General features: G+C 53.9%; 1 protein-coding gene and 1 long non-coding RNA gene across 14 annotated transcripts; both read left to right on the forward strand.

Moving 5' to 3' along the window:
• The first annotated feature begins 168631 nt into the window (after positions 1-168631).
• On the forward strand, positions 168632-456825 carry HDAC4 (histone deacetylase 4). Of its 12 annotated transcripts, none has more exons than XM_055401686.2 (28): positions 168632-168869; positions 220737-220974; positions 315042-315113; positions 348035-348279; positions 360528-360678; positions 371793-371913; positions 378100-378221; positions 385690-385821; positions 389521-389633; positions 392926-393042; positions 393137-393335; positions 399325-399563; positions 400015-400113; positions 405044-405301; positions 407059-407245; positions 409421-409554; positions 414409-414529; positions 419863-419909; positions 424228-424335; positions 426182-426237; positions 427686-427773; positions 429271-429390; positions 430050-430147; positions 438755-438873; positions 440275-440408; positions 450617-450701; positions 451638-451779; positions 452124-456825. In XM_055401686.2, exons 2-28 carry the CDS (start codon positions 220953-220955, stop codon positions 452161-452163), a joined length of 3369 nt encoding a protein of 1122 aa, XP_055257661.1. In that variant the 5' UTR covers positions 168632-168869; positions 220737-220952; the 3' UTR covers positions 452164-456825. The 12 variants fall into 12 exon arrangements, with proteins under 12 accessions (XP_055257661.1, XP_088691180.1, XP_055257662.1 ...); XM_088835054.1 differs by lacking the exon at positions 168632-168869 and adding an exon at positions 211441-211714; XM_055401687.2 differs by lacking the exons at positions 168632-168869; positions 220737-220974 and adding an exon at positions 262250-262676.
• A 50573-nt stretch (positions 456826-507398) lies between these two features.
• Positions 507399-519859, forward strand: LOC129540907 (uncharacterized). 2 transcript variants are annotated; one of them, XR_008682729.2, is made up of 5 exons: positions 507399-507500; positions 508514-508647; positions 514979-515074; positions 517493-518749; positions 519743-519859. It is a non-coding gene; the product is annotated as an uncharacterized LOC129540907 (long non-coding RNA). The 2 variants fall into 2 exon arrangements; XR_008682728.2 differs by lacking the exon at positions 519743-519859 and having other exon boundaries at positions 517493-519275.
• Positions 519860-568075: the final 48216 nt, after the last annotated feature.

The following is a 568075-nucleotide window of genomic DNA, read 5'->3' on the forward strand; positions in this document are numbered from 1 at the left end:
CCCCATCCACCCCGTCCAGCTGACCTTTCCAGGTCTTTCTTTACTGGCTCCTTCTCCCTGCTGGACTGTAAATTTGCTGTGCCCAGAAGCCCCATCCTTACCGTCCCCTCCCACCCTGCCTGGAGTTTAAACAGCATCACCTCCTATGATTCAGAAAGTGCTACCAGCACAAGCTTCTCCCCTGAGCCCTAGACCCGTGTATCAATCACCAGGATGGATGTCCAGGGGCCTGACTTGAGCTGACCCTTCCCTCCAGGGTGTGGATGTGGAGACACTGGTTTCCAGGGCAACCATGTTAAGGAGTTTGGGTATCCTTCCCCTGAACCATCAGATGGTCTACTGGACCCCCAGCTCACCCCTCCATCACACACCCTCCATCTCCTTTGAAGTCCCCTTTGCACCCACCACCTCGGTGAGGATGCCGCCATCCCCCAACCCCAGTCCTGACTCCGGGACTCTCTTTCCTGGTCTGTCCCACATCCTGCTGCTCTGACACTCTGAAAGAAAGAATTGAAGTCGCTCAGTCACGTCCGACTCTTTGCAACCCCATGGACTGTAGCCTACCCAACTCCTCCATCCATGGAATTTTCCAGGCAGAAGTACTGGAGTGGGTTGCCATTTCCTTCTTCAGGGGATCTTCCTGACCCAGGGATTGAACCCGGGTCTCCCACATTGCAGGAAGAGGCTCTACCACCTGAGCCACCAGCATATGTCTAAGCTGGGTTCCCGCAGAGGGAAAGGCAGATGGGGGTGCTGCCTGGCTGACGGCCCCAGCACCCTCTCCCGCAGCTCTCCGCACCTCTCCCCTTCTCCCCGCAGCCACCGCCCCAAGCTGGAGGCCCCTCACCCTCTCGTCTCTCGCTGAGCTGCCACCCACGCACAGGCCCAGCATCTCCTGGGCAGTGCTATTTCCTCAGGCTGTCCAGCCCTGCCTGAGGACAGATGTGAGAGCCGGGCCCTGGGGGGGCCGGGATGGGGGAGCTGGCAGGTACAGAGCCCACAGAGGCATGGTGACCCCACGGAGGCCCATGGAGTACTTGGTGCAGCCATGGGTCAGCAAGATGGCAGGACTCACCAGGCAGCAAAGAAAGTCACGACAGGACATCAGTTGCCACTTGGCCGGTTAGACCATCGACTCAAATCACTCAGAAGGACATCTGGGGCCTGACTTGCCCTGACCCTTCCCTCCAACACGCATACATGGAGCCTCTGGTTTCCAGGGCAACTGTATCTGCATGTCCATCTGTTGTACCAGTGCATCCCCCGGATGCCCCCAGCGCCCGGGAGAGGACACGACTGCCCCTGAGGGCATCGCTCAGCCCCGGGGGGCTGCGTCAGAAGGGGGTATGGTCAGGAAGGTGGCCAAACCCACCAACTCAGCTTCCTGCCACAAGCACTCCTGAGGGCAGGACCATCGGGCACCCTTGACATTTAGAGGGACTGAAACACTCCAGAGAAATAGCATTTTGATCTTCGTGAGATGTAAGATCATTTCTTAATTCTTCAGTTTGCAATAACTCAGAAAATCCTCCTTGTCAGGTTTCTGTACTTATTCTATTGGGTGTTTGAAGTTCTTAGAGAGAAAGTCAAATTATTTAGTTTGTGCATGCATGTTAAGTTACTTCAATTGTGTCTGACTCTGTGCAACCCCATGAACAGTAGCCCACCAGGCTCGTCTGTCCACAGGTTCTCTAGGCAAGAATACTGGAGTGGGTGGCCACGACCTCCTCCAAGTTATTTAGTTTAGAAATGCAATTTTAGTTATATGTGGAATTTAACTAAGTTTGTAAGTAAAGCTAAGAATTTGATTTAACTTAAATTAATAACAATAGTTAACTTCTTAAGCACAATTGCATTTAATGTAACATTTACTAGATTTCTAAGGAGTATAATACGATTTTGGAAAGAGATTTCTAGGTATGTAGCTTCAAGGATTCAGAGTTGGAGCAATTGTGAAAAGACTCTTCTCTGGAGCCTGGAGCATCCTGTTGGGACCACAGCGTGGGCACTGTGGGCACAGCAGGACAACCCCCCCCTGGTCACTGGGAGGCCAACCCCTCTGATGCCCACAGTGAGGCCCGTTGCCCTGGATCTTCAGGCAAAGCTGAGTGTGTCTTCCCGTGCTCACATGAGGGCCACCACTTGGGGACGGGCCCTCCCCTGGACGGGTCACGCTTGGCGCGTGTGGCACCATCGTCATTAAGACAGCCTGCTTCCGGGGAGGAGAGGCCAGGGCCAAAGGGGCCTTCGAGGCGCCGGACGTCCCTGCCCTTGGCCATGGGGCCCAAGACGAGGAGCAAGCCTTTCTTGTCTTTCCAGCTCCAGAGGACCTCCCAGCCGCACAGGGACGCCAGGGGTCACTGTGGACGCTGGCTGGCACTATCCGGGCGGGACGCAGAGCGGTGTCCTGGGGGTCAGCAGAGACGTGCTCTCACCGTTTGCCTCTGAGCTGGTGATGGCATCGCCGGTTGGGTTCCCTGGTCCTCAGCGAGGAGTGAGCAAGGCTGAGCCAGGAAACGTATCCCAGACCCCAAGCAGGACAAGCGGCAGTCCAGGGCCCTCCGCAGAGGGGTCTGCGTGGACCGCCATCTAGTCCTTCTGGAGGACGGAGCACACCCTCTGTCCCCTGCAGCTGGGGGAGCTCTGTCCAGTGATGAGGTGTGGACCACCCGCGGAATGCTCCAGAAGCCAAGGGGCTGTGGAGGAGGCCCTGGAGGGAGCTTTGCTTCACATCCCAGACCACCCAGACCCCAGACTCGGAGCCGGACCGCTTCTCCCAGCTCTGGTCCTGGAGCGGAGACACAGGGAAGCGGGCTGGTGAGCGGCCAGTGTCCTGTGAGTAAGGCCCCCTGCCGGCCAGCACCTTCTCAGGGTCCGTGCTGATCACAGCACGCCCCCCCGGCTGGGTCACACCCAGTGACACCGACAATGTGCCCACACTGCCAGCCGACCACGTGGCCCCTTGGGGACCTTAGCTCACCCTCACGCACCCAGGGCATCGCCAGCCTGTGTCATCCAGGCCGTCGCCTGCCTGCCACCCTCCGGGCACTTGCTGTCAGCCCTGGACCCTGTTCAGCAGGGCCCGTCCTTCCTGGACCCTTCTCTCCCAACACGGTCACCTCCCTGAAGGGCAGGCCCCGTCCTCAGTGACAGCCACAGAGACCCCTGAGCCTGTAGGTAGAGGGGTGCTCCTGCCCAACGTGAGCATCGGGTCTCCAGGGAGAGACCAGGGGTCAGGAGGAGCCAGGAACAGACCCCGGAGCTTCCTGGGTGTCCACTGCTCCCCATCAGAGCTTGATCAAGACCACCCATTGGAGGGCCATGTCAGGCTCTCTGGGGTCCTGGGACGTGACACCTGCGGATTCCAGGGCCCCCCCTCCACCCTAGACACCGCTGTCCGCCGGGCAGGCCCAGCCCCCTCCCCGCACAGCACACTCACTTTGCACTGATTACATATCTTCATGGAAAGATCCGCTTTCTCACCACCCTGCCTGCATGTGTTCAGTCACTCCGTCGTGTCTGTGACCTCATGGACCAGAGCCCTCCAGGCTCCTGTCTGTGGGATTTCCCAGGCAAGAATACTGGAATGGGTAGCTACTCCCTTCTCCAGGGGATCTTCCCGACGCAGGGATGGAACTGGATGTCTGATGCATTGGTAGGTGGATTCTTTACCTCTGCAGAGGAAGAAGCGGACAACCCTTGCGTGACTGAGGAAGGCACTCTTCTGCACAGGTGAGGACAGGGCTGAGAGAAAGCTTCTTCTTTCCACTCTGCTTCCTTTTACATCCTTTGAATTCTGTTCCAGGTGAATTGTTATGTATTAAAAGCCAATTTGAAGGACCACCCCAGCAGTCTAGCGCTTAGGACTTCAACTTCTAACACAGGGAGTACAGATTCGATCCCTGGTCAAGGAGGTAATATCCCACATGCCTTGAGGCCAAAAAATCCAAACATAAAACGGAAGCAGTACTGTGACAAATCCAATAAAGACTTTAAAAGTGGTTCACATCAAAATACCTTTTAAAAAATTAGTCTGATTTTTAAATTGTAAGCCTTGTAAAGTGAAGGTCGTGTTTCTATCTTCATTTATTCTCAGATCTGCTTCATTTTTCCTGGCCTCCTTTTCCCTAAAATGAAGACTTCAGAATGATTCCTACAAATTTCCTTTGTAATATCAAATGGCAAACATCATAACCTTGAAGCATCAGGGCTTGCTCTTCAACAGCTGAAAGAAAAAGATGTCATTGTTCCTGAATTAAAAATATGCAGGAAGGCACTTGCTCTAAGCACAATCTGATCAACATTCCCCAAATGACACACAATCAGAGCTTCTTTTTTCCATTAAAAGAAGAGACATACTTAAGCTGTGAAAAACAGTATGACAATTTCTTTAAAAAATAAACATAAAACTTCCATATGACCCAGTTCTGGGTACGCATCCAAAAGAATTGAAAGTAGAGCTTCAATCATATATTTGCACATCAATGTTCAGAGCAGCTTATTCACAGCCAAAATGTGGAAAGTCAAGTGTCCATTGACAGCTGTGTGGATAACAAGACGTGGTTCATCCATACAAGCGAAGATTATTCAGCCTTGAAAAGGAAGGACACTCTGACACACATTACAATCAGGACAGACTTTACAGACATCACGCTAAGTGAATAGCTCAGTTCAGTCACTCAGTCGACTCTGACTCTTTGCGAGCTCATGGACCGCAGCACGCCAGGCCTCCCTGTCCATCCCCAACTCCCACAGTTTACTCAAACTCATGTCCATTGAGTCAGTGATGCCATCCAGCCATCTCATCCTCTGTCGTCGACTTCCCCTCCCATCTTCAATCTTTCCCAGCATCAGGGTCTTTTCAAATGAGTCAGCTCTTCGCATGAGGTGGCCAAAGTAGTGCAGTTTCAGCTTCATCTTCAGGCCTTCCAGTGAATACTCAGGACTGATCTTCTTTAGAATGGACTGGTTGGATCTCCTTGCAGTCCAAGGGACTCTCAAGAGTCTTCTCCAGCACCACACTTCAAAAGCATCAATTCTTTGGCACTCAGCTTTCTTTATAGTCCAACTCTCACATCCATACACGACCACTGGAAAAACCATAGCCTTGACTAGATGGACCTTTGTTGACAAAGTAATATCTCTGCTTTTTAATGTGCTATCTAGGTTGGTCATAACTTTCTTTCCAAGGAGCAAGCGTCTTTTAATTTCATGGCTGCAATCAGCATCTGTAGTGATTTTGGAGACCAAAAAAATAATGTCAACCACTGTTTCCACTGCTTCCCCATCTATTTGCCATGAAGTGATGGGACCAGATGCCATGATCTTTGTTTTCTGAATGTTGAGCTTTAAGCCAACTTTTTCCACTCTCCTCTTTCACTTTCATCAAGAGGCTTTTGAGTTCCTCTTCACTTTCTGCCATAAGGGTGGTGTCATCTGCATATCTGAGGTTATTGATATTTCTCCCAGCAATCTTGATTCCAGCTTGTGTTTCTTCCAGCCCAGCATTCCTCATGATGTACTCTGCATAGAAGTTAAATAAGCAGGGTGACAATATACAACCTTGACGGACTCCTTTTCCTATTTGGAACAAGTCTGTTGTTCCATGTCCAGTTCTAACTGTTGCTTCCTGACCTGCATACAGGTTTCTCAAGAGGCAGGTCAGGTGGTCTGGTATTCCCATCTCTTTCAGAATGTTCCACAGTTTGTTGTGATCCACACAGTCAAAGGCTTTGGCATAGGCAATGAAGCAGAAATAGGTATTTTTCTAGAACTCTCTTGCTTTCTCCATGATCCAGCGGATGTTGGCAATTTGATCTCTGGTGCCTCTGCCTTTTCTAAAACCTGCTTGAACATCTGGAAGTTCACGGTTCTCATATTGCTGAAGCCTGGCTTGGAGAATTTTGAGCATGACTTTACTAGCGTGTGAGATGAGTGCAATTGTGCGGTAGTTTGAGCATTCTTTGGCATTCCCTTTCTTTGGGATTGGAATGAAGACTGACCTTTTCCAGTCCTGTGGCCACTGCTGAGTTTTCCAAATTTGCTGACATATTGAGTGTCGCACTTTCACAGCATCATCTTTCAGGATTTGAAATAGCTCAACTGGAATTCCATCACCTCCACTAGCTTGGTTCATAGTGATGCTTCCTAAGGCCCACTTGACTTCCCATTCCAAGATGTCTGGCTCTAGGTCAGTGATCACATTATCGTGATTATCTTCATCGTGAAGATCTTTTTTGTATAGTTCTTCTGTGTATTCCTGCCACCTCTTCTTAGTATCTTCTGCTCCTGTTACATCCATACCATTTCTGTTCTTTATTGTGCCCATCTTTGCATGAAATATTCCCTTGATATCTCTAATTTTCTTAAAGAGATCTCTAGTCTTTCCCATTCTATTGTTTTCCTCTATTTCTTTGCATTGATCACTGAGGAAGGCTTTCTAATCTCTCCTTGCTACTCTCTGGAACTCTGCATTCAAGTGGGACTATCTTTCCTTTTCTCCTTTGCTTTTCACCTCTCTTCTTTTCACAGCTATTTGTAAGACCTCCTCAGACAGCCATTTCGCTCTTTTGCATTTCTTTTCCGTGGGGATGGTCTTGGTCCCTGTCTCCTGTACAATGTCACGAACCTCCGTCCAGAGTTCATCAGGCACTCTATCAATCAGATCTAGTCCCTTAAATCTATTTCTCACTTCCACTGTATAACCATAAGGGATTTGATTTAGGTCATATCTGAATGGTCTAGTGATTTTCCCTACTTTCTTCAATTTAAGTCTGAATTTGGCAATAAGGAGTTCATGATCTGAGCCACAGTCAGCTCCTGGTCTATTTTTGCTAACTGTATAGAGCTTCTCCATCTTTGGCTGCAAAGAATATAATCAATCTGATTTCAGTGTTGACCATCTGGTGATGCCTGTGTGTAGAGTCTTCTCTTGTGTTGTTGGAAGAGGGTGTTTGCTATGACCAGTGCGTTCTCTCAGCAGAACTCTATTAGCCTTTGCCCTGCTTCACTCTGTACTTCAAGGCCAAATTTGCCTTTTACTCCAGGTGTTTCTTGACTTCCTACTTTTGCATTCCAGTCCCCTATAAAGGACATTTTATGGGGGGGGTGTTAGTTCTAAAAGGTCTTGTAGGTCTTCATAGAACCATTCAACTTCAGCTTCTTCAGCATTACTGGTTGGGGCATAGACTTGGATTACTGTGATATCTAATGGCTTGCCTTGGAAACGAACAGAGATCATTCTTTTATATTTGAGATTGCATCCAAGTACTGCATTTTGGACCCTTTCGTTGACCATGATGGCTACTCCATTTCTTCTAAGGGATTCCTGCCCACAGTAGTAGATATAATGGTCATCTGAGTTAAAGTCACCCATTCCAGTCCATTTTAGTTCACTGATTCCTAGAAAGTCGACATTCACTCTTGCCATCTCTGTTTGACCACTTCCAATTTGCCTTGATTCATGGACCTAACATTCCAAATTCTTGTGCAATATTGCTCTTTACAGCACCGGACCTTGCTTCTATCACCAGTCACATCCACAACTGGGTGTTGTTTTGCTTTGGCTCCATCTCTCTATTCTTTCTGGAGTTATTTCTCCACTGATCTCCAGTGGCATGTTGGGCACCTACCAACCTGGGGAGTTCATCTTTCAGTGTCCTATCTTTTTGCTTTTTCATACTGTTCATGGGGTTCCCCAGGCAAGAATACTGAAGTGGTTTGCCATTCCCTTCTCCAGTGGACCACATCTTGTCAGACCTCTCCACCATGACCCGCCCGTCTTGGGTGGCCCCACATGGCATGGCTTAGTTTCATTGAGTCAGACAGGGCTGTGATCTATGTGATTAGTGTGGCTGGTTTTCTGTGATTGTGGTTTCAGTCCGTCTGCCCTCTGAAGCCCTCTCTCAGCGCCTACCATTTTACTGGGGTTTCCCTTACCTTGGACGTGGGGTATCTCTTCACGGAGATACTAAGTGAATAAGCCAGACATAAAATGACACGTGCTGTGTGATGTCACTTGCATAATGTGCCTAAAGTAGTCAAAGTCACAGAGACAGTGGAGGGGTGGCCGCCAGGGCTGGGGGAGGGGGTTGGGAGCGAGTGTTTAGTAGGAACAGAGCTTCAGTTCTGGAGACAGACGGTGAGATGGTGGCACAGCAACGTGAGCACACTGCCTACCCTGAACTGGATGCTGGGAAACAGTTAAAATGGTAAATTTTAAGTTAAGTAGTAAATTTATAAACATTTTGCCATGAGATTTTTAAATATAAAAGATATTTTTGAAAAGATAAAAATGAGCTTATTTATAAAACAGAAATGTTCGTCACAGACATAGGAAACAGATTTATGGTTACCAAAGGGGAAGGGGGTAAATTAGGAGTTTGGGATTAATGTATGCACACTACCATACGCAGAGTAGATCACCAGCAAGGACCTGTCGTCCAGCACACAGAAGGCTACTCAGGATATAGTGATAACCCGTAAGGAGAAAGGATGTGAAGAAGAATGTGTGTGTGTGTGTAGCTGAAAGACTGCCATACACCTGAAATTAGCACACTATTGTAAATCAATATACTGAGTACAATGTTTTGTAAAAACTAGATCATGTTTTAAAAAGCACATTTGATGAAAAGCACCCTCTTTAAACAGCGTAACCGTTTGTAAAGACTCGGGAGCTGACGTGAGCTGCAGCAGAGTCCACTCTGCATGTAGCGGCGTGACAGGTCAGTTTCTCCCCAGCCTGTGAAAAGACGGGTGTGACGTGTCTGTAGACCTGGCCGTGGCTGCGGGCAGACCTGTCTGAGGACCCAGCGCTGGGCCCTGGCGGTCCAGTCTGCAGGATGAGATCATGGGCTCCTCCCTCCTCCCCGTCACCGTGCCTCCAGCCCACCCGAGGAGCTTCCCGGCCCCGGCCCCTTCAGCTCAGCCAGCCTCCAGCCACAGAGTAAGTCAAATGTTTCAAAAGCCAGTTCCCCTGTCTCATTCTCCTGGGAGCTCTGACGTCTAGGGTGCGTGTGGGAGGATGGGAGCACTTCTGTCCCCGCCTCGGCCTCCCTCTACCCCGCACAGGGGGCCCCCGCCAAGGCAAGCAGGTGCAACTCCTCACCCGGGCACTGAAGCTCAGTTTGCTGGGAAAGAGGGCGCAGGAAGTCAGGACAAGCTGGGCCGGGGGAAAGAGCACTCGCAGCCCCACCCGAGCCCTCCTTACTCAGGGGGCCTCCGGGAGCTCGGGGCTGGGACAGCGCGCCCACCGTGCAGCCACAGCCTGGCCAGTGGCTCGGGGGGCTCTGACGGCTCCCCCCAGGGCTGTGTGCAGGGCCGTAGCCCCAGCCCGACTCCTTCTACGCCTGGCATGGGAGACCATCAGGGAACAGGACAGACCTATGCGGGGGCTCCCGGAGCCCCCAGCAGTGGACCCGGAGGCCTCAGACAGTCCGAGGTCAGCCAGGGCCTCACCCCGGCCGGTTCTCATGGTAGAGGCCGAGGTCTAGAGCGGGGACCTCGGGCATGCTCACTCCCCACGCATGCTCTGGGCCAGGCAGGTCACGGGCTCAGCCAGACTCAGGGCCTGAGGCTGACCTCCACGCTGGAGGGCAGGAGTCCCAAGCTCATCCCCGAGAGAAGTGGAGAATCACATTAACTCCCCGTGGACCTCATCATAGAGCAAAGCAGCGACGGACTCTGCAGAGACTTCGAGGTTTTTTATCGAAAGTGTCGACCTTGGATTCGTCTGGGAGGAGAGAACCAGCCAGCTGACCAGCACCGGCTGTGATTCGGGGGACAAGCCCTGGTCTGGGCCAGTGACCTGTCATCAGTGGGGGTTTTTTCTCGAAGCCACGATTCATCCAGGTGTCCACCTGGACCACAGATGCAGGGACTCTCAGGTGAAAGCCCTTACTCTGCAGATGGGTCGTGGCTTCTAGGGAGGGAGGTGACCTCCCGAAGACCAGCCATCCGCAGGTGAGCCACCCCACCCTGCTCTTTCAACTAACATGGTATCTTCCAAGTTTCCAGCAAGCTCCTTTATGCATCTGAAAGGATAAGCAGTACAACTAGAAAGGCAGTTGAAGAGCAGTTTAGGTACTCACATCCTGGTTTTAACATATACTAAGCCAGTGCAGGGCTCTTGGACATAAACATGAAAAGGAACAAAAATTCAAAAGAAAGAAAACCTCGGCTAGAAACGTCTCTAATCAGGCACTCACGGCTTGGTACACAGACTCTGTTCACTTTTGCAGGACCTCTGCCAAGTCTTCCCAGGCCATCGGTGCATGAAAACAATGCAATATAGCGATTCAATTTTCTAAAGAATCAGTTAGCAATTAAACCGAGAATGTTTGGGAACAGATATTAAATTCTAAAGAGAATTGCCATTTAAACTTTAACTTTTCTGAGCAACAAAGGAGTAATAGGGAATAGCTAGAAAGTTTCTCTTGAATTTCAGTGAGGAAATTATAAAAATTGAGGTCAAAGGCCCTTTGGGATTCTTTAAATGAATCAGTAACCTTGATATGATGCTAGAAAGCAACAAGGGCGTTTCGGATTGTCTTGTGGGGTGCTCATTTGCTCTTGTCCCAGTTACCAGATCTGGGGATATCCAAGAAGTTCTTGGCACACTGCTTATGGATCGTTTTGTTGTTCAGTTGCTAAGTCGTGTGCCAGCCTTTGTGACCCCATGAGCTGCAACAAGACAGGCTTCCCTGTCCTTCAGTATCTCCCAGAGTTTGTTCAGACTCATGTCCATTGAGTCGGTGATGCCATCCAACTATCTCGTCCTCTGTTATCCCCTTCTCCTCTTGCCCTCAATCTTGCCCAGCATCAGGGTCTTTTCTAGTTGGAAGTCCCAGGTGTTCTAAGCAGATGGTTCCAGAAACACAGTCCAGTTCTGCAGGAAAAGTAAGCTTGAGCAAGAATCATTCACCTAATTCTTCATTCATCCAAAGATCTCAAGGACTTAGAACCTGCCACACCTGCGTTCATACATGGCCACTGGGATACTGCAGTGTGGATCCCGCTTCCTGGGGTTCCCCTTTCAGGGCCAGAAGCCTCGAGACTGTGTTCTCCACTTTTGCTGAAGAGGCCCAGCCTCCACTTCAGCCTCCAGCCCAGCATCCAGCTCAGGCGTGGGCAGTTAACCCGAGTCAGTGCTTCCTCTCATGTGTTAAATGTGTGTTAGCCCAGATTGCCTCCAATCCCACCAGGACCCCAAGGTGTGTCCGTGGCGGCCAGGACTCCATGGCACTAGCTGGAGCTTTAATAAGTCCCTGGCTCCCTCTTGTTCAGCCAAATGGGTCTGATGCATTCACCCAGCTCTTCCAGGTTTTGCTTTGTATCCACACATAAACACAACATGAATTTATCAGAAAGGGGCTTTGGAGATGTAATTAACTGCTACAGAAATTTGCTATTTGTACTGACAGTTGACTACTCAGGCTGAAGTATGTCAAAGGTCAGCAATCTATTCAGAACCAGGATAACGGGACCAATAAATCAAGCATGGTGTGTGTGCAGACCCCACAAGAGAGCTGAGCCCATTGCTGGAAATTCTGCTTGAAGGAGGAACATGGAAAACATAAATAAAGCTCCAACAGGGAAAAATGTCCCCAAAGTTGAAAATGCTAAAATGAAATGAACAAAAAACACCAACACCGTACAGAGAATGGTTGGAGGAACTTGTGTGGAAATCCTAAGGAAGGGGCTGCGTTTCCTCAGTGGGATTCTTCTGAGGGGAACCAGGCCCGGTGGGTGGAGGTGACCGAAGGTGGTTTATTCGCTCGGCAGGAAGGTGGTCTTGGCATGAAAGAATGGATGTATCGGAGTGTAGATGGGTCACCTCTGGGGTGGTGGACCCCACGAGCCTATCCTTCTAAATTATCCCTCCCGCCTCGCAAATCCAACAGCTTCCTGCAAGGGGCTCTGCCCCCAGTGTGCAAAGGAAAGCTTCCCGTGGCCCCCACTGCCCGCCAGGCACCCCGAGCCCTCTCCTCCTTCACGGGCAGACTTCTGCGAGGACGGGGCCCTGTTTGCTCCGCACACCCTCTCGCAGTTCCTCCTCCTCCTCACCCACCCCTCGGGCTCGGGCTCCTCAGAGGAGGCTCCTCCTCCTCAGCCGAGTCCACAGGCACCTTCCATCCTCATCTCAGCCCGGACCCACGCCATCCTGCCGCTCCTGCAGGGCTGCGCCCAAACCACGTTCCCTCCGCTCCACCGCGGCGGCCCTGAGTAACCCCGCCAGGACCCTGCGGGACCCTGCGCCCTCTCCTCCCCTCCCTCTGACCTCCAAAAGCAAGTGCCTCCGTCCCAGGGTGGTGCGGGGTCTCCATCACCAACTGACGGCTGTGATTCACAGACTCACGGTTAGTGCAAACTCCTGCCCCGAGCCCCAGACCCAACTACCCGACAGCTGGCTGGACACCTGCCCGTGACGCTGCAAAGCCGCCGCCTGAGCGCCGGACAGCCCCGCCGCGGCCACGCGCCTCCTGGATGCGGCCCTCCCCTGGGGTCCTCAGGAGCTCACAAAGCAGGGTCTCAGAAGTCATCCCCTCTGTCTCCACATGTCCACCGCGAAGTCCTGCTCACTTTGGCATCTGCGTTTTGCTCATATTTACCTGTTTATCTTCATCCCCACTGCCCACCCGTAATGCCATTAACCCCAGCTTCTCTCGCCTTGACGCCTGCGATCGCCTCTGACTGATCCACTCCCTGCCTCCTGCCCTTTGCCCTGCTGCCCAGACGATCTCCAAAAGTCAAGTCCATGACGTCAGCTTCTTCTGCTGCAAGCCCTTCCCAAGCCCCTCACCCCACTGTGGCCCCCACCTGCCTTCCACTCACTCCCCTCACCTTTGCACCAGCCCCTCATCCCCCTTCACCTAACTGCCTCTATTTGCCTGTTTTCCCGGCAAAGCTCTCCAACCCCCTTAACCAGGTCAAGCTTCCTTTCATCACAAGCTCTCAGCACCACCACCACGTCTCTGCCTCCATCAATTGCTTCTCTGTCCGCAGCCTCTGAAGAAAGAAAACCAGATCAGATTTCTCTCCTGCAACTTTGGCCAGTAGATTCTCACCTACGTGCAGAACACTTACCTTCCTAACCATGGCCTTTGAGGCTCCCATTATGCGACTGCTAACTTGATCTTCCATAGAGTCCCGAGTCTGCAGACCCCTCACACGCTCCTGAACACACAGCTCCGGCGGCCTGAAAACTTCCACAAACCACCCCCTCATCCCGGAAGGAAGAGGCTGGTCCTGTTCATCCTTTAGGGAGGCTTTGGGGTCTGTGTGGTAGGACCCCTTCACGTGTGATCTACCCTCTTATCAGAACTGAAGTGTGTAATTCAGCATGGATAGTGGATTCTACAGGCAGTGCCGTGGAGTGGAGTCTAGACCTGATTCCTCTCGGGTGACTGAACCTTCACACCATTGAACCATGTCTCCCAGCCCCTGGCAAGCACCACTCTGTTCACGGCTTCTATGAGCTTGACTGTTTTATAAACCTCCTATAAGTGGAATCTTACAGTATTTGTCTTGTTACTGGCTTATTTCACTTAGCCTACTGTCCACCAGGAAGGGCTTCCCTGGTAGCTTAGACAGTAAAGCCTCTGCCTGAAATGTGGGAGACCCAGGTTCGATCCCTGGGTCAGGAAGATCCCCTGGAGAAGGAAATGGCAACTCAGTCCAGTATTCTTGCCTGAAAAGTCCCATGGACAGAGGAGCCTGAGAGCCCATGGGGTCACAAAGAGCCGGACACGACTGAACGACTTCGCTTTCACTTTCATCCTCAAGTTTCAGCCATGTAGTCACATATGGCTGGGTTTCCTTCTTTCTCATAGCTGAATTTGTTGTTCAATCACTCAGTCTTGTCTGACTCTTTGCGACCCCGTGGACTGCAGGACGCCAGGCTTCCCTGTCCATCACCATCTCCTGGAGCCTGCTCAAACTCATGTCCACAGAGTCTCTGATGCAACCATCTCATCCACTGTGGCCCCGTTCTCCCTCTGCCTTCAGTCTTTCTCAGAATCAGGATATTTTTCAGTGAGTTGGCTCTTCATATCAGGTGGCCAAAGTATTGGAGCTTCAGCTTCAGCATCAGTCCTTCCAGTGAACACCCAGGACTGATCTTCTTTAGGATGGACTGGTTGGATCTCCTTGCAGTCCAAGGGACTCTCAAGAGTCTTCTCCAACACCACAGTTCAAAAGCATCAATTCTTCAGTGCTCAGCCTTTTTTATGGTCCAAATCACACATCCATACATTGAATACTGGAAAAACCATAGCTTTGACTAGACGGACCTTTGTTGGCAAAGTGATGTCTCTGTTTTTTAATACGCTGTCTAGGTGGGTCATAGGTTTGCTGAATACCATTCCCTTGTATGTATAAACCACCTCTTCTCCATCTCTTAATGTATGTTTGTTTTCCCACACCTTGACTCTTGTGAATAACCCTGCAACGAACTTGGGAGATCAGAGACCTTTCCAGGATTCTGATTTTATTTTTTTTGGTAAACTCATCAGAAGTGGGACTGCTGGATGATACGGTAGTTCTACTTTTAATCTTTGGAGGCATCTCCTTACTTCTTTCCATATTGGCTGCAGCAATTTACATTTTTAATTCCCACTAACAGGGCACGAGGATTCCAATTTCTACACACACTCACCAATATCTATCCTGTCTCTCTTTCTTTTGTGATAGCCATTTGAACAGGTAAAACTCAGGTTGGTTTTGATATGTATTTCCTCGATAATCAGCAGTGTTGAGCGTATTTTCATATACCTGTTGGCCATGTGTACATCTTTGGGCAAATGTCTATAAAAGTCCTTTGCCCATATTAAAATATAGTTGCTTGTTTCTTTTACTTCTGAGTGCTCCTCACATATTTTGGATATTAAACCCCTATCAGATATATGGTTCGCAAATATTTTCCCCATTCATTAGGCTGCCTTTCTGCTCCATTGCTTGCTTCCTTTGTGCAGAGACAACTTTTGTTTCAATGTTGTCCCACTTGTCTATTTTTGCTTTTGTTGCATGTGCTTTTGGTGTAATATCCAAGACATCATTGTCAAGACCTATGTCATGAAGTTTTCCTCTATGTCTTCTAGGATTTTTACAATTTCAGGTCTTTTGTTTACATTTTTAATTCATTTGAGTTGATTTTGTGTATCGAGTAAGATAAAGATCCCATCTCAATCCTTGGCATATGGAAATCCAGTTTCTCCTGATACTGTTTGTTGAAGAGGGAATGCTTTCCCTGTTGTGTGTTCCTGGTATCATGTATATATGCATGGGTTTGTGTCTACACTCTATTCTGCTTCACTGGTCTAAGAATCTATTTTTATGCCAGTATTACAGTTTGGATTACTGTAGTTTTGTAATATACTTATCAATCAGGAAGTGTGATCCTCTAGCTTTCTTTATCTTTCTCAATATTGTTCTGGCTACTTGTGGCCCCATATGAATTTTAGGAAAGGTTTTCTTATTTTTGTAAAAGTGCCATTGGTATTTTCATGAAAATGAAATTCACAGTCACACAGAGTTGGACACGACTAAAGTGACTTAGCAGCAGCAGCAGCAGTGAGTCTGGAGATCGCTTTGGGCAGTGGGGACATTTTAACAATATTAAGTCATCCAGTCCATGAACATAAAATGTGTCTTCATTTATTTGTGTCTTAATTTAATTCATCAATATTTTGTAATTTTCAGGGTCCAAGTCTTTCATCTCTTTAAGTTTATTCCCGAGTATTTGATTCTTCATGTTGCTACCGTCAATGGCATTGTTTTCTAAATTTCTTTTTCACGTGGTTCATTATTAGTATGTAGAAACAAAACATTTTTGTCTGTTGATTCTGTATCCTGCAATGTTACTGAATTCATCTATCGATTCTAACTGCTGCTTTGATGAATCTTTACAGTTTTCTCCATATAATATTCTGTCATCTGCAAACAAAAATATTTTTACTTCTTCCTTTCCGATCGGGATGCCGCTTATTTCTTCTTCCTGACTTATTGTCTCCTCTGTGTCTTAAGTGTCACAGTGCCCCTTCCTCAGGCGGGCCTTCCCTGTCCATCCTGACTGTGTTTTCCATCATGCCACTGTCTTCACTGTTTTCACAGCACCTGTCTATCACAACTAATTATATTACACTCACCGGTGTTTTCACACGTGTGCTCAGAAGCAGGGGACTTTCCACGGCAGTGGGACGAGGGTCTCTGCCAATTCCCCGGGGTCAGGCCCAGTGATGATGATCCATGATGATTCCATGATGGCTCAGCACCCCACGCTGAGGAGTCCCATCAGGGCTTCAGCAGTCCCCCAGAAAAGGCCCCACCACTTCAGGGTGGTGAGGAGTGACCCTGGAGAGACTGTCTGTGGGTGCTCAGCTCTCTCCGGAGGGGACAAAGGGAAGCAGAAACAGGAGGGGGGCTTGGAGAGGGGGCAGATGGTCACGATCTGGCCTCGTCCACCCTCGGGTCTGGACCAGCCTAGGGGCTGAGCGGGATGGGGGACGTGCTCGCTCACGGATGAGGAGGAGTCTGAGGCCCTCTGCTCAGCCCCCGCCCTCTGACCCGCTGGCCCCCACCCTCTGGGTCCCCTGATCTCCTTCAGTGCTGCACAGTCGGCGTGACACTTGCACCCTCACCTGCGGCTCACTGCCCTGTGTGTCTCTGCACCGGGTCAGTACATCCACTGAGGACCCTTCACCAGAAGACACAGGTCAGAAACTGTGGCCAAGACAGGAAAATCATGACGGAGGATCCACTGCCGTGGGAGGAATCCGTCCACCGCTCACATCACAGAGTTCACTCAGCTCAGGGCACAGGCTTCAAGTTCCCAGGCTGAGTTTCCCTCACCGTGTGAGAACAGACAGGGGCTTGCAGGGAGGGGCCAACGCCCCATCCCTGGGCTGGACGCGCAGGGAGTACATGTCCTGGTGTGCAGGCCAGAGTGATGAGATGCTTCACGGGGATCCTTCCAGAGATGAGCAGAGCTGTAATTTCAGAGACAAATCCACACTCCTTGGCCGGCCTTAAACACAGTGTGCATGTAGAGCCTGTCAGACTGTGATTTACCAGTAAACAGTGAGCATGTCAAAGATTCATTCAAGTCATTACTGACAGACCCAGGGGAGGCCAAGCTGGAAAAGAGCTCTGTGGGACCTGCATGTTTACAAGCAAGGGACCAAGGACGCTGAGTGAGACGGCTAGGTTAGAGGGAAAACAGGCTTGCGTCCTACAGGGGTTTGGAGCTTTCTCTTTGGCCACCTGATGTGAAGAGCCGACTCATTGGAAAAAGCCTGATGCTGCGAAAGATTGAAGGCAGGAGAAGAAGGGGACAACAGAGGATGAGATGGTTGGATGGCATCGCCGACTCGATGGACATGAGTTTGAGCAAGCTCCGGGAGCTGGTGAAGGACAGGGAGGCCTGGCGCACTGAGCCCATGCCGTCGTGAAGACTTGGATACAACTTAGGGTCTGAACAACAGTAAGGTGTCAGGAATCACCTGCATCCCTACTGAGCAGAAATCTACAAGTTCAAGCACAGTTTCCCCAAGTCCCGGCACCGCTCAGTAAATAATGTATCAATAAGGGGCTTTATTTCCCTGAAGAACGACACTACCTTCCCGAGGCCCGGGATGACGCCCTCCAAAAGGACAGCGCCATCTTTTCCTTAGCAGGATAATGTATCAATAAGGAGGTTTATTTCCCTGAAGAACGACACTACCTTCCCGAGGCCCGGGATGACGCCCTCCAAAAGGACAGCGCCATCTTTTCCTTAGCAGGATAATGTATCAATAAGGAGGTTTATTTCCCTAAAGAATGACACTACCTTCCCGAGGCCCGGGATGACGCCCTCCAAAAGGACAGCGCCATCTTTTCCTTAGCAGGATATAAGAACAGAGAATGGCCATTATTTGCAGATGGTATTAGTTGTTTTCGTTGCTTAATCACCAAATCGTCTCTGACTCTTTGCGACCCCATGGACAGCAGCACACCAGGCTTCCCTGTCCCTCACTATCTGCTGGAGTTTCCTCAAGTTCATGTCCACTGAATCAGTGATGCCATCCAACTATCTCATCCTTTGTCACTGTATTCTTCTGCCTCCAATCTTTCCCATCATCAGGGTCTTTTCCAATGAGTTTACTGTTTGCCTTGGGTGGCCAAAGTATTGGAGCTTCAGCTTCAGCATCAGTCCTTCCAATGAATATTCAGGGTTGAGTTCCTTTAGTATGGACTGGTTGGATCTCCTTGAGTCCAAGGGACTCTCAAGAGTCTTCTCCAACACGACAGTTCAAAAGCATCAACTCTTCAGTGCTCAGCCTTCGTTACGGTCCAACTCACATCCACACATGACCAGCGGGAAGACCCCAGCCTTGACTATTCAGATCTGTGTCGGCAAACTGATGTCTTTGCTTTTCAACGCTCCGTCCAGGGTTCTCATGGTTTCCTTTCCAAGAGGCAATCGTCTTCCGATTTCACGGCTGCGGTTACACAGAGGCAATTCAAAGGAGTCACTAAGGAGCCTTTCGGTTTAAGGGCTGTTTTGTTCTCCCAAGTTTGTGTTAGAGCACTGTGACCTGGTACTTCAGACTGCGTTTGGGTGGGACCTGCGGAGAGGCGAGCCCTAATCCCACACAACAGGGGTCCTTGTAAGAAGAGGAGGTCAGGACAGAGGGACAGGCAGAGGGATGAGCGCATGAGGACACAGGGAGAACAGCAGTCCACGAGCCGAGGAGAGGCCCCAGGGGACCAGCCCTGCTCACACCTTGATCTTGGACTTCCACTCTCCAGGCCAGGCTCCAGGACTGTGAGACAACAAGTGTCTTTGGTTTAAACCACCCACTGCGTGCTCTCTGTTACACAGCAGCCCTGGCAGACTAATACAGAGCAGATCACCAGGTGTGAGCAGTCAGGGCCAGCGTGTCTGGGGCTGCAGAGAGATCCAGGGGTGGGGGCAAGCGGAGGTGCATCCACACCCCACTGCCCTCCCCGCCTCCCCACGGCCCTCCCCGCCTCCCCACGGCCCTCCCCGCCTCCCCACTGTGGGCCTGCGTGCCCCAGGCCACTGCCTTCGTCTGACTCCCCTGAAAGCAGCTGCACCCCTGACCTGGGGTCCACGAGGTACAAATGGCTGAGGCTCCCCACTGACAAATATAAAATGTTACAGAAGAGAAATCGTGTTCCTATTTGAACAAAAAGTTGTGAAATATCTGGCAACACATTTAATAGAAAACACGCACAAATGTAATCGTCTTACAAAGATTATAAAACTTCCCTGGAGGACACACTAGGAGGCCTTTTCAAATGAAGACCTATCTTGTTTCTGGATGCGAAATGTTCTAAATAAAGATATGAAGTGTCCCAGACTAAAAGTTACGGTCACCCCAACTTGAGTTAATATCACAAGGAAAACTTCTGTTTGAAAGGTTGACTCTAAAAATTCTACTGAAAGCATAAAAATATAAATATTGCCAAGAAGTTTATGAAAATTAAGACTATCATGAGAGAATTTCCCAGTGCCAACAAAACAAAGTACAGAATGGTACTAATCAAAACAATTAGACTCTGGCACAGAAATGCACAGACCAGTAGTTCAATATATCAGTACACAATGGGTAGACAGTTCAAAAGCTACTCCAGAATGGCCATTTATTTTATTATAGTATATATATAATATAGGTGTCAATTCAATTCAGTACAGAAACTGTTCTTTAAAATCAAATTGGACACAACATTGTAAATCAGCTATATTTCAATTAAAAAAAAAAAGATTGATGGGCTTTCCTGGTGGTACAGTGAATAAGAATATGCCTACCAATGCAGGGGAAATGGGTCTGATCCCTGGGCTGGGAAGGTTCCATCTGCCTTGAAGCAATGAAGCCTGCACTCTAGAACCCATGAGCTGCAACTGCTGAATCCTGTGCACCCAGAACCCGTGCTCCACAATCAGAGAAGCTGCTGCAGTGAGAAGCCCCCACACCACAACAGAGGGTAGCCCCCACTCACCGCAACTAGAGAAAACTCACGTGTGGCAATGAAGATCCAGCACAACCAAAAAAAGAAAAAAGACTGAACCGATCAAAACTTTTAAAAAACTAGAAGCAGAAAAATAGGCTCCTCATTTGAAAACCAGATTATTCCTACCATATTCAAAAATTATAAAGTAATTCTTGACAAATAAAACATCTGAATACGTCTAGCTATTAGCAGAATAAAACGTGGGAAGGTAAGTGTTTATAACCCTGGGGTGAGGAAGGCCTTCATAATCGGGACGAGTGTGTGCTCTGTCACTCTAGTCGTGTCCGACTCATTGGGACCCCGTGGACTGTAGCCCACCAGGCTCCTGTGCCCGTGGGATTCCCCAGGCAAGAGTACTGGAGTGGGCTGCCATTTCCTTCTCCAGGGGGTCTTCCCGACCCAGGGACTGAACCCGCATCTCCTGCATTGCAGGCGGACTCTTTACCACTGAGCCAGCGAGGAAGCCCAGTGAAAGCACAAATATCTAAAAAGTGACAAGAAAATTGTACGTGTCTCAGTAAGACAATATTGTCAGTAAGGCAAATTTAGAAATGTGTTGGGAAAGCAGTCTGGGTCACTGCAGCCTTGACCTGGTGGTGGGCGCGGAATGCGACACGGGGCCTTGAGGTGGGGAGACTGACGCTGTGCGCTGAAACAAGGGGAAGCTCCCTCCTGGAGCGGCGGAGTTAGGCCGCGGGGCCCGGACAAACCTCCAACCCAGAAGCTCTCCCGGCCCGCACACCTGGCACTAGTTTTATCAAGAGAAGTGGGGTTCCTAGTAAGAAAGGTATCTTTCCCTATGACCTCCCTCCTAGTTGATGGAGGAGAAGAGAGACAGGCTTTCCCAGGGGCCCCCGGCTCCTCTATTTCAGGGCAAGGGGGTCACCTGGTCACCTGGTTACCATTCTCCGGAGCCCTCGCGGCCAGTGGTGTCTGGAACACTAAATACCAGAATTAAATGAACGTGGAAAATCCCCCTTTGCATTCTCTGCACAGATTCTCCACAAACCTGTCTGTGTATCATCCCCCAAGTGCTCCAAAGGCAGATACTATCATAGAAATTTTCTGTCTAGAAGCCTGGGGGTTCTGAGGTTTAAGATGCTTGCCTGAGACCACATGGCAAGGAGAAGAACCAGAACAACTGAGGGCTCTCAAGCCTGTGGGTGCTGCTCTGTTGCTCTGGGGACAGCGACCCCATGGGAGGCACATGGTTCCAGGGACGTCCGGATGCCCCTGGGCCCTGTGCACCTTCACGGCTGGCCCCGCTAAAGGTGCAAAGTCCCCTGCACCTTGTCAGATGCCCCTCAGCCACCCGGGAGGCGAGCCTCCCTGTCTGGGCGTCAATCAATCCATCTCAGGGTCTGAAGAAGGCTCCCACTAGAAGCAACTCTGAGGCCTCCCTGAGAAGCGCATGATCCAGGGATGCATGCAGGGGAAGCGGGGAGGGGGCCCTGTCTGCTCCACGCCCCAACCCCAGGAGCCAGAGCCACACTTTGATTCCCAGGGGTTGCTGCCCACTGGGGAGCAGTGTTCTCCTGGAGACACACCGAATGAATTTCCATGTTTATAAAACCATGAATTATTGAAGAGCACTCGGGAGCCGTGTTCCATTTATGCGAATCAATGAGCAGAGAGCTACATTCAGCCTTTGCTTGCTGCTCACGGCTTATAAAGACGGCGCAAGCCAATGACATCCAATGCACACGCAGAGCTGCTCCAGTTGCAATAAATAAAAAGAGTGGCCTTTAAAAGAAACCAATGCAGAACCGACGAACCAAATGACTGGGTCAGTAGGTAGATAGATAATTTTTTTTTAAATTTTCACAGATATTTTCAAAGGCACACCAGAGCAGAGAAGACTGTGTGAAGAATTCCCGGGAGCCCGCCAGCCAGCATTGGTGTGTATCAGCGTCTTGCACAGCTTCCTGTATCCAACTGCTCACTCTTCTCAAAACCACAGCAGAGTGTAAGATAAATGAACTGAACACCTGGATCCACACAAATGTATTTGCAGAGGCACCAGATAGTCAACTCAAATGTGATAAAAATGGCAATAATTCTCAAATAAGATCAGCAGCTATCTCAACAAAAAATTCCAAAAGGACTTTTCTCACACTATCAAAATAATTCTAGAATTTAGGCAGATAAAAACAAAGCACATTAAGGTTGCCAAAACGCATTTGAGAAAGAGGGCGAGTTTGATGTACTATGTATGAAACCTTAAACCATAAAGAGACAGCATCAGAAAGAGGAGGCGGCTTCTTTAGAATGCTGGGGCGTGAAAGGGTTTTCTGAGCCTAACACCAAAGCCAGAGACCATTAAGAAAAATATTTAAAAATCTGGTCTTATAAAAATTTAGAACATTCCCATACTTGCAAATCTAATAATTTAATGACGCACTATTTAATTAATCAGTGCATTTGGTAAAGTTACCTGTTATAAAGTCAGGGTTTAAAAACAAACTACATTTCCATATAGGTAGCACACAGACAGAAACAGAAATTTATAGAAGACAGTGGTTATCTGGGAATGAAGTTAACAACAAAGGCACACAAACTGTAGCAGAGATCTGAAAACATTATCAAGAAAAACTGAAAATGTTCTAACAAGGGGTACAAAACCTCCTCACAGAAATCTGCAAAATGGTGCTGAGAGAAATTTTTAAAGCCCCAAATAATGGAAAGCTTTGCCCTGGTGAGGGCAGTTCTCCCCAAATCAGTCTGCAAATTCAGTGGAGCCCAGCTGATAACTTCTGCAGAAATTTACAGGCTGACTCAAAAACTCTCATCAGTCCCAGGTAATCTCGACAAAGGAACAAGGCTTATGCTGTAGTGATCGAGAGAGTTTGATACTAGCCAAGGACAAACATGCCCGGTGTCCAGAGTAGAGCCCAGCAATAGACACACGCACAATCAACACGGGAAGGAAAGGGCTTTCTCTTTCATAAATGGGGCCGAGTCCACATCTATGGAGATATCTGAAATGTTGTGTGCATTCTGGCTTTCTAGAAAAGCTGTGCAAACTTCAGTTCAGTTCAGTTCAGTCGCTCAGTCGTGTCCGACTCTCCGCAACCCCATGAATCACAGCACGCCAGGCCTCCCTGTCCATCACCAACTCCCGGAGTTCACTCAAACTCATGTCCACAGAGTTGGTGATGCCATCCAGCCATCTCATTCTCGGTCGTCCCCTTCTCCTCCCTCCCCCAACCTTTCCCAGCATCAGAGTCTTTTCCAGGTGTGCAAACTTACAAACTACTAAGCTGCTAATCATCACCACCTAACATCACCACCAGCAGTTTCTCTGGTGGCTCAGTGGTAAAGAACCCGCCTGCCAATGCAGGAGACTCGGGTTCAATCCCTGGGTCAGGAAGATCCCCTGGAGGAGGGCGTGGCAACCCAGTGCAGTCTTCTTGCCTGGGAAATCCCAGGGACAGAGGAGCCTGGTGGGCTACAGTCCACTGGGTCGCAGAGAGTCAGACACGACTGCGCAGCTGAGCACAGCAACAGCTCATGTCAGTTTTTAACTTTATCCTTCCTTAAGAGATAATAAGTCACAACTTTTGCATGGTGTGTGAGGCCAGGCATGTTCTCATCTCCTTGTTGTACGTCTTTCGTGCTTCCCTGATGGCCTTCCTGCTCGCGTCTGCTGTCCATCCTTCTGTTGGGATGGCCACAGTTTCTCTCAGTCACTTGTCACCTGTTTTGTAAGCTCTCCACTTACTTAAGGCTCATCTCTTTCTCTGGAGCGTTTTGAACCGACCGTCCCAGAGTCTCCACGGTCTGCTGAATGCAGTGTCGAGGGGCGGTGCCCTGCTCTGGTGCACCTGTCCTGGCTCTTGTGATGACCAGTGGACGCAGGGACTTGACACGCAGCCCCCACCCCCAGTTCAGGGCGCCTCTGAAGGGCCGCCTGCTTCAGGCCTTTCTCTGGGCTCGGCTGGGCCCCAGACCTGCCCTCACCTTCCCTTCCTCCCTGTGGTCCCCAGAGCTCCTGTGAGGAAACGCCCTGCCTGCTTGTCTCCATGTCAGAGCCTGCACGCGGGGGCGTCCACCCTGACCCTCATCGTGGATGCAAGGAGGGCCTTGTGTTGTTACCACTGGCCGTCTGCGTTGTGAGTGTTGCCTCTGTTGACTTCTATGTTTCCAAGAGCATGGGAATGCTAACTATTTAGACCTAGCTCGTTAAAGCACCTGGAACAAGCTGTAAAAACTCTAACCTCATCTTTCTCCAGAGGCCCAAGCAGCAGCCCCAGTTCCACCGAATGGCCAGTCAATTCTTGTGCCACGGACTTGAAACACCCCGTAACCATGGAATCCATGACTGAGGACCTTGGGTTTGCTTCTGGGCTTTCTGACCCATGGATCTGCCTGTCTGTCCCTGGCCAGGGTCTCCGCCCTGCACCTCGTCGCTCCAGCCCCAACAAGGGACCCCCACGCCCGGCAAAGATCTGTGGGCTCAGAAATTCTGCACAGGAATGGTTCAGCTAAAGGCACCACTCTGCCTTTCGATGGGCGGTTCTGCTACGAACAACCACACATGTCGTTCCTGCTGTTTCATTCTCCCCCTCTCACTCACGCCTGCCCCTGGGGCTCAGCCCCGGACATTCCAACTGAGTCAGTCCTGTGATGTCACCCCGCTGCCTGGGGGCACCTGCCCGTTTCAGGACCCGGCCCTGCACCACCTGCCAGGAGGAGCCTCCACCACCACCTGCTCCTTCCCCACAGGGGCAGGGATTCTCCAGTGTCCACTCCTGCTCCGTCCCCCCTGCCGCTCAGTCCCCGGTGCAGGCGTCTCAGATCAGGACCGATCACAGAGCCACATCCACAGACCCACAGTCACTGCAGATTCTTCATCCTCCTCCCCGTTAGCCGAGCCACCCCGTTCAGAATTTCTGAGCCCACAGAGCTTTGCTGGGGGTGGGGGACGCTCCTAGAGTGTTCACCGGGTGACACGGTGTCCCTGTCCCCTCGCTCTCCTTTGGCTCCACGCTTTGGGGGTCAGTAGGGCAAGGCAGAGAAGAGAGAGGGCGTGGGGTTCCCTGGGGTTTGCAACTTGTAAAATCTCTAGAAACCTCCAGAGTCAGTAACATGATTTTTTTAAAGTCTACTTTGAAATAATTAAAATTTCTTTAAAAGTAACAAAAACAGCAGAGAGAGTGCCTGTGCATGATTCACCCAGCTCACCCTAAAGCCAGCATCTCCCATTGCCCAGGACGCGATGAGCAGAACTGAGAAACCAACCTTCGTGCCATAGGACTAACTAAACCATGGGCTTTCTTTGGACTTCATCTGTTTGCCAACAAATGTCCTTTTTCTGTTCCAGGATCTCATATTGCATTTAGCTGTTATGCTTGCCTTCCTTTAAAAGGTCTCCAAGAACTTATTTATTTTTTCAGGGTGTCCTTCGAAGGACCTCACACCAGCTTCACGAGAAAGAAGTCCAGGGCGTGGGTGTCCTGGGGGCGCAACCTGTTACACAATCTGGCAGGTGTCCACCGGCACTCGCCGAGGGAGCCGATCCAGCCTTTTTAAATAGCTAGGTGGGTTTTGGAGCCCGACCGTCACAAGGTAGCCTCAGGTCACGCCAACTGTGGGGACAGAGAGAAGTGCCCAGTTCTTCCCCTGGCCGGGGCTGGCAGCTGCCTCATCAGCCACACGCCACATAACACAATCATCTGGAAAGTGTCCTAAACCCACCTGAGCTCAGGAAGGAGCCCATGAGGGCACAAAGGAGGTCTGGAGCCCACGAAGGCACAAAGGCCTGACATCGTGCAGGGCGTCACTGACAGGGCGGGCCTTCTTCTGGAAAGGTTCGCGCCCCCGAAGGGTTGCCCGAGATACGGGGCTGCTTCCAAGTGTTGGGGGACACCATGGAATGTCTTCCTGTAACCAGCATCTCCACGTGAGACTTCACAGCAGAGCACTGCCAGGCTCGCAGCATCCACATGCTGGGGTGGTCGACTGGTGGGACCCAGTGTGAGCCCAGGTCAGGAGTTCAGGCTGCAGACTCTAAGTTCCCGAGGAGAGAAACTACACGGCCCCGGCCCCAGAGGCTCTGCCCCGGCCAGGTCCCAGGTTGGGCAGGATGTCAGACCAGGAAACCTACTCACACAAACTCCTAACCGGTGACTTTGCCCGTCCAGGCCAAGCACGGAACCCAAAGGAGGTGGGAGAGATGAGGCCCTGGGCGGTCCCCTCTCTCAAGGGGCTGCAGACTGGCACCGGTGCCCTCTCTGTGCCTCCATCTCCCCTCACCAGCTCTCCCCATCCCCTGGCACAGAGAGGATCCCCCAGCCATACCTTCCTGGCTGCTGCTCCCTCGCCCAAAGACCCTCACCCGTCTCTGCTTGCGGGCCCAGTGCCCCCACCAGCACCCCGTAATCCCGCTGGGAGGGGAGCCTCCCAGCACGTCACCTGGCTCCAGGAAGCTCTTGTTGCACTGCCCGGGAATTCCATGCTGGCACGTGGCTCTCACCTTCCAACTGGGCATCCACGTGGGCAGGGTTCTCAGGAGCTCACATCTGAGGCTCATGGTCCCCGTGCTGAGCATGAGGCCTGGGACGGCCTGGGCTCCAGGGGGACGGGTGGGAGGAACGGGAAGATGGAGGGAGGAGGGAAGGAAGATGAGGCGCTCCGTTTCTCTAGGAAAAGAAGGTCCTAGTAGGACGGCATGGTGGAGTCTGAGGGGCTCTGCCCTAAGCCCCGGCCGCGTGGCTCTGGCAGGAGGGGAGCCCAGCCCTTCTCACTCAGAAGCCCCGAACTCCCACCCAGAAATCCCCAGATCACCTGTCCAGGTGCCATACAAGGAGGTGGAGTCCTAGAAAGGATCCTAACGCCATGCAGATGCCTCCCTGGACTGGAGGATGGATCCCCCAAACCAGAGGTGCCCGGAGCACCCACGTGAGCCCTAGGCTGGCTGGCCAGGAACGTGAACCCACGCTGCGTCAGAGGAAATCCTGGGACACCGGCTGACCTGGGAAACCAGAAGTGTTTCTGGCAGTAATACAGCAAATATTATGGTTAAATATTCAATATAATGGAATATTTGCAGAGCTTGACATGGTACAAAAATGATTCCACACATGCCACAGATATTTACTGGAAATCGGTTATGGATCTGGCACTGCTTTGGATGCTTCAGGACGTTGGTGAACCAACAGAACCAGTGGTCCTGCCCTGCAGAGCTGACTGCACAGAAACAGCTTTCTGAGCAACTAGACTGCAGCTGTGGTCACAAGGCACACACGTGACCCAGAGACCGTGCTCCCCTCCCCTGGAGACACACAGAGCTCGTCTCTGGGCACCTCCTGCTCTAGGGCCCCCTCCCAGCTCCTCATAATCGGGAATGTCTGGACCACAGATGCTTCGTGACCGATGTTGATAGAGATGACTTTGGATTTTCTTCCTCAAGACCTGAGGAGGTGAAATCGACATCTTGTTTTTAATTCGGCCTCATAAAATGCAAAGAATACCATTAGCTTTTCTTAAGAACTGAAAAGCAGATACAGTTTGCAAAGGTTATCTTTTTGTTTAGTTTTATAAAAGATAGCATTCTTCCCCGCAAAACCTACAAGGACTAGAATTGTAATAGGATCTGCTGCCCATATTCTGTCTACTGAAATGTCTATTTGGAAAAGACCTGATGCCTTTTGCAAAGTTATTTGGAAATATCCAGTAAATATCTAGACAGCTCACTCTTTACCAACATGTTCATAATAACTGTCAATCTAGTTTTCTATTTAACATTTTAAAATTCTGGTTAATGTACATAAAATTAACAGCTCCTCCAAGCATATTAATTATTATGGCGGAAAGCGAAGATCTAAAGTGTCTCTTGATGAAAGTGAAAGAGGAGAGTGAAAAAGTTGGCTTAAAACTCAATATTCAAAAAAGCTAAGATCATGGCATCTGGTCCCATCACTTCATGGCAAATAGAAGGGGAAACAATGGAAACAGTGACAGACTTTATTTTGGGGGGCTCCAAAATCACTGCAGATGGTGACTGCAGCCATGAAATTAAAAGACACTTGCTCCTTAGAAGAAAAGCTATGACCAACCTGGACAGCATATTTAAAAGCAGAGACATTACTTTGCCAACAAAGGTCCCTCTAGTCAAAGCTGTGGTTTTTCCAGTAGTCATGTATGGATGTGAGAGTTGGACTACAAAGAAAGCTTAGCGCCAAAGAATTGATGCTTTTGAACTGTGGTGTTGGAGAAGACTCCTGAGAGTCCCGTGGACTTCAAGGAGATCCAACCAGTCCATCCTAAAGGAAATCAGACCTGAATGTTCACTGGAAAGCCTGAAGCTGAAACTCCAATACTTTGGCCACGTGATGTGAAGAGCTGACTCATTTGCAAAGACCCTGATGCTGGGAAAGATTGAAGGCGGGAGGAGAAGGGGACGACAGAGGATGAGATGGTTGGATGGCATCACTGACTCAATGGACATGGGTTTGAGCAAACTCTGGGAGTTGGTGATGGACAGGGAGGCCTGGCGGGCTGCGGTCCATGAGGTCGCACAGAGTTGGACACGACTGAGCGACTGAACTGAACTCTTGCTAAAATATTCAGATGCATTGACAGTTTAGCCAACATAAAATTTCAGTGTAAAACACACAAGGAGCTTTTCAGCCTAAGTGAGACCTGTGTGCTTCCTCGTTAGAAAGTGAAGACAAGCTGGATCCCATCTCCCCTGCTGCCTGGGTCTGCGATCCTGGGCGCACCGCCCTCATGCTCACAGACACCATGCTGAAGTCTGTGCCCCACTGTCTGACACGACAAGCACGGCAAGAAGCATGGGTGTGAAGCCGGAGCATCCCGGTGCTCACAGAGGCCAGCCGGCGGTGACCCACGCCACCCCGCACATAGAGAAACCGTAGCTTTCCTGTTCTCCAGACAAAGAGCAGAGGCGAGCCATCCGATGAGGAGGCGCCCCTGGCCGCCTGCATGTGGTCAGTCAGCAGCCCCGGAGCTGGGCTTTCCTCTGGAGCCGTGATGACTTCCTGAGACACCAACGGAGGCTGCATCCGGGGCGGGCAGAGGCCTGAACACCCTTCCAGAGAGGAGACGCTTGCAGAAGATCCCGCGGACACTCGTCATCCAGACCTAATTCAGAACATCGGACTTCAGACCTGAAGACTTTACCGGTCTCCTGACCTATGAAGGTGTTTGCAAGTTGGTGGAAACACCCTGCGTGCGTGCGTGCATGTGTGTGTGCGCGTGTGCGTGTGTTCACTGAGACAGGCGCTTAAGTGAGCTGGCCACTTTACCCAGGACGGTGCCGGGGTCCTGCTCTCTCCTGGGATCCTTTCACCCACCCTTTTGAAGAAAGTGCAAGGGGTAGGCTGACCCTCATGCAAGAATGCTTTGACAGTCTTTTCCAGTTGTAACAAATCCCCTTCCCTTTGAGAGCGGGGTTCTCCCTAAGACCTGCTCAGCCTTCCCTCGGTGACGTTCATAAAATCGCCTCTTTTCTTCAGCGTCACCTTGGAAAACAGTGGCTGTCGGATCCAGCGGCCAGCGGCCCTCCGTCCGTGGTGGCTGGGCCCTGGATTGATTAGCTTTTGCTCTCTGTGGCCACAGGGGGTGCATTTTAACCTCTCAGGAAGGGAAGACCCCTTCCCAGCTGATCAGCTGGAGACCCAGAGTGTCCAGCCCGTGTCCTGAGACGATCAGAGAGGGAAGACGGTGACAGCTTGGAGTGACCGGTGACTTCTGACCCACAGTATCCCACCGTTGTGCAAAGCCACGCAGAAGAGAGTCAGGGCTGCTGCCCTCTCCACTGAGGACTGTGGTGTTGACGCCGTGAGCTGGTGGGGACGGGCATCTTGTGAGGGCAGGGGGGCTCCTCTGAAGGGTGGGAAAGAGGGTTAAGGTCCCCAGCGGCCAGGGGATCATCCTTACCAGCGCCTACGGTCAGTGGCGAAGGGCAGCAGAGACCCGGACAGAGGAAGATGCCTCTTTGCAGCGTGGGGCAGCCACGGAAGTGGGGGCCCACCCCGACACGGAGCTCACCCCTGCCCCACTGCAGAGGCACTTCTCACACCGGCCTTCCAGCACTGCACGCGTGCCACTCTGTCTCTCCCGCCCCCACTTCATGGTCCGCAGAGTGGTGGCCCCCAGGAGGCCCACATCCGAGCCCTGGGAGCCTGTGAACACGTGACCCCACAAGCAAAGGCGCTCTGCAGAGATGGTTCGGTTGAAGATTTCAAGATGGGAAGGCTGTCTCAAGGCCACAGAGGCCGCTCAGGAGTAGTTAGTAAGTAGGACGGCACAGGGCAGGCCAAGGTCTCAGGGCAGACCCTGGAGGACGAGCCCTAGCGGCCAGCGTGGGCAGGGAGGGCTCTGGCTTTCGTTTGCAGGTTGTGGGCATCCCTGGGCAGAACCACTTCCATGGGGATGAGACAGAGGCCCCGCTGAGCGGGGGCTGGATGCGGACAGGGAGGCAGGATGGAGCCAGAGGGCACGGTGGGGAGAAGGTGATTTCCCAGGGAGAGGGCAGGACAGTGTGTGTTCGGATGGGCATGACCTTGTAACCCAGGAGACGGGCCACACCCAGGAGGATTGCAGAGGCAGCGGCTTAGGGGCCCTGTGACAAGAGGGCAGTGGGCAGGAGGCCCCAGGTCAGGAAGGGAGTGTGAAGGAGCCTCTGGAAGCTTCCACTTGCTCCACAAGAGGAAACTGACGGAGGGCAGTGGGAGGAGGGCGGAGAGAGATTATAGGAGGAGCCCGCAGGCCAAGGGTGACAGGGCCCCCAGGCACCTTGAGGGCTGTGCTCACAGCTGTACTTTAAACTGAAGCAATAGCTCAGTCGTGTCCGACTCTTTGCGACCCCGTAGACTGTAGCCCACCAGGCTCCTCTGTCCATGGGATTCTCCAGGCAAGAATACTGGAGTGGGTAGCCATGCCCTCCTCCAGGGGATCTTCCCAACCCAGGGACGGAACCTGGGGCTCCCGCATTGCAGGGAAGAGAAGGGGATAAGCTGGTCTCTCTCAGGGTCGGGCGGCGTGATCCAGGGAAGACGTGGAAGGAGTGGATGGGCCTTCAGGAGCAGCTGTTCTTGTCACTGAAGGTCACAGCTGGGACCCTGGGCCAGGGCAAGGCTGAGCAGGGGCCCAGAACTGTACAGAGGAGTCTAACTTGGTGCCCATCTGGCCCGTCCAGGGCAAGGCAAAACCTGGGCTTAGGAAATCCTGTCTGTGGAAATCCCACAGTATCAGTGGGCGGCCTCATGGGAAAGAGCAGAAGTGAAGTGAAGTCGCTCAGCCGTGTCTGATTCTTTGTGACCCCATGGACTATAGCCCCCCAGGCTCTTCCATCCCTGGGATTTTCCAGGCAGGAGTACTGGAGTGGGTTGCCATTTCCTTCTCCAGGGAAAGAGCAGGGAGAGGTGTAAATGCAAATTTGTCCTGCTGGTCCCCCAAACTGAGTCTCAGACGGGTCACTCTGAGGGTTAACCCTCACTGTTTGTCACGTCACCCAGATCAGTCATGAGACAGCATCTTCCTGAGATGGAGGCGGGATCCATGCGTCAGTCCTGACCCATGCCACCCAACCAAGCCCAGCAGGAAGCCTCGGCCAGGTGGAGTCACCAGCCCTGTGGGCAAGGCTGGTGAGCGTCACACCCAGTGGGGAGACAACCCCACGGGTCACTCTTGACCTTCCTGGGAAGAGGTAGGGCACCAGGACTGCTCCCGAGCCCCACCTGGCCCCAGGGGCCTGGGTCAGACAAGACAGCCCAGCACAGCCAAACAGCCTGCGTGGCTGTAAGAAGCCCCCGCCAGCCCCCACCAGCCCTGCGCTGGTCAGTAACGCTGTGTTTAATAGGAATTTCAAGGTTCATTACGGAACGTGGATTAATTAAGTTGAGAGGGAAGATAATGAAAAGAATTCCCACTGGACACATAACAGAGCAGGCCTGCTGTGAGGGGAAACAGGGAGGAAATGTATGGCCCTGCCAGACCCTCTACGTTCCCCACTTGGAAAGGAGCGAAATCTTCCACTGCATCCTCCAAGCAGAGGTGATGGCCAAGCCCCCACCCAGGGGGCCACAGGCTGCCCGGTCGGCCTCCTGCTCTTGTTTGGAATTTGGGGTGAGACGCAGTTGGTCCCCACCTGGCTCAGCATCATGTTCAAAGTCACTGGATCAAAGACACTGGATCGTGTCCTCCCGGGAGCTCACAGGGACTGCTCTCTGCGCTTTCTTTCCCGAGGGCCAGGGAGGGAGGCGGAAGGGAAGCCTGCCGCATTCACTGGAGGCATTGAGCTTGGTGGGCACGCAGAGGTCGGGGAAGGACCAGCCTGACCAGAGGCTCCGAAAGCCCTGCAGGTCAGGGGGTCCAGGACATTCCCCCAGAGTGTCCTGGAATGCAGGCAAAGTCGGCTCCGAGTTCACTGACAAACTAGTGAAAATGCAGAAAGTGACTAAGTTTCAGAATCCTGAATACTGAGCGTTCAACCCCAGGGTCCGTGCTATTAGGGGAAGGAGCCCACCTGTGAGGGTTAGTGCATCCATTTCACCGACAAACACAGGGGCGACCCGCTGCTCCATACCGCATAGCTGCAGCTCACCAACAAAAATGCTCCTTACAAAGCACTGGAGTTACGAGAATATGTGGTGTGCATCATCAATTATACAGCAGGGAAAAATGCTTAAAGGCAGGACAGCGGTCACCTTTGAGGAGGTGGGGTCGGGGAGCCTAGAAGGGACATGGAGACTCGACCCTGGCAAGGACCGCTTGCTCCAGGTGGGTGGAGGCTGCATAGAGACGTCCACTGTGAGATCGCATGCTCCCCTGCATGGAGATGTGGACACTTTCCCACTGTACTCCAGCTAGAAGTATCTGCTCTAAACATGGCTGAGCCCTGTGTCCACTAAGTTGCCCTTCAGAGAGCATATTCCCTTATCCACCTCACTATTCATCCTCCTCAATTTATTCCAAATAAAAATTTTAATGTATCAATAAATGAAGGTGTTTCTACTACAAATGGGTGATTTGAAATGGATTCGGGTTCAGGGCGAGTGGCCTCGCCAGGGCCCTGGAGCTGGAGCAGACCTGGGTCTCAAATCCCATGTCCAGAGTCCTTCTGCTCCTCAGCACCAGAGCCTAAAATTGGACCAAGGCCCCAGGAAGCGATGGTTGGATTCTCAGTACCAGCAGAGCTATTTTGAGAGGCGTTTCTCAGGGCTCATGAGAGCCTCAGGGCAACAATAGAAATTACGAACTCATGACCGCGGAGAGTCCGTGCTAAGGCCAGGAACGCACCTCCGTTCTTGACTTTCAGCCTGCTGTGCTGACCAAGTCCATTTTCCATGCACCCAATTATCTCAAAATTTTCCTTCATCCTCCTAAATCAGCAGGATTTGCCAGGAGGCACAAAGGAGGTTAAAATTCTTTTCCTATGCAGCAATTATTCACACCAGCCAAACCTCATTCATCAGAGATAAACTTCCAATTTATATTCCATAACTCAACCCTCTTCAAGTAAGAGAAAAGGACAGCCTGCTTCGGGGGAAGACAGTTAGTTTATACGGATCTCAAAACCTCAAGCAGCTCTTTGCTTTGCTGTCTGCATTGTACGAGAAGGGCAGAAATGATGGCAGTGCGGGTTCTGCTCGCAGGGCTTCACCACCAGGAGTGGGAGGAGATGAGGGTCGGAGGGCAGGTGACAGTGAGGGGCCGCAGGTGGCAGGAGGTCAGGCCTGGTCAGTCCCCTCTGGACCAGGGCTGGACAGCCTGCTCCTTTGTGCTGGAGACCCGGCACATCTGGACACTGGACCTGCAGGGGCCACTGGATGGAGGGGACTAGTCCCAGGGTGAAGGCACGGAGAGACAAACCCCCAAGGGGTGGAGAGGGCTCCATGCTGCGGGACAGCCAGGTCGTAGCTCTTCTTCCTGCAGCCCAGCCGTCCCCCACTTACAGGGGGTGGCAGAGACCCATACCCAGTGCTGGGCATCCTCTGCTGGCCATCAACCCACACGAGAATTCAAGGGAAAGCGACCCTAACCTTCTTCATGCTTCTGTGAGGCCTTTAACACCTAGGCATCCTTACGGAGGCAGTCGTCTGGGTGGACGTCTCTCGTCTGTTTGGCTTCTGCTAGTCTCATGGCACTAGGTCGCATCCTGGACTCCAATATCTCAGAATATGCAGAAACCGCCAGAGTCTGCCACCCACAGATGCATCCCTGGAGAAGCTGTCAAGGAAAACATTCCGGAATGGAGGTCCTGGGTGGCAAGGAGTGAGTAAAGACTAAAATGCAGCAAATCTAAATGCACACTGACATTAAAATCATCATAATACATCCCAATCAGGTGTAAGATAGAAATAAAACATGAAGCTCAATAACGCTGTCAGCAATACCACAATTAAATTTGCGTGCGTGCTGTCACTTCAATCGTGTCTGACTCTTTGCAACGCTATGGACCACAGCTCACCAGGCTCTTCTGTCTGTGGGGATTCTCCAGGCAAGAACACTGGAGTTGCCATGCCCTCCTCCAGGAGAGCTTCCTGACCCAGGGATTGAACCTGGGTCTCTTACGTCTCCTACACTGTCAGGAAGGTTCTTTATCACTAGCATCACCTGGGAAGCCCATGATTAAATGCAAAACAGCCTTAAGCTTCTTGGATTGTTCAGAAGGAGGGAAGAGGTTTCCACCGAGTCTAGGTTCTGAGTTCAGTTTGCAGGTTAAATTCTAAGGGTAACCTCCAGAGGGGAAAAAGAGGTTGTAGCTTTGCAGAGTTCAAGACATGGAGGAGGGGACAGGGATTGTAAACATGAAATCAATTCAAAAGAAGGCCGGACAGAGCGTGAGAAATGCAGAAGAAAGAGAAACCACAAAATAAGAGGGTGAAAACAATTCAAAATTTACCAGCAAAATGGACAACATTCAACAGCTCAGAAACGGTCACATTTGACTTTTTAATTTTAATCCAGTTATAGTTTGTCTAAAAGTATTTAAGATTTTTGTAATTTAAAAAGTTGCAAAAGAAATATATCAGACCAATATTAGCCACATACATGGAAAAATAGATTTGAAGGCTAAAATATTATGAAAATGAAAGAGTCACTGGTGAATAATGGTAAAAGTTTGGGTCCATTTTGTTTAGAATCTTTGTCTTTCTGGTGAACTGAACTTTTACCTTTATTCACCAGTGACTCTCCACCCAACAACTGGAAAATATACACTCTTCTCAAGTAGGTATACATTATTTATGAGACTTGACCAGGTACTAGGGCAAATTTCAAAGACTTCTTAAATCTCAGTTTCAAACAGAACACTTTCTTTGACCATAATTCAATTAAGTTAGAAATCTATTATATAAGCAATATACTTTCTGGAAATTTATAAGCACATTTCTAAATAATTCAAGACATGTATATTAAACTTTTAAAATACTATTTTATTGAAAAATTCTTTAGTTCAGTTCAGCTTAGTTGCTCAGTCATATCCAACTCCTTGCGACCCCACGGACTGCAGCACGCCAGGCCTCCCTGTCCATCACCAACTCGCAGAGCCTACTCAAACTCATGTCCATAGAGTCGGTGATACCATCCAACCATCTCATCCCCTGTCATCCCCTTCTCCTCCTGCCTTCAGTCTTTCCCAGCATCAGGGTCTTTTCAAATGAGTCAGCTCTTCGCATCAGGTGGCCAAAGTATTGGAGTTTCAGCTTCAGCATCAGTCTTTCCAATGAACACCCAGGACTGATCTCCTTTAGGATGGACTGGTTGGATCTCCTTGCAGTCCAAGGGACTCTCAAGAGTCTTCTCCAACACCACAGTTCAAAAGCATCAATTCTGTGGTGCTCAGCTTTCTTTATGGTCCAAATCTCACATCTATACATGACCACTGGAAAAACCATAGCTTTGACTAGATGGACCTTTGTTGGCAAAGTAATGTCTCTGCTTTTTAATATGCTGTCTAGGTTGAGCTGAAAAATTATGTAAAGGCTACATATGAAAATGTACAGATGTGGCTTAAAATCTTAGGAAAATGAGTGGCCCTAAAATGTGTCCATGAAGGAGAGGAGCTGACAATTGGTGGGCTAAAAATCCACCCTTGCGGTGAACAGTCAGCAGAGTTCCCAGGACAAAGACGAGAGCAAGGACACGGCTCCTACACACTGGCTTGGGGGCCCGGCCAGCACTGACCTGCGCTCCAGCCCCCACATGGTGACCGCCCTGCGTTTTGACATCTGAAGCTGCATTTTTTCTCATTAACTTCACAGAAAGCTGCTCAAGGTTGTAAGGTATGACTCCTTTAATCTCTGTGCCTCCCCGGTGAGGATAAGCTGAGATGGCTCCTAATGCACCTGGTCCCTGCCTGCCCTTCCCACACCAGGGCTCACAGCCTTACCTGTGGTCACTTGCTTCACAGCTGCGCGTGGCAATGGCTCAGGGCACATCCTCAGGACACAGATCTTACTAGTGAGCCTGAGGGGCCCGAGGGCTCCTCCAGCGTGGCCCTGTTGAACCATTAAATGCTGACATTAAACACAAACATTGAATAATCCAAGCTGGATGAAGCTGGCTACCATAGCCAGAAACACGAACCATCCACAGTTCTTCCCTCTGAAAGGTCAACAGTCTAATAGGGAAGAGTCATTCTTTGAAAGCTGATTATATTAAAGCTGCCGAGGGGCTTCACTCCCCTTGTATGTACCAGAATGGCGAAAGTGAGAAGGACCCCAAACGTGGTCCTCGTATGTTGCTGGTGGGGACACAGAATGTGCAGCTGTGGCAGAAGACGCGGCCTCTCACCAAAGTAAACACGCCATCACCAGGCCACCCAGCCACTCTGCTCCTAGGCATCTACCCCAGAGAAATGACAGACATCCACGCAAGATCCTGTAGCGTTCATAGCAGCTTTCCTCACGACAGCCAAACCCCGGGAATAACCCACATGTCCTTCAACGGGTGAGTGGATAAACAATCAGCACCCCCCTCAAAATAAGATAAAACCTAATTGTCACAAACATCACCAAAAACAAAGTGGTGGTCCACCCGCCCCCCATGGAACACTACTTGGCAGTGAAAAGGAACACATTACTGGTACCCTCAGCCTCAGGGAGGGATCAAAGGGAGTTATGATGAGGGGGAAAAGCCAGTCTCAAAAGGTGACATAGTATTCAAGCTGCTTCAGTGATGAGATTGCAGAGACAGATTAGTAGCGGTGGAGCTTAGGGAGCAGGAGGGACTGGGAGGCTGCAGAAGGGAGGCTGCAGAAGCTTCACAGTCCCAGGGGGGCTGTGACAGGGCTGCCCCGTGTCTCGCTGCGCTGGGGCATTCGGGAACTTACGCGTGTGATTAAATTCATCACACGAAATACACTCACGGGGCTGGTGGGTACGAGAAAACGGTGAGTCTGCCTCACTGGCTGTTTTGTCAGTGGGGTGGTTATGATGCTGTATCCTAGTCACCCAGGACATCACCTTTACGGGAAAGCAGGGGGGCTCACTGCATTTTCTCCTTAAACTGCATGTGAACCTACAATTATCTCAAGATAAAAGTCTTCAGAAGGAAACTAAGCATGGTATAACTTCAGTAGGAGAGAGATACCGGAAGCAACATTTATAAGCGTCCGGTATGTGGATTGTATTAGCTTCCCGCAGCAGCTAGAACAAATCCCACAAACCTGTTGGCTTAAACAACAGAAGTTCATCACCTCACCATTCTGGAAGCCAGAAATCCAGGAAGGTCACACTCCTCTCGGGCGTCCGGGGAGAATCCATAGCCACGTGGCTTCGAGCTCTGGCCCGTGGTCCACAGCCCCCGAATCACGCCTCACGCCTCTGTCTTACCACTTCTGTCCAAACCTCCTCTTTCTCCTACAAGGTCAGTTGTCCTTGGATTGAGGGCCCAGCGGGATACTTGAGGATGTTCTCATCTCAAGATCCTCAATTACTTCTGCGAAGACCCTTTTCCAACATTTATAGGTTCCGGGGATTACGATGTAGACACATCTTTTGTGGGGAGCCACACTGGAAAAGACTCTGATGCTGGGAGGGATTGGTGGGGGGAGTAGACGGGGACAACAGAGAATGAGATGGCTGGATGGCGTCACCGACTCTGTGGACATGAGTTTGAGTGAACTCCGGGAATTGGTGATGGACAGGGATGCCTGGCGTGCTGTGATTCATGGGGTTGCAAAGAGTCGGACATGACTGAGCGACTGAACTGAACTGAACAGTTCAACCCATGGCATGGATGAAGTCATCTATGCCCTTGGTTTTGAGGACCCCAGGAAGGGTGGGGTTTGCAAAGAAATCTGTGTGACGTCAGAAAGACTCCCAGCCCCACCCCCACAGCCAGCCCAGCACACCCCCAAGTGTTCACTGTTAAGTTCTCAAAGGAGGTCGGCAGCAGATGGGCTGTGGGGGCCTGGGCTTCCACCTGGCTGGATGGCTCCTTTGGGAGGGTCTCCAGAAATGCCCCCTGGGGTCCCATTGCTGAGTCCACAAAAGCTGGACAGGGTGTGCAGTCTGGTTTGGGATGGTGGACTCCTCTGATGACCTGGAGCAGAAGTGGACACAGGTGTGGCCTGGATGAATGCTCCTCTGGCTCCTTGCAAATGTCTGCTGGGGAACCACTTGCCACGCTGAGCACAAGCCCCAAGTGAGGGAACCATGACTCGGATAGTTCACGTTTTTAATTACTCCAGGAGAAGTTAATTACATCTCAGGGCCTGCCTACTCTGCAGTTTTTGTGAGCAGTCAGATGCCAAGCAGCCTGGGCTGTGGAGCTGGGATCTCACTGTGTGGGGGCCGCGTGGGGGCCGCGTGGAGCTCCGGAGAACCAGGTGCTGGCCTTGTGTGGCGGCCGCATGGGGGCCGCATGGAGCTCCAGAGACCCAGGTGCCAGCCAGGCGCGGCCACCACCACCAGGTGACCCAGCAAGAGTCCCTTCTTCAATGTAGCTGAAGCGAGAGAGCTGGCCACAGCACTTTCCCAGCTGCAAGATGCTTCGCCCAGGCCTGACCCTCCTCACGGGGTCCCCACTTTCCCACTTGTACCAAACTCCTTCTGATTCTGGAACCATCACCCCAGCATCTGCAGGGCAGGTACCAGGCTCTAGGATCGGCCTGCCTGTACTCAAGTTCTGACTCTGCCCCTTAGCATCTGCGCAGCTCTGGGCAAATTACGCAACCTGTCTGAGTCACAGCGTCCACATCCTTGAAACAGAGGTGATAGCAACCTACCTACCTCAGAGATAAAGACAGACTCACATGCACTCAACACGTGTCAGCCACACGGACACTGATAATGGCGTCACCGCTCGGGGCTTCCCTCTGGTCCTTCCCACACCGACCCCTTGTTGGTCCCCACCCGCCGACATCCCCCTGTGAAGAACACCTCATTCAGAGCAGAACAGGGGCGGATCAGCTCCACCAGGTCACAAAATATGAAAAGGCGTGGGCACAGCCCTCTCCTTCGGCTGGCAGGCCTGGCCGGACATCCGCCTATCCTAGCCCAGCCTGCAGGCCGCCTCCTAATGGCCAGGACTTGCAAGGAGAACCTATTCTCCTATCCAGCTTTCTGCAATAAGTTGAACCCCGCTGGCTTGCATGTCTCCTCTCCATAGAAATCTCTCCAGGGGAACTTGGCTTCTTCTCTGCATCCCAAATTTAGCTCCAGGTGCCCCCCAAGATTGCCCTGAAAGTCAGAGCTTAGGGTCAAAGGTTGGAGAAGGAAATGACCATCCCACTCCAGTGTTCTTGCCTAGGAAATACCATGGATAGAGGAGCCTGGTGGGCTACAGTCTCTGGGGTCTCAGTGGGACATGGCTGAGCGACTGAGCACAGAGGGTTGAGTTTAAGATGCTGACTCGGGGAGCTGGGTGGGAGCGTGAGGCCTGAGCGCACGCTCAGCAAGGCTCACCGGTGTTCGGAAGGGGTCACTGCACCAACTTAGAGAATCATTTGAAACAGGAAGAGCCTGGGGCAGGCTTGTAGTGAGAAGTAGAAATCACGTCAGGGTCATCAACTGTCCCTGCACCTGAAACTGTCGCTAGCCTGGTGCTTCCGTGTCCGTTCGGCCAGAGCACACTGGGCCCCCATCTGGAGGCACCTGGGCTACAGTCCAAGGATGCGCAGGGCAGGGTCCCCGCAGGCGGTGGGGCCGCGGTGCTGTGATGGGGGTGCCAGAGGGGCCTGCGGGCCAGGACCGGCAGGGGAGCAACTCTGTTCCGAGCAGTGCCTGCCCACACCACATCACTGCCCAGGTGTCCCCGCCAGACCACAGAAGCCCCGAAGCAGGGCCTGGGCACCTGCGTTTCAACAAGCTGGCCTGAGCCCGGGGGACGGGGAGGGGCTGGCCTGGATGGGGGCAGGAAGGGGGCTACGGGAAGACAGTCAACCCCCGGGCAGGAGCAAAGCGTCATCCGCGGATGTGCTGGTCTGTCTGTCCAGAGGGGAACGCTAACAGGAGTGCCTCACCCTCCAGGGTCTGTGTCCGGATGTCCAGTGTGGACTCCTGGCTGCCGCAGTCAGCGGGTTTGGGCCACAGTGTCTGGGAGCCACAGACAGGATGGGACTGGGTGCACATAGTCTGGAGAAAGGCCCGTGAAGAAGGGGCGGCTCAACGGGAAGCCCAAAAGCAGGTGGGATTGGGGTGGAGGGAGAGGTGTGTTCCAGAGGGGAGCCACGAGCCAGGGTCAGAGCGGGCACATGGCCCTTTCGGGGATCTGGAAGCACCTCCGCACGGCCAGAGGGCAGAGCGGGCAGGGGAAGCTGGACCAGAGCAACCGTGCTGCAGGGCCCCCAGCCCCGCCCACGCGGGGCTCCTCTGAGCTCTCCCGCGGGGCCCTGGCAAGACCTCCTGCAGGCGGGAGGCCTGGACTTGCTGGTGCCCTGAAGCTGCTGAAGATTGTACACCCACCCGCCACGCCTCGCCTGGACCCACCCAGCTCACCCAGGAAACTGTTTTCAGGATCCAGTGTTTAAGGGCAGGAGGAGAAAAGAGAGACAGAGGATGAGGTGGTTGGATGGCATCATCAGCTCAATGGACATGAGTTTGCGCAAGCTCCGGGAGATGGTGAAGGACAGGGACGTCCACGGGGTCACAGGGCTGGACACAACCGAGCAGCCGAACGACAACATCATGCAGAGGCAATAACCAGCTCTCCGCGCCCCAGAGTCTCCGAACAACTACATACACACGGGAAAGCATCCTAACAGAGCGGCAGCCGGTTCAGGAAGTGCTGGGGGACAGAGACGTGCTGCATGGCATGGAGCTGCCCCGGGCAGCTGAGAAAGATACCGGGGAGGATTGAGTCAGGGCCTGGAGGACTCGGGCTTCCCTGGGAGCTCAGCTGGTGAAGAATCCGCCTGCAATGCGGGAGACCCCAGTTCAACTCCTGGGTCAGGAAGATCTGCTGGAGAAGGGTTAGGCTACCCACTCCAGTATTCTTGGGCTTCCCTGGTGGCTCAGCTGGTAAAGAATCCACCTGCAATGTGGGAGACCTCGGTTCGATCCCTGGGTTGGGAAGATCCCCTGGAGAAGGGAAAGGCTACCCACTCCAGTATTCTGACCTGGAGAATTCCATTGGTCCATTGGGTCGCAAAGAGTCGGACACAACAGAGTGACTTTCATTTTCACTTTGGAGGACTTGAGCTAGTTCCCCAGGAGGAACAGGAGAAGGGTACCCCTGGAGAGGCTGGGGCACAGCACATGCAGAGGTGCTGGGGCACATTGCCAGGACACAGCGCCCAGCTTCCAAGTCACCAGGCACTCTGACCCGAGCCCTCTCTAACTCTGGGAGGGAGAAACAGTGACGGAAACGTCTCACCCTTCCACAGTCAGTGCTGCCAAGTCTGCTCGATCTCACCGTTCCTGATCGCCATGCCAGCCCACTTCTGCTGTTGCCCCGTGCCTGCTGTGGGAGGGAAGGCCGCCCCTTGATCTCCAGACACAAATGGACAACTCTTCTCAGAAGGGCTTGGCCTGGTCTTTGGGAAGAGTCCTCACGTCAGGGTGACTCTTTCTCCCCAAAAAGAACCTTGAATACTCCCCAACTTCCCCCAGGACACACTGGACACCTGACTGCCCATACAGCCCTGCCCCAGTGGCTGCTAGGACCCTGAGCTTCTCCATCGGGGGCCAGCTTCTCCATCCATGAAATGAAGAGATGGGACAAGATCAAAGGATCTCAGACTGTCTTCCAGGGCCGGGGGGAGCGGGGGGCCAGAGGCAGGCATGGGCCCTCCCCAGGCTCAGCCAGCCCAGCTCCTCCTGGGTCTGCTTTGCAGATCCAGTCTGCGTACACACAGACGCACACATACTGTGCGCGTGCACACACACACACACACACACTGTGCGCACACGCGTACTGCGTGCACACACACACACCTTTCACACACACACCCACACACAGGCACACACAAAAAGTTCTCTTGTTAAGGAAATGCTGTTACTAACAGGCAGCGGACTAATGGCTCCTCAGCGCGCCTCTGACCCCTGCCCCTGCATCCTGAAGGCCATCTTGCTGTCAACAAGTGATGACATCACACGAAATGCAAAGAAAGGCAAAGTGGTTCTGAAAGGTCAATAAGAAATGCATAATTCAGGGCGTGCCTCCTGAGGGACCGCTGATGGAGGAGCTGTGATGAGAGTGGAGTTGCAGGAGGACAGTCACTCTGCCGACAGCCTCTGCACATTTGGCAGAGGTCCAGGGACACGGCCACACTCGGCCACCCAGGTCAGCGACTCAGGAGGGGCGGGGGAGGGTATGAGAAAGCCAGGGTCCAGGGAGGGAGCCGGGCTGGCCCTGCCTTCTCACTGTGTAGGCACCCAGCTGTTGCCTGGCAACCGAAGATGTTTTCCATCAAAGAGGCAGAGATGGGATCGAATGGGGCATTTGTTTTTTTTTCCGGGTCATCCACCAGCTTAGAAGTCATCAGTGTTGCCTGGCTACAAAGTTAGCCCTGGCCCCTGGGTGCCCCGACCCACCCAGTACTGGACCCCAGGGAACTCTGGGCCTCCTGGTGGGTTGGTACAGCGTGTGGGGGACAGAGGAGGGACCCCAGTCAGCCTCCAGCCAGCACTGAGACCTCCGGACCTTGCCCGGCCTTTCTGTAACGCTCACCCGCCACGCCCTTCCAGGGTATCAAGTATCACGTGAGGTGATCCCGGGCCACTGAGGGCTGCAGGAACGAGGCTCCCTGCTCCCTGCTCCCAGCTCTGTGCCTGCGCACCCCGCTTCTTGGGTGTGTCCCAGTGTCCGTCCAGCAGGAGACAGGAGGGCCAGGATTTTTAACAAATGGTCTGCACTGAGGCGCTTCCTCTGCAGCTTGTTTTAATCCATTACCAGCATATTTTGCAGGCGTCTCCCAGGTCAGTATGAACACTTAGCTTTCTCTTTACAGCTCTGTGGTACTGCATAGTGTAGACATGCCCAAATTCGTTTTTATGCTTCTGCGTGTTTCCCTTCCACCAGGGCTGTGCATTTCAGATCTCCATGCACAGTCTTTCTGCAGCCTGGGGAGTTTTCTTCTAGCGTATCTTTCACTTCTGTTTCTATTTTCATAACAAAGACCTGACATTGACTGTTTCCACTCATCAGGAACTCTTCTGAGCTTCTTGGGCAAGTATTTTATTTACTCCTCACAACAAGCCTGGAGGACGGTTATTTTACCCTTTACCAATGAGAGCCTAGGCAGAGAGAGGTCAAGTAACCTGCCTGAGGCCACACAGCCAGCGGTGCTGGAACGGAGTCCGATCGCCCCTCCCGCTCAGCCAGGACGCCGTGTGGCTGTGTCTTGATGAGCAGGGAGTGGCTCCTCGCTGGTCCCTCTCGCTCTGCCCCCAGAGCTGGCACCTTCTCTTCCTCCCCGTCGACCTTTGCTTACACCTCTGAGGGCATCCCCACGGTGGATCTTCTACTCTCTTGCTCTCCTTTTAAGCACTGATGTCTTTTAATCCTCTCTTGGGTTTATCTCCCGGGGTAGCTTGCACTCCCAGCAGTGGTCTGGCCTTGAGCTTTCCGGCTCTGCAGAGGAGCCCTCCGCTCTGCCCCGTATCAGCGGGTGCGTCTGCTGAATGGGATCCACGTTTACAACCACACCATCCTGTCTGCCCTGGCCTGGCTTCTTAATATCTGCCTCCCTCACCCTCTATGCGGACTCCCCTCTATGAGTGTCCTGGGGCGATGGTATCAGGTCACCACCAACTGGACACCTTGAAACACCAGGAAGTTATTCTCTCACCGTCCTGGAGCCCAGAGGTCCAGTCCAGCATCGGTTCTCTCTCCTGAGGCTTCAGGGGAGGGTCCTTCCTGCCTCTTCCAGCTGCTGGCGGCTTCTTGGCGGAGGCCACATCCCCCCAGCCGTTGTCTCTATCTTCACACGGCCCCTCTCCTCTGTGTCCCTCCTCCTCCTATAAGGACACTGGTCCTTGGTTTCAAGACCCACCTAAACCTAAGACGGTTTATCCGAGACCCTTAACCATCAATAATTATGTTTGCAAAGAACTTATTTGTGAGTCAGGTCACGTCTGAGGTTACAGGTGGGCATCAGTCTGGGGGCCATCCCGACCCCTGCCCCACCCTCTCTAGCTCTTCCTCGAGTGGCTTCCAGGCAGTGCCGGCTCTGACGGACTTAGGAGGGTGGGAGGAAGGAGAGCACTGAGGACGCCTCCCTGCAGGTGGCACGGGTGTTGGACAGGGCCCCCGGGCAGGAGGGGAGGGTCCCTGACTGTTTTCCGGGGTCTCTGCTTCCCAAGGCGCTACGCCAGTGGCACCGCCTCCTGTCCCTCGCGCGTCTCCCCAGGTGGGTCTGCATCTCGTCCACCCCCAGGTGCCCTCAGGGTCGGGACAGGCCGCACCTGAGTCCCACCTGGTGTGTTTAGAAATAGGACTTGGGCTGCCTAGTGCTCATCACCCTGGAGGGCTGGCTGGCCCCTGTGTCACCTACTGAGCATGCAGGACAGCTTGAACAGCAGGGAGGAAGGGCTCCAGAGCGGCCTTGGGAGGACTTCCTGTGGAGTTCACCTGCTTTCACAGAAACAGCATTTACGAGCCCTTCCTGCCTGCCAGGTCTGTGCCAGTTCCTCTGCTCAAGCACCCCCTCTGGCTTCTCCAGCTTAGGGGAGGAGATGGATTCACTGACACAGAGCCGCCTCCCCAGGGTCACCCAGGCAGCAACGGGGGACCTGAGACCGAAGCCCGTGCCCCTGGCACACATGAGCTCCCGGAGGCCAGATGGCGCCCACACCCTCAGGTCACAGCAAACTGGAGTGGGAGCACTGGCCTGGCAGTGCCCCCTGGCAGCCACCTTGCCTTCACACGCCCTCCCCCCAGCAGCCTGCCATGGAATCAGGTCCCCAAGGTGAGAACCGAGAGACAGAGGGAGCAAGCCCCCCAGGGCCGATCCCAGGCTCTGGACCGCGGCTCCCATTTCAGGCCCAGGAGCTTGGGAGCGGTTGGCACAGCTCACAGCCACTTACCCAAGGCCAGCACCCTGTGGACAAAGCAGGTCCCACTCCGGTGGCCTGGGGTGGCGAGGACAGGGCAAGGCAGGGTTGCAGTGCCTGGCCACCAGGATGAGCTGAGACTCAAAGCCACAGCTCTGCGGGCCCTTGAGGGCATGAACAGTGGGGGAGTGTCCGCCCGGCCACCACACCTGGTGCCTCCTGGCCCACCGTCCCTGACGGTCTGAGTCACCTCTGAGGAGACCCTCCCGGTCAAACACATCAACCAATTTTCCATCCTGCTTGTGTACAGTTTAAATCATCACGACAAGATGATTTACTTACTCATCGCTGCAGGAGCTGGGCAGAGGTCAGTGAGCTGCTGCTGCTGCTGCTAAGTCACTTCAGTCGTGTCCGACTCTGTGCGACCCCATAGACGGAAGCCCACCAGGCTCCCCCGTCCCTGGGATTCTCCAGGCAAGAACACTGGAGTGGGTTGCCATTTCCTTCTCCAATGTGTGAAAGTGAAAAGGGAAAGTGAAGTCGCTCAGTAGTGTCCGACCCCCAGTGACCCCACAGACTGCAGTCCACCAGGCTCCTCCATCCATGGCACCCTCCAGGCAAGAGCACTGGAGTGGCTTGCCATTGCCTCCTCTGCCTCTCGAGGCTAGCAGACTAGAATTCTGAGCCCCTAAGACATGGGCTCCAGAGTGCTTTTTGCTTCACTGGGCAGAAAATAGTGCATTAAAGCGCCACTTCCAGCTTGTCGTACTCCACTTAGGGGCAGCCCATTTTGGGGTCACCTCCGGCTCTGTCTTCTGAGCTCTGGGGTGCTGAGTGATGGGAGTTGGGAGCCCGCTGGGGGCACACGTCGAGGCCCACGTCCCCCAGCTCACAGGTGATGACCCTGAGAGCCCAGATGACTTCTGAGTGGGGGAGGCGGTGTTTTGCAAAGTGGGCCAACTGTTGGCACGAGGGCTCCCCCTGACTTGGGAAGGGGGACACAGCCCTGTTCTAGGGGCTCACGGTCCAACAGATAAGGCACAGTGATGGGCATGGGACCCCAGGCAGGGCCCACGGGAGCCAGGAGCGGAGGGAAGGGAGAGGCTCCCTCCAGGGCAGAGATTCCGGAAGAGGCGGTGCAGGCAACCCTCAGTGGCAGACCCGCATGGGCCCTGGGGCATGTCCACTCCATCCCCGAGAGCTCCGACCCCCGCTGCAATGCTTGGATGGGCCCCACACACACAGCATCCATGCCCTGGGGAGGCAGCCTGAGGGCTGAGTCAGGGGCCTGGCTAATCCCCCTGGAGGGTGGGCAGACCCCTGAGTGTCCAAAGTGCCCAGGGCTGACCCTGGGCCCACGAAGGTGCCCAGCTTGCTGGGTGTCCCTGAATTCCCGGTGCTGTCCCTCACTATCTGTCCCCCCTCCCCACAGTGTGCGGCTCAGGGGGGCGGGGTCGCTCTCCTCGGGGGCCCCCGACAGTTTCTTATAAAGTGCCCCCAACAGAGTGGGCCACCAGAGCCCTGGGCTCAGCCCGCAGGATGGTCTCTGCAGGTTTGAGCAGCTCCGCTACCTCCTAGGGGGCCGCCCACCCTGAGGAGATCACGCGGGGGCTTCACAGCCCTCTGAGCGCTCTGGCCCCTGAGACCTCATTGCGAGGGAGGGGCGGCTGGGTCCACTGGACTCAGGTGAGCTCACGGGCGCTTCTGCTTCTCGCCTGACACTTGGCTGGTACAGCTCCCCCGGCTTCGTTCACACAGTGACCTAAAGCAGCTTACGAACTCCAGATTGCTAAAAACAGACTGACTTCTCCCCGCTTCCCCGTCCCCTACCTCCCTGCCTCTGGCAGCCACCACTCTGCCTCCGGTTCTGAGTTCAGTTTGTTTTAGACCCCACGTGTGAGTGAGATCGCACAGTGTTTGTTTTTGTATCTGGCTTATCTCACTTAGGCTTCCCTGGTGGCTTAGCTGGTAAAGAACCCACCTGCAATGCGGGAGACCTGGGTTCGATCCCTGAGTTGGGAAGATCCCCTGGAGAAGAGAAAGGCTACCCACTCCAGTGTTCTGACCCGGAGAATTTCATGGACTCTATGGTTGATGGGTCGCAAAGAGTCGGACACGACTGAGCGACTTTCCCTTATCTCACTTAGCACGACATCCCCCAGGTTTACCCGTGAGGTTGAAAACAGCAGGACTTCCCGCTTTTTCTTGTTTCAGGCCGAACAATATCCCACCGTGTGTGCACAGCTCCTCGCGTCCAGGTGTCCACCAGCGCGCACAGGCAGTTTCCACATCTGAACTACTGTGAATAATCCTACAGTGAGTATTGGGATATCGATGTCTCTCCAAAACTGATTCAAAAAATCAGCCTTCAAGAGGTGATTTTGCTTCTCTCTGATAGATACCCCAAACTGTGGGAGTTCTGTCTTTAACTGCCCTTCCACCCCATCTTCCGCAGGGGCTCTAGTGTACGTTCACGCCAGCGGTGTGTTGGTCAAAGGCACCAAGCTTCTGTGACGCGCATGAATACGTCCTAGAGATCTAGCGTGCGGAGTGGTGACCTAGTTATAACACAGCGCCGTGTACTGGAAATTCCCTGAGAGGCTAGATCTCGGCTCTGTCACCACACACAGAAGGTCACGACGTGAGGAGGAGGAAGAGTTCGTTAGCGTGACCCGGCGATAATCTCACAGCGCGTGGACCTATCAGAGCAACGTGCTGTGCACTCTGCAAGAGCGCTCAGCTGTGTCCGACTCTGTGACCCCAGGGACTGTAGCCCACCAGGCTCCTCTGTCCATGGGTTGTCCAGGCAAGAAAACTGGAAAGAAAGTGAAAAGAAAGTGAAAGTCACTCAGTCACGTCCGACTCTTTGCAATCCTGTGGACCATACAGTCCGTGGAATTCTCCAGCCAGAATACTGGAGTGGGTAGACTTTCCCTTCTCCAGCAGATCTTCCCAACCCAGGAATCAAACCAGGGTCTCCCACATTGCCCTCAGTTTCTTTACCAACTGAGCTACCAGGGAAGCTCAAGAGCTGGTTGCCATTTCCTCCTCCAGGGGACCTTCTCAACCCAGGGATGGAACCCATGTCTCCTGCTCTCCTGCGCTGGCAGGCAGGTTCTGTATTACAGAGCCACCTGGGAAGCCACACCATACATACAATTTTCATTTTTAAACAGCAGACTAAAAAGGGCACCCTGTCACAGGCCCACCAGGAGCCAGCCAGGCCTGGCAGTGGTCAGGGGCGGAGGCCCCAGGGACACACAGACTCAGGGACACTCTCTCCCTCGCAGAGCCAGCCCCAACAGCGGCCACGGGCCCCAGGCGGAGGCAGCGCGGGTGCAGGGTGCCTGGCTGGAGCCCCCTTCCCCTCATCCCCACCCCCAGCTCCCTGACCGACCCCCGGCCTCCGTGCTAGTCCACAGGGAATCGAGCCCTGGAATTTGGAGGCCTCTGTTCCACCTTGACACGGGACAAAGTGTCTCGCCCAGGTGACTCTGGACTTGCAAAGGGCACAGTGACCACATGGGGCAGGGAGTGGGCAGGAAGCCATTCAGATGGAGGGTGTGGTGTGTGCGGTGACAATGATGGGGAAGGCCTGGCCCCGGCATCCCCAGTGACGAGGGAGGAAGGGCAGCGCTTCAATCCTCAGGCGTGAACGTCCAGCTTGAAGGGTGGGACCCACGGGGCTACTCCCCTCAGCAGCAGAGATGCCCACTGCAGCTGGGGTTCTCCCTCCAGAACTCAGCCAGATGGTCTCGAAGCTTCCTCTGTCTCCTCTGGGCCCTAACCTCGTGGTTCAAGGTGCACAAGCAGGAGCTGGTGGGAGGTGAGCCTGAATGTCAAGGGGTGGCCCCCCATCCACAAGTTTGACATTGTTTCCCTCGTCTCCATGCTCCTAGGGAGAGGGCCTCACTTCTGTCAGGGTCATTCCAGGACCCAGAACCTTCCTGCAGCCCGAGCAGCACCTCTGGGCCTTTCCAGGAAGCTGGTCCACCTCTCGGCAGTGGGTCTGGGGTCTGGAGCCCAGATATGGTGTCAGTTTGGACTCTCAAGTGTGCTGACCCTGCAGGAGAGCTCAGACTCTCTAAGCTGTGCCAGTCCACCTCCTAGCCTCCACCTCCAGCACCGGCAAGCCCATCTCTGCACATAAAAGCCAGTGAATCGTTCTGTCTGACTCTCCCCTAAGAGGAGAGGGAAGAACCTGGGCCCCAGCCTGATAAGAATCCTCCCAGCATACATCACAGTCAAAAGCTGTTAAGACAGCATAACACAGACGAGAGCCCATCTCCGGGGCTACAGGGAGCAGCGTCTTATAAATCCACCGTACATCTTTCCTCTTGACAACGAGGCAGGCGGTGTGCGGCACACGGAATCGATCCCTCCTCCCACCCACATGGGCCCTGATTATTCCCTTAGAAGATGTCAGATCCTGGGCAGCAAGACATAAACCCCCGACATTGTCATCTGAGGGTTTTGCAGATGGTTACAAATGGAAGACCGGCAGGAAAACAGGAGGGCATGGGGTTTTTGGACCACACGAGCCCATTCTTGGCTCTTTCTGATTTTCATCTTCTGGGTGGAGGGGCACGGCCACCCAGGAGCCAGCCCCATCCCTCACCTGCCCTAGAGGCTCCCGCCTCTGCCCCGAGACTGCACGCCTCGCAGCTCCAGGCTGTGCGTCACCAAGGTCAGCTCGGGGGTAAACTGAGGACCATCAGACACCCATCAACAGGTAACTGGGCCCCTGAGAATAAGAGCAGCAGTGATTGAAATCGGCTTCCCAGGTGGCAGAGTGGAAAGAACCCGCCTGCCAGCGCAGGGAACGAGAGACTCGGATTCGACCCCCGGGTTGGGAAGATCCCCTGGAGGAGGGTGTGGCAGCCCACTCCAGTATCCTTGCCTGGAGAATCCCCAAGGACGGAGGAGCCTGGTGGGCTACAGTCCATGAGGTCACAAAGAGTTGGACATGACTGAAATGACTTAACACATTTGAAATGGGGTCCCAGGAATCCCACCCCCAACCCCAGGTAGCACTTGAAGCCAGATGCGAAAGGAGCTGGTCCTCTGCAGGACGCTCACTTCCGCCTGCTCTCCCAGTGGAGAAGTTGCTCAGAAGAGTCAGCTCTGTGGCCTGGGGGCAGATTCGCTCTCCGCAGGCTCTGACCCCCGCCTCGGGGGAGTCTCCCTCTGCCTCGTGCTGGGCAGAGAAACTGCTCCCAGGCCGGTGAGCATCCCAGGGTGAGGAGGGGACCCTGCCACTGCTAAGCTCATCACCAGACTTCATAGCCCCCCGTGTCCGCGCCCCAGGGGTCTGCCTCCGCGCCTTGGGGGTCTGTGTCTGGGGCTCGGGGGTCTGCGTCCGCGGCTCAGGGGTCTGTGTGGCACTCTAGGCTCGGCAGGAGTTTCCAGGGTGGTGCCCAGCGGGGAGACCCCACCCCCCGGGCCCCCGGCTCCTGGACGAAGACTGTGGTCCGGCCTCTCCACCTTCACCCGGATGGCATCCCACACCCTCACTGCACGTTGCAAACCGCTTTAAATTCCCAAACCCTGAGACAAGGATGGGGCTCCAGGGCTGGGAGCCCGGGACGGCTGCTCCGCGTGGCAGCCCCACGTGGAGGGCGCGCCCGCTCCCTGCCGGACCCTGGCAGCCTCCGCACTAAGCCAGCCAGTTGCCTGGAAGCCGGCGAGTCCGTCCAGCCCTGGGAGCCTTATTCCAAAGATGGAGGGATGGAGGGAATTTTGTTAATCCGCAGCAGTTTTAGGAGCTGAAGTAACAGGTTCTCAGATTTGAAGGCGTCCACCCACCGCCCTGAATGTGAACGAGGAGTCCTGGACTTCACCAGGTTCTTGGGACCAGGACGGCGGGCCTGGCACCCGGCTTCCCCCGCCCGAGCCCAGAGTCAGCGGAACGGTGTGGGGCTGCGGTGGACGGAGGGCGCCTGGCGCCAGGCCATGATGAAGAGTCAGAGGAAGCTTCCAGAATCAGCTGCTTCCTGCTCTGCTCTCTCAGTGATGAGGCTGGTACCACCGGGGCCCAGCGTCCTGTGGGGGGAAGACAAGGAGGCGCCCCGCCTGCCAGGGGCCCCCCAGGGTCCAGCCAGCCCGGAAGCAGGACGTGTGCCCCCCAGACACCAAAGGCACAGTTTCAGGGCAGGAGGTCGGTAGACCCTTTCCTGACGGCCCAGCCATCCCCTTGGCTGGTAACCCCATCTTCCCGCAGGCCCCCAACACACACACACAGACACACACACCCTCTCCGGCCTCCTGGGAAAGCTCTGCTCTTCCAGCAGACAGGGCCGTTGTGCAACCTGAATCGCCCCTGTGCCTCAGCTTGGCCAGGCTGTGGTGCCCAGATGTGTGGTCACATGGAAAATGCTGAGGTCCTGAGAGAAGTAATTCTGCCTTAAGGCTGCCGCATCGACATGCAGGGTGGCAGAGGATGAGATGGTTGGACGGCATCACCGATTCAAACGACATGAACTTGAGTAAACTCTGGGCGATGGTGAAGGGCAGGGAAGCCTGGCGTGCTGCAGTCCATGGGGTTGCAGAGTTGGACACGACTGAGCCACTGAACCAGTCAACACGCATGCACAGTTCAGGCGTGTGTGTGTGTACATGTGCTGTCGGTTCTTCCTCGGGAGAGACTTGGGCAGATATAATCCCTTGTTGTTCAGTCGCCAAGTCGTGTCTGACTCTTTGTGACCCCGCGGGCTGCAGCACGCCAGGCTCCCCTGTCCTTCACTATCCCCCGGAGCTTGCTCAGACTCACGTCCGTGGAGTTGGTGATGCCACCCAATCGTCTCATCCTCTGCTTCCACTTTGTCCCCTTCTGTTTTCGCGGAGTGATGGGATGCTGCTGCTGCTGCTGCTGCTAAGTCACTTCAGCTGTGTCCGACTCTGTGTGACCCCATAGACAGAAGTCCACCAGGCTCCCCCGTCCCTGGGATTCTCCAGGCAAGAACACTGGAGTGATGGGATACAGCCCCTTAATGCAGGGTTATTGGCGAAGATTTAGACAGGAGGAGTGCAGACCCTGGGGCTAGCAGCCCCACACTGCTAACAGGCTCCCACTGCCCCTGCAGGGGCTGGATCTGCATAAACCCTGAGTGCCGAAGAGAGGCGATGAGGGCAGCAGGGGGGCGTCTGTGAGCCTTCAGGGCGGCAGTGCTGGCTTCGGCTCCATCGTCCTCCCGGAACGAATGCACTGTGTCTTACTGGATCCCAGAGTTCATCCCCCCCAGAACCTCTGACCCACCGTGGGGATTTTGTGGGGACTATCCCTTGTTCGCAACCTCTTGTTCCAAACCAGTCCCAACTCATCCCCCGCAGAAACTCACGCACCCACATCACATCCACTCATCCCTGCACTGGTTCAGCAGCCCCGCGCCTCATCTCCGTGGGCGGAAGTATCTGTGGCTTCTGCAATGGCACTGGGTGCGCTGCCCAGGTGCCCGTCTAAGGCAGAGCCACGAGGTACATCGCCATCCACTGCCAGCCCCTCCAGGGTGGCCTCAGCTGCAGCAGCCTTCTCACTGGCACCTGGCCTTCCTGGGACCACCAGTGCCCACCAGTGGAAGGTGAGGACCTGGCGCCTGGGCCAGCCCAGCCCAGCCGTTCTTCCCCGAAGCCCCCAGCAGGCTCCTGAGGCTGTCCCACTTCCATCACAGCTTGGCCCCCGCACCTGCCTGCTCCAGCTTCTCCCCACCCCTAGGGGTCAGCCCTCAGCATGCGTCCGGCAGGCCAAGCTCCATCCCTGTGCCCACAGGGGACCTAAACTGCAAACACCTCAGGGGCTGCCACGCGCTCATCCCTGGCCACCAACAGGCACCCTAGAGGCACCGAAGCTCTCCAGTAGGAGGGTGCCATGCGGGCCCCTACTCAACACAGAACCCCCGCCACCGCCCCCATCTCCACGGCAGGCTCTTCCCCCAAAGGTCCGAGAAGTCTCAGGATCCTTCTCACTGGGCAACCCCTCCAACACCTCAGAGCTCACGGGAGGACGAAAGTCTGTGTGCCCCCAGATTCACTTGTTGAGGCCCCAACACCCGCTCCACAAGTACTGGTTCCCACTGAACCCAGCCGTGAAGGTGCCCACTCTGGGCGGGACATCCCAAACCCCAGGTCTGCTCTGCGGAGGAAGAACACGTCCTGTCGGCATCTAGCAGCACAGCCTTGGGAGGAAGGGTTGAACCGCTCACCTCTGCGGCTTCTGTGACCTTCAGGATAAACCCAAATGGGACTTCAGCTTCTGTCCTGAAGCAGCTAAAAAAGTCAAACAGGTAGTGGTCATGTGTGGATGTGAGAGTTGGACTGTGAAGAAAACTGATCGCAGAAGAATTGACGCTTTTGAACTGTGGTGTTGGAGAAGACTCTTGAGAGTCCCTTGGACTGCAAGGAGATCCAACCAGTCCATTCTGGAGATGATCAATCCTGGGTGTTCATTGGAAGGACTGATACTAAAGCTGAAATTCCAATACTTTGGCCACCTCATGCGACGAGTTGACTCACTGGAAAAGACTCTGATGCTGGGAGGGATTGGGGGCGGGAGGAGAAGGGGACGACAGAGAATGAGATGGCTGGATGGCATCACCGACTCTGTGGACATGAGTTTGAGTGAACTCCGGGAGTTGGTGATGGACAGGGAGGCCTGGCGTGCTGCGATTCATGGGGTCGCGGAGAGTCGGACACGACTGAGCGACTGAACTGAACTGAACTGAAACCATAGCAACCACAGTTCTTGAGAACCTGGACATCAGGCCAAAAGGACGATGGTCATGAGATGGGAAACAAGTGATGAGAAGTCTGTGGTTGGCTTGAGGCGCACAGTGGGGGAAACACAGTCAGAGCCTGGGGGACGCCCTTGATTTAGGTGCAGAGCCCGGGCAGAATGAGGCAGCTGTGGCTCTTTCGTCAGAGCACTGGAGGGGAGGTGTCTACAAGGGCAGACGGCTCTGGAGGTCTTCAGAGGCCCCTCGAGTATTCAGGTGAAGACCAGGAAGTGCATTCGTGTGAGGGAACTGCCCAAAACTGGAGCAAGAACCACCTGAAAGGCTTAGAGGGCAGAGTGCTTGACACTCACTCACAGGCGGGAGGTGCTCCCATCCCCGCCGACAGCGAGAAGAACCTCACCGTTCACGGGGCATCAGGTACGTGCTCAGACAGCGCTGTCTCAGGACCAGGGCAACGCTGGGCTGAACACTGCTCTAGTCCCACCTGACCGAGTCCGTGAACAAGACACAAAAGGTCAAAGTGCTGCCAGGAAACTCTGCTGTGGCCCTGCACAAGGTCAGGAATGTCCCTCGGAATACAAACACACCTAGCACCCAAAAGACGAGATTCACAATGTCCACATCTAATCAAAAACTACCAGACATGCAAAGAAGCAGGAAAATGTGACCCATAGTGAGGAGAAAAATCAGCTGAGACCAATCCAGAAAATAGCACAAATAATCCAATTAGCTACTAATAGTGTGGGACAATGGAGAAGGAAATGGCAACCCACTCCAGTGTTCTTGCCTGGAGAATCCCAGGGACGGGGGAGCCTGGTGGGCTTCCATCTATGGGGTCACACAGAGTCGGACACAACTGAAGTGACTTAGCAGCAGCAGCAGCAGTGTGGGACAACAATAGAGTTATTATAACTGCTCAACAAGCTAGAGGAAAGATAACAACTAAAGAAATAACCAGTGAGCTTTTAGAGATTAAAACAATCACAATATCTAAGATGAAAAATACTCTGGATGGGATCAACAGCAGATTAGATGCTGCAGAGAAACAGATCAGTGAACTTGAAACACAGCAATAGGAGCTGACCAAAATGAAACCCTGAATAAAGCTTGGGGAAAAAATGAACAGCGTATCAGAGAGCTGTGAGACCTCTGGCCTCAACGTCCAGGACAAGCTCTGCTCCTCTGCCCCTCCCTGGGAAGCTGCCCCGAGAGGAAGATGGTCCCCAGCACAGGGAACATTAAAACAAGGAGGAAAGGGACGTCTGCAGACCCAGGGGCAGGCCAGCCAAAGCAGGGAGGTGTGGTCACAGTCGCTCAGCTGCTCTCAGAGCTGGAGCCCCACTGGACACAAGCATGCATCCATGTGCGCAGCAGACATGCCCACACATGTATGCACGCACCCTCATGGACACACACACACACTGCACTCGTCCACTCCTGCAGGGAGTATGGCAGACCGAGCCCCCCAGGAGGAATCAGGGGGCTGTGTTCCTGACGTCTGGCTCCCAGAGGTGCTAACAAACTCAAGGCCCAATCACACTGACCCCTGGGAAGAGCCCTCGCAGAGAGATGGCCAGAGAGCGACACGGACCCCAGGGGTTGCCAAGGCGACAGACACCCATGGCAGCCTGGGAGACCAGAGAGGCCCCACCCACATTCAGACCAGGAGATGCCCTGATGGGTGGGGCCGGGGCACTGCAGTGAGCATCCTTCCGGGAACCAAGAAATGTCCTGGGTGGGGGGTGGGGGATGCAGACGAGGGAGGAGCCGGGCAGAGGTAGCAGCACAGAGAAGCGGGTACAGGTGAGGCTGGGCAAGGGCCCTCTGCGATTCCATTTAGAAAAGAAAACGGTTTCTCACACACACACACACACACAGCCCACATGCCCCTGGAACAGAGGTACCACACAGCACGGTTTCCCCGTTATCACTGCTCGGAATCATACTTAACACCATGCCCTGGAACAAAAATAGAATTTGTTTCAACTCTCATTTCAAGAGAAACACAGTGTAAATAAAGAAATGATTTGCTAATTAAATCCTCTTTAAATTTAGTATACAATTAAACAGAAGCTTATGGAATCTGCGAGTTGGCACGAGGCAAGATTCTTTTTTCCCGAAAAATGTTAATTTAGAAGTGGACTGATTTAGCCCCGACGTGATACTGCTCTTATAAGCTCCACGATCAGGAGATTCCACATGAAGTCTGGAGTGCGAGTTTATTCCTGGAGAACATCTGCCTCTCCAGGGGGAGCAGGAAGCCAGGTGGGCGACGGCTGACCCTTAGCCATGACCCGGAGTGCAGGGCCCACAGAGAAATCCAAAGAGGGCGGGTGCAGAGCTCCTCCGCTGCGGGACTGGTCCCCCCACCCTGTGCAGCACCCACATCTCCGCCCAAGGGTTCTGGATGGAGGGGCGTTTCCACAGCACAGCCCCCTCCTGGGCCCCCTGCCCTCACCCCACACCCACACCCCGCCCCCCAACTGCATGGAACTGTCCAGTTCCCACCCTATCTCCACCACCTGCCCAGCCTTTGCCCAACCCCTTCCCTGCCCCCCACCTGCCCAGTTCAGTTCAGCTCAGTTCAATCGCTCAGTCGTGTCCGACTCTTTGCAACCCATGAATCACAGCACACCAGGCCTCCCTGTCCATCACCAGCTCCCGGAGTTCACCCAAACTAATGTCCATTGAGTCGGTGATGCCATCCAGCCACCTCATCCTCTGTCGTCCCCGTCTCCTCCTGCCCCCAATCCCTCCCAGCATCAGACTCTTTTCCAGTGAGTCAACTCTTTGCATGAGGTGGCTAAAGTATTGGAGTTTCAGCTTCAGCATCAGTCTTTCCAATGGACACCCAGGACTGATCTCCTTTAGGATGAACTGGTTGGATCTCTCCCAAGAGTCTTCTCCAACACCACAGTTCAAAAGCATCAATTCTTCAGCCCTCAACTTTCTTCACAGTCCAACTCTCACATCATGAGCACTGGAAAACCATAGCCTTGACTAGACGGACCTTTGTTGGCAAAGTAATGTCTCTGCTTTTTAATATGCTATCTGGGTTGGTCATAACTTTCCTTCCAAGGAGTAAGCGTCTTTTAATTTCATGGCTGCAATCAGCATCCGAAGTGATTTTGGAGCCCAAAATAATAAAGTCTGACACTGTTTCCACTGTTTCCCCAACTATTCCCCATGAAGTGATGGGACCAGATGCCATGATCTTTGTTTTCTGAATGTTGAGCTTTAAGCCAACTTTTTCCACTCTCCTCTTTCACTTTCATCAAGAGGTTTTTTAGTTCCTCTTCACTTTCTGCCATAAGGGTGGTGTAATCTGCATATCTGAGGTTATTGATATTTCTCCCAGTAATCTTGTGCTTCTTCCAGCCCAGCGTTCCTCATGATGTACTCTGCATATAAGTTAAATAAGCAGGGTGACAGTATACAGCCTTGACATACTCCTTTTCCTATTTGGAACAAGTCTGTTGTTCCATGTCCAGTTCTAACTGTTGCTTCCTGACCTGCATACAGGTTTCTCAAGAGGCAGGTCAGGTGGTCTGGTATTCCCATCTCTTTCAGAATTTTCCACAGTTTATTGTGATCCACACAGTCAAAGGCGTTGGCATAGTCAATGAAGCAGAAATAGATGTTTTTCTGGAACTCTCTTGCTTTCTCCATGATCCAGTGGATGTTGGCAATTTGATCTCTGATACCTCTGCCTTTTCTAAAACCTGCTTGAACATTTGGAAGTTCACGGTTCACATATTGCTGAAGCCCGGCTTGGAGAATTTTGAGCATGACTTTACTAGCGTGTGAGATGAGTGCAATTGTGCAGTAGTTTGAGCATTCTTTGGCATTCCCTTTCTTTGGGATTGGAATGAAAACTGACCTTTTCCAGTCCTGTGGCCACTGCTGAGTTTTCCAAATTTGCTAGCATATTGAGTGCAGCACTTTCACAGCATCATCTTTCAGGATTTGAAATAGGTCAATTGGAATTCCATCACCTCCACTAGCTTTATTTGTAGCGATGCTTTCTAAGGCCCACTTGACTTCACATTCCAAGATGTCTGGCTCTAGGTGAGTGATCACTCCATCGTGAATATCTTGGTCATGAAGATCTTTTTTGTACAGTTCTTCTGTGTATTCTTGCCACCTCTTTTTAATATCTTCTGCTTCTGTTGGGTCCTTACCATTTCTGTCCTTTATCAAGCCCATCTTTGCATGAAACGTTCCCTTGGTATCTCTAATTTTCTTGAAGAGATCTCTAGTCTTTCCCATTCTATTGTTTTCCTCTATTTCTTTGCATTGATTGCTGAGGAAGGCTTTCTTACCTCTCCTTGCTATTCTTTGGAACTCTGCATTCAGATGCTTATATCTTCCCTTTTCTCCTTTGCTTTTCGCTTCTCTTCTTTTCACAGCTATTTGTAAGGCCTCCTCAGACAGCCATTTCACTTTTTTGCATTTCTTTTTCATGGGGATGGTCTTGGTCCCTGTCTCCTGTACAATGTCACAAACCTCCGTCCAGAGTTCATCAGGCATTCTATCTATCAGATCTAGTCCCTTAAATCTATTCCTCACTTCCACTGTATAATAAGGGATTTGATTTAGGTCATATCTGAATGGTCTAGTGGTTTTCCCTACTTTCTTCAATTGAATTCTGAATTTGGCAATAAGGAGTTCATGATCTGAGCCACAGTCAGCTCCTGGTCTTGTTTTTGCTAACTGTATAGAGCTTCTCCATCTTTGGCTGCAAAGAATATAATCAATCTGATTTCAGTGTTGACAATCTGGTGAGTCCATGTGTAGAGTCTTCTCTTGTGTTGTTGGAAGAGGGTGTTTGCTATGACCAGTGCGTTCTCTTGGCAAAACTCTATTAGCCTTTGCCCTGCCTCATTCCGTGCTCCAAGACCAAATTTGCCTGTTACTCCAGGGGTTTCTTGACTTCCTACTTTTGCATTCCAGTCCCCTATAATGAAAAGGACATCTCTTTTGGGTGTTAGTTCTGAAAGGTCTTGTAGGTCTACATAGAACCATTCAACTTCAGCTTCTTCAGTGTTACTGGTTGGGGCATAGGCTTGGAGCACCATGATATTGAATGGTTTGCCTTGGAAACAAACAGAGATCATTCTGTCATTTTTGAGATTGCATCCAAGTACTGCATTTCAGACTCTTTTGTTGACCACGATGGCTACTTCATTTCTTCTATGGGATTCCTGCCCACAGCAGTAGATATAATGGTCAGTTGAGTTAAATTCACCCATTCCAGTCCATTTTAGTTCACTGATTCCTAGAATGTCGACGTTCACTCTTGCCATCTTCTGTTTGACCACTTACAATTTGCCTTGATTCATGGACCTAACATTCCAGGTTCCTATGCAATATTGCTCTTTACAGCAGCAGACTCTACTTTCATCACCAGTCACATCCACAACTGGGTGTTGTTTTGCTTTGGCTCCATCTCTTCATTCTTTCTGGAGTTAGTTCTCCACTGATCTCCAGTAGCATACTGGGCACCTACCGACCTGGGGAGTTTCTCTTTCAGTATCCTTTCTTTTTGCCTTTTCATACTGTTCATGGGGTTCTCAAGGCAAGAATACTGAAGGGGTTTGCCATTCCCTTCTCTAGTGGACCACATTCTGTCAGACCTCTCCACCATGACCTGCCCATCTTGGGTGGCCCCACACTGCATGGCTTAGTTTCATTGAGTTAGACAAGGCTGTGGTCCGTGTGATCAGACTGACTAGTTTTCTGTGATTATGATTTCAGTGTGTCTGCCCTCTGATGCCCTCTAGTTACTTGGGTTTCTCTTACCTTGGACAAGGGGTGTCTCCTCACGGCCGGCCCTCCTGACCTTGAATGTGGAGTAGCTTCTCTTGGCTCTCCTGTGTCTGCACAGCCGCTACTTGGGCATGGGGTGTCTCCTCTAGGCCGCTGCCCGGCTCACCGACTCCCAGTTCCCCAGACCAGTCATCCAGCGCAGGGGTGGCAAAGACAGATGTGTGTGCACACGTGTGCCTCTGAGCCGTGTGCTGTGGGCGTGTGTGTGTGTCTATATGTGTCACGCATGCTCACGTGCCTGTTAATGAACACACATGGACATATGCATACATGTGAGTGTTTTATCCAACATTTAAATCAAATATATAAAGATAAAGCCACATGCATTTTTCAAGGATGCAATCTAAAATTTAAAATGATTTATTAAAATGAATGGCAGATGCAACCTCTGATAAGTATTGAAATGTTACATCAAACTTATTTAAACAAAGTTGATTATTATTTAATTTTCTGGCAATTAAGTCAGTACTTGGAAATGCAATTTTGTTGTGCAGAAACTGCTTGCACTCACACTGTCTGAGAAGGAAGCTTGGTCCGTTTGTCTCCTTTTACTGAAGCACTTTCGCCGCCTGCCCCTCCTGGCCTGCTGTCTGCCCACCCCACCGTCAGCAGCACGCAGCCCACATGGCCGAACACGTGCCCTCCTGTTCCCAGGTCGAGGGCGTTCCTCTGGGGCTGGTGGCTGAGCACGCTCTCACACCCCGGGTGTGGGTGTGTGAGCGTGCAGTACGTGTGTTCCTGAGGGGCCTCACCACAGAGCAGAGTCCAGGGTGAGCGCCTCGGTGGCTGGGTCTAAGGGCAGTAACCGATGTGTGCACCCTGCACACACACACACGAGGGATGTGCGCATCATGTGCTGGCACGCGCGTGTGCAGGGGGGTGTGCAGCGGAGTGCCCAGGCTGCCTGCACATGCATGAGCACCGTCCCTGTGTGTACACACGCGTGCCGTGTGAGCCTGGGTGCACACACAGGGCGTGTGTGTTCATGCACATGTACGCAGCTTTGCACACACGTACCTGCACACGCAAGTACGCCCATGGTGCACACAGGAAGGGCCACCAGACAACACTGCTGGTGCTCTGCCCCAGATGCGACTCTGTCCCTGGTGCGTTAGGACATGTGCCCCGTGGGGCTTCCTCCCGCCCACTCCGTTTCTCAGACCCGGCCCGCGTCCCGGGCGTCTGAAGTTCTCTGGAAGGATGTATCCTGATCCCTGGCTCTGTACCCCCTCCCTTGGGGTGGGGGGTGGGGAGTCACCACCCTGCAGGAGGGGCGAGCACCTCCCCGCCCCCCAGGGGTCTGCAGGCCTGTCTGAACCCCAGGACCCTTTTCTCCCGTGCTGGCAATCTCAGCCTTCGGGGGATGCTGTGTTTTCTGTTTGGCTTTGTTTTTTAGCTTTTGGTAGTAGTTATTAATGTTTTTCATTTCCTCAAAAATTACAGCTGTTGCGATGTTAATGGAGTTAATTGTTACATTCAGCAGCTGGAGGGGCAATTTAGCACCTGCTGATAAAGACGCGGGTTTGAAGTTTGGAGAAAATGACCAGATTACCCAGTGTCATCGTGTCAGTTGGTGGCAACTGGAAATCATAAAGGCAGGGCGTGCGGGGGGCGGCAGTGGCGGAGAGCCTGCTGGGCGTGTGGCGCGTCCCGGCCAGCCGTCCGTGCAGGTCTGGCCCGGGATCCCCTTGTCTCTGTGACAGGTCCTGAGACTTTCAATCAGACTCGTTCTGAAGAGCATCTCCGTGTGTCGAGGGTTGGGAATGAAGCCGGATCCAGAGGGGCTGCTGCAGTCCTGAGCAGCAGGCCAGCAGGGTCCTCGCGGAGCCTGGGGCTGGGCTGGGGGTTGCAGTGGGCCGTCAGGGCAGACCCTGCCACCCTCCTGCGTGCGGCCCTGCAGGCTCAGCCTGCCACCGGCTCACCTCCCTGCTGGCAGAGACGGAGGCCGGGAGGAGAGGCAACTCCTCCTTCCCCTCTCCCCATCCCACCCTGAACTCTCAGGCTGAGCAGGGATGAGACCAGCAGACCAAGAACCAGCACCAGGGAGCCTCGCCCGCAATCCCCTGTCTCCTTCGAGAAGCCGCAGTTGTCCCAAGCTGCCTTCTCTTCTGGGTCTCTCTGCTCCTGGCAGCTTCCCTGCCGGGCCTTCAGACCACCCGCCCAGCTCCTTCTGGGGCTCCCAGGCTCTGGGACCTGGAGGTGCTGCCTCCCTGCCTGTGCACATGTGGCCAGGCCAGACGCCACCCCAGGCCCTGTGCCGCTGTCACCACTGGTCACCATCACAGCACCCCCAGGGGCCCTCATTGCACTCTGTGGGGCCAGGAATGGACACCCAAGGCCCTCAGGGGTGCAGTCGGTGTCGGAACCTGCCTTCATCTCCGAGGGCCGTAACCAATGGCCACAAGTGGGAGGCTGAGAACAACAGGAATTTATTGGCTCACGGTTCTCAAGGCCGGAAGCCTGAGCCCAAGATAAGGTCAGGACTGGTTCCTTCTAAAGAATTGCTCCCATGGCTGTCTCCTAGCTCCTGGGGATGCCAGCAACCTCGGCTTGGAGACGCATCACGTTCCGGGGGGAGGCTGGGGATCTGGTGGTCTCCCCCTGGCCCGACAAAGAGAATGCAGAAGCCTCTTCCCACGCGCCAGCTGAGGGGTCCATGTCCAGCCCGCAGGCGGTATCCCCCTGGAAATGACGGCCACCACATGCTCCCTGGCCTGCGTAAGGTGGTCTGTGCAGACAGGTGCCCCAGGATGGGCCACCCAAGGGGCAGGACAGTCGTGGACACAAAGCCCCCACCTCCACTCCCCAGGGCGGCCCGCCCAGCCCCTCACAAGCAGACTCCCTTCCTCTCTCTGCCCCTCTGCGTGTCTCACACACACACACACACACACACACACACACAGAAGCCCTCTCAGACTTCAGATAACCAGGTGGCGGGCTCCTCCTGGGAAAAGCGAGATCTACCTTTCCAGAGCCAGAGGGGCAGTGGTTTGCTTGGGCGGACCCCACTGTAAGGGTGGACCCTGGTGGCCTTCTTGGCTTCCCCTTCCCGGTAGCCATCTTGGCTCCTTCTTCCCCTCTCCATCCCCCGCCGGAGGGAAAAAGTCCCGCCAAACCGCTGAGGAATCTCTGACGTAATAACCCTCTGCCGAGATCTACCCCCTCCCTGACCTCCAGGGCGACCCACCACCTCGACTAGCTGACCATTCGAAATCTCGCGTTCCCGAGCTTTGCCTTATTTAGGCCCGTCCAGGTTATATGATGCCACTTCCTGCCCTGAAGATATAAAAACCGCACTCTGCCTTTGTTTGGGGCAGAACTCCTCGTGGCCATTCTTGCGGTCAGTGGGTTCTGCCCGGGAGCGCACTGCCAATAAAGCCTGTTACTTTCCCTTAGGGTCTTGGTTATTTCCTTACAGCTTGAGACGCCAGTTTCCGCAACCTTACACCCACCACCAGCAGACACAGGAAACCCCATCTCTTCCCAAGGCCACCTCAACGGCTGGAAATCAGCCACCCAGAAGCATCTACACCCCAGAAATAGGCCCAAGGCAGGAATAGCACATCACGGGCATGGGCCTCCCAGGACGACCTGGTCCCTCTGGGCAGCTGGGGTCAGTGTTGATGGATGGATGGTCTTCTTGCTGTCTCAAGAAGCAAGAGCAGAACAGGCGGTTTCCACGAAAATGAAACAGGGAAGCAAGCTTGTTTATCACCGAAGGTCGATAGTTCTGTTTCTGTTTCCAGGTTGGTGGGCTCTGCCCTGAGCGTGACTGTTTTTCCGGCCTAAGGTGCTGAGTACCTGAGCTTCGTGGCAGCTTTCGTGGACTCCCGGAGACCCCTCCTTGTCTGTGGCTGCGCCTTTCAGCCTCACAGGCCACCGGAAGCGGGGTTTCTACCCGCAGCAGCTTCTCAACACTGACAGCTTTGTTTCGAAAAGTGAAAGAGAGAAGGCCAGTGTGTCGCTGGTCACAGTCATTCTATCGTTTGCACGACGTAGGGTAAATATTTAAAATACAGCTTAGACACCCCCTGAGCACTAGCCGCTGAGTCTGCTGTGAGAGTGCGCGCCTGTGTGCGTGAAGTGTCGCTACATCTGCGCTTTCAGACACAGGTGTCCAGCACCCGACAAAGGCCAGGCCTGCTTACGGGCTCAGCTGCGTGCGAGGCTGCTCACAAAGTCTTCACCACGTGGCAAATCTCGCTTTTAAGCAACAGCCCTCCAAATGCTGTGCATTAGCACCTCGTGGACATTGTCAGGAGCTGCCTCCTAAGTCAGACAGATCAAGGGATGCGGAGCTGGGAGGAAATCAAATCACCTGGGCTGGGGCTCAGGCCATGTTCGATTTTCTGGGAGAATCTGATTCATTTCTGTCTCTGAGGACTGGCAGGGCCTGGCCTAATGAGGAACCTAAGCTTCTGACACACAGAAAACCCTCCAAGTTTTGAGGCTCTTGAGTCTCAGCAGAGATTTTGGAAAGAAATCCAGCCTGCAGCAGTGGGTGTGGTAGGTCAGAGCCCCTCGGGAGGGCTGGCTCCCCTGGTCGCTGGGCGTGTAGACTCGGGCAGGACATGGTCCTCCCCAGGACAGATCTGTGCACACCTGGGCCACTCCAGCCTGACATGCCATGAGTCCGCCACTCCGACCCCCTCCCCAGCTCCAGACCAAAGTGCAGCCAGGGCACCAGCAGGGCTGGGTAAGGAGGGAGCAGTGAGCGTCAACCATACATGTCAGCTCAGCTGGGCCACGGGCACCCAGAGAGATGACCAATCGTGACTCTGGGGGTCTTCATGAGGGTTTGGGGTGACATTTACATCAGTAGACAGGAAAGTAGACTGCCCTCCCCGGTCTGGTGGACCTCACCCAGGCAGCTGAAGGCCTAAACAGAACAAAAGGCTGACCTTCCCCAAGTAAGAGAGACTGATGCCTGCCTGACTGCTTCCAGCTGGACGGCAGGTTTGTCTTGCCTTTGGACTCGAGCTGAAACATCAGCTGGTCCGGAGTCTTGAACCTTCAGCCTTTAGACTGGACTTACGCCACTGGCTCTCCTGGGTGCTCAGCCTATGGACTGCTGGTATGGAGACTTGGCCACTACAGCCACGTGAGCTAAAACCTTTTACTAAATATCCTATAAATTACCATATCTCGTAAAATACATGGCTTCTTACATATGCATATGTGATAGAATATACGGGCTTCCTCAGTGGCTCAGTGGTAAAGAGTCTGCCTGTCAGCTCAGGAGACACGGGAGATGCCAGTTTGATCCCTGAATCGGGAAGGTCCCCTGGAGGAGGGCATGGCAGCCCACACCAGTGTTCTTGCCTGGAGAGCTCCATGGAAAGAGGAGCCTGGTGGGCTACAGTCCGTGGGGTCACAGACTTGTGACAAAGAGCCACGGCTTAGTGGCTCAGTGACAATATATGTATATATGTGTGTGCAGTATATACATGGAAGGGGCAGTTGCAGGAAGGACCCGTGGCTCAGTTCCCCCCGCACCCACTGGCAGCTTTACTCCTCTCCCCGGATCATGACTCTCATGGGTCCCACAGGAGCCGTCTCTACACCTGCAGACTGAAAGGAGGGACTGCCAGCTCCTCGGGCAGAGAATAGACAAGAAGTGTGGGCTTCTGTGGGCTTCAGGGGTCAACCTGATCATGGGGTCCAGGGCTCCCCGGGGTCATCCCGCCACCGCCCAGCATCGACCCAGAGCAAGCGACCTGGCCCCCAACCCCCGGGAGAGAAGAGGCAGCCCCTCACCGAGCTGCCCTTCGGGGCCGACAAGCTGCGTGTGAGCTGCCACATCACCTGCGAACGTCCCTGCGGTGTGGGGACATCAGGAGCAGAGACAGCAGGCCTTGGATCCACCCACCGCCCCTTCCTCCCTCCACCAGCCTGCCCACCATGTGACTCGTGGAGTTTCCGGGCAGAGCGCCTTGGAAACACAGCAGGACCCCACAGCCCAGCAGCCTGGGTCAGAGTCAGCCAGCACCCTCCCACAAAGCTGAGGCCCCGGCCCCAGGAAGGGGCAGGACAGGTCTCGGCTCCAGACAATGGAAGAGCAGAGATTCAATAGCAAAGTCCTCTTGGTCCAGGCTTCTGTGTTAAAGAAAGGCCTCGTTACAAACAGCAGAACCTTCAAGTTAGACAGATGGGGAAAGAACTCTGAAATGTGCTTGTTTGCCTAATTTAGAATAATTGCAATCCACTACATTAGGGCATCAGGTTTTCAGCATCTTAGTGAGAAGCTTGGGGTGAGAAGGGGAGCGCTTTCTGGCAAATTAAGATGAAGCTGAAAAGGCCAGTTTCCTGGCTGGGACCCAGCACCTGTCATTCTCCCTTCATCTCCACGGGGCCGTACCCGGCTCCTCGTCATAGACAGCTGGCCGGTCCAGAGCCAACTGCTAGCAAGTCAGAGACGAGAACCTGGAGGGGGCGAGAAAGAGGAGCAGGCGGCCAGGCCCTGCTGGACCACACGGGCGAGCAGAGCCACCCGGCCCCTCTGTCTGCCCCCCATGCCGGAACGTTCCGGAGACGTGCTGGCCTCACCCGGCTTTGTGCCTTTATGCAACCAAGTCCAGTGCCGTTCCAGAACTTTCATGCCGATCTTGGCTCCCGGCCAGCCCCTGCCGTTCACAGTCCTGTTCTGCCAAAGACAGGGAAGGAGACTTCTGCTGCTGGGACAGATTCAAGTGTCTCAGTCCCAACAGCCTCATGCTTCAGACGGGGAAACTGAGTCCCGCACCTGTGCCCAAGGGGAGGAAACTGGGTGGAGACCGCCAGGCTGTGTCGCTGCCGTTTCTGCTCCCTGAACTCCCAGCAGAGCCATGGGCCCCAGGCCCAACCACCACCACCTGTCCCAGTTTTATCCGCACCAATTCCCACCAGATTCCTAGAAGTAAGCTGCTGCCATGGAAATAAACACCGAGATGACACACCAAGCCACTCGTCATTCCTCTGGGTCCCAAGTCCTCTCGAGCCAGAGACTCAGGATCCTTCCTTTAAACCCCAAGCTGTGGGTCCCAGACTTGGCCCCTAGAAGGTCCCAAGCCATTGACTTTCATACCAATAACGGTAGCTCAACCTGACCCTCAAGATGCAGAGAAGATTAAAGAACAGCCCAGTGTGGTTTCCACGGAATCAGGGCTCTAGCACATCCTGCTTCCCACTCAAACAGGGCTAAGCGGAGGCCTGCCCCTCCCGGGTTCCCGTGTGCCACCCTGCCGGGTGGTCAGCTGGACAGGCCACCCTTCTGTTCCCCGTGGTCCAGCCACTGGGTCCCGACCTTCAGAGCCCCCTTGGGTCCGCCCTCCACTTAGTTCAAGTGTCCCCTTCAAGGTGGACACAGAGCAACGCACAGCTAAGCCATCAGCTACAACCAGGAGTTTATATTTCTTCAAACCTTGCTCTAAACTATTTTGTAATCTTATCCGGAACCCAGTGGGGGCCTCGTGAGTCACAGGGGCTCACAGACGTGCAGAACCGACTCAGTCCTATGTGCGTTAACAATGACGACTTGAACAATTTAGGCTGCCCTTAAGTTTTGTTTTCTTTTCTTTTCTTTTTTTGGCCACAAGCAGCATGTGTGGTCTAGTTCCCTGACCAGGGATCAAACCCACACCCCCTGCACTGGAAGCACAGAATCTTAACTCCTGGACTACCAAGAAGTTTTCATTTTTAAGGCTCAACCATCAGTAGCCAGGGACAGGCTGGGGCAGTGGAGCCCTGTGCAGGCAGGCTCCACCAGACTCATTCCTGAGAGCCCCGGCATCACATACGTTTCTGCCACAAGAGGACCACCAGCCAGGGGACTTGAGGGGCCGGGCCAAAAGAGCTGAGTTCCCACCTTCAGACTTTGTATGCACCGGCCCCTTGCCAGGCCTTCTCTCCTGCTCTCTTCCAGGACCACCCTCTGCCACCCTCCCTGGTCCCAGCAGGGACATCCGTGGACTCTGGGTGTTTATGCAGCTGGTCGCCAGCTGGAGAGGGCCCTGCGCCCTCCGCCTGGTGGACCCTCGTCATGGATTCAGGACGCACGCGGGACAGGTGGTGACAGGGCCCCCGTGAGGGGCAGGAAGAGGGTGCTGGGAGAAGGCCGTGAGGACAGAGAGGTCGGGACATCAGACGTGGGGAATGCGGCAGACATGTGAAGGCCCCCAGTGTAGAAGTCAGTGCGGGGCACACCCGAGGCCTAAGGGTGGGCAGGCCACCAGGGGCTCAGCTGGGATGGGGGGGAGGGCTCAGCGACTTCCTGGACGCCCATTCCAGCCAGACCCGGGTCCTTCACTGTGGCTTCCAGACGGAACCGTGCGGCCTTGGTGGCCACAGCACTGACCTCCACCCTCAGGTTCCTGTACTGGCTGCTTGCCTGGCTCAGGTCTCTGGAGTTGCTGGGCCAGTTAGAGCCGGCAGTGAGCAATTGGGAGAAGACACTTCACAAGCTGGAAACACCGGGGTATATGTGCATAGAGGCTGGAGGTCAGCTGCTTTGTCAGTTTGTGCGGAGTGTCCCCTCTTTTGCACTGACCCCCTTGGCCAGAGTCCATAGGACAAGAGGGCCTGACCTGCTGGCTTTCCTTGTCCAGCAGGTGCTCTAACAAGATCCAGCCTCTCCCTCCAAGAATCCAAGGGCGCCGGGACACAGGGGCTCTCCCTGCAGCCCTGGCCGCTGGGAGAATGGGCTGGCGGCCTGGTGTCCACGGCTGTCTGTGTTGGTCAGACCTGCTAGCCCCTCTGCCCTCAGCCCTCCAGCACACCTCCACTCTGGCCACTGGCCTCGGCCCCCACTCACCTGCGTGCGGGGCCCCACTTGAGTACTGGGCTCCAGCACGCAGTCTGACCAGCTCCCTGGTGGGGAGGCATTTCGTAAGTGGGGCCTCAGCATGGCACAGACACCCGAGTGAAGCCAGGAAGAGTAGGCAGCATCCCCTCCCCCTAGCAAAGAGCCTGTCCCACAGTGGTTAGGGACAGAATGACCTTCACCTGTGGCATCTGTCACCAAAGTGAGACTGTCTTTGGGGGCTGGCTTTTATAAACATGGGGCTATCACTGATGGGCTGGCTTTCAGAAGAATGGTATGTAATCAATTGGCTGGCTTTCAGAAGGGCGGGGTTGTCACTGATTGGCTGGCCTTCAGAAAGGCAAGGCTGCCACTGATTGGCTGGCCTTCAGAAAAGCAAGGCTGTCTCTGATTGGTGGGCTTTCAGGAAGGCAGCACTGTCAGTGGTTGGCTGGCATTTGGAAGAGTGGTATGGAGCTGACTGCCTTGGTTTCAGCGGAGAAGGCAACGGCAGGCCACTCCAGTCCTCTTGCCTAGAAAATCCCATGGACGGAGGAGCCTGGTGGGCTGCAGTCCGTGGGGTCGCTACGAGTCAGACATGACCGAGTGACTTCACTTTCACTTTGCACTTTCACACATTGGAGAAGGAAATGGCAACCCACTCCAGTGTTCTTGCCTGGAGAATCCCAGGGACGGGGGAGCCTGGTGGGCTGCCGTCTATGGGGTCACACAGAGTCGGACACGACTGAAGTGACGCAGCAGCAGCAGCAGCAGCCTTGGTTTCAGAAGGATGGTGCTGTCACTGATTGGCTGGCTTTCAGGAGGGTTCGCTGTCCCTGATTGGCTGGCTTTCAGAAGCACTGTGTACTGGTTGGAGGCTGTTAATCATTGAGGCTCAGTTTCAGTACTGTCCTGACGACTATGGTCAGAACAGCAGTGGTATTTCCCTAGGAGGACAGGCTCTTCCTAGTCACTCACAGGCTTCCAACAAGACTATGATAGGCTGCTCCCAATACAACACTGAGTGAACTTGACCCGACATCCCAAGAGATGCATGGGTCTAATGCATACCTGGGCCAGGTGGCACCATGACAATGATTGGCATTTTCCTTTTTGTCGAGCTGATGGCCATGTGTGGCTGAGTGGACGTGCAAGGACTCTGGGAGGAAAGCCTTGGTTCAACTCAGCCCTGTTCTCCAGGAACCCATTTACACATCTGTAGATCGTGGCAGCCACATTTCTCTCTATTGGGACTGCTGCAAAGATTCAGTCAGGTCACAGAGGGCTTAGCCGGGCAGTGGGCCAGGCCGCCAAGGCTCATGGCTTTGAGGTGACGCCGTCCACAAGGAAGCAGACGTGCCTTGGCTGGTTGGCACGTCCCAGCAGGTGCAAGAACGCATTCAGGGAGCCCTACCCGAACGCCTGACGGGCCTGCCCTGAGCAGCCGTTCTTACTGCAGAACATGCCTAGGAGAGGGCCTTACTTCCTCACTCTTTCTGAGAAGTTGCCGTTCAGAAGCACAGAGGACTTCATCCTCAGGGCCATGGGTGATGGCGTCTCTCCTGCTGAACGCCTGTTTATACTGTATGTTCGCTAAGGCTGATCACGTTTTGTACCTAACATGGACTGACATCTTTTGAATCTCTGCATATTGCTGTTTTCACCAAGCCACATGTAACACTTCAGAGTGCCAAATGCTTTTTAAAAAATAGATCTGGCTCTGAAAGAGTGCTACAGAATAACATGGATGGAATATGGCTTTTATGAAAACACAAAATGTTACTGACAAAAAAAAGAAGAGAATTAAAGAATTCTCTGGAAAGAGATGTTTTGCAAAGAGACATTTGTTCCGAGCACGTATTTCAGGGGAGAAAGCACTGGAGGGGAGCCGTCCACATGAGTCCTGGTTCTTTGGAGCCTCCAGGTGAGAGGAGACAGCGCCAATTCCACTCTCCCTGAGGGGGGACTGGCACCTGACTCTCCCGGGCTGTCCAGGTGTGACTGGGGTTAGGGACCCCGGAGCCCTCGGAAGTGGAGGCCACGCTCCAGAGCAGGTCCTTTCTGGCTCCTCGCCGCCCCTCAGAGGCCTCGTCTCCGGTCGGCCACCTGCATCCGTGACCCTCTCTCCCTTTCCTCTGTCCTACAAGCCGTGCCAACCTGGCTTCGCCTTTCAGTGGGTTTCAGTCACTTGCAAACTGGTTTCCGCTCGTCGTCCATGACCCTTGCTGCCCAGCCTGCAGTCTCCACGTTCATCATCTTCCCTTGCTCACCCGCCCCCGCCCCCTGGAAGACAATCCCACACCCGCAGGCTGCTCCAGGGCGCCCCCGCCTTCCCGAAGCGTCCTGTCGGTGGGGCGAAGTCTTTCTCCCTTCCCCTGCAGACTCCTCTTTGCCTGGCTTCGTGCTGGGCTCCTGGCTTCCCCGGGGGCTCGCCCTCCAAGCACGCTCCCTCTTCTGACACCTCCACGCTCTCTTCTCACAGCTGTCTCCCTCATCCTGTGCACACAAACCATCCTCCCATCTTAGAAAACAAACTGGGTAAAACTACAGGGGCAGGAAAGGGTGGGTGGCCGCCGGGGTCCAGGGCAGGGGAAGAGGATTGGCGGGTGGCCCGGGTGTTTTTCAGAAGGGGCAGCTATTCTGTGTGATGCTCTGATGGGTCTGCTGCAGCCTGCCTCTGAGGCTTTACGGCACCGAGTAAACCCCAAAGACGACTAGGAGCTGTATCAATAGTTAATAATCATCTACCAACGTCGGTGCATCGGCTGAAACGAATGTGCAGCAGTGCCTGTGGTTAATAACAGAAGCCTTGAGGGAAGTGGGGCCCTCGAGATGCCGCTGCACCTTCGGCGCAATTTTGCTGTAAACCTAAAAGTACTCTAAAAAATAAAACCGTTTAAAAACAAATGAAACCCTTGCCTCGGTGACTTTCAAATAAACGGCATAGGAAGAACAGATGTTTAGCTCACAGAGTCGGTGGGAAGAATTTTGAAGCTGGGGAAGCCGGCATCGCACAGAAACGAATGCCCTGTGCTCCGGGATTTTTCTGCCAGGAAGACAGTTATGAGTGTGTCAAATGGGAGAAAAAGGACTGGTCCACAGCCGTAGCCAATCTGTCTCGGAAAGAGAAGCAAGGTTTAGTGAGACGGACGGTGCTCAGCATCACCCCGTGACGCCCCGCCTCCGAGCCACAGGAGAGGCAGTACGCAGAGACAGATCCTGGGTCCCCCAGACACGTCACCACGTGGATGAACCCAGTGGAAAAGGGTTCCTCAGGACGAGACTATAAAGAGGAAAAGAGGCTGTGTCAAGGAATCTGCAAGGCAGAAGATGCAGAGAATAAAATGGAGCCTTGGAGGACAGACAGACAGTGTGGACATAAGGAGGGACTGCGGGTCTTCTGGAAGGGATTCTGCCGGGGCCACTCGCAGCCATCAGAAGGACGTTCTCGTACAGGCAGGGTTTCCCCCAGTATCCGCCCAGGAACCCTTCCTCCACGCAGACCTTTCCAGAGGCTTATGCAAACATATTCAAAGGGCAGTCACAACTCACAGCTTGAGCGTGGAAAGTCACTGAATCAAGGCTCTGCTAGGATGCACTGTAACCAAGGAACCGTGGGTCCAAAGCTGACTGTTTGTCACAAACGTGGCTACACACCAGGCACACACGTTAACAATGGCCCCTCACAGCGGGGTCAGCACTCCCAGTTAGGAGGCAAAGAGTGACGGAAATAGATCCATGTCACTGTCTGTAAGAACAGGCAATATCGTCAACCCCCAAAAAACCCAAACAGGAAATTGAAAAATTCTCAAAACCAATACGCATGCCAGCTAAGAAACTTATCAGTCAGATCAGTTCCATTCAGATCAGTCGCTCAGTCATGTCCGACTCTTTGCGACCCCGTGAATCACAGCACGCCAGGATTCCCTGTCCATCACCAACTCCCGGAGTTCACTCAAACTCATGTCCATCGAGTCCATGAAATGGCCATCCAGCCATTTCATTCTCTGTCGTCCCCTTCTCTTCCTGCCCCCAATCCCTCCCAGCATCAGAGTCTTTTCCAGTGAGTCAACTTGTCGCATGAGGTGGCCAAAGTATTGGAGTTTCAGCTTTAGCATCAGTCCTTCCAATGAATACCCAGGACTGATCTCCCCCTGGATGGACTATTTGGATCTCCTTGCAGTCCAAAGGACTTTCAAGAGTCTTCTCCAACGCCACAGCTCAAAAGCATCAATTCTTCAGCGATCAGCTTTCTTCACAGTCCAACTCTCACATCCATACATGACCACTGGAAAAACCATAGCCTTGACTAGATGGACCTTTGTTGGCAAAGTAATGTCTCTGCTTTTTAATATGCTGTCTAGGTTGGTTATAACTTTCCTTCCAAGGAGTAAGTGTCTTTTAATTTCATGGCTGCAATCAGCATCTGCAGTGATTTTGGAGCCCCAAAAAATAAAGTCTGACACTGTTTCCACTGTTTCCCCATCTATTTCCCATGAAGTGATGGGACCAGATGCCATGATCTTAGTTTTCTGAATGTTGAGCTTCAAGCCAACCTTTTCACTCTCCTCTTTCACTTTCATCAAGAGGCTCTTTAGTTCCTCTTCACTTTCTGCCATAAGGATGGTGTCATCTGCATATCTGAGGTTATTGATATTTCTCCCAGCAATCTTGATTCCAGCTTCTGCTTCTTCTAGCCCAGCGTTCCTCATGATGTACTCTGCATATAAGTTAAATAAGCAGGGTGACAATATACAACCTTGAAGCACTCCTTTTCCTATTTGGAACCAGTCTGTTGTTCCATGAACTGTTGCTTCCTGACCTGCATACAGGTTTCTCAAGAAGCAGGTCAGGTGGTCTGGTATTCCCATCTCTTTCAGAATGTTCCACAGTTTATTGTGATCCACACAGTCAAAGGCTTTGGCATAGTCAATGAAGCAGAAATAGATGTTTTTCTGGCACTCTCTTGCTTTCTCCATGATCCAGCGGATGTTGGCAATTTGATCTCTGGTTCCTCTGCCTTTTCTAAAATCAGCTTGAACATCTGGAAGTTCATGGTTCACGTATTGCTGAAGCCTGGCTTGGAGAATTTTGAGCATGACTTTACTAGCGTGTGAGACGAGTGCAATTGTGCGGTAGTCTGAGCATTCTTTGGCATTCCCTTTCTTTGGGATTGGAATGAAAACTGACCTTTTCCACTCCTATGGGCACTGCTGAGTTTTCCAAATTTGCTGACATATTGAGTGTAGCACTTTCACAGCATCATCTTTGGGGATTTGAAGTAGCTCCACTGGAATTCCATCACCTCCACTAGCTTTGTTAGTAGTGATGCTTTCTAAGGCCCACTTGACTTCACATTCCAAGATGTCTGGCTCTAGGTCAGTGATCACTCCATCGTGATTATCTTGGTCGTGAGGATCTTTTTTGTACAGTTCTTCTGTGTATTCTTGCCACCTCTTCTCAGTATCTTCTGCTTCTGTTAGGTCCATACCATTTCTGTCCTTTATCGAGCTCATCTTTGCATGAAATATAAGACTTTTGCATGAAATGTACAAGACCTTTTAGAACTAACACCCAAAAAAGATGTCCTTTTCATTATAGGGGACTGGAATGCAAAAGTAGGAAGTCAAGAAACACCTGGAGTAACAGGCAAATTTGGCCTTGGAGCACAGAATGAAGCAGGGCAAAGGCTAACAGAGTTTTGCCAAGAGAATTCACTGGTCATAGCAAACACCCTCTTCCAACAACACAAGAGAAGACTCTACACATGGACATCACCAGATGGTCAACACCGAAATCAGATTGATTATATTCTCTGCAGCCAAAGATGTAGAAGCTGTATACAGTTAGCAAAAACAAGACCAGGAGCTGACTGTGGCTCAGATCATGAACTCCTTATTGCCAAATTCAGACTGAAATTGAAGAAAGTAGGGAAAACCACTAGACCATTCAAGTATGACCTAAATCAAATCCCTTAAGATTATACAGTGGAAGTGAGAAATAGATTTAAGGGACTAGATCTGATAGAGTGCCTGATGAACTCTGGACGGAGGTTCGTGACATTGTACAGGAGACAGGGACCAAGACCATCCCCATGGAAAAGAAATGTGAAAGAGCGAAATGGCTGTCTGAGGAGGCCTTACAAGTAGCTGTGAAAAGAAGAGAAGCAAAAAGCAAAGGAGAAAAGGAAAGATATAAGCATCTGAATGCAGAGTTCCAAAGAATAGCAAGAAGAGGTAAGAAAGCCTTCCTCAGCGATCAATGCAAAGAAATAGAGGAAAACAACAGAATAGGAAAGACAAGAGATCGCTTCAAGAAAATTAGAGATACCAAGGGAACGTTTCATGCAAAAAAACTTATATATATATATATATATATTCTTGGTCATTCCTATATATTAGCAACTATTAGTTCTCAAAGTTAAAACAAGTTTCTATTACTGAAAAGTGGCACACATCTAGGAATGAATCTAACAGAAATGAGATGAAAACTCTTTATCCTGCAAACTGTTCTGAGTCACGTGAAGAATATTTGGATGAACAAACTTTGGTTGTTGGTTCCTGACGAGGAAGGCTCAAAGCTGAGCAGGTATCTCTTCCCCCAGAATTAATGGATATGCTTGGTGCCCTTCCAGTCAAAACTCAGATCAAAGTTTGGAGAGAACCTGCCAAAATAATTCCAAATTTTATTTGAGAAAAAGAAACAAGCAAAGTTGGCCTAGAAGCATACGTTCAGTGTGGGTGGGGTGAATAGACAGGACATGGACGACAACAAACAGCTCCAGGAGTTGCCAGTTGTCTCCTGAAATCCCAAGTGGGCACGTCAGCAGCACTGAAGCCGAGTGGCGGCCAGGAAGCCTCCTCCTCCAGTTCTCTCCCGTTGGTTCCTCTCCCTCTGGGGAGGGTCACGGGGAAGGTGAGGTGGCAGGGACTCTTGAATGATGTCAAAGTGGGTGCAGGGGATTGAATGTGGTGTGTCCAAGCCCTCACCCCCAGACCCTTACTTGGGATGTGACCTTAGTGTTTGCAAAGGTAACTAAGGGTCTCAAGATGAAATCACACTGGTGACTCAAAAGTGAAAAAGTGGAATTGTGAGTCACTCAGTTGTGTCCGATTCTTTGCGACCCCATGGACTGTAGCCCACCAGGCTCCTCTGTCCATGGGATTCTCCAAGCTAGAATACTGGAGTAGGTTGCCATTCCCTTCTCCAGGGGATCTTCCTGATCCAGGGATCAAACCCCGCATTACAGGCAGATTCTTTACCCTCTGAGCCACCAGGGAAGCCTCAGCTGACTCAGTTCAGTTCAGTTCAGTGCAGTCACTCAGTCGTGTCTGACTCTCCGTGACCCCATGAATCACAGCACACCAGGCCTCCCTGTCCATCACCAACTCCCGGAGTTCACTCAAACTCATGTCCACAGAGTTGGTGATGCCATCCAGCCATCTCATTCTCTGTCGTCCCCTTCTCCTCCCGCCCCCAACCTTTCCCAGCATCAGAGTCTTTTCCAGCTGACTCAGGTAGGCCCTAAACCCAACGACAGATTCTCTAGAGGAAATGGAAGAGGAGACACAATGAGAAGCAGAAAAGGCCACATGCAGCTGGAAAGCAGAGTGACGTGGCCACAAGCTGAGGCTTCCTGGGGCCCTGGCAGCTGGAAGGACCCTCCCCCAGCACCTCTGGAGGGAGCACAGCTCTTCCAACCCATTGACTAAGGACTTCCGGCTTCAAGAGCTGGGAGAGCTCAGATCCCTGACCCACAGAAGCAAGTGTCTGTTGTTCAGAGCTACTATATCTGGGTGATGTGCTACAAAGTAATCAATAAGCAATTAAATAATAAGACTCATCTAAGTTGAACTGGACGATCCCTCACCTCCAACCAGGACTCCTCATGTGCTTTGCAGGTGACCTCTCTCCTCTAAGAGAGGGTCCCATGAAGCTTGTCTAGTGAGTTTCTAGAATTGTCCATGTCCACCAAGAAAGAGCCTCAAAAGGGACGTCTCAGCATCACCTCTCAACAAAATCATGGTGGAAGCACCGGGGCCAAAGCATTGAAACAGCGAAGACTACCTTTACAAAGTCAGCTAACCCTCCTCAAACATGCTATTCAAAGTTGTGCTCTGATTGAGATTTTCTTCTCCAGCAGGTGGTGGAGCCGGAGAGAAAGCTGACCCAGGAAAGAATTTTGCTCTGCCAATCATTAATGCATGAAAATATATATATATTTCAGTGTAATGGAGACCCACAATAGGTATCCAAGAAATGGCAACTAATATTTACATGGTGGCCGTTAATCTTAAGAAAAAAAAATCCTACAATTGTATTTTAAGATGCTGTGAGAGATTTCATGGTTGGCCACCCTACCACTTTCTTCAGGGCATAAATTTAGTCTTTGTTGGAGACAGTCTGGGTGAGTGGATGGATGGGTGGAGAGATGTTTGGATGGGCTGAGCAGTTGATAAGTTGGTTAATTGCTTGACCACAGCATGCCTTTTTGCATGTTGTGCCAAATGACCACAACACGTAGAGTTCCTGAGGATGGATGGACAGCGGCTGGAGGAGGGACAGAGGAGCAAAGATGGGCACAGGGGGAGTGGATGCTCTGTGAGCTCCCAGCCATAGCCTGTGCAGAAAGGGCCACACGTCAGCAGCCTAACCCCCCAGGGCGGTTCCACTTGCCCTCCGCAGCAAGCTGGGCCTACAGGACAAGGGCCCCAGGAGAGCTGGCCCCTCACTGTGCCCCTGTCCCCTGAGCTGTCAGTCTAGAGTCGCCTAAAGCCATAAGGATGTCCCCAGGACAAGGACCTCAGGGACCTCTCCTACCAGGGTGCAGAGAGCTTCCCGGCAGTGGTGGTGGCTGATCCCCAAGACGATGGCAGAGATGGACAGCCCAGAACACCCAGGAGGAAGACAGCCTGAGACCTGGGACGTCTGGGGCCTCCCGGGAGCCCGAGGGGGCACCGATTAATGGGTCTTGCCTCCACTGCACCAGGCGTCCACCCTCCAACCCCCCCCCACTCTCTGCCCATACTCAGAGGGACATGTGTGCCTCTTCCTGGGACTGGGATAGGGAACAGTGGCAGGGCCAAGCTCTCCAGGCTACGGGGCGAGGGTTGGGGGGAGACGTGCACACAGCTTGGAGGAGGCTCGATTCGGGATGGCAAGTTTGCTGGGGAAAGGGCCAGGGGCATGAAATTTGAGCTCATCTCAAAAAGATCTTAGGGTGGAAATACATCATCTTTCAATTAAAATTTTACTGAATTTTCACTTGAATTTCCCCATCTGCTGCCTTCATTATGCCTAACCCTGAACCTCGCTCGAAGCCATCTGTGTTCTTATCTCATTAAAGTGGGGTTATTTGTGTTTGTCCGATTCCAGCAGGAAGCAGCCAGTCCCTCGCAGGGAGGAGCCAAGTGGGGGACATTCTGGATCTTCCGAAGCTGACAGATGCCTGTCACTCCACAGGATCTCGGAAAGGGCCTGGTCAAGCAGACACTCCGTCAGCAGTGAGGGTGGGCCGGAGCTCCTCCATTAACTGACCTTGACTCAGAAGCAGTGGCCCCACGACCTGGGGCTCCAGATGGATGCCTCGCTCCCACAGCCCCTAAGAACGGATAGGTCCCACGCTGCAGTGAGGAGCAGGGGTCCTTACATGTGTGCAAACACGACATTCACACTCACTGCCCCACCCAGAGCCTGGGTGCTGACGAAAATGACCCCGTATTGTCCCTCACAGCACGCTTGGCACACAGTAAGCACTCAATAGATGCTCCCTCTGTATTAGCGAGGGAAACCCTACAGCAGAGCTCACTCAATGGAAGGGAGCAGCTGGGAACCCCTGGTCTTGCTAACCTGGCACTTCCTCCGGGGCACAGGACACAGTGAGGGCACCCTTGTCCCCCTCCCCTCACTCACCTTGGGCTGCTGTCACCTGCCCCGCGGGCGCTGTGGGCTGACCTGTTCCCTGGGGGCCCTGGAGGGTGCAGACTCGCTAAAGAGAGCTGGTCACATTCCACCTACAAGTCATGAGCTTCTGGGTCAGAACCGGAGAAAACACACGTCCTCGCTGCTCAGGACCGGGCGTCGTGGCCAAAGGAGGGGCTGACCGGCCACTTACAGGTCAGCACAAGCCGTCGCTGCAAAATGCACATGTCACCCAGAGAGAGGCGTCTCCGGAAGTCCTGGAGAATGTTTCCAGCTCTGCCGGGCACGTGGCTTACCAGCAGGCAGCATCCGGAGCCTGAGGCATTCATCTGGGACCACGAAAATGTGTGCGAGCCCCAGCCTAGCGAGGAGACAGCGGAAGCATGGCCTGGAGCCTGGAGCCTGGAGCCATGGGGCCCCAAGAGCACCCCGCCCCCTCCTCCCACCCCCAGCTCCCCCAAACGCCCCGGGCCTGACTCCCAAGCCAAGCAGCCGCTCCCTGCCCGCCCGCAGCCCAGCTCCCACAGACACACACAGGCGTGTGTGCACACTGGCACACGCGTGCACTCACGCAGCACGCATCAAGCCAGGCCTCTTACAGACACGGGCGCGTCCCCCCCCAAGGAGGCTGGCGCTGCTGTCACCCCACCTCACGGTGAGGTGGTGGGACACGGGGCAGCTGAGAGGCCCGCCCAGCCGCACGGGGTCCCCGCCGCTGCTCTGCACGGCTCCTGTCCAGCGGCAGCCGTGGAGTCGGGGGTTCAGTGATGGGCCCGTGGTCCCAAGTTCAAGTCCAGCCAGCTGCAGGCCCAGGTGTCTTCCCAACTCCCTCTCCCACATCACTGCCCCCTCAACGCGCACACACACGCATACTGCTAACTCAGAAGACTGACTTTGGGGAAGGGACAAGAAATGACAGCACTTAAATCACAAATGCCCATCAATCCATAGAGAAAACACTTCACCCCCCCCAAATTAGGAAAGGCATCATCCAAGAATCAAAGAGCTTGCAAATCGCCCCGCTCTTGCCATCAGCTCGACTCTGTCCCAGTCTGCCCGCGTCTCGCACCACGAGCGGTGAGGGGCTGTCACTGCAGACCATGGGGGCCGGAGGCTCCAGCCGGGGACGCGACAGGCCACGTGTGATAGGAGGTGGCTCTGGACACAGGAGAAGGGCCTGCAGCAGGTGGCTGGAGGGGGCGCCGCAGACTCAGGCGTGGACAGGGGTGGGGGTCCTGAGCCCCGAGGGCAGGCCTGGGCCTGACCCCACCGCAAGCCCTGGTCACCTCTGTCAGACCAGCGGGCAGCCTATGGAAGATGCGTCCTGGCCCCGGGCCTCAGTCCCCCATTGCCCCGAGAGACCAAAAGTAATTTCAGGCTTTGGCTAAAGAAACGCTCACTAATTATGGAAGCAGAGAGACTGTTTCTGTTCTCAGCAGGAGGCATATTTACTTCTTTGCATGAAGGTATTTCTAAACACAGGTAATTATAAAAATCATTACCCCCCTCAAACCAGCGTGGGAAACCATATGGTCGGTAATACATTCATAAATAATTACCCGGCTCCAGCTCTCTGAAATAATATTTCCTATTTGTTTTATGTCTTTCTGCAGAAAATAAATCTTCCAGCGTGTTCTTTCGTTTGGGAAACAGGTTGGCAGCAACTCTCTGGATACTAGTAGAGACAGGAAGGCAGGGAGAGGGTCTCAGCACCCTCTCTGGACCCAGAGGATGTGCCCCCTACCCTAGGCATGCAGGCCCACCTGGTGGGGCTGGGTCCCCAGACACCCAAGCATCCTGGCTCACCCCAGTGGAGGCCCTGCAACAGGACCAGCGTGGGGCTGCCTCTTTGGGGGGCCCTCTGCCCATGTGGAAGTGAGAAATAGATTTAAGGGACTAGATCTGATTGATAGAGTGCCTGATGAACTCTGGACGGAGGTTCGTGACATTGTACAGGAGACAGGGACCAAGACCATCCCCATGGAAAAGAAATGCAAAAGAGCAAAATGGCTGTCTGAGGAGGCCTTACAAATAGCTGTAAAAAGAAGAGAGGCGAAAAGCAAAGGTGAAAAGGAAAGATATAAGCATCTGAATGCAGAGTTCCAAAGAATAGCAAGGAGAGATAAGAAAGCCTTCCTCAGTGATCAATGCAAAGAAATAGAGGAAAACAACAGAATAGGAAAAACAAGAGACCTCTTCAAGAAAATTAGAGATTCCAAGGGAACTTTTCATGCAAAGATGGGCTCGATAAAGGACAGAAATGGTATGGACCTAACAGAAGCAGAAGATATTAAGAAGAGGTGGCAGGAATACACAGAAGAACTGTACAAAAAAGATCTTCACGACCAAGATAGTCACGATAATGTGATCACTGACCTAGAGCCAGACATCTTGGAATGTGAAGTCAAGTGGGCCTTAGAAAGCATCACTACAAACAAAGCTAGTGGTGGTGATGGAATTCCAGTTGAGCTATTTCAAGTCTTGAAAGATGATGCTGTGAAAGTGCTGCACTCAATATGCCAGCAGATTTGGAAAACTCAGCAGTGGCCACAGGACTGGAAGAGGTCAGTCTTCATTCCAATCCCAAAGAAAGGCAATGCCAAAGAATGCTCAAACTACCGCACAATTGCACTCATCTCACACGCTAGTAAAGTCATGCTCAAAATTCTCCAAGCCAGGCTTCAGCAGTATGTAAACCGTGAACTCCCAGATGTTCAAGCAGGTTTTAGAAAAGGCAGAGGCACCAGAGATCAAATTGCCAACATCCGCTGGATCATGGAGAAAGCAAGAGAGTTTCAGAAAAACATCTATTTCTGCTTCATTGACTATGCCAAAGCCTTTGACTGCGTGGATCACAATAAACTGTGGAACATTCTGAAAGAGATGGGAATCCCAGACCACCTGACCTGCCTCTTGAGAAACCTGTATGCAGGTCAGGAAGCAACAGTTAGAACCGGTCATGGAACAACAGACTGGTTCCAAATAGGAAAAGGAGTGCGTCAAGGTTGTATATTGTCACCTTGCTTATTTAACTTATATGCAGAGTACATCATGAGGAACGCTGGGCTGGAAGAAGCACAAGCTGGAATCAAGATTGCTGGGAGAAATATCAATAACCTCAGATATGCAGATGACACTACCCTTATGGCAGAAAGTGAAGAGGAACTCAAAAGCCTCTTGATGAAAGTGAAAGAGGAGAGTGAAAAGGTTGGCTTGAAGCTCAACATTCAGAAAACAAAGATCATGGCATCTGGTCCCATCACTTCATGGGAAATAGATGGAAAAACAGTGGAAACAGTGTCAGACTTTGTTTTTTTGGGCTCCAAAATCACTGCAGATGCTGATTGCAGCCATGAAATTAAAAGACGCTTGCTCCTTGGAAGGAAAGTTATGACCAACCTTGATAGTATATTAAAAAGCAGAGACATTACTTTGCCGACCAAGGTCCGTCTAGTCAAGGCAATGGTTTTTCCCGTGGTCATGTATGGATGTGAGAGTTGGACTGTGAAGAAAGCTGATCGCCGAAGAATCGATGCTTTTGAACTGTGGTGTTGGAGAAGACTCTTGAGAGTCCCTTATACTGCAAGGAGATCCAACCAGTCCATTCTAAAGGAGATCAATCCTGGATGTTCATTGGAGGGACTGATGCTAAAGCTGAAACTCCAATACTTTGGCCACCTCATGAGACGAGTTGACTCACTGGAAAAGACTCTGATGCTGGGAAAGGTTGGGGGCGGGAGGAGAAGGGGACGACGGAGAATGAGATGGCTGGATGGCATCACCGACTCTGTGGACATGAGTTTGAGTGTACTCCGGGAGTTGGTGATGGACAGGGAGGCCTGGCGTGCTGTGATTCATGGGGTCGCGGAGAGTCGGACACGACTGAGCGACTGAACTGAACTGAACTGAACTGCCCATGTGGGCCGAGCTCGACTTCTCTCCCTCTGACTTGTCAAGACCCCTCTGTCCACCATTCCGTGGATGACTCCTGTTTGGCATCAGGTGGATTTCAGGTCCATCCATGCATGAGGAGCCCTGCGAACCCAGGCCAGTCCTGCCGGAGGGACCTATCCAAACCGGGTGGGGGCAGACCAGGTCAGGCCCAGGGAGAGTGAGCCAGTGGGGCCTCGGCGACTTTCCACCCCTTCCCTGCTTCCCAGGACCCCCGCCTGGGGCAGGGGCCCCTCTTCAGCACTGACCCTCAGCGGGCCCCATCCTGCCTTCCCTCCACGCTTCCAGGATCTCTGCATTCTGGTGTCTTTTGCTTGAACGTAGAAAGTAAACCCTGCTTGTAACTCTGCTGGGGAGAGTACGAAGCATTCTGCATACTGCAGATGCAGATTCTAATGACCATAAAAAGCTATCTCAGCCTGCTTTTCAGGGAAACAGTCTCCCTGCGAAAGCTCTCCTGGCCCTTCGGCAACAGTGCTCCCCGGAGCACCTTCACATCCAGGAGTTAGGGGTTCTGTTCGCTCACCAGGAGAGGTGGCATCACTGCCCATCATCTCCTTGGCAGCAGCGCCCCATCCAGGAGTTTGGGGCGCTCCCGGAGGGAAGGGGATCTGGGGGGCACTTGGAAGGACCCTGGCAACAGACCATCCTTTTCGACACAGAGCATCCCACCCGCTTTGGCTCTTCCCTCACCAGGCAGATCTTCTGATGGGTTCAGTCTTTCACTCCACAAATGTCCATGGAGCAAATGTGTGTGTGTTGGGGGAGGCGGGTGGGCTGGGCTTGGAGACCCCCAGGGGCCAGTTCATCGCATTTGGCCTCCGGCAGATTCTCTCTGCTGCTGAACGATGAAGCACCTTGTCACACCTGCGGCTGCTGAGTCAGTGTCCTAGAGATCGCGTGACTCTGCTTTTCCCAACCTTGCTGTTTTTCCAGAAAAGCCCTTCAGTGATGGCGCTCTGATTTCCGTGCTGTTTTGCTTCTTCTGAAGGAGCTGCTGCTGTTTGCGCTTGGGCTTTCCAGGCTCTAGCCTCAGGGCGCTCCAGAATCCTGCTCCCTTGTTTAAACGTGCTCTCATTCCTCCTTGTTCTGCGTGCATGGCCCGGGTTTACCTTCTGGTTCACTCACTCAAGTGTGGGCGCCGTCAGACTGGTTCTCCTGACTTGCATGCTGACAGTAACGACAGTCCGGAAAGGCACCTTTAGGTCCAGACTCCGGTCTTGAGCAGACACGCCTGCTTTTCTTCCCAGTAAACCACTCCCATCCTCCCAGCTCTTCTGGTCAGAGAAACGTTGAGAGTAAGAGTTGCTGGCTGTAAGTTCCAACTTACGGCTTTTTCCTTCTCTCTTCAGGAGAAACTGTTACGTTAATCCAGAACATTCTCTCTCACTGCTGATTCATACTTCCTTCCTCGATACATACATTCCTTCCTTGAGACATACTTCCTTGCTGGTTCCCATGGTAGACAGATTATGTACCCTACACAGAGAATGCTCAGCGCTGGACCTAACACACGTTGCATGCACAATGGGTGTGGCTGCTGATCGTGACCGAGAAAGTTGTCCTATTTCATCTAATAGCTGTTCTAACATAACTGATGGGCTTCTCAGGTGGCTCTAGTGGTAAAGACCCCGCCTGCCAACGCAGATGTAAGAGACGTGGGTTCGATCCCTGGCTGGGGGAAGATCCCTGGAGGAGGGCAGGGCAACCTGATCCAGCATTCTTTCCTGGAGAATCCCATGGACAGAGGAGCCTGGGGGGCTGCAGTCTACAGGGTTGGAAAGAGTCAGACACGAATGCAGGGACTTAACACAGCACACAGTCATGTAACTGAAGGCTAGCTCCTCAATGTATTGCTCATCTGCCCCTCCAGGGACCCAGGTCAGCCAGCTAAAACCCTCCTTGGAGAAGGCTCTCGTACACAGGCTGCCATTCGGGAACTGTGGGTTTCTCAGGACAAAACTACCACTGCAGAAAGTTCTGGACAGAGAAGAAAACTGACGTTGGCCTTGATCTTTGGCCATGCACCCAGAGCCCCACTGGCAGACTCCACCAAGGGTGACTGACCAGAATGCCTGCAGCCTCCACCAGAGTGAAGGGGTCACCTCCAGCAGCTCAGAGGAGCACACAACACGAGGCCCTGGGAACTGGACGCCAGTGTGTCCCCTGGACGCGCAGGAGCCCTCTGAGCATCGTCCTTGACATCTGCGGACCTTGGCCCCATCAGAACAGTGCCCCGAGTTGTGGAATTCGTGAAACCTAAATTGCAGATTTCTTATTTAGAATGTTTTATAGTGACTACATGATAGGTGTAAAATCATGCCAGAAAGGTCCTTTTTTAAACAATTTCTATTGCAGTATGGCTGCCCCAGGCTCCTCTGTCTGTGGGATTCTCCAGACAAGAATACTGAGTGGGTTGCCATGCCCTTCTCCAGGGGGTCTTTCTGATCCAGGGATCAAACCCACATCTCCTGCTTGGCAGGCAGATTCTTTACCACTGCATCACCTGGGAGGCCCAGATGTATATACATATATACATACATATCTCCACTCTTTTTAGATTCTCTTCCCACGCAGGCCATTGCAGAGTATTGAGTCATGTTTGTTCCCTGTGCTATACAGTAGAGTCAGGGTTAGCATTTTTATATTTAATGACTTTTTCCTGCCCCGGTTGCTTCTTTGCAGGCTCAGGCCAGTGTTGACACCTGTGACAAACAAGGACGCCCACAGCCGACTCTCCCTTTAGAAATGCTGACAGTGGCATCAGACCAAAACCATCACTGATACAGTTCCCAGGCTTGCCCTCCAAAGGCCACCCAGCATTCATTAAATGGTGCATCTGATGGCAAGCTTACGCTATATTACAGTTGCTAAGAAAATGACTCATGCCTATGAAAAGGAGGGTCTAAGTAGCAATCTGTGGTTATTTTTAATGTCTACCAACACGGAGACCATCAAGGAAATAGACTGACTTATAGCCTTACATATATTCACCATGGCAACGACTTGGCTCACATGTTAGGTATTTTATATCAAAGGGACAAAGTCCATGTAATCACCATAAATGTGCATTTTACTAACGCTGACCCACTGAAAACCCCAGACTGATATGGCAGGTCAGGAGACCTCATGCTCCCTGGAGTACAGAGACCTAATTGATTCAAAAATATATTTATAAGGGTTTAGTATACTGGTACCATTTTTTAGCTTCATTGAGGTATGACTGACAAATAAAAATAGCATTTTGAAAAGGCAAAAGATATGACAATGAAAGATGAACCCCCCAGGTCAGTAGGTGTCCAGAATGCTACCAGAGAATAGCTAAGAAACAGCTAAGGAAGGGAGAGGCTGAGCCAAAGCAGAAACGACGCCCAGCTGTGGAGGTGTGTGGCGGTGAAAGTAAGGTCCGGTGCTGTAAAGAGCAGTACTGCACAGGAACCTGGAATGTGAGGCCCGTGAACCAGACTAAACTGGAAGTGGTCACCCAGGAGATGGCGAGAGTGAACGGTGACGTTTTAGGAATCAGTGACTAAAATGGGTAGCAATGGGTGACTTTAACGCAGATGACCATTGTATCTACTACTGTGGGCAGGAATCCCTTAGAAGAAATGGAGCATCCCTCATGGTCAACAAAAGAGTCCAAAATGTATTATTTGGGTGCAGTCTCTAAAACAACATGATGATCTCTGTTCGTTTCCAGGCTAAACCGTTCAGTATCACAGTAATCCAAGTCTATGCCCCAACCACTAATGCTGAACCATTTTCTGTCTTTTTTTCCTCCCAGGGTAAGAACACTCAGCGAATTCCAGGTCCACAATATGGCATTGTTAGTGACAGTCACCAGGCTGTACACGAGCTCGCTAAACCCATCCTGTATAACTGAGACTTTTCACTGTTGAGGAGCACCCCCCTCCTCCCCTCCCCCAGGCCCTGGCACCCGCCCTGCTCTCTGCTTCCATGAGCGGGATTGTTTCAGATCCCACAAGTAAGTGGTATCCTGCAGGGCGTGTCCTTCTGTGTCTGGTGTATTTCCCTTGTCATAATGTCCTCCACATGTCATCCACGTTGTCACAAGTGCGGACTCCCCTTCTTTACATATATGTATGCAGTTATACACACACACACAAATATATTACAATTTTCTTTATCCATTTACCTTTCAGAGGACATTTAGATGGCTTCCACATCTTAGCTTTTGTGAATAAGGATTCAGTGAAAATGGGAGCGGAGACATCCCTAAGGTCTTGATTTCATTTTTTGGGTGAAATCCTGGAAGTGGAATCGCTAGATCATACGGTCACATAGTAGCTCTATTTTTTTAGTTTTTTGAGGATCTTCCAGACAGTTTTCCATGGTGCCTGCACTAATTTACATTCCACCAACACTGCACAGGGGCTCCCTTTTCTCCACAATCTCACCAACACTTGTTACCTTTTATGATAATAGCTGTCCTAACAGGTACAAGGTGATATTTTCTTGTGGTTTTGATTTGCATTTCCCCGATGATTAGTGACGTTGACCACCTGTTCATATACCTGTTGGCCACTTGTATGTCTTCTTCAGAGGAATGTCTGAAGGAAAAGGACAAAGGACAAGGTCATGTGTCCATTTTTTAATCACGTATTTGTCTTTTGCTATGAATTATATGAGTTCCTTATGACTTTTGAAGATTAATCTCTTATCATATATATAGTTTGCAAATATTTTCTCTCATCATAGGTTGCTTTTCAACCAGTTGACTGATTCCTTTGCTGTGCAGAAGTGTTTGGTTTGATGCAATCCCACTTGTTTATTTTGTTTTGTCTGTGTTTTGGGGATCATATCCACACAAAAATCATTGCCAAGACCAATCTTACGAAGTTTTTCTACTATGTTTTCTTCTAGTAGTTTTATAGTTAGTTGATTTTTGTATAGGGTGTGAGATAAGGGCTCGATTACATTCTTCTACATGTGAAAGTCCAGTTTTCTCAACATAGTTTGTAATGAGACGATACTTTCCCCAGTGTGTGTTCTTGGCACCTTGCTGAAGATGAAATGACCATGAATGCATGGGTTTACTTCTGTGCTGGCTATTCCGCTCCATTAGTCCACATGTCTGTTTCTATACAAGTGCCAGACTGTTTTGATTACTGTCTCTTTGTAATATAGTTTGAAACCAGGAAGTATGCTTCCATCTATGTTTTTCTTTCAAAAGATTACTTTTTCTAATCTGGGTCTTCTGTGGTTCCATATGGATTTTAGGATTGCTTTCTCTGTTTCTATACAGGGATGCCATTAGGATTTTGATAGAGACTGCACTGATTCTGAAGATCACTTTGAGCAGTATGGACATTTTAACAGTCTTGATTCTTCTAACCCATGAATACAGAATGTCTTCCCATTAATATGTGTCTTGAATCTCCTTCATCAACGTTTTAAAATTTCCACTCTGCAAGTCTTTCACCTCTTTGGTTAAGCTTGCTAAGTCACTTCAGTCGTGTCCGACTCTGTGCGACCCCATAGATGGCAGCCCACCAGGCTCCCCCATCCCTGGGATTCTCCAGGCAAGAACACTGGAGTGGGTTGCCATTTCCTTCTCCAATTGGTTAAGCTTATCCTGAAGTATTTTACTTTTTCTTGCTACTATCAGAGATTATTTTCTTAATTTCCCTTTTAGGTAGTTCACTGTTTGTATATAAAAATGTCACTAAATTTTGTATCCTACAACTTTACTAAATTTATTTATTAGTTCTAATAGTTGTTTGAGTTCTAACAGTCTTCACAGTTTTCTATATGTGTGATCATGCTATCTGAAAATAATTTTAAGTCTTCTTTTCTGGTTTGGATTTCTTTTATTTCTTTTTCTTGCCTAATTGCTGTGGCTGGAATTTCTGGTAGTCCTCTGCTGAATACAAGAGGTGAGGGTGGGCATCCTTTCCTTGTACCAGATCTAGAAGAAAAGATCTTAGTTTCCCCATTGATTAGGACGTTAGTTGTGGGCTTCCTATGTGTAGGCCTTCTTGTGTTGTGATAAATTCCTTCTATATCAACTTTGTTGAGATTATTTTTCATAAATGAATGCTGGATTTTGTCACATACTTTTCTGCATCTGCTGAGACGGTCCTGTGGTTTTTATCTTTCATTCCATAAGTGTGATGTGTCACAGTGCTTGATTTATATATGTTGAACCATCTTTGCATCCCAGGGATAAATCCCACTTGGCCATAGTGTATGATCCTATCAGCGTGTTGCTGCATTCAGCTTGCTAGTACTGCACGGAGAATTTTTACATCACCGTTAGTCAGGGATATTGGTAATCAGTGGCTTTGAGGATTTCTCAATCAAGAAGTCAAAGAAAAAATTCCTCCCAAGATTTATATGCAAAGCTTCAACCAATCACACTGGTGTGTCAGAAGACTGTCCTCTACAGAAACGTCCCATACAGGATACACCCCACTTCATGGCCTGGCAGGACTTCATGTGGGGAACTTTGGTCAAAATTCTCCCCTCTGATTAAAACCCCAGTTATCTGACACAGACTTCCTGGTGGCAATTAGAATCAATTAGTCAGTTCAGTCACTCAGTTATGTCTAACTCTTTGTGACCCCATGGACTGCAGCACTCCAGGCCTCCCTGTCCATTACCAACTCCCCGAGTTTACTCAAACTCATGTCCATTGAGTCAGTGATGCCAATCTAACCATCTCATCCTCTGTTGTTCCCTTCTCCTCCCATCTCCAATCTTTCCCAGCATCAGGGTCTTTTCAAATGAATCAGTTCCTTGCATCAGGTGGCCAAAGTATTGGAGTTTCAGCTTCAACATCAGTCCTGCCAATGAATAGTCAGGACTGATTTCCTTTAGGATTGACTGGTTTGATCTCCTTGCAGTCCAAGGGACTCTCAAGAGTCTTCTCCAACACCACAGTTTTAAAGCATATTCTTCAGTGCTCAGCTTTCTTTATAGTCCAACTCTCACATCCATACGTGACTACTGGAAAAACCATAGCCTTGACTAGACGGAAAGGAAAGCCATGACCAACCTAGACAACAAATTAAAAAGCAGAGACATTACTTTGCCAACAAAGGTCCGTCTAGTCAAGGCTATGTTTTTTCCAGTGGTCATGTATGGATGTGAGAGTTGGACTATAAAGAAAGCTGATCGCCGAAGAATTGATACTTTTGAACTGTGGTGCTGGAGAAGACTCTTGAGAGTCCCTTGGACCGCAAGGAGATCCAACTAGTCCATCCTAAAGGAGATCAGTCCTGGGTGTTCATTGGAAGGACTGATGTTGAAGCTGAAACTCCAATCCTTTGGCCGCCTGATGCGAAGAGCTGACTCATTGGAAAAGACCCTGATACTGGGAAAGATTGAGGGCAGGAGGAGACGGGGACGACAGAGGATGAGATGGCTGGATGGCATCACTGACTGAATGGACATGAGTTTGGGTGGAGTCCAGGAGTCGGTGATGGACTGGGAGGCCTGGCAGGCTGTGGTTCATGGGGTCGCCAAGAGTCGGACATGACTGAGCAACTGAACTGAACTGACTAGACGGACCTCTGCTGGCAAACTAATGTCTCTGCTTTTTAATATGCTGTCTAGGTTGGTCATAACTTTTATTCCAAGGAGTAAGCCTCTTTTAATTTCATGGCTGCAGTCACCATCTGCAGTGATTTTGGAGACCCCAAAATAAAGTCAGCCAGTTTCCATTGTTTCCCCATCTATTTGCCATTATGTGATGGGACTGGATGCCATGATCTTGATTGTGCTGGAAACAAGATTGCCGAGAGAAATATCAATAACTTCAGATATGCAGATGGCACCACCCTTACGGCAAAAAGCGAAGAACTAAAGAGCCTCTTGAAGAAAGTGAAAGAGGAGAGTGAAAAAGTTGGCTTAAAACTCAACATTCAGAAAACTAAGATCATGGCATCTGGCAATTGGAATCACTAAGTCATTATTCTGGGCTTCCCTTGTGGCCCAGGTACTGGTAATGAATCCACCTGCAATGCGAGAGACCTGGGTGCGATTCCTGGGTGGGGAAGATCCCCTGAAGAAGGGAAAGGCTATCCACTCCAGTATTCTGGCCTGGAGAATTCCATGGACAAATAGATTCTAGGGATTAGATCTGATAGAGTGCTTGAAGAACAATGGACGGAGGTTTGTGACATATAGAAGGCAGTGATCAAGACCATCCCCAAGAAAAAGAAATGCCAAAAGGCAAAACGGCTGTCTGATGAGGCCTTACAAATAGCTAAGAAAAGAAGAGAAGTGAAAATCAAAGGAGAAAAGGAAAGATATACCCATTTGAATATAGAATTCCAAAGAATAGCATGGAGGGATAAGAAAGCTTTCCTCAGTGATCAGTGCAAAGAAATAGAGGAAAAGAACAGAATGGGAAAGACTAGAGATCTCTTCAAGAAAGTTAGAGATACCAAGGGAATATTTCATTCAAAGATGGGCTCAATAAAGAACAGAAATGGTATGAACCTAACAGAAGCAGAAGATATTAAGAAGAGATGGGAAAAATACACAGAAGAACTATACAAAGATTTTCATGACCCAGATTACCATGATGGTGTGATCACTGACTTTGAACCAGACATCCTGAATGTGAAGTCAAGTGGGCCTTAAGAAGTGTCACTATGAACAAAGCTAGTGGAAGTGATGGAATTTGAGTTGAGCTATTTCAAATCCTAAAAGATGATGCTGTGAAAGTGCTGCATGCCAGCAAATTTGGAAAACTCAGCAGTGGTCACAGGACTGGAAAGTGTAAATTTTGACTCCAATCCTAAAGAAGGGCAAAGGCAAAGACTGTTCAAACTACCTAGCAACGTAATGCTCAAAATTCTCCAAGCCAGGCTTCAACAGTACATGAACCATGAACTTCCAGATGTTCAAGCTGGATTTAGAAAAGACAGAGGAATCAGAGATCAAATCGCCAATATTTGCTGGCTCATAGAAGAGACAAGAGAATTCCAGAAAAACATCTACTTCTGCTTTATTGACTACACCAAAGACTTTGTGTATTTCACAACAAACTGTGGAAAACTCTTCAAGAGATGGGAATACCAGACCACCTTACCTGCCTCCTGAGAAATCTGTAAGCAGGTCAAGAAGCAACAGTTTAGAGTCGGACGTGACTGTGTGACTGAACTGAAGTCACTATTCCAATTACTGAACTGATTTTTAATGTGCTGTGATCAGTCACTCAGTCATGGCCAACTCTTTGTGACCCCATCAGCTGTAGCCCACCAGGCTCGTCTGTCCATGGGATTCTCCAGGCAAGAGCATTGGCGTGGTGCAATCATAGACCCAAATTCCCACTCCTCTGTTTGCAGAGAGTTTTCATTACGTTATGCTTCTCTCCATTGCAAATAACTTCCTCGGTTCTCTTTGCCCAGTCAGTCTTCCCTCCCTTCAGCAGTTGCGTGTGCCGGGGTCTAGGCCGTGGGACAAAGCTGACCCACAGACCAGGCTCCTTCTCGCGGGGGACTCTGCCATCGTACAGAAGACAGATAAGGCGACAGAGGACATGCAGCACCAGGGAGTGACCCAAGGAGGAGGAGCTGAAATAAAGCCAGTGAGGAGGAGGACAGCCTCAGGCACAGAGGCAGCAGGATCGTGGGTGTGAGAAGAGAAGGCCTGTGGCTGCAGAGGCCAGGACGACGGGTGGAGCAGAAGAGCAGCAGAGGGCAGGACACCAGGCAGGAAAGGTGGTGGCACAGCTGGAGAGGTCTTGGCGCATGCCCTGGGAGCGAGGTCGTCTGCTCCGGGCTTTTTAAGGACTCATCTTACGGAAAACAGTATATAGCAGTTCCTCCAAAGATTAAACAGAATTACCATGTGAACCAGCAATTCCACTTTGGGGCAAATACCCAGAATAATTGAAAGCAGGAGCTCAAGTATTTGCCCACCTACATTTACATTTCAGTTCAGTTCAGTTCACTTCACTTCAGTCGCTCAGTCATGTCCAACTCTCCGCGACCCCATGAATCACAGCACGCCAGGCCTCCCTGTCCATCACCAACTCCCAGCGTTCACTCAAACTCATGTCCACAGTCGGTGATGCCATCCAGCCATCTCATTCTCTGTCGTCCCCTTCTCCTCCCGCCCCCAATCCTTCCCAGCATCAGAGTCTTTTCCAGTGAGTCAACTTGTCGCATGAGGTGGCCAAAGTATTGGAGTTTCAGCTTTAGCATCAGTCCTTCCAATGAACATCCAGGATTGATCTCCCTTAGAATGGACTGGTTGGATCTCCTTGCAGTCCAAGGGACTCTCAAGAGTCTTCTCCAGCACCACAGTTCAAAAGCATCAATTCTTCGGCAATCAGCTTTCTTCACAGTCCAACTCTCACATCCATACATGACCACTGGAAAAACCATAGCCTTGACTAGATGGACCTTTGTTGGCAAAGTAATGTCTCTGCTTTTTAATAATATACTATCAAGGTTGGTCAGCATTATTCACAATAGCCAAAAGGTGGAGACGAGCTAAGTGTCGCTGGTGGATGAATGAAGAATCAAAATGTGGTCCCCCCGTAGGACGGGAATGTGGTTCAGCCCTAACAAGGAAGGAGACTCTGACACCTGGTATGACGGGGATGAGCTTTGAGGATGAATATGCTAAGTTAAACAGCCCAGTCAGAAGAGGACAAATATTGCGTGGTCCTATTCATAGGAGGTCCCTGCTGCTCCTGCTGCTGCTGCTGCTAAGTCGCTTCAGTCGTGTCCGATTCTGTGCGACCCCATAGACGGCAGCCCACCAGGCTCCCTCGTCCCTGGGATTCTCCAGGCAAGAACACTGGAGTGGGTTGCCATTTCCTTCTCCAATGCATGAAAGTGAAAAGTGAAACTGAAGTCGCTCAGTCGTGTCCGACTCTTCGAGACTCTGTGGACTGCAGCCCACCAGGCTCCTCCGCCCGTGGGATTTTCCAGGCAAGAGCACTGGAGTGGGCGCCATCGCCTTCCCCGTAGGAGGTCCCTAGAGGAGTCAGATCCGCAGAGACAGAACTGAACAGGGACTGTCAGGGGCTGGGGAGTGCGTGTGTTTAGTGGAGACAGTTTCATTTGGGAAGATGAAAGCTTCAGTGGTGGATGGTGATGATGGTTGTTCCACAAAGTGAATGTGCCCTAGACCCACAGAAATGCGCAGTTAAAGCGGTTAAGAGGGTGAAGGCTATGTTATGTGTATTTTACCACAATTTAAAAAAATTACATTTGCGAGGTCCAGTCTTGCTCCTAAGCAAGCAATGGGCTGGAGAGGGAAGCATGAGGCTGGGAGCCAAGTCAAGGGCGTCCCCGTGTCTAGATGGGGCCAGAACACACCATGCAGGCGGCCCTGCAGGCAGCCAGGGTGGCCCGAGGCTGAATAGCCTTTGGAGACAGGAAGTGGACAGGAGGCGGGACTCGGGCAGGGAGAAGGGGGCCGCCTCCTGGGTGTGGGCCTGGAGCACCTGTGCTGTCCGGTGGGGATGCCGCGGACAGTGAACTCGGGCGTGAAAGTGAGGGCTCACCTGGGACCCTGCCGAGGGTCCGAGGCATCTAAGAACGGCCGGGGGGCCCCGTCGAGGCGTCTCTTACCAGGCACGTGCTGACACGGCCAAAAGCACATCAGCACGATGGGAACGGCGGACACGGGACTGGGAAAGGAAGCCATTCTCCTGCCGTTCGGGAAATATTTATACAGCACTTTCAGTGAAAAGACACACAGACATTCTATTTTAAGGCATAATGGCACAGGAGGAGCTCACGTGGAAAAGATAGCAAGGCTGCCGGCATCAAAGGCCCGAGGAAGTGGTGACGGAGAGCAAAGGCCTCCGAGGGGGATGAGCCCAGGTCGGTCTGGTGAATCCAAGTGCCGGACTCACCAGTCCGCACTTTGCCTGTTCTCCCCTGACCCGACTTCACTGACTTGCTCCCATAACATCCTGTTTGTCAACAGCAAGTGAAATGCAAGAGAACATTCTCGTGTGGGTTTAAAATTAGCCCTTCAGTGGGGTATGCCTGTGAGGGTTTGCCTGTAAGACCAAGAATGACCTGGAGCCTCCGTCGGCCTGCAGAACACAGGGGACATGGTCCTGCTCCTCTCAGGCCTTGGTGGTTCCACGGGGCTCTGTGGCCAGTCTGCCAGGGGCAGCTCTGAGCCTCACAACTTTCTCTCTCATTGAATGGAGGCCAGAAATCCAAACTAAAGTGCCTGTGGGGCCTCCCGCCCTATGAAGGCCCTGGGCAGGGTCCTCCCCACCTTCACCAGCCTCTGGGGGCTGCAGGCGGGCCTCAGTCTGCAGACACACCCCTCCAAGGCCTGCCTTGTCATCACATGGTGATCTCCCTGTGTGTCTGTCTGTCTTCCTCCTTAAGACGACGCCAGTCACAGAACTCAGGACCCACCCTCACCCAGGATGACCACATGTTAACTTGATAGTCAAGGCTATGGCTTTTCCAGCGGCCATGCATGGATGTGAGAGTTGGACTATAAACAAAGCTGAGCGCTGAAGAATTGATGCTTTTGAACTGTGGTGCTGGAGAAGACTCTTGAGAGTCCTTTGGACTGCAAGGAGATCCAACCAGTCCATTCTAAAGGAGATCAGTCCTGAGTGTTCTTTGCAAGGACTGATGCTGAAGCTGAAATTCCAATCCTCTGGCCACCTGATGTGAAGACCTGACTGATTGGAAAAGACCCTGATGCTGGGAGGAGAAGGGGACAGCAGAGGATGAGATGGTTGGATGGCATCACCAACTCGATGGACATGAGTTTGAGCAAGCTCTGGGAGATGGTAATGGACAGGGAGGCCTGGCGTGCTGCAGTCCATGGGGTCGCAAAGAGTTGGACACAACTGAGCGACTGAACTGAACTGATATCTGCAAAAATCTTATTTCCAAAGAAGTCATATGTAAAGGCACTGGGGGCTAGGACTTGACCTGTGTCTTTAGGAGATACAGTTTAACCCACAACGGTGACCCACCCAGACTGTGAAGCCCACAGAGTAACAGGAGTGTGAGTGCCCACCACAGCATTTGTTCTAGAACAAGAGAGTCCTCATGGAGCAATATTTTCTTAGACAGCAGGCTCAATGGCCAAAGAAGATAACAAATGACTGTGTCTCTGACTGGAGAATCACTTCCGCAGGGCACTGGTTCCAGGAATTAGCTTTTAGATTTTGTGAAATCAAGCAGATCCTTTCATGTCAAAAAAATATTTGTGACTGCCTGCTGTATGCTGGGAGCGGAGCCAGGCAACACGAGGCAGGGACAGACCTAAGACCACTGGTAGAAGGAGAAGGTCTGAGTGCTTTCCTGGCAAGAGGGAGACTCTGCAGGACTTTCCTGATGGTCTTCATGGAGGAGAGTCAACGGTCTGGGGTGATCCATGGCTAGACTTCCTCAGGGGAAATTGGAATGTCATCATGGACGCTTTTCATGACAGCGAACATCCACACCTGCCCAGTGAGTTCATTCAGTTCCAAGTGGCATAGCCAAAGAAAATAACAACAAAGCAGGAAAACGCGGCAGAGGCAGCGATGCTGGCTCTGCCAGCCTGGCGGGGTGCCCTCAAGACTGTGGCCGACCTGGCGCTGTGTGGGGGTCAGCAGGGGACGCTGGGCTAATCCGGGCCGGCTGGCGGTGGGCTCAGGGCCGCCTGCTCCTCCAGCCAGAAGCTTCCTCCTCTGTTCCAAGAGTAGGTCTTTCCCAGGGAACTTATCTTTGACAACAGGGGCTCAAAAAGGTTTAAAAGAAAAAAGCAAAGGTTGTAAGTGACCTTGTGGATGGGGGCTGGGTGAGCAGCGTGTTGATAAGCTCGGCCTCTTACACTATTCTTCCAACCTTTGCACACGTGGCGTGCGCTGGGAGGGGCCTGTGGCCGTGTGCCCCACAGGCCAGAGACCACCTGCTCTCCCCACCCCGTCTGGGGGAGAGCCACTGCCTGGACCCCTTGGGAGGTGGGGGACGGGCCCAGCCCCTGGAAAGAGGAGTCTTCCTAGAGGGTAAAAACCCACCTAGAAAATGACGCTAGGAAGCCCCGCAACGCTGAGCAGGAGGGCTGGGGAGTGGGGGCCCGAGCCTCCCCTGGGGGCAGAGCGGGACCCCGGGGGCTCCCACATAGAGACCCCAGTGCGTGGGGTTGGGGGCTGACTCAGCCAAAGGGTCTGCATCCCTGCCGCCAGGGCCGGGTAGGGGCCTCCCACAGCACGGTGCACCAGCCCCGCCTGGAGCGCCTGGGTCAGGGCCTGAGATCCTGCATTCCCCACAAGCCAGGTGATGCCGATGCTGGGGTCTGGACTCCACCTTGAGAAGCTCGGCGCCCATTCCTGGGTGGGCCGCTGGTAGGTTTCATCACCCACATACTGAGCAGACCCTGTGGTGTGCATGCTACCTGTAGAGGGAAGTGGGCAAGAGTCCCCCGGGAGCCTGGAGAGGCTGGTGGGGCCACACGACCCCAGCTCAGAAGCTCTCTCTTGCTCCTCCGTCCCCTGTCGCCAGCAGAGGGGACAACAGCTGCATCTGTCCTTGTTCACGGAGGGCAGGGCCTCATGCAGAGGCCCCCCCAGGGACAGGACTCCCCCTTCCACACCACTGCCCACCCCCCAGGTCCCTGCAGAGGGCGGGGACGATTCAGTCTGCGGCCTGAAGGTAACAGTATCCCCAGAGGCAGTGAGGGTGGGAGGAAAAGCTGCCGGTGCTCCTGGGGACGGCTCAGAAACAGCAGGGCCTTGAGAGCCCCCTGCCCAACGTCTCCCCAGCCAAGACTGCTTCTCAGCGCCCAGGTCCCAGGGACCCCACCATCAGCTCCCAAGCTCTGCCACTCAAGCCTGACCTCAGGTGGGCCTGAATTTCCTGCAGGACCCCCAAGTTTCCAAACCCTCAAGGTATCAGGGTTTTAGGCTGCTTTTTTAGAAATTAAAATGAAATTCCCAAAACATCAAATTAACCATTTTTAAATGCATCATTCCACAGCATCTAGCGAGTTCACAGGGTCGTGCAACCAGCACCTCCGCCCAGTCCTAAGGCCACTCACCCCAAAAGGAACCCGCGTCCCACTAAATATCCGTGCCCACCCCCCCCAGCCCGAAATAGCCGCCGTCCACCTTCCGTCTGTGGACTAGCCTGAGCCGCCATCTCACGGGCACGGGCTGTACCGCACGCGCCTCTGTGTCTGACGCCTCTCACCGAGCCCCGTGTTTTCCGAGGCTCACCCGCCGTGCGCCCCGTCACCCCTTCCTGCGGCTGGTGGAAGCCCTCCGTCTGGAGCAGCACGCTGAGTTCCTCGCTAATCACGGACGCTTGCTTCGGTGACGGGAACCGTGCTTCTGTGAGCGCACGTGTGCAAGCGTGTGTCTGGGTTGGTGATCAGCTCTTTGGGGTCTGGTCCCCGGGGAGGGGACAGGTCTGGGGGGCGGGGGGACATGAAGACAAGCATGGAGGGCATCGTTTCCATCTCCACTTCTCACCAGCTGAGGCCCAGCGATCCAACGCCTGCTTCTTTTGAGCTCGCTGCGGCAAAGCTCATCTGCTCTGTCTTGATCTGAAAACAGGGAAGTACTTGTTAGTGAATGATGGATTCTTCAGAGAGTCACATTGCTTCCCTTTTTAACTGGCACCGTGAAGCTCAGCGGGCTGCTGGAGTGACCTACTTCCACAGAGACCATGAACCGGATTTTCAGGGCCCCCCAATCCCCTCTGTGGCCTGGGCTACCTGGGGACACGGCCGCACCGCACCTCCAGCAAAGTGCGGAGAGGGCAGGTCCCCCATCTCATGCTGCGTCCATCTTCCTCAGTGCCCATCCAGCCATATAGCATCGGCTCTAGAACCTTCTCTGGCTCCCTGCCACCTTCCAAACCCAGCCAGGCCCTGATGGGGGGAGCTCACAGGCTGCTCCCCGCTCTGCCAGCAGCCTCTGCCCCAGCCCCTCCACGCCCTGGCTCTGCTTCCTCACACCCTCCGCTCCTGTGGGCCCCACTGCAGCCCATCCAGCCCACCACCCTCACCCCACCTTCAACGCCGCCTTGCCGAGGGGTCCCTCCCCCACCCACCCACCAGGGGCCTGACCGCACGGACCCACTAGGCCACCTGCTGCTCTGTTTGCTGGAGGCACAGGCCCCACCTTGTCCCGCGTCATCGCTCTCCCTTTCTGACCTTGGGCCGGCTCCTGGCCGTGACTGTGGTCCATCCTTCCAGGAATGGTGGGGAGGCTGGAGCTCCCAGAACTGAGGCCAGAGAGCCTGAGCTATACAGTAGGTGTTGTTTATCTGCTCTATATACAGTAGTGTGTGTGTGTGTGTTGTTAATAATCCCAAATTCCTAACTTATCCCTTTTCCCGTTTGGTGACCACAAGTCTGTGTTCTATGTCTATGAATCTACTTCTGTTTTGTAAAGAAGCTCATTTTCGATTCCACGAACAAGTGGCATCATATGATGGCTGTCTTTGCCTGACTTCGCCCAGTATGATAATCTCTAGGTGCATCCATGTTGCTGCCGATGGCCTTATTTCACTCTTTCAAATGGCTGGGTGACGCTTCATTGTGTATATGGACCACACCTTCTTTGTCTGTTCATCTGCTGATGGACATTTAAGTCACTTCTACGTCTCGGCTTCCCTAGGGCCTCAGTGGCAAAGAGTCCGCTGCCAGTGCAGGAGATGTAGGAGATGTGAGCTCCATCCCTGGGTCCGGAAGATCCCCTGGAGGAAGGAACGCCAACCCACTCCAGCATTCTTGCCTGGGAAATCCCATGGACAGAGGAGCCTGCAGGGCTACAGTCCCCGGGGTCACAAAGAGTCGGACACAACTGAGCAACAAAGTACAGCGCCTGAACCGCAGCATGTCTTGGCTATTGCAAATAGAGCTGCTATTGACATGGTGCATCACATCGATTTGTAGATGTTGAAAAATCCCTGCAACCTTGAAATAAGTCTCACTTGATCATCATGTATGACCCTCTTAATGCCCTGTTGGATTCAGTTTGCTGGTATTTTGTTGAGAGTTTTGCATCTGTATTAATCCACGATATCTTTATCCGATTCTGGTATCAGGGTGGATGGTGGCCTAATGCAGTGAGTTCAGAGGCGTTCCGTCCTCTGTGATTGTTTTGGGGAAAGTTTCAGAAGGACAGGTGTTAACTCTTCTCTAAATATTTGGTAGAAGTCACCTGTGAAGCCATCTGGTCCTGGCCTTCTGCTCGTTAGGAGTTCTTAAGTTACTGATCAATTTCAGTACTGGTAACTTGTGTGTTCATATTTTCTGCTTCTTCCTGATTCTGTCTCAAGAAAATTTACCTTCCTAAGAGTTTCCATTGCTTCGAGGCTGTCCATCTTATTGACCCGTGGTCACTTGCAGTCATCGCTTGTGATCCTTTGTATTTCTGTGGTGTTCGTTGTAACTTCTCCTTTTTCGTTTCTGATTTTATTGGGTTGAGTCCTCTTCCCTTTTTCCTTAATGAGTCTGCTTAGAGGCTTAATCCATTTTATTTGTCTTTTCGAAGAACCAGCTTTTCACTCCATTGATCTTTCCTCTTGCTTCTTTAGTCTCTGTTTTGCTTATTTCCTCGCTGACCTTTATGATTTATTTCGTCTACTCAAGCTCGTTTGTTCTTCTCTCTCTGGTTGCTTTCAGAGCACCCTCCAGTACTGAGCGGACCTGCAGCCCCCACTGTAGACTGCCTCCGCGTCCTGCAGTGTGAGCGCCTCTCGTTTGCTCCCCTCCCCTCCGTGACCCTCTACCCCCAGGCTCAAGCCCCGGAGCCCTCTCTCAGCTCCCTGAGCTCAGTTACCCACAAGGACAGTTTCAGTTGCAGACGACAGACTCTACGCAAAGCAGCGCAAGGCTGAGGGGGATTCCCTGTTTCTCCTGACTGGGAAGGATGCTGGTGGGACTGAAGAGAAAGCTGTGGGACTTGAGTTTCAGACACAGGAACTCAGCTTCTGCCTAGTAGGCCCTGCTTCAAGCCCACTTCCTCTTATCAAACTCCTATTCATCCCTCAAGACCCGCAAGTATGACCTCCTGCAAGAGGCCTCCCAGTAACACCCCTGAGCAGAGGCCCCTCCGTCCTCGGGGATCTCGGAGGTCACGTTCGTGCCTCTTTTATTGTGTCGGGAGTATTTTTTACTGCTCACCCACCCGCTCTGGGAACCTATGGCGTCTTCAAGGACACCTGCTCTGCGTTCTCCTCTCTCGCTCCTGTGAGCAGCCCATTCAAGCACACAGTAGGCTTTCAATAAATAGAGGAAATCAGGGTTAGACTTCAGCCTGTGTGCCTTCACTCTGCCTTGGGCCTGGGGATATAAAGGAGCTTCACGTCAGGACTCTGTGGCCTCCTGGGGGGGGGCTTGGTTCTTGCTCACTTAACACACGCAGACCGCCCCCTCAATGCTTGCTTACTTGATACACGTCACACTCATCCTGGATAATTACAGGCTGCTGTGGATCTGTCTCTCCTGCCTTTAGAAGGTCCAAAAGCAATTACCACGCGCCTCCCTGTGCTCACAAGACTGGAGTAATCAGGGCTAATGACACGGCACTTACTGTGTGCTCGCCCTGCCGCTACGCTGTAATTACCATGTAATTAACTGGTCACCAGTTGCCGCATAAACACGGCGTACACGGATGTGTCTGTGGCCTAAACAGCCCAACACACTCACTTTAATTTCAAAGTGCGGAATGGAAAACAGTCGGCTGGCAGATACAGAGAGCCCGGGACAGGAAAACCTTTGAAAGGCCCTCGGGAAAGAGGAAGAGGCCATTGCCAGCATCAGCTCACCGGCGTGGGACCAAGGGCGGGGCAGGCCAAGAAGAGGGTCTGGGGGTCTCCTCGCACCAGCTGAAACCCTCTCTTTCCAGTTTCCTTTTTAAAAATTCATTACAGAAGTTACACGCGCTATAAACAACTTTAAAATATAAGGTATAAAAAATAAAACAGGAAAAATAACCTATAATCCTCAAACAATGACTGCTACTATGTTAGTATTATTTATTGTCTCTTTTTTCCTGTGTGTGGATACATGTATGATTTTTTTGTAATAAAGATGGCTTATATAATACTGTTTTAAAACTTGCTTTTTCCTATAAAAATGTCAATATTTTACATGACATTTAATAGTCTTCTGTAACAAAAGCAATAACAACTTAGAACGGTCCAGGCACCACATGCAAACCATTTTATAAACAGTAAAGTGCCCACCAGGCTCACGGACGGTATCAATATTAGTTTGGCAATGCCTTTCAGATTTTCGATTTAAAGGGAATTCATCTCAGACCTTCCAACAAAACGCCCTAAGGAGGACCTTCTCTTTTCCAGGGAAAAAATCCCTAGTCTGGCGGTTCAAGATTTCTCTTCTACTTGTGCAAGGTCCCCAGCAGGCTGGACGGCGGCGGGGAGGGGAAGTTCCCTCTTGCGTCTGGGCACGCTGTGAGCCGGGTGGCAGGCACCCCGAGGACAAGGCCAGGCAGCAGACCCTCCCTGCACGGCCACCCTCGCGCTCTGCTTCACCGACAAGTGAAGGCATGCAACCGGAAGCCCTCCCTTCCCCGGCGTCCCGCCCCATCGCGCTCCGCGGCCTTGGAGTCCTCCGTTCTTCCGAGCCGTGCACACCGCCTCTCTGATCAGGACGGGGGCTCTTCCTGGTCCTCTGTGTCAGCAGAGGCAGAGCGCGAGCTCAGCCCTGGCCTCCTCTGGCCCCCAGGAGCAGGCGCTGTAGGTGATGACATCCTCTTCTGAGGCCCACGTCGTCCCGCTTCTGGGCTCCACGCTCCCCTGGGGTCCGGCTGGTCTCCTGGCTGTTCCTCTTGGGCCCCTTCATGAGACCCTCCTCTTGCAGAAAAGCGAGCCCCCACCACCGTTCCAGCGGCTGGGGTTCCCACGTTCTACTCAGCAGCTAACCTTCATTTTTCACCCGGTTACTTCCGTATTTCTCCCTCGGCCCTCCTCTCCCTGCTCAACCACCGACATGCTCCAAATGGCCTGTCTGAAGTCTCCCACCTAAATGAGGAGCGTGCATCCACCCGCGGACAGCGTCTAGAGGGTTCCATGTGCCCCCTGAGCCCCCTGCATAGCGGGACAGCTGTCATCCCAACTGCCAGGCCTGTTGGCCGCTGACACCGAGATCCGCCCCCGCCCCAGGAGTTGCCCTCACCCAAGACTGCACCCAGCCAGACCACAGGGAACCCCTCCAGGCATCACCCATCCAAGGGTGGCATCATGCTGAGAGTCCACAGGCCCAGACTCTGCCTCCTTGGGCGACAGGTGGAGAGGGCCCTGCCCCTGCAGAGCTCCCTGTGGGACCCGCCGAAGCCCCCGCAGCGCCCGCCACAGACCCCCTTCTCTCTCCCCCACCCCGCCTCTCCCCTCACAGGTGTTCTTTCTGGGAGAGGCTCTGAGATGGAGATCCGTGGGCGAGGCGTGTTTCCCGGGCAACCAGATCTAGGGCAGTGGGTACCAGGAGGGTACCCGAGGAAGAAGGCGCGAATCTGAATCCGGATCACCTACCGGCCAGCTGGACGTGAAGGGCCGTCACGGGTCACGCTGCCCCAGCCTGCAGGCTGTGATGGCACCATCGTGTGAACAGTTTCCTGGTTTGGGAGCCACAGGGATCTCTGCGCACGTGAGTGGGCGTGGCAGCTCAGGCATTTGAGCGGTTCCGGGAAGTGGACCAGAGGGCTGGATCTGAGCAATCAAATGGTGCCAGCCAGGTGCTCTCCAGCTGCCCGGGTACCGGCCAGGTGCTGTGAGGCCTCCTGGGCACGCTGCCTAGTCCTTGGCTTCTCTTCCCCGAGCCCGTCACCTCCCAGCCCGGCACACAGCGGTGCCCCCAGAGCTTCCTCTCCCAGTGGGTTCTCCACCTCCCGGAGCCCGAGTGCCACCACGTGTCCCCGGTTGCTGTCTCCTCCCCATCTCCTTCTCCCCCCAGGCAGGCGCACGCCTGCGTGCGTCTCTCCTTTAACCCGAGGCTGCCCGCTGACCCCCTCAGCCTTCATCTAGAACCTCTCCATGTAGATGACCCCCAGCCTCTCCTCGGAGCTCACAGGCCAGCCCCCCGGAGGGCCCCTGGCCCCTAGAGTGGAGTCCCCACCCCACACACGGGCCTTCCAAACTCCTTCCTCGCTGAGGGACCCCTGCGGCCCCCACTCCCAGGCTCCAGGTCGAGGCAGCCCCTGTGCCTTTGCTCACCTCCCCCCACCAGCTGCCCCCCAGGTTACAGTCACAGCGCCCCCACCTTGAGGTCCTGATCTCTTCCCCTCCGGGGTGTTGAGACCCCCAGAGCGGCAGCCCCCATCTCGGCTGAGACAATAGCCAGGTTTCGACTTGTCTGCCAGCTCTGACTGATGGGGGAGGCCCCCGAGCCTCAGGTTGAGAAACATTCTGAGGTGGCAGCTGCTGGACCAGCCGCGCGCGTCACAGGACAGGGAGAAAGGGCTGAGGCCGCAGGGTGCAGGCTCTCGGGCCTGGGAGCCCCAGGAGTCCACGGGGCGGCCTTACCTTCCTCAGCTCCCCTGCTTCTGCCAAGGGGAGCCTCCAGGCTTGTGGCCGAGTGGGCAGGGGGGCCAGTGAACCAGCTCTATGAGTGTGGTCACCCTGCCGCGTGGTGGGCCCCCAACTCAGAGTCCACACCTCCCCCCCCCCAGGTGGTGAGGGGTGAGGGTGTCTCCTGTACCCCTGAGACTATGCTCCCCGAGAAACGAGATATACCTGCCTCTCCAAGAAGCAGCTGAGAGCATCCATCCTAGCCTGGGACAAAGGGTCCAGAGCTGGTCCCCTGCACATCGGTGAGCCTGTACCCGCCCAGCCTCCCTCTAAGAGGTCAGCACCTCCCAGAGCAGCACCCCGCACGGGGTCCACCAGGGCTTCCTTTAATGGGCACTTCTGGGGCACGCAGTCCCTTCGTCTTACAAGCAGTAAGGCCAAGAGCTGAACGGGAGCCCTGGAGCCACTGGTAATGGACGCGGGGCCCCAGAACCTGGTGAGCAGGGCGGGCTCCATGTCCAGGGTGGTGTCCAGCCCCGTCCCGTGGACCCGGGGACGACCATTGCCCTACTGCACATCTCCTGTGCATGCGCCCCAGTCCTGCTGCCCTGCAAAGTGGTTTTCCCTGGACAGCGGCCACCCAAGTGCTATGTCAGGAGCCATGAGCACCAGCCTGATGCTCCAGAGCCTGTTTAGAAAGTTGACTTATTTTTCAGCTGATCCTCAGCCATTGCTGTACCTGTTTAAATACAGGAATTAGCACACCTGTCAGCAGCACTCAGTTCAGTTCAGTCGCTCTGTTGTGTCTGACCCTTTGCGACCCCATTGACTGCAGCATGCTAGGCCTCCCTGTCCATCACCAGCTCCTGGAGTCCACCCAAACTCATGTCCATTGAGTCAGTGATGCCATTCAACCATCTCATCCTCTGTCATCCCTTTCTCCTGCCTTCAATCTTTCCAGCATCAGGGTCTTTTCTAATGAGTCCATTCTTTGCATCAGGTGGCCAAAGAATTGGAGCTTCAGCTTCAGCATCGGTTCTTCCAATGAATATTCAGGACCGATCTCCTTTAGGATGGACTGGTTGGATCTCTTGCAGTCCAAGGGACTCTCAAGAGTCTTCTCCAACACCACAGTTCAAAAGCATCAATTCTTTGATGTTCAGCTTTCTTTATAGTCCAATACTCACATCCACACATGACTACTGGAAAAACCATAGCTTTGACTAGACAGACCTTTGTTGGCAAAGTAATGTCTCTGCTTTTTAATAGGCTGTCTAGGTTTGTCATAGCTTTCCTTCCAAGGAGCAAATGTCTTTTAATTTCATGGCTGCAATCACCATCTGCAGTGATTTTGGAGCCCAAGAAAATAAAGTCTGTCACTGTTTCCACTGTTTCCCATCTATTTTCCATGAAGTGATGGGACTGGATGCCATGATCTTAGTTTTCTGAATGTTGAATTTTAAGCCAAATTTTTCACTCTCCTCTTTCACTTTCATCAAGAGGCTTTTTAGTTCCTCTTCACTTTCTGCCATAAGGGTGGTGTCATCTGCATATCTGAGGTTATTGATATTTCTCCTGGCAATCTTGATTCCAGCTTGTGCTTCATCCAGCCCAGCGTTCCTCATGATGTACTCTGCATAGAAGTTAAATAAGCAGGGTGACAATATACAGCCTTGACATACTCCTTTCCCGATTTGGAACCAGTCTGTTGTTCCATGTCTGGTTCTAACTGTTGCTTCCTGACCTGCATACAGGTTTCTCAGGAGGCAGTTCAGGTGGTCTGGTATTCCCATCTCTTGAAGAATTTTCCACAGTTAGAGTGGGGATAAGGCACACTCTTAGGGAGAAAGATGATTCAAAACAAAATACAGGGTGGAATGAGCCTGGGGGCAGCCCCCCGCAACCATGACCCTTGCCCTGCACTCCTGGGACCCTGGGACACGGGGTCACCAGGCAAGGGGGCCACTACCACCCTCCTGGCAGGACTGCAGGAGTGATGGGCCCACAGAGTGTCCAAATAAGTGCTCACACCCCAGAGTGTTGTCCAAACCACACACCACCGTTCCCCCCATCCTCTGAGTGAGAGGTCGGGAGACAACTAGGAGCGACCTGTATCATTGGACAATTTTGCCAGGAAAAGGGAGGCTGTTCCTGTTACAAATGGGTCCCCAGTGGCCAGGGCCGGTTGATTCAAATGATCAAACTGTGACCTTCATGCAATATAATGCCAAGCAGGGAGAGGTTCCCTGGTTAAGGGAACACAGACACGTGCTGGGCAGGCTTCTGTCTGTTGGGGCTAAAAGCAGCCTGTCAATTCCAGGAACATAAATGGAGTGATGCTCCCCAGTTCCTCCCAAAGCTTTGGAGGGAATAACCTCATGTTTATAATCTCCACTTAACAGGACCAAAGTGATCTGTGAGGCCACCAGGGCCCAGGGCAAGGTGGGCAGTGTTGTTACAGGGACCTACTGTGATTTTTAAAGATGAGGAGTAATTTCCAAAATGACAGACATTTAGCTATTATGCCAACATCAATGACATTGACGGAAATAATTGTAGCTGTGGACGCCTTTGAGAATCCAAAGGTAATCATAAAATTTCCAGAGAAAACCCACAAACAATTCTGTCATCTGGAAAACAGGACTGATCTCAAGCATGGGCTGTTTTCAAACAAATAGGCCAAATCGTGTGCATCCAGGCGGTTACAGGAAGAGTCAGGACCAGTCATGGGGATCATGGTCTGTGCGGAGCGCTGCCACGTGACAGAGGGGCTCCTAGACAACCTCGCGCTCCGAGGGGTCCCCAGACCTCCAGCACCAGCGTCACCGGGACCCAGCTAGCCTGAGTCTGCATTTGATCAGGATGCCCTCGGTGTGTGTGCAGGTTGGGGTTTGGGAAACACCATCTCGAGGGCTCCACTGTGTCTTTGCACGATTAACACCCAAGCAGGTGACCTGGAGCTCCCCGAGGTCTGCGTTTCCACATCTGGGGTTTTCCACAGCCTCCTCTCTCCTTCCCACACCTTCCATCCCCCTGGTTAATAGAGAACATCCACCTGAGGTCTGTCCATCTACTTCTGTTCCTCCTGCCTGGGTCCCCTGCCCCCCAGAACACACACAGCCCGTGGGGCCCTCTCTGCCAAGCACGTGGGCCACTCTGGCTGCAGAGAGAGTTCTGGACGGAGCCAGCTTCCGTCTGTGCTGTGTGCTTCCTCTCTCCTCGCGAGAAGTTTCCCGTTTCCCCTCGCCTCCCTGGCAGGGGCGGCTGGGATTAAAACCAGCCTGTTCGGGTTTGGCCTGTAGCCTGTGGTTTCCCTCCAGCGCGCCTGTGCAGCTGGAGAGCCAGGTAAGCTGAGGCTCCAGGGAGGGACGTGGGGAGGGACAGGTGCTCGGGTCCAGCGCTCCATTCACAGAATCACGTGGCGCCTCAATTTGCCGACCTCAGCTCTCCTGGCTCAGTGACCTGGGGCGTGTTTGTTTTTCTCATCAAAGAAGACCACGCTAGACTTCAAACATCTTACATCCAGCTGTCTGCTTCTGTTGCCTGAAGAGCCCAGTGCAATGACCAAATAAAGGCAAACTGAAATGTAACCTGTAGCAACAACGGGAAACAGGGGAGGACTGTGCTCAAGGAAACAAAGACGACAGTGAAAAGCCGGGGGAGGAGCTGGGAAACGTTCCTTGAGGACCCGAGTATTGTTTAAAGTGTGGGAAAAGGAAAATAGGAGAAACTAAACGGGTTTAAGAGCAGTCTTTAAAAGCGTAGCTGAAGAGAGAATTGGCAGACTAGAAGACAGATAAACAGCAGATATCCAAAGCGCAGGATGCAGTGCAAAGGAAGGAAAGTGAAGGCACAGTATGTGAAGATCTGAATGAAAAACAGCGCAGGTTAAGTTGAGGGGAAGGGAAGGGAAGAGAACAAGACTGGGGCAGAAGCAATATTTGAAAAGATAATGGCTGAGAATTTCCCGTAACTGATGAAATACATCACTTGACAGATGGTTCACCAAGTTGAGTGAGCTCCAAACTAGAGAAAGAAGTAAGTTATACCTAGACGCTTCATAATGGAAGCGCAGAAAAGCAAAGACCAAACAAACTCTCTTAAAAGCAACTGGAAACGGAAATTATTATCTGCAAAAGAGCAAGTGTTACATGGACAACTGACAGCCCAAAGGAGACAGTGAAAGTTAGAAGAGGAAGGATCTTTCAGGTGCCTTTAAGCTGCTAAAAGAAAATAACTATCAACCTAAGGTCACATCCTCAGTGAAAAAACGCCTTTAAGAATAAAAGCAAAATAACGACTACACACTCTCAGGCAAAAAACTAAGAAAATCCATCACCAGAAATCTATCATTAACGAAAATTCCAGCATTTTCCTCAAGAAGAAAGAAAATGATTCCAAAGAGAAACCTAGAACTACAGGTAGGAATAAAGAGCAACAAAATTAATAAGTATGTACATAAATCTAAATAAAAACTGATTAAAATAATAAGGAGAAATTAATGTGCTTTTAGGAGACCCAACCAGTCCATTCTAAAGGAGATCAGTCCTGGGTGTTCATTGGAAGGACTGATGCTAAAGCTGAAACTCCAATACTTTGGCCACCTCATGCGAAGAGTTGACTCACTGGAAAAGACTCTGATCCTGGGAGGGATTGTGGGCAGGAGGAGAAGGGGACGACAGAGGATGTGTGGCTGGATGGCATCACTGACTCGATGGACATGAGTTTGAGTGAACTCCAGGAGCTGGTGATGGACAGGGAGGCCTGGCGTGCTGTGATTCATGGGGTCGCGGAGAGTCGGACACGACTGAGTGACTGAACTGAACTGAACTGAACTGAACTGAAGGTTTCCCTGATGGCTCAGACAGTAGAGAACCTGCCTGCCAGGGCACAGGAGACGTAAGAGACAACGGTTTTGATCCCTGGGTCAGGAAGTTCCCCTAGAGGAGGAAAAGGCAACCCACTCCAGTATTCTTGCCTGGGAAAGCCCCTGGGCAGAGGAGCCCCTGGGCTACCGTCCCTGGGGTCGCAAAGTCGGATACGACTGGGTGAGGAAGACACACACACGATGTGGGTGAAATAGAGGGAGAATTCAGCAAATGAGAAGAAAAGCACGTAAGCAAGGGCGGGCAGTGGTGGCAAAAGAGGAGGTGAAGTCAGAGACCAGCCCCTCCGCACGCGGGAGTGTGGCCGGGCGCTGCCGTGCTCTGTGCACCGAGTTCAGTCCACAAGGCCTAGATCTTTGTTGGTCAAAAACAGCAGCAACAACAGCAAGAGAAGCCTAACAGAAAAACTGCCCTGGTCCTGACCAAAGCAGGGGAAAAACAGTTCCTGAGAAAGTGCCCATACCAGCCCTCACAGAACTTCAACCTACGTTCACGCCACCTGTATGGCTCAAAAAGCCACACGTTTCTAATCTATTTTAAAGTGTTCCTGTACTATAAATTCCCCTGAAAACTGTGCCCAAGAGGATGTATATTATTTCTAGAGGAGTTCGTCTTCACCTTAGGCCTCAAAGAATATCCACACACGTTTTTAACAAAGGAGACCTTCCCATAGAAATGAATCAAATGCACGACAAAACAAGCCACCATCAGTGGGGCGCGCAGAAACAACAAACGGCAAAATCTCACCTGAAATCTTCAGACATTGTCATTTTCAGTCACAGGTTTAAAACGCATCTGTACCAGAAATACAGCACAGCTTTATGCTCTATCAGTTCAGTCGTGTCTGAATCTTTGCGACCCCATGAACCGTGGCACGCCAGGCCTCCCTGTTCATCACCAACTCCCAGAGCTCACTCAAACTCATGTCCATTGAGTCGGTGATGCCATCCACCATCTCATCCTCTGTCGTCCCCTTCTCCCTCTGCCTTCATTCTTTCCCAGCATCAGGGTCTTTTCCAATGAGTCAGCTCTTCGCATCAGGCGGCCAAAGTACTGGAGTTTCAACTTCGGCATCAGTCCTTCCAATGAATATTCAGGACTGATTCCCTTTAGGATGGACTGAATAGTCCAAGGGACTCTCAGGAGTCTTCTCCAACACCACACTTTGAAAGCATCAATTCTTCGGGACTCAGCTTTCTTCACAGTCCAACTCTCACATCCATCCATGACCACGGGAAAAACCACAGCCTTGACCAGACAGACCTTCGTCGACAAAGTAATGCCTCTGCTTTTTACTGTGCTGTCTAGGTTGGTCACAGCTCTTCTTCCAAGGAGCGAGCGTCTTTTAATTTCATGGATGCGGTCACCATCTGCAGTGATTTTGGAGTCTCTCACTGTTTCCATTGTTTCCCCATCTATTTGCCATGAAGTGATGGGACCAGATGCCACAATCTTAGTTTTCTGAATGTTTAATTTTAAGCCAACTTTTCACTCTCCTCTTTCACTTTCATCAAGAGGCTCTTTAGTTCCTCTTCACTTTCTGCCATAAGGGCGGTGTCATCTGCATATCTGAGGTTATTGATATTTCTCTTGGCAATCTTGATTCCAGCTTGTGCTTCATCCAGCCCAGCGTTTCTCATGATGTACTCTGCATAGAAGTTAAATAAGCAGGGTGAAACTATATAGGATTTATGTACTGCTTTCCCGATTTGGAACCAGTCTGTTGTTCCATGTCCGGTTCTAACTGTTGCTTCTTGACTTGTGGTGCTCTATAGCACACAGTAAACTAGAAAATATAATTTTGCAGATTTTAGAAAGATTCAGAACTTAAAGCAATTTAAATTATAATAATCAACATCAAAAATACAAGGGACAGAATTAACAAGTTTTTTGATACAGATGAGAAGAGAACTAGTAAACTGGAGGAAAAAGCAGAAGAAATTATCCAGAATGTACCACGAAGAACAGAGAAATGGAACGTCAATAGAAGGTTGATGAATGAATATTAGGGACTGAAACTAGACGAACTCTCTCACGAGACTGTGTGCGTGTGAAGTTGCTCAGTCGTGTCCGACTCTTTGAGACCCCGTGGACTGCAGCCCACCAGACTCCTCTGTTCATGGGATTCTCCAGGCAGAATACTGGGGTGGATTGCCATGCCCTTCTCCAGGGGACCTTCCCAGCCCAGAGATCAAACCCATGTATCCTGCATTGGCAGGAAGTTTCTTTATTTTTAGTGCCACCTGGGAAGCCTCTTCTAATGAGACTGTGTGTGCATGCTAAACCACTTTAGTCATGTCAGACTCTTTGTGACCTTATGGACTGTCGCCCACCAGGCTTCCCTGTCCATGGGATTCCCCTGGCAAGAATACTGCATTTCACTAAAGACAAGGAAAAGTCTAAAATCTGAAAGAGGGAAGACAAGAAGGAAGTAAAACAAGTTGAGAGGGACTTCCCTGGTGGTCCAGTGATTAAGAATCCACCTTGCAAAGCAGGTGAGGCCGACCTGATCCTTGGTTGGGTAACTGAGATCCCACATGCTGTGCAGTTCTGCAAAAAAGAGAAAATCTTTTTCCCAATGCATGGAAAAGTTATGTTTATAGTATACTGTAGTCTGTTTAGTGTGCAATAGCACTGTGTATGTTTTTTTCACATTTATGCCTTAATTAAAAACTCTTCACTGCTGAAAGTGCTAACCATCATCTGAGTCTTCAGTGAATCATAGTCTTTTTGCTGGAAGAGGGTCTTGTTTCTGTCAGTGGTTGCTGAGATCAGGCTGATGGTTGCTGAAGGTTGGGGTCAGTGTGGCAATTACTTAAGACAATAAAGTTTGGCACAGCAATCGACACTTTCTTTCATGAGCAATTTCTCTGTGGCAGGCAATGATGCCTGACAGCATTTTACCTACAGTAGAAATCGGAGTCAGTCCTCTCAGACCCAGCTGCTGCTTCAAGAACCAAGCTTACTACGTAATATTCTAACTGCTTGTTGTCATTTCAACAAACTCCACACCGTCTTCACCAGGCGTGGATCCATCTCAAGAAACCGCTTTCTTTGCTTATCCCTAAGAAGCCACTGCTCATCTGTCCAAGTCGCATTGTAAGATTGCAGCAATTCAGGCGTGGCTGAGGCTCAATCCCATTTCCCTTGCTGTTTATACCACATCTATCGTGACTTCTTCCACTGAAGTCTCGAGCCCTCAAAGTCATCCATGATGGCTGGCATCCAATTCTTTCAAACTCCTATTACTGTCAACATTTTGACCTCTACCTATGAATTGCAAACATCCTTAATGGCATCTAGAATGATGAATCCTTTCCAGAAGGTTTTGCCCGGATCCATCAGAGAAATCGTTGTCTATGGTAGTTATAGCCTTGCAAAGTGTATTTCTTAAATAATAAGACTTGAAATTCAAACTAACCCCTTGACCCATGGGCTGCAGAATGGACATTGCACTACCAGGCATGTAAACAACATCAATCTTGTTGCCCGCCTCCATCAGAGCTCTTGGGTGACCAGGTACGTTGTCAATGAGCAGCAATATTTTGAAAGGAACCTTTTTTCCTGAGCAGTAGGTCTTAACAGTGGGCTTAAAATAGTCAGTAAACCATGTCGTAAGCAGTAAACCAGGCTTTGTTGGTCCATTTCTAGAGCACAGGCAGAGCAGATGTAGCATAACTCTTAAGGACCCTAGGCCTTCTGTAATGGTAAATGGGAATTGGTTCCACCTTAAGGTCACAGGCTGCCCTCTGAGGCTTTGATGCCCGGCCTTGACTTCCCCTCACTGTGAAAGTCCTAGATGGCATCTTCTTCCAACAGAAGGCTGTCTCACCGACGTTAGAAGCGTGTTGCTCACACGCCACCCTCCTGAGTGTCTCAGCTGTCTCTTCTGGAGAGCTCACTGCAGCTCCTGTGTCGGAACTTTCCTGCTTCACTTTCACTTTCGCACTTAAAGATGCCCCCTTTCCTTCGGTTTCAGGGACCAGCTTCTGCGAGCTGCAGACATTTCTCCCTCACCTGCCTCGCCTCTCTTGCCCTTCACAGAGTTGAAGGGAGTTAGGGTCTTGCTCTGGCTGAGGCTTCAGAGAGTGCTGTAGCTGGTCTGATCTTCTATGCAGACCACCAGAACCTCCTCCCAATAAGGCCGTTTTCCTTTCTCATCATCCACGTGTTCACTGAAGCAGCGCCTTTCATTTCCCTCAAGAACTTCTTTGCATTCATACCTCGGTAAGTCGTTTGGCATAGGAGGCCTAGCTCTTGGCCTCTCACTAAACTTAGTCACTTCTAGCCTTTGATTTAAAGTGAGAAACATGTGACTCTTCCTTTCACTGAGCATTAGGATTATGAATTAGGCCTAATTTCAACATTATTGTCTCCCAGGGAATAAGGAGACCTGAAGAGAGAGAGGGAGGTGGGGAAGCAGTCATTCTGCGCAGCAGTCAGATGCACACATTTATCAGTTAAGTTCATCACCTTTGATGGTGCCCAAAACAATTACAGTAGTAATATGAAAGACTGGAGAAGGGAACGGCAACCCTCTCCAGTGATCCTGCCTGAGAATTTATGGACAGAGGAGCCTGGCGGGTTACCGTCCACGGGGTCAGAAAGAGTCAGACATGACAGAGCAACTGAGCAGTTAGTGTGAAAGATCTCTGATCACAGATCATCATAACAAATATAATAATGAAAGTTTTGAAACATTTTGAGAATTACCAAGAGTGTGTCAGTCACTCAGTCATGTCCGACTCTTTGCAGCCCCATGGACTGTAGCCAGGCTCCTCTGTCCAAGGGATTCTCCAGACAAGAATACTAGAGTGTGCTGCCATTCCCTTCTCCAGGGAATCTTCCCAACCCAGGGATTGAACCTGGATCTCCTTCATTGCAGGCAGATTCTTTACTGGCTGAGCCACCAGGGAAGCCCCATTTGAGAATTACCAGGTGACGTAGATACACAAAGTGAGCAAATACCACCAGAAACAATGACACTCGTAGATTTCTTCAGAGCAGGGACGCCACAAACTCTCAATTAAAAAAAAAAAAAGCAATATCTGCAAAGTGAAATGCAATAAAACGAGATATGCCTATAATAATGAAAGATAGCTAAAAACCCCCATATTATTGGAAATCAATATGCTTCTGAATAACCCACAGGTTTGAGATCATCACATATTTCTATTGAACAATAGCAAATGCTACTTAACAAAATTATGAGATGCAGGTAATGCTGTATTTTGAGGGAAATACATAGGCTTATATTGTCTGTGAGGTGAGAAAAACACTAAAATTAAATGAGTTAGCCATTCATCTCAGGACATTTGGAAAAGAATACCAAAATGAGTAAAATGAAAATATCAAGAAAGAATAATAAAAGGACCATGGATTAAAAAGATAAAAAGAAAATATTTATTAGAGTAGATTCACATATTGGTTCTTTGGAAGAAACTAATATTAGTGTCACTACACTGTGAGATTCATTAGGAATAAAGAAAAAAGGCCTAAGGCCTTCCCTGTTGGCTCAGCGGGTAAAGAATCCAGCTGCAACACAGGAGACAAGGGTCTGATCCCTGGGTCAGGAAGAGCCTGTGATGAAGGGAATAGCTACCTGCTCCAGTATCCTTGCCAGGAAAATCCCACTGACAGAGGAGCCTGGTGGGCTACAGGCCATGGTGTCACCACGAGTCAGTCAGGACTGAACACCTAAGCACATGCAGCCCGCGGCCTCAATGCACTGTGAGATTCAAAACACACAAGCAGACAGCATCAAAAACGAGAAAAGAAGCATCATTACAGGTCATCAAACACGAAAAAAGGTAACAAGGGTATTGTTTTAAAAACCCAACAATTTATCCAAAGAAACCTGAAAATTTAGATGAAATGGCCAATTTATAAAAATTTAGCACTTGAAGCATGGAAAGCCTATAATCATTAAAGAAACTGAATCACAAGTGAAAATTTTTTCCCTCAAAGAAAACTCCAGGTCTAGACGGCTTCACTGGAAAATTCAACCAAAAATAAAGCCAGGATAGATAAATAAATTTTATGAATCCAATATACTGAAATTCTTACAGCAATAAAAATGAACAAACAACAGCTACACTTGAATAAAACTCACAAATACAATTTTGAACCAAAAGAGTGAAGTGCAAAAGTATATCTAGGAGAACAGCCTGTCGATTTGAAGGTCAAAACCCTCTGCAGCTGATAAAGGACCCGCCTGCCAATGCAGGAGACGAAAGAGGTACGGGTTGGATCCCTGGGCCAGAAAGATCCCCTGGGGCAGGAAATGGCAGCCCGCTCCAGCATGCTTATGGAAAACCCCATCAACAGGGAAGCCGAGCAGGCTACCGCCCAGGGAGTTGCAAAGAGTGGGACATGACTGAGCACACACACATGCGTGCACACACTCTGTCATAATGGATTGGGAGTCACCTACTTTCTGGGAAGAAAGGGCAGAGCATTCTCCCACAGCCAGGACATCACTTAAAAACCTTGCCTCTTACAAAATTAAATCACACAGTTAATTCTAGGACCTGACACTGTCCAGGAAACTGCGCTGCGTGTCCATGATGAGTTTGTACGCTCCTCTCTTCTTCCTTTGCCACTTATTCAAGGCCTAAGCTACACAGCTGGCACGCGATGAAGGTTTGCTGGTTGAAGAAAATAAAAACATAAGTGTCTCTTTCCACTTCTCAGATATATTTAGGCTATGGAGCCCATCAAAGAAGCTGAAAGCTTTGGCAGTCTGGAAAATGCTGAGAATAACAAAGAAACATTTCCAAGACACAACCTGGAAATGCCCCTACATCTTTTACAAAAATCTCCCACTTGACATTCTTGACAAATACACTCCCTCTTCATAACTTCTTGTCAATGCCTGGGAAAAATCCTAGAGGTCGGAACAGCTCTACCACCACTATGCTGGAAACATCAATCCTCCCTACATCATGACATCATTCATATCAATGCTGTTATAAATACAACATACGTTAGAGATACAAAATGTTAAAGGCAATGCTTATGAGCAGACTTTCTGATGATAAACTGGGCTTTTCTCTACTTAGTTATCTAATGGGGAAGTCCCACATTCTTAACACATTGAAAAAAAAAAGTCCTCTGTTGCCAAGAAGTTTTCAAAAGTTACTATTTTTGTAGAGCCTATAAGAATTCAGCACATTCCCTGTGCGTGCTGACTGGGCAGAAGTATTTAACTCGCAGACCCTATTTCCAGAGCCGGGTTGCCATCTGGGCTGGGCACAGATGTTTTGGCAGGACAAGAACTCTTCCAAACACAAGTTTTTGTTCATTGTATTAAAACAAAAGCAGCCCTGTTAATTTCAGTCCCATTCAGGACCAAGTTTGGCGGGGGGGTGGAAAGAATCAATATTTGCTAAGAGGAGAAGAACAAAATCAGTAAGGGGAAAACAATTATTTGCTGGCTTTTCAGAGAATATTACAAATAATGATGGTTCCAAACCATAAAAAACCGTTCAAAGAATTGCCTGACACAAGCCCTTTAATCTGTGGTTCAGTTTACCCTTTGGTTCATCCTTTCTATGGAGAACTTGAATCCATGAAAATTTGTGTAGGAATACAAACTAATTGCCATGCAAATACCAACCCTCTCTGGAGCTGAACGCTTTCAGCTGGAAGGGATCACGCAGCAGCCAAGCTCATTGAGACATGCTCAGATCGGCAAGAGGGCAAAAGATGCTTGCCGTATACAATAGCAAGAGCTTAGGTGCCCTCAAGTCAGGAAGGCATAATATATTTCACAATTTCAAGCATCAGGCATTCTGGAAAAATGAACCGATTCCAGCCGACTCCTTCAAAGTCAGCCAAGAAAAACAGACCCTGTTTCTTCTACTAGCTACTAAATGTCCTTCCTTAAGACACCATGAAATTAAAAGGCGATTGCTCCTTGGAAGGAAAGCTATGACAAACCTAGACAGCGTATTCAAAAGCAGAGACATCACTTTGCCAACTAAAGCTCCATGCAGACAAAGCTGTGGTTTTTCCAGTAGTCAAGTATGAATGTGAAAGTTGGACCATGAAGAAGGCTGAGAACGGAAGAAATGATGCTTTTGAATTGTGATGCTAGAGAAGGCTCTTAAGAGTCCCTTGGACAGCAAGGAGATCTAACCAGTCAATCCTAAAGGAAATCAACCCTGAATATTCATTGGAAAGACTGATGCTGAAGTTGAAGCTCCAATACTTTGGCCACCTGATGTGAAGAGCTGACTCACTGGAAAAGACCCTGATGCTGGAAAAGATTGAAGGCAGGAGAAGGGGATGACAGAGGATGAGATGTTTGGATGGCATCACTGACTCAACGGATGTGAGTTTGAGCAAGCTCTGGGGGTTGGTGATGGACAGGGAGGCCTGGCGTGCTGCAGTCCACGGGATTGCAAAGAGTTGGACACGACTGAGCGACTGAACAGCAAGATGTTGTTAAAGTATAAGCACTGGTAGAAGACAAAATAATGTCTCATCAGATGCAATCACTCATAAATAGATTACCGCTCAGTAGAAATCATGTTCTCCCTGGAACAAAGGGATCATTAAGCCCACACATGAGTCACTTTATTAAATGGGGATTCAGGTTGGATTTCTTGAAGCCAGAGGCTGGCCTCTTTCAGAATGCCAGGATTCCTTCAAGGGTGGAGAAATCAAGGGTCCCTGAAATTAAAGAGAAGGAGCCTTCTGATGGAGAGGGGATGCATGTGTGCTCGGTCGCTCAGTCATGTCTGACTCTGCAATCCCCTGGGCTGGAGACCACCAGGCTTCTCTGTCCATGGAATTTTCCAGACAAGAATACTGGAGTGGGTTGCTGTTTCCTCCTCTAGGGGATCTTCCCTCCCCAGGGACTGAATCCGTGTCTCCTGCACCTCCTGAACCGGCAGGCAGGTATTTTACCGCTGAGCCACCTGGGATGGAGAGAAGGGCATTGAAATCACTCTCTGCTGTCTCAGGACTAATGAAGACCCCCAGCTCCGGCATCCCCATCAGAGGTTTCTCTGCCTCTGGCGATTGGGCCAGTTCACCCGAGGATGGAGCAGGTGGTGACAGCCGCTGACTCCGTTTGCTGGGGGCACAGCTGAGTCAGTCCGTGAACCAGCCGGGCCGAAATGAGCCTCACTGGCGCGGCTCTGAAGCGGACCCCGGTCCCAGGTCTCCTCCGTCAGACAGTGGTGGACTGTGCTTGTGCGGCTGGGCGTGGCCCCGCTTACCACCTGGGTGGTTCACGCCACATACTCCTAGACTCCGGACGCTGACGTTTTACATAGCTTTCTCCGCGTGTGTTCTTTTTCACAATAAACAAAAACACACAGCTCGGAGGTGGAGGGCCAAGACCAGCCCATCAGGCTCCGAGGCTGGCATCCTGGACGTCCCTCAGGATGGGAGGAGAGTCCTCCAGCCTCCCCAGAAGGTGAGCCGTCGCTCACAAACCAGTCTTTCCTGCCTGGCGAGGCAGGAATGCACATGACCTCACAGCAGTCAGGAAGGAGCCACACGGAGCCACCCCACCACCGTGCAGGGACAAAGGAGCAGTTTCTGAGGGCGGGCCCTTGAAGGATGGTGCAGAAGAGCCTCTGGAGTGAGAAGACAGCGGGGAACACGGCCACGGCGGCCCCAGGGGGAGAGCACGGGGCAGGGGCTCTGATTAGGGAGTCAGGGCTGGGAGAAGGTCAGGGGGGAGGAATAACAGAGCCTGGAAAAGTAAGCCCAAAACGTCAATGATGGGGGCCCGATGACCCGCCAGCAGGTCCTGATGAAGAGCAGGCAAGGTAGGAGGTGCCAGGAAGAGGGCCCGGTCCCTGGGCGTTACCATGGCGATTCTTGAAGCTCATTTACTGCAAAAACTCGACCTGCAGGGATTTGAAAGCTTTCCAGATTGTTGATCTGTGTCCACAGCGGAACGCATCCGGTTCAGGAGTGTGGTTTGGGGATAAGGGTCAGTTCCCAGAGCGACGCCTTCTTCCCCATCTCCAGGCGCCCGTGTGGGGAGATGCTCTGTAGACAGCCTGAGACTCCAGCGGGGAAAAGCTTGGGGCAGGGACCTTGGCTGGAGCTGGCAAAGAGCAGCTTTAGAAGAGAGCCCTCAGGACACGTGAGGGCCTCTGTCAGGCAGCAGAGGCGTTTCTCACGGGAGACGGAGGGGCCACTGGTGGAGCTGTAGGACACAGACCAGAAGGCAGGAAGAGAGAGGCGGGGAGCGTCCCGAAAGGATCCCGGCTGTCCGGCACACCAGGGCCCCAGGCAAGGCAGAGGGCTGCAAGACCACCTCCCCAGAGCACCTCTCACAAAAGGCAGTCCTGCTTCGGCCCAGAGACCAAACAAGAGGCTTCCAAGCTCCTTGGTGCCAAAGCCCAGAGAAGCTGGTCACAGGGAGCACACATACAGGGGCACTGGGCAGGGGATCCCGGAGCCCCCTGACTGCTGCTCCAAGGGCCCATGAAGAGGCCCCACGAGGCAGGACGTACCCGCGGGCTCCCCTCCCTGGACCGCAGCCTGCCCATCAGATGCCCTTCCTGCATCGTCCCAGAGGCCTGGGCTCCCGAGTGCTGACCTTGCGTCCCCCAGCTCAGCTTTAAGTAGCTCAAAACACTTGCCGCTTTGGGAGGATTCATACCAGAGAAACCAACAGATGCTACTGATCAGCGCCTTTTGCTTTTCTTTTCAGGCAGCTGTCCGTAAGCCTCTAGCAGCGCAGCACCAGCTCAGGGCAAAATCCACGGGAGCCCAAATCATCAGGGTCTTGCTTCTCAGAGACGTCCGTCTGGTCCACTCTCCGTGTCCGTGCTGACCCAGGAGCTCACGTCGGTCTCACTCAGGGAGCTGCACCTGCCTCCCCTCCCCTGCCCTCCTGCCCTCCACCGCTCTCACCACCTCTGGCACCATCGCACGGCACACGGCGGTGAGCAGCAGCCACTCAGCTGAGCAGGGCCAGCGAGTGAGCCCACTAGATCTTCCAGCCAGCCTTGGGATGGGCCCTCTCCTAGCACGGCCCCAGGCTGCTCTGCAACTAGCATCCAGATAACCCCCAGCAACGTTAATCAGAAGGCAGCTTCTCTTTTGGGGGGAGCGGGGGAGACAGCACATGATTTCAGCACAGATTTAGCCCCTGATGGCTTGCGCTTTATCCGCACCCTGAGTGAGACTGCCTTCCCCCGGGAAAGAGGCAGAAGAGAGTCTGTGATTTACAACTTGCTGGAGAAAATCAACAGAAAGGACTGTTTTACGTGGGTGCCAATCAAAACTCACATACACAGACAGAGTGGAGCAGGAGCCCGTGCTGACATACAGGCCTCAGAACAAGAACAAGTTCCCTTTAGATGATTTTGTCGGGGAGACGTCTTTTGACGCGTGAGAATGAGCGGTCTTGGGCAGTTCCACAAACCGCTGAGTTTCTGCTTCTTTACATGTGAGACAAGACAGTCTGCTCTCACCTCTCCTGTAGAACCACAGGAAGGAGAAAATGCCTGTGAAGATAGGGTGTGGATTAAAAACCCTCCATAAACGTGATTCCGAGGACCTAGCTGATGGTGTTATGAGGCAATCTGTAATGAGAGCTCAGTGTTTAGACTAGAAAATTGAGGCCAGGATGCTTCCAGATGTCTCAACAGAACATCCCAGCTTCAGGAATCAAAGGGAACCTTTGGTTTCAGGTTTTTATCTATCGAGAAGGTATGGTTTTTCCAGTGGTCATGTATGGATGTGAGAGTTGGACTGTGAAGAAAGCTGATCGCCAAAGAATTGATGCTTTTGAACTGTGGTGCTGGAGAAGACGCTTGAGAGTCCCTTGGACTGCAAGGAGATCCAACCAGTCCATTCTAAAGGAGATCAGTCCTGGGTGTTCATTGGATTAAAGCTGAAACTCCAATACTTTGGCCACCTCATGCGACGAGTTGACTCACTGGAAAAGAGTCTGGTGCTAGGAGGGATTGGGGGCGGGAGGAGAAAGGGACGACAGAGGATGAGATGGCTGGATGGCATCACCGACTCAATGGACATGGGTTTGGATGAACTCTGGGAGTTAGTGATGGACAGGGAGGCCTGGCGTGCTGCAGTTGATGGGGTCGCAAAGAGTCGGACACGACTGAGCGACTGAACTGAACTGACCCAGAGGCCCAGAGTGTCTGTCCGGTGCGCTGGTAAAACGCTTACCGGGGCAGCCCTGTGACTGTAGTGGACAGATGAGCGGCCCGTCCCTCCGCCAGGCTGCAGGGCTGGGGTCTCACAGCTCGAGGCAGGGCCACTGCACTTAGGAAATTTGTCAGGGGGAAGGAGCTGACCAGCAGGCCGCTACCTGGCACCCAGGAGGGCGTAAAAGCCGCTCTGCATTTCAGGGTCGTGTCCACCGCGGACTCTTTCAGGGGTGAGGAGAAAACAGACCTCCCTCCCCAGGCCCTGGAACAAACCCTGCCCTCTACATGCTGGCCAGGATGGCAGATCCGGAGAGTATTTTCACAGCTGTGAGGAGACGTTTCCACTGGAGTCTTTAAAAATAAGTTGCCATCCCTCCCACCACCCCCACCACTCCCAGGAGTCACCCATGTAGAGCTCATCTCTCACTCCAGCTGAAGGAAGTTCCGGGGCCGGCACGTTCTGTCTGTGCCCTTCCACCAGCCAAAGCCAGCCTCAGTCAGCGTGGGGCCCCTGAGGGTCTGATGTCACCTGTGCCTGGGGTCTTCTGCGGCCTCTCAGAGTCTAAGCCGGTGGGTTCCCAGAGGCCGGGCCAGAGGGGAGGGAGAGACCCCTGCCCACATGGCATTCAGCAGCTTGGCCCCAGGGGCCTGCCAGGCTTGTTTAGCCAGCTGAGGCCTCGCACCTGCCAAGACCCGAGTTCAGAGAGAGTATGGGAGTGCGGCTGGGCAGAGCCGGGGTGGGGGCGGGGGGACAGGGAGGCGGTCTTTGCTCCCCAGGCCGGCTCCGCACCAGCACTGCGCCCCCCGCCCCCGCCCACCTGACTGTTGACGCACCTGCACCTCACACTCCAGCAGCAGGGCGACCGGCAGCCGTTTCAAGACCAACAGCAGAGCAATTCTTCTGCTTGCGTTGATGAGAAGGCAGAGCCAGCATGGCTTGGCCCCGCAGCCCCACCCTGGGGCGAGGCCGGTGCAGGGGCCGGAGGGGAGCAGAAGGGCTGGGGGCTGCGAGCCCAGGCTTCTCCTTCCCTTCCACCAAGGCCGGACCCCTGGTGGCTGATGAGACGGCAGGTTCGGGGACCTAGAGAGGCACTTTCTATGCAGTTCAGTAATTTTCTGGAACAGCTGCACGCACGTGGGCCATTTCCCTGGGAAGATGCCCCCCCCCACTTTTCTGTTAACCCCCAGTGCCTTGGGAGGGGGCCTGGGGATCGTGCAGGCAGGCACCAAGGTCTGAGCCCAGGCACGGCGGGGGTCACATCCACTCTGGGATGAAACAGCACGTCGAGGTCGTGGCCCACTACCCAACACTGCCCTGGGGGCTGGAATCTGGACAGAGTGGGTACTCACCCACCTTGAGGAGCTTGAAGACCATGGGGAGGTGGGCAAGAGGCAGAGGGACCCCACTGGGGCACAGGGCTCCAGCTGCACCTCGGAGCCACGGCCGAGCACCCTTGGGGGCAGGGGTGCAGTGGTACAGGCAGGGCTGAGGGGTCTCTGAGCATTCTGGGCCAGGCTCCGAAATGACCTCGCACCCCAGCGGCAGTGTGTGTCCAAAGCCTGTGCTAATGCCAGCATATGCCACTTCCATCGCCCTGGGGAAACCGAGACAACCATGGCTTAGGGGCCCCGTGGGCTGCAGCATCTACCCGCCATCGGCACCACCAGCCGGTTAGAGAAAAGCACGGCATCCGGTTTCAGAGAGGTGGAGTCGGAGACGCGAGCGGGTCCATAGCTTTGCGGAAAGGTGCCTGATAGGAGATGGCGGGGCGGGGCCAGGCCCAGAGCCTCTGCTCAGCACGCGGGTCATCCTCAGGACGTCCTCCCGTGTGACAGGGACCCAGCTCCTCGGAGGCCCGGCGCTGAGCCCTGGCACTCCCGGACGAGGCTGGGAGAGTGGTCCGCAGTGTTTCAGAGGTGCTTGCTGCCTGCGCGTTCTCTGCAAACACGAACACTCAGCGAAGCCCATCTCCCCTTCTTGCCTCATCCTCCTTGCCCTGCTGTGAGCACAGGAAGGCCACCCAATGAGGACAAAGGCTGACGCCCCCCGGAGCTGGCTCTAGCGAAGGACTCAGCTGCCACCAGCTTGTCTGGCCCAGACTCAGGGCAGGCAACCGACTCGGGGAAGGTTACGGTGGACAGAGGGATGGCTCCAGAGTGCCCTGCTCAGCGGTGGGGACCAGGGACGCGGAGATGGACCAATGACATGTGGGGCGTCCCCGTCATCAGTTGGGGTGCGGATCTGGCTTTCTCTGAAAAGCTGGAAATGGACTCAGAGCCCAGGTTGTTTCTTGGTCGGGCCCCCTGACGTCTCTGAGCCCCCACTGCATAAAGGGGTGCAGAGCCCCTGACCAGGCCCACCTGATGAGGGCCACCCCGACTTGGGAAGGGGGTGAGCAGCTGACTGAGGCCAGCAGGGTCCCGGTCCCTTCTGTTCTGCTTGCCTCCTGCCTCGACCCCCGGGCGCCACCGCCTTCCTCCCCGTCCTCCCTGTATCCCCTCCCGTCTCCTGACAGGTAGGGCACCCTGACTCTTCTGCGTCAGGGCCAACAGATCACGCTGGCCTGGCCGCTCCAAGTGTCCCAAGGGGCCACAGTGCCGGAGCTTTCCTACCGGGTACCGAGCAGGGAGCTCTGCTTCTGGGCCCATACCGCTGGGGGAGCCGACCCGTGTTAGCGCCCCCCCAGCCCTCTCTGAGAGTGTCCTAGAAAGGGAGGTCCACTCCCAGGAGCATCTCCCACGCCTCCCTCCCCAGGACCACGCTCGCATCAAGCCTCCCACGGAGATGTGATAACGAAGCACTTTTGCACACACATGGCACACCATCTTCTAAAGGTTTTGGATTGCATTGGCTCAGCATTCAGCCCAGCGCAGCTGCAGATGAAAAGCTTCAGAAATGTGTATTGACTAAAATGTCTCCAAGACAGCACGTGCTCTCGGCGAGAGGAGTTTTTTCCTTTCTCTCCCTAGTTCCTTTTCACTTGGCTTTTTCTCACTTTTAAGAAATGCAGTCATTAAAGAAGATCCCTAAGGAAATGAAGCCCAGAACACGGTGTTAAGATATCATAGAAGTTCTGACTTTCAATACCCAGTTCCCCAGAAAACATTGAATTAAGCCAGCTAGTTCCACATTTACAGAAACACTGGAAATTTTCTGGGGAAATTATTTAGAATGAAACGAGTAGCTGATCTCATCTCGCTCCCTGCTCTCAATCTGCCCAAAGCTACTCGTTCAGTTGTAAAAGTTTTATGAATGAAAAACCACAACTGCCAGGAGCCTCGGTGTGTCTGCAGCCACGGCCGGTCTCAGGTGGGACGGGCCTCGAAGTGTGGCTATAGGACCTGTGGGCGTCATCTGAGCCTCTCTCAGCTCTGTGTCTTAGGCCCTGCCTCAACATTTTTGGAAAGCTTGAAAGATAAGGGTGGCTCTGTATTTTAACAAGTGACCTTACAAAGTTCACCTTCTTATATAAAATTCAATAATTTCTAAATTCACAAATCCCTGCTTCATCTCAGATCAAATGACAGTCCACTCCAGTATTCTTGCCTGGAGAACCCCGTGGACAGAGGAGCCTGGCGGGCTACAGTCCATGGGGTCACAAAGAGTCGGACATGGCTGAAGTGACTTAGCACGCTCACACAATAATTGCTAGTTCAGTATAAAGCTCTCCTGGTGATTACATGAGAAGAAATTTAAAATATGTGTGCATATTTGAGCATAGTCTAAGATAACATTTTAGTTCAATTAAATGTTTGAGCTCAATTGAAATATAATTATCAGAATTTACTGCATAATTGCATTGCATGATTATACAATATGAGACAGGGGTCATTTCAATAACTCTTTGCACTTAATGATTCCTTGGAAAGAATAAGTTTTGTTATAGAGAAATAGTATATTCATTATAACCAGAATAGTTTTCCCATAAGACATAGTCATATAATCTGTATGTTACCTAATATTATTCTGTCATTATATTCGTGTTCAATTATGAATCAAATTATTACAAATTTAAGATTTTTTAATTACAATAGAGTAAAATTGACTATGGATTTTAAAACATGTGGAGAAAAGGAAAACTTTGTGCAGTTTAGAAATAATTTCATCTGGCACTTTTCAAACATTAATATGACAAATACATTCTAAAGTACTAAAATGAACTAGCAGAAAGATAAATTAAGAAAACAATCCCATTTTGAATCACACACACAAAAAAGAATAAAAAACCTAGGAAGAAATTTAACGAAGGAGGCAAAAGACCTGTACACGAAAACTACTGGACATTGTAGAAAGAGGCTGAAGAAAACGCAGAATAATGGAAAACTATTCTGTTCTCATGGGTTAGCAGAACTAACATTATCAAAATGCCATGTTACCTAAAGAAATACACACATTCAATGCAACCCCTGTCAAAATCCAAAGGATGTTTTTCACAGAAATAGAAGGAAAAAAAAAGTCTAAAATGCATGTGGAACCACAGAAGGCCCCATAGCCAAAGCAGTCCTGAGGAGAAAAAAGAACAAAGCTGTAGGTACTATGCTCCCTGACTTCTAACTATGTTACAAAGCCATAGTAATAAAACAGCGTGGGCCTGGCAGAAAGAGACACAGATCAGTAGAACAGAACTGAGAGCCCAGAAATAAACCCACATGTACATGTGCAATTAACTTGTGACAAAGGAGCAAAGAGCACGCAGGGGAGAAAAGACAGTCTCTTCAATAAACGGCGTCGGGAAAACTGGACAGCCACACACAAAAGAGTGAAACTAGATCCATGGCTCACACTGCATACAAAAATTAGCTCAGAGTGGATCAGAGACTTGAATGCAAGGCCTGAAACCATGAAACTCCCAGAAGAAAACACAGATGGTATTCTCTTTGGCATCAGTCTTAGCAGTAGATATCTGGATCTACTCAGGAAGGGAAACAAAACCAAAATAAACAAATGGGATTACATCAAACCTAAACGCTTCTGCACAGAAAAGGAAACTGCCGATAAAATGAAAAAACAACCTATCAAATGGGAGGAGATATTTGCAAATCATATATCCTATAGGCGGTTACTATCAAAATTCTATAAAGAACTGTTCCAGTTAACAACAACAAAAAGGAACCTGACTTTTTTAAATGGACAGAGGAGCTGAATGGAGTTTTTTGTTGTAAAGAAGACACACAGAAGGCCAGCAGGCATGTGAAAATATGTTCAGCATTACTAATTATCAGGGAAATGCAATGAAAACCACACTGAGATACCATCTCACACTTGGTAGAATGGCTGATCTCTAAAAGACAAGAAACAGCAAGTGTTGGTGAGGATGGAGAAGAAAGAGAGCCTCATCCACTGTTGATGAGAGTGGGAAGTGGTATGGGAAACAGTTTAAAGAGAATAGAACCACCGCACGATCCAGCCCCCCACGTCAGGGTATTTATAGAAGAATGCTAAAGCACTAACGTGGAAAGGTGCGTGTGGCCCTCTGTTCCTGCAGCATCACCTACAGTGACAGATACGGAAACAGTCAAAGTGCCCGTCCACGGACGAACAGATGGAGGTGTGACTCACATGTACAAAACCAGGGGCAGATGTAGATGCAGATCCAGACAGATACTCACGGTGACGCACTGCTCAGCCACAAAACGCGAAATCCTGTCATTTGCAACAAGTTGTATGGATCTTGAAGGTATTTTGCTGAGTGAAATTAGTCAGGTGGAGAAAGACAAGTGACACATGAGTTCACTTTTATGTGGAATATAGTTGTTCTTCAGTCACCCAGTCAAGTCTGACTCTTAGCAATCCCTGGACCGCAGCACGCCAGGCCTCCCTGTCCATCAACAACGCCCAGAGCTTGCTCAAACTCACGTCCATCAAGTCGGTGATGCCATCCAGCCGTCTCATCCTCTGTTGTCCCCTTCTCATCCTGCCTTCAATCTTTCCCAGCATCAGGGGCTTTTCCAATGAGTCAAGTCTTAGTATCAGGCGGCCAAAGTATTGAAGCTTCAGCTTCAGCATCAGTCCGTCCAATGAATATTCAGGATTGATCTCCTTTAGGATGGACTGGGTGGATCTCCTTGCAGGCCAAGGGACTCTCAAGAGTCTTCTCCAACACCACAGTTCAAAAGCATCAATTCTTCAGCGCTCGGCTTTCTTTATAGTCCAACTCTCACATCCATACATGACCACTGGAAAAACCATAGCCTTGACTAGATGAACCTTTGTTGACAAAGTAATGTCTCTGCTTTTTAATAGGCTGACTAGGTTTGTCATAGCATTTCTTCCAAGGAGCAAGCGTCTTTTAATTTCATGGCTGCAGTCACCATCTGCAGTGATTTTGGAACCCAAGAAAAAAAGTCTGTCACTGTTTCCATTGTTTTCTCATCTATTTGCCATGAAGTGATGGGACCAGATGCCATGATCTTGGTGTTTTGAATGTTGTGTTTTAATCCAGCTTGTCCACACTCCTGTTTCACCTTCATCAAGAGGCTCTACAAGCAGAATAAAATACATGAACACACCAAACCAGACAAACAAGCAAAAAAGAACAAGTAGGAATAGAGTAGTGGTTACTGGAGGGCAAAGGGATGGGGGAGGCAAAGGAGATCAACTGAACGGTGACAGGTGGGGACTAGACATTTGGCAGTAAGCAATGCTGTAAGGTATACAGAAGTAGAAATATATAATGTCACACACCGGAAACTTATATAAAGTTACAAATCAATGTTATCTCAATAAAAATAAATAAAAAGAAACCCCTCCAAAGTTTTTTTGACACTGGAAGGATTAATTAATTAATTTTTTAAAATAGCATCTTACCTGTTACTATAGAGTCAGAGATACACTTTACAATATTTTAAGGACAGCCAAGGAAACAAAACTAAAACTCTTTTACTGAATTTTTAGTAAAAAATTATTGAAAATGTTGTGGTTTTATATACAATTCTGGATCTTTAAATACAAATACAAGAGAGAGGTCGGTCATTTCTTTGACTATTATTTTACTTGTCAACTCTGGTCAGAATCTTCCTTTATCAATTTTTTGGGTTTGTCAACAGTACAAAATCTGTGTGCGACCTCTATTAGGTATTCTCCCTTGAAATAAATGAAAGTAAACAGAAAAGTATAATATAAAACAATTTTAACAAGTCAGGATCAGGGATTTTTAATGCAAATGAACACTTAACAGCAAATCTTTAATGCCTGTGAATGAAGATACTGAGTTCAAGAAAAGCAATGAAGTGGTCCAAATGGTGAAATTATCAGTTTCATTATATACCGTGACTTTCTTATCCTTCCGGGACTAAATCCCAGGGATTTGAAAATTGTTATCAGACACTTTCAGGAAACAGGGCCAGACTTCAGTGTGTGTGGGGAGATAGGGGAATACAGTTCTCTTAGCAGCTAGAGTCAGAACTGGTTTTAGAACAGAATCCACTGTCACTGCAGACTTTCTTGCAGAAGGTGAACGGTTCTGGCAGAGGCGGGGTCAGAAGCTCCTGAACCCAGCGAGGTAAGGAAAGGTGTGCAAAGTGAGGGAGGCACTGACCTGCACGTCTGGAGGCAGAGTCGCTCCTCAGCTCCGATCACCTTTTGGAGGTAGATGGCATAATGTATTCACATATTCATGTGTTTCTTATTAAATAAATCTTTCTCTTTGTAAAAATTTCTATCATTACAGAAAAAGCCACAGTCCCTCTCAACCATTCCCCCACCATACCCATCACCCTCCCAAAGGCAATCCAATTCCTGGGTTTGGTATATAAACTTTTAGTCCTTCCCTCCCTGTGTTTCTTGTATGAATGGGTTTTTTTTTTCCTTCTGAGTTCTGTTTTCTATGTCAAGTATCTATTTTTCTAAATCAATGGAAATATAAAGATGATAAAACACAGACATGAGAAAGGAAATATTTGCAAATTACATATCCAACAATGATGTGTATCCAGCCTATTTAAAGAACACTCAGATTCAACAGTAAGAAGTTAAACAATTCACTTTTAAAACCAGCGAAAGAACTGGACTGACCCTTTACCAAAGAGGCTTTATAAATGGAAACTGAGGACATGGGAAAGTCTTTACCATCATGAGGAAATATGGAAATATAGCTTTAAACTATAACCACACACTTGCTAGAAGGGCTAAAATGAAAGTAAAATAAATACATGTATACATATATAAGTAACCAGTCCATCCTAAAGGAAATCAACCCTGAATACTCATTGGAAGGACTGATACTGAAGCTGAAATTGCAGTACTCTGGCCGCCTGATGCCATCTCTTTGGAAAAGACCCTGATGCTGGGAAAGATTGAAGGCAAGGGGAGAAGAGGGTGACAGAGGATGAGACGGTTGGATGGCATCATCAACTCAATGGACATGAGTTTGAGTAAGCTCTGGGAGACAGTGATGGACAAGGAGGCCTGGCGAGCTGCAGTCCAGGGGTCACACAGTACATGCTTAGTGACTGAGCAAGTTGGTAAGTTAACAGAGCCTGAAAAGGTGCACAGCGGCGGGCACTCTCACACACGCTAATGGGAACGCAGGACGGTGCAGTCCCGTCACTCTAAAAGACAGCCTGCAGCTCCTTACACATCGGAACATCCACTTACTATATAGCCCTGCAATCTCACTGTGTTTGTCCTAGAGCAGTTAAAATGTGTGCTCACCCCCAAACCTACACATGAGTGTTTGCACAGCCCTGTTCATAAAGGTCAAACTGGGAAACAACCAAGTGATACATCTAGGGTTGCTTCTGCACTGACGGACTAGGATGTGGAGGAGGAGGGTGAGAGGTTAGTTTGTACATTTAGCCGCTTTGGAGGCTTAGAGGACAAAAACTGGAGTCTGAGTCCTGCCAAGGGCAGGGAACCGAGTAAACAGTCCCCCATTTTAGGTGGAGACCCCAAAGAGCTGAACTCATATGGTAATAAATAAATTTTTAACGACTAGGTCCCCAAGATAAAAAGTCCTGATTCATAACATTTCCTGGTTTCCATGGTGTAAATACACCCAGGAGAGCCAATTTCAAGCTACCACTGTGACCTCACTGAACACGTCACTGGGAAAAGCCACACAGAATCAGTTCTGATGAGCCCGTGCTGGCTGGCCCCAGCACACCACTTCCTAGAAGTCGGATGAACGTGAGTAAGCTGCCTCTCGTGCCAGCTCTGAATCAGCAGGATGGTGCAGAAAAGTCTCTCAAACCCTGAGACTAGATTAAAGTGACTGCAGATTGCCAGGGACTCACAGGGGCCATGCACATGGCTCATAAAGAAATGAAACCCCTCTGAATGAAGAAAGCACAGCACAGTTCTCAGCTTTCTCCTGGGGAGAAAATAATGCACTGTCCGCTACACCAGCAAGGGTGAAAGACAAACAGGCAGGTATGTGAGCAAGGCCACGTGAGCAAGAACCAGCACGAAAAACAGACTGCAGCAGCCAGCCTCCAGGCACCCCAAGAAGGAGGAGCAGAGAAGGAGCCCACGTCCCCAAAGACTACTGGATGTCAATTCCATTTAGTGAGTGTGAAAGCGTTAGGTCCTCAGTCGTGTCCTACTCTTTGCGACCCCATGGACTGTAGCCCACCAGGCTCCTCTGTCCATGGGATTCTCCAGGCAAGAATACTGGAGTGGGTTGCCAGTCCCTTCTCCAGGGGATCTTCCTGACTCAGGGATGGAACCCAGGTCTCCTGTCTTGCAGGCAGATTCTTTACCATCTGAGCCACCAGGAAAGTCCTGATTCCATGTAGCTGCTGGTAAAATGGCAAAATGAAATGAAAGTGCTGGGAGAGGCACATTCAGGTTGAAACCTGTAAGGAAAATAGGAAGTCAATACAATAGAAGCCAGCATTATGGCTGGTCTGGGGGCTGAGAAGGGCTGTTGCTGGGAGTGAACCTGAGGGGAAGTTGTTTCTTCTCCAGGATGATGAAAACCTGGGGCTCAGTGCACAGTAATTTGTTAAACTGGAAATATGTGCGTTACGCATTTTCCTCTTTCCATTCTGCTTCACAGGAAAAAAAAAAGTTTAAAATAGTACATTACATGCAAGGAGTCTTTATCCAAGTAACCCAGAGGTGACTCAACATGTGGGAAATAGAGCAGTGTCATCTCCATAATAGATGAACGGAAGAAAGAATCTTAATTTTTATTCACCAAATAAAATGGCTTTGATGGATTGAAACCACGTGTGCGTGACTGAAAAGAAAACTCTCAGGAAACTAAGAATGAAAGAAAACTTCTCTCCTTGATCAAAAGCATCTACCGGTTATCTAAAGCAACGACCATACTTAACGGTGAAGTTGCAGAAGTGTTTTTCACTGATGTCAGGAAGCGAAGAAACCCTGCTCGTTACCCGCACTGTCAGGCAGCATTTTAGCCAGAAGTTTCAGGCAATACAAAGGTAGGAAAAAGGAACTCATGGAATGACAATTCAAACAGAAGAGAAAATAATGGTCACTCTTTGCAGCACATGTTTATCGGCAGAAAACGCAGGAGAATCAAGCGGCTCCTCCCAGATGCTCGCCTCTCAGAGCTGCCATTTGAGAGCAAGCTCATGTGCAATGTGGCTAGGAAAGCACTGGGTTTGAGAGGAGTGTTGGAGGAGACAGCGTCGCAGATGGAGACACAGTGTTCGCTTCAAAAATGTAACAAGAAAGGATCCCTCAGTCACAACGCCAACAGAAACTAAAAAGGCTCAGAATGCACCCAACAGGAAGTATGCTTTGTCTAAAAGGAACTGTGAGGGTGTGTGGAAGGAGTTTGCTTCCTCTGACCTCAAGAAAAGAGAGAAAAATCGCACCTGTGTTGATAAGATTCAAACCAAACAGGCACCAACACTCCTGGAAGTTAATCCAATAATTTGATGAAATTCGACCAAGATTTCACATGGAGGGTTTCAAATGGTTGCTACAATAGGTGTAGAAGGCTCACAAGTAGTTGGGAAGGTTTAAGAAAAGAACAGTGGAAGACACTTGCCAGCCAGATATCAAAATCCATCATAAAGCCATTTTAAGTGATGAGTGTGGAATCAGCCGTGAGCTTACAGGTCGGTCCTGGTTCTGTTTCCTGGGGAACCCATGGGCGATCCAGGTTCCACCCCCACGTGACTGTGGGAGTGGCCGAGACACACCGGCTTAGTCATGGTCAGGAGTTGCTGGGGCTCCTGTGGCTACCAGTCCACAGGTGTACTCACAAGTCTTGTAGAAGATTCTGAACTTCATTAGAATCTAGAATTGGGGAGGAGGCAACTTCTTCAGGGAACTTTCTCTGTTGATGCAAAGGGCAGGAGGCTCCCAGCTGACATAGGAGCCTCGCACATGTGTCCACCAAAAAAGGGACGTAAAACACCATAGGGGACCCATGAGGTAGAGAGTTGATTAATAATCATGTGACCTTCATTCATCATCAGAATTTTCTGAAGTTTCTTTTCCAAAGATTTATTTCATTTCAATTTTAAATTGTATTAATTTTTATTGTTACCATATGCTTAACATAAGTGTTTTGGTTTTTTTTTTTGCATTTCTTTTTCTTGGGGATGGTCTTGATCCCTGCCTCCTGTACAGTGTCACAAACCTCCATCCATAGTTCTTCAGGCACTCGATCAGATCTAACCCCTTGAATCTATTTGTCACTTCCACTGTATAATCGTAAGGGATTTGATTAAGGTCATACATGAATGGTCTAGTGGCTTACCCGAAGTTCTTCAGTTTAAGTCTGAATTTTGCAATAACGAGTTCATGGTCTGAGCCACAGTCAGCTCCTGGTCTTGTTTTTGCTGACTGTATAGAGCTTCTCCATCTTCAGCCACAAAGAATAAATCAATCTGATTTCGATATTGGAAGAGAAGCTAAAGGCAAAGGAGAAAAGGAAAGATATACTTATTGAATGCAGAACTCCAAAGAATAGCATGGAGCCATAAGAAAGCCTTCCTCAGTGATCAATGCAAACAAATAGAGAAAAACTATAGAATGGGAAAGACTAGAGACCTCTTCAAGAAAATTAGAGACACCAAGGGAACATTTCATGCAAAGATGGGCACAATAAAGGACAGAAATGGTATGGACCTAACAGAAGCTGAAGATATTAAGAAGAGGTGGCAAGAATACACAGAAGAACTGTACAAAAAAGATCTTCATGACCCAGAAAACTATGATAGTGTATCACTCACCTAGAGCCAGACATCCTGGAATGTGAGGTCAAGTGGGCCTTAGGAAGCATCACAATGAACAAAGCTAGTGGAGGTGATGGAATTCCAATTGAGCTATTTCAAATCCTAAAAGGTAATGCTGTGAAAGTGCTGCACTCAATATGCCAGCAAATTTGGAAAACTCAGCGGTGCCCACAGGACTGGAAAAGGTCAGTTTTCATTCCAATCCCAAAGAAGGGCAATGCCAAAGGATGCTCAAACTACTGCACAATTGCACTCATCTCACACGCTAGTAAAGTCATGCTCAAAATTCTCCAAGCCAGGCTTCAGCAATACATGAACCATGAACTCCCAGGTGTTCAAGATAAATTTAGAAAAGGCAGAGGAACCAGAGATCAAATTGCCAACATCCGTTGGATCATTGAAAAAGCAAGACAGAGTTCTAGAGAAACATCTGCTTTATTGACTACGCCAAAACCTTTGACTGTGTGGATCACAACAAACTGTGGAAAATTCTTCAAGAGATGGGAAAACCAGACCACCTGACCTGCCTCCTGAGAAATCTGTATGCAGATTAAGAAGAAACAGTTACAATTGGACATGGAACAACAGACTGGTTCCAAATCGGGAAAGAAGTACATCAAGGCTGTATATTGTCACCCTGCTTATTTAACTTATATGTAGAGTACATCATGAGGAATGCTGGGCTGGATGAAGCATAAGCTGGAATCAAGATTGCCAAGAGAAATATCAATAACCTCAGATCTGCAGATGACACCGCCCTTATGGCAGAAAGTGAAGAGGAACTCAAAGGCCTTTTGATGAATGTGAGAGTGAAAAGGTTGGCTTAAGACTCAAAATTCAGAAAACTAAGATCATGGCATCCCATCAGTTCACCTCATGGCAAATAGACGGAGAAGCAATGGAAACAGTGACAGACTATTGTCTTGGGCTCCAGAATCACTGCACATGGTGACTGCAGCCATGAAATTAAAAGATGCTTGCTCCTTGGAAGAAAAGCTATGACCAAACTAGACAGCATACTAAACAGCAGAGACATTATTTTGCCAACAAAGGTCCATCTAGTCAAAGTTATGGTTTTTCCAGTGGTCATGTATGGATGTGAGAGTTGGACCATAAAGAAAGCTGAGAGCCAAAGAATTGATGGTTATGAACTGTGGTGTTGGAGAAGACTCTCGAGAGTCTCTTGGACTGTAAGGAGATTCAACCAGTCCATCCCAAAGATCAGTCCTGAGTGTTTGGTGTAAGGACTGATGCGAATCCCAATGCTTGGGATGATTTAGGAAAGGAGGCTTTCTGTTGTTACTGTTTTTGTTTGTTTTGGTTTGGGGGGCTTTTTCAGATATAAGTAAGGTGTAGTGCAGCATTCACAGAACAAACAAACTCTCAAGGATCTCACAGCTTTAATCAAAACAAAATATTTATCCTATCTGAAGCTGATCATTTATACTTTATGGTTGCCTATGGAGTCTGATGGAGAAGGAAATGGCAACCCACTCCATTATCCTTGCCTGGAGAATCCCCTGGACAGAGGAACTTGACCATCAATAGTCCACAGGGTCGCAAAGATTCGGACATAACTGAAGCAACTTAGCACATGGAGTCTGAAGGAAACGGCAGGGAAATGGCAGTCCCTTATCCATGCTTTCGGAGAAGGCAATGGCAAGCCACTCCAGTACTCTTGCCTAGAAAATCCCATGGACGGAGGAGCCTGGTAGGCTGCAGTCCATGGGGTCGCTACAAGTCAGACATGACTGAGCAACTTCACTTTCACTTTTCACTTTCACACATGGAGAAGGAAATGGCAGCCCACTCCAGTGTTCTTGCCTGGAGAATCCCAGGGATTGGGGAGCCTGGTGGGCTGCCGTCTATGGGGTCGCACAGAGTCGGACACGACTGAAGTGACTTAGCAGCAGTAGCAGCAGTATCCATGCTTTGTCCAGCTAGGGCCGCCTCCCTAGTGGCCTGAGGAGCTGTGTGTGGTCCCAGAGCCTGACCTGGCCGCGTGAGAGCATCTCTCGGGAGGGCTCTTGGGACTGACCGCCTGTGCGCCTGGCCGCGCAGCACCACCCGCGGCCCACGCGGGGCGGCTGGTCCAGGCGCATGCGCTCCAGCTACTGCCCCAAGCCTCTTGTCCCCGCGTTTGCGGGGAGGAGGGAAGACGGCGTGGGTTGCTCTCCCTCATCTGTGCCCGGCTAGGAGAGCGAACAGTTTTGCATCCGTTCTCCATTGAGCTCACTGTACCGTTCGTGAATCAAGAGTTAAGGAGAATTTTTAAAATTAAATCTGAAACCACAGGATATGTACAAGAGGGTGATGATTATGCCTGGGAGTTTTTATCAGCCACAGCTGTTCCATTATGTTTGTTTACTTTAGGGTAGAAATGGTCCTTTGAAATACATGACCAAAATAAACACACTGGCAGCTGTAGTTAGCATGGGTAAGTGAGCAAGCGAGCAGAGCCTGCCCGGGAGGCTGCGGGTTCACAGTCGCCCCTGTCAACGGCAAAATAAATAATTCTGTGCTCTGGGCCTAACGACACCCAGGAGCAGAAATCTTCTATGAAAAATCCTTTTGGAATCTAGAAGTTAGGAAATTTTGTGAAATGCTGCAGTTCCAGCAAAAGTCAAACAGTTTTTTAAAAAAACAAAAAGCATTGGATATGGAATTAAGTGTGATGCTACAGAAAAGTACAATGATAATACATTTGCACTGTCTGTAATTAATATACACGAAGATTGACTGAGCACTTGGGATGTGCCAGGCTTTCTACTCAGTGCTGGGCACTCAGCAATAAAACGGAAAGTAAAAGTTCCTCTATCATGGGAAAATCACAGTCAACAAGAAAACCAATAAATAATATAATTCCATGCAATGATTAATGCTATTAAAATGTTTCAATAGCAACTACTCTAATTTAAATCATTAAATCTGGTTGATCACATATGTATAAACACAGGCTACTTGAATTAGGTTAAAAACTTTATTTACTTACAAACCCCAAACCATCTCTAACCAAAAATCAACAGAGGAAAATAAAAGCAAAGGGCATCCTAAGGGACTTGTTCACATATAAAAAGTGTGCATCGTCTGTGAATTCACAGTATTTCGCTCTCTCTACTTAACTTTTTCAGAATGTTGGGAAGGAATCAAATATGAAAATTTGAAAAGAAATAAATCTGAAATGCTGGCATTGGTGTCCTAATCTGAGATAATTTCATTACGGTTTCTGACAGTGTTTCCCTTTTTATTGTAATTGAAACCACCCCATGAATAAGGAACTGCTTATACAAACATGTTGTAAGCAACTATCTGTTTCCAAGACAGAGGGGCTCTCAGTGATACGATCGTTCTCTGAGGTAATGGCCCAGAGAAAAAGTGGTCCTGATTGCTTCTCATTCCCCAGAACACAAAATGCACCAAAGGAGACAAAACAGAACCGGTGGGACCGTTCCATGAAGAGAAACTGGGCTGGGACAGCTGGTGGATCGTCCACCCCTGAGTCTGATTCTGACTTTGCTGGAAAAGGAAAGAATGCAGGCAGTGCTCACACTGCAAGGGTGGAAAACAAACTGGTGCAGACTGGGGAGTGCTTTGTTCTTGGGGCAACTGAGAGCAAATCCGAGTCTCGGGCTGTTGCATTTCCTCCTTGACAGGGCCGTCCTCCCGTGGCTTTAGAGCATTGAGACTAACAGACACACCCAAACGCTAATACCGCTTTCCAGAAAAACACATCCTTCAGTCTCACTGAGACGCTCATCTATTTCCATCCAAGATACAGATGGACCCGCTGGTTAACGCCTGTATTAAGTGTGTCTGTACCAGATAAAAATGTGCCTGGATTCCGGAGGACTTGTCTAGATTACAGAGAGCTAAATAATGTGCACTGTGGTCCTGCTCCCTCTGAGTGTACGTGAAACCATTTTATTTTGTTTTTCTTTTGTCTGCACTGGTTCTTCACTGCGACAGGCAGTCTTTCTCTCTAGCTGTGGCCACAGGCTCAGCTGCAGAGCAGCTTGTGCCATCTCGGTTCTCCACTGTTATTGTCGTTGTTCAGGTGCTAAGTCATGTCTGACTCTTTGCAACCCCATAGGCCATAGCCCTCCAGACTCCTCTGTCCATGGGATTCTCCAGGAAAGAATACTGGAGCAGTTGCCATTTCCTTCTCCAGGGGATCTTCCTGACCCGGGGATCGAACCTGCATCTTTATGTCTCCTGCATTGGCAGGTGAATTCTTTACCACTAGCACCACTAAAAAGCCTCTTGATGAAAGTGAAAGAGGAGAGTGAAAAGGTTGGCTTGAAGCTCAACATTCAGAAAACTAAGATCATGGCATCTGGTCCCATCACTTCTTGGGAAATAGATGGGGAAACAGTGGAAACAGTGTCAGACTTTATTTTGTGGGGCTCCAAAATCACTGCAGATGCTGATTGCAGCCATGAAATTAAAAGACACTTACTCCTTGGAAGGAAAGTTATGACCAGCCTAGATAGCATATTAAAAAGCAGAGACATTACTTTGCCAACCAAGGTCCGTCTAGTCAAGGCTATGGTTTTTCCCATGGTCATGTATGGATGTGAGAGAAAGCTGAGCGCCGAAGAATTGATGCTTTTGAACTGTGTTGCTGGAGAAGACTCTTGAGAGTCCCTTGGACTGCAAGGAGATCCAACCAGTCCATCCTAAAGGAGATCAGTCCTGGGTGTTCATTGGAAGGATTGATGCTGAAGCTGAAACTCCAATACTTTGGCCACCTCATGCGACGAGTTAACTCACTGGAAAAGACTCTGATGCTGGGAGGGATTGGGGGTGGGAGGAGAAGGGGATGACAGAGAATGAGATGGCTGGATGGCATCACCGACTCGATGGACATGAGTTTGAGTGAGCTCCGGGAGTTGGTGATGGACAGGGAGGCCTGGCGTGCTGTGATTCATGGGGTCGCGGAGAGTCGGACACGACTGAGCGACTGAACTGACGGACTGAGCACCACCTGGGAAGCCCGGCGTGAAACATGGGAAGCTTTAAAAAAGGCAGCAAATCATATTAACCAGAGTTCTTAAAGAAGGAACTGCATTTGTTGGGAGAGGACTCAGGTAGAGAGGAAGATCCAGGGGAATGGGTAGGACTGTCCCGTGTGAGGCGGGGGAGGGCTCCTCTGGAAATGGAGGAGGAGAAGTCCCAGGAGTTCTTGGGAGCTGTTCTAAGCTGTGCAGGGTATTGACTTACTTGAGCCTCCCTATATCCCTGTAGGCACTGCTGGTCCCAGAGAGGTTCATGTGCTTCTCAGCCTCACAGCTGCAGTGCTGGTCACGGTGGCCGGGCATCTGTGCTCTGTTATGGGGAAGAGAAGGGGGCAGCCCCCATGCAGGGCCTCTCCTGCACCTCCTGTGGGGACTCAGTTCACAGATGCTCGAGTGGATCTTGGAGGAGGAAGGGGCATGTGCCTATAGGCGTGAGAAGGGGAAGGATAGTGATGGGGATTCAGGAAGTTGACTCAATGGCTGCAGACTTAAGATCATGGAGTTTGAGTTTTCATCAGGTTGCACCAGCTTCATGAAGGATGAGAACCCAGCTGACCTCTGGGCTCTGCCCAATGAGGACTCTGCAAAGGACAGAGTGGACATGGCCATGGCTTGTGGACAAGGGGGGCTTGCTAAAGGTCAGTTGGCTTGGAGAGAGGGCACAAGGATGCAGCTGCCCCAGAGAGCTAGGTTCACCCGAAAAGAGTGGGTGGAACGCTCCCGAGGAGTGGTCTCCATATCTCCTTCTGGTGCGGCAAAGAGTTGGGCACAGCTGATTGAGTGAGCACCCACACACACCACGTGACAGTCTACTTCCAAAGATGCTAGTTCAGTTCAGTTCAGTTCAGTCGCTCAGTCGTGTCCGACTCTCTGCGACCCCATGAATCACAGCACGCCAGGCCTCCCTGTCCATCACCAACTCCCGGAGTTCACTCAAACTCATGTCCATCGAGTTGGTGATGCCATCCAGCCATCTCATTCTCGGTCGTCCCCTTCTCCTCCCGCCCCCAATCCCTCCCAGCATCAGAGTATTTTTCCAGTGAGTCAACTCATCGCATGAGGTGGCCAAAGTATTGGAGTTTCAGCTTCAGCATCAGTCCTTCCAATGAGCACCCAGGATTGATCTCCTTTAGGATGGACTGGTTGGATCTCCTTGCAGTCCAAGGGACTCTCAAGAGTCTTCTCCAGCACCACAGTTCAAAAGCATCAATTCTTCAGTGCTCAGCTTTCTTCACAGTCCAACTCTCACATCCATACATGACCACGGGAAAAACCATAGCCTTGACTAGACGGACCTTGGTTGGCAAAGTAATATTAGTCTCTGCTTTTTAATGTGCTATCTAGGTTGGTCATAACTTTCCTTCCAAGGAGTAAGCATCTTTTAATTTCATGCCTGCAGTCAGCATCTGCAGTGATTTTGGAGCCCCAAAAAATAAAGTCTGACACTGTTTCCAGTGTTTCCCCATCTATTTCCAAAGATGCTAAGGGTACCATAAACTGCAAGCCTCTGAGTGTCTCATCCAAAGACCCAGAATCCAACATAAAAAGATGTCAGTGTTCAGATGAATGTATAAAGAAGATGTGGTGCACACACACCATGGAGTACTGTTCAGCCGTAAAAGTGAAATCATGTCGTTTGCAGCAACGTAGATGGACCAAGGCATCATCACACTTAGTGAATCAGATAGAGAGAAACACCACCTGCTGTCGCTTATATGTGGAATCTAAACCGTGACACAAATGACTTTACCTATGAGACACAGGCAGACTCACAGAACACAGAGAACAGACTTGTGGCTGTGGGTGCTGGTAGGAGAGGGAAGGATTGGGCGTTTGGGGTTAGCAGATGCAAACTAGTATACAGGATGGATGAACAAGATCCTAGCTGGAGAAGCCTCTTCAGAATCCCTTGGACTGCAAGGAAGTCCAGCCAGTCAATTCTAAAGGATATCACCCTGAATATTCATTGGAAGGACTAAGGCTGAAGCTGAAGCTCCAATTCTTTTGCCACCTGAATTCAAGAGCCGACTCACTGGAAAAGACCCTGATGCTGGGAAAGATCGAAGGCAGGAGGAGAAGGGGACGACAGAAGATGAGTTGGTTGGATGGCATCACTGACTTGATGGATATGAGTTTGCTCAAGCTCCAGGAGATGGTGAAGGACGGGGAAGCCTGGAGTGCTGCAGCCCATGGGGTCGCAAAGAGCCGGACACGACTGAGCGACTGAACTATACTTGACATCCAGTGATAGGTCACACCGGAAAAAAAGAGCTCCGTGTTGCTGAGGCATTTGAGACAGGCTGAGGGGTAGGGACCCGGGGCTCTAAACTGTGAACACAAGAACGGAGACTCTGGGTGGGACCGCAGAGGCCAGCGGGCGCCTGGGGACGCTGACGGCACCTGGGGATGCACAGCCGAGTGTGGGGCTCCAGTGCAGGCGGTGTTGGAGCATCGAATCCATACCCAGACTTCAGGCCTCCATGTCAGCATTTCTCCTACCGGGCTGGGGGTGGTCCTCAGGCCTCCAAAGGAGCTGCCCCCATGAGGGCTCTTCCATGTGCTTCTTCCCAACCCCCTGATGACCACAAGGATCTCTCAGAGCAAGTGTCCAGGGACTCCGTGCTTTACCTGTGGATGTGTCGGGGCATGGCGTCAGTGGATGGGTGACTGACATGAGAGCGTCCGAGCGCCGAGAGTGGTGCTGAGAGCACCATCGTGCCCTTGCTCCTGCTGCCGGCTCATTCTTCTCTAACTCTGGATCACGGTGTCACGTGTGAGCCACGGCTGGCATGCTGATGGCTCTTCCTGCCTCTCTTAAAAATGTCATCATAAAGAGCACGATGCCTTTACGTTTGTCAAGGCCCTTCTCTGCCCCAGACTCACCCTTCTGTCTGCAGACATTTTCCGGGAAGCCTCGCCCCAGGCCCACACGAGGCTGCCTTGGATGCAATCTTCATTTTGATTGGTGTGTAAGTTTTGGCTGCTCTCAAAAACCATCTTTCTCTGTCCTTCCTCTGAAACTACCAGTGTGACTCGATTTTTTCTCTTTTGAGATCTCAGTCTCAGCGTTGTCTCACAAATGATGTTTCCAGGTCTCGTGCACACGTGTTAAAAGCAGCTAGGCAAAGTCGTTGGCAGCACATTGGACCCCCGAGTCCCTGCCTCAGCCACTGCTCAGCCCTAGTCACTCCGTCCCCTTCCTGGGCCAGCCCTGCGGCCAGGTGCACTGGGCAGCCAGAGTCCAGCTCACAGCACACTGGGCCGGGCTCTCTGGGGCAGGTGTTGGGCACTCAGTCTTCGCTGGGACCCTTTGGGTCCCGACGGGGGCTCTAAGGATCACCATGCAGTGCTCAGTGGCTGGAGAGACAGTGTCAAGACTGAGGAGCTGCCCTCATGTGGGCCCTGATGAGCCTGGGGTACAGACCCCTTGCCCCCACCCCGCACTGCCGGCAAGATGCCCCTGAAGACTCAGGTCCCTGGCAGGGAGGACAGAGGATGCCTGCAACGGTGCCCCCTCAAAGCCAATGAAGGCACAGGCGGCCATGGTCAAGGATGCTCTTTGAGAAGCATCTGAAGGAAGCCACTCAGGACTGTAACCAAGGTAAATCAGGGCCCTGCACCAGGGGGGTTACCCAGGAGCCAGCCGGCGGCCGCAGCCTCCCTGCCGGGGGGCCGTGGGCTTCAGTGGGGATGAGAAAAGAGAGCAGATGCAAGGCACTGACTGAATCCAGAACCGGTATATTCCTCTTTTTCATAAAATACGTGCAGATGTCTTTAACGTGATCAACACAGCTGCCCACACCTGCACACGTTTGTACTGAGCCCCTGTACCTGTTTGAAGGCAATTTCCTCTCCTCTTTCTTGACTTCCACCCTGCTTTTTATATTCTCAAGGGTAACCTTCTGCTCAAAATATGGGGAATAGTTTTTTTAATCGATTCCTTTCCTTCCTGGTCTGCCCTGTCTCCCACAATTGCCCGAGCTCCTGTTGCCTGACTGGCGGTGTGAAGGCCGGGACCCCAGATGCAGGCGCCGTGGAGAGTTCATCTGTGAGTGTGTGCAGAGGGCACACGCAAGTGCGTGTGGCCAAAACTGACGTTCTCACAAAGGTAGCTTGGTAAATCACGTTTCTAATTTCCCAGTATACTTTGAAATCACCAGGGAACCTCTGCTGGAAAAGATAAACAACAACTTTCAATATTTAAGAGGATCACTGGTAAAGTCTACTGCTAATTAAAAAAAAAAATTGTCTCTGACTTTAAGTCCAGATTTTCATATGCTCAGATTCAGCCTTTCACCCTCGGGGGCTGTGATTTCCACCCACTTGTAGCCACAAAAGGTCACGTGGTGTGTGGGAACGTACATGGTGTGCCCCTGGTCCTCAATTGTCTAGCTGTGTGACTCTGGGAAGCTGAACAGAGTCTCGGAGTATTGCTTTTCTCTTAGGAAAAGAGCAATAATGATAGAGAGGGGCTTTGCTTGTGGCTCAGCCATAAGGAATCTGCCTGCCCATGCAGGAGACGTGGGTTCCATCACTGGGTCGGGAAGATCTCCTGGAGAATGAAATGACAACCCACTCCAGTACTCTTGCCTGGGAAATCCCATGGAGAGAGGAGCCTGGCGGGCTACAGTCCACGGGGTCGCGAAGAGTCAGACACACCCGCGCGACTGGAACACTGCCAACAGACAGGGGTCCTGGGCTGCAGCGAAGAGTGATCCGTGCGTGAGCCGCACATGGGCAGGCAAAGACGCGCATGCAGGCGGAAGTCCCCTTTTCTGCTGTTCCTATCTCCCTTGCTCCACTCAGAATGAACCTAAGAATCTTACTGGGTAAGAACACATCCCCCATAATCCTCCAGTGTGATCCTCCTGTCCTCAGAGTTTCCAGGGCAGTCTCTCCCCACCACCCCTCTAACTGGTAGGATCACATCTAATTGAGCTTGACAGTCAAGATCTGAGACCAAGAAGGATGCCACCTCAGGTGGCCTGGATGGGAGGGGGATTTGGGGGAGAATGGACCCATGTGTTTGCATGGCTGGGTCCCTCTGCTGTTCACCTGAAACGGTCACGACTTTGTTAATCAGCTATACCCCAGTACAAAATAAAAAGTTAAAAAGAAAAAATGACACATCAGAAGCCCAAGCCTGAGAACTTCATCTCAACAAAAGTGGGGACCCTGTGAAATGGCCATGAAGGGGGCTGGGGATAGAAAGTGAGGAGCCCTGGGGAGACTCGCCTCCCCATCAAAACCCTCCAGATGAGAGTCACCTGGAGCAGAGCGGGCCCGACTCCAACTCTAGGGCTGGAAATCCAGTGCTGCTTCCAAGGGCTGTTGCCTAAGAGTGAGGGTCCAGGTGCCATCCCCGAAACAGCCCTGCACTCTCACTTCTGCCCAGACCTCCCCTCCTCCCCGCCTGCCCCAAGGCAAGTGTTTCAGCCACACCCACCCTCTAAAGCCCAGCTCCAGTCCCAACTCTCCTGTGACCCTGCCCTGCACTTCACAGAAACCCCGCGGTATTTCCTCATAGGCAGGTCACTTAGCAGAGCGGTTTGCAATCCTGGCTTCCCACTCTTGAAAACCTTCCAAAATTACTCACTCCCGGGGCCCAACCCTCTCAGGTACAAGTGTGTGTGAACTACTGGGCCGAGTGCTGGGGGAGAGGAAGATGGGTAAGAGAGGGTTCGGCCCACAGACGCTCACAGTCCGGAGGAAAGGAGCGCACGCGTGCAGACGGCGTCACACTACATGGGAACTGTCGCGTGTCGAAAGAAAAGCATGCTGTGCTGCCAAAAAGTTCACAGTAAAGATTTCTTCTGGCTGAGGGATCAAGGAGGCCTTGTGGAAGAGAAGGCATTCAAACGTGTCTTTAAGCATGAGAAATATGGGGATACATGTATATATTCGTATGCATACCGTGTCCTCCCAACCACCCTGTTGACTCCCAGGGGTCCAAGCACACGAAATCTATACATTTTCATTAGTATCTTGAGTGTTTTCACTTGACATTGAATAAGTTCTTTTTTAAAATTTATTTTTAACTGGAGGATGATTGTTCCAGAGTGTTGTGTTGGTTGCTGCCATCCAGCAATGTGAATCCGTCCTAAGTGCAGGTCCGTCCCCTCCCTCCGGAGCCTCCCTCCCACCTCCTCATCCCACCCCTGTAGGACGTCACAGAGCACCGGGCTGAGCTCTCTGTGTTACACAGCAGTTTCCCACTAGCTCTCTATTTTCCGCATGGCAATGAGAAGTTTCAACCCTACTGTCTCAATTCGTCCCACCCTCTGCTGCCCTCGTTGTGTCCACAAGTCAGTTCCCTATGTCTGAGTCTCGACCCGTGCCCTGCCAATAGGTTCATCAGTACCATTTTTCTGATGCTAGAGAAGACTCTTGAGTGTCCCTTGGACTTCAAGGAGATCAAACCAGTCAATCCTAAAAGACATCAACCCTGAATATTTATTGGAAGTGAAAGTCGCTCAGTCGTGTCTGACTCTTTGTGACCCCATGGACTATACAGTCCATGGAATTCTCCAGGCCAGAATACTGGAGTGGGTCATTTCTCCCTTTTCCAGGGGATCTTCCCGACCCAGGGATCAAACCCAGGACTCCCGCATTGCAGGCAGATTCTCTACCAGCTGAGCCACAAGGGAAGCCCAAGAATACTGGAGTGGGTAGCTTATCCTTTCTCCGGTGGATTTTTCTCAACCTAGGAATTGAACCGGGGTAAGGACCAAGGCTAAAGTTGAAACACCAATCCTTTGGCCACCTGATGGTGAAGAGCCGACTCATTAGAAATGACCCTGATTCAGGGAAACATGAGGGCAGGAGGAGAAGGGGACAGCAGAGGATAAGATGACTGGATGGCATCACTGACTCAACGGACCTGAGTTTGAGCACACTTTGGGAGACAGTGGAGGACAGAGGAGCCTTGCATGCTGCAGTTCATGGGGTCGCAGACAGTCAGACACGACTTAGAGACTAAATAACAACAATATATATGTGTTAGCATATGATAATTTGCTTTTCTCTTTCTGACTTACTTCACTCTTCATAACAGGCTCTAGCTTCACCCACCTCACATTGAAGAAAGAATTCAAAACCTTTCGTCCACAAGATGCCAGAGTTACCCACTCATCTAACTAACTGCCTCAGAAGACTGAAAAAAATCCAGCTTCTACTCATGGCATTTTCTTAAGTGTTTCAGCAACAGCCAGAGCTCCACAAAGCAGAAAAGGCATATCCTATCAGATGTCTCTAGTCCCATTGCTAGAAACAGCTTAGGGACCAAGAGGACAGGCAGGGGCTTGTCCGGCATCAGCCTTGGGCCAGCTCTACAGGAGGCTAACAGATCAGGGCATGCTGGTGGCATTGACCTGACGGCCTGGTGGCCTGAGCATCCTGCAGGATGGCCCGAGACTCCAGCTCACACGCAGGCTCAACCCAGTGCTCTACAGGGCTAGTCTGGGTTAGAGCAGTGCCAGCCCCGACGGCTGCCAAGTCTGCCCGCACCTTCCTCCACGGCCCACGGACACCACCCTCGGGAGGCCATGGCGGCGGGCTTGCATTTTCAAGCAGTAATTGGCTGTCAAGTCCCTGTGAATCTGTTTCGAGAATAAAAGAATCTTAAAAAGCCAAGGCCCATCCTGGGAGCTGGAGTCTGTCTCGTCTCCTGCCCCCTGTTTTGGAGAGTGTTCCTGTCCGCGCCGTCCTCTGTGGGAAATGGATTGTTATCAAGAGGGCAGGAGCTGGAGAGGCCCTTCAAGGGCGGCAGACAAAACACAGCCTTTCCGGGTGAGAAAGAGGATTTATGGGCGAAACACAGCTATTCCGAGGCTCCTCAATAAAGATATACAACCTGAACAAAAGGTAAGTATTTCACTCAGCCTATGAATGCCTGTGAAATTTATTTTTTGCAAGCTTTTACAGTCCATGGCCTTCCCATTCAATCTTGAATAATAGCACTGAATTGAGCTGTAAAAGCTTCCGAAGTTTGAAGCCTTTTGACAAGTTAATTTAGCAGTATGGTAAAAAGTTTTTCCCCAAGATAGAATAAAGCCATCGTATCATGAATGTAGCAGTCATCCTGACGAAAGAAAACACCATTAGGATCAGAAACGATGTGCTTTATGGAGGTGGTTTGTGGTTTCGTGTAATCTACTATCAATATTTCAGGAGAAAGATGCTCTGCTCCTCAGTCAGCTGGAAGTCAATATCTCCACTTAAAACCAACACCCAAGGGCCAGATCACATGTCTCTGTTATTGGAAAAATAACATTCTGTGCAGCTTTCCTTCCTGCACTTCTCTAGATTCTAATCGTGAGGGGGTTTGTGAGATATATATATATATATAAAACAAAGAGGTCCTTTTTTTTTCCTAGAAAAAGAAAACAAGGAAAAGACAGAAGCAATGTTTTCTTTGTCTCTCCCCTACACACACAGTATCTCCCACCCACGCTTCTCTTCCAGCGGCTGGAAGTCGCTTTTCCTTGGCCATTCAAAGTGAAACAGAATAAGCTCAATCACTTTCTTAGATAAGAGGAAAGCCAGTTCTGTGGTGGTGGTGGTGGTGGTTTGTTTGTCGAAATGTAAGTCGGGAGCGCAAAGTCCAGGGCCGGGGACGGTGCTCCGTCTCAGGAGACGCGGACAGGAGAGGGAATAGCTCTACTGCCTGCCCTTCAGCGCGGCATCTCCGTGGTTGTTGCTGAGACTCTTCGGGGAGGGACGTTTCCACCTATAAATAGGATGAATGGTACAGCTCTGGCTTTGTCATGATGGAGGAAAAAAGCCAGGAAAAATTAATTATATTTAACAAAGAAACGCTCGGATGCCATTTGGTCCTGTGCCCTGAATATGAATCTCCAAATGTTTCTCACTTGAATATTTTAGTGGGAAAATAAAATCAAAATTAAAAAAGCAGATGCCCTATTATTGTGTTTACATAGTGAAGGCACCGGTTGCTTTGTAGCCCTCCTGGTAGTCAGGCAAATTCGGCGATGGTCTAGGATGTGAGCCCCCCAGGTTTTGGCTGGTGGGGGTCTCGGGAGAGGCCTGAAGATGCCGTGTCGGCGTCCAAGGACAGAATGCAAACAGTGCCAGAGCGGAAGGGGATGACTTCCTGGATGACTCTCACCTTTGGTCCAAAGAGCAGGGAAGGACATTTTCCTTTAGGAAGGGAAAGGTTATTTAATTATTCCTGTTTTACTGGAGCATTTTAGCAAGACAATGCCCAACGGGTTGGGATTGAAGAGAGATTTAACAAAATTTATGGGCCTGATAAAAAAAAAAGAAAAGGCACGTGCTTTGAATCAGCTAGACCTGGGGGCAGGCACTATCTCCATCTCTGTAGAGGATGCTCCCTGAATGATTTGCTGAGCGGGTGCTCTCTGAGTGCCTACCATGGGCTGGGCAGCGTGCTAAGCACTAGGGCTACAGCTGTAAGCGTGACAGACTCGTCTCCCCACGCCCACCCCCATCCACCCCCTACAGAGTTCATAGTCCAGACGTGTGTCTGCAGGTAGGGTCTTCTTCTTGTCTTAATTTTTATTATAGTTGCTCTAAGGAATGATGCTGAAGCTGAAACTCCAACACTTTGGCCACCTGATGCAAAGAGCCAACTCATTGGAAAAGACGCCGATGCTGGGAAAGACTGAGGGCAGGAGGAGAAGGGGGCAGCAGAGGATGAGATGGTTGGATGGCATCACCGACTCAACGGACGAGTTTGAGCAAACTCCGGGAGACAGTGGAGGACAGGGAAGCCTGGCGTGCTGCGCCCCTGCGGTCACAAAGAGCCAGACACAACTGAGCCACTGAACAACAGCTGCTTTCCCGTGCTGTGTTAGTTTCTCCTGAGCAGCAAAGGGAATCAGCTGTGTGTATATACATATCCCCTCTTCTTCCGGATACAGGCAGGTTCTTAGGTCACCAAGTCTATCTGTCTTCATCCGCACTGTAGACAATAAGAATTCCTGCCTGGGGAGGCTGCTGAAAGGCTTAAGTGGAAAAAGGTCAGTCTGTGTGCTTGACACGAGGTTGCTGCACAAATGTCTAAAATACGATTAGGTGGCTCAGTTGGCCCAAACTATAAAGTGTGGCAACGTTTTCGGGGTCAAATGTTTAAAATATTTGCAGAATAATAATCATTTTCACTTAAAAGTGAAATCATGATCAAACATCGTGTCTCCTAGTAAGTTTCTTTCTTCTAAACAAAAACAATGCAACATGACATGACTGCTGAAAGGTAAAAAGTTTGCCCACCTTTAGATATTTATCTGAATGATCGTTATGCTGAAATCTCTTTGGTGTCTACTAATAGCAGCTACTTGTTGGTGAACCTGTAATTTGATTTTCATATAGAAATAACTGACTCCAGCAGCATCCATAAGACATTTATATTTAAGACTAATAGCCAATGAAGTTTTACGAGTTTCAATTGTGCAAATGGATCTGCTCCTAAATGCAGTTAATACATAATGTACAAGTCTTTTCTTTTCAGGATCACAGAAATGGTTTTGTCCACTCAGGATACATTTATTGAGGCCCCAGGAGCTGAGTGAGGTGGAGAGAGTCCATTCCAGAGAGCTTCTTGTCTGGTGTGGAAGACACGCATTGAGGAAATAACCACTGGCATTTAAATACTAATAATATCTTGAAAGAGAAAGGTTCTGGTCTTGAAATGTCCTCCGTCATTTTCTTATGTTGGTATGTATTTTGTTTTGTGTATCCCTATTAAGTATTTCAAGCTTGCAGAAAAGTAGAAAGACAAGCGAGCACGTGTCCAAACGCATCCTGCGTGTTTCTGTCACAGTTCAGTCCATGTTGCTGTCGGATCTGCTGCTGTTAGTGTGTTCACTCAGCGCTCTGATACGCTGGAATTCCTTTTGTGTCTGCAAATAGAAACTACTTGTTGGTGAACCTGTAATTTGATTTTCATATAGAAATAACTGACTCCAGCAGCATCCATAGACGTCTATATTTAAAACTAAGAGCCAATGAAATTTTATGAGCTTCAATTGCGCAAATGAAAGACCTGTGGCTTGTGTCCAGTTTAGGGCTGTGACAGATAGAGCCGCTATAAACAAGCATGCATAGATTTTCATGCAAGCATCGCACAGGCAGAGATCTTCGTGGAAGCATCACTTTCACGTCTCCAGGGGAAATATCTGAAAGCAGGGTTGCTGGGTCACATGGTAGGTGTATGTTTATCTTTAGAGAAAAAACTGCCAAGGAACTTTTCGGAGTGGCTGTACCATTTTGCATCCCCACCAGCCCATTGTGAGGGTTGCAATTGCTGAGCATCCTCGCCAGTGCTTATTTATCGTCAGTAATTTTCATTCACTCCTCAGAGAGGTGTGAAGTGATTCCTCATCGTGGCTTAATTTGCATTTCCCTCACGGTTAGTGATGCCAAATTTGTTGATATTTTCCTTTACGGTTTATGCTTTTTTGTGTGTTCTAGAGAAGAAATCTTTATATATATATATATATATATATAAAATCCTTCCATGAATTACAAAACTGTCCCACATTTACTGCTAAAACTTTAAAGTTTTGCTTTTTACATGTAGATTTTTCTCTGCCAGGCTTAATATTTGGGTGTGAGTTAGGAGTTGTATTTTCTTCTTTTAGTCATGGTTAACCAACTGTCCAAGCATCAGTTATTCAGCAGTGCTTCTCCACTCCTCGGTAATGCAATCTCTGTCAGAGATCAGATTTCTGTAGTCCGTGTGTCACTGTCTGGACTCGACTCTGTTGCACAGCTCTATCCCCCTCAGCGAGTACCACACGGTTGAATTCCTAAAGTTTAGATGAGATCATGACACCTGGCAAATACACCTGCCTCCAGCACCATGTATTAATCAGTATTGCCTTGCCTGTTCTCAGTTTCTGCTCTTCCATGACTTGCAGAAGCAACTTGCCGAGAGTTGCTCTTAAGTTACAGATGAGCCCGGCAGCAGGAGCCAGGTCTCTGCCTCTCCGTCCATGGGCGTGGTTCTCACTTAAACTGGCTCCAATAGGCCACTGAGGGAGGGACACGCTATTTCTCTCTGCGCTGCACCGAGAGAAAAGGTGCTGCCAACTGGCCTGTTACCGACGACACAGAGTCAGGGGCCATCCATCGAAAGACGTGTCTGATGTTTGAGATGCTAAAAACACGAAGAGTGCGTGTCTCAGAACTGATGGAATTTGGTGTACGTCTCCAGTTATCTGGGTCCTTATCAGATGTTTTGCAATTAACTTTCGCATGTATCCATAGATACATTTGGCACATTTTGCTGGATATATGCCTAGGAATCATAAGGTTTTTGCTTTATAAATGGAACTTTCCTTACAGTTCTGAGTGTTTCTTTCTACCTGGTATGCAGAGACACAGTTAAGTTTGATAAATGGATCTCATATCCGGCAATCTTATCAAGTTCTCCTATGAGTTCTAATAGTTTGCTTACAGATGTTCTTGGAGTTATCTTTTAGTAATTGGCTTCTAACTCAATCACATTGTAGTCAGAGAAGGTGGTCGATGTGGCTGGTTCTTTGGACCTTGTTGAAATTTGCTATGTAGCCTAATGTGTGGCCATGGCCAGTGTTTGTACGTGTTCTACATGTACCTGAAAAGAATGTGTCTACTAATTTAGGATGGCAGAATTCCCTTCCTACGGCATTTGTATAAACTTACTAATTTTATTATGCAAAACTCTATCAGTTCAGTTGCTCAGTCGTGCCCGACTCTCTGTGACCCCATGGACTGCAGCACATCAGGCCTCCCTGTCCATCACCAACTCCCAGGGCTAGCTCAAAGTCATGTCCATTGAGTCAGTGATGAATCCAACCATCTCATCCTCTGTCATCCCCTTCTCCTCCTGCCCTCAATCTTTCCCAGCATCAGGGTCTTTTCTAATGAGTCAGTTCTTCACATCAGGTGGCCAAAACTTGGAGTTACAGTTTCAGCATCAGTCCTTCCAATGAATATTCAGGACTGATTTCCTTTAGAATGGACTGGGTGGGTCTCCTTGCAGTCCAAGGGACTCTAGAGAGTCTTCTCCAACACCACAGTTCAAAAGCATCAATTCTTTAGCACTCAGCTTTCTTTGTAGTCCAACTCTCACGTCCATACGTGACTCCTGGAGAAACCATAGTTTTGACTAGACGAACCGTTGTTGGCAACCTTATATCACTGCTCTTCAATATGTCTAGGTTGGTCATAACTTTTCTCCTGAGGAGTAAACATCTTTTAATTTCATGGCTGCAGTCACCATCTGCAGTGATTTTTTGGAGCTCAAGAAAATAAAGTCTGTCACCATTTCCATTGTTTCCCCATCTATTTGTCATGAGGTGATGGGACTGGGATCTTAGTTTTCTGAATATTGAGTTTTAAGCCAGCTTTTTCACTCTCCTCTTTCACTTTCATCAAGAGGCTCTTTAGTACCTCTTCGCTTTTTGTCACAAGAGTGGTATCATATGCATATCTGAGGTTGTTGATATTTCTTCCAGCAATCTTGATTCCAGCTTGTGCTTCATCCAGCCCAGCGTTCCTCATGATGTACTCTGCATATAAGTTAAATAAGCAGGGTGACAATATACAGCCTTGATGTACTCCTTTTCCAATTTGGAACCAGTCTGTTGTTTCATGTCCAGTTCTAACTGTCGCTTCTTAACCCTCATATGGATTTCTCAGGAGGCAGGTCAGGTGGTCTGGTATTCCCATCTCTTTAAGAATGTTCCACAGTTTGTTGTGATCCACACAGTCAAAGGCTTTGGCATAGTCAATAAGGCAGAAGTAGATGTTTTTCTGGAACTCTCTCTTGCTTTTTCTATGACCCAATGGATGTTGGCAATTTGATCTCTGGTTCTCTGTCTTTTCTAAATCCAGCTTGAACATCTGGAAGTTCTCAGTTCACATACTCTTGAAGCCTCACTTGGAGAATTTTGAGCATTACTTTGCTAGCATGTGAGATGAGTGCAATTGTGTGGCAGTGTGAACATTCTTTAGCATTGCCCTTCTTTGGGATTGGAATGAAAACTGACCTTTTCCAGTCCTGTGGCCATTGATGAGTTTTCCACATTTGCTGGCATATTGATTGCAACACTTTCACAGCATCATCTTTCAGGATTTGAAATAGCTCAGCTGGAATTTCATCATCTCCATTAGCTTTGTTTGTAGTGATGCTTCCTAAACCCACTTGACTTCACATTCCAGGATGTCTGGCTATAGGTGAGTGATCACACCATTGTGATCATCTTAGTCATGAAGATCTTTTTTGTACAATTCTTCTGTGTATTCTTGCCATCTCTTCTTAATATCTTCTGCTTCTGTTAGGTCCATACCATTTCTGTCCTTTATCGAGCCCATCTTTTCATGAAATGTTCCTTTGGTAGCTCTAATTTTCTTGAAGAGATCTCTAGTCTTTCCCATTCTGTTGTTTTCCTCTATTTCTTTGCATTGATCACTGAAGAAGGCTTTCTTATCTCTCCTTGCTATTCTTTGGAACTCTGCATTCAGACGGGTATCTTTCCTTTTCTCCTTTGCCTTTATATATCAAGTTGTATATCAGTTATTGAAAGGCTGTTGCTCTCCACCACTGTGAGTTTATAAGTTTCTCCTGGGAACTTTAAAAATTGTTGCTTCATATTTTTGGAGGTTGTCATTCATTTGTGTGAATGAAAGTCTCTCAGTTGTGTCTGAATCTTTGCAACCCTATGGACTGTCATCTTCCAGGCTCCTCTGCCTGTGGAATTCTCCAAGTAAGAATACTGGAGACAGTAGCCATTCCCTTCTCCAGAGGGTCTTCCCAATCAGAGACTGAACCAGGGTCTTCTGCACTGCAGGCAGATTCTTTACTGTCTGAGCCACCAGGGAAACCCTGCTTTATAATATTTGAAGGTTATTATTACTAGATGGAAAAACATTTAAACTGATAATCTCCCTGAAGAATGTCCCTCTTGCCATTATGCAGTGGCCACTCTTACCACTAATGCATTCTTCCCTTAGAGTCAACCTAACTGATACTATAGTAGCAGGATCTTGTTTTGATCAGTGTTGGCCTATAACACCATTTTTTGCCTCTGCCAACTCTAAGTTTTTAGCATTTTCACATTTAGGGCCACCACTTGAAAACATCTGGGAGACAGATCACATTTTTAAACCCAGTCTGACAGCCTGTCTTTAACTGGAAAATTTAGTCTGTTTACGTTTGTTGTGATAACTGATATGTTTGGACTTGTTCTCCGTGTTATTCTGGGTTTTCTATTAAACTTGCTCTTCCCATGATTCTTTCATTCTTCTTCCTTAATTTCTATTGGACTGATTTTTTCCCCGTTTTCTTCTTTTTTCCCCTCACCCGCAGCATCCCAACTCTACTGCCATGGAGGTGGTATATTCTGTTTTAGGTCTTTATGTATTTTCTTCAGATCTTGTAACAATGCGTTCAGTTAACAAAATCTAAAGTTCAGCTACTCAGACAATACCAGGATGCTGAAATGCCCGAACGTCAGTGTCCCCAGCTGCCTTTCCATCCCCCCCGCACTAGGCAGCACCAGAGAGCACCTATCACCTTAGCTTATATCCTGGTCTGATACAGTGCACCACTGCATTGACTCACTCGCACGTGTACAATTTCTTGCTCAGAATTTTCTTTGCAGCTGATGCATGGCCTTGGCCTGAGCAGGGAGCGGGGGCAGGGGGCCAGGAGGCCTGTGAAAGGGCTTCCCCGTGGCCTTTCCAACCATGGTAACTGCTACTCCACAGGTGAGGGAACCAAAGGAAGAGCTCTGTCATCTTCAGGTTAAGTCCATCCCAACCTTCAATTCAAGTCCATGTATGGAAATAATTCTACATTCCTAAATCAGCAAACATTTCTTTTTGGGCATATACAGAACACTTATGAACTCTGGCCACGGCCACATACTGAGCCTTGAAGCAAACCTTACCCAGTCCTGTGAAAGAAACTGGGCAAAGACCACAGGGGGCCTGCAAACCCAGAGCCCTGCGGGAGAGACTTGGAGTGGGAGAAAGCGTGCCCTGTGGCCCCAAGATTCAGAGCCTTCTGGGTCATTTCTAGCTTGTCCCCCTCTGGGAGCCATGGCAAGTCTGGCCCATCCGTCGTCCAGTGCCGGCCACTGTCTCCACGTTTCCAGGGGAAGTCCTGGGGATCTACAAGTCCTGACTTCCACTGTCCTTGCCAGGACCCCGAGCGGTGGAAGAGGACCACCCTCCCTCCCTCCTCTGCTTCTGCTCCGCCTGTACCATAGGAACCAGCTCCTGCCACGGGAGCTGTCAGCCTGCCACCTGGCCCACGCATGGAGCTGACCTTCACTCTAGAAGCCAAGAGGGCAGCTGAGGGGGGGTCTTGAGCTGGGCAAGGGGGGGCCACCATCCCAGTCGAGGCCTCAAATGCCCCTCCTCCTGCATGGGCGAGGACCCTCCTTTCAGGACACCGCAGAGGCTGAGTTTCGGACACACTTTCTCAGCACCCTCTGCACTCAGGATCCCTTCCTCCCCAACCAGGCCCTTGGCTTTAGCAGCAGAAACTTGAATGGGAGCAAGTCAGCATCCCTGGCAACTCAGCCCGCTGCACTCAGAGGTCACGCTGAATTTTTAGGACAGTTAGCCCTCCAACCACAGAAGCCGAGGCCATTTTCTAGTGTGGCCTTCTGCCCCAGGCATCCTCTGACCAGTTGGCCTTTTGTTTTGTTTCTTCCAGGGCTTCTGCTGCAGACAATAACCGCGAAATCAACTCCATCATCCTTAAAATTGCCCTTTGAGCCCAATCTTCCAGACACTGGTGGTGGTGGTTTAGTTGCTAAGTCATGTCCGACTCTCTGTGACACCATGGACTGTAGCTTACCAGGCTCCTCTGTCCATGGAATTTTCCAGGCAAGAATACTGGCGTGGCTTGCCATTTCCTTCTCCAGGGGATCTTCCTGACCCGGGGATTGAACCCCTGTCTCTTGTGCTGCAGGTGGTCTCTTGCAATGCACACGGATTCTTTACCGACTGAGCCACCAGGGACACCCCTCCAAGCACTGGAGCCCCGCACTACTCAGAGCGCTTGCTTCCTCTTTGGTCTGTGCCCACCCACTGCGAGGGCCAATTTAGTAACTGTGATGCGTGGACTCACCAGGGTTTCACCGCCCCATGACCCTCCAGTAATGAGGCCCTGTCCTGAAAGTCAGCTTTGTAGGACCAGTTCTGGTGCTGGGTCTCCAGTTGGGACTCCATCTGTCCCTAAGACAAAGGTTTGAGCACATGTAGCTTATCTGGGGAGGTGACTCCCTGGGTACAGGACAGGGGAGCAGAAGCCTGAGAGAGGGAAGGCAGGAGGCTAAGACAGGGTGCCCAAACAGATTTGGGCAACTGGGGCTCGTCCTGATGGGGCCCCTGGAAATTGCCAGAGCATCCCCACAGAGGGCCCCCTGCAGGGAGAGGAGCCCGGTGCCACCCACTCCTCTTGGCCAGTGGAAGGCTGGTCCAGGGCACCACGTCCTGCTGTGTACAGGCTGCCCTCAGGCAGAAGGCAGCAGGGGCAGCGGTGGGACTCCTGGGTGCTGAGCAGCCAGTGTGGGTGGGGGGATCACGCACGATGGCTGGCCTAATGTCCTTGCTGAGTTCTGTCAGCGAGCCCTGCCTGGCAGACACTTTCAGTGTCTGTCTGGGAAATGCCATGATTCTACCTTCATCACTGAATGAAAGGCTCGCGGGCCCAGAGTTCTAGGCTCGCCTGTGTTTTCTCTTCGCACTTTGCAAGCGTGGCTTCCGAGATGCCTGGGAGGCTGCGGGTGGCCCAGTTCTCAGTGCACGGGAGGAGGTCTGCCATTCCTTTCGGGTGTTTTTTATTTTTAAGTTGAGGATAATTGCTTTATAATATTATGTTAGTTTCCGCCATACATCAACATGAATCAGCCATAGGCATACGTATGTCTCTTCCCTCTTGAACCTCCCTCCCTTCTCCCACGCCATCCCACCCCTCTAGGTTGTCAACAGCACTGGATTTGAGCTTCCTGCCTCATGCAGCAAATTCCCCCCAGGGGTCTATTTTACAGACGGTAATGTACATGTTTTAGCATCAGTCCTTAGTCAGACACGACTGAGCGACTGAACTGAACTGAATGTACATGTTGCGAAGAAGAACTAAAGAGCCTCTTGACGGAAGTGAAAGAGAAGAGCGACAAAGTTGGCTTGAAGCTCAACATTCAGAAAACTAAGACCATTGCATCCGGTCCCATCACTTCATGGCAAACAGACGGGAAAACAGTAGGAACAGTGGCTGACTTTATTTTTCTGGGCTCCAAAATCACTGCAGATGGTGACTGCAGCCATGAAATTAAAAGATGCTTACTCCTTGGAAGGAAAGTTATGACCAACCTAGACAGCATATTAAAAAGCAGAGACATTACTTTGTCAACAAAGCTCCATCTAGTCAAGGCTATGGTTTTTCCTGTGGTCATGTATGGATGTGAAAGTTGGATTGTAAAGAAAGCTGAGCACCGAAGAATTGATGCTTTTGAACTGTGGTGCTGGAGAAGACAATCTTGAGAGTCCCTTGGACTACAAGGAGATCCAACCAGTCCATTCTAAAGGAGATCAATCCTGGGTGTTCATTGAAAGGACTGATGTTGAAGCTGAAACTCCAATACTTTGGCCACCTGATGTGAAGAACTGACTCATTGGAAAAGACCCTGATGCTGGGAAAGAGTGAAGGCAGGAGGAGAAGGGGATGACAGAGGATGAGATGGTTGGATGGCATCACCGACTCAATGGACATGAGTTTGGGTAGACTCTGGGAGTTTGTGATGGACAGGGAGGTCTGACGTGGTTTGGTTTGTGGGGTCGCAGAGTCGGAGACGACTGAGCGACTGAACTGGACTGAACTGAACTGAATGTGTATGTTCCAGTGCTACTCTCTCAGTTCGTCCCACCCTCTCCTTCCCTTTAGGGAAGTTTCTTTCACATTCAGTTCAGTTCATTTCCCTTTAGTCGCTCAGTCGTGTCCAACCCTTTGCGACTCCATGGACTTCAGCACGCCAGGCTTCCTTGTCCATCATCAACTCCCAGAGCTTGCCAAAACTCATGTCCATCGAGTCGGTGATGCCATCCAACCATCTCATCCTCTGTCGTCCCCTTCTCCTCCCACCTTGAATCTTTCCCAGCATCAGGGTCTTTTCCAATGAGTCAGTTCTTCACATCAGGCGGCCAAAGTATTGGAGCTTCAGCTTCAGCATCAGTCCTTCCAATGAATATTCAGGACTGGTTTCCTTTAGAATAGATTGGTTGGATCTCCTTGCAGTCCAAGGGACTCTCAAGAGTCTTCTCCAACACCACAGTTCAAAAGCATCAGTTCTTTGGCAATCAGCTTTCTTCACAGTCCAACTCTCACATCCATACATTACCACTGGAAAAACCATAGCCTTGACTAGACGGACCTTTGTTGGCAAAGTAATGTCTCTGCTTTTTAATATGCTATCTAGGTTGGTCATAACTTTCCTTCCAAGGAGTAAGCATCTTTTAATTTCATGGCTGCAATCAGCATCCGCAGTGATTTTGGAGCCCCCCCCCAAAAAAAAGAAAAACAAAGTCTGTCACTATTTCCATTGTTTCCCCATCTGTTTGCCAGGAAGTGATGGAACCAGATGCCATAATCTTAGTTTTCTGAATGCTGAGTTTTAAGCCACCTTTTTCACTCTCCTCTTTCACTTTCATCAAGAGCCTCTTTAGTTCTTCTTCACTTTCTGCCATAAGGATGGTGTCATCTGCATATCTGAGGTTACTGATATTTTTCCCAGCAATCTTGATTCCAGCTTGTACTTCATCCAGGCCAGAATTTCTTATGATGTACTTACTCTGTATATAAGTTAAATAAGCACGGTGACAATATACTCAACATTCAGAAAACTAAGATCATGGCATCTGGTCCCATCACTTCCTGGCAAATAGAGGGGGAAACAATGGAAACAGTGACTAACTTAATTTTTGGGGGGCTCCAAAATCACTGCAGATGGTGACTGCAGCCATGAAATTAAAAGATGCTTGCTCCTTGAAAGAAAAATTGTGACCAACCTAGATAGCATATTAAAAAGCAGAGACATTATTTTGCCAAAAAAGGTCCGTCTAGTCAAGGCTATGGTTTTTCCAGTGGTCATGTATGGATGTGAGAGTTGGACTATAAAGAAAGCTGAGCATCGAAGAATTGATGCTTTTGAACTGTGGTGCTGGAGAAGACTCTTGAGAGTCCGTTGGACTGAAAGGAGGTCCAACCGGTCCATCCTAAAGGAAATCGGTCCTGGGTGTTCATTGGAAGGTCTGATGCTGAAGCTGAAACTCCAGTACTTTGGCCACCTGATGTGAAGAACTGACTCATTTGAAAAGACCCTGATGCTGGGAAAGATTCAAGGTGGGAGGAGAAGGGGACGACAGAGGATGAGATGGTTGGATGGCATCATCAACTCAATGGACATGAATTTGACTGAACTCCAGGAGTTGATGGACACGTAGGCCTGGTGTACTGTAATCCATGTGATTGCAAAGGGTCGGACACGACTGAGCAACTGAACTGAACTGAACTGACGTACTCCTTTCAGGGTTTGGAAGCAGTCTGCTGTTCCACGTCCAGTTCTAACTCTTGCTTCCTGACCTGCACACAGGTTTCTCAGGAGGCGGGTCAGGGGTCTGGCGTTCCCGTCTCTTGAAGAATTCTTCAGCGTGTCATGATCTTTCACACTGGCGTTGAGCAATACCACCGCAGTATGAAAAGCGTGTGATTACTGTTCTTTCCCGTCCTCAGGACTTGGAGGACTTCCTGAAGCTGAGGGTCCTCTGCATCAGCTCTCGCAGCCCCTCCTCCAGTCTCCGCCGCTGGCACACCTTGCAGTGGATCAGGCTCCCTGGCAGAGCTGGAGTCGGGACGCTCATGCAGACGACTCGGCGGGGAGCTGCTCGGGGGCCGCGGCGGGGCAGGAGAGAAGCTCGGCAGAGGTGTGATTCAGGCTCAAGCCTCAGCTCAGCCCAATCCCATGGGGAGCTCAGGGGGTGTTCTACCTTTTCCACTACTATCGATCAGACATTGCCCTTTTGGGGGGGTGTCCCCTCTTGGGGAAGGGGGTGACCTCCGAAGCACTTCCAGGTGCGGCAACTCCTTTTGCCGAAGGACGCAGCTGGGAGCCATCAGCAGACCACTCCTCCAGCAGCTGGGGCTGGGCGTGTCCCCAGGCAGAGGAGAGGAGCTCACGGCATCATTACAGCCCCTCTCCTCCTGAATCTCGACTTCCATCTTCTCTTCTCACTGGCCTGCTTTGGGATAGCTTCCTCAGAGCCGTCTTCCAGTTTGCTAGCAATGTTTTCTGTTATTTTAACATGCTTTTTGTCTTCCCCGCTGAATTTTTAACGACTTCATTCTGCATGTCTGAAAGTTCTATGTGGTTCTTTCAAAAATTCATCTTGTCTTGTTCTTCTGTTACTTATTCTTCTTTAATTTCCCTAGTGATCTCTCACACATGCGTGTTAAACTCTCCTCTCTGACCTCAGTTCCTTGGGTGGGAAGATGACCCTTCTGTCTGTCATTCTGCTGACTGTTGTCCATGGTTGAACTGCTCCCTTTGGGTTTTGTAATTTTAGGTTGTGAGCTCATTTCGATGAGGCTTGGTCTGTGGGTTTCAGTGTTTCCCTGGCTAGAGCTGTCAGCTTCTACCAGACACTCCTGAGAGAACCCCATCCCTGAACTAGTTTTTGTGTGACCTTTTGGGCCTGAGTTCCCAGATCCTGAAGGTGGTGTGAATTCAAACCCGAGAGGGGAAGCCCTGTGGCAAGTTCCCAGGGGAGCCCTTTCCCTACTGAGAGCCAAGGTGAAAAGAGATACTCATCCTGGTCTGTTCCGGTGGGCAGATTTCTTCCGAGTCTGTCCTTTCACCCAGCTCCATTCAAGGACCTCACGCTCGACTCCACAGCTGGGCATCAAAACCCAAGGCCTGGTGACAGCGCCCAGCAAAGTGTCCTCCCGACGAAGACATCATCGAGGAGGCTGCCAATCTGTTTCCTTCTTCACAGCTGCCCTCTGGGGATTTCCTTCACTTTCTCGCGCACATAGCTCTGGGTTTTTAAAAACCTTATCTTCGAGGCAGCCTTCCTAGGTTTCCTGCAAGGAGACTCTTTCCAGGTTGTCTGAGTCCTGCTCTCTGCCCTTTCCTCCACTGCTGAAATTAAACTTCAAGGAACAACAACTTTCCATGACCTTTCACATCTCCAGTGCTTTCTACCCCTAACCCGAGCCTGCCTGTCGATGCAGCTCACAACACCCCCAGTTCCTCCCCTTGGCCCTTCTTCGAGCTCTGCCCACTTGCTGTTCCATCCAGCTGGACCCCATGGTGAGTCACACCCCTACTGTGGCCGGCACCCAAGGTCCCCATTCTTTGGCTCTTCATCACAGCCACCGAACCTTCATCCGTCCAACTGTCCACCTTCTCTGCATGTAGCTTCTGAGCTAACAGAAAAAAACAAGGGCCTGGTGCCACCAAACACACACACTACCTGAGGCTTCAGACAGGCCCTTGGCACCACTTGGCTATACCGTCCAGGCCCCTTTCCAACACCCACTCAAGCTGCTTCTGACACACTAGGCTCACAGCAGGCACACAAGTGCTCTGGATGCCGCTACTATTCCCAGCCTGCACTGGTTCCTGTGTCTCAGCTGTGGCCTTATCTACTATACAGTCAAGATGCCATCCCCAGCCTCCCACCCCACACCTAGAAACGTCTCTATCCTTGTACGTAAAGAAGGCTGAATACCAAAGAATTGATGCTTCTGAATTGTGGTACTAGAGAAGACTCTCGAGTGTCCCTTGAACAGCAAGGAAATCAAACCAAGCAATCCTAAAGGAAATCAACCCTGAATATTCGTTGAAAGGACTGATGCTGAAGTTAAAACTCTAGTACTTTGGCCAACTGATGCGAAGAGTTGTCTCATTGGAAAAGACCCTGATGCTGGGAAAGATTGAAGGCAGGAGAAGAAGGGGACGACAGAGGATGAGATGGTTGCATGGCATCCCTGACTCTATGGACACGAGTTTGAGCAAGCTCCGGGAGACAGTGGAGGACAGAGGAGTCTGGTGTCCTGCAGTCCATGGGGTCGCAGAGTCAGACATGGCTGAGTGACTGGACAACAACAAATCCATTCACACCCTTTCCTCTTCGTCTTCGGAGTCTCCTTCTGGTCAAGCTTTTCCTGCCTGGGCTTTTTGGTCCTTCTCTTTGACCGGAGGAGGGGGGCCCCTGACCTGGACTCACGCTCTCCAGGACCCCTCTGCCCCTCCTCCAGCAGGTCTTTCCCCCAGAGTGGGAAGTGTGTGGGGCGGGGTGCTGGTTCCCATCTGGGGCCCAGGCTCCCCGTTCCAGGTCCAGTTCTAGTAACTGGAGCCTCAGATTTGCAGTCCAAACGGCAGAACCTGTTTCCTGCAGCCACGCAGGGGTCTCTTCCACAGGTGAGCACTCGCCCCTGTCCCGCCCTCAGCGGACAGTTCTGGCCAGTGGGACAACACAGCCTGGTGTCGACCCTCCCTACTTCCCAGCCCCCATTCCCATCACCCCAGCCCCCTGGGATCACGGCTCCAAGCAGCCGCTGGCGCTCAAGCGGCTCTGGGGGACCTAGGCTAAGACCCTCAGCAGTTAAACCCCTCAAAATACCCTCATGCTCAAGTGGATTTTCTCATCCCCCATTCACACACCTCTCTGGCTTAAAACGGCAATGACTTCTCACAAGAACTCCTTCCAGGCACCCCTGCCTCCAGCCTCTGGGTCCCCTTCTTCCTCCTGCTGTTGACACGCAACCCTGCTGCCCGCCCCCTCCTGGGCCTCCCTCCTCCCATGACTGCACCTGCGTCCACACACTGCCGACCTCCAGGTTGTATCTCAAGACCTGAGACAACCGAAAGCAAACACAGAGGACGGGATGGCCATCTCTGGCAGCTCTACACGGGAGGGACCCGGGCGAGGTCTCCTCCACCCAACAACGATCAGAGCCCGACGCCAGGCTGGGGGGAGCCCAGTGACCTGGCGCAGGGCTCGGGGATGCGGAGACCGCAGGCCGCAGAGAAAGGTGCCTGGAAGACACGGAGTTCTCAGGGCTGGGGGCGAAACTTGAGCCCACCCTCCAAGACCCCTCCACACACCGCCCTCTCCAACTTGGCAGCTTCTCCCAGCTGCCCTGCAGTCCTGCGAATCACTGACTGGCCTGTCTCTCAGCTACTCAGCCCACGTTTGTGGGTTAATTTCATGTCCTTTTGGAGAATCTTTTTTTTTTTTAACATGGAAGTAATCCATGTTCTCTGGAGAATTCAGAAAGCTGGGTTGAGCAAATGGAGAGCAGCTCGTTGCATGAAGCGAGCCCTGGAGCTCTGATGGATGTCTGTCTCCTCCGTGTCTACACACGCTCGCGTTTACAAAACCTGTACCGAGCTGTGATGACATTTAAAGCTCTTCCTTGTCACTTAGAACTATCATGTACATTTCTTTCCATGCTGTTAAGTCCCCTATTTTTGTAAACTTGGAGATACACAGGTATCCATATATCTTCCAATCACTGTTGGATGCTTTTAGCTAAATCTTTATCAACATCCACATTTATTTTGTTAAAATGAAGCTCTAGAGGTGGGGGTCATGAGACGAAAATATGCAAAACGTTCGGGTAGAGTAACAGTATGTCTAGCTAAGTGCCTGTCTGAAGGTTTCTTCCTGTTGACACCCGCTCTTAAGGTGTAACAGTGTTTACTGCTTTGCATTTGTTGTTATCAAAGGTAGATAAGGCATCAGACTTCTCTTATTACTCGGGAGTGGGGTGTTTCATCACGTCTGCAGGGCATTTCTCCCTTTGTGCTCCCTCTTCACGTCCCAGCCCGCCCCACTCTTGGAATGCTCATCTTTGTCTCTCTTCTTGAAAACAGCGCACCTGTGGAGGAGACCAAGCTTTCCTGAGACACGATGGCCATCCCCAGTCATTCGTCTGTTAGGCTCATCTGTCTGTTTACGCACCAGGAGGCCCCACTCCTGCCCTCACTCCAATCCTGTATCGGGGCCATGCTGCCTTCAGCGCTCTTTCTTTAGAGGTTAGGATCTCTCTGTGCAGGCACAGCTCTTACCTCTCAAGTTTTGCGCAGTGTTTACCCTGTGTAACTCCCAGCCCAGTAACGTGTCTCCACCGCTTTAGAGAGTGCTCTTAGGCCTGGTTCGCAGTTGGTGCCGTCTGCCCCCCACAGAACCAGGCTCCTGACTGCATCCTCATAAACAAGGAGAGGCTCCCGAAGTTCCTGTTAATGGAGTCATGTAGTATCTAATCTTCCGGATCAGACGTTCTTCACGTTTTTGATGTCCATCTGTCTATGATCTGTGTCAGCAGTTCATTCTTTTTATTACTGAGTAATAGTCCCTTCTCCAAGTTGGAGAAGACTCTTGAGAGTCCCTTGGACTGCAAGGAGATCCAACCAGTCCATTCTAAAGGAGATCAATCCTGGGTGTTCATTGGAAGGACTGATGCTGAAGCTGAAACTGCAATACTTTGGCCACCTCATGCGACGAGTTGACTCACTGGGAAAGACTCTGATGCTGGGAAACGTTGGGGGCGGGAGGAGAAGGGGACGACAGAGAATGAGATGGCTGGATGGCATCACCGACTCTGTGGACATTAGTTTGAGTGAACTCCGGGAGTTGGTGATGGACAGGGAGGCCTGGCGTGCTGTGATTCATGGGGTCGCGGAGAGTCGGACACGACTGAGCAACTGAACTGAACTGAATATTCCCTTGCAGGAATATGCCCCAATTGGGATATATCTAGTTCCTTGCCGATGATACCCCAAATTATAATTGTAACATAGTCAAATTTATCAACATTTCCCTTTACAACTGTTGGCAGTGTCCTATTCCATAACCCTAGAGAGATGTCAACTAACAACTTTTTCTTAATATTTCTATGGCCTTTATTTTTTAACACTTAAATCTTTACTCCATCTGATGAGGTAGGAATTCAACTTCATTCATTTCTTTCTGAATGATTGACAAGGGTCCTACCACACCGTTTTCCAACTAATTTGAACAGCTGCCTTTATTATATTTTAAATCCTTACAGGAGTGATGTTCAAAATATTTAGAAATTGGTACTTGCACAGAGTGCACATACTGGCTGGATATCTGATAGAGTTCTTCCACTTGCTTGGGGCTGTTTCTTTACTTTCTATTATTTTCCATCGATCTCAGCCAGGACCATGCAATTGTCATTATGGAGCCTGGATAATATGTTTTGTTTTCTGGAAGCACAGTTTCTCTCTGATTTCTCTTCTTTTGGACTGTTCTTAAATGTCTATCCTTCCAGCTGAATTAGTCAACCATTCTGTCAATTCCCATGAAGTTCCGTTGGGATTTTGTGTTACATTTAGATATTGAAAACATTCTTTTGCTAATGTAGATTGGGAAATTTCCATTGTTTTTCTAATGCATATAAAGTGCTTAACACAATGGTTGCCACATGGCAAATATTCAATAAATATTAACATATATCATTATTTAGAATATCAGCTTTTTATCCCCCCGCATGGATGACAGCCTTATCCTAGCGCAGGGGCTTGCACAACTCGATGAAGCTCCGAGTCCTGCTACGCAGGGTCACCAAAGATGGATGGGTCACAGTGAAGAGTTCTGACAAAATGTGGTCCACTAGAGGAGGAAATGGAAAAACCACTCTGGTATTTTTACTGAGAGAACCCCATGAACGATATGAAAAGGCAAAAAGATATGACACCAGAAGATGAGCCTCCTGGGTTGGAACGTGTCCAATATACTACTGGGGAAGATCTTTATAACTGACCACCTTGCTGAACTAATTTTGCATTTTTAATTTTTTCTGAGTCTTCAGTGCTATCTTTATTTTTGAGCAAAGGGCTTTTTTTTTTAATTAACACCAGGATTTGTGTTCTTCTGAAACAAAGCCCTTCAAGTTGGGACCCTGTGCAACACCTTTGTAGGAAGCCTCATGAGGACGTTACTTGGTGTCCTGGCCATCCCTCCACCTTGAATCTCAGCCCCAGCTTTAGAGACCCCCTCACAGTGTGCAGACCTGTGGTATTGAGCTCCTGCTACCTGCTGTGAACAGGTCTCCTTTGGCCAGACGGCATTTCAGAGATCTGTGGACAGACACAGCCGCCCAGGCCCCCACGTTCCTCTTCTGCAGAAAAGGGAACTGGGCCTCACCCTTGCCAGGCCCTCACTCATCTGGAGGAGCTCTCGGGACTCCCGGGAGGCCTAAGTGGCAGAGAAATGGGCCTACTCATTTCTGGGCTGGGATTCTACCTTTTAACGAGTCCAGCTTAGAATCCACATCCCAAAACTCCTTGCTGGGACTTTTCTTTGTGGCCCGTCTCTCTCATTCTGCACTTAAATGAGTTTTACTAGACACGCAGGCAGCATTTTCTCCTGACTGTTGTACACATTAAATCATCTGTGAAATGACTTTGTACCTTGATTTTTATCATCTAAATGCTCCTCAGCCTCTGGTCCTATTTCACCTTCCATGAAAATCTGATAAGGGTACTGCTTCCATTACTGCCCAGGTCACTAGTAGTCATTTCCTTCAGCTGTGTCTGTTTTAAATTTTTGCCATTCACCACTCACCTGCTTCAAAGTTAAGCTCAGGACAGACATTACTATTTATACTGCCCAAGGTTTGCTAATCATTACTTATTTCAAGACATTTTCAGTTCAGTTCAGTTCAGTTGCTCAGTCGTGTCCGACTCTTTGCGACCCCACGAACCTGAGCACACCAGGCCTCCCTGTCCATCACCAACTCCCGGAGTCCACCCAAACCCACGTCCATTGAGTCGGTGATGCCAACCAACCAACTCATCCTCTGTCCCCTTCTCCTCCTGCCCTCAATCTTTCCCAGCATCAGGGTCTTTTCAAATGAGTCAGCTCTTCGCATTAGGTGGCCAAAGTATTGGAGTTATGTATTGCAAAATACTTTTTCATTTTGAAAATTGTGTTTTAACCCACGTAGCTACATTTCTTCTCTAAGAATATTAGAATATATTAAAACCAATCTCTGCTCATTTCCAAACGGAAAGGCCTTCATAAGGCATCACGGGTCTCTGTCAGCATCCTATCCACTGACTTTGTCAGATACTCCAACAGGTTTCAGCTCTGTCTCTACGATTATTCTAAGATTGACAGTTAAACTTGCCTATTCTCCAATTTAAACTCTGAAGAATTTAACAAAATAATTACAAAAGATAACACAAAGTATTGGCTTTTATTAAAACAGAATTACTTCTACTTTTCTCCTCTGAAAAAGCATCTGGGCCATGAAACTTGTAAAAGCTCAAGCTTTAAGCCTTTTTTTCTTGGTGTAACACTGGCTGGCTAGAGGGTGTTGGCTCAGCACTCTCCCTTAAGGCAACTATCTCTGATAACATCAGTTTTGGCAGTCTGTCCATTCGATTTTTCTTCTCGACCAAGTTCTCCAGCTAAGAGGTGTTCCTGTTTTATCCGACCTGCCTGTATGGGTATCCTTACCTGTGCTGTTGTGCTTAGTCGCTCAGTCGTGTCTCCCATCTTTACGGCCCCAAGGACTATAGCCGGCCAGGCTTCTATGTCCATGGGGAGTCTCCAGATAAGAATACTGGGGTGGATTGACATGCCCGTCTCTAGGGGGTCTTCCCGACCCAGGGACCAGGTCCCCCCTACTGCAGGTGGATTCTTTAAGGTCTGAGCCATCAGGGAAGCCCATCCTCATCCTACAACTCTGGTCTTCGGTTTCACGTTACAAAGCCTGTCACCTAAGGACATTTTACCTTTGAGGGGAAAAAAACACCCTTGGATGCAGTCCTAAGGTGAGCTCCCCATATTCTGCTTTCTAAGAAAGAAGTCGCTTTAGTTGAACAACACTGTTACCTAACAACATTTGGCTGTTAAATCTCAAGTTTTTTGAGCACGGGTCATCATGTTTGGTGTGACATATCGTGAAAGGTTCAAAGTCTCTTGCAGGGAATCAAGTTTCATGGAAGCGAAGTCATTCTAGAACCATAGAGATCCCATGCAGCATTTTTACTACAGCAAGAGTGTTTTTTTTCCAAATAAACAAAACAGTTCCGAAAGGGCTGCAGTTTGAACACCACTGTTCTAGGTGTTTTCTTCTCTGGAGGCTCCATCCTTTGCAGGAGCACCGCCCGCCCCGACGCCGGCAGGTGTGACACGCGGGATGGGCTGCCCAGTGGGCTTCACAGCTCCGACCTCACCGCAGACCCCATCACGCTCTCCGGGGGTGCGGCCCAAGGGGAGTCTCTGAAGGCCTCGGCAGGGCACAGCACAGACGCTGAGCACTCGCGGTGGAAGGATTAGCCGGGACCCCCGCCCGAGGTGCACGCGCGCCCTAACCGGCTGGTAAGTGGGTGGGAGGCCGTGTCTGCGGCCTCCGCCCGGGACCGGAGAACTCGGACCAGACTCGGAGAGTGCTCGCGCAGCCCCTGGCCCTCAGCCGGCGCAGGCGCACTGCGCTGGCCCCGCGCCCGCCGGAAAGGCCCGCCAGCCCGGCCCCGCGCCCCCAGGGCCGCGTTCCCGCCGCGGGGCAGGGCGGGGCCCTTCGCGCCTGCGCACTCGCCCTTCGCACCGCCCCTGCGTCGCCGGGAGCAGGCCGCACCACGTGACCGCTGCCCGTTCCCAAGATGGCGGCCGCGGCCAGGCCTCACCGGCTCCCCTCTTCAGCCCGTGCCTCAGCCTCCCATCGCCAGGAGCGCGGCCCGTCCGGCCCTCGCCGCTGGCCCCGCGGCGCAGCTCTCTGGGGGCGGCGAACGAGGCTCGCCGGGGCCACGGCCCGTGTTGACAGTCACCACCCGCCTGGACTCCCGACACTTTGCCAACCGTCAGGAGCCCAGCGGCTGGCGCCCGGAGCGTCCTCTGATAGCCCCGCCCCTGGGATTGGCAGCTTCGGCAGCCAATGGGGACCAGGAGGCGGGCAGGGGCGGAGCATCCCTGGCATTCGGAGGGCGTTGGGCCTGGCGAGTTGGAGGCCGCGGGCCGATGGGCGGGACCAAGCGGGGCTGTTCCCGCGACCCCCTCAGTGGGCCAATGGGAGGGCCGCCGGGCGCCCGGGGAGGGCGGGCAGAGGGCGGGGCCGAGCCGTAATTGACGAGCTCTTCATTAGAAACCGGGCGGGAGGGAGGGGCCCGCGAGGGGAGGTGATGCAAGGCTGGCGCAGCCAATGGCCGCAGGGCCGACGGCGGGGGGGCGGGGCCGGGGCCGCTGACGGGCGTCGGGGCTGGCCTATCAGCGCCCGCCTCGGTGCCGGAGGGGGGGAGCAGCATCATGGTTCAACGTGGGTCAATTTTTTGTGAATGAGGAGGGGAGGTTGTGGGGCCGCCGCTTGCGGAGCACCGTCCCCGCCGCCGCCGCCGCGCCCGAGCCCGCGCGCCCGCCCGCCCGCCCGCCCGCGCCGCCGCCTCAGCCGCCTGGGCCCGGCGCGCCGCGGCCGCGTCCCCGCCGTCGCCGCCGCCCGAGCGCTCGCCCGCCCGCCCGCCCGCCGCCGGCGGTGGTGGTGGTGGTGGCGGCGCAGGCTGAGGAGATGCGGCTCGGAGCGCCCGCCGCCGCCGCCGCCGCGGTAAGCGCTGCCCCGGCCCGGCCCGCGGGCCATTGTGCGCCCCCCGCCCGCCCGCAGGCCGCCCGCCCGCCCGCCTCCACGCCCCCGCCGCCCGGCCCGGCAGGTGGACGCCGGGGGTCCGCCCGGCCCCGGCCCGGCCCGCGCGCCCAGGCCGCGCGGCCCCGCGGGCGTCCGGAGCGCAGCCGGAGCCCGGCCCGGCCCTTCCCCGCTGCAGCCCCCCGGCCCGGCGGGGGCCGCCCGCGGGGCCGGGGGCGCAGGGCGGCCGGCGGGCCTCCCCGGGGCGCCCGCCCCCGTCCAGGCCGAGCCCTCGGCAGGTGGGCCGGGGGGCTCCCGATCCCCGGCGGGCGCCGTTTATGTAACTTTGTCGAGGCTGTGAGTTTGCAGAAAAACGTCCCTCCCGGGGCTGGCGGGAGGGCGGGCGGGGGTGCGCCGTCGCCGGGCGGGGGTGCCCCGGGCCGGAACGGCAGGGGTGGGGCGTCCGCGACCCGAGGGGTGCGGGCAGGCCGAGCCCTGGGCCCCGTCCTGCCCAGGTGACGGGAGCCGCGCTTGGCGGCATCGCAAAGCTCACACCGTGGCATCCGAAGCAAATTATCTCGTATTTACATTGAGCGTTGAATTATTTGACACTGTTATAGCAGGAGATCGTGCGTATCAGTCGGAAAGGCCGGGGGTGGAAGCCAGTGTACTCATTTAATGCACATCAGAAATTTGTAATAACTTGCAGCAGCTGATACGAGTGTTTTCTTTATTGCATGTTGTGAATTGACCTGCTGTGACACCATTTTCAAATAAAGTGTTGCAGAAATTAAGCTCAAGTTATTTTAAAACTAATGACTTTCTTAACTAAATCCTAATTGCATTACTGTAGAGACCTACCTAATTGCTTGCAGCAGCTCTCAGGCTGCCCTGGCCAAGGGAGGGAAGGGGCCTGTGGAGTTACTTTCCTTCCCCTCTTCCCTCCGCTCGGGCTTTTCTGTTTATTCCCACAAACCACCTAAGCAGGGGAGGCCTGGGAGCAAACATGTAAACAGCCCTCGCCCAGCACCAGCCCAGCAAGACTGGGGTAATACTGGCGGGTCTGCACCTTGGCCTGGTTTCACTTTTTCTTTTGTGCCGTGATCTGCCGTGGCCTGGAGTTTTAGTTGTTTCTGATAATTTTCTTTGGGTTGAGCCAGGAAAGGTGGTGGTGGTGACTGGGGGAGGGGGACAGGCAGGGGGAGGGAGAGGGATTGAATTAAGAAAACTCAGCTGCTTGTACACAAATATACACTACAGCAATTACAAAGCAACAAAAGTTATTGCAGAATTTTGCGGTCACTATGGCAACACAATTACTCTATTATAATTGGAAATGCAAAATGCCACCCTCTTAGAAGTTTCATCAGAATGGAGTTTTGGATATCAAAAATATGTGAGATTTAATTTTTTTTTTTTCAGGTAGCTCCTGAGAATTCTCAAATCTGTGTTCAATTATCTATTTTTAAGACCCATCAAGCTTTCCCAGATATTCTACTCCCTGGGCTCTGTCGCATCTTTCCCCAGAACTCACATTTGTGTGGGAGGGAAGTATTTTCCTGCCTTAAAAACACACACCCTGACACATTGTTAGACTTGTATAGCTTTCTGTGTTCTGGGCTTTTATTTTAAAGATTAAATACCTTCCTAAAGAGAGCAGTAATCAATCAGAAAAGAAGCACAGTTTATGCGGCAGGCGGATGTAACACTGCCCTCTTTAGGGTTAGTTCTCTTTCCTGCGAGCAGAACTGGCAGCAGGAGAGCCCTGGGCTGGGGGTGTGTGCGGGGGCGGGGGCCCGCGAGGCCTGGGGACCAAGGACAGATGTGGCCTCAGCAGCCTGAGCCAAGAGAGAATGTTCTGTGGTCAGCAGCTTCACAGCCATGCGAAATAAAAATCTCTAAATGCCATGTTCTCAGAGGCCTTGGGGGCCGTTACTGTAGCAAGATGGGCAGAACAACATGGCCCCTGGGCCACGTGGGTCCAGAGCGCAGAGCTTGGCTCAGTGGCCAGAAGCGTGCTTTCTAAGGATGCCCCTCGTCGTGTTTACCAGGAGGACTCCAGTTCTGGAAGTTTCCATACGTCGTGGGGTTGCTGCAGTTGAATTTCATTCTAACTCTTTGCTTTTAACTACTGCATATTTATGTCCAGTAATCGACTTCCATTTTCCAGCTGCATTGTGAGGTTTCAATTCAGCATGAATGGCTTTGAATTCTCATCCTTTGATGTTGGGGGTGGCACCCGAGGAAAGGCGACTTTGTGCCGTCTTAATTGCCAGAGCAGAAGAAACATTTCATCACTCCTGGAGAATCCGTCCATGCCGTTCTCTATTGAAAACGGCTGGGCTCTCATCGTTCAGAAGCCGCCATGAGCTATAGATAGGCACCTGACGGGGGGGGCTGGGGAGATGCAGACGGCGGGGGACGGCTCTGCTGGGGGTGGTGGGGCGACTGCCCCTGGACCCGAAGTCCCTGCTGGGGATCAGCTGCCGGGAACCCGCGTTAGCCCAGCCTCCGCAGAGCTGAGCCCAGGTCCCCACTGTTCTAGCCAGAGGGCGAGTTCTGCACCAGTGGTTGCAGCCCCCGCTGGTCCTGGGGTGGGGACTGGGGAGCCAGTCTGGAGGGGGCTTGGCTTGAGTCTCAGACGGTCGGTCGGGATATGTTGCGGTGTGCAGTGGCTTGGGGTCTTCTGGCCTTGAGTTACAGAAAAGCACAAGGTCTCTGGTTCAAGTCAGACGAGGGGCCCGGTGTCAGAAGTGACGCTGCGTCTTCACACCACTCAGCACCGTGTGCTCACAGGCCGTTTCTTTGGGGGAACTCGTCAGCGAGCTCAGATCAGCGAGTTCTGTTAGGAGGTCATTTTCTCCTCTCGGGCTCGTGTGCCTGAGGAGGTGGGGTAGGTGGGCCTGTTCCCGGAGCGGGGTGGGCTGTCGGCCAGAAACGGGCCTTCTTGGTTCCCTCCAGTGAAGGGCCAGGGCCCCACACAGGTTGCCTCCCGACACAGCCTCCGTATCAGCAGAGGTGGAGCCAGCCTGGTTCTCTTTCCTAGGGAGGGGATGACGCTCGTCCAGTTGGCCCTTGAAGCGTGTGGGTCCGCTTATCTGTGGGTTTTTCAGTTAGTGCCACGCAATCTGCTGTTGTCCGGATCTGGGCTGTGGAGCCGTGGGTATGGAGGGCTGCCTGTAAAGTCGTCCTTGGGTTCTCCACCACGTGCGAGGCTGGCACCCCGCCCCCTAGGGTGTTCAGGGGGCAGCTGTGAGCGTAGCTTAGCCCGGGAGCTGCCGTCTAATGAGCAGCTGCTTGGGGCCACGTGCCGTCGCGAGTGCTCGCCATGGATGCCCCGTTTCTCTCTCCCATGTCCTTAGGAGGTGGCTCCTCTTAGACACCCGTTTTGCAGAGGAGGAGCCTCAATGGACCTGAAAACGTAGTGCCTGGTGCCCCTGCTTGTGTTAAGCACCCGAAGCTGACTTGTCCTCTTCCACGCCTCTGCTTCTGGGCCGCTGACGGTCTTGAAGCTGGAGTTCAGCCTCGTCTGTGGGGGTGTTTGGGAGCACATAGCCTCCTTGAGAAGAAGGCCGTTTGGAATGCCTTTTAGGTGCAGTTGTGTTGGGTGGTGCCGGCGCTGTTGTAGGTGACTCTGTGTTGTGTGGGGTCTCTGCTGTCTTCCGTGCTGTGTGTGTAGCACTGAGAAGGCTCCGGACAGTCCTGTTGGCCAGTGGTGCTTGGTCCCACGCATGGATCTTCTCCTGAGACTGCCTGCGGGCGGGTGAGGGTCGTGCAGGGCACCCGGTGCCCCATGTCCGCTTCAGCCAGAGTACAGTGGCCTTCACCGTTTTGTCTGTGGGATTGCCTTGGAAGAAAGCATCCCAAAGACCAGAACCTTTGAAAAACCACTGACTTAATCCAGTTATATTGTCCATTCGTTTTGTAACAGTAAGCCAGAAACTTTAGAAAAAGTATTGACAGATTTAACACTCTTAAGAGTTAAAGAAAATTCTCCTTGTCAAAAGACTCCATAAGTGAAGTTAAGGGATAGTGAGAGAAAAAAAACTCTATAGAATATTATGCTTACAGAAGGTTAATAGTCAATATGTAAAGAGCTTTAACAAACCAATAAGAAAACGGTGAACATGCCTATTGTATGATGAGCAGAGCACTTGAATCTGCAATTACAGTGGCTAACAATAAAAGCCTTCCTAATAAAGAACTTTAGCTGGAAGCATTTGTTTATGCCCCCATATCAGCACAGGCTGTTTGACAGCAGCCATTGATGCTGAAAATAGTAATTCTTATTTTCCATGGGTTTTGTGAAATTTAAATAACCTAATACGTGGAAGGGCTTCCCTGGTGGCTCAGAGGTTAAAGCGTCTGCCTCCAATGCGGGAGACCTGGGTTCGATCCCTGGGTCGGGAAGATCCCCGGGAGAAGGAAACGGTAACCCACTCCAGTATTCTTGCCTGGAGAATCCCATGGACAGAGAAGCCTGGTAGGCTACAGTCCACGGGGTCGCATAGAGTCGGACGTGACTGAGCGACTGAACGGAACGGAACGGAATACATGGAAAGTGCTTAGAGCAGGTCTGGCACATTGTAAGCACATGTAAACTTTGGCCATTATTAGTTATTAATTATTTGGTTACTCTCAGGAAAATTTTATGTGTCAGATTTTTAAATGGCCATTCCTTTTCTTTCAGCTATTCTACTTATTGGGATTTATCCCTAGGAAGAATGTGATAAGCACATGGGTATCCAGATATGTATAGAATGTTATTGCTACATAGTTTATTAAGGTGATACTTACTAAACACATTTTGTTGTTTTTATCCTGTGAAAATCTATGCATGTTATTGCTGCGTTGTTTATAGAGGTGAAACTTACTAAACACATTTTGATATTTTCATCCTGTGGAAATCTCTGTGCAGGCTTGCTGGGCAGCGGAAGCATTTGGCGTGTTAAGTGAAAGGAAAAAGGGGGTCTGGGACAGTACCTAGGGACCCATCCCTTCTGCTTTTCAAGTTCACAGGTCCCCAGAGTGATAGCAGTGGCCTTCTGGGGTGTCAGGAAAACGGGATGTGAGCAACTTTCATTGTCTCTTTATGTTTGTTAAGTGAAGTAAGTGAAAGTCACTCAGCCGTGTCTGACTCTTTGCTACCCTAGGGACTATACAGCCCATGGAATTCTGCGGGCCAGAATGCTCGAGTGGGTAGCCTTTCCATTCTCCAGGGGATCTTCCCAACCCAGGGATCGAACCCAGGTCTCCCGCGTTAGGCAGATTCTTTACCAGCTGGGCCACAAGGGAAGCCCAAGAATACTGGAGTGGGTAGCCTATCCCTTCTCCAGGGTGTCTTCCCGACCTAGGAATTGAACCAGGTTGTCCTGCATTGCAGATGGATTCTTTACCAACTGAGCCATCAGGGAAGCCCCTTTTATGTTTGGTGATATTGTTTAAATTTTGCACAATATGTAAAAATGATTTTTGTAAGCATGTATGGCTTTTTAATAGTAATACATTCTCTTAAAAAGTCTGATATTTCCATGGGGGAGGGGAGAATACTCTTCCACCTCATTATTTATAAGGGAGGAAAACCAAATCCTTGGTAAGTTGATACGTGTGCTTAGCATGGAAGAACCGAGGGGATCTGATTCTCTGGCTCTCTAAGCTCTTGAGGCAGTGCTGGCCTCCTGGGTCTGGCAGGCTCTGGCCTGGGTTGCGCTGTGCAGATGATACGGGCGGCCATGACCAGCGCAGACCCATCCCCGTCATTCCTATGCTCAGGCCCTGCCATGTGGTAGGATCCTGGAAGACTTGTGATCCTGCCCTCTGCTCCACTCACCTCATCCCATAGCCCCTGTCCTGCTCGTCCGCTTGCTTCCCTGCCCCCTGCAAGCCCCCTTGGCTCCTGGGCCGTTGCACACACTGTCCCAGTTCTTGGAACTGCCTGTCTTTATCTGGTGTCTTCTCTGGCCCCTCAGCCCAAGCAGGGCCTTTGGGCCTGGTTGAGCGTGGCCTCACGCCCTCTCCCCCCTCCCAGTGGGATCTGCTGTGCAATTTCAGTGGCTCATTGCGGCATCTGCTTGACTGTCACCTTTCTTACTGGCAGGGGCCTCCGTGGGGCGGAGGGGCCCCGAGGGCCTCCTGCCGGCTTGGTGCTCGGCGCCGGGCAGTGTCCACGTGAGCGGCTGGGCCCATGGCGCGGGGCCTGCGAGGAGGGCCTGGTGTGGGCTGGCCCCTGACCTCGTGGAGCCGTCCGTTGTCTGCCCGAGTGCTGGGATTGCCTGCTCCCTCCCGCCTCAGTCTGGGGACTCCTGATCCCAGAGATCACATGCTCTTAGGCAGACGCCATAAATACAAGGGAAGTGGGTTTGTGATGCAGAGAGGAACGAGCGGAGGAACAGCTTTAAACCCGCAGCTGTCAAGTGGCCAACGGGGCCCTCGTGCACAGCCCAGAGCAGGCAGCGCGACCTCGGCCGGAGGCCTGGGCCCGTGTTCCTGACAGCCAGCCGCTGCCTCTGTCAAAGGCCCTTTCCCCTGCTGGTTTCAGATCACAGTTAATGATGTTATTTAGTCTTTTCTTGTTTAACCTCATCATTTTAACATGATACCTTCATATGGTCATGTCTTTGAACATTTTGGAGCCTGCTCCCTTTAAAAACACAAACGTTAGGTTGTTTGTTCTCTATTGTTTGTGAAGTGTTCTGTCTGTGTGGGTCAAGTGCTTCTGCTGGATTGCTGTTTGAGCTTGAAGCAGTCAGTCAGTTCTTAGGGCCTGAAAGCCCGAGCCGGCCTTCTGAGTGGGAGAGTTGTTGTGCCTGTAGTTGGTGGAGCTGCGTGATCTCTTGGGAGTGACTGTCAGCTGGCTGGCATGCTGCTCTTGGCTGCAGTGGGTCTTTTTCAAACTCGAGGAGAGCAGTTTTGGTGACTCCCTGCCCTGCCGCTACCCGATTCCCCCACCCCGCCTTTGGTAGGGGAGGGTGAAGAGTGGTGGTGACAGAGAGCCTGTTTCTAGAAAGTTTCTAATTGATCAGTTGCTCAGTGGTAAAGAATCCACCTGCCATTGCAGGAGATGCAGGTTCAATTCCTGGGTCGGGAAGATCCCCTGGAGGAGGAAATGGCAACCCACTCCAGTATTCTTGCCTGGAATTCCCTGGACAGAGGAGCCTGGTGGATACAGTCCACGGGGGTCACAAGAGCTAAACATGACCGAGTGACTGAATGACAGCAAGACTTTTGCCGGCCGTCTGCGCCTCAGCCTCGCAGGATGTTTTTCACAAGAGAGGAGGGAGCTGAACAGACGCTCCGGTGTCGAGGGGCCCAGAGGTGGTTCCTGCGGCTCCGTCTCGGTCAGGCCCCGGCCGCAAGGAGCCGAGTCGTTGGTGGGGACGAGGTGGGGGTGGGGTAACCCCACTCAGGTGCTCCAGGCCCTGGGAGGCGGGGGGGGGCGGAGGGGAGCACAGCCCTGCTCAGCTGGGGCGGCACTGCGGGCCTGCTGCAGGGTGGGGAGGGCATCCCACCCAGTGGCCTGCAGCTCCAGGCAGGAGCTGGACACACAGACGGGCTGGCTGCTTGGTGTGTGCTCAGGCAGCCTGCACACCACCCAGGCTTCTGAGCCTTTGTGCAGGGCGGCCAGCCTCTCTTGGGCTAGCCCGTCGAGGCCTCTGCGACCTGGGGCCCAGCCAGCCTCTTTCTGGAGCATGTGCCTGCAGCATGGCGCTGACCCCTGTCTCTGGCAAGAAGCTGGGGTGGCCCATGCTGAGGGGCAGGGGTCCTAGTCCCACACCCTCCAGTGGGGTGGCCCTTCCTCCCTCCCCCGCGCCTGTGTGACCCGGAGCCCTCTCCCAGGCCCAGGACTCCTGAGAGTAGCTGTCAGGACCCAAGCCTTGGCAGTCAGTGTCAGGAACATTCTGGAAGGGGCTGAGCCAGCGTCTCATCCAGCTGTTGGTCTTAAACATCAGGAGGGAGCCTGCTCTGAGCCCCTCTGGCCCCTGGGAGCTTTCCGGCAGACCCTTTGGTATCATGGCTGGAGTAAAGACACCAGCAGGTCAGCAGAGCCCGGGCCTCTGCTGAGGAGGGCTAGGGGTGGGGTGCTTCCAAGATGATGCTCAGGGCCCTCCCAGAACGGAGGTTCCAGCCTCATGAGGGTTGAGGGGTTGGGGGGGCCTGGTGAGCCCGCCCCCCAGCTCTGGGGCTGCAGAAGCTGGCAGTGGCATTGTCCCCTGGGGCCTGTGACCCCCGGGGGCAGGGGCCTGTAATTGACAGGGAAAGTGCAGAGGGAAGCACTCCGGGGGTGTGACCTGTGAGGAGAGTCATGGAGAAGTGGTCGGGCAGTGCGCTAGTGGATGAGAACCCTCTCTGCTAGGAATTCACACAACATTTTGCACTGAAAATCCACAGTAGGTGTTTCAGTCCCGTTCTTTGGAAAGCCTTTCTTTGCCAGCATAAGGGCTGAAGCGAGGTTCCTTCCCAGCCCTCTGGGTTGGAGGGACGCACTGCAGGACTTGTCACGGGGCGCTTACGTGCCTCCTTGTGTCTCCTCGCGAGGGCCTTGTTTTCCTTTCACCTTTGTGGTCCGCGTCTGGCTGGATTTGCAGTGGCCTGAGCATGACCTCTGACCTCTCCCCGTCCTTCCGGCTGGGAGGCCCCAGGGTGCACGGCTGCTGCTGGCGGGCAGGGTCACGTCGGCCATCCTGCTCAACACCTCCCCGCTGCCCAGGGCTGGTGTCCCCTAAACCCTCCCCTGAGGAAGTGTGTCTCTGTGTTGGAGTGGATTGTCTTCGTCCACACGTGGGTGCGTCTTGACGGAGCTCCTGTTTTCAGAATTCCTCTCATCAAGGAGAGGATGGGGCTGAAACGCAGAGAGGCACACGGTGGGCCTCTGCTCTCGTCTCGGGGCCCTCCTCTCCTCGTGGCTCCTCCTCGGACCTTGCCCTCTGGGTGTGGGTCCTGCCCGTGGCCGTGCTGTGTGCCCTGCAGCAGGCGTTCAGGATGGTGTCTGCAGCCATCCGGGCTTCGGTGGCACGGGGGTGCAGAGGACAGACCGGGGTGTGCAGGCGGCGGGTCTGAGGGCTTCACCCAGCACGCGTCTGGCGGGGGTGCCTCCTCCCTGCGAGACAGGGGTCCCGAGCGGGGCTGGAGGAGGGCTGCTCCCCGGGTGGCCGCGAGCCTCTCCCCAGGCCGGGTATCAGGGGGGATGCTCTCTGCAAGAGGAGGGCTGGCGGCCGGGCCTTTGTTGTCTGTTAGCACTTGCAGACTCCCTGAGGCCCCCACGCCAGCTCCAGGCATCTCTCTGCCTGCGTCTGCTGAAGTCACGGCTGGGCGAGCGCTTCCCCGGAGGACCTCAGTCACGTCTGGGAGCCAATTGTTGTCTGTCTTTGTCCTTGCAGGCACCCTTTCGTGGCTCGCAGAGATCCTGTTCCCGAAAGCTCAGCAGCACGCCTTCAAGTGTTGGCTCCCAGGGCACTGCCCTGCGAGAGAGGCGCCCGGCGCGGGCCCAGCAGGGGCAGGGGCCGCTCTGCCGCTGTTCGGGGCGGCCGCTGCGGGATCTGTCCCCAGCTGGCGGTGCCGAGGTCCCTGGTTGCCAGGTGGCCCGTGAGCCGGGGTGGTGGGTGTCCACAGAGGGGCCCCTCCCGGGATGACGTGGACACGCATTGCAAACCTGGTTGCGAGTTTGCGTTTCCCCCCTTTTCACTGTTGTTGACAAGGCACCAGCCGGGACCCCGAGGACAGCGCGCCCCTCGCCTCGTGCGGCCTTGGGGAAGCGGTTCAGCCTGAGTGCCTGGGCTGGGATGGAGCTGTCGGACCAGCTCCGGGCGGCAGTGCTCCTGACGACGTGCTTGCGGGATGAGGGGAGGGGGCGATTTAGAGACAGAGGGGTGGGTGCTACTGGCGCCCAGCGGTGCAGCCCCCACGGGACAGGTGACTATGTGGTTGGATCAGGTGGCTTTCGGCAGATGGAGGAACAGGCTGGGGCCAGACTGTCCTCCCTGAGGTTGTGGGACCTGCACTTGACCAGGAGTTCTCTGTGAGCGGCTCTCAGCGTGAGCAGGAAGGTATCTGCAGGAGCTCTTGCTCAGAGGGGACCCCTCGCTCAGGGAGGACCTCTTCACAGCAGGTTCTGAGCGCGTGGGATGGACTGACGTGTTTTCGGGAAAGTGCAGGTGAGACAGGGTTCAGGCAGGGCTTGATCCAGCTCCCCTGCAGCCTCATCAAGACCTTGTTTCTTTCCCCTGAGTTGGGCAAGTCCACTTGCCGGTGCTGAGATGGCCCTGCCGGCTGCTCTCAGGACTACACGCTCGCCAGTCCTTGCCCACCAGGACGGACAGCAGAACTTCCTGGATTCACTTGCTCACTCTGGCTTAGGTCCCTCGTCTACTTTGAACAGTCGCTTTGGCCAGGTAGGGAATGTCGGATGCCACGAGTGGGTCAGCCTCTTCTAGAGGCTGGCTGGGAAGTCAGCTGCCCTCCTGGGGACGTCGGAGAGGAGGGAGGGGGCCGAGGCTGATGTGTGCCCCGCAGGCAGCGTTCCCCTCGGGCATCTGCAGCCTGCAGTTCCTCTGCAGCCCTGGCGGCAGTTCTGGACTGGCCTGCGTGTGGGCCCGCGGCACGCACTGCCACGCTGACCTCTTCACCGACTTCGTCCCACGGAGCCGCGGGCAGCCCCCTGGAGAGCACTGGCCCCCATTCATGAGCAGGAGAGAGGGCTCAGCGAGATCGGCAAGAGAGGCCTTGTCCAGGGCTCTCTGCTGGCCTCCTGGGTTTGTTTCCTCTGCCTGGTCATATGCTGGGCCCTGGAGGTCGGGCTACTGGCCGATGGCAAAGTGGGGAGAGGTTAAGTAGGAGCCTTTTGGGGGTTCCCTGCGCTCCTCCGATGGCTGACTCGCAGGACGTGACAGCCTCACAGCGGCCCTTAGAGCAGGGACAGCGGAGCCATGAGACGGGGGTCTGGGCCCTTCCAGCCGACCTGCTGCTCTGCAGGCGTGGTCATGTGCCGCCGTGTCCTGAGACCATGCCAGGCTGGTCCTGTCCACCCCGCCCGTCAACTCAGCCTGTGTGCGGCGGGCCTGAGGACGAAATAGATGGGCTGACGCATTGGGGTGCCTCAGTCTTCCCATCTGAGAAGTGGGCACGAGAGTTAATGCCGTGGAGGATTGTCATCAGGCTCAGGGGTGATCATGAGGGGCCCGGCCCAGCTCTGCCCGGCTGCCCAGAGGAGGGCGTGCCCTTATTGCTGGGCTCCGGTTCGCCGGATGGGAGCCCCCGCCTGCGTCTGGTGGCATTTTTTTCCTGCCAGGCTCCCTGCTGTGGTTAAACATGCTCTGTTTGTCCTGCGCCTATGTGGCTTGGCTCCCCTTCCTGCTCGGCTCCCCTTCCTGCTCCCAGCTGACTGTGGGGCAGCTGACACCAGGGCAGGGAGCCTGATGGTTGGGGCTTGCCTCTGTGCCTGGCGGCGCGCCTGAGCCCTCGCCTTTGTGGTCATGCGCGGGTTGGGACCCTAGGTCAGAAGCACAGGCCTTGTCCTGGGCTGCACTGCTGGGTGGGAAAAGCGGAGTGTGCAGGCCTTGCTCCAGACAGGTTCACATAAGTCCCCTGCTGCAGAGTGAGCAGAGATCCCTGGCTTGGCCGTGTCACGACAGCAGGGGGCGCAGGCCTGGTTCACTCCGTCCCTACTCACTGTGCTGGGTGCTGTCCCCTCCCTGGGGTGGGACGTGCCCCCGAGGGGGAGGCAGAGAACCTCTGGCCTGCACCCTCCTTGCCTGGAGCAGTTCTTTCTGGGGGGCTCTTCCCTGAGTCTGGAGGTGGAGGCTCTCCTGGCAGTCATGGTGGTGTGGCTGGCCTGGGGGTCCTTGCCGGGCAGGACTCATGGGAAGGTGTGAGGAGGCACAGCCCAAGCTGCGGGGGGAGCTCGAGGTGTGCAGGCACCCGGGGCTGGCGCTGGAGCCGTGGGCAGGCCGGCCCTGGTGAGGGTGGCCCTCCCCTGCACACAGAGATGTGTACACACATGCCCAGTAACGCACACACACGGATGGGCACGCGCGTGGACATTTGTGACACAGGTTGGCCAGCTCCTGTCATGGTCCCGTGGGGTGGACAGGAGCTGCTGGCTGCTGACTGGGCTGAAAATCCCTCCTCGAGGAGCAGATTCCGGGGCGAGGGCGCCCTGCCACTCGGGTGATGAGCCCCTCCTCGCGGCGCAGCCCTCCCAGCGTCCTCATCGCGGGTGGAGGTGCTCCGCGCTTTGACCCTTGCCAGGCGGGGTCCTCCGGCGCAGGGCTGTGAGAGCCGCCCTGCGCGGGGCTGGGGGCTGGGTGGGCGGGGCCTGCTGCTTCCCGGAAGGCTGAGCCCGAGGCCGCCGCGTGGCGGGGCTTCCCCAGCCGCACTTCTGTTGTCCTGCAGTGCTGCGCCACGTGCCGGCGCTCCGGCTGGCCTGGAGGCGCGTCCCAGCGAGCGGGGCAGGCGCGGCGGGGTCTCGGGCCTGTGTCAGCGGGCCCCCTGGGCCCCGCGCCCTCTCCTGTTCTGAGCCCACCTGTGGGGGCGCCCCTCTCCCCTGCAGCCCCAGCCCGCAAGGCCGCGTGTCGCGCGGCTCCTCCTGTGGCCAGGAAGCCGCCACGTGAGTGCTGACCTGCTCCTGCTGCGCGTCTGCCCTTCAGTCTGACCGCGCCGACTGCCGGCGCGCCCTGGCCTCAGCGGGCCCCGAGCGGCGCCCACGTGGCCAGGGCCGCCTCTTGTCCCTGCTCGGAACCGCTCCCTCGTCCCGGGCTTGTACTCCTGCCCGAGTTGGGGCTCGGGGCCGTCACAGGAGGCTCCTGGCTGCCTCTGAGGGATGGCTGGTGGCCCCCTTCAGCTTTGGGAGCGAAGGAAGGGGTCCTCTCCTCCTGGAGCCTGTGACCCTGGTCCCCGCTTCTCCTGCCCTCCGGGGACCGTCGCAAGGAGCAGGTGAAGCTCGATGGGGTCTCCGTGTCCTGCTGTCGCACTGTCCTTCAGACGTGCCCAGGCGGGGTCCGCAGGAATGGGGGCCTGTGTGTGCGTGCTCCTGCCCCTCTCGGGGCGAGGCCGTCTCCTGAGCTGAGCCCCATGGGGAGCCTGTGGCCAGAGGGCAGGTGCCATCCGCGCTTCCCCAGGACCACCCCTGCTCCAGCTCTGGACTCAGGACGGCCTCCTGGCGCCGAGCTGCAGCTGGGCCTGCCTCCTCCAGCCCCTGCCCCGCCATCGCCTGGGCCGGCTGCTCAGCGGTGGTGCTGAGCACGGGCGCTTTTCTTTGCCCACCACGACGTGAACAGATTTGGGGGCCCTTGGACTAGGGGAGCCGCGAGTCAGGGTTTCTCCGTAAGGCCTGGAGTCGGGCTGTTACCTTGGGGGCTGAGGGGAGGGATTGCTCCCACAGCAGGAGGGGCCCTGGGCTTGGGACCACACCAGTCCCGTGGGGGGCTGCATGCAGTGCCAGGGGGCCTGGGCTGGTGAGAGAATCAGGAACAGGGGACAGGGTCCCCGCAGGTGCCCCTCTGCCCGGGCCCTTGCCATCTCCCGCCCCTGGGCTCACCTTGTCCCGTGCTGGCCTGTGCTCCAGGGGTATGAGGAGCTGGGCGTCGCCAGGCCTTCCTGCTTCATGGACTACTCTGGAGTTTTGTTGAAGCTGTTGTGAAAACACTATCTCGGTGTGTTCTTTCATGGTCAGAGGTGGGGCGTGGCCTTTGGGACTGACAGTAGTATAGCCCATCTTCTGAGAGAGCTGACCTACCTTTAGGGTCTTAATGATGCAGAGTCATTTTCTGTTTTATTAATGTTGCCCTGTGAGAGAGACATACTCAACAATGCCATTTTGCATGCCACTTTAGGGACTTCCTGGACGTTTTCAGCCCATCAAGGCCCAGGTTAAGCTTCCTGATACTGGGGAGATTGGACATGGGCAGCCCCGATGGCTCCTGGGTTCCTGGCCAGTGCCGCCCTGGGGTCCTGAGAACCCCAGCTTTCCGACCTTGCCTGGGGGCACGGGGGTGCCGGGTCCCTTTCCTGTCTCAGGGTGTTTGTGGCTTCCCGTCCTGAAAGGTGCATGTGGGCCACATTCTGTCAGCTGCCGAGACGCTCAGGATGGCTGTCCTCGCCCGCAGCTTGGGTCCCGCAAGGGAAAGCCTGCCCACGCACTGCGGTGGGTCACCACAGCCTTGCTTCGTCTGCCTCCTGTTTCTGCCTCGAGGCCGGCCTTCTCGGGCTCCAGTGTCCAGGTGCGTCCCTGCTGAGAGCCCCGAGCTGCTTCAGGGCGCTGGGGCACGCGCCTGCCCTCCAGCTGCAGTGCTGGTGGCCTTGGGGCTCCCGTGGGGCAGAAAGGAGGCAGTTGTCTTTGGTTACCGGCTGCCTCTCTGGTCAGACAAAAGCGAGCGTTTCTCTGTGGCTTCACCGTACACTGTGCGCGTGCTGCGGACTTCGTTGTGATTTTCAGAGAAGTTAGGCCCTGGGGCACCTGTTCTGGCCGGGTGCTTAAGAAACCGGGCCCTGTCCCTGCCCTGCCCCCCGTCCCTGTCCTGGCCCTCGGCCCCTGACCCTGAACTGGGCCCTGGCCTTACCTCCATCACATTTGTTCCCCATCTGGCTCCATCTCCCAACAGCCAGCCTCATTCTTTCGGGATCCCAGCTCAGGACAGCGGCATTTGCTCATAAACACTCAAGCCTCAGAGTTGCGGTGTGAGTAACGAGGCTCAGAGCAGTGCGGGATCTCAGGAGGGTGGGCCCCAGGAGGCTGCTGGGGGAGCAGCTGGGGGGCCGTGGGCACCAGAGGTAGACGTGTCTTCCTGGGCATTGGCAGCCGGCCAGAAGCTGGCGAAGTCAGTGGGCGAGACACCTTAGTGTCAACACAAACACGCCTGCAACGTGGCTGTGTTTGGAAGCAGGATGCATGTTTTACCTGATTTCTTAGGTAAAATAGAAACTGTTACCTAAAGCTCCCACCTGGGGTGAGCTGGCTTCTCCTGATCTCCCATTGCTAGGAGCTCAGGGAAGGGGCCAGGGAGACCCTCTGCGCGCGGCCCTCTGTGCCCAGGGTCCCGCGGGCCCGCGGTGCAGAGGGCCCTGCGGCGGTGGGGCTGTAGCCAGTCGCTGGGTGGCCGTCTCGGTCAGTGCCGCGTGGTCCTGCAGCTCTGGGATCACAGAGGCGTGGAGTAGAGAGTATTTCTCTTGTGGGGCCTCAGTGTTTTACTGAAGCATTCCCAGTATCATTAATATTGGGCTTCCCTGGTGGCTCAGTCAGTGAAGAATCCGCCTGCAGTGCAGGAGACCTGGGTTTGATCCCTGGGTCAGGAAGAGCCCCTGGAGAAGGGAAGGGCAACCCACTCCAGTATTCCTGCCTGGAGAATCTCATGAAGAGAAAAGCCTGGTGGGCTAGTGTCCATAGGGTCACAAAGAGTCGGGCATGACTGAGCAGCCAATGTTAAGGGAACAAACTTGGGAGAAGATATCAGCAATATAAATAAGCAGTCACTGTAATTGGGAAAATACTAATGATTTAATTTGTACACGTGGCCGAAGCATTTTTTTATGACTGTCTCGATAATAAAAGACAGGCTGAGGATCACAAATGAAGCAAATAAATCCATTAATTCTCCTGTTCATTTTCTAAAAAAAAATATGGTACTCCCGGCTCTCGCAGTGACAGTTTAATGATTAGAGTGCCTAATTTTAATCCGTTGCGTGGGTGCGTGGCCCGCTGAGCTTGGGAACCCAGCTCCCGTTGGTGAGGTTGCGTGTGGTGAAGAGTACAGAGATCCGGGGGCCTCGGGGAGATCAGAGCCTGGCAGCCCTCTGCCCGCTCCCCGCCCTGCGGGAATGGCCGACTGTGCTGGCGGAGCCCCATGTGAGCGACGCCCTGGGTGGTGGCTTCAGGGAGGCGGTTTCTTGCCCCAAGGCAACTTGGAGGTCACCAGAGCCAAGGTTGAGAAGCCCTCCCGTCGAGTGCAGGATATACCATTTCCTTAAGCGTGAAGGCAAACGGCACTTCATTTGGTTCAAGGCGGATTTGGTTCTACCACACAGTTATGGAACTTGAAAGAGTAATATTGAAACCACTTGGGGACAAGTTACATACGGCATTTACCAGGTTGGGGTGAGGACCTGAAGTCAGCTTGCAGTTACGTTTTTTTGCGTGTGAATAAAATGCACCTTTATTCTCTCCTTTTCATTTCTTTTGAATTTGAAAAATGGGTTTCAATTCCCCAGACCTTACATTTTCCTAGCTAACGCGTGTTTTGCATGCAGATGTAGTTAGATAACAAAGAGCCATGTTTGTGTTGTAGTGACTACATTAAAAACAAAAAGATATTGCTGAATTGTAAATTGTATCTTTAGAACACGCTAAACCAAAGTGCGAGGGTCATTTGTCTCCCGCTGCAGCTCACTGGCTTCATGATCTCATTGTGATGATTGAGAAGGGCCCTTGAGGAGGGCAGCGCCCTTACTCTGAGTTCTTAGGGTCTGCTTCTTTCATCACAGTGTGCTTGTTTATCACCTGCTCAGGTGACAGCTCAGTTGCCACAAATACTTTTTATGATGTGTTTGCTGGGTGAGGTGTTTTAGTCACGTTTGGTCATTTTGTCAAGTTATCGGGACACAGGCATTTGTTTGCTCTGTTACACCCTGGAGGTTATGCTGAAGAGGGGCCTCTGATGAGTAGTGTCACTGTGCTGGGAAGTTCAGACTTGGCGCGTTTCCTTAGTTTCTGAAATGGGATTGTGAGGCTTGGTGGAGAGTGACGCTCAGCAGGCATCTGTGAAGTTGGGGACAAAGAAGGGAAATAGTACATGTTGTAAAGAAATCGGGCAGCTCACTGTGTGTGTGTGTGTATGTGTGTGCGTGTGTGTGTGTCTGAGCAAAGAAGGGATCAGGGCTCAACCATTAAAAGAACGACACAGCTGGTAACAGCAGGAGGCAACAACAGGGTAGAAGCATCTCGGCCCAAGATGACAGAAGGCCCTGCATCCGGTAGACCCCGAGCCTCATTATATATATTCTAATATATGTATATATATATATATATATAGAGAGAGAGAGAGAGAGAGCTCATTGTAATATATTTGCACTAAATGACACACACAGGAACCACGACCATGAAAGGCCAGAAAGTGGGTGGTGCCCCAGTTCCGGAAATGCCCACCGCTTCTTGAAGACAGAATATTCCCCCCACTTGTCATCCTGGACGTTACCCAGCCCATAAACACTACCCACCCCTGAACTCGGGGCCCCCTCACACTTTCCAAGATGACCCCATGCCCTCAGGCTGCCTCTTGACTTCTGAGAAGGTCTACACTGTCTGTGTAGCGTGCATCTCTTTAAATAAGCCTACTTTCTTCACTCTTGAGTTCTTTCCTGCGGGAGCCAAGGACCTTCACTTCGCAGCCCATCCCAGGAACTCAGTCAGTACCTGGGACACGACCATCCTCTTGTGCCCCATTTTTCCCCTGCAACGTCTCTTCTGGCGACCATGAAGGGACCCCAAAGGTCATAATCCTGATGCCCCTATTGGGCTGGGGCTCCCCTCAGTGGAGGGTGACAGGCTTGCGCTGAGCTGTGTAGTCTCTTTGGCTCAGGGCCTAGCTCCCCCTGCCTCCGTCTCTGAGGGGTTCAGGCCCTGGGGCTCTGGCGGCCTTTCTTCCACTGACTTGTTCCTTCCTTGACTAAGCCAAACCTCCTCAGGCTCACCAAACAGGCGGATTTTGGGTGCCCACAAGGACCCCACTGTTGCTTTTCCTAGTTTTGTTTGCTTAATTAAATACTTTTTCTGCTGAATTCCAAGACTCAGGGGCTTTTACAGATCAGTCCAATTATCCCATCTCTTGAACTGTCATCGGAACTTTTCTCCATGGCACTCCCTTGAGGGGCCCACCCACTGAGGTCCCTGCAGCACACGCCCTTAGATCTTTTGAACAGCAGGGAGAGTGCTGAGACAGGGCCACTCTTTGCCCAGGATCCTTCAGACCCTTGTCCTTTGACATCTTAACCGAAATGGGAAGACCCACACATCCAAACGTTCACAAACCGATCCCAAAGCCCAGGGCTAAAGACCTCTCGCTGGGTGTGCCTGGCTCACACCCCTTAAAGGTTCCTTCTTTCCCAACAGGAGCCTGGTGTTTTAGACATTCCCTTTATGAGACCACCTCCCCGAGGTCCACCACTGGGAACTGATGCCAGCCCCAGTTCTGAGAGGCTGACAGTCTGCTGAACCATCTGCCCCTAATGTCACAACTGGGGAGCTGGAGACCCCAGACCCCTGTGAATTAGCTCGTGGACTTGGCCTTCGGAGTATTCAACAATAGAGATAAGGTGAAGAGGCAGGGCGATTCAGGGTCAACAGCAAAGGTCACCATTACTGGTGGCAACCCTGACACCTGCACCACCCCGGGGTCCCATCCCTACAGAAGCCCATGGTGGGGACAGGGCCCAGGAAGCCTGGATCAGAGCCACTGTCTTGCCAAGAAAGGGTCGATCTCTTTTTAAGTGTGGCCAAGAGGGCCACTGGAAGGACGGATACCCCCTGTGTAGGAAAGTCCATCAGGACCCTGCCCAGTACACAAATGGCAGGATGATGCCACAAACCCGGCCTCCGTGCACCAGAGCCACACTGAATTTTGGAGACAGTGTTTTGGATGAAGTCGAAAAGAATAGCTTTATTGCTTTCCCAGGCAGAGGGGACATAGCAGGCTCCTGCCCTGAAAAGCTGTGTGTCCCAACCCGGGAGGATTTGGTGAGGAGTTTCTAGCAGCAGCTCAAGGACAGGGCTGCTGGTACAGATAAGGATGAATGCAGGCCCGCACCCCTTTAATCTGGCCTCATGGGGTCCTGATGAGCTTCTCAGGGATATCAAACTGTGATTTTTTCCTCTGAAATGAAAAATACTAATGTCTTCTATTTGTCGGGGTTTTTAGTTCTCAAAGCTCAGAGATACTGTTATGTGTATTGCGCGAGGCAGAGTCAGGACCCTGCCCCAGGGCTGCACTGTTTCTTGGCTGTCCCCCCCTTGTCTCTGTATCCTCTCCCCCCCTCGTCTCTGTATCCTCTCTCCCCCATCTCTGTATCCTCTCCCCCCCTCGTCTCTGTATCCTCTCCCCCCCTCGTCTCTGTATCCTCTCCCGTCCCTGATGAGCAGCTGTTTGAATCTGCCCTTTGGAGCTCAGGGAAGGCCAGAGGCTGGAGTCTGTTCCCTACAAACAAGAGATGGGGGACATGGAATGGGCTGTGTGCCCAGGAACCCCACACGGTTCTGCTTGGTTTCTGGGGCCACGGGAAGCAGGGCGTTCCCCAGTCCCGAGGGGACTCAGGGCTCCAAAACCAGTGATGGCCGAGAGGGTCAGAGACTGACAGGCCCAGGACCTTCCCTGGCTCCCAAAGGACACCTGGTCGTTTCTCCAGCTGAGCCTCAGGTGACCCTCGACAGACAGGTGGGACAGTTATTTCCTTACTAGATAGGTGGTTGCCCGCTGCTCGCTGGCTGGTATCCTGGGGCCTTTGTTCCCCAAGTCCTGTATAGTAATGGAGATGGAGGAAAGACCCCAAGCCAAGTGATTGACCTACCCTGCCCCCACCCCCCGACTCCCGGCTTCTTTTGGGAGACTTTACCAAGGAAAATGGTTGCCCTTGGTCAGGGGAGCCTCTCGGTCCTAAGCCAGAAGAGGTCTCCATTCCACCCCATCTACACTTTTAAACTGTTTCACAGAGCTGGAACTAAAGGTCACTTTCTTCTGCTTTTCCCCTGCACCTAGACTCCCAGAGTCTCTTTGCCTTTGAGTGGTCGGATCCAGACAGTCATGAACAGCAGGAATGCCCACACACTGTGTGCTTATAAAATTGAGGTTGAGATGGGAATGGAATGGACAAAAAAGTTCAGCTAAAACTGTCAGGCTACCTTTAGAGATGGGACCATCTGAGGCTATAGGCAAGCCTCTTAGATCAAAGGCCACACTTCTTAAATCCAGAGAGTATCCTCGGAAGTGTTTATGAATAGATTACTGAAGTCGGAGGCCATTGTCTGACAAAACTGACCAGAGCTGAGATTCAGAGCCTGGTAGGAATTTGGGGGGAGGCCTTCTCCCTAAGCTAAGTGACGGTCAGTGAGACTTGCCAACATAGCTGCATGGTTGTGTCTGTCCTTTGATAATCACTGAGGTAAACCACCCACTTTCCTTTGAGGAAACAAAAACGGTCCTTGTTTTAAAAATCTAGTCTTTACCAGACAGATGGGTGGCTCCTGAAATAATCCAAAGCCCACCAATTCTTTTACCACTCCTAAGACCTCCCCTATTTATTTTCAGAGACTAGTAAGTACTAAAAAAAAAAAAAAATTTTTTTTTCTGGCTTTAGAGGAGGTGATCCAAGGATGAACTAGCATTTCTCCTATGCCTTTGAGATGCCAATACTCTAGCCACTTTCCTCCAGGATCCCTTAATTCCCCTAGCCTTTTAAAGCTCATATGTCAGGAAAGAGGGTAGGTGATTTGGAACTTGACTTGTTCAAGAAGAATAGGAATCTTAAGTATCTTTTGCATAAATAGTAGTAAAAAGAGTTTAATCATCTAGACAGGTGAGTATGATTTGTTTCATCTGCCCAAAGTCCAATTTGAATCCAACTCCTTGTAACTGATAGACTTTACATTGTTGTACCTGAATCACGACAAAACATGATCACTGGAGGAGGAAATGGCAAACCATCCCGGTACACTTGCTGTGGGGACTTCATGAACTGTATAAAAGGCCAAAAAGATATGGCACCAAAAGATGAGTCCCCCAGGTCTGAAGGTGTCCGTGTGCCACTGGGGAGGAGCAGAGAATTACCAAGAGCCCCAGAGTGAACGAAGCGGCTGGGCCAAAGCGGACCCGATGCTCAGCTGTGTCTGGCAATGAAAGTGAAATCCGATGCCTCAAAGAACAGTATTGTATAGGAACCTGGAATGTTGCGTCCATGAATCAAGGTAAACTGGACCTGGTCAAGCAGGAGATGAAGAATAAACATTGACATCCTAGGAATCAGCAAACCAAAATGGACTGGAATGGGTGAGTTTATTTCAGATGACCATTTATCTACGACTGTGGGCAAGAATACCGCAGAAGAAACGGAGTAACTCTCAAGGTCAACAGAAGAGCCCACAATGCAGTACTTGGGTGCAGCCTCAAAAATGGCAGAGTGACCTCTGTTCGTTTCCAAGGTAACCATTCAGCAGCACAGTAATCCAAGTCTATGCCCCAAACACCGATGCTGAAGAAGCTGAAGTTGGTCAGTTCTATGGAAACCTTGAAGACCTCCTAGAACTAACACCTAAAAAAGATGTTTTATTCATCATTGGAGATTGGAATGCAAAAGTTGGAAGTCAGGATTGTACCTGGAGTAACAGGCAAGTTTGACCTTGGAGAACAAAGTGAAGCAGGGCAAAGGTTAACTGAATTCTACCAAGAGAATACACTAGTCATAGCAAATACACCTTTTCAACAACACAAGAGACGACTTTACACAGGGATATCACCAAATGGTTAGTACTGAAACCAAATTGATTATGTTCTTTGTAGCCAGAGATAGAGAAAGCAAAAACAAGGCCTGGAGCTGACTTGTGGCTCAGATCATCAGCTCCTCATAGCAAAATTCAGGCTACACTAAAGAAATCTGAGAAAACACCAGGCCAGCCAGGTATGACTTAAATAAAATCCCGTATGAATTCGCAGTAGAGGTTGCGAATAGACTCAAGGGACTAGATCTAGTTAACAGTGTGCCTGAAGAACTTTGGGCAGAGCTCTGTAATGTTGTGCAGAAGGCCATGAATGAGACCGTCCCAAAGAAAAAGGAAAGCAAGAAAGCAAAGTGGTTGTCTGTGGAGGCTTTGCAAATAGCAGAAGCGTGAAGGGCAGCGAAGAGCAAGGGACAGAGGGACAAGCACATCCAGTTAAACACAGAGCTCCAAAGAATAGGGGAGACAGGAAGGCCTTCAGTGAACAGTGCTCAGTAATGTAAGAAAGCAACAAAGGGGAAAGACTGGAGATCTCTTCAGTAAACTTCGAAATATCAAGGGAGCATTCCGCCCACAATGGGTGCGATAAAGGATAAAAATGGCCGAGACCTAGTAGACGCTGAAGATCCAGAAGAGAAGGAAAGAACCCAGGGAAGAGCCGTATGAAAAGGTCTCAATGAACTGGATGACTCCGACGGTGTGCACCCAGAGCCAGACGTCCTCGAGTGCGAAGTCAAATGGGCCTTAAGAAGCAGTGCTGTTAATAAAGCTAGTGGATGTGATGGAGTTCCAGCAGAACTATTCACATCCCTAAAGGATGATGCCATCAGGGTTTTGCATTCATTATGTCAGCAAATCTGGAAGCCCAGCAGCGGCCATAGGACTGGAAAAGGTCAATCCTCCTCCCAATTCCCACGAAGGGTACTACCAGAAAATGTGCTAACCGTATAACAGTTGCTCTCATCTCCCAGGCTGGTAAGGCCATGCTTAAAATCTTGCATGCTAGGCTTCAGCATTATGTGAACCGTGAACTTCCAGATGTCCAAGCTGGGTTTAGAAAAGGAAGAGGAACTAGAGATCAAATTACCAACTTGTGCTGATTATAGAGACAGCAAGAGAATTTCAGAAAAACATCGATCTCTGTTTCATCAACCACACTAAAGCCTTTGACTCTGTGGATGGTGACAAACTCTGGAAAGCTCTTAGAGAGATGGGAATACCAGACCGTCTTACCTGTCTCCTGAGAAACCTGTATGCGGGTCAAGAAGCAACTGTTAGAACCCTGTACGGAACAGCTGACTGGTTCAAGACACAGAAAGGAGCCGACAGGGCAGTCTGCTGTCACCTGCGTGTTTAACCGGTGTGCTGAGCACGTGAGCAGCTCTAGGCTGGATGAGTTACAAGCCGGAATCCAGAGAGGGGGGAGAAACATCAACAACCTCAGATGTGCCGATGATCCCGCGGTAATGGCAGGAAGTGAAGAGGAACTAAAGAGCCTCTTGATGAGGGGGAAGGAGGGGAGTGAAAGAGCCGGCTTAAGACTAAATATTAAAAAAAACTAAGACCATGGCATCGGGCCCCGTTAGTTCACGGCAAACAGAAGGGGAAGAGTGGACATAGTGACAGATTTCCTCTTCTTGGGCTCCAAGATCACTGCGGATGGTGACTGCAGCCATGAAATCAGAAGACAGTTGCTCCTTGGCAGGAAAGTGATGACAAACCCAGACAGTGTGTTGAAAAGGAGAGACATTACTCTGCTGACAAAGGTCCGTATAGTCAAGGCTGTGGTCTTCTCAGTGGTCACGATTGGTTGTGAGAGCTGGACTATAAAGAGAGCTGAGTGCCAAAGAATTGATGCCTTCAGACTGTGGTGCTGGAGAAGATTCCTCAGAGTTCCTTGGACAGCAAGGAGATCAAACCAGTAAATCTTAAGGGAGATCAACCCTGACTATTCACTGGAAAGACTGATGATGAAGCTAAAACTCCAGTATTTTGGTCATCTGTTGAGAACAGACGACTCATTGGAAAAGTCCTTGATGCTGGGAAGGAATGACGGCAGAAGGAGAAGGAGTCAGAGGATGAGATGGCTGGCTGGTATCACCAATGCAGTGAACATGAACTTGGGCAAATTCTGGGAGACGGTGAGGGACAGGGAGGCCTGGCCTGCTGCAGTCCATGGGGTCGCAAACAGTCGGATACGACTGGGCGACTGAACAGCAGCAACCACCTGAATTGTGGCTGAAATTTTGGAATGGAAACTATGAGCTCTCCATGTTTTGTGTGTTTATACGAATCTATATGTGTGTTGTCCGTGTGTGGTACTGCAAAACTAATGTGTAAAAGAGCTCCAGTTAATTGGAATAAAGAAACTAAGAGCTTATAGAAATACTCAGAAATAAAATCTCTCCAGAATGCATTTCAGGCTCACATGACCTGGGAAATATTCAGTACTGAATTGATATCTGGTACTGAAGGTAGCTTAAGCTTGTGATTTGATTCATATAGACATGTCTTTATGAGTCATCAGTGTTAAGAAGAATACTTCTGTTGTACCTAAGTCTGAAAAAGAGTGAAAGTGTTGGCCGCTCAGTTGTGTCCAACTCTTTGCAACCCCCGGGCTCCTCTGTCTGTGGAATTCTCCAGGCGAGAGTACCTAGGTTTATTAGAAGTGTAGTGATGAAAGTAAAAGAGGAGAGTGAAAAGTTTGGCTTGAAGCTCAACATTCAGAAAACAAAGATCATGGCATCTGGCCCCATCACTTCATGGGAAATAGATGGGGAAACAGTGGAAACAGTGTCAGACTTTATTTTTTGGGCTCCAAAATCACTGCAGATGCTGATTGCAGCCATGAAATTAAAAGATGCTTACTCCTTGAAAGGAAAGTTATGACCAACCTAGATAGCATATTAAAAAGCAGAGACATTACTTTGCCAACCAAGGTCCATCTAGTCAAGGCTATGGTTTTTCCCGTGGTCATGTATGGATTTAAGAGTTGGACTGTGAAGAAAGCTGAGCACCGAAGAATTGATGCTTTTGAACTGTGGTGTTGGAGAAGACTCTTGAGAGTCCCTTGGACTGCAAGGAGATCCAACCAGTCCATTCTAAAGGAGATCAATCCTGGGTGTTCATTGGAAGGACTGATGCTAAAGCTGAAAGTCCAATACTTTGGCCACCTCATGCGACGAGTTGACTCACTGGAAAAGAGTCTGATGCTGGGAAAGGTTGGGGGCGGGAGGAGATGGGGATGACAGAGAATGAGATGGCTGGATGTCATCACCAACTCGATGGACATGAGTTTGAGTGAGCTCCGGGAGTTGGTGATGGACAGGGAGGCCTGGCGTGCTGTGATTCATGGGGTTGCAGAGAGTCGGACACGACTGAGCGACTGAACTGAACTGAACTGAACTGAAGACCTAATTACATCTGTTGAAAATTTGTCAGCAAGGAAAGTAAGTAACTCGTAAGTAAAAACAAACAAGCAAAAACATTTAAAGAAAGTAAATGTAAATAAGATAATATTTAGGTAAACTCTGTAGAAATAATTGTTTTGGGACTGTCTATCTAAAATAGTCTCTCTATATTTTGGTAACTTAAAACTTGACTAAATGGTGAGAACTCACTGACTATTTGGGTCACTTCAGGTAGGGTATGTATTAAAGTATTAGTTGTTGGGCGGGTGGGGAGGTGGCGTCTTAATTTACTTACTTTGCCTTAGGAGAGAAAGACTAAAAACATAAGTTTTCCAGCCAGGAAATATGGACATGACAATGTACAATTACTTTCTGCTCATCAGTTTTGCTGAAGGTAAGGTTGCTAAGGGTTAAAATGATATAATGTCATTAAACGAAAGAAAGTGGGAAAAGTGGAAGTCGCTCAGTCATGTCTGACTCTTTACAACCCCGTGGACTATACAGTCCATGGAATTCTCCAGGCCAGAATACTGGAATGGGTAGCCTTTCCCTTCTCCAGGGGGTCTTCCCAACCCAGGGATCGAACCCAGGTCTCCCGCATTGCAGGTGGATTCTTCACCAGCTGAGCCACCAGGGAAGCCCGAGAATACTGGAGTGGGTGGCCTATCCCTTCTCCAGGATGTCTTCCCGACCCAGGAATTGAACCCGGGTCCCCTGCAGTGTAGGCGGATTCTTTACCAGCTGAGCTCTCAGGGAATTGAAGCTGGTGAAAAAGAAGAAGCGTTCCGGTGCGTCAGGAAAGTGAGGTGTGAATTTCGGTGAAAGGAGATGAGGAACGGAGCACGTTTGTTACAGGGAGAGGGAGGGTCTCATCCCGGAGCAGGTCGTTTCGGAGCGGGAAAAAGTTAGGGGCAGATGCTGTGGATACAGATAGGTGTAGAGGGTTCATGCAAGGGAGGCCCTGAGATAGTAAGTTACCTGGCATTATTTAATTTGTTACATTACATGGGAAGCATTGTCAAAGGAGTGATAAGCCTCTGATTATACCCTGGGTCAGTGTTACTCATAGGGATAGACCTTTGTGGAATTTATGTGAAGTTTCTAAAGTGTGGGTATGTCCTGGTATGTTAGGTTAAGAGTCATAATTCTGGCAATTGTTGCCAAGTTTCTTTATCAGTTACAGCGTCAGTCGTCAGATGCTTAACCTGCCTTTTGAGTCTCTTGTCATTTGTAGACCTTTACTGTTGGGCTCTGATGCTGCTGCAAAGGAGCCTCATGAAGACCCCCAGGAAGGCTCTGGAAGCAGTTATGAAAGTTCCACGCCGAGATGACGCCTGCGAGGCCCATCCAGCCCACACTGCTGCCCAGATTTAAAACCAGATGCCCTCTCGCCCCGGGGCCCCAGAGGAGGCGTCAGAGAGTTTTTACTGCCTGACAGGCAGGGTCACACCTCTACTCAGCCCCCGGAGAAACTGCGACAAAGATGAACCATTGTCCCTCTGCTTCTCATGATTACGGGACTAAAGTCCTGGAGGCAGGAGTGAGACTGGAGGGAAGGGGCAGGACACGAGCTCGAACGAAGGACACGGCCGCTAAGAGCAGCAGGGTGCAACAGCTGGTTCAGGTCGACTCGGCCCGGGGTTGCAGGAGGCTGGGTTCCCAGTGGGCCCGAACCTCGTTACGTGCTCATTGTGATCCCTTACATCTAAACGACCCACCTACAGGAGCAGCTGCTCTGAAAGGCGCCCCAGTTCCAGGAAAGCTCCGCCCCTTCTTCCAGATAGTTAGAGTATGCCTCCCCCTTGTCATCCGTGAGATGACCCAGCCCGTGAACCCTAATCACCCGCACTCTGTCCCTTTCTGAGATGACCCGGCGTCCTGGGCTCTCTCTCACCTTCTGGGGTGGTGCTCACTCTGCTTCCAGAGCATGCTTCTCCCTAAATAAACCTTCTTGCCCTTCACTGCCTTGCTCTTGCTTGCTTTTCTGTGTGAAGCCAAGGACCCTCACTTGGAGGCTCATCCCAGGGACTTGCTTGACCCTGGTCTGGGAATGACCACCCTCTCCCAGCCGCGTTTTTACCCTGCACCACGTCCAGCTTTTTTTTTTTTAATTATTAATTGTGGTACTTAGCATTTAACGTAAAATTTAGCATCCTAACCATTTCTAAATGTATGTAGGTCACGGGTGTTAGGTGAATTCACAGTGTTATACAGCAGTTCTCTAGAACCTTATCTGGCAAAATTGCAACTCTGTACCTGTTAAACATCAGTTCTGTTAGATTTTTTAAAAGACATGTGGTTCTTATTCTACCATTTGCCAGCTCTAAAGGAAAAGATGTTGAGAGACAAATGCATATACAATAACTATATGTATATGGAACTATATAAATATAAGATGTGTAATAAATACATATCACAGCACACATTCTATATGAGGTTAGTATTAAGTGATACACTGAATATGCACGTGTGTGTGTACACGCACACAGGAGCCTGTTCGAGCCTCCTTTACAAGGAGCCTGTGGGACTCTCTGTGAGGGTCGCTGTAGCGCTTCCTCCCTTACTACCGTGGTCTGTCTTCTCGGGCCTGATCGCATCATCCTGTCCCCTCAGTGACCCAGCTGAAGCACCAGCCAGGCCTGTGCCAGGTCCAGGGCTCCACGTCCCACTCTCCCTCTTCACCCCGACTGCCCAGAGAGGCAGGTGCGCCCCTGGCTGAGCGGGCAGGCGCCCGCTGGGCTCGTGTCCCGCTGGGCCACAGCCCTGGGTCCGGCCGCCCCGGCTCCCCCACACCCGATGCCACGGCAGGCCCGTCAGCGCCTTGGGTCAGGACAGACTCCTGTCCTTCCTGCGTCCCTCAGACAGCACTGCTGCGGAGGCTCCCGGGGTCCTGGGGAGGCGGTGGCTGAGCGGCCCTGCGGCTGACGGGGACCCCGAGGAAGGGTGGCACTTGGCCTGGGGTTCAGCCAGGCGCTTGGGTGGGCCTTGCAGTCCCCGAGCCCGGGCTTTCTCCCGTGGGTGCAGAGCGGAGGGGTGTGGGTGGCTGGGCCTGTAGTTCGGGGCCTGCGGGGAGGCCTGGAGGTGAGCAGGGCCCTGTGGACACGTGGCGTCTTGAGTTCCCGGCCCGATGGTCACCAGCATGGTGGACGTCACGGTGCTTTCTCCTGTCACCAACGCAGCCTGGTTGTCTGCCAGCGCTCACGCACCTCCAGCGAGGCCCCAAGGCTGCAGGAGGGCCCCGTGGCCGGGCCGGCCCCTGGCCCCCACCGCTGACTTCCCCACCCACCCCCCCAGCTCTCCCGTGGCCTCTTCCCTCCAGCAGGGCGGCCCTTCCCGAGACCCAGCCTTCCTCTGGGCTCGCCTCTCCCCACTGCTCACCCCTCCCCGGGCGACACTTGCCCCCTGGGGCCCCCTGTCCCGGTGACGACGCTCTCTCGTCATGGTGCTGTCCATCCCTGGGCCCAGGCGGCTCCTCTGAGCCGCCCTCCCACCCTGCTGCTCTGGGTCCGACGCCGCACCTTCTCTTAATTTGCCAAGTGAGTGGTCAGAGCAAATGTGGGGTCGTTTTCCTTTGGGATGAAAGAGGAGAAACGATGGTTCCTGGGAAGCTAGACAGACGTTGGAAGTCTGCAGAGAGGTCTCTCTGTTTCCTGTTCATTTCTGGAATGCAGTTTTACCCAAGGAGGGAAGGAGAGGGTGGGCCACAGTTGAACCTTCAGGTGGAGAGGGGGGTCTGGGGACGGCTGAGAGCAGCCCAGTCAGCCTCCCGCTGTGAGCGGCCCCTCGCCCCCAGGCTCCCAGGGCTCCCCCGGCCCCCAGCATCCCAGGCTGCCCCCCTGTCCCGTCCTGACTGCCCTGGCCTTCTCCCAGCCCTCGCCACCCCGACATGCCGTGTCTGCCTGTCCGTCTCCTTCCAAGGCCCAGGGCGCTGCTCACCCCGGGCGCCTTCCCTTTGCTGGACGGCCTGGCTGGGCTGGCAGCTGCTCGGATCTGCGCTCCAGGGCCCCCTGTGCGCCCCGGGCGCGGGCCGGGGCCTCAGGAGCCAGGTGTTGCTCGGCTTCCCCTGCGGCTGCCTCTGTACCTCACTGCCTCCTCCCTGCCTTTCTTGAAGCTCAAGGAGAGTTTGGACACCGGGCAGTTTGATTTCTGCCCAGGTTCAGTGTCTGGAGGGAGGTGGAGGTCCTGGAGAGGGGCAGCGTTGGGCAGGCGTGTGGGGACGGCATCCATGCTGGGACTCAGCGGTGCTGGGGACAGGGTGGACACCAGGGCCTCCGTCTCGGGGCCCAGAATTGCCGGCCTGCCCGTGGGCCGTATCTGTGAGGTGTGCCTTCACTGAGGGCAGCTCTGTGCCCGAGGGTGCTGGGTGGTCTCGTTGCCCCGGCCTCTGTGCCGAGGGCCGGCGTCACCAGCTGGATGTGCTGCCTGCCCTGCCCCTCCCTGGGGAGCAGGGTTCTCGGGTCCCTGCCTGCTCACCTCTGGGCCGAGGGCGGGTTTGCCTCCTCTGGGTCACACGGGATGCCTGGGGTTGCTGAGGGCAGGACCCCTGGGGCCTGCCTTCCTTGCTGGAGGTGACAGGGATGCGTAGGCCCTGCCAGTGACTGGGAGGGCCTTGGGGCTGGGTGCAGCCAGCTGGACATTGTGCTGTGTTTGGGGCAGACGGTGCTTCTAGAACCGACAGCACGTGAACTTGTGCAGTGGGGAGGCCCCCCGGACGCCTGGACACACGGCGGAGGCAGTGGGCGCTATTGGGCGGGTTTGTCTGGTGACGTTTTCCTGGGCTGGCGCTGATGGCGTTTTCAGAGGCGACTCAGGTCAGTGACAAGGTCAGGGATGGAGCCAGAAAGGGTGTTGTTTGGAGGCACCGCCGGCCCCGAAACTGCTGTCAGCGCGGCCGGGAGGAGGTGCGGGCTGTCCTGGGGCCCCGCCGTGTCCTCACTGCGCGTCTCGGTGTCCGGGCCCAGTGCCTGGGTGGCGGGGCCAGCGGGAGGCGGCCTCTGTCCAGAGTGGGCCGACTCGGAGTCAGCTCCCCTTTCAGTAAAGAGCCAGTCCTCTGAAAAGCCACATGCGTGCCGTGCATGCAGGCGTTTTCTCTCTGCAGTTCTGCAGCCCCCTCGATTGCCAGGAGTGTTTTTGCCTGGGGCTTGCTCGTGACTGTGACCCGTGGTCGTCGCAGCGTTTCTTTGCCCTCTGCTGGGTCTTCACTCTTCACTGTGTAGCTGATGAAGTTGTGTGCATGTAACTTGTGTACATCGTGGAATGATTCCCGGGATTGGGTTCATTAACAGGAGCATCCCCTCATGCGTTACCTCCTCACCGAGTCACCTTCCCGTGTGGGGACGCCGCTCACAGTTAACCTCAGCACACTGCCGATGCGCAGCGCGGTGTGCTGACGGAGGTCGCCGCCCGGCACATCGGACCCACGCTCCTCCGACTCAGGGCTGGAGGTGTTGCCACTGTGCCCCCCTCCATGGCGCCACCCAGCCCCTTCCCGCTGCTGATGTTGATTCTTCGCTGTTCTGGGTCTTCGTTGCCTTGCACAGGCTTTCTCTAGGCAGGCAGGGCTGTGCGCTGTGCGGGCTTCTCCTGGCAGCAGTTCTTTTGCTGCGGTTTCCAGGCTCTGGAGCACAGTCGCAGTAGCTGTGGCACATGGGCTTAGCTGCTCTGTGGCATGTGGGATCTTTCTGGAGCAGGGACTGAACCTGTGTCCCCTGCCCTGGCAGGTGGACTCTTACGACCACACCATCAGGGAAGTCCTTCCCTGCTTTTCCTTAACTAACCATCACTCAGGTCTGGCCACTCAGGCTGTATCTGGGGACACATGGAGCTGAGAAGCATCAGGGTCTGAGGCAAGCGAAGTCATCAGGAGGACCCTGGACTGGACCTGTCCGCTCTCTGTCGGGCCCGTGACTGACGGGCGTTAGTGGCCTCTGGCTGGCCACGGGGCGCAGTGGCCGGGAAGTCACAGGTCTGGGCCTGGCCGGGGAGGCCTGCGTCACTTAGTGCAACAGCCACACACGTTAGGGCCAGCATCTCCTGACTGTCTCAGTGACAAGGGCCCTGTCTAGAAGGCTCGCCGACGGGGCCATGAGCAGACGTGCCTTGTCTGGGGGCAGAAGGAGCATTCAGAGCTCGGGAGCCAGTGCAGCAGGCAGCTGGTCCCCTGTTGCTGACGAGAAGCGCAGAGCCACCCAGTTCTGTCACGTTCACGGTCTCTGATGTGAAGTGGTTCCCTCTGAAGCTGTAGGAGCTTCACTCAGGTGTCCTGGCATTTTGGGGACTTAAATTTATCCTGGTTGGCACACAGGGAACTGCTTCTTGTAAGGGCTTATTGTGGGGTCATTTGGAGGGGAGTTTCCTTTCCTTCCCTCATCACCGTCAGCGTTCTCCACCACCCCCACCACTGTCTCATCACCCTCCTCCCCATCGCCACCGTCCACGTCACATCATTGTCGCGACCACCACCGTCATCCATCCTTCGCTCTCCTCCATGCCTGTCACCCGCTGGTGGAGCTCCTGTGAACCCGTCCCGGGCACCAGCTTTGTCCTCTGAGGCTCGCTCGCCGGGAACCCCCCACCCGTTCCTCTGTGGCTTGCCGATCTTGGCACTTGCCTGCCTGCAGTCCCAGCGTGCTCCCTGTGGCCCGGCCGCCCCTGCTGGCATTTTCAGGGCTGTGTCTTGCCCCTGCTGTCTGCATTCTCTGTGTCACTTGTTATAGGGGCTCCAATTACCGTGGTGTCTTCTGGGGTCAGTTTTTCTATTTATCTTGATCTTATTTTTTTCTTATTTCAACTTTTCCTTAAATGGCCGCTGAATTGCCTGTTCATGTTTAAAGATAAAGGGAAGGTGAATTCCAACAGGATTCAGGATGTCAATATAAAAGGCAAAGCCATAGGAATCTGCAGTGACAGTCACCCATTTGTTGGGCCCAGGGTCCCCAGAAGCTGCAGAAGACACCTCTGACAGTTTAAAATTGAGGACTTTTGATCGGATAAAGATACCAATAACAAAGTCCAGGAGTCAGAGGTTTGGGAAAACGTGTGTAACATTTAACGGCTAAAGAAGAATGTTTCTGTTCTCCAGAGGCCTCTTAGAAACTGGAAAGGCAAGTTCAGGAACGGAACCCGTGGCTTCTCTGGTGGCTCACTGGCAAAGAATCCGCTCACCAATGCAGGAGACACGAGTTCGATTCCTGATGTGGGAAGATCCCACAGGCTGTGGAGCAGCCAAGCCCGTGCACCACAACTCCTGAGCCCAGGAGCTGCAACTACTGAAGCCCGGGCGTGGCCGAGAGCCCGTGCTCTGCAACAAGAGAGCAGCCCCCGTTCTCTGCAGCTGGAGAAACACCTGAGCAGCAGCGGAGACCCAGCGCAGCCAAAAATAAATCAATAAAATTAATAAATACATATATAATTAAAAAAAATAAAACTGAACACAGAGTGGGCAGCACAAAGAACACATCACAATGAAGAGGACAGCCCGTCAGCACCGCGAGGAGACGCAGACACGGGTGGCGGGGACTCTGCTTTTCAGCTAGAGCGGCGGGAGAGAGAGACATGACGTCTGCTGCAGGCGGGACTGTGGGGCAGCGGTGGCCTCGGGTGGGACTGCAGCAGCTGTGCGCGGTGGCTTGGCTCTGAAAGACGTCCCGCGGCTGCGTCCTGAGATGGGAGACACGTGGTCCCCGACTCAGCATCCTCTCCCAGGGAGCCCGGGCACCCGCAGGTGAGGATGTTTGTACTGAGCCGCCCGGCAGTGACGCCCGCGGAAGGAAGCCTGCGCCCCTGAGTCGGGCGGTAATCGGCCGGATTTTGGTACACACACGATGGACGGGGCGCCCCAAGAAGTACTGTTGGGTGACAGGCGAGACGCTGAGAAGTCTGCTGATGAACTCTCTCTAAGGCAGAGCGAGAACACGTGGGGTTTGTGTGTGTGGGCGTGTGTGTGCGTCTCTGTGTGTAAATCTGTGTGTGAGAACGGAGAAGAGTACGGACTGTCCCCGCGCAGAAATGACCTGTGGCTGAGGGCGGCGGGAGGAGAAAGAAAGACAAGAAGCAGTGCGGACACCCTTCGTCAGGGACACGGAACGCACGCGTTTAGGGGTGAACACGACGGGGGAGACGCAGCACAGCTCCTGGCAGGCAGGGCGGGCCCCGAGCTTGCAGAGTGGTGGCGGGGTGAGAGGGGAGCTGGCTGGGGAGTTTGCGCGCCCGTCTGCCGGCGGGGGCCGTGGCCCAGAAGACAGAAGTCCTTGCATATCTCCGCTGCATCGACGTGCTGTGTAAACCGAAGGGCAAGGATGAAGGATGGCTTCCTGGGGGCCGAGGGCCCCCGGGGGAGGGGGGTGGACCCTGGAGTTCCTGCTCGCTCCCCGCATCTGGGATCTGTCCTCAGGCCTGTAGTAGAACTTTGTGGACATCGAACTGCTAGTACCGCCCCGCCCCCAGGGATTCTTCAGGGTCCTGGGTTTGCACAGGTTTTCTCCCTTGACCCCCACTTAGTGAGACCAGGCGGGGAACCACACGGGGGGGTGCTCAGCACCCCATTCTGATGCGGAATGTCCTAGGCCTCCAGCCATGGGAGTGTCTGACCTCGGCCTGCCTGCCCCCCACCCTATCTGACTTCTCCATTCACAAGTCAGATCTCTAGCCCCCTGCCTGCCTGCTGGAACCTTTTCCTCTAAAATTATTTTATTCAGCAGCTCAGGAAACAAGTGTTGTTTTATCTAGGCTCTTTATCCATTTGGACCCTTAATCTAAAGTTTATTTGTGTGGCTAATTATCAATCAACAGACACGGCCGTGTGGAGCAGGGATCCAGGGCGCTGGGAGGCTGCTTGCTTCGGGGGGGAGGGCGGATGCTGTCATGCTGCTGACGGCGTGTGCACACGCGCGTGCGAGGATGGCACAGTGCCCGTCCCCCTGCTCCTCTCGGGCTGGACCTTCTGGCCTCTGCAGAGCAGGCGGAGGGAGTCAGGCCTGATGGAATCCTAGCCCTCTGCTCAGCACAGAGCCTGATTTCACACAGTTAGGGAAATTCCCGTTTGAACACAGAAATGAAATCTTACTACTTTCAAGTATAGAGCCTATTGGGATTTTCCAGGTGTGCTAGTGGTAAAGAATCAGCCTGCCAATTCAGGAGGCATAAGAGAGGCAGGTTCGATTCCTGGGTTGGGAAGATCCCCTGCAGAAGGACTTGACAGCCCACTCCAGTATTCTTGCCTGGAGAATCCCATGGACAGAGGAGCCCGGCGGGCCATGGTCCATAGGGTTTCGAAGAGTCGGACACAACTAAAGCAATGTAGCACACAGAGCCTATTACGCAACCACAACATAAAACTGTCCCAGCAGATTACTGGGAAAACATCTTGTCTGACTGTGTGACTGTCCATCATCAAATGTCACTCTTACAAAACATAGTTGCTTAACCTTACGTATTTCATGAAGGGTGTCTGGTGAACAAAACGATGCTTATTTAAGAAGCTGGCTATGGATAAATAGGGCTCAGAAAAATCTTACAGTCAACAGCTTGTTTTTTGACTGAAACTTATTTAAACTTATATTAATCTTAATTCAAATTAAATTTACTATTTAATTGAAAAATGTTTGAATTAAAATTATTCCACTATACGTTTTACTGTCTGACAGCCTGGCTTGGGGCTTCCTGGGACTTGCCTCAGTTTGAATCCCTCCTGACCCTGCCGCCCGTATTTGTGTTACAGACTCAGACTCATGCATCTTGTGTGGTTTCTGTGAGCTTTTGCTGTTTCCAGACGAGGTAATTTGGTAAATATTTCCCGAGTACATGGTGGTTGTCAGAGCACAGCAGCAGGAGCCTGCTATATTGGAGAGTACAGTAGCCCAGAAAGCCAGTGTTCTGCTGGAACAGTGCAGATGGAACGGACCCACCAAGTAGGTGTTATTCTGAATCTTTCTTCCGTGCAACATGACCTCTGAGTGCTTGATTCCCTGTCTCTCTTTAGCAGCCCAAAGCATTCAGGTGGGTGAGTTTCTGCCCATTCACGGAGTTTTCATTTGGATCAGGAAACAGAACATTACCGCACACCCCTTGGTTCTTCCTTCCACACCCAAGGGTCACTCGTGTCGGCCTCTAAGAGCACAGGTTATTTGACCTGCTTTGGCATTTCACACTGTGGAGTCACGCACTGTGCGCTCCTGAGTGTCTGCTCTCCCCCAGCCGCAGAGCTCCTCTGTGCTGCTGCTCTTAGGTGCACTTTGTTTGGTCTTGTTGCTGGACTATGTTCTCTGGACAACTGTATTTTGATTCACAGTTTATTTACTCTGCTGCTGATGGACACGTGGCAGGTTTCCAGTTTTCACCAACCGCAGATGATGCTCCTGTGTCGCCTGTGCATGGCTCTGGGGAGCCCGCGTGAGCCTCTGCGGGTGTGTCTGCGTGGTATCACTCGTGCATGGCTCTGGGGAGCCCGCGTGAGCCTCTGCGGGTGTGTCTGCGTGGTATCACTCGTGCATGGCTCTGGGGAGCCCGCGTGAGCCTCTGCGGGTGTGTCTGTGTGGTATCACTCGTGCATGGCTCTGGGGAGCCCGCGTGAGCCTCTGCGGGTGTGTCTGCGTGGTATCACACGTGCGTGGCTCTGGGGAGCCCGCGTGAGCCTCTGCGGGTGTGTCTGCGTGGTATCACTCGTGCGTGGCTCTGGGGAGCCCGCGTGAGCCTCTGCGGGTGTGTCTGTGTGGTATCACTCGTGCATGGCTCTGGGGAGCCCGCGTGAGCCTCTGCGGGTGTGTCTGTGTGGTATCACTCGTGCATGGCTCTGGGGAGCCCGCGTGAGCCTCTGCGGGTGTGTCTGCGTGGTATCACTCGTGCATGGCTCTGGGGAGCCCGCGTGAGCCTCTGCGGGTGTGTCTGCGTGGTATCACTCGTGCATGGCTCTGGGGAGCCCGCGTGAGCCTCTGCGGGTGTGTCTGTGTGGTATCACTCGTGCATGGCTCTGGGGAGCCCGCGTGAGCCTCTGCGGGTGTGTCTGCGTGGTATCACTCGTGCATGGCTCTGGGGAGCCCGCGTGAGCCTCTGCGGGTGTGTCTGTGTGGTATCACTCGTGCATGGCTCTGGGGAGCCCGCGTGAGCCTCTGCGGGTGTGTCTGTGTGGTATCACTCGTGCATGGCTCTGGGGAGCCCGCGTGAGCCTCTGCGGGTGTGTCTGTGTGGTATCACTCGTGCATGGCTCTGGGGAGCCCGCGTGAGCCTCTGCGGGTGTGTCTGCGTGGTATCACTCGTGCATGGCTCTGGGGAGCCCGCGTGAGCCTCTGCGGGTGTGTCTGCGTGGTATCACTCGTGCATGGCTCTGGGGAGCCCGCGTGAGCCTCTGCGGGTGTGTCTGCGTGGTATCACTCGTGCATGGCTCTGGGGAGCCCGCGTGAGCCTCTGCGGGTGTGTCTGCGTGGTATCACTCGTGCGTGGCTCTGGGGAGCCCGCGTGAGCCTCTGCGGGTGTGTCTGCGTGGTATCACTCGTGCGTGGCTCTGGGGAGCCCGCGTGAGCCTCTGCGGGTGTGTCTGCGTGGTATCACTCGTGCGTGGCTCTGGGGAGCCCGCGTGAGCCTCTGCGGGTGTGTCTGTGTGGTATCACTCGTGCATGGCTCTGGGGAGCCCGCGTGAGCCTCTGCGGGTGTGTCTGCGTGGTATCACTCGTGCATGGCTCTGGGGAGCCCGCGTGAGCCTCTGCGGGTGTGTCTGCGTGGTATCACTCGTGCATGGCTCTGGGGAGCCCGCGTGAGCCTCTGCGGGTGTGTCTGCGTGGTATCACTCGTGCATGGCTCTGGGGAGCCCGCGTGAGCCTCTGCGGGTGTGTCTGCGTGGTATCACTCGTGCGTGGCTCTGGGGAGCCCGCGTGAGCCTCTGCGGGTGTGTCTGCGTGGTATCACTCGTGCGTGGCTCTGGGGAGCCCGCGTGAGCCTCTGCGGGTGTGTCTGCGTGGTATCACTCGTGCGTGGCTCTGGGGAGCCCGCGTGAGCCTCTGCGGGTGTGTCTGCGTGGTATCACACGTGCGTGGCTCTGGGGAGCCCGCGTGAGCCTCTGCGGGTGTGTCTGCGTGGTATCACCCGTGCATGGCTCTGGGGAGCCCGCGTGAGCCTCTGCGGGTGTGTCTGCGTGGTATCACCCGTGCACGGCTCTGGGGAGCCCGCGTGAGCCTCTGCGGGTGTGTCTGCGTGGTATCACCCGTGCACGGCTCTGGGGAGCCCGCGTGAGCCTCTGCGGGTGTGTCTGCGTGGTATCACTCGTGCGTGGCTCTGGGGAGCCCGCGTGAGCCTCTGCGGGTGTGTCTGCGTGGTATCACTCGTGCATGGCTCTGGGGAGCCCGCGTGAGCCTCTGCGGGTGTGTCTGCGTGGTATCACTCGTGCGTGGCTCTGGGGAGCCCGCGTGAGCCTCTGCGGGTGTGTCTGCGTGGTATCACTCGTGCGTGGCTCTGGGGAGCCCGCGTGAGCCTCTGCGGGTGTGTCTGCGTGGTATCACTCGTGCATGGCTCTGGGGAGCCCGCGTGAGCCTCACAGGCCGTTTTGAGCATCACTTTCCCATACTTGTTTTCTCCCACCCACTCTCAAGGCAGCATCTGAGAGGTCTGGTCATTCCACCCTTGCCAGTGCTGGGTTCTGCTCTGCTTTTATATTTTAACCATTTGTGGGATCCTGTTGTGGGTTTGATTTGCATTTCCTTAGTATTTCAGTTGCTGAGAACCTCTTCCTGTGATGACTGACCTTTTGGAGTCCTCTTTTGCAAAAATGCCTGTTCATAGTTTTTGCCCATTTTTTATTTGGGTTGCTTGCCTTTTCTTTATGATTAGTGAATTACTTATTTTGGATTCTGATCCTTTGTTGGATGTATTGGGCAGATTATCTTCTGCTCTCTGGGTTGCCTTTTTGCTCTTCTGCTGGATCTCTTGACAGACTGAAGTTCTTCATTTTGATGCAGTATAATATGTCATTTTCTTTCCTCCATGGTTAATGCCTTCCATTTTTAAATTATTAAATAGGTTTAAGAAATCTTTGTCTGCCCACAGATCTTTTTCTTAAGATGTTGTCTTCTAGGTGAGGCTTTCTAGTCTCACCTTTAACATGTAGGTCTGTGGTCCATCTCACGCTAATTTGCTTGTTGATGTGCTGTCCAGGCCATAGTTCATTTCTGTTTCCATAAAGATCCTAGTAAGTCAAGCACTGTTTATCGAAAAGACCTGCCTGTTTGCCTGTGGATTTGGAATGCAGCCTTTGCTGTAGACATATTGCATGTGTGTGATGGGCTCACTCTGGAATGTTCTGCTCCTTGTTTGATTTATCTGCTCTTTCACGGTGTCTGAATTACATAGGTTTGTAATATGTGTGTTAGTCGCTCAGTCTTGTTCAACTCTTTGCGACTCCATGGACTATGGCCCAGCAGACTGCTTTGCCCATAGACCTCGTCAGGCAAGGATATTGGGGGGGGTTGACACTGCCTTGTCCTGCACAGGGTATATTCCTCCATTTGTTAGATCTGTAATTTCATTTGTAATTTATGTTTCATGGACTTCCCTGTAGCTCAGATGGTAAAGAATCTGCCTGCAGTGCAGAAGACCTGGATTTGATCCCTGGGTTGGGAAGAACCTCTGGAGAAGGGAATGACAACCCACTCCAGTATTCTTGCCTAGAGAATCCCATGGACAGAGGACTCTGGCAGGCTACAGTCTGTGGGGTCACAAAGAGTTGGACACGACTGAGTGGCTAGCACTACCCCTATAGTGTTTCATAGTTTAATTGCAGAGTGCTTATATATATATTCTGGTAGATTTAGCCCTGGATATTTGCAATTTTAGATGTTATTGTAAACGGCATCTTTTTTAAAGGTGTTATCTTTTTATTTTCTGTGTGCTTATTGCTGGCAGTAGAAATGCAGTGACTTTTTGCATGTCAGCCTTGTACCCTGTCATCTTGTTAAGTTCATCCAGGAGTTTTGACGGTTGTTAGTAAATTGCTTTGGGTTTTCTGTGTATGTAGCGCATTGTCTGTGAGCAGTGCAGGGTCTTCCCTTTCCCCTCTTTGTGCCTTTCATTTCTTTTTCTTGCCTTGCTGCATTGGCAAGCATTGCCGGCGTGGTGTTGCATGGACGTGGTGTGAGGGTCGTCCTGGCGTCCCTCTTGATTCTGGGAGTGGCTCCCCGCTGTCCTCGGCTGGTGACCTGTCCCCTGCGTCCTGCTTTGGGGCGCTGCAGGCTGTGGCTCTTGGTTCTCTTTCTGGGCTCGCTGGCAGCGTGCGGTTTCTCCACCAGCCTGGCCGGCTGAGGCCATGGTGGGGAAGAGCACGGACCCAGCTGCGGCCATTGCTGTCCATGTGACGGGATGCAGAGGATTGCAGAGAGTGGCGGAGCATGTCCTCTTTGTGGCTGCTTAACAAGATTTTTAAAAGAATGTTCTCTTAAGGATTTTTAGTTTCTAAGACTTTTACCCTTTGGAAGGTTTATGGCTTATTTTGTGAAATTAGGTCAGCTGAAATTTCCAAGGGCCGCTGCAGGAGGGAAGAACTATAGGTGATTCTAGATTCAAAGGGTTTGGTGAAGAAAATGTGAGCATACACAGGCAGTGGTGATGCGTTTGGTTTCATCTGTTTTATATGCAGCAGAGATAAATAAAGAGAGGTCTTCATATAAATACATGCATAGTGTCAAAGACTGCTTATTTGTGGATGATCATTTCTGTCTTTGTAAAAGTGCTAGTGACTTAAAATTCCATATTCCTTGCTAGTGTTCAGCTTCACAAATGTGGGCTTTAATTTATATGATAAATCAGGAAAGAATGAAATTATAAATGCAGTTGCTTTTGTAATTATCACATGTTCAACATTTGTCTAATATTTACCAAAAATATATAATTCAGTTAGAGATATACAGATCTAAATTTCAAATGTTATTCTTGAGTAGTTTTCACAAACCTTAAACTCCTCTAGTTTTTGAGATCTTAATGCCAGGTGTTGTCTTTGTGTATGTTTTTATGTTTTTTTTTAGAAAAACAATAATCTACTGGTTAGTAACGTGCCATCAGACAGTTCCACCAGGCTGAGAGGAGCCGTCTCACACTTGCGTTTTATTTTGCACGGAGGTTGAACTCCTAGTTTATGTTTGTACTGTGACTCTCCCGTTGGGCTGTCCACCTGCAGCGACGCTGGTGCAGTGGGGCGGGGGCAGAGGGGAGAGTGTGGCTGCCCCCGTGGGCCACGTGATTGACAGGTCATCCTCCCAGACTGAGCAGAAAAGACGTGCTCTGCTTGTGGGGTTGGGGTGCTTTGCTTCCTTTGCTAGGAGTTGATTTAGTTTCCACCTGTAAACAGTTTGCTCTTAACTTGTCATTTACTCCTATGTCCTGGCATCTTCATGACAGCGAGCGGGGTCCTCGTGTGACCCAGGAACCCCGAGGGTTCCCAGGCGCCTCAGTCACCTGTTGCTTTTCCACGGCAGTGCCCCTGGAGGGGGTCCGCTCTGAGGCAGTGGGCGTCCTGCACATGCTTTTGCACGCCTGCAGTCTTTGGCCTGCAGTCACCGACTCAATGGACCCGAGTTTGAGCTCCGGGCGTTGGCGATGGACAGGGAGGCCGGGCGTGCTGCAGTCCACGGTGTTGCAGAGAGTCGGACACGACTGAGCGTCTGAACTGTAACAGCAATCTTCCACCTTAGACGTGGTCCTTAATTTTTTCCCTTCATCTCCAAAAGTCAGAGCACTGTGGCTTCTGCAGTTTGATTTTGACCTCAGCTCCTTTTGAGGTGATTTCTGATGTGGAATCAGGAAAGCTTTTCAAAAGTTCATTCAGTTCAGCCCATGTGTATGCGTGTGTGGGTGCATGCGTGTGTGGGTGCATGCGTGTGTGTGTGTGTATAAATATATACACCTCCATCGTTTCACGTAGGTGTGGCTATATAAACTGTCAGAGAAAGGAAAGAGCTTGGAAGGAATGGGCACGGTGATGGGAGTGATGGCTGTGGTGTAGCATTGGGGGACGCCCCTCTGGAGAGACACATTTGAGAGAAGTCGGGGGGCGAGACCCACAGGCATGGGGCAGCAGAGGGAATGGCCGGGGCGGTCACGGCTGTGTGGTGCCCAGCCCTGGGGCCGTCTGTCCATGTGTGTGCAAAGGCCCAAAGGCAGTGCAGAGGGGCCTGCCTTCTCCGTGGTCTTTGAACGGCGAGCCTTTCTTCATGAAGCTTCTTCAGTGAGCTCCCCTGAAAATGCTCCAGTGAGCACTGGTTCCCTCCAGCCCAGGGATTTTATACGGAGGCGCAGCTCAGAGAGGGCAGGAGACTGGTCCAGGGTCATACCGTTCGCTGTGGGTGCTGGGCCAGACAGAGTGCAGCCCCGGCTCCAGGCTGGTGGGTGCTATGCAGGGACAGACGAGCGCCTGCTGGCTCCGTGGCACCTCCTGTGAGTGCAGGAGGCAGACGCTAATCAGACGGGGGCACCTGCGGGGACGCGCCGGGGGGCTGGGGAGGCCCAGCAGTGCTGCCTCTTGGGGGACCTGCATCAGCCCTCCCGAGTGTGACACTCGGGTCCCGTTCTGACCCCTCACAGCACCTCAGTCGGCCTCTGAGGAGTGACCCCTCTCCCACTGGGTTCACTTTGGGGGGCTGCAGTCAAGGCGTCCAGCCCCGGCCTGGCCAGGAAATGTACCTCAGGGCTGAGCCAATGCGGCCCCTGGGAGTCAGGCCTCAGGCCGGGCTTCTGGGGGCTGTCCCTTACGTTCTGCCTCCAGATCTCCCCTCCTCGGTTCTCCAGATCCCTCCGGGAGGTCTTTGTTGCCCAGATCATTCGGCGGCCTTTTCTGTGGCCTGTGACCCTGAAGCCGTGGCGGGTACACCTTCCTCCTCACAGGCCTGTGTTCTGGAACCCGAGAGTTCTTGCCTTGCTCTGCACTCTGGAGAAAAGGGCTCACAGTCCAGGCACCGGCGTTGCGCATCACGGGTTCGAGAACTGGTTCCTCTGGCTCCTGGTTCACAGTTCCAGACTTGCTCCAGAGTCTGTCCACCAACCCGGCTCCCACTGCCTTTCCCAGGTGGCCGGGGGCCCTGGCGCAACTGCTCCAAGACGGGCAAAACCAGCGACGAGCAGGGGCTGACGTCCCTGGGCTGGCAGGGGCTGCTGATGCCCACAGAGGCCCCCTGGCCCGGGGAGGTGCCCTCTGGAGAAGGAGGCCGTGCTTCCCTTCACGCCATCGCCCTGGCCTGTCCCGGGCCCGGCCCCGAGCCTCAGTACTGCTTCAGAGCCCTTCTGCTCCCCCCGAGATAGAGGGCCTGGTGTTGTGCAGAGTGCACTGTTTGTACGGGAACTGGCTTCTGAACACACCAGATCAAAGGACATGTCTCGTGCAGGAGTAGGGGTCCACGAGCCCACCCTGCCACGATTGGGCAGCCACCGTTGGGCACTCCAGTGCGCGCAGCAGCGTTTGCAGGGAAGCCAGCCAGGCAGGGTGCCTGCCGACAGTCACTGGGTCTGGGGGCCGCAGACTCCTCATCCTGCTGTTTACCTCGTGTAGGTTTGAATATTCCATTAGACCAAAGCTTGCTTTCTTTAAGCAAGAGAAGTTCACGATAAAACCCTGTAAAATCTTAAATTTAAAACATCAATATGAACATGTGTGTGGGTTTTTTCTTTTTTTTTTTTTAAAGTTTGATATGTGCAGAAAACAAACAGTTAAAACCAACCAGGATGTGGGGGAAACCAAAGTGAAATACACACACTGGCAGATGAACCGAGTTCCAGCACAGGTGTGTGAGCCACTGCACTGAGGGGTGCAGAAGGGCTGCCCGGGGCCACCGTGGGGCCTGGGGACTGTGTCCTGACCACACACTGCGAGGCTGGAGGCAAGAACTGGCCGTGAATTCTGAGTCTCGTCGCGTGCGTGCTGTGGGTGTGTGGGCCAGCTGTTCTGAAAGCACTTTATGCTAGAGTTGCATCCTGGAGGTGAACAAGTAAGCAGATGGATTGTAACCAGTAAGAACCAGGTTCTCATTGTTGCAGAAATAACTGAAAGTCGGGAAGGGAGGAGCCTGTGATGCTGGGTTGCATCTGAGGTGTCAGTGTGAACCCATGAGTTAACCAGTATGCACAGAATATGGCTGTGTGCGTTTGCACCCCACGTCCTGTGTGCAGCCCGGGTCGCGCAGCAGCAGCACCCGGCAGTAACCTGCACCTTCGGCACCCAGCTCTTGCTGCCCACATGCAGTCCTCCAGAAAAGGGAGCCAGGGCTCCCGGGAAATGTGGTTGATTCCCAGGCTGTGACAGGGGCATCTCATGGAACTGGAAAGTAAAGAAATGCTGAAAAAAGATAAAAGATGCGGATGGGGGCTTGTCAGAAAAACATAGGAGCTTCCAGTGGCCAGAGCTTGAACGACAAAATAAATAACGATGGTTTTGATGATCACGCACAGAATAAAATAAAAATCCATAATTTCATAGTGATGCAAATAGATTAAACAGGAAGATGGGCAAGTGACAGGCCCTCCTCGCAGTGGAATTCTGATTAATTGATACGTGCAGAAGAAGGGAGGGGAGTTAAGCATCACTCTTGGGCAGATAACCAAGACGGGGAGTTGCCAGTGGGGTGCGGTGGACGCCATAGCCACGAAGAAGCCCAGGGTACCGATTCTGGGCTTTCTCTCCTTGGGTGAGCTTTGATAGTTGGGGTCTTTTAGGGCATTTATTTACTTCATCCAAGTTGTCAGATTTGTTCACATAAAGTTGTTCATCATCGCCCCTTATCATCCCTCTAGTATCTGTGTGGTCTGCGGTTAACCCACTCTCATTCTGGATTTTGTTGATCTGCTTCTTCTTTCTCTGATTTTTCCCTGATCTGTTTAGCTAGGCTCAGATGGTAAAGAATCTACCTATAATGCAGGAGACCTGAGTTTGATTCTTGGGTCAGGGAGATCCTGTGGAGAAGGGAATGGCTACCCACTCTAGTATTCTCGCCTGGAAAATACCATGGATAGATGACCCTGCTGGGCTACAGTCCATGGGGTCACTAAGAGTCGGACACGACTGAGCAGTTTTACTATCACAAAGAATCAGCATTTAATTTCATTGCTTTTTATCCTTTGTTGATTTCTTCTTTTTGCTATTGTCTTTTTTCGGGTCTGATTTATCCTTTTTCTAGTTTCTTACGGTGAAACCTGAAGTCATTGACTTGAGACCTTCATCTCTGAGACAGGTTTTCTGTGTGATGAATGCCCCTTTCGGCACTACGTATTTTGATATGTTGTGTTTCGTTTTTGTTCATTTCAGAATACTTCATAATTTCTGTTTTACTTTCTTCTTTGACCCATGAAGTGTATTCTTTAGTTTTGGTTTTAGATATCTGGTTTATTATATCTGTTATATAGGTATTTGGTTTTCCAGATATCTCTCTGTTACTTATTTCTGCTTTAATTTCATTTTAGTCAGAGGACAGTCTTTCTGTATTCTGACTTGAGTGCCTTTAAACCTATTGAGACTCGCTGGGTGGCCCCAAAGCTGGTCTGTCTCGGTCAACAGTGTGCCTTTAAAGAGAACACGGGGCATCTGTATTCTGCTGTTGGCAGTGCTCTGTGAATGTCATTTTGCTCGGGTTGATGGCGGTGTTGCTCACATCTTGTGTGCCTTTCCTGGTTTTCTGTCGATGTTCTGACCACTGCCATGAGCGGGGCGTCTCAGTTTACAGCTACGGTTTGTCCACTTCTCCTTGGACACACTTGCTCCCTTTTCTGTCTTTCACGTCACGTATGGAGCTCTGGTATCAGGGGCATACGTGCTTAGGAATGTTATGTCCTTTTGGTGAGTTGACCCCTTGATCGTTATGAAACGACCTTCTTGTCCCTGGTAATATTCTTTCTTAACATTTACTTTGTCTGAGTAAATGTTAGCTGTTACAGTTTTCTTTTGAGGAGTATCTTCATGCTATATCTTTTTCCATCTTTTACTTTTAACCTATTTGTGTCTTTATAAATAAAACCTGCTCCTTGTAGGCAGATATAGCTGGGGCCACGCATCTTGGGGAAGATTTGTTTTACAATGAAATGCCTGCCTGCTTCTCCCCAGACCATTTTCAGTCCTCCCCCACACAAATCCTCTTTGTACGCTGGAAGGAGGGTCTGGCTGTATTGGTGTTTAGACCGTTGGGTCATTGATACCATTTGGTTGACAGTGACCATCTTGCTTTATGTTTTCTGCCTGTCACTTTTCTGTTCTATCTCTTTTTCTGCCTTCATTTGGGTTGGGCATTTTTACGATTGTATTATATTTTCCTTATTGACTTGTTAGTTACTTGTTGACTAGTTGGTTAGTCATTTTTAAGTGGAGGTTTAGGATTTACGTTCTACGTTTCAGCCTGCCATGGTCTTACCTTCAAGGGTAAACCACTCCATGTCCCGTGTAACGACATACAGCAATACACCGCTCTTCCTCCCCTCCTGGTCTTGTGTTGTTTTTGACACGTTTTCTTAGTCCGTATGATATAAACTTCTTAACACACTGCTATTTTTGCATTAAACTGTTCTCTTTAAAAGAGACCCAGCATCCGAGAAGAAGCGTTCATACTTATGTGTGCAGTTCTCGTTTCTGAGACTCCTCTCTCTGCTCTGTGGGTCTGTGTTTCCATCCGACATTGTTTTCCTTTTGCCTTTGAGATTTCTTTTAGTGCAGGTCTGCTGGTGATGGATAGTTTCAACTTTTGAATATGTGAAAAATCTCTATTTCACCTTTGCTTTTGAAAGATTGTTTTCGTGGGGTGCAGCATCCAAGGCAGGAAGTGTGTGTGTGTGTGTGTGAGTGTGTGTGTGCATGCACATGTGTGTGAGTGTGTGTATGTGTGTGCCTGCACGTGTGCATGAGTGTCCCACAGAAAGTTGTTGCTCCATTGTCTTCTGGCTTGCATTCTTTCCACTGAGAAATCTGCTGTTCCTCTAATTTTTTTTTCTGTCTGTGATGTAACTTTTCCTTCCCAGCTGCTTTTAGGACGTTATCTTAAAACTGGTTTTAAGTAATTAGGTTATGCTCTGGCCTGGTGTAGTCTTCATAGCATGGTTGTGCTTGGAGTTGACTGAACTTCTTGGATCGATGGGTTTATGAAAGTCTTCTGACTCTTTGTGACTTTATGGGCTGTAGCTCACCAGGCCCTGTATCCGTGGGATTTTGCAGCAAGAATACTGGAGTGGGTAGCCATCCCTTCTCCAGGGGATCTTTCTGACCCAGGGATCGAACCTGGGTCTCCTTCATTGCAGGCGGATTCTATACTGTTTGAGCCACCAGGGAAGCCCTGTGGGTTTATAGTTTTCGTCAGATTGGGGAACTTTTAAGTTGCTGTTTCTTTAACCGTTTTCTGTGTCCACCCTGCACTGCTGTGTGGAAGCCCTCTCAGTCTCCTGGGCAGCTCAGGAGTGTACATCCTCAAGAGTCCCATGCCTGATGTCAGTGTCTGGAAACCGCAGTTGCACCAATTTTGCCTTTTGCAGGTGCTTCGGTGGGAGACTGAATCTGGTCTGTATTTTTCTATTTTGACCAGAAGCAGACTTCTGATGTTTCCCAAGGAAGTTGTCCAAACTTTATAGAAGCTCTTGGTTTGGAGTAAATAGTGGTCATACCGATAGCTGTGTTTGGATGTTTCCCGTGTGCCAGCCCTGACACAGGGCTCCTCCTGCGCTGGCACCATTGTTCAGTCCTTTTCACATGCCCGTGCTGTTCACAGTGCTGTGTTCTCCTTCATCCCCATCTCCACAGGTTAGCAGCTGAGGCAGAGTGAGCTCAGGTCACTTGCTTGAGGTCACGTCCATATTAAAGTGCAGTTTCAGAGCTTCACATCTGGAGCCCAGTGCACTGGCAGCCTTGGTTCTCCTGCTCGTGCTCTCAACTGTTAGCTAGACTGCCACCCAACAGTGGGCCAGAAGTTTCTGGTTAGGACTCTGCTTCCTCTCAGAGACCCAGGGTGCAGAGTCTCCCGACAGGCTCGGTGTGGCTGAGGTTGGAGGATCTGGGCCAAATGAGGCATCTGGAGGTTCAGCTGAGAGCAGGGAGGGAGACCTTGCCCTGCTGTCTTCCCTGGATGCACGGAGTCTCCGTCGGTCCCTGTGCCACGTGGGGCTGCTCTCCAGACCCCCTGCCTCTCTGCCTCGTGGGGTTAGGGGCATCCAGCGGGAGCTGGCCTGTGTGGGATGTGGTCTGGTGGCAGTGCAGGGGGTTGTGAGGTGAGGGGACCGCCAGCTTCACACAAGGCTGGCAAGGCTGGAGGGGAGCCCCTGGGGGAGGCCAGGGCGCCCTGCGTTCTGGGCGTTAGGGCTGGCACTGTGCCCCATTTCCAAAAGCTACATTGCAGTCCTAACCCCCAGCACCTCAGTGTGACCCCGTATGCAAACAGGGTCCCTGCAGATATAATGCAGACGAAGTTGTGCTGAGGTCAGCTGAGCCTCTAATCCTGGGTGACTGTGTCCTGGGAAGTTGGCCAAGTGAAGGCAGACACACGAGAGATGAGGAAAGGGTTTGGAGCCCTGCAGCTGCTGGCCCGGGGACCCCAAAGATGCCAGCAGTCCCCAGAGGCGGGAAGAGGCCAGGGCGGGTTTCCCTGCAGCTTTGGAGGGAGGTCGGCCTTGCCAGCACCCGGACTTCAGACTTCTGGAAACTTCATGGCTCCTGACCGTGAACAATGCATTTCTGTCGTTTTTACACCACTTGGTCTGTGGTCCTTTGTTCCTGCGGCAGCAAGAAATGAATCCACTGGGGTTGGGAAGGTTCTTTCACGTACATCCCGCCCGGGAACAGGGCGTGTGCTTGTAACTCAGAGTAGCTCCTGTCTTCCCTGTACCTGGTGGGGAGGTGTCGGTGTGATGCAGACGTCGAGCTGGGTCAGACTTGACTTTTCCTGCTTCAGCGATGCCTCTTAACTTCAAGGAACAGGGTGTGACCGCTGAGGACCCTGGAAGGAGCCCCTGCATCTGTGTCCGCCTTCTCCCCTGGCCCCCGCCCCCGCGGTGCCGCTTCTTGCTCATTTTGGCCGTGTGCGCTTTCTCGAAGCTGGTTACTGCGTGGTTTTCTCCGTCTTCGTGTGTTCTGTCCCCTGTTGCATGACTCAGAAGCTTCAGCTCTTCCTTTTAACCTCTCTCATCAAACCGTTGCCACCTTTTATAAAACTCTACCTTTGCTGGTCATTTTATTTATTAGGAATTTTATGTGTCTTTTTAAACACTGATGATTTTAAAGCTAGAGTTAGCATTGATTTTGTAGTATCCTAGTTAATAAATTGCAGTTTTTGATAGTCTGTTCCAACCTTTTTTTTTCCCCCGTAAACCCTGGTATTTTTGTATGTAAGTTTTTGGAGTGTGAGTTTTTCCCAGAGTGCATCATTGTATGATAGCAGAAGCTTCTTAATACAGGAGCGTATACAGATAATAACTGTGTTGCAACAGTTCATCTGTGTCCCGTTCTGCCTGCATTTGGGTTGTCTCAGCCCCTCAGCCCTGTGCTAGCTGACAGCCTGCTGACGCTGAGCACTTATCTGGGTTTTGTGCGTGTCGGCTGCCAGAGGGGCGGCTCTGGGAAGCATTGAGCCCTGTTGCAGTGGACGGGGTAGAGTCAGAGGTACACAGACTTTGGGCAAAATTCAGATCTAGACCACAGTTATGTTCATTTGGGGATAAACAAACAGAAGTAGATCCCTACCATGGAGTCTCAAAAGATATTCTGGCATGTGGTGGAAAGGGAACTCTCCTGAAAGCGAAGAGAACAGTCAGTCATCAGAATCAGAAAAAAAGCAGTTTCAGAAGGCTTTGGCCAGAAATATACACAGAGCAGAGGTCGTGAGGAGGGACTCAGCTGAGAGGAGAAGGTAATTAAGTGAGCCATAAAGGAGATGGTTAAAGACAAAGAGCCTACGGTTCGGTTAAAATCTGTATGAAAACCCATAGGAATGAAGTGGAGATCGTGGGAACTAGCAGCAGTGGTGTGGATAACACTCGGGCAGAGGCACTTGGGAAGCAGTGTAAACCGCGAGGCGCCAGTGCTGAGAGAAGCTGGGTACGGTGGGCTTCTGGTTCCAGCCAGACGGTGTGGGAAGCTGTGAAGACGCTGAAACAGGTGGAGCAAAGCAGTCCCCAAAGCGTGATCAAAGAGCGTTTTCCTGAGCAGAAGAGAAGGCCTGTGTGTACTGAAAGGTTCATGTTCGGGCAAGATAAATGAGGAGAGATTCTTGCCATACATCTTCTGACGGCGTTTTTAAACTTCAAGATTAAAGTAACAACAGCATCCTGGCAGAATGCAGACGGAAGAAAGCATCAGCAATCAGCCCCCAGAGGCTCCCTGGAAAGGAAGTGCTGCCTGGCTGGCCAGAGGTTTTCTGTGTCTTGACGGCGGGACGGCAGCTGAGGCCTTGAGGGAGAAATAGTTGTGATGCAAGACTTTTATACCCAGCCAAGTTGTGGCTTTTGGGTGGAGGATACAGAGCCATCTGAGATTTGTTGTTCCGTTGCTAAGTCGTGTCTAACTGTTTGTGACCCAATGGACTGCATCATGCCAAGCTTCCTTGTCCTTCACCATCTCCGGGAGTTTCCTCAAATTTGTTTTCATTGAGTCTGTGATGCCATCCAACCATCTCATCCTCTGCTGCCCCCTTCTCCTTTTGCCTTCAGTCTTTCCCAGCATCAGGGTCTTTTCCAGTGAGTTACCTTTTTGCATCAGGTGGCCAGAGTACTGGAGCTTCAGCTTAAGCATCAGTCCTTCCAATGAATTTCAGGATTCCTTTAGGATGGACTGGTTTGATCTCCTTGCAGTCTGAGATTTGTAAGAGTTTGAAAATATACATTGCTTTCAAGACTGCAATGTTTCTTTCTGGTCAAGAGATGAATAGAAATTCTGTTTATTTTTAGAATTTACTGAAGTACAGTTAATTTACGATGGGTGAGTTTCTGCTGTGCATCAGAGTGACTCAGTTACGCCCAGACATGTTCCTTTTCATGTTCTCTTCCATTCTGATTCGTCGCAGGGTGTTGAATGTAGTTCCCTGTGCCACACAGCAGGACCTTGTTGTTTCCTTCCTGTATATATCAATGATAGTCGGCATCCGCTCACCCAGAACTCCCAATCCATCCCTCCCTCACGCCTCCGTCCCCAGTTGGCAACCGCAAGTCTGTTCTCTTTGTGCGTCTGGTTTTGTTTGTGTCTTGTTTTGGATTGTGTAAGTGGTGTTAGATGGCGTTTGTCATGTTCTTTCTGTCTTAACTTCACTTAGTGTAATAATCTGTAGGTTCATCCATGTTACTGCAAGTGGCATTATTTTATTTTATTGTGTTTTTACGGCTGAGTGATATTCCGTTTCACATGTGTACTGTATCTTCTTCATCTATTCAAGAGAAAAATAAAAGCTCTGAGTGTGAGATGAGTCGTTGTGTTTCCTGAGGAAGTGACCATGTACAGAATAATAATCGTAAAGATACTGGTCAGTTATGGGCGAGGTGTTACTGGGCACCAGCTAAGCAGACTCCTTTTGGGATTTAGGTCTTTACATGATAAATAGGTTAGAGGTCTTTGGTTATAAGCAATAGGGGGGAAATCCTAGAACAGTTTAATCAAGAACAGGAATTTGTGACACTGGTAAAGGAGCAGATAATAAACCTTAGAGGAACCCCGACCGGGGTCAGTACGAGGATTTTTCATAATTACCGTGTTCTCAGCTTATGTCTACATTCCAGTTGCAATACACGCTCATCACAGCAAGGAATCTAGAGAGTCCTAGGGGATGCCATGGCGCAGAGGCAGACGCGTGGCAGTGGGCATCCGTGCCCCCGTTTCTATGGGTTCCTCCGTTAGTGACCGTGATCTGGGGAAGAGCCTGGACTTGGGAAGAGGACTGGTGTCCCTCAGGTGTCACCCTCCAGAGGTCTGGGGACGGGGCCTGTGATCTGATGGGCAGGGCTGTCAGAGCCGCCCGCGGTGGGGGAGGAGGCAGGGGCTCCCAGCACAGGCACTGTTCCCAAGAGCGGATCCTGACCCGGGGAGTTCCCGGCCGTCATGCTGGCAGAGAGGGCAGGTGCCTGGCTGTGGAGCCGGCAGTCTGTGCGGGGAAAGGCGACGGAGCCCAGCGGCAAGGACCCGCGTCACAGTGCTGCCCAGCATCCGCTTGTGTGTCATGGCGTCAGGGCGGCACTTTAGACACTTCCTGTGATGAGCGTTTCACTCTTAACCCCAGAGCATGGGAATGAATCGAGGAAATGGTCATCGTGAAGGTGGGGACCCGGGAAACCGTTTCGGGCATAAGTGAGCAAAGCTGAACTTAGACGGACTCTCAGATTGCTGCTGTGTAAATTTGCTGGAGATATCGCGAGAATGGAAAAATGTGTGTGAGTGGGGATCGGGTGGGCTTCAAGTGATTTCCTTTTAAAGCGTTTTCCGTCAACGGCTCCAAGCTTGCACTACAGATACATTATTACACATACCCACATATATATATTTACTAACAGAACCTCAAGTACAGTAAGCCCCCACCTGTGAGCCTCAGAACTGTGAATCTTCAAAGATGCAAATGTGCGTTCACATGTCAGGTCGCATAAGTCAGTTCACGTGTCTGACGTTATCTGTAGAGTTGGGTACGTAGATGAACTCTCTTGGGCTTATGAGCAAAGCCGACTTACGAATGGGCTCTCAGAAGGGAACTCGTTTGTCTGTAAGGACTTCTGTAGTTTGTCGGACTAGAAACGGTGAGTCCATGTCAGCGTTTAAGCAATCCACAACTTCACTTTCACTTTTCACTTTCACACATTGGAGAAGGAAATGACAACCCACTCCAGTGTTCCTGCCTGGAGAATCCCAGGGATGGGGGAGCCTGGTGGCCTTCCGTCTGTGGGGTCACACAGAGTCAGACACGACTGAAGTGACTTAGCAGCAGCAGCAGCAGCAGAAGGGGCGGGGAGGCACACAAATGACTGACTCCTGGCTGTACTTCCTAACTGAAGCCGCCCCTTTCTCTGCCCACACAGGTTGTCTCCTAAGAGCCCCTGGAGATCTGCACCCTCCTCTGGATTTCTGGGCCCACGACGTGGTTAGCGAGACCAGGCTGCTTCGGTGGCTGTGGGCCGGCCCTGCCCGTTGCTGGACTTGTATGTGCCGCTCAGACTCCGGGCTCCTTGGAGCTCTCGTTTACGTGGAGGTTTTGAGCCATTTTGAATCTTTTGAAGGAGAAGCCGCTGCTCGCAATGAGCTCACAAAGCCACCCAGGTAAGCTGGACCCCGGGTCTTCGTGGCAGTTGGGTCCCATGTCTCTCTGTGTTCATGATCACGAGCGTGGCTGGTTTAGGTTGGCCCCAAGGGCAGAGCAGCCGTCTCTCCAGCTCAGTGGCAGCAAGATGAGTGGGGCCTCTTGGGGGCCGGGGTCCAGGCTTGGCCCTGACCCGCGTGCCGACGTGAGCAGCGCGCGCCTCCCTGGCGCCTCGGGGGAGACGGGCGCAGGGCCATGTTCTGTCTGGAGGGCCGCTTCCTTCTCCCGCTGCGTTGTTTCTGGGTGCCGTGGGGGTGGGCTGCCCCTGGGCTGGACGCGATTGGTGCCCCTCGGTGGTGGGCGCCCGCGGGCATCAGTCCTGGTGCCCGGGGCTTCACCAGGCACAGCACTCGGCATCCTACACGCAGCGAATCTTCACAGGCCCCGGGCGTCCCCCACCTGGTGGGAAGAGGTGACCGGTCCAGGGCCACAGAGCTCGTGGCCGGGTGGGATCAGTGAGCACGTTTGTGCAGCTCTCATATTCCGAAACGTGCAGGGACACACGCGCTCAGGCTTCTCCAGCCCCGTCACCGAGTCACCCAGCCTCCCCGTGGCAGCGAGCCCTGGCTCGTCCAGCCTCACCGTCCACTGCAGCACGGCCCCTGGGCCGCTTGCATCTGTCATCCTGCGTCCACTCGGGCAGGCACAGGGCGTCCTAGAGGCCCCACCTCCGTCAGTGTGGCTGGGGTCCCCACCGGGTGAGAGTGGAGGGCTTGGTCCACTCTGCTCCCTGGGGATCAGACCCCTGCATGTCCTCTCCTGGCCTGAACAGAGTTGTCTGAAGCTCCAAGAGCAGGGTTCCTGCTTGTATTTAGATACAAAGGCTTTATTGATTTAGATTGTTCATGTATTGATTGATACAAAGTATGAAATATAATTTAACAGTCTGGATCGAAGTGGGTGAACATGGCCTCCCTTCCACTCAGAGCTGGGGAGCCTGCCTTTCTCCTGTGTCTGAACATAAGGGTGTGTGCAGAAATGTTTTAATACAGAATAATCATTCTATCTGTGGAGTTGTGTGTTTTGTTTTTTTTCCATTTAGTACCTTATGAGCATCTTTTGATGTCAGTATGTACATAAACCTAACTTATTTTTGGTAGCTTATAGGTAGATACTTATGTGGCTGCAGCGGTATTTAGAACAGCCCCAGATCATCATCAGACAGTTATTACACATGTATTTTGTACACACACTTCTGTGACTGTCTCCGTGGGTCAGTTCCAAGCAGGAGAATTGCTGGGTGGGTGGGCAGCCGCATTTGAAACTTTGTTTACTTTGCACATGGCTCCAGAAGCTCTGTCTCAGTTTCTCCCCTTAATCCTAGTTTATGATCATACGTATTTTCTTCATTTGCACAGGCACTAGGTGGATTCAGTTGATTTCATTCTTGCCAGCATGCCAGGGGAAATTTATGGTTTGAATTTGCATTATTGTATAAATGAGGGTGCACATTTTTAAAAGTTTTGTTTTACATTGGCGTGTAGTTGGTTTACAATGTTCTGTTGATTTGTCGTGTACGAAGTGATTTAGTTTTACATATGTGTGTGTGTGTGTGTGTGTGTACACGCATGTAGCGATTCTTTCTCAGATTTTTCCCACTTAGGCTGATGCAGCATACTGAGTGGATTTCCCTGTGCTGCACAGCGGGCCCTTGTTGTTAGCTGTTTTACCTATAGCAGTGTGTGTATGTTTTTCCCAAACTCTTGAATTTATCCCTCCCACCTTTCCCCCTGAGTTAAGCATAAGTTTGTTTGCTAGGTTCGTGAGTCTGCTTCTGCTTTGTAAATAAGTTCATATGATGTTTGTCTTTCTCTGTCTGACTGAATGTCGCTTAGTGTGACAATCTCTGGGTCCACCCATGTCGCTGCAGACGGCGTTATTTCTTTCTGTTTAGCGGCTGAGTGATGCTCCGTTGACTGTGTGCGCCGCGTCTTCTTCCCCCACTCCCCTGCTGATGGACATTCAGGCTGCCCCGTGCCCTGGCTGTTGTGGGTGGTGCTGCAGTGAGCTCTGGGGTGCGCGCACCTTTTCACAGTACGGTTCTCTGTAGACGCACGTCCGTAGAGCGTGTATGTCCACATGTTGCCGTGTCAGACAGCAGCTCTGTCAGGATCTTTAGTTTGTAAGGAACCTCCACACTGTTCTCCACAGTGGCTGCACCAGTTTACATTCCCACAACGGTGTAGGAGGATCCCTTTTTCCACACCCTCTCCAGCATGCATTGTTTGTAGACTTTTTGATGATGGCCATTCTGACCAGTGTGAGGTGATACCCGATTTTTTATGAGCTGCTGTAGACATAAATCTCATGCATGCCAGTAGGCATTTGAAGAGAAACAATGCTTCCCCACCCCCCTATTTTTTTTCTCGCTCTTTTTTCAATCTAATGAAGCCTGTGTGTATGCATCAATACTGTGTGTGAAGTTTCCTCATGCATGGTCATTATGTACAGTTGACCCTGGGCCAGCCTGGGAGTCAGGGGTGCCGAGCCTCCGCACAGTGGAAAGTCTGTGGGTGGGTTATAGTCGGCTCCCCGCATTGGAAGTTGGCTACTCTGCGTCTCCAAGTCTGTGGATTCAGCCAGTCGCGGACGGTGTGGTGCTGACCATAAAATCCCTGCCATAAGCAGATTGTGTGGTGGTTCAATCCCATGCTGGTCAAAGGGCAAGTATGTTTATATATAGGAGTGTACATGTGCATTTCTCTCTATGTGTTATCTGTACCTATAACTCTAGCTACTTAAATCAGTGATTGAGTTATTACATCAGCATAGCTTTATCTTCTTTGTCCCTTTGATTTTTAGAGAAACGTGTACTTTCTCTTATGATTATAGTTTGTGGTATGCTTTCTACAATAAGATGTTTGTGGCTTTTTCTGTGCTTAAAATATAATAAGTGTGTCTTGGTGGCCCCGGTCTCTTAACAAAATGCAGTATGTTTCTCTCTGTTTCCTGCCTCTTTGCCCCGGAGTTTATCAGTCTCCTGAAAGTGTTTCTGCCCTTGGGTTCTCTTGGCTGACGAACACTTCTCCACCGACTTATCTCCAGTACTCTTGCCTGGAAAACCCCATGGATGGAGGAGCCTGGTGGGCTGCAGTCCATGGGGTCGCTGAGAGTCAGACACGACTGAGCGACTTCACTTTCACTTTTCACTTTCATGCATTGCAGGAGGAAATGGCAACCCACTCCAGTGTTCTTGCCTGAAGAATCCCAGGGACGGGGGAGCCTGGTGGGCTGCCGTCTATGGGGTCACACAGAGTCGGACATGACTGAAGTGACTTAGCGGCAGCATCATCTTCCTGTCGCAGACCTCCTCCTCAAGGCTGGTCCCCGTGAACAGCAGAGATCTAGCTGGGTGTTGCTTTCCCCTCCTTCCCAGAGTCTTCGCGTCTCGCGCAGAGGCCTCGCCCGTGGCTGTTGGCTGCGGTCAGGTCCTGTCTGCTGCGCATGTCCCTCTTGGTGGATGGGCCTGGCCCCCTTCCTCCTCTCTGTCTGACGCCCCCTCCTCCCAGGGCAGTCTTGGAGCGGCCTGGGTAGCTGACACCCAGCAGTGGCATCTTCCGACGCTAGGGTGGGCTTGCTGGCGGGTCTCTCCCGCCTGCTCTGCGGTCCACCCCCTGCATCCCCACCCCGGGTGGGTGCAGGCTGGGGGTTGGGCTGGGCCATGGTCTGCACGCCACCCCCCACTGTCCGCAAGCCCGTGGCCTGCCAGGGTGGCCGCCTGCTTGCTCGTGGTGGCCCCCATCACTTGGATCCCCGAGACGGGCGTCTCCTAAGAAGTTCCTCCCTGTCCCTTGTCAGCCGACACCACCGTGTTCCCACCGTGTAGACGCGCTGCGAATCTTTCGTGTTGGCGTTTGTGTTTTGTCGTTTTAGTGGATTTGTGGGAGGAGGAGAATACTTAACACCGAACATGTTCGGTTTGCTGTTCGGAGCAGGGCCCCTCCTGGGGTTCCCCGTCCCGTCTTGGGCCCCAGCCTCCCTTCAGTCCCGCGTCCATCTCTGCCTCCCTGGGCCGCGCGGTGTCCGTCTGTCCGGCCGCCCACCGGCCCCACTGCATCACTGGCTGACCCCGTCCCTCTCGGCCCCGCCAGCCGCTGTGTGGCCCTCGGGCGCCGCGGGGCCCCCGTCACGCCTGCAGAGCTGGCCGGCTTGGCCCCGGTGATGAAACGAGCTTTTCACTTGACTAGTGGAGGTCTTCTCCCCCGGCCCCCGCGCCGACCCCCTCGGGTCCTGGGTGAGGCTTGCATTATGGTTTTATTGCCATTCCTTCTGCACTTTGCCAGAGCCTGGCCCTGGCGTTCTGACGTAAGACTGCTGACTGGTGGGGCTTTTATTGCTCTGAATAACGATTTCGAATGCTGTGAGCAGCCCAGCCCGACTCAGGCTGAGAACTCAGCTTTGAGAGCAGGAGGCGCGAGGAGAGGTGCTGAGAAGCGATGCCTCCCCCACTCCCTGCCCCAGCGCTGCACGCCTTCCTGCGGGGGTGTGTGGGGTGGGGGTCGCTGTGAGGACGCGGGGCCTCCACGTGGAAGGCGGGCCACCTCCCACACTGCGGGCCCGGGGGTCTGCTGCCGGGCCGGGCACAGGCTCCCCTCCTTCCCTGCCCTCGTGTTCCTCAGGTGACAGGCTGTGGTCGTCCCTGTAGCCCGAGTGTGCTTGGCGGTGGGGGCCTGGGGTGGCTCAGAGCGGGACCAGAGGCTGTCCCTCGGCCACGTTGTCACCGCCCCGCCCCACGCCGACCAGCTCAGCTTCCTAGCGGTGCCTCTTCTGCCCAGAGGGCGACTGGAGGAGCGGCTGTAAACCTTAGGGAGCCTGGTGTGCTGTCTCCTGGACCACGTGTGGGCATCCAAACCCCACTCTCGACAGGAAGCTGGCCGAGCAGGACTGGGATCCAGTCACTCAAGTGTCCCGACCCTCCCGGGAGCGTGGCGAGAGGCTTGTGTAGCGTTAAAATACAAGATGAGCCATTTTGAGGGAAACCTTATATTTCAGACCCGTATTTTAGCTTGGACCACACTCTGATTTGTCAGCATTTTCTTCACTCTGAACTGCCTTGTCCACATGAAAGCAGCTGAACATCTGTGTCGACAGTAACTTGGTGATTAATGAGTTTCGACATAGTTTGATTTCTTCCAACTGCCGTGAAGTTCTCATCCTGCAGGTCCCAGGAGGAGGCTCTCGGCTCCACCGGCCTGAGCCCGAGCCCTGGTCTTGCCCTGTTGGATCCTGAGTCTTGTTTCTTTTCCACTCAGTTCGCCACCAGGGGTATATTATATTTCAATATAGAAATGGCCTCAGAAGGATGTATTTTTCTGTTTTTTAGATTGTGCTGTGCAAGGGTGGAATGTTTCAGGAGTACTGCAAAGTTTCAAGAGGAGGAAATGAATTTTGAGGACCTGCAGGGAACACAACGGGAACATTGATTCTGAGCCGCTGGTGGTGGGTTGTGGGCACTGTGTGAGGTGCTGGGCCACAGGGAGAGCTGGGGCCCCAGGAGAGGCCGCGGACGAGGCCCCGGGAGGCCCGGGCCAGGGCTTTTGTGGGGCGGGTGTGCAGCCAGCAGGTGCAGCCGCGGAGTCCTGGGGGCTCGGGCCAGGAGACCTGTGCTCACGCCCTCCAGGAGCCGGGGGAGAACTTCTTCCTGACGCATCTGGGAGGTGTGGTGAGTCCCAAGCTGCTGGCAGGCAGGCCCAGGGGCTTCTGGACAAGACCGAGGCTGGGGACGCAGGGAGAAGAGCCCGGGTCCCCAGAGTCCTGTGGAACGCAGAAACAGACTCGAGATCCAGCAGAGCAAGACCGAGACTCTGGAGGCCAGTGGGGGCAGGTGTCCTGTGGGGAGGGCGGCCTCACTGTTTCCCCTGACCTCGGGGAAGGAGGCGCTCGTGGGCCCCTCAGAGCACCCGCTTCTGCTTCCTCCAGGGCGGGAGCAGAAACGGCCTGCGCGTCTCCCAGCTGCGTGCGGCCCCAGGCTCCTCGGGGCGCCCGCCCGCGCAGTTACGGCTCCTGAATTGTCGTGGCCCGGATCCTCCATGCCATGATTATCCGGGATCTTAATCAGTCAAGGTTTGTTCTGGAAATCATGGAGACATAACGGCTTCTTTTTCAGCCTCCTTTTTTTTTTTTTCTTTTTCCTCTAAATCCTCAAATTGTGTTTTGTCTTTTAAAAATCACGAATGCTCAGTCGTTATGAAGAGCTGAGAAAATTCTCTGTCAATGGAGCGTTGATGGTTTATTTTGGCAGTTCTCTGAAAATTCTTATACAGTTTGTGGAAGATTTGCATTTATGTCCTCTTTTTCAAAACCGCCATTGTAGAAATGCAAATTTCTGAATTCCGAGATGCTGAATGTTGGATGATTAATGATATTGAAACTTAAGAATGAACTCCCGGTATGTGTTTGACATAGAAAGCCCCAAGCCAGGATCATTAGAAACCACAGCGCACAGCGTGTCGGTGGAGCAGCAGGGCGGGGATGGAGGCGCCCAGCAGAGGGGCAGGTGGAAGGTGGACAGGTGGGTGCCGGGCGCCCACCCCAGACGCTGGACTGTGAAGTGCCAGGGCTGCTCTGTCTGCAAAAAAACATAAGATTTTTTTCAAGCTTCTAATAGTAATGAATTTATACTGGTTACTTGCTTACTGCTGGTCAGACCCTGCTGCGCTCTTAGGGGCCTGGACTGAATAGCGACGTGTTCTAAACGGTGCTTTATGGGTACTTCATGGTTTTCCACGATGAGCCTGGCAAGCGAGATGCGTGCAAGTGTGCTAAGTCGTTCAGTCGTGTCTGACTCTTTGCCACCCCGTGGACACCTGGCTCTTCCGTCCATGGGGATTCTCCAGGCAAGAATACTGGATTGGGCTGCCACGCCCTCCTCCAGGGGATCTTCCTGACCCAGGGATCAAGTCACCCTGTCTTTCACCTCCTGAATTGGCAGGGAGTTTCTCTTCCACTGGTACCACCTGGGGAGCCCGGGAAGTGAGATAGAACACAGTCATTTCCTGTTCTGTCCACAAGGAAACCAGTATTGACTGCCGTCCAGGGCCTGGGCTAAGGCCAGGTGTCTACTCAGAGACCATCCTGGAGCCAGAATTGATCATCTGTCCTTGAGGGACGTGGGCCCCTCTGCCGGACAGACGCTGGGCACCCTGGACCAGTTAGGAGTGGGTCCCAACCATTTATTTGGGGTGCCTGTGCCGGACCAGGTAGAGGGAGGCACGAAGTCACCTCGACACAGCGGGGTTCATGGGGGAGAGAGGGGATGGGCGGGGGCAGGGGCCCCGGAAGGGACGCGTGAGCGGAGTTGGTCACAGGGCAGGAGCTGCACTGCTCCGTGGGGCATAGAAGGGCCTGGTGGGGAAGGTGGGCTGGCGGAGGAGGGAGCGGGTCCACACCAGGAGGGTCTGCTGCGCCCAGGCCCACACGGGCCCACCCCCGGCTGCTCCGAGACCCTGCTGGCCTGGAGAGGGGGCCCCGGCCCAGCTCCCCCATGGCCGCGAGCCTCATTCTCTGCTGGTTGAAGGCTGCAGGGCCCGGCCGCGCCCGAACCTCTTGGCTCCCGCAGTGTATCCAGTGCGTCTCGAGTGTGCTTCTGAATTCTGAGCTTCTCTCTGTTGATCCTTACAGCTGGGCTGGGGGCCTGGCCAGGTTAACGGGAGAGATTTTGGTTGAAACCTTTTGTTTTACTTCCACTTTATTTGCTTATTTCACAAGACCATGATTCAAAAATGAACATTTTTTTTTGGGAAATGATTAAGAAAAAAATCAAACGAGGCGAATGACTGTGAACTTTGCCAAATCGTCTCTCAGTTCAGTTGAGTCGCTCAGTCGTGTCCGACTCTTTGTGACCCCACGGACTACAGCACACCAGGCCTCCTTGTCCATCACCAACTCCTGGAGTTTGCTCAGACTCATGTCCATCGAGTCGGTGATGCCATCCAATCATCTCATCCTCTGTCGTCTCCTTCTCCGCCCGCCTTCAATCTTTCCCAGCATCAGGGTCTTTTCCAAGGAGTCAGTTCTTTGCATCAGGTGGCCAAAGTATTGGAGTTTCAGCTTCAGCATCAGTCCTTCCAGTGACTATTCAGGACTGATTTCCTTTAGGATTGACTGGTTGGATCTCCCTGCTGTCTCCGGCTTTGTGTTTTTAAATGGGTTTTCTCGTCCCCACTTGGTAAGAGTGGGTGAATCAGCCTGTGACAGGGAGTGCTAAGCGGGGTGTGATGGAGAGAGACCTTATCGTGTGATTTTCATGTCTCCCGCCCCCACCCCCAGACAAGCAGAAATGAGAGGGACGGGCTTGGCTTCTCTCAGATGCAGACGCTGGTCCTCAGGCACGCTCGGTCCCGGCAGGTGGGGGAGACTGCATCGGGCTCTCAGCTCTAGCCGTTGTTGGGGTCAGAAGCCCCACCGTCCGACGGCAGCCTCGCCCTGTTGGGCTTCAGGCTGTGTGTCCCCCAGCCCTCCTCCTTCTCGGCACAGGGTTCCTGATGCCGCTGCTCGAATGGAACGATCCTGACTCGGAAGCGGAACATTCCAGGCTGCAGCGCACCTTCAGTGCTTTTGGGGTTTTAGGATGAAAAGCAGTGTTCCCTGTTACAGCCGTTCTCTCGCTTCTACGAATACTGGATACTTTTGAAAGGTGGCAGGGAGGCTTCATTAAAGGTGATATTAAAAAACGTACATATATTTGCTATATCTGCTTCTTTTTTCTCTGTCTGCAATAATATTTGTAAGGACTTCTGTGAGATGGTGTCAGCATCCTGGTGGAGGTTGTTCAGTGCTCACTGACTGGGGCTTCGTTTTCTGCACAAGACCGCATCCTCCTGGGGCTCCCACGTGCCCTCTGATACTGTACCCTTGCTGGATGTTGATGATTTGTTACTGTTAAGCCCTGTCTTCAAGCCTCTTTAGCTGAGGGGACTTTTGTGACTGATGGAGAGTTATTTTTACCTTTAAACTCTGAGGCCGTCTTGTAGAAGATTGCTTCTGACAGCGCAGTTGTTCAAGGCGCTGACGCCAAGGGAAGACCTCGTGTTCCAGGAGCTAAAGGTTCTGTTTTGATTTGTTTGCATTCATAGCCAAGTTTATTCCTTCTTAAGTGCAGTGTTTTGAATTTTCCTGCAACGTCCTTTGTAGAAACTGGGCATTTGTTAGAGCTGCGTCTCTCGCTGACCTGTTGATTCAGTAGGATTTGTGCAGTGCTCTTGGAGTTACAGGAGATTCCATGGAGTCTGTTCTTGGCACAGGTTTACTGGACGTTGTGCTGTATGAAGGGCCCTTTCTGACATGTTCGCATTTGTTGCAGTAGACGTATTTAGCGAAAGCTCCTCCAGTGTTGAACGGCGTGATTCAGAATTCTTAATGCTCCTCATTTTCACGTTTTATTGATTTCATCCAAGTCAGGGGCTGATTGACTATTTCTTACGGCCCCGCCCCCACCAGAGTCTGACACACAGAATGCAAGCCTGCTTGCCGCTTTTTGTGCTTGAAAAACCGCCCATCCCAGCGCTTTGCACGAACACCTGCAGTCTCCACGTGGCTTTTCATCCAGACCCGTCACGCCTGGGCCCAGGGAGCTGACTGCTTTATTTCACTCACTGAAAGAATCAGGGAATTGGAGGAAGGTGGGGTAATGGATCTCTTTCTTAGGTGCTAATACACAGAAACGGCTTTTAGAAAATTTGGGAAGGTGCTGGGGAGGGCGGAGACCTTGGAGGGCAGAGGTTTTCGCTGGGAGGCTTAGCCGAAGCTGGAGATGAGGGCCTTTGTGTTTTGCCATGCCGGACGCTCAGTGCGCGTTGGAATCGAGTCGCTGATGGTGATGGGGATGAAGAAGGGCGGTGGGGTCAGGACCGCACTGGAGGTTGGTGGGTGTCTGTGGCCACCTGTCCCCTGTAGGTCCTGTAGGTGAGCACCGTTCCCTAGGGGACAGGGACAAGGAGTGGCTGCTGGAGAGGGTCCAGGTCAGAGGGGCGCTTCTCGTGGGGTTCTGAGGCTCTGGAGTGGGGCGGGGTGCAGGGCGGCTGCTGGCCGGGGTCGGTGCTCGTGGGGTCCCCGTCACCCGGCCCTTGTGGGGGCCCTGCATCCTCGTCCTCACGGATGACGCTGCACCTGGGGAGCTGCTGCTTTGCTGGATATGGTTGGGATGGGTGTTAGTCTCCAGTTCATCAGCTCCCCCGGGAAGGAGCCAAGGCAGGTGAGGGCTGGAGGATCGCAGGGGAGAGTCTGAACTCAGTGCAGGAGACCTGGCCTGGAAGTGCTGAAACCCCACTGAGGTTTTTTTCGTCCCAAGGAGCCCAGCATTCAGGAAACGCACTGCTTGGGATCTGAGCGGCCGGTAAGGCACCCAGTTCAGCCACCCCACCAGGGCCGCTGGGGCCTCTGAGAAGAGTGCAGCCGTGTGTCTGCCCTTCCATCCTTCTGGGATTGGGCTCCCTTCTGTTATGTCCCCGGTCATCCATGGCATTTCTGGTGGCGTGGAAAGGGGGCTGGGGCCACACTAGCGGGTGAGGGGCCAACTGGGCACGCTGGGTTTCACGGAAGGGCTGGAGCGGTCCCGGAGGTGAGGGGCAGCAGGGCCTGGTGGCTGATGAGCCACTGCATGGAGCCGGGAGACCCTAGACCTGGGACATCCGTCTGTCCCTGCCCCAATGTGCTGCAGAGGGAGACCCCCGGGCGGGGCGTGCTCCCTACTCTGCCCTCCTCGGCATCCAGCCTTCCTGCCCCTTCCTCTCTCGTCTCAGCGTCTCCTGCTTCACTGGCCGGCCCCTCTGCCCAGGGTCAGGCTCATACGGCTGGTGGCCCTGGCCTGGACCGAGACGTGGTCTTCTCGGTTCTCAGCTGGGCTTTCTCTGAGCTCCCCACAGAGCCAAGGACTCGGTGCCTGAGACCCTCGGGGCAAGGGGGTTTCTTCATGTTTATAGGCACTCCACTTTCTAAACCGGAAACTCCAGCTTCCAGTCCACGTTACATGGACCCTGTTATGAGTGGATCAGTGACCGATTGGCATGGACACAGCCTCAGCAGCTGTGGTTCTGAAGGAGATGCTGTTTCTAAGGCCTTTCCCATGTGTGTTCCTACGGGGTGAGCCTGCTCTGACTGAGGGGTACGGTTTCAAACATCTGTGTTATCTGTGAGAAGAAAAGAGCCTTTCTCAAGTTGTGTGTTGTCTGAGAGAACATCACGCTAGCGCTTCTCAACCATTTCCAGTTTTGGAACTGCTGGGAGGTGCTGGCGGTGGGCAGGGAAGCTGGCTTAGCCACTGGGCAGAGCAGCCGTGTGCCCCCCGGCTTCTGTGTGCTGACTGGGCCACCTCCGCGGAAGGGCAGCTGGGATCTGAGCCTGCTTTGTTGCCTCCCAGTGGTGGGCTGCGTTGCCCTGTACCAGGCCTTGGCCCTTCAGGAGGACACTGGCCACTGAACTTTGCTTTCAGCCTGGTACCTGCCCGTGTGGTTGGTGGAAGGTTGGAGTGGCAGGTGGACAACCCTGTGTCTCCTTCCTTGGGAGCCCCACACTGAACAGAGCAGGGCAGGGGTCTTTGTAAGGTGGCCCTGCGTTCACTGTCAAAGTCCAGACCTTTCTACCCTGGAGAGGGGTGGGCCTGGCCTGCCGCCCCTGGGCGGACAGCCATGCCCTGGAGGGGTACGTATCGCCCCTTCCCCCCAGAGGGCAGCTGGACTCCACCCGACAGGGGCAGACAGGTGGCTCGAGGTATGAGTTTTTATATTCATTTTAAGACATTGGTTAAAATCACTGATCAAGATAACATCTTCACCCACATTTTCTACAAAGCCAGGGTTTATATCTTCCAGTTTTGTGTCACCTAAATCCATAGTTCTCCTGTTTTGTTGTTGTTCAGTTGCCAAGGCATGTCCACCTCTTTGTGACCCAATGGGCTGCAGCACGCCAGGCCTCCCTGTCCCCACCATCTTTCAGAGTTTGTCCAAGATCGTGTCCACTGAATTAGTGATGCCATCCAGCCGTCTCATCCTCTGCTGCCCTCACAATTATTGTGGATCCCTTTCAAGCGAGTTCTACACAGGCATGCTTGCTGGGAACAAAACTCTGCCATAGGAAGCGGAGGCTCAGGCCCAGTGGACACCGGGCGAGGGCAGGAGCTGCTGGGCCTGCCCCACGTGACCTGAGCATCTTGCTCTGGAAACTTCCACCACTGGCTGAAGTACTGTTCACGGCTGAGCCTCCCTCATCCTTTGGAAGCTTCTGGAATCTCCTAGATTGACTAAGCTCAGAGCCTCCCTGATTGCAGTGGCCTCTGTCACTTCTAAGCTATACTCATCCAAACCCAAAGAAGTTCCATGACAGCTGTGGCAGATTTAAGAAAAGGCCTGGAAAAAGTTATGAATTTGTCTCGCATTTTATAGAGTGATATCTCAATTCTGAATATCAAATTCTAGTTTTGGATTTAAAAAGCAAACGTGAAGAGACTCTGAGCATGGAATGGTACCTTGTTTAGCAGCATGCGAGTTGGAAACTTCATGCTGTTGAATGTTGACACCCGTCCTGGGGGCGGGGGTGACTGAGGGTCAGCCTGGAGAAGTACAGAGTCCCACGTGCTCTGCAGGGGCTGGAAACGCGTTTCAGGTCCCGCCCCAGTGAAGGGCAGCGGGGACCTGGGCCTGCTGGGGTGAGAGGAAGGGATGAGGGCTGAGCAGGGAGGCCAGGGACAGGAAGCCCCCGCCCCGGGACACACCAGCTTTGGGGTGACAGCGAGGTGCCCAGGGGACCGCAGAGGGGTTTGCTTGGGGACCAGGGTGGGCCGGTGCCCCTGGGGGCCTGGACCCCCAGCCGGGAGCTGAGCTTCCCCCCCTTGCGGCCCGCTTTCCTCTGTCAGCAGCCGGGACCTGGTGGGTGAGTGGGATGGAGGCTCCACTTCCCCAGGGCACGGGTGTTGTGGGGTGCCCTCCTGCAGCCCGCCAAGACTCCGGGCCAGAGGCTCACAAACCCACCTCCGCTTCTCTCTGTCCGCGCCCGTCCGCGGGGAGGAGGCACCTGAGCGGTTCCTCCCCTCTGTCGCTCTCCCTCCCGGAGGACACAGCAGCGAGGAGGAGCGAACCAGCAGTGCTCCCTCCGTGTGAGTCGCCACTTGTCCCGAGCCGGCCGCTCCCAAGCTGCTCGCGGGTCCCACTGGGGCTGGGGCCGTGGCCCTGGGCCGAAGCAGCCCTTTCCCGCTGGGCTCACGCCGTTCCTGGGAAGGCAGGGCCGTGGGGGTGCGCCTGTCAGTTTGGGGGCAGAAGCGGGCCGTGCGGAGGTGGGCGCTGCTCGCGCACCCTCGCCGTGGGAAGCTCGTGGGGCCCCAGGAGAGGAGCAGCAGCAGCGACTGTGGGACACGGCTGCCTGTCACCAAAGGCGCGACTGGGACGAAGCCCCGGCTCTTCTCCCCATCCGCCAAACTTGGGCTCACTTTGTTTACTCTGATGAGTCCTAATGTGCTCCTCTTCAAGAGGGGTAGCCAGCTTCCTTCCCCTGGAGTTTTCCATCAACGGGGCTTCCTGCTGGTGAGATGGGAGGGAGGCCCCGAGGCATGCCAGTGTCGGTCCAAGCCCGGCAGATACCCCATGACCTGAACCTGGGCCGTGTGTCCTGCAGTGAGGCCCGTGTGCGTCTGGTCGCCGAGTCGCTGGGGAGCTGTCTGCCCCATCCCCTCGGGGCTCCTGCTGTGCCTGCTCGCTCTCCGGTACCGCCCTTTAAGTGGCGTGAGGGCATGTGTGTTCTCCAGGAGTTCCCGATTAATTTGCGTGGAGCCGATGGCGCCTTACCTCTGTGACCTTCCTGCCCCTGGGCAACCTCAAGCCCTGGTCATGCCCGCCGCCCGACCCCCGTAGAGGTGCGTCTTGTGACATGCCTGCCCAGGCCCCCTGCCCCACGCCTCCAGACCATCACCATCGTCAGCAGCCAGATGCACAGCCCAGGGGAGCCTGGGGAGACAGACGTGAGGACTCAACGCAGCACGGGGCCCGGACGGGCTCCTGGGGTGGATACGGGGGGGATCTGAAGGGAATGGTGACATCACTTAAAAATACTGTTATCAGTATAAAGAATGGAATGTTGCCACGGGCGGCAGCATGGGCGGACTCCAGATCATCACACTAGGTGAGCTAGGACAGACAGAAAAGTACTGTATGATACCGCTTATATGTGGAATCTCTACTGTGATGCACAGGAACTTCTTAACAAGTATATGCAATGTCCTGTGATAACCTGTAATGGAAAAGAATCTGAAACAGTATATGTCTATAAACTGGGTCACTTGGCTGCGCACCTGAAGCGTTGTAACTTACCTGTCCTCCCCAAGAACGTGCCTATCAGTGTGCAGTGTCCCGCAGCTATCATAAGAAAGTTTAACCCAAAAAAAGCTGTGTGACAGTCACTGCCGGGGGAGCGGAGTGCAGTGCTGGTTGGTGGGGCACGTGGGAACTCTGTCTGTCTACTCCGTTTTTAGTGAAGTCTATCGATATAAAAGAATAAATGTAGAGGTGTCCTCTCTTGCCCAGTGTCTATTTATGAATGATAGTAGATTGCAGATGCTTAGGCACCCAGCTTTTAAACGTTTTTCTCTGGGGATTGTTCTAAATTATTACAGAAAGTGAAAGTGAAAGTCACTCAGGCGTGTCCGACTCTTTGCGACCCCATGGACTAGTCCATGGAATTCCCCAGGCCAGAATCCTGGAGTAAGTAGCCTCTCCCTCTCCAGGGGATCTTCCCAACCCAGGGATCTAACCCAGGACTCCTGCATTGCAGGCGGATTCCTTACCAGCCGAGCCACCAGGGAAGCCCGAATTAGTACAGAACAATTTCCTATTCTTTTTTATGGTTGTGCGTGGGTGTGGCGCTGCTCATTTAAGGAGGCACTCGGGGTGCACCCTGGGTTTGTTTCCAGCATTCTACTGTTGCTGCTGCCCACTGCTGAGTGAACCTTGTGTTGGGGTAAGGCACGAGTGTTCTCTCGATGCACAAACCATCAGGGCGTCTCTGGAATTCTCACGAGAGGAAAGCACTGGTGAGCGCTGTGCAGAGGGGGAAGAGGGGAACTAAGGGGACCCCAGCAGTCCTTATGCAGCCCGCCCCACCCCCCGGAAATCTCCTTTTCAGCTTCTCTCACCATGGATCAGTCTCTCCTGGATTTGAACCTAATGTAAACGCAGCCACAGAACATCTTGTTCTGTCTGGCTTCCTTCCCCCAGCGATTTGTCTGTGAGACTGACTGACACCACGTGGCCCGGAGCTGCGTGCTCCTTTGCACGGGTGTGTGATACTTCACTGTGTAAGCAGATCACAGTTTATCTCTTGTCTGCTGTTGACACCTGGGTGGTTTCAGGCTGGGGTTTTTACACGCAGTGCTGCTGTTACATTCCCACGGATTCTTTTGATAAGGTGTGCGTGAGCCCGGTTTTCAGATTTCCTGTGCCAGGCTACGCTCCGAGAGACCTACTGGCTGCCCACCCGCCTGCGCATGGGACTGTGACTCCATTTTGTTCTGACCACTGCGACGCGTCTCATATTTCCCCAATTACTGAATTTGCTGAGCATCCTGTCGTATATATATCAAACAGCTAGATGTCCCCTGTGCTGAAGTGCCTGTTTAAATCTTTTGCTTGATTAAAAGATTCGATTGTCTTTATTTTTTCTACTGACTGGTAGTTGTTTTCATAGGCGAGAGATGAATCCTTTGTTTCTGTTTCCTTGGCTGTTTTCTCTTAAGCCTGTGGGTCGCTTCTTCACTTTCCTAATGATGCTCTTTGATGAACAGATGTTCTTAATTTTCACATTGTCCAGCTACTGGTCATTTTATTTATGCCTGCTTGAATGCAGCGGAAACAGTCTGTTATTTTCTGTTTGCTTGTTGTTCAGTAGCCCAGTCGTGTCCGACTCTCTGTGGCCCCATGGACTGCAGCACACCAGGCTTCCCTGTCCGTCACCGTCTCCCGGAGTTTGCTCAGATTCGTGTCCATTGAGTTGCTGATGCCATCCAAACATCTCATCCTCTGTCGTCCCCACCTCCTCCTGCCCGACTCAGTCTTTGCCACCTTCAGGATCGTTTCCAGTGAGTCTGCTCTTCGTATCAAGTGGCCAAAGGATTAGCGCTTCAGCTTCAGCATCAGTCTTTCCAATGAATATTCAGGGTTGATTTCCTTTAGGATGAACTGGTTTGATCTTGCCGTCTATTATTTTCTAGAAGTGTCATTTTACCAAATGTATCTGTGGTCTACCTATAATTGATTTTTTAAGAAAATAGGACGTGCACGAGTAACTGAGGGTTGGTTTCCCCATTTGGATGCCCAGCTGGCCCGTCAGCTTGTTAAAAGCTGCACCCTTTCTCCACTGCTCTGTGTTGCCACCGGGTCCTTAGTCACGGTCCCTCGCGAGGGTCTGTTCCTGGACTTTGTGTGTGTGTACAGAGTCAGCTAATGGAGCTTTATGATTGCTTAGAACAGCTGGTATTGTTTGTCCTCCAGCTTTCTTGAATCATTTTAAAGGCTGTCTTGGTTCTTCTTGGCCCACTGCCTTTCCATATGAATTTTAAAATCAGCTTTCAATTTCAGCAGAATACCTACTGGGATCTCGATTGGCATTTCATTGGTTTGTGTATAAAATCAGTTTGTTTTAATCTTCCAGTCCGTGAATATGATACATCTTTCTGTTTGGGTCTTCTTTAATTATTCCAATCACATTTTTTGTTTTGTATTTCACAGGGCAGAGTTCTTTCATATTGCCTGTAGATTTGCTTCCAGGTATTTTACGGGATGCCTTTAAAAAATTTTACCGTTCGTTTGTGTTTAGAAATACAGTTAGTTTTTCTGTAGCCACTTTGTCTCTAGACAGCTTGCAGAGTTGGCTTATTATTATTCTAGTTTATCTGCAGATTCTTTGGGATATTAGTGTATATTGTTTGTAGATAGTAGACGTTTTTTTTTGTTGTTGCCAAGTTTTAAACTTTTTATGTATTTTTCTTGCTTTATCGAATTGTCTGGGGCCTTCAATCAAACGTTAAACAGAATTAGTGGTAGTGCACACCTGTGTCTGGTTTGAATATCAAGGGAGAACTTTCAGCATTTCAGCGTCATGTGTGAAAGTCGCTGTAGGTTTTCTGAAACAGTCTTCGTCAGACCAGGGCACGTCTCTTCTGTCCTTCTTAGTCGATTGCTCTCGTGAGTCAGTGTTAATATACTGGATTGAACCATACGGTGTGCAGGTGTGTGATCTTTTCCAGTCTCCGAAAATGACACTTTCATTTGGTTCAACTTAATATATTATAGGGCTTCCCAGGTGGCTCAGTTACGGTACGGAGCCCACCTGCTAATGCAAGAGATGCGGGTTCCATCCCTGGGTCGAGAAAATCCCCTGGAGAAGGGAATGGCACCCCACTCCAGTATTCTTGCCTGGGAAATCCCACGGACAGAGGAGCCTGGCGGGCTGCAGTCCATGGGGTCACAGAGAGTCAGAAGTGACTTAGGGCTAAATAGCGACGACAACAATATATTACATTTTGTTCTGCATCTATTAACTGTATGATTTCCCCCCTTTTGTTTGATTGATGTGATGAATTTTCTTGAGTACTTTCTGAATGTTAACCAGCCTTACTTTTCTTAGTAAATCCGACTTGATTATACTAATATATTATTCTTCTTTCATCTGAATTCATTTTGCTTCTGTTTTGCTTAATTTTTTTCATCTAAATTCGTAAGTGAAATTGGTCTGTGGTTTTCTTTCCTTGAAATGTCTTTGTTCAATTTTAATATGAAGTTTATAGTGGCCTCTTAAAATGGAATGAGATTATCCTGCTTTTCTATTCCTAGAGTTGACAGAATTTTTTTTAAAGAGTTAGATGGTAAATATTTTGTGGAACACATATGGTTTCCATTGCATAGTTTTCTTCCTTTTTTTAAAAACAGGCATTTAAACTTGTAAAAACCAGTCTCACTTAGCAAGCTGTACAAAGTGAGGCCACAGATTGATACGGCCTTGGGCCATAGTTGTCTGATCTTCAGTGGATTAGAGTTTATATAAGGTTATGTTGTTACTTCTGTCTTAACTATTTGGAAGCATTCATTGGTGAACCTCTTGTTGTGTTTTCTTAGTAGGATGAGTTCTAAATTATACCCTCAGCTGATGTAGGACTATTCAGAGTTTCTAGTTTTCTTGTGTCAGTTTTGCTGTGTTTAGTTTTGCTCAGAGTTTTTTCCTTCTCACATTTCAAATGTGCTGGTGTAGGTTTTAAACACTGTCGTGTTGTCCTTGTAGTGTTTGTGGGATTTATACTGACGCCTCTTTTATTCACGTTGCTTGTTTATTCTTTCTCTTTGTTTTCCCACTGGACTTTCTGGGACAGTAACCATGTTTGATTTTCTTCATTCTATTAGATATTCTTAAAAAGATCAATTTCTGATCTTTTTGCTAGTATTTCCTTTTATTCTCTGGATTTACGATTTTTTTTTTTAAGTAATTGAGACAAATATTTAGGTCATTGAATTTATTCCCACATTTTCTTCTTTCATAGTGCATGCTCTTAAAGCAGTAATTTTCACCTATATTTGACTTTTCTGGATCACATAGGTGTTTTAATGTCATTTTCATTGTGATTCGGTTTAGAATAATAGCTGATTTCCTTTTTGATTTCTTTGACTCATGGTCCACAGTATTTTAATGTTATTTTCATTGTGATTCAGTTTAGAATAATAGCTGATTTCCTTTTTGATTTCTTCTTTGACTCATGGGTTATTTTATTTCTTTATTTCAGCCTTTTGTGTGTTTCTTAGTATTTTGCTTTTGTTACTGATTTCTACTTTGATTTTATTATGGTCACTGAATTTTTATTTACTTTCAGTTTTTAAAAACTTTTTGTATTTTGCTTTATCATTATATAGTCAATTTTATAGATTTTTATATTTATTTGAAGAGAATGATTGAGATTCGTCAATTCTGTGTATGTCTGTAAGTCAAATACGTGAACCACCATGCTGAGATCTTCTGTTACCTCACTGGTTCTGTGGTCTGCTTTGCCTGTCAGGTACTGGGACTGATATTTTAAGATTCCTTGTTGTAATTGTGAGTTGGTGTTCATTCTTTTGCTGTTCTTCAGTGTTCAGTCGCTCAGTCCTGTCCGACTCTTTGCGACCCCACGGACGGTGGCACGCCAGGCCTCCCTGTCCATCACCAACCCCCGGAGCTGCTCAAACCCATGTCCATCGAGTCGGTGATGCCATCCACCACCTCATCCTCTGTCGTCCCGTTCTCCTGACCTCAGTCTTTCCCAGCATCAGGGTCTTTTCCAGGGAGTCAGCTAATATGTAAGCGTCCCAGCTGGGAGACTCGCCTGAACCCTCCCACAGGCAGGCTCTGAAGGCGCCTCACGGCTCCCTCTCCGCGTGGAACCTGGTGTGTCAGCAGATGCCTCTTGGGGGAGATGGGCTCACGCCGTGCCCCCCTCGCCCTTCTTTCTCCCGTCCTGGCCCTCCAGTCTGCCTTGGTCGCTCCGTGACTCCAGAGCCTCCATGGCACACAGGTACGTTTTTATGTTAACCGCTGTGCTGAGGGGCTGGCCCGACGTGGGCTAGTTGGCTGGAGCCGAAGTGGAAGGTGCCACGCAGTGTGTGGAAGGGTTCCCGGGTGACTGTCCCGGCGCGCCCTGACCTTTCTGTTCCAGTGAAGGAACTGCCGGGCACACTTTATAGCAGACCGAAGCAGACCTGCGGCCCGGAGCTGCTCTCGCAGCACTTCTGCTCGGGTGTTTTACGAGGTGATTGATGTCGCACCTTGTAAACGTGCAGTCCCAGATCTGAGCGCGGCGCACACTTGGCCAGCGCCTTCCTGCCAGCCTGCCTCCCCCGCCTCCTCCCCTTGCTTTTAACTTGGGTTTTTTCCCCCAGAGTGAATGAAGAATTCATTCCAGATTTAGCTTGAGAATTATTTCGTAGGACATTGCTTTTCATGCCATTGATGTCATGACTATAGCAGCGATGGTTTCTGCACTGGGCAGGGCGGAGCTCACGCAGCCCTGGGCCCCATTTCCATTGTGTGTTGAGAAGAGGGTGGGGTCGGGTAGGAAAGGATCTCTCAGTTCCTTCCTCCTCTGAGATTCCATGGTTCTCACGTTCAAGTGGCAGCCAAGACTGGCAAGGTTGGAAGTAAGCCACAGGTCAGCAAATAGCGACTTGGGGATTTTTATACTTAGGGGCAGCACTGTGAGACAGCATCTCTTCTTTAATGGCTTCTGGTTTCTTGTGTGTGCAAGGGAGGCTGTGGGTAGAAAGTACTTTCCCCATTAAAATTCACTTTTTCTGTTTCCTAACACATGCATTGTCGGAGAAGGCAATGGCACCCCACTCCAGTGCTCTTGCCTAGAAAATCCCATGGACGGAGGAGCCTGGTGGGCTGCAGTCCGTGGGGTCGCTAAGGGTCGGACACGACTGAGCGACTTCACTTTCACTTTTCACTTTCCACTTTCACACATTGGAGAAGGAAATGGCAACCCACTCCAGTGTTCTTGCCTGGAGAATCCCAGGGACAGGGGAGCCTGGTGGGCTTCCGTCTATGGGGTCACACAGAGTCGGACACGACTGAAGTGACTTAGCAGCAACACATGCATTGTATATAACGTGGCTACCATGTTTGGTTTTTTAGAAGTATGTTTTCTTCCTATAGTTGCTAATTTAGACCTTTTAAAAATAAATATAATTTTGCTGTTGTTCAGTTGCTCAGTCGTGTCCGACTCTTTGCGACCCCATGGACTGCAGCACTCTAGGCCTCCCTGTCCATCACCAACTCCCGCAGTTCACCCAGACTCACGTCCATTGAGTCGGTGATGCCGTCCAGCCGTCTCATCCTCTGTCGTCCCCTTCTCTTACCCTCAGCCTTGCCCAGTATCGGGATCTTTTCCGATGAGTCTGGTCTTCACATCAGGTGGCCAGAGGATTGGAGCTTCAGCGTCAACGCATAATTTTACTTACAGATAGTTGAATTACAGATTGCTAAGTTTTAAGGATATGGAGAAGACAGTGGCACCCCACTCCAGTACTCTTGCCTGGAAAATCCCATGGACGGAGGAGCCTGGTGGGCTGCAGTCCGTGGGATCACTAAGAGTCAGATATGACTGAGCGACTTCACTTTCACTTTTCACTTTCACGCATTGGAGAAGGAAATGGCACCCCACTCCAGTGTTCTTGCCTGGAGAATCCCAGGGACGGGGGAGCCTGGTGGGCTGCTGTCTATGGGGTCGCACAGAGTCAGACACGACTGAAGTGTCTCAGCAGCAGCAGCAGCAGTTTTCAGGAAGCCAGCGTTTTCTTCCTGCAGGAGGCGAGGCTTTATGACCAGGAGACCATCTCAGCACTGTGGTCAGTTGCTCTGTTTTTTGGAATGTGCGTCCTGCCTGGAGATAAGCAAGCCTGGGGGTTGGTCGACCTGGGAATTCCAGCTCCTCCTTGGGGTCGGCAGCAGTCCGTGCCTGCTTGGTGGCAGGAAGCAGCCTCTCTGGGGGCCGGGGCCCAGCGGGCCTGCTCGACCACCTGCCTCCCGCTGGCCTGCTGCAGCCCTGCCTGCCCTGCCAAGCGCTGAGGCCTGAGTCCAGGCAGCTGGCGGGGCCCGGTGGTTCTCTTCTAGAGACCCAGGCAGGACACGCTGCTGCTGCTGGCCTGGCGGCTCCTGCTCTTGCACAGGACTCCCCCTCCCTGGCCTCTTGGGGTGCCTCAGTCCAGGTCACCAGGAGCCCACAACCAGGCTCCCCCGTGTGGTCTGGGAGGTGCTGAACCTGGCATCCATGTTGGCGAGTGACATGCCATTGTGACACAGTGCAGGGGCTTCCCTGGGGATGGCAGCTAGTGGGTCATCAGTTTGGGGAGGGGGAGGCAGTGCCCTCCAGGAGGAGGCACGGCAGTGGTGTGGCTGCCCTGTCCCTTCTCACCGTGCCCCCCACAGCCAGAAGGATGGGGTGCTCGTGATGGGTCTGGGGAGCCGCCCTTGGACGCTGACAGCCTCCTCCTCCAAGCTCCCAGGCGCTGTCCAAGTGCCCTCAGGAAGTGGGCTGTGGGGCTTCTACCCTGGCCCCCCAGGGAACCGGTGACCCTCCCTCTGGGCTCAGCTTCTGAGAATTGAAGTCACATGGAGAGGCTAGTCCTGGGGGGCTGCCGTGAAGGTTGGCAGGGTTGGCGGGGCCAGCGTGCAGCCTGGCCTGGCTGTGCCCCGCATGGCAGCTGCCGTCCTTGTCACGGGGCCCAGGCCCAGCACCAAGCGTCTGGCAAGTTTCACGTTCATCACCCTTGTCAGGCTCAGGCCCTTTTGATAAACATAAACACCCGTGCCTTTTCGTGTTTGAAACTTGAGAACCGCTGACATCATTTCTGAAAGCAGATTCCAGCGAGGGTGTTTGCACACGTCTGCCCATCGGCCTCCCCTCCCCTGGCCAAGACCAACTGCCCGCCTGGTCCAGACGGTCCCACCTGCTGCTGCCCGGGCACAGGCGGCACAGAGGGGGGCTGCCAGCGAGGGGGGGACCCTGGCAGGCAGGGGACAGGCGTGCGAGGCCAGCGGGCGGGTGGGGGGCTGTGCCACCTCGTTCCCTGCCCACCCCGGGTGCACGACTCTCGGGCCTGCTGCCCTGAGACCATGGACCGGGACCAAACCTCTGTGTTTTCATGTTTTTCTCCTTGGGGATTAGTGATGGCAACGTTTAAAAGCCAACTCTTGAGGAAGGCGTTTTGCCAACATGAAAAGATAGGGCACGCATCGCCCCAGCAGGAGAACCTGCCTGCAGGCCTACCCAGCCTGCCGTGGTCCCCCAGGGCCTTCTGGAGTTGCCTGGGCCCTGGGAGGGCTGGCGGAGGCCCTGGCTTCCGTCTGGGGAGAAGCGGCCCATGGGGGGCAGGGCGGGCCGTGTGGCTGGGCTCCGCACCCGGTTCTGGGCCTCACTCCCCCGGCCCAGGAGCTCTGCCCAAGCCTGACCCTGTGGCCTGTGAGTCCTGGACGAGCTGCTGCTCCCTGGCGGCCGGGCCGGAGGAAGAGCTCAGCTCACTCTCAGCCCATCAGGCAGGGCCGTGGCCACGCGGTTTCTTAAAAAGAATTCCTCCTCCCCCGGTTGATTTCTGGCATGCGGCGTCGGGGCGCTCTCGCGTCAGTAAGTCGTCATAAGCCCTCCGTTGTCCGGATCAGACATAAACAGCCTGCCCAGCCCTGCCGTTCCTGACTCCTGGCCAGCTTCGGCGGCCCTGGGAGCGCCAGCAGGGGCGGCTGGGGGAAGGCGCCCAGTGCCTCTGTGTGCGGCCAGGCCCTTCCTCTGAGGGCCAGAGCTCCCCAGACCGGTCACTGGGGTGGGGCTGGCAGAGACGTGCCCTCTGTACTGAAGTGTGCATTTCTTCCCCCGGTCTCCCGTGTCAGTGACACCATGTCTTCGCCGTCAGGAGTGTCTGCCTCCCCCCAGTGGGTAGTCTGTGCATGAGGTTTCAGTCTCATTTCGGCCTCTGGGAAGCCCTCACCCTTCAGACCCTAAGCCTGTGGAGCTGCCTATAAAACTCCTCTGACGCTTTACATCAGCACGTGCGACCCTCCACGAGTCCCTGGGCTGAGTCCCATCCCGAAATTCTCTCTGGAAGCTTTTCCGCCAAGGCGCCCTGGCAGTGCTACCCCCATGTCATCAGAAAGGGCTGGGAACCAGATGACATGCCATCCCCGAAGCCCCAGTTTACAAGGGAGCGGGCTTGGGCCTGCGTCACGGTTCCTCCAGGGTGACTCAGAGACACAGCCCAGGCCTCCAGTGTTTCCGTGGGTCGTTGGGGCAGTCGGCACGGTGTAACTGGGCCTGGCTACAGGGGAGTCCTGCAGAAATCCTGGCCTCCAGGACATCTTCAAGGAGCTTGCCTTCCTAACTGGCGTGGCGAGGGGTCTGGGGGACGGGCTGGGGGGAGTGGGCTTCCTTCCACCTTCAGGAGGAGAAGCGATGGGCCCTCTGGGCCCCTGGCTGGAGGGTGTGCAGGCAATCCCCAAGAAGGTGGTTTTGGCCACCCGGGCAGCCTGTGGGATACTTGCGAGCAGGTGCAGGAGGTGTGGGTAGACTGTGGCCATTCCCTTGGGCTCGGCCAGTAGGTCTGCAGGCTTGCTCCAATTTCCAGGTGCTCACAGGGCCCAGAATGCTGTCTGGGGAGTTGTGTCCGCAGCCCGTGTCCCAATTCCAGTCCTGTGAAACAGGCACAGTTTTTTAGGGAGAAGGGCAGCCACCGGGCCAAGTCCACGCCAGCCAGAAGCTGAAGCCAGCCGTCCGGCCGCAGGGCCCTCCTTCTCTGCATGGTGCGGCCTGTGCTCAGGCTGGGGCAGTGACTGCGCTTTCCGGGAGCACCCGTGAGTGAACAGCGGAGACCAGGTGTCTGAGATGCTGACTCCCCTGCTGGGCTGATGAGAGGGCTGCCCTGTCCCGGGTGGGCAGCGGAGGCCTGTCTTGCCGCCCACGCCCCGGGGCCCCACACTGTGGCCGGAAGCAGGGTCTGGAAGCCCCTGCGCCTTCTGTTGTCGGGGGCAGGGCCCCTCCGCTCCCCTGCTGTTCCCCCCGTCACCCTGGAAGGGGCCTCCCGGAGCATCAGCTCAGCCACGGGGCTGGGCGCTGCCCCCTTGGGAGGCCGGCGGGCCGGCCCACGCTTCCTCACGGCTCCGCACATCAGAGCCTCACAGACACTTGCGCAGGAAGGCCGTTGGTTCATCGTTGGGGCTGAAACTGGCACTTGCCAGAGCAGGTGCCGCTGCGCAGGGCCACAGCTGAGGGCTGTGGTCGCCTTGTTCTCTGCGTCTTGTGTGGGGGCCTCTGGTTTGTGTCTCTTCAGGAACCTGGCCGGGCGCGTTCCTGGAGAGATGCTCACCCGCCCCCGGCGGCCGCCGCGGTGGAGGCAGCGGCTTGGGCGCTGGCTTGACGGCTCAGCGGAGGGCCCGGGAGCTCTTGAGAAAAATCACCAGGGTTTAAAGAGCCGCCTGTTTCCTTTTCCCAGCCAGACCTTCTCTGTGTTCCTCAAGTTTTTTTCCATTTTAGTTGATAAAATGACTCCTCGTTCTCTTTTGATGCTTGGCTGTTATCTCAGTCCCTTTACCAACACGTGTGCCAGTTTCTTTGTTGGCTGTGCTTTTTTAATTGTCGTGAGATATAAATAGCACAGGCTGACGATCTGAGCCGTTTTTAAGCGTTGCACCTTCACAGTGTCGCGCCGTCATCAGCGCCGTCTATCTCCAGCACGTGGTCCTCATCCCCACAGAAGCCCTTCCCGTCGGATCAGCTCCGCTCCTCTCTGCCGACGGCCCCTGGTCTGCTTTTCTGTCCCAGTGGGCCTGTCTCCTCGGGAGGCCTCATACAGGTGGAGTCAGAGACGTCTGTCCTGTTGTGTCTGGGTCACTTCACTTGGCGCAGCATTTTCAGCGGTCAGCCGTGTTGCACAGTGCGGGCTGGATTGCGCACAGGCTGTGCTTTGTGTGCCCATTCACCCACTGATGGACGCCTGGGCTGTCTCCACTGGCTGGCTGTGGTGAATAGCGCTTCTGCGAACACTGATGTGCACGTTTTCTGTTAGTCTCTGCTCTAGGACGAGAACTGCAGGGTCATATGGAAATTCTGTTTTTACCTTTTGAGAAACGACTGTTTCCCACAGTGACTGTGCCATTTTGCATTCTCTTTGGCAATACCAGAGGGTTCCAATTTGTTCATATTTCCCCCACATTTGTTATTTTCCTTCTTGGTTTGTTTGCCTGTTTGTTGATGATAACCTTCTGCTGGTGTGAACTGGTGTCTGATTGTGGGTTTAATTTGCGCTGCCCTGATGTCTAATGGACTGAACGTCTCTTCCCGTGCTTGTTGGCCATGTGTGTCTCTCTTTCAGACAGATGTTTATTCAAGTCCTTTGTTCATTTTTGAATGGAGTGGTTTGTATTTTGTTGTGGAGTTGGAGGGGTTTTCCATATATTCTGGATTTATGCTCTAGCAAATAGTTCCGCCTATTCTATGGGTTGTCTTTTTACTCCATCGTGCGTGTCCTTTGATGTGCAGACGTTTTAATTTAGATGAAGTCCAGTTTATTTATTTTTCTTTTGCTCCTCATCCCTTTCGGGTCCTAACAAAGCTCCCACTGCCGACTCTAATGGCGTGAAGCTTCCCCTATTTTCTTCTCAGAGCATTCTGGTTTTGGTTCTTACATTTAGGTTCTTGACCTGTTTTGAGTTCAGTTTTGCACATGGGGTGGAGTTGGGGTCCAGCTGCGCTGTCTTTGGGTATCCTTTTGTTTCAGCATCACTGGTTGTAGAGGACGTGGCTTGTTTAAAGGTTTTCTTTGGAGGCATTCAGAGCTACAATCTCAGATCAGTATGGATCTTGCTTTTTGTAGAAAACTGATTAAGTGACTGATTTATTTTTGGCCGCTCTGGGTCCTCACTGCTGCTCCTGGGCTTTCTCTAGTTGCAGTGGCCGGGGGCTTCGTGTTGCCGTCCCTCCTCCTGTTGGGGAGGGTGGGCCCCAGAGCCCGTGGGCTTCAGTGGTTGTGGCGCACGGGTTGCGTTGCTCTGCAGCATGTGGGGTCTTCCCGGACCAGGGAGGAAACCCGCGTCTTCTGTGGGCAGGCAGACTCCTAACCCCGGGGCCGCCAGGGACGTCCTGGGCCTCGCTTTTCCCGAACGAGCTGTGGTCTCTGCCGTCTCGGTTTGTTCTTCTCTGGCTCCAGTCCTGCCACTGTGTCCCTGAGTCAGCACCTCCCTGACCCTCCCCCACGCAGGTGCCCCCTCTCCAGGGATGCTCCAGGGATGCAGAGTTTGAGAGCGGCGGGCTCAACTTCATGCAGGGGACTTGCAGGCGGAGTTCAGCCGAGGTTCACAGTTGACGCCCCCTCTTACTCATAGCCTCACGGGATTAAGGTCCTGCCGGCCACTTCCTCACTTTGCCAGCCTGGAGCCTCATGGTTTTCTGCCCAGGGATCCAGGACACGATGGCCACGCTGGCGATGTCCGGCACCTTGGGGGCACACACAGACCCGCAGCCTCGCCCAGAGCCCACTAGGAGCCCACACACAGAGCTGTGGGCTTCACGAAGAGCTTTATTTATGCAGGACTTATTTATTTTATTTTAGTGGGCTTCAGCATTACTGTCCTCACATCTAATTGATGCTCTTTAGAAACCCAGGGGGCTCTGTCCCCTTGGGTCTTGTTTCCCTTCTTTCCCTAACTTCCCGAGACCGCGCAGAGCGGACCTCTGTTCACGTTGGTGATTTGCAGCAGGACTGGCTTTCTTGTCGGGTGCCTCCGGGCTGTGTTTCTTTCTGCTAACTGTGGTTAAAGTTTGGCCTTTGCTTGTCCTAGTTGGGTTTGCAATTCAGGTTCTCTGAGCACTTTCTGTTTGAAAATATTCCTCAGATGCCAAAAGTTTCCCGTTGTTATACTACAGCTGTTTCTTTTTCCTTTTTAAAAGCTGCCATCCAGTTTCACACTTCCGATTATGTGAATCCTTAGCCTTTGAAGGTTATATCGGACTACCTCAGTGCTTCATAAAGCACACCATTGTGTCGCCCAGATAGACGTTTTGTAACTTAAGTTAGAGAGGGCGCCACAGAAATTGTATTTCATTCTGAAATTGTCAGTGTTTCTTGCAAGTGAAACATTTTAAGAGCAATGCACAGTTCTTGCCATTTTTTAATTTTTAGTGAGCTTTACCTTTTATTTATTTATTTATTTATTTTTGGAGTGAGCCATTTGTAAAGTCTTTGTTGAATTTGTTACAGCATTGCTTCTGTTGTATTCTTTGGGTTTTTCCCCGTGGAAGCATGTGGAATCTTAGCTTCCTGACCAGGGCTCGAGCCTGCACTGCCTGCATGGGAAGGTGGGGTCTCAACCACTGGACTGCCAGAGAAATCCCTAAACTGAGTTTCTGTGCCACTCCTGCCTGCTCAAAGGCAGGCATTTCTCCCTGCACAGGCCCCATGGGTTTGTGGCCTGGCTGTCCCTGGGCGCAGCCCTCCCTGGCCCTGGCCCGAGCCGTCGTCCTTCAGATGCTTCCCTCAGCCCTGTGGGGTCTTCCTTCCCCTCCAGTGCCGGCTGGGGAAGAGCCGGAGACAGAGGCGTGGCTGCAGGCCTTCCTCCCGTCTTTTTGCGTGATCCGTTGTGCTGCTAGGCTGTGTGTTCTTGGAAAGTGGAGGCTGACCTTTGTGTCTCTGTAGGCTTGCCCGGCACCCAGCAGATAGCCTCCACAGAGCAGCCTCACCAGGAGTCAGCCAGATTTATTGGATGGCTTTTGTTTTCATGAAAGCAGTTTATTTTGTAAATGGGCAGGGGTCCCCTAGCCCCTTGGGGGTGGTCTGTAAGAGGTCTGAGACAGGACTTTCCTTCTCACTGCGCTGCTGTGTCTGCTGGGGGCCGGAAACAACGCTGGTGACAGTGCCCGGGCCCTAGCTGGCAGCAGAGCTGGTGCCACAGCACACCGCCCAGGGCTCCTCCCCACCGGGCACTGCACGGAGGAGCCGGTTTCAGTGAGGAATATTCTGGGCAAGGCAGGGCGGTTGTTCCTTCCATGCAGTGTCTCCACCCAGGGGGCGCCTGGGCGATGAGGGGACGTGCCAGCTGAACTAACCACTTTTTTCGTGGGACACCATCCTTGCCAGAAAGAACAGCCACAGATCAACTGTGGTTATTCAGACCTGAGGACCTGCCAGGTATTTCCCTTAGAAGGAAGTCAGTCTGTCACGTGAAGGAAAAGAGCCACCCGTGTGAGCCACCACGGTGACCCTTCAGCTGGAAGTCAGCATCCTGGAGCGGTGCGTCCCCCCAGGGTGTCTGCTGACCCGTGACGCCTTGGGAAGCCCCGGAGGGAGCAGCCTCTTCCCTGGATGAGTGCTGACGTCGGGGACGGGGTGCGGGGCTGCCCCGGGGTAGCGGGCCTGGCCAGGTGCACGGAGCTCACCTGGGACCCCGCCGTCCTGGTGCCTGTGTGTCCTGGCCGGCTCCCGGCGTCACGTCAGACAGGCACGCCCACGGCCATCCTGGAGCCGCAGAGATGCTCCCCCGGATCCAGCTGCATCTCCGTGGCACTTCCCCGCGTCACTGCCGCCCAGACAGCTGTCACAACACGCGGAGCTCGGAAGCAGAGGTGACGGCTCTCCGCCTGAGCGATCCTGCCGGGGTTGGCAGACAGCGCCTCTTTCCACCAGCTCTTTTCGGTTTTAGAAAAGGTGTTTCTTTTTTTTTCCCCCTAAAAATAGGTGATCTGTGTTCATCATTATTTTGAAATGAATTCGGTGAATATTTTTTAAAAACTCTCCATTTTAACTTCTAATATGGTAAATATTGATCGGGCTTCCCTGCTGTCTCAGCAGGAAAGAACCTGCCTGCCAATGCAAGAGACGTGGGTTCAGTCCCTGACTCGGGGAGATCCCCTGGAGAAGGGAACGGCAGCCCACCCCAGTGTTCTTGCTTGGAAATCCCATGGACAGAGCACCCTGGTGGACTGCAGTTCATGGGGTCTCAGACAGTCAGACAAGAACTCGCAGCTAAACAGCAACAAATACCATTAGGTCCCACTATGTCACGAAAGGTCTTTGGGGTCCTGGATATTTCTTAAGACTGTGGAGGGGCTCTGAGACTTGGAAGTTGTGGGAGCTGCTGTTCTAAGCCGTCTGGGGTGGACAAGCATATATTTCTTAAGGCACTTAAAAAGACTTTGTTCTCCGTGTTCTGAGGCCCGGAGGAGGCCGAGGAGGTGTGATGGGCTGTCAGCGGAAGTGTTGACCTCTCTGGGTGTGTGTGTGCCCGTGCGGGGGCTTGGGGGGCGCATAGACCTGGCACATCAGGGTTTCTCCATGGTTCTCCTGAGCAGGCAGGTGGTCTCAAGGGTGACAGGAGCCCTGCAGCAGGCCCATAGGCACTGCCGCACAGGCCTTGTAGCTATTTAAAGTGATCGATTGTCTGCGCATGCATTATACTTACGTTACGTTGAGTTAGGGATTATTACGCTTATCCCATAAATAGGTGCTAGCTGATGCAGAAGAGAAGGCAATGGCAACCCACTCCAGTATTGCCTGGAAAATCCCATGGACGGAGGAGCCTGGTAAGCTGCAGTCCATGGGGTCGCACAGAGTTGGACACGACTGAAGTGACTTAGCAACAGCAGGAACAGCAGCTGATGCAGAGGAACTTGATAGAATGTTTCTTCTCATTGAGCCTTTTGTCATTTTGCAAAAAGATAAACTTCAGGGAAGACAGTGGACCTGTGCGGATCTTTGGAAAGCTGCTTCTGAGCCCAGGTTCCCAGAATAAATATAGTCACTTGAAGATAAATGCCGGAGTTCAGAGTGCCGAGCCATAAAGGCAACAGGCAGGAGGAGCTGGGAGAAATCTCCAATAAGAAGCTTAGACAGAAACACTCTGCGTAAGTGGCCTTTTCTGCCTTCTGGAAAAGTGCAAACGCATTTGCTCTGCTCCTGGAAACTTTGAGCTCAGCCTTCCTAGCCTTCAGAGGCAGTGAGGGGGTGCTGGGGGCCGGTGGTTTGGGTGTAAAGGACCCATCTCGGTGCTTCTTTTCTTTCGCAAAAAGCTTGTTGAAGTATATTTGATTTACACTGCTGTGTTAACTTCTCCTGTATAGGAAAGTGACTCAGTTATACATGTGTGTACATTCTGTTTTGCGTTTTTTCCATTATGCTTTGTTACAGTGTATTGAATATAGTTCCCTGTGCAATACAATAGGACCTTGTTGTTGATCCATCCTATAGATTGTAGTTTGCCTGAATGTTTCTTAAAAGCACCTACTCCTTACTCAGTATTTTTCCAAAGTTTATGTGATTGTCGACCCTCCTTAAGATTGCCTCTAAACCTGGAAAAATATCAAATTCTGTGAATCTGAAAGTGCCTTCATTCTAGAACCTGCTGGAGACAAAAATGAGACAAAAGTCCTGTGCAAATTGTACTTACATGTGGAGATGTCAGACCCTACATGGAATATCGGGCAAAGACTTCGAGAACGCCTTCTCTAGTTATCCCCAGTCTAAGGTTCTGTTGCAAGTGCGTGTGGCACATGGAAAGTAGAGAACTTAGGAAATGTGGGAGAATGTGTGTGTTTTTTTTTTTTTAATAAAAACAATGAGATAAGTATTCCAGTTTTTGTAATGAATACAAAAAAGTCCCCAGATTTGGAGGAAATGAACAGTTTGTATAAATAGTTAAGGATTATTTGAAAGCAGAAGCAAGCCTTTTTCACAGTGGGAACTTCTAGACGCCTTCTCCTAACTGCAGCATTGTAGTAAGTCACCTCTTCGTTACATTTGAGATGTCGACAGGCCTTCCCTGACAGCTTGGTTGGTGAAGAATCTGCTGGCAGTACGGCAGACCCCAGTTTGATCCCGGGGTCGGGAAGATCCCCTGGAGAAGGGAACGGCTACCCACTCCAGTATTCTGGTCTGGAGAATTCATGGGGTCACAAAGAGTTGGACATGACAGAGCAACTTTAACTTTCACTTTGAAATGTCGACAGGGTTGGTAAGATGTGAAAAAGCAGCAGAGATAAACAGAAAACTCCCAAAGTCTCAACAGATTCACAGATCATAAGAAACCCACTGTAATCAGTCTGTTTTGTATTTGCCAGTAATTAATAGAAAAGTGCAATAACAAAGTAGGCAGTTTTGATTACATGAGATTCCCGATTTCTGCAAAAAGGATCTCAGACGTTCCATTCCCTTGTTTCCCTGTGGAGCCCATTTGGACCTGCCGGCATCGTCTGTCCCGGGCTGGAGGGGTGCCGCGGTCAATCCTCCATGATTCCCTTCACGTTTATTTTCTGTATTATTACTGTCTTAGCCCGCTTCAGGTTACCTTTAAAATTTTCCCCACATATTTATTTTAATTTTGAGTATTTGTGAGGAGTGTCATTTAGAGGAGAAAACAAGCCGGAGCTGTGCACTCCCTCCCCGCTGTAAGCTAGGGCCCGTTGGCAGGGCTTCTGTGTTTTTGCTCTAAGAAATTTATCCCTTGGCTTTAAGAAATTCATCTGTCCGTGTTCCTCAACAATGTGACTTCATTTTATGTCTTTGAACCTGATGTAAATGGAATCGTACTGTATGTTTCATTATTTATTTTTTTTTGAACACGATTGTTTTGGAGGCTGATTCATGTTTATGCATGTAGCTGTGACTGATTTTCGCTGGTGCTGAGCGATCGGTTTTGTGAGTTTTCACAGCGTGCTTGTTTTCCTGTGGATGGCCCTGCAGCGAGCCTTCAGACGCAGCTTTCAGCATCCTCCGCGGTGCTTTCTGGCACACGTGCAGGGTCCTCTGAGGGTCCCTGTCGAGGAGTGGAGTGCCAGGTCACTGCGCCAGTCCGTCCCCAGGGGCTGCCCGGCACCCTCCTTCCCTGACCCCGACCCGGGCCCCTGCCAGAGGCCCGGAAACTGGAGCTTCCCGTGTTCACCTTCAGTCGCGGGGAACGGAGCGGCCTGCCATGGGCACTGAGAGCTTCTCTTCCGATGCCCCCGTGCTTCTGTTCAGCTGTTTGTTCTCTTTTCTCAGCCGTCTGTAGGATTGCTGGCTCTGGCGTGTGCGTGTGTGTGTGTTTGTGTGGGGCACGCACACGTGTGTCTTTCCTCCTAGTAGCTGGGTGCAAAGCATTGTTAGGCGTGTATGTTGCTTTTTACAGATGTGTCTCATCTTTCCACTCTGTGCTCTTTCTTAATGAATACAGCTTCATAACTTTAATCTTATATTTATTCTGTTTGCATACCATTGCGTCTCTTTGCATCTTACTCTGCTGAAAGTGACATCCTTGAGAAGTTTCTCTAGCAGCTCCTGCAGTAGTAAACTCTCTCCCATTCCGTCCATCCGAAATGGGCTTCTCTCCCCAGCGCTGTGGTCTGCTGTCTCGGGGTGGACACTTCCGGGTGGACCGCTGTTGCTTCCAGCACTTGGAAAAAACTGTCGGCCCGCAGAGTTCCCCTGCCGCTGTTTAGATGTCCCTGCCCACGCTCCTGAATTCGCAGGACTCCGCCTTTTCTCTCTCAGTGCTTCTGTGGTCCTAGCCTCAAGTATCTTCTGCTCCGTTTTCACCGAGTGTTTTCATTTTACCCATCTTGACGTTTTTTGGCGTTGCTGAAGGTGGTGGGATACTGTCTTTCAAAAAATTCTGGGGAAATGTTAGCCCTTTTTCTGTTTTTCCTTTTAACTCTGAATTTTGCTGTAATTTCAGACTTACAGATAGCAGCAAGAATAGTACAGAAAATCACTGTATATGTTTGTATTTTTAAAGATGGACTTTCTCAGACTCATTGGAAAGCGAGTGGTTGAGATGACAGCCTTCCCCCAACTAAGGCGTCGCCCAGGATCAAGGGCAGCTTGTCAGCAGCCGGCGTGGCCGCCGACCTCAGGGAGCTATTAATACCAACCACGTCGCAGTGTTATCTCCTCGGGGGCCTGACGCATGTTTTGCCAGGTGTCCTAATAAAGCCCTCGATCTCAAGAGGGGCCTCCATGGCATTCAGGGCCCCCGAGTTTCTGGCTCTGGTTTCTGTATCCAGTGATGCTTCTCACCTGAAGCTGTTACCGTGATGATGGTACTCTTGTCATTCGCTTTTTCCTGTAAAAAAGAACTTCTCTTTCTAATATATTTGTTTATGTTTTTATGTTTTGCTCTTGTTTAGTCTCTGAGTCATGTCCAATTCTTGCACCCCATGGGCCGTGGCCTGCCAGGCTCCTTCGTCCATGGGCTGTTCCAGGCGAGAATACTGGAAATTGCCATTTCCTCCTCCAGGGGATCTTCCCGACCCAGGGGTCGAGCCCACATCTCCTGCTTGGCAGGCAGATTCTTTACCACTGAGCCACCTGGGAAGCCTGACAGAGTTCTCCAGCCATCAGAGAGATCATACTTAGGTTCGTTTGGACTAGTGGGCTGTTTTACTGACCAGCCTGTAGTCCTGTTGTCACCATGATCTCGTTTGGTGCCCAGACTGTGCAGGTCTGGCTGGTGGGAGACCCTCCCGGGCCGACCCCGCACTTGTGAGCCCTTAACTCTGTGAGACACAGTGAGGTTTTCTCGTGTCCGTATGCCCCCGCTGCCCTGGAGTCAGCTTCTTCTCTGCAGAGGCCGGGGTCCGCTTCCAGGGGCTGGTATTTAGGAAGCAGGCTTGGCGTGCTGGAGGTGCCGCCCTGCGCCCAGCGCCGGGACACAGATGTCCGTGTGAGCACTGACTTGGGCACGCATGCACACACACCCACCTAGAGCCCCGTGAACTCGCACTTTGCTTCCGGCTCCAGTGCAACCCCACAGGGTGCCTCCAGGGCCCTCCTCTTTGCCGTGCGTGTGACTCACTCTTCGTCCGACACTGGAAAGCATGGCTTCCGGTCTCCACAGTGTACTCGCTCATTTGTTCAACCCCAGAATGCCCAGAAGTCGTGAGTCTACGTCTCTGAGAAGCACTCCTGTAACTGGAGCTCAGTCCTCGCTCAGGGGTGAAGTCCAAGTGTCGTCGTGCGGGGCCGGGGGCCGGGGCCGGGCGAGCGGGTGCAGGCACATGCGTTCCCGGCACGGCCCGCAGGCTCTGTTCCCACGCCGCGCGGGCAGAGGCCCTTACTGTTTGTCCATCTGACCGATAAGGGGGCACCGCAGCCTGAGGCCTCTTCTCTATCTTTATGCCTTTGGCCTGGTTTTCGGTCAGGACTTTCGTCTCCGTTCCCACAGTTTTTAAGAGTTCTTTATACGCAAGGGGTATTAGCTTTTATCTGTGAGCGTCTGTGAACAATTTCTCTGTTTGTCAGTTATCCTGTGGATTCTTTATGGTGAATTCTCCGTATTCCTTATGCTTCTGCCCTGTTAACCGCCTCTCCCACCCCCTGCCGTGGTTCCGACTTACCAAGTTCTGTTTGTCACCTGCGTCTGGCTTTTGAGCTGCAGGCCGCCGCCTCCTCTGGGCTTGTCTCTTCCACCCTGGGCAGGTGGGGCCCGTGTCCGCGTGGAGACTGCCGCCGCGCCGGCTTGGTCCGGGTCTCGCTTTACCTTCCCCGGGGCTCCCGGCCCTCCGTCAGCGCCAGCGTCCTCTCTCCCGCCCCCGCCCCAGCTCTGTCTGATCGATCGTGCCGCTCACGCACAAGTCTTTGGCTTGTCCCCATTCGCGTTTTCATCTGCCGTTCCGTTCAGATCATTTTCAGACATACCTGACCGTTTCTGCATCGGCAGCGCTGGGCCGCAATCAGCGGCGCCTCCCTCCGTTGCCTCTCGGGGAAGCTGCAGCTCTCACAGCTTCTCTCCGGTGGGTGACAGACTGGGACGCACAGGGCCCGGGACCCAGGGCCGCGCAGCTGCTGAGTGCTGGCCCCGACCATCCACTTTCTCCTCCGTGACCCTTGGGTGGCCCCGTTTCCTCAGACCTGTTGTTAAGATGATCTTGTGGTCACATTAGATTTTCCTGTTATTGTAGTTTGTCCTGGCCTGACTCCCACTGCCTGGATTTTTTTTTTCCCTGTGCTGTGATCTTCGGCTGTGACTTTCTGCCCATGCAGTGTTCCCCCGGCATCCTGTGCGGCCGACAGCATGCTCGTCCAGAGGACATGTGCCTCGTGCGGGCGCAGCAGCAGCGCCTGTGGGCGCAGTGCTCTGCCCTGGTGTTGGTTGGGTCTCCCCCAGCCCCCCGCAAGGTGGTCTGTGACTATCGATCGGGTCTCCCCGGGCCCCCATGAGGTGGTCTGTGACCGCCGGGTCTCCCCAAGGCCCCCACAAGGTGGTGTGACCCCTGGTCTCCCCCGGCCCCTTCAAGGTGGGCTGTGACTGTCCACTCCCAGGCGGACTTCCTTCTTGGTCCGCCCCCTCCTGGCCAGCGTCCGGCACAGGCGTGGACACATCCTCCAGAGGAGCTGCAGTCTCCCTGCCCCCTGCCGGGACCCGTGACTTGTCTTCCTGCCCCGAGGGTCCTTAAACAGTGACAGAGACCCTGCAAGCTGTGGCCGAGGTGGGCGGCCTGGGACAGCCTCAGGAGAGGCCCCGGGCTCCACGTCCTTCCTTCTCACTGAGTTTCTGCCCTCGGAGCGACTTCCTTGCTGTTCTCCTGACTCAGCTGGACGCAGGTTTCAGAAAGTCGCCTGCCACCTGGCGAGACACAGACTTCTTTCCCGTCGGGCTCGGTCACCCGTGCTCTACGCTGGCTGTCTAAAAAATGCTTGTTTACTCTGCTTGTTTATTGGCTGCACTGGGTCTTCGTTGCGGCATGTGGGATCTTGGCTCCCCGATCAGGCATCAAACCTGGGCCCCCTGCGCTGGGAGCGCAGTCTGAGCCCCGGGCCACCAGGGAAGAAGTGACGTCAGGTGGAGAGCCTGGAAGATCCAGGGTGCGGCGTGCCGGGAAGAGACGTGGAGAGCCGCTGGTGGCCGCTGCCTCGGCCTCCTGGTAGCTCATGACGAGGCCAAGCTGCCCTGTCTCAGGGCTGTGTCATGTCACATGGAGAGGGTGCCTGGGTGAGCTGCGTGCCCCGAGCTTCAGTCCTGACCTTTCGTACCGCAGAGCAGGAGGCCCCCAGGGCGCGAGCCCCCCGTGGGTTCTGAGCCTCTCGCTTTCTCGCGGCTGCAGGGACGTTGACATCGCATGGTTTTGCAGCTACTTTCATTGCTTTGCATTCAGTGTGTGAGCCGCTCAGTCGTGTCCGACTCTGACCCCCTGGACTGTAGCCCGCCCGGCTCCTCCATCCATGGAATTCTCCAGGCAAGAGTACTGGAGTGGGTTGCCATTCCCTTTTCCAGGGGATCTTCCCGACCCAGGGACTGAATCTGGGTCTCCCGCATTGCAGGTGGATTCTTTACTGTCTGAGCCACAGGAAAGCAAGTGTAGCTAAAATTACGAAATAAACTCAGGCAGCGGCTGGATTCTGGTACTCAGTGCATCCGTCTGCCGGTCGGAGGGAGGGGCCAGGCCGGGATGGGGGGCAGACTCCCGACCCTCGCTCTCTCCATGTTCCCACGTACAGAAGTGCAGCCTGAGTGAGGGGACCCCTGACCACCGGCTCTTTCTTCAGCCCCGGGGCTCTTCTGTGCTGGACGAGGCGCCCAGCCCTGTCTGCCCGGCTCATCTCCTCCTTGGCTCCTTGCCCCCCGCCCCTGCTGGTGAGCATGCAAGGGCCCTCTAAGAGCCCGTGAGCACAGTGCTCCTCGGGGTTCGGACCCAGGAGGGACCGGAAAGCTGCACTCTGCAGAGGAGGCCTGAGCCCTGTGCTCCAGTCAGCCTGGGCCTGGCACCGGGGGCATGCCCGCCACCGCCGCCCTCTCGCCTTCAAGTCAGGCCGCGTTCCAGGGGATGTGTGACGGGCCTCCCAGATCCCTCCTGCCTGCTGCCACGTGAGCGCAGGGGGGCCTCCTGGGGGTCACAGGACATCAGCTGTACATCCTTGGGCCAAGCCGGCGAAGCGCCACGGTCCTTTTTCTCGGGGCTGTTTTCTTCATAGACGGTGAATGAGCGGGCTTTATCTTAGTCGGATGCTCAAAGAAAAGAGTGAGCTTGGCTTTCCCGTGTGGCACTGGAGAGGTTCATGTTTCTGAAGAGGGCTGTGTGTGAGTGGCAGTCCAGTCCTGCTGTTGAATGAGGTCAGCAGGGGACATTTTCACTGCTGGACTTCACACTCAGCTCCGGCCGGCCGGCAGAGCGCCGAGGAGGAAAGGGTCGGCTGTGGAGCCTGCGCTCGGCCCTCAGTGGCCGCGTTCCCCGCAGGGCTCGTGGTCTGGGAAGACGGGCCCACAGGCCGTCTGTGGGGGGCCGGGTGTCTCTTAGCTGTGGTGACAGCGTCTTCCTTGTGGCCCCCTCTAGCCTGGAGCCCGGGGCGGGTCGTAAGCCTGGCCCTGAGGTCACTTAGGAGGGAGAGGCCCCTTGCAGCAGGCTCAGCTGCCGGCTCTGGCGTCCAGCCCTTGTCCAGGTGGCGCCCTGCGTGGCCCCTTGGTGACAGTGGGCACTCTGGGTGTCTGGGTGCCTCTAAGGGTGAGGATTTTATCTTAACGCTGCACGTGAAAGTGGAAGCGGCTTATTCGTGTCTGACTCTTTGCACCGTAGCCTGCCAGGCTCCTCTCTGTCCATGGAGTTCTCCAGGCCAGAATACTGGAGTGGATAGCCTTTCCCTCCTCCAGGGGATCTTCCTGACCCAGGGATTGAACCCAGGTCTCCCTCATTGCAGGTGGATTCTTTACCAGCTGAGCCACAAGGAAACCCAAGAATACTGGAGTGGGTAGCCATTTCCTCGTTCGGGGGATCTTCCTGACCCAGGGATTGAACCCAGGTCTCCTGCATTGCAGGCGGATTCTCCACCATTTGAGTCACCAGGGAAGGCCCTTAATGCTGAGCTCCCTCAAATGTCAGCTGAGGATATTTGCTTGTGTCTTCGTGACTTGGGGTTTTTTCCTTGAGACGTTCATGGAGCAATCTTCTCTGTCTGTTACTTCAGCGCTGTGGGAACCACGCCATCCCCCCTCCTCTCTGAGCTCTGGGTCCCCAGGGAGGCCTGGAGCACCCCTGGGATGAGGCTGGCCCTGGCCCTGCGCTCCCCCCGCCCCTGCACAGCACCCCAGGGAGAAGATGCTGCCTCATCATCCATAGCACGAGCACGGTTTCAGTCTCCGCAGGGGAATCTCACATGAAAATGCAGTTTAACACCTGCTTTTTAATGTTTGTTTAAGACGGAAGCGTGAGGTTCTGTAAAAACCTTGAGTCTGTGTGTGCACTTGAGGGTCTGGGCTGTCCTCTCCCGCCGGGTCCCCTTTGCCCTTTTCTTGAGCAGTGATCACACTGGCCCTCTGCTCTCAAGTGTCATACATTTCTGGAGTCTCACTTTCAACTTGCCGGTAACACTTGGGCCTTGCATTTCCCGGATGTTCCCAGATGTCAGATGTCCCGCTTGTCAGTGGACAGGGACAGCTGGCGCGAGGACACCCCGCCCTGCCCTCTGTGCGGCCTGTGACGCGCGCCGCCGGGTGGGCCCGTGCCAGACGCTGCGACGCGGGCAGAGCCCGTGAGCCGCTGGCTGCAGCTGTCCTTACTCATGTGCCGCAGAGGCTGCTGAGCGCCAGCCTGGGCGTCCCGGCGCCCGGGTGTGCACGGCATCCCGCGGAGGCCATCAGGCTTGGGCTGCTGGGCACCCTTTCTGGGAGATTCTGGTTTTTTCTTTGCAAAAGAGAATGTACTCTTCCTGAACCGGTAGAGACATAATGCACCAGTCAGTATCGCGTGCCTGCGTGATTTTTTTAACTGTGGGTGAACACCGTTGAGGTCTGTTGCAGAGAAGACTGTGGGCAGGTTTGCCGTGTGACCTGACGGGGGTTCACTCTCCCTCGGGCTGTTTGAGTGACGCATGGGGTGGAGAACAGCGACTGTCTGTCGCCTTTGCCCCGAGGCCCACCTGGTCGCTGTGCCCAGGCTCAGCCTCCTGGTGAGACGCAGCCGGCAGGGAGTGAAGCCGGAGGTCAGACGCCAGGAGTGCAGCAGGCACCCCTCCCTGAGGCCTGCCTGCCACCGGCTCGGGCCAGCTAGCCCCATCCAGGGCTCTCAGACACAGCTGCACAGGAGCAGGGAGCAAGTGGGTCAGAGAGCCAGCCCTGCGGTGACATTCAGCCTGTGCCTCCCACAGGGCTCAGGGCGTCTCCTCAGCCAGCCCCAGGCCCCCAGTCAGTGCCAACCTGCACCCGCAGCCTGTGGAGTGTCCCTCTTGGAGTGTCCCTTCCCCGTCCACGCTGCAGGAGGAGAGTGAGTGCTGAGGTTCTGTCGGCCCCGTGCTGGCCGTGGAGCCTGGACCAGCCGGGGAGATGGAAACGCACGGAGCCCTGAGGCTTACCCCTGAGCCGGCCCCCAGCCCCTGGCCCCCAGATCCACTGGCCGTTCGGGTTTTCTACCAATCAGGCTGGCCTTGCCCCTGGTGCGTGCTGCTCAGAAGAAAGCTTAAACTCCCGCGAGCAGAGCGTCCGCCCCGCGACCGGGGGTGGCCCTGAACCGCACAGTGGTCACCTTGTGTCCCCTTGGGTGCCTGGCGCGTCGCCGTGTGGTTGGGCTCTGTTTGCCCAAAGCCCAGGGGCTGCCTCGGCCAGCGGGCCTGGTGCTCGGGCAGGTGGGGGTGGCAGAGGGCCACCCGGGCTGGGAGTGGGGCAGCTGCTGGAGCTCCCACGCCAGGCATCACGGTGTGCACTTCCCGCGGCACGGGGCCGTACACTTTCTTAGCCAGCCCCAGCCCCACGGCCTCCAGGGTGCGCACACCCCAGGACCCGGCTCCACCCTCCTCCACGCCCCAGGGCACCGGCCGCCGCCCCTCCCAGTCGCTGGGGCTGAGGCCTGGTCCCAGGTGTGGCCTCAGGCGACTCCTCCGTCCCTCCTGTTTGAACGTGGATGGAGAGACTGGGAACAGAGCTCGGCTGAAGTCAAGAGCTGCGAGCAGGTGGTGTGGTGGTTAGCTGGATATGTGGCGTGTCAGCCATGGTGTGTGTGGTTCAGTCAGGGTGCGGGGTTCAGTCAGGGTGTGGGGTTCAGTCAGGGGTGTGGGATGTCAGCCAGGGTGTGCAGAGTTCAGTCAGGGTGTGGGGTGTCAGCAAGCTGTGTGGGGTTCGGTCAGGATGTGGGGGAGTCAGCCTGGATGTGCAGGGATCGTCCGGGGTGTGGGGTGTCAGCCGGGCTGTGCAGGGATCAGCCGGGATGTGGGGTGTCAGCTGGACTGTGCGGGGATCGGCAAGGGTGTGGGGTGTCAGCGGCTGTGTGGATTTCATTCGGGGTGTGGGGTGTCAGCCAGGCTATGCAGGGATCAGCCGGGGTGTGGGGTGTCAGCGGGCTGTGTGAGGTTCGGTCAGGATGTGGGGTGTAAGCCGGACTGTGCAGGGATCAGCCGGGGTGTGGGGTGTCGGTGGGCTGTGCGGGATTCACAGTGTGGGATGTCAGCGGGCTGTGCAGGGATCGGCCGGGGTGTGGGGTGTCAGTGGGCTGTGCGGGAATCGGCCGGGGTGTGGGGTGTCAGCGGGCTGTGTGGAGTTCATTCGGGGTGTGGGGTGTCAGCCAGGCTGTGCAGGGATCGGCCGGGGTGTGGGGTGTCAGCGGGCTGTGTGGGGTTCGGTCAGGATGTGGGGTGTAAGCCGGACTGTGCAGGGATCAGCCGGGGTGTGGGGTGTCGGTGGGCTGTGCGGGATTCACAGTGTGGGGTGTCAGCGGGCTGTGTGGAGTTCACTCGGGGTGTGGGGTGTCAGCCAGGCTGTGCAGGGATCGGCCGGGGTGTGGGGTGTCAGCGGGCTGTGTGGGGTTCGGTCAGGGTGTGGGGTTTCAGCGGGCTGTGCGGGGTTCAGTCAGGATGTGGGTTGTCAGCCGGGCTGTGCAGGGATTGGCCGGGGTTGGGGTGTCAGCGGGCTGTGCAGGGTTCGGTCACAGTGTGGGTGTCAGCGGGCTGTGTGGCCTTGGCACTGAGCCTGGCCTGGTGGCCCTGGCCCTCGTGTAAACAGCGCTCCGGCTGAACTCCAGGAGCCCTGAGCCTGAGTCTGGGGTGACCCCGCGTCTCATCTGCTTGTTATGTAATGTGACAACACGGGCATGAATAGAAACCAGATGTCGGGGCGGAGCCGGCAGTCACTCGCCTGCAAGTGCGGTGGCACCACCGGGGTTTCTGCTGCGATCCAGCCCCGTGCCCTGGGAGGCCTGGCTCCGGAGGGCCCAGCCGAGACGGAGGCCTGGCGGGAGGTAGGGAGCAGATGTGTGGGCCTCTCTCTATCGGAAACTGTGCGGGGCTTCCCCCGTGCGGTGTAGCACTCGCGGTCCTGGGAGACCCATGACTCGCTCCCGAGGGTCCGCTCGGACGGTGAGGCCAGCGAGGGGTGAGCAGGCTCCGTGCTGGCCCACCAGCCTCGCGTGCCGGGGGGGCTCCACCTGGGCCAAGACAGCAGGATGTGGGCCTGGGGCACGGCTGGAGCGCCTGGCGGGGTCAGGTGGGGGCTGCTGGCAGCTGGCGGAAGGACTTGGGGGGGCCACTCTGGGTGGCTCAGGGCAGCCTCCTGCTGGGCCAGGCCCCTCCTGGAGGCCTCGCTGAGCACCTCTGCCTGGCCGGCACCCGGGGTGCAGGTCTCTGCCTCTGTGAAATGTGATAAATGAACTCACCTTGCCCACAGACGTATCGCCTCCTCCAGGAAATGACAGGCGGCCACAGATGGTAGTTTGTCATCCTCGTCTAACAAATGAGAAGATGCCCGTGACTGTTATTTTCCGGAAGTTGATCCTCCAGTGGTCCATGGGTTCCGGACTCTCTGTGGAGACCCTTCTGGAAATGGGCCTGGGTTCTTGGCTGTGAGCTTCACGCCCAGCCTGCTTGAAAAGCTCGCGGAAGTGTTGCCTTCTCAGTAGGAAAACCCCGGCTGGGAACTGCTCAGGTCACAGCGTTCTCCTGTGTCCAGGGCCTATCCCGCAGAGCCACAGAGGGACGGGGGCTCCTAGTTCTGAGTACGGATTCCCCTAGGGTCCTCAATCTCGTGTATATAAAGTGACCGCCTGCGCGTGGAGTGCTTTCTGGGTGCTGGGGCGCGCTCAGGGTGTTAAAGAGCTCGTCACACAGTCCTCAGAGCCACTTCTACAAAAGAAGGTGCAGGTGGTCCCCGACATAGGAGATTCGCCTTGACGATGGCATGAGAGTCCTTTGAGGTCAATAGAAACGGTGCTTTGAATGCTGGCTTTTGCTCTTTTCCGGTTCAGCGGTGGGTCTGACCCCCTCTTGTGACGCTGGGCAGTGCAGCGCCCCCGTCAGCCCCGTGATCCTGGGGAAGCAACCGATACACTGACCGCCATTCTGATTTTCAGTCTCAGTGTTCAGTGCTTCACGTGAGAGAGTCGGCATCTTACTGTAAAGCGGGCTTTGTGTTTGACGCCTTTGCCTGACTGTAGGCTGACGTCAGTGTTCTGAGCACCTTTAAGGTAGGAGGCTAGGCTGTGATGGTCAGGAGGTCACAGTGTTAAGAGCATGTTTGACTGACCGTATTCTCAACTTAATCGGGACGTAACCCCGTGGTAAGTCAAGGGGGATCTGTGCTTTTAGGACTCCATTTCACAGATGAGGAAACGGAGGCCCAGGCTGTCCCATGGTGGGGTCCTGCCCGGGCAGGGCCTGGATGTGGTACGGTCACTTGCGTCCGGGTGGACAAGGGGCCTCACTGGGCATCTGCTGCTGGGCCTGTGCGCTGGGCCCCTGTGAACGTCAGAAATGAGGGCAGGAGTCCTGGTGCTGACGGGTGGGATACTGTGGAATATTGTGTGCAGCAGGGAGGATGTGAGACAGTGGGACATCTTTATTCCATTTTGCGTGTTCTAAAAGAGAGCTTGGAAAAACTCACCGGCAGTGTTTGGCAGGCCAGATGCAGTCATTAGGAAATGCTTTCAGTAAGGAGAACGTCTGAAACCATTCTCTCGAGCAGGCGTTGCCCTTGACGGTAGAAAAGCATGTTTAGAATTGCAGGTGGTGCTGGTGCCGTGGAGCCTGCGTTCTGTAGATGAGTGGGGCCTGCCAGGTGGTGGGCGGACGCGTCCTTCTGCCCGGCTCCCGGGGTCTCCCTGTGCGGCCCTCCGCGCTCCCGGGACCCTCGCCTGGGTCCCAGCGGTGGCCACTGCGCAGCCCTGGGAGGCCACTGCTGTCTGGATCTCAGGATCGGTGGTGTTTTGTTTCTAAATGTGACCCATTCTTCATGTTCCCAGAAATAGCCCTGCTCCCCTGAGGGTCCTGGGTTTAGCCAGGGCATGGCGCCTGATCCAGGACCTGGGCTGTGCGCCCAGGGCCCTTCTCCTCCTTGGTGTCAGATTTCCAGACCCTGCTGGGCACCTGAGGCTGGAAGAAAGCAGAGCCTGCAGGGGCCTGGCTTGGAAAAGGACAGTTGACCGCTTGGTCGTGGAGGCTGCCCTGCACTGTTGATCCTGGTGCGTGGACTGGAGGCCCCGGACGGGCCGCCCCCAGCCCTGTGGCCTGCAGCCCTGCTGCTGCATGTTCACGCCAGGCTCGTAACATCTGGTGCATCTCAGGTCCTTTCCAGAAGCTTCTCCCTGCGAGCAGCTCCTGCCTGCACAGGGCTCGGTGGGACACAGGCTGGGTCATCAGTCGTCATCCGGTGCAGGGAGGTCCTGCCTTGTCTTTCACTGCCCCCCACCCAGCTCACCGCGCAGAACCGGACGGGCGCTGGGGCCAGGCTCTGCTGGGTCCGGCAGCCTCGGTCCCGCTGTCTTGCTGTCAGCTGGGCCCCTGGGGGCTCGTGGGGCAAGGGCCCCACCCTGACTCCGAGCAGACGTCCCGTGGCTTGTTTGAAGTGAAGAGTGTGTTTTCCAACGTGCGTTTCACGTGCAGTCATGAAGGCTGTGAAGCTGGGGTGTGTTCAGAGCTGCCTCTGCAGCGTTAGCCCTAGTGTGGAGCCCAGACGTGTCTTCACTCAGGAAGGAGCCCACGGGCTTGGAGCAGGGGTCAGGGAGGCTGTCGGGCCTTGGTGGTGACGCTCAGCGGGCGAACAGCCTGGCCAGGTCACCTCTCAGGTCCTGGCTCCCATCGTGGAAGTCGGCTCCTGGGTCATCACCACTGACCTCGGGGCCCAGGTCGACGGCTCACATCCGACAGTGGACCCTGGGAGTCACTCCAAGCCTAAGCACAGTGCATGAAGGGGTGGGAAACGAGAGGAAAACAAGTGGAGACCAGGGATGTGTTCAGAAGAGTGACTTCCTGGGGGAGAGCGGGGATGCCTGCGACCCCACACTGCTCCTCCGTTTCTCGGGGCAAGACTGACTGGTCTGCCAAAATCTTAGGTCTTGAGTCCCCAGAGCATCGTTTCCATACTTAGACATTAGGCCAGACCGCCCAGGGTACCGGGAATAATCCCTGCTGTGGGGATCACCATCGATTGAGTTTACCCACAGGTGTCCATTCATATGGGTGCTTCTACGTCCCGGCTGCCCGAAGGCTCAGCCTGCTGCTGTCCTGTTTCATGGCCTGTGAGGGCACTGACCACTGTGTCCCCAAAAATCTCCAGATAAAGGGAGGTGGAAGAGTGTTTGCTGAAGATTTACCTGTACAAACTCAAGTGTGTATGTGTGTATATATTTACACTCAAAATACAGCCTTGATTGTTCCATTGGTCTATCATTGTTCAGTTGCTAAGGTATGTCCAACTCTTTGTGACCCTGTGGACTGCAGCACGCCAGGCCTCCCTGTCCATCACCAACTCCTGGAGCTCGCTCAAACTCACGTCCATTGAGTCGGTGATGCCATCCAACCATCTCATCCTCTGTCGTCCCCGTCTCCTCCTGCCTTCAATCTTTCCCAGCATCAGGGTCTTTTCCATGAGTCAGCTCTTCACATCAGGTGACCAAAGTACTGGAGCTTCACCTTCAGCAACAGTCCTTCCAATGAGTATTCAGGACTGATTCCCTTTAGGATGGACTGGTTGGATCTCCTTGCAGTCCAAGGGACTCTCAAGAGTCTTCTCCAGCTGCACAGTTTGAAAGCACCAGCTCTCACATCCATACGTGACTACTGGAAAGACCCTGCCTTGACTGTCCTGAGAGCCCCATTGGTCTAGGGATGGCTGCAGTTTAATAACTAAACGAAGTGAAGTTGCACATGTGCAATAATTTGAATACTATTGAAAGCCAAACAGAGTTTTTATTTACTCTGCCTACAAATCTGTAAACTTCTGGAATTCATCTTGGAATACCTTTTTGAAAACAGTTCATGCCGAAAGTGTTATAGACAAAGATAGCCCGACTCCTGCATTGCCTGCCCACGTGTCTGCCCTCACCTTGAGAAACCTACCCCCTGCAGCGGGTGTGAGCACTGACCACTAGGCTGTTGTCCTTACGGTTAGAGAACATGCAGAAGCAGTCTTGAACGCTACTCCATTTATGCCATTTAGATGGATTTATCGCTAGTGAAGAACCCCCTGGCCAGTGCGAGAGACGTAAGAGACGAGGGTTCGATTCCTGGGTCGGGATGGTCCCCTGGAGAAGGGCATGGCGACACACGCCAGTATTGGAGTATTGCCTGGAGAAGCCCACGGACAGAGAACCTGGAAGGCTGCAGTCCATGGGGTTGCAAAGAGTTAGACAGAACTGAGGGACTGAGCACGCACGTGTGCGTTGTCTGCCCTTGAAGGAAGGAACCCTAACTGCCCTCAGCATGTGCCCTCGAGGCAGTGGGTGTGTTTGCCCCACAGGCAGGTCTTGTTAAGACCAGGCCCTGCAGGCCAGGTCCTACCCTCTACATGTCCCCAGCCAGCAGCTCCAAATGCCCTTTGCTTGAAGTCATTTGCATTTTTATAGGGCTTTTTTTGTTTGTTTTTTGCTAACTTAGAGGATCCCATGTGGAATACTGTTCCGCTGAGGGTAGAGGCTCTCACTGTCCTTCCTAATCCTCATCCAACAGTTTAGAAAACAGTTACCCCGCTGTCGGTGTCCATGGACATGGGGAGCAGCCCTGGGGCTCCTGACTCCAGGGGCCTCGGCACGGGGGCCTGGCAAGGGGAAAACGCTCCTGGGCCAGCTTCTCTTTTAAAACAGCCTCTGGACGGGGCAGGGCGCTTAGAGGACTTGGGCAGTTAATTCACACTGAGCGTTTAGGATGTTCTCCTGTGTGTTCATCTGAGCCTCGCGGGAGCCCTGAGAGAGTTAAGCCAGGCCTGGTGCGTTAATCTGCTTTTTCAGATTGTTAATAATGAAAGTGACACCAGGCCGCCATCCAGTGTCACTTCATTCTCACCACTAGTTTACATGGCTTAGCGCGTGTGAGCCTCGTCGGCGCTAAGAAGAATCCTGCTCCAGGGGCTGGGCCTGTGGGCTCCCGCCGCGTGGAGCAAGAGCCTCCCCAGCTCCAGCTGCTGCGTTCCCCGTCTTGGGCTGTGCTTCCCGTCCATCTTGTGCTGTGCTCCCTGTCCATCCTGAGCTGTGCTTCACGCCTGGGAACCGCTCAGGTAGACCTGGCTGAGGTCAGCGGTCGCTGGTGGGGCAGCCGGGCTGGGGTGCAGGCCATTGGGTCCCAGTGCCAGGCTGTGCCCTCATGGGTGCTCAGCGAAGCAGGGGGCGAGGCGAGACGGGTCAGGGAGGACCTGGCAGGCCTTGGATGCAGTGCAGAAGGGAGCGAGGCCCTGGTGCTGGACTGTGCTGGGAACACCAGGGCAGGGGCCTCCCGGAGACTGAGTGAGCACAGGGCCACGTCCATGCAGGACACCTGGCGGCCAGGGCTTTCCTTAGGAATAAGGAGCAAGGCCTCTGGTCGCTGCGGGGCGCAGTTTACAGATGAGCTGTTTTTCCACTCGGACGGCGCTCCAGCCCGCCTGGACACTCTCACTTGATGGGCGAATCGTGGAAGCAGCTCAATGGGATGGTTTTCTCAACTGTGAGTTTAAAAAAAAAAAAAGGTGAAAACTCTATGAGGACAAGTGATTTCAAGAAGAGAACAAAGCAAAACAGCTGGAAGATAAACAGAAAAGCAGACCTGGCCCCTGAGGCTCGTCCGCTGTGCTCAGGACGGGCCAGCCTCCACACTGGGGCGAGCCACACCAGAGACGTTTGGGGTTGATTGCAAAAGAGTGGGAAATATTTCCCTTTACAGAGGACAGGTCTCGAGGAGAGGAAGTGGAATTTTAAGCAGGCAATACAGAAAGACAAAAATAAACAGGCTAGAGTAGATACAAAGTAAGAAAGAGCTCCTTCAAGTGGTCGAGCCCTAAGGGCTTCCTGGGAGCCCAGTCCTTAGACCACCGCACACCTGTCTTTGCTTTAGTCCAGGCCAGGGCTGAGCACAGGGGGACAGGACTGACCAGCGTCCCCCACACAAAGGTGGGGACCCCCCTACTGTCCGGGCGTCTGGGTGCCCTCCCACGTCTCTCTGGCTTCGTTGCCCAGCTCGGGCACCAGCCTTCATGTGCTAAACTCGCGGCAGGCCCCCCTGGGGAAGAGTGGGTGTTGTCTCTCGGGCGCTGTGATCACGCTGGCCTCCGCAGGACAGACAAGCCCTGGTCAGATGCTCAGCTCAGCCTCACCCTCAGCAGCCCCTTAGCAATGGCTCCATCTCCCGCTAGCGTTTTTTGTAAAGAAGCAAATGGATGAAGTGCCAGCAGGACCCAGACGTGCGGGCCGGTGTGGAGAGCCCAGCATGGCCTCTCCTGCTTGTGGGGACTTGAGGAGCAGGAGGAGGACAGTCCCTCTGGGGGGACACACAGGCGGGAGGGACGTCCTGCAGGAGTGAGAAGCTCACAGGCTCAGACGCACCCTGGAGCCCACAGTGGCTCCTGACAGTGGCTGGGATGCGGGCGCGGGGAGGGGGCCTGCTTTCACCGGGGGGCCTCTGGCTGGTGTTTACAGGCTATGGAGACAGCCCCCCACCACCACCGTGGGGGTGCGGGTACCCGCCCCAGAGGCTCAGGTGCAGGTGTCTGGCCCTGCGGGGGGCAGGAAAGGGACGGGGCGGCCCTGGAGGGGTGCTCCTGGGTGGGGGGACGCCCGGGGGGCGGAGCGGGGAGGGGAGCCCTCGCCTGGGAGGGCTGGTCCTGGAGTGGCTCGGAGTGGACGGGCGGGGTGAGGATTGGGCTGCCTTATTTCTCCCTCCACCGGGCAGCGTGGGCCGTGCGGAAGGGTCCCTGAGACGGCGCGCCGCCGGTGGGCTGGCTGCACTTCGGTGTTCTCACGCCCAGTCGGCAGGCAAACTCGGTCAGATTAATGCACGTGTGCAGCAGAGTCGAGTCTACTTGAGAGGGCTTTTCCCTCGCCTGGAAGAAGAGGAGAGACACCGAGAGAGCGACGCTTAGTGAGGAGGCGCCCCCCCCCACCCCGACCTCTGAGCCAGCCCCCCCCCCCCCCCCCGACCTCTGAGCCTCTGAGCCAGCCCCCCGACCTCTGAGCCAGCCCACCAGCGTGACGGCGGGGGAGGGTCTCAGCTCCGCGGTGCGGACCGCCTGCCGCGCTTGGCCGTCCAGCACTTATGTCTGGCCGGCGCAACGGAGGAGCCACGTTTCCATTTTCCTTTTAATTGATTTCAGGGTTAGTTGTCACCGGTGGCTCGTGGCTCCCACACCCCAGCTGTGAGCAGGGCTCCAGGCCTAGGGCTTTCTCCATCTATTGGAGAGTACCCCGCTGACTCCTTTCGAGTTTCTTGATGGGGATGGAAAAGCAGGTGGCTTGTGTGGGAATGAGGCGCTCCTTAAATGATCCAGCCGCGCTGGGTCTTAGCTGAGGCAGGCAGGACCCCGTTCCCTGACCGGGGGCGGAACACGTGCCCCGTGCACTGGGAGTGCACACTCGTAACCCGTGGACCACCAGGGGAGCCCCCACAGTGGGGTGCCCTTGACAGGAGCTGCCTGGGCAGCCCCTTCTCATGGCTGTTAGGAGGGCGGGCAGGGGACGTCCTGAGCCCCTGGAGGGCCGCCCGCCGTTCTGGGGGCGGTCATCTGGCCCCAGCGGTGTGACGGAAGCGGGGCTCGCTGTTGGGACCGGGGAGAAGTCCTAGGGCCACGGCACCTGCCCCCCCTGGCTGCCCCGTCTCAGCTGTGTCCTGTCACCGGCCGGCCCGGCTGCTGCGGCCCTCTCAGGTTACAGCGGGAGCAGGGCGGGACGCCGGACACGCAGGCACACGGCGTCCAAATGGGCCTTCTCGGGCGGGAGCCAGTGAACCTGCAGGAGCCACGGCCAGCAGAGACAGACCCTCTTCACGGGCCCAGCCGGGGCCCTTCTCACGCGCGCGGGGTGGTGTCTGCTGTGGCTGTGTGGACGGTCGGCAGTTCCTCGGCCTGTAAGTGACCGCTGGCCACCAGCCTGTGAGGCGTGGGTGCGGGTGTCCCTCTGTGCGCGTGTGGCCAGAGGCCCCAGTCCCACCTGCCGCCCCTCGTTGCTGACGCTGGAGCATCTGCGTGCACCCGGGCCGCGCACAGAGTTCCTTAAGGCACCGAGGTCACGTCCAGCCCTTTGCGCTGTGTGTGAGGCCTCTGTCGGAAGCGACTGTGCTTGGCGCGGCCGCCCTTCCTACAGGAAAAGAGACCGGACCGTCGGTGTGTTGATTGTGGGGACTCTTCTCTGATGGCAGGCTGCCAGCCAATCCCATCTTTTAAATACGTGACAAAGGAGGGGGTTTTCCCAATCGTATGTACTTAAGGGAATAATGTTGTCCACTGTATGACCCGGTTAAGTTATGAGAGAGCCGCAGTAGTTGCGTGAAAATGGGTCTAAAGCAGTGTTCCTGTGCGGTGCATGTCCCAGCCCCTGCAGGTGAAGTGTGTTGATGTGTGCATCGTTGGACTCTGGGTACCTGAGCTGGGCTGTGGTTTCGGGGCTTGTGGACGTGGTCAGATGTCCGTCTGTGTCGCCGAGGGCTGGGCTGCCTGCTGGCATTTAGATGAAGCAAAGTTTAGCAGGAGGACAGCTGTGACGATAAGGGAGGAATCTCCCGCAAAGTGCGTCCCGCCCGGGGACTCGCCCGCTTGAATGACGATGGTGACAGAGGGACCTGAGCCCTGGTGTAGGGTGTGCACCCTTGAGCTGAAGAGCCCCAGCGTCCCCCTGAGAGGCGAGGGCCGCGGTGTTTGTGGTTCCGGCTGTGAGTCAGGTTCTGGAAGCGTCCGCCCGCTCCCTCGTGATGCCCGGGTGGGCTGCCAGCCATCGCTCGCCCAGGGGCCAGCCAAACCCAGTCCCGGAGCCTGGCCGCAGTCCCGGCCTGGCTGCTTGCGGATGTCCCGCCCTCACCCTGCGGCGCCCCGAGCTCACTGCCCTCCTGGCATTTGGTGAGCAGAGTTTGGTTTGGTGTTTCTGGTTCGCGGTTTAGTCTTTGGCAGTTTCTTTCGACCCTGAGGCTGTGCTGTGTGTGCATTCACCTGTGCTGGCCTCCGCAGACTTGCACGCCCGGGCCGCGTGGGCCTCCCTTCTGTTTCCCTCAACCTCTGTCCATCCTGGGCATCTTCTCGTGCCCATGGTGCTGTGGGCAGACGCATGCACAGAGGCAGTGGGCATGATGGGGGCAGCCGCCCCGTGGTTAGGAGACCTTCAACCCAGCTGCATTGGGAATGAGCTGTCACTCGCTGGGTTTCAGTTTGCTCCAGGATTCTGGGGGGTGAACGCAGCCTTCTGAAAGTCTCTCTTGGTGTCTGAGGTCAGGCGGCCTGAGCAGGCCTGGCCTTGCAAGTCCTGTGGGCCTGAGCAGGGAGGCCTGGAGCTGCAGTGGCTGGCATCTCCACAGGCAGCGTGGTTTCTGTGGGACGGTCCTGGAGGATGCTGGCGTGGCCTGCTCCCCACGGAGCTTCATCAGCTCATGAGGCTGGACCAGTCGAGAGGGCTCCTGCGGACATGCTGTCCTCTGGGTAGAGGAGCTGTGGACACAGGCTTGCGGTCACAGAGACTGACCGCTGGTCTGAACCTCGGCTGGGAGCCTCTGTCTCTGCCCTGGGCTGCCCCGTATCTAAAGCCACGCGCTCAGCGCACCAGACACACACGCAAAGGCCCAGTGCTCCCCTCTCTGCAGGCTGAGCACAGAATGCGGTGCCCACCCCGAGCCTGGTCCCCGAGCACCTGTGCTGAGCTCACGGCGTCAGGCAGGCTGGTTTGTGGCTTCCCGAAGGGCAGGGCTGCCAGGCACCACCCCTGAGAAGGCGGGGGTCCCTCTTCCGAGGCCCGTCCTCTGAGCAGACCCTGCATCCGTGGAGTCTGGGTGCCCCTGGCCCCCGTTCTGGGGAAAGTGCGCACCCCCTTGGGAAGTGGGAAGTGTCGATGTCGCCTGGCCACTCATTCTGCAGAGCTAAGAGCCTGGCTGGGTCGGGGAGCAGGCCGGGAGGGGACCCGGGCCAGAGTGGGTCCAGGCCGGGAGGGGACCCGGGCTTACAGGGCCGTCGGATGTTCCTGCCCTGGGGGGGCCTCCCCCGAGGTGACAGCACAGCCCAGCCTTTATATTAAGTAGCATAAAACGAATTCCTTTTTTAAAATAGGAAAATAAACAGAAATGAACGTTTTGTTATTTTTTTTCCTGCACCCCAAGGAACATCTTTTGGAAGCCATTGAGATCACTGTGTCATTTCTTTGGCAAGAATAATCAAATGTTGAATGTCAAGGAAAATTAGAGCAAATAGTTCCAAGACCGTCTGATTCATACAGGCCTGAAGAGCAGTTTTCACCATCAATCCAGAGTTTTCTAAACGTGTCCGCCAGCCCCCTCTGCTCAGGTAGAGCCCGAACCCGTGGGCCCCCCTCAGCCCCACAGAGCTGGTCCGCAGGGTCCAGTGTGTGACCAGCACGGAGTCCACTGTCCCCGGGTGGTCGGGGAGTCCTGCCTAGGTTTCTGATTTAATGACTGTTGTTCAAGAAAGAGAGTCAGAAATTATCAGATAATGCTCAGTCCAAAAAAAAAACAAAAAAAGCAGTGAAGGTTCTCTTAAATGCCAGCCAGCACTGTGACCCTGACTGCAGGGAGCCCTGCAGGGTAGCTGAGGCCCCAGAAAAGACGGTGACCTTTCGAGGCTGAGCTCAGTTCAGCCGGCGGTCTGCATGGAAAATACAGACAGTAACCAGCGGGACCAGGAGAAACCCGCGGGCCGTGGAACTCGAGGTGGCAGGGCGGGCCAGGTGGCCCTGCCCTGTGCTCTGGGGCTTGGGCTGAAGGCCTCTCCGCGCCTGAGTCGTGCCTGTGGCTGAGCGTGCCACGTGCACCTGTGCGTGCGTGCGTGCGTGCTGCGCACCTGCTTCCTTTCCGTGTACGGTGCTGGTCATCCCGCTTAGGCTCCTGCGAGGGTGCTGTCCTTTCCTTCCGGGGGACCTACAGCGGCCCCCGTCCCTCTGGGCCTCAGTGGGGTCATCTGTAGAATGGGTGCTCATGCTCACATCCTCAAGAGATCGGAGTCCCCGCTTGTGAGCTCCAGATCGCTGCCCCTGACTTCGGGGCCGGGTCGGACCTGGGGCCTTGTCAGAAGCCGCTGCAAGTGAGGCGCGAATGTGTGGCCGAGCAGGGAAGCGCCTCAGAATGTAGGTCACAGGGCTCTCTGTTCCCGAGACGCGCCCCACCTGGTTTGGAACACAGGTGGCTACCCCTCCGGTCTGTTCTTGCAGAAAATTGTCGGTGGTTTGGGCGAGGACATCTTTCTTAAGAGGTAAAATGAAGCTCAACAGGAACAGTCAACTGGACACAAAACAGGAAAGCTTTAGGGAAGTTCAAGCATGAGAGGAAGTGAGAGATTATACAATAACGCCCGACGAGCGCATTCTCTTTGAAGAAGCAAGGGTGCTTTGTCCTTTTTCGATTGAAAAGATGGGAACTGTTTATTGCAGGGCATTTTTAAGAGTGTAGACGCGGGTGCCTCCGGTCCCCTCCTCCCCGGACCGTGGGGGCCGCCGCTGCGACGCAGCCCCTTCCATCGCGCCCTCCCTGTGTCTGCTAGTTCTGCAGACTGGCCTCTGGGTGACCGTGAGTTTTGCTAGTTTGCCCCTCGCACGCACAGTTGCCATCGTCACCTTTGTCAGGACCAGGGGACCCTTCACGGATGGCTAGCCTCCAGAGTGGTGCTGGCAGGCATCGTCCCGAGCTGGCCTGGCACGTCCCCTGCCGCCGGGCATGGGCGGTCTGCAGGTGGCCTGTGGAATGTGAACAGGAGCAGCCCCCTTCTGCCCACCGCCCAGTGTCACCAGGACTGAGCAGGGACGCCCACGGTGACTTCGAGGGAGACACGGAGGAGCCGAGGCTGCGGCGGGGTAACCCCCTGCCCCCACCTCATCCCCAGGCCTTTCCATGTCCCGCCGTGCACCCTGGCCTGAGCCTCGCCCACCATGGACTCTGAGGGCCTGGGGACAGGGCTGTGTGTGCCCAACTGTTCCCGCTATTGTTCCCCCACCATGGAAATGACAGCTCACCCCCAGAACCTGGCCTGTTGGGACTCTTACCTTTATCTCCACGCTTGACATTCCATCAGGTTCCCAAATGCGACTGTTCTTCTCCTAAAAATCAGTCTCCACCTCTGCTTTCTTGGTGCCCACGGCTGCAGAGAGCCTCTCCCAGGTGCAGACCCGACAGGGGGCCCCCAGCCTCAGGGCCTAGTCCGCTCCCCTCGGGCAGCCCCCATGTGGCCAGTGGTCCTTGTCTGAGTCGGCGGGTGACCGAGCGCATGCACGGGCCCCAGTCTCCCTGCTCACAAGAGGGCCCTGTTCCATGTGTGGCAGAAGGTGGCGGGGGCGGGGGACCATTGGAACGACCCAGCGCTTTCTAGAAACTTGCGTCCCCTCTCGCTGCTGTACTTGGATGACTTGAAGCCGCCCTGTTGCCTTTAGCTGCCAGGGCCCCAGCGGGGGTTTAGCGAGTGCGTGTAGTTTGGTGTTTCCTGCTGAGGTTCAAGGAAGCATGGGCCGGCGTGCCTGCCTTCAGGGTGCTCGTACTGCCCATGTAAACCTGTTAGCCTCACAGGCTCAATGCCGGGGGGTGCTGGGCGGAAGGGCGGCAGGGCGGGGGCCTGGGGGCATGCCCAGCACTCCCCGAGCCCTGGTGGAGGGGGCCGCCCCGGACTGGAGGGCACAGCCTGGCGGCCCCGGCTGCTTCCGCGGGCTTGTCTGGACCCTGTTTCTCTCCGTGGCCCCCCGCCTCCGCCATGCTCAGGTCCTGGCTCCTATAGGTGTGGTGGTGGGGTCTGCTGCTTCAACATTGCCAGGGCCCCCAAGTCTGAGGGCCCTGGACCCCCTGCATTGCAGGCCTGCCGGCTGGGGCCCTGTCTGTGCTCCCCTGGCGGGTTCCTATCCGCCGGGACTGCAAGGCCGCTCTTCTAAGACGGGGTTTTCTGGGACCCTGGATCTTACAAGATGTTTGCACTCACCTGAAAAGTTGGCAGGAGAGCGGGTGGGCATCTGAACCCAGCAGAGTCCTTCTTAAAGGCCTGCTCCAGTCTGCTGTTTGAGCAGCCTGCTCCTGGTCCTCTCATGCAGGACAAGTCCAAGGGGCGACTGAGCTGAAGGCGGCAGCCAGAGGGGCGCTGCCCCAGGACTGGCTGGCAGGGACCGGGGCCAGTTCCCGCGAAGCCTGCTGGGTGGGCAGCCCTGCCTTATTTCTGGAGGGGTGTGCAGCTCCTTATTATTATTTTTACTTTTAAAGGTAAAAGTACATCTGATGGGGCTTCCCGTTTGTTGTTTGGACAGTAACTAACGTGGAAAGTTCGTTTCCCACCCAGGGTCCTGTGTGCTCTCTGCTTTGAGTGCTAACAGGCTGACTTTTAAAGGGGGCCGTCCACCCCACATCCCGTGGAAACATCTCCTGGCTCCTGAGGGCTTGTCTGTGTCCTTCTCCTACTCCAGTTACAGAAGGAAAAAACTGGAACCTGTATTTTCCCTACCTGCCCCCCCACCAACTCACCAGTGAGTGGAAACCGGGCTGGGCCTGAGTGACACGTGTTTTATGACCAGCCTGTTCTTTAATGTCCAGGTAGGAGCCTGTTCTTTGCTCTTCTGCAACTGAAGTTAAACATTTTAAATAATGTCAGGGTCGGGGTAGGGGGGTTCCCTGTGTCTCCCAGACCCTGCCACGGCCGGCGGCTGTGTCCAGGGCAGGGACGCCTGGTCCAGCAGTGCCTGGGCCCAGCGCCCGCTCCCTCTGCCCGTCGTTGGCGTGCTCACCCTCTGCTGCCGCCCGCACCCACGTGTTCCAGCAGCCTTTGCGTCACGCCTCGAACAAACAACAAACACTGGAAGGGTTTATGTTCTCAGCCAGAGGAATAGCCAGAGCCCCAGGTTTACTGCGGGGCCCTGGGCCCAGCAGGCTGTGACTGTGCTGAGCCACGGGGCCGTCAGCACGGGTGTCCCGGGAAAGGCTCTGCTGGTGGTCCTGGACCCCAGGGCCTGGCGGCTCACAGCCTCCCAGCACCCGTGTCCCGGCCCCACCCCACCTCCCAGCCTGGGCTGGGCCCAGAGACAGCTTCCTGCTCAGGGAGCCTTTGGGTGCTGCACGCACCAAGCGGCACCCTAGGAACTCCTCTGATCAAGGCTCTCCATTCTCATGCAGGGGCAGCGAGCCGGCGCCAGAGCGGTGCCCACTCTCTGGAGCACCCAGGCCCTTTTCTCCAAGGCGCTGGTGGATGTTTGAAACCTTCCTGACGATATTTAAAATGTGTGGACTTGGGAGAACAAAGAAAAAAAGCAGCCACATAGATGTCTCCAGGGCCGCCCCCTCCACCTGCCAACCCGGGCTTTGAAGTAGGAATTAACCTAAATTAGGAAGATAATTGTTCCCATGCTAATTGCAGCTTGTCCTCTAAAGCTGTTTTCATTTGTGAGGTCTCAGCGGCAGGCTGGCTTCGGGCCCGCCGGGGCCTTCCTGCACGCTGGGGCCCCCAAGTCCGGGTTCCAGAAGCCAGCGGTCGAATCCGGGCGTTTCTTGAGCCAGCCTCCTGCTCCACGGATGCTCCCCAAGTCCCTGCTGCTGACTGCATGTTCCCGCAGACCCCTCGGCCCAGCAGACCCCGACAGAGGGCTATGAGGCTGCCTTGCAACACAGGCGACATAAACAAACAGCCGGCTGTTTTCGCCAGGCCCCATCTCTGTCACAGCTGTTTGGGCCTGTGCCCTGGCCAGCAGGGCTGGCCCCCGACCCTGCACTTGGCCTTGGCCAGCTCGGGCCAGCACTGGTAGGCGGTGATGACCTAAAACCTTCTTGGAATAGGCTTCACGGTAAGGATTGTGTCCAGCGGGGCCTGGGACGGTTCTGTTGGGGTTTTTCTTTGTCAGGAGCTTGGTTTTCCATTTGGAAGAGCCGTTAGAACGTGGGGTCAGCCGTGTCCTGTGTGGCACCACCAGATGTAAGCTTGGCTTCTGAGGTGCTTTTTTTCCTGTTTTCATCAGTCCTTACTGGATAAAAGCCTTGAAAGAGAAGAAAAGCCAACCCCAGGGCTCCCTGTGTGATGAATAATGCTGGTGCTGGTGAATGATGTGGCCCTCCCCCCCGCCCATCCCAGTGGCTGTGCAGAAACAGTATGGTGGCTGACGCGTCGTGCGTGTGTGTGTGTGTGTGCCGACATGTGTCTTGTGCACGTGTGTGTGCGCCTGTGTGTGCACGTGGGCGGCCCTCCCTGGCTGCAGCTCGCCCCACCTGTCCTGCCTGCTCTGCAGACCATTCCCCTGCATCCTCTGTCCTCCAGACTCTCCCGGGGGGACATCTGCAGGTCATAGGTTTCAGCCCCTCCTGCCCTTCAGCAGGTGAGACGGGCTGCTCATCCCATAGCCTGTGTGTTATGGTCTCGAAGTTGACTCAGAAGGTAGGGAAGCGGGTGTGAGGAAGTCTGATCATTTGGAAAATGTTAGCTCACACTTGGAAAAGAAATAGAAAATTAAATTTAGTGGAAGTCGTTGACACATTCGAGATTTTACATGGAGCCTTTCTGTGGGTGAAGCCTGTGTTTGGAGTGAGAGCGTGCACTCTTAACTCCTAGTAGCTTCCCCTCTTTGGGGCGCTCTGAGTAGGGAGTGTCACGCTTCTCTCTGTGTTTGGAGTGAGAGCGTGCACTCTTAACTCCTAGTAGCTTCTCTTTGGGGCGCTCTGAGTAGGGAGCGTCACGCTTCTCTCTGTGTTTGGAGCGAGAGCGTGCACTCTTAACTCCTAGTAGCTTCTCTTTGGGGCGCTCTGAGTAGGAAGCGTCACGCTTCTCTCTGGTTCACTTTGTCCGTGTCGTCGAGTCGCCCCGTCGTGTCCAACTCTTCTGCGACCCCCCGAGGTGCAGGGAGCAGGGAGACCGAGTACTTGGAGGGGTGTCTTTAGAGGCCAGGCAGAGCCAGCTGGGGTGGCCAGCCCACGCCTGTATCGGGCTGGTGGTCTTGGGGTGCCGCTCCAGGTCCTCGTGGGCTCCTGTGCCCGGCGGGTGCAGTCAGGGCCGCCTGTCAGCCTTGCTGCTCCTGACCGGGGGTGACCGCCTCACTTTGCTGGGGCTCCCTGCCTCGAATTGTACTCGTCCATGTGTTTTCTACAGCATGGTCCTGGGCACATGGTTGGGATTCACTGGAGGCTTAGTGAGTGAGCATGTCGACGTTCACTCTTGCCATCTCCTGTTTGAGCACTTCCAGTTCACCTTGATTCATGAACCTAACATTCCAGGTTCCTATGCAGTGTTGTTCTTTACGGCATCGGACTTGACTTCTGTCACCAGTCACAGCCGCAGCTGGCGTTGCCTTTGCTTTGGCTCAGTGTCTTCCTTCTCTCTGGAGTTCTTTCTCCACTCTTCTCCAGTAGCATATTGGGCACCTGCTGACCTGGGGAGTTCATCTTTCAGTGTCCTATCTTTTTGCCTTTCATACTATTTCATACTGTTCATAACACAAACAAGTGGCGTGCAAAAATTGTTTCTCCGAAATTACGACTTGCCCACGCCAAAAAGAGCCTTTCCTTTTGTAGTTAATGCTTATTAAAAACAGGATACCGAAGAAAACCTGCCAAACCTCAAGGTCATGGAGGTCACGTTGGATAGTTCCCTTCTGTAACTTTTTTCTTCTGACAGTGAATTTTCTTATTTAAAATTGCGATAAAATGCACACAACATAAAATTTACCATTTTGGTCATTTTTAAAACTGATTAGACTTCAGGTTTTTAGAACACCTTTGGCTTTGTGGGAAAACTCAGACATGACAAAGAGTTCCCACATACCCGTCCCCAGGTGCTCTGGTCTTACTAACAACGTGCGTTGCTGTGGCACGCTTGTTGCTGCTGTTCAGTCGCTCGGTCGTGTCCGCCTCTGCGACCCCAGGGACTGCAGCACGCCAGGCTCCCTGTCCTTCCTTCACCATCTGCTGGCGCTCGCTCAGACTCGTGTCCATCGAGTCGGTGATGCCACCCAACCGTCTCATCCTCTGTGGCCCCCTTCGCCTCTCATCGTCAATCTTTCCCAGCACCGGGGACCATGTGTGCGTGCCGACCCAGTGTGTCGTATCCAACTCTTTGCGACCCTAGGCCCGCCAGGCTTCTCTGTTCATGGGATTCTCCAGGCAGGAATGCGGGAGTGGGTTGCCGCTTCCTTCTCCAGGGGATCTCCTCACCCAGGGGATCTTCTCACCCAGGGGTCGAACTCAGGTTTCCTGTGTTATAGGCAGATTTTTTTACCATCTGAGCTACCAGGAATGCCCCAGGGAACCAATGCTGATGCATAATTGTTTTATGTGATTCTATAATGACAGACACATGACATTCTGCATGTGTCAAAACCCGCAGAACTGTACCAAGAGGGAACTTCAGTCCCTCCTGTGACTGTTCGTTTCGTCTCTCACAAGGAAGTCTGATTGCTGTCGGTTCCATGTTCCTGATCACGAGCTATCCCATGCCTCCCTGCTCTGTCCCTCTCCTGCAAGGGTCCCAGCGCCCCTGGGCCTTACCCCACAGATGGGAGTTCACTGGACAGGTTCCTCTAAAAAACTGAATTGGAAATTTGATCGGAATTGCATTGAACATACAGATGAGTTTGGGGAGAACTGGCATCCTTACTGTATCATATCTTCCCCTTTCTTTGCTTGCTTGCTTTTTCATAGATTAGATCTTTTAATAGATTTTTCATAATTTTATCCATACAGCCCTTGCACATTTTAGGTTATATTTATGTGTAAATATATATAAATATGTGTGCGTGTGCTTAGTCAGTCACTCAGTTGTGTGCGACTCCTTGCAACCCCAGAACTGTAGGGAACCCCTCTGTCCATGGAATTCTTCAGGCAAGAATGCTGGAAACCGTTCCCTTTTCCACGGGATCTTCTTAATCCAGGGATTGAACCCGGGTCTCCTTCACTGAGGTGGATTCTTTACTGTCGGAGCCACCAAGAAGCCCTATAAGGCTAAGATACTTTTTTTTTTTTTTTAAAGCAATTTGTCCATTTCATCTAAATTGTCACTTTGGTAGCAATGGAGTTTTTCAGTGATATTTTCTTGTTTTGAATCTCTGCTGGATTTGTAGTTATGCACCCATATTAATTTTAAACGTTCTCGATCCTTCTTTCTGAGTAATCTTGGTTAACTGTTGGGGAACTGGGTTTTGGCGCTTGATGGGCTCGGCTGTCAGTGCGCCGAGGCTCTCGGGTTTCTCGTCTCCCTCCTCCTCGCTCTGGCTGTTGTCTCTGTTCTTTCTCTCATTTCCGGGGTTGGGTGGGCCGCTCATCCCTTCTCAGCCTCCGTCTGTGCAGTCACACGTGTCCTTGGAACACAGTGCGCCGTGCATCCACGCTCAGCGTGTTAATTTACCTTCTGTCCCCATGACCGTGTCCACCTGTGGTGTGATGGCAGGAGAAGGCACTCACCCCCATGGTCTTCCTGCTCTGTCGCCATGACCGTGTCCACCTGTGGTGTGATGGCAGGAGAAGGCACTCACCCCCATGGTCTTCCTGCTCTGTCGCCATGATCGTGTCCACCCTTGGTGTGATGGCAGGAGAAGGCACTCACCCCCATGGTCTTCCTGCTGAGCACACGGCCCCCCATCCCGGCCATCCCCACCGAGGGACTTGACAGACCACCTGACCCATCCTCCTCAACTGCCAAGGCCACCAGTAACGCGGAGCGTCCTGGGACCTGTGACAGCCGAGGAACTGAGGGGACGTGATGACTGAATGTTGCTTGAAGTCCTGGGTGGGGTCCTGGGACGGCAGGAGGGTGTTGGGGGAAAACGGAGGAACCTGAGCAAAGTACAGGCTTCAGTTAACGATGGCACAGCACTGCTGGTTCACTTGTCACTAATGCTGTGTCCCTGGGATCTCAGCTGGTAAAGAAGCCGCCTGCATTGCAGGAGACCCCAGATCAATTCCTGGGCTGGGAAGATCCGCTGGAGAAGGGAAAGGCTACCCACTCCAGTTTTCTTGGGCTTCCCTGTGGCTCGGCTGGTAAAGAATCCGCCTGCAATGCAGGAGACCTGGGTTCGATCCCTGGGTCAGGAAGTTCCTCTGGCGAAGGAAATGGCAACCCACTCCAGTGTTCTTGCCTGGAGAATCTCATGGACAGAGGAGCCTGGCAGGCTACAGTCCATGGGGTCCTAAGAGTCAAACACACACACGTACATGTGCACAGACACACACAGGGACACGACGTGGAGGACTCTGTAGTCACTGGTAACAGTGGGCACCTTGGGGGATGTCTCTGGGTCAGCAGGGCCCCTGGGTCCCGGCGGAAGGCCCACGTGTGACCCCTCGCAGGGCGGTCTCCTCCCACCCTTTGCGCTGCTGTGAGCTGGTGCTGAGTTGGGGCTGGTGGGGACAGGCAGCACCCACGTCATCCGTCACGTCCTCTCGCCCCTCGGAGGGACCAGCGGGCTGGACTCAGTCATCGCACCCAGGCCATGCCCAGAAGCAGCTCTGTGCAGCTCCACATCCCTGGGGGACATTCACCTGCAGGGGACTTGGGGTAAAGGTGTTTGGGTCTGAGGCTGCCTTCCTTTGGCTAAGCGTCGCAGGAGGATGTGGCACGCTGGCCTCTGCCTCTGTCCCTGCCTCGGGGGCCATTGGCGTGATAACAAACGGGAGAATGTGAAGGAAGAATTTCCAGATGACCAGCACGTTTTCCAGGGCTGACAAAGCAGAGCCGAGCCTGTCTCAGGTGTGTCAGAACTTTCGTCACCGTGCAAGCCGCTGACGAGTCTGGAATCCCAGAGCTCTTGGAGACGAGGTGCTCTGGGTGGGGGGTTTCAGAGTCCTCCCCGCTTTGGGTTCCTGTAACAAGGAGACATTCTCGAGCAGGGACTGCACCCTCCCCACGTGGAGAGCATCGCCAGGGACTCTGGGACGTGGGGAGGGAAACAGAATCTCACAGCTCTTGGCCTCAGCAAGACGCTTGTCAGCCGTCCTCCAGAAGGCGTGGAGCGGCCCGGCGCCTGGCCAGCACACGCCCTCTCTCCCAGGAGGCCTCCCTCCAGCCACTCAGGCAGCCGGCTCTGCGTGGTCTGGGGCGCATCTGCCGGGGGGAAGACGCACCTTCCCTTCCTCTCCTTCCTGTCTCTCCCCGCAGCCCGCGCGGTTTCAGGTCCTGGGGTCACCTGCTCCCCGGAGGCCTTCGTTGGTCAGGCACAGGGAGGATGCGCTGCAGGTTCGCGGCTTCACTGCCGCCACTGTTTCCATTTCCAGCTCACTCCTCCCCTGCCCGCCTCTCGCCGCTTTTGGCAGGACGAGCCCCGTCTGTGCTCTGTCGGGGGAGGGGCTCCAGGTTCTGCCGAGACTGGCTTTGGAGTCACAAAACCGGGACCGAACCCCAGCTTTGCCGTTTGGATAGCGGGTGCATGTCTAAGTTTCTTGCAGCCTCGACTTCCCTCATCTGTAAGATGGACATAATGAGACCCAGTTCGCGTTTTTCCTAAGGCTTCGGGGCGGGTGTGAGTATGAACCTGTACCTTGGTGCAATGTGGACAGTCTGCTCCCTGGATCATTAATATCTCACTTATTCAGTTGCCATGTGTCTTCATCACCTCTGCGGGCACGAATCTCAGGCCTGGGTTTCGAAGAAGGACTGCAAATCATGACTTCATTTTTGCAGTGAAAGTGTGCACAGACCTGTGCCCTGGGGTCTGGAGGGGGCCCTGGGGGGCTGCTGCTCTGCTGAGGCTGTCCTGGGCACCTCCCTGCCTCGCACCCACCCTGCCCTTCCCGTCTGGCGCCTGCAGTGACCCCTGACGACGGCCTTCTCTGGTTAAAGAGAAAGGATGCCGCGTGTGCATTTACAGTCAGGGAATCCGGCTTTGCGGAGAGGTCCAGAACTGTCTGAGGAGGCAGGTTGCAGCAAGCCTGGCGTGTTATTGGGACACAAGGTCCTAGACACGTCACTCCACTGGAGCACTTTTTTTCGTTGAAAGTGAGATTGTCGGTATTTCTACAATGCTCCTGGTAACAGAGGCACCTCTTTTTGGGGGGCATCCCCTCTCTTCAGGAGCTCACTCAGAGATAACTGGGCCACACCGTTCCTGGCGCCCAACCCTCTCTTGCGGGTCTGCGTTTCTTTCTTCCCATTTGAAGATGTGAGGGTCTGGAGCCTGTGGCGAGCACACACCGTTTCTCAGGAACCCCGCAGCCTCCAGGTGGGCCCAGCTGGTGGGGAGCCGGGGTTCGGGTGGCCCCACGTCTTGGGGAGAAGAGTTGTCTGATGTATCTTCCAGCCCTGAGAACCTGGGTGCTTGGAGTCACCGCAGACCATCTGGGGCAGATGGCCTCACTGTAGAACCACCCAGCCTTCCGCCGCAGGCCAAGTGCTGGTGGGAACAGCGTGCCTGCAGCGGGGGGCTGCGTGCCATGGGGCCGGGGGCACGAGGGCGGCTTTTAAGGTGCCCAGACAGGCCCGGTAGCCTGCAGAGGCACCTCAGAAACAGGTCTCTGCTTTGCACTGTTTCCTAAAATTTCATCAAGGATGTTGAGAAACTTGCCTTTGGATGTGTGACGGGTTCAAGGCGGGTCGCGGTTGTGCTGGAGATGTAAGCGTCTGTGCTGGGCCTGCCCGCGCCCCGGAGGGAGTGGCCCTGTGCCCCCCAGCCTGCGCCCCCATCGCCCACCTCCCCTCCCAGCCTTGGTCCCACCCCTGTGAAGTAAGAGACAGGAAATGGGAGAGAAACGGCCGTGCCATCCTCCGGGGGAAGCGAGAGGAACCGAGATGCTGGCGCTCGGCCGTCAGCGCCGCCCCCAGCCGCGCGGAGGAAGCATGTGGCGGCTTCTGTTCCTCCCCGGCAAGCAGCGGGCCCCGCTGTGCCCGGAGGGGCTGCCCGCGGCCTGCTTCCCGGGGCCCGACGGCGAGGGCGGAGACGGTCCCAGAACGGCTTCGGGGCGGCCCGGCTGCGTCCCAGGGCGCCGCGGAGGCAGGCGGAGAGCCCGGGAGGCACCCGGCCTCTGGACGCGTGCCCAGCGCCCGGGGCGTGTGCGCGGCGTTGGGGTCTCCCGGGGGTGCTCTGTGAGAGAGGTCCGAGTGACGATGGCGCCAGCCCCGGCCCGCTCTGTGCTCCCCGGGCCTGGCTGCTCTGCCGGCTCGCCCGGCGCTCCCCACCGGCTTTGGGGGCGGCTCCCGGGGCCCTGGAGAAGGACGCGCAGCCCACCCCAGCGTTCTGGCCTGGAGAGTCCCAGGGACAGAGGAGCCTGGCGGGCTGCGGGCCACCGGGGCGCGCAGAGTCGGACAGCACCGAGCGACTGACCCGCGCAGGGCCCTGCGGGGCCTGTCCGGTCCGGCTGGGGTCCACGAGGGCCCCTGCCGACCCCCAGGGCACCGGTCCCACCTGGCCCTGCCCCGGGAGGGGGCGCGAGGGGGCGGGTAGACCCCGTCAGCAGCGCAGACGCCTGGCTCACAGGCATTTTGTATTTCCTCCTCGGTGCCGGGGGTCCGGCCTCCCCGTCTCGGTGGGACCGGCTCCGTCCGCCCACGGGTCCCTGGCCGTGGCCTTGTTGCCCGCGTGGTCTTCCCAGAATCATCGGGCTGGGTATTTCCTGTGTCAGGTCCTTCCCTGGTTCTCCCCACTTCCGGAGGAGGGCACCCCCGTGCCTGCCAGCAGTCCCCCAGCCCCGTCCCCGTGTGGGCCTCCCCTCCCCTCTCTCTGAGCCTCCTGCCCCCCGCTTCTCTCTCTGCCTGAAAGCAGCCTGCCCACCCATCACCTGCTAGGCTCCGGCTTCCTCCTCAAGCATCAGCTCCTCTGGGATGCCCCCAACAGAGGCAGGACCCCGGGGCTGCGTGCTCCGCGTCCCTCACACAGCCCCTCGAGGGGGCACGTGGCACTGAGGGGAGTTTCTGGGGTCCCCTCCTTTCACCTCCCCAGGGGTGGTGGCTCAGTTGATCAGTCGTGTGGGACTCTCTGTGACTCCATGGACTGTAACCCTCCAGGCTCCTCTGTCCATGGGATTCTCCAGGCAAGACTACTGGCTCTGGTTGCCATTTCCTCCTCCAGGACATCTTCCTGACCCGGGGATCAAACCCTCATCTCCTGCACGGCAGGCAGATTCTTTACCACTGAACCTCCTGGACGGCAAGGTCCTGGCTTCCCGTCTTGCCTCCTCACCCCCCCGGGCTGGGTGCTGGGAAGTCAGATCAGGGGCTGCAGGGACCAGGGAGCTGGTGTAAGAGGGCCCAGTCCCCCCAGGCTTCTGGAGGCTGCCCTGTTGCACGCCTCCCTGCATCTGCCCTGCGATCCCCGCTCTGTGCTGTGCCTGGCCACCCCGTTACACGCTCAGCGGCTGAGTGCACGCGTCCACGTGCAAGTCCGACCCAGCAGCACCTCCTGGAAAGGGGGACGTTTCCCGGTGACTCAGCAGACTCGTGCCCGCCCCGTCTGCGTGTGCCTTGGGCCCGGACCATCGTGAATCACCCGCTTGCCTCTTGATTTGCGTCAGTCAAACCACATGTGAAGAAAGCAGCAGCAAGGGAGGCTTTGCCGGCAGCCAGCGTCCCGCTCGGGGATGCTGGCCCCGGACGGCCCCAGGGGCGGCCCCCCACCCTTGCCGGCCCTGCCCCGCCGCGGTGACCCGGGCGCTCTCTGCCCTTCCTCGGTCCCCTCCCCTCCACCTCGCAGCCACAGACAGAGTCACAGTTCCGGGAATGCTGATGGCCCAGGGAAAATCATGTTGGAACTTGGCTCTCTTTGAAAAGATCCCTCGTAAGAACGGCTTAATTCAAAAGGGCTGTCACGTGTATGACTGGATCGCTCTGTTGTCCCCCGAAAGGAGCACAACACTGTAAATCAGCTGCACTCCAACAGAAAACAAAAATTTTAAAAAGGAGGGGCTGTGACCGCTCCCCGCCCAGACGTCTGCACCTGGCAGAGGGGACGGTCCCAGTGGCAGTGGGAGACAGGGCCACACGGCCCTGGGAGCTGGCGGGAACACGGGCGACCGGAGCCCCCACCTTGCCACCCTGGGGGCGCTGAGCCTTGTCCAGCAGCCCCGGGTGGACGTTCTGCCCCTGTGCGTTGCTGGGCAGCCGTGCCCGTTGCCCGCAAGGAAGCCCCCCAGCCAGGGGCCAGCTGAGCTGAGGCCGGGGCACCATTGGTTTTCTGGTCTGGCTCAGTTAGTTCTGTCTGATGCAGGCCCATGAGGTTCCCATCTTGACTGTAAAGGTCACTGGTGCTGCTCTCGGCGTTTGGCCCGTAGCTGACGTCCTCATTCCCGGCCGCTCCCAGCTCCAGCCGCGTCTGGGAGCCCAGACCCTGCCCCGCCGCCTGGCATCTCCACCAGCACAGCCTGCTCTGACCTCAGAGGGCGGTGGGCCCAGGCGTGCCCGGCTTACCCGGTTCTGCCTGCTTTGGCCATGACCGGAAGCGTGCTTCAGGGAAGGCAAGGGCTGTGGGTGCTCCCAAGTTCTCGTCTTAGGAAGTTTCTCTCTGGATCAGCTTAGAGAGGGTGACCAGTCCAGACCCAGAGCCCAGGTTCGCTTCTGAGCAGCCTCCAACAGCCTGTCGGCATCGGCCAGGAAACAGTGGAGTAGGCGCCGACTCCAGGTCCAGCCCTTCTGTTGGGTGTCCTTCTGTTTTCTATTATGTAAACTCTCCAGCGTCTGCAAAGGTAAAACAGAACCCCAAGTGACTGACCAGGTGGCCCCCCACGGCCTCCAGACCCCTCCAAGGCCAGTCCTGCTCGTCTGTGGCTCCTCTGCCTGGCCCTGGCTGTCGTACGTCTGCCGTCAGAGATCAGGACTCTTTGCGACCTGTAGTCACCATACCATTATCCTGGCTGAAACACTGATGCTTAAAGGCCATCGAAAGTCACTTTTTAAAATCTTTGATTATCTTAAAAGGTTTTTTTTTTCCTGGGTGTTTTTCAGGTAAGTGTTAACTGGGGTCCACATATGGTCTCGTTCCTTGCAGTGTATTTGTTGAAGAAACTGGCTGGTTGTCCTGTCCTGCCGGGTGTTCCCAGGTGGGACGTCACTGCTCCTACCCTGTGGTGCCTGCAGCATGTCCCTGGCAGCTCAGGGCTCCCTTCTGGAGGCAGGAACGCACCGGCTGCAGGCTCTGTGATGGGCAGCGTGGAGCCCAGGGGCCAGCTTCTCCCCCCAGCGCCCGTCTGGCCTCCTTGCGTGGGGTCCCGGGCCTCTGGGTAAACCTTGACAAAGGGGAAGGGCTCCCAGGGCAGAAACACTGAGGGAGGGGCTTTCTGCCTTGTGACTAACAGGGATAGAGTTGGGGCACCTTGACTTACTGGTGTTTGGCCTCAGCTTTGTTGAGCTGAACTCACGGGGTTGTCAGTGTGCCCATGGGCTGTGCAGCCGTCAGCCTGGTCAGGTTAGATCCTTCTGCCTGTGAGCATCCCCCGCCACCCAGGCCACCCCCCGGGCAGCCCTGGGCATCTCTCCCCCTCTGCCCAGGTGCCTGCACTGGGCATTTCTTTCCTTGGAGTAACCATGTGTGGTCTTTCTGTGTCCAGCTTCCTGCATCAGCAAGTTCCAGGTCCCCAGACTGTAGCCTGCGTCATTTCCCACCCATTTCTCGTGGCTCCAGATACGGGGCGTTCTTGTCCGGGTTTTTGTGGGGTATTTGTTCTCAGCTGTCGTGGGGATATGCCTAGGAGTGGAATTGCTCGATCAGGTGGTAACCTTGTTTACCTGTCTGGGGGACCGACACAGTGGTCTCCAGCGCTTTCCGTTCCCGCCAGCCACATGTGAGTCTCCTGGTCTCTCCACATTGTCACCAGCACTGGCTCTTGCCTGACTTTCTGACTGTAGCCTTCCTAGAGGGTGTTAGGTGATGTCACAATGTAGTTTTTATTTGAGTTTCCCTGACGACTAATGATGCTGAGTGTTTTTTCATGAGCTTATTGGCCGTTTGTATATCCTCTTTGGAGAAATATCTATTTCAATCCCCTGCCTTTTTTTTTTTTTTTTAAGTTGGGCTATTTGCCTTTTTACTGTTGAGAAGTAAGAGTTTTTCATATATTCTGCATGCAATTCATTTGTCAGATAAATGATTTGCAAGTGTTCTGTCCCTTTTCCGCGGGTTGCTTTTTCATATTCTGACTGGTGTCCTTAGAGGCACAAAGGTTTTCGATTCTGATGAGGTCCAGTTTTCTTTTGCCACTTGTGTTTTTGGTGTCATTTCAAAGCTGTTTATTGAAGTTGAATCTGATTGAGGGTGACGATGCGGCCCCCTCTTAGGGCTGCTGACGGTCTGCTTGCTTGTGTCGAATGTAAATGCTAAAGGGCTTCTCTGGCTGTTACAAGAGACACTTTCTTCATTGCCGTGATGGGCTCTGCAGCCTTCTGACCACGATCCTCTTTTCCCACAGTTGGTTTTAATTGAACGTCCGTGGGAAAATGGCCAAGTAAATTGCGTTTCACAGAGAGAACCAAGTTTCCTTGTTGATTTCTTTCAACCATGGTTTTTGGTCGTTACCATGCAGTTTGTTGGAGTCTGGCACCCTGTTGTGAATGTTCATTGAGATTGGTGTTGCTGGTCTTGCTGACTGTCCCGGCATTAGAGAGGTCCCTTCTCTACACAGACAAAAATTGCAGAACATTCTGCAGGACTTGGGTGCCATACCGAAGGCCCTTTCTCCGCTGGTAGTGTAACTGGGGGGCACACAGGGAGCCAGGCATCCTGGGGGAGGCTGGGGGCGGGGGCCTGGCCCTCGGTCGCTCTCTGTCACCAGGCTCGGCCACCCAGGCTCGCGTCTATGAAAGGACTGACAGCAGCCTCTGCCTGAAAGTTGGGAGGACTCACTGTTAGGGATGGAAGCTGTTGACCTTTTAAACAGTCACCCCCAATTCAGTGGCACTTTCTGAACTGTTCTTCAGTCCCCTTGAGTGTTGTGGCCACTCGGAAAGTGACCACCTTGGACACTTGGCAGCTTGTGAAATGGGGGTGACTTCCAAGTCAGCTGCAGCTTCTCTGGCCCTCTGAAAGCAAAACATGCTAAACATCAGTTTCTTCCTGGGTTGGATTCTGCATCTTTCTTTCCTGCAGATACAGTTTCATGAGCAAGTAAAGGGCTGTGTGTCTTCGTCAGGTTAAGTTTTGCAAGAATGGTTTTGAGCAGTGTAACTAATTCAGGTCTAAGTCATGTCTGACTCTGACTTCCATTGACGGCAGCACGCCAGGTCCCCTGTCCTCCACTGTCTCCTGGAGTTTGCTCAAGTTCATGTTGATTGAGTCAGTGATGCCATCCAACCATCTCACCCTCTGCTGCCCTCTTCTCTTCCTTTCTTCAAATTTTCCTAGCATCACGGTCTTTTCCAATTTGAGTCTAGTTAGTGTTAATCCCGGAGAAGGCAATGGCACCCCACTCCAGTACTCTTGCCTGGAAAATCCCATGGACGGAGGAGCCTGGTAGGCTGCAGTCCATAGGGTCACTCAGAGTCGGACACGGCTGAAGCAACTTAGCAGCAGCAGCATTGTTAATCCTGACATTAGTCCTGAATATTCATTGGAAGGATTGATGCTGAAGATGAGGCTCTAATACTCTGGCTACCTGATGAGAAGAGCTGACTCCTTGGAAAAGCCCCTGATGCTGGGAATGATTGAAGGCGAGAGGAGAAGGGGACGACAGAGGCTGAGACGGTTGGATGGCGTCACCGACTCGATGCACAAAAGTTTGAGCAAGCTGCAGGAGTTGGTGAAGGACAGGGAAGCCTGGCGTGCTACATTCCATGGGGTCGCAAAGGGTCAGACTGAGCAACTGAACTGAACTAATGTTAATCAAAATATTTGCTGTTTTTTTTTTTCCCCCCACAGTGAAGAAGGGCCCCTTTGCATTGCTTTACGAAAAGCCAGCCTGTCTGTATGTGATTTGCTCTGTATCTAGTTTCTCTAAGTCTGTACATATATTAGTCTGAACCATGAGCTGCCGGACAGCTAACAGGTAATACCCACATCATGGTGACCTGTGAGCTGGCTGGCTGAGTCCCTTATTAGTGACTGTTTCAGTGAGTTAAAAATGCGGATCGTTCCTTATTTGCTGCTGCTGCTGCTAAGTCGCATCAGTCGTGTCCGACTCGGCGACCCCATAGACGGCAGCCCACTAGGCTCCCCCGTCCCTGGGATTCTCCAGGCAAGAACACTGGAGTGGGTTGCCATTTCCTTCTCCAATGCATGAGAGTGAAAAGTGAAAGTGAAGTCACTCAGTCGTGCCTGACTCTTAGTGACCCCATGGACTGCAGCCCACCAGGCTCCTCCATCCTTGGGATTTTCCAGGCAAGAGTACTGGAGTGGAGTGCCATTGCCTTCTCCAATTGCATGCATAGCACATTAGAAAGATTTGAGTGTATGCAGAATTTACTTGTTGGGGACAAGGAGCTTGGTCCAATTCCCAGGAGCTATCAAATCCCTAATTAAGGTGCGAGGGGGAACTCATGTACACCTGGGGCGAATTCATGTCAATGTAGGGCAAAACCAACCAATATAATATTGTAAAATAAAACAAAAAATAAGGTGCACCTGTTTAGTCTCTTAGCCTCCAGCAACTTCATGCTTTTTCTCGATTCTCATTTTGAAGACTTTCCTCCTTTTCTTTGTCTCCACGCTTCACTGCAGTGTTTCTGATTCTCCTTTTTGCACGTGGTCAGCTCGCCCTTCCCTTTCCAGCATGACACGACGGGGGGCCACGGCCCAGTCCCACTGAGGCCGCAGATCATCCCCCAACTGGCCTGTCGCCACTGTGCCGTTGTGTTTCCACTTTTGTTATGTACACGTTTCCACAGGTCCTGACATGGCCCAGGCAGCTAAGGTTGGCACAGGTGCCCCAGACAGCCGACGGTCAGTGTCGCCGCTGGGCCGGGCTCCCTGGGCTGCCCCAGGCGGTGTCCGGGCTCTGGAGGGCCCTGGGCTCAAGGGCTGCCCTGTGCAACGAGCTCTTCTGCTCTGAGTCACCTGTTGTGTTTTGTGTCAGCTCCTCGTTTAAGGGGAGAGGGCAGGTTCGGGGAGCGGGCGCCCGGGGGCCTTGGCGGGTCCTGCTGAGCCGTGGCCGCCAGCTCGGCCTCGCACGAGGCGTGGGCCCGCATGGTCGCCCTGACTGTGTGCTCGTCAGACTCGCTCTGTCTGGGGGGCTCCCAGCTGAGAGTCACCTTCCTGAGTCCAGCCTCCGTCCAGCTCGGCTTCTGAATACAAGGGGGCTGGTGAGGCAGGTGGGCCTGGGGCAGGCATCCCAGTGGCTGGGGCTTCGGGCGAGACCGAATCCCTCCTGAGCTGGCAGGAGGGCGGCGTTCTGACCTCATTGCCCGAGCGTACCGGGCCCAGGGACTTGGCACTTCCTGCCACCGCCCCGCGGGGCTGGGAGGCCCCCCAGTCCCGGGGGGTCTCTTGGAGGCTGCCTGGTGCTTCCGCCCCTGTCGGAGCCCGTCTGGTGGCCGGGGTGGGCGGTGAGGACATGTGGGTGCCTTTTATCCGCTGGCGGGCTAAGTGCGGACATGCACGTTGGGGTGCTTTCTAAGCGACGCTGTCCACAGGAAGGACGGGGCTGCTCTAAGCTCGGCTGCGGGAGGAGCTGGCCCTCGGCCTCCCGTCCAGTGCCCTCCCTCCTTCCAGGCTGCAGGGTTTACGTCCAGCTGCCGGGGCGGCCCTAGGCCTTCTGCCCCTCGGCCCCAAAGGGGGCTCCCTGCTGGCCTCTCTGCTCGAAGCCGGACACTCGTTTCCTCCCAGAGCTGCTCATTTTCCCCAGTTTTTTCTGATCTATGCTTGGCCGATGGGGATGAAAGAGCAAAGGGAAGTTCTGCCTCCTGTCCCAGGTGACGTTGTTCCTGGGAAGTCCTGTTCCCTTTTCTATCGCAGCCTCAGGTGGTCGGCCAGCCATGCCGTCCTCCTGGGACCCCTGCTCTCCCGAGGCCTCCAGGTGCTTCTGGCTGCTGGGGGAGGGGCTGTCCCCCAGGCGGTTTGGAGGTGAGGCGTGTGTGTTTGTGGAACACTTGGTAAACGTCAGCACGATGAAGTATGTTGATTCCTCTTTGCGATAACTCAGACTTGAGGACAGAAATGTGTTCACTTTTCTGATGAATATCTTCATGCTTGACATACAAGCATGTTGACTCAGCATCTTTCCAGAATCACATTTAACCCAAGAAATTCTAAACCTCTTCCAATCGTCTCTCTGATCTCTTGGCTTGTCTGAGGCTCCTTGCCCGTCCCCGAGAGGCTCAAGCTTGCTGTGGGCGGTCAGCGGCCTGACCTCGCCACCTCCACCCAGCACCCATTCATGTCTCAAATGGAGAGGGAACGAATGAAGTTAGGTAAAGTGAAAAATGACAGTCAAATAGATTGTTCCTGATTACTTTGATAAACCTTTGATTTCATTTAGACAGGAAAGAAAATGTTGATTTATGTATGCAGTTCAAGCATAGCTTGTAGTTTGGTGTACAGTTTTTTTTTAAATGATTGATGATCTTTGTCTTTTTAGGAGAACACTTTTATTCTTTGGTGAGATGGCATTTGAAAGACCATGCATTAGTAATATGAGGAGTTACTCTCTGAAAGTCCAGAAGCTGGAAACCATGAGCAGCAGACTTTGTGATGAAAAGTGGCCAGCTGATCTAGCCCAGTCCCCAGCCCTCTGCCCGGCCAGTGCAGGAGGCCAGTGCCCAGAGGCAGAGGCTCTGGGGAGGGAGGGGCCGCCATCCGCCTCCTTCCCAGGATCTCATCCCTGCAGCCCTGCGGCAACCACGTGGAGGCAGAGGGCTGCTGGTGCGCAGGCCCTTTCGTGTGACAGCCCTCATGGTCCCCTTGGAGACTCACACCCTCCCCGCACTCTCCTGAGGAAGTGAGTGCTGCAGAGCTGTGGTTTGACATTTCCGGCTCGTGGTTTGTTTTGTGAGTGTACAATTCTCTCTATAGCCGTCGGCGTGTGTGGAGTCCTTCCCAGAACAGTTAGAGATTGTAGCTGTCTCCACAGCGTCCTGAGGGGTCAGGTCGCTTCTGCTGATGGCTGTGCTCTGGAATCTGCGGCTGTGCTGGGCTGAGGTGTGGCCAGATGCCCCTGGCGGGGCCATTGAAACACAATACCCTGTAGACATGATCAGCTTCCCTGGGAGGGTTCAACTCCCAGCTGGAGGGGAGTCTGGGCGCCTCCAGCAAGGGAGGGACACTTGTCCAAATGGGGGCAAAAACCCAGAAGCAGGTGGCTGTCCAGTCAGCATTCTCTTGCCCTCTGGGGCTGTCCTTGGTCCCCCCGCCGCTGTGATGACACCCAGGAGAACAGAGTGGCCTGGTCAGCTTTGAGGGCTGGGGGTGGACAGTGAGGTTTCTGTTTTTGGAAAGCCTGTTTCTGAGTGTGAGCCCTTGGCTTCTTGGGAGGAGTGATTTTCTTTTTGAAACCACACCCATTGTTGGTCTCAGAGTGATTTCCTGATAAGAAAGTCAGTTGTATTTGCTGAGAAATCACGTTTGGAAAGGAAGCAATTCACGGTTCCTTTTATGAAGGAGCCTTGTTAGAAGCTGTGATTTTTTTTTTCTTTCCTGAGAGGCATGCTTGACCCTGGGGTCAGCACACCTTGTGCAGAGGGCCTCTTGTCACCTGGGGTCAGGGAGCTACGTGTTGGTATACAGGCTGACCTTGGGTGACCCCAAGCCGGGGACCAGGGGGTCCAGGACTCACTCCCAACCCTCAGCTTCAGCGGGGACTCAGCCGCCAGGCCCCGAGCCCCTGCCTGCCTCAGTGGCCTGGGCCCTACCGTCCATGTTTGGCCTCTGGCCTGCCATGTGGAGGGAGAAGCGTTTCCTGAACCTGGAATGTTCTGAGCCAGCTTCCAGCGTATGGACAAAAGAGAAATGGACTGACATAAACAGCGTGGGGGGTGTCCTGATCAGTGTCACATCCCTAGGAAAGAAGGACAGGGCTGGTGTGGCCACCGCCCACCTTCCCCCTGCACCGAGGGGACGGCACACCCCGGGCCCCCACAGGGGCACTGCCACCCTGGATGGAAAAGTGTGGCACAGCCTTCCTGGGAGACAGACCCTGCCTGGCCTGGAAACTGCATCTCATCTCCGGGGGGAAGTGCGTGGGGACAGAGGTGCCTCCAAAGAGACCCAAGGGCCCTCCTGAGAAATGGTGCTTTACTCTCGGCACCCTGCGGCCCCAGCGCCCACCTCCTCCTCTGCGGGGCTCGGAGTGGGCGTGTAGACCGCGCCCTTTGAGAGGGTCCTTTGTGGACTGCGTGGAACGGAGAGCCTTCACCACCCATGGGGCGTGTTCTTGGTGAGTCACGTGTGGTTGGCCATCGCGCGGTGCTGCGTACACCGCGTCTGTCTGGCCAGGACAAAGCATCCAGGCTGCTGAGTGACCTCCAGAGTCCCACATCCGCGCAGTCCTTGGAGACACTGGAAAGCAACCCAAGGAAACCCATTTCCTGCCCCCACGCTCTCTTAGCGCCCTCACAAGTGAAAATCACATTTGGAGATGCCTGTGCTTATTTACATTTAAAACCTACACTTGATGTATCCTTCAGCGACGCTCCAGAGTTTTGGCCTAACGGTTGGAGGCAGCTACACTGGGGCGTCCTGCTTTCTTTCCCGGAGTCCCAGGGAGCCCTGCAGGAAGCTCAACTGGGCAGATGGAAAAAGGGAGCCCTAGCTCCCCTTCCTAAAGGGGCTTCCCAGGTGGAAGCCACCTGCCAACGCAAGAGATGTGGGTTCAACCCCTGGGTCAGGAAGATCCCTTGGAGAAGGAAATGGCAACCCACTCCAGTGTTCTTGCCTGGAAAATTCCATGGACAGAGGAGCCTGGTGGGCTCCAGTCCATGCGGGTCGCAGAGAGTCGGACAGGACTGAGCACAGCACAGGAGTGACCTCAGGCCCTGCTGAATTGACTCCCTCCTCCATGCCACCCCCGGCTTCCCCGTTTGGGTCAGTGAAGCGAGCCTTTCTCCTTCCCGGGCTGTGCACCCCCATCTTGCCCTCGCCCAGCCCTTCTTTGGGCCCTGGGCAGCAAGGGGGATCCGGTGGCCTGGAGGTAGTGCATGGCCGGCGGCCGGGGACCCGGGCCAGGTCCCAGTTCCCCGGTCCCACCTCAGGGATGGAGCCCGTGCAGCACTGGCCTCCCCCCTACACGGGTGGCTGACGCCCTCCAGTGCCCGCAGACGTGCTGACCCTGAGGGCTGTCCTCTCCCGTGCCCGCTGAGCACTCGCCCCCAGCGGCTCCTTGTGAGCCGTGTGGGCGGGACCTTCCCTCCCTGACCCCTGTGCCTGCTCCCCGTCCTGCACAGCAGGTCCACCGGCCTCACAGAACCACCTGGGGGTCGGGCTGAGGCTCACCCTGCCCGGGGGAGCCTTTCTTGGTGGATAGAGGATTCCAGAGCATCTCGGAGTGGACATCCGGACCTCCACTGAGAGAGGGCCCCCCGCACACTGAGAGGGCCTCACACTCCTCCTTGCCCGAGACACCGGCTGGTCGAACAGAGGCCGGCGCAGTGCTGGAAACAGGCTGTCCAGTGGCTTCAGTGTGTCAGAGCAGGCCTCTTCCTCCTGCACGGGAGGACTCGGGTGTCCTCATGCGGCCCCTGCATTATCAGCTGGGCCCCCTGCGCCTCTGCTGGGTGTGCCGGGCGCTGGGACCTTGGGATCTGGGCTCTCCACCTAGAAATGTATGCACCGTGGGTTGTGGTCAAAGGGTGTCCCAGATGCTGTTTCAGGAAGATTGCGCTGGCAAGAGCGTTTTTGGTGGATTAGCAGGAGGGAAGGAATTGGGGAGGCCGAGGGGTGGGGGCGAGAACCACGCAGTGACCAGGCTGCTGGGTCTCCCGTGCCCTTCGGCCTCGCTGCCTTGTCTCCTGCACAAAGGTACTGTATGCCTTGTGTGAGATGCATCCCTAGCCAGCGGGGGCTCCCGATTGGTGACTGTTAGTAATCTCTGCTTGCTGTGTGCTGCTGGTGCGTGCTTGCTCAGTCACGTCCAGCTCTTTGTCACCTCATGGACCGTAACCCTCCAGCCGTCCACATCCGTAGCATTTTCCTGGCAAGCATACTGGAGTGAAGTGCTGTTTCCTTCTCCAGGGGATCTTCTCACCCCAGGGAATGAACCTACGTCTCCCACCTCTCCTGCACTGCAGGTGAGACTTCTTTACCGCTGAGCCACTGGGACCTTTGGTTGACCTTGCTGAATTCTAGTACTACTGTATCTGTAAATTCTTTGTAATCTTCTGCGTGCTGATTGCAAGCAGTGACAGTTTTGTGGGTTTTTTTTTTTTCCCATTTGCTAGCGTCTGTCTGTCTTTTTCCTGCCTCGGTGCGTTGGCCAGGTACTGGTACTGCTTGAGTAGTGGTCCTTCTCCCTGGCTCCGGGTCTCAGAGGAGGACTTGCGCTGCGTCACCATTGATGTCGTGTTGCTGTGGGTCTGGCTGGTTGGTTTTTATAAGAACCCATCGTCGCATCGGTGTTCTGGCTTTCTGTTTCTGGTTTCACATGAGGTTAGTTTCTGTTCATTTCCTCATGAATGTACGCGGAATTATCAAATGCTTCTTTTCTCTCTATTGAAGTGATATAAATTTTATTTTGTTAATGTGGTTAATTATACTGATTATATATTATACTTTTCATTTCTGAACTGAATTCACATCGACCAAGATATAGTATCCTTTCTATATGCTATTGGATTTGGTTTGCTAATAGTTTATGATTTTTGCTTTTGTCTTAGTGAATAAGTTTAACATGTAATATTTTTTCCTGCCAATTTTTCATATCAGGGTAATTCTATCTCATGAAAAAAGTCGAGAATTGTTTCCTTTCTTTATATTCTCTGAATGGCTTTGTGTCACATTGGAAGTTTTCTTAATTGCAAGCTTGATAGAACTTTCAGGTGAAGTCATCTATGTCTGGAGTTTTCTTTCTGGGGCCGTTTTAAATTACAGATTTTATTTCTTTCAGAGTGATTGGACTATTGAGGTCTTCTGTTTCTTCTGATACCAGTTTGGGGATGTTGTGTTTTCAGGCAGCTCTTAGATTTTATCAGTATTTGCGTGGAGATTGTTTTAGGGTCGTCCTGGTTAACTTTTTTCATACCCGTAGGAGCTACAGTAGAGTTTCTTCCCTGTGACACTGTTGTTCTTTGGGGCCGCTTAACTCTTTGTTTTGAGGTGCTGTCCTGTACATTATAGGCTATTTAGCAGCATGTTCGGAACCTCCCTTAGCTCTCCTGGTTGCTCAGCAGTAAAGAGCCCGCCTGCCAATGCAAGAGACTCAGATTCAATCCCTGGATCAGGAAGACCTCCTGGAGAAGGAAATGGCAACCCACTCCAGGATTCTTGCCTGAGAAATCCCATGGACAGAGGAGCCTGGCGGGCTCCATTCTGTGGGGTCATAAACGAGTCAGACGTGACTTAGTGACTAAACAACAACAGAAACAACTGGAGTCTCCCAGATGGATGTCAGTGATGTCCCCGGTCCCAGCTGTGAGAGTCAAAACCCTTGTATTGGTCTTACCAGAGCTTTCTCTGTTCTATTAGTCTTTTTACAGAACCCATTTTGTTTTGGTTCAGTTCAGTTCAGTTGCTCAGTCGTGTCTGACTCTTTGCGACCCCATGAATCACAGCACGCCAGGCCTCCCTGTCCATCACCAACTCCCGGAGTTCACTCAAACTCATGTCCACAGAGTCGGTGATGCCATCCAGCCATCTCATCCTCTGTCGTCCCCGTCTCCTCCCGCCCCCAATCCCTCCCACCGTCAGAGTCTTTTCCAGTGAGTCAACTCATCGCATGAGGTGGCCAAAGGATTGGAGTTTCAGCTTTAGCATCAGTCCTTCCAATGAACATCCAGGATTGATCTCCTTTAGAATGGACTGGTTGGATCTCCTTGCAGTATAAGGGACTCTTAAGAGTCTTCTCCAGCACCACAGTTCAAAAGCATCAATTCTTCGGCGATCAGCTTTCTTCACAGTCCAACTCTCACATCCATACATGACCACGGGAAAAACCATTGCCTTGACTAGACGGACCTTGGTTGGCAAAGTAATGTCTCTGCTCTTTAATATACTATCTAGGTTGGTCATAACTTTCCTCCCAAGGAGTAAGCGTCTTCCTAAGTATTTGTATCTCTTTTCTGTTTTATTAATTTTACTCTTTATAATTTCCTGTCACTTTCCCTGAGTTCAACTTCCTGTTCTTTCGTAAACCCTTGAGCTGACTCATTTGAAAAGACCCTGATGCTGGGAAAGATTGAGGGCAGGAGGAGAAGGGGATGACAGAGGATGAGATGGTTGGATGGCATCACCGACCTGATGGACATGAGTTTGAGTAAACTCCGGGAGTTGGTGATGGACAGGGAGGCCTGGTATGCTGCAGTCCATAGGGTTGCAAAGAGTTGGACATGACTGAGCGACTGAACTGAACTGAACTGGATGGACCCTAACACAGGCATTTTAAGGCTGATTTCTTCTCTCCACAGCTTCAGTTTTTTTCTGGTTGTCATTTAGGTTGCATGCTAAGTCGCTTCAGTCGTGTCCAACTCTTTGCAACACTATGGCCTGTAGCCCGCCAGGCTCCTCTGTCCTTGGGATTCTCCAGGCGGGAATTCTTGAGTGGGTTGAGACTAGGTTGAGACTCAAATGACCTATTTCATCTGAAGTTGCACCTTGTGTTTTTGGGAGAAATCGTGTTTATCCATCCTTCAAATATTGATGTTCTGAGTGTATTTTGTCCAAACCAAATCTCTTCCTATATGAATCCAACGGAGGAATGAGTAGCAGAAGATGTTTAGCAGTTTATTTGGGGAAATTAGTCAATTCAATATGTAATTAATAACTCAATTGACCATTAAGGGGATTGTTAGAAGGCTTAGAGTTATATGTCCAAAGAGACATTTTGGAGTTTTAATGGCGAGCTTATATGAGAGCAGATGTTCATTTTGAGAGGCGTCTGAAAGTACCAAGACTCTCCCCCTTTCCTCTCCAGCCCCCTCCATGGAGAGTTTGGTCTAATATGTCTGACTGGTAATACGTCTGCATTCTATACAAATGGAACGGTAAAATTAGTATTATTAATGTTTCGAGATCCCACTGTCTCCAAGAACTCTTGATTGGGTAGAGATCTGGAAGTTGAATGTATTTGAAATCTGAAGGATCTCAGGCCAGTTTTTTCATATTATCTGTTTCCTCATTTACAGCATGATTTATTTCACCCACACACCCATCCACCCATCCATCCATCCAGCCTTTACCAGTGCTGAACTGGTCATTGATTTAAGGTTATGGATTTAAAAAGAAACACCATCAAGATTTCGTCCCCGTTCAGTTCAGTTCAGTTCAGTTGCTCAGTCGTGTCCGACTCTTTGCTATCCCATGAATCACAGCACGCCACGTCCCTGTTGGGAGCTCTCGATTTTGTGGCAGAGACAGCAAAGGGATCCAGTGATCTTAGGATGGCGGTGTTGGCAAGAAGCCTCCCACATCGGCACTCTCATTGCAAGCAGAGGACACAGTGGGTGAGGGCAGAGCTTTTGAGGGGAGCAGCCTTGCTTCTGCGCTGGGTGCTCTGATAGCAGCCTCCTGCCACCCAGTGTCTCCTTTCCAACATGTGTTTCTCTTCTGAGTGTATTTTCCCAACAAAGGAATTTATAAAAGGCAATCCTAATTTTTCCTTAGAACCATTAAAAAAGAAAATCCCACATAGAAAGCCCAACTGCTCCAGAAGCACGTTCTGGAATTCACTCTCGGATTTGTTTCTCTCTTGCCTAAAAGCGAAGAAGCCTCCACAAGAGCCGCAGGAGCTGTACCACAATCCCTGGCTTCCTGCTCTCTTCCCTGCCCTTCCTTTTGTGACGCTGGCTCTCTGGAAATCTGCTTCAAGCTCTGAAAAGCAGCTGGAACACACTTGAGTTGCTCAGCACAAACTACAAAGCGGTGGCATTGACTGTGCAAAACAGATGCTGTTTGCATTCAAATAACAGACAAACATAATATTTGCATTAATACAGAGCATTCGCTGAAGTCCTTGCATGAAGTGGTTTACCCTTTCCCAGGAGCTGGTTACCTTGTACTGATTTCCAAGTGTAGCAGAGGGTAAGCAATCTTTTGTTGATTATGTCTCACAAGGAGTTGCTTTTGCACAAGGATAGCTGATTTCAGAGAAGGGCTCTCCAGTATGCAAATGTAGTGTCAAGTGGAACACCATATTGATTGCTGTCAGTCACGTTCTTGTAGCTTTTTGTGTTTGAAAGTTGGATTGATGAGCCATTACTGTGTTTTCGGTGCTATCAGACTCTGCTTCTGCAAAGAGTTTTGTAAAGAGTTACTCAGGCTGGGCCATGTCTCACTGGTTGTCTCCTTTTTGTGAGGAGAAGCCAGACCGTGTGTGGAGCGCTTTGGGACCCAGCCAGTGCAGTTTCAGAGGCAGCTATAGTTAATTCTTATTTCATTAACAAGAGCGAGACGAGCAAAGCTACAGAAATCAGAGCGAAGTACAGATGACCGTCCATCAGAGAGAAGGAGAACCCAGAAGCGCTTATTTTTAAGTCCTGCACACCAGCTTGCTAAGTTGCTTCGGTCGTGTCTTTTTGTGACCTCTGTGGACAGCAGCCTGCCATGCTCCTGTCAGTGGGATTTCCCAGGCAAAAATACTGGAGTGGATTGCCATTTCCTTCTCCAGGAGATCTTCCTGACCCAGGGATTGAACCTGTGTCTCCTGCATTGGCAGGTGGGGTGTTTTTTAACCACTGAACCACCAGGGAATTATTAAAAAACGAGCTAAACTTTGGTCATTAGCTTCCTACCTTAACAAAGTAAAGAAGGGAAACTTGTTTATGTTTAGGATTTTCATTGTTTTTAAGAGTAAACCAACGATGTATTTTAGACAGTGGTTTTGAAACACATATACACAAAGGCACTGAAGCAAAAGTTTGAGGAAACAGTGTGACACATAATGAAAGTCATCTTATTAACCCTGTGACACTTTGTCAGCTCAGAATCCAGTCCGTGCCTGTCTGCACTTACGTGTTTCGTGGTGTATTTCCTTACCCTTGCTCCAAGCATCATACTCTGCCACTCTGGAAGTGACTTTCTGAAATAAACCATTAGTGGTTATTTCAACAGGAGTTTGTTTGTGGTAAACTTTCTCAGTTTTTGTCTGTCAGCAGGATGTCCTTTTCTTTTTCTTGAATGATAGTTTAGCAGGGTATAGAACTGCAGGTGACTTGTCTCACTCAGCTGTTTTAAGGTGTTTTGTTGTCTCTCGGCTTTTTTGGTTGAAACGTTAGCTCTCAGTCCAGCGTTGTTTCTTCCTAGGTAGTCTGAGAATTATTTAGACTTCCCTGGATGACCTAAACCTAACCAGGTTCAGGAGCCCACAGGCTCCTGATTTTGTGTCTGATTCAGTTTGCAGTTGATTCTGTGTCTTGTTCACCTCTGCGTTGAGCGCGTGGTAGCCATGTTTCCCACAGTGTGAATCAGTTTTTGCTGCAGGTGCCCCTGTTAATTCAGATCATCAACCAAGCCACCCAGGTCTGACCACTGTTGTTTCCCAGTTCCTCTTTCCTGCAGTTGCATTAAAAGGTTTGCCGTTCTTTCTGATTGTCTGCGGTTACTTTAATGCTCCATCAGTCATAGCTGAGTACCTAATGGTGCTCCTTTTCATTTTGTTACAGATTGCCTTTATGCCTAAGCACTCAGACATAATCTGTCTGTATAGGTGTAAGAACCAAAGGAATTGGTTATAGATTAAGAAAGGCTCCTTTTTTATTTTCTTTTGGTTTTGGTTTTGGTTTGGTGAAATTTCTACAGATTTCCTTTGCCTAATGATTCTACTAGTTGTTGGTAAAATAATACAGTGGAGGGCTACATACATGATTTCACATCTGTGTTGGATTTTGAGAGATAGGAAATGACTGTTCCAATGATTATAATATTTTATGAGAAGATGAAGATATGTCATCAGTCCAGTGAACTTCATTAAGGAGGTAAACTTGGGGATAGAAATACGCCCCAGGCTTTTGCATTGCTTCTCCCACTGTGGGTGCCCAGGACGCTTGCTGGGCAGTGAGAGATTCAGGCAGCTTAGCCAGATGGAGCCTCTGGCCGCCCAGGCCAGGGGGCTGTTCATCCTGAAACTGAAATAGGCAGGCAGGGAGCAGGGCACAATATTTAAAAGGATGGCATATCCATAGGGCATGACAAAAGCTGGTTAGAGCCAAGTAGGCCCAAGATGGTGGAAGACTTGACTTCCCGTAGACCTTGAGCGTCATTGTACACTCACTATGATACATCAGTTCAGTTCAGTCACTCAGTCGTGTCCGACTCTTTGCGACCCCATGAATCGCACCACAGCAGACCTCCCTGTCCATCACCAACTCCCGGAGTTCACCCAAACTTACATCAACGTATGCTGAATAATGCACAAACGTAGGTGCCCTGACCACAGAAGGCCAAACCGTGGGCGGTGACCCAGTTGCTGGAAACCCCACCTCTTCTCCCAAAATAGTTTGAATAATCCTCCCTCTCATCAGCCTGTGAAGTCGCCCAGCCCACGAATTGCCCACCTCATACTGCAAGGCCTCTCGCCCCTAGAGACGGCCCACATTCCGTCTGTGTGGTGCATTTCTCTCTAACTAAGTTCACTTCTTACCTAGAACGTTTGTCTCTCGCTGAATTCTCGCTGTGAAAAGACATTAGGAACCCGAGCCTTATTAAGTGCAGAGACCACCTGTGTGATTTCGCTTAAAAGGCAGTGAGTTCAAGTCCCAGGCTGGGGTGTGCGGTTTCTAAACCGCGGGCAAGTGAGCATTAACGCGGTGATGTGCCTTTAGAGCGCCACCTGGTGGTCAGAAGGCGCATGTCTGTGCTGCGGGACGGAGGAGGGAAGCCTTCTGCTTCCACTTTCTTCTTTCAAACGTCAGTCCATGTGGAATACAGGAGATAGGGAGGCTCTCTTAAAAATTTGGGTCTATCTCTGTTTTTAGAACTATAAAGCTTTCAAAATTTGGAAGGTTGTTCGAAACAGCCATTTTTAACATACTGGAGACTGGGAAACAGCCTGCCACTTTCCAGTGTGGCTGGGGGCCACGTCTGTACTTGCGAGGAGCAGGGTGAGGTGGCTGGCAGGGGCCCCTGGGCCCGGCCCATGAGGGCTCCATGGCACACTGGGGCTGTAGGGGCAGAAGCTGTCCTATTCTGCTCCTTCCCTGTGCCTTTCGGTTTTCCTCTTTGCTGCTGCTAAATACTCTGAGAACTAACCTGGCTTCTGGCGGGAGGGAAGGGGGGCAGGTCTGGCTCTGGGGCTGGGGTTTCCCAGGCAGCCTGCGCCTGGGGCCTGGGGCTCACTCGGGGTACTACACGGGAGCCTCTTCTCATCCCGTCTGCCCTGCTGGGTGAGGACTGCCACTTCGCCCATTTTATGGATGTGCAATGAGATCAGGTCATTCGTGTGAGGTCAGGGGCACCCAGGAGCAGATCTGGGCTGTGGCCCTGGGCACCTGGTCTCGGTGGACCCAGCCAAGCCTCGGTGCCACCCACCAGGGTGCCTGGGTTCCCCGGTAACCGCTCAGGCCACCCACTGAAGAGGAGGCAAAGGACAGAAATCCGTATCCTGTCACCGAAATCCGCACAGCTAGTGTCTAACAGCAAATTGCTGCTCCTGTCAGTAGCTCTATTTTTAGAAGGTTAAAATAGAACACACTGGAGTGCAATCCCTGTATTTTTAGAAACTGAAGTTCGCGTTGTATAAAAATGGTTATAAGAGGAATAATGATAAGGTTTAGTTCGTCTTGTTTCGGGAGAGGCTGCGCTCTGTAGAGTGAATACATACTGTGTGTAACAAAATGTAACAGTGATTCTGCTGCTTGTATCCAAGCTTTTCACAGGACCTGGGAAAGCCAGTGTTACTGGAGGAAGGGGTGTGCTGGGGAGTTTTGAATTAAATAGTAAAGATGCCGTTCTCCTGCATGCATGGACACCTTTGAACGCTCGTGCGGCGGGACAGCATCCTCTCGGCCACGAGGGGTTCACGTGTGGTTCGGAGCAGGTGATGGTGCGGCCACGGCTGCAGGAACCCTCCAAGGGCCTGTGCCTCTACAGGGGTGGCCCGCGTGCCCCCTCTTGTTTCTATAAAGTTACCTTTTAGAAAATTAAGACAATGGAAATCATTAAAAAAAAAAAACCCAAAACTACAAGCTGTATATTATTGCTGCTGCTGCTGCTGCTAAGTCACTTCAGTCGTGTCCGACTCTGTGTGACCCCATAGACGGAAGCCCACCAGGCTCCCCCATCCCTGGGATTCTCCAGGCAAGAACACAGGAGTGGGTTGCCATTTCCTTCTCCAATGTGTGAAAGTGAAAAGTGAAGTCGCTCAGTCATGTCCGACCCTTAGCGACCCCATGGACTGCAGCCTACCAGGCTCCTCCATCCATGGGATTATTAGGGAGTACAAACACGAGAGAAAGGCAGACGTCCTGAGAAGGTTCAGAGCTCGTGTTGCAGGCACCCCCGTCCACTCTGCAGTGGCCCCTCAGCTGCATTTGTAAGTTGACTTGAGATGGTCGTGGGCTGCAAGGGGAGGGCTGCCACAGGTACCACGCGGGCGGAGGCGGCCCGGGTCCCGGCCCCAGCTCCGGCAGCTGCTGGCCTGCTGTCACTCCCAAGCCAGTCCTCTGCTGCCTTCCTTCGGCTGTGACCTCCCAGCACAGGAGTCTGTGCCCCCAGAGCCTGCAGGTGCATCCCCCGTGAGCGCGCTGCAGCCACACTGCCAGCCTGCCTGCATGAACGTGCTGCAGACAGCCATTGTGGGTTCATTGTTCCGCGTTGCGACTCACTTCTCACAGGCTGCTTATTAACAGGCACCTCTTTTCTGACTTCCTGTCGCTTAACCACAAATACCTTCCAGCTAGTCTTTAACGCTCGGCCGCGTGGAAGGCGGGCTGGGCACCGGCTCATCCGTCCAGTGGTTTTCCCTGCTGACTCAGGGTTTCAGGAGATGCTCCGTCCCATCAGCTGCCATGGGACCGGCCGTACGTTGGTTCTCCACGCAGACGGGACCGCGCGTGTCACAGAGGGGCAGGTGAAGTGGGAGGGGCACTTCATGTACCTCATCCTTCATTTTCGTTCTTTTATGAGCCCCGGGTCAGTTTACATCCCAGTTGACGCACGAGGAAACTGAGGCTAGGTTGAAGCGACATGACCAGTCACCACCCTCCGTGTTCGGGGGAAGCCTGGCCTGTCGGACCCCGAATCCCCCGGGGCCACGCAGCCTCCGGGACGGGCCTCGTCCCACCCTGAGGGTCGCTGTGTCCTGGTGAGGGGGTGGCCTCGGGGAGTTCTGTCCACTGGACTGCTCGGCAGTTCAGAGGTCGTTAGTTCAGAAAGTAGGAAGCCTGCAGAAACCATGGTGGCGGGTTTGCCTGTGGCTTTTCAGAGGCGTGCAGGCTGGTCTGGGCAGCTGGGAAGAAGCCTGGTTACCGACAGGTGGGCCTCAGAGCTGGCCCTCAGCCCTCAGCCGTGGCTGTGTTACTTCTCACTGTTCTTAGTCACGGGGATACAGCTTCCCTGTGTGCGCCTGCTTGGGCCCCTGTGGGCCTTCTGTCGTCTGTGATTTCTTACTCGGACTCCGAGAATCTACGCATTCTGCCTCCGAGGTCATTTCGCTCGTCCGCCTCCGGAGCTCTAGCAAACAGCTTTGGAATGACTCACCCAATCGTGTCCTCCCCGCAGGGCAGATGGACATCCTCCCCAGAGCAGAGACAGATCTGTTTTCAAAGGCGGGCTTAGGACATTCTCTCCTGATTTTCTAAATCACTTATTAATGGTTGAGTTGGGCCAGGCTGTGGGGACAGCTGAGAGCTGTGGACTCCACTTGGGGAGGGGCAGACGGTCCCTGGAGGACCGTCCGAAAAGCGGGCTGCGAAACTCCCTCTAGGAAACACGGCCCTGGGCCAGGGAGGACAGAGCTGGCCTTTGTCTGGCCTCCCAGGGCTCTATCACTGCCCATCGGCGAAGCTGTTTTCTTTCCTTGCTTCCTCGCATCCCTCCCCGGCCTTCCCTCCGTCCCCTCCTGCAGCTCGAGCTGGCCATGAACCCTGGGGATGGGACAGCATCTGCTCCTCCGCGGCAGCTCAGTTCCAGGCCCCTCCTGGGAGCTCGTGATCACGCTCACCACGTGCCCTTCCTCACGCCGACTTTCTAGCCTGGGGGTCGTGTCTCACATAGGTGAGGGCCGGTCCACCCTCACCAGGGCTGAGGTCCGCCTGACATCGGCTGGGCTCTGCGTCCCCCCATCATCACATCTCAGGTGCCCAGGCCCCGAGCACCTTACAGAATGGTCACAGCCTCAGAGCTGAGAGTTGCGTCTTATTCCGCGGGGATTTGTAGGACCTCAGGCCGGGGAGACGGCATCTCAGTAGCCCCGAGAGAGTGGCTCTGAGGAGGCAAGGGAAGAAGCCAGGTTATGTAGAAATTTTACGACAAAGCGCAGGTGGTCTGACCATCACGAGGTTATTGTTAAGGAAACCAGACAACCCGGTTTCAGGGATTTAGTGCTTTTCTACCTACAGGAAGATGCAAGAGTCTGGGCTCACTGAAATCACTCCTTTCGCATGTACCCCAGCTCTCTGCGGCGAGCGTCCGGAGCTCCTGAGTGCTCCCTACAGGGCATGGCTGCAGCCTGGTGGCTGCCGGATTGCAGGCATTGTTCTCCTTCCTGAGTGCCCTCAGGACTCAGAAATTCACTTTTGAAGGGCCGGAGTCGCTGATGACCGTGGCATCCGTGTTTACGGATACGGCAGGAAATACCCATTTCTTGACTCCTTCGCTGAGTTGAATGTGTGTTTGGAGGGTTCGCTTGCCTGCGCAGCTAGGGGCTGGTAATCATCTGGAGACGGTTCGGAATGCCAGTGGGAGAGCTGGTTAGATCAGTGCGCTGGCCTGTGTGAAGTGTGGGCAGATGCTGCTGAACAGGGAGCGAGGGCTTGTCTCGGCGCCTCTCAGAGACCCTCACCGTGAAGGCTTCCGGGAAAAAAGATGAGCTTTAGTTGGTGCAGCGAGAGCCCCTGTGCCCATCAAAACCCCAAGCTCTCTGACCATTCCTGCTTCATCAGGCCCCCTCCCCAGGCTTTATCTGCTGGAGAGTTTAAAACAAATCCCAAATGTCACAGCACTTTCCCATAGATACTTTGGTGTGTGTTTCTAACAGATGTCATCCCCTTATCACACTCAACAAAATAATAATTCCCAAATGTCATCTGATACCCAAGCTGTGTTCCACTTTTGCTGGTTGCCTTTGTCACTTTTTCAAGTCAAGGTGCAGACCTGGGCCAGCGCCCCTGACCTGCAGTCCCTACCCTGTAGCGGCTCGCCCACCACCCCGGGGAGCCGGGGCATCTAACCTGCCAGCCTCTCCTTCCCAGCTGGTGACCCTGATTGAACCTCTTCCTTTAAATGCGTATTTCCTATAATCTGGCAGCTAGCTGGAGGAGATTTGATTTTCAGGGGAAGGACAAGAAAACCTCATGGGTCAGCCTTGACCTTCGTGAAGTTTGCCTGATTTTCCTGCAGGAAAAGTACTGCTCTAGAGGAGAAAGGTCCCGCTTCCGTTTTTATTTTCTCTTAATAAATATCCGCAAACGGTATTGGACGTGCCTCAGGAATTCATAAGACTTAGCTCATTAAAGTTTAATTCACATTAATGGGCACATACAAGCTTTATTATAGACCTGGGCCTTTCTTCCACAGCTTTCATGATGACGACAAGTTGCATCTAATGGTTCGGGATGCTGTTGGCTCTTCGCAGAGCTCACGGGGGAGGCGCCCGCCTGGCCGTCCTGAGTTGATGGAGCCTGGAGCGGGGCTGGTATCAGCTGGGCGGGGGCCCCGTGGGACGTGGGCTAGGAGGGAGAGGGGTGCCCGAGGGCCTGTTGGCAGAGGAGGCAGGGAGCTGACAGGTGGGAGGCCAGGATGGGAGGGGGCCGAGTCCTGCCGGAGCAGGCGTTAGAGACCCCTCCACATCAGGCACGTGGCCTGGGGGGAGGCGAGCGTGTTCTGACCTCGCGAGTCCTTCATGGCTGTGACGGTTCAGTCTGCTGAGCCACCTTCCGTGCTGTGAATGAGCAAGAGGGTTAGGCTCCCAGTAACAGGGCACTACAGGTCCACGGGTCAGGTGCAGGGCACGCTGGCATCCTGCGACACCCCACACGCTCCGCACAGACTTGTACAGCATGGCAGGGGTTGAGCACCCCCGGGCCAGGGCAGGGGTCAGCAGGTGAGCCTGGCCCGCAGACCCTGCCCTGTGCGCACACCCTCCCGCTCAGGCTGGTCCCTTCTGTCCTCACTGGGGCTCGGTCAGCAAGGACAGCCTGCTGTTTTTGTCCTTCTTATAAAGGGGGACTGATTTTTATAAAACTCTCTTCTGTCGCTTTGAAAGCAGCACACACATCCGCACCGCAGGAGCCTGCTTTTCCCCTTGAGTCCTTCCGGAAGGACCCGGGGCGTCTGTCCGGTGGGATCGGCCCTCGTGGTGGCCCCACACGGGGGGCACTGAGCACCTCCCCTCCGACGGCCCCAGTCTGCCAGGCCTGGCCCACCTGTGGCTCCAGATTTGGAAGCCATCCCCTCAGCTGAGGCCCCACGTCCAGGAATCCAGGCCACCTCACCCTCGGACCTTCATTGCAGACGTGTGTCCGGGAATCTTAAGGACCCAGGCGGCAGAGGGAAACCCCAAACTCAGACATGTGCTGGGGAGGAGCCCCCTTTCCTTTGCAGACCTTCTAACAAGTCCCCTGTATGCCCGAGTTCACGGGGAGGGAGGGAAAGGGGGACTAAGGCCGTCACTCTTACTGCCATATGCCAGCGTCTCCCAGGTGCTGGAGGCCTGGAGGTACAGAAGTAGCTCGCACGCTGACCTTCCAGGTGCGTCCGGAGACGCAGGCCGGGGCTGGCCTCCCACCCGCCCCACTGACCCCCTGCCGGGATTCCGGCTGCGCCCTGCCCTGCGCCCCTGCACCTGCTCCTGCCTCCTCCAGGGGGTCCCATGACCGGGCCGCCCCGGGTCCCCTGTGTTCCTGCGGCCTCCTCGGGAGCAGGTCCACTCTTCCTAACTCCTGAGGAGTGTGGGGAGGAGAGCTCGGGCCCTTTGACACGTGTGGGCAGCTCATAGTGACCTTCTTCCAAAGAGCACTGTGTGGAAGAACAAGCAAGCACCTTTACTGCGGAGAGGCCTGATGGACGGATGCCACCCAGCTGATCAGGGCCGGCACCAGCGCGGGTTCAGATCCCACAAGCCTCGCGGCATGACCAAAAAATAAAAATGAATAAAATAGCAATAAGGATAATAAAATAACTCTAAAAATTAAAAAATGGACTGGGTGAAAGGCAGCCTTGTCATCCCCACTTCATTTCTGTAACCTACATTGAAAAAGCCCCACCTTTCAGAATAGTACCTTTTCCTGTTCTTTCACGTACAAGACAACAGAGCAAGTGTGGAACAAAGGCGGAAATGTGAGGCTGGGTCGCCAACGCTTGGAATCAAAAGTAGAACAGATTCCAGACCTCACTCAAATTCCGTATATCTGTATGACTTTAGCCTTTCCTTTTGTCTCAGAACTCACTGGACCTGACCAAGTCCATTTATCCCAGAAATGCAAGTTAGTTAGATGCGAGAAAAGGAAATTATCAGATGAAAAGGGAAATTGTTTAACTGTATGACTCGATACAGAAAAGCTTAATAAAGTTAAACACACGTGATTTTATTTTATTTTGTTTTTTTACTGGTCAGGTATTTTTTATTTTTTTTTTATATTTTTTTATTTTTTCAAAAACAATTTTAGGAATCTTTACTTAAAAACAACCTTATCTTAAAATGGAGTAACTTTGGTTTTACGATCAGCAAGCAAAGTACAGAAGCAAAAATGCATTACAGGAGCATTAAGTTCTACATTAGGTCACAGCGTCTAATCTGAAATCACACCCATAATATCATTTTTCAGGATATCTGGGAAATAGTTATTTCCCAGGATGTCTGAACCATAGCTAGTCTATTTTGACTTTTAATTGTAAAAGAAAAAAAAAATGTTTTAATAGCCAAAGCAGATTTCACCATTAATGACGTCAGTGTTTTTCTAGGTATGAGAAGATGCAAAAATTGGAACTCATAAAACCTTTTTCTGAAAAGATCTAACTATCTGAAGGCCTGTTCGTGATTTTAAAGTAGTCTTTGCAGAGTAGAAATAGAAGGGAACTTTCTTAAACTAATAAACTTATGTCAGAAACCGACAATAAATGTTGTACTTGCTGGTGAAATAGTTGCAAACATTCCCAGTAAGATGGTAAGCCAGACAAGGGTGTTCCCTTTCACTATTTCTGTTCAATAACGTACCCTAAGTCTGAGCTGTAGAAAAAGGCGAGAAAAAGACATGAAAAGCTGCAGGTCTGGGAAGAGCAAACAGTCGTTATCAGAAGTGGCGTGGCTCTGCGTGTAGAAAGTTCAGAATAACTGCCAGGTGAATGATTAGAAAGAATGTGGGCTGGTGAGCAAGATGCCGCCGTGCAAAGTCCCGTATAAACATTGACTGTGTTTCTATAACCAGCAAATAGCAATGAAAATTTAAAGTGCTGTACATAATATCTTGGGGTTTCCGTCGTGGCTCTGAGGGTAAAGCGTCTGCCTGCAACGTGGGAGACCTGAGTTCGATCCCTGGGTGGGGACGATCCTGTGGAGAAGGAAATGGCAACCCACTCCAGTATTCTCGCCTGAAGAGTCCCACGGATGGAGGAGCCTGGTAGGCTACAGTCCGTGGGTTACATAATATTTTACTTCAAGTTTCAAGTGTCTGGCAATAAATCTAAAGATGTTCAAGATCTCTGCACTGGGAGAAATAAGGTGAAGTGATGCTCCGTGTTCATGGGTTGGGAGACATGGTACCGCCAAGATTCTCTGCTCCCAAAGCCTGGGCACGATGCGGCCCCAGTCAGGGATCCTTTCTCTTCTTCTTTCCTCCCCCACCCCCAGTTTTATCCTTCCCAGCCCCTCACAGTGCGTGTCCTGTACCCCAACCTTCACGGGGGGTCTGGGGCACCGAGGGGGTCCCAGCTCTCCGCCCATCAGGGGCAGCAGGCTCTGTCCTCAGGCCGAGGGAAACGTTTTTCATCGCCCAAGGTCTCCTCCTCCCCTTCTTCACAGGAGGACAGGGAGGCCGCCGGCGCCCCCAGCTCTGCCTCGCAGTGGGACATGTGGATCGGGGCCCCCGCAGTCTGGGCCCAGCTCCGAGGCTCTGCTGCTGCTCCCGGGCTGGCTCCATTGGCATTAGCACCCCCTCGCCCTGTTCCTCCGCTCCAGCCCCCGCTGTTGTGGGGTGTTGAGTTGGGGGCTGAGGGGAGGGCTGGGGAAGAGACCGCGATGCCGTTTTTTTTGAGGGGGAGAAGGCATTTGAATCATGTGTGGATCAGTAAGAGACTTCTTAGCTCTCTCTTTTTCTTTCTTTGGGACTTAACTGATTCTCAGGTTTCTGTGGCTAAGGCCCAGGACCGCCCAGGCTGATTCTGCAGAAGTCAGAGGCTCTCACCTGGCCAGGTGGTAAGACCTGGTGTCAAGTTATGGATGTTAGTGTGATTATTGGTACAGGTATAAACAAGTTGGCCTAAAGGACAGAAGTTTGGCTTGTAACAGAATCAGTGTTGCCGAAAGGTCCTGAAAGTAAGGCTTTTTAATAATGGTAATGGGACATGTGGCTGTTTTCATAGAAAAACAAAAAAGACGTACTTTATACCATATACAAAAGCAATACCCGAGAGATGAGATTTACACACAAAAGGGAAAAACCACGACACTTTCAGATGGCAATAAGGTAAAGTATCTTTGCAACCTCCACGTAAGGAAGAGTTTCTTAAACCTGACACAGAAAGGAAAAGCTGTAAAAGAAAGACTGATATATGTGACCTTAAAGAAGGAAGCTTTGCTCTCTGAAAGCAGTCCTGAACATTCATTGGAAGGACTGATGCTGAAGCTGAAGCTCCAATACTTTGGCCACCTGATGCGAAGAGCCAACTCATTAGAAAGACCCTGATGCTGGGAAAGATCGAAGGTGGGAGGAGAAAGGGACGACAGAGAATGAGACGGCTGGATGGCATCGCCGACTCGATGGACATGAGTTTGAGTGAACTCCAGGAGTTGGTGATGGACAGGAGAGCCTGGCGTGCTGCGGTTCATGGGGTCACAAAGAGTCGGACATGACGGAGCGACTGGGCTGAATTGAACAGCTTTGTTTTGTGAGCCCTTAGACCGGGACCTGGATTTGCGAGGCCCTCGGGGGTACGCGTCGCCGGCTCTGGCCATCGACGTGACACGGGGTGTCGTCCCCGGGGCCGACTTCGGTGCCTGTCACAGTCAAGTGCTTGCTGAGCTCGCCCGCCCGCTCGGGGCCCCGCTGCCCCATCCGTGGACCCGGCGCATCTTCCCTCTGTGTTCGGGTCTGAATCCCCCAGGGGCTTGAGGGGGCCCGGCTCACCTCCGTGTTCTCAGCCTGGGTCTTCCCCCTGTGCCGTTAGAGTCCTTCTTGGGTACGCAGGGCCGCACAGCCTGGACTGGCAACCTCAGGCTTCCGGAGCATCAGCAGGCACTTCGGGGGGCTCAGGGGCAGGGAGGGGAGGCCTGGCGCATGTGTGTCCTCCCCGTGGCCTCATCTGCCTGTGCCCAGTCCTGCCCCTGCTGTCCCGTCTGCTGCCTTCTGCAAGGAGACCTCTCACGTCTGGGCCCCTGAGATCCCCCTTTCCGAGTGAGGAGCGCAGACTCTGCTGGTGGCATCTGGCTGACGGGGTGGTCTCTGGAGGAGTGGGGAGAGGTGGGCCATGTGCCCGGCACCGCGGGCTCTCCCGGCTCCCCAGCTCCACGCTGCAGGCGTTGGAGCTGGGCTCCAGCTCCCGAGGGCCCCTCTGCGGAGTCTGCCTTCCAAGGGTTTCACGTGGAGATGCCTCCCGAGAGGCAGGACGCCTCCTCCACCCTCACACCGAGGCGGGATAGTCTTCCCAGAAGGTTTCCTGCCTGACTTCACTCAGCAGGGCTGGGAGGATGTCCGCCTGGGGCTTGGATTTGCAGCATGTGGGGCACAAGCTGGCGCAGCCTGAGAACGGAGCCCAGGTTCCCTTCCCTGAGCTGGGCGGGCAGGCCGAACACCACCTTGTGTGCGGGGTCCGTCACTCTCTGAGCGGAGAGCTCCAGGCCCACGCCGCCGCAGAGCCCTCCCTGCTTCCTCGGGAGGGTCTGCAGGACTCGGGAGACTCTGCGGGGTCTCCTTGGGGTCATGCTGTTTGTTCTTGGATTTTGACCGTCTGCAGAGACACACCAGGGTCATGGAATAATGCACTCGAAGGCCGCGAGGTGATGTCCATTTGGGGTGACAGGCAGGGCTTTAGTATAACGTCGGCAGACCTGTTCTTCCCTTACTTGCTTTGTCCCAGTTTGTAAGCTGGCCTGAGGGAGCCGATGGCTGCCCTGGGAAACCAGTGATTTCCCCCGAAAGTCAGAGGCGAGTGTGACCACACGCCAGTGTCTGGGATGATGCCTTTGTTACCGTGGGCCTTCAACCCCTTGTTGAAGCTAAGTTTACATCCCAAGTGTGATGCCTGGAAATCTTCCCAGCGTTTCCTTCTGGTCTGTGAGAGAACGTGGTCTAATGGCAGCCTGTGCCGAGTGAACGGCAGATGTGGCTCCGGTTCTGCCATCTTTGCGGTCAGAACACAATCGAAAGGTAAACCCATAAGAAATGTTCCCTTCTGCTGTAGGAGCCCGGAAAGGACTACCTACAGGAAACGGTCCCTTCGGCTCTAGGAGCCTGGCCCAGGGCTCTCCCGGGAGCGGGTTTGCAAGTCTTGGTTCCCCTGCGTGTCCCGAGAGCGGGAGCAGCCTGGGTGCTCTCGACGGGCCCTGGGCTGGGTCTGGAAAGGCGGCGAGCAGCTCTTCTGTGTGTATGTCCTATTGCTTGCGGTCGCTCCAGAAACGCTCCGTGGCCATCAGCTGACTGTCGAACAGAAGGAACCCACCACCGCTCAGCCAGATGCCCACAGGCCAGAAAGTGGTGTTTGCTCTACTGGAGATGCGAGCTGGCTGGGTTGTTGTGCACAGGGTCTTTTCATTTTCTCATTCCCCAAATCAAAACAGAACCCGTCTCCTTTAAAAGTGAGAAGGACACCTGCATTTCCATTGTCTGCAAGGAAGTCTGCAAGGAAGTGCTCCTTGCATACTCCGCGTGTGAAATACTTTCACTGAATCACGAGCAGTTTCTGAAGCCAAATGCTTTCTCTGTCCTCCAGATGGACTTTCTGGCCGAGACCAGCCGGTGGAGCTGCTCAACCCTGCCCGCGTGAACCACATGCCCAGCACCGGTGAGTCCACTCCCCCAGCCCTGCTGGACACTGGGCGTCCCCAAAGGGGTGTCTGGGCTCCACTGTCCTGGGGGGGGTGTGGAGAGAAAGGGGTGGGGTCTCAGGTCCAAGGAGGTCGGGTGCTCTTTCCTGGGGTAAAATAGGGCGATGGTTTTGGATATGAAATGGGCGCAACTTAATGCTACTTAAGCAGCAGAGAATTCCGGGTTCTCTGTCCTGAGCTCCGACAGGGTGTGTTCTTCCCAAAGGCGAGGACTGCTCATTTGGGGTCTAACTCCAGGCCTCAAAGGGAGGAGCCCTCACTTGAGCTGGGGACACCGTGGGGCAGGTCTCACTGGGTCCAGGGCCCCAAGCTCCTGGGAGAAGCTGTCACTGATGTTTCTTGAAGCAGCTTTCCTTCTGTAACTAGCAGAAGCGTCGGCTGTGCTTCAGAATTTCTCATTCCACGTATGCTGTTTCTTCATGCCGTGCCCTGGGCAGTGTTTCCTAATCGACACGGCTGTGGAAGCTCTTCTTTCTCCTCCTTGTAAACTGCTTCCCCTCCATCTGGTGCCCTCCAGGATTTCAGCACAGAGACTGGTTCCGTTCCTCTCGGACCCCTCGGCCTTACTGAGAATAAAACAGGCCCCGTGAAGGCCTGGGGTGGGTGTATACACTGTCAGCGTTTTGAGGTCAGCACTGCCAAGCCTGGCCTGGCCGTGTGCTGAGGGCAAGGCCCCCTCTCTGTGGTTTGCGCTCCTTGGCACCTCCTGGACACCAGCCTGCCTGTGCCCACCGTGCCCGCCGTCTGTGTGGGCAGGGCGGCTGGGACGAGGAGGGGCACACGGACCCCCGCCTCTGCCCTGGCCCCCAGCAACCCCGCCTGTGGCCACACCTCCCCCACCCAGCTTTAAAGAAGTCGAGGCTATGCTGGAAGCATCAAAAGGGAGAGACTCCTTTGCTAGCGACTCTCGGAGGCCTGCCAAGCGCCGTCTCTGGCGTCTCCCCAGACACGCAGCTCGGGTTGTCTGTCTGCGGTGCTCCTCGAAGGTGCCGCGGCCCTGGGGTGGCTCCACCTGTCCAGCAGGCTTACTTATTCACCCAGGATGCCGGGGGGTGGGGGGTCTGAAACTAGCAGCTGGCAATGCTCCTCTGTCCTGTCTGAGCCCTGCAGATTCAGAGGGCTGCTTTCCCCTTCCCTGAGTCCATCTGGTCAGGGCGGCTTTGGTTTGAACCTCGAGTCCTTATGTAGCTCAGGCCTCTCCAGGCAGTTTCCTGGTGCTTGCCCAGGTGTGGGTGGAGGGGGTTTCAGTAGCTTGATAGACGGTGAAAAGGTGGTTCCCAAGTGAGCCAGAAAGTGGGTGGCTTCCCGTTCACCTCACTTGAGCTTGAGGAGCACATCCTGCTGGTGGAGACTCCGTGCGGGCCTCCCAGCTCCGTGTACGAACTTGGACCACAGTTCTGGATGGGGGTGTGGGGCAGGGGGCCTGGAATCCTGGTGACCCACGGACTGGGTGGCTTCAAGCAAGCCGCCTAGTGTCTTGGTTTCAGTCCTGGACGGGGTAATCATGTCTTCTCTGCAGGATTCTCAGAGACCAAGCCTGTGTCTGTTCCTGGTGGTCCCTGGGTAAACGTCCGGCGGCCAGACGCTGGGGATGGCGTGGACGGGGCTGTGCTCTGATCCCAGCACAGCCCTTGTGGTCTGCTCCCCCCTTCTCTCTCTTTCGGGGAAGCCCCACACTTCAGAGATGGCATGTCGGGGAGGGGGCCCAGGACACGGGAGCTGGTAGCCCTGCACCTCCAGATTCTGCTGGTGAGAGTCAGAGGATGACGCTGCGCTTACTGGTGACCCTGCGGGTCAGCATGTGCAGCGTGGCTCTAAAACCCGGACAAGAGGTGCCCGTGAGCACCAGCCTGCAGGCGGAGGGGCGTGCCGGGGGGCTGCCTGCTGGCCACAGAGTCTTTGCCGTGCGCTCCGCCTTAGAAGCTACTGAAGCGAAGCGCATTCTTTAAGACTATGTTTTTGGTCATTCTGAGCACTGTACTGGAGAAGGAGATGGCAACCCACTCCAGTATTCGTGCCCGGAGGATCCCCTGCACAGAGGAGCCTGGTGGGCTGCAGGCCATGGGGTCCCAAAGAGTCGCGACACGACCGAGCACACACTCACCATTTACATAAGCACTGTACAATACGTTCAACAAAGAATACGAATCTCAGCCTATATAATAATTTGAAAATCTGCATTGACAGTTTCTGTCAAGCTGCGTTTAAATAGAATATTTATGAATTTTTGGCTGCACTGGGTCTTCGCTGCAGTGAGCAGGGTCTCCTCCAGTCAGGGGGCATAGACTTCTCATTGCGGGGGCTTCTTGCAGAGCACAGGCTCTAGGCACGCGGGCTCAGTAGTTGCAGCACACAGGCTAGGTAGTTGGGGCTCACAGGCTTGGTTGCCCCGTGACACGTGGAATCCTCGAGGACCAAGGGATCGAGCCTGCGTCCCGTGCATGGGCAGGCAGATTCTTAACCACTGGCCCACCAGGAACGTCCTAGAGCCACGTTTTTATGATACGGGAGTAGAAACGTTTTCAGGTGTGTTTTTATGTCAATTCCAGTTTGCCGTCGCACGTTTTCCTTACGGTCGAGTTTAAAGTACTCTTTTGACACTCGGCGATGTGAAAACAAACTGTATAATTTGCAGGAATTACTCCAGCAGGCACTGTGGGAACTTGTTCCTGTGACTGTACGCCCTTTACTGCAAGTGGGCAAGTGCGCACGTGGCCCTCCCCACTCCAGCTTGTGCATTTCTCGTCTGTTCCCGGCTGTGAAAGGCAGCCCTCGCGACAGCCTTTCTGACAATGGTTTTCTTTAAACAAAGTCCTTGTGAAGTCTTACTTCAAATAAAAAAGCACCGTTCATCCCTTCTGTCTGTGGGCCATCTTGACTCAAGACTTGAGATTATTCCTACAAGAATCTCTCTCACTAGAAAAGTTTGTATTGTAGAAGGCACGAGCTAAAATGCTGTTTGTTTTGGGGTCTTTTCTGATTTCTCCACCTTCCCCCTTAACTTTTTATATGCTAACAAGCCTTTCCTTCTTTTTGCATTTTTTTTTGTTTTGTTTTAAAGTTTTTAGTTGTGAATATTATAAAAGAGAGGAAACATAGAGCCGTTTGCCTGCCACTGGGTCATATCAGCTCCTCCACCACTGTTGTTCTGGGGGGTGGGTGTGGGTGGGTGTATGTGTGTGTGTGCATGCTCAGTTGTGTCCAACTCTTTTGCAGCCCCGTGGACTGTAGCCCTCTAAGCGCCTCTGTCCGTGGGATTCTCCAGGCAAGAATACTGGAGTGGGTAGCCATGCCCTCCTCCAGGGGATCTTCCCAACCCAGGGATCTGTGTTAATATCATATTTCCTCATTTTTTGGATGAAGTAGAATGTCACCACCTCATCCTTCCCCAGGGGTTTTGTCTTTTCCTTCCTGGGTGGGGACTTGGGATGCAGGCAGAGTGGCAGGCACCCTGCGGGCTCCCAGGAAGCTCAGAGTATGTGGGGGGGAGATATGGGACTTGAGGACGGAGGAGGAGGCGAGAGCTGGGCCCTGGCAGAGAGCTTGCGTGCCCGCTGTGCCAGGGGACTAGACAAGCACTTTGGTCCTCCATTCCTGAATAACTTTCATTTTTTTTTTTTGAAAGTAGCATACTTTTTTCCTGATTATAAAAGCAGCGTATGTTTAGTCTGGAAAAGAGGCCTCGTGAGTGTGTGGGGTGCTGGCTGCAGACCCAGCAGGCACGCTCCCTGGGAGCCGGACCGTGGAGATGCTCAGCACCTGGATGGGTACAGGGGTTGGAGGAGAAGCCCCTGTTCCTGGGAGCAACGTGGAGGAAGCAGCCCTGGGGGCCCACGAGAGGCTTGTCTGGGCTCCCACTGTGGTGGCTGCCAAGGGCCCTGAGCCCTCACTGCCTGCTCCCCAGCGGAGGCGAGGGGAAAGGTGGTTTCCCCAGGGTCAGCCGGCAGGTCCGTGATGGGGCAGGGACCCATTTCTGCTCTGTAGGGGCCGTCTCTCAGAGAAGGTCAGGGACCTCTAGGCCAGCCCAGCTGCTAGGACGAGGTGCTGACCACACAGGAGCGTCGCTGTGGGCACCGCTGCCATCACCGTAAATGTGCGTTTCCATCAGAGTTCCTGAGCTTTCCTTTCAAGGCTGTGTAACAAGGGTGTCATTTTTTAAAAGAGAATTATGGAAACTTAGACACTGCCGAAACTCTGGAGAACTTCCCCAAACTCGTTTTGAAAAAGTAAGGTCTGGCTCGAGCTGCAGATTCCCAAATCTTCCCGAGCGTCTGACCACCACGCCGTCCAAGGGTTACTGAATTGCTTGACCCTCCTCAGGTTTTGGAGCGGGGACCACTTGAGGCTGGCCGGAACTCAGGATGCCTCCCGGGTACGTCTTGCCATTCTTGTTGTCGGTTTGCTCCGGCGAGTGCCGAGCTGAGGACCACATGGCCTGGGGAAAGCAGCTGGCGCGGCCCTCCGGCGCGGGAAGCTATTCGTCTCGTAATCCCCCGCAGCAAAGCCTCGCCGATCACACTTCCCTCCGGCCCCTCCTTTGTGTGCTCTTCCCGTAAGGCTGGGCTCCTGGGGTTGGGATGGTGCTCAGTGAAGGCCTGGTGGCCAGCTTCGGGGGTCCCCCGACTGCCACCTGCTCAGCGCCGGAAGGGACAGCGGACTTGGGCTTCCTCGTCCTGGGCCCGTCCTGACGCTGCTCGTCCCTGTTCTGCACGGGCCAGGGGACTGTCTCCTCTGCTCACGGCCTCTCACGTGGCACACACCAGGCTGTCTTTTTGTCCCGTTTCTTCTCCTGCTCCTCCCGGTTCCTGAGGCTCCACCCCTGCCCTCCCCCTCTGGGCTCTGTGGTAAGGAAGTCAGTGCAGGGTCAGGGCTGGGCCCACTTGTGTTAGCCGCCGAGTCTTTGCAACCCCATGGACTGTAGCCTGCCAGGCTCTTCCATCCATGGGGTTTCCCAGGCAAGAATACTGGAGTTCTGGGGTCGGTTGCCAGTCTATTCTCCAGGGGATCTTTCCGACCCAGGGATCGAACCCGGGTCTCTGGCATTGCAGGCAGACTGTTTACCATCTGAGCCACCAGGGAAGCCATAGTGGCTCAGTTGAGCTACTGTTAATGCAACACCTGGGGCCCAGGTGACGGGATCTGCCTGCCTCCCTGAGGCCACCGGCACATCCTCTCTCAGTCTGGCAGAGCATCGGGGGCCCAGAAAGCGGGGGCCCGGGAGGGCCCCACAGTGCTTCCCATCCTTCTCTGTTCGCTGACCCCCGGCTCACTGGCCCATCCCAGTGCCCCCCACCCAGCTCTGCTGCTTCCTCCAGCATGACTGCGGCCCCCCGCAACCAGCCCAGAGGCCTTAATGATGCCCCCGTCCCCCAGGACAGCTGTTTAAAATGAAGCAAAACCAGCCGGTGTAGAGAAGCTTAATGACAAAGCGCTCAGAGTTATGTTGAGGACGAGGCTTCGCACCTGCTCGGGCTTTTTCTTGGAATCACGTCCGAGGCACGCCTGCTGTCTGCTGCACTGAGCACAGACCTCCTGAATGTTTCATGCCCACATAGCTGTCTTTAATGCCGAGCCTGGCGCACGGGTCTGCCCACAGAGAGGGGACTCGGGTTGCCACAGATCCACTGGGAGGTCCGGGCCTCCCTGCCGACGGCAGCGCAGGTGCAGGTCTGGCGTTGAGCTGCAGCCACGAGAACCACCGCAGCTCAGCCACCAGCAGCCAGGCCGCCCTCAGCGCTCGGGCCAAGGGGTTGCTCCCCGGAGCCGCCCCTGCCTGGGGACTGAGCTCCCGAGAGAGGAGGGACTAGGGGCTCAGTGCCGGCTGCTCCCGCCGGAGGCCTCGCCCCTGCCTTGGAGGAACACCGTGTGGTGGGATTTACAGGCGAGGAAGTGGATGCCTCCCCTGGTGGTTCTTCTCGGGAGAAAGCCGTGGGTTTTGCGCCGTGGATGGCGTCTCCAGAGGAGAGACAGGCATGTGTTGGCGTTTCTGCCTCCGGACCTAAATCCAGCCCCGCCTCCCGCCCTTACTTGCTGCCTTTGGCCTTGACAGTCCGTCCCCGGGGCCCCGGATGGAGCATTCCTGCAGCTGCACGCGCTTGGGGGCAGAGTCGCAGCTGCTGCGCTGCCTGCACCGTTGGGGCTTTTACGGGTCCCTCGGTTCCAAGCGGACCCGGCTGGGTCTGCAGAGAAGGGAGCGCGCCCGGCTCTGCCGCTGCTGCTGGGACCCTTCGCCTGTCCCTTCCCTGCTGTCTCCTTTCTCCTTGTGTTTCCCAGGCACTTTCACTCAGGTCTCGCCAAACCCGGCGCTGCTCTGATGGCTTTGGGGAGCGCTTTCCCTCCCGATACTGAGGCCCGGCCCCCTTGTCTGCTGAGGTCAGCTTCCTCCCTGAGGGACATCCGGGCAGTGGGGCCACCCTTCTCTCTCTGTTTTTAAAAGCATTTATTTATCTGGCTGCACCAGGTCGTCGTCGTGGCAGGTGGATCTGGTTCCTGACCAGGGGCCGAGCCGGGCCCCTGCCCTGGGAGTGCACGGTCTTAGCCTCTGATCGCCGCCCTTCTCTCTGGGACGGCCCTGCTGGCTGGTTCCCTTCTCCTTGGGCAGCAGGTTCCCTGCAGGGTCCTGTCGTCTGTCTGTCTGGGTCTGCCTTCCGTGATGAGGGCTTTCCTGGCCTCTATGCTCCCCTTTAGGGCAGGGCACCTCGAGACCGGGGACCCTCCGGGGGTGCTGGCGGCCAGGGCCCCCTGCCCTGCTCAGGCCTGTCCTCCGTGGGGCTGGGAGGCGGGCCCAGGCCGCCCACGTCCAGTGGGTAGTGCCGTCCCCGCAGCACCCTCGCCCCCCAGGAAGAGGAGTCTGCAGGTCCGCCGCTGTGTGGGGTGCGGAGGGGTCTGGGGTGCGGAGGGGTCTGGGGGGCGCTCAGTGCCCTCCTGAGCCCCCGAGCTTTGGTTCAGTCTCTTGTACCTGGTCCAGCGGGCGCCCCTTGTTCATGCGTGTGTCTTCTCCTAGGACCCTGTTCTCTCTGGTTTGCCTTTGATCTGCAATTGTGTAGGTGATTTTTTTTTTTTTAACGCACACACACTTTAGTGGGCTCTGGAGGAGTGTTCCATTTGCCATCTTTAACCACCCCATTCCGTGCCCCTGGGTGCCCCGTCCCGGCCTGGCTGCTCACGCTGTCCTCCCGCACCCCCCACAGCCGCCCCTCCAGACCCGCTCTGCCCTGCCTGGCGGCGGCCTGGCTCCCAGCTGTGTCCTTTCAGTGGCCTCAGTGCTGGAGGGAGGAAGATAAAGGCCTCCTCTATCCTGGGTGGAAATTGGATTGTTTGGCTTATTTATGTTTATCACCAGCTGTCCCACCCCATTAAGTTTGTATTGTGGTTGTTGCCATAGACGCCTTAGAAAGAGCCTGCTGAGGGGCCCGGTTCAGCGAAGCGGGCCCCGGAGGCGGGCGGGCAGGGCCTCGCGCCCCAGGTGCCCCTGAAGCGGAAGAGGCTGCTCGTCCACTCGAGCCCAGAGCAGGGAGGTGGGCCACTGGCTGGCTGTCCATCTTACAGGAACAAATGGGGCGCCGGCCGCCGTGACCCTACAGTCTGTGCTGATACAGAAACTGTAGCCTGAAGCCTTAGTGTCCTTGTGGTGTATCTGAAAGTGGTTATTAGGCGGGAGACACGGTGATTTTCCAGCTCAGGACTTGGTTCTGTTTGTGCGCTGGACGCATGCCTGATGCCAGGAAAGCGGGGTACGCACGTCATTGGCGGGTCGAGCGCTTTTCGTCTTTTCGTCTCTTTTTATTTAAGTAGCTTTTCTGTTCTCTTCTTGGGGCTGCAGGGTATGAGTGGGTTGTGTCCAGAGTCTGTGAGTCCCTTACGTGCGTCTAAAGGAGCATGCTCTGCCAAGGTTAGCTCTCGTCCACGTCAGTTGTCGTCCGTTGGGAAAGCACTCACACTTAGGATGCTGTGACTTCTCAGCCTTGTCCCCTAGGAGGGCAGAGTGCTGTCCTTCAAGAAGAAGCCGCACAGCGATTCGCACCGTCCCGCAGCCGCGGACCCACACCCCGGGCCCCGCGTCCCTGGCAGGCGGACTCCCAGGCACTGCAGTGGGGCCCGGGTCTGACTGGTGACCTTGGGTGGCCGTGCGAGGTGGGAGCGGACGGGGAGCAGAGTCAGGAGCCCTAGGGGAAGGGGGGCATGCCTTTCAGTCCCACGGGTGCCCCCGAGCACCCCGTGTGTCCAGCCCGGGAGGCCTGCTGAGGGGTGCCCATGGCATCCTGCTGGCCCGGTCTCCCCCTGAATCCGCCCCCTGCCCCCCCCACCAAGTGTTTCCGGCGGGTCAGGGCGCATGCAGAGCTGGTGTTGTGGGAGCCAGGGCACCTGTCCATCTGGTCTGGCTTTGTCTGGTTTCTCATCTGTCAAAGAACCAGCTTCTGCCTCTAGTGATACCTGTATATAATTTTTCTCCTCCCTTCATTCCTGTTCTTATTTCTGCTTTTGGTGGCGGGTGTGGGCTGCGGTTAATGTGGATATTCTTGCTCCAAACTCTTAGGCTGAACATCTTTTAGCCCGTTTACTTTGTGGCCATTCTTCTTCTTGAGGTCGGTTATGGAGCTCTCTCTGGAGACAAATGCAGGTGCTTTGGTAAATTCCCATTTGTAGGATTCAAGTTCTAGTTGATAGTAGCTAATTTGTAGCCTCTGGAAACTTTGTTTGATGCTTCTTTTTTCTTTGAGGAAAATGACACATTTACTAGTGTTTTTCATCTGGAGGTATAGAGTTTTTCGAGTCATCTTTTTGTTATTGATTTCTAATATTATGGGTAGAGATTACCAAGCCTCTGAATTTGTTTGAGAGTTGCTTTATGGTCAGTGTTTATGACTCTTCAGTATGTGCTTTAGAAAAGTTGTATTCTCTAGCTGTCACATGCAGGATTCTAAATACGGTCGTTAAATCCTACTTGGTGACGGTAGATGATATAGAACATGAGCAGATGCTAGAAGGTCACCAGTGCTGTGGAGAAGAAGCAAGGAAGGACGGGGGAACTCTCGTGGGGAAGGGTCTCTGCGGGTTTCAATAACGGGGTCTGGAAAGGCTCAACGTCGGGGCGGGCTTCGGTCCCACCCCCTCCTCCACAGTGATCGTGCTTCCCAGGTGTCCGTCAGCACCCACACGTGTATTTATGAGTAAAGCCGAGATCCGTGTTATTTGTGGAGCTTACACTGAGGGCAGGGGCAGGGAGCTGGTGTGGACGCAGTGGGCAGGCTGAAGCTGCCCCGCATGTGGAAGCAGGGGCTCACTGAGGGGCAAGCGGGCCAGGATTGATGCCAAGGAGGAGTTCACGGCGGCCCCATGGTCTCGGCTCTGCACGTTGGGAGGGTGGAGCTGCCGGGGACCGAGATGGGAGCTTTGGGGGGCTGCCCACGGGGGCCCATGAGGACCGGGGTGGGACACGGGCATGCTGGAAAGGGGCTCTCAGAGCCCCCGCTGGAAGGGGGCTGGGGACCTGGAGTGGCTGCATGGTGCCTGAGTGGATGTGACGTCTGTGCAGGAGGGACCCCGCGTGCCGCCTGTGTCCTGGATGACATCTGTGGTGTCGTCCAGCGGGCAGCGTTCCGCCCCAGAGGTGCTCGCGGGGCAGCGCTCTCCCAGCCAGGGGCTCCACGCCACGGATCAGGCTGCCCACCGCCCTCATGAGGGCTTGGCATCCCTGCACTGGCACCGCTGCTGGTAGGGGTGGCGGTAACCATGGTAACGGGTACTTTGTCAGCCTGCCAGCCTTTCAGCCACGACCTGTGCTGGTCGCTGCAGAGGCTCGGTCACTTCCGCCGCGTCCCTATGCATGCATTAAGTGTCAGTCACCTCTGCGACCCCGTGGACTGTGACCTGCCAGCCGCCTCTGTCCAGGGGATTCTCCAGGCAAGAATGCTAGGGTGGGTAGCCATGCCCCTCTCCAGGTGGTCTCTCCAACCCAGGGACCAAACCTGGGTCTCCTGCGTTACAGGCAGATTCTTTATCGTCTGAGCCACCAGGGGCTTCAAGTGAATTTTTGACAGGCGTCCCAGGTGTTCCTTTCAGACTCTGAAATCCGAGCCTGACCGCCTTCCCTCCCCACCCCCAACACACACTACATCCCCACACCCCTGGCCCTACTCCTCACCCTGCAGACCCCCCAAAGGACGCTGCCTTCCTCGTTGGGCACCTTGGTGTGCAGGAGGCGCTTGCTGAAAGAGGCCAGCCCACCCCCAAGAAGCTGGGGTTGCTCCCTGCTTCACCTCCTGCCGCCCTCCCTTCTCTCTGCTGCCAAGTGGAAGAAACACCTTCTATTTTTAAATATTTCAACTGTTGCTATTAAGTAATATTGGCTCCTACTGCAACCCAGCTGTTAGGTGAAACCCATAACCAAACGTTAGGGGGGTGCTAAGAGGGAAATTCTGAAATGCTTTCTTCTCTGTGTTATGTAAACTTGACCTTACATAACTGAAATGGCAAGGACGCTTGCAGAGGAGATCTGTGGCTTTCCTAGACCACCGAAACTATTTTTAATTTTCAGATAATGTGTTTTTTATCCATGGGGTTTAGGTAAACCAAATGGCTTTCAGGGGGTAACCTGATTTATGATAGGGTGAGCACAGCCCAGGGCCAGAAATGTGGGCAGGTGAGGAGGGCCCGGGGCTGCAGGGGTGTGGCCGGATTGAACCCAGGGGTCAGCAGTTACTGTCTGAGCAGCCAGGCGAGGTGCTGAGAACTCTGCAGCCTGGATCTCCCGTCCCCGCTGGAGCCACGATGAGGGCCTCGGGGGCTGCAGGGGGCTCTTTTAGTAAACGCCTGAGGAGGAAACACTGGGCTTTCTGCTGTTGTTTCTGTCTCACTGTCCCTGCGTGTTGTCATGTGAGAGTTCTCTCCTCTCACAGGGCTCCTAAAGGCACGACGGCAGAGCCCCCGCCTCTGGGGCTCCCGTTTGTCTCCGTCGGCTGCCTTTATCCAGGAGAACTCAGAGCATGTTCCCCCACCCCCACTCCCTTTTTTTTTTTGCACCGAGCTGGCCTGCTTCTATTTTTAGTTTCCCGGAAGCACATTTGTGCACTTCTCGAAAGCCAAGTTCCCCCACTGCACGCCAGGTTTTTATTTACAGCCTCTTGCTCAATTTGCGCTTGCAAATATTTCCCAAAGACAGTTTCTCTTCTTGGGGGATGCAGAACAAATTAGAAACAGGCAAAGGGTTTTCTGAAGAGCTTTAAGGAGAAGTTCCGAGACAGAGATTGGGGAGGGGGGTGGGGACCTGACGCCCGGCTTCATCTGGACTCACAGAGCACCGAGTGCAGATGGTCTGCTCTGTTTGTGCACTCCAGATTCCCAGAAAAGAGCGCCACGGGCTTCAGGGAGGCCAGGAAAACTGCAGCGAGACGGCGGATGTGTCCCTGAGCCAGAGTCACCTCTGCCCTCCTTCTGAGCTGCCCGCAAGAGGCAGGGAGTCAGAGTAGGGGGTTTTGGGGGCCCAGAGGGCTGCACCTGGAGACCCACGTGCCATCTAAGCCACTGTATTTTCTGTAGACTCAGGTTTGGAACGCTTTCTTCGTTGTTGATACAGTGTGTTTGTTACTCTGGAAACTGTTAAAGAAAGCCTGTCTGTTCCAAGTGGCTCCCCGGTGGTTCAGGTGGTAAAGACTCCACCTGCACTTCAGTAGTTTCAGCGGTCATCTAATCCGGCCCTTGAAAGACACACATCAGATGAGAATCAGACTTGGGTGGCAGGTAATAGAGCGGTGGCTCTACACCCGTGCAGTCCTGCTGAAGATAAGGTTGTCCGGTTTATCGTCCGTTTCGAGCAGTGTGTGGGAACGGCTCTTGTTGGCACTGACGTTTTCCCATGTCCTACCCTCATCACTCACAGATATACTGATCATTGTACAAAGCTGCGTATGAGGGTATTCCCAGTAGTCATCTCTGATTTTGTGTGTCTTTGAAGAGTTCCACAAGAAAAGGGCTGTTTTGTTTTGTTTGTAATGTTCCAACCTGCCTGGTTCTTCAAAACCTCCAACTGTCATTTCCACATGTTTGCTCCCATTAAGCACAGACAAGCTTTGTCCACATGGCATGTTTTAGCAGTTCTATGGATTTTCTGTTTCTTGAGTAATTCCTTTAATTTCTTTTACTCTTTATTATCTTGATCCTCTTTTTTTCTTGAATGAGATATGGCTTAATATTTTAGTTCCTTTTCGAACTTTCTGAGTCCAATGCCTAATTGTTTCGATTCCTTTTTAAAAGCATTACTCAAGTGTGTAAGACCCTGAGCTCAGTGTAATCCACTCCTGAAATTTCCCGTGTGTGATGAACTCATTAAATTTACTTTTATAAGTTTTCTTCGCTTTCCTTTCAGATCTGGAGTGCTCAGGAGAAAGGCGTCTGGCTGAGTTTCTGTTTTCCTTCTGGTTTTCTTGATTTCTTTTCTGTGGCAGTGTGCACAGGGCTTGGGGCCTGTGCGCCTGTTCTGCGTATTTGTCTGGGAACTTGTGTTTGTGTGGCGTGCTCGTCCTACCTGTCTTGTGCGAGTCTGAAAGGTCATCAGTCTCGCTGTGCGGCCTTTCCGCAGGCTGCCTCGCTGGCGCGTTGACTGTGCTCGTCAGGCCCTCTGTGTGCTGCCGTTCTGTGTCACTGGTGTCAAGCGTGCCAGAGCGAGTGCAGATCCGCGGTCAGCTGTCTTTCTGTTCGTCTCTTCTGACTTTTCTGCACCGTCCATCTTGGCTTTTATTAGAGCTTGCAGCTCCAGAACACTCTCTTCTCACAGTGAAGTGTGTACCGACCGGCTTCCCTGGTGGCTCAGTGGTTTAAAAGTACGCCTGCAATTCAGGAGAGCTGGGTTTGACCCCTGGGTCAGGAAGATCCCCGGAGAAGCGAATGGCAACCTGCTCTATTATTCTTGCCTGGGAAATTCTGGACAGAGGAGCCTGGTAGGCTACAGTCCATGGGGTCACACAGGGTGGCTAATTGATTTACACACATGCACACATGTGAAATGGGCCTCATCTTGTGACTTTCACACACACACACATGAAACGGGCCTCATCTTGTTTAGGTTTTGCTTTAGGGCTGACCTTTGCAATACTGATGCTTTGACCTCCGATTTCTTTTCGTTGCTATTTGCCCGTTCTGTTCTGGATGCTTCCTCGGTGGATAGTAATTGTTTTGTTTTTTACCCAATCTGCTCATTTTTGTGTGAACAGATCCCATTTACACTTGGTGACACAACAGATATATTTAGTTCTGAGGTTTTCGTCCAGTTTGTATGCTCTGTTTTCTGTGTTAAGTGGTTCTGTTCTGACTTCTTGTCTGTGGGCTTTCTGACCTTCTCTCTGGTTTAGGGTGAGTGGTTGTGTTGTCCTTCTGGTCACTTGGGAGGCTGTATCCTCCTTCCACATGTTTCTGCGGGATTGTTTACAAGCCCATATATTTAGCTAAATGGCTCTTTCTTGACATAGCCACTTTAGGCAGTGTTTGTGGATGCCTCGTGAGAGATTAGATAATTAGCACATACAGATTCTTCGGCCATTTTTTTTTCTTGTTCACTTCCTGATTTTGCTAGTTACAGTGTTATTTTTTGTTCAGACTATTCTCTTTATAACATATAAATGATATACTTACCATCTACCATTTGCTGATTTATTAACCTTAAAGCAGTATTGGCCAATTCCTGAGAAAGCTGAGAAAATGAAAATACATTGTTCCTTCCCAACACCTTGGTTTGTTTTATTACAACTCTGTAAAACTTGAGGAACTTTAAGTTAACCCCGAGGTGTCTAGCAATAGGGCCCAAACGTCCCGTCAGCTGGATCCTCACCGAGGCGAAGAGGGCACCCTGCTCTTCGGGGCGATGCTGCCGGCTGCCAGGCTGGGCCAGCGGGCCACCCCGTGTGCTCCCCCTTCCTGGGGGCCAGTGACCCCTGCTGCGGGGCAGCCCGGCTCTGCTCGAGCCTCACTGGTGGTCCAAGTCCTCAGGGCAGCCATGGGGTTCTCTTGTGTGTGGAGTTTTCAATGAACCCCTCTTGGGGGTGATATGCTAGTGGGAGGGGAAAAGGCCTGAAGTGGACACTTGTTCAGACATAGCTTCTGCCACTTACTTCTCTTCAGCCAAACCAGGGATTGTGGCATTTAGGCATCGTTGAGGATCCAGAACCCCAGACAGACCTTCCTTCTTATGCCAGCTCCACCCCTGCTGAGGAGACACGTCAGGGTTAAAAACCAGAGCTTCCCTGGTGGCTCAGTGGTAGAGAACCCGGCTGCAAGGCAGGAGACGAGGGTTCGGTCCCTGGGTGGGGAAGATCCCCTGGAGAGGGAAGTGGCAACCCGCTCCGGGATTCTTGCCTGGAGAATCCCAGGGACAGAGGAGCCTGGCGGGCTACAGTCATGGGGTCGCAGAAGTGAGACACGATGTAGCAACTAAGCCATCACGAAGCAGCCCGCTGGAGGTTCCGAAGGCCGGGCCGTCGGTGGTGGGGCTGCAAACGCTGTGGGTGTCCAAGCGTCTCGCCCAGGAGGCCGGACACTGCCCTGTTCAGGCGCCCGTGGCTCGCAGGTGCCGGACACTGCCCTGTTCAGGCGCCCGTGGCTCGCAGGTGTAAGGCCTGAGCGGATGCAACGTTGTCAGCTCTGCTGTTCCAAGGGCAGTGCGAGTGTAATCTGATCACTTAGAGCCAGTGCGCTCTGCAGTCCTTTTCTGTTTTCCTCTAAGAGAGTAAATGCACGTATCGTGCTGAGTTGCCTCAGTCGTGTCTGGCTCTTTGCAACCCTTCGCACCATAGCCCACCGGACTTCTCTGTCCATGGAATTCTCCAGACAAGAATAATGCAGTGGGTGGCCATTTCCTTCTTCAGGGGATCTTCCCGACCCAGGGATTGAACCCTAGTCTCCTGCATGGCAGGCAAATTCCTTACCGCTAAGCCACCAGGGAAAGCAGGGGCGCAGTTCTGTCCTGACGATGATAGAGTCTGCGCCACGGTGGCGTGGCTTGCCTTTCTGCTTGCGCTGTTACCCCTCAGCCAGCTCCTCTGCAGTGGTGTCGCCTGGAACCTTTTCCCAGTCAGCATTTGCCTTTAAAAGCAATACTTGCTGTATTTTTTATTTTTTAAGAAATCCCCTTTTCCGGTTAAAGAAATTTTATTCACAGTCTGCTAAAGACTTTTCTACTGAATAGTTGTTGGAGTATATACTATGTTTATTTTTATTATGATGATGTCATTATTCATGCAGTGAATTAAGTTTATAGACGTTCTGTAGAGCTGTTGCATTCTCATCTTAAAATGCTGCATATTTGGTCAATTATCGTTTGGGGGTTTTTTTTGGTTGTTTGGAGACTGCTGGATTAAGCTTGCTAATAATACATTTGGCAATTTTGTGGCTGTATTCATGGCCAGGATTGTAATTTTTCTTTTTTATAATGTCTTTGGTTTTTGGAACAAGGTTTTATACTAGCCTCACAGAGAATGAGCGCATTTTCCTAGAAGTGTGTCTGTTTCTGTGTCTGTTTCTGTAGGTTATTCTAGTTGCCTGGCTTCAAATCCGTCATTAGATTTTCCATTTCTGCCAAATCTGAGTTTTGGTGACCTCGTGCATTCCTAAAGTTCACGCCTGTGCTTTCCTCTCATTTTATAAGTCACTCGTATCAGAAGTTTGTCTATTTTATTGGTCTTTTCAAAGAACCAGCTTCTTACTGTGTTGGTATGTAAGGGTGGTGAACATTTTCCATTTATCTGTGGGTTTACTGTCTCCTGCCATCTGCTTTCCTTGGATTTGTTCTAGTGGCTTTTCTAAAGATATATCTATCCAGCTTCTGAATTATATCCTTATTATTGTCAAGTATAATCATTTAAGTTTGTCAGTTTCCTGCTAGTAAGACCAGAAACTTCTAAGTTACTATAGGTGATTTTTTTCATTATCTTTCCATTCTGCTTATTTTTAAGTGGTTGTTAGGATTTACTGTTTTAGACACATTCAGAAGCAGAAAGACTGGTAGGAGAGCGAGCGCCCGCACGCCCTGTGAGCCGGCTCGGCAGAGCCAGGTCCTGCTCAGCTGTGTTTGGCCAGTGCCCCACCTCGCCTCCACCTCCAACCACGGATGTTGAGAACCAAATCCCACTCAGCGCATCATATCGTCTGTAACCATTCCAGGGCCCGCATCTCTAAACGATGGGGACCTTCTTGTTTTCAAAATATGTACAATGCCATTTTCATATTAATGCAATACTTGGATGCAGTCTCAAAAACGACAGGACGATCTCTGTTCATTTCCCAGGCAAACCATCCAGTATCACAGTAATCCAAGTCTGTGCCCCAACCAGTAACGCTGAAGAAGCCAAAGTTGAACGGTTCTATGAAGACCTACAGGACCTCCTAGAACTAACACCCAGTAAAGATGTCCTTTTCATCATAGGGCACTGGAATGCAAAAGTAGGAAGTCAAGAAACACCTGGAGTAACAAGCAAATTTGGCCTCGGAGCATGGAATGAAGCAGGGCAAAGGCTAACAGAGTTTTGCCAAGAGAACGCACTGGTCATAGCAAACACCGTCTTCCAACAACACAAGAAGACTCTACAGATGGACATCACCAGATGGTCAACACTGAAATCAGATTGATTATATTCTTTGCAGCCAAAGATGGAGAAGCTGTATACAGTTAGCAAAAACAAGACCAGGAGCTGACTGTGGCTCAGATCATGAACTCCTTATTGTCAAATTCAGACTGAAATTGAAGAAAGTAGGGAAAACCACTAGACCACTCAGGTATGACCTAAATCAAATCCCTTACGATTATACAGTGGAAGTGACAAACAGATTCAAGGGATTAGATCTTATAGACAGAGTGCCTGAAGAAATATGGACGGAGGTTCGTGACATTGTACAGGAGACAGGGATCAAAACCATCCCCAAGAAAAAGAAATTAAAAAAAGCAAAATGGTTGTCTGAGGACGCCTTACAAATAGCTGAGAAAAGAAGAGAAGCAAAAGGCAAAGGAGAAAAGAAAAGATATACCCATTTAAATGCAGAGTTCCAAAGAATATCAAGGAGAGATAAGAAAGCCTTCCTCAGTGATCAGTGCAAAGAAATAGAGGAAAATAATAGAATGGGAAGGACTAAAGATCTCTTCAAGAAAATTAGAGATACCAAGGGAACATTTCATGCAAAGATGGGCTCGATAAAGGACAAATGGTAGGGACCTAACAGAAAAAGAAGATATTAAGAAGAGGTGGCAAGAATACACAGAAGAACTGTACAAAAAAGATCTTCATGACCCAGATAACCGCAATGGTGTGATCACTCACTTAGAGCCAGACATCCTGGAATGTGAAGTCAAGTGGGCCTTAGAAAGCATCACTACGAACAAAGCTAGTGGAGGTGATGGAATTCCAGTGGAGCTATTTCAAATCCTGAAAGATGATGCTGTGAAAGTCCTGCACTCAATAGGCCAGCAAATTTGGAAAATTCAGCAGTGGCCACAGGACTGGTAAAGGTCAGTTTTCATTCCAATCCCAAAGAAAAGCAGTGCCAAAGAATGCTCAAACTACTGCACAATTTCATTCATCTCACACACTAGTAAAGTCATGCTCAAAATTCTCCAAGCCAGGCTTCAGCAATACGTGAACTGTGAACTTCCAGGTGTTCAAGCTGGATTTAGAAAAGGCAGAGGAACCAGAGATCAAATTGCCAACAACCATTGCATTATCGAAAAAACAAGAGACTTCCAGAAAAGCATCTATTTCTGCTTTATTGAGTACACCAAAGCCTTTGACTGTGTGGATCACAACAAACTGTGGAAAATTCTTCAAGAGATGGGAATAGCAGACCAACTGACCTACTTCCTGAGAAATCTGTATGCAGGTCAATAGTAATGGTTGGAATGGACAAGGAACAACAGACTGGCTCTAAATTGGGAAAGGAGTCCATCAAGTGCATGTTGTCACCCTGCTTTCCACTTATATGCAGAGTCCATCGTGAGGAGCGCCGGGCTGGAGGAAGCACAGGCTGGAATCAAGACTGCTGGGAGAAATAGTAATAACCTCAGATATGCAGATGACACCACCCTTATGGCAGAAAGTGAAGAGGAACTGAAGAGCCTCTTGATGAAAGTGAAAGAGGAGAGTGAAAAGGTTGGCTTAAAACTCAACGTTCAAAAAACTAAGATCATGGCATCCAGGCCCATCACTTCATGGCAAATAGATGGGGAAACAGTCGCTGACTTTATTTTGGCGGGCTCCAAAATCACTGCAGATGGTGACTGCAGCCGTGAAATTAAAAGATGTTTACTTCTTGGAAGGAAAGTTATGACCAACCTAGACAGCATATTAAAAAGCAGAGATGTTACTTTGGCAACAAAGGTCCGTCTAGTCAAGGCTGTGGTTTTTCCAGTAGTCATGTATGGATGTGAGAGTTGGACTGTGAAGAAAGCTGATTGCCAAAGAATCGATGCTTTTGAACTGTGGTGTTGCAGAAGACTCTTGAGAGTCCCTTGGACAGCAAGGAGATCCAACTGGTCCATCCTAAAGGAGATCAGTCCTGGGTGTTCATTGGAAGGACTGATGCTAAAGCTGAAACTCCAATCCTTTGGCCACCTCATGCGAAGAACTGACCTATTGGAAAAGACCCTGATTCTGGGAAAGATTGAAGGCGGGAGGAGAAGGGTTCAACAGAGGATGAGATGGTTGGATGGCATCAGTGGCTCAATGGACATGAGTTTGAGTGAACTCCGGGAGTTGGTGATGGACAGGGAGGCCTGGCGTGCTGCGGTTCATGGGGTCGCGGAGAGTCGGACACGACTGAGTGAATGAACTGAACAATTCTTTATCTTTATTCAGTTTTCACCTAGTGTTTATATGTCCCTTTTACGCGCGCGCACGTGTGTGTGTGTTAATTTAAGTAAAATTGATCTACAAACCTGTGTTGGTTCCAGGTATGCAGCATAGTAATTCCGTGGTTCTATACATTAAAAGGCGTCATCGTGATAAGTCTAGTTACCACTTGTCGCCGTCCAAAGATATGGTAAGTCCGCTACATACAGACCTTTGAGTTGGGAACTCTGAAGGATGCCAGCCTACTTTCGGTCGGCGCCAGGCGTGAGTGAGGCAGCAGCCCACCGTCCGTCTCCTGTTGCTGACACCCCTTCAGCTCCACCACCTCCCCCTCCGCCCCTCCCCTCTGAAGATGTCTTGTTTGTTTTTGTGGTTCTGTGTGTGTGTGTTATGTGTGGGAAGCGCCATAACACTGTAACAGTGCAGTATTGTGGAGCTGACTGTGTTAGTCAGGTACCCAGGCTCCCGTGGCTCCACCTGGGAATCAGTTGGACTTAACGAACACACTCTGGGAACGGAACTGGTTCGTGTGCGGGGACTTCCTGTACTACCGTCTTACCGAGTGTGTTCCCTGTGGCCGACGTTACACCCCTGTGACTTACTTACTGAATCTGCAAGTCTGGACCTTTGATCTCCCTCGCCTGTGTCACTCCCAGCCCAGCCTCCTTCCCTGCTCGCATCCCCAGTTTGCTCTTATCTCTGAGTCTGTCTCTGTTATCTTTGTTTATTTTTTTTTAGAGTTCACGTATGTGAAGGCATGAGGTATCTGCCTTTCTCTACCTGACTTATTTCACTTAGTATAATGTTGTCCAGGTTCATCCATGTTTTCACAAATGACAAGATTTTCTTCTTTCCTGTGGCTGAAATTCCATTTTATTTATATACCACATCCTCTTTATCCCGTCATGGCTTCACGGCTCTCCTGGATTCCCTCACAGCTCAGCTGGTAAAGAATCCGCCTGCAATGCAGGAGACCCCGTTCAATTCCTGGGTCGGGAAGATCCCCTGGAGAAGGGAAAGGCTACCCACTCCAGTATTCTGGCCTAGAGAATTCCATGGGCTGTATAGTGTGTGGGGTCGCAAAGAGTCGGATACAACTCAGCGACTTTCACTTCAGTTCTTTATCCCTTCAGCCTGATGGTGTTTAAAGCATGTGTCTCCTATTTCATTGTTTGACACGGGGTCCATTTAATGCTCCCACGTGGTGGCTGGTCTGTCTCCCGCTCGTCTGTAAGACCCCTCCTGGCTTTTGAGCTTTGCGGTCTGTCACTGAAGATACTGGGTCGTCTGTCCTGCAGGGTCTCCCTGGGTTCTAGATTTCGCTTGATTTCCTCCCTGAGTTGCCATTTAAAGCGGGCGTCTCTTGCCTGAGTTTCCTGTCCCGTCGGTGGTTAGACCTGGAGGTTTGACCAGTCCATTGTGATTATTTCTGGCCTGACTCCAGGTGCAGTCATGTACGTCCATTGGGAGGACCAGCTCTGTGTGTGTGGGTGGGGGTGCTTAGCAGCCACGTGTCTTTTCTTCTCCTTAAAATCGTTTTGCTGATCTGGCCACACCCACCGCCGCTGCCCTGAGGGCCTCCTCTTGGTCTCCAGCAGGGCCGTGTGGGCAGTCAGCGTGTGAACCGCTGTCTTCTGCCTCCGCCCCTGGGGGGGCAGAGGTCCCAGGGCCCAGGGACGCTCCCGCCTCCCCACCGGCCCCCAGGGCTCCCTCCGTGACTTCACCAAGTCGCCGCTGCCGTCCGCCTCCTTGCTGTCGTGTGGGCTCATTTCCATGTGTGTCGGGTTCCCCGCTCGCCCTTCCTCCCGCGTCTCAGACCCGCCGTGGGCTCTTCCGTCCCCGCAGGCTCGTCGGCGCGTCTGCAGCCTGTCTCAGCCTGATGCGGCCCGTCTGTGTGTGCTCTGCGTGCAGCCTTGACCACCGCTCCCCAGCGCGTGGTTCTGGCTTGGCAGGTGTTCCTGTGCTCTCGGAGCTGGCTCGCTGTTCTCTGGCCGTTTCCACACTCCCCTCATCGGCAGCTTACTTGTTCTCAGGATCCGCAGACCCTCTTCTCTCGTGTCTGTGGTTCTGCTTGGAAACTGTCTTGATTACTGCCGTTTGTTGGGGTGGGTGAGTAGGCAGTGGGAGGGCCTCGATGGTCTGCTTTTGCAGAACTGTGAGATGGCCTGAATTCTGCCCCATTGTCTGAGTTCTCTCCCCTTCGTGCTCCCGTCCTACAAAGGCCTTTTTCTTTCTTTGACAAAAGGAGAGAAGGGGGCGGAGGGGTTCCTGACCTGCACTCCTCAGCAGCTGCTGCGGGATCGGCTCCGCGCCCCAGGAGAGGAAGCCAGTGCTTGTTCTCTGTCCGCATCAAATACACACCCTCTCATTCCTTCGGCCCCGCGTGAAGCCGGTGTGTCACCGCATCCTGTTCCCATCCTTTGAGAAGCCGTCTTGGCTCCGTGTCTGGGGGCCCGGGGCCCCTCGCTCGCACTGCGGGCCTGCCCTCCGGGGCCACCAAGCCTGGGTGCTGCAGATGCCCGCCATCAGGCGTGTTCGTGACTCAGCCTTCAGCTGTCACGTGTGCAGACGCTGAGGGCCCGCTCGCGCCATTCTGGGGGTCTCTCCTGCTTCCTGACCACCAGGTCTCACCTTGGGTTTTCCTCACCCTCGGTAAAGGCCCACTTTAGGGGGAGGGTGTTCAGCAGCTCGGGAGGCAGGGCAGGCTCAGCTCAGCCTGCCGCACCCAGACACCCCTCCCGCCGGGTCAGCTGCCCTGGAGTCTTCTCCCTGTGTTCACACCACCCCTGCCACGAGGGCTCCCGGCCTGAGGCCACGTCCTGGCTCTCGATGGACACTGGTCACATGCAGGGCCCCTGGGTGGCCTCTGGTCCTCAGGGAGATTTGGACTCACATTAGCCCCGACCCCACACTGGACGTTTGAGACCAGGTGCCTGTGCCAGGGGCCTGGCCTCTTCTCTCTCAGTAGCGTAAGCTGGACACACGCCCTGGTGTCTGGAAGTGGGGCCCTGGGCCTGCTTTCTACAAGTGGTCCCACCCCCCGCCTGCTGGCCCCTGACTGGGTCCTCGCCAGTGTCCACAGATATGTGGGCCCAGCGGGGACCTCGAAGAGGAGAATCATGGCAGGTGCAGGAGACGCCCTCACAGTGGTGGGTGAGGGGTGGCCAGGCCTTGGTGTGCTGAGGGCCTTAGACTCTCTGCCAGGGAGCAGCCCTTTGAAAACTTGGTGCTTGGGGAGGAGGTGTGAGGCAGTGGAGGCGCAACCTAGCTTAGGGGGAGAGACAGTGGAGTGAAATGTCACCTGGTGTCAGTGGTGACTTGTTCTCTCTGGCAGCGAAAGTGAGCTGTCAGGAACTTGCTGTTTGCGTCTCTGCTCGGCGGCCGGGTTTGCTCGGCGGTGCTGGCCAGCCTGTTTCCCGGGACTGGTTGGGTGGTGCAGACCCAGGCTGGCAGTACCCTTGGGGCTGTGTCTCGGCCATGAGCAGGGGCTCTCGGAGTGGACCCCTGTGAGCCCTTCAGGAAAAGTAGAGGCTTTTCTTCGCTGGAAAGCACTGGCCTGCAGGGTGCTGGAGCAAGCTGGCGATCCTGGGGGGACACCCAGCCCTTGATCAGGACAGAATCCACAGCCGAAGCTGTGGGCAGGGACTTAAGGGGTCCGCTGGCCCTGGTCGGGGGACTGCTCTCAGAGCCACAGAGCGTGCGTGCTCGGGCTGCAGGGGGCCTGATCACCCGAGCGCTGCTGGAACCCCAAGCACCCCGAGCACAGCAGCTGAGCAGGGCCCCGCCTCTATGGCTCCCAAGTACCCAAACTGCTGACACCACCCCGCCTGAGAACCACCGCCCCACCCCAGGGTGACCTGTGCCACCCCACCTGAGAACCACCGCCCCAGGGTGACCTGTGCCACCCCGCCTGAGAACCACAGCCCCACCCCAGGGTGACCTGTGCCATCCCGCCTGAGAACCACCGCCCCAGGGTGACCTGTGCCACCCTGCCTGAGAACCACCGCCCCAGGGTGACCTGTGCCACCCCGCCTGAGAACCACAGCCCCACCCCAGGGTGACCTGTGCCACCCTGCCTGAGAACCACAGCCCCAGGGTGACCTGTGCCACCCCGCCTGAGAACCACCGCCCCAGGGTGACCTGTGCCACCCCGCCTGAGAACCACCGCCCCAGGGTGACCTGTGCCACCCCGCCTGAGAACCACCGCCCCAGGGTGACCTGTGCCACCCCGCCTGAGAACCACCCCCCCAGGGTGACCTGTGCCACCCCGCCTGAGAACCACCACCCCAGGGTGACCTGTGCCACCCCGCCTGAGAACCACCGCCCCAGGTGACCTGCGGGCCCCGTCCTCCTGGCTCTTCCTGCTCTGTCACCTGTGGCCATCCTGTCGCCCATGGTTAGTGTCCAGTTCTGAGTTTGCCAGTGACACTTGCTGTGTAGCCTCGGGCAATTTAATTAGCTCTAACTCTCTGGACTTGTTTCCCTGCCTGTCCAGTGGGGATGACCTTGGCATCCACCCGTGTCCTGCAGGGTCCCTGCTTACATGTGAAGCTAGCCCAGACCAGCAGCCTGCAGACCTGTGGTCCGCAGTGGCTCAGGGCAGACCTGGGGGCTTGGGGTGTCTGCCCCCAATGCCCTCTCCTGCCTTCAGCTTGAGGCACTTTCTCTGCTCCAGCCTGTCTCTGCTTGCTTTTGAAGAGTAATCCACTGCCTTCTTGTCTGGAGGCAGAGCCTGTACCAACCAGGGCCTCAAGGTGCGTACTGCTCCCTCGTGACGTGCAGGTGTGTGCAAGGCACCCACGTGCAGAAAGCAGCTGAGGCGCTGCGTGTCGTGTCTCTCCCCACCCCAGGCCAGATGCAAAGAGCCTTCCCATGTAACACATGGATAACGTGTGCGTCGCTCAGTCGTGTCTGACTCTGTGTGACCCCATGGACTGTAGCCCACCAGGCTTCTCTGTCCATGGGATTCTCCAGGCAAGAACACTGGGGTGGGGTGCCATTCCCTTCTCTAGGGGATCTTCCTGACCCAGGGATCAAACATAGGTCTCTGGATATACATGTATAAATACCACTATATATGCTTATTTCTTTACATTCTGATCTCAGCTGAAAACAAAACAATGTAAGACATAATAGTGTGTTCTTGTTCCGTACTATTTATTATTTATTTTTCAAGCATAATTTATATTTTCTGAGTTTTTCACATAAGCTCATTTCTTTGGCATCACCTGTGTGCGTACATCTGAATGAGGCAAAGAGCAGGGAGGCCCGCACTCGTCTGCGTGGGAAGCTGAGACGGGGCCACTTGTCTTGTTCACCTCCCCTGAAGACTGTTTTCAAATGTTTACAGTAAGAAGCACTTGTGACTTCTCTACCTCATTTCTCCTTTACGCGCGCGCACACACACACACACACACAGTATTACATGGAATAATTGTAATTCAGTTAAGAGCACCTTTGGGGAAAATGATACTGCATATAAATCAGCATTTTGAATGGAACTTGATTGTGACTGTTCAGCCGTTTTGAGTGATATTTCTAATAAGTTATGCACCCAGAGTTCCATGGTGAGATGGCAGATTAAACACATAGATCTAATTTCACTCACTCCTGAAATTCACAAAAGCTCCAGGAAGGATATACACATTATAAACTGTGGCAACCAAAATCCAGATGGTGGTCTCCGTGTGTCCCAGTGAAGGAGCCCAGGTGTCTTTGGGGACATCGCTGGTCCCTCCTGGGGACCAGGAAGTGCAGGGGCATTTCGGGACAGCTGTCACAGCCACACTGAAGGCTGTCCCCAAGGCAGCTGGCGGGTTCTGGGTGACCCGGCGCCATCATGCAGGCTGCTCGAGGACACGTTTGAGCATCAGGACAGGACTGCAGAGGCTCGGTTCACTGTGATCCCAAAGCCAGATCTGGCGCGGCCAGCTCAGTATTGTGGAAAATTGGCAAGTAAAAGATCGTTAAGCACTGGCCCTGTCTCTCTGCTAAAAGCTGTCTGCGGAGGTAATGTGACAGTTGACATGGGGCTCTTTCTCACCATGGAAGTCACACCTGGCCAGCAGCTCAGGACCGACCGGAAGATGGGGCTAGAAGGGCCGTGTTTACAGGCCCGACAGCATCATCGGTGAACACCTTAGCTGCTGGCAACACAGGAGCCCAGGGGACACTGGGCCCTCCGGGGGGCGGCCCTGCTGGAAATCAGAGCTGCATCCCCCGGGACTCCAGACCCATTCCTATTCCCAGGGAATCCGTCATGTGGATCTGCAGCTCAGGTGCAGTCAGCACGGGACGGGTGAACAGAGTCTTCAGCCCGTCAGCTGGAGAGGGTGCGGGCATGAGGGAGAAGAAGGGGGATCTTAGATTACAAAGAATTCACAGACTGTATCAGCCCATGGCAGTGTACGGACCTTAGCTGCGTCTTGGTTTGTTTCTGACTACACAGGATCTCCGGTGCTCCATGTTTTGTTTCAGCTCAGATTCTCGAGCTGTGGCTTGAGGGCTTAGTTGCCCCACACCTTGTGGGATCTTGGTTCTCTTGACCAAGGATCAGACCCCCATCCTCTGCATTGCAAGGCGGATTCTTAACCCCTGGACCAGCAGGGAATTCCCCGATTGAAGCTTGAGTTGAATAAAGTCTCAGAAATGTGTGTGAGACTCTAAAAAAGAAATGATAATACCTTCTGGCTATTTGATAGCATCACGGAGTTGTTAATTTATTTGGGTAGGTTGACTGTTTTCTTAAGAGTTTATTTAGAGATACCACAGTCCTTATGAGTAAAGTGCTATGCTGGCGGGTCGGCTTCCGGATAATCCAGAAGGAAGGGCAGTGGGCGGGTGTAGAAGGAAAGGCTGGCCACAGGGCGGCAGTTGTTGGAGCTGGTTGACGTTTCCTTGGGAGGTGATTATACCATTATCACTGGCTTATTTTTCCCTAAAAAATTATCTATCTATATATGTATTCCAGAGAAAGGTCATCAGCTCACAAAGATGGGGAAAACAGGGACTTCCCTGGTGGTCCAGTGGCTGAGACTCCACGCTCCCAATGCAGGGGGCCTGGGTTCAATCCCTGGTCAGGGCCCTAGATCCTACCTGCCCCAGTGAAGCTCAGAGATCCCACGTGCTACCACTAAGAGCCAGTGCAGCCAAACCTGCAAGGGACATCTCAAAAATAAATGTTTTTTTTAACAAGATGGGGAACAGAAAAGGAAACCGCGTCAGCAGCTGTCTGGAAGGTGGGAACTGAGGGCACAGGCCACACTGGATTTGGCAGTTTGGGCAGAAAAAGCCAGACTCCACACTGCCCATGGGTGCAGCCATGATCCCACCGGGTGGACGCCAAGGCGTCCTTGGAAAGCAGCCCCACATCCCGCCTCCAGGACAGGACCAGGGCAGGAGGGGGCCGGGCCGAGCGGAGTAGAGGCTGGAGGGCAGCAGGCACTGTCACCGCCCACCCCCCCAGCCTCCTGCCCTGCGGCTCTGGGTGCCTCAGCCCCCAACCAGGGGTGCCTGGCATGTCCTGATGGACACCAGCTCTATGCACCACCCGGCGAAGCTCAGCCTTGAGTCCCCTCTCCGCTCACAGCTTAGGATCCTTGCCTCCATTCGTCCTCAGGGATACAGCCATAGAAAGTATGCAAAACTCAGTAAGAAACTTAGAAAATACAGTTAAGGGAATCTCGAATAGAGTTGAGCATTAGACACAGAAAACGGGGGAGAAGGAGAAAGAAAATCAGCGATTGTTGCAGATTTACCACCAGGTACTGGAAGTTCCCGAAGGGAAAAACAGAGGAAAGGGCAATGGTCCGCAAGATGACCCAGGGAGAGCCCCGAGGCTAGGGGCGTGAGCTGCCAAACTGGACACGCGGTGTGGAGCTCTGCGGTGGGTGAGGGAAGACCCTCGCTTCCAGAGCCTCCTGCTCAGAACGCGGCGGGCAGGAGCTGCTCTGCCAGAGAGAGAGCAAAGGGCACACGTCCAGAGTCAGAGCGGCTCCTCGCTTCTCAGTAACAGTCTTGGGAACAAGGAGGTGGGGACATTGTCTTCACCATATTGAAAGAAGTGACTGCTCGCTGGAGTTCTGTGCGCAGACAGAGGGACGATCCCTGGACGAGGACGTGAGCACACGTTCAGACAGGAAACCGTGCGCCTCCTTCCTGAGACACAGGAGGAGGCTGAGCTCCTGCAGAGAGAGAGGAGTGGCATAAAGGGGTATGAGCAGAGACTCAGGGCACCCCTGGGAGGACTGGGGACCAGCCTCAGGGGGGCGGGGCACAGGAGCTCTGCAGCCCCCGGGGCAGCTGGGCCTCCCTGCCTCCCGACCTCACTCAGCTGAAGCCGTGCTTCACTGCAGGGCTCCTGGGCCCCGCACCTGGAGGGCACACCTGGAAGACACATGTGGAGGACACACATGGAGGGCACACCTGGAGGACACACGTGGAGGACTCACGTGGAGGACGCACGTGGGGGACTCACGTGGAGGGCGCACGTGGAGGACGCACGTGGAGGACGCACCTGGAGGACGCACGTGGAGGACTCACGTGGAGGGCACACCTGGAGGACTCATGTGGAGGATGCACGTGGAGGGCGCACGTGGAGGACTCACGTGGAGGGCGCACGTGGAGGACTCACGTGGAGGACGCACGTGGAGGGCGCACCTGGAGGACTCACGTGGAGGGCGCACCTGGAGGACTCACGTGGAGGACGCACGTGGAGGGCGCACCTGGAGGACTCACGTGGAGGACGCACGTGGAGGGCGCACCTGGAGGACTCACGTGGAGGACGCATGTGGAGGACTCACGTGGAGGACTCACGTGGAGGGCACACCTGGAGGGCGCATGTGGGGAACGGCAGGCTGGGGCGGCAGCAGGAGGCAGGGCGGTTCTGGTCCGGGTGTTGGTCCCACTGCCGGGGGTGGCCCGTGGTTTTCCAGGGGTCACTCTTGGCCTTGCCCCGGAAGAGCTCTTTCTGTCAGCTGTCCTGGGAGCTGAAGCAGCCTGGCCCCAAGACTCTTGTCTTCCCCCGGGGGCCATCGTCTTGCCTTTCTGCCCACCCCGCACAGCTGCTGAGTGCAGAGGACGTGTGTTTAGGGGTGCATCCTGGAGTTTGTGACCACAACACGCAGGGGTGCTGAGCAAAGTCAGCACGGGGCTGGGGCCTGGGGAACGAGGCTCTGGCCCCTGAGGCGGGGATGTGCCAGCGTCCCCCTTACGTGTGTCCCCCGGGCTGTGTGACACGTTTTGTCGTAAAAGTTGAAAACATTTTGAGGTAGGTTATGCATTTTTAATAGACGCCCGTCCTTCCTCCTCCTCCTCCTCCTCCCCTGCAGGCGTCTCTCTCCTCCCCTCATGCAGGCAGACAAACGCCAGTGTGAGAGGAACTCGTGCTGACACAGATGAAACATCTATTATTGTCCCCTAGATTTGAATGAGCCGTTCTTTACTTGAACAGAGCCTACACTCTGGTCCTGTTTTCTAAAGAATAGACCTTCTCTTTATTTGCTGTCTATATGATGACATGAAATAGTGTTATGAACAGAAGACCCAACCCATGTAATGGAAAATTACAGTGTCCTTTTCTCCCCCCGATCATTTATTTTTCTAAAATATTGGAGACTAGCAGACTTTTGCTGGTTGAGGCCTTGCCGGTCGCAGCGCTGCCATTTCTTGTTGAAACTCTGAGTGCAGTCTTTGTGCTGTGACTAACGTCACGAGTCTGACTGCGTTAATATGTTTCTCAAGGCACAACCTATAAAAGCAATTTTCTGCTCTGCCATAAAATATTCATGCGAATACAGGCTTTTTTGCTTTGACACCGCATTCTTTAAGCAGAGAAGGTCTCATTGTTTTCTTCGGGGCACTTTGGGTCAAACGCGCCAGCAACTTCTGTTGGGAACTTGTGGCATTTCGGCGAGTTTTTGATACAGAAATAGTCGCGGGCATGTCTGACGCACCCTCCAGCAGCGGAATGAGTGGGGACTGCGGGTCTGATCCCACAGCTGGGGCTCCGGCCGCCTGGGGGGCCCGCCTGGCTTCCCGAGGCAGAGCTCACGGCGGGGAGAAGCGCCTGGCCTGGGTCCGCAGCCCTGTGTCCACCCCAGGGCTGGTGCATGTGTCTGTCTGCAGGGCTGGCTCCCAAGGTGCCGGAAGGGCCGGTGCTGGGCATGGCGTGCCCGGCGGAGGTGACGTCTGGCTTTGCATTCTCTTTGCGTCGGACTTTCTTTAGCAGAGAATGAAGTCTTATGTGAAACCTCGAAAGGGGAAATTCCAGCAGGCCCCGCCTCCCTTTCTCACAGTAAATGGTGAGGACAGCCCGTGATCACCCTCCGCCACCCAGCCTGCTGCCCCTCTGTTCTCTGCGGGCAGGACGGTGTTGCCCGGCGGTCTCCTTGCCGTCCCCTCCCTGGGCCCACCTGCTCTGGTGTCTGGAATGACTGAGGGGGTGGGGTGTGTTTCCTCCTTATGTTCCCTGCAGCTCCAGACTCAAAGGAACCTGAGGAAAGGGGCAGTGAACACAGGCAACCTCGGTCCTCCCCACCCCATCCACGCTGCGGCGCCTGCACGTCCTCCCTTCCCGCCCTCGGCGCCCCCCTTGTCTCACGCCCAGCACCCCGATGCCAGCCCCTCTGCATCTGAGACCTGGCCTCCCCCTGCCGCTGGCATCCCCACCTGGGCCTGCAGGGGCCCCCCAGGATCTGCGGATGCAGGCCCCATGCCCCAAGCGAGCGGTCCAGGCACCTCCTGTGTCTCTGCCCCGACACCCACCGTCTTAACACTGGCCCTCTAGGTCCTGGCGCACCCGCTCCTTCTCGCTCAGAGCTGTGGCTCCCACTGTGGGCCCTTCCCCGGGGCGTTCTTCAAGCCCTCTGCCCTCTCCTGTCCCTTTGCACGGCAGACCTGCTGCAGGCTGGACTGGGAACAACCCCCTGGCACACAGCACAGAGCAGGAGGCCCTGGCATTTTTCTGCAGTACAGGGATGCAGGCTTAGGAAACGTTTGGCCCATCCTATTTTTGAAGTTAATAAAACAGATCCCTCAAAGTTGTTTTATGTTCAGTTTTTGAAGATGTTAACTATTGGACATTTCTGATTGTCATCCTGACCTCGCCTGTGAAAAATTAGAAATGGGGAGACGGTATGGTACAGTGAGGGCTTCCCTGGTGGCTCAGACAGTCAAGATCCACCTGCCAGTGCGGTGCGAGTTTGATCCCTGGGTCGGCAAGATCCCCTGGAGGAGGACCTGGCACCCCACCCAGCGTCCCTGTCTGAAGAGTCCCACGGACAGAGGAGCCTGGCACCCCACCCAGCGTCCCTGTCTGAAGAGTCCCACGGACAGAGGAGCCTGGCACCCCACCCAGCGTCCCTGCCTGAAGAGTCCCACGGACAGAGGAGCCTGGCGGGCCGCAGCCCGTGAGGTCACAGAGTTGGCTGCGCCTGAGCGGCTGGCAGCAACGTGACGCAGTGAGTGGGTGGGTGTCTTCTGTGCAGTATCTTAGGGGTGACCTTGTCTCAGGTCACCTTGACGTGTCGCCCAAGTGGGGGCCCCCCCGACCACCCCTGCCATCGAGCGAGTGAGGTGGTGCTGCTTACAAAGGCAGGAATGTGGTCACTTCATTAACGCTCTGTGGTTTCCTGAGCTAAAGTACCGCGCCCTGACCAGGTAAGAAGAGTGTCAGAGACGCTGAAAGCCAGGCCGCACATATGAACGCGGACCCAGATTGCCCCATGAAACGGCAGCAGGCTCAAGCTGTCAGGGATTCTGTGTGTGTGTGTGTGTGTGTGTGTGTAACCCAGGAAGACAGTCAACTTTATCTTTACAGAGCAAAGGCCAGCTAACCTGGGGGGATCTGCTCAGTAACTCACCTGTTAATCCATGAAGGAACTAGGCGGGTTAACCGGTTAATGAAGAAAAACTTTTCATCCTCTTCCAGGGAAGCAGAAAGAAGAGCCAGAAAACCTGCCATCATACACAATCATAATGTTTTCCAGGCAGCATTCAGCACCATCATTAGTGAAAGCAGGAAAATATGCATCCCTTCCCCACCCCCAGGAGAAAGGAAAGCTGAATTTCCTTTAAGACGTCAAGTTACTTTCTCTTTCCTCTGAGTCCCTTTCCTGATCCCTGCTCCCTGTCTTCCGTAATATTCTATTCCTTAAAATAGAATCTGAAGCAAATGGAGGAAAATGTTAAGGTTTTATAAAACTGGTGTTTACCCAGTTTTTCCATCCTGCTATGTTTCGTAATAAAAATGATCAAAGAAAGAAAAGAAAGGAAGTCAGTAAAACCCAGCCTCTACCAGCTGTGTGTGCTGGGGGTGGGATGGGGCACCACTGTCGCCTGGGCCTGTTCATGGGAACAGATGCTTGTGCCAGGTTTTGTCACATAAATATCAAATGAAAAACCCTTCACACATCAAGCCTGACACCCAACTAGAATAAAACAAATACATTTAAAACGGGGTTTGCACCTCACTGATTTTGGAAAAAATCGAAGAGCTGGTATTTACCCAAGGCTTGTTAGGACTTCAGAGAGAGGAGAATTAGATGTTTTCTGAAAAATGATTGAATATTGAGGATTTTCCTCCATTCCCTGTGGTCAGGGCCCAGGCGTTCCTTGCATGCAACCTGCCCCAGGCTCTGGGGGCCTCGGGTGGAATCCAGGCTTAGTTCTGGCGGGGGGGAGAGGGAGGTGGTGACTGCAGCCCCGGAGCCAGGCCCCTGCTGTCCCAGGCAGCACCCCACGCCCTGCCCAGGTGAGCGAGCCTGCACGTGCGAGGCCGCATGTCAGTCCAGGACACCAGGGCCCCAGGCCTGGGCTCGGGGGTTAGAACCCAGGACTGAGCCAGAGCCAGGCCTCCCCACCTCACTTTGCTCGTCAGCAGGACGGCCAGCAGGGGCCTGCCTGGGTGGTGACCGCTGAAATGGGCCATCCCGAGGGGTGGTTCCATTCCTGGGTCATTTTCCTCGAATCCACCGGAACATAGGTGGGGTGGCCTGCAGTGTCTCTGACGGTCCACTTAGTTCATCAAGAAGCAGTATTTTAGCTTAAGCTGTCTCCACTTCTGGGGGCTGGGGGGCTCTGACAGAGCCCAGGATGCTCACCCTCAGGGAGGCAGCCCCAGAGCCTCTCTGGGAAGTCAGAGGCCCGTAGCCAGTGGCCCGGCTTTTCTGATATAATCCCGTCCTGAGAGAAGCGCCCACTTGGGGTATTTTGTGAGACCCGTAATTGGAGACCTGGTTTCTGCCTCCTCCTTCTCGGTTTTAATTTGGTGTTGATCTACAAGCGTTTAGATCGATTCTGCTTCCGTTTCTAATCAGAGCCAACTCGTGGCTGTTTCTGGGCCACGCCTCCGTGTGGTGAAGGCAGTTTGTTTCTTAGCAAAGCGCAGAAGCGGTCCCCCTGCAGCATGCGCTGAGCAGGCGATCCGGGGGAGCCTTGCACCGGCTGTCTCCCAGAGGGCGCACCTGTCGCCACATCCGGCACATCTGTCTGGACCACTTCGCAGGCACACGCTGTTCTGTGGACCCTGCACACAACTCTTGTGTGGCTTCTTGCAAAGGGGAAAAGCGTGCCGCTCACCCCTCTGCCTGCGGGCGGCCAGGGCTCGTCGGAGCCTTTTTCCTGCTTGCTGTCTGTGTCGACTTCCAAGAGTGGCGTCAGAAAGGGCCACCGGGCCTGCGCCCAGGTTCCTGATGCAGGGCAGGGCAGAGGGAGGAGAGCCCGCGCGAGTGCGTGTCCCGGTCCGACCTCCTGCTGGCTTCTGCCTGAGGGGTGGGGCCCTCGGAGGAAGAGGCTGGAAGGCCCCTGAGCCCTGCCTTCTGAGCCTGTTGAGCAGGAAGGGGGAGGAGTTATCTGAAGCGAGCAGTGGCTCTCACTGCATGGGCGTCCCCGTGATGGCGGCGTGGGCGTCCCCAGTGGTGGCGTGGGAGTCCCCGTGGTGGCGGCGTGGGCGTCCCCGTGATGGCGGCGTGGGCTCCTGGTGAGAGCAGGCGGAGCCGGGCCAGGACGGCGGGCCACCCGGTCACTAGCGCCTCTGTGCTGTGCTCTTTCCACAGTGGACGTGGCCTCGGCCCTGCCTCTGCCGGTGGCCCCCCCGGGGGTGCCCATGGACCTGCGCCTGGACCACCAGTTCCCGCTGCCCGTGGCGGAGCCGGGCCTCCGCGAGCAGCAGCTGCAGCAGGAGCTCCTGGCGCTCAAGCAGAAGCAGCAGCTGCAGAGACAGATCCTCATCGCCGAGTTCCAGAGGCAGCATGAGCAGCTGTCGCGGCAGCACGAGGCCCAGCTGCACGAGCACATCAAGGTCAGTCCCCGGCCTCGGGGCCCCAGGGCCAGCCCACCATGCGTGCCCACGATCCTGCCGCCCAGGACCTGCCCGATGGCTCCCAGGCTGGCCCATTCTGTGCACCCCAAGATCCTGACGCCCAGGACTGTCCCCGAGTCCCTGGGCCGGCCCACTGTCCGTGCCTGCGACCCTGCTGCCCAGTACCAAAGCCCGAACTCCGAGCCCCTGGACTGGCCCCCTGGGTGTACTCACGATTCCACAGCCCAGGACAAACCCCCGAGCCCATGGGCCAGCCCACTGTGCACGTCTGCGCTTCTGCCGCCCACGACCAAACCCCAAACCCCCAGGCCAACCCGCTGTGCGTACCTGCGGTTCCACAGCCCAGGACCAAACCCTGAGCCCTCAGGCTGTCCTGTGTGTGCCTGCAATCCCTCTGCCCAGAACCACCGCCCCCAGCCCCAGGCTGGCCCGCCCCACCTGGCCCTCTGTCCCGCCGCCCAGGACCACCCCAATGACCTGCTGCCAGGCTGAAGTTGATGCCTGGGGATGTTCCTCGCTGGGCTGTTTAGACCTGCATGTCAGCACTTGGAAGCTGGCTGATGTGGCCAAGAGTGGAAACAGCATTTAAAGTCACCCTGTAGAAGCTTGAAGTGGGGGAGAATTCTTATTGTTGGACTTCATCTACAAACATATGTCCCTAAACAGCGACATTACCAGCAAGAAGAAGTGCTGGAATATTAGCAGTGGTCGCCACGGGGTGTGGTGCTTAGGGATTGTCTTCATTTTCTTCTCGGGACTTGTCCATCTTCTCTCCATTTCTCCCACTGACTCTTGATAATTGAGGGGGAGCTAATATTTACTTTCATTTAGATGGGATAAGGAAAAAACTAATAGAATTGTTTGTTTTAGGTAGTTACTGTCTGGTGCGTGCTGAGTAGCCTCAGTCATGTTCTTTGCAGCCCCCAGGCTCCTCTGTCCGTGGGATTCTCCAGGCAAGAATACTCGAGTTGCCACGCCCTCCTCCAGGGGACCTTCCCGACCCAGGAACTGAACCCTCATCTCTTATGTCTCCTGCCTTGGCAGACAGGTTCTTTACCAGTTGGCCGCCTGGGAAGCCCCATTCACTGTCTCCATGTATTTATTTGACCCCAGATTTTAAAAGCAAGTGTTCTAGGAAGAAGCGTGCACCAATGAGGCACACAGAGGTCACGTCACTCGGCTGAGGGACCACTTACAGCGTCTGTGACCACAACGTGCGTCACGCACTTAGAACCGTGCAGAGCCTTGCTGTTTGGTGGAAATGTGTACACGTTAAAATTCATAGGTAGTCTTATATTTTCTGTAGCCACCTTAAAACACCCAAAGAAACCAGGTTGTGTGAGTAACTTATTGTTATGTAACAAATTACCCAAAATATTTTTAGCCGCTTGAAATTACAAACGTGTGTTATCGGACAGCTCAGCTCCCGCGGGTCGGGGATCCGGGGGCAGCTCACAGATGGCCGGGCCACGGGGCCTCTGGGGTGTGGTTGGGCATGGCCAGGGCGGCGGTCTCATCTGAGCACGGGGCCAGGCCTGCAGGACGTTGCTCTGCTGTCATAGGTATCAACCCTCCCGGGAGGGTCCCAGCCAAAAGGTGGACACCAGGAGGCAGGAGTCTTTGGGGGGGGCACTGGGGACCTGGCTACTAAAGGTAAAAGTAATTTCAGGGCATTTTGTTTAACCTCGTATTTCTAAAGTGTCACTTCAACCCGTGACCCCCGTAAGCGGCTGTGCCCATACCGAGCCTGGGTGCACACCGTGGACCGGACATGCCGAGCCCACGTCCCTGGGGACCATCTGCTCTGCAGCCACACGTGGTGAGTGGCTGCGGGACTGGGCGGCAGCGGCGTGGGGAATTACAGTCCAGCGTGGTACACGGTGCTCCTGAGACACCTTCCCTCGGAGACCAGCACGCCCGCAGCTGGACGTCACTCGGCCCAACCTCAGCTTCCTTGGGCACCACCAGCCTGTGCCCAGATGGCTTGTGCCCACTGCTGCCGGGCAGAGGGACTGTGCACCGTCTATTTCTGCCTCTGGCTAGCTTGGCACTTTGCCTGAGGCCCTGGGTCTCAGCAGCGTTGTCGCTGCCACTGCTGCCCTCCACCCCGACTCCAAGGAGCTGCCGAGGTCAGCGTCAGACAAACCCAGCAGAGAACAACAGCCTCCAGAGCTGCTGCAGGGCCAGGCTTCATGGCTTTGCCTGTAGAGAGCTCTGAACCAGTGCGCGCTCCCGCCTAATCAAGATGTCACTGGTCTCCATGGAGACAGTCCCCCCAGCCATGGTGGTCCTCTGCTTTTTAATAAGCACCCTTGGGTTTGGGATGGATTGGGCGAGGGTCCTGAGAGTCAGCGCGATGCCCTTTGCCCCCGACGCCAAGCGCGTGTCCTCCTGCTGCTGGGAGGATATGGAGCCCCTGGGGGTGCTCTGTGGGGTGCGGCCTGGACCTGCCTTGCCGGCGGGGGAGCCGGGGCCCCATCACGTGCAGGGGGGATGGGGGGTGAGGGAGGGGGTGGGGCTTCCCGCTGAGGCCCCGCCCCAAGGCGGTCTTTGGCCCTGAGCCACACCGGGTTTCCAGGGCTGGGAGGAAGCGCTCGGCAGCTGCGGCACTAGGTCCTCACCAGAGTCAGTCTAGATAACCGCCTTCTGGTACCAGCGAGCACCGCCGCCAGCTGCCCGGCCCGTTTTGTCCCTGGAGCTGCAGCCTCCTGTTTTCTGTGACTCCCGAAAGCGATCTGAAGAGCCCACCCCCGCCCACTTGCACTGCTCGTCCCTGTGATGTGGTTCCCTCTCCCCCTCACCAGCAGGCTTCTTGAACTTTCACCATCAGACTCCTGCATCTTGATGTCATCTCAGAAGCCTGAAAGGTCAGGGCAGCCCATCTCTTCCGGGTCCTTTACCTGGCCTCCCGGGGGCCCCCATCTTTGGAGGCAGAACCCCTCCACCGGGGGTCCCCCAGCCCCCTACACCTTCAGGCCAGAAGCCTGCAGAGAGGATGGGAGCCCCAGAAACGCAGTTCAGAAACCTTCTCAAGGTGACGTGTTCTCTGCGCTTTGTTTGTTTCTCCGTTTATAGCAGAGATCTTTCGTCTGAAGCCGCTTAAAACTATGTAACCCTCACCCCATCAGCCAGCCTCTGTTTTGAGGATTTCCGCTCTCTTCACAAGCCATCATCTTGTTAGTAACATTTGGCAGTGGTGTTTGTCAGACAGATTTCTTGGGCACACAATCTAATTAGTGTCATTAAACCATCAGTGAATTTGAATAGGATTTTATAATTAAAAAGGGAACAGTGTTTTAAAAAGGGCTTCCTTGGTGGCTCAGATGGTAAAGAATCTGCCTGCAATGCCAGAGACCCAGGTTCGATGGCAACCCACTCCAGTATTCTTGCCTGGAAAATCCCATGGAAAGAGGAGCCTGGTGGGCTCCAGTCCCTGGGGTTGCAGGGAGTCGACACGACTGAGTGACTAACATAGTGTTTAAAGGTAACCGCAGTGGTTGACCTTGGTAGGGATGCTCTCTCTCTGGGGTTCCAATACTCAGCGTCGCACTGGTTCTGGAAGCTTGCTGGTCCTGGCCGCTCAGGAGCCTGTCCCCATCCTGTCTTAAGGTTCTTTCCTCTTTGGAAGGGGGTCCTGGAGCGTGGTCACTGGGGCCCAGGGTCGAGGGAGTCTTGAGTGTGAATGTCGGTGGGTGTTTATGTCCAGAAAGTCTCTTATCAGCTGGGGCTGCTGAGTGGATCACCCAGCAGATGCAGTGCTCCCTGGGTCTGCCGCTCTGATGTGTCATTTTAAATTTTCTAAACATGCTGTCAAGGGGATCCCCCTATCTCATGTTTCCAGTTGGAACGAGGCGCGGTGAGAACAAGCAGAAGTGGCCCTCCCCGCTCTGCCGCCCCACCCCTGAGAGCCCACCTCAGCACCGTCCGCAGCTCGGGCCCTGCGGACCCGGGACTCCCCCGGGGTTCTGGTCAGCAGCTTCAGCAGCCTTTGTTCTGTCTGCTGATAGAACTTCCAGCCCAGCGTTGCCTTCTGTCGGCCTCTAGTCGCTACTTGTGGATTTTCTGCATGACCATGTCTGCAGCGTAGAAAGGAGACAGGAGTCTTCAGAGAGTGCTTCCAGGAGGGGATAGGTGGTTCTGTCCCGATGGCCCCGGACCCATGGGATCGCTGGCCGTGGGCGGACAGGAGCCTGGGGATGCCGTCAAGAGCTGGTAGAGCCCACACGTGCCCAGCGTGGGTGACACCACAGAGCCGAGTGAACCCCGTGACCCCAGTGCTGCCACCTCCCCTCTGCACTGCAGGCTCGCCTCCCCGTCTATACTGGCACCACCCCTCCCATCTACACTCCAGCCTCCCCTCCCTGTCTACACTGCAGCCTCCCCATCTACACTGCCACCTCCCCTCCCGTCTACACTGCCGCCTCCCCTCCCGTCTACACTGCAGCCTCCCCATCTACACTGCAGGCTCCCCTCCCATCTACACTGCAGGCTCCCTTCCCGTCTACACTGCAGGCTCCCCTCCCATCTACACTGAAGCCTCTCCTCCCCGTCTACACTGCAGGCTCCCCTCCCGTCTACACTGCCGCCTCCCCTCCCATCTACACTGCAGCCTCCCCATCTACACTGCAGGCTCCCCTCCCATCTACACTGCAGGCTCCCTTCCCGTCTACACTGCAGGCTCCCCTCCCATCTACACTGAAGCCTCTCCTCCCCGTCTACACTGCAGGCTCCCCTCCCGTCTACACTGCCGCCTCCCCTCCCATCTACACTGCAGCCTCCCCATCTACACTGCAGGCTCCCCTCCCATCTACACTGCAGGCTCCCTTCCCGTCTACACTGCAGGCTCCCCTCCCATCTACACTGCAGGCTCCCTTCCCGTCTACACTGCAGCCTCCCCATCTACACTGCAGGCTCCCCTCCCATCTACACTGCAGGCTCCCTTCCCGTCTACACTGCAGGCTCCCCTCCCATCTACACTGCAGGCTCCCTTCCCGTCTACACTGCAGGCTCCCCTCCCATCTACACTGCAGGCTCCCTTCCCGTCTACACTGCAGGCTCCCCTCCATCTACACTGCAGGCTCCCTTCCCGTCTACACTGCAGGCTCCCCTCCATCTACACTGCAGGCTCCCTTCCCGTCTACACTGCAGGCTCCCCTCCATCTACACTGCAGGCTCCCTTCCCGTCTACACTGCAGGCTCCCCTCCGCATCTACATTGCTGCCTCCCCTCCCCATCTACACTGCCGCCTCCTCTCCCCGTCTACACTGAGCCTCCCCTCCCGTCTACACTGCAGCCTCCCCATCTACACTGCAGGCTCCCCTCCCATCTACACTGCAGGCTCCCTTCCCGTCTACACTGAGCCTCCCCTCCCGTCTACACTGCAGCCTCCCCTCCCCATCTATAATGAGTGTCCCCTCCCTGCCTGCACTGCAGGGTGGTGACCCGTCCTGACGCGTTGGTCTGACAGGTGCAATCCTAGGAGATGGGGCTGGTCTTCCGCGGTTCCTGCTTGCAGCCCAGAATGCCGGCACCGTCCATTAGGCAGGTTTCCTCAGAATAAACCCCTTCCTATGAGCGGTACGCTGAGGTGTGCGTGTTACACGTTTTAGCGGTCTCAGTGGGTCTCCGTCCAGCAGTGTGCCTGCTCTCTGCGAGGTTGTGTCCAGCTTGGCTCTTCTCTCCTTAGGTCTCAGGGTATCTTCTGTCTAACAGGTAAAAAATAAAAGCGCTTTCCATTCTATTTGCACGTCCTTTTTCACTAGTGAGGCTGAGCTTGTGTGTGTGTGCATGTGTGAAACCGGCTGTGGTTGGTACCGTCTCTCGACAGGAGAGCTCTAGGAGCTGCTTAGCGAGCACTTGACTCTTTTCCTTGCAGGGAAGCGGATAAAATTGAAAGGAGCCTGCTTTTCCGGCCTGTGAGCAGGCCGCGGTGTTTACTGTCTCTATTACCTGCCCGGGTAGCTGAGTGATGCTGCCTGGACCCCAGCTCTGGGTCGTCTGAGGCAACTTGTAATGAGCCCGGAGGACACGCTTCATCGGCCATAGCCCTGGTGCCCGGGAAGGCACGTGGCTGCTGCGAGCCCGTGTCATTCCTGAACCCGTTGGCACCCAGTGAACGCACTTACAGTCAGGGATGGCTCATAAGCCCGCACTCCGCGTTTCTAGGAAGTCACCGATGGGCCGGCGGAGGGCCTCTTTTGACCTGCCACCCCGGGGGCGTGGATGGTCGCTCCATGTTGCGCTGGGCCCGCGGGCCTGGCACACGGGAGGGTCATGCTGCACCTGTGCCCTGTGCCACCCCAGCTTGTAGGAGAGGAGGCGCACTGAGCGTGTTTCCAGAGGTGGCGGCCGAGGTTTGTTCTGCAGAGAAAGCCCTCTCATGTGGACTCACACCACGGTTTCTATCTCATCTCTCCTCACTGGCTCTCTCTGATAAACGCGCTGCCTTTGGTCTGGCCCGGGACCCTCATGGGCCCTGTGTGCTGGATGGCAGGGAGAGCCAGAGGGAGACAGGGTCAGGCCCAGCCTGGGTCTTTCAGCCCCGAGCCGCCCCGGGAAGCGTGTCCAGGTGGAGGTGAACCCCGCGGAGAGGAGGGGTCAGGGTGCCCTGCAGGGGGAGGGGACCCTCCGCTGGCCTCCAGGGCGCTTACCAGAGAGGAGGAAGCGTGTCACAGGAGTGGAGGTGGGGTGCTGGGGGTGGCGGGCCCCCCGGACCACTGTCACCTCCCCCTGCCCCCACCGCTGGCAGCGGTGCCCTGTCCGCGGCGTCCGCAGCACCGAGCGTCTGTGATGCAGGCCTTCCTCTCTCTGACCCACCTGCTGATGGCTGACCCTTTGTGGCATTTGAGTGTCCGATTAGGGGGGAACCTGAGTGACACGTCCACGGGACCTCTTGATTACTGCTGCTGTGTGCCATGAGACTGGAGGGAAGGGTGATTTTGAACTTAACTGAAATGAGGGTGCCTCTTTGATTTGAGCCAGTAATCCAGTAAGACAAAGATGGACATGGTTCCATTTCAGAGGACCCCCGTAGGCAAGAATGTTTTAGTCTCGAGTGGGCCCTGACCACCGTGACCGAGTAGCCCGTGAGCCTGGAGATGAGCAGAGAGGAGGTCCCCTCCATCAAGCTGGTGCTCTGACCCCTGGGGGTCACTGGTCTGCCCTGGACTTCTCCCCAAGCCTTAGAAAGCGGGCCACCTGAGCCTTAGAAGCTCCTTGACCATCTTGGGGAAGCTCCATGACTGCCCCTGTCGGGGCTCGATGCACAGGGCTTCCGGGTTCAGCCCCAGGTGGTCATGGGCTTCACCGGGGCAGCCCCATGCCCCCAGGTGGACCCCCGCTCTGCCCCGGCCATGCCAGGCTGTGACAGTGCTGTGCTTTCTGCGGTGAGGGGCCACCTGAAATCCGTGTGTTTATTTTCACAGTGACACAGGAAGCGGATGGCAACAACAGCCACCGCGTTGGCCAGAGGCGGGGGCGAGAGGCCTCGGCCAGCTCCCCCTCTGCACGCTGGGTGCACCCGCTGTGTGTTGGGGTAGAGCCTCCCCAGGAGACAGTCCCACGAGTGGCTTAGAGGAGCCGGGAAGGCCCCACATCAGCCCACTTGCTCAGCTCGGGCGTGGCCTGGGGCCCTGGTGGTCCTAGCCCTGGGGGACGGCTCAGCCCCTATGGAGCCCGGCCTGGCCCTCCGGTCCTGGCCCTGCCGACCCAGGCTGTCCTGTGCGCGGGTGTGGGTCTCCCCAGCCTGAGCCGTCAGCAGAGGAGGGATGACAGGAGAGGGGGTGCCCACCACCTGCGACCAGGAGCCCTGCTGAGACGGGCCAGGTGAGCCTCCAGCCGCCCTTGGCCTGGAGCAGATGGGCAGCTGCCAGCGGCTTCCGCTTTCCCCTGGGGCCTGGGCTGGACGCAGAGACCATGGCGTACCGCGCATGCCTCCTGTGTGGGCACGAGAGCTCAGAGGCAGAAAACGTGCTGGACCCTCCTGTTCAGTCGCCCAGTCATGTCCGACTCTCTGCAACTCCACAGACTACAGCATGCCAGGTCTCCCCGTCCCTCACCGTCTCCCGGACTTTGCCCAAGCTCGTGTCCATCGAGTCGGTGATGCCATGCAGCCAGCTTATCCTCTGTCGCCCCCTTCTCCTTCACGCCATGATGGTGGGGATGCCAGAGGTGTGGTTTCTTAATGTTCCTTTCATTAAAGCTGCGCGACAGTTGTTTCTGAGGGTTGCGTCTTCCCGTGAATTTTAATCACCGGGGCCTAGGTGGTCTCCAGTCTCTTTGTAATGATAACTGAAAGATCTCACTTTCCTGTTCTGGGTTCTGGCTGAAACGTGAATACTGTGAGACCAGACTCAGCAGATTTCTGCTGTGCCTCATTTACTCATTAAATGAACGCTGAGCAGGTGAGGGGGGCCCGGGCTGTGTGCAGGCAGTTTGGGCGGATAGGTAATACCAGGAGCGCCGGGTTCTTCACCCCAGGATCTGTTGTTCCGGGCACTCTCTTGGCTTCCCTACACCAGACAGCCCCTTGAGGTGTCCGTTTCCGAAGACTGACAATGCTAGTGGAATCCCAGAGTGGCTGGCAGTGGCCTGGTGATGCCCATGAGGGCCTGTACCGCTGGACATTGGGTACAGTGCCATCGGGCCCCAAGGCAGGAGCCTCTGAATCCAGGCAAATCACAGACATTTTCTCTGGTAGGAGAACCTCCCTGGGTGAGCGGCCCTCCTTCCTGGAAGGAAACTGGTAACAAGGGACACGGCTTATTTCCACTTCATTTGGTCTTTTGTCCCAGTGGCGTCATCCCGTGTCCCTTTCAGAAGAGAAGCAAACACCACTGTTTAAACCATTTGCAGAGTTCTCGAACTGATCTTACAGACACACACAGTAATGCCAGCTGGAAGCGCTAAATGTCAGGCCCAGCTGTGCTGACCGCGGGCGACAGTCACCGCAGAGCTGGGAGGCCAGGGTGGAGATCCACTCTTGAAATCCGGTCACCCAGAGCGGCCTCTGCCGCCCTCGTCCTGCCCCCAGTTCCTGCCAGCCGCTTGTTGGGAAGGTGGTTGTGTTTGTTTCTGCCGTAGAGAGAGGTCAGCCGTGACGCTCAACGTGTATGGAGCAGACGGGTGGGCACTGAGCTGAGCATCCGCTCCTGCCCGTCGCCGCACAGCCTGCTGCACGATGTGGCCTGGGAGCCCCGGGCCCTCGGGTGGGGGCAGGTGCACTGCTGCCAGGGGGCCGTCTGCACTCGCTCCTCTGCTGCCTGGGACCGTCTACACCCGCTCCTCTGCTGCCTGGGGGCCATCTACACTCGCTTCTCTTCGTGAGCCCCATCCCAGCACCCTCTGTCCAGCGGCCACCTCCCTCTCCCTCCCTCCCTCCCGCGCTGAGTTTGGGCTTCCTCACAGCCACCCCTCTGCATTCTGTCCCCCGTGGTCCCGGCTGGAAAGGAACCCCCTCCCCTCCGGGGAAGGCGGGAGGCGGCAGGGCTTGTGGATGAGGGCCCTGGGTGCCCTGCTGTGTGTGCGGGCACCGCTGTGACCATGGGTGTGTGTGTGTGTGTGTCTGTGTGTGTGTGTGTGTGTCTGTGTGTGTGTGTGTGTGTGTGTGTGTGTGTGTCACAGCTGGGATCCGCCTGCCCGGGCTCCGTCCGGTCAGGGCTCAGCCATCCCTCCTTTTCCGCAGCAGGCTGGCAAGGAGGTATCCGTCGGGGCCCCCGGGAGTGGCCACGGGGTGCGTCCGCCCTGCTGCGTCTCACGCGCGTGATGGCTGATGTTGGGGAAGCGTGCTTGTCCATGGAGAGTCCCGGGGCCTCGCAGGAGACAGATGGCAGCCCTCCCACCCGCCATGGGGCAGGGACAGGGCCAGACCCGCCCTACCCAAAGGAGAGGGGTCGGGAGTGAGCCACGGCTGGGACACAAGCGCCCCCCAGGAAGGTGCTGCGGGCAGAGGCCTGCCCTGGGTGGGTGGCCAGGATGGCAGGGGAGGCCCTCGGGGCTTCCTGAGAACCCACGTGGCTGGTGGAGAGGCCGCAGCCGGGCAGGGGTGGCCGAGCCCTGGGGCGGGGAGGCGGGCGTGGGGCCGGACAGACAGCTGGGAGCGTGAGAGTGGGAGAGGCCGTCCAGTGGGAGCAGGCAGTTCTGGCCGTCAGTGGAGGACTTGGCTGGTTGATGTTCCAGGAAAACCTGTCAGGTGTCTGAGCTTGAACGTGTCTCTCCCACACCCCCATCAGCACTGGCCCACTTGTCCATTCTTACCTTTTCCAGTGCGCTAACTGAAAATGGGATTTGATGGCTAGTGACGTTGAACATTGTTTCCCATTTATTTTTAACCACTCTTTTTGGTGACTTGCTTGATCTCTTTGCTGTCCAAGGACCTCTCAAGAGTCGTCTCCAAACCACAGTTCAAAAGCATCAAACCAGTCCATTGTAACGGAAATCAGGCCAGAATGTTCATTGGAAGGACGGATGCTGAAGCTGAAACTCCAGTACTTGGCCACCTGATGCAAAGAACCGACTCGTTGATAAAGACCCTGATGCTGGGAAAGATTGAAGGCAGAAGGAGAAGGGAATGGCAGGGGATGAGATGGTTGGATGGTATCATTGACTCAATCTACAAATTTGAGCAAATTCTGGAAGATAGTGAAGGACAGGGAAGTCTGGCGTGCTGCAGTCCATGGGGTCGAAAAGAGTCAGACATGACTGAGCGACTGAACTCTTTGTGGTGAATCTCCTGGCCTTTGTGCTCACCATTTTAGTGGGCTGCTTATCATATTCTTATTAACGTGAAACAGCCATCTGCATATAAAAGTTGATCTGCACATAAGTATGGCAAAGAGTTTTTCTCACTCACCTGTTGCATTTTAACTTTGTTGACAGTATATATTGTGAAGGTAGCTTTTTACACTGTCAGTTATGTCATTTTTGAAAATGTGATATAACTTACACAGAACAGAACGCACACATCCTGAGTATGTGTTCATGGACAGTTATGAGTGTCTGTAAACGCTGCCTCCACCAGACAGTGCTCACCCTGGGCGGCTCCCCCAGGCTCATCCACTACCTCACCCAAGAAGCAGCCTTCTCTGACTTTTACCTCCGTGTCTTAGGAGTTCCTGTTCGAGAACTTGTGTAAATAGAGTCTGCACGTGGACTCTCTTCTGTCCTGTTTCCACAGCCGACACCAGACCTGCTCATTTCGCTTGTTTGTAGCCCATCCGTGTTTCTGCCAGTATGTCCAGTTTATTCTTTCACGTTGCTGGGTGGGATTCTCACATAAGAACACACACTCCTGTCCCTGGGCTCACGTCTGGAGGGCGTCGGGGGTATGTCAGGCAGGGCTGCTGTGCGCACAGTGGCCACGTGTGGTCCTGCACGGGGCTTTGCCCCGGATGTGTTCCCACGTCTCTTGGATCAGTCCTGGGTGTGGGATTGCTGGATCTCGGACGGGTGTGTGTTTAACTCTGTGAGAATGTGCCAAACAGTTTTGCAAAGTGGCCACACTCTTTCACGCTCTTTTGTGTCACTCTCAAAACGGCATTCCACTCACTCAGTCGTGTCCAGCTCTGCAACCCCATGGACTGCAGCACACCAGGCTTCCCTGTCCCCCACTATCTCCTGGAGTTTGCTCCAACTCATGTCCACTGAGTCAGTGATGCCATCTAACCATTGCATCCTCTGGCGTCCCCTTCTCCTCTCCTGCCTTCAATCTTTCCCAGCATCCAGGTCTTTTCTAATGAGTTAGCTGTTCAGGTGGCCAAAGAATTGGAACTTCAGCATCAGTCCTTCCAATGAATATTCAAGATTGATTTCCTTTAGGATTGACTGGTTTGATCTCCTTGCAGTCCAAGGGACTCTCAAGAGTCTTCTCCAACACCACAGTTCAAATGCACCAATTCTTTGGTGCTCGGCCTTCCTTATGGTCCAACTCTCGCATCCGTACGTCCCTCCCGACTTCCTAGATTGCATAAGTCGTCAGGCACATTTTCTTCCAGGAGGTCAGTCATCTTTATTTTCATTTACAGCCTTCAGTGTGAAACGTGTGGGAGACGTCCTCGAGCAGCCCTGCTTCCTGCTTGGCGATGTGGGCCCTGCGCAGGGGAGCGAGGCCCGGGGGCCACACCGGCAGAGAGGGGACCCTGGCCCCCACCGCTCTTCTCCCGCGCGCCCCTCTCACTGCTCCTTTCGGGGCGAGGGTCTGACCGTCTGTATCTGCTGCTTCCCGCCCACAGCAACAGCAGGAGCTGCTGGCCATGAAGCACCAGCAGGAGCTGCTGGAGCACCAGCGGAAGCTGGAGCGTCACCGGCAGGAGCAGGAGCTGGAGAAGCAGCACCGGGAGCAGAAGCTGCAGCAGCTGAAGAACAAGGAGAAGGGCAAGGAGAGTGAGTGTGTGGCGGCGGGCGGGCGGCGGGCGGGCGCCCCCCTCACCCGCGAGCCCCGGGACCAGGCCCCAGAGACAGCCAGCCAGGAGCCCCCTCGCCCATGTGTCTCTGGGCGCCCCAGCTTCAGGGCCGGTCCCCGGCCTTGTCTTCACACAGGGACTGCGGAGGGCGTCCGGCCCCACTTTTGGTTTGGTTTAAGCATTTGCAGGAAAGTTTGCAGACTCTTGGCGGACTTAGAAATGACTCAGACCCGTAAAGTGCCACAGTGAGCTTTGCCTGAGTTCGGCCTCAACTTTTTCTCAAAGCTGCTTTGTCTGAGAGCATTTGTGAGCGGCAGATGGTAGGATGGCCTGTCGCTGAGAGGAGGCGCGATGACTCCTGGGTGCACACTTTTGCCCTTTGACCCCAGTGTTCGCTTTCCATCCTGGCTGTGCTTGTGAGAAGACCAGCAGAGTCCGTTATCTTCCAGGAAGCGCCCAACTTGATCTTAGACAGGAGACTCTTCTGTGTGCTTGTCTCTGGAAATTAGGTAGACTTTCCCAGGCTCTGGTGCTTTCCCCCAAGACCTCAGAGCTCAGGTGCACGTGTGGGTGCCCTGTTAATCCTGCAAGTATGTCAGGCTGTGCACTTCTACCCGTGTCAGGATTCAATGTCCTGACCAGATGGTGGTTTACTCTTCTCATGCTCGTGAGTAAAACGAGAAGTCTTTACACACTTTACCAGTACATAGTAACCTCCCAAAACCTTGAAACTCCTTTATCCTCAACTGCTGAAAGTGGCTGGGTTCCCCCAGTGGCTCAGTGGGTACAGAATCCACCTGCAATTCAGGAGCTACAGGAGACACAGGTGATGCAGGTTTGATTCCTGGGTGGTGAAAATCCCCTGGAGGAGGGCATGGCAACCCACCCCAGTATCGACAAAGGAGCCTGACAGGCTACAGTCCAAAAGGTTGCGAAGAGTCAGACATGACTCAGCAACTGTGCACATGGGCACACAGTGAGAGTGGTTAGCCATCTATACAAGGCATTTTAACAAGCTTTTAAAGTTTATGTACACAGTTTTATATACACACGAGATACAGCATGTCTTAAAGATTCTTTTAAAGTCTGTTATTTGAAATTGTTTAAAAAGTCTTTTTACTGGTGTGTGTTGTACATAAAGAATAGTGCACAGACTTCTGTGTGCAGGGAATTACCCACATGTACACATCACTGTGCAGCCGCTCCCCAGCACAGCACCTGCGACCGGTTCAGGAGAAGCCGCCACGCCCCTGCACCCTGCAGCTCCGACACGTGACGCCACTTTTGAAACTGATGTCAGGAGATTAACATGTGGGCTTCTGTGGTTTTCTCCTTTTCCCCACACTGCGCGTGTGGTGTCTGCTGTGTCCTGGAGCAGGAGGGCTTCACTTCCTGCTGAGGGCCCCGTGGCCGTGTCCATCTACTCGAGAGTCGGTGGATGTTTGGGCTGTTCCTGGGCTCTGACAAATGCTGCTGCGCCATACACCCTTGGCCGCGTCTTGTGGAGCAGGTCAGCTTCCATCGGTGAGGCCAGTCTCCAGAGTGGCTGGACCACTTGTCACCCCCATCAGGGACATCATAGAGGTCCTATAGCCCTGCATCCCTGCGATGACTTTAAATCTCAGCTCCGAGCAGTGGCCCCTTGGCTTCAGCTGCTTCCTCTGATCCGAGCGGGACTCAGCGTCTTCTCCTGGGCTCCTGCCCACGGGGATGACCCGTCCGGGGGGGTCCTTGTTCGGTCTCTTGCCCATTCTCTGGTCGGTCGTGGGTGTCACGAGGGTCTTTCCTGGTGGTGCCTTTGAAACCACAGAAGTCTCAGCTCTAATGCAGCCTAACTTACGCTGGTCTTTTCTAAATTAAAATGTAATCTAATCTGTATTATTATGCCTATATTATTTTGTACATTTTTATAAATAATTTCTTTCAAAAAGTATTATTTTTCCTAAAAGGATGTAACGAATGTAGTCCTTCATGTTCAGTTTATGTCTGTATTTGCACGTTCTTAGTCATTGCTTTTATACACAAAATTAACAGCTTTTCCAGTCAGTTATTACAGCATTCGCTCTTTAAATAATAAACGTATTTGAAGCATATTTGCACTTTCACTGTCTAGTAGAATTTCAGTGTAGAAAGCAGGTCAGCAGAGTTTGTTTCCCACGTGCGGTCTAGCTTGTGTGCCAGAATTTGAAAGGAATCGGTAAATCCGAATGGGGTAGCTTATTACAGATCGCGATCAGGCGGGATAGCTCGTTACAGACCGCAATCAGGCGGGATAGCTCATTACAGACCGCGATCAGGCGCGATGACACGAACAGACTCCCTGGGAGCCCGCAGTCGAGACTTTTAAGTGAGGGCGGGAGGCTGGCAGGAGAAGTGGACTTGCAGGCTTGGCTGGCCACCTGCACCTTGTTCTGTGAATACAGGTCGCGTCCCTGCCGTGGGCTGCTGTGCCAGACGGTGCCCACCACACTTGGTCCCCACTTCCCTGCCCTGTGCCTCCCATGCCCATCTGCCATGTGCCAGGCTGGTCTACGCCACAGGCCGCTCAGCACTACTCGTGCTGAGGGTATGGCTGGGGCGCTGATCACACCGGAGCCTGAAGCACTGGTGTCACGAACCACCAGCGCACAGGCTGTGATGATGGACTGATCTGGGGCGGAGGGTGGGCGCCAGGTTTCCTTTCTGATACTCCCGGGATGACTCTAAGGTGCAGTGGAGACTGCGAACCGGGGTTGGGGTGGATGCCCTCGCTCTGAGCTAGGGGCCTGAGCATCCTGGAGGCTCTGTGGCCTCCCACTGTGTCCACCACGTGAGGGCTGCCTTCCATAGACCCCGCCCCACGGACAACAGCATGTGTTCCCAAAGGCGCCCTGTGAGGGACTTTGCTGTGGGACAACAGGCATGTGGGACCCAGAGCCTGCTGAGAGGCCCACCTGATCCCCAGTGGAGCTGCTCTGGTCCCGCCCCTTCCCGGCCCCGCCCCTCTCCGGCCCCGCCCCCTCCCCGGCCCCACCTTCTACTCCTGCCTTGCCCTAACCCTAACCCTGTTCTCTGGCCACGCCCCCTCTCCAGCCCCGGCCACGCCCCCCTCCGGCCCCGCCTTCTACTCCTGCCCTGCCCGCTCTCCCACACCACCCTCTGCTCCCTCCCCTGCCCCGCCCTCTATTCCCGCCCCGCCCGGCCCCGCCCCTCTCCGGCCCCGCCCCCTGCTCCGTCCCGCCCCCTCTCCGGCCCCGCCCTCTATTCCGGCCCCGCCCCCTCTCCCACCCCGCCCTGTACTCTCTGCCCCGCTTGCTCTCTGCTCTTGCCAGGCCTTCATTTTGATCCTACAGGGGCTCTTCTTTGCCCCTTTGTAGGTTGTTCTTTGAGGAACGAGGGCTAGGTGGTGAGGGTCAGCAAGTCTCTGCGCCCGGCTTACCAGCAAACCCAGGTCGCTCAAAGGCAGCTTGGTCTACAGTGCTTCCTCCCCTTCTGCCAGAAACTTCCCAATAAAAATAACATCTCAGGCCTCACAAAATATGAAAAGATTTGACTTCTGAAAACAGTTTCAGTCTGTTCAAAGTCAAAAACAGTTTCTCTGCCTGCCGGGCAGCCCCTTGACAGGGTGTAGGAATGTTCTCTGCTCCCCTCCGAGCTCCTCACAGCAGCAGCCCCAGCGGTTCAGCTCGTGGGTTTGGGTGGTCGGGTTTATTACTAATAAGGGACTGTGTACGGTGGGTACTTGGCATGCTTGCATCGGCCCTGCAGCCCTCAGAGTGTGGTCTTGAGAGAAGGCAGGCTTGGCAGGCCACATGCTGGACGCTGCTCAGGCCTCACCTGTGAAGGAGATTCTTGTTTGTGTGGCTCACAGAGCCCCTGGTATTAGCATCTCCAGTTTGTAAGTGTTTGAAAATGTATTGCAGAGCTTCTGTTGTGTCATTTCTTGGGGTTCTTTAAAAAATGAATTTCTTTTTGAATATTTCATTGAAAGGTTTGTTATCTTTAACATTCATGGTGCTTTTAATTTTAAATAATTCTGCAGTTTTCCTGATTGATAACCAGTTAAGGCTATTGATTTGGTAAAACAGTGAATTCTTAGAGTTGATGGCAGTTTTCATCTTATTCGGCATGAACACATACTCTTTTCATCTGTTTCATTTAATATAATCATGTTTAAGACTCTAAGGTACACTGTCTTTCAGTTCAGTTCAGTCGCTCAGTCGTGTCTGACTCTTTGCGCCCCCATGAATCACAGCACGCCAGGCCTCCCTGTCCATCACCAACTCCCGGAGTTCACTCAAACCCACCTCCATCGAGTCGGTGATGCCATCCAGCCATCTCATTCTCTGTCGTCCCCTTCTCCTCCCGCCCCTAATCCCTCCTAGCATCAGAGTCTTTTCCAGTGAGTCAACTTGTTGCATGAGGTGGCCAAAGTATTGGAGTTTCAGCTTTAGCATCAGTCCTTCCAATGAACACCCAGGACTGATCTCCTTTAGGATGGACGGGTTGGAGCTCCTTAAATTCATATAAAAACAAAAAAAGTCCAACAGAAGACCTGTCTCTGTCCTCTGGGCAGTTTGGAACTAACACGAGTGCATCTTTCTCTCTGGTAGTTACAACCACAGCTGAGGGGCGGGGGGAAGGCGCCTTCACTTGGAGAAGTTGTTAGCTTTGCCTAAAAATGGCTCAAAAGGGTGGAGATAGGGACTTCCCTAGTGGCTAGGTCCAGTGGCTAGGACTCCCCACTCCCAATTCAGGGGGCATGGGTTCAATCCTGGGTTAGGAAACTAGATCCCACCTGCCGCAACTAAGATTTGTGCCGCAAATAAGACCAAAGAAGTAAAGTAAAAATAAATATGAAAAAAATGTAAAAGGAAAAAAAAGATGGAGCTCGACAATGGGATACCAGACCGCGAGAGTCGTTCTTTGTCCTGTTTGTAGGGTAAGACACTCCTTTCTTGGGCGCTAACCTGGGAGACCTGTCTGGCGGCACCTGCTTCAGGGACCACTGAGCCCCCGGCCTCTGCCCCCAACAGGTGGGCCCCACCCAGAGCCCCTTCCCTGCCTGGGTTTCCTTGAAAGCTTATCCTCTGACTACCCCAACACCCGCCCGGGTCAGAAGGCTGTCTGTGTCTTGTTTACCTCTATCTCTGCCAACTAGTTCACTGCTGGCACATAGAACATTCCCTGTAAGGCTGTCAGATGAATGAGTGATCATGAGGAGAAATTAATTTTTTTAAGTAAAAAAATTCAAAACATTTGTACTCATTTATTGGAGGTGTCTTGTCACTGCTGGAGCCTTCATTTAAGGTGGAGAAGTCTTTCGAGAGGCGAGGGCATGTATAACTATGAGGAACAGGGCCGGCATCGTCCGCTCTGAGTTCTTTCCTGTCAAGGAAACTGCCAGGTCCTTTTTATGGGGGAGGAAGTCAGGAAGTCAGACTTGCATTTGTTTCCCTCTGATTCCATGAGAGCCCGGCAGGGCTCCCTCTCCCATCCTGGAGCTGGACTAGGGCCTCGTGTGTCCATGGCGGCCCAGGGCCCGTCAGATGCACCTCCTCCTGTGAGGACCCTGCAGGCGGCTCAGGGAACAAGAATACCATCCACGTCCTGGCCTGGTGGGTGCCTCGGAGGTATCTCAGTCCCCACCAGGGACAGGTGGTCGTCTCCCTGGACGGCGCAGGTGCTCTACCCACGTCTGGGTCCTGCTGCCCGGCCCGTCACCGTGTTTATCGTGGGTGTGCCCTCTCTGCTGGCACTGGACATCTGTTCTTGTTGCTTCTCAGAGCTCAGGAGCCCGTAGAGCGAGCCTGGGTTGTGGCTAAGCGGGGAGGCCAGCACTTCCCCAGTGTGGCCCGTGCCGTGCGCTCGGCAGGGGCAAGTGCATCCGTGTTAGCAAGGCTTCCTGGGCAAGTCGGGCCAGCTGACACCCAGTGGGTGGGGACCTGTCCCCTGAGGACCCTGCTTCTCGTCTGCTTGGTTTACTCCTTTGGGCCTTATGGATAGACCTGAGTGTCAGCTCCTCGGACAGGCCCTCTGGTCGTCCTGCTGCTCATCCTCCCAGTGGCCTTTGCCCCAGCCCAGCACTGCGGCCAGATGCCAAGCCCCTCCCTTGGTTCCCGTTTCTCCTGCCCCCCATGCCTGGTGGGGAGGCACTCTGTGTCCTGCTGTGTCTACCGTTTGCATTTTATCGAGTGTCCACCTGGGGCTGAGAGTTCGTCAGGAATGCCAGGGAGCTGTGTGTTGGGCACGTGATATGCAGATTTCAGCATTTCCGTGAGTGATTTTTCAGGCGAGACAGACACAGACATGCTGAAAGTGTTCAGAATGGCCCGAGTCCAGCCCTGGCTACATTTGGAGGGAGCCCAGGGAAACCTGCTCGAAAGCAGAGGTGTGATTTTACACCTCCGGTCACTTCCCACCACCTAGTCTCATCACCATTCCCTTGGCCTTTCATGCTGGTCTCGCTGGGTCTGTAACCCAGTTTGGGCCGCTCTGCCAGGCGGCTGGCTCACCCACTCGCACTTCACACGTGGAGCCTGGGCGAGCCTTGCTGCTCCGGTGATGGTGGGTTGTCTCCTGGGACACCAAGAAGGCCTGAGACAAAAGCCCCGAACCCCAGTGGACCGTTCCAGGCACGCCCAGTGTCGGGCACTTTCCTTGTGCCTCCCTGGCGGGTCTCGTTCAGGTCCTGCTGCAGCATGGACGATTCTGTTTGCAAGGGGTTTGTTCTGCCTGACCCTCGTCCACGGCACCCTGAAACCCGTGGTGAAGTGGCCTCAGTGGAGTGCTGCCTTTAACGTGAACCTATTTATGAAAACCCAATTCCAAAAAAACAAGGATAAAATGAAACTGATTATTTTCCCGAACCAGTGTAAAGATCAATTTCAAAACCTCCAGGAAATGGAAAAAAAAAAAAATTGCAATGAGAAAACTAGAACAGACTTCATAAAAACAATCTCTTGAACATTTGAATTAGGAAAAAAATAAGTCTTTTCTTTCCAGTGTTGGGAAAGCGCAGCTCTTTGGTCTCATGCTTTTCCTTTCGTCTCGTGTATACTCTGGCCCCACAGAGGACTTCACTCCTGACACTGCCGGTCACCAGGCATGTGGGGGATTTCCCCACAAGAGGCAGTTCCTGCAGCACTGGGGGAGGGGGGGTCCAACAGTTTGGCTCAGTTCTGATACTGTCTCCCCGGAGGAAGCATCAGATCTCACAGGTTAGGGGCTGAGTCGAACGAGAAGATGAGGGACTTCCCTGCTGCTCCAATGGATAGGAATCTGCTGCCAGTGCAGGGGACACGGGTCTGGAAAGACTGCGCGTGCCACGGAGCAGCTGAGCCCGTGGGCCACGACCACTGAGCCTGCACCCCTAGAGCCTGTGCTCTGCTGTAGGTGGAGCCCCCGCAGAGAGAAGCCCACACCTCAGCTGGAGAGTAGCCCCCGCTCGCCACAGTGAGACAAAGCCCAGGGTCAGCATCCAAGACCCAGCACAGCCAAAAAGTGAATAAATAAATCTAGTTTTTAAAAAGATGAACAGCCTGAGGGACAGATACAGAGGGTGGTGTGGAAAAGTCCCAAGTGCAGAAGCCTCTGATTTGTGCAGTCAGGGGCCCCCCTCCTGGTGTGGACTGGTCACCAACCCGGAAGCTCTCTGAGCCCCTACAGTTGGGGTATATGGAGGCTTCCTCACATGGGCGTGATCAGTTACCAATTCCGCCTCCAGCCCCTCTCCTCTCTGGAGGATTCAGGTGAGCTGAGAATTCCGAGCTTCTCATGAGGCTTGTCTTGCTCGTGACCCTCCCCCAACAGGAACCCCACCCCCCAACCCAGAGTCACCCCATTAGAGCACAGGATGCTTCTCATACTCTCATCAGTCAGGAAATTACAGGGTCTTGGGAGCTCTGCACCAGGGACTGAGGGCAGAGACAAGTATTTTCTGTGACCTCACAGCATCAGAATATAAGCCACATTGTAAAGAGAACTGAGAGACCAAAGCCAACCTCGTGTGACCAGCAGAGTGTGGAGCTGGGAGCCAGGGGTCTGATGAGACTGAACATCAGAATAACTTCACCTGGACTGCCCATCCTCAGGGCCCCCCGGACCATGTGGTGACGTTAATACCTACTTACAGCATTAATCACTCCAAAATCACTGCAGACGGTGCCTGCAGCCATGAAATTAAAAGACGCTTGCTCCTTGGGAGGAAAGCTATGAGCAACCTAGACAGCATATTAAAAAGCAGAGGCATTACTTTGCCAACAAAAGTCTATCTAGTTAAAGCTATGGTTTTTCCAGTAGTCACGTATGGATGTGAGAGTTGGACCATGAAGAAGGCTGACGGCTGAAGAACTGATGCTTTTGAACTGTGGTGCTGGGGAAGACTCTTGAGAGTCCCTTAGACTGCAAGGAGATCCAACCGGTCCATCCTAAAGGAAATCAGTCCTGGGTGTTCATTGGAAGGACTCATCTGAAGCTGAAGCGCCAATACTTTGGCCACCTGAAGTGAAGAACTGACTCCTTGGTAAAGATGCTGATGCTGAGAAAGATTGAAGGCGGGAGGAGACGGGGACGACAGAGAATGAGATGGCTGGATAACCTCACCGACTCGATGGACATGAGTTTGAGTGAACTCCAGGAGTTGGTGATGGACAGGGAGGCCTGGCGTGCTGCAGGCCATGGGGTCGCACAGAGTCGGACACAGCTGAGTGACTATACTGAACTGAACAGCATTAATGATGAGGTTTAAACACGCCTTAACATGTGATGCCTGACAATAAATGTATTACTGCAAAAAAACAAAGTCACCCTAAAGGATACAAATGTAAACTGTACACACAGACCCACAGCACCACGACTGCTCACACCACAGGAAGACAGAGAAAACTGAGCCGCGTTCATCGCTGAAGAGCATCGCTAGAGAGAGACACCAGTGCGTGCCGGTGCCTGTCAAGGGGCTGGCAGTGAGAGGCAGGCAGTCTGCTCATTTGCAGCGAGGGGCACTCCTGAGTGCTGTTACAGACATAAAGGGTCCTGTGGTGCTCTCAAATGCTGTGTTAGAGACGCTGGGCCACGTAGGACTCATAAGTGCTGACAGACAAGATTGAGTGGTACTTCAGAGTCCTGACAGACAAGGATCAAGTGGTACTGCCTAGTACTGATGGATACTCAAGGTCAGGTGGCACTGCTGAGTACTGCCAGAGACTCAGTCAGGTGGCGCCCCCAAGGACTGGTAGATAAGGGTCACTTGGTACTCCCTGAGTGCTGGCAGAGATGCAGGGTCGGGTGGTACTCTTCAGTACTGTTATAGAGACATGGGGTCAAGATTAGACACGACCACAAATCGACAAGGCCAGGTGGCATTGCTGAGTACTCATAGATAAGGGTCAGGTGGTACTGCCTAGTATTGATGGATACTCAAGGTCAGGTGGTACTCCAGAGTACTGATAGAGACAAGGGTCACGTGGTACTCTGAGTACTGACAGATAGATACTCAGGGTCAGGTGGTACTCCCAACAACTAATAAAGACTTGGAGTTGGGTAGTAGTCCTGAGTGCTATTACAGATAGAAACGAGGATTAGGTGGTACTCTCGAGTACTGATGGACACTCACGGTCAGGTGGCACTCCCAACTCCTGACAGGGGCACAGGGTGAGGTAGTGCTTCTGAGTGCTGATAAGCGCTAAGAGTCAGGTGGTACTCTTGAAGACTTACAGATAGCAACATGGGTTAGTCGGTGTTCTCAAGCACTGATAGGGAAACGCTGGCTCCTGGTCTGTGGCCAGTGGGGTGGCATGTGGTGGTCATCGTACAGAGATGTTTTGAAAAGCAGCGTAGATTCTTCGAGGGTTATAATGCTGTTTCGTTGTATGCGGGTGCTTTGTTCATCTCTCCTGTGGGAATAATCCTACATGTAGGGGATGATGAGTGTCAGTCGCTCAGTTGTGTCCGACTCTTTGTGACCCGTGGACTGTAGCCTGACAGGCTCCTCTGTCCATGGGATTCTCCAAAAGAACACTGGCGTGGGTTGCCGTTTCCTTCTCCAGGGGATCTTCCTGACCCAGGGATCGAACCCGCGTCTGTCCTAACACTGCAGGCAGTCGCTACCATTTGAGCCACCGGGGAAGGCAGTGGGCAGATGATATTTACTCTTAAATGTTGGCCAACATCGTTCTAACCAAAACAACAAAAGGAAATGTCTGAAACCATCTCCCAGTCGGGAACGGGTTTTCTGAACTGGGCTTTGCTCACCTCGTGAAGCCTCTTTCACTGTTGCGAATGCTGTTTGCATTCTGTGGACAGCAGAGAAGACACCGTGTTTCTAAAGGGTGGATCCCACGTGGCCTGGTGTCTCATCGTCAGCTCTGAGGAGGACAGATCAGATGCCAGTGGTCCCTGAGACAGGGCGGTGGCTTTGGCCTTTACTTGTGTCTGTTTCCCGATTTGCTGGGTTTCTTTAACAGGGCTGTGAACAACCGCTACCAGCCCCAGAAAACCACAAAACACAAGATTTCAGCTTTGGTCCCGCTTGGTGACACACGCCTTACCTCGGGAGGTAGCTGCAGGCTGTCCCTCTGACTGCCCTGCCCACTGCCCTCGCCTTGCCCACTCCCCACGAGGTGGGCCACATTGTGGCCACTCTCGTCCCTGTTGCAGACCCAGTGCTTCAGTTGGCTCAAAACCTCTTCTGAGGCTCAGCCTCACTTTGCTCCAAGAGAAGGAAACCGCACAGCCACGCTCCTCACTCGGGCCCCTCTCATGGAGGACCACGCAGCTCCTCTCATGGAGGACCACGCACAGCCGCGCTCCTCACTCGGCCCCTCTCATGGAGGACCCGTGGAACGTCCTCCCGCGGGGGCTGTGTTAGGTAGGCTGGATGTCTGCTGATTCCATCTGCATTTGAAATGAAAGGCAGTTCTATAAACTGTTCCTGGGAAGACGAGCTCTCTCTTCAAGCCCCCCGTACCCCTCTTTCCCCTGAGATGCTCTCTGGTGTCGGCGGCATCCTCGGTGGGAACCAGCCCTGCCCATCACTGTCCTGCCTTTTCCGGCATGCGGTGCAGGGGGCCCTGGGGTAGAGCCTCCAGCCACCCGTCCCGCTCTCTCCCGCGCCAGGTGCCGTGGCCAGCACGGAAGTGAAGATGAAGCTGCAGGAGTTTGTCCTCAATAAAAAGAAAGCCCTGGCTCACCGGAACCTGAACCACTGCATGTCCAGCGACCCTCGCTACTGGTACGGGTAAGTGGAGGCGCCCCGGGCACACGGGGTCCGCGGGAGGCCAGAGGGGCGCCCGGTTCTCCACCCGGGAGGGCGTGGGGTTAGCTGCTGCCTGAGCCAGCAGCAGATGCGGTCAGACCCGAGTGGTCCGGTGGTCAGTGCACATGCAGAGGGGCTGGTCTTTAAACAAACATTAAAGGGAAACTTGTGGGGCGGGTGTCTGACCAGATTCTTGGCTTCTCATGCAATTTTTGGCCACAGAAGGCACCTGTTAAACCGGAACTCTGGTTTGAATCATCCGTATGCATCTACTGGATTTCTGCCCAGCGTGTTATTGATTACTGGTCAGGTCGAAAGCACCTGTGGTCTTTTTATTGCTTTTATACTAAGAACCCCTCCCAGAGCCTGTGTAACTGACAGAGGCCACAGAGTGCCTGTTCGTGCTCAGAGACCGACGAGTCTGGCAAAGAGGACTTGAACGTGGTGGCGGGGATGCTTGTGTGCTGGCCTTTCCTCTGGGCCCGCGTGTGGCTCTGAGGGGCCGGCCGCCGACCCAGGACGAGCTGGAAGTGCAGGGACAACGTTCTGTGGCTTCAAGACCTTAGTGTGGGGTGCCCCCCGGGTTTTTTTGCTTTGATATCATTAGCTTCTCCTTTCAAGGTTGATTCTGTCCTGGAAGAAGCCTCATCGGGCAGTTTTCATAAATGAAAATGGGATTATCGTTCATTCTTGGGGGGAAAGCATAGCTCTTCCTGGAGCCGTGAGAGGGACAGCAGTCTTGCTAACGTGCCACCGGGTCGGGTTGAAACGAACCCGTTTGTTTCAGTAGATTCGGCCTAAGGGGCATTTTGGTTCCGAAGCCATCTCCACTCTGAGTGTCTGCAGCCCCCGTGCCTCATGGCCACTCAGGCTGCGCCCACACCCGCCAGCTGCGGGCTCAGCAGTGCCACCACCCGCCCACAGCTGCGACGGTAGCGGCTGCCCCGAAGAGCCAAGCATGGCGGCCGCGTGCCCCGAGCGCTGGACACTGGGGGCTCGCGGGCAGTCCTGGGGCCGTGTTCCTGGGGGCCCCACAACACGGTGGCGCTGATCCATCATCTCCCCACTAGTGCTCGCCCCCTGGATTTTGTGCTGGGAAAGCTCCGTTGTCCTCCTCTGTAGGAGGGAAAATGCCCTGCACTGTAGTAGGTTAGGCAGGGAGGGAGAGAAGCTGGGTGGGGGGTCCAGGACCCCCGGGAGTAGCCTGTCGGGTAAAGGTGGGCAGTGCTCCTGGACCCTCCCTCAGGGGAGGTGATGCGATCTGTAGGTCAGGAAGTTTTTCAGCAGAGACCCTGTTCTGGGAGCAGCAGGGGTCTTCAGGAGCAGTGCTGAGGAGGTTGTGGTGGGAGAATGGTCATGGTTGACCACACCGGAGTCCGTGGATGGTGGCCACAGGGATGTGAAGGGAGGACCGGGGTGTCAGGACGCCCATGAGTGGAGAGGTGGGACGTCCAGTCTCAGGAACAGATGCCGTGACGATGCGCGTGCGTGAAGAGAGGTGGACAGACTCCACGAGCTGGGAGCGTGCATCCCCTCCAGTGCTGGAGGCTGCTGGGGAGGGGTCAGCAAGGAGCACTGGGAACTGGCAGGGGAGGCGGGGCCCGCAGGCTGGGCCTGGGGGCAGGGTCCCGAAGGGGTGGACACGGCGGCTCCCTGGAGAGCAGCGTGGCCCAGACCTGGAGGAGGCTTGCTTGCCCGGGTCCAGTGCTTGGTGGGGAGATCCCTCTTTCCCAGGGGACGGGGCCGTGCCCGCTGCAGTGGGGGAAGGACTCGCCTCAGTGGAGTCAGAGGGAGTGGGCCTGTTTGCCTTGGACTTGGTAGCCTTGTTTAGTCACACAAACTGAATCAAATCATGGATCATGTTCACTTGCTGCATGATGGCAAGAGGGGAAAACCCGTCTTTATAGAGAAAAACCTCACCGTGACTCCAGCTTCACTCCACCCCTGATGGTCAGCTCAGGTGTCATGGACCCAAACATAAAAGCTGCATTGTTAAAACTTCCAGAAGAAAATATAGGAGAAAGTGTTCATGACCTTGGTGAAGAGGTAAGCAAGGAGATCTTTGAACACCAAAATCATCACCTACAAACCAAAAATGTAAACTTAATCAAAACTTGATACCTTCATCCTTTGAAAGCCACCCTTAAGGAAATTAAAAGGCCCGACACAGACAGGAACAAAATATTCACAATGAATGTGAGCGGCCGAGCCCTTGACCCAAAATATATAAAGAAGTCCTACAGAGAGCTTCCCTGGTGGCTCAGAATCTGCCTACAATGCAGGAGACCCAGGTTCGATCCCTGGGTTGGGGAGATCCCCTGAAGGGAAGGGCAACCCATTCCAGTATTCTTGCCTGGAAAATTCCATGGACAGAGGAGCATGGCAGGCTACAGCCCTTGGGACCACAAAGAGTCAGATGCGACTGAGCGAGTAACACTTCACAACTCAATAACAAAACGACAAGCACCCTACTGAAAAAATATAGGCAAAAGATGTGAGCCAATACCTCACAATGAGTCTGAGCAAGCTCCAGGAGTTGGTGATGGACAGGGAAGCCTGGCGTGCTGCAATCCATGGGGTCACAAAGAGTTGGACACGACTGAGTGACTGAACTGATTACCTCACAAAATAAGATGCAAATGATCAGTAATTTCACAAAGATCATTAGTCACCCCGGAAATGCAGTGCACAGCGAGATGCCCCCTCACACACAGGGAGGGATGAAATTGAACAGACCTATTGCTGGCTTTCCAGGTGGCTCAACCATAAAGAATCCACCTGCCAGGAGATGCAGGAGACAAAGGTTCGATCTCTGGGTCTGGAAGATGCCCCTGGAGGAGGAAGTGGCAACCCACTCCAGTATTCTTGCCCCTACACCCGTCCGTGACCCATGACCCATTCGCCTAGGTGCTTCCCTAAGAGCAGGTGGCGGCTTCCATCCGGGCAGTGACTTGTGTTCTGATGGTCGCAGCAGTTCTGCTCATTGTCTCCAGAGTATGGAAGTAGCTGAGTGTCTGCCAGTAGGTGATGGTGAAACGGCCGCCCGCTTTCTCATCTGCTCAGCAAGGCCTGGGGCGGCCTGCCCACACCTAGAAACGTCAGGCTTTGGAGAAGACGCAGAGTCTATGCCATGAGATGCCGTTTGCAAGTGGTCCTAGAGTTGGCAAAGCCAGTCTGTAGGGACGGGAAGCCAGGTGGCAGCGGCCGGGGTAGGGGCAGAGGGCCTTCCCGTGGAGGTGACCCTTCTTCGTGCTGTACTGGCGTGGTTCTATGGTGTACCTGGGTCAGAACCCCCAGCATTAGGCTTACCATAGGAGACCATGCTGCCTGTCCTGGTAGCCACCAGCCGCGTGGGCTCCAGGGCATCGAAATGGGCTATTCAAATGGAGACGAGCCATGAACGTCAGACACGCCAGGTGTGAAGAAATGGGGACTGTCTCTTTCACACTGTTTAGTTGCAATGATAGGGTTGGGTGTATTGGGTTAAGAACACCGAACGCAATCCCACTGCTTTCTTTTTGTTCCTGCCCATGTGGCCAAGAGAGAAGTTTAAATTGCACACGCGGCCTGTATTACCGCTGTTGGACAGTGCTGGTGTGAGCGATTACATGTTCACCTGCATAAATCTGAGGTCATGGGGAAGGCCAGTTGGTAGAATTTAGTTAAAGGGCTAAACTTACTAAATTACTTGGTAAATGGCTGAGCTTGTGTCCGGCTTTGTTCTGTATCACGGTCAGAGCAGTGTTCAGAAAGAAAAAGCAGGCATGTTTGTCTTCCATCTTCACTGAGAACCAATGGTCTTTAAGACACGGTGCCCCTTCCATCAGCCAGGATCACAGCAGAGCCACCCCAGGCGCTTCCTCCCAGCTGGAAGGGAGGGTCGAACACTTGGACGGTGATTCTGGTTGGAGCTGAGTCAGAAGAGCAGCTCCTCACGGGCTGCTCTCCGGGGTACAAGGGGTGTGTGTGTGTCTGTGTCTATGTGGGGGTGTGTGTGTGTGTGTGAGATGTGTGTGGTGTGTGTGTGTGTGTGTATCTGTGTGTGTGTGTGATGTGTGTGTAGTGTGTGTCTGCATGTGTGTGTCGTGTGTGTGTCTGTGTGTGTGTGTCTGTGGTGTGTGTGATGTGTGTAGTGTGTGTGTGTGGTGTATGTGTGATGTGTGTGTAGTGTGTGGTGTCTGTGTGTGTGTATGATAGGTGTGTAGTGTGTGTGAGTGTGTGTGTGTCTGAGTGTGTGCCTGTGCAGTGGTCGTGTGTGAGGGTGGGCTGAGCGTGCACAGGCCCCTGCAGACAGGGACAGGCCTTGCCCTCGCTCACACCCCTGGCCATCGCCTGCTGGGGTGCGTGTGAGCCGTGGGCTCTGTGACGAGGGCAGGTCCCACAGGAGGGCCGGTGGCCGCTGCTTCCAGGGCGGCCTCGGCCTCCAGTGATGAGCTGGTTTTCTTCCTTTGGCACGGTGCTTGGAGGTCTGGGGAAGCCTGGCTGCTGTGAAGTCTGGCTCCAGCCTCACAGGCACCAGTGGGGTCTGGCTCCGCTGGGTCAGCCCGGCTGCTGCCCCGGGCCCGAGTTCCGTCTCGGACGGCGCGGAGCAGGGGCTCGGGGACCAGCCACCGCCTGTGCCCCCCGACGTCAAGGCCGGACAGGAGGGAGGGTTTGAATACTGACGGCACCTCAAGAGATCAAGACAGAGGAGAAAGTCTGCTGGATCTTCCACTGAATGTACTTCTGGCTTAATTGCAGAGCCTACCATCAAATCTCATGACAGTAGTTACTGTTGCCTATGAGGTTTCGTTAATCATAATTATCCATGTTTTGAGATTACATAACACACACACAGGCCTTCCCATGTTTCTCATGAAGGAGAGAGTGAACTCTCTCCCAGCTTAGACCACGGCAGTGACGGCACGGTTTGGAGCCGCCGAGGCCACGCTCCCTGGAGGCTGTGGCCTGGAGAAGTTGGGTAGAGAGATGCCCTCAGACCCTCCGTGGGGTCCTGCCAGGCTGGACCCCCGAGTGAGGCCTGGCGGTTCAATGCAGCGAGGGCGCAGCTGGCGTGAGCGTGGCCGGTCTGGCCCTGAGCCCGCGGCCCTGGCATCCTGGGGCTGGTGGGGCTGCAGGCGGGCGGCAGGCCTGTCCCCAGGGATCTGAGCACCCACTGTGACCTGCCCACGGGCGTCATGGATCCGGCTCCATGATCACCGTGTTCTTTGCACCCGTGTGCACTCTCAAGTATTTAAACATCCACCTGTAAGTGTTTAAGTGCTCACATTCTCAATTCAAATAACACCAGGTGCGTGGGGACGTGGAGTGCTGTGTATGCAAATAAATAGTCTAACAAATTCCGAATAAGTTGGCTAATTTGTTGCAAGTCATTAAGCAGATTACACCAAGTACAGACTCTGGAATTCATTACACCTTCAGTGTTGCCAGTGAGACGCAGCACGTTTGCGGACGGTCATCGCCAGTGCAGCCAGCACTCGCTCCTGAGGCCTGACCCCGCCACGAGCCGCCTCTGGCAGCGCCCTGCCTGTCATTCCGTTTGGGGCTGTATCCGCCGGCTCACAAAGGAAGCAGACTTCCCAGATCTGCTGTGCCGCCGACCCCTGCTGCCACAGGGGAGGGGAGATGGCCGGGGTGACCGTCCCCGGGAGGGGGACAGTCCCCACGTGGCCCCTGCCCTCCAGGGCCCAGAGGCCGCCAGCACTGTCCCTACAGGCCCGGCCAGGTGTCGGCCGCCTCCAACAGCACCTGTGTTCCTTGTACCTGGAGCCCCTGTCTCCCTCTGCGCCCTGTGGACAGGCCCCTTGGTGGCCGGGAGTAACGCCCACCTCAGCCCGAGGCCTGCCAGGCCAGGAGACACCGGGAGCAAGGGGGCCGGGCAGAGCCCGGGGATTGGACCGAGCGTGCAACCCCGGGCCGGCTGACCTCAGCCCCGCGGGCCCCGGGGAGGCTGCAGGCAGCCGGGTCCGCAGGCTTACCGGTGGCCTTGTATCGTCGTTTCATTCCTGCCCTGGGAGGAAGCCAGGCTGCCCAGGAGGCGGCCGTGGAGCCAGGGCGTGCGTCAAAGGGAGAACCGCCCACGCGGGCGCCCAAGGGTGCTGTCCCTGCACGGCCGAGGCTCCAGGTCCCCCAGGGTCACTCAGCCTCTGTCCCCCCTTTTCTCTCCAGGAAGACGCAGCACAGCTCGCTGGACCAGAGCTCCCCGCCCCAGAGCGGGGCGTCGGCCTCCTACAACCACCCGGTCCTGGGCATGTACGACGCCAAAGACGACTTCCCTCTCAGAAAGACAGGTGGGTGCGGGGCTGCCGCCGGGGTGGGGGCCCCCCGGGGGAGGCCCACCCATCCGGAGTCCTCAGGGTGACGTTGGCCGCTCTGTCACAAGCGGGAAGGAGAAGGGTGTTTAGACACAAGCGAGGTGCCCAGGACCCCGGACTCTGTCCAGTGGTGACGCTGTAAGCGGGCAGTGGCTTTTAAGAAGTCTCAAAGCAGCCCTGGGTCTTGCACTGGGGTGCTCAGGAGGGCAGGGGCCAGTGAAGCAAGCCTCTCCCCGAAGCTGTGCCCCCAGGAAGCCTGGCTGCCCTCCTGGTTGTGGAGGGCAGGGCTCTGCTCTCGGAGGCTGCAGGTGGAGCCTGGCCCTCGTGGGAAATGCCGGGCTTCATGGAGGGGGGCTGTACGGCAGCTGCTTTTCCACGAACATGAATTTATTTTCATTCAAAGGATCTTGGTCAGTTCTGGACAGAGAGGCTTTGGAACAGCTTCTCCGCCCGAGTGGTGGGGTACAGGGAGCAGGGCTGGGGGCCCCTGCCACTCCCTCCTAAGCACATAGGCGGGCCCCCCATAGGCCGTGCACCCCAGAGAGCACGTGGGGTCCCCAGCCCCAAACAGGAGCTAGACATGAAGGGGGCGCTTCTGCTCAGCGCCAGAGGCTCGACCCGCATCCCAGGTGTGGGAAGGAGGGGCCATGTCCCAGAGCTGGACCCTGCCCGGATCAGAGAGAGGCGTCTGCACATGTGGCTGGGGTTCCGCGTAGGCTGGCAATACTTTATTGGTGAAAGTGCAAGCAAAGCTTCTGCCCTCTGCCCTCAGAGTGCGGGGTTGTCCCCCGTTGTCTGACGAGAAGGGCTGTGCCTCTCACCTAGAGAGCCTGCAGGCTCTACAGAAAGAGGCGTCTGTTGGGGTCCGGGTCAGCCGTCCCCAGGCCTGTCCTCCACGCCCTGTCCTGGAGCTGGGGCTGCGATCAGCCCACTGCCGTCAGTCACATGGGGCCCTGTGTGAGGAGAGACCCCGGGCGCCTTCCCAAGGAGGCAGCGAGCTGGGGGGCAGGCTCTGAGCACGTGGCTGCTGGTTCTGCAGCTCGGTGGGTGTCTCCCGCCTGCTGCGCAGCCCTGGGCTCCATGACAGGTTCCTTAGGCTCTCCTGACCTCCGTTTCTCATCTGCAACGTGGGTACGCTGAGCGCACAGCGCTTGTGCCCACACTGGGTGTGGTGAGTGGTGCCCACAGCCTCTGGATCCATGGGCAGGGGAGGACATGAAGGATGGAGCTCCTGGCCACCGAGAAGAGCCTTCCGTGTGGCCCTGAGCTGCGTGATAATCGGCAGCGCCGCCCCCAGCCCCACGTCCCTGGGACACAAAAGAGGCCCCTCCCCGCGCTGCGTGGGCTTCGGAGGAGCTCAGTGGAGATGCGCTTGCACCATCCGTCTTCGAAGCGGCAGCCCTGGCACGTTAGTGACAGTAAGAAGGCCAAGGTTCCGGGGGCGGGTTTAAACCCCTTAGGGGAGCAGAGTGGGGCATGGCGTCCTGAGTCATTCTCGAAGCTCCTACTTTCAAAACTTGTCGCTGCTAATTCTAAATAATCTACATCTATCTATGCATTCAGCTCCCCTGGCGGTTCAGACGGTAAAGAATCTGCCTGCAGTGCAGGAGACCTGGGTTCAATCCCTGGGTTGGGGCTGGAGGAGGGCGTGGCCACCCACTCCAGTATTCTTGCCTGGAGAATCCCATGGACAGATGAGCCTGGCGGGTTACAGTCTGTGGGGTCGCAGAGTCGGACACAGATGAAGCAACTTAGCATGCACTGCATTCAGCAAGAACTGATAATATGAAACTGTATCAAATTAAATTTTAGTTACAAAATACCTTGACTGAATTGAAACAATTATCCTTAATAAATGTGATGTAGTTGGTGATGGACAGGGAGGCCTGGCGTGCTGTGATTCATGGGGTCGCGGAGAGTCGGACACGACTGAGCGACTGAACTGAACTGAACTGAACTGATGCTTGGCTAAGTGGGCTTCCCAGATGGCTCAACAGTAAAGAATCCACCTGCTATTGCAGGAGACACAAGAGATGTGGGTTTGATCCCTGGGACGAAAGATCCCCTGGAGGAGGAAATGGCACCCCACTCCAGTATTCTTGCCTGGAGAATCCTGTGGATAGGGGAGCCTGGCGGGCTACAGTCCATGGGGCCACGAAGAGTCGGACACGACTGAGTGGCTGACACACCTGCTCAGCTAATCCCACGGTGATCCGCCTTCCCTCCATCTTTACGGGCAGTATTGGGGCGAGTGAGCCTCAGGACACTGTGTCAGCAACTGCTACTCCCGGAGGGTCCTCTCTGGGCCCTGGGGACAGAGTCTGTGTCTGGGGTAGCTGTGTGTCTGTTACGGACTCAGGGCTGTGGCCCCCGGGGCGGACACTCATGCTCAGGCCTCGCCAGGTCACAGGGCAGAAGGCTGGAGCCCCCGGGGTTCCTGGCGCTGAGTCAGGAGGACGTGTGCTCGCCCCCAGGCAGGGCCCCAAGCCCGCGCAGCGGCCAGCCCCCCCACATCCCCACAGTGGTTACGCTGCACGCTGGCCAGGCGCCCCTGGGGGCCCAGCCCTGAACTGTGTGGCAGGCAGGGGACAGGCCACCACTGCCCACGTGCTCCAGTCCTGCAGAGGAGGGGAGCTGCAGGGTGCAGGCCCAGGGTGGACCTGTGGGGCCCGGAGGAGGGGCCCTGGCCCATGGAGGGCAGGGCTGGCTTCTTAACCCCAAACAAACAGAGAGGACCGAGGCCCCCGTCGGGTCTGCACAGAAGCCCTGTCCCGAGGGCTGCCTCTGGGCCTCAGGGTACCCCTCCACAGCCCCTGGCCCAGCGGGGCCCCTGCTGCCTGAGCTGAGGCGGTGGGCGGCGTCCGGCGGAGAGCCGGGGTATCTGATCACTGAGTCCCCATGCCACATCGGTGAATGTACGCAGCTCACCCTGCAGGAGTCCCCTTCCTACTCGTCCTAGCCGTGAGGAGCGTGGCTCGAGGTTACCGGGGACGCGCGTGGCACTCCTCTCTGTGGCTTGGGAAGGGCGGGGCGCCTCACGGTCCGTGTCTGGTTCTGATGTGGTTTGTGGGCCTGGGGGCAGCCTGCTGGCCTGGGCAGCTGTGGGCGAAGCCCGCACTGCGCGCCGCCGTGCCTGGGTGAACTTCATGTGGGTCCAGGCGGGGCTGGGGGGTCAGGGGTAGATCCCCTGCGGCCCTGGCGGGACAGGGCGCTTTCCTAGCTTTCCGGGCAGGTGACGGGAGTTGGCCCGCAGTGCCCGGCCGCGCGGCCCAGACTTCCAGCCCTCTGGGGGCTTTTGTGTGCTACTGTCTTCCCTCGACTTTGTGCTTGTTGAGAACTGGGTGTGAATGTGTTCACAGGGTTTTCATAAAGGCTTTGTTGTGCTTGACCGGGAAGCTTCTAGAGATGGTGTGTATGTTTAAGTATTAATACTAGGCAGCATCTATGTGGGAAAGGGCCTCGCTTCACACGTTGATGTCCATCAAACCTGGACTCCTCTTCATGTGAGAAGTGCCCAGTGAGACCTGGACTTGCCTTGTCCAGATGTGCCCTGTTCATACCTGAGCTTGGCGGCCACCTGAAATACACTATTGAAACGATCGGTGTGAACATTAGTCTAAGCATCACGTAGACTGCTTTTTTTTTTTTAATTAAAAAATCATAAATGGAATGGATCAGTTCAGTTCAACCGCTCAGTCGTGTCCGACTCTTTGCAACCCCGTGGACTGTAGCATACCACACCTCCCTGTCCATCACCAACTCCTGGAGTTTACTCAGACTCATGTCCATGGAGTCAGTGATGCCATCCAACCATCTCATCCTCTGTCGTCCCCTTCTCCTCTTGCCCTCAATCTTTCCCAGCATCAGGGTCTTTTCCAGTGAGTCAGTTCTTCACATCAGGTGGCCAAAGGATTGGAGTTTCAGCTTAAGCCGTTTTGCTTTTTTGTATTTCTTTTTCTTGGGGATGGTCTTGATCACTGCCTCCTGTACAATGTCAGGAATCTCCATCCATAGTTCTTCAGGCACTCTATCAGATCTAATCCCTTCAATCTATTTGTCACTTTCACTGTATAATCATATGGGATTTGATTTAAAAGATCATACCTGAATGGTCTAGCAGTTTTCCCTACTTTCTTCAATTTAAGTCTGAATTCCGACAAATTAAAACATAAGTCAGATGCACGCATCCTGCGTGTGACCTCCAGAAGCAGCTCCTGTGTCTGGTTTGGTGCCTACAGCGCAGACGTGGTCTATGCCGGCGTGCAGGGTGTGTGTGTCTGTGTGCGGGCGGTGCACATGGACTGTCTCTTTGTCAACAAAACGCCTGCTTTGCACTTTGGCTGTAGCTCCACTTTTCAGTTACTATTATATCTGGGGTCCCACTCCATTTCAGCGCATACAGTCAACACCTTTCCTGTATTATCTCAATTTACAAATGTTGCAGCAGTGATAACTGGTTCCTAGCTTTTAGTTCTGCCCTCAAATATGGGGGCCTGTAGTCACACTTTCTGCAGGATCGACTCCTGAGTCAGAAGGAGTGTGCGGAGCCTACAAAGCCCAGCTTGCTGTGCCCCCACCTCTGCTCGTGAGAGGCACTCATCCCCCTTCGCTCATGCAGTGGCTCCACGGGTCACCCCAGCCAGCCTGATGCGTGCCGAAGCCGTGCCCTCTCTGCCTTTTCAAAGAACAGCTCCGTCCCCATCAGGGGTGTATGTCTGTTACGGCCCATCGTCCCTGCTCGGAAGTAAGCTGAGCGCCGCGTTGCAGCACTGCTGGGCCTCGTTCCCGGGCCAGTGTGGCCCGTGCCCCTGAGCCGGGCGGCGTGGGTGCTGGCCAGGCTGTGTCCTCCTTGTGTGCCCCCTGTGCCCAGCATCTGCCGCCCCTCCAGGTGCGCAGGGACAGTCCCTAATGCTAGTGTTTAGCAGCAGCTCCCCATGTGCTTTTCTCTAGGCCGGCCGGTTCTTTTTTTTCTCGTTGCTTTATATGTTAATATGCATCCTGTGTCTGTCATGTAAGCTACAAAACATTGTATTCCGGCCTGTCCTTGGTCTTTCTAGAAAAGAAGAAAAGTCGCTCAGCCGTGCCTGACTCTTTGCAACCCCACGGACTATACAGTCCATGGAATTCTCCAGGCCAGGATGCTGGAGTGGGTAGCCTTTCCCTTCTCCAGGGGATCTTCGCAAACCAGGGATCGAACCCAGGTCTCCCACATTGCTGGCAGATTCTTTACCAGCTGAGCCACCAGGGAAGCCCTTGTCTTTCTAGAGTTCTGTTTTTATTGTTATCAGAGTAGATAAATGTCCATAAATCACAGAGCCCCACGAGGCTCCCTCCAGGCAGCTGGCCCCGCCCCGCCCGGCCCAGTGTCAGGACAACAGTGCATAGAAAGGGCGCGTAAACCGCCGTGGCCGTGACTGCGCTCCCGTCCATGTGTGGCTCCCCTGCATCCTGAAGTTGATGGTTTGTTTCATTCGCTTAGTTTTCTGTCTGCCTGTGTTTTTTAAATTGAGGTATAGTTGATATGCAATGCTGTACAGCTTTCAAGTGGACAACTTTTGGAAGTTATATTCCCTTTGTAGTTATTATAAATATCAGCTCTGCTCCAGGTGCCTCCCTGCCCCTGCTTTGACTCGGCCCCACGACTTGGCAGGCGGAGGAGGCCCTCCCCCAGGACAGGCAGCGCAGAGGCTCTGCTCTGGCCCTGATCCCCTCCCCGGGCTCCACCTGCTCCTGTGTCTGGGCTCCTCCTCCATCGTGGCTGTGCGGCTCCTCTGAGCTTTCTGAGGAGCCCTGTGTGCAACTTGACTCTCTGGAGTCCTCGCCTGCTGGCCGGTGCCCTTATCCTGGCTCCCGAGTGACGGACAGCGTGGCTGGGTCTACAGTCACCTTCCTTCAGGGCTTTCAGGCCCTTGTCTTACCCTGCAAATGACCAGAACCTGACCCTGCTCCCAAGGCTGACCCTTGGGCCCCGAAGCTCTGAGACCTCCCGGGACAGCCCCGTCAGGACCAGGCAGTGCTGCTCACAGACAGACAAACCTGGTGCCACTGACAGGGGCCCCCCCACACTGGGGCAGGGGCCACGCGCTACCCCGCTCTGGGGCCACTCTGTCCTTCCTGGGTCTCAGGCAGATTCCTCCCCAGGATGGACATGCAGTCGTAGAAACCTGGGTTCAGCTGACATCTTGTGGGGAGAGGGTTGTGCCTGTTAATATAGCAGGGGGAGTTGGGCTTTTTTTATTCTTCTCAAATAATGGTAATGTAAGCAGCTCAGTGTAGAAATAGAAATAAGTGAAACATGAAACCCCAGTTCTCAAAAATGTAAAAACAATATTAAATATTAGAAAACACAGAAGCGGGTCCTGTCGCTGGCAGGGATGGCGGTTCCATTACCGGGTCCTTTTCCTCTTTTGACACGAACATCCTGCCGGGGAAGCTGGCCATCCAGACAAACGCTGCAGAGCAGAGGCCGTCTCCCCTGGGATTGGGGCCTCTGGAGCCGGCTGCGCATCTGGAGAGGCTGCCACCTTGCTCGCACCTCACACCTCATTTCTCTGGGAAGCACCCTTCAGGCGGGCTGCTCCTCCCTCCTCCCAGGACCCGCCTTTACCTCCCAGCGCCCCCCAGGGTCACCCCACTGGCAGGAACCCTGGCCCTGCCCCCAGGCTCCCCAGAGGATGGAGTTGCAGTGGCCGTGAGACGCAGGTGCAGCCTCATTCTTATAACCCCAGCCAGCTCACTTCCGACTCTGAGGGGAAGTCTGATCCTGTTGTTTGTTGCTCTGGAGAGCAGTAAACTTCCTGTTCCAGAAAGATTAAAATCAGCAGGGCTGCTGATTACAAACAAAAACAAGAGGTAAAAGAAACTCGCCAGTTTGCAGATCAACAAGTAGCGGAAGCTTGAATGAACTCATAAAGCCTCCAAAGGCAGAAGTCTGGTGGTGAGCTCACCGCCGCCGTGGGCTCCCAAGCCGCCAGCCCGTGGGGCTAAGACTCGGATGTCCAGAGGCCACAGGGAGGGCCCCGCTGAGTGAGGCTGCCCCCTTTCCAAGGCAGCCATGCTGACGTGGGACTGGACTGGTTCAGTGTGTCTGGGCTCCAGGTGCAGAGGCCAGACCGCTGCGGGTTTGCAAAGGGCTCCATTCGCACAAGCAGGGCTGTTACCAAAAGCAACCCGAGCACCTGTGCCCGGGGGCTCAGGCGACACGGAGGGGAACGGGTCTCACCTACAGGCAGGTGGCTAACCCTCCCATCAGGTGGGTGGGTCCAGCACCTCTCAGTAGCTGGGATCCGAGTGGGCAGCCGACCTGGGCCGTCACACGTCGGGGAGTGTTTGACGTGCAGGTGAGCAAGGCCGTGTGTAATGTAGAGGCCGTGGCAAACCGCCGCCAGTCACCTTGGCCCCAGTTGTGTCTGCCAGCCAGTAATGACGTCTCCTTTTCCTGCAGCTTCTGAACCCAACCTGAAATTACGCTCCAGGCTAAAGCAGAAAGTGGCTGAGAGACGGAGCAGCCCCCTGCTACGCAGGAAAGATGGGCCAGTGGTCACGGCTCTGAAAAAGCGTCCCTTGGATGTCACAGGTACTTTGAGTGTAAACCCCACTGCCTGCCTGCCCATCTCAGAGAGACCAGCCTGCTCGCTCTCCCTGTAGTAGGGAAACCTGCATGTCTCCGCATCCACCCACCTCCCGTAAGTCCCAAGGGCAGTGCCAGACCCCAGGACTGAGTCCGAGGGCCCCAGGTGGCCCCTAGCAGGGCGCTCAGAGCCCTGTTCCTGGACAGTGTGTCCAGCCCCCAGCCTGGACCTGCAGGGCAGGTGAGAGCAGTCAGGCCCCCTGGCATCCCGGGAGACAATCAGGGATTCTAAGTGGAGGCTTCTCTGGAGCTGCGGTGTTTACCGGCTCCTTCCCTGTTGGTGGCGAGCGCATGTCTCTACCTGCCCCTGCCCATTAAACGCAGACCCTTCCTGGGAAGGAGGCTGGAGCTTGGGAGTCTCCGCGCTCGGGTCCGCGCGCTGCTCTCGGCCCCCACCTAGTGGCCGGCTCGCGGAAGCGCACCCGCCGGGCCGAGGCCCTTCCTGGTGGTCCCCCCCCCGACACAGCCCATTTCCTGGGGCTGTGCGGTCAGGGGCGCACCCCGCCTCCGGAGGGCGCACCCCTCGCGCAGAGGGCGCACAGCCCCCGTTCCTGGAATCACAGCACAGAGGGGTTGCCCAGGTGGCCTGGAAACAGGCGGGGAGGGCCCGTGTGCAGCGCGGACAGGGTTTGATGGAGACCCTTGTCCCTCGGGGCCGGCCCCCCACCCCCCGCACCCTCAGCTCTGAGCGCGGGTTCTGGGGTGAGCTGAGCGCCCTCAGCCCTGCCCTATGGCCGGGGTGAAGCCTGCCTGAAGCCGGGTCTGAGGCCACGGCCTGTGGAGAGACCAGGCCCCCCTCACCGCGGGTTCCGTGCAGACTGGGGCCTCGGGAGAGGCAGAGCGCGTGCCCCCCGCACCGAGGCCTCGTCTCTTCGGGGAGCAGCGGCCCCACCGGTCAGGCCCGGCCACTTCTGTCTTGGCACTGGCTCTGGCCTTCGCGCTCTCAGCCTGTGCGGTCAGGACCAGGCTGGGCGCTGCAGTGACGAGCCGCGTCCTCGCCTCCCAGCAGCTTCCTCTGACTCCAGAGACCAGGGCGCCACGCGGGGCCAGGAACACACAGCCTGCGGCACCTGCTGGGTGCTGGGCAGCGTCACCAGAGAGGGCACCGTGAGGGATGCGGGCAGGGCGGGCGGCGGGGGCCCCTGGGCCAGCGAGAGCTCGAGGGATGGGTGCAGGCAGCCCAGAGATGGGGGTGGGTTTCTGGTCCAGCACAGCCCCCGGGGCTGGGAGGAGGACGCTCTGAGCAGAGCTGGCTTTCCAGGGAAAATAAGGAGCTCTGGAAAGGGTGGGGTCCCCTCCTGTGGGGTCCTGGGGAGGAGAGGGCCGCGGCGTCCCAGACACGGCTCCATTGGCCTGTACAGGGAGGCTGGGAGGCACGGAGGTGAGGATGCGGCCCTCAGACGCTCGTGAGACAGGTCAGGGGCGTGGCCGGGTCACACCGCGTGTGACCAGTCCCTAATCAGAGAGAGCTGTGCCTAGCAGGGCGAGCAGACAGGAGAAGCAGCCGCCCCTCCGACCCTGTCCAGGGAAATGCTGTTAACCTCTGGGCGTATCTCCTTCCAGTCCTTTCTGGGAGGGTCTGGCACAAATCCTGTGCACCCTCGATCCCTGTTTCACTCAATATGAGTCACAGCACTCCTGCGCCTTTAATGGTGTTCCACCGTGTCGATGCAAATGACACCACAGTGATGATGGACTCGTATTTACTTTCTCAGACCAGATTCCTTGAAGTAGAGTAAAAAAGTAGTCAAAACACTGTTGAGCTGAAGATGGGCGAAAAGTTGGAGAGATCACATATGATTTTTATTGCCCCCAAAAGTTGTCCTGGTTTCCCACACACTCTGAAGGATTCATCTGCCGATGGTGCTGGGACGGGCCCGTTTAAAGAAGGGCAGGAGGGAAGTCTCTGTGCAGCCAGGGGCAGGCTGACAGCAGGGAGGGCGCCCAGGCAAGGGGATGCCTGTGGTGGGGTGGGGTGGGGTCGGGGAGCCAGCCCTGTCTTCACATGTGACCTGTACCACCTGCCAGCCCGGGTGGCCTTCCTGGCTGCCCCCGTTCACGGAGGCACGTGTGAACATGACTTAACCTGGTGGAGACCAGGCTCTGGATCCGGTGGGTGGGGAACCGGGGCCTGGGTTCACCATCAGTGCATGGGGAGCGGGGACCCCGAGGGGCCTCGAGTGGGCAGAGACACTTGCTGCCAGGGTGTTCCCAGGGGGACAGCTGCTTGGTGGAGAGAACTCAAGTGCTCACGGTCCCCTGGGTGGAGGGGGTCATACATGTAAGGTTCGGGTCTCCTTCTCCATGAGAGCTGGGCCTGTGGGACTGGGTACTGCCATCCACATGGCACCCTCAGCCTCTTCACTGTTGCCCCCAAGTTCAGCTGGAACCAAGTCTCAGAGTCCTCCAGGCCCCACTGGCAGCTCCATGGGCTCCTGGGAGCCCTGGGCTGGGCCTCAGTTGGGGGCACGGAGATTTGCCCTGGAAGATGCCTGTTGAGCCCCTTTAGGGTCCAGCTTTGGGAGAAGGACCAGGTTTCCCCTCCATGTGCCTGCAAGTCCAGGTCGGGGTAGAGTGTTAAGTCATCAGAGGTCCTGTGGTCAGTGGGCACTTGGGGCAGGCAGTGAAGTGAAAGTCGCTCAGTCGTGTCCTACTCTTTGCGACACCATGGACTATACAGTCCGTGGAATTCTCCAGGCCAGAACACTGGAGTGGGTAGCCTTTCCCTTCTCCAGGGGATCTTCCCAACCCAGGGATCGAACCCAGGTCTCCTTCATTGCAGGCAGGTTCTTTACCAGCTTAGCCACAGGGGAAGCCCAAGAATACTGGAGTGGGTAGCCTATCCCTTCTCCAGCGGATCTTCCCGACACAGGGCTCGAACCAGGACCTCCCCCACATTGCGGGCAGGTTCTTTACCAACTGAGCTATCAGGGAAGCAGGCGCTTGGGAGGGAAAGGAAGACAGTTCAGGCTGGTTCCCTCTGAGACGCTGTACCTGGAGGTGCCAGTGTTCGACACCAGCCAGCCAGACGAGAGCGCAGAAACGCAGGACACACCCTCCTGTTGCCGCAGAGAGTCACAGGGGCTTCCCGTCGTATGTTTGCATATACAGCAGTCATGGCTCCTTCAGCAGTGAGGGCGAGGGCACCCGGGTGGGACATGCTCCATCCTCAGCCCCCGCCCCGGTGAGCGAGATGGGGCCACACAGGCCATAACAGCTGCTTGAAGACTGTCCAGGACGTCTGAAAAACTTGAGGATTGGCTCAAAGCAGGTGTTGACAGAGGAGGCTCTGTACGTGAGCACAGTGCATTTGACCTTCCCCTGTTCATAGGTGTTTGGCCTCTGTGCTTTCTCATCTTTTGTTACAATATTAACGATGGTTCAGGGCTTGTTTTTCTGGTGTTACGAGCTCAGAAGATTCCAGGGGCGCCTCTGGGGTCACAGGTTTGTGAAGGTCTCAATTCGACAGCACAGCCAGGAGCAGGGAATTAGCTCCGCGGGCCCTGGGTGGGGGCCGTGGTCCCGTCCTTTCCGCTGTCGGCCAGCTCAGAGCAGAGGGCCACCACAGCGGGAGGCCAGCCCAGCTCACACCTCAGGGTCCTCGCTGAGACCCGGGTCAGGCTCATGAGTGTCTCTCCCTCCTAGACTCAGCGTGCAGCAGCGCCCCGGGCTCCGCGCCCAGCTCGCCCAACAACAGCTCCGGAAACGTGAGCACGGAGAACGGGATTGCGCCTGCCGTCCCCAGCATCCCGACCGAGGTCAGTGCGTGGTGCGCTCTCCGCAGGGTGGCGTCCAGCCGCCCTTCCTTCTTGACCATTGGGGCAGCATCTCCGAGGCATCTCAGGACCTCCAAGCCTCAGACCAAGGGGCGCGGTGCCGGTCACCTCTGCCAGTCGGACCCAGCTGTGCTGCAGGTTGAGAGGCAGCTCCTGGAGAACCTTCCTGGGGGCTGCTCCAGCCAGGCGGGGGGCTTCAGGGCTGGCTGACGGCCGCGCCCTTGACCAGACCTGGGTCAGGGCGATGTTCCAGAACCTTCACTCCATGCTTTCATTTTCCTCCACGTTCACTCTGCTCCCCAGCTCATGCCACAAGTGTCTGGAGCTCCTGCCTCATGCCAACCCTGTGGCCCCCACTTAGGACCAGTTTTCTCTCGACTGGGGTGGGTGGGTGCTGGCCGAAAGGGGAACCGGCTGCACGCCCCGTTTCCCGGGACTGAGCCGGCTGTGCCGTGTGCTTCCTGCTTGGATGGTCCTCCTGACTGCAAGGTTCTTGTGAGGTTTTTGGTTTTTTTTTAGTTCCTTCTAACTTACAGGAGGCTGTCATTTGTCAAATGCAGTAATTTGCTCTCTTCCTTAAATGTTTAGAAATGAGTCCTGCTCCTCCAGAGGGCTGGAAGTACACAGGCCCACGTGTCCACTCCATTTTCAGTTTTTAGACACGTAAGATAAAAAGCAGATTTTTAGAAACTGAGTTGATTTTATACTGCTGCCTCTTGCTTGTTAATCCCCCTTTATTCTTTTCCTTGTACATCTTTATTACCTGTGCATTTCAGCCTCCCTGTTTAAAGACTTTGTTAGATCAAGAGTTTTAACAGTCCTTCTCTGTGAGGCTGAGGTCATGGCTGAGATCTACCTGTTATCAGCCTTAGAACTTGGCCTAGAAGTTGCTTCCCAGAATGAGCTGTAAAGGTTGCATGTGGCTTGTCAGTCCTGCTCACAGATCCTGGTTTTATTTCAATGGGCAGTTACACACCTAATGGTTTCTACTGTAGAGATGCCTTATTTGAGTGGATGCCAGTTTAAGTTGCATGTTTATTTTTACAAATTGCATTTTCATGTAAATTAAGCTACTGGAAATTAATAGAAGATGTCAAAAGACTTGCAAGAAACAAAGGTTGCAGTTCGCATGTTTTACGTTAGATGTTTCCTGTAATCACAGGGCTAGCCCTTGAAAATGTGGTCACAGTTGGATGTCCTTTGTGGGTTTCGGTCTAGTTAGGCCTGGACAGTTCCCTGAGTGCCTCTGTAAGCTCGAGGCCAGGGCTGACCACTCCTCTTCCTCCTCTGGTCCAGAGGCAGCAAGGGGTCCTCACGCAGGAGGGGGGCCACTGGCCCAGCTCTGCACCCCGTTTCCCTGCTGGACCGAGGGATGCTCAGCATCGTCCTTACACAGGGGGAGCAGGGCTCCCCGACCCTGGACAGCCTCTCCCCAGGGAGGGAGCTTCATGCGACACTGAAAGCCAGGTGGGATCTAGGGTGTCAGTGGGGGGTGCTTCCCTGGCCCTGGCCTTCCTGGGCAGCTGAGGGGCATGCCATAGGGCATTTGGAGATGGCCAGCACCAGAAACGCAGACCAGTCAACACGTCAGACAGTTCCCAGAAGGCTGCTTGGTTTCTAAAAGTAAAGTAGGTTTGGTTTGTTGTTTTTTTTTTTTTAAGAAAAGCCTTGGTTATAAGGAGGAAATGACAACTTTCAAGCACTCAGTGTTTGCTTGTTTTATTCCTGGACAATGATAATACAGCGGAATCATGCTTTCCTTGGCAAGCTCAGTCACTTTCTCTAAATCAGAGCTTGCTGATATTCTTTTTTTAAACCAGAAAAAGGGCTGCTTTTAAAGTTGCCCTTTAGTCATTACTGTACCATTTACTATGTGAACAGACTAAAGGTGGCTGCAGCCTTCACTCGGGGAGACACACTAACCTTCCTCCCAGTGGCCCTTCCTGTGGGGCCCTCAGAGCACAAGTGTGTGTGCGTCAGGTGTGTGTGTGTTTCCGTGTGACACCAGAAAGCCACCCAGGGACTGCTGCCCGGCACGGGCCTCCAGCACACACGCCCTGGGGTGGTCATTGCTCTGTCCTCTGATGGACCGAGGGGCACTTACCGGCCGGGCTTCAGTCCCGCCCTTGTTCAGGGTAACTTTCAGCTCATATTCTTTCTAACCATGCCAGTGAACTCTTACATCCGGCAAACTGTTTCTCAGCCTTAATCATATAATCCGCTGTGAGAAGGACTAAGCCATCATAGTACCATTTTCAGTACTGAGAGGGTGACACTGTGAACAGGACAGTGTCCTTCCTGCAAGGAGCCTTCATCCTAGAGGCAGAACGACGTGAAATACGACAGTAATTCCAGTCCTCGGAGACTGGCACTTAAGCACACATGATGAATAAGATTCCAAGTCAGCAACAGGATTTTCCCGACCTGAATGTCCCCGTGGATGACTGTGCCCTTGCATGTGAAGGCGCCTCGTGAATTTACCCTCTCACTGGCTGTCGGGCCCTGTGAATGCTGCTGTGGTCTAGTACATGTGTGTCCAACCTCCTCTCCCAAGAGTGTGTCCTGCGAGTGGAGTGGGGTTTAAGATCAAAAGTTAGAGCTGTTTTTAAGACTTTTGACATGGATGGCCAAACCGTTCTGTAGAAGGAGCAGGCCGATTATGGTCCACCCAGCAGTATGGTTCTGTTTCTCTGGGTCAAGAGGCTGGTGTCATTCTAAAATATCTTTGCCAACTGCATAGGTTTTTAAATGTTTTTTAGATTAGATTTCTGCTGATTTTTTTTTCAGTGGGTTTCTTCTCCACCCTGGCTCTTCTTTCTCACTTCTCACTCACTGTTGTCTGATTTGCGAGCTCTTCATATATGGCCTTTGTCTGTACTGCAATTGCCAACCTTGTCGTCGCTGTTATTTGCCTTTTATGTGAAGGGATTTTTCTATAATCAGCGCTTTCCTCTCTGGCTCCTACCTCTCTCATTATGTTTGGAAAGACATTCCTGATCCTAAGACTACATTTTTGAGTACATTGTCCTAGGTTTATTTTGATAGCTTTACAGTGTTGTGTGGATCGAACAAGAGCAGACAAGAGAGGGACACGTCGTGAATCAGAGCTGACGGCTCTGCGGTGCCATGTCTGCCTCCCAGCCGTCCTTGTTCATGCGTCTCTGTCCCGGGGACCTCAGCCTGCCCCGGGGGGTTTTCTCTCCTCGCTTCCGTGGCACAGGCCACCCAAGCCGGGCCGTGCAGCCTGCGTGACGCCCGTGTGCTCTGTCTGCAGACCAGCCTGGCACACAGACTCGTGGCACGAGAAGGCTCTGTGGGCCCGCTGCCCCTCTACACGTCGCCATCCCTGCCCAACATCACGCTGGGGCTGCCCGCCACTGGCCCCTCCACGGTAAGTAGGTGCCCCCGCGGTCTGCGAGGCGGTGGCAGGGGGCAGCCCACCCCAGGCCCCTGACCCGGGCTCCCGGCTGTGCCTGTCTGTCCAGGGGGCGGCCGGCCAGCAGGAGGCCGAGAGACTGGCCCTCCCCGCCCTGCAGCAGCGCATCTCCCTCTTCCCCGGCACCCACCTCGCCCCCTACCTGGGCGCAGCGCCCTTGGAGCGTGACGCGGGGGCGGCCCCCAGCTCCCTCCTGCAGCACGTGGTCCTCCTGGAGCAGCCGCCCGCGCAGACGCCCCTCATCACAGGTGAGCAGGCCGCGTCGGGCCGTCGTGGGCTCCCCCAGAACTCCTGCACCCAAGCTCTCCCACGCCAGGCAGTGGCTGGAGAGACCAAGTCCACTCACAGAGCCAGGGGCGTGGAAGGCAGGGCGTCAGACACACCTTCTGGTTGACTTCCAAGAGCAGGTTGCCAGCCCCTGACGTCTCTGCACTTTGGGTGCTCAGGGTGAGATGGAGCACAGAGCTGGCCCTGCTGGGCAGCAGACTCCTATCAGAGTAACGTTTGTTTAAAAACGTGTACCGTCTAAGGGGTGGTTGTGTTCAGAAAAAAAATTAGGACTTTCCTGGTGGCTCAGATGGTAAAGACTCTACCTGCAATGCAGGAGATCCAGGTTTGATCCCTGGGTCAGGAAAATCCCCTGGAGGGCATGGCAACCCACTCCAGGATTCTTGCCTGGAGAATCCCATGGACAGAGGAGCCTGGCGGGCTACAGTCCGTGGGGTCACAAAGAATCAGACATGATTGAGCGACACACAGACACACACAGACACACACACACACACACAGATTTGCTATAAAATTTGCCTAGCAACAACAGTGTAAAGGTGTTACTTTCCAAGTGACAGAGTGCTCAGGGTTTGCTGTGAAATGAGGGGCCCCCCTGTAGAGCTGACCTCCCAGGTCCAGGCACCATCCAGCTGGGTCTTCGGCTTCCTCCCCAGGTTTTAGGAGGGACAGAGCCCCCATTGTCAGTGTCAGTGGGCGTGTGCCCCCGCTGTCGGTCGCTCTGGTGGTGACGTTTGCTTTTCTCATCTCAGCATTCACCCTCGCTCTCCCTCACTTCCCAGCTGGCCTGTCTGTCCTCCCCAGGGCCGTGTGGGCCCTTCCCTGCCCCACTCCCTGTTCCTGGGCTCCTTGGGGTCACCTTACAGTCCTGTAGGCAGGCCAGGAAGCCCTCCCAGGTCCAGAGCTGTGGCGGTTCACATTGACACTGAAAGTTGTGGGGTTTTCATTTTTTTTTTCTCTTTTCACTTTTTATTTTGTATTAGGGTCTAGCCAATTAACAAACAATACTTCCCTGGGCTTCCCTGGTGGCTCAGAGGTTAAAGCATCTGCCTCCAATGCAGGAGACCCGGGTTCGATCCCTGGGTTGGGAAGATTCCCTGGAGAAGGAAACGGTAACCCACTCCATTATTCTTGCCTGGAGAATCCCATGGACAGAGAGGCCTGGTAGGCTACAGTCCACGGGGTGGCAAAGAGTCGGACACGACTGAGCGTCGGATCGGAACAGAATTAACAAACAATACTTCCCTGGTGGCTCAGAAAGTAAAAAGTCTTCCTGCAAAGCGGGAGACTCAGATTTAATCTATGGGTGAGGGAGATTCCCCTGGAGAAGGGAATGGCAACCCACTCCAGTGTTCTTGCCTAGAAAATCCCATGGACAGAGGAGCCTGGCGGGCTACAGTCCACGGGGTCACAGAGTCTGACTTGACTGAGTGCTAAGGCTTTCACTTTCATAGCCACTTTCATAGTGAAAGTCTCACTTTCATTGTTAACAAACGATGCGGTGCCAGTTTCAGGTGAGCAGCGGAGACCCAGCCATTCATACACACACGTTCGCTCTCCCTCAAACCTGCCTCCCGTCCAGGCCGCCACACCTCACGGGGCGGAGTTCCGCGTGCTGCTCAACAGGTCTGTTAGCTGCCCACGTTAAGCCAGCAGTGTGCATGCGCCCATCCCAAGCTCCCCAGCGACCCCAGCCCCGGCCCGCCCCTGGACAGTGACAGTGAAAAGCGGGACCAGGTGTGGCTGCTCCATCCCACGTGTGACTCGCCACGCGGCCACTGGCTGAGGTGTGCTAGGAATGGGGACCATTCCACCAGTGTGGGGAGCGCAGTCAGACGGCCCCGGCCCAGCGCACAGCCCCCGACCCGCGCAGCGCTGGGGGTGCAGTCTCGCTCAGCACGGACGAGGCCCGCGTCGCCCTCTGCATGCCCGGCCTCAGGGCCCTTCCTCCATGTCAGGCCCAGCCCGGGGACCTCCCGGGCACACCAACATCCCCTGGAGTGCAGACACTGAGTTACCTTGCACACCCCCTCCTGGCACCCCCTCAGTGTCTGATGCAGGAAGGGTCACGGTAGATAACCTCTGCAGTGGCACCTGGTGCCAGGCCGTGTCTGAGCCGCGTCAGGAGGGGTTGGGCTTGCACTGCAGGCTGGCTTCTGGTAGGTTCTCTCAGGTCCCCAAGGGCTCGGCTCACAGACCTGCTTGCTGGTGGTCACCGTGGACAGACAGACGGTGTCAGAGCTAGGGCCATGTCATTCCACAAAGGCTGACCGTGCATTAGGAGCTGCCGGCCCGGGTCCATCGGGGAGCGGGTGTGCGGGTATGAGTTCCACATGGCACCCACTCCGAGTGGCTCCCGCAGCCTGGCTCCTCACCGCTGCAGGAGGCTCCTGACAGCTGGTGACTGTGTGCTCCAGTCTTCTCCTGAAAAGGGCCCAGTGCCCTGGACAGCCCCCAGGTTTAGCTCTGAGCAGACCCACAAACCCCAGTTTTAAAGACTCTTTAGTCAGGCAGCAGGTGTCTAAGGACTCAGACCTCAGGAGTCACCTGCCTCATGGGGATTCCACGTGAGGATCCACGTGGACCGAACAGGATCCCAGTGCCAAGGCCGGCGTGCAGAACCAGGCCCAGAACACGGGGCGATGTGGCTTTTCAACTTCCCTTTTTCTAACCCCCGTTCCCGGTCGGGGCGTCCATGCGGCGCCTCTGTTTGCAGATTCGCTTACTGTTACTGCAGGTGAAGGAAACCTTCAGCCCAGGTGTCTGTGGAAGGGCTGGGTGCTCACCAGGAGCTCCCGTCCCCTTGTCCTCTTCCCCTCCTGCTCCAGAGAGCACCTCCAAGGAGGCTGGCCCGCCCTGCCCCTGGGAGGAGCCGCTTGGCACCGGCCACCCTCGGGTCCGTTCACTGGGGCCGGACGAGGGCAGCCACAGGCCACCAGGGCCCCGCTGTCCAGCCAGCCTCCACAGGCCAGCTGGTCACTGGGACAGAATTGGATCCTAATGTACTGGGCCCTCGTGCTTGGAAGTTTCACAGCACATACTGAAACCAGCCATTTTCCAGTTACCATCAAAAGCTCCTGTGAATGGTCTGAGGGATCATCTTCTGGTTCTGAATCAGAAACTTCTGAACTCAAGTGTGACCTGAGTCCACACTGGACCAGGTATGGGGTCTCTTTCCTGGAAGGTCAGATGTCCAGTTTTAAGGGGTGCGGGTCACAACGCTTTCCTCGAGTGTGGGGGCCCCGCAGCTTTACCCCCCATTCCGGAAGCGCTAGAGCCTAATCTGGGGTAAAGGGGATGGAGGTGAGAGGTAAGGGGAGGGAACGGAACCAGACCGGGGTCCAGCCTGAACATCCGGGGCTCCGTGTAGACACAGGCTCCCCCGGCGTCGGGGACTGGAAGTCGGGCCTCTCCACCGCCAGCCACCCGCACCCTGCGGGGACAGAGGCCTGTGTCCTCAGGGTGGCGTCGTCCTGGCCAAGGCGGGCTTCTGGGCCAGCATCAAGTGGCTGGAGCCCCAATCGCAGGGAGGGGGCCCTGGAGCACCCAGAGTCCCTGCCTTGCTGGCTCACTTGGGGCCCTGGTTCCGTAACCTGGGTCACAGCAGACGTTGGATCTCTGGAATTAAATGTTTCCTCCTCTAAAACCAAGAGACGCTTCCCTGCGGATCCAGTGCAGGGCCGGCCCAGTGGCCCCAGCACAGGGCTCTGCAGCCCCGCCACCTGTGACTCCCTCATTCTCGGGGGCCCAGGAAGCTTTGAAAACAAGTGATGTCTTCTGAGAGGGCGCCTTCCAGTCACTACGTGGACTTTTAATCCCGCAAGTGCAGCACCCAGTGGCTGACGTCCTTCCTTCACTCCACGAAACGACTCGCCTGCTGAGTCACTTAGGGCCTCCCTGGTGACTCAGCCGGTAAAGAAGCCACCTGCAAGGCAGGAGACCTGGGTTCGATCCCTGGGTTGGGAAGATCCCCTGGAGAAGGGGAAGGGTGCCCACTCCAGTGTTCTGGCTGGAGAATTCTATGGACTGTATAGACTCAGTGACTTCACAGCCATGTTCAACTCTATGCCACCTCATGGACTGCAGCCCGCCAGGCTCCTCTGTCCATGGGATTCTCCAGGCAAGAATACTGGAGTAGGTTGCCGTGCCCTCCTCCAAGGGATCTTCCCAACCCAGGGATCGAACCCGCGTCGCTTATGTCTCCTGCATTGGCAGGAGGGTTCTTTACCACTAGTGCCACCTGGGAAGCTGATGAAATGATTTAATCCCCCATAATACCCAAACCAAGTGAAAGAAAGTGAAAGTGAAGTCGCTCTTTGCGACCGCATGGTATATAGCCCGCCAGGCACCTCCATCCGTGGGATTCTCCAGGCAAGCATACTGGGGTGGGTTGCCATTTCCTCTTCCAGGGGATCTTTCCGACCCAGAGATTGAACCCAGGTCTCCTGCATTGCAGGCAGACTCTTTACTGTCTGAGCCACCAGACCAGCAACTGATGAATTCTGAAAGACCTTCTCTGCGCTGACGCTGTGTTTTTGTTTTTAACTTTTCTACTGATAGAAAACCCAGGAGAGAATGGTTCTACCTTCCGAGTTATTCACTTTAGTTTACTAGCCAAGCAGATAGTAAGGTTATCTTTCCAGAAAACTGTTTGGGTTGGATAAAAAGTGATGGTGGTTTAAGGAACTGTGACTGATTAACTTTGTGAGAAGGTTCAGTTCAGTTCAGTCGCTCAGTCGTGTCCGACTCTCCGCGACCCCATGAATCACAGCACGCCAGGCCTCCCTGTCCATCACCAACTTCCGGAGTACACTCAAACTCATGTCCACAGAGTCGGTGATGCCATCCAGCCATCTCATTCTCTGTCGTCCCCTTCTCCTCCCGCCCCCAACCTTTCCCAGCATCAGAGTCTTTTCCAGTGAGTCAACTCGTCGCATGAGGTGGCCAAAGTATTGCAGTTTCAGCTTTAGCATCAGTCCCTCCAATGAACATCCAGGATTGATCTCCTTTAGAATGGACTGGTTGGATCTCCTTGCAGTATAAGAGACTCTCAAGAGTCTTCTCCAGAGGGACTATTTCGCTAGAGTCGAACCTTTTTTTTCTATTTGTACACAGAGTAAAAATTTTAATACAGAAATAACCCCCAGGAAGGGACCTGGAAAAGACTGAGAGTCAGTACCCACTGGAAGGGGCTTGGGTTCGACTGAACACGGCAACACAGCCCCTCCCAGGGGTCAGCACTGGGCAGCTGAGAGCTGGCGGGGTCTGTCCACCTGTGGTTTTTCCTGGTCAGATGACCTGATCCGGGGTCATGGGCAGCCAGAGTGATGTTGTTTAGTTTCTCCAGCTCTGGTGCCAGGGGGCAGATACTCAGGTGGCCTGGGAAGGGTCTGTTACACCCTTTTGTCTATGGTACCAGGGAAAATGGTAAACTCTCTAAACCCACAATTTATGAAAGAAAAAGTACTGATAGTTGAAAGGAATATAGAACGAGAACATTTCCCCTTCTGGTTCACATGAGGAGGCTGCATTTTGACGCAAGATTCAAACACAGATTCTTAATTCAAACACTCAGCCCAGACACGGTGCAGCCCGCAGCCCTGCTCCTGGGCAGCAGGTGACAGCCTTTCCCAGACTTTTCCTGAGGTTTTGACAGCATGCATTAGAATTTCTTTCACGTGTTGGTGCCCTCTTTGTGCATAAACCGAGGCCTTGAGCCCCGTACAGTGGCTTGGTCCTTACAGGCAGGCGTCTTCTCACACCCGGGTTCCTGAGGCTGTCAGAGAGGCGCCCCCACGTTGGTTCTCGAACATTCTGGCGCCACCAGACCCTGGCCCCTCCCTCAGCCAGGCCCGGAGGGCTTCAGGGCGGTGGCGGCGGCCGGCCTCCGTCAGTCACTCACCAAGCCCATCCCCTCCCTTCTGCCTCCCCTCCCCGTGCTCCCTCCAGACCGCTACCTTGCAGGCCTGGGCGCGCTGCCCCTGCACGCGCAGCCCCTGGTGGGGGCGGAGCGCGTGGCGCCCTCAGTGCACAAGCTGCGGCAGCACCGCCCGCTGGGCCGCACACAGTCGGCGCCGCTGCCCCAGAGCGCGCAGGCGCTGCAGCACCTGGTCATCCAGCAGCAGCACCAGCAGTTCCTGGAGAAGCACAAGCAGCACTTCCAGCAGCCGCAGCTGCACCTCAACAAGGTAAGGCGCGGGGCGGGGTCAGGAGGCGTGGGGGCGGGGCCAGGAGGCGTGGGGCGGGACCGGGGAAACACGTGGGGCAGGGCCAGGGGCACGGGGGCGGGGCCGGGGACACGGGGGCGGGGCCAGGGAACGCGTGGGGCGGGGCCAGGAGGCGTGGGGACAGGGCCGGGGACACGGGGGCGGGACCGGGGACACGGAGCGGGGGAGGGGGCGGTGAGTTTTTCCCCCTGGGGTCGTGAGGGAGACAGGAGTGGGGTGGGCTGTGTCCTGAAGCATCTGCGTCCCTGGGTGGTTTATTCTACTTGCCCCTCAGGGGTCTCTGGGGTTTCTTAAGGGGATTTACACTCTTAAGCAAACTCCCAGCAGAGAGTGCCCAGCAGAGGCACAGGGAGGGCCCCTGAAGCACAGGTTCCAGTCCCCTGGACACTGGCGCTCTGCTTGCCCACTGCAGCAACCTCGGCCAAAGGGCTCCTGCCCAGAGGTCTACGTGCCTCCATCCAGCATCTGGACGGTCACTCCCAGCCTGCTGTCAGCAGGAAACGGCACCGAGGTCAGTGTGGCCCTCCCTGCTGGTTATTGAAGCAAGAGCAGCAGTTTCGAATAACTGGTTCCAAATGCTGACATTTGAAGCAAAGCCCGTTTTTGATAGAAGATGAGAGGAACCACTCTGGAAAGCTGTCCAGCTGTTCCTCCAAAGGTTAAACGCAGAGCAACCACATTGCCCAGCAGCTCCCATCCTGAGAGGACTGGGGGCCCTGAACGGCCAGCTGCCCCAGACCAGGCCCTACTGCCCGCCCAAGCACTTGGACACAGGCTCAGCATCCCCGCCCCAGAGCCCCTCTGCCTGGAGGGCTCCCCTACCAGATGGCACAGGGCGGGGTCAGGAGTGGGTGGGGCGGCTGAATGCAGCCCCGTGGGGCAGGGTGGGCAAGACGGATGCCTAAGTGTCAAAGGCACTCCATGTCACTTTTCTGATGCCATCCTCTTCTTAATTGTGTTATGTCGCTATCTGAGTGATCAGGTAGGAGACTAGAAAGACAGTTGTTCACGTGTGGAATGTTCTCCAGCAGAGACAGAAACTGGCTGATCTCTCTGGATTTCACTCCGTGATTGATTTGCTGTCACCAGCGACAGTTGATTGAAGTGTTTATAGACTGATCTCCCGGAGGGTGCAGGGAGCTGACAGTCGTGCCCAACACTGCCAGCACTGACATCTCTGCTTTCTGTCTTTCGGGCCCATGGCCTGAAGGCTCCTGAGCCCCTCTCCCCGCAGCCCTGGCCAGGGTGCACCAGGGTCTCAGCCGTTCCTCACGTGGGTTACTGCTCCTCAGCTCAGTTCTGAGCGTGAACACTGGGTCCCCTTTGTTCGGGCATCTAATGGTGAGCGTGTCCAGTAATCTTAAACGCTGGCCTGCTCTCCAGTTTGGTTTGGGCCCTGAACTCCAGTCTGGTGTTTAGAAGTTTGTTCCAAACGTGGAGTTACCTGCATTCTCATTTAGTTGGTGAGAGGGCCCTCCTGAGGTCCAGAAGGCCTTGGGGAGACAGAGCTGGTCTGCGCATGCAGTTTGCTGCTGGGTCACCGTGGTCGTTCCCAAGGTCACACGTGCCCACTCAGAGCTGGCCTCCTGGCAGGGCCTGGGGCAGCCCCGGCTCCTCCAGGATCAGAAACGGCTTCTCTAAGTCCCCTGCAGGGGCCCCGCCAGTCCCTTCGGCGTCCCCTGGGGAGCCTCTCCCCTGCTCCCTGTGTCCGCATGCTCTCCCAGGCTCTCAGCCACCTCGGCCCCGCAAGCCTGGCCTGGAGCATCCATGCTTCGCATCTCTGCTTCCCATCTGCCTACTTCTTCCTAGCCATCACCTCCAGCCCTGGCCCATCACCCAACCCCTCGCTTGGATCCCCCTTCCCAGGACAGCCCCTCACCGGTCGCCCAGAGTCTGGGTCTCAGCCTCTCTGCAGCAGGCACGGTCTCCTGCCCTGCCCGCCCTGGCCTCCCCCTGTGCAGCTGTCGTCCAGCCCGTGGCCTGGAATCCGCAGGGCTTCCCGGTGCGCCTGGACCAGCCCCTCTGCTGATCTTCCACCCCGTCCTGACTGAGCCCCCAAAGGGTCAGTTCTCTGCGGGCAATCCCCTGACCCCACCCGTTTTCAGCCTGACACTTTGGGATCTTCCCACAGCAGAGAGGAGCTTGCCTCCCACTCTGAGACAGCACCTGCCTCCCAGACCGTTGTCTGGAGGCCTAAGTCTGTGGTGCTGGGGGCTCCCATCCCCATCCCCGCTGTCCACGTCCCGTCTCTGCATCCTCCCCCGCTGTCCACGCCCTGTCCCGTGTCACCCTCCAGTGTCCACGCCCCGTCCCCGCGCCCTCTTCCCTGACCCCTGCCCAGTGCCCACAGCCTCCTCGCTCACAGCCTCACCCTGAAGCACATCGCAGGGGCCTTGGCCACTCCTGCCTCCCCCATCCTTGTTCCCTCCCCGTTGCTCTTCTGTGACTTATACTCACCAGTCTGTCCCCCAGCCACCTTCCCAGGCCCTGCGCTCCCCAAATCTCCCATCAGCCCCAGCCTGTTACCTGTCGGGCTCTGCACCAGACGCTGAGGGATGACAAAAACGCGAGCGCCTTGACCCCGCAGACCCTAAAGCTGAGGCTCCTGATGCCACCTGCTGAGGTTTCCAGGCTCTGTGGATGGACCAGGGGTGGGGGTAGGGGTGGGGGCCGGAAGGAGCCCGGCGCCCTCTGCTGGTGGAGATGGGTTCTCCTGCCCCCAGCCTGGTCAGGGGGTGGTGGTCTCACCCCCAGTGGACTCTGTCCAGGCACAAAGGTCATAGCAGGGCCTCACTGACTCTAGGTATGTGGGAAGCAGATGAGATGGACAGATCCCCAAATCTTCAAAGACAGATTTTCAGAACACTTTTTTGGATGAACCGCCATGAGAAGTCTGTCAAATCACCAGATGTAAGGTTGGAGGATTGTTTACTCGAAATGGTTCAGAGCCTGTCTACCCACTGCCTGCCCCGTGGCTTTGTCCCCACTCACACCCCTCACCTTCCACTGAGCACAGACCTGCTCCCAGAGCTCTGGCCTCCCTGTTCCGGCTGGATTGGAGCTTCCTGAGGAGATGCTGCCTTGGGGCGGATGTAGAGAGGGGCCAGGGCTTGCCTTTCACAGAGTGCTCCCTTTGCAGAGCGTAGCACAGCAGCTTAGGGGACGGTCACTAGAACAAGTCCCTAGCCCAATGGAAACTGTTCACTGAGCAAAGCAAGCCAGGTGCTCTGGAGGGCGTCAGCGGGTCAGTCTTCCTCTGGGGCTTGGCCCTGGTGCCCACATTACAGCTGACCCCAGCTGGTCACCACGAATGCAGCCCAGCCCTAGCACAAATGTCCAAAGTCCTCCCCTCACGGGCGAGGCTGTGCTCATCCAGTGTGGGTCAGGGAGCAGGTGGTTCCATAAGGACTTTTTAAAACACAAGTGCTCAGGACTAAAAATTTGAGGCTTCCTGGAAGGCCTTGGTTTCCTTCTAGAAACAGGATGTGAGGAAGGGTCCGTCCTCCCTGGCAGGGCGGGGCTCTTGCGTGGGAAAGTTCAGTATGGAGGAGGCGTGGTGTGCCGGCCGTGGGCTCAGGGCCAGCAGCGCGGGTGAGCGGACTCAGAGGCCGCCTGTCTCCGTGGTGCCTGGGTGTGAGCTGCTGGGGTGGCAGGTGGGGGAGTCTGTGACTGAGAGGGAAGGAGAGTGCAACCCCCGCCACCACTTCACACCCAGGTGCGGACGTGGGTCAGCCTGTGATTGTGGCGAGTGACTTGCATTGCAATTCACTGTGCCTGGCAAACAGGCACCTGATAGCAGGTACCAAGCTCTAGGCTGTTTTTTTTTTCTCAGCGCCCGGCGTGTATGTGTGTGTGTCTGTGTTTGTGTCTGTGGGTCTGTGTGTGTGTCTTTGTGTGGGTCTGTGTGTGTGTGGGTCTGTGTGTGTGTGGGTCTGTGTGTGTAAGTCTGTGTGTGCATGTGTCTGTGTGTGTGTATGGGTCTGTGTGTCTCTGTCTGTGTGGGTCTGTGTCTGTGTGGGTCTGTGTGTGTGTGAGTCTGTGTGTGCATGGGTCTGTGTGTGCGTGTGTCTGTCCATGTGTGTGTGGGTCTCTGTGTGGGTCTGTGTGTGTGTGTGTCTGTGTCTGTGTGGGTCTGTGTGTGTGTGAGTCTGTGTGTGCGTGTGTCTGTGTGTGTGTGGGTCTGTGTGTGCGTGGGTCTGTGTGTGTCTGTGTCTGTGTGGGTCTGTGTGTGCGTGAGTCTGTGTGTGTGTGGGTCTGTGTGGGGGGAGGGGTCTGTGTGTGTGTGTGTGTCTGTCCGTGTGTGTGTGGGTCTGTGTGTGTGTGTGTGTGTGTCTGTATCTGTGTGAGTCTGTGTCTGTGTGTGTGAGTCTGTATGTGCGTGGGTCTGTGTGTGTATGTGTCTGTCCGTGTATGTGTGGGTCTGTCTGTGTGGGGGGAGGGGTCTGTTTCTGTGTGTGTGTGTCTGTGTGTGTGTATCTGTGTGTGCGTGGGTCTGTGTGTGTGTGTGTCTGTCCGTGTATGTGTGGGTCTGTATGTGTGGGTCTGTGTGGGGGAAGGGGTCTGTGTGTGGGGGGGGAGGGGTCTGTTTCTGTGTGTGTGGGTCTGTGTGTGTCTGTGTCTATGTGTGTGAGTCTGTATGTGTGTGGGTCTGTGTGTGTGTGTGTCTGTCCGTGTATGTGTGGGTCTGTCTGTGTGTGTCTGTGTGGGGAGAGGGGTCTGTTTCTGTGTGTGTGTGTGTCTGTGTGTGTGTATCTGTGTGTCTGTCTGTGTGTGTCTTTCTGTGTGTGTGTATCTGTGTGTGTCTGTCTGTGTGTGGGGGTCTGTGTGTGTGTATCTGTGTGTGTGTGTCTGTGTGTGTCCCTGTCTGTGTGTGTGTGTCTGTGTCCTGTCCTGCCTCAGCCCAGGGTGACAGCATCCTCGGACAGTCAGCCCCATTTTTCCTGAGACGTGGGCTCTGTGTGTCAGTGTGTCTACGTGTGTCTGTGTGTGTGTGTCCTGTCCTGCCTTAGCCCAGGGTGACACCATCCTCGGACAGTCAGCCCCATTTTTCCCGAGACGTGGGCTCTGTGTGTGTCCGTGTCTGTGTGTGTCCGTGTCTGTGTGTGTCTGTGTGTGTGGGGGGGGTTCTGTGTGTCTGTGTGTGTCCGTGTCTGTGTGGGTCTCTGTATGTATGTGTCTGTGTCCTGTCCTGCCTTAGCCCAGGGTGACAGCATCCTCGGACAGTCAGCCCCGTTTTTCCCGAGACGTGGGCTCTGTGTGTCAGTGTGTCTACGTGTGTCTGTGTGTGTGTGTCCTGTCCTGCCTCAGCCCAGGGTGACACCATCCTCGGACAGTCAGCCCCACTGATCCCGAGATGTGGGCTCTGTGACCACCCCCTTCCTGTCCCAGCACTTCCCTCACCCCTGCCCTGCCTCGCTCCACCCGGTACCCCTGTGTTGCAGATGATCCCCAAACCCAGCGAGCCAGCCCGGCAGCCCGAGAGCCACCCCGAGGAGACGGAGGAGGAGCTGCGGGAGCACCAGGCGCTCCTGGAGGAGCCCTTCCTAGACCGGCTCCCGGGGCAGAAGGAGGCCCACGCGCTGGCCGGGGTGCAGGTGAAGCAGGAGCCCATCGAGAGTGACGACGAGGAGGTGGAGCCCCCACGGGAGGCGGAGCCCGGCCAGCGGCCGCCCACAGAGCAGGAGCTGCTCTTCAGACAGGTGCCCGCAGAGCAGGGGGGCGGGCAGCAGGGGGTGAGCAGGGCCCTAGAGCAAGTCCAAGGGTGTCGTCCACACCTGCCGGTCCCGGCCCCCAGCTTTCCTCACTGATACAGGAGGCAGACGTGATGTGAGCCCTGCTTTGCAGGCATCACCCCCAGAGACACTGACCCCCGTCCACTGTGTGTATTTATGCACCTGCTTCTCAGTTGGACAGGCCCCAGACTCCCTAACGATGGCTCCCCTTCAGAAAGGGAGGTTGACCTAATCATTGATCAAGAAGGTTTGCAGCATCTGGTCAGAAGCCAGGACCTTTGGGGCCAAGAAGACACGAGCGACCAGCCTGACAGATCCACAAAAGCAGCCTGGTCCGGACACCCAGAGCCAGTGAGGTTCCCTGGCACTGACACATAGTTAACAAACTCCTAAGAGACTGATGAATAAACCCAATGAACGATTCATTAACTTACAGCGAAGAGTAAAACGGTCGGGATGAGAAAACACTGGGACAGCCAGCTAGCAAGTCGAAACCCCGTGTTAGAGGCCTGAGTGCCCCCAGGGAGCGGTCTTGTTCCTGAGAAGCTAGACCAGGGCGTCCAAGGGGTGGACTCTAAGATCCAATGGTGTCCTTCATTGTGGAGCTCAGCACCTGGGGTGTGGGGCCCTGGCTCACCCAACCCTCCCCATGGGCCCAGTGCTGGCCGCCCAGGCAGACTCCTCCTCCCCCGACAGTCCGGGTGCCTCCTCCACTGCCCCTGGGACCAGGGTGGGAGGTGACACCCAGGCTCAGCTCAGTGCCTCGGTTTCCCGAGTAGGCCAGCCTCATCCCTGCGCCGGGGGCTTAGGTCAGGGCCTTGCCTGTTCAGAGGCGGCGGCCTCCTCTTATAACTGGGGTTCAGCATGCTCTTACTGCGCTGGTGTGAAACTGGGCGGCAGTTTTTTAGGGCTGGTGTCTTGCCAATGACAAGGTGGCCGGCATTCTCTTAGGGGTGTTATCCCTGTGCTCTGAGCCTGAGGCGGTGATCAGAGGCGCTGGGTCTCTGGTTCTCGGGAGAACCGCAAACAGAGCTCATTTCAGGGAAACGTGGTGGCACGCGTAGCAGTCTGCAGTGTCACCTTGAGACGGGCACCTGCTCCAGAGGCGTCAGGTGTCACGTCTGGAGAGGCCGCGGGAGGAGGCCCCTGCGGAGGGAGGCCCAAGGCGGGGGCGGCGGCCTGCTTCTCACCCACCTGCAGGGCGGGCTCCGAAGTAGGGTGTCCTGCCCTTCCCTCCTCCGCCGTGCGGGGAGGAGACCCCCTGGGTCCCCACAGAAGCAGCCGTGCTCCCGGCAGGGCCGGGCAGGCCCACCACCTCTCCCCGGGCTCCATCCGCCTCCCTGGGCAAAACCGGACCCGCCCTGAGTCCCTGCCTGCGCACCCCAGAATCCACCCCCCCAGCACCCTCTGGCTGGGTACTGCTGCCCCGCCCCCCAGGTGTCACCTCCTCAAGGAGCCCTCCACAGCCCCCGTCAGCTCTGAGCAGGCTTTTCTGCTGATGGTCTGTCTCCCCATGGGGATGTCCAGACTCATCAGCAGGGCCCTAGGCCGCCACCTTGCTGGCTGCCCTCCTGGCCCGGAGGGCAGGCTTCTCCCCAGCAGCCTGGCACGAGGCTCTGCACTGGGAGTCCGGGGGCAGTGGGGTGGAGGGTCTGGGAGAGAGGGGCCCCCAGGGGCGGGAGGCGCCGGGAAGCAACAGAGCGGCCCCTCTCCTCCGCCCCCAGCAAGCCCTCCTCCTGGAGCAGCAGCGGATCCACCAGCTAAGGAACTACCAGGCGTCCATGGAGGCCGCCGGCATCCCCGTGACCTTCGGCGGGCACCGGCCCCTGTCCCGGGCGCAGTCCTCCCCCGCGGCCGCCACCTTCCCCATGTCCGTGCAGGAGCCCCCAGCCAAGCCGAGGTTCACCACAGGTACCGTGGGGGGCCGGGAGAGGCGAGGGCCCTCGCTCGGGGGAGTCGTGGCTGCAGACATGAGGGAGGTGCCCCAGGGGGCCTGCGGGGCCAGAGGGCGAGGCTCCCTAGTCGTGCCCGGCCGCACACCCACCTGACCTTCTGCTCGAGGCTCAGCCCCAGGCTGGGGGCGCCAGACGGAGAGAGGTCACCGGGGGTCTGTCCTGGCCGAGAAGCCCGCCTCCTCGTCCCCAGAGAAGCGCCCATCCCTGGGCCTGCCCCCGCCAGGCAGCTTCCCCACCCTGGGTCGGTAGGGTCACCACCTTATCCTCCTTTGTCTGTCCTGTCCTTGGGCCGAGCCTCCGCCCAGGGCCCTGCCCGTGAGGCCCACACGACACCTGGAGCGTGCACGTGGAGTGGGCACAGGGCGCGGCCCGCCCGGACGCTCGCTGTCGGCTCCTGGACGGCCCACGGCACTGCTTCTGCCTGCGGTCTCGCCACATCCCCCACCCATGGCCTCCCAACCCTGCAGAAGTCCGCGGGCGGGACTCTCCCCTCCTGAAAGCGTTCCCAGTGAGTCAGGGCGGAGATCTGCAGCCGGGCGCAGCGTCCGCTGGGATTGAGGCGCTGGACTGGCTGTCCTGGCCCAGGGGCTCTGGGTCGGCCCCTACTGCCAGCCCCAACCCTGCCTGGGATGGAGGGCCCCTAGGACAGCACCTCACCCTGTCCTCTGCTAACACGTTGGGTGTTTCTTCCCAAGGACACTCAGGACAGGTTATCTAAATGCAGTTCCTTTGCACCCCACGCCATCAGATCTCACGGACACCCTTTTTCTTTGCACGCTGTAATGTGCAAATATGGCTACGTTCTCCTTGTCAGGTTTTGGAAGGAGGCTGATCAGAGAAGAGTTTCATGGTCAGTTTCCCAAAGTTAAATTCCTGCTTTGCAGTAAGAAAACCAGAAAACTGCAAGGTGTCCCAAGTAGTCAGCAGGTGACTCTTTAAGAGTGAATCCTTGGCATCAGCTGAGCTGGGCCCGTGCTTAGAAGGCACGGCTCGGACGACCCCAGGGCCCCAGTGGAGACACTCCCATGTCACATAGGCCCCTGGGTGCTCGGGGGTCCCCACAAGGGAGCCCGCGGGCCAACATGATGTCACCATGAGTGTCCTGGCCGGCAGGCCCCGCTCTGTTGCTGTTTCCGGGTTTCTCTTCACTATTCCTCTTTGAAAAACTTATAGAAACATGCATATTCCTTGTAAGAAAGCTCACACGATGGAAACGCTGAGAAGTTAGACCCCACCCCAGGGGAGCCGTTGTCAGAGTCAGGCCACGTGTCCAGGGCTGTGTCTGCGCATAGCCAGCCAGACAGGTAGACACAGACACGGTGTATTTTACGAAGCCAGGACCCTGCGGGGCCCGCGCTGCTGTGGGCCACTCTGGGCCTCTTCCCGCGTCCACACGCATCTCCCCAGCATCCTGGCCGCTTGCCGCTTGCTCTGCTGCCATTCCCCGTCTGCGAAAGGGGCTTCACCTTGAAGTTCCCGCCTCACACCCCGTGGGCAGCAGCACGAGACTGCGTCGCCGTGATGCCTTCCGGGGGGGCCCGTGTTCTGGTGCTGAGGGGCCTCTGGGCTGTCCACACACACGCGCACCTGCATTCCACGTGGACGGGCGTGTGCGTCTGTGTTTCCGTCAGTCTGCGCCTGTCCTGCTGCTCTGTTACTGGAAGGCAGAGCCGCACCCTCCCCCACCCTGCTGTCTAGGCTGATTTCAAATGCACTTGCATCCCTGTGTGTGTCCGCGTGTGTGTGCACGCAAGTGTGCTCCTCTCCAGCGGCTCTGCAAAGTTCCTCAGGCAGAAACCAAGCCTTCTGAGCCCCAAGAACCTCGGGCAAATGGATCTCGGTCCACAGGGGCAAACTACTCCGTAGACAGGGTCCCTGGCAGACCTGAGTTTGGGGCCAAAATCTCCCCGGCATCTGGGTCACCCCGGTCCCTGTGGTGTGAGAGCCCTGAGCCCTGGGGACAGGGCTGCCTTTTCGTTCTTCCTCCCTCGCCAGCTCTCCTGGGTGTCGAGGACTCTGAGTGTTGGGCGAGTACCCCAAGTAGGGGCTCAGCTCCCCTGGCAGTGGGACCAGCTGCCGGGGACCCCGAGGGCTCCTCTGACCGCAGCCACCCCTGCCATCTCCTCTGCAGGCCTCGTGTACGACACGCTGATGCTGAAGCACCAGTGCACCTGCGGAAACACCAACAGCCACCCGGAGCACGCCGGGCGCATCCAGAGCATCTGGTCACGGCTGCAGGAGACCGGCCTGCGAGGCAAATGTGAGGTGAGGCCAGCCCTGCGGGCGTCGCGAGCCAGGGTGTGTGTGTGACGACCTGGGGGGACGCAGGGCCCTTGCACAGGCAGACACGCAGGCCTGCCCTCTAGAGGAACCCGAGGGGCCCGCTCCCCTTCCTGGTCATCCTCTGGGAAGCCTGCCCCTCGCCAGGCTCCCTCTCATCACCCAGGACACACGGCCAGGCCATCCCAGCGCCTCTGTGCGGGATGGGATCTAGTGGCCCTGATGTGGGGGAAGACTGTTGTTTCTGTTGGCTCCTCATCGAAGGTTCTCTTCCTTGAGTTTTTGGGAAGGCTCCTCTCAGGCCTGCAGGATGGGGGCGGTGGGCAGACTGGTCAGTCGCCTGGAATGCCGTCCACACCTCTGCACTCCCGAGCATCGGGTCCTGGAGGACAGGTCTGCTGATGGACCCTGTGAGGTCCCTCCACCCTTCCGGTGCAGGAGTGTGGCCGCCGTAAGGGACTTGGGGTCCGGGGCGGGGGAGTCGGGGTAGAGAGGCGTCTGTGCACGAGCAGGGGGCTCCAGGCTGTGGGCACCATACCACTGTCATCTGTGGAGCAGGCAGGTGACACCACCTCCTGGGAGCCGTCCAGGATGACAGGGCCTGGCCTCCCAAGTGCCCACCCAGTGGGGACCTGCTGTGTCCCCCAAACCATGAACCCCTGAAAACCACAGATAGGGTGCCTGCTGGGGGGTTCTGCCCTGCAGGGTGACCCCGGAAAGCCTGAGCCTGCGGCTCGGCAGAACCGTTCATCCATCCTTCAGAGCACAGCGCCGCCTGGGGGGTGTGGTCAGAGCACCACTCCCCATTTGCCCCTCCTTCGGGACAGGGTGTTGAGGAGTTGACGTCAGCCCGTCTCTGGTAACCCCATGTTTTTGCCAGCTTATGCGAACCCACGAACTCTGGAGGAGAAAGCTGGGGTTTGGGCCCAGAATCTGGCCCGGAGTCCCTCTGGACAGAGGACAGGGACCCCGGGCGGCAGGGCTGGAGCGGCTGCACCTGCTTCCAGACGCAGTGAGGCCGCACCACTGGGGGGCAGCATCGGCCCGGCGGACGCGTCTCCTCCAGGGGACCCCCCGGCCAGCCGATCCTCCCAGGGGCTGCTCCGCTTCTGGGCCCTGAGCTGCTTCTACGCTCACAGGACTGTCCCCTCAGTCCAGTGGCTGCCAGGGTGGTTTCAAGGCAGGAGCTAGGAGATGGAGGCGAGGACAGCAGCGCTGAGGGCAGAACTAACGGTGAAGGGGTCCCCACACCCAGAAGAGGGGCCTGTGGGACAGGCTGAGCAGGGAACCCGAGGAGAGAGACACAGGCCGAGGGGGCCCAGGTTGAGAGACGCAGGCCGAGGGGACAGACCCGGGGAGGGAAACAGGCTGAAGGGACCCGGGGAGGGAGAAAGGCTGAGGGGACCTGGGGAGAGAGACGCAAGCCGAGGGGGGACCTGGGGAGAGAGACACAGGCTGAGGGGGTCACCAGGGAGACAGACACAGGCTGAGGGGAACCAGGGAGAGAGACGCAGGCCGAGGGGGACCCGGGGAGAGAGACAAAGGCTGAGGGGACCCGGGGAGAGAGACGCAGGATGAGGGGACCCGGGGAAAGAGACGTAGGCTGAGGGGACCTGCGGAGAGAGACACAGGCTGAGGGGACCCGGGGAGAGAGACACAGGCTGAGGGGGGACCCGGGGAGAGAGACACAGGCTGAGGGGGGAACCCGGGGAGAGAGACACAGGTTGAGGGGACCAGGAAGAGAGACGCAGGCCGAGGGGACCAGGGAGAGAGACGCAGGCCGAGGGGGACCCGGGGAGAGAGATGTAGGCTGAGGGGGGACCCGGGGAGATAGACGCAGGCCGAGGGGGGACCCGGGAAGAGAGACACAGGCTGAGGGGACCCGGTGAGAGAGACACAGGCCGGGGGGACCCGGGGAGAGCGACGCCGGCTGAGGGGACTTGGGGAAAGATACGGAGGCTGAGGGGGGGACCTGGAGAGAGAGAGACGCAGGCTGAGAGGGACACCCGGGGAGAGAGACACAGGCTGGTGGTACTGGGGAGAGAGACGCAGGCCGAGGGGGACCCGGGGAGAGAGACAAAGGCTGAGGGGACCCGGGGAGAGAGATGCAGGCTGAGGGGGGACCCGGGGAGAGAGACACAAGCTGAGGGGAACCAGGGAGAGAGACGCAGGCTGAGGGGGACCCGGGGAGAGAGACAAAGGCTGAGGGGACCCGGGGAGAGAGATGCAGGCCGAGGGGGACCCGGGGAGAGAGACAAAGGCTGAGGGGACCCGGGGAGAGAGATGCAGGCTGAGGGGAACCAGGGAGAGAGACGCAGGCCGAGGGGGACCCAGGGAGAGAGACAAAGGCTGAGGGGACCCGGGAAGAGAGACGCAGGATGAGGGGACCCGGGGAAAGAGACGTAGGCTGAGGTGACCTGCGGAGAGAAACACAGGCTGAGGGGACCCGGGGAGAGAGACACAGGCTGAGGGGGGACCCGGGAAGAGAGTCAAAGGCTGAGGGGGGACCCGGGAAGAGAGACAAAGGCTGAGGGGGGGACCCGGGGAGAGAGACACAGGCTGAGGCGGGGACCCAGGGAGAGAGACACAGGCTGAGGGAACCAGGGAGAGAGACGCAGGCCGGGGGGACCTGGGGAGAGAGACGCAGGCTGAGGGGGGACCTGGGGAGATAGACGCAGGCTGAGGGGGGACCCGGGGAGAGAGACACAGGCCAGGGGGACCCAGGGAGAGAGACGCAGGCTGAGGGGGGACCTGGGGAGAGAGACGCAGGCTGAGGGGGGACCCGGGGAGAGAGACACAGGCCGGGGGGACCCGGTGAGAGAGACACAGGCCGGGGGGACCCGGTGAGAGAGACACAGGCCGGGGGGACCCGGTGAGAGAGACACAGGCCGGGGGGACCCGGGGAAGGGGACACAGGCTGAAGGAGGGACCCGGGGAGAGATACGGAGGCTGAGGGGGGGACCTGGAGAGAGAGACGCAGGCTGAGAGGGGCACCCGGGGAGAGAGACACAGGCTGAGGGGGGAACCCGGGGAGAGACACACAGGCCGGTGGGACCGGGGAGAGAGACACAGGCTGAGGGGGAACCCGGGGAGAGAGACACATGCTAAGGGGACCCGGGGAAGGGACACAGGCTGAGGGGGGGACCTGGGGAGAGAGAAACAGGCTGAGGGGACCCAGGGAGAGAGATGCAGGTTGAGTAGGGGGACCCGGAGAGAGAGACGCAGACCAAGGGATGACCTGGGGAGAGAGACGCAGGCTGAGGGGACCCGGGGAGAGAGACTTAGGCTGAGGGGACCCGGGGAGAGATACGCAGGCCAAGGGGGGACCCGGGGAGAGAGATGCAGGCTGACGGGGCGACCCGGGCAAAGAGACGCCGGCTGAGGGGGTGACCCAGGGAGAGAGACGCAGGCTGACGGGGGGACCCGGGCAGAGAGACGCCGGCTGAGGGGGGGACCCGGGGAGAAAGACGCAGGCTGAGGGGACCCAGGGAGAGAGACATAGGCCGAGGGGACCCAGGGAGAGAGACGCAGGCTGAGTAGGGGGACCCGGGGAGACGATGCAGGCTGAGGGGACCTAGGGAGAGAGACACCGGCTGAGGGGGGTACCCGGGGAGAGAGACGCAGGCTGATGGGGGGACCCGGGCAGAGAGACGCAAGCTGAGGGGACCCGGGGAAGAGACACACGATGAGGAGATGGACCCCGGGTGGAGAGCTGCTTTCAGGGAGCGTTGTTTTTGGAGACCTGGCCAGTTCTCCACATACTTGGGATCGCTCACCGTTCACGGCATCTCCTGGTCCAGAGTTCATGGCTGTGGGCCTTGCCCCGAGGGAGGTAAAGTTCGGGGACCGCCTGTTCCATGACTTCCTGAGACCACCAAGCCTCCCAGCCAGCACCCCCACACCATGTGTGAGCTCCCCTCTTTGGGCCACTCGTTATGGAGGTCATGGTGTGGGTGGGTCAGCTTTCCTCCCACATTGTACCCCTTCACGCTGGAAGCCAAGCAGGAAAGTCTTGGCCACAGCCAACCAGTCTCGGGCTCCCTGCCCTTGGCCCCTCGTCAGCAGGCAGGCATCTCTCGGAGCCTGTCATACTGTTAGGAACGGTTCCAGGGCCCCCCTGGAGGTTCCCAGGGGAGCGCAACTCATAGCCCACCTCTGCACGGGGTGCATCTGGCCCAGAGAGCCCAAGGCCTCCCCCTGCACACCACAGTCCAGTCGGCTCCCCCTGCATTACTCTGACTCTCAGAAAGTGTAAGGTGTCGACCGGAATCTTGCCTCACAAACTAGCGTGCTTCTAAAAGATAAAGTAAAAGTAGCTCAACTCAAGAACAATGATGTTCGTGGTAATTTCTGGGGAACTTCTGAAAACAGCCAAAGATTTGAGGAATATCCAAAGTGAAGAAGCATGCAGACGGACATAGCTCGGGGTTTCAGGCTGGTTATGGGCTGCCTTCCCCTCCAGGAAGGCTCTTGATAACTGGAGAGCTGGGGTCTGGCCTCGTGAGAGCTGAGTGCAGCCCCACGTGTGAGGCAGCTCCCGTCTGTTTTAAGACAAGACCCTGGCAGTTGGAAAGCAGAATAACAAATTGATGCCAAATCATTGACATTACAGTGAAAGCTAAAGCAATGAAAGCTGAAATTATCTTTTTTTTAAAGTGTAAGCCCTCTAAAATATTTCCGAGATATTTTTCAAATATCATGTGGGGTGGTGTTTGCTTTTGATTTCGCAACAACCAAGTCACACTGTGCTCGTGGGCACGTGAAACCCCGTTCCGTCTCGGGTGCTGGTTTGCTGCTGCAGCTGACCACAGTGGCCTCCCGTCCCCTTCTGTCCCGCAGTGCATCCGCGGACGTAAGGCCACGCTGGAGGAGCTGCAGACGGTGCACTCAGAGACGCACGCCCTGCTCTACGGCACGAACCCCCTCAACAGGCAGAAACTGGACAGTAAGAAACTTCTAGGTATTTCAAGGCCTTCTTTACCTTTACCGCGAGGCTGCTCCCGGCCCGGCCCACGCCTGAGGCCCTGCCATCCTGCCCTCAGGGCCCTGGCTGGTGGCCAAGTGTCGCCCACCAGGCGGTGAGTGGGCAGTGGGGGCAGAGGCGGCCCTTCTCCGTGGTGCCAGGCCAGGCTCTCAGGTGAGGGTCTGAGGAGGAACCCACCCTCAGCATTCACGTGGGCGCTAGGCTTCTTACTTTGCATCGGGCGTGTTGGGGAGCAAGCAGACTGAGCACCAGTGGTTTTGCAGAATCTCGACTTGCTGAGTTGTGACAGGCGAGGCTGGTCAGGGCCCGCAGCCACCACCCGGCCACCCCTTTCTGGGCCTGGAGTCCACCTGGGGATGCTCGTCCAGGCTCCCAGGGTGACGGCGGTTGCCTGAGCCTTTCCTGGGGGCTGGGGCTTCATCTGGAGCAGGCAGTCCCCCAGATGAAATGGTGGGATCTGGGCCTGATGGAAAGAACTCCTTCCCCTTTGGGAGGTGGTCAGGGTCGCCATAAGGCAGGTGGGGCTGACAAACAGACGGAGTGCCGAGGCTCTCGGGCAGAGCCCCACATCAGAACACTTCTTGGACAATTCCCGCCCACTACCACCACCACCACCACTTCCCAGTCATTTTGAGCCAGGACAGTTGCCAACCCTAGGTTTCCCTGCCTGTCCCAGCCCTCTGGGGCGAGACGCCCCTTGGGGCGCTTCCGTGAGCCGAGGCAGGCAGAGAGGGTCCCGGAACCAGATTCTCGGGTCCCGCTGGGGTCGGGGGAGATGGGCCGTGTCCTGTTTGCTCTCATTTCCAGGGCAGACATGGAGAGGGCTGGCCCTGTGCCTGGCTCTCATTGCATGGGTACCCCCCTCCCCGGGGGCCCTGCAGTGCAGCCCCACCACCTCCCCATGCTCCCACGGGCCCCTTCACCCCCTCATGCACGCGGGGGAAACACCTTTCCTGCTGGGCACCTTGCAGGTGCTGAGCCCTTGGAAAGCACATAGCTGGAGGCGGGGTATAATAGGAAACATGCTTAGGTCTGGGCAGGGGACTGTGTGCAGTGACTGGGCTGTTAGGAGACGGGGAGGGGGCTAGAGGCATGGAGCTGGGCAGCACATGCCAGGAAGTGGGTCCGGAGCTGGCCCCAGGGACAGACATCCCCACCTCCGCCTGCTGTCAGCCGAGTGACAGGGACTGCAGAGACCCTGACCCCAAGGTGCAGGCAGGCAGGGCTCAGGGGACCAGGCCGCAGGGCCTGAGAGGTCTCCATCATGTCTCCTTGGCTGCCCTGTAGCCCCAGACAGACAGGCAGGGGGCCCCTGGGCTGGGACAGACTCAGTCCCAGAAGAGGTGAGGCCGCCGGCCCTCCCTCCCTCCGTCCTGGGCTCCCAGCATGCTGACCTTTACCCCCGGCAGAGATGGGGGACCTCCTTCAGGGTCCGTCTGCCCAGAGGGAGCTGACAGTGAGGCACCCCAACACATAGCACCCTGAGATCCATGACAGTGGTGTGGACGGTGCCTGAGCCCGCCGTGTCCCCGGACCTTCCACCAGCTTCACACCCTCACCCTCGGCCAAAGCAGAAGGTACCTGGGAATGTGCTCACCACTCGGAGGCCAGACTTCTGGGAGTTGCCACGGAAGCCACGACTGGCCTTAGGGTCCTTGGAGGGGAGGCACCAAGTCCACAGAACGAGAGCAAAGACAAGAGAACAGGAGAGAAGTAAAATCATTCCAGGGGAGTAATGTGAAACCTGGTCTCGGAAATCGAGTTCTGGGTTGGACGGGACAGGGAGTTGAGGAACGTGACCAGAGCTGGACACCAGGAAGCCGGAGAAGAGAAGAAAATCCGAGGAGCATCCTTAGTGCGTGGGCCCAGGAGCTTCCGGAGGATGTGGCGAGGAATGGCAAGCACTGGGGGGCCACACGGGGGTCCCAGGGCAGGAGGACCAGCCACCAACTGCAAGGACCCTGGAGGGAGCGCCCTGGAGTGTCTCAGAGCACAGGGACCAGACCCGAGCCCGCTGCCACCTCCCAAGAAGAGGACCAGGGCTGCTGGGAGCCAGGACGACGTTGGGCCGCAGCTGCAGGGCAAGGCCTGGCCAGCTCCGGGGAAGGTTCTTTCCAGTCTGAAGTCTCCAGCCAGCCAGGCTCGGGCACGTTGTCCAGACATGCCCCTTTCCCCCCGACTGGACTTGTGAGCTCTGGGTGCCAGCGTGGTGGGGGAGGGCCTCTGTCTGGTTCATGGCCGGTGCTGCCTCGTGGTGGGAGGGGTGGGGAGCTCTCTGTTTATGAAGAGCACTGACCCCATTCCTGAGGGCTCTGTCTTCATGGCTTTAAGCCGCTGCTGAAGGCCCCACCTCCCAGCATCACACTAGGGTCAAAGTTTGACTTGTGAATCTGGGGACACATACTCTGAAGCCGGACCAGTCGCAGAGGCCAGCCCTGGAGGATGGATGATACCCCGTTGGATTTTCCAAAGCTAGGCCACATGGTTTATGATACCACACAAGAAACAAGAAGGAGCCATCCGGGTTCACTTGGCCCAAAGCTGGGGAGGGCCCTGGTCCCCGTGGAGGGGCGCCCTGCTGTTCACTCTCCCTTGGCTGAGGCCCTGTGCAGTGCAGACTGGACACAGACTCTTCAGTGTGGACAACATCCTCCACTCGGCCCCCACAGCACATCTGTGTCCTCTGAGCTTGGGAAGGGGTGTTGGGGGTGTCCAGGCCCCACACCCAGAGTCATGGCGGGAGGGGAGGGCAGGGTCATCCAAGCTGGCCAGTCCCAGGAAGGGGAGGACAGGGGACACCAAGGAGCCCAGAGGCCAGCCTGTGGCACCAGAAGGGGGGTGGATATGGGCCGAAATGTTTAGAAATGAGATGGCACCAGCCGGGGGCCCAGAGGAGATGGACTGGCCTGCGGCTGGGGGGGGCTTGGTGGGAAGCAGCCCCCAAGGACAAGGATGGTGCATCTGGGGGACAAAGTCATTGACCACGGAGGGAGGCATGGAGCCGGCCAAGTGCAAGGTCTGTCGCCTGGCCCTGGATCCCCCGGGCAGCTCAGCTCCTTCCCGCGTGGAGCCCTGTTCCTGGAACGCTCTCCAGCACAGGTGGGGCTGCCTGTGGGTCCCATGACAGCACTGGGGCTGCACAGGCAGTCCCAGTAACCCCCACCTCTGTGGGACCTCAGGCCAGAGAGTGGTCGGACTACCTCTGAACATACCCCGCAGCTGCCCAGCCCACTCATGTCCTTTTCCGACCAGCACGGGTCTTCCCAGCTACCCTGACGCTCCACGTCCACCCTCTTGGTCAGCCCACCTCTTTTGCAAGCCCATCCACCAAGCATGTGACGCTCAAGGGACAGGAGACGAGGTGATGGGGGAATGGTCCCCATGCAGGGGTGCAGGTGGACTCAAGTCCCCCACCAGGAGGATGGATGAGGTTTTCAAACTGGTTCCAGAGTTTAAGGCAGGTGATCAAAAATGAGAGAGACGCCAGGACAGGGGTCACTGGGGAGTAGTAAGGGTGGGGTGGCGGTGAGCCGGGAGCTGTCACTTCCCGCCCGCCGAGCCAGGCCCGCCCCCGTGGGGGCTCCTCAGTGCATCCAGTAGCCGTCTCCCTGGAAGCCCCTCTGCTGCCGTGGTGTCTTTGTTGAAGTGTTCTTCCATTATCTCAGACCCCAGTCCCTGCCCTAGGCAGCTGTGTGAGCGTGTTTAGTGTTTCTTTTATGAGCCAAGGGTATCGTCACACACACGTTATGTGTGTGTTCCGTTTACATTAATGACGGTACAGCCCATTCTGTTTCCTCTTTCTCTACTGAGCTCCGTGCTGTGACGTGTGCTTGCGTGGCGGTGAGCTCCGTGTTGTGACGTGTGCTTGCATGGCGGTGAGCTCCATGTTGTGACGTGTGCTTACGTGGCCGTGAGCTCCGTGTTGTGACGTGTGCTTGCGTGGCCGTGAGCTCCGTGTTGTGACTTGTGCTTGCGTGGCCGTGAGCTCCGTGTTGTGACGTGTGCTTGCGTGGCCGTGAGCTCCGTGTTGTGACGTGTGCTTGCGTGGCCGTGAGCTCCGTGTTGTGACGTGTGCTTGCGTGGCCGTGAGCTCCGTGTTGTGATGTGCGCTCAGGTGGCCGTGAGGATGCCCGGGCAGGTAGCGCCTCACTGCTTGAGACTTGTTTACATGTCTGGTGGCTGTCCTGACATCTTTCTGAGCATCCAGACCTGCTCGTGACTGGTCGCCTCCGATGACGGTAACGGTGCCCCGACCCTGCCCTGTGGCCTCCCTGCCTCTCTCAGTTGAATCCTCACGTTTCTAAGCCACGCGCAAAAAGACCTGTGTAATTAGTGCAAGGTGGTGACGCAGCTTGGTCAGACTGATGTGGACGGCAGACCGCCTTCCCACGTCAGCGAGCTGGGGAGGGAACCTGGTCTGGTGGCTGAGGCGCACGGGTGTGGTAGGAGACGCAGCCATGCCCACGGCCTCACAGGGAAGGGGGTGGAGGCCGTGTGGCTCTGACAAGGGACAATTTGGGATCCACAGTCCAGAGCTGCAGCGGCAGGGGATGGGGGAGGCCCTGACCTGGAGGAGAGCGGTGCGCACAGGCAGGACACATCTGCATTCTCGAGGGGCAGGGAGGGACCCCAGCGTGGGCCCGACCAGGAGCCCGGACGAGGTGGGCACAGGCCTCGCCTCCCTTTGGGGAGGGGCGCCTTCTAGGCTGGTCATCAGCCTGCACCAGGATCACACTGAGGAGGAAGACGGTCCCTGGCCTTTCCCTGGGAGGGGACAGTCCACGCCTCACAGACCCTGAGCAGGCCTTCCTGGACGGCCAGCCCCAAGACTGTGTGGTTTCTTAGCTGGGCACATCCCGGTGAAACTGGAACACTCCTACATGGGGAGGGGGGCCTGCTGTGACTCGCATTCCACGTCTGAAGGGCTCCCCCGGGACGGGGCGGGTGCGGCGATAACCCCAGGCCTTCTGCTCACTGCTGGGGAGGGCGGCGGCCAGAGCTCAGGGCTGAGAGCCAGTGTCGGGGGCAGGAGGTCTGGATGCTGCCACTCAGGCGGTTCCCTGCCAGCTGCACAGCTCGGGCTGGAAGCAGAAGCCCCCACGGGGCTCCCCGCCCCTCGAGGAGCAGCTGGTGCCCTGGGGAAGGCGGGGTCTCCCGGGGACTGGGCCCGCTCAGCCCGGGACCCTCTGCTGGCCAGGTGTCGCCCTGGAGCCTCACGTGCAGCCCATGTGCCCCCTCGGTGGACCCATTGCGTTCCCACCAGTGCCCGGCGACCCTGCCACCTGACCCGGGCTCTCTTCTCCCCGCAGGCTCACTAACGTCCGTGTTCGTCAGGCTGCCCTGCGGTGGTGTCGGGGTAAGTGTTTCTTTAATGTGTAAATAACGTCCTGTTTGTTCTGGGGTCCCGGTGGTCACAGAAACCGCTGCCCCGCTCTCCGAAGAGCAGGTAATTGCTGCCAGGTGTTTTCCATAAACAGGGTCCGCGGGGCGGGGCCGCCCCACCACTCACACGTGTGGCTTCAAAGGCCCCGTGAGCCTGTGAGCGTTTTGATGGTGGGTCTGGGGCACCATCCTCCGGGGAAGGCCGTCTGGCAGTGGGGCTGGCTTTAGGAAATGGGATCTGGTGTGTAGCCCGTCTCATCAGATCCGCCCAGCCGTGGTCCCCCTGATCCGGCTCAGCTCGCGAATCCCATCACCACCCGGGAGCGTGTCGATCCCGATCCCAGAGCTGAGCTCCAGCCCGAAGCCCCCAATGCCACTCTGACTGCAGGCACGAGGTTTATGGGCCGTGAGAGGCAGGCAGAGCTGCGCCCCCGGGGTCGAGCCCTTGAGCAGAGGTGCGCAGGCAGACCCACAGGAGAGCTAGGGTCTGTGTTTCACCCGGGCTCTCCCTGCCTGTCGTGGGGGCACTGAATCCGTCTGGGCATCCAGCTGCCCCCCAGCACAGCCAGAGCTTCTCCTTCATCGGGGGGTGCTGCCCCCCAACCCGCTGGCCTCTGGATGAGGAAAGGCGCGGGCCAGGAGAGCATGCTGGGTTCGGGGGTCAGAGCAGCCCCCTCCCAGCCAGCCTGCTGGCCGTGGAGCATCGCGCCCGGTCCTGGCCCCAGAGAGGCCAGAGGCCCCCAGTGGATGCAAAGGCGTCCCGGCTGGAACCGCGCAGCGGTCGAAAGTCCGCGTAATGACAGATCGCACGGCGGAGCCCAGGTCTGGATTCTGTTATGGAAATGAAACAAAATTGTTTTCTTCCTGAGTCTTTACAAAAATTGCTGCTTTGAAAATTATCCCGTCATAAAGAGAATAAACGGCATTTATTCATACCACCACCCGGCCCTCCTAGAGTTATTGTATTTTGTATTGTAAATAGGCTGCAATCTCTTAATTCGGGGCAAATTTTTGGCCAGACTTGAAAAGGTTTGGATCTGCACTGCCCCGCAGCCGCTCCGCGCAAGGCAGGATTTATAATTCGCAAATGAAAGCGAAATGGGGCCTGGGGCCTGGGGCCTTGAGCCAGGCGACCCCTCCCTGGTGTGAAGTCAAGGTCCCAACCCACCACGGCGGGCTATGGCACCCAGCTCCACATCCGGGCACAGAAACGCTCAGGAGCAAGGAGACCTGAAGAGTCTTACCAAGAGGAGCCAGGTCGAGAGGGGAGCCCGTCAGGGTAGTCGGGGGAGTGTGAGCTGTGCAGTGTCCAAAGGGCCTGTTCACTCCCAACCGCTGGCTGTAATTACGCCTAACAGGAGGGCTTCCCTGGTGGCCCAGATGGTAAAGAATCCGCCTGCAGTGCAGGAGACCCAGCTTCTATCTCTAGGTTGGGAAGATCCCCTGGAGGATGGCGTGGTCACCCACTCCAGGATTCTTGCCTGGAGAACCCCATGGACAGAGGAGCCTGGCGGGCTGCAGTCCTTGGGGTCGCACTGGGTCGGACACGACGAGCGACTAACAAACAGGCGGGCAGAGGGTCGGGGTGCGCGTGCTCCTGCCGGGCTCAGCGGGGCCTCGTCGCGCCGCTGGTGCAGCCACAGCCCTCCTGGGCCTCAGTGTCTCCTGCCAGACCCGCGAGGCGGGGCGGCCGCGGAGACCCCAGGGACCCAGGTGTGGTTGGGAGGGTGTGGGTCAGCTGTGGAGACAAGAAAGGAAAGGTCGCTCAAGTGAATGTCCAGGTGTTTCTCGTTTTACATTTTTTCCCCCAAACCAAGTTGACAGCAACTTCTGCTTTGCTCTCCTCCCGATTTTTGCATTTCCCTTCCAGCCCTGCCGTGGCTGGAGGGGGCAGCCCCTCACAGGCCCTGGGGGCCCACAGCCCACCCAGAAAGGCTACCTCGAGTGTCCGTTTGAAACCTCCGTGTGAGTTCTCCCCAGCTGTCCTCCCGTCCACCTTCGCTGTGGGGAACAGTGGAGGAATCGGGCGGTGGGCCCTGTTTTCCCCCGCCTCCGCCACTCCCGCGATGGCAGTCACCCCCGAGTGGGGCCACCTCTGCCGTGTCACACTCCCAGAGCCCTCCCCGGAGCCTCGTTCTGGAACTCAGGGCTCCAAGCCCCCCATCCAAGTGGGTCCACAGGGAGCTGCTGGCCAGCAGCTGGGGGACCGATGCCCCGAGGCAGTGCAGATCGCCGTCAGTTTCTCGGGCGGCAGTGGCAGCCTGGGGTCTGGCAGTGGGGCTGGGGGCCTGTCCCTTAGCCTGGACACAGTGTTACCTGTGGGAGCTTCTGGAACCTCGAGACAAGAGCAGAGCACAAAGGCCCTTCACTGAATGTGGAAGGTCGGTCCATTCCCCCACCCCACCCCCAGCTCTGGTCACTTAGCCGAAAGCCCAAGTTACTGCATTTGGAGGAGAAAGAATCTGAGTAGTTCTGCCCAAACCACCCCTGGTCCTCAGGGGTGCAGCCTCTCGGAAGGCCGGCTCTCATGTCAATTTTATTAAACTGATTCTTGAGCTGAAGTAACTGGTCCCCAATATTCTAGCTGAGAGGCTACTGCAATGAGTAACAGCACACCATTATTTAGAACAGAAGCCTGTCTTTGAACGTTGAATATTAATGCCACGGAGACCGAGCTAAGTGCAGAGCGTTCTTCTGACATTTGGAAACTATTTAAAGAACATAGCGGTTTGGTCATTGAAAAGAAGAGCCCGCACGGAATAACGCTCCTCAGGAAATAGCTCGAACCGCTCGTAAATGTATTTTAAATCATCTTGCTTTGAAGATGAAGCCTCAAGACTTCATTGAAAGAAACCCATCCATCCCACATAATGAACAGGGCCTGGGCGCCGACCCTGGCGGGGGTGGGGTGCCAGACCCTCACCTGCAGCTCAGCCCCTGTGTCTGGGCCCCGAGCATTCGGGGCTTGGAAGGGGTTGCCGTGGGCAGCAGGTTCTCACAGGCCCTGCAGGCTCCGCTCCAGGTGGACAGGCTTGTCACTCAGGCTTCCCAGAGCCCTCTCTAGGAAGGGCATGGGAGCCCCAGGTGTGTGCGGCGAGGCACCAGCTGCCCTGCCCTGGGGGCACCTGGAGGGGGCCCTTGACCTGGGACCAGGGACTCCTTCATCAAAGCCCCTCATCCCAGGCCCCCAGACTCCTCAAGTCACTGACTTCTTTCCCACCCATATTAGCTGGAGTTTGAAATCTGTATGTCTAAGGGGTAAATAAATAAACCATTACACAAATAAATTACCCGACACATTTGTGCCAGACATGTGTTTCTGTTGGAAGGGGAACAGCTACCTGGCAGGTGTGCCATCCCAGGCTGAGTCCACCAGTGTGTGTCTAGGAAACGGGTTCTCCTCCCCCACGCGCCCATCTGTCAACTCCCGCCAGGCATGCGGAGTTTCTCTGTAAATTCATCATGAAATAGCATCATTATTCAGAGAGGCCTTTAATTCTAACGGCTCAATGGTAAAAGAATCCACCTGCAAACAGGAGGTGCTTAATTGCTCAGTTGTGTCTGACTCTTTGCGACCCCATAGACTGTAGTCCGCCAGGCTCCTCTGTCCGTGGGATTTCCCAGGCAAGAATACTGGAATGGGTTGCCATTTCCTTATCCAGGGGATCTTCCCAGACCATGGATCAAACCCCAGTCTCCCACATTGCAGGCAATGTGACTATCTGAGCCACCAGCAAAGCAGGAGACACAGGTTCGATCCCTGGGTTGGGAAGGTCTCCTAGAGAAGGAAATGGCAACCTGCTCTCCTTGCCTGGGAAATCCCATGGATAGAGGAGCCTGGCGTGCTGCAGTGTAAGAGTCGGACACGACTGAACTGCAAACAGCTAATTCTAACCCTAAGAAACATTTGCTTTTGCTGACTGAGTGTAACTCAGCTGCAGTTGCAGTTTGAAAAAAGAGGTTGGGGGAGCTAGGTAACCTTGTCATCACGACTCTTAGCTTGGAGTAACTTGGGGCCACTGAGAAAAGAAATGACACCTCAGAAAAGAGTGAGAACGCAGGTGTGCTATTTTGGGTGCATTTACCGTTCTTTTCCTGTTTAGTATTTTTTGGCATGTCTTCAAAATTAAAAAAAAAAAAATAAGCTGGAATGTGAGCCGTGTTCTGTCATTAGTCAGGGAGAGACGAGACGCTCCAGTGTCAGAGGCAGAGCACGGGACCCGGCTGGGTCGGGGCAGGGGCGGTGTGCCCCACGGGGCGCCGGGCTCACCGAGGGCGCGCTGTCTCCACAGGTGGACAGTGACACCATATGGAATGAGGTGCACTCGTCGGGGGCCGCCCGCCTGGCCGTGGGCTGCGTGGTGGAGCTGGTCTTCAAGGTGGCCACGGGGGAGCTAAAGGTCAGTGAGGAGCGTCAGGAGGGGCTTGGGGCGGGGGAGAGTGCCCGGGGAGGGGGTAGCTGGCCGCCTCTGCTCCCCGCTTCTGCAGGGCACCGGGCGGCTGCGATGGGGCGGAGCGCCCAGGTCTGTCCCCACCTCTGACCCGCAGGGGACCCTGCCCCTTGTGAGGACACACACAGCCACGCAGCTGTTCTCAGCGAGGCCGATCTTGGAGCCCCGCCCTCTCACAGTGGCTGAAAGACCAGCAGAGCTTTTGTCTGTAGGAGCTGTGTCATCCATGGCTGACTGCTCATCAGAGATTGAAAAAGGAGGCTTTGTAAATATTTGTTGATTATCTGGCTTCGTGGCTCAGCCGGGATCATCATGGCCGCTCCTGCATCCGTGGCTGGCAACACGCAGCCTTGCTTGAAGCACACGAAGGCAGTGCAGCCTGGCACAGTGCAGGGCAAGGGGAGGGTTCCTCAGGGGACTGCGGGGCTGCGTCTCTGACCCTACGTCCCAGTTCAGCGAGGGCGCTGTCCTGCAGACGTGTTGCCGTGTCGACCCTGAAACACACCAGCGGCCTCTCCTCCTGCTGTACGAGGGGCCCCACGCGCCGAGCGCGTTGTGTGTCCTGACTTCGCACAGCACACGGTTGTCCAGAAACGAGGGGTCACAGAGGCCCCAGACCCTTCAGTCGCCTCTCCCTAGGCAGTGTGCACTGCAGCCCGCACCCTGGGAACCGGGCCCGTCACCTCCCGTCTCGTCAGGAGGGTCTCCTCCGCACAGGGAAGAGCTGCTTTTCCAAAGCTCTCATTTTCCCCAGGAAGCTCAGATCCCACACTGACCACAGCCTCGTTCTCCTCGAGATGACTGCCCCGCCAGGCTGGTTACACACCCCATATCTCTCTGCACAGGCGTCAAAGAGACGTCAGTGTTTAATGACGTTGATAAGTTTCACTGCTTCCTCGGGACGCAGGCACGGAGCTGCCGTTCCCTGGGGAACTTGTGTGCTCCCCCCACTACCACACCTGCCACCGGTCAGCTCTCAGCTACACTGGAGCTGGCACAGAGCCGTGGGGTACTGGAGAGGCCCAGGGTGTCGGGTCCTGTCCAGGGATGGGGAGATGGTTGGGCGGTGCCGAGCGGGGGCTCCCACCAAGTGCACCCCCAGCCCAGTCTCCACAGCAGGCTGGGCACACTTCCCACGCCTAGCCAGCGTGGTCCATGGCCCTGGGGGCCCTGTTGCAGACCTTGACCACACAGCTTCCTGGGCTGGCGCGACCGGGCATGCTGGTCTAAACCGTCTTTATTATAGCGGCTGCAGGATGGTTTGCAGATGGGCCTTTTAAAGCATAAGTGACTTCTCCAGCCTGTAGACTTTGCTCGCAGGCGATAGCGGTCCTTTTCTGCACTGCCCAGTCCCCGGGGAGCTGAGCCGCAGAGCCAGCAGGGGAGCTGACATTGTGGCCCACCCAGGGCGGGTTCATTTGCCGCAGCGCTCCCATCCAGTTACTTCCTGCTGGCTATCATCAGAGCAGGGCCACAGGCGCCCCTTCCCCTCCTTCCCAGACTCCCCCGCTCGGCAGCCCGCAGCCTGGCCAGCAGACTGTTGCAGATGGAAAGTCAGGAGCGAGCTGACCTTTCGTCTCAGTGGTCTGTGATGACAGCAGGCCTCTCACAGAAGGGACCTGGGTGTCTCCAAAGCGCTCGCAGGGAGCCCTGGGTCCTGCCCGCGTCTGTGCGCCCAGGGCCAACTGGAAACCGTGCAGACTCTGCCTGTGCTCAAGAGCAGTCTGTGACCTTTTTCCCACTGACCTGAAACCAGTCTTCTGTCCCTGTCTCTCCCCGCCGGTGTCATGCCTAGAACGGCTTTGCTGTGGTCCGCCCTCCAGGACACCATGCAGAGGAGAGCACGCCCATGTAAGTGGACACGCGGTCGCTCACGGGCAGGGGACACATGACCGTCTCACACCCCTCCTGTGTGCCGGGCAGCAGGATGTGCAGCTGGAGTTGCTGTGCCTGTGGGGTGCCAGGGGGCACAGAGGGGAGGCCGAGGGAGCAAAGTGAGTCCAGAGGCACCGTCTCCTTGTCTAGCCCCAGAGCAAGCCCAGGAAAGGGAACGTCAGCTGCCCCAGAACGAGTTCAGGGGGCGCTTCCTTGTTCTCGACCTTGGGTCTGCTCACATGTGGCCTTCCAGCCGACCTGCTCAGGGTCTGGTACCATGAGGCTCAGGTCGCCAGGCCGTGACCAAGGTGGTCAGCTGTCCAGCCTGTATTTCAGGTTGTGGAGCTGGCCGAGGTGGCAGGGGGTGGCATGTGGACTCAGGGTCCATCCTTGTCCAGGAGAAGCCCCCTGTGGGAGTCACAGGACTTGGCCCCACAAGTTGTGCCCACAGTGGACACAGGAAACCCTCAGTGAGTGCCAGATGGGGGCTTCTACCTGGGGCCTGAGACAGAGGACTCAGTGTTGGGGTCATCAGGACGGCCAGATGGGACGGGCAGAGCCTGGAAGCTAGGTGCCAGCCTGTCGGCTGGTGAGGCACACGCGTGCAGGCAGAGCCGCGGGGAGAAGCAGGAAGCACGCAGGCAGGGAGCCACCTTGACCCCAGTGGGGGCATCGGGCCTGGCTGCAGAAAGGGCCGTTGCTGGACCAGGACAGTCCGCGTGACCCAGGAGCGGGTGCGGGCCTTCTGGGTGTCTTCTCTGAGGTCACCTTTCTAATCTGAGTCTGGCTTGTCAGATATTCTAGAGACTGGGCCCCGGGGGACCAGGAGGAGCCTGGAGGAGTCTTGTCCCTGGAGGCTCTCTTGGGGGTCTCGGAGGCCAGTGAGGCAGGAGAGGCTCCATATGGGTTCTTGGTACCCCAGGCTTCCAGACAGCTGGCCTGCACCCCGAAAACAAACCCACCCAGGCTTCTCAGCTTCTGTGGCAGTTCAGGTTTAGGAAATTTTCATTTGTACTCGACTCAGTTTCTTAACTTTTCCCGTCCTCTGAAAGGCTCTCTAGAACCATTGTTATACATCCTAGAACACGGAAGGATGAGCGGGGAGCAAGTAAAATCGTAACTTCTGTATTCTGTGGGCCTTTGTGCCTCTTGGGAGGCTGGTCAGTGCCTGTCCCAGGACACAAAGTGAAATGGACTCTGTCACCCTGAGCGCGTGGACGGGCTGTGTGCAGGGTCCGTGCATGTGTGTGTGTGTGCATGTCTCCGTGATCAGCGTCTGTTAAGGTGTACAGTTCGCTTCATCGGAAGCCATGGCTCAAAGACGTCCTAGCCCCTCGGGATTCTCGAGTGTTCTCGTGCGAGCTGTGTACAAACTAATCAGAGCCCACGTTTTTGTCTCCGTTCCTCCTGATTCTCCCCTGAAGGGGGTTCTGCTACTTCAACTCCGTGGCCATCGCTGCCAAGCTTCTCCAGCAAAGGCTGAGCGTGAGCAAGACCCTCGTGGTGGACTGGGTGAGTTGGGGGGGCCTGGAGCACTGCGAGCTCATCCCTAACCCTGCCCCCAGCAGACAGAGGGGAGGCGGACTTCCCCACCTCCACTGATGACTGGATTTGTGGACCTGCACTTTCTGGAAACTCCCTCAAAGATGCAGAAAGTAAAAGCCCAAACCCTAGGAGTCTGCCAGCTCCTACCAGCCCATCCAGTCAGTGATCATGGTTCTGAATTGTCCGGAGACAGGCCGGTGGTTGAGGGCAGCGGGTGGTCTTGCCAGACCTTGTAGGAGGGTAGGGGGCAGGCGGGGCTCGTGGGCCCTTGGCACCGACGGGGGCCTGGCCACCCTGCCCCCACCAGCCCGGCGCCCTGCCTCACTGCCACTCCTGCCTCTGCCGGGGGACCCGGTTTTTACCGATTTAACCCCCGTCCCACTTTCCCACGTGACGGGCCACTTCTAACAGTGCCCTGCCTCAAAGGGTAAAGTCTATGAAAAACGCTGTAGAACAGCTGAATTCCGGAAGTAGGAGGTGGGCACTCAAGGTGTTCACTTTATTATATAGTTTTTCAAAGCCATAGATGGCAAGGGGAGGGAGGAGGTGAGAAAATTCCCTTTGGATTTTATGCTCCATTTCATAATTTTTTTAGTTAAAAAAGATCAGGTACCTCAGGCGGGATTCTCTGTGCTGCAGAGTTCCTCCTGAGTTTGGGAAAAGTAAAACCGGAACACAGCCCAGGACACCCCAAGCTCCGGGCGGTGGGTGCTGGTCAGAGGTCCTTAGTGGTGGGGCTGCCGAGCGTGGGCTGCTGACCCTGGTCCTCACACACCCGGGGCCTGCTCCCTTCAGCCCAGGGAGCCCCTCATCAGCCCCCCATGGGGAGCAGTCAGAGATGCTGGGACGTAGAGTACCTGGAGAAGGCTGGCGCTCGCCGGCTGCCGTCCAGGGCTGTGCAGGAGGCTCTGCTGTGGCCGCAGACAGCAGCGGGTGGCGCCTGCCCCACCCTCACCCCTGGGCTTGGCGTGCACCCCTCAGTGGAGTCTGGCTGGTCCCCACTTCCAGCTGTCCTTCTGCGTTTTCTCCGTTGAGCTCAGACAGCCTTCATGCGCGGGATTCTCAGTGGTTCCCGGGCCGAAAACCGCAGCTCATCTGCAGCCCGCAGCTTGCGCACCCACTTGTGTCACTTGTCATGCCGCTTGGGGCCTGGCACCCCCGGTGTCCTGGGTCTGCCCCCAGCTCTCAGCCCCTGGCGGAGCCGGCCCTGAGCCCACGCTCCCAAGTGAGCAGCATGGGAGCCCCAGGCCAGCAGGAAGGGCGTTTACCCCAGCAGTGACAGCAGTGCGAGGCTTCCACCCGCCAACCCCCGGGTTGGGGCAAGACACTGATCAAATGACCCTGCCTGGAAACGGCAGCCCCTGGAGCAGTGACACCCAGCGCTGGGAGGGCCCCGAGTCCCCGCTGGGTGGGAGGTGCCGGCCTCACCGGGAGGGCACCTGCGCTGAGCACCACCCCCCACAGGATGTACACCACGGGAACGGGACCCAGCAGGCCTTTTACAGCGACCCCCGCGTGCTCTACATCTCTCTGCACCGCTACGATGACGGCAACTTCTTCCCAGGCAGCGGTGCACCCGACGAGGTGAGCGGGCTCCAAGCACGCGCGGCCTTGGGGGCGGGCAGCAGGGCAGGTGGGGGCACGCCCACAGGCGGAGGGGGGCCAGCCGGACTGGGGCGGCTGTCAGCCGGGTCCCTCGCATATGCCCACCCGGGCTGCGTTTGATCCGAGTGCCCACCCGGGCCGCGTTTGGTCCAAGTGCAGATAACACCCTGGGGAACCCTGGTTCTAACCTGGGCGGACTGAGGGCTTAGGCCGATGAGCGCGAGCACCCTTACCCTCAGGAGAGGCACCACACATGTCCAGGGCGGTGGCCCTCTCGCCGGTCGGGTGCCCCATGGTGGGCTCCTGAGTGACCCCCGAGACTCCAGCGAAGGTTCCTGCTCTGAGTGGTGAAGCCCGGCAGTGGGGAATCCTGTCCAAGGAAACGGGCCCGCCCACCTCGGGGTCTAGTCCTGGAAGGGATGTCAGGGCAGACAGCCAGCTCACAGCCGTCCCTGCAGCCCTTCACGGGTGTGGCCCCTCCCTCGGGCGGGGCACACTCCATACGCGCTGGGGAACGGGGCTCCTGTCTCTGAAAACACCCCATCCTGAAAGCCAGCGTGTTGGGGGCAGGCGGGTGGGTGAGGGGCACACTCCGAGGGCCGCCCGGGTCGTGGCTTGCATTTCTCTCCTCCGTGCAGGTGGGCACGGGCCCCGGCGTGGGCTTTAATGTCAACATGGCTTTCACCGGCGGCCTGGACCCCCCCATGGGAGACGCAGAGTACCTGGCGGCCTTCAGGTGAGGGTCCTGGATTCTGCCCCGTGGGGCATTTAGGGAGAAGTCAGGAACCACCCGTGGGGCCCCAGCTCCTGCGGGCTTCACCGTTCTCTGACCTTCACCTTCCCTCGTGAACACACCCCCTCCCTCCCCGGGCACCACCGGGACCGCTCTTACCGTCTCTGCGTTTTGAGGGATGAACCCCGAGGCTTCTCACAGTCTGCTCTTCAGGCCAGAGGTGGCATCCCCATGACGGTCTTCTCACCTTCCACCTGCAGGGTTCCCGTCTTGCGCGTCACATGGAAACCAGGACTCCGTCTGGGGTCTCACTAGTAAGAAAGTGAGGGAGGCTGGGGGAAGGTGTCAGAAAGCGTGAGGTTAACGAGAATCGGGTGCTGCAGCCTGAAAAGGCTCCTAATCTCCTAATTCTTCTTTCAAAAAACCTTTTGTGAGATAATGGGAAACAGAAGTAAATATTCCTCCTCTACTGACATAAAAACCAGGAGGTGATTCCCCCGTTCACCCCGGTTCTGGCATATTAGGCTGGGCCAGGGGAGTTGGATACAGGGCGATTCTGTAAAACTGTCTTTGCTTTTGTCATCAAGCCGTGATTTCTGCTTCAATCTGGGCCAGATTGAAGGGATTCCTGGGGCTGGTAGCACTGGCTTCCTCCTCCTTTTGTGCAGTCGGAGCAAGTGGCTGGAGGGGAGCGGCGGGGGATAAGGGGCAGCCCCTGCCAACTGTGCGTCCAGGGCCCCTCGGAAGGAGGAGAGTTTTGATCAGTGGCGAAGCCCAACAGACATTCTGTCTTTGTTTGAGACTCTGTCTCTGCACCAGGCTTTGGAACCCATCAAGTTTCCAAGGGACTTTCTGCCCTTCCTCCTGAGTGTGTGCCCTGGTTGTCCTGCATGCGGGCACGTGTGTGCGTGTGATATGCCTGTATCTGCGTGTGTGTGTGTGTGGGCGTGCGTGTGCACGTGCCCATGTGCATGGAGACGTGCGTGGATGTGAGCACGACTGTGTCGCGCCTGCAGCTGAGATCTTAGCGAAGACCAGGCCATCAGAACTTGGCCGAGGACCCTCCCTGCCGCCTGCCCTGGACTGGGCTTTGGGTGGGGTGGCCGCAGGGGTCACACGGCCCCTCACAGCATCTGCTCCCCAGCCTCAAGGGCGGCTGTCTGGGTCTGGGGATGCAAAGGCCGGGCCCCAAGGGTGGCTGCGCCGACGTGAGGCCCCTTCGCCTACCACTCAGTCCCCACAAATGACGGCTCAAGCGACGAGCTGCGCAGACAATGAAAGCGGTCAGTGCAGGCAGGACGCCCTTGCCTCCTCAGAAGGCCCGCGGGGCCGCCACCCGGACACTCTCCTCCAGTCTCAGTGGCTTAATGCTGTTGTTTCCGCTTCCTCTTGATAAGATGTAACGTAATCGTGACATTGTCCCCCCCTTACTTAGGGGAGAAGGACTCCCCTGAGACGGACACCACATCTGAAAACCGCTCATGTACACGGTTAAATGTCAGCTTCAGGAAATCAGAACTGGCCATCACCGTGGAGGCCATCCCCGCCCGCCCGGGACACCCTCCAGCCACCCGCATTTTGTCACGCCCCACCCCAGGAACTGGCCCTCCTCAGGGGCTTCCCAGGGAAGAAAGTGTCTGGACTCGGGGTGAGAGGCATGGATACAGCCCAGTGACCTCTGATGCCTCAGGGGATGCGGCATGGCTGAATTCTGGTGGAGGCTTTCTTTAAAACTACAGGTTAAAGTGATAAAAATGGCGGTTCCCTCTTCCTTTGGACCAGGTCCCAACTGAACCGGCCTCCAGGGCTGTCGCGGGGTGCCGGGCACGCTGATGGGGTGGAAAAGCGGGCAGAAGGCGGGCCCCGGGGGTCGCCTCCTACCCCCCGTCCACCAGCGTTACAACGGACCCCTCACCCCGAGTTGCTGTTGATGTCCCGTTTTAATCTTCTGCCAAGTGTGTACATGGTGATGCCCTATCAAGTGAACTTTTTAAAGCTCAAATAGCCTCTTTGAAAAGGAAAATTGTTTCAGGGTTTTTTTTCTTTTATTGATTTTAATGTAAAATAGCACTTTGAAGTTTACAATTTATGGTTCCCTGGGCATCGATCTGAGTGGGGAAGGAGGGTCAGGAGCCGTTTCCCCTCCTCTGCCCACTCCCCTGGGGCCCGGATGACGCTCGCCCCATGCCTTCCAGGAGGCACCTTCTGCTGAGACCCACGCCTGCCTCATTGCATTTCAGGAGATCAAGCCCGAGATGAAGAAGAGATAAGAAAATTGCCCCTAATGAAAGCCAGAGGCAGCAGCACTTTCTCCTGGGCCTGAGACTCTGGGAGAAAAGGGGACCTTAATTCAAACCAGCCAGGCCAGCAGCTTTGAAGTCTGCTGAGCAGCGGAGGCCTCGGGCCAGGAGACGCTGGTGCACTTTTCTTAACCCCTCACTTCCCTGTCGCCTGGCAGCGCGGGGCGCGGGGGCCGGGGCTGCTGCCGCCCTCAGAGCGCCCTGTGGGGGACAAGGCTGTGTTACAAAGGCGCTCAGGGATGGTGGAGCCAGGACTGCTCATGCTTTCAGAGCCCGGTGTGGGGTACAGGCCATGTTATAAAGGTTCTCAGAGATGGTAGAGCTGGGACTGCTGGGGCTCTCAGAGTGCCCTCTGGGGGTAAAGTGAAGTCGCTCAGTCGTGTCCGACTCTTTGCGACCCCGTGGACTGTAGCCCACCAGGCTCCTCCGTCCGTGGGATTCTCCAGACAAGAATACTGGAGTGGGTTGCCATTTCCTCCTCCAGATAAAGGCCGTATTACAAAGCTTGTAGAGCTGGGACTGCTGCTGCTCTCAGAGCCCAGTTGGGTTTAAAGACCCAGAGATGTTATCAGAGATGCCGGTGAAACTGCCTGTTTGCAAGTGGAAGCCTTCATCTCTCTCTGAGTGAGGTTGGCCTCTATTCTGAGCAGCTGGGCGGGTTCATTTACCCAACCTTTGAAGCCCTGCAGGAAGGTTGAGGGGCTTTTGATTCTTCCCTGTTTTTCTTTTTTAAAAACACTGATTGGTTGTTGTTGATCTAAACTATACATAAAACTTGACCCTCTGAAACAAGTGCGAGTGTCCAGTTCGGGGTGCTGTCTGTGTTCACGGTAGCGTGTCTGCTCCGGTGAGACTGTCCCTGAGGGCCCAGCCCCTGGGAGCCATGAACACAGCCACCTGGACCCCTCTAGCAGCCACTGTAGCTCTTCAGGGGTGTCCAGGTCTTCTCCTTGGCAGAGCGTTTATCTGAGGACATTTCTACTGCAGTGATCTCAGAAGCAAAATATAGAAGTAAAACTTCAGAGTTAAGTAGTGCGGTGATTAGCCCGCGGTCATTGCGCCCGTGTACAGGTGGGGGGGTGCGTGGTGCCTATCCTCGTAGGAGTCAGGGCCCTGGGTGAGGCGGGCCTGTGCTGATGGTGTGCGGCGTCCTCCTGCCCTCGGGTGGGGGCCTTGTGGTGTCGGGGCGGGGGACGCACCCTTGGCCGGTCGTGGAGCCTTCAAGCACAAGGCCTCCTGGGGGCTGATGGGCGGGGCCTGGAGCGCAGGGGCAGGGAGGGGGCGAGAGTACATTGGGGTCCGGCGTGGCGAGGTGCCCGCCCGCTGCCCAGGAGCCTGCTGGGGGTGGGGAGGAGGGACGTCCATACCTTGGCAGATGGACGCTGGCGAGCAGAGAGCAAAGAGGCCAAACCTCGGGGAGCAGCTCTGGTGGGGGTCGGGGGGCAGGGGGGAGGGCCTGTGGGGGGCAGGCAGCAGCAGGGGTGGCCTTCGGCAGCTTTCAGCCTGGCCAAGGCTGTGGCATCACCGCTGGAGGGCCCCGCCCAAGCAGTCACATTCCCGTCATCACTGTTCCTTTCCATCCCGACTCTGCAGAGCTCAGGTACTTGATGAGCAGGTGCTGGGCCCCTGGCCTGCAGTCCTGGTGCGGGGGTGGGGTCTCGAGAGGATGCAGGCCCCCAAAGCAGGGGCTCAGAGGCCGGGACCCCCAAAGCGGGGGCTCACAGGCCAGGCACTCAGGGCAGGGGCTCAAGAGGCCAGACCCCTAGGGCAGAGGGCTCAGAGGCCGAGCCCTCAAAGCAGGGTCTTAGAGGCCAGGCTCCTAGGGCAGAGGGCTCAGAGGTTGAGCCCTCAAAGCAGGGGGCTCAGAGGCCAGGCCCACAGGGCAGGGGGCTCAGAGGCCAGGACCCCCAGGGCAGGGGCTCAGAGGCCAGGACCCCGAGGGTAGGGAGGCTCAGAGGCCAGGCACCCAGGGTAGGAGCTCAGAGGCCGGGACCCCCAGGGCAGGGGCTCAGAGGCCAGGCCCTCTAGGCAGGTGTACGGAGATTCCAGATCCCAGAGGGCACACACCTCCCCCTTGCACCGCAGAAACAAAAGGAAGTTTTTGATGATCAAAACGCCGTCCCTGGAACCATGCTGTCGGGCTCCCAGCAGCAACCTCTTGTAAAACCAGGTCTGGACTCAGGGCCCAGCCACGGTCAGCGTCCTCCGCCCGGTGCCTCCAGCCAGTGAGCGCTTTCCTGGCTGGAGACGTGAACTGGGGAAGCAGCCAGAAACACAGGGGTGAGCATGAACAAGAAAGCCTGCTGGGCGAAGGCTCTGGGGGCCACGTGGGAGGGGTGTTTAGGGCCAGCTTGCATGGACAGTGCTTCCAGGGCATTCGGAGGGGCAGCAGGGAGCCAAAGGCAGTGTAGCAGCTGGAACCCTGGTTCCAGCCAAGGCCCTGGCACCGGTGGGTACAGCCCCCGAACACAACGCCACAGCCCGCTGGCCACCAGGTCGTGTGCCCCCAGCTGGCATTTACCTCCAGACTGGTGGATCTGTGCGGGCCCCAGTTGGGTGGTGTATCGAGAAATCATTTCTTTTTTAGAAGTTGGAGCCAGCTCTTTAATCAGCTCGTGCATTTAGATTTCACTGTGGGTTGGGAGTTGGCATGTTGGCACGGCAGAGTCTGGCCATGCAAGGCTACAGTGTGGCTGATAAGACATGGTTCTGAGAGTTGCAGGGGCCCCGTAGCACCCCCGGGCGCTGCTGCCTTCACAGAGTGGCCAGGCTGGTCTGAGTGGGAACTGGCCCGTCGGCGACCTCCACCCTGTCATCCAGCCTGCCGCACGTGCCCCTCCCCTGGCGCCCGGCCTGGCTTTTCCCTGTAGAAACCTGGCTGCAGGTGTGGGCTGGCCAGCGAGCAAAGGACAGGGGTGGGTAGAGCGTGTGTCCAGAGCGGAGGCACTGGGCTGGGTCCCAGGCATCACAGGCCAGGAGCTCAGCTGCACGGGTGGTTTGTATGGCTGCGTCCCACCCCACGGGGCGCGGAGGCCCCAGGCCCTCTCCTGCTCGTCCCTGTCACCATCTCCCCCCGACACTTTCCCGCGTCCATAGCTGCACCTGGCTCCCTCCTCTCTCAGGGTTTCCTCCCTGAAAGCGGACGATTGGCGGTCTGCTGCGCTGGAGGCTCCTGGCCCTTCCCGCTGTCCTCGGTTGTCCTGCTGAAGGTCGCCAAGGACCCTAGACCCGCTCACCTTAGAGCAGCGGTTTGAGGGAAGGCCTTCAGCAGCTATTTAGATCTTGTTATTTTCAGACTAAACTGCTCATTAAAACTTCATCCCAGAAATAAAACACCAGGCAATTTCCCGTTTTCTTTGCAGCACCTGTTAAGTGGTCCTGGGCTGGCAGCTTGCTTCTGGCACGAGGGTCCCAGGCGGGGTAATGCTGGGAGGTCCAGAAGGCAGGCTGGCAGACGGTCAGTAGTGACGCGTCCAGCCCTCTGCTACCCACGAGGAAGCCGAGTCCCGTCAAGGGGAGACATTTCTCGGGCCTTGCTGCTGCTGCTGCTAAGTCACTTCAGTCGTGTCCAACTCTGTGTGACCCCATGGATGGAAGCCCACCAGGCTCCCCCATCCCTGAGATTCTCCAGGCAAGAACACTGGAGTGGGGCCTTAGGGCATACTAAAAACGTGTGTTTCACACCCACTCAGCACACGCCGGGCAAACAGCACCATTTCAGATTTTCTTACTGTAGCAAGCATTCGGGATTATAGCGTCAACCGTCCCAGTCAGGAAGAGGAAAGGAGGGTGTGCACACAGACATCCGCTGTCCCAGGTGCTCAGACTCCCGCCTGGACAGTGTGCCAACCCCCCTCCCCAGACCCTGCACACACGCATGCACACACCACACACCCACACCCACACGCCAACTCGTGGGATCAGCCGTGCTTTACAACTTGTTGTGATTGGCTCTGGGGCAAAGCCACACACCGAGCACAGACGCCAGGGACCCGCTCGGTGTTCGCCTCCTTTAATGATGGTTTTCACAGGGCTGGTTTTTTTTTTTCAATTTTGTGGGGGGATTAGAAATGAGATCGCTCCGCGATACTTCAAAGCGGAGCAGCAGAGCGCCCACATGCACTTGCTTCAGAACGTCTGCCGGAGCTCTCTGAATGAGCCAGCGTCTGCTTGAGATGTCTGTGGTTTTCATGAAACACCGTGCTGGCTTTAAAATCCCTACCAAGATTGCGGCCGAAGCCGGTCTCCCGCCCAAAGACAAAGTTTATGTGACAAGAACTTCATGAAAAATAATTGAAAACCAGCCTTGCTGGAATGATGAGGGCTCATGCAGAGGGGCCTGCCAGGTCCTCGCAGGGGGAACGGTGGTCTGTGCCTTTGGTGGGACGGACACAGCTGCCGGGCGTGGAGGGAGAGCAGACGGCTCTTCCTGGATCCCGAGGCGGCCCCCTGCCATCCTACCACTCTGGACCAGGAATTTCCACACAAGCCCCAGGGCCTGCTCTGATGCCTGTGCTGTGTTGAGAAGACCGCGCTCGCAGACTTCCCTGGCGTCTAGCAGTTAAGGCTCTGCGCTTCCAGTGCAGGGGACACAGGTCCGACCACTCATCGGAGAACTAAGATCCCATGTGCCGTGTGGTGCAGCCAGAAAGAGGCCGTGCTCTCTCTACATCGCATCTCCAGTTCCTGTGAGCGCTCGTCCCTCTGGCGCAGAGAAGCTTTCAGAACTGGGGCTGGTGTCACGCGTAGAGCAGCTTTAGCAGTCGGAATGGCAGGAGTCTGGGGCAGGGCTGGTGGACAGCAGCCCAGGGGCCAAGCCCCACCTTGTGTTTTTTAAGTCAAGTGGCCTAAAGATGGACGTGTCTGCTCCCTGGCCCTCGGCAGGAACGCTGTCAGCCCCTGGTCTGATCCACATGCAGTGTTGCTGGGCCCTGAGGGGTGGCCCCCGAGGCCCAGAGCCTGAGTCCTTGAGAGCACTTGCGTCAGCTCCACAGAGGCTGTTCAGGAGGAAACTGAACTGGGCATAGCCTCAGAGGAAAGAATAGAAGCGGCGAGCTACTGAAAGGCCCACCTGGCCTGTGACTCCCTGGTTCCAGAAGGGGGTTTCCTGGTGGACGAAGGGCCAGGGGTGAAGTCGGTGAGTCTTGGTGGTAGACCCTCCCAGCACCTGACCCATCGCAGGCGGACGTCCTCTGGGCCGTGCATGGTCGCGGGAGTCCAGCCGGGCCTCCTGGCTCCTCACTGCAGATCTTGTGGAGCAGGGGCTGGGTCTTCACCTGTGTCTGGCTCTCCAAGGTTCTCAGCCCTCCCCCACCTGAAATCAGAGGGACCTCTCAATAGGACTGCGACCCAGGATAGTTCCTAGATGAAGAAGTATTTAATACTGAGCATTCTGTTTCTTATGGACGTGAGTTTGGGTAAACTCCGGGAGTTGGTGATGGACAGGGAGGCCTGGCGTGCTGCAGTCCAGGGAGTCGCAAAGAGTCAGACACGACTGAGCAACTGAACTGAATTGGACTGAACTGATTGTGTTTCTTTGGCCAAAGTTGTCATCTTCCAGAGTTGACTTTGCTGTCGTAAACGGTGATTTCATGTCCTCCTGATGAGAGCCTGTGGAGTTTCAGGGGGTGCCCCGTGGCCGTGGTGCGCCCTGGGGCCCAGCCCGTGAGGGGCGGGGACCACTGGTCATGCCCAGCACGCTGAGCCCCTCTCATGCAACCTTCTGAAGACCTGGTGGGGGCAGGGGTGTGTCTCAGACGTGAGGAGCCAGGCAGGAGGAAGACAGAAAGTCGGGGGACTTTGCTGGCCCGTGAGGCTGACTCTGGGTCAGACACTGGACTGGACGAGAGTCTTCCCTGTCTCAGCAGGAAGCGAGATTTCCAGGCCAAGCCGTACACTCAGGCTTCGCGCTCCTGAGGCAGCGGTGTTAACAGGAGTTTCCCCTCACTTTTTCTGCGTTGTTTCCCGAATGTAACTCAGCCCGACCTCCTCAGTGTCTGTTTATACTTCTAACCAGTTGCTTGCTTCTCTTAAACTGGCACATCAGTTTTCTCTTTAGGGATCCTAAGTGTTGAATTTCTTTCTAATTAACCTTACACGTCCCTCCTGCACCCCATCAGGGTGGTTTGGTCTGTCGCAGCCAACGGCATGGCCTCAGGGGCTGGGGTCGTGGAAGGCCAGGGCGTGGGCTGTGGGGCACCCCAACCCTCCCGGCCCCGGGTCCCCGGTGTTGGGCGGTGCCGGAAGCCCCGGCAGCCAGCAACGTTGCCGCCCTGGGCTGACGCGGCGTCTCCCCCTCCGCCCCGAGCAGGACCGTGGTCATGCCGATCGCCAGCGAGTTCGCCCCAGAAGTGGTACTGGTGTCCTCGGGCTTCGATGCTGTGGAGGGCCACCCCACGCCCCTCGGAGGCTACAACCTCTCCGCCAAGTGTGAGTCAGGTCTGCGGGCGGCGGGTATCAGACGGGCCGCGCGCGCACCAGGTTCCCCTCTGGTGGCTGTGGAAGGAGACTTAGCCCCAAAACCTCAAAGACATCTTACTAAAACCACGACACCGGCTCCCCAGAGAGCATGAGGCCTGCAGCAGGTGTGTAGCCAGAGGGCCAGCAAGCCTGGGGCCTGCCCGCTGCTGCTGTCAGCTGGGGCCAGGTCCCCCTCCTCCTGAGGGCTGTCATCCCACGCGGGGCCTGTGGGGGGGCCGGCCCTAAACACTGTGAAGACAGGAAGAGCTGAGAGCAGGCTCACTCCAGTCAGGGGAGGAGAGACTTGTGCGTCCTCTCTGTCTCAGCAAACCATGCAGGTGACAGCGCCCCCCACCCCACCCTGGCACCAGCTACAGAGGCCTGGACGCCCCCACCCCGACCAGCAACCTGGGGGTTGCAGTGGTCTGGGTGCCTGGGGTTCCAGGGGAACAGGGGAGGCTTGTCAGGGGAGCCTGTCCCCCGCCCCCACGTGGGGAGAACGTGGGTCAGCGAAGAGGAAGCCCAGCAACAGAGCACAGCCTCGCAGAGTCCACCTGCCTGGCAGGGAGCCGGGAGGCTGAGTCCCAGACAGACGGCACCAGTGTCTTCCACGCCCAGCGAGGGGGGCCCACGCCCTGAGTGTTTCCTGGGGTCCTCGCAGTCCCCTCCAAGCCAGTGTCACTGTTGCCATCGGAGACGAAACCGAGGCTGGGGGGCCCCAGGGCCTCGCTGACACCCAAAGCTGCCCGGGGGCACAGTCCAGCCTCGGTCCTGTTCTGCCGAACACCCGCCTCTGCCGACGAATGGGGTCAGGCGGCCTGGCTCCCCAAGGAGGGTCATTCTTGTTCCCCATGGGGAGGGTGTTGGGCTGAAGTGCAGGGACCGTGGCTGCTGAAGAAAGCCAGGTGCAGGCGCAGGAGGGCCCTAGAGGGGCGCACGTGGTGGTGACACACGCATGAGTGTATTGACACACCTGTGCCCCACACTTCGGCCGACTGGAACGCCCTGGGCTCTGGGACAGACGTGGCCAGGCCCCAGCAGCTGCCCACCACCCTCCTGTCTCCCGGCTTCTGTGGTTCGGCAGGCAAGATGGGGGCTCCTCCCCACCCCCGAATGAGATGATTTGCAGCATTATAAAATCAAAGCCCCGAAACCATAATTCCTACTCCCACGGAGATCAAAAGGAATCCCAAGCCGAAATCCTCCGATGAATTTATCACAAGCCAGCCTGGCTTCCATTAGGTGTCTGAGTGCCAGTCCCGGGCCCTCAGTAACGCGATGCAATGCACCCTGGGCGCTTTGATCCGCTGCCAGGCGCTGGCGCCGCGGCCCGGCCTCACCCGCCACTTGCCTCTCCCGTGTCCCCTGCAGGTTTCGGGTACCTGACGAAGCAGCTGATGGGCCTGGCCGGCGGCCGGGTCATCCTGGCACTGGAGGGGGGCCACGATCTCACAGCCATCTGTGACGCCTCAGAAGCCTGCGTCTCTGCCCTGCTAGGGGACGAGGTAGGAGGGCCCCGCCCTGCCCGCTGTCCCGCGGCCTGCACGTGTGCCACTCGCGTCCAAGAGGAGGCTTGCCCGCCCAACAGGACTGTCTGGTTGTGGCCGGAAGTGGGTGGGCAAAGGGACAGTTAGAAGCCGTGTCTCCTGAGCAGACGGCTCAGCATCTGTCTTTTAGAGGCGCTCACCTTGACGTGGGGCTCTCACGGGAACGCCTTTTCCTGGCTTCCTCCTCGCGGATGGTCGGTTCTCTGGGACGTCCTGAAGCAGGTCCTGGGGGAGGTGTCCCCATGCCATCTCGGGGACTGGGGCGTGGGCCCGGGTGCCTGTGGCTCTCCTGCTGCTCTAACCCTTGGGCGACGCCCAGGGCTGGGTTCAGCAGCCCGGCCTGACAGCGGGGCTCAGAGGGAACTTGGCAGGGTTCCATGGAGGGAGGCCCGCTGGGAGGGAGCTTTCCAGGCTAAAATGCCATCAGGCCAGGATGCTCACGCTCACTGGCGCTCCTGGTGGACAGAACCACCCGGCCTCTGGGGGCGGGGAGCGGGTTGGGGGGAGGACAGGGGTGGGGATACTGCCTGGGTCGGTTCTGAGAATCTGAAGTTCATGACAGAAACCCACTCTGTAGCTTCCACCTTGGATTTCAGAACCAAGCTCTTCCTGAAGCTTTAAATGCATCCATGGCCTTGGACAAGAGGCCACGTCCCAGCCTCCTGACCCCATCAAGGGAGCGTGGGTGGTTCCCACACCCACCACATGGCTTTCTCTGACTGCTTTTCCCACGGCATTGCCGTAAGGGGCCAAGGAAAGAACCGCTGGTGTTTGGGCAGCACTGGCCAAGTGACCCGGGTCGCTAACTGACCCACTGCAGGACAGGGCCCAGAGTCCACACTCCCCAGACACAGAGGGTCTCGTGGGGGCCTTAGAGAGGCGCAGGCCCACCCAGGGACACCTGGAGGCTGCTCCCCTCTCCAGGACCCATCAGACGAAATGGGGCTTCTCCATGTCCACAGAGTGCATGGACCCTCTCTCAGTAGGGTCAGGGTTACCTGGTGCTCACTGCGGGGATCTGAGACCCCCGGCATGGAGGGCAAGAGGCAGAATCTCAGGGCGGCTACCTGTAAGGCCTGCCTGCAGTGCTCCCTGAATCAGGCGTGTGCTCCCTGGCCCGGGCGTGTGCTCCCTGGCCAGGGTTGTGCTTCCTGACCCGAGCTTGTGCTCCCTGACCTGGGCTTGTGCTCCCTGGCCCGGGCGCATGCTCCCTGGCCAGGGTTGTGCTCCCTGACCCGGGCGCATCTCCCTGGCTGTCTGCTGGGACAGGCCGCTGGCTGGCAACAGGGGTGGAGGTGGTAAGCTTGGGTGGGCAGGCACCTGGGAGGGCTCTTTTACTCCTGACAACCTCTGTGTGTCCTGGATGGTGTCCATTGTAATCTAAGTCACACCTGGGTCCAGGGGCCTGCTGGAATCCCCCCTCTCTGGTCGCTTGTTAGCAACACGTCTGGATATTATCTGGCAAAGACCCGCCTGCTTTTGCTTTCCAGAGTGTGCAGGGCTCTTCACCTCTCCTCTCTTCCCATAAAGCGATCCCCCCACCCCTTTTACTAGGAGAAGGCAGCTGATTTATATATTCAACACATCTTGAGGGCTTTTGATTCTGAGAGCCAGCTATTTTAAAATAGCGGTAGAGAACTCTTCTTACAGCTCAGCTGCTCGTGCTCTTCTGACAACGTGTTCCTTTGGTGAAACACATCAAAAAGCAGGAAGCCCTAGTTTTATCGAGGTCTCTTAAAAATCTTTTTAATGCCGGAAAGTTGGAGGGAGCCTCACCCCTCGGCCTTTGATGAGGCTGATGCCGGGTGCGGTAATGGCTCACTTCGGGGTGGGGGAAGCCGACTGTGCACAGCCAGTGTTGGGGGCGCCCGCCCATGGGGGTCAGCAGAGGGGCGCATGCGGGGCTGGGCCTGGAGGGGCTGCCTCACCCCAAGAGCCATCATACTGACTACTGAACTGGAGTTGTGTGAATTGACTATTGAACGTGAAGCCATTGTATTGACTAGTTTCAGCTTCATTCCATCTGCAGCCCTTGGGGATGGCAACAGTGAGATGTCACTTACGGGAGCCGGGTGGGTGGTGTGCCGAAGAGCTGCAGCCCAGGGCGGGGCCCCGGGCAGGTGGGAGTCACTTCCCCTGTCACAGGTCGCCCCCATTTTCTATTTAGCTGTGCAGCTTCTGGGGGTCAAATGGCACCGTCTCATTGAGCCCAAGTTCAAGACACCGGGCAGGAGGTGGTGGGGGATCAGGTGGCCAGCAGCCGCAGGAGTGTCCCTCCCTTGTCCCGCTGCGCTGCCTTGCCAGGGCGCAGAGTGAGGTGGCCCCAGGGGGTTAGAAGCGGCGGGTGGACGCAGGAGATGCAGGGCTGACCAAGCCCGCTGTCAGCTTCCAGCCCGCCAGGCTCCCCCTGCCAGCTGCGGTTCACCTGTGGTCACCTCACCAAAGCGGCCGCACGCAGGCCGTGAGGATGGAGCAGGCTGTCCCCCAGTCGTGTTTCCAGGACACGGCTTGTGCTGGGTCGGGGAGGTGGGCTGCGTGTCCAAGCTGTGCCCCCAGCGTACCCGTCAGCTCCCCACCCTCCCCCGAAGAAGTGGCCCTGAACCCTCTGCGGGCAAGAGGGGACCCACCCTGGAGCGCCTGGGCCTTCTGCTGCGGGGGATGAGAAGCTGAGCTCGAGGGGGGACCAGAACCCACCTCAGGGGCCCCGGGAGCACCCCGCCATCCTGGGTGCACGCCCTCCGCTGTCCTGTCAACGGAGCCTCAGTCTTTTAACCTTTGTCTGAAGGAGTTGCGGTTTTTTGGCGCCATGTGGTTCATTTTCGCTAATGTTTAAAAACTGTTGAAAACCAGCCACATCCTCCAAGCCTCTGCGCCATCACTAGGAGGCTCAGGAAACGCCATGTGGCCGGCCCCAGATAATCGCTAAGTCCGGCCCTGTCACCAGATGCAGTCCACACACTGAGGCCGCAGAGCCTGAGCAGACAGACAGACAGACGTGCAGACCCTCCTGCGGGGGAGGGGACCCCACTCACCGCCCAGCCCCGCAGGGACCCCGAGGAGGGGATGTCCCGGGAGGGCTCAGGCCGGCCCTGGCGGAAGCGGGCTTCCCTGAGGTCCCCGGAACAGCTCGGCCAGCAGGTGGGAACCACAGTCACGGGTGACTACAGGCGGCCCCCGGCCCCTCCCCAGGGGAGCCAGCAGGGAGGCTGCGGCTGGGCCTGAGGCTGGAGGACTCAGGAGAGGAGGCCAACCAGAAACCAATCTCTGGAAGCGGTCCTGGAGAGGCTGAGAGAGAAGAGAAGACGCGGGAGAGCAGGCTGGGGCAGCCCCCGGGCCCCCATTGCGCCGAGTCCTACAGGGCCCTCTGCCCGGAGGATCCTCAAGACGGGGAGAGGGGATCATAGAGCCAGCCTTCGGGCAGGGGATGCGGTCGGCCAGAGAGCCCCAGGGGCCCCAGGGGACCTCGTCTGTCTCCTTGGGAAGAACGCGGGGGCCAGGGCACCTGCCGGGGTGGCCGGGCGGCGGGACCTGGCGTGAGCCCCTCTGTATGGGCTGGGGGCCCGGGCTCCATCATCTCTCGTGTTCCCGGCGGCCCAGAGATGCCCACCAAAGTGCAGTTTCTTCTTCTGGAAAATGACACTCTGACCTGGGTTCGGCCAGGATTTTGTAAGGACCATTTTCTTTGGTGCTGTAACCTCTGGTTTCTGCTCGCTCAGGGTCTGATGTGAGCTCTTGTAAACTGCAGAGTAGAAAGCCACACCTACACCCGGCACTCTGCACAAGGGTTTTCTTGCACACCTTCCCCAAGGCTGGCTTTTTAAAGGCCGAACTCAGGACGACCCCCCTTTCTGATTCGGTCGTGGGTTGTGACGTGGAACACACGTGAAGTGAACATGCCCCAGAGCGGCTAGGGGCTCCCGTCTGTCACTCGGACTCGGCGTTACTGTTCTCTTCCAAGTGAAAGTGAAGTCGCTCAGCCGTGTCCGACACTTTGTGACCCCGTGGACTGTAGCCCACCAGGCTCCTCCGTCCATGGGATTCTCCAGGCAAGAATACTGGAGTGGGTTGCCATTTCCTTCTCCAGGAGATCTTCCCGACCTGGATCTCCTGCATTGTAGGCAGATGCTTTACCATCTGAGCCACCCGAGAAGTCCTCAAAGCCTCCCCAGCTTGGCTCCTTCCAGACACAGGCAGGCAAGTGAAGGCTCACAGCCTGGCTTTCCGAGCTCGCACGGCTGGGCCAAGAGCAGAATGGTGGCCCTGGTTTGCTCTCCTCCTGGGGCCACCGGACGCCTCCGTGTGCCTCAGATCCCTCTGCCAAGCCCGATTCCCTGCTCCCAGTCACACCTGCCCCCCAGCCCCTCCCCTGCTCAGCACAGCCTGGCCCCCTCTCCCCACCTTCCCTGTGGCCCACTGTCCTGGCCCCTGCGTGAATGTCACCCCTCACCCAAGCCGGCCCCACAGACCCAGGCTGCTGCTCTGTGAGGCTGGGCAGAAGTTTGTCTCTTTTGTTCCCTGATGTTTTCTAAGTTTGTAGGATGGATAGTGGTTGGTTCTCCCTGGGCTGCTCAGTGATGTCTATTAAATGAAAAATAAGACCCCAAGTAATGAGAGATTTATATATTTTAAGAGCTAGAGCCTCCCCTGCTGCCCAGCCCTTGTGTGTAATGTGGAGGATGGATGCGTGCTTGGGGCAGACTGATGCCCAGGCTGGAGACGGGGAGTCGCCACAGAAATGGTGGTGGGGGCAGACGGCAATGTGGTGCTCACTGGACGTGACCCAGGTAGAGGTGCTGGAAGAGGGCCATGTAGCCCCCTGGAGGGTCAGCCCCCATCCATGTCCAGGGCCCCCTGGGGAGGTTAGACGTGGGGGTCCCCCCAGGACTGGGAGCAGCAGGACCAGGTGGAATTTTAGAAAATTCCTGGTACCATGCTCTGACACACCCCTCTGCCTTCAAGTGATGGGCAGTTTATGGAATGAATTATTTTCTAAAGAACTTTTTTCTTAAAAGGGATAAAATCATAGCAAACTATCAAGAGTTGTGCTGCAACAATAAGGCCACAGCTGTTTATGCCACAGTGAGGACCCCAAACCTGAAAGGCGTGTTTTCTGCTCCAGCTTCTTACCCACAGGGACCTGGGCCCTGCCCTTGGTGGCTTGCTGACCTGGGTGCTTAAGGACACTCTCGTCTTCATGGGGACACCCCGTTTTCACAGGGGCCTGCAGGTTCCCGGAAGGGCTCCCCATGTGTATCTGCTCTCTGGCCTGGGACTCACCGGGTTGGCCCAGGTTGGGAATTACATCAGGGTCCCACCCTGTGCAGTCAGCCGTGGCCAGAGGGCAACTGCATCCCTGAGGCAGATCCCAGTGGAGGGAGGGTAGTCCCACGTCAACGAGGTGGCATCTGAGTGTTTGTCCCTCAGGCCCTCAGTAGTGGGGGACCAACCTCAGCAACATGGCATCTCACATTTGACACTGCCAGTCTGCAGGACAACACAGCACCCAGTTCAGCAGGGGGTCACTTCCTCGTTCTTCAGAGGCTGAGCACCTTTTCATGGGTGTCTTGGCCACTCAGCCTTTCTCTTCAGGTTTTTTGCCCATTTTTCTATTAGACCATGTTTTTCCAATCTATTTTGGGGGAGAGAATTGGTTGGATGGGTGGGTGGGTGGATAGATGGATTGGTGGATGGATGGGTGGATGGATGGACAGATGGGTGGATGGTTGGATGGATGAGTGGTTAGATGGATGGATGGCTACATGGATGGGTAAATGGACGGATGGTGGATGGATTGGTGGATGGATGGATGGGTGGGTGGATAGATAGACAGATGGATTGATGGATGGATGGATTGACAGATGGATGGATAGATGAACTGGTCGATGGATGGATGGTTTGGTGGATGGATGCATAGATGGGTGGATGGTTGGATGGATGGGTGCATGGATGGATAAATGGGTGGATGGTTGGATGGATGGTAGATGGTTGGATGGGTAGGTGGATGAATAGACAGATGGATTGGTGGATGGGTGGGTGGATGGTTGGATGGATGTATGGGTGTATGGATGGATAAATGGATAGGTGGTGGATGGGTGGATGGAAGGATGGATGTGTGTGTGGATGGGTGGATGGATGGATTGATGGATGGGTGGGTAGATGGATAGATAGATGGATTGGTGGATGGATGCATGGATGGGTGGATAGTTGGATAAGTGGATGCATGGTGGATGCTTAGATGGGTGCATGGATGGATAAATGGATAGTGGATGGGTGAATGGATGGATAGATGGGTGGATGGATGGATTGATGGATGGATTGGTGGATGGATAGACAGAAGGATTGGTGGATGGTTGGATAGATGGATGGATTGGTAAATGGCTGGATGGGTGTATGGATGGATATATGGATAGTTGGGTGGATGGATGTGTGTGTGGATGGGTGGATGGATGGATTGATGGATGGGTGGGTTCAGTTCAGTTCAGTTCAGTCGCTCAGTCATGTCCGACTCTTTGCAACCCCATGAATCACAGCACGCCAGGCCTCCCTGTCCATCACCAACTCCCAGAGTTCACTCAAACCCACCTCCATCGAGGCAGTGATGCCATCCAGCCATCTCATTCTCTGTCGTCCCCTTCTCCTCCTGCCCCCAATCCCTCCCAGCATCAGAGTCTTTTCCAGTGAGTCAACTCTTCGCATGAGGTGGCCAAAGTATTGGAGCTTCAGCTTTAGCATCAGTCCTTCCAATGAACACCCAGGACTGATCTCCTTTAGAATGGACTGGTTGGATCTCCTTGCAGTCCAAGGGACTCTCAAGAGTCTTCTCCAACACCACAGTTCAAAAGCATCAATTCTTCGGCGATCAGCTCTCTTCACAGTCCAATTCTCACATCCATACATGACCACTGGAAAAACCATAGCCTTGACTAGACAGACCTGGGTTGGCAAAGTAATGTCTCTGCTTTTTAATATGCTATCTAGGTTGGTCATAACTTTCCTTTCAAGGAGTAAGCGTCTTTTAATTTCTTGGCTGCAATCAGCATCCGCAGTGATTTTGGAGCCCAAAAAAATAAAGTCTGACACTGTTTCCAGTGTTTCCCCATCTATTTCCCATGAAGTGATGGGACCAGATGCCATGATCTTCGTTTTCTGAATGTTGAGCTTCAAGCCAACCTTTTCACTCTCCTTTTTCACTTTCATCAAGAGGCTTTTGAGTTCCTCTTCACTTTCTGCCATAACGGTGGTGTCATCTGCATATCTGAGATTATTGATATTTCTCCCAGCAATCTTGATTCCAGCTTGTGCTTCTTCCAGCCCAGCGTTCCTCATGATGGGTGGGTAGATGGATAGATAGATGGATTGGTGGATGGTTGGATGGATGAGTGGTTGGATAGTTGGATAAGTGGATGGATGGTGGATGCTTGGATAGATGGATGGATGGGTGGGTGGATAGATGGTGGATAGCTGAATGGATGGGTAGATGTGTGGATGGATGGATTGGTGGTTGGTTGGATGGATGAGTGGTTGGATAGATGGATGGATGGATGATGGATGGTTGGAGGGATAGACAGACCAATGGACAGCTGGGAGTACCCTCTTCTCTATAAAAGTGAATGTAGGGTCAGAATAATCCTGACTGAAAGGGCTTTCCTGGGCCATGGGTCTCCTTTGGGTAAAATTTTTAAGTGACTGATTTTCTTTTTTTTTTTTAATCCCTTCTTGAGTAAATTTTGGAAGATTACATTTTACCAGGAATTTTTTCTATCTCGGCCAATTTTTCCAAATTATTGACTGAAGTTAACAGCGTTCTTGTACTGTCTTTCATCTTTACTGTTCCTGTAGCCATGGTCCTTCTTATCCTAACATGCTGATCTGTGCCTCCTCTTTGATTTTCATCACCAGCCCTACCAGAACTTAACTTAATTTTTCATTTCAGTTTTAAACGATAAAGTAATCATGTTTAATATATTAAAAGTAAGATACTAATGAATGATGACCCAGAAATCGCTGAAACTGAAATGGGATATTTGAAAGAGAGCCAAATGGAACTTCTAAAAATGAAAACATGTTAGCAGAAAATAGAAACTCGGTGAGATCAGCTAGAGAGAAGACTAATAACCTGGAAGGGATGTGTGTGTGCTCAATTGTGTCTGACTCTGTGCCACCCCACGGACCGTAGCCTGTCAGGCTTCTCTATCCATGGGATTCTCCAGGCAAGGGTACTGGAGTGAGCTGTCATTTCCTTCTCCATGGGATCTTCCCCACACAGAAATCAAACCCTCATCTTGGCAGGAGGATTCTTTACCACTGAGCCACCAGGCAATCCCACAAACTGGAAGCAACAGCGGAAGGAATGAGGCTGGGCACAGCCCAGAGACGAGGGGCAGAAGGGGGCCTGTGTGTCTGTCCAGCGTCCCCACCGGAGTGAGGAGTGGATGAGTAAAAGTGCCAGCAGCCCAGGACCTTTCGTGATGGACGGAGGCACCATCCCGAGCTCTGGAAGGCAAGGGGGCCCAACCCAGAGAGTTAAGAAAAAGCTTGCGTCCAAGCTCACCTGAGCAACTGCAAGACCACAAAGACAGACAGGAAACTGTGTGAGTGGCCCGAGGGAGCAGACAGGCAACCGGCAGGAGCAGCGTCAGCCAGACAGCAGCCGCTCCACAGCGAAGGGGGCGGAAGACAGCCAGACAGAGCAGACAGGCAACCGCCAGGAGCAGCATCAGCCAGCCACCAGCCGCTTCACAACGAAGGAAGCGGAAGACAGCCGGGCGAGGCCTTTTGTGACAGGAGGAAGAACCTGCCAGCTCAGAGCAGACAGGCAACCGCCAGGAGCAGCGTCAGCCAGACACCAGCCGCTTCACAGCAAAGGGAGCGGAAGACAGCCGGGCGAGGCCTTCCGTGTCAGGAGGAAGAACCTGCCAGCCCAGAGCCGCAGGCCCAGCAGGACTGTCAGCGCGGGGCTGGGCGTGGGTGGGGATACAGAAATAGAGTGGGAAAGCTCGACCCATGAGACCTTCTCCAAGGGAAACTGCAGGAGGGGCTTCAGGCAGAAGGACGACAGCCCAGGCAGCTGTCTGTTGAGGAAGACGGGGCGTCAGTGCAGGAAAGCCCGAATCAACAGGCACTCCAGGGAACAGTAACAACGATGTCAAGTCAGTGAAAGTAAAGAAAAAGCAGGTCGACAGGGAACGGGCCGGGCCCTGGAGCCGGGGCTGCCTGTTCAGCAAATAAACACACTGGACGCTAGCTGCAGTGCGTCTGTGAGAAGCAAGTGCTCTGTGATCAGTGTAACCCCGAGTGCTGGGTCGTTCTGCGGCAGACACCCGGTGCGCCCCGTGGCCATCAGACAGGCGGGCCGGGTTCGCCTCCCCACTCCACCCGCTGCAGGGACTTCAGGGAGAGCTCGGAGCAGAGATGCTCACACCCTTCTGTCTACTTTTTCTCTGATCACTGGGAGAAAACCCTGAAGGGCAGATGTGGTTGTCGCTCAGTCGTGTCTGACTGTTTGTGACACCCTGGACTGTAGCCCACCAGGCCCCTCTGTCCATGGGATTTCCCAGGCAAGAATACTGGAGTGGGTTGCCATTTCCTCCTCCAAGGGATCTTCCTGACCCAGGGATCAAACCCACGTCTGCTGCCTGGCAGGCGGATTCTTTACCGCTGAGCCACCAGGGAGGCCCACAGTGGGGATATTCAAGCCCTGTCTGTAAAACCCTTGTTTACAAGTGTGATGAAACTGATGTTTCCGAAAAGTCATCATCCTTCCCCTGACGCTGTGCCGTGCATCCAGCGGTGGAGCCCACGCCGCCACCCCTCTGCGCCAGCTGCCTCTGGACACCAGCCAGTGTCCTGCCCACACAGGCACCCACAAACGTACTCCGAGAGCCTCTTAGGGGAAACACCTTAAGGAAAATAAGTCTAGTTTTGTGAAAACTTTATGTAATGCCACAACCACCTTTGGCTTTTTCAAGCTGTCTTCTCTGTTAGCACGTGCACGTGAGGGAGACGCTGATCCAGACGTCCCATCCGAACACGCACAGGGATTCTATAATCCGGATGTCCCATCTGAACACGCACGGGGATTCTATAATCCGGATGTCCCATCTGAACACGCACGGGGAGTCTACTGACGGCCTCGAGTTCACCGTGTATTCTTCTTTCGTCCCCAGCTCGATCCTCTCCCAGAAAAGGTCTTACAGCAGAGACCCAACGCCAATGCCGTGCGGTCGATGGAGAAGGTCATTGAAATCCACAGTAAGTGGTGTGGCCCAGGGCTCAGCAGGGAGACCCCCAAGAGAGGGGCCCGACTCCACAGCCCTTCTCCCACCCCGGCTCTGCCCCCGACCCCCACCCCCTGCTTCTCTCTCACCGCCAGCAGCATCCCCAGGCCCGCGTATTCAGACCTGGCTTTCAGGGCGAATGTGATGAGCCAGTGACTCTCCTCTCACCCCTATTAACATCCCAACAACCTACCACAGCCGGGTCACCAGCTCTGCTTTGTGGGGCAAAAGTGCTGTGGTTCAGGGGGTGTGTGAGGTCCCTTCTCCAGGCTCCCTGCTGACAGGCTGGGACCTGCACCGAAGCCTGTGTCCTCGGGACTGGCCTCTGCCCTTGGACCAGCGGACCCCGCTCCATCAGTTCAGAGCACCCTTGGTCCAGAGACCAGCCCTGCCCCTCGAGTGGCCGGGCCCAGGAGCCTAGGGGCTGCACACAGTCAGGGACTCCTGCCCCGCCCTCGTCCTGGGGCAGTGGGGTGGCCCAGTTGTGAGTGTCCATGTCCGTGGGCGGGACCCAGGGACTCCCTGCTGTGCACTGAGCTCCTGGCCTCCTGAATGAGGAGCCCCAGGCCCAGGAGACACCAGGAGGCTGCCTGCACCTACCCCCATCATCTCGGGACTCCAGCTGGAAGTCAGGAAGTGCCAGTCCCAGCTGCCCCACCCTGAGGGAGGGACCCTCCTGGGAACCCACCCCCACCCAGGTGTCCTGCCCCTGAAGGGTCCGGTTCTCCTGGTCACGAGGAAACTTTTCCAGACTCCCACCCTCTGTGAGTTTCTAACCAGGCCATCTCGTGGCTTCTGTCTCTGGAGAGACTTTGAAGTCTCCAGCGATGGGTGCTTGCTGCTGGAGCCCTGTGGGCCCAAGCACAGGGTTGGGGTCCCGTATCTGAGCAGTCACCCCCGCCTTTCGCAGGCCAGTACTGGCGCTCCCTGCAGAGGCTCGCCTCCACCGCGGGTTACTCCCTGGTTGAGGCCCAGAAGTGTGAGAACGAGGAAGCCGAGACTGTTACTGCCATGGCCTCGCTGTCTGTGGCCGTGAAGGCCCAGGAGAAGAGGTAAGCGGGGACGCTGGCCGGCCGTGGGTGCTGCTGCCATCTGCGGGTGAGCCAGCTCTTTGCTCCCGGGTGTCTCGGGCGCATGTGCTGGCTCAGCAGGGCCGGGAGTGGGTGTCCTCACCCTGGCCCCAGGGCAGACTGCACAGCCACCTCTTTGCAGATGCAAGAGCCCAAGAAACACTTGAAGGGCGTCTGGGCCAGAAGGAACACTTCCCTAGGGGAGGGGTGGGGGTCGCTGGGAGTTGAGGGGGCGGGGTGGCTCGGGGTCGGGACGGGTGGCAGGAACCTCGCACACCCACCCTCCCCTCTGTTGCCACCCCACGTGGCACTCCCCGCCCCAACAGACCCGACGAGGAGCCCATGGAAGAGGAGCCGCCCCTGTAGCCGCTCCCGCAGCTGCGGGTCTCTTGTTTGTCTGTCTTCGTCTTGAAGCTCCGCCGAGAAAAGTTGCTGCCGCCCTGCGTCCTGCCGGCCTCCTCCGAGCCCGCGGGCGCGGCGGGGCGAGCCGCAGCCGGCGGCCCTCTGCCTGCCGGACCCGGGCAGACGCCGGGACGCGCGGACACACGGACGTGCGGGAGCGGGCGCTCCGGGCCCCCAGGGCAGCCGCGGAGGGAGGGAGCCCGCGGGGTTCGGGCAGAGCCGCCTGCCCTGCCGAGCGAGCCGACCCGAGGAAAAGAAAATGGAAATCAAAGCTCTCACGACACAAAACAAACTTGATTAAAACTGGTGCTTACGGTTTGGTGATTCCCCACAGTTCCACAGTCTCCGTGTAAACCACTCAACTCATCCTGTAGCTTATTTCTTTTTCAGAGAAAAGTCAGCCGCTCCGGCGCTGGCCTGCCCCTGCACGCCCCGGGTGCGCGGTGGGGCTGGGACACGGAGCGGGCGAGCGTTTAAAGAAAAAAAAACTGGACAAAAGCAGAAATGTGAGCCCGTGTGGCTTTGGTTTCTCAAAGCCGACGGAAGATGCGCGTTTGTGCCTTTTTTTTTATTGCTCTGATGGATTTTTGTGGCTGGGTTTTCCGAAGTCCAAGGAACAATGCCTTAAGAAAAATAAACAGCAGGAGTCGGTGGGACCGCTCCCTGTGGCCGGTGGGGCCGGAGGCCGGCTCGCACTGGCCTGGCGCTTCACAAGTGGTCCCGCCACGGCCAGCAGCTCTGGAGGGCTGAGGTCCTGCCACCCTGTTTCGCTTTATTGCTGTTGAAGAAAAATGGAGGTAGTTCCAAAATGGTGGCAAATACTGTTGGTTTCGAAGTCCAACAAATTTTAAATGAATCCAAAGTGTTCTTTTTCTCGTACGTCATATAACAATCGAGCATCTCCATTTGGTTGTGAAGCATGTCCTAGGCACACTTTCAGTGTTACGATCGGAATGCTTTTTATTAAAAGCAAGTAGCATGAAGTATTGCTTAAGATTTTAGGTAAAAATAAATATATATATATGTATAATATATATTCCAATGTATTCCAAGCTAAGAAACTTGATTCTTATGAAATCTTGATAAAATATTTATAATGCATTTATAGAAAAAAGTATATATATATATAAAATAAATGCAGATTGTAAAGGTCCCTGGCGAATGAACGGCTTGTGACTCAGCTCTCAAGGTGCTTGTGGAAAGGGATCTAGTTTGAAGCTCATGTTATTTCTGAACTCCAGATTGGAGAGCTTTCAATCACAGGTTCGCCATGGGACACCTGCCCTGCAAGATTGTACCTTCATCTGAATTATTTTCTGACCTGACCCCTCCCCACTCCAAGCCTCCATGCACATGTGTACCTGATAAGTTTTTATAGCAAAGGATATCAATTTGCTGTTGATTTTGTATGAATTTTTTTCACAAAAAGATCCAGAATAAGCATTGTTTTGTGAATTTTACATTTTTTCTCACCATTTAGTAGTTTTCTGAATGGTAATAATGTCAACCTTTTTCCTTTCTAAACTTTTGCTTGTACATTTTTTTTAACTTTGGAAGGTATTTTTTTATTTTTATTATTATCTTCATTTTGTTTATTTTTGTACAGTGAGCACAGAGTTTATTTTCAGAGTGAGCACCAAGCGTGCAGCAGGGTCTGAGGTCTGCCCGCCTGGTCCCGCCTGTGGCTGTACATAGAGCGTGGAGCCTTCCTTTGCCCGTGCTTTGTGAGCAGGGGGCATCCTCGCAGCGCTGAGCTGAGGGGCTTGCCAGCCACCACGGGCCATCAGCATCCATTAATTTCACGTGTAAACATCTCTGACCACGTGGTCAGTACAGCATTTTTCACTTGGCTTTTCCAAAGAGCTTGTAGACTTGTCGGCCACGCGTGGGGCCAGGGGGCCTGTGCACCCTCCCCAGGCTCTTCTGTGGCAGCCATGTGGCAGGGCCCTGGCTGGGAGCAGCAGGCCTGAACTTTGAAGCCTGTGGCCGTGGGGAGCCTGGACCCTCGCTGCCTGGCGACCCCATGGGGACAGCAGACTCCCCATCAGGACGTCTATCCTTGGCTCTTTTTTTTCTCTTTGACAGTGACTGAAAAGGATCACTTTTTAGTGGTAACTCATTTTCCAGCCCTTGAAGCCACCAGTTTCATTCCAGAGTGTGCATCAGGTTCTGACTTGAGGAAACGCAGACACAGCTTGCCCACGGGTAGGGAACCCCAGCCAAGTCTTGAGTCTGGTGACATTTACAGGGTAGCTTCTGGAAGAGACTCTGACGCAGCCAGGCTTGGGACCAAAAGAGTCCAGATTCTTGGACCGGCTTGGTCATCGGGTTGCTGTTGGTTAGACTCAGGACAGTGGTCAAAAGCAGGACAGGAAGGCCTTGGCCATGTCTGGTGTCCCCTCTCCTCCTGGCCCCTTGCCCTGAGGCCCAGATTGGTGGGGGAGCTGGAGTGTGGGGGCAGCTGGAGGCACCCAGCCCCCCACAGTGGAGGCAGGGCCCAGCCAGTTGTCTCTGCTGGCATCCTGGGACCCCCCCGCCACCTACCCACTTCCTGCCGGCCGTGGCTTCTGGGGAGAGATGCATCACCTGACGTTTTTACAGGTGATGGGATAACAGGTGACCTTGGTGGCCAAGTTCCTGTTGGAAGGGTTTACTTCTAATCTCGTCCAACAGAGACCTCCTCTGCAGAAGGCCCGATGGGGGCCGTTTTCATTTGTCAGCTCACTCCAGCTTCACAGCGTGCTTAAAGCAGTACCGTGTAGCCTTTTGTTTTCTTTGAAGACACACTCAGCCCTTCTCCACAACCAGCCATCCGGGGCAGAGGGCGGAGGGTCCACTTGGAGTTCCCACCGCCTCAGGGAGGGCACCCACACCTTCCCGCTGTGGTCCCTGGACCTCTAGCCTTTTTGTTCCTTTTCAGAGGCCTTGGGGGCACTGGCCGGGGGTCAGCAAGTGAGCACTTTATACCCCTTTGCAGGAAACCCCGTGATGCCGCGGGACTCGTGGTGTCCCCCTGCCCTTTGGGCCTTCCAGCTGCGCCTCAGGGCGCCCGAGCCCCACCAGCAGGCAGCCGTCCCCCGGCCACCCCCCGGCCACCTGGGACTAGCCGCCCCTCCGGTTCCGAAGGGCCACGTTGTCAAAGTGTTTGGGTTTTTCTTGACTTCCTTTCCAAGTTTGTTTCCAGAGGAAGGACCGTTTTGTACCGATTCTGACACGAAAGCATGTCTGATTTTTGCAGCACTAAGCAATGGAGTTTCTTGTTTTTAATTTTCGATCGGAACATTCCTTCTTTCCTGGTCACAGCCACACGCTCATTCCATTCTTCTTTTTGTAGACTTTTGGGCCCATGTGTTTTACGGGCATTGATACATATATAAATATATATATAAATACATATGAATATATTTTTTTAAGTTTCCTACACCTGGAGGTTGCATGGGCTGTACGAGCGGCATGTCTTTATATTGTATACGGATTTTGCACGCAAACGCGGCAGCTTGGGGAAGAGGAGAAATGCCTTTCTGTTCCCCTCCCATGGCATTTGCAGACAACAAAAGATGGGGATTTTTTTTTTTTCTGTAAAACAAAACCTTGAAGGAGAGTGGGGGAGGGGGGAACGTTTGCGTCTTATTGAAATTATTCTTAAGAAATTGTACTTTTTATTGTAAGAAAAAAATAAAAGGACTACTTAAACATTTGTCATATTAAGAAAAAGTTTATCTAGCACTTGTGGCATACCAAGAATAGAGTTTATTGTATTTATGTGGAGACAGTGTTTTAGGGAGCCTACGCAGAGGTCGAGGTGGACCGCCCGTCTCCCGCGGTTGCTCTGGAGGAACTTGTCCCGTTGGGTTTCTTCCCTGGTCCCCCGCTCCCCAGGGAAGCCGCGGCCCCTGCGGCTCTCTCCGCACAGCCTAGCCTACTTTTCCTGACTTCTAGGTGACGTACGGCTAGGATTTCCCTTGACACTCAGCAGTCACGAACTGTGCTGCACTGTGGTTTAAAATCATACTTTGCATCGAAAGGACACCATTTCTTCCTTGTAATGAAGCAGAGCTTTCACAGCTCAGCTCACTTTGTGTCTTTGACATGATTAAAAGCCTCCTATTGAAGGAAAAAGAAAGCAGACATTTTCTGTTTGTGGTTGTTTTTTTTTTTAATCTTCTTTTTGGTGTGTGCACTCCACAGTGGAGGTGCTATTTTGCAATTTATGAGAATGACAAACATATTATCATGTGTCTGTATAAGAGGGGGGTTGACCCTATTCACCCAAGAGCTCCTCACGGTCTGTCGCAGAAAACGCGGTGGGGACGCGTTCCCGTCCCCCCGACGCCCGCTTCCGCTCCTGCGGGCGCCACGCGGGCGGCAGAGACCCGTCTCCTCTGCAACGTCGCGTCCGTTCTCTCCTGATTGTCTGGGCCTTCCCGGGGCCCTTCCCCTTTCTCAGTGGAGTTGGAGACCCTGTCCTTGGTTTTCTCATTCTCGTTTCGTTCTGTGTGGGGGGGTGTGCACCGACTGCGCTGTCCTCCCCTGACGGCCGGCTCCACTTCACCGGAGTCCCGTGTTTGTACCTCACCATGCGACTTGTCACTCTTGTGGTGTAAATAAAGAGCATTAATTGCCCTCCGCCCCGTGGTTTCTGCCGTGTGCTCTCGTGCTCGCCGGTTCTGTGCCAGGGTCCCCGCGAGGGGCGGCGGGCGGGGGGCCACCTGGCCACAAGCCCATCAGCAGCCCTGCCGCCTTCCAGCCATACCGATGGCCCACAGACGTAGCTCCACCTGAATATCCAGTCATTCAAGTCCAGCAATTCTATTTTCTCCCCAGAATCCTGGTCTGGAAACAGCCTTGGAGGGGATCGAGGCTGAAGGGAAAGGACCAGAGGCCTGGCCTCTTTGAAGCTCGGCACTGTGTCCCTGAGGCTGTGAGCCTGCAAACACGGCCACCTCCCCGTGGCCACCGTACCTCCCCACCCATCACACCCCTCCCCAGGTGCTCGCATCCAGTGACATAACTGGGGGAGGGGAGGAGGGTCCAGTCCCATTGGCCCCAGACAGAACAACTCAGGAGCGCCTCAGCCTGCCCCGAGCTGGGCTCTCCCTCTTCCTCACCCAATCTCAGCTGTCGACCCCAAGGATGCTCCTTAAAAAATATTGTGCTCACCAGACCCCACCCAGGGTCTGCTTTCTGGGAACCCCAAATGCTATACCCAGGGGCCTCCAGGCCCCCAGTGAGACCTGTGGAGCACAGCCACCTCCAGACACAAGCAGAGCTGCCCCCAGGCGAGAACCTAGGAGCTGGAGTCACTGAGTTGGGGGGAGGGGGGATATTTGTTACGCAGCATCATTGCAGCAATAGCTGACTGATGCAGACAGTGTGAAGAGATAGGAGGCTCCAGTGTAACTTGAGTCTTTTCATACTTAAGCTGGTATTTATGAAAACATATTTATTAATTTACGCAAAATGAGAGAATCTTACTCCAATAGGAATTCTCTTTTCCAAACAGACTCAGATGTAAAGAATCCTTGAAAGAGTGTGTCTTTTCCAAGCTCTAGGCAAGGAGATTCGTGAGGGCAGCTTTTCTTCAGATTTATTTCTGCACTGAGTAGAGAAAATGACACATGTATGCCTGCCCGTTCTTCAGGGTAAGCACACAGTCGTACTTTGCCGTGAGCGTTTTGGTAAATAGACATGGAGGACGCAGACCAGCTCAGCATCCTCTCCCCTGCCCTCCCTGGGTAAATGCTGCCCTGGATCGGGGCGTGGATTTCGTGTCCGTGTTTTTATCTCCGTAGCAGTAGGAGTTAGTGCAAAGGTGCCAGAATCTTCTGTAAACGCCTTTTTCATCCGTAGTGTGTTATTGGGCTCACCTTAGGGGCTTCCCTGGCGGCTCAGCTGGTAAAGAGTCCGCCTGCGATGCAGCAGACCCCGGTTCGATTCCTGGGTCGAGAAGATCCCCTGGAGAAGGGAAAGGCTACCCGCTCCAGTATTCTGGAGAATTGCATGGGTAGTCCATGGGGTTGCGAAGAGTTGGACACGACTGAGCGGCTTTCAGTTTTCCTGTCACTTTCTGCCCGTGCACAGACCTCGAGTTCATTACAAGGGCCACATGCTCGTTCACTAAGTGGCCGTTGCCCGCGTGCACCGCCCAGCCCTCCTGACTTAGGCATGCAGCTGTCACCGGGTGGTCTCCTCCACAGATCGCGCTGCCCTGGGTATCGTGGGGCTCCCTCTCCAGGGGAGCTGCTGGCCCTGCAAGGTGTCAGCTCTTGTTAAGTCAGCACAGGCACTCCCCATAGCAGCTCACGGGTTTCCACCTCCAGCAGCACTGACTGGATCGGGCGTCCAGCCGGATACAGGCAGCAGGAAGAGGAGTCCCAGGACCACACGTCCCCACTCATCCTTTCCCTGCAGACACCCCACGCCTGTGGAGTCTGCACCTCTCCCCGCAGACAGCGCGACTTTGAAGCAAATCCCAACTGCACGTCACCACCTGTAAATATTTCAGTAGACATCCCCGGAAGATAAGGACTCTTTTCACAAACATGACACAGTACCATACCACGCTTGAAAAACGGACAGTTCCTTAACATTGTCCAGCCACAGCTGAGGTCTCATTTTTCATCTGGTTTCCTTCTCTTTCACAGTTGGTGACACTGCCTACAGGGAAAAAGTAAGCCCTGGAAGGGGACAGCTACAAAAGGAACAAGTTTCCCATTCAGTATCTCAATGAAGCTAAATATTTCAACCAAAACTGAAACGGTAATATTACATGGTTTAAACCTCGGAGTTTAATTTTAAAGTGCACTTAGTATTTCTGTTCAAAATACACCCGTAGTGGGCTTAAACTATTGTCTTGGTTTGAATTTAAAAGTAACAACATATTTTATTTCTCTGCTGGTAGTGCAAGCTCCAGTTTGGAAAACGGGATGAAAAGTGTGCATTTTGATTCATGAAAGTGTTGGGATTCGTGCACGAAACTAAAGCAGTGGAGCATTCCCCGTGTCCACCCTTTATCTGCTGTCTGAGTGTATAAAAACTGGAGTTCTCACCCACTGCTCACGGATCAGGCCCTGCAGCAACTCCACTAAAATTTAACCCCCACGTCCCAGGAATCCTTGGAGGGGGTAGTGTGGGCTCACCCATTTACCCTCGAGGAAACTAAGGCTCAGAAAGTTTGAGTACTTTGCCCGAATTTGCACATCAGGCATGGGGTCCTAGACGCAGGGCAGTCCCCTTGCCGAGCCTCTGGTTTGAATTCCTGTCTTCTGCCCCCCGGGCCACACTCTGACGCACAGGCCACGGCTGACTGGACAGGGTGGAGGACCCACGGGGACCGATGCCTGCAGTGTCTGGACCAGGGCTGGTCCCCTCCTGCGAGGACGCGTGGGGCTGGTCCTGGGGGCGCCCTGTACACGGCCAGATGTAGAGAGAGCTGGGCAACCCCCCTCCATCCCGGGGAGGGATGAGGTTCTGGGCTGCTTCCCTCCCCACCCAGCCATCCTCCCTGAGATGGAGGCAGGGATAGCATCCCTGGGTCCAGCCTCCCAGCTGCGCTCAGACCAGGTGCCCCAAAGCCCCGGGCCCTGTGTGGTGGTGACGCTCAGACCTCAGCGCCACCAGGAGGCCCAGGCACTGCTGGGAGCTCAGGCTGTCCCTCCCAGAGGCCCCACACGTGGAGTCCCTACCAGGCTCCCCGTTGTCCCCGCATAGGCCAGCTGCAGGCAAAGCCCACCCTCCCTCCAGGAGAACGCCCCTCCAGGCCTCGCCCTTCCCAGATCTCTTGCCCGAAGGCAGGTCGGGCAGAGAAGGCTTGGAACCCCGGTGTGACCTTTGACCTCATGGCACCATGGCTTTCTCTGTAAAGGAACAGGAGGGCGGGTGGCCCCTCAAGTCCTCTGCTGTCCCCACAGTCGAGGGGCCACTCTTGACACGTGAGCAGAAACCGGATTATTTCAGCCGCTGCTCACGGAGCTGAACTTGTGCCCCTGTAACCACTTCACCGCGGTATTTTCCTAAGGACAGAGTTGCTGGTGTGACTTCAGGTCAAGATTTGAATGGAAATTGGATGGGGTTAGGGAATTGTATGGGGCTTCCCTGGTGGCACAGAGGTTAAAGCGTCTGCCTCCAATGCGGGAGACCCAGGTTCGATCCCTGGGTCGGGAAGATCCCCTGGAGAAGGAAACAGTAACCCACTCCAGTATTCTTGCCTCGAGAATCCCATGGACAGAGAAGCCTGGTAGGCTACAGTCCACGGGGTCGCAAAGAGTCAGACACGACTGAGCGACGGAACGGAACGGAGGGGATTGTATGCAAATAACACCCTCAGCTCAGTTCAGGGAGAGTGTGAGGACCGAGCTCCTCACTGGCCAAGCCTGGGTCAGGGGTGGTCAGGGCTACAGACAGACCTGTTTGCAGATGGCTGAGCCTCAACCTGGCAATCCCAGGGACAGAAATCTAGTCACAGAAAGCGTTTCCTACGCAGAGATGCTCACTTTAGCATTATTCAGTGTAAAGCTGGAAACACCTGGAAATATTCATGCTTAACAGTCGGGAGTGGGCAGGCGCCTGGTTGCTGGGCACGTGGGAGGTGGCACCCCTGGGGCTGGGCTGACCATCACCGCTGGTCACCATATGGAGCACGTCTTTCGGGGCCAGAGGGTGGACGAAGCACCATTTTCAGTGTCAACCTAATGAAGAAACCCAAGCTGGGACTTTGAACTTGGCATCCAAACAGGATGGGAAGGGGCCATCACAATGCACCGAGGGCAGTTCTTTCCTTCTGTGATAGAAGGAAATATACCAGCTCCGAGTTCATCTCATTTACATTCTTGAACGACTCTAAAGCCATTGTCAACTTAAAAAAATATACGCAGTGTGAAAGTTGGGAGTTAAGGTTCGCTTGGGCAAAGTGAGGACTGCGGCCCGGGAGACAGCTCTGAGAGGCTGCTCCGGACGAGGAGGGAAGGTCAGTGTGTGAAGGGCGCACACACAATCAAGCACGTGCTTCTTTGCCGAAGGTTGCTCCTGGTCACGAGGAGCAGATGTGATCATGAAGGGTTTTAGTGTGTTTTCTGCGTTTCCAGGTATAAGGAGATGCAGGAGTTGGGCTGATCAAACCAGCTCCTGAAAATACTGATCTGAAGACCCGTTCTGCCTGTTTTCCCAGAGCTCAGAGGCTTCGTTTCTGCTCTGCACCCTGACCTCCTTTCAGGGGGCGGTTGAAGGTCAGCAGATACAGAAGTGCGTGATTTAATCCTCGTAGGAGTAGATGGCCAGTGCCCATTGGAGGCTGACCACATGTTTCCCAGCTTCTGTCCCACAGAGCCATTTCCTTAAGGAATCGGTTAGCTGTTCTGGAGGAAAACCAAAAGTGCAGGGAAAGCGGTTTCCAGCACATTCCCCGAGCTCCGCCCCAGCCCAGAAGGGCATTCCCGCTCCACCTCCTGTGTGCTGAAGGCCTCGGAGGGTCCCCCTGGGGCACAGCCCCTGAAGAGGCCAGCTGCCGGGGGTGGGGGCTGGGGGGAGAGGGTGCAGGATATCCGCCGCAAGGTGAAGGCCCGGGGGAGGCAGCTAAGCCATCAGCAGGACGGCTCCGAGGACCACCTCTGAGGGAGTAAAGCCCTGGGCACTGCCCGGCCTCCGAGGGCTGCCACCAGTTCTGTGACCGCCCCGCCACACCGTCGACTTAAGAATAACCACAGTGTAAATACTGAGAGCGCCTGCTCCGTCATGTCCGACTCCTGTGACCCTGTGGGCTGTGGCCCGCCAGGCTCCTCCGTCCATGGGATTCTCCAGGACAGAATACTGGAGTGGGCCGCCGTTTCCTCCTCCAGGGAATCTTCCCAATGCAGGTATCAAACTCACATCTCCTAAGGCTCCTGCACTAGCAGGCAGGTTCTCCACCCATGAGCCACCTGGGAAGCAATTGTTGGGTGGGGATTTTTAGGACTTCAAGCCTGGGAGACAGCATCTCGATTGACACAGAACTGTTCGGAGGAGGACATTTCTCGCTCACCGCTCACGCGTGCGGCAGCCTCAGCGGCCAGATGGGAGGCCTTGTCCTTCCCGGGTGCCCTCCAGCCCAGGAGCTCCCAGCTGAAGGGCCGAGCGGCTGCTGGCTGTGACGCCCTCGATCGCTGATATGGCAGAGATACTGCATTCCTCAGCCTTTCCTCGTCTGAAAGCCGCCCCACGCGCTCACAGGAGTTGAACCTGGTTCTTGGAGGGGAGAGGGCACAGGTGCCCCTGGACCCTGCACGGTGGAAGGTCCGGCCCTCAGCCCACACCCAAGACCATCAGGGGCCCACGGAGAGCAGCCCCTCACCCAGGGGCCCGCAGGGTGGAGGACCGCCCATCCCTAGAGCTGAGACCTCATCGCAGACCAGCATCTCCCTCTGCCCAGCCCTGCCCCCGCCCCCGGCCTCTCCACAGGCAGAGCCCCGCTGCACCCAGCAGGCCTGCTTCCTGGGGAACCCGCATAGCTGCTACCACGTGGTAGGGCACGCGCTCTAGGAAGGTGAAAACGGGGAAATGCCCGTCTTGGAGCAAAGCAGAGAGAGACTCCCTGAGACTGGAAGGACAGAAGCGCACCCCTACCCACCCCGCAGCCGCAGGTGAGGAGGCGCCCTGGGCTCAGAGGCGGGCAGGTGACGGCATGGATGGGGAGGTGGCCAGCTCCTCCCCAGGCAGTACCCTGCTTGCTCTGCAGCTGCCTGAGCCGAGGGGCCTCCCACGTTCCGTCCAGGTGCCCACGGCCCGCAAAGCAGCGAGGGGCCTGCCCAGGGGCCCAGCCGGCCGTCCCTGACCTCGGGACTCGCTTTCACATGTGCGCCCCCCAGAAACCGTCAGCCCGGGGCAGGACGCCGCTGCCCTCTATGGGCGGGTCTCCTGGAAGGCACCGTGGAAGCCCTGCCTCCCGGCCTTGGCCTCCACCAGGAATGCCTTCCTCCTGTCTTCCCAGGACCCCTCTTCCCCCCGAACCCCAGTTTAAGTGGAGCTGCCTTCCCGTCCCCCTCCCCAAATACTCTCCAGAGACACAGAGGTGACTCCCGACGGTGACCTCAGGCCAATCCTGCACCCCGATTTCCTCTGGAGACTTGGCACCAGACCCTCTGGGCGGCAGGGGCATCAGGCAGCAGCCCCACAAGGGTGGGCTCTGCTTCCACGCTTCCCATGGGCACGGGCTGCTGGTGGCCCCTGAGGCAGTGAAGGGGGTCGGCGGGATGGACGGTGTTGGGCAGAGGGGCTCACGGCCCAAGGAGGAGCCCTAACGTTGCACACGAGAAGCATCCTTGGTGGGCTTCGGCCCCTCCCTGCACTGAGCTGCCTCAGGGTGGGGCACTGGCCGCATTTGCCCAGAGACGCTCACTCCTGGCAGCCGGTCCCTCTGACCTCGAGACAGGCAGCAGTGGGTGAGCAGTGGTCCCTCAAGAGACACCCGCATCCTGCTCCCGGGAACCAGTGGGTATGCAGATGGAATTACGTGAGAATCTCATATGGAGATCATGCTGGATGGCTCAGGCGGCTCTAAACTCAATGACAGGTGCCCCGAAAGAGACAGAGGAGGAGCCCCGTGGGGACAGAGGCAGAAACTGGGGTGATGCGGCCACAAGGCGAGGGGGGAAGGGAGCCCCAGACGCTGAGGGGGCAGGGAGGCTGCACCCCGAGCCTTGGGGGGAGCCCTGCTGGCACCTCACTTCCAGCTCCTGCCCAACAAACTGCAAGGGGGTCAATTTCAGTTGTCTCGAGTACCCTCTTTACGGTGAGAAATGGACCATAAAGAAGGCTGAGCACCGAAGAACTGATGCTTTTGAACTTGGTGCTGGAGAAGACTCTTGAGAGTCCCTTGGACTGCTAGGAGCTCCAACCAGTCCATCCCAAAGGAGATCAACCCTGAATATTCATTGGAAGAACTGATGTTGAAGCTGAAACTACAATACTTTGGCCACCTGATGCAAAGAGCCGACTCATTGGAAAAGACCCTGATGCTGGGAAAGATTGAAGGCAGGAGGAGAAGGGGACGACAGAGGATGAGATGGTCGGATGGCATCACCAAGTCACTGGGCATGGATTTGAACAAACTCCAGGAGTCGGTGATGGATGGGGAGGCCTGGCGTGCTGCAGTCCATGAGGTCTCAAGAGTCAGACGCGACTTAGCGACTGAACAACAACCAGCCCCCCGGTTTCTGGTGGTTTGTTTCCAGACCCCCGGGAGACTCACACGGAGCCTGCAGGGGGAGCCTGGGGACACTGGCCCTGCTGGGGTATCAGGTTCTTGACCTGGTGTCCCCCAGGAGTCTGGGGGCTCTGGAGTTCTGAGACCTGCTGACGCCTTTGCCATTTCATGCAGTGTTCTCTGACAGGAGGGCGTGGGGCTTCCAGCAGCTCCCCACATCTCAGGGTGATTTTGAGCCTCTGTCCCCACCCTTGGGGGCCCCCCAGGAAGGGCAATGTCCATCGTCCACCTCCTGTGGGGCTCCTGGGCATTGGACCAGGGCCTGGGCCAGTGTCCCCAGGTTCAAGCAGAATGGAACAGAAGGCAAGCATCACCTGCTTGGCAGACCCTGCCCAGCCTGGGACCCTCTGTCCCTTGCAGTCCTGCTGAGTCACCCAGCTCCACCTGTGGGGTCTGGGGGACTGGGGGCCGGAACAGGTGGAGCCGCCCTGGACCCCAGGGAGTGTGCCTTCCGATGCTGTGCCTTGGAGGGAGGCAGGGCCTGTGTGGCACAAAGGGGAACCAGAGGTGAGTGAGTGCAGGGTGGCCGCACGAGACCCAGGAGCTGCGGGGCAGCCCTTGACCACAGGCCCTCCCTCGGGGGTGGGTGTCGTCTCAGCCCCGGCTGTGAGTCGGACAGGAGAACCGGGCAGAAAGCCAGGGCCCAGATGCTGCCGAGTCACCAGCGGTGCGTGGGCAGGGGGTCTGCTTAGCCCAGGGAGGGGCGGGAGCAGTGACCCCCACAAGGGCCTCTGGAGGGTCCCATGAGCACCGGTTCCCAGGGGCCACTTCACTTGGAACCTTCCGGGCCACGTGGCAGGGGGGCTTGGAAGACCCGCTGGGCCCGTTTCTTGCTTGAGGCCCTTGGGACCCCCTCTCTGCTGCCTTCCCCCCAGCCCGGGTTTGGGTGTCAGGACACAGCCCCCACTGGATCGGGCTCTGCTGGGCGCCAATCCCTGCCTGAGCCCAGGACGCGTGGCTGGGGACGCAGAGCCACCCCCCTGGGGCCTTGGGGACGTGGAGATTGATGTCAACTCCAGACGGGCTTGTCATTAAATATGTCCAGTGGGTTTGACCAAGTGTGAGGCACGGTCCCACGCTGGTCACTCAGTCTGATGGATTTGCAGAAGGCCCGGCGGGAGCCACGGTGAAGGGGGATCCGCCTTCTCCAGGCCTCTCTTCCTGGATTGGGGGGTTACCGGGGGCACCCCAGGACCCTGTCCCGGCCTCATCAGCGGCGAGAGGGCGGCAACAGGGAAGGCTTTCTGAGGTTTGAGGCGACGTTGCCACCCTAGGGTGCCGCTGAGGGGTGCAGGCTGCCGTCTGGGGGCGGAGAGGAGAGTGGGTGCAGCCCCCACCCGTCCGGATGCTCCTGGGGGAGCCTTGCGATCCCAGCGCCACCTGCTGACGGTTCCTGGAGCTGCAGCCCCAGGCAGCCCGCCAACCTTGTCCCCATCCCCCCAAGACCCCCCATGCCACCCCCACCCTGCCAAAGCCTGATCCCCGCCCCTGCTTATACTTTGGGGTGACAGTGACGCAGCTCATCAGACACCAAGAGCCTCCCACACGATGCTGGGGGAAACCTGACTTAGAAAGTGAGACTCTTCCTGGTGGGCAGGCTTAGGGTGCTTGGGTGGGGTTCTCCTAATGTCCCCTGCTCTACTCGGGGGGAGGTAAAGCCCACCACCCCAGGGAGCAGCCAGTTGCTCTGCCGGATCAGGGCTGGTGGGGGGGCCTGGACGGCCCACCTGCTGGCCCCGCAGCTCAGCCACCATCTGGGCCGTCACTGCCTCCATGCGGATGCAGCGGGTGCTCTGTCCACCTGGGCACTGGCGGTTGGACGGGAGAAGTGTCTATGAGGGGGCTCACATCCTGGTGGGGGCGGGAAGGCAGACACACAGCACAGCAGAAGGCACCTGTCTGCACGCCAGAGGGTGGGACGTGTTTGGCGTGAGAAGAAGGGCAGAGTCAGGGGCTCCGGGGTCCTGGAACAGCAAGCAGGGGCGATCCTGAGCCAGTGCCCAGTCCAGTCAGAGGAGGCGGACCCAGAATGCCAGCTGCTGGAAGCCCGGGAGGTCAGCCGGGAGCACGAGTGTGGTGACCGCGGCTCCCCAGGACCCGTCGTCCTGGGGGACGAGTTCCTCAAACAACATGGTCCCTGCACACCTGGCCCCAGGTGAGCCTTCACTCAGGGATCCCCACGTGTCTACGGCTTCAGCCTGGCGACTGGAGTGGGATGACTGTATTTATTAGGGGTCACGATGCTCCAGAAACCACGCTCCCCGTTTCTGGGTACATTTGTTGCTCAGTTGCTCAGTCATGTCCGGCTCTTTGAGACCCCATGGACTGCAGCACACCGGGCTTCTCTGTCCATCACCATCTTCCGGAGTTTACTCAAACTCGTGCCCACTGAGTTGATGATGCCATCCAACCACCTCTGCGTACAGGGAAGGGGGCATCCAGCTGTGACTCAGCGGCCAAGTCTGGTTGCCTGTTTTAACATCATCTGCCCCGGTGCCCTCCTCAGAAACAGAACCTTGATCGTGTTCAGGGCCGCAGGCACCCATTTCCCACCAGACGGCTGTGGCCGTGAGACAGTTCGGCCAACAGTCGGTGAGCAGGAGTGTGGGATTTTCCAGATGGTTCTTTGCAGGGGATGCAGCAACCTGCAGGTTCAAAGAAGTCACTTCCAGCATTAGAAGCAGAAAGGGCTTCCCTGGGAAAGAATCCATCTGCCAATGCAGGAGATGCAGGTGCGATCCCTGGGTTGGGAAGATCCCCTGGAGGAGGGCATGGTAACCCATTCCAGTGTTCTTGCCTGGAGAATCCCATGGACAGAGGAGCCTGGTGGGCTACAGTCCATGGGGTCGCAAAGAGTCAGACACGACTGAGCACACACACGTATTAGAAGCAGAAACAGATTCAGCCTGGGCTGTAAGGACTTAAAGATCCCTGTGGGCTGGGGCAATGAAGGGGGCTCTGCTCACACAGGCAAGACAGCAGTCCCACCCCTGAAGCCGAGGCAACCAGGAACCCCCCCGCCCCACTTTTGCTGTGACCATCACCACATTTGGCCACACACGCTTGCCAGCCCCTGCCTACAGTGGCCACATCTGCCTTCTAATCGCTCTTGAGTCCCTGCAATCAGGCCACACCAAAACTACATCCAGAACACCAGCTATAAGGGACTCTGGGAAGTGCAGTTTTCCTAGTGGTGACCAGACGGGAAATACAATTTGACCTTGTTATGAAACAAGCAAGCAGATTCATCCAAAGAGAGGAAGAAATAAAAGTCACTCAGTCGTGTCTGACTCTCTGCGACCCCACGGACTATAAAATCCATAGGATTCTCCAGGCCAGAATACTGGAGTGGGTAGCCTTTCCCTTCTCCAGGGAATCTTCCCAACCCAAGGATCGAACCCAGGTCTCCCACATTGCAGGCGGATTCTTTAGTGGCTGAGCCACCAGGGAAGCCCGTAAAGCTATTGTAGTCCAGTATAAATTAAAAACAAGCAACCAACACTGCAGAAGCCACAGAGTTAAACTTGTGTCTCTGCAGAAAATGATGTGAAGGTTGTACCTAGACTCTGGAAGGAGACAGACTTAGTGGTGTTGCTAAGGTGAACATTTCTGAATGGAAACGTCAATATACCTTGGCGTTTCTATCAAAAATCTTCCCCGTGTTTAATCTCTGATGGCGGCCAGAGGATTTAATGTCTCCTCCAAACCGAGACGAATTCTGCAGAAGCTGAGGTGCTAATGGAATCGCTCAGTCACAGAACACACGTAAGGAATCTGCCTGGAGGGAGAGGGACACAGAGGCCCAGTGGGGAGAGCCCCTGGCCGGGGGAGGTGTGGGTTGACCAGGGTGCTCACCCCGTAGTCAGCAGAAACTGATCAGAGGGCAGACAAGAAATCCAGGCACAGCTCTGGCGGCGCCCCTGCTGCAGCAGGAGGGCAAGAACAGACAACAGCTTCCCTTGCCCTTTCCCCAGGAGGGGTGAGCTGGTTCCTTATATGGAGTGAGTGTGGGGGTGAGTCCAGGGCTCGGGCCAGAGGGGTGGCTTAGGTGGTTTGCCCACCCCTTGTCGGTGTTGCGTGCAGGGGGCACGCACAGTGCTCTGCTTTTGCTCCTGGCTCCTCAGAAGTGGCAGTTGCTAAGAGAAATTTAAGATCTAGAAATTGGAGGAATATTCCATGTTTAGGGCTTCCCTGGTGGCTCAGAGGTTAAAGCGTCTGCCTCCAATGCGGGAGACCCGGGTTCAATCCCTGGGTCGGGAAGATCCCCTGGAGAAGGAAATGGTAACCCACTCCAGTATTCTTGCCTGGAGAATCCCATGGACGGAGAAGCCTGGTAGGCTACAGTCCACGGGGTCGCATAGAGTCGGACACGACTGAGCGACGGAACGGAACAGAGGAATTGGAAAGACTCAATGTTCTCAAAATCATAATTCTCCCTAAATTGATTTATACAGTCAATTAAATCTTATAAAGATCCCAGCAGAATTTTTGGTAGAAATTGGCAAACTGACCATAAAATTTATTTGTAAATGCAAAAGACTCAGAATATCCAAAATGATTTTGAAACAGAAGAAGAAAAGGATGACTTATACTTTAAGGAGGATTTTAAAACTTTCTCTAAAGCCACAGAGAGCATAGCTGTACACCTCTGGCATAGGGTAGACATAGAGACCACGGAGTAAAAAATAAGCGTTCATAAATAAATGCTTACACTCATGGTCACTTGATTTTCAGCAAAAGTGCTAAGGACAATCAACAGAAAAGAGTCTTCTCCATGAAAGTGCTGGGACGACTGGATATCCACAGGCCAAAGGACGAATTTAGACCCTTCCCTCCCGCTGTCCGCAAAAGTCAACTCACAGAGGACCGTGGCCCTAACTGAAAACTCCAGAGAACAAACACGGAGGATCTTCAGGAGTGTGACTGAGGCAAAGTGTTCTTAATCTTGACGCTAAAAGCATGATCTATGAAAGGAAAAAAACATACATTGAACTTCATCAAGATTAAAAGCTTTGCAGTTCAAAAGACATCATTAAGAAAAGGAAGAGACAAGTCATGGACGGGGAAAATTCCTTAGAAATTATGTATCTGGTAAAGGACCTGTATCCAGACTATGTAAAGAATATTGACAATTTAATAAGAAGATAAACAATCCAATTAAAATGAGTGAAAGATTGGGAGTTCCCTGGTGGCCCAGTGGTTAAGGAACTGCTTGCCAACACAGGGGACACGGACTTGATCCCTGGTCTGAGAAGATTCCACCCGCAGCAGAGCAACAAAGCCCGTGAGAACTCCAGCCAGAACTTCTGAACCCGAGCTCTAGAGCCCGTGAGCTGCAACGACTGAAGCCCGCACACCCTGGAGCCTGTGCTCTGCGCAAGAAAAGCCACCACAGTGAGAAGCCCACACAGCACAGCTAGAGAAAAGCCCACGCGCAGAAATGAAGACCCCGTGCAGCCAAAAAGTAATGAATTAAAAAACAATATCTTAAATTTTTTTAAAAAATGAGTAAAAGAAATAGCTATTTCACCAAAGAAGATGCACCAACCCCCATTAAACCCATTAAGAGATGCTCGGGCTCATTTGATGTGAGGTTCATGCAGTCAAACTACAGAGACTCTCCCTTTTGCATCCTCTAGAATGGCTGCCATCAGGAGGACAGGCAGTCCTAAGTGATGAGCAGGGTGTGGAGGAATCAAAGCTATGGTTTTTCTGGTCGTCATATACACATGTGAGAGCTGGACCAGAAAGGAGGCTGAGTGCCTTCTTTATTGATGCTTTTGAAGTGTGGTGCTGGAGAATACTCTTGAGAGTCCCTTGGACTGCAAGGAGACCCAACCAGTCCATCCTAAAGGAAACCAGTCCTGAATATTCATTGGAAGGACTGATGCTGAAGCTGAAGCTCCAATACTTTGGCCACCTGATGTGAAGAGCTGACTCATTTGAAAAGACCCTGATGCTGGGAAAGATTGAGGGCAGGAGGAGAAGGGAATGACAGAGGATGAGATGGTTGGATGGCATCACCGACTCTATGGACATGGGTTTGAGCAAGCTCCAGGAGTTGGTGTTGGACAGGGAGACCTGGCGTGCTGCAGTCCGTGGGGTCGCAGAGTCGGACACGACTTAGAGACTGAACAACAACAACAGCACTTCATGGCTGGCAGGCATGCTAACTGACAAAGCCCCTCTGGGAAGAGCAGAGTCTCCATTAGTATCCACCTGCTCTCATCTGAATGTTCAAGTCCCTGCAAAATTTGTGTGCTGAGATCCTAATTCCCAAGGTGACAGAGTTAGGGGTGGGGCTTCAGGAGGTGGGTAGATCGCGAAGCTGTCATGAATGAAATCAACGCTCCTATGAAAAGGACCCCAGAGAGCTCCCTGCCCCCGTCCACCACACGAGGACTCAGCAAGAAGACGGCTGCTTAGGAACCAGGAAGCGGCTTCGCACCTGACACCTGATCTGCCTGCACTTTGATCCTGGACGTCAAGCATCCAGGACTGCGAGGAATGAAGGCTTGCTGTGTTCAAGCCATCCAGTCTGTGGTGTGTGTTATAACAGCCAGAGTAGGCTAATCAACACCCCAAACAAATGAAAACGTAGGTCTTCATGAGGACTTGGACGAGAATGTTCAAAATGGCACCATCCGTAAGAGACATAAAATAATCCAAGTGTCCACTGGCTGGTGACTGGAAGGACAAAATGTAGCGTATGTACAGTAGATACACTCGGGGGTAGAAAGGAACAGAGTACTGACCCAGCTGCTCGATGAATCTCAAGAACTTTACGCTCAGTAGAAGCCCTGTGTGAGTCAACTCACGTGAAATGTCAGAAGAGAAAAGGCTCTCTTTTCTCTGCCTGGAGCTGGGTGTGCAGCAGAGACTGGCTGCAAATGGGCACAAAGGAGCATCTTGGTTTGGGTGATGGAAATGTTTCAGACGTGTTTTAAAATTGGATTGTGGTGATGACTGCACAACTCTAAAAATTTACTGAAAATCATTGAATTGCACACTTATAATGGGTGAATTCTATGCTACATAAATTATGCCTCAATAAAAATAAACCACACTCTGAAAGAAAACTGCTCAGTAAGATCAGAATCAGAATAAAAACGCAGTTTTCATTTTTCTAGGCTTTGTCAAGTGAATGCTGAGTGAACGCTTGCTGCTGTTCAGTTGCTCAGTCATGTCTGACTCTTTGCGACCCCATGGACCCCAGGCCTCCATGTCCATCACCATCTCCTGGAATTTGCTCAAACTCATGTCCATTGAGTTGGTGATGCCATCCAACCATCTCATCCTCTGTCGTCTCCTTCTCCTCCCACCTTCAATCTTTCCCAGCATCAGGGTCTTTTCCAATCAGTCAGTTCTTTGCATCAGGTGGCCAAGGTACTGGAGCTTCAGCTTCAGCATCATCTCTCCAGTGAATGTTCAGGGTTGATTTCCTTTAGGATTGACTGGTTTGAAGGAATGCTTAAAGGTTAATAAGAAGATCGAGTTGCATTGTTCACGGTGACAGGGAATTCCGTGTTACTGGGGAGTCTGTGAGAGTTCAAAGTGCAAACCAAAATCACATGGGTCCTTCAAGGCGGAAAAAAGTCCATACAAGGAATGAGATGCTTATGGCTGTAGGGAGGGCTCAAGTCCCAGGCTCCAACCTGACCCTCAGGCTCTCCGGCTCTGAGACCATGCTCAAGTGGCCTGGGTCCCAGGAGTCTGCCCAGCTGGGACCCCCTACCCAGGAAGCAGAGAAAGCATGCGAGACGCTACATCACGAGGGCCTATGGCTTCCAATCCCAGGTGCCGGGGAGGGAGGGGTGGGCATCCAGGTCTCAACCCCCAGGGGAAGCTATTCCAACCCGGAGCCGCCTGGGGTGGTGTGGAAGCTAGCAGGGGACAGAGCCCACCCCCGGGACCCTCTGCTCATGGTGAAGCATCCTCATCCAGGCGTGGGGGCTGCCCCTGCCTGGGCTGTTGGCCCAGCACCGCCAGGTGTGGAAACGCTCTGCCCAGAGGACTCATGGAGGCCTGGCCCGTGCATCACACTCCAGGGGCCATCCAACGCCCATCACCCTGCCCATCGGCCATTCCCAGAGCGGGGCAGGTGACACACAGCCCGAGGACACACGGGACCCTGACAGAGATGCTGAGCGCAGGGTCCCGGCCTCAATCCCCGCGCTCCTCAGGAAGCGGGCACTGGCATGAGAGTTGGTTGATGAAGGCAGTCTATTCGGGAACAATGCTTCCAGGAAAATCAACAAAGCGTTTATTTTATTCATTCAGTAAACGCCTCCCTGTGCAAAAGGGCGCCCCCTCCCTGAACCTTGTGACCTGGCCCCTTGACCTGCCCCTCGGCACCCCGAGTCCCCAGCCCCCGTGGTCTGCATCTCAGACCTCCTGAGAGGGGTGCTGCGTCCTAGGAGTGGCTTGGGCCTCCATCATTAATGACTGGAAGGTCTGGCCTGTCTGGAGATGGCAGCTCCCACACCAGGGCGCATCTCACCATGGTGAGGTCACTCGCGGCAGTGGACACCACAGTTGCTGGCTCTGCCACAATCCCCAGCAGCAGATCCATCTCATTCCCAGGATCTCGACAGCTGTTCACTTTTTAACAATCCCGTGTTTTACCCCTAGGGCTTGCCATGTCTCTTTCAGGGCCACGGGCCAGGCGAGGCCACTTAAATCCAAATGAGTTCAAGTAACATGAAATGCAAGACCCGGACGTGGAGTGTCGGTCACCTGGGTTCATTTCAACCCCCCGTGGTGTATGGTTAATGGCTGCCACAGCTGGGTGAGGCAGGGACGGGACTCGGAGGGGGGTTGTGGTCGGTGCTTCTAGAGGTGACGGGTGCGCTCACTCATGACGAGCCCGGGAGGCAGGCAGCCTGGGGCACAGCCTCCCCACCGCTGACCCGCCACGGCCCCAGGCCCTGAAGACAGCCTTCCGACAGGCCTCCGACAACCCGACAGGCCGCCGACAACCCTGACCCCACGACCGCCCCGCCTGGTTCATGCCGACCAACCTGCTAGGGGATTTGGTGCTGGGAAATCGGGGGCTAAGCCAGGTCTTGGGAAAGCCCAGCAGAGCAATCACGAGGCCAGCCTGGAGGGGGGCGGCTCCGGGGAACACCGAGCCCAAGGGTAGGGGGTGGAGCTGGGACAGCAGGAGACGATCCCTGAGCCTGCTGTGCGAGCCCGTGCCCCCTGAGCCCGTCTGAGTGTGGCTCTGGGCCCCACAGGGTCCCGGCAGCTCCAGGGACCTGGCCTGCTCCCCATGGTGCTGTGCGCAGGGCGGGCCGCAGCCCTTCCCTGTTTGCAGAAACATCTGGTTCTGACTGTCGTCCTAGAAAAAGATGAGAACTCTCCTGGGGCGATGAGGAGGGAGGAAGGGCCCGGTGGGCTGGGGGCCCGGCGTCCTCCCTGCCGTGGCCGGGCCTGCGGGGACCTCAGCACGTGCCCAACCCGCCCAGGGGGCAGCGCAGAAACCCCAAGCCCGCCGGGGGACTCAGGCTCCTGACACCAGGCCAAGAGGGGGTCCTGAGCCCATCCGCTTCCCACGCTAGAAAGTTCTTTCCCCACCCCCGGCAGGCCGAAACCACCTTCCAGCGGTGACCGGCCCCTGGGGTGTCCGCAGAGACGGCGGGGCCTGCAGGGCGGGGTGGGCCGGGCTTCGCGTCCTCAGAGCAGGACGTCCGCTCTGCCTCAGGCCTCTTTATTTCCTTGTTGTCGAAACCCTCTGTTGTTTTCAGGCTTTTTGCTGATTTTTCCCTAGTGTCTCGAAAGTCCTGCCCATATTTCAAAGCACACTACCCTGAATCAGACATGAGCTCTCGCTGAGTCTCTGTCAGGCTCCAGGTGGACAAGAACAGGCCTGGACAGACGGGCCTCCCGGAGAGGGTTTGCCCCGAGGCCTCTGGGCCTCCTGTTCACGCACCAGAGTTCCCACCAGCTGGCGACCTCCAGGAAAGAATTAACATGCTTCCTGAGAAAGTGTGTGTTCTCATTGCTAACAATGGACTGGAAGAATGTTTTCTTCTTTTATCATCCATTTAGCTGCATATTTATCTTCGTATCACCAATGTGAGTTAACATTTTGCTTTAAGCCCCTCAGCACAGCTGAATTTTAGCCGTGCTACCAGGAGGCGTGGGCTTCCCTGGTACCTCAGATGGTAAAGAATCTGCCTGCAGTGTGGGAAATCCAGGTTCAATCGCTGAGTCAAGAAGATCCCAGAAGAAGGAACTGGCACCCACTCCAGTATTCTTGCCTGGAGAACCCCACGGACAGAGGAGCCTGGTGGGCTGCCATCCATGGGTTGCAGAGTCGGACACGACTGAGCGACTCACACAGTTGATTTCAGCTCATGCCCAGCTGTCTCAGTGATAGAGACCGCCTGCCAAAGCAGAAGACAAGGGACACCTGGTTCGATCCCTGGGTCAGGAAGATCCCCTGGAGGAGGAAAAGGCCACCCTCTCCAGTGTTCGTGCCTGGAGAATCCCACGGACAGAGGAGCCCGGTGGGTGCCAGTCCATGGGGTCACAAAGAGTCGGACACGACTAAGCGACTAACGCACACACTCCCTGGAGGGGGTTTGGCTGATTACATCTCACACTAGCCCAGTAGACAGGGTTTGCTCTGCGGGGATGCTCCGAGGCTGCGGTGGTGTGGACGCACAGGGGGTGCGGTCGCCTCCCAGGTTGGTAGACACAGCCTGAAGCTCCACATGTCAGACCAGCGTCTGCCTGAGCATCGAGGTCCAGAAGGAGCTCAGGCCTGGGATTGCAGGGAACCCATCGCTCTTGTCGAGAGGCTCTTAGGACAGTGATTTCAGTTTGAACCTGTTTCCCCGGAGGCCCTGACCTACTCTGCTCGGGCATTAGGAGATGGAAAGACTGGTGCAGGAAGTGGTGCCTGTCGAAGGTTCCCTGGGTGCAGCTCCCAGTTTCTGGGGTCTGCCCCTGGGGAGACCCCTGTGTGGGGGGGTGCTCATCTGGCCGGGCAAGGCCCTGGGAGCACATGGGGGTCCTGGAGCCTATGGGAGTCAAGGGTGGGGGCCCCGGACAGCTGCAGGCCCCCGGTGGGGGCGCACAAGCTTTTTTTACGAGCTTCCCCTGGGCTGGCCCGCGCGGGGCACGCTCCCTGGGCCTGACCCCCCGCCCAGCCCTGAGCGCACTGTGGGGACAGACCGGTGCAGCTGCGGCCACCCACAGACGCAGCCACGTCCAAACGCCGGGGAGGCGAGCGTGGTGAAGTGAAGCGCATACTTCTGTCCGAAAATAGATTTTATCTGAAAAAGAAAACAGATGGAGCTGGATATGAGGGCTTTTTCTTTTATGAAAAGCACAGGAAGAGGCAGAAAGCTGCTGTGTGCTCCCCTCCCTGCCCCTCCAGATGCGCTTAGGAACCTCTAAGGACCCTGATCCACGCTGGATCAGCTGATAAGTTCTGGCCGGGGGGAGGGGCTGCGAGGTCAGCAGGTTTCCTAACCAGAGCCAGTCAAGGGATGCCTCCCCTCTCCTCCTCCACCTGTGGGGAGATGACTGTGTCCTGCAGGGTGGACCTGGAGTGACCGGGAAGTCAGCGGTGAGTGACAGTGCCCCAGGGGAGCCCAGAGCTAGGCGGTCGGGCCCTCCTGCCTGGGAGGAGCCCTGGGCAGCAGCTCTGGGCCCTCTGAGCTGTCTCCCCACTGGGCCTTGCAGCAGTCAGGCCTGGAGTCCTGCTGTTGGGAGCAGGGTGCACTGAACAGGCCCAGTGAGGGGAACCGTCAAGCCTCTCATAGTGTGCCCGAGAATGGGTCTGGAAACAGGATCTGAGTGAGTGTCCTGGCTGCCTTTTACAACTGACTGTAAGTTCTTGTTTGGGGAAAGCCTTAGAGTGTTAACAGGTCTGTATCATGATTAATACTATCTGGGTAAAGCCTTGATTCAGCAAAATTCCTCTTGACTCAATTTGTCATCACATGACTCACCACAGAAACATCGGGGGAGAAAAGTCATTAAACTTCCCCGTGAAACAGCTCCATTTATTTGTGTTAAACTTGTTCTACTTATCTGGGATGATTATGAGCGTGGATCACAAACCTAATTCTTAAGATAAGGTTTTATGACCAGTCATTAGCTTAGAGAGATGGGTTTCCTTCTATTTAAGAGGTTATTGATTTGTGCCACAGGGAAGGATGCATTTCTTCCCAGATACCCTCAGGGTGTGGCGGTCATAGGTGTGTCTCCAGCAAGAACTCAGGACCCTCACCTTACACACAGCGTCTCAGCAAGACCCCGAGGAATTCACGGGCATTTAAAAGGCTTTGGTTAGGGGGTGAGGCCAAAACCATTCCCAAACGACACACAAGAAGGCAAATACCCTGCAGCAGTAGAGAACCGAGCTCCACAGTCTACAGAGTGCATTGCTATCTCAGATCCTGTGACCAAAAATTAGCCTGCGTAGCTGTGGCTGTAGCCACGTCCCATGGCCAAGACCAGCGGGGCAGGAAGCAGAGGGAAGGCCCAGGTCACTAGGGGACAGGAACTGACGCGTGCGTTCATAGGGGCGGCTCCCAGGCACAGGCGGGCAGAGATGAAAGGTCTTAAACTGCAGGACAGCTCTGTGAACACCCTGGGCAGCCAAAGCTCTCTGCCAGCCACCAGGCCCCGCTGGAACCACGAAGCAGGACCCGGTGATGGGAAAGATGGGGTGTCCCTCGTGTGATCGCAGAGGGCTGGAAGCGGCTGAGAATCCTCGTGGTAGGTTCTGGGGGCCTGATCACGTCTCTGGGAACAGCCGAGCCGTGAACTGCTCTGGGGAGGGAGTTCCTCTCATCTGGGGTCTGGGGTCCCCTCAGGGCCCTGCCCCAGCTGGGAGACAAGCGCTCACAGCAGTCAGGATGCCCTGGCCCGCTGCACAGGTGTGCAGGGCGGCTCCCAGACCCCGCAGGGCAGTCGGGGCAGATTTGTGTTTGTGGGGGGCAGCACGACCCCTCTTCTGCTCTGGGCTCTGATGGCTTCCTGGAGGACACGGAGCGCTGCCCACACAGGGGCCCCCAGGACGGGGCTCCCAACAAAGCCTGCGTGGTGGCCACAGGGTGGGCTGCTAGAGTCCAGAAAAGGGGGAATTCCCGCCCCCACCGCCCATCAGACTTGGCGCTGATCGCCCCTGAAAGACCATCCACAGATTTCCCAGAGAGAGGTGTTTGTAGACGGTGAGCACCCAGCCCTTGAACTGAACCTGGCCCCAGGACGGCCACACCTTCATCGGGGGGGGGGGCTGGACTGAGACCACCAGGGGTCGTGAGCGAGGCTCCCCTCCCCCCGCAGACTTTCCTGGCACCACCAGGCCTCCCTGATGGCTCAGTGGGTAAAGAATCCACCTGCAACACAGGAGACACAGAAGATGTGGGTTTGATCCCTGGGTCGGGAAGGTTCCCTGGAGGAGGGCATGGCAGCCCACTCCAGTATTCCTGCCTGGAGAATCCCATGGACGGAGGAGCCGGAAGGGCCACAGCTGCAGAGTTGGACACTACAGAGTAAGCGCACACACACGCACACACCAGTCAAAAACATGGATGCTATGAGTGATTGTGGCAAAGGGAACAAATAAGGGAAACCGATGAAGACGAGTCCAAACAGAATTCAGAATGAACGCCTTGTGTCCTTCTGCAGTTGTCGGGCGTGAGGGTGCCTGCATGCATGCTAACTTGCTTCAGTCGTGTCCAACTCTTCGCAACCCCGTGGACCGTAGCCCGCCAGGCTCCCCTGTCCATGGGATTCTCCATGCCCTCCTCCAGGGGATCTTGCCGACCCAGGGATTGAACCTGCATCTCTTCTGTCTCCTGTGTTGGCAGGCAGGTTCTTTACCACTAGTGCCACCCAGGAAGTCCCTGTGCAGTTGCTGGGGGTGAGTGTGCGGGTTGCAGATTTGGCAGTGAACTTTCTAGCGACCAAAGCCAAAAAGGGAAACTAGAGACTTCCCTGATAGTCCAGTGGCTAAGATTCCTAGCTCCCAATGCAGGGGCCTGGGTTCGATCCCTGGTCGGGGAACTAGATCCCACATGCTGCAATTAAAGACTCTGCTTGCCACAACTAAGACCCAGCCAAGCAAAATGAGGGAAACTAGCTTTTGTCCCATTTCCCTGGAATCCTCTGGGATCACCCATGGAGACCCTGAGGTCTTGTTCATTGTTCTTAGACTTCGGGTTTAAAACTAAGAAGAGGGAAAGGAGAGAAGTTACTCCACTTGGAAACAAGACTAACTCCTCTTGGGAAAGAGTGGCGTTTTGTAACGATCTTGTCCCCGCAGGGTCACAGCGCAGGGTTGCACGAAAGGGGAGTGATTCATAGATGTTTCTGGAAGAAGACCTTCTCTCTGTCTCCCCCATCACACCCTCGTCTGAGGCAGTGTCCCCGTCAGCAGTGTGTCCGCCCCGACTCCTAACCAGTCTGCACCGTGTGCCTGCCCCTCTCTGAACAGCCCCGTCCCCGGCCCGGGGCACGGCGCATGGCAGCAAACTCCTTCCACCCAGGTCTTGGCTCAGACCCCTTATTCTAACTGTCCAGTGTTTTCGCTCCAACCTGACAGCTGTCCACACTTATTTTGTCACAAGGTTTGGGGAAGAGGTGAGGATCGTGCAGACAGCAAGTCCACCTTCTGGAAGGGAAGCCCTAGATCCCCCCGACAGGGGACACACAGAGGGGAGGCCCCGCAGCTGAAAGCGTGTAGGAACCCAGCACCCCTAGGAGCTCGCGTCTACTGGTTTTTCATTGCAATGTACAAATTATTTTTTATCCAAGTGTCTAAATCATGGCTGACAAACCAAGAGAGGGCATTACTTCCTTATGAACCAATCAGCTGATTTGAACAACATTTCCACGACGCCATGTTGGTGAGAAAGGATGGGTTTCTTCACCTGCTACCCCTGTGGAGGTGGACACCATGCCGAGGATGGGCGGCTCAAGGGCCCCTGGCTCTGTCGAGGGGCCGGCCCTGTTATTATTTCCCATACTCCAGGCAAGCGCCTCTCACACTGTGTGTGATTGGCATTTCAACGTGTCCAGGGCCCTGGGGACCAAACTAGCGTGGCCAAGACGGGCGCGGGCAAGGCACCCACCCCTTGCTCTCCGTTTTGTCTGGCCTCAGGGTGCATGGCTCGCGGACTCAGCTGCGGGACTCCCGACCCTGCGGGCAGTGCTGGGGCCTCTGGACCAAAGCCTGTGCTCCCCACTGGCCACGAGGGACCATCCCTTGGTGACCCAGGGGACGGGCTGGAAGCGGGTGGCACTGAGTCTCCACTGATCTGCCCTCCAGCTCCCTCAGTGGCTGCTGGGCACGCTCAGTCATTTTGGGGTGACCTCAGTGATTTAGTGGTGCTAACATGCTTCAGGCAATGTCTGTGACGAAAAAGGCAAACCTGAGCTGTCAGTGGTAGGATTTCAGACAGCTTTCCTCCCCAGGTCTGACGGCCTTGTGTGCTTGTGAGACTCACACACACAGAGGAGCAGCTGTATGCAGAGTATTTTCAGGAGTGAGCAGGGCTGGCCTCAGGAATGAGTGAACGAGGGACGTCGCTCAGTCGTGTCCGACTGTTTGTGACCCCATGGACGGTGGCTACCAGGCTCCTCCATCCATGGGATTTCCCAGGAGAGAGTACCAGAGTGGATTGCCATTTCCTTCTCCAGGGGATCGTCCCGACCCAGGAATCGAACCCAGGTCTCCCGCGTTGCAGATGGACGCTTTACCCTCTGAGCCACCAGGGAACGCCCCAAACAGTAAGCCAGTCCCCAGATCCAGCGGGGCAGAGCGGGGCCTGGGGCTGAGGGCCCCTCCTTCCTGGCTGGTCCCTCACCCGCGGTCCCAGAGCCCGGCAGCACGCTGTTGCCCGGGCGACGAGACCAGATTCCGGGTGGTCCTGCGCTGCTTCGCGTGAGTCACTGCGGGGAGCTAGCCAGGCGGCCTCCCCTGCCCCACGAATCCTCACAGCTCGATTATTCTCGGCACAGCTTGGTATTCACAGGCAACTCTAGGGACTGTTATAAGCTTGTAAAAAACGCAGCTATCAATGGCAAAGAAAACCATGTCTAAGCTGAAACGCTGTCCAAGGGTAGGAACAGGCTGGGCTCTGGGTGAGGCAGGAGGGGGGTTCCCCCAGGACCAAGGCTCAAGGAGGGTCTCCAAGAAGCCGCCCCTGGTGGGCCCACCTCTCCCTTCCTTTGGGGTGGCCCTAGGATCCCGGGCACTGGGTGCCCTCTGTACTCAGCTTCAGGGCACTACTGGGAGTGCTGTCCCCCACCCACCCTGCACCCCCCAATGCCATATTCCAGGCCAGGTGGTCCGACAGCTGGTGCCCGGTGATCTGCCCGGGACCTGCCTGTTTCCCCACTCAGCATGGCCTCCTGGAGTATCCCCAGGGCTCCTGGAGGAGCGGCTCTCCAGACCCTGTCAGCCGGTCAACTTGGATCAATAATCTTTCTCCAAGCTGATCCCATTCCTCCTGATCTCCTAGAGATTCCTCATGATCCTCAGGATGGGAGATTTTTCCAGCATAGCCATCGGCTAGCTCTTATTAAGCACTCTTCCGTCATTTCACTGGGGTTTGGGGGAAATGAGGGCACACGGGGACGCAACCTACGGCCTTGAGGGGACATTCCTGCCTGCCTTGCACATTCCCGAGTGTATTCCTCACCAGGGCCTCCGTACTGAGCCCCGATCATGCAGATACAGCCCTCAGTCCTTAAACTCAAGAGCCTCCTGATGAAGGTGAAAGAGGACAGTGGTAAGTTGGCTTAAACCGCAGCATTCAGAAAACTAAGATCATGGCATCTGGTCCCATCTCTTCATGGCAAATAGAGAGGGAAACAGTGAAAGCAGTGGCAGATTTTATTTTCTTGGACTCCAAAATCACTGCAGACAGTGACTGCAGCCATGAAACAAGACACTTGTTCCTTGGAAGAAAAGCTATGACCAACCTCAGTTCAGTTCAGTTCAGTTCAGTCTCTCAGTTGTGTCCGACTCTCTGCGACCCCATGAATCACAGCACGCCAGGCCTCCCTGTCCATCACCAACTCCCAGAGTTCACTCAAACTCATGTCCATCAAGCTGGTGATGCCTTCCAGCCATCTCATTCTCTGTCATCCCCTTCTCCTCCTGCCCCCAATCCCTCCCAGCATCAGAGTCTTTTCAAATGAGTCAGTTCTTTGCATCATGTGGCCGAAGTACTGGAGTTTCAGCTTCAGCATCAGTCCTTCCAGTGAATATTCAGGACTGATCTCCTTTAGGACGGACTGGTTGGATGTCCTTCTCTAGACAGCATATTCAAAACCAGAGACATTACTTTGCCAACAAAGGTCCGTCTAGGTTTTTCCAGTGGTCAGGTATGGATGTGAGAGTTGGACTGTGAAGAAAGCTGATCGCCAAAGAATTGATGCTTTTGAACTGTGGTCCTGGAGAAGACTCTTGAGAGTCCCTTGGACTGCAAGGAGATCCAGCCAGTCCATCCTAAAGGAGACCAGTCCTGGGTGTTCATTGGAAGGACTGGTGCTGAAGCTGAAGCTGCAGTACTTTGGCCGCCTGATGCTGAACACTGGCATGTTCAGTCTGAGGAGCCACCGGCTGCTGGAAGAACAGAGCCCAGGCACTCGCCTGTGGAAAGAGGCCGGCAGGGGCCAGTCAGGCTGGTCCTGAAGCCCCGCAAGGTCAGGGCCACGCTGGCCTGTCCATCTTCACACCCAGAGTCCAGCGTGAGCTGACACGGAAGGGGCTGCAGAAATGTTTGTTGACTGACTCACCGATGGATGCCCCCCACCCCTTCCCAGCCCCGCACACTTGGCGTCTTCTCCGGGTACATCATCCGTGAGGACATGGGACCCTGCTGCAAGATGTGCGTGGCACGCAGCACTGCCTGGGGTCCGCCAGGCAGAGTGAGCCAGCATTGCCCTGGGACCCTCCCCCTCTAGGCTCTGCACCCCCCAAAAAGACACCCGGCCCTGGCTGGGTGGGGGGCTGGGAAAACTCAGCTCACAATGCAAAGGGGAAGCATCTGACCCAACCCTGAACTTTTCTGGCAAGGAAGTGAAATCCACCAGGAGATACGGGGAGCCTGGGCTTCCTCACGCTCTGCAGGGAGCCGTCTGGGGGGCGGTAAATCAGTGTGGGAAGCAGGCAGGGAGGTGGGGAGGACAGGGTGGGCGCGGGGGCTGTGACTTGAGGAGGTTTGCTTTCTGGGAACGGTGACGTTGCAAAGCGCACGCTTGTGTGAGCACATGTGCGCATGTGTGGTTAGACTTGGCCATGCACACTTGCCGTGCACGCACACATATATGACTACATGTGGTGCGCCTGTAAGGCCCTGACATCCTCCATGGGAGACGCGTGTTTGCTGCAAACCCTGTGGACTGGGGGCCCCATCCCCCAAAGACTGCTCAGCTCCCCTGAGAGGACAACCCCCCACCCCAATCCACATCGAGGGTCCCCGTGGTCACCAGGCCTATCCAGGGCCTTTGGGAGAGTCATGCAGGGTCCCCACGGAGGACAGCTCTGTGCACAGGACAGAGGTCCCATGAGCACGCCCGCGGTGGTCCTCGCCGTCCCCTGCCCCGCCGTCTCTACAAGCAGGGAAGCCCCGGCCCCTGCCCCCTCCCCGGCTGGTGGTGACGACAGCCCGCGGTCAGTGGTCTCCTTGAGTCTCTGTTTCTCTTCTGTGCGGGCTGGGGGTGCCCTTAGCAGAAACCCTGATGGAGTTTAACATCCCTGGGCCCTGACGGCTCCCTGGGCAGCGTGCGGGCGGATGAGGTGAGGTTTGCAGCCTGCCCCCAGCCCCACCTGCTGTGACGATGCATTCTTCTTTGATGGACGCTCATGCCGCCCCTCGGAGGGTAACGCTGCCCATCGCGGGGGCCCATTCGGCCGGGGCACATTCTCCTGGGGCTGCAGGCCCTGTGGGCCTGGGCGCGAGGGCAGCCTGTTCATCCTGGACCGGCAGCAGGAGTGCCCGAGGCCCTGAGGTCCAGCCCCTCTCGGGGTGCTCAGAGCCCCCACCCTCTGCGGGAACCCCCCCCCCCTCACCCTTTGTCCCCAGGAAGTCCTTCTGCAGAGGGCTGGCCCTCACGGAGCCACGCAGGGTCCTGAGGGGTTTGCAGGATGGATACTGGTGAGCAGCAAGCTTGAGCTGCCATCCAGGTGGGTCCCTCACAGCCAGGCGGATGCCGGTGCCCTTGCAGTGGCCCCGGAGCGTCAAAGGCAGCAGCCTGATCAGGCGGAAACTATCCAAGAGGGCGCCTCCCGCTGCCCCGCCTCGGGTTCCAGCCAAGTCCTGGAGGCTGGGGTCCACCGAGGCCGGGGCAGCCGGTGCCCGGGGCGCGAGCTCGCCCGCACTCAACCCTGCAGATGAAGCCAGCCGTTCATGAGGGCGAGGCGTGCCTGCGCTGGCAGGGCCAGGACCAGGCAGGCTGCCGGGACCGCCAGGCAGACTTCTGACAACTTGGCAGAAAAGCCACGGTCCAGGCAAGGGCCACGGCTCCTCCCTGGGGGCGAGAAGCAGGACGCGCGGGGCACTGAGGCCTGCGGGGCCGGGGCTACTCCAGGGCGGGGCGGGGCGCCGCCAGGAGAAGGTGCTGAGAAGCGTGATGCTTTGGAACTCGTCAGCTCACGAGTGCCCTGGAGCCTCGTGCCCAGGAGGGGGACGGGCAGGACCCCGAGGAGGGGGCGGCAAGGTGGGCAGCGTCCCCTCTGCCCCTCCCAGGATGGGCCTCGCCCGCAGTCTCTCTTCCTCTGAGACACAGACAGAACAGCACTGGCATCCACTTGGTGCTGCCCGCTCCCAGCACAGCCCAGCCCAGGGGTGACCTTCCCCCGGAGCCGTCCCCAGGGTTACCATGGTAACCTGAGAGCTGGGGCTGGGGGCCTGCCCTCCTCAACTGGAGGGATGGAGTTCAAATCCACGGAGACGGCCGCTCTGCCTTGCTGGGTCCCTGTGTCCTCGCTCCCATCAGCAGGTCCTGACGACCCCACCCCGGGTCTGGCTCCATCTCTCCTTGGTGCTGGCTGCCGGTGTGGTTCAGTGTGACCGGAGTCTCTCTGGGATCTTTGACCCATTTTGCTCTTTTGCACCCAAAACAGCCAGGCTCTTCCCTTCCGCTCCCGCTCGGAGATGCCCGTCCTGTCTCCACATCTCCGAGCTGCCCCCGGCCCAGATTCCTTGAGCCGCCGTCACCATGGAGGGGTCCCTCAGTGTGCAGTCATGACGCATCCTCTGCCCCGGACCTTGTACCCTGGCCCCCATTTCCTAGCACCACGTGGAGGCAGAGGCTCCACAGGTGGGGACCAGCCCCATCACGCGTCCCTCTGCCGTGGAGCCCGGTTCTCTGCACCACGGGCCCAGCGCTTTCCCACCAACCAGTGGGGGCTGAAAAGCATCTTCCCATGACGGGGCCCATTTCTTAAAGAGGAGCCTTGCTCAGAGGGTCAAGGGCACGAGCTGCCGTGGGCAGCAGGCAGGGCAGGGGCAGCCACGGCCGCTTGCCCGGCCCCGCCCCCACGAGAATGGTCATCCCTGGGGACCTCTTGGGGTCCCAGGAAACCGACTGAAGCCCCTCAGGCCGTACTGCCATGTAGTGTGTGTGTGTGTGTGTGTGTGTGTGTGAGTCGCTCAATCGTGTCTGACTCTGTGTGACCCCATGGACTGTAGCCCGCCAGGCTCCTCTGTCTATAGGATTCTCCAGGTAAGAATACTGGAGTAGGTTGCCATTTATTATTCCAGGGGATCTTCCCAACCCTGGAACTGAACCTGGGTCCCCGGCATTGCAGGCGGATTCTGTACCGCCTGAGCCACCAGGGAAGCCCTTGTGTATGTTTGTGTTCACCGTGACTTCACGATGCTTTTCATCTGGCTCTAGTAAGCACCCCAATCCTTTCTATAGTCCGCAAGGCGCACCTTTGCAGGGAGACTCCACAGCCTGTAAACCAGTCCTTCAGTGCTGGAGACTTCAGTTGTTTCCAGTCCCTCTGCCTTTTTAATCTTGTCATTGAAGCTTTACATCCATGAACATTTCCCATTATTTTTTTTAATGGAGACTTTAAAAACAGCCAAATTGCTGTCTGCTCTTCAGGAAGAAAATGAAGCAACTTGGAGGTCACATGTGTTCCTCCTCCACCCCCAATTTTAGCAGAAGAATTATGTATGTTTGCATTTGCCCCCATTAGTCAAATGCTTAATGCACAGCTCTTCTTCGTAAAGGGGAGAGTTCTGTCTTTTTTATGAATCATCCAATTCCCAAAGGTGGAAATACTTCACGGAGCAGATTAAAATGATTCAAGATTAACTAACCTGTGTTGGCTGGAAAGAGCGGCTCCTGAGAGGAAACGGTGGAGAAGGGGTCAATTCTGAGCTGCATCTGCAGCTGAGTCGCGTCATCAGAAAAGACGGGGCAGCCAGAGCAGCCATGCAGAGCCTCTGCACGGGCCCCCTGACCACCCCCGTTTCCCTGGACCCCCAGCTGCCCCGTGGCTTGCCCTCGCTCCGTAACTCCCCCAGATTCCCAGTCCTCCAACCCCCACTCTGCTTGCCCTGACCCCCCACCCCACCGCTCTAACCTGGTTGCCCTGGCCTAGGGTGGTCTTCCCCAGAGGTAGCTCTGATCGGCCACTCTCTGTCCCAAAGCCCTCCCTGGGCCGAGCTACTCCTGTAACATCATGCCCCAGTTTCCCTGGCATCCCAGAGTAACAGGGTCTCCGTGGGCTCCCCGAATGGATTCAGCCCCCACCTGGCTCAGCATCTTAAGGAAGCTGTGGCTCAGAGAGGTAGTCCAGGGCTACCTCCAGTGGGCAGCCACTCTGCAGGGCCCCCCTCCCACTCTCCATGGGACCCTCTGTCCATCTCAGGCTGGGCCTCTTCTGTCTGCCAGGAATGGCCATCGTCAAATGGCCTCAGCCCAGGACCAGCCCAAGGCCACCTCATCCTCCAGACTCACCTGGGCGTCGTCTGACCAGCCTCCCCAGATTTCCCTTTGTCACGCACAGTGATGACCTCGGCATTGATGTGGACACAGCCTGACAGCTGGAGGGCAGGGCCTGGGCTCCCGGCAGTGGTAGGGGCCCTGGATGGGCAGGGATCTGGAGGGGCTGAGCCCACTAGACTCTGGTCCCTGAAAACCTCTGACTGCAGAGTGTTGCCAGAGGAAAACTGATTTCCCAGCAGAGGGAAGAGCAGCAGTGATTCTCAGAGCAGAGGAGACTGACTGGCATGGGTGTCCTGTCTGTCGGGGCTGAGGGCCTGATCAAGGCTTTGCCGGAGGAGACGCGGGGCTTGAGAGCGCTGTGCAGACCTCCGCGGGCACCAGGTCTGCATGCCCAAGTACCGTCTCAGCTTCTCAGCAGTATCTTCTCCCTCTGCCTCCCCAGCCCTTCCTATAGAGATGAAATCACGAAAAGAAAGTGAAAGTCGCTCAGTAGTGTCCGACCCTTTGTGACCCCATGGACTATATCTTTCACAGAATTCTCCAGGCCGAATACTGGAGTGGGTGGCCTTTCCCTTCTCCAGGAGATCTTCCCAACCCAGGGATTGAATTCAGGTCTCCCACATTACAGGTGGATTCTTTACCAGCTGAGCCACAAGGGAAGCCCAGGACTACTGGAGTGGGTAGCCTATCCCTTCTCCAGCGGATCTTCCCAACCCAGGAGTTGAACCGGGGTCTCCTGCATTGCAGGCAGATTCTTTACCAACTGAGCCATCGGGAAACCCTTGAACTCATACTACAGTAACGCGTTCAGCTCAAGTGAAGGAGTTGTCAGGTGACGCCATGCCCATTGTTCTCTTGAAGCCTGTTACCACCGCCGCTGCCTGGTCTTCTAAAAAATTTCCCCACACGTATGAAATGATTCGTTCTCCCTCGAGAAAGAGAGATGATCCAAACCAGGGCTTCCCAAATGGGGGTTCCCTGAAACGCTGGTCCACTGGGTTGTTAATCGGTTTCCTGGTCACACGGGGTTTGAGACACGCTCCACGGAAGGGGTTTATGTTGTTGGTTGAAGGGCTTCTCAGGATCTTTGTTGCATGTGGCGAGCTGGCCAGCCTCCCAGGGCTGTGGCCCAAGGCGTCCCCTGAACTTGTGACCAGGATCGGTCTCCATCATTGCCTTCCCCACTTTCGGGAGAATACCCCCAGCACCTCCCAGAAGGGTGCCCCGTGGCAGCTGATGTAGAAAAGAGAGGTCTCAGATGCATCGGGTGGGGCTCAGACACAGACCTTTGAGGAGATGCATCCTGCCGGGGGCCGATGACTCAGACACCTGTAAGAACACTGGGTCCCAGACAACGTGAAAGAAGCTGCCTCTATTAGGATCAAACTTGACACCCCAACAGGTGTGCTGCCCTTAAAGTCATCTGTGAGCCCCCCAGATGACCGCCAGCAGGACTCATCTGTACCTGGCAGTCCCCAGTGATCCCCAGCAGCTCCCACAATACCCTGCAGACCCGGCCGTACTCAGACGTCCTTGGCCAAAACCATCAAGGCCCCGAAGCTCCCCGCTCACCTCCGGTTGGCTCGCCAGCAGTGGCACGTCCGTGTCTTCCTGTTGTGTCCACAGCTGGTGGGGGGCCCTGGATCAGCCCAGCCTTGAGGCCCCCTGGGGTCACAGGCCATCTCAGTGTGGCCCTTGGAGCGGGCTGCGCTCACTCTGTGGCCTCTCCATTCTAGCTCCTCCCCAAGCCCTGGGGAGCCTGCACTGGGCTGTCAGAGGGCTGGCCTGGGGGCTGCTGGGGGACCAGGGTGCTGAGCTGCTTTGTCCCTTAGCCCCAGGACTGGCGTGCAGAGCTCTGCCCTCGAGCCTTTCCTGTCCCCGCCCGTCCATTCTCCCCACACCCAGCCCCTGCCCACGTCTGTTCCACCCTGACCCGTGTCCCTTTAAGGGCCCCTGCAGGCCAGAGAACATTCTGTGCCGGCCACACAGGCAGTGTCTCCATGGCTCCGTCCCCTGAACCTGCGCTCCGGTGTCCACACTTCCTGCCAAAGTTGCCGAGAAGGGGGCAATCCTAAAGAGGAGGTGGAGTGGCTGGGCCGAAGGCGGCCTCAGGAGAGGGAGGGACATCTTCCTGGCCCGAAACTAAAACCTTGAGAGTCGACGTAATGTGTGTCTCTGGTGTGACAGCCCACCCACTTTCTGAGCCGGCCGCACACACTCAGAGAGAAACCTCCTCGAGAAACCAGCCAGCACCCACCCCAGCAGAGGCACAACCCCTGCAAGAGCCCTGCGCAGGCCAGTGAGCCCTCGCTCTGGTCGGGAAACAGCAGGGCAGCGTCCTCTGAGAAGTCTGCACCAGTGATTGTTGTCCGGTCATGGGGTGACTGACTGAGGGGCCAAGGACGGCCTGAAGAGAGCAGGAATCAGGAACCTGCCTCCTGGGGGCCCCGGCAGCTCCCTGGGGAGCCACTATCTGGCGCCCCGCGAGACCCGCTGGAGAGGCGGCCAGGGTGCGTGCCAAGCTCAAGGAGGCCGGCCAGGCGGATGGAAGCTCTGGGGGCTGAGCAGCCGGCTGGCTGGGGGTCCCTCTTGTGGTGGTGTCAACGCCCTGCTGGGAAGGACACCTGGGAGCAGAGGGAGAAGCCCTTTCCTTTGTTGGGCCTGGCGGCGGCACCCAATAACAACACCTAACGTTGCACCAGTGGCAACGCGATACATAGTGTGAATGGTATTGTGGACCATGTCCGGTGTAATAGCGTGTGACATCGTGACTCAAGGTCTGTCTATAACTTCATTTTATTGCCTACAAAGTCAGGTAGGCCCAAAGAATTGATGCTTTTGAACTGTGATGTTGGAGAAGACTCTTGAGAGTCCCTTGGACTGCAAGGAGATCCAACCAGTCCATCCTAAAGGAGATCAGTCCTGGATATTCATTGGAAGGACTGATGCTGAAAGTGAAGTTCCAATCCTTTGGCCACCTGATGTGAAGAACTGACTCATTTGAAAAGACCCTGATGCTGGGAAAGATTGAAGGTGGGAGGAGAAGGGGACGGCAGAGGATGAGATGGTTGGACGGCATCACTGACTTGATGGACATGAGATTGAGCAAGCTCTGGGAGTTGGTGGTGGACAGGAAGCCTGGAGGTGCTGCAGTCCACGGGGTCACAGAGGGTTGGACATGACTGAGTGACTCAACTGATTGGCTGAAGCAGAATATGCACTGAGTGGCTGCACTTTCTCAGCCGCGCAGTCAGCCTTCAGTTCCATCCGTCAGTCATGCAGAGACTTTGGTCAAATTTTTGCCTATCAATGTTCCTCTTCCCTGATGTTAATGAATAATTTGCTTTTGTAACTTAATTGGATGGAGTTGTGTTTTTCTTTTATTTAACTGATGGATTTAAATCTCACTCAATCTTATCATTTGAAATATTTTAAAACAGGCTAGAAAATTTTGTCCATAAGTTTTTAAAGCATCCAGATACAAGAATTTTTGTGGATGACAAATAGTAAGCCTCAGTGTTACATAACAGTGGACAATTTTCAAAACACTCTCATTCTAAGTACAGTCAGCAGAGAATCATTTTCTGAAGAAACTACTTTCTCACTCTTTACTAAAATGTCAACTTTACCTCTAAGGGCAGACTGTGTTCCTTTTTCCAAAAAGAAAATATCTACAAATAGTGCACAGTTGTCAGCTTCTTGTCATCTAGAAAAGGTCAGCAAATAGGAAACACTTGTGTTTCAAAAACAAAAGTCATCCCAACAGTGCAGAGGAAGTCTGGGAGGGGGTGGAGGGAGGGCTGAAGCCTGGACCAGTTCCTTCCACCCCAGGTCCTCTCTAGATGACAGCAGCCCCGGGGCCAGGGAGCACTGGCCTCTCTGAGAGCTGGGTGGCCAGTGTTAGCAGAGTCAGGGCCTGGGGGCAGAACCGAGGATCTGCAGGAAGCTGACCTGAGACAGGGGGCTTCATGGACCACATCCAGGAGCTGAATGACTGTGTCTTCTATGTAAAAGATCTAAATTCCAGCCCTGAAAAGAATGCCCAAAGCTTAAAAACATGACTCAACATGGAAACATCCAGCGGATTAATTCAAGAAGAGATGGTGACGCAGCCCTTGAGGAGCGGTCCTGGGAGAAACAGGACAAGAAATATCTCAACAGACAAAGCAGAATGATAAAGAGGAAGATGCAGCAAAGGAAAACAGGGCTGGCTTAGAAGAGAGAGCAGGAGATCTAACTGAGTTCCAGAAGCGGAGTAAAACAACAGATGGGAGAAAGGCCACAGCTGAACCTGGGACGACTCCTCTGAGTGGAGGAAAGTCTGGAACCTGCACACTGAAGGGCTCATCGAGTTCCAGGGTTGTGAGAAAAGGTACAACCTGCACAGCATCATGGGAAGAATTACAGAGTCTGCATACGTATGGTTGTGTGTCAGCTGCTTAAGTCGTGTCCGACTCTTTCGTGACCCAGTGGACTCTAGCCCACCAGGCTCCTCTGTCCATGGGATTTCCCAGGCAAGAGTACTGAAGCAGGTTATCATTTCCTTCTCCAGGGGGTCTTCAGGACTCAGGGATCAAATCTGCGTCTCCGGCATCGGCAGCCGGATTCTTTCCCTCTGAGCCAGCAGGGAAGCACCACACAGCTCAGTTCAGTTCAGTTGCTCAGTCGTGCATGATGGAACTGGATGCCATGATCTTAGTTTCTGAATGCTGAGTTTTAAGCCAACTTTTTCACTCTCCTCTTTGACTTTCGTCAAGAGGCTCTTTAGTTCTTCTTCACTCATCTTATCTATTGTAATAGAAATCAGACCAGTCATTATTAGGGGCCAGAGGATTGATTGGGATAGTCATGGAAATTTTAATAAATACATGATGCATAAATTTGTCAGAAATCATTGACACACACAGTTAAAATTGTCCCATTTTGTTGTATAAAAAGTTTGCCTAAATATATTTGAATAAAGATGACAAATTCTAGAGTTTCTCCTTAAAGAAAAATAATCCAACAAATTTTCAATCAGAGAGAATAATTTGCCTAAAAGGGCAAAGCAATCAGAACTCAGCGAGAGCTCTCGTGAACAACACTAGATGCTCACAACAACGGAGGAGCAACAGCAGTTACAAGAGGCCACACCCAGGAAGCCCTATTGCCAGAAATGATGCTATTTTGTCTTCAGTGTGAAAAACAAATGAACACAGAAAAATAACTCACTAGGCATCAGTTCACTTCAGTTCAGTCCCTCAGTCGTGTCCGACTTTTTGCGACCCCATGAATCACAGCACGCCAGGCCTCCCTGTCCATCACCAACTCCCGGAGTTCACTCAAACTCATGTCCACAGAGTCGGTGATGCCATCCAGCCATTTCATTCTCTGTCATCCCCTTCTCCTCCTGCCCCCAATCCTTCCCAGCATCAGACTCTTTTCCAGTGAGTCAGCTCGTCGCATGAGGTGGCCAAAGTATTGGAGTTTCAGCTTTAGCATCAGTCCCTCCAATGAACACCCAGGATTGATCATCCTTTAGGATGGACTGGTTGGATCTCCTTGCAGTCTAAGGGACTCTCAAGAGTCTTCTCCAACACCACAGTTCAAAAGCATCAATTCTTCAACGCTCAGCTTTCTTCACAGTCCAACTCTCAAGTACTCCATCTAAGAAAACAAAGTCCTATTTATTTAAGACATTATTTGTCACATATTCTGTTACTTGAAGCTGAATGCATTCTGAGTGGGTACAATTCTTGATATGAAGTTCTTAGAAAACCAAGGAATAGATGGGTTCTTTCTTTTTCTTTTAAAAAAACAACCTAATATATCAGTATATGTGTGTACTGAGAAATGATGACCACAATCAGTCTAGTTAGCATCAATGAGTTCTTCCTTAATCTGATCAAGAAAGTGTATATTATGCCAACAATGTCACAAGTGTGACAATAATGTGGAAATTATTCAGAGTTTTCTATTAAAGTCAGAAACAGGACATGCGTGTCCGTTCCTGCCTTTGAGGATATTCTTGAATCTGAGCCAACACAAGAAAAATAAAGTGTTAATAGTAAAAAATATAAGAGAAAATAATCATCATTTGATGATTTAGCTGTCCAAAGGAAATCCAAAAATTTATGTGAAAGGTGTTATAACCGATGATACAGTTTAGTAGGTTACATATGAAATAGATAAATTGTCATTTGCTTTCTTACATTGGAAGGTATTTTATAGCAGAGAAAAATTATATTGGTAACAGCAAACCAAAATATTTTAAAAGTAGGAATTCATTCTGTTAAAAAGACGTAAAAAAAGACAATTATGAGATTTTTACGGAAGATAATAAAAAAAACTGAACTTAACTAATTAAAGAAAAATTTAGTAAGTGGAGAAGAACATAATGTTCTCAGGTGTGAAAAGTCTTTATTGTAAACTTATACACTCCTCTAAGTTTCTCAATTTATCAGTTCAGTTCAATCACTCAATCGTGTCCGACTCTTTGTGACCTCTTGGACTTGCAGCACGCCAGGCCTCCCTGTCCGTCACCGACTCCTGGAGCCTAGTCAAACTCATGTGCATTGAGTTGGCGATGCCACCCAACCAACTTATCCTCTGTCACCCCTTCTCCTCCCGCCTTCAGTCTTCCTCAGCATCAGGGTCTCTTCCATTGAGTCAGTTCTTTGCATCAAGCGGCCAAAGGATTGGAGCTTCAGCTTCAGCATCAGTCCTTCCAGTGGATATCCAGTACTGATGTCCTTTAGGATGGACTGGTTGGATCTCTTTGCAGTCCAAGGGACTCTCAAGAGTCTTCTCTAGCACCACAGTTCAAAAGCATCGATTCTTGGGTGCTCAGTTTTCCTTATAGTCCAACTGTCCCATCCATCCATGACCACTGGAAAAACCATAGCCTTGACTAGACGGACCTTTGTTGGCAAAGTAATGTCTCTGCTTTTTAATATGCTGTCTAGGTTGATCACAGCTTTTCTTCCAAGGAGCAAGCATCTTTTAATTTCATGGCTGCAGTTACCATCTGCAGTGATTTTGGAGCCCCCCAAAATAAAGTCTGTCACTGTTTCCATTGTTTCCCCATCTATTTCCCATGAAATGATGGGACCAGATGCCATGATCTTAGTTATCTGAATGTTGAGTTTTAAAGATAAATTTTCACTCTCCTCTTTCACTTTCATCAAGAGGTCCTTTAGTTCTTCTTCACTTTCTGCCATAAGGGTGGTGTCATCTGCATATCTGAGGTTATTGATATTTCTCCCAGCAATCTTGATTCTGGCTTGTGCTTCTTCCAGCCCAGTGTTTCTCATGATGTACTCTGCATATAAGTTAAATAAGCAGGATGACAATATACAGCCTTGACATACTCCTTTTCCAATTTGGAACCAGTCTGTTGTTCCATGTCCAGTTCTAACTGTTGCTTCTTGACCTGCATACAGATTTCTTAGGAGACAGGAAAGGTGGTCTGGTATTCCCATCTCTTTAAGAATTTTCCAGTTTGTTGGGATCCACACAGTCAAAAGCTTTGGCATAGTCAATAAAGCAGAAGTGGATGTTTTTCTGGAACTCTCTTGCTTTTCAATGGTTGTTGGCAATTTGATCTCTGGTTCCTCTGCCTTTTCTAAATCCAGCTTGAACATTTGGAAGTTCACGGTTTATGTACTGTTGAAGCCTGGTTTGGAGAATTTTGAGCATTACTTTGCTAGTGTGTGAGATGAGTGCAATTGTGCAGTAGTGTGTGCATTCTTTGGCATTGTCTTTCTTTGGGATTGGAATGAAAATTGACCTTTTACAGTCCTATGACCACTGCTGAGTTTTCCAAATTTGCTGGCATATTGAATGCAGCACTTTCACAGCATCCTCTCTTAGTATTTGAAGTAGCTCAACTGGAATTCCATCACCTCCACTAGCTTTGTTCATAGTGATACTTCCTAAGGCCCACTTGACTTCGTATCCCAGGATGTCTGGCTCTAGGTGAGTGATCACACCATTGTGGTTATCTGGGTCATGAAGATATTTTTTGTGTAGTTCTTCTGTGTATTCTTGTCACCTCTTTTTAATATCTTCTGCTTCTGTTAGGTCCATACCATTTCTGTCCTTTATTTTGCCCATCTTTGCATGAAATATTCCCTTGGTATCTCTAATTTTCTTGAAGAGATCTCTAGTCTTTCCCATTCGATTGTTTTCCTCTATTTTTTGCACTGATCACAGAGGAAGGCTTTCTTTTTTTTTTTTTTTTCACTGCTTAATCAAATAACTTTAATCAAGTTAACAGTAAGCAGTACAATTATAGGAAAAGCCCCATATTTTACATGTAAGTTGCTTTTCTTTGTCTTTCCTTGTAAGACGTTGAAGGTGGGACCCACTCCTGAATCTCCTTTCTAGTGGTGAGTAAGGCACGTACTGTTGTGGAGTGAATTTATGAGCAGCAGGTGGTTTTACTGTTGGAGGATCATCAGTCATAGAATGAAGCCAGCAGTGCCATTCCGGGGGCACCATGCTTCCATCCACATCCCAGAAGGTGTTCTGCCATTCATTTCAGTGGTACACATAACCCATCGGTGACGGCCAAAAGGCTGCTTGTTGTCTTCATAGTATTCATTTCCATATTTGTCTTCTCCCACTAATGTGCCAACCCTCACAGCATTTGCCCTGAACAAAACTCGTAGATAGCCGCGGAGGCCACCGTGTCCGCTCACCTGCTGCAGCCCGCGCTTCAGGACCTGCAGCAACTCCATCTTGTCCTGCAGGCCCCACCTCTCCGGCGCCATGGGAAAACCCACCGGTGGAACCAGCCACGCAGCGGCAGGGAGCACGCGCGGCAGGCGGAGGAAGTCTTTCTTACCTTTCCTTGCTATTCTTTGGAACTCTGCATTCAAATGGGTGTATCTTTTCTTTTCTCCTTTGCTTTTCGCTTCTCTTCTTTTCTCAGCTATTTGTGAGGCCTCCTCAGATGGCCATTTTGCTTTTTTGCATTTCATTTTCTTGGGGATGGTCTTGATCACTGCCTCCTGTACAATGCCATGAACTTCCATCTATAGTTCTTCAGGCACTCTGTCTATCAGATCTGGTTCTTTAAATCTATTTCTCACTTCCACTGTATAATTGTAAGGGATTTGATTTAGGTCATACTTGAATGATCTAGTGGTTTTCCCTACTTTCTTCAATTTCAGTGTGAACTTGGTAATAAAGAGTTCATGATCTTAGGCACAGTCAGCTCCTGGTCTTGTTTTTGCTGACTGTATAGAGCTTCTCCATCTTTGGCTGCAAAGAATATAATCAATCTGATTTCAGTATTGACCGTCTGGTGATGTCCATGTGTAGAATCTTCTCTTGTGTTGTTGGAAGAGGGTGTTTGCTATGAACAGTGCGTTCTCTTGGCAAAATTCTGTTAGCCTCTGCCCTGCTTCATTCTTTACTCCAAGGCCAGATTTGCCTGTTACTCCTGGTATCTCTTGACTTCCTACTTTTGCATTTCAGTCCCCTATGATGAAAAGGACTTCTTTTTTGGAGTGTTAGTTCTAGAAGATCTTGTATGTCTTCATAGAGCCATTCAACTTCAGCTTCTTCAGCATTATTGGTCAGGGCATAGATTTGGATTACTGTGATATTGAATGGTTTGCCTTGGAAATGAACAGAGATCATTCTGTTTTTGAGATTGCATCCAACTACTGCATTTCAGACTCTTTTTTTTTTTTTTCTATGATGGCTACTCCATTTCTTCTAAGGGATTCCTGCCCACAATAGTAGATATAATGGTCATCTGAGTTAAATTCACCCATTCCAGTCCATTTTAGTTCACGGATTCCTAAAATGTCAATGTCAATCTCCTGTTTGATCACTTTCAGTTTATCTTGATTCTTGGACCTAATATTCAAGGTTCCTATGCAATATTGCTCTTTACAGCTCTGGACTTTACTTCCATCACCAGTCATATTCACAACTGGGTGTTATTTTTGCTTTGACTCCGTCTTTTCATTCTCTCTGGAGTTATTTCTCCACTGATCTCCAGTAGCATATTGGGCACCTACCAACCTGGGGAGTTCGTCTTTCAGTGTCCTATCGTTTTGCCTTTTCATACTATTCATGGGGTTCTCAAGGCAAGAATACTGAAGTAGTTTGCCATTCCCTTCTCCAGTGGACCACATTTTGCCATGACCCCTCCATCCTGGGTGGCCCTACACGGCATGACTCATAGTTTCACTGAGTTAGACAAGGCTGTGATCCATGAGACCAGTTTGATTAGTTTTCTGTAATTGTGATTTTCATAAACTCCTCTAAGTTTCTCAATTTATATGTTTATTTAAATTTCAATTAAAATGTTATAGAACTTCCTTCTTCCTATTTTTTTTTTTTTGAGGGAAACTCATAAAATACTTCTGAATGATCCTTTAATGCCCACTGGGATGAAATATTGAAAAAAGGGAGCCACAATTGTGTTCAAAGTTAGGATAATTGGAGAACAGAAATTTGAAATCTGTTATAATGATTATAAAAGTACAGTAATTAAACTGTGTGATATTAGTGCATAATTAGAAGGAGGTAACTCAAAGTAACTCAACTTTCTTCTCAACCCAAGAAAGTCCGGAAATGGATCACAACATGGCTGAATTTAGTATTTGCTACATTAATGAAAAAAGGTGACTCATTTGATAAACCCTAAAACAATTAGAACAAAAAGTATGGTATAAAGGCAGGAAAATCTTTTCTAAGATTTTCTCTAAAGGAAAAGATGATTATATTTATTATATAGAGACAAAATTCTGTATAGCAAAAGAAATTAAAACTGGCAAGTTACTATATGTCAATTATATTTTAATTTTAAAAAAGGAATAAAGCATGCATTAGAAGAAACTGGCAAGTTAAAGGTCAAAATCATTGCAAAATCTATGATAGATAAAGGGTATTGTGTTCAATCCATATTTGGCTTTAGAAACTTAAAACTGCAGTCCACTAAAAAAGAACAATATTAACACTTGGAACTAATCTCTTGTCACGGCCCTACCATGGCCAGAGTCCCCACCTGGACCCCTGACCTGGGAGGGTAAGACTGAACCTTCCTCGGAGATGAGGCAATGGAGGTGCTGGGGCCAAGGCCCCCAGGGGAAGGGGCTTGAACCCAGAGCCTGCGTGCTTACCCAGCATGTCATTCTAAGCCAAGAGAGTGAGAGATGAAAATGGTCCACGGACTCTGGAGGAATCTGAGGAACAGCCGTGAAATGTTATTTTCCGCCTGCCAAGCCGGCTGAGTGTGAGAAGCACATGCCCCAGCATACTTGTCTGCCTTCCTCTTCCTCCCACAAGGGCGGCTGGAGGCTGCATAGTAGCCCTCCCTGTCCCCCGCTCCACCCTGTGAAAATTCAAGAGACGCCCTGGGAATGAGAGGGGGCAGGGCTGACCAGACGTGCATGAGGTGGGCTCCCCAGGACACCAAGAAGAGTCGTGAAGTGGGCGCTTTCCTCCCTGCTGTGCTCCTGGGGGTCCTGGGCGGCCTGGCCTGCTGCCTTCCCCCCAGGGCTTCCCTGCATCCGTCCCTCCATCCCCACCCCTCGACCCTCCGCCTGGAACCTGCTTCCTGTGAGCTCTCTGAGCAGCATCATAGCCCGTCTCCTTGCTGACCTCCTCCTCGGTCGTCTTCTCTGTGCTGGTCATGAGTCACATCTGTCTTAACAAACGGACATCTCCCTCTGCCCTGGAGAGGATTCATCCCTCCATCCTATCAGGCTGGGATGGGAGCATATTTAAACTTTACTGCCCATGGGGATAATGTGTATATACTTTTAAAATCTCCACGATAAGGAGCAACTCGTCCTGTCGCTCATCCGACAGAGTCCACAGTTTCATCCAACACCAGCCAAGTTTGACAGGAACCAGCAGGTCCAGAAATCCCCAGGCTCTGCTGGAGATGGGGGATCCCACCCTCGCCTTGTCTGCTTGTAAAGATGGATGTGACTCATGAGCAGCCGGGAGAAGCTGGCCATGGAGAAGATGAGCAAGGAGATGGCTGGTTCCAGAATCAGAGAGGGTCGGCCCGGGGCCTGGGGCCACACTGCCCTTGCTTATCCCCCAAGAACTCAGCTCAGTGGTGCTTTGGTCTCTGCCCCAGCATCTGTTTATTGATGCTGTGATGAATGGGGCGGCATCGCCAGGGGAGAAAAGCCCCTCTCTGAGTGCACTGTGATAGTGGCGCCTCCCTGACCCCCCAGGGCATTTGTCCTGCACTGTACACGATAGTCAAAGCCCGTCTGGAGCCATCCATGGCCCCTGAGCGCCCACCGTGAGTCTGTCCCCCATTCTCGTCTCCAGCACAGGACATTTGCAGCCACCTATGGTGTGCATTGTGTGCAGGTCCTGGGGCCTGGGGTGGTGAAGGACAGGGAAGCCTGGCGTGCTGCAGTTCACGGGGTCGCAGAGTCGGACACAACTGAGCAACTTAACAGCAGCAGCTGTCTGTGCTTTGTGTGGATTCTGGGGCCTGGCACAGTGAGGGCCGAGAGAGGGGAGGGGCAGCGAAGACTTACGGGCAGGGGAGACACCCTGTCCTCAGGGGCCTGCCGGCCCCTGGGGTGGAAAAGGCATGTGCAGAGACCAGGCCTCTGATCCATAGCGACCCTCCCAGACATTCGACTGGTTTAGAACAGACTCTGATTCAAGATTTCTTAGAGTGGTAACAGCAGAGCTCCACTGCAGAGGCTTCCAGTTGTCCCTTGTTTCCTAGAAATGGAATCTTTTTTAGCCACACCCATGGCTGCCTGGAATAAAACCACGTTGCCCAGCTTCACATGCATCTCTGTAGGAACCTGTGACCCAGGGCCTGGCCAGTGGGTGGGAGCGGGTCGTGGTGTCACCTTCTCTTTCCCCTTCCTGCTGCCCAGCATGAGGGCAGACCGGTCAGAGCTTGGGCACCTGTCTATGACCACGAGGGCTGCCTGCTGACGCTGGAGCAAGGGATGGAGCCTGGGGCCCCAGCAATCACGTGGAGCAAAGCTGCCGGAGCAGCCTGGACGTGGCTTCTGGAGCTCTGGCTTGAAGGAACAGAGCCGTGCATGGTGCAGCCGGTGCTCACTGGGGTCCCTCCTGCCTGAAATAAAGCCAATCCCAGTGGACTGAAGCGCTTACTATGTGCCAGCGCCTCATGGAAAAATGGGTGCTGTGGGAACGAGCGGGACTGACACAGTCCTGCGCCCAGGGAACGTCCTCTCTAGCGACAGAAACAGAGAAAAGGCAACAAACCAGCAAACATGCATCTTTACAAGTCCTGATAGATTTAAGGAGGTAAGGCAGTAGCTTGGGCTTCCCAGGTGGCTGAAAGGTAATCTGCCTGCAATGCAGGAGATGTGGGTTTGATCCCTGGGTCAGGAAGATCCCCTGGAGAAGGGAATGGCAACCTACTCCAGTATTCTTGCTTGAAGAGTTCCACGGACAGAAGAGCCTGGCGGGCTATAATCCATGGGGTCACAAAGAGTCAGATACGACTTTGCAACTCATGGGTTACCATTCCCTTTTCCAGGGGATCTTCCCGACCCAGGGATTGACCCCAGGTCTCCTGCATCGCAAGCAGATTCTTTATCACCTGAGCCAGCAGGGAAGCCCTCAATAGCAGCAACAAGGTGATAACTCGCAAAGCCAGAGAGAGGCAGGGACAGGGGAGAGCAGACGGGAAGTCTTCCCAAAGGAGGAGGGTTTAGGAAGGTGGGATGAGGAGAACAGGACACCGGTTACAGGGAGCTGGGGGTCTGCCTGTGACTGACCAGGGGGCCACGGCAGGGATGAGCCGGTACCCGAGCTGTGGAATGTGGGGGCGCTCGAGCATGGGGAGAGGGCCCCCAGGTGGCCTTCTTCTGGAGCAGCCCCTGGAGCTGGAGCTGGCTTTGGTCGGGGTGTGTCCAGCACAGGAAACGCCTGTTCACTGGCCCCAGTGTCTCTACACTCAGGGTGATGCTCTTTGCAAAAAGGCTCATTCCTGGGCCCTGCCTGCTGGAGGGCAGGGCCTGTCTGATTTCCTGTAATTGGATTAGCGTTGATGAAGTTTAACAGCCCAGTTTTAAGGGCCTCAAGGTCATCTGGCCCAACACCCTCTGCCGGCCTGAGACCCCTCCTGCCCTCTGGCAAAGGGACCTAACTTCCTGCAGGACAGCTGTCCTCGAGGGCTGCAGACCTCTCCTTACAGGAGGCTGTACTGTGCTGAACTGGAGTCTGAGCCCTCTTCGAGCACTTCCTCTGGAACTACTGAACGTGAGATGAATCTCTTTTCCAAACAAGAAGCCATCAACCACATGCGCTCACTCATCACGACCTATAAGTCTCCTCTTTTTCTGGTTGAATGTCTTCCAAATCCACAGTCATTTCCCTCTCTATTGGCTGAAGCTCAGCCTCCTGGGGCAGCAGCTTAGGAAGGACAGTGTCTTCCCTGAGCCAGCTCAACTTCGCTCATTATTAGAGAGATCAAATCAAAACTACAATAAGGTACCACCTCACAGAAGTCAGAACGGCCATCATCAAGAAGTCTACCACAATAAATGCTGGAGAGACTGTGGAGAGAAGGGAACCCTCCCACACTGTTGGTGGGAGAGGTGCAGCCAGTGTGGAGAGCAGAACGGAGGTTTCCATAAAAACTGAAAATAGACTGCCGCATGATCCTGCAACCCCACTCCTCAGCATGTATCTGGAAAAGACAAAAACCCTAATTTGAAAAGATACATGCACCCCCGTGTTCACAGAGCACTATTTACAATATCTAAAGCATGGAGGCCACCCAGATGTCCATCGACAGGAGTACGTAAAGAAGACGCGGTACTATGTGTACAGTGGAGTACTGCTCAGCCACAGAAAGCGTGAAACAATGCCATTTGCAGCAACGCAGATGGGCCTGGAGATGGTCATACTGAGTGAAGCAAGTCAAAGGCAAATATCACAGGATATCACTTACATGTGGAATCTACAAAGAAATTTATTACAAAAGAGAAACAGACTTGCAGACGTAGAGAACAAACTTACCGAAGGGGAAAGGTTGGGGGGAGAGATAAAATGGGAGTCTGAGATTGACATATACACATTGAATGTTAGTCACTCAGTCGTGTCCAACACTTTGCGAACCCGTGGACTGTAGCCCACCAGGCTCCTCTCTCCATGGGATTCTCCAGGCAAGAATCCTGGAGTGGGTTGCCATTTCCTCCTCCAGAGGATCTTCCCACCTCAGGGATCAAACCAGAGCCTCTTTTATTGCAGGTGGAGTCTTTTCCGCCTGGGCCACTAGGGGAGACCCCATGTACACACACTGCTATACCTAAAACAGAAAACTGATAAAGACCTACTGCAGAGCACAGGGAACTCTGCTCAACATTCTGCAGTAACCTGCTTGGGAAAATAATTTGGGAAAGAGTATATATATGTATATATATGAACCACTTTGCCATGCATCTGAAACTAACACAATATAAATCAACGACACTTCAATATAAAATAATTTAGAAAAAGTAAAGTCGCATGGAGAGCTAAAAGAAAACAAAGAACGGAGATAAAGTGCAGATGACGAAGGCAGCAGGCTCTGGGCAGAGTCCCTTGCTGATTCTCCCCAGATGCAGCTCCACGTTCTGCTTAGACGGCAGGCCGGGGCCCCTTTAAGACTCTGTAGCATGGCCTCCAGTCTTGGCTTCCTAGGGGCACCATAACAAATGACCACAAAGTGGGTGGCTTCAAACACCAGAAACAGACGCCCCCTCAGCTCCGGAGGCTGGGAGACCAAAGGCACAGCCCTGGAGGTTGGTCTCCCCAGAGGGTTTGGGGAGAGGCCACTCCAGTCTCCGTCCAGCTCACAGAAGGTGCTGGCAGGACAGGGGCCCTCGGCCTGCAGGGCATCACGCGGCTTCCGCTCTCCCCGTGGGCTTCTCCCTGTTTCTGTGTGTCCACCCCTCTTCTCTTCTGAGGGACATCACCGTCTTTAGGGCCCACCTTAATCCAGGAGATTTCATCTGAGATCATTGCCTTAATTATATCTGCAAAGGCCCTTATTCCAAACGAGGCCACATTCTGAGGTGGCTGGTGACCACAGCTCTCTGTTCAGACAGTCGTGTCCAACTTTTTGCAACCCCATGGACTGCAGCACGCCAGGCTTCCCTGTCCACCACCAACTCCCAGAGCTTGCGCAAACTCATGTCCATCCAATTGGAATGCCATCCAACCATCTCATCCTCTGTCGTCCCCTTCTCCTCCTGCCTTCAGTCTTTCCCAGCATCAGGGTCTTTTCCAATGAGTCAGTTCTTCGCATCAGAGGACCAAAGTACTGGAGTTTCCACTTCAACATCAGGCCTTCCAAACACCCAGGACTGATTTCCCTTAGGATGGACTGGTTGGATCTCCTTGCAGTCCAAGGGACTCTCAAGAGTCTTCTCCAGCACCACAGTTCAAAAGCATCAATTCTTTGGCACTCAGCTTTCTTTATAGTCCAACTCTCACATCCATACGTGACCACTGGAACAACCATAGCTCTGACTAGATGGACCTCATCGGCTAAGCTCTGAGAGGAGACCCCAATCACCCTTCTTCACCACTGCACCTGACAGGTGAGCAAAGTGACGGGGTTTGCCAGGGTGCCCCAGCGACCTAGTGAGGGGGTTGGACAGCAGTGACGGGAGGCCACGAGACAGGTGTGGTGAGACCTGCTCACCACAAAAACACTGGATTTCTGGGAGTCTCTCAGATCACCAAAGCTCACCTCTTTCAGAGACAAAGTTCTGAAAAAAGTACTGTTTGAAGATAAGCATTCCAAACCGTATACATGTCCTCTCCCAACTTACTAAACAGAATTTAAAGCAAAAAAAGGCTATCACCATTTTGTCATCTTGTTGGTAACTCGAGGTCATTGCTAAGCAGAGGCAGTGACGTGGTGATGCTCAGCGGGACTGCGGCCCCTATGCGTTCCTGAGCTTCCTGACTTTCCCGAGAATGCTCAGTTCTCAGAAGGGCAGCTCATTCATTCATCACCGGCTCTCATAGGACACTTGCCTCTTAAAGAGATAAGCTGTAAAATTCATGGAAACGCTCTATTTTCGGAGGAATATTAATCTTTATCTGCTTTCTGTATTTTTCATCCTCATCCCATTTCCAGCAGATCACCCAGCTCTTTGTCAGTCTTTTGCCTCAGGGATTTTTTATTTTTCTGGGCAGAAAGCCAAAGCAGCTTGAAGCCAAACGCTCTTTCTGTCTTTTGTAAAAAGCTAAGCCCGTTTCATAAAACTCTAATCCCAAAGGGTGAGTGGGAGGGAGAGACAGTGATTCCCTGAGATTTGGAAGAGAGCAGTCCCGAGGGCCCTGGATCTGAGCTGAGTCCAGGAAGGGTGTGGGCCGGCTACGCTGTGCCCTAGGAAGGCTGAGCCCAGGCGCCGTGGGTTTCCACTTTGGCGAGGATTCCTGAGCTCCAAGCATGGCCCTGAACAGGTTCCGACCTGGGGGCAGGAGAAGGATGCTGGGGAAAGGCCTCCACTGGGCATGGCCGCTCAAGGCTCTCTTCAGTCTTCTGGGCATCATGGAAGCTTCTTGATTCTGGAGTAACTCCAGGACAGGAGTTGTTGTTCAGTTACTAAGTTGTGTCCAACTCCTCGTGACCCCATGGGCTGCAACACACCAGGCTTCCCTGTCCGTCACCAACTCCCAGAGCTTGCTCAAACTCCTGTCCATCGAGTCGGTGCTGCCATCCAACCATCTCATCCCCTGTCGTCCCCGTCTCCTCCTTCAGGCTTTCCCAGCATCAGGGTCTTTTCCATGAGTCGGCTCTTCGCATCAGGTGGCCAAAGGATTGGAGCTTCAGTATGATGCTTCCTATGAATATTCAGGGTTGATTTCCTCTCAGATGGGACGGAAGGGTTGAATTTTCTGCCCGCCCCATAGGGTGGGGCTCAAAGTTGGGCTTAAGCTGACATAAGAAGATAAAGAAATGAACTTTCTGGATTTGTGGACAACATAGCACTGTAAGTTAATGCTATGTGGCTTCTTCTCTGCTCCAAATCCATAGCAACCACACATAGAAGTCACAGCCACACTGCAGAACAAGCCGAGCACCTCAGATTCAGGAACAGCAGACAGGAAGCAGTGATGGCTGTGGGCTGGAGGCGTGCTGGGCTTCGGGTCCAGAGTCAGTGAAGGCAGCAAGAGGAACAGTGACTGAAAGAGCCCCACCTGAGGGGTGGAGGGCAGGGGGACAGAGGCTGGCCCTCTGCGCAGAGCCCCCCCCACAGGCGGGAGTGGGAATTTCCATCTGAGTGCTTTCTGCAGATGTGAGGGCCAGCGTGGGGAAGTGGCCGCATATTTAAAACCTGGGTGGAGAATGCCTGCTCAGCGACTGTGGTCAGTATACCCAGTGGGCAGCTCCAATACTTTGGCCTCCTGATGTGAAGAGCTGACGCATTGGAAAAGACCCTGATGCTGGGAAAGATTGAAGGCGGGAGGAGAAGGGGACGACAGAGGATGAGATGGTGGATGGCATCACCGACTCAATGGATATGAGTTTGAGCAAACTCTGGGAGTTGGTGATGGACGGGGAGGCCTGGCGTGCTGCAGTCCATGGGGTCGCAAATAGACATGATTGAGTGACTGAACTGAACTGAATCAGAAACCTGGAGACAAAAGAGATGATCACTGAAATAGATATAAGCCAGTGGACAGAATAAAATCAAGTCAAGTGCAGTCAGAGAGATAGTAAATGAATTGGAAGATAGATGGAAGGAATTCACCAAGAACACATCCCAGAAAAACAGAGGTTCAGAGGTCACCCAACATGAAAGAGCAACTCAGAGACACGTGGGTGTGGCTGGCAACTCTGGCAGGAGGAGAGGAGCTCCAGAAGAGGGGACCAGGAGAAGACCAGGAAGAGGGGAGAGGTCACATTTGAACGGACACCAAGAAGGACCCCAAACTGAAAGGAAACAAATCCTCAGACCGCAGCCACCTCTGACAATCAAGCAGGAGAATAAAATGAACCCTCAGTCATCTCTGCTGTAGGAGAAACCCCAAAATTAATTGCTCAGTATAAGAATACTATTCCATATTTTTTGCATTGCGTAAATAATAATGATAACGAAGATGCAATAAAAGATATCAAATCTCTTTTCTGGTTCAGAGAGAAGATGTAAATACTTTAGACTTCATTTGAGAAGACTTCGAGTTCTGAATGTAGACTGAAAAAAAAGCCTAACCAGCACAAGACTAGAAATAAAACCTGTAGCCTCCACAGCACTGTGGAGAAGAGAAGGGCTTCAAAGAATTCCATCATGCCTGGAAAGGGCAGACAAGATCAAAGGAAGCAAAGGAAATTCACAGTATGTGAACTAACAGACAAAATAGGAAAAATCATCCCACTATTTCAGTACCCACTGTACATAAAAGAGATTAAATTCAAGTGTAAGGGCTGGAGACTGTAGGACTGAACCGCTATCCCCCAAATTCAACTAAACGCCACTTCAAAGATGCACATAAAACGGATGACAGGTCAAAAAAAAAAAGAATGAAAGAAGCAAACGAACACAAATAAAAGAAAGTCGCTAGAATAGAAAGTCAGACTCAAGACCAAGCCGTCACAGTGCCATGGACAGGATGGGCCGGTTACACTGAGAGCCCACGTGGGTAGCTGGCAGCCTGCACCCTGCCATCCTGGCTCTGAGATCAGGACCCGGGCGGTCGGAGGGGCCTCTGCCTCGGCCTTTGCTGGACAGAGACCCTCCAGAGTCACAGGCTGGCTCTGAGCACTTCTGCCTGAAAGCGTCCACCGCCAGTGAGTGTCCCTCACTGGCCAGAGCAGGTGGCCAACGCTCCTGAGCTCAGCAGGGGAGGGCACCCAAATTCATCTTGGAGAAAGTAAACAGAATGTTGCATATGGTGACGGATCACCCCCCCCCACCCCCAGTGACCACGTGGGAAGGGGTCCAGCCAGCCTGAAGGTTGAACACACACCTAGGAACGTGCATTCGTGCACAAGCAAGATTTTTCGCCCTGTGGGGCCTGGCAGTTCGGGAGGGGTGCCCTTCCTTCCCGTTTCCTCTGCTGACTGCTGAAGATCAACCTCAGGGTTGTTTTTCTTCTGGGGGCCCGCCCTGCCCAAAACTTCCTCCCAGGCATGTTGGCCCCCTGCCAGAATGGCACAGGCCCTGCCACACGGGTCAGGATGACCACCGACCTCCCCTGAGAGCCCCACTCGATGGGGACATCCCACAGAGGCTCATGACAACGAGCCCAGCAGCCATCCCTGGGGCCGGGGGGAGTAAGACCCCAACACACGAGTCGGAGCTGGAAGCTGGGCAGAGGCCGTGTGCGGAGACTGCAAGGTGTGGAGCAGGGCAGTCCGTGGTGGTCAGGGCCTGGCCAGGGAGCCCCCACAGTGAGCGACAAGCAGGCATGATCATCCAGTTCTGAGAGGTCTACCCCGACCTGTGTCCCATCTCTGCTCTCCCTTCCTGGGTCCTGCTAGCATCAACTCTCGTTACCTCATACCTGGGGCTCGTCTTGTTCCCAGACACCACCGAGGGCTGCAGACGGCAAGCTCGGTCTCTTCACGAGCCTAATATTACACTTAAGGGGCTTCTGGTGGGAAGACTTTTCTTAGATTGTATTGAAGCTTAGTTGGGTTACAAGGTTGTGTTAATTTCTGTGGCACAGCAAAGTGAGTCAATTATACACACGGATACTCTTTTCCATATGGTTTATCCCAGGTTATTGAATATATTAACCGTCCCCTGGGCTGTGCAGCAGTGCCTGCTGTTTACCCGTCCTGCACACACTAGTTCGCACCTGCTAGTCCCAAACTCCCAGTCCTCCCCTCCCCCAAGCCCCTCCCCCGTGGCGGGCACCAGGCTGTTCTCCGCTCTGAGTCTGTTTCTGCTTTGCAGGTATGGGGGACTGACACCAGTGCAGTGACTCAGGGGACTCCACACCCAGCTTCTCGGTCAGACACCAGTCGGTGTGCAGGGCTTCTGGAGGCCCCGGAGGTGCAGCAGGAGCCCGGGCTTGGAGTTGCCCGACTGGACTGTTCCAGTTCCTCCAGCTTTTCGCTCGTGACCTCGATCAAGATTTAAACTTCCAGCTTCATTTTCTCTTGTAACGAGAACACTTTCCCCGCCTGCTTGAGGGCCTTCAGAGTGCCGACACCGGGCAGACGCAGGTACGATGGGGCTGTCTGGGGGTGGCGAAGCTGGGGCCACCGAGCCCGCTGCTTCCCTGCTTGCCTGTCGCACAGTCAGGGTATTTCTCTCCTGGGCACCCTCTTCTCAGAACCCACGCCAGATTCTCCTCCTCACCCTTGAGCAATGACTGCACTTAGAGGATGTATAACGCTTAGATAATATTAGAATATTTTAATATTATTAAAATATAAATAATATTTTAATATTATTAAAATATAAATAATATTTTAATATTTTAAAATACCCAGTTTAAAAGCATAAACCCACATCTTTACTAAGCATCACTGACTCTGTGGACGTGAGTTTGAGCAAGTTCCAGGAATTGGTGATGGACAGGGAAGCCTGGCATGGTGCAGTCCATGGGGTCGCCACGAGTCAGACACGGCAGAGCAACTGAACTGAACTTAGGAAGCATAGGCAGGCCCCAGAGGGGTTTGGGGGTGGGTTTTGCCTGGTCGGTGGGGAGCACACATGTGCACGTGGAGCCTGGCTCTTCCATGCGGACAGGGACATGCCGCCGGGGTGGCCAGGCTCTGCTTCCCCATCCTGCCCCGTGACACTGAGTCCAGTTCTGGGGGAGTTAAAGAGAGTGGGCGGCCGGGACCCCGGCACGCAGGGGGCTGGCTGCCCCCACCTCCTTCCTTAATTTTTATGGAACTGGCCTCTCCTCCCAGGCTCCTGCCTTCATGGGAGGTTTTGCCATTTTATTGCTCAAAGTTTGCGAAATGTTTCAGCCTTTGACTTAAAGGCGTGGAGAACCCCTTCCCGCGCCTCTGCAGCGGGCCTCCGAATGGTCACAGGCCGTCCTGGGGGGAGGCGGTGGGTGGGCGCCACACCCCCGGTGAAGGGTCCACTGGGCTTCATTTCACCAGCGCTTGTTTACCTACATCGCCTGCGTCTGCTAACGACTCTCACTTTGTGTTTCTGCAGCCAGGAGCAGCAGTTTCGGGTCCAGGACGGGATTAAGTTTTAATCTCTTTGGTGTTCCTAGAGAATTCCAAAGGCAAGGCGCTGGGTGTATCTGGGGGATGTGCTTCCCCACAGGGCCGTCAGGGGACCCCAGCCTTCGTGGGATCCAGGCTTTGGCAGAGAGGCCCACCGAGGTTTCAGGGTTGGAGGAGAAAGGTAAAATTTTCAAGAGATTTTGATCTCTCTGAGTGTTAATTTGAGGTCATAGAAAGGTCAAGCGGGTCCTTTCCAAAACAATAAAGATGTTATGAAACCTCCTTGCTCGGCATGCTGAGCACAAGAGCTAGCTGCGGACACCAGACCTCAGACGACATTCTGCGAGTCCAGAAAGTTTTACTATTAAACGTGGTGTGGCCTTGAGCCTCCGGGCCCTGGCGAGGCTGCCAAGAGGCTGGCATGGTTTTTACAAGGTGGCCAGCAAGCTGCTGGGGGCCAGCACTTTGTCATCTTCAATTCTTACATCACATGTTCCCCCCTTTGATCCTGAAAAGGAATTCAGCCCAACGGCCAGGAAGATGCTGTCGGTGGAGTGTGGCTGAGAAGCCCCTGAAACAGGGCACCCGGGGGTGGTGCTGAGCCTCCTGAGAACAGACGGGACAGGGGTGGGTGAGGGGCTCAGGGTGCGGCTCTCTGACCCTAACAGGGCAGGCACCGCAGAGCAGGGGACACGTCTTCAGCTGATGGCTTTCCCAGCGTGGTGCTATTCCTGAGTCCAAACTCACTCTGCTCGCTGCATGACAGGCCAGTAAATCTGGAGACGAGCTGTTGGGCAGAAACAGCGACTGTACTGGGAAAGCCAGTAGGAGAAAAGTTGGTGGTTTCATGCCCCAAAGACTATTTTACCTGAGTTAGGACTGAGGCTTCTTTTGTACTTAAAGGGCTTCCCTGGTGGTTCAGCTGGTAAAGAATCTGCCTGCAATGTGGGAGACCTGGGTTTGATCCCTGGGTTGGGAAGATCTCCTGGAGAAGGGAAAGGCTACCCACCCAGTATTGTGGCCTGGAGAATTCCATGGACTGTCTAGTCCATGGGGTTGTGAAGAGTCGGACATGACTGAGTGGCTTTCGCTTCACTTTTCTACTTTCAGGGGAGGGTGCGGTTGATGGCGCAGATCTTTTGGTGTTGGCATCCTCCGTTCTTGCAGCTGCCCATGGAGTCCAGGTCTCCTTCCTGTTCTCTGTTCTGAAGCTTTTCATCTCCCTATGAATGGAAGAGAGTTATACTCTTAAAGGTCAGAGCCTTGAGAATAGGTTCTTCTGTATATTTCAGGCTCTAGGCAACATTGAGCTGCCCCGGTGGCTCAGAAGGAAAAAAATCTGCCTACAATGCAGGAGACCTGGGTTCAGTCCCTGGGTCGGGAAGATCCCCTGGAGAAGGGAATGGCAACCCACTCCAGTACTCTTGCCTGGCGAATCCCATGGACAGAGGAGCCTGGCAGGCTACAGTCTATGGAATCACAAAGAGCTAGACATGACTGAGCAGCTGACACACACACCGGACACATTCTTTAACAAAATGTGCAAAACCAGCTTGACTACTCACATGCAACACAGCACAAGCTTAAAGTGAAAGGAAGCTCCAACGTGGAGTTGGATTTGTTCTTCCCCATTACCGTGTTTTCAGGAAAAGAAACCCAAGGGTACATCCTGCTCCCCACGGACCCAGGTCCCTCACTCCCCATGTGGTTTCTGAGCAGCCCCCATAGAAGCCTCAGCAACATTTAAGCTGCCTGGAGATCTTTGGAAGGGCTGAAGCTGGCCAGGCCCAGCAGGAGGCAGGCTCTTGCAGCACCAGGAGCCCCGCTCCCCTTTCCAGGCTGCCTCCCTGCCTTCCTGGCCTAGACTAACCCTGGGTCTCTGCTCAGACTCCACCTCTGATCTTGCACCTGGAGGGACGGGGTGGGGAGGAGATTTGGGCATTTCAGAAACGTACAAAGTCAGCCCTGCTGGGTAGACGTCTCAAGCTTGAGCAGACTCCTCCTCTGAAATTCAGCCTCACTGTTCTATTCTTCCCTGGGGGCTGAGAAGACACCACAGTTCTCGGATGTGAAGCTCTAAACAGACACACAGGGTGCTCATCCGTGAGGGAAGGAGCTGAGATCCGTGGGCATGCTTCTAAAGCTGGAAGCACCCATCAGCCTCCAAGGACTGCAGAGAGCTGGGTGGGACCAGCCGGGGGCTTCCACCTTGTGGTTGCTGTGAGTGATGCTGCTGTGAACATGTCCTTTATTTCCTATGACTTTGACTGTTTTTGGCTGCCGCACGAGATATGCAGGATCTTAGTTTCCTGACCGGGAATCAAACTGATGCCTCCTGCAGTGGAAACACAGAGCCTTAACCACTAGTCCACCAAGGAAGTCCCAACGCCGATATTTCTGACGAGTGTAGATCAACCACTTTGTGGAATGTCCTTCAGCCTGGGTTTGTCTAGGCTTTCTTTATGATTCAATGTATGTTTAGCATTCCTGGCAAGGACACGACAGGATTGGTTTGTCCTCAGCGTGTCACTTCAGGAGGCATGTGAAGTCACCTCATCCCATGGTTATGATGGACCTCACTTACTCAGTGAAAGGGTATTTCCAGGTTTCCCTACTTTAAAAAGACCCTTCCCCTTAGCAGTTCATAGTCTGTGGGAGGTACATTGAAACTTGGGGATAACCTGTTTCCTAATGTACTTTGACTCACTGGTCTTATCATCCATTGATGATTCTTGCATGAATAATTTTTTCCATGCCATATTGATGGAAAAATGATGATTTCCTAACTCTTGTCATTCCTTCCACATTTACTGGTTGATATTCTACTATGATATGAGGCTTCCCAGGTGGCACAGTGGTAAAGAATGCGCCTGCCGACGCAGGAGATGCAACAGACTCGGGTTAAATCCCTGGGTCAGGAAGATCCCCAGTATTCTTGCCTGGAAAGTTCCATGAACAGAGGAAGCTGGCAGGCTACAGTCCATGGGATTACAAACAGTCGGGCACATCTGAGGGACTGAGCACACACACATTCTACTGAAAAAGGGAAATTCTCCTTCTCTTGCTGGCTTTCTACAATTAATATGGAAACACGGTCTATCTCTGTTGCTTTAAAAAATGTCAGGCATTATAGCCCGTTGCTGTTGACAGTCTTTCTGCTCAAATTGTCAGATTCAACACTGAGAGCACCTTCCTCCTACTCCACTTTCATCATATCTTGAGCACTTTTTAACCTTCGGGCAGAATGAGACACTCGAGGCTCATCTTGTTTGCTTCAGTCCTAGAATCAACCATTTTCTCAGGGAAACCTGGTTTCTTTCAATGGAGAATGGTTGATATTTAAGGACCAAATCTGACCCCTAGTGTGCTCACTGCTGATAGGTATCACTGTTTCTAGGCCCTTTCCATAGACAGAGCCAAGACAGCAATACAGAAGAAAACACAGATATTTTAAAATCCTGGTCTGACTCTTCTATGCAAGCCCAGCACCACAGACCTCATCGCCGCCTCCTGCTGTTCTACGTTTCTGCCTCCTGTTCTCCCCAATATCAGTGTGACTACTTGTTTACACAAACAGAATACACACGATTCAACAATAAACGTACTGAGTAATGTTCGAGATTTATACCCAGCAAAGATACCCTTTTCTGTTTGAGGCTGTCTTCCAAAGTTACTTAAATAAATTCCTATTCCCTGCTACATGGTCACTGTTAGGATTATTTACTGCTGTGTAACAGACCAGGCTTCCCGGGTGGTGCTAGTGGCAAAGAACCCACCTTCAATGCAGGAGACATAAGAGAAGTGGGTTCAATCCGTGGGTTGGGAAGATCCCCTGGAGGAGGACTTGCAGTCCACTATTCTTGCCTGGAGAATGCCATGGACAGAGGAGCCTGGTGGGCTACTGTCCACTGGGTTGCAGTCGGACAACACTGAAGCGACTTAGCATGCAGGCACATATAAAGAGACCACCAAAATACAGAGGCTTGACAGTTTGTTATTATTACCCCTAATGGTCGTGTGAATTGCCAGTGTTCAGCTGAGTGATTCCGACCACCCTGTGGATGGTCAGCTAGACGCTGAGGTTGGTGTCATCCAAACACTCAACAGGGCTGTTCATTCGAGACGGCTTCCATGGTGTGCGTGAACATGTGCATACCCTCCACTGGCCTCTCTCGCAGAGCAGCTCAGCCCTCCAACAGCGGGAAGCTGAAAGCTGCCAGGTGAGCTTTCAGTTACGGATGGAGCCGGCCCAGTGTCACTTCTGCCAGGTTAGGGCTGAAGCTGGGTTCTATGTGGGCTCGATGTCTAAGACGGCTTTATCACTCACATGTCTGGGGCCTGCCTCTCTAGCATGGGAGCCTAGATTTCTTACGTGGAGGTTCAGGCCTCCAAGAGAGGAAGTGGAGGCTGCCAAGCCAATTAGGGCATATTCCAGAGCTGGCCCAGCATCACTTCCGCCATATTCTATTCATCCAAGTAGTTACAGGAATCTCCCTGATTCAAGGGGGTGGACAGATAGATGCCACCTCTTGACAGGGGCCATGTCAAGGAATATTAAGCCATTATCTGTGAAATGTGTTGGAAACATTTCCCTCCATTGATTATCTTTTAAACTCCTCTCTGCCTTGATCGCATGCTCTCTCTAATTGAGTCTAGATTTTTAGCCATGGCTAGAAAGCATTTCCCCACCCACGCTTGTAAAGAAAGCCACATGTATCCTTTTTTAGGGCATTTAGATCTCTGCTGACTTCACTCCCTCCTCCCCATCCCTCCCTCCTACAGTGAGGAAGGAAGCTTAAGGACACCTCACCCAGCTGGAGTGCTAATGAATCAGAAAAGGCCCTTGGGGAGACAGAAGGAAGTCCAGGCAGCAAGAGCCCACCCCTCCTTCAGCCAGAACCTGCAAGATGCTCGCAGGTGTGAATATACAAGTTGCTGCCTCCTGATTGAGGAGAAGAAGCGAGTTTGCCTGAAGCAGCAACAAGTGGCTTCTGAGGAGCCTGACCTCCTGGTTTTCCCTAGAAGGCAGGAAAATGTATACAAAACATGCTCAGTCTTGTCTGACTCTTTGTGACCCCAAGAACTGTATGCCATCCGGCTCCTCTGTCCATGGAATTCTCTAGGAAAGTATATTGGAGTGGGTTGACATTCCCTTCTCCAAGGGATCTTCCCAACTCAGGGATCAAACCTGGGTCTCCTGCATTGTAGGCAGATTCTTCACCACCTGAGCTAGCAGGGAAGCATACAAAATAGGAAAACAATTACATTTTTTATTATGAAAAACTCTAAATATATAAAAGTAGAGAATATCACAAACCCCCCACGTACTCATTACCCAACTTCAACACACAGCTCTAGTTTGAGGTACTGATTAACAGAGAAGGATTCAGGAAGCTCCCAGCCAGGCTTCCCAGTGCCCAGCGTGTCCTGAGGTCTTGGGCAAATCCCCATCTACTGAACCCTGAGAACTGGCTGGGTCTCAGTCCAACGGAGGGCCTGTCTTCATGCTGGCAACCTTGAGTCCTTGGAGGGAAGGATCCTGGTTAGTCTTCTTCCCTTAAGAGGTGGGAGAAGTGGGTACTCCCTTTGAAAAGAAAGATTCCTACTGAAAAGCATCACAGTTTTGATGATGAAAGTGATGGGTGCCCAGCCATTTGGAGCCCATCTCACTGCAGAGAGTTCAGTGTCGCTGGTGTGCCCTGCTCTGTTTCCCTGCAGACCTGGGGTCCACTGTAGCTTCTTCCACTCTTCCTGCCCTTACCGGTTTTGGAGTTAATGCTGGTTTTCTGGGTTATCCTCTGACAAGCCTGAGGTTTCTACTGAAAAAACTAACAAAACCAAGAAACAAACAGAAAATAAACCTGTGCCAGCTGCTCATTGTTGACATGTGAGAGAGCAACACCCACCAGCCCCAGGTTGGGAAAACACCGTCTCATCCGTTCTGGTGGCTGTGACAAAACGCTGCTGCTGGAGGCCGTGGTGGTTTAGTCACTCACTCGTGTCCGACTCTTGCAACCCAATGGACTGTAGCCCTCCAAGTTCCTCTGTCTGTGGAATTTTCCATGGATACTGGAGTGGGTTGTCATTTCCTTCTCCAGGGGAATCTTCCTGATCCAGGGATCAAACCTCGGTCTCCTGCACTGCAGGCAAATTCTCATAGACCACGGGAATTCATCGCTCACCATCCTGGAGGCTGGGAAGTCCGAGACTAAGGGGCCAGCATAATCAGGTTCTGGTGGGGCCTGATTCCTCGCCCAGCCAGCAACCTCTCACTGTGCCCTCTCACGCTGGAAGGGGCCAGGGAACTCTGGGGACCACTGTGATAAGAGCACCGATCCCATTCAGGAGGGCTTCACCCTCATGACCTAATCACCTCCCAAAGGCCCCACCTCCTAACACCATCGCCCTGGACGTTAGGATTTCAACATATCCATCCTGGGAGGAAGCAAATGTTCAGACCATAGCACCTTCACTCAGCTGTCTTCATGTTTTCTCTCCATTTCTCTCCACAGGAGGACATAACTTCCATGTATCATGGTCATCCGGCTTCCCAGGTGGCTCAGTGGTAAAGAATCTGCCTGCCAATGCAGGAAGTGCAGGAGATACAGGTTTGATCCTGGGATTGGGAAGATCTCCTGGAGGAGGAAATGAAAACCCACTCCTGTATTCGTGCCTGGAAAATCCCATGGAGAGAGGAGCCTGGCGGGCTACAGTCCCTGGGGTCGCAGAGTTAGACACGACTGAGCGACTAAACAGGAGTGCAGCCACTGCCAGGGAGCACTGTTGCAGAGACGGAGGCCCCGCCATCAGGGGAGGGCAGTCCTTCCCTCTCAGGTGGGTGGGGCAGCGCCAGGGTGACAGGCGGAGTGGATGGCGAGAGCCAGAGAAATAGCCCCAAAGTCAGAGTCCACACGCGCGGGGCTCCACTACGGCAGAGGGCAGAGGGTAGCAAGACAGGGGAAGGCTGAGGTCAACCCTCGGTCCATCTCTGGGGAGCGTGGCTGGGGACAGCAGGCTGTGCGAGCCAGCCTAAGGCTGAAGAGGGACCTTGGGTGGTGCGCATTCCCAGGGAAAGGGGGAGAAAGACCCAGAAGAGCGGAGGAGCGCTGGGCCTGGAGTAACCCTGGAGGCGGCACTCCTGGGCAGCTGGCTGGCTGCAGCTTCCCTGGGGCTGTGCTGTGCCCACCTCCCCTGCACCCCTGGCCATCTGTGTGACCTGGGACAGGCTGGGGCCATCTGCGTCCACAGCAGCATCTCACTGCCCTGGAGTCTGGATGCATGGCCGTGGTGGGGATCGCAGTAAGGCCCGTCACAGGACCATCAGGTTTTCTGGCTTGAACTGGCCACAGAGCCCGGATGCTGCTGCTGCTGCTAAATCGCTTCAGTCGTGTCCGACTCTGTGCAACCCCATAGACGGTGGCCCACCAGGCTCCCCCGTCCCTGGGATTCTCCAGGCAGGAACACTGGAGTGGGTTGCCATTTCCTTCCCCAATGCCTGAAAGTGAAAAGTGAAAGTGAAGTCACTCAGTTGTGTCCGACTCTTGCAAACCCATGGACTGCAGCCCACCAGGCTCTCCCGTTCCTGGGATTCTCCAGTCACGAGTACTGGAGTGGGGTGCCATCGCCTTCTCCAACAGAGCCCGGGTACTTCCAGCCTAAAGCCTCTGTGCCCTTGCGGGTTCTCGGGCTCTGATGGCGGCCCCAGGCTGATGCCGGGTATACCAGATTCTGATACTGGCAGCCTGAGGCCTGCCCCAGAGCAGCCCCATGTGCAAGTGGGCTGACGTTGGAGATGAGGCTGGAAATGAGGGACAGACCTGTTTGCAGGACCCGCAGGGTGCTGGGAAGCAGCTTATCACGGCTGAGGGAGGGCAAGGCTACCCTCTGGGGACCAGCGCGGGCTCTGCACCCCCGGAGGGTCCAATCAGCCAGTGGTCCCCACCCCTTTCATGCCACAAGTCTGCAGCCTCGCATCGTAAAGAAACAGACCCTTAATTTCCAATCGGACGGCCGCCGGTGCGGGCAAGGAAGACGCGGTCAGTTGACCTTCATTTTGGTTAGTTTCGTTACAGCTGTGTCGCTTACTTTGTTGTAAATCTGGCAACCCCAGGGTCTGCCTCTGATGGGAGCAGAGGCTTTGGTTTCTTTGAGCCTCTGCAACTCTTGGAGTCCTGACTGAGCGAACAGAGCATCCTTAAATCCGAGGGAACAGGGTGGTGGGGGGAGGCATAAAGGACAACTCCACAGCTTTCCCTTTTAAACACCTGGCATCGCTGGTCCATACTGGGGGCCAGCCCAGCAGGGGCCCATGGGGTGCCATTCCCTCCACCCACCCACCCCGGGGGGAGAGGACTGGCCTCATGCCTCGCTTTCTGCTTGATGACAGACCTCAGAGAATTTCTGGAGCAGAGGAAAAAGCATAATAAGCTTAATTTTGGAATTGCAAAGGTTATTATTATAATCATTTCCCTCTGAAGAATTGTAAATAATTCATTTGCAAAGCTCCAGTTGAAGTCTTTAATTAGCCTCTCGTTGGGCACTTACCAAGCTGCTTCCTCCTGCAGTTGCGAAATCTATTCTGTTTGGGGTTTTTGCTTTGTTTTGACCCTCTCCATGCAGCGGGCTAAGGAATCAGCCTCACATTCTACTTTACGTTTGCAAATTGTGCTTCCACAGCACCCGGCCTCGCCCAGCACTCAGGCGGCCCTCCTGATGTTGGGGACCATATAAGATGGTGGGGCGGCCTGGTTGCTGGGTGATCTTTGGGGTCTCCTTGCACATAAAGCAGACCCAGTTCACAGGATCAGAGGGGTGCCAGGTCTCTCAGAGATCAGCTGCTGTGTGGCCCCTGCTTGCCCCCAGCTCCACCCCCGAATTCAGACAGATGAGGGCCCGAGGTGGCCAGGCAGAGACTCCCCAAAGGTGGTCAAAGCTCTGCCTCTAAATTCCAGTGGGGGCGAAAGGGGGAGGTGCAGACCTCTGGGGCATCACAAATAGCCTGCCTCCCTCTTTCTGGTCCCACACAGGTGATGGGCCTGGGTACACCTGGAAGATGGCTCAGGTGCCAGCCTGCAGCTCGAGGAGGGGCCAGAGGGTTTCTCAGGGTTGTGCCCACCTCCACCCAGCTAGATTCTGAACCTCATCTGGACCTGGGACCGAGGCGTCAGGGAGGAGCAGGGCGTGGGGCAGAGGTAACAGAGCCGTCGGCTTCCAGCCCAGAAGGACAAACGTGGAGCCAGTCCTGCTGACCTCGCGGCACCGGCGTCCAAAAGGGCCTCTGGGGGAGACCCCTGGAAAGACCCCTGGAAACACCCCTGTTGGGGTCTGGTGCCCTGCGTGTATGGTTGCCTCCTGTGCCCTTTCAGGCCCCTCCCCAGGTCCCCATGCCGTCACCCCGCCCACCTGAGGCCCCGCCCATCTCCCTGACCCGCCCAGTGCACTCCCCAGGGAATGCATCTCGGCCACTGCAAGCGTTTCTCCCTAAATTACCCGAGGCCGTTTTTAACTGGGGGCTTTGGGGGTTACCTGAGCCCATCTGTACACTCAGATACACGTGTACCTCCGAGTCTGGACCCGCCATGAAGTCCACCTGGGCCAGGGCTCTGCCAGACCACCACCCCGGGTGGGAGCGCCTTGTATCAGGAGAGGCCAGCTGAGGACGACCCTGGTGGGCCACCTCAACTACCCCTCCCATACCTCCTGCCAACCGGGCAGGCAGAGCACCGCCAGGCTCCTGCAGCCCCGCCACCGCCAACCCTCCCACCCGCTGTTTTTATGGGGGGAAGGGCCCCAGGGGGTGAGATGGGACAGGGTGGGAGAAACAGGCAGGTGGCGGTAATGGAAGAGGGGAGTGAAGGAGGGACAGCGGGAAGGGCCGGGGGGCACTGGCATTTTAGGGGGTCCCACATGCCAGGCTGTGGACTGTGTCCTGGGTCCTACAAGCCTCCTGGGAATGTTGTCCCGGACGGCCCCCTTTGGGCTGGCGTTCCATCGAGGCCCTGGGGCAGGCAGCCTTCCCCACACCCTGGGCGGGGCACCCTGACCCCCTCCCCTCCACCCAGACTGTGCCCATGGGAGCCCCTGCAGGTTCCCTAGTAGTGCTTAAGGCCCCCGCCCCTGCACGCAGGTTGGAGAGCACACGTGGGAGGAGGGGCCCTTTCGCTGCTCTCCCAGGGGACGCCAGCCTCTGGACCCCCACCTGCCTCCCTGTGGGACTCAGGCGACGTCAGATGACGACCCACACGACATGCTGAGGAGGGCCGCTCTCTTCCAGAAACACACAGGTGTGTGGGCCCCTGGACTGTAACACCTGGTGGATATGGGAGAGGAGAATTAAATCAGGAAGTTCATATCTGACAACAGCCGCATGGTCCCTGAAGCAGCATCAGGAAAAAGCACAATACTTTTTGGAGCATCAGTTCTCCGGGAGCCCAGCCCTGGGTGGGCCCCAGGGCGCCCTTTGGGAACAGGCCCCAGTGTCCCTGCGTTTGGTGGGTAAGGCAGAGAAGCCCTAGGGCTGGCTCCCACAGGGAAGACCCTCCCCCAGGAACCACGTGGGCTGGGAGCACCAAGCCCAGGGCTGCCCTGGCCCGTGGGACTTCTGGGCCCAGACTCCAGGTGGGGACTCGTGCCCGAAGGTCATGGACAGGCTGCCCAGCTGACCCCCATCCCTGCTTGGTTTCTACACGGAGAGCTTCCATCTGTCTGTTTCTCACGGGGCCTGCCCCACTTGAAATGCCTGGGTCTGGGGAGGCAGAGGCTCAGACACTGGCTCCGTTTCTTTCCTGTGTGAAGGTAGCTGACTTTGTGAGGTGCTGAATTAATAAACTTGGCCTTGGAAACACTGAGCACTCCAGATGCGATGTCACATCTCTGAACGGACACCTTCTTAAACTCACACACGCAGAAGTGACTCCCAAGCAACTGCCACGCAGACGTGATCAGCTGGGACTGTGTTTATTTGCCATGAGACGGGGCGAAGGTGCCCTCTCTGGGTGCCCCACTCTCTAATTACACTTACCCCTGATTACTGCTCTGGAGGGACCTCTGAAGAATCCTAGAACGGCCTTCTCTGGGCCGATAGACTCCAGGAAAGTTGGATGAAAGCTAAAGTGAATGAGCTCAATCCAGATTTGTAGAAAAATGCTGTGTGATGTTTAGAAAAGAACAGAAGATGTTTGCACAAATTGAAATATGTATTTTAAAGTCATAGTTAAGTACATACTCATTTACCTGAATTGTACCAGTCTCAGGGATTTCTGCACTTTTGTTTTTAGGAAAAGCAGCTTCCCCTCCCTTCTCCACAGAAGTGAATGCTGGAGTCAGGATGGAGATTTACCACACTGCAGCTTACTTCAGTTAAGAGAGAGACCTTGAATATCTGACTTCCTCAAACTTCAATCTGTATTATTTTGAAATATTTCACTAAACAAAGAGCCTATCTTCAAATCACTCAGACCATTTCTTGGAAATCATGTGAAAAACATTTAAATGAATTTGGATCATTTAGTAATTATCTTCCCCATCTCTGAGTCAGATGCCTGGCCCTAACTTGATTTTATAGCTAAAAACACATGAACCAAGCTGAACGCCAAGTGGGCTTCGTGCTGTCTTCCGTTACCTGCTAAGAAGCGACAGGCTGATTGTACAAGCAGGCGATAGCTTGGCCATCCATATAGGAAAAGAGAACTCTGACTCACGACTTGCAGCAACCAGCCCAGGAAACTGACCCTTTCTCTGAAGCAGCCATCCCAGGAAGCCAGTTGCTGCCCACAATTATTTCAGGAAGGCAGACCTCTGTCTCTAGAGACAATTCAGAAAGTGAAACATCCACGCCTGTAACAATTGGCCCCAAATGACCAGGATGGGATTAGTAACTGACAGCTTCCCTAATGTTTGCCCCTGCTTCAAAATCACGACCAACCAGAGAAAGCCAGCTATGCACCTCAGCCAATGACAGGGATGGTCCACCCCCGGCTTCCGTGGGGCCCCAGCCTCTGAGCAGGGTGCTCCGGAGCTGTCCCTCTGCCCACCACAAAGCCCCCCAGTCCTCTGCCTGCCCTGAGTCTCCACCAAACACTGGTGGCATTGGCTGACTCTCTGGTTCAAGCCAGACTTTACTTTTTCACTTGGGTGGCCTTTGTTTATTTCCACAGGAGGAAGTTCTCTGAGGAAACTGGAGGACACATTTACTAAAAATAGCAAAATTTTGGGGGCTCATCTAAGAGCAGAATTGACGGGTCAGGAAATAACTGCACTAAAATGACTCCCCTGTTTAACTTTGTGCCAACTTGACTAGGCTATGGTGTCCCCAGATATTTGATCAGACATTATTTCGGGTGTTTCTGTGAGAGTGTTTTCAGTGAGCTAAACATTTAAACCAGCAGACTAAGTAAAGCAGATTGCAGTCCCTTAAAGTGGGTGGGCCTTATCCAATCAGTTGAAGACACTAATAGGAGGAAAAAATTGAATGAGCCTCTCCCAAAAAGATGGAATTTCTCTTGCTTGACTGTTTGCAAACTGGAGCATCATTTTTGAAATAGGGAATAATAAATCTAAATTCATATTAGATCTGTTTCTTTTACTTTAACCTTTAACTGCTTTTGGTGTGTTAACAATGTTGCCTATAGCTTGAAATAAAGAGGAAAACCCAGTCCCAAGTTTCTGACCTTTAAAAGCATAACACTTTCCCATTCATATAGAGATAAAAAATTGCAGAACAGAAAATAGCATTTGTCCCATTGGAGGTTTACAGGAACATCATGACCTGACCTACATGGACAGCTGCAAGGACAAAGGATTCCAATACCAAAAAATTTGTAACTACCAACCATACTCCTCCCCCCTCCTTTTAATATAAAAGAAGTCTGAAGTCTAACTTGGGTAAGATGGTTCTTTGGGACACTAGTCTGCCATCTTTTTGATCTGCTTGCTTTCTGAATAAAGTCATTATTCCTTGCCCCCCCAAAAAAACATCTCTCGATTTATTGGCCCATTGTGTGGCAAGCTGTATAAGTTTGGACATGGTATTAATAACAGTTTTCTCCATACTTTTGGCTTTTCCTGGGACTTGAATCTACTGGCCTTTGGGGGAGGACTTGCATCTTTGCCTCTCCTGGGTCTCTAGCTTGCCAACTCCCTTGCAGATCTAGGGACTAGTCAGCCTCTACAGTTACATGATCCAATTCCTTATAATAAATCTCTTTTATAAAAACATATGTAAATACACACATTCACAAGACAAGGTATAAAATTTTCAGAGGATGATAGTGACATTATGACCTTGGAGTAAGACAGAGAAAGAATTAACCATTAAGGATAAAGATAGTTATTATCCATTATTATTATATTATAGTTATTAACCATTAACCATAAAGATAGTTAGATTGCTCTATAATAAGTGTAGGACCTTCTACTTGATCATAAGGTGTTACAGAGGGAATGAAAAGAAAGGCCAGAAGCCTGTACCACACACAGAAGTTTTTAATTGAAGTATACTTGGGTTATGTTCCAGATGCACAGCAAGGTGATCCAGTTATGCATATCTATCTGCTTACCCTTTTCCAGATTATTTTACATTACAGGTCCTTATCAGATGTTGAATAGCTCCCTGTGCTTTACAGTAGGTCCTTGCTGGTTGCCTGTTAATATTTGACGTGCAGCAGCGTGCACCTGTCAACCCCGAATCCCGAATCTAACCCCGAATCTCCTTTCCCCTTGGTGGCCATCAGTTTTTCTCTGTGTCCGGGAGTCTATCTCTGCCTTGTAGATAAGTTCACTTGTGTCACTTCTGTTCAAATGTCACGTACAAATACTGTGTGATATTTGCCTTTGTCTGACTTCACTTGGTGTGATAACGTAAATCCACCCATGTTGCTGCAAATGGTGTTATCTCGTTCTCTTTTTATGGCTGAGAAGTATTCCATTGTGTCTACACACACACATACATGTGTGTACACACACACACCGCATCTTCTTTACCCATGTGCCAGTCAGAACAGTTTGTTTTCTTCCATGTCTTGGCCACTGTAACTAGTGCTGCAATGAACATTGGGGTGCAGCGTCTTTTTGAATTTGAGTTTTCTTCAGATGTGTGCCTAGGAGCCACACACATAGTTTCCAAGGGGCTCATACCTAGGCCACACAAAGAATTTCTATGAAGCATTAATAGTAAAACCCGGAAAACCCATGAGACAAAAATGGGCAAAATCCTTAAGAGGCACTTCGTACAGGAAGACATTCAAATGCCAATGAATGAATGGGAATGTGCCCCACTCCCTCAGTGGCCAGAGAAATCCGAGCTAAAGCACAGTGAGACGCCATCACACGCCCACCAGACAGACAGAAATAAACAAGTAAGGTAGTGCCGGGTGTCACTGAGGGTGTGGGTCACTAGGAGCTCTCACATGGGGCTGAGGGAGTGCACAGTTTCAGCCACTTCTGAAATAGTAGCATTTTCTAGTGAGATCGAGGCTATACATCTCCGGGAACTGCTTTGCACTTCATGTGCCCCAGAGAAACATGTGCCCCAGGGTACTAAGAGGAAGTTCCAGAATCTTCACAGCAGTACTCACAGATACCCCAAATGTCCTTCAGCATATCCAGGACAGATAAGCAAACTGTGGTGTAAACTGTGACCTATTTATTCAATGTGTGAAGAACTCAGTGAACTGCAGTGACCTGCAACGACGCAGAGGAACTCAGAAACACGATGAGCTAAAGGGGCGAGCACCAAGTACCTGAGGTACCATTCCGTGAATACATAGCTCAAAACCAGGCTAAACTGTGCATGTTCAGGGATAACCAGAAACGCAAGGGCTGGTCTTTGCAAAAGTCAGGACAGTGGCCACCCTAAGAAGGTTGGAATTAAAAGGGCTTCGGGGGGGCTGACGATGCTCTATTGTTTTGGTTACATAGGAATTAGCTTTGCAATTTTTTTGCAATTACATTTGTTTTTTATTTGAACTAATCTCTCTCTTTTTAAAATAAAAGCAGTATATTCTTATTGTAGAAAATTAGAAAGCAAACATAAATGAATGGAAACCTCATATTCCCCTAACCTAGAAGTTGCCCATTAGCAGTTTATTACATATCCTTTCACATTTTTTTCTAAGCATGTATAACGCACAGATGCATTTTCTACCCATATGAGATCATACTGTTACATAACATGTTCAGTCACTGATTGCAAAGTTCTGTGGGGTTTTAACATATTCAGAAAGTTGTACAGCCATCACCCCTACCTAGTTCCAGAACATTTCCAAGACTGCAGGGAAACCTCATGCCTGTTAGTCCACTCGCCTTCCCCCTGCCCCAGCCCCTGGTAATCATTAATCTAATTTCTGCCTCTGTGGATGTTTCTATTCTGGGTGTTTCATATGCATAGCATCACAATCTGTGGCCTGCTATGTCTGGCTTATTTAATTTTGTGTATGGTTTTCAAGGCTTATCCATGTGGTAGCATGTATCTGTTTTTACTTCATTCTTTTTAAGGCTGAATAATATCCTGTTGCTACAGTCCATGGGATTGCAAGAGTCAGACACGACTTAGCGACTAAACCACCACCGGTGATGGCAGCAGAAAGCCTAGCAGAATATCCTGTTATTTGAATAGACCACATTTTATATTTCTGTTCATCAGTTGATAGGAAATTGGGTTGTTTGTACTCTTTGACTGTTATGAACAATACTGCTCTGAACACTGGGCTCCGTTTCCTTAGGCTCCAAAATCTCTGCAAATGGTGACTGCAGTCATGCAATTAAAAGACACTCACTCCTTGGAAGAAAAGCTATGACATACCTAGACAGTGTATTAAGAAGCAGAGCCATCTCTTTGCCAACAAAGGACCATACAGTCAAAGCTATGGTTTTTCCAGTAGTCATGTACTGATGTGAGAGTTGGACCATAAATAAGGCTGAAAGTGAAAGTAAAATTCGCTCAGTTGTGTCTGACTCTTTGCAACCCCATGGACTGTGCAGTCCATGAAATTCTCCAGGTCAGAATACTGGAGTGGGTAGCCTTTTGCTCCTCCAGGGGATCCTCCTATCCCAGGGATCAAACCCAGATCTCCCACACTGAAGGCAGATTCTTTACCAGCTGAGGCACCAGGGAAGCCCAAGAAAACTGGAGAGGATAGCCTATCCCTTCTCCAGCAGATCTTCCTGACCCAGGAATCGATCTGGGGTCTCCTGTGTTGCAGGCGAATTCAGTGCTCAAGAATTGATGCTTTTGAAGTATGGTACTGGAGAAGACTCTTGAAAGTCCCTCGGATAGCAAGGAGATCAAGCCAGTCAATCCTAAAGGAAATAAACCCTGAATATTCCTTGGAAGGACTGATGTTGAAGCTGAAGCTCCAATACGTTATCCAGTCCACCTAATTTGAAGAGCTGTCTCTCTGGAGAAGACCCTGAGATCGGAAATATGGAGGGAGGAGAAGGGGACGACAGAGGATGAGATGGTTGGATGGCATCACCAACTCAAAGGACATGAGTTTGAGCAAGCTCCAGGAGATGGTGGAGGACAAGGAAGACGGCGTGCTGCAGTCCATGAGGTCACCAAGAGTCAGCCATGACTTAGTGACTGAATAGCAACACCGTGAGCATATATGTGCAAGTTTCTATAAGTACACGTTTTCATTTCTCTTCGGTATACACCTGAGTGAAGTTTGTCCGAGTCATGTGGTAACTGTATGTTTAATATTTCAACTGTTTTTCAAAGTCCCTGCATCATTCCCACCAGCACAATATGAAGGTTCTGATTTCTTCACATCCTTATCAATATTTGCTATTGTCCATCGTTTTGATATGGATACCTTCAGTTCAGTTCAGTTTAGTCCAACTCTTTGCGACCCCTTGAATCACAGCACATAGATACCTTAGTAGATATGACATCTCACTGTGATTTTAATTGCATTTTCTGAGTAACTTATGATGTTGCACATCTTTTCACATGCTTATTGCCCATATATATACCTTCTTTGGAGAAATGTTTATTCAGATCTGTTAACTATTTATAATTGGATAATTTGTATTTTTATTGTTGAGTAGTAAAAATCACTTATATAGTCTAGATACTGGTCCTTTATCAGATAGATGACTTGGTAATATTTTCTTCTGTTGTGTGGGGTTTTAAACTTTATTAATAGTGTGCTTTAGATTGCAGAAGTTTTACAGTTTGATGAGTTCAGTTTATCTATTATTTTCTTTAGCTGTCTGTGCTTTTGGCGTCATAGCTGAGAAACCATTGCCTAATGCAAAGTCAGGAGGGTTTGCAGGTATATTTTCTTCTACGTGTTTTATAGTTTTAGCTCTTACATTTGGGTTTTCCAGTTAGCTTTTTAACTCGCGTTGTTAGTTAACTTTTTGTCTGTGGTGCGAGGTAGGGGTGCGGTTTTACTCTTCTGTGTGTGGCCATCCAGCTGTCCCAGTGCCGCTTGCTGCAGTGGCTACTCTCGTCCCCTGACCTCTGCTGGCACCCTTCTCTATGCCTCTGCTGTCTGTTTGGTTTCTCCATTTCTGCCCTCTTTCGTGCAGTAAGAGGTGTTTTTCCATGTAGTGTTTTAATTCTCTTGTCATTTCTTTTTCCATATATTTTTCAGGTATTTTATTAGTGGTTGCCCTGAGGATTACAGTGAACATCTTGATGTACAGCAATGCAGTTCTGATTACTACAAGCTTAATTTTAATAGTAGACAACACTTTGCTCTTGTGTAGAACCATGGCTTTCTTGTTCTTTGTGCTATACAATCCTCATACAAACTACCTATTTACACAGTAACTCAGTTTATTGTTATTGTTGTATGCTGTTGCATATTTTTAAGATCAGATAGAAAAAATAAACCAGTTCCAAGATACACGCATACCACCTTTTATATTTATTGATGTAATTGCCTTTATGAGTGTTCTTTATTTTTCATGTCAATTTTGGATACTGTGTTTTGCCCCATTAATTTTAACCTGAAGAATTTCCTTTAGTGTTTCTTGTAGGGCAGTTATATCAATGACAAATTCTCTTAATTTTTTTCTATCTAGGAATGTCTCAATTTTTTCTCATTTTTTGAAGACAGTTTTGCTGGATATAGAATTCTTGGTTGACAGTCTTTTCCTTTCGTCACATTGAGTGTGTCATCCAAATACCTTCTGACTTCGATGGTATTTGATGTGAAATTAGCTGTCAGTCTTGTTGAGGAGCCCATACACATGATGAATTGATTCTTTAGGACTGCTTTCAAGATTTCTCTTTATCTTTGGCTTTGAGATTTAGATTATGATGAGTCTATCTGTGGACCTTTTTTATTCCAATCTACTTCTAGTTAATTAAGCCTCTTGGAAGTGTGGACTGAGGGTTGTCATCAAGTTAAGAAGTTATGCATGTTGTTTTTCAAACATTCTTTCTGCCCCTTTTTTCCTCCTTCCTTCCTGGGACTGCCTTTAAGTAAATGTTATGCTTGATGATGCCACGTAGGTCTCTGAGGCTCTGTTCATTTTTCTTCATACCTTTTTCTTTCTGTCCCCAGACTGGAAAACCTTTGTTGACCCCTCTCCCAGCTTGTTTGCTCTCTCTGCTTGTAGCCTGCATGCACTGCTGTGCTCCTCTCGTGAAGTTCTTCAGCTGTTGTGCTTTTGGACTTCATAATTTTTATGCGGTGCTCCTTCTTTTAAAATAATCTGAGCTCTTCATTGGTCTCCTGTATTTGGTGAGACAAAGTTCCATACTTTCTTTTAGTTCTTAAGTTTCCTTTAGTTCTTTAAACACATTTAAAACAGCTGACAAAGCTTTTGTCTAGTAAATCCAACATCTGGGCTTCCTCGGGGACAATTTCTATCAACTGCTTTTACTCCTCTGTCTTCATCATACTTATTTATTTACTCGCTTTATACTTTTTTTTTTTTAAACTGAAGTTTTGACTAATATAATATGGCAGCTCTGGAAATCAAGTTCTCCTCAGGATTTGTGTTGCTATTTGCCTATTTATTGATTCTTCTGAGTGAATTCTATTTTGTTTATCATGTGTGAACACCAAAGTCTGTATTCAGTTAGCTTAGAGGGCAGCTTGTGATTAGACAGAAAGTTTCTCAAATTCCTGGAACCAACAAGTCTCACAGCCTTCTCCAATGGACTCTGTCTGTGTTTTAGGGGCAGTCCTTCAATTCTCAGGCAAACAGGCTACAACTCTGCATAAGACTTCACTCCCTGCTTGCACAGAGCCTCAGTCCAGCCACGGGTGAGACCTAAGTCCTTATCAGGTCTCTCTTGGGCATGTGCCAGGGTCTGAGTGTGCACACAGCCCTGCACACTCACGTGGATGTCCAGATTCCCAAGAACATGTCAGAGTTTCTCAAAACCCCATTCTGAACAACTCTTTTTCTCTAGTCTTTACTTTTAATATTTTTGGTCATCTTATTGTTTGCCCTAATGGTTATCAGCACCTCAGGCTGTAGTGATGATAAATAATTGCCATTTTCTGGGAAACTGGAGCAAACAGGCTGAGTGATGACAATTCTCAGAGAATGGGGCCCTGGAAGAGTTCCAGCTCAGTTTTGCCACCTGCAGTGGCTGCCAAGTTGCCAGTTTTCACTGGACGGTGGGACTGTTGACTCTCAAGGTTACCACAGAGCTGGGGTGAAGAAGATAGGAACGGGGCAACTGAAAACACCACCAAATCTCTGTTCTTACTGAGCTGCACCCATTTTCTTGAATAAATGTCCCCTAGATTGCTGCACATCTTTGATTAATTTCCAGAGCTCTGAAAAAATTGATTTTTGACAAATTTGCCAGTGTTCTCATAGATTGCACAGAAAGATTTTCAGAGGTCCTTGCTCTGATGTTCCCATTGACATCACCCTGCAATTATTCTTAATTTTATGTATGGCTTATGTAGTCATCTGTGTTTATAAGAACAAAAACAAAATCTGTGTGATGTCCTCTTGCACCCAGACACAATAATAAATAGTGCCTTTCTGTCTTTGGGGTGTTCAAAGGAACCTGCAATGCTATAGGAAAGCAGATCCAAATTTCACTGTTAGATGCTGATGCCAGTAAATAATCGGGACACAGGAAAGCCTCGATGTGCAATGACGGCCATTGCAACCCGAGTCATAAAGTGAGAAACTAGAGTCAATCTCAAAGCCTGAATTAAGAGAAAGGGTGGGTGAATGGCCCTGCATTTCCTCAGCAGATAGAATGATGTGTCCCATCTTCTGAAGCAATTATCAAGACAAAGTAAGATGGAGGACTTTTAAGAATGTCTTTATTTAAAAAAAGGACAAACTCCTAATTGCACCATATTTATAACTCTGGAACAATTATATATGTGCATGCACAATGGCCAGAAGGCAAGAGAAAAATGAACACAATTTGTTAGGGTGGAGAGAACTGTGGGTGTTTTTAAATTAGATGTTTTTCCATCTTATTCTTATGCTGTGAGTGCAATAAATGTGAAGTTTGAAAAATAGGTCAGCATGTCTAATAGAAAAAAAATTATTTTCTCACAGCCCTTTCCTGCTGGATGGAGCACAGGTCAAAGGCATCCTTGACAGGGTCTGTGAGAGGGACAGGTGATTCTTCCATGACATGACCCAGGGACAGAAGGCTGCCTCCTCAGCCATGATGATGGGCCCCGGGGACCTGGGATGGGATGGAATGCAGTTCCTGGCCAAGCTGCCAGGAGGAGGGGAGGAGGAGGAGGGAAGAGAGTGTTCTCTTCCTCCCCTCCTAGAAGAGATGTTTTTCCAATAAATAACTGTGAAGTCCCAAATGAAATATAAGCCTTGAATTATTTGGCCTTTGAAGGATCCAGGAATCTCTCAGCGTCTGCACAGGGTCACTGAGGAGGCTTCTGAGAGACGCCCATATCTCCCCTGGGGAGGGGGCGCTCCCTTCCTGATGATAATGGGTGACCAGCCCATCCCACCTCTCCTCCCATCCCACTCCTTCCCCCTGAATCTAGGGGCTTCCAGCTTCGCTCAGTAGTCCAGAGCTGTCCTCCTGCATTTCTGTCCTGTTATTTATTTATTTATGTGTCCAATGGGGAAGGAAGAATCAAATGGAATGTGCTGCGGAAATAATTTGTCAGAGCATTTTTCCCAAAGAGGGTTCCGTGTAGGCTGACCAACCATCCTGGTTTGCCTGGGCTCAGGTGTTTCTAGGACACAGAGATTTTCCTGCTAAAATCAGCAGGTCCTGGGCCAAGTCCTGGGATGAACTAGTCTCCCTGGTTCCATGAATCTCTAGTTTAGTGGGAGACTCATAAGTAGTATTTGAAAATGGTGCCAGGATCACACTGGTTGGCAAAATACTAGACTGAACAAAGTCCCAGAGATGTCTTTGCTATAGGATTTATCAGAGTCTTATGTTGTATGCCATATGCCTAAGAATCTGCTTGCTAATGCAGAAGATGCAGGTTCAGTCTCAGGGTTGGGAAGAAACCCTGGGGGAGGAAATGGCTACCCATGCCAGTACTCTTGCCTGGGAAATTCCATGGACAGAGGAGCCTGGCAGGCTGCAGTCCATGGGGTCGTAAAGAGTGGGACACGACTGAGCACGCACACATGCACCTTTAAGGCAAGGTGCCTCTGGTGAAGCAGGTGGGGAGCCTGAGACCCACCAGGACACTTGGTAGGACGGGGCACCCAGGGCCGAGCAAGACGTGGGAAGAGTGGGCACCTTTTAGGGCAGAGAGGACAGCGTTAACATCAGGGGCAGGACAGCCCCTGTCCACTGTCTGAACCTGGGGGCTCCGCCCTGCCACAGAGGAGCGACTCAGCCTCTGTCGGCAGCTGGGGCAGTGCTGACCAGGCGGGGGTGAGCAGGGGAGCCCCTGGTCAGAGTCACTGACCTAGAAGTGGCCCGCAGGCTCAGCGCTTCGGGCAGTGCAAGGCTGTTGCAGTTGCAGATGGCAGCCGCCAGGTGGCACAGGAGCGTCCAGCTCGGGCAGCTGTGGCCAAGTGTCCTGCCGGCTGCCCAGAAGGACTCCGGAGCCCAGGGCTCCAGACCTGGCTCCTCCCTGCCTCCAGCCCACCCCACGCCGTCTCCAGGTGAGGCGAGGCCTTCTGTGTGTTCCGGTGGCATCTGACTGACTGTGTGTCCTGGCATGACGGGGTGCTAAGGGGAGTGGGACCGAAAGCACCCTCCTCTCACTGGCACCAGAGGCCAAGGCAGGAGGCCCAGGAGCAAAATGGGAAAGCCCCGGAAGTGCAGGAGAAGAGGGGACAGGCAGGGGACAAGTGGGGGCTTCGTTCAGGGCATCCAAGTTCACGTCGAGCTCCAGTCGCAGGAACAAACCCTGCAGAACCCTGTTCTGATTTTCCACATTATTGGACATTTTTATCAAGTATAGGGGGCACCTGTCAATGCGAAGCGCTCATTCTCGGAGCAGTCTTCCCTAGGGTCCGAAGGGCCCTTCTTTCACCAGGACCCTGCATGTGTGTGTCTGCGTGTGTGTGTCTGCATGTGTGTGTGTCTGCATGTGTGTGTCTGTGTGTGTCTGTGTGTGTCTCTGTCTCTGTGTGTCTCTGTGTGTGTCTGTGTCTCTGTGTGTCTCTGTGTGTGTGTCTCTGTGTGTGTCTGTGTGTGTGTGTATCTCTGTGTGTGTCTGTGTCTCTGTGTGTCTGTGTGTGTGTCTGCGTGTGTGTGTCTCTGTGTGTCTCTGTGTGCGTGTGTGTGTCTCTGTGTGTCTCTGTATGTGTGTCTCTGTGTGTCTGTGTGTGTGTCTGCGTGTATGTGTCTCTGTGTGTCTCTGAGTGTGTGTCTCTGTGTGTGTGTGTGTCTCTGTGTGTCTCTGTGTGTGTGTCTCTGTGTGTGTGTGTCTCTGTGTGTGTGTGTGTCTCTGTGTGTGTGTGTGTCTCTCTATGTGTCTCTGTGTGTGTGTCTCTGTATGTGTGTCTCTGTGTGTGTGTGTGTCTCTGTGTGTCTCTGTGTGTGTGTGTGTCTGTGTGTGTGTGTGTGTCTCTGTGTGTCTCTGTGTGTGTGTCTCTGTGTGTGTGTGTGCATTCAGCTCCGTGGCAGGTCACAAACTCAAGGACAGTTTATAGGATGTGCTTCTCTCTCTTCAGGTCAAGCCCCTTGTGTGATCCACTCTGCATGTGGTTTCTGGGAGGCGGCTTTGTGGTCCTGCAAAGTCTCCGAGAGCTGATCACAAGGTGAGGAGTGCCTTCTGGAGCTCTGGCACCTCTGGAGGGCTCGATGCGCTGGCTGCCCTTTCCAGGAGAGGGCCCCGGGCAGACCTGGCTGAGGAGGCCGTGTCTGTAGGGAAGGCCTGGGGGAAGGCCAGGAGGAAGCTGGACCTGCCCCAGGGATGGGGGACCCAGAGCCTTGAGGGGACCTGGGGCCTGTGGCTGTGTCCCCAGCTGCCCTCCCCGGGGCCAGGGCGGCCGAGGTGGCCAGGTCGGCCCCAGCTCGATGCATTCACTTTTAAACAAACTCGCCGCAGCCCCTGTTCTTTCCTGGAAGGCCTTGTCACATAAATTTTCATTTAGTGCCATGGCGTTCTCATCCAGGGAGCTGTCAGGGGTATTTTGAGAAGGAACTGGGAGGTCAGCTGGTCGGGCTTCAGCGGCGGCGCGGATTATGGCTCGGGCTGGGTGCCAGACTTAGGGAAGTCTAGGGGGCTGAGCCGCAGGCCCTGTCTCCTGTGGGGTCCTCAGGACGGCGCTTCCAGGGAGCTGACCATGCAGACGGAGAAGTGGCCGCTGGGGTTTGACGTCAGAGGGGCCGGGGCTGCCCCCCTTTCTCCTGGGTGTGGGACCCACAGAGGGGAGGCTGGTGAGGCCGTCAGAATGTCCTCCTTTTCCCTCAGGGCTGCAGATGGTGGCCTGGACTTGTGAGGGTCCGTCTGTGCGGACTCCCGTCTTGCCAAAGTGCTCTCGCGTACATCACCTCCCTCGGCTCTCACACGAACCTGGGGTGGCACAGGACAGGAGCTCGGCCATCTGTACAGGACTGAGGCCCCACGGAGCTGGCAGAGGCCCCAGGGCCACTCCGGAAGAGGGGTCTGCAGGGGCCGGCCGCCCCCTGCCTATCTGAGAAGCACCTGCTCACCCAAGTCAGTGTTTTATATACATATGAAACCTTACAATATGTGCAGAAAGGAATGACTCCTCCCCCACCGCCAGCAATGAGGCAGATGGACCTGGGGGTGGGGGTGTCTGGTATCTCCCCCAGAACAACAGCCACATAATTAACAAGAGGGCCTTCAAGCCCCCAGACGCCAACTCTCCCTACCACATCCTACAACTCCTAAAATCTGGCCCTCACCTTGAATGCTGAGTCTGCTCTAGAATTTTCAACACAGGAGGAAATAGACATAAGGGTTTCCCTGGCCAGCTGGGCCTCTCCAACATAAGAGATTAAATTCACCAAATATTGATGGAGATGAACAGGTACCGTAGGCTTGGGGCAGAGCTGGGTGCAGTGGGGAATGGAGGCAGTCTCCCAGCAGAAACCGAGGAGGACCTCACAGAGGTGGTGTCCGGGGAGCCCAGCCTCAGAGGAGCCTGGCTGTGCTGGCAGAGACAGGTGAGGGGTGGGCAGAGCCGCGCTGTGCGAGGGCAGAGCGGGCGCCCCGGGAAGCATGTTTTTGTTGGCAGCCCTGCTGCTAGAGCCATTCTGCATTTGGATGGCTGTGAGACAGGAGAATGTAGGTCAGTGGGTTTAAAACACGTCTCCGGTCGTAGAGTGCATGTGAGCGTGTGCAGAGAGGCTGAGCCGCTTGCCTGAGAGTCAGTGCGCATAAAGCCCACTGTGGTTGGGAAGGGTGGAAACGGGGAGATAAACCAGTGGTCCTGGCAGGGGACGGGAGGCAGACGAGGGCGAAGATGCTCGCGTCTTTATGAGACAGTCAAGGGTGCAGAGCGTCCACCGTGAACACGTCCGCCTGTGTGTGCTGCAGACACCAGTTCAGGAAGCTGCAGAGGACAGAAAACGCCAGCTGGTGAGAAAGTAGAGACTGGTGTGCCTGGATGGTGGAGAAGGGGCGGGGGCGTGGAGGGGCCCTGGGACCAGAGGCCCCAGACCCGACGGGTTAGGGAGGGAACTTGGAAACAGAGCAGCAGAGCTGTGCAGGCCGCACCCCAGGAGCTGACACCTCCAGTCTAAGGTGGAACTGAGATGTCTGAACGTTGACCACAGTCGCGATTTCAGGGATGAAATACGGGACCTTTATCTCAGCTCAGGTGGACTTTCTAATCATCTCCCAGCAATAGCTGTGGTTCTGGGAGGTGCACACCAGAGCTGAGGGCTCGAAGCACCCTGGGTGGCCCCAGCAACACTTAATTAAATGGAGAGCCCGTCACCAAGGGCCGATGACAACCCCCTGCAGGTTCCAGGACTCAGGACCCGGTTAATGCTGGCAGAGGTGGTCTTGACTGCAGGAGCCCCAACAACCCTGGAGGGCGGAAACAACTGGGGGTCGTGGGGGGCTCGCTGGGGCTGCAGATGGCCCAGAGCACTCCCCTCGGCAGGGGCATGCCCTGGGGTTACCGTAGGAACCAGAAGCCGCGTCCTGGGTTGGCCACTTTGCATGCAGGTCTCTGCCTCTGCGAGCCCATCTCCTAACTTCACATTGGGGCCACTGCAGTCCTCTGCCTCGGCCCCAGCAGAAGGACTAGGTCCCAGCTCCATGGGCCCCCTTCCTGCGTTTAGCATGGAGCTCCCTCCCAGCTCGGAGGGGCAGGCTTTGGTCCCGGGCACCTGGGCGCTTTGCCTGCCTGTGGGACTCCAAAGCAGCTCCCCAGTCTCCCTCTTCTGAGGAATTTCTTGGCTGCAGAAGGGGGATGCTGAGGATAAGAAAAACACCTTCCCAAATACCAAGGAGCAACTCTGAGAGTTAGATCACCTTGGTGGGCGTCCTGAGCCAGCTTCCTCCACTGAAGTAATTAATGGCACGGAGAGAGCAGCGGGGTGAGCCCGAGCCCCAGCTACAGTGAGCACCAAAAATTTACAACACGTTATTTTAGCCGTAAAGAGCCCTTGGGGCCCTTCCACTTGCAGGTCATCTGGCATGGACGCCTGTCCCAGCCCTGATTGGTATTTACTGAGAAAATATCGCATGCCTTCCCATCTGCTCTTACACTTAATATCTGAAACGGAGCCATACAGAAACAAGGGGATGTTTAGGAAAGGGGGCAGGCTTCCCTTGCACACGCGGAACATCTGATCTGCGTGCGTCTGCGCGTCCAGGAGCCTCACGCAGGCTGGTTGCTCCCCCTCCTCCCGCCGGGGAGCAGGGGTGATAACCCTCGGTGCATCGGAGAGCGAGGCGGGGCTGGAGAGCCAGCATGGCCGGGGGCTTCAGCCCTGACCACTAGCCTGCTCCTCCTCTCTCTGGGCTCTCCCACGAGAGCCTGCTCTTCTGCCCTTGAAGGTCTCATTCACCCACTCACCAGTATTTGCTGTGTATCTACTAAGAGCCAGGTTTCGTTCCAGGAATACATCAGTGAAGAAAGCACAATTTATCAAGATCTCTGGCCTAGTGGACTGCGTTCCGGTGGGTGGAGGGGGTTGGCTCACAGGCAAAGGGCAGCAGGGAGCTGGACGGTGGCCATTGTGGGGACGGAGGTGGGGTGGAGCTGCTGAGGGGCACAGGTAGTCTGCATTTTGGCCAGGGTGGGCTGGGGGGACCTCGGTGCAAAGGCAGCCACTGTACAGAAATCTGGGGACGGCACTGGGGTTGGACGGGGCCCCTCGTGGCGGAGGAAGGCGGCCAGCAGGACGGGAGAAGAGATGCCGGGCCAGGACCACCGGGGCCCCTGGACAGTGTCCAGTGCTGCTGCGACAGGTGACCGCAAATGCGGGCCTAAAACAACAGACATTTGCTTCCTCACTGTTCTGGGCCAGGGTTTGCAATCACAGGTTCCGCAGGGCCGAAGCCCCTCCAGAGGCCCCGGGGGGACACTTGCTCGGCTCTCACCAGCTTTTGGTACTGTGGACAGTCCTCAGATACATTGCTCCATCTCTGCCTCTGGGTCTCTCTTCCCTTTCTTTTCTGATCAAGGCCCTTGTCGTTGGATTTGGGACCCATCCCGTGAAACCAGGATAGGCTCATCTCAAGACTCTTAACTCAATCCCATCTGTCATCGTTGAGTTGCTAAATCGTGTCCGACTCTCTGCGACCCCATGGACTGTAGTCCTCCAGGTTCCTCTGTCCACGGGGTTTCACAGGCAAGAAGACTGGAGTGGGTTGCCATTTCCTTTTCCAGGGTATCTTCCGAACCCAGGGATCAAATCCACGTCTCCTGTATTGGCAGGTGGGTTCTTTACCACTGAGCCACCAGGGAAGCCCATCCCATCCACAAAGACCCTTTCCCCAAACATGCTCGCATCCACACGGACCAGGGGTTAAGACCTGGATGTATTTTGGGGTCCCCATTCAATGCACTGCAGCCTGTAGGGCAGGCTCATGGGACAAGAGGGACTGGAAATCTGGGCGTCCCGGCTCGGGGAATCACGGTGCAGTGTGGAAACCCAGATTCTCAGCAGGAGAGGACGGCCAGGAAGGTTCCAGACCTGACTGCTCCAAAGTCCATACCCGTCTTGGGCTGGTCCCCCTCCTGGACAGGCGCAGACAGGGTTCAGGGTGGGTGGGGGTGGGCTGTGCTGCTCGCCAGAGGTTCTGTGCAGTGAGGTCACTTAGGCACATGCTCAACAGGCTTCAGAAACTCCACCGCGTGTGGGCACTGCGGTTAGAACAGAGGGTGGACAAGCCCCATCCAGCCGGAGATGCACCCACAGCTCATGATGATGGCATGGAGACGCCTCAGGGCAGAGAGCAGAGGGGCTGAGCCTGCAGGAGGCTCCATGGGGGCTCAGCATCAGAGCCCCACAGAAATCCCAGGGGTCGAAGCCAGCTCTGCAGGGGCCGCCATGTTGGGAGGGCAGGTGGGGAGAGTGACGGGGGCCAGGAGGATGCAGGCAGTGGGGAGAGAGGTGGGAAGGGCTGAGTTTGGGAGACCGACTGGCAGGGCTGGGATGGGCCCATTGCTGGGGAGCGATGTGTGGGTCCGCTGTGTCATAACCGGGTCCCCAAGAAGGGGCATCAGGATGCATTCGAGGTTAAAGGCACCCGAGGTCGGTGGTCCCATCAGTGTTTAGTATCAGAGCACAGATGCAGCACAGCTGATGTCCGAAGCACTCCCCCCACTGTGGTCTGACTTATCCTCCCGAGCCACACTTGCTGGGTGGTGGGGAGGCCTCCCTGCCTGCTGTGGGAAGTGAAGGCAGGAGGCGACGCATTGCAGGGATAGTTTAAACTCTTCTTTCTCAGACACCTGGGTGTTCCAGTCGTGGCTGGAAGGTTGAAAAGGTTCGAAGTCCCATCCCTGGTTCCGGCCAAGTGCTGAGGTCAGGAGGCTGCCAGCAGGGGCCCGGGGCCTAGAAGGGAATGTCTGGCACATATTCTGTGCTGGAAAAGCAGCGGACTGACTTCCTAATGGCGAGAAGAGGAAATGCGAAAAGAAATAGAGAAGAAAAGGTTACAGGTTGCAAAACAGGGCTGAGAAAGGAAATCTGAACTGTGTTATTTGAAGCCAGGACAGAAGAGAGACCTCTGTGTCCTTTCCATTTTAAGTGGGGAAAGATTCAGTTAAATGATCGCAACGATAAAATAGCATCTTCTCATAAGAACACCCAGAGCCAAGGACGTGCAGACTCATTTGCTGACTCATTAAATATCAGAACAGGTAGGATTTAAGCCTCAACCCCTGCCTGGTCTGTATCCCAACTTTCCCACTTCCCGGGCAACCCCCAGCTCTGGACCTTGGTGATCTCATCTGTAAAATGGGGCTGAAAGAGTGCTGACTTCTCTGGACTTTTGAGAGTTAAACGAGATCATGCACGAGAAAGTCCTAGCATGTTGCCTGGTAAACACTGAATAAAGGTTATTGTTATTAGTCTTATCTTGTTTAAATACCCGTCACTGTATCAGGGGATTTATGTCTAATCATTCTAAGAACTTCCTTCTACAGTGTGAAATTTGGTGGGGTACACAGACAGGAAAAATCATTACAGTTTTACATAAGTTACTCTGTGCTTTAAGAAGGAAACAGTGGACACTTTAGGGGAGGGCAAGAAAGGGTTCTCGTGCAGGCCATCTGTTGTTGCTCAGCCGCTCAGTCGTGTCTGACTCCCTGCGACCCCGTGGACTGCAGCACGCCAGGCCTCCCTGTCCATCACCAACTCCCGGAGTTCACTCACACTCATGTCCATCGAGTCGGTGATGCCATCCAGCCATCTCATCCTCTGTCGTCCCCGTCTCCTCCTGCCTTCAATCCTTCCCAGCTTCAGGGTCTTTTCCAATGAGTCGATTCTGCATCAGGTGGCCAAAGTATTGGAGCTTCAGCTTCAGCACCAGTCCTTCCAATGAATATTCAGAGTTGATTTCCTTTAGGATGGACTGGTCGGGTCTCCTTGCAGTCCAAGAGATTCTCAAGTCTCTTCTAGCACCACAGTGCAAAAGCATCAATTCTTGGTCACTCAGCCTTCTTTATGGTCCAACTCTCACATCTGTACATGACTACAGGGAAAACTATAAGGACTTTGTCAGTAAATTGATGTCTCTGCTTTTTAATACTTTTTAATGTTTAGGTTTGTCATAGCAGGCTATGTAGAGAATAGTAAAGCTACAGTAGACATGGCAGTTTCAGTGTGTTACCTAAACCAGCCAAAGACGGCCCTCTCTCCTAAAACTCACTACTAGGTGCTGAGGTCAAAGCTTCACCCACAGAACAATTCTGGGGTTAAACAACTGAAATATCAAATAAGGGAGACCTTGTATAAAGAAATTGAATATAGAAAACATGAAAACTAGAGAAGAAAAAAATAAAAGAATTTAGAAATTCCAATTTGAAAAATGTAGTGGAATTGAAAACAAAATTGAGAGCTGGTTCTTTTTAATAAGATTAAAAAATTGACAAAATCACTGGCTAGTCTAACTTTTTAAGAAAGAGAAAAAAGAGAAAATTAGGAATGCAGAAAACAAGTTATGATACATGGTGGGAAATGACATAAAAATTTTAAGTCTTAATGAAATGGAAAAAATTTTTAAATAAATTAGTTTCAGAAACACTAAAATCTAAATCAACCAAAAGCATTAAGATTTGAAAACATCGTGAGAGTGTTATTTCCAAAATAGGCGCCAAGTTTAAATGAACTGGGTTGAATTATTTCAAGCATCAATAGGACATATGATTCCTGTGTGTTCCTCAATGATGTAAGACATGGAAAAAGATCAAACATTTCTAATATATTTTATAAACACATATATATATAACTTTAATTCTCAAAATTAACAAGAATAATGCAAAAAAAAAAATACTGTGTAGTTTAGGAAGGGAAACCCAAGAATACAAAATAAAATACTTGCAAGTCAACCTCTTTGTCTACTAAACGAATACTACATCCACAGCATCTCACACGCTAGTAAAGTCATGCTCAAAATTCTCCAAGCCAGGCTTCAGCAATATGTGAACCGTGAACTCCCAGATGTTCAAGCAGGTTTTAGAAAAGGCAGAGGCACCAGAGATCAAATTGCCAACATCCGCTGGATCATGGAGAAAGCAAGAGAGTTCCAGAAGAGCATCTATTTCTGCTTCATTGACTATGCCAAAGCCTTTGACTGTGTGGATCACAATAAACTCTGGAAAATTCTGAAAGAGATGGGAATACCAGACCACCTGACCTGCCTCTTGAGAAACCTGTATGCAGGTCAGGAAGCAACAGTTAGAACTGGACATGGAACAACAGACTGGTTCCAAATAGGAAAAGGAGTACGTCAAGGTTGTATATTGTCACCCTGCTTATTTAACTTATATGCAGAGTACATCATGAGGAACGCTGGGCTGGAAGAAGCACAAGCTGGAATCAAGATTGCTGGGAGAAATATCAATAACCTCAGATAGGCTGATGACACTACCCTTATGGCAGAAAGTGAAGAGGAACTCAAAAGCCTCTTGATGAAAGTGAAAGAGGAGAGTGAAAAGGTTGGCTTGAAGCTCAACATTCAGAAAACAAAGATCATGGCATCTGGTCCCATCACTTCATGGGAAATAGATGGAAAAACAGTGGAAACAGTGTCAGACTTTATTTTTTGGGCTCCAAAATCACTGCAGATGCTGATTGCAGCCATGAAATTAAAAGACGCTTACTCCTTGGAAGGAAAGTTATGACCAACCTTGATAATATATTAAAAAGCAGAGACATTACTTTGCCAACCAAGGTCCGTCTAGTCAAGGCTATGGTTTTTCCCGTGGTCATGTATGGATGTGAGAGTTGGACTGTGAAGAAAGCTGATTGCCGAAGAATTGATGCTTTTGAACTGTGGTGCTGGAGAAGACTCTTGAGAGTCCCTTGTACCAGAAGGAGATCCAACCAGTCCATTCTAAGGGAGATCGATCCTGGGTGTTCATTGGAAGGACTGATGCTGAAGCTGAAACTGCAATACTTTGGCCACCTCATGCGACGAGTTGACTCACCGGAAAAGACTCTGATGCTGGGAAAGGTTGGGGGCGGGAGGAGAAGGGGACGACCGAGAATGAGATGGCTGGATGGCATCACCGACTCTGTGGACATGAGTTTGAGTGAACTCCGGGAGTTGGTGATGGACAGGGAGGCCTGGCATGCTATGATTCATGGGGTCGCGGAGAGTTGGACATGACTGAGTGACTGAACTGAACTGAACTGAACATCCACAGCAGGAAGGATGTATCGCAGAAATACAGGATGATTTTCTATTAGAAAACCTGTCTATTCCATTTTATTTAATAAGTCAAAAAAGGAAAAAAATGTAATCAAAATCTATGCAGCATGGTCAGAAAAAGCCAAGAATACAATAATACAGAACGTGCAAAATCTTCGCAAATAGAATCTCAGTACTTTGTTAGGAGTCCACAGGATCCCTGCAGGAGTGCAGGGGCAGGCTCTGCCCCTAAGCGGGAAGATTCCATACTGAAAACACAAAACTTAACCTATGTTGAGCTCGGGGGAGCATGGATACACGTATGTGTGTAGCTGAGTCCCTCCACTGTTGACCTGAAACTACCACAATATTATTTGTTAATCGTTTGTACCCCAGTACAAAATAGAAATATTTCCCCAAATTAACCAGTAGATTTTCTATTATTTGAATTTAGGTTGCAGTGCGCTCGGAGAGAAAGACAGGAGGAGAAATTTGATGATTCTGGAGTTCATTACTCTCTCTCTCTTTATATATATTTGCAGGAAGTGTTCATTTCCCATCAGGACTGGAGATTTTGTTTAAGGCATATGTGGCAGGAAGAACCCCAGCACTCGTGGGACACTGATGGGCAGATAAGAAGCTGCAAATGGATGGAGCCAGGAGCCACCATGAGGCCCTGGGGGCTGCAGCGGTGGTGCCCTTCTCTGACCCTCCACCCTCGGAGGCCCAACCCACGCGCGTCCTTGCCTGTAGCTGCCCCTCAGTTCCCGTCAGTCCCTACCACACCCTCTAGACCGTGCTTCTCCCCTTTCCCCGTGGCCTTTGCTGACTCATCCTACAGTCTGCTCTGACGGTCAGCTACATGAGGTGGTGGGAAGCGAGGCTTTAGGGATACGCAAAGTGCAGTCAGAAGGGGTTGGGTCCAAGCTTAGGAACGCACCTCCATCAGGAGAGCGAGGGGAAAACTGGGGAAGAGCTTCAGACAAGGAAAGGCCATCAGATGATGCAGGTAGAGGATGGGAAGAAGGGCTGGGGCCTGCCATGGCTCCAGGAGACGGGATGGTCCCCAGGGATGCTTCCAGGGGGAAGGACGGTCCCCAGGGATGCTTCCAGGGGGAAGGGTGGTCCCCAGGGATGCTTCCAGAGGAAAGGGTGGTCCCCAGGTATGCTTCCAGGGGGAAGGATGGTCCCCAGGGATGCTTCCAGAGGGAAGGGTGGTCCCCAGGGATGCTTCCACGGGGAAGGATGGTCCCCAGGGATGCTTCCAGGGGGAAGGGTGGTCCCCAGGGATAAGGATGGTCCCCAGGGATGCTTCCAGAGGGAAGGGTGATCCCCAGGGATGCTTCCACTGGGAAGGATGGTCCCTAGGGATGCTTCCAGGGGGAAGGGTGGTCCCCAGGGATGCTTCCAGAGGGAAGGGTGGTCCCCAGGGATGCTTCCAGAAGGAAGGGTGGTCCCCAGGGATAAGGATGGTCCCCAGGGATGCTTCCAGAGGGAAGGGTGATCCCCAGGGATGCTTCCACGGGGAAGGATGGTCCCTAGGGATGCTTCCAGGGGGAAGGGTGGTCCCCAGGGATGCTTCCAGAGGGAAGGGTGGTCCCCAGGGATGCTTCCAGAAGGAAGGGTGGTCCCCAGGGATAAGGATGGTCCCCAGGGATGCTTCCAGAGGGAAGGGTGATCCCCAGGGATGCTTCCACGGGGAAGGATGGTCCCTAGGGATGCTTCCAGGGGGAAGGGTGGTCCCCAGGGATGCTTCCAGAGGGAAGGGTGGTCCTCAGGGATGCTTCCAGGGGGAAGGATGGTCCCTAGGGATGCTTCCAGAGGGAAGGGTGGTCCCCAGGGATGCTTCCAGGGGGAAGGGTGGTCCCCAGGGATGCTTCCAGGGGGAAGGATGGTCCCCAGGGATGCTGAGACCTCCTCTGGGAGCCCTCCTTCTGCCTCTCATCACATTTCATCATTCCTGAGGGTTCGGGGCCGGATTCCAGGACTGTGACTCATGGGGTCAAGCTTTCCAAGGGTTAAAGGTTGGGTCACTGGGGCCTTTCTCACTGACGCAGATAGGCAAGTTGTGGGTCTGTGATCCTCGCTTCCTCTGAAAGATTTTGGAGAACCTGGGTAGACCTCACACATTTTAAGTTTACATATAAACATTTTAGTCATGTGCAAAAGGTTGCCAAGTCTATAATTTCCAGGATATTATAAATAATAAATTTAAGCTAAACTGTTACTTTTATATTCCAAAAGTGTTTGTGAGATTGTAAATATCATAATGAATCCCTTACTAATATTAACTTAGAAAGTACATCATAAGCATTACCTGGCAGAAAATGTGCATGTTCCCTTTCTTTCTTTTAACTCCTAATTCTTTTCCATTCCCTCCAACTATGCCTGTCTTAATGTGATACATTTTCATGCTGAAAAGCCTCTTATGGATCACCCTGTTATTATTCTGTCTCCTACTAATCCTATCACAAATGATATTTACACATATTAAAGTTAAAAAATACATTTTTCCAATAGCCATGAAGTTCTAGTATTAAAACATTTTTCTTTCTTTTCTTAACATTAAAAAAATTGACCACACCCAGGGACCAAACCTGAGCCCCCTGCCTTGGAAAGCGGAGCCTTAAGCCCTGGACTGCTGGGGAAGTCTCTAAAACTTTTTGATTAAAACAATTAAATTTTTGACTAAATTAATTATTAAAATATCATTGCTGTTAACATTAATTATTAATGATCAAAATTATATAAATATGTTTTAAATTTGGCAAATATTAAGCAAAAAAGCAACATTTTCTCACAAATTGCACTCAAACTTTTTCTATGCATTTAATAAAGGAAAGATATATGTTGCCAAATGAATTGGGCAGACAACTTTTATCCTTTTGTTAATACAAGATAGAAAATCTGAACAATTTTCTGAAACAGACAGGGTGAAGAGTAACTGATGCAGAATACATACTGATTAAAATGTTATGAAAAGTGTGTTTTAAATATTTGATTAAGGAGCAAACATCCCATCTGAAAAAAATCACGTGAAACGTTTACCCGTGGTGTTCCGGAAGTTGTATTTGTCAGCTTTTGCTGGGTTAGGCTGCATAACAAATGAGCTCAAAATGCCCAGGGCCCACAGCTGTCATTTCTTGCTCAGGCTCCTGGGGCTGGGTCTCCGCTCTGTGGGTCTTCACAGCCCAGGACCCAGGCTGGGTGAATCAGTCCGTTTTCAGGACACCCATCATCCTGGCTGAGGACCTGGAACAGGAGAGCTGCTGTGAGGAGGCTGGGGGGGGCACAGCTCAGATCACACACACCTGGAGTGGGCAGCATCTCTGCGAGGAAGGAGCTGATCACACCTGATGACGTAAGCTGCCACAGACGTAGCTTGAACAAGCGGGTCACCCTGGACCAGGCACCAGTTACATTTGGGAGAAACAGCACATCTCATCCACACTCCATAACTGCTTAAAGGTGCTTTTTCCCCAGCTGGGGACACATCCTAGCCAACTGCCTTTGCTTAACCGGGTGTCATAAGACCCGTGTTCAGTACCCAGTGTTCCTAGAGATGCTCCCTCTGCTTTGCCTAGCTGCTCTCTCAGCAAGAACACATTATTTTCTATTGACTGAGGGGTGAAAGAAGGAAGTCAGGAAACAAGAGCCGTCATTGTTTCCACCCCCAACAAGCACGTCTCTACCCACACACCTCACACTTTACAGAAGTGTGTGCCCGGCAGGAAAAGGCTTGGCCCCTAAGGGCTGATGGTTCCCAGACTCATCATTAAAGTAGGCTTCCTTGGGGGGTGGGTCCAGACATCTTCCCACTATGGATGGGTGAGCACCCTGGTTTTATTTGCAAAGGGGAAAACAGCTCCTGGGAGCTCAGGCAGGGTCCAGGCAAGTCCCTTTCAGTCTGAAGGCTCTGCTTTGAGTGTCTCTATCCTCTCTGGGGGCATAGGGACTCAGCCTTAGGTTTGAGTCAGGCTTTCTTCCTCTTGCCCTCAAGGTGAATCTATCAGGGGCCGCACCTGCCCACAGCCTGGGACAGGTCTATTTTGAAGAGTCTTCCCTGGCAGGTGCCTCCACCCCAGGATATGTGGGCCCTCACCCAAGTCCAGCTTCAATGGGTCAGACAATTGCCCACATCACACAGACCCCTCCAACCAAATCTGGGCAGGGGAGGGAGTGGCAAGTTAGTTGGGGAGGGTGCCAGGAAAGACATATCAAAGTCACATCTCAGTAGAGGCAGAGAAAGCACTGACAAACTTCAGCGTCTCTTTATGATTAAAAAATATATATCTGAGAAGAATAAGACTAGGAAAGAACTTTTCAGCTCAGCAAATGAGGCCTCCTACAAACTGTGGCTAGTGTAAATTTATGGTAAGAAAACAAGAGGCTTTCTTCCTGTGATTGGGAACCAGGCAGGAACGTCTGTGTTCACACTTGGGTTTAACACGGCGCAGGAGGCGCCACTGTGGCACTAAGGCAGCAAGAAAAAATGAAACTCACACGGACGGGAAGAGAGAAAAAAGGCCGTCTGAGGGCACAGGTGACGTGCTGTCTGCACAGAAAACCCTGGAAGATCTACAAGAGAGCTACTAAGAGGGATTCATTTTGGCAGTTTGCAAAATAGATCAATGTTCAAAAGTCAACTGCATTTCTATACACTAATAATCAAATGATAATCGAATTTTTTAATAGTACCATTGACAATGAAATACTGTAAATACATTTAACAGAAAATGTGCAAGACAGGTGTGCTGAAAAGCAAAAAAAAAAAAAAATCAGAAATTAAAGGTGACCATCTTAATGAACGGAGAAGGCAATGGCAACCCACTCCAGTACTCTCGCCTGGAAAATCCCATGGACAGAGGAGCCTGGTAGGCTGCAATCCATGGGGTCGCTAAGAGTCGGACATGACTGAGCGACTTCACTGTCACTTTTCCTTTCATGCATTGGAGAAGGAAATGGCAACCTACTCCAAAGTTCTTGCCTGGAGAATCCCAGGGATGGGAGAGCCTGGTGGGCTGCCGTCTATGGGGTCGCACAGAGTCGGACACGACTGAAGCGACTTAGCAGCAGCAGTAGCAGCATCTTAATGAAATGTTATATCATGTTCCTGAATCAGCAGATTCCAGATTCAATACAGATGACAGTTCTGAAATTGATCCAGGTTTTAAATGCAACCCCAATAAAAATTCTAGCAGCTTTGGACTTCCCTGGTGGTCTCATGGTTAAGAATCTGCCTGCCAATGCGAGGGGCACAGGTTTGATCCCTGACCCAGGAAGATCCCACGTGCCAAGGGGCAATCAAGCCCATGATCCCCAGTAAGAGAAGTCAGCGCAAGGAGAGCCCTCGCACCCCAACTAGAGAGGAGCCCTGCTCACCACAGCCAGAGAAAGCCTGCCTGCGGCAACAAAGACCCCGCCCAGGCAAACCTACCTAAGTGAATACTTTTAGCAACTTTTCTGGGGGTAGAAATCACAAAGCTGATTTTCAATTTATATTAAAGTACAAAGGACCTACGGGTAACCCAAATAATTAAAAAAATAAAAGTAAAAGAACAGCGTTGGAGGATTTATGCCACCTGATTTCAAGGCTTTGTATAAAATCGCAGAAATCAAGACTTTGACATTGTCATACAGAGACATAGAGAGGTACAGAACAGAACAGAGAATCTAGAAAAAGGCTCAAGCAGACATGGTCTCTTAAGTGAGATGAGAGCAGATCACGTCCCAGCAAGAGCTTGGTGCCTTCTCCCTGGTGGGAATTTAGGACCGATTCTTATTTTTGATTTTTTTATTTGGAAAGGAAGGTCCTTTTTTTCTTTCTTTTTTTTTTTTTTTTATTGTGTTCTTTGAACATCACTGGAAACAAAAGAAACAAAGTTTGTACTGAACAGGAATGTCTTTTACGACAGGAAAAGGCCCTGAAAGAAGGAGCCGCCAGGATTCTGGCCGCGGGGCTGACCTGAAAGGAAAGAAAAACAGTGAGTCAGGCTGCAGGGCAGCCGGGGAGAGGGGGCTCTGCCCTGCAGCCACCTGGGAGGCGGGGACCCCATCCTGCAGATGGAGGCTCCCACAGACGCCTGCACCCCGGGCAGAGCCGGGTGAGGTTTAGACCAGCCGCGGCAGCCGGGGAAACTGGCCCAATGCCCCCCACCTGGTGCTCAGCCCCGAGTGGGTACTGCACCCAGACGGCCATGAGAAATCACCGGGTCCCAGGGACAGCTGGCCCTTCTGAGGGGTCTCTCATTTCCAAAGACCTGTAAGTAGCCACAGGGAGAGAGAACGAAACCCTCACTGCAAAGCTCCCTGGAGGCTGCCCTCTGGGTGGGGAGGAGGGCGGTGGGGAAGCTGGGTCAAAGGCCCCAGGAAGTCACCACTGCAGGGCTGATGCTGGGTGACCTGGAAGGTCTCTGGGGCAGAGCTGGACTGGTAGTTTTGCTGTCCTTACCTCACGCTGGGAAACTCTCGTGGCTTGCAGAGGGGCAGAGCCTCTGGGCACCGACCCTTGCTCACGCTGGCAGCACCTTCTGGGCGTGGCCTGGGCCAGTGGCCCAGAACCTGGAGTTAAATCTTCAGACATTTGGGTGACGGTGAGGGGCACACAGAACTGTCAGGTCACGGAGGGAGGGGGACCTCTTTCCTGTGTCACCCACTGGGAGACACTCTGGGTCCAAGGGGGTCGGGGGTGCAGGGGCGAAGCTGGGACATCGCCGAGGGGACCCTCACGGGGAAGAGGATTGGATCTCAGCGGCGCCGTCTTTGTTCCCTTGTCTTCAGGGATGTTCATTTTCTGGGGCTGCTGTAACCAGTCGCCACACCAGAGACTCAAAGCAACAGAAATGCGTTGTCTCGCAGCCTGGAGGCCCGAGTCCCCAGACCCAGGGGTCGGCAGGGCCGCCCTCCCTCCTGCGGCCCCAGGGGAGCGTCCTTCCCTCCTGCCTCTTCCAGCTTCTTGTGGCTCCAGCCGTTCCTCCCTTGACTCGGGGCTGCAGCCTCCAGTGTCTGCCTTTTCTTCACACGGCCTTCCCTCTACGTCCAGGTCCCCGCCTCCCCTGCCAGGGACACTGTTTACTGGGTTGAGGACCCAAGCTACATCAAGGAGGGGCTTCCCCAGTGGCGCAGCAGGCAAAGAATCTGCCTACAATGTGGGAAATGAGGGAGATGAGGGTTCGATCCCTGGGTCAGGAAGATCCCCTGGAGGGGGAGATGGCAAGCTCTCTGGTCTTCTTACCTGGGAAATCCCACGGGCAGAGGAGGAGCCTGGCAGGCTGCAGTCCATGGGGTCACAAAGAGTCAGACACGACTGAGCCTGCATTCCCTGCGTCTAGGCTATTGCCATCCCAAGAGTCTCACTTAGCTGTGTCTGTGCAGACCCTCATGCGCTCTGGTTCTCGGGGGACGTGAATCTGGGGGAGAGGGTACCATTCAACCTGCAGCACCAGGTACCTAAGTTTGTCTGCATCTGTTTCCCCATTTCTGTACCAAGACGGAGAAAGTGATATCTACACAACCTTTTCTCAGGGACGCAGCTCACGCAGCTGGTGGGGACACATTGAAACCAACCTGGGTGGACAGTGAGAAACGGGCGCAAACTCAGCATCAGTAACCAGCAATAATAAGCTGCTGGTTCAGGGGGCCGGGGAGGTTTCCTCCAGGGTTTTGCAAGGCTGGGACCAGGGTCAAGGAAGCAGCTCAGGCTCCGGGACGGAGGCGAGGGGAGAGGCCAGGAGAGAAGGGGAGCAGGGGGAGGTCCGCCTCGTGGTGGCGCCAGAGAGCAAGACAGAAAGGGGCTCTCAGGGACTCACACCTGGGGAGACCGCGGAGTCCTCTCCTCTGCCTCTCCCTACAAAACGGCCAGTGAAGTCCACCCCGATGCTTGGTGGAAGTGACAAGAACAAGGCTTGCATGGAGGGAAAACCAACCTCTGGGATATGGCTCCTCTCTCCCAAAAGGAGCTGGGAGCTTGCAGCCTGCACCCAGGGTGGGTGGGAGGAGGTCAGCTCCCGACCGACAGCAGCCCTCACCTTAGAAGAAAACACGTGGACGAAGCTCTTGGTCTCTGGGAAGACGAGGCCCAGGGCCGTTTGTAGTCGGGACTGTGGGGAGCGTGGACGGCAGTGGCCACGTCCTTCAGCTCTCGGAGGGACAGGCCCTCCTGACTGCTCTCTGAACCCCACTCACCACATGTTTCTGCCCCAGCTTCTGACCCCCCCGGGACTCTCCCATCCCCACTGCTGTCTGGGAGCCCAGCCCTGGAACAGCTCTTCCCACCCCCAGACCCCCAGAGGACAGCCCCCAGACCGAGCCCAGTGACACAGGGCATCCTGCAGCAGGTGCTCCGTGTTTGGTGCCCTGTGGCTCCCCCCGGGTTGGGGGGAGGTCGCTGGCCTCAAGCTCCTTTGCTGTCTCGGCCAGTCCGCACAGCAGCCCCTGCCTGTCTCCATCACTCGTGAGGACCGGGGCTTCTCTGAATTTCAAGAATGCAGCCTCGAGGGTCTTCTCCCGAGCACTCCCGTCACTAAGCTCACTCTCCCTGGGACACTCCCCCATCCGCCATGTGGTCCAGCTGCCCTGGGGCCTCCTGACACCAGGGGTCATGTTGGCCGAGTTCCATGGTACCTGTCGGTTGCCACTGAGACTTGAATCTACTTATTGCTCTGATGACCAAGGGGAATGGTGTGGGCCCAGGGTTTGTGCTGTGTCAGGAAGCAGGGGACCCTGCGTCCTCTCAGGCAGGGGGGGCACTCGTGCTTCACAGGCTGGAGGGGGCTCGTTGGCAGGAATTGGAGGTCTGCACGCTTTCCAGGGTATCGACTTGGCGGTCCACATCCTGTATCTCAGGGCCCTGGTCTTTGCTCCCCGCAGGGCCCTGACCTGGGCTGAGAATGGAGCACTGGCCTGGGTCTCAGTCCTGGTGGACAGGGCCTGCGGTGGGCCCACAGGAGGGGTACACATGACTTGGGTGGGATGGGACTGGGCCACAGTGGGCGCTCGGCAGAGGGAGGAGCGGAGGGCAGAAAGCCTATCTCCACCCACGACACGCAGTCTCGTAAGGGCTACGTGACGGTAACTACTGGAGAAGGAAGAACACACGTTCAGAGAGGATGAGACAGGATGAGGCCTCCCCAGCCGATGGACGCAAGGGCACACGTGTTCCCACCCTTTCCCCTCCTGGAGGACCACAGGCCGAGCCTGGCGCCCGCCCTTCCTTCTCTGGACACAGATACTGAGACACAAATGAGGACAGCAATGGGAACGTGGTGACGAAAGACACTTTCCCGCGGAGCCAGCGGACCCACGAGGAAGTGAGAGGGAAATGAAGTTATAAACACCGAAAGCGGAAGCTGACTTCTGACTCGGGAGGATGCCGAAAAACACTGCGTGAAAACCGAAGGATTATGCTCAGCGCAGCACCTGGAGGGCTTGAAATGCGTTCTTGATCAAAACAAGAATATGACGCCCGGCTCCGGCGGCGCAGACGCGGGAGACGCCCAGCTCCGGCGCAACCGACCACGTGCAGAATCGTGGCTGAGAGGAGCTGCCCCGCGCCCAGGGTTAGGGCGGTGGCCGAGAGGAGCTGTACCACGTCCAGGAGGCGGTGGCTGCTTGGGCACCGGAGGGCCGAGAGGAGCTGATCTACATTCAAAGCAGGAGGCGCGGCCTTGAGGAGATACCCCTCCTCCAAGGTAAGGTACAGCGGCTGCACCTTGCTGGAGCAGCTGGGAAGAGATACTCCATGACCAAGTGGAATATAAGAATCCAGTGTTCTGGGGAGGAAGGAACAAAATGGCGGAGGGATAAGACGGCGAGACCACTTTCTCCCCCACAAATTCATCAAAAGAACATTTGAACGCGGAGTAAAGGCCACAAAACAACTTCTGAATACTGGCAGAGGACATCAGGCTCCCAGAAAAGCAGCCCATTGTCTTCTAAAGGAGAGAGAAGAAATCCAGCTCCACCCACCAGAACACCGACACATGCTTCCCTAACCAGGGAACCCCGACAAGTCACCCGTCCAACCCCACACACAGCGAAGAAACTACATAATAAAGAGAACTCCACAAACTGCAAGAAGAGGGAAAGGCCACCCCAAGCAAAGCAATATAAGCAAGATGAAGAGGCAGAGAAATACCCAGCAAGTAAAGGAACAAGATAATTGCCCACCAACACAAACAAAAGAAGAAGATATAGGGAATTTACCTGATAAAGAATTTCAAATTTTGATGGTGAAAATGATTCAAAATCTTGAAAGCAAAATGGAGTTACAGATAAATAACCTGGAGAAAAGGATTGAGAAGATGGAAGAAAGATTTAATAAGGACTGAGAAGAAATAAAAAAGAGTCAATATACAATGAATAATGCAATAGATGAGATCAGAAACACTCTGGAGGGAACAAACAGTAGAATAACAGAGGCAGAAGACAGGATAAGCGAACTAGAAGATAGAATTGTAGAAATAAATGAAACAGAGAGGAAAAAAGAAAAAAGGATTAAAAGAAATGAGGACAATATTAGAGACCTCTGGGACAATGTTAAACGCTCCAACATTCGAATCATAGGAGTCCCAGAAGAAGAAGACAAAAAGAAAGACCATGAGAGAATACTTGAGGAGATAATAGTTGAAAACTTCCCTAAAATGGGGAAAGAAATAATCACCCAAGTCCAAGAAACCCAGAGAGTCCCCAACAGGATAAACCCAAGGCGAAATACTCCAAGACACATATTAATCAAATTAACAAAGATCAAACACAAAGAACAAATATTAAAAGCAGCAAGGGAAAAGCAGCAAATAACACATAAGGGGATTCCCATAAGGATAACAGCTGATCTTTCAACAGAAACTCTTAAGGCCAGAAGGGAGTGGCAAGACATACTTAAAGTGATGAAAGAAAATACACTGCAGCCCAGATTACTATACCCAGCAAGGATTTCATTCAAATATGAAGGAGAAATCAAAAGCTTTACAGACAAGCAAAAGCTGAGGGAATTCAGCATCACCAAACCAGCTCTCCAACAAATGCTAAAGGATCTTCTATAGACAGGATACACAGAAAGAGTATATAAACTCGCACCCAAAGCAATAAAGAAAATGGCTACAGGATCGTACTTATCAATAATTACCTTAAACGTAAATGGGTTGAAATTTTCAAAAAGGCTAGGAAACGATTCTCATAGCCATCAATAGTTCAGTGTTGAGTTCATGAATAGTTTTTAAAGTTTGGGACAAACTGTAGTATTTGCTATTTGAAGTACTATTTGTAATTGGCATATTACGATGTAACATTGGTCTTCATTTCCATCTTAAAACGCCTAAAAATGCCTAACAGGTTTTTAGATTTGTGAATTTTAGTTGAAATGTATTTTACGATGTTACTAAACCTGCAGAAATATTGAAATATTTCAGAGAACTTATTCACTGTACATTTAATTTATTTTATTTATAAAAGTTATGAACTGTAGAAAGTTTTACTTGTTGGGTCAAATGCTTATTGCTTCAAATGCTTGTTGCATTTGAAGTGCTAGTTACAAGAAAATCAAATACCTTCAATGTATAAATGCTATTAAGTTTTTAAAGGACTCTGGAGTATAAGTAAGTTTGTTTAAAGAAATTTAGTCTGTTCAACTTGAAAAAAATAAATAAATAAAATTGGAAAAAAATAAAAAAAAAAAAAACAAGAATATGATCATACTGAGTCTGCAGTGTATGATCCCAAGAAGGTCTAAGGAAATAGGAGGGGAAATAGTAAAGATGGAAATAGATCACACTGCAGAAGTAAACATACATGGCGTGAAGAGTAGAAATAAATGTATTTAAAATATGGAAAAAGCTGAAATCAGTCACAAAAGCCAAGGGCTCATCCAAACAGAATAGGTAAGAGGATATTTGGACAGAACCTAGAAGGGGGTTTCTCAGCCTCTGCTACTGACATTTTGAAGCAAGTCGTTCTTTGCTGGGGGGTGGGGTACCCTCACATGCACCCCAGGGTGTTTAGCAGCATCTTCTACTGGAAACACCCCCCAGATGTGACAGCCTGACATATGTCCAGATATCGCCAGATGATCCTGGGGGGTGGAGGGGAATGGCCCCTGGGGGAGAACTGTGGCTCTAGAATAAGATCAGAAGCCCCCAGACCCTTCTGACGGGTTATCTGGTTGACCTCATCATTTTGATAAATCATTTTCATGGTACACAATTTCTTTCTGAGTATTCTTTGAGGTACGTATCCCGGGATGTGAGAACCAGCAAGGGATGGAAGGAGAGTGGGGACCGGCTGGTAAGTTTTTCTTCCTTTTCAAGCAAAATTGGGAAAAGACCCAAGGTTTTGAAATGAGGTGACAGAGGAATGTCTCTTGTTGAGGAGTGATGACAAGAGATCTCTGATAACACAGCGTCTCCTAGATGGACCACTTTTTGGAAGAGAAGGCTAAGAACTTGTCACCCCGATGAGGAAAAGAACCAGTAGGTGGCGGACGCCAGCTGAGCCACGTTAGTGTCAGGAGCGCCAAGTTCCAGACACATGCCTGCTCTGCAGGGACCTGCTACTCCTCCCAGGCCTTGCAGGGCAGAGTCTCTGGTCATGAAGACCCTCGCCGACTACCGGTGCACCTGGGGTCTGTCCCCGTGGCTGCCATTTCATGCCCCGTTCCCTGGATGGTGCTCACCTCCTTCCCCAGGACCGGGAGAGGTCTCCCCTTCAGCCTCAATCCCTGGGTCCCGGGGCTCCAAGTCCCCAGACCTCCAGGCATCAGAGCCGGGCTACGCCCCAGCAGATGTGGGCAAAGGAGTGCCTCCCCACCCAGCTTGAGCAGCTGCACCTCTGGGGGCCTGGTGGGTGGAATTCCTTCATTGGGAACGTGACTGGCAGGGCCACCGGCAGGGAAGACATCTTCCCATCCTGGTCTTGCCGGGTCAGAGTTGCACCTGTTACCAGCCCACAGGCGTCTCCCTGCTTCTGTACGAAGGCTGTAGCCAAGGTCAGGGACACCGTCTCACTTTTCAAAATACAGTTCATTTTTAAACCATTCCCATAGTTAACTCCACAGAGAGCGGCTCAGCTGTCTACTCAGGTGGCCAAGTAAGTGAGAGGCCACAATTGCAGTCTTCATCCTTTGGTCCCTGGGGTCCTGCTACCCCCCAAGTCGTGCACACATAAATGGCACTGGATCCGAGATGCCTGGCAGACTTTATCCTTGAAGCAGCAGGCCGCGAGGACAGTTTAGGGCCATTGTGTGCAGAAAGCTGGAGGTCACCTGAGTCTGTCTTCTGAAAGGGGACCAGGAGCAGAACTACTCAGGATTCCCCGCCCTCCCCTGCCTTCTCATGCCCTCCCCCAGCCTTCCCCTGCCCTCCCCTGCCCTGTGCCAGCCCCTGGACTCACCAGTGTTTCTTCCAGCTCATCTCCGGCTCCGTCTCTCATCTACCATCCGCCGCACCGCCCACCAGGCTTGTGTCTGTAGGTTGAATCCCGGCCCGTCCCCTGTCTAAAAGCTGCACCGTCTCCCCTGGAGGGGGATGCCTTTGACCCCCGCGGGCGGACGCCTGCTGTCCCGGCTCAGACGGGGCTGAGGGTGCCGGCGTGGCGTGGGCCGTGTGATCCTCACCTGGAGGTGGACAAGGGCTTCAGGAACGGCATCCTGGCCCAGACACGGGAGAGTGTGGGGTCCCACCGAGCTCAAACACATTTCCTGGTGGAGAGGGTGCCTAGGCTGAGTCTGCTAGGGTGTAAGGAGTGGCCGGGGAAAGGCAGGGGGCCCTCCCTGCAGAAGGGCAGGACTGAGCGCCAGCAGGTGACAGGCAGGTGTGCTGAGCCTGTGCGACGTGGGAGGGCTGGGGCCTGGGCAGACCTGGTCACACGTGGGCACATGCGCTGTGCAGGGGGCTTGGGAGGCCCGAGCTGCCTGAGAACCCAGTCTGGGGAGCCTGAATCCCCTCTTTCTGGCCCCGTGCCACCAAGTAAGTTCTCCTATAAAGTCACAGCTTGCCTTCCAAAAATATCAGCTACCAGGTTAGAGGGACCCCACAGGACAGGGGAGCAGGGACCCCACAATACATGGGGACAATCCAGCTTGGGACATACAGTGGCTCCTGAGAGGGGCCCCCAGAGACCGTGGAGCTCCATGCATGCCGCCTGGGACTCTCATGAGCCAGAAGTATGTGGACTGAATGAAGACCACCCAGATGGGAACAGAGTCCCCGCAGAGCCGGCTCTAGCGAGGACTCGGCCAGCACAACCTGGTCTGGCAGAGACGCTGGGAAGGCCACGGACGGGGGAGCTGTGCGGTGGACAGAGGGACGGCTCCCCAGTGCCCCGCTCAGAGGCGGGGGCCCGGGGAAGTGGGGGTGGGCCGACTAGCAGTGGGTCGCCCCCATCATTCGTTAGGGTGCAGATCTGGCTTTCTCTGCGAAACTGGCAACAGGGACAGAAATTAGAGATGCTGTCAGTTATTAATCAAGTCCCGGTTGTTCGGGGCCTGTTGTTACAGGGGTCATTGTCTCACATCCTGGACCGGTTCCTGGAGATAGTTGTCTGACTTCCTACATAAGACAGCCTGACTCAGAGCAGCTGCCTGCTGGCTGGTTAGCGCAGAGAAGGGGTTGGTGGTCCAGCTGGTTAGTGCAGAGAAGAGGTTGGTGGTCTGGCTGGTTAGTGCAGAGAAGGGGTTGGCCTCCTGGCTGGTTAGTGCAGAGAATGTGTTGGCCTCCTGGCTGGTTAGTGCAGAGAAGGGGTTGGTGGTCTGGCTGGTTAGTGCAGAGAAGGGGTTGGCCTCCTGGCTTGTTAGTGCAGAGAATGTGTTGGCCTCCTGGCTGGTTAGTGCAGAGAATGTGTTGGCCTCCTGGCTGGTTAGTGCAGAGAAGGGGTTGGTGGTCTGGCTGGTTAGTGCAGAGAAGGGATTGGTAGTCTGGCTGGTTAGTGCAGAGAAGGGGTTGGCCTCCTGGCTGGTTAGTGCAAAGAATGTGTTAGCCTCCTGGCTGGTTAGTGCAGAGAAGGGGTTGGTGGTCTGGCTGCTTAGTGCAGAGAAGGGGTTGGTAGTCTGGCTGGTTAGTGCAGAGAAGGGGTTGGCCTCCTGGCTGGTTAGTGCAAAGAATGTGTTAGCCTCCTGGCTGGTTAGTGCAGAGAAGGGGTTGGTGGTCTGGCTGGTTAGTGCAGAGAAGGGGTTGGTGGTCTGGCTGGTTAGTGCAGAGAAGGGGTTGGTGGTCTCGCTGGTTAGTGCAGAGAAGGGGTTGGTGGTCTCGCTGGTTAGTGCAGAGAAGGGGTTGGTGGTCTCGCTGGTTAGTGCAGAGAAGGGGCTGGTCTCCGGGGCAGGTTGCTGCAGGCTGTGAGTCAGAGTTCTGTTTGCATACACGATCTTGCCATCCTCTGCTTGCATTTCAATCTCCCCAGTGAAATGGGGGTTTGGGACGTGGCGGTTGGTCATCACACTAGAAACACCCCATGTTCTGACACCTGCCAGGCTGGAGCGTGCTTGGGTACAAGTGAAACCTGGCGGTTCATGGGGGCCTCTTGTGTCTCGCGTCTGACGTGGCCACAAAGCAGGGCTGTCCTGGAGCGTGTGGACACAGCGGGGCCGCGTCAAAGGAGAGGCATGTACCCAGCTCCTCCTGGGCCCGGCTTCCGTGAGAACCATTTTATTGAGACGGATGGTATGCAGTGGTTGAGAAACTGCCGGTGGTTGGGAAAACAATGAAAAAACCTCCCAGAACAAAACACTGAAGAGGAAAGTGCCCAGATTGAGGGAGGAAGGTGAGGAGCAGCATGTGGGAAATTGCAAACTAATTTAAAAAAAGGGAGCGGAGGGAAGCGCGAGCTGACTGTGTGCCAGTGCTGGGGAATTTGGCCGGACGGCGGTTCTGACTGCGTTTCGAGTGTAAGATACACTTTGATTAATTTCTCTGGACTTCACCAGAGTTACACCAGCAACTCCCAGAACACTAATTACGGAGAAGAGGCGGACAGTGACTCATGCTGGAAAGAACCCAACTGACGAAACCCTCCCAGCCCTCGGAAAGCATCCGCAGTCCTCATGCGATGGGAACCGCCTTGATCAGGCAGCTTTGGTGGGAGGTCAGGGAGATAATGGAGACAGAGCTCTGATTAATGTGGGTGTGTGAGTGTGTGTGTGTGCACGCGCACGTGCGTGGCTCTGGGTGTGTGTTCCCGAGGAAAGCTGGCAGGCACATCTGGCTGGCATGCTTCCTGCGGGGGTCGCCCTGCGGGAGATGGATGGAACTGCCAGCGGTTCTGGGGTTTCGATTCCCAGGAAAACAGCAGAAGCCAGGGCCGCGGAGGCTTCTGGGCTCCCCGACCCACCACCACCATGGCCTGGACGTCGCCTCTCCCAGCTGGACCCGACCACGCAAGGCCACATTGGCTGACCCAGCTTTGGCTTGAGAGCCTGGGGGACCGAGAACAGAGCCATTCATCCCCCAAATGCAGTGCGGATGGGATGGGGCAGAACCGTCTTCCTCCCGCCTCCAACTTGAAGCACATGAGAGCCCGGGAGGATGCCGAGACGTGCGTTTTCTCTCCAAGTGCCGAGCGGCCCCAGGCCCTGCCGTGATGGGACACCCCGGCTCAGAGCTGACGGCCTCCTGGTTAGTCCCTGGAAGGCCCACAACCTGGGGCTCCTTTGTGAGTCAGATGGACCCCCTCCACACAGGGACCAGATGGACCCTCATCGTGGTTGATGGACCCCCCTCCATGCAGGGACCGGATGGACCCTCATTGTGGTCGATGGACCCCCCTCCATGCAGGGACTGGGTGGACCCTCATCGTGGTCGATGGACCCCCCTCCACGGCTCTCACTTCAGAGCTGGGAGCATCCCTCCCACCTATGGACATCCCGGGGCCCGGGCCCTCCCGGGCCTCCTGTGGGAGATGGGAAGCAGCACAGTCCACGATGCCCCTTCACCCTTGACCCCTGGGCGCAGACTGAGGGCAGATAAGAACTAGCAGAGGGAATGTTAATGGTGGCTGTATCTTTCATGGCTGCAGGGTGTGTGTGTGCGAGAGAGAGAGACTGGGAAACAGGAAGCTCAGAGCAAGGACTCTGACCCCCGATTCTGCCCATCCTGGCGGGGAGACAACCTGTGTGGGTTCAGCTGTCCCACCTGAGGGCAGGGACAGTGAGACCTCCCGGCCACAGAATCCTGTTCAGGCAGCAGACGGGAGAAGTCACAGACTCCGGGAAGTGCTGAGTCGTTGCGCCAGGGCACATCTAGGCTGGCCGGGCTTGGGGTCGCCGGGCAGTGGTGTGGACTGTGGGGGCTGCACGCTTCACGTCACGGGGAGGGGGCGTGAGAACCCGCAGGGGAGCGTGCTCCATTCAACGAAAACTTCACGAGTCTAACCAAAGCACCAGCACAGGAACGATGGTCATAATGTTTAAAATCATAATTAAAACGCAGAGGAAGGGCAACTTAGGGGCAGGGGAGTAAGAGGCACAAACTATGAGGTATGAAAGAAGCAGCAAGGATATCTTTACATCGTGGGGAGTACAGCTAACACGGCTCCAACGTTCTTTAAAAAGGACTTGCCTTTAATTTGCGGATCATTGCTTTACGATGTTCTGTTGGTTTCTGCCACACACAGGCCGAATCAGCCACAGGTACACACATGTCCCCTTCCGCCTGAATCTCCCTCCCGCCTCCCACGCCCCAGCCCTTGAGGTCGTCGCAGAGCCCCAGGCGGAGTCCGCTGGGTTACACAGCTGTCTCTACGGCTATGTCCCCAGCCCTCTGTCTCACCCGTGCGATGGATATATTCCAGTGCTGTTCTCTCAATCCACGCCACCCTCTCCCGCCCCCACCGCGTCCGTAAGTCAGTCCTCTACGTCTGAGTCTCTGTTCCTGCCCTGTAAATAGGTTTATCAGCACCGCTTTTCTAGGTTCCATATATATGATATTTGTTTTTCTCTTTCTGACTTACTTCACTCTGTATAACACAGCCAACATTTTACAGTAACTGTCGATGGAGTATAACCTTTAAAGTCGTGAGTCACTCTATAGTACACCTGAGACCCACATGGTACAGAAACTATACTTCAATTAGAAAAAGAAGCCTATGTCGAGACTGGAAAGACCCTATCAGTCCCAAGACATATAAATGCTCAATATATAATGAAACTGTGATGGTTAATCTTATATTTCAACTTGATTGGGCTAAGGGATGCTCAGATAGCTGGTAAGGCGTGTTTCTGGGTGTGTCTGGAAGGGTGCTTCCCAAAGAATGAGCCTTTGGAGTGGTGACCTGGATAAAGATCACCCTCCCAGTGGAGGTGGGTATCATGCAAGCTCTTGAGACTCGAATGAAGCAAACAGGTGTAGGGAGGGTGAAGCTGCTCTTTGCTTGAGCTGAGACCCCGTCCTCTGCCACCTCAGGAATCAGCGGCCTGGGTTGTCTGTCCTTCTCCTGGGTCTGCATTATATCACCTGCTTTCCTGGCTCTCCAGCTTGTAGATGGCAAATGATGGACTTTTCAGCCTCTCAGAATTCACGGGAGCGAATTCCTGTAATGGTGTTTAATCGCTAAGTTGTGATTCTTTTGTGACCCTGTGGACTGGAGCCCACCAGGCTCCTCTGTCCATGGAATTCTCCAGGTAAGAATACTGGAGGGGGTTGCCATTTCCTTCTCTAGGGGATCTTCCCGATCCAGGGATTGAACCCGTGTCTCCTGCTTGGCTGGTAGATTCTTTACCACTGGGCCACCTGGGAAGCCCAATTCCTATAACAGATCTCCTCTTATATTTCTCTGTGTCTGTCTGTCTGTCTATCTGCTGTTGGCACCATTTCTCTGGAGAACTTTAACTGACACAGAAATACTGCGGTAAATACCAGACTTTGCCTTAAAAGGCGGGGGCGGCTGGATGGGCAGCGTGAGAAGGGCTGACAGCGCGGAAGCGAGGGGTAGGACAGAGGTGGAGAACAGACCCACTGAAAGTGTTTCTAAGAGGACCCTGGGGAGAGAAGCTGTGCCCGGAACTGCTCTGTGCCCCCCAGGACTTGTGTTCACCTGTGTGTGTGCCCTTTGCATTCAGCTGTGATTTGTTAGCGTGAATACTCGTTGTCTCGTGCTGGGAGAAATTAAACAGGAATCAGTCACCTGATGTGGGCTCCCAGGTGGTGTGAGTGGTAAAGAACGTGCCTGCCAGTGCAGGAGACATGAAAGACGCAGGTTCGATCCCTGGGTCGGGAAGATCCCCTGGAGGAGGGCATGGCAACCTACTCCAGCATTCTTGCCTGGAGAATCCCAGGGACAGAGGAGCCTGGCAGGCAACAGCCCATGGGGTCTTAGCACAATCAGCAAGTAGAGTGAATATTCACACAGGTGCAGGGAGGCTCTCCCATGAGGGGCTGAGCCCTCTGCTTTGGATCAGCAGTCCTGGCTGGCGTGCCACTCAATCAGTTCAGCACTTCCCTGAGCAGACCCTGTAGGCCAAGCCCCATGGTAGGGCCTGGAGAGCCAGCAGGGAGCAAGACAGAGAACAACCAGACCCTCCTGGGGCTTACGCTGCAGCCAATGAGCAGACAGACAGACGGACAGAAAGGCAGAAGAAAGATGCAGGCTCTGATCATCGTCCTCCTGGGCATCACAAAGGAGCTTAAATGAAGATGCATAGCTCAGCACATCAGAAATACAGACCTCGAGCCAGACACCACCATGGCAGCAACAAGCAGAGACTGTGCTGGAAGGAAAACTTGGAGGATCGTGGGGGCTTTTGAAAACAAGCCTTCTTTCAGCTCGCACATGAGGAGGCGGGACACCCAAAGCAAGGCTCAAGGTGCACTGTGACCCCACACAAGGTCCCCACACTCACCCAAGTCAGTCACCACTCTTTCCAGCATCACAGCATGCAGAGAGGCCTTCTTCACGTGGAGAGTATCCGCTTCATTCCATTTTACTTTGATGTATTTTTATTTTTAATTAAAATGTCTATTTCAAGACAACTGTTGGTTCCCGTGCAGTTGCAAGGAATGATACAGAGATCCCACGTACGCGTCATCCAGTCTCCCCCAGTGGTGAAAGTGAAAGTCGCTCAGTCGTGTCCGACTCTGTGTGACCCCGTGGACTATACAGTCCGTGGAAGCCTTCCCTTTCTCCAGGGGATCTTCCCAACCCAGGGATCAAATCCAGGTCTCTTGCATTGCAGGTGGAATCTTTACCAGTTGAGCCACCAGGGAAGCCCAAGAATACTGGAGTGGGTAGCCCATTCCTTCTCCAGGGGGTCTTCCCAAACCAGGAATTGAACCAGGGTCTCCTGCGTTGCAGATGGATTCGTTACCAGCTGAGCTTAAAACTCCAGTGCAGTATCGCGTCCAAGAAACTAACAGACACAGGCAGGATACAGACCCTCTCATCACTCGGTCAGTCCACATGCCGTCACCAGGAGGGCCCCTCACCTCGCCGCTTTACCTAAAGCTGCACCCACTCCCCTTCTGCTCTCCTCTTCCTAGTCCCTGGCAGCTGCTATTCTACCCTCCATCTCCATAATCTTGTGATTTCAAGCATGTTACATGAATAGAATTGTCAGCACGCCGCCTTTTGGAGCTGGCTGTCTTGCGGCCCGTAGCTCCCTGGAGGCCCCTGCAGGCTACTGTGTTAGGTAGCTCAGTCCTTCCTATTGCTGAGCGGTGCTCCATGCGGGTGGACCGCAGCTTAACTACTCGCCTGCTGAAGGCGGTCCAGGTTGTCGCCAGTCGGGGGCTATGCGCAGTTATCCTGCTATACACGTTCATGTCCAGTTTCTGCGTGAGCCTCAGTTTTCATTTTCTGGGGTAAATGCCCAGGAGTGAAACTGCTGGGTCATATAGTAGTTGCACGTTTAATGTTTTGAGAAACTTCCAAAGTACTTTTCCAGAGCAGCTGTGTCATTTTAGACTTCCACGAGCCATGAATAATTCAATCTCCGCACGTCTTCATCAGCATTTGGTGCTGTCGCTAGTATGCATTTTAGATGTTCTGATAGGTGTGTGGTTATGCTTGGGACTGTAATCTGCATTTCTCTGGTGGCTGATGAGGTCGAACACTCCTCACGGGCTTATTTGTGTTCTGTGTGTTCTCTTTGGTGAAATGTCTGTCCACATCTTTTCTTCATTTCCTAGTTGAACTGCTTGAATTTTTTCTTCCTGCTGAGATCTGGAAGTTCTTTACGTATTCTAGATACCAATCCTCCGTCAGGTAAGTGGTTTATAACTGTTCTTCTAGTCTGCCATTTGTTTGTGTGATTCTCTTACCACAGTCTTTCACAGCAAATGTTTTTAAATTTTGAAGAAGTTCATCTTATTAATTTTCCTTTTTTAGGTTGCATTTGAGGTATCGACTCTAAGAACTTTTGCCAAGCCTAAGATATGAAGTCTTTCTCTTCTTTTTTTCCCCAGAAGTTTACAGTTTTAGATTTTATGTTTAGGGTGTGATCCGTGCTGAGTTAATATTTTATAAAGAGAAATACTTGGGTTGAGCTTCATTTCTCGCCTTTTAATGTCCAGTTGCTACCTTTGCTAAAAAGTCTATCTTTCCTCCATTGAATTGTTTTTGTCCTTTATCAAAAACCAGCTGAGAATATTTGCACGGGCCTATTTCTGTGTTCTCCATCCTGTTCCATTGACCTGTATGTCTGTCCCTTTGCCAAAATCATATAATCTTGATTACTGTAACTAAACAGTGAGTCTTGGAATAGGATTGATTCCTTCTACTTTCTCCTGCTGCAAATTATTTTAGCTATTGGTTCCTTTGCTTTCCACATAAATTTTAGAATAATTTTGTCTCTAGCTATAAAAATTCCTGCTGGGGTTTTTGTGGTGCTTGCCTTCAACCTGTATACCAATTTGGGGAGAATTGGGATCTCAGCTGTGTTGACTCTTACAACACATAAAGGTATGCCTTTATGGTATGTCTCTCCATTTATTTAGATCAGCGTTGATTTCTTTCACCCACATTGTGGGCTTTTCAGCATGCAAGTCCTGTCCATGTGTTGTTAGAATTTCCATTTTAGAGATTAATTATGAATGGTGTTGTGTTTTAAAGTGGGGGGTTTGTGTTCATTGATAATATAAATAAATGCAACCGATTTCTGTATGCTCATCTTGTATCCTGTTCCCTTTGCTGAACGCACACACAAGCCTTCAGAATTTAAAAAAATAGACTCCTTAGGATTTTCTATGTAAACAACCAGGTCATCTGCAAATAGCAACAATTTTATTTATTCTTTTCAACTCTATGCATTTTATTTCCTTTTCTTGACTTACTGAACTCACTAAAATTTCCAGCTCTATGTTAAGTTAGATTGGTAAGAGTGGGCATGCTCTTTATTAAGTTGAGAAAGTTCCCCTTTTCTGAGAAATTTATTTACTTATTATAATGAATTTTTATCATGAATTTTAAATACTTTCAAATGCTTTTTTGTGCATCAGATAATAAAATCATTTGATTTTTCCTTTTTAGTCTTTTAATATGATGGGTTATATTGATTAACTTCCTTGCATATCCAGAATAGATCCTACTTGGTCATCAGTTCAGTTCAGTCGCTCAGTTGTGTCCAACTCTTTGTGACCCCATGGACTGCAGCAGGTCAAGCTTCCCTGTCCATCACCTACTCCCAGAGCTTGCTCAAACTCATGTCCATTGAGTCGGTGATGCCATCCAACCATCTTTTCCTCTGTCGTCCCCATCTCCTCCTGTCTACAATCTTTCCCAGGATCAGAGTCTTTTCCAGTGAGTCAGTTCTTCGCATCAGGTGGCCAAAGGATTGAAATTTCAGCTTCAGCATCAGTCCTTCCATTGAATATTCAGGACTGATTTCCTTTAGGATTGGCAGGTTGGATCTCCTTGCAGTCCAAGGGACTCTCAAGAGTCTTCTCCAACACCACAGTTCAAAAGCATCAATTCTTTGGTGCTCAGCTTTCTTTATGGTCCAACTCTTACATCCATACGTGACCACTGGAAAAACCATAGCCTTGACTAGATGGATCTTTGCTGGTTAAGCAAGGTCTTTTGAGGTTGGTCATAGCTTTTCTTCCAAGGAGCAAGTGTCTTTTAATTTCATGGCTGCAGTCACCATCTGCAGTGATTTTGGAGCCCTAGAAAATAAAGTCTGTCACTGTTTCCATTGTTTCCCCATTTGCCATGAAGTGATGGAACCGGATGCCTTGATCTTTGTTTTCTGAATGTTGAGTTTTAAGCCAACGTTTTCACTCTTCTCTTTCACTTTCAAGAGGCTGTTTAGTTCCTCTTCACTTTCTGTCATAAGGGTGGTATCATCTGCATATCTGAGGTTATTGATATTTCTCCCAACAATCTTGATTCCAGCTATAGTGTATATTTATGTTTACATGCTGTTGAACTTATGTGCCAACATTTTGTTAAAGATTTCTGCATCTCTATTTATGAGAGATATTGGTCTATAGCTTTCTATTTTTTTGTAATGTCTTTCTCCAGTTTTGGCATCAGGGTGTTACTAACTTCACAGAATGAATTGGGAAGTTTTCCTCCTCTTTTGTTTTCTGGAAGAGATTGTGTAAAATTGGTGATAATTCTTTTTAAACAGTAGAATCCTCAGGGAAGCCACCTGGGCCAGAGAGTTCTATTTCCTATTAGGTGAACTGTAGTACTTTTCTGTCTGAGGAATTTGTCCATGTCATCTAAGCAAATGTATGTAGAGGTGTTTGAAGTATTTGCTCAGTCGTGTCCGACTCTTTGTGACCCCATGGACTGTTGCCTGACAGGCTGCTCAGTCCAAGAATACTGGAGTGGTTTGCCATTCCCTTCTCCAGGGGATCTCCCCGATCCAGGGATCAAACCGGGATCTCCTGCACTATAGGCGGATTCTTTACCATCTGAGCTACCAGGGAGGCCAGAATTTGCTTACTACCCTCTTAATGTCTAAAGTCTCTAGAGTAAAATCCTTTGTTTCATTATTAGCAATTTTTGTCTTTTTTTTTCTTTGCTAGTATTTCTGGAGGAGTGCCAGTTTTACCAATTATTTGAGCACCATCCCTCCTTTTTTACGAGTTTCTCTACTGCTATGTTTTGAATGATGCTGATTTATCTTAACTTTATTAATTTCTTACTTCTGCTTGTTCTGAATTCGTTGTTTTTATGGGTTTTTCAGGCAGGAGTTCAGATGCTGATTTGAGGTTTTTCTTCTTTTCATGCATAAGCCCTTGGTGCTATAAATTTTCCTCTCAACACTGCTTTACCTTTAAATCTGCATTTGGGGACAGTTTCTGTTTGTTCTCACTGCTCTTCATTTCCCTGTTATCTTTCTCCTGCTTCCTGTGGGTTCCTTGGACCTGTTTTCAGAATTCCATTTTCATTTTGTTCTGGCCACAGAGTAATACAAATTTAAGGTGCACAGGCGTCAGGGTTGGCTTGTGTTTACAGCTTCTCACGGGCGTCTCTTGCTCTCTATTCAGCTCCAGGTCAGCAGTCCTTAAAGCCCCTCAGTGTGATCTGGGGAAGCAGGGGTCCATCTGGGGGGCTCAGATCCATGGAGACAGGCTCTTTTATTCTGCCCACTTTGAGAGGTTTCTGCATCACGCCAACCGACTCGGCCTGCGCTGACCCGAGGCCCCAGATACTCTCGGGCTGCAAGCCGCTGCTGTACTCTGCCTCTCCGGGCCCGTCTCCCGCTCCGTTTCAGCATGTCGATTTCTGAGCATCTTGTTTGCTCTTCCCTGCTTTTCCATTCCATTCCATTCTGTCGCTCAGTCGTGTCCGACTCTTTGTGACCCCGTGGACTGTAGCCTACCAGGCTTCTCCGTCCATGGGATTCTCCAGGCAAGAATACTGGAGTGGGTTACCGTTTCCTTCTCCAGGGGATCTTCCCGACCCAGAGATCGAACCCGGGTCTCCCGCATTGGAGCCAGACGCGTTAACCTCTGAGCCACCAGGGAAAGAAGATTTTAAAATGCTCTTTTTCCAGCCCATTGGTTATCAGCAGGAATTTGGTTTGAGTCACCGAGTTTGTCACATTCCTGGAAGTTGAAGTGTCAAACTGCTTTGTAAAGCACCTTCTGGATGGTGGCTCGTGTAGCCAGTAAGAGAGATTCGTTTACATCATCTCTGGAGAAGGGGTGTCCTTGCTTGGCTTCCCCTGCAAAGCAGAGTCTGAGACGACACTTTTTGCCCAAGTGGCTTATTCTATGACGTTTCCAGGGAACAAGAGAAGGGGCACCGAGGCAAGGAAACCGGGGAGGAGGGAAACTGAGCCGAGGGTGCCTGGCTGTGCTGGGGAGCGGTGGGCGGGGGGCTCCACGCTGCCGGGGGCCTGCTGAGCAGAGCCGTCCTCCCGAGCCACAGAAGGGGAATGATTCTCCTCTGGCTCCCGTCGTGTGGGTCGAGTGTTGCCCGCGGGGTGTAACTCCCTCCCATGCATTTGAGAGCACGAACCAGAGGGGACCAGGGGTCCAGGACAAGTGGCCAGGAGCCCCGGGGCAGAGGCTGAGAAATATCTGAGCCCCAAGGACACGCAGTCAGGACAGGGTTCCACACAGCTCATCTCTCAGCAGGACTGGAAAAGAGCTGGGTCAGGAGGACGCGGGCTTCCCAGGTGGTAAAGAACTCACCTGCCACTGCAGCAGACATAAGAGAAGCAGGTTTGATCCCTGGGTCTGGAAGATCCCCTTGGACGAGGGCAACCCACTCCAGTGTTCTTGCCTGGAGACTCCTGTGGATGGAGAAGCCTGGCAGGCTGCGGCTCAAAGGGTCGCCAAGAGTCAGACACGACAGAAGTGACTTAGCGTGCATGCAGGAGGAATTGAGCAAGGCCCTGAGAGACACCTGGACCACAGAACACGTGGTCTGGAAGGTGAGAACATCGAGGATCAGATGGCCCCTCTCTCTACTTGCTCCTGGGGTGGGGGGGTCATCCCCACTCCTCTCCAGGGCTCCCCTACCAGCCAGCTCTCTCTCCTCCCTTATAGGTTCGGCCCCTTTCCCTCTCCAGCTTCTTTGGGGGCCGAAGTCACCGCACCTTCATCCCAGCTGCGACTCTAGAGATGTAGGCTTATGGCCTCAACTCCCGCTGCCACCAAGGCCCGTCTGCGTCCCAGTTCCCAGGAGGACGCTGCTTGGCCGATCGTCTTGACCATGGCCACCCAGGCCACGTGCCCTTGGCATCCGAGTAGCCGGCTGTGCTTGGTCCAGCATCCACCCTGTTCAGATGGCCTGGATGGGGGGACGGGGGTGGGACCACGGTGGCTGCACAGAGAGACGGCTCTTTACCCAGAGGAGCTGTGGGCAGGAAGGCACTATCAATACAGAGGACATCAAGGCAAAGGCAAGGAGCTTTAATTTTGTTTTTTATTAATTCTCGCAACTCCCCAAGCGGACAGTGGGAGGAACTGGGTCTGCAGGGTCAGCAGATCCTCCGATGAACAGAATGTGCAACTCTTTCCAGCATGATTAGTTTTGCTTTTTTTTTTAAATCTGTGAATTGTTGGGTCAATTCCCAACAGCATGAAGAGCCAGGTTTTGTTCATCTTGGCGTCTAAATGATGTGTTTTTGAAATCGGAACTAAAATAAAGCAGTAACAAGACGAAAGAAGCAACATCCTGTTTTATGGAGGGTCTGCTAAAAAAGAACTACGTGAGAAAAAACTCTGTGTGCAGAGTAAATATTTAACACCCCCAACCCCCCACTGTTGGGAGATGCGGTGCTTTCATCCGACCAGGGCATGAGCAGACGGGAGTCTCAGGACGGACAAACCACCCTCTCCCCCTCCCCGAGGCCTCGGCGCGACTCAGCGGTCACCTTCCCTGGTACCATGCAGTCCCCGCCCTCCTGAGGGCTGCGGCTGATGGAATGTCCCAACAGATGGAGAAGAGCTCAGTCAAGCACAGGTTTTGGGGACCGTGACCCCAGAGGATGTGCGTTTTTAGTAGGTCAGTTGGAGGTGAGAGTCGTCCGCTTTCCCATTCGCAGACCCGGGTTCATGACCTGGTCCTGAGATCGGGATGCTGGAGGCTGGACTCGACTCCTGACGCTCTCCTGGAGGTTCTTCCCATCTCTGACGTTGAGGAGGTGGGTGTTGACACAGCCCCCCCCACGATCCACAGCGAGAGCACACGTCTGGGCAGCCCTTCCCAGGAGATGGGCTCCCATGTTGTCACATCTGTGTCCCCTAGAGGTCTGCGGGTCGCAGCTGGTCTCCAGGACCCCGCCCCCCAGATGGGGAAAAGGGGAAAACAGGCTATTTGCTGTTGTTGTCTTTTGTCTTGTGTTTTGTCCAACCAGAGACGGGTCTCCTGATTCTTTCTGCCTCTCTGCACGCAGGCCCCTCCCAGCCTGGGCAGGCATGAGGGTGCCCCTCGCACTCCCCTCGGTCCCCACCCGTCACCCCTGGCTGCGGGGGTCATCGTGAAGGTCACTGTTTGCCGGTGGGTTATGATGATGCCAGTATGTCCAAAAGGTTTGTTTTTTTTCCCCTCGTAAAATTCTGAAATCATGACAATTGTTAGCAAACGATGGTCTCGCTTCCATTTTGGCAGAGTTTTGAGCACACTGTTAGGGCTGTTCGCATCGTAAACAGACAGGGAGTTCCCTTTTAACGACAAGGACCATGTACTGGTCTCACTTTGGGGGAAGGATGGGGTCTGGGGAGAGGTTGGATCAACATTCAGGCACGCTGCTCCTCTGTCATAGCTGGTGGATCTTCAGGTCCCCTCTGCACCCCGCACCCTGCCCTGAAGGATGACTGTCCCCAGCAGGAGCCCCAGGCTTGACTGAGCCTCCTTCCTGTCTCTTCCCGGACCCACAGGTGTTTTCCTGAAGCATCCAGTTTCCCAGGTGATGGGGCCCTGCAGGGACCATGCATTGGGGGGCACTCATCTGGGGGTGCTGTTTGCTGAAGGGCTCCCCTTAGAAGCCCAAGGCTTGGAACCCAACAGGCTAGGGTGGCTCAGAGGAGGGCCCGCCCATCGGCACCTTCTCTGGGAGCTGCC

The sequence above is a fragment of the Moschus berezovskii genome, chromosome 4 (assembly GCF_049115385.1).
Source record: "Moschus berezovskii isolate FMDL1 chromosome 4, NW_MosBer_1.0, whole genome shotgun sequence".
In the NCBI taxonomy this organism is placed as follows: Eukaryota; Metazoa; Chordata; class Mammalia; order Artiodactyla; family Moschidae; genus Moschus; species Moschus berezovskii.

What these genes read in the sequence shown, in the direction of transcription:
- HDAC4 (XM_055401681.2), top strand. Translation starts at nt 270,588, where the DNA reads ATGGGCCTTCTCGGGCGGGAGCCAGTGAACCTGCAGGAGCCACGGCCA. An exon ending in GACCCTCGCTACTGGTACGG is followed by an intron (nt 371,914 to 378,099) that starts GTAAGTGGAGGC and finishes TTTTCTCTCCAG; the next exon opens with GAAGACGCAGCACAGCTCGC. An exon ending in TGGCCACGGGGGAGCTAAAG is followed by an intron (nt 424,336 to 426,181) that starts GTCAGTGAGGAG and finishes TGTCATGCCTAG; the next exon opens with AACGGCTTTGCTGTGGTCCG.